This window comes from Jaculus jaculus, chromosome 5, assembly GCF_020740685.1.
Source record: "Jaculus jaculus isolate mJacJac1 chromosome 5, mJacJac1.mat.Y.cur, whole genome shotgun sequence".
In the NCBI taxonomy this organism is placed as follows: Eukaryota; Metazoa; Chordata; class Mammalia; order Rodentia; family Dipodidae; genus Jaculus; species Jaculus jaculus.
In genome coordinates this window covers 109,633,987-110,210,702 of record NC_059106.1, presented here as the reverse complement: position 1 = coordinate 110,210,702, position 576,716 = coordinate 109,633,987, and the positions used below count along the sequence as shown (strand labels likewise).

Below are 576,716 nucleotides of genomic sequence, written 5' to 3'. Positions count from 1 at the left end.
AATTGAGAAGCTAAGAAGGACAGTTATTCTCACAGATAAAATAACTGCTGCCATTAATGAAGTGTGGTGACTTGGTGGACAACCTTTTAAAAAATATCCCGTGAACCTTGGAGTGCCAGTGGGAAAGCCATTCATATCTGAAGGCATGCCAAGTCATGGCCAAAGCCACAGAGGTGCTTAAAACTCCAACAGCTCCAAAAATGAATGCCCTAGTTTCTGTCTTTGACAACACAGAGGGAGCATTGTAATGCTGATAACCAAATCCCACCGAGTCCAGATTTTTCTGGCTTCATTGGAAATGCCCAGGCAGCCTATTATTCATTCAACCTGTCTCAGAGATGTTTCCAGAGAAACTTACCTTGTGTGGTTTTTGGCATCTGTGTGTCATGGGTGTACTTAGATGACATGCATTTGTGTTGGTGGGTTTATATGTATCACGTATATTTGCATGGGTGTTGGGTGTCATGTGCATATTTGCACTGAGGAGGTATCTGTTTGCATGGGTATATGTGTTTGCTGTGTGAAGTCTGCATGGTTGTGTATATGTGTGTTACATGTGTGCTTCCACAAGTGTGTCATGTATATCTGCATGAACATGTGTAAATTGTGTGTTTTTACATGGGGAAGTGTGTGTCTCATGTATATGTTTGCATATGTTTTATGAAACTCTGTCCTGTGGACATGGCCATCAGCATCTTGAAATCAGAGTGACTGTGCCCCCTGAGACAGTCCTTCATAAGCCTGGGCCCACTCGCTTGGCTTTGTAGAGGGTGTTGGGGATCACTGGACATCCATCTGAGATTATAACCACTTACTTCCTCCCACTAGTCCACCACTGCACATAGTACTGTCCTAGTTGCACTTGGTCTTGGGAGATGTTAATATATAGAGGAGACTAAATGAAAGAAGAGTCCATCTGTGCAATTTCTTAGGACACTTGCAACTATTCTGTGATCAGCAACATTTCCAAAGTAACCCCTCATTGTGATCCTGTAGGTATTCTAATAAACTCACTGATTCACAAATATGGACTTGGATGGAATTGTTTCTTTGTTATGTCATTGGTGCCATATTATGAAGAATAAAAACTGGTTCACTTCTCTGAAAAGTTATCCCAACAATGATTATGCATATGTGTGCTATATGTGTGTATGCCTGGGTGTACTGTATGTATATCCATGACTATACCAATTTCCTGTTGTAAGTTGTCTGATTGTAGACAAGATTCTAATAAGTTGATAGTTCACAGAGCTTGTTTTACATTCCAAAGGGGGGTAAAAAAACAAGCATAGTTTCTGAAGATGGTTAAAATAAGGATCTCTACACTGAAATCAAGCAGGTGATGTTCAGTGCAAGAAGAAATTCTCTCTAGCAGTGAGTGCATAAAGAACTTGTGAGTTTGAAGAAGGAAACCCAATTTGACTCCACTTTGTGTTGATGAAGATGGTGCAGACTCTCTCCAAATTCATCCCTGGGCTCCCAGAGTGTGTGGAACTCTTGAGAAAAGAGCTGAAGAGAAAGCCTTTCAGAAAGTATCATTGATACCATATGTTTTGGCAGAAATCTTTGAGAGCATCTTTGGTTTGAGGTGAACAAGCCCAATACCTGGTGCCTGGAAGTGGTCATTCTGGGTTGAAAGCTTGCTATCCAGAGAAAAGGTCTCAACATGTGACTCCTAGGCCAAAAGCATCATCTGTATCACTCTGGAATATATAAGTACATCTTAGATCCTCACCCCAGTTCTGCTAAATCCAAAACTCTAAGGTCTGGAACTAGCAACTTGGGTTTCTACAATCCTTCTAGATGCTTCTAATATGTGCTCAAGTTTGAGAACCAGTGCTCAAGAACAAAATGGAAAATTGGTGTAAGGACTTAGAAGGCCCACAAATCCAAATATGTGCATTCTTCTGAAGCTCTGATTCAGTCCATTATTATAGATTTTGTCCTTCTTGCAGGGTTGTCACAATCTGCTTGTCCAAGTTGGGCATTCCACAAATTCTCCCTGATATGACACAATTTCATAGGAAAGATATAGACCTTTGCTGAGCTATGTAATGAGCTTGATGGGTTGCACATGTGCTGAAGGGTGTTATTTTTCTAATATATACCAAGATATCAGATAAGCTGGCAGTTCATTTTATTTTCACTCTTTATTCAAATAAATCTTAATCTTCATGATGAGAAAGAAATGAACAGCATATAGAAATCAGAATCTTACCCCTTCTGATGGGAAGATAAGCAGCTTAACCTAATGATGACTTCTACCACAACAATGACTAAGCACCCCAAAGCAGAGTTTCCATGGCCAGTCTAAACCGAATCATAAAACAAGCTCTAGCCTATAAGGTGTCCTACAGCAGGTGCCCATCCTAAAGACAGGGTTTGCTAACAATGAAAGTCATTTGTAGTTCAGAGCCAGGAAACTGGTCAGGTTGACATCAGGGTTTGGTGAGGCCCACATGTAGTCTACTTAATTAGGTCCTTCCTCATTTGAAGGAGGGGTATCAACATATCTTTTATAGGCCACAGTGACCTCCTGCGTTAATCCTTCATCCAACTTCCCAAGTTAGGCAGGGTCTGCTATCTAGTTAAACAAAACGATTAAACTGGAAAAATCTCCTTCTTTCCCCTAACACTGACTCTCCCAGAAAGAGGCTAGCAAGAGAATTTATACTTGCTTACTCTATGATTGCATTCCATCCCTTGGAAACCATAGGATTAGGTAAGGGTAGAGAGGTACTTCCAACCCTCCCTTTGTCCCCATTGTTCACCACAGCAGAAAAATAATCACTTTGTGTGGTACACTCTGAGTAATCAATTCCAATCCCCTGGAGACTTCCTGGGTCTGATAAGCACATTCCTTCTCAGGTTTCTAATCTATGCTTCTGATTTGCAAAACTTGAACATACTGTCATCATTTGAAGGGACACAGAGAAGAGGAACTGAGCAAACAAGGGCAGAAAGGAACAGCTGGCAGGAAGGGAGAAGGAGCTTGATTTGCACTAAAATTCTCCTTTAATTGGAGAATAAAAATGTCTGTGCCCACACCACCTTACTCATTTCAGGGCCTTAAAGCCTGCTTCCAAAAACTCAAGGACAAATGTAATGAGAATGATAATATCACCATCTTTTTTTTTAAATTTTTTTATTAGTTTTCTATTCAGCAAATACAGGCAGTTTGGTACAATTATTAGGCTCATCCATGACCTACCTCCTCCCCAATAGCCCCTCCTTGTTGATGTATATGGGTCATGCATTGTGGAGTTAGCCCACAGTTATTGGTACGATAAGTGTCTCTGCATATCATGTCCCAACATGTAGCTCTGACATACTTTCCACCCCCTCCTCCGCAAAATTTCCCTGAACTATGTTGGGTTCATTTTTTATCTGCTTCAGCGATGAGGTGTTGGGGGCCTCTGAGGCTCTGGCTCTCTGATTTAGTAGGAGTTGATTTTTCTCTGCATTGGTCTCCTTCCCCCTTGTGCTGGTATCTGGTTCATCAGGAAAACAGCACCTTTGCTTGTTTTACCAATTTTCCTTAGTTTCAGTCAGGGCCTTTTTGAGGTATGATGGAGTGGCTCTCTCCTTAGCATCTGCATCTATCTGCAAAAGAGAAGCAGAATCTCCAACGGAGAGTAAGTTAGCAACAGGACAAATGAGATAACCCTTACTTTTTTATAAAGAGTTTAATAGGTGTAGGCCCTCTTGTACCCCATGATTGATGGTAGCTTGATATTGGAGAGTGGGCTTATGTTTGGATATGGTTCTAACTTGTTTCCCAGCTCCAACTATGGGTCCCTCACCACTGAGGGGATCAGTTAGCCAAATCAAGAGCAGTTGGTTCCCCACCATGGCTGTGTGCCACTATTGCACTTGTGTGGGCATCACACCAGGCTATTTGTTGCTAAGTAAGTTAGACCATGAGATGCTTGGACAGATATTGGTCATTGCCCCCAGTCGCACATGGAGCACCTTCTGGCATTAGACACGCTGACTGTCTGGGGACTGACTCTCTCCTGGCCTCCAGCCATGTCGTTCCATTTTATGTGTCAGCTGCATATGGACTCTTCAGCAATAGGGTCTTACCACTGATCTTTTGTGGGTCATCAAGTACTCTGACAGAAATCTGTCATTATTTTAGGAAACCTTGTAGGTTTCTCTGATCAAAAGCTCATTGTGGATGATAGCTCCATGCTGGTACTGGGAGTTACAGGTCAGTAAAATTCTACTTCCTAAAAGGCAGACCAAATGGCTGAACCTTCACCAGGCCCTTACAGGAAACACCTGAACCACAAGACACTGGAGAGGGTAGGATCAAGTCTAACCTAAATCATCTACATCTCCCCTCCCCCCCCAGCTCTTGTATATTAGTTATCTTTTTCTTCATTTTCTTAGCGGGCACTGACCTGTAACTCCCAGTACCAGCATGGGGCTATCATCCACAATATCACCATCTTAACATTATCCTCAGCACTGGTCAGGCCCAGACTAAATGCTAGAGTGTCCCTGACAACTTGAAGACTCCAGACAGTTGCATGAAGTTAGTTACTATCATTATGATTACATCATAACGGTGGCCTAAAGAGGTTAAATAACTCTCTTGAAATCAATCTGCTAATAAGTGGAAAACCTAGAAATTGGGTTCTTTTGTTCTGACCATGGATGACCAAGATCTGAATCACTAGGTTAAGCTTTTCCTGGCATGGAATTTCTGGGTCTTTCTAGTCCATGTGCTTATATATACCTCTTAATGGGAAACCAGAAGGAGCTGCCAATCAGAAACAAAGCTCCCTCTATGCATCCTAGGCCTCAGACCCAAACTGGAGGAGACCCTGTACATACAGAAACTAGATATAAAATAATCAAAATATAGGCAATCTCTCACCCCATGTATTCCCCCAAGAGTTCACAGATAAATTGTTAATAAATATGTGCTGGGTGAGTAAATTGTTGAGCTCTTAAATGTCAGGCAACCTGTGAGATGATTTCTGGAATGTGACCTCATTTAAATCTCACAGAAGGTCAAGGAGGCATTGCTGTCCTGTTTTCAGGACACAGGATTCAGGAAAGGAAGCAGCTTACGTCCACCAGCAGATTCATAACTGGAAGAAAGGAAGAGCCTGAAAAGCAGGAGCTCTCTTTAGAGGAGATAGACCAATAATCAGAGCTGACCAGGCTGTACCATACCCTCACCATATCAAATATATTACCCATTATCCAAACATTTTACTTAAATGTTAAATTCCTCAAATAGAAATACCCCCAGGGGGTTTATGAAGTGTTCCAGTAATATCACCACATAATAATAAATCCCCTCAAAAGTTAAGAGTTTAGGATAATCATTTTATTTTACTCACCATGGGAAGGGCCTGTCTAGGCAATTCTCATTTGGAGTTTCATGTAGTGGTAAGGATAATTCAGCTGGAACCATGTCCCATGAAGTCTCAAATAGAGTACAAGTCCAAGAAGGCTCACTCACATAGAACCAGTGTTGCTGGGTCCTGTCTGGGAGTTCAGCTGTGTCTCTCCAATAAGGTGGCAACTGAGTAACAGATTCTCCCACATGCATCTGGCTTCCCCTAAGTGTGCATCCCAAGACAAGCATAGAAAAATTATGAGGCCCTTGTGACCTACCTTTTGAAGTCACCCAGAATCATCTCTGGTACATTCTATTAAACAGCCACACATTCACCTAGACTCAAAGAGAGATAATGGTCTTTTTGTGGAAGAAATATCCAAGAATTCAGTCAATTTTAGTAATACCTATTGGTTATTTACCCCAGCATAAATTGAAGTCAGCTTGACAGTCTCTAAAATGGCTACCACTGAGTCTTTCCACTGTGACACACTTGCCACATTCATCAAAAGGTGGCATCTTTTCCCTTCCCTTTGCATATAGGTAGTCCATAGGACTTGCCTTGGCCAGTATGGCATGTGGCAGAGTGACTATGCAGTTATTAGTCTAACCTTTGAAGGATCAGCAACTTCTACTTCCTGGAGGAATGTAGACACTAGGTGTAAAGTCCACAAGTCTGGGATAGATTATTGAACATCAGTAGATAATGGAAACACTTTCTAGTCACTTTCTAAGTTTAGTCACATGGTAGTTCTGAAAGCTATGCATTAACAGTACAAAGACTGACAGGAGTGAGAAAGCCTGCAAGATGCTGGTGGAAGTGTCACTTAGATGAAACAGGGCAGTAAGTGGCACTGAAGCCTGGTGCGATTACAGAAGGAACATGGGTAGAAGCCATGAACATAGCTAGCCTGCTTCCACATTTTGTCCAGAAAAAAATGAGGGAAGCTGATCTTTTTTCCTTTAACTTTTCTCTCATTACTGTCCTTCCCAGGCATAGGGAGGTCAGTTCCATGTTAAACTGAATTTCCAAACTACTTTATTTTTACATGTGATATACTTCAAACATACTGAAAATAACAAAAAACAAAAAAACTACTCAACAAGCACTCTTTTATTGGTTACCCAGTATTTAAATATACTTTTGAGGAGCAGCTGAGAATCTTAATCATTTTTTAGAATATGTTTATAGTCTGTAGTGGGATTAAGTATCTGCCTCCGGCAGGTTCTAGAAGGCCATCTGCCAGATCCACAGCCTTTCCCTTCCTCCACCAAGGTGGCTAGAGCACCTACAAAGGTCTCAAGGCAGGACTGCTTCCAGCTGAACCACACATGCCTGGGTCATGACTACTGTCATTTTCCCATCCCATGTCCCATACCTGAGACAAGTGACAGCCAGTCCATTTGATTGCCCACTCAGACCTTTTACTAATAGATAAATGTGTCACTTTCTCAATGTTGATATTTGCAACTTAATAAAGAACCTTCTAGAGACAATGCAGTATAACCCACACCAGGGAACTGACACTAGATGCATCTCTACAAAAGCTATTTATAGGGTGTATTAAAATCACTCGTTTACTCCAACCCTTTCTCCATGCTTCCCTCTCTGGAAGGCTGGCTGAGGTGGATTAGATCAGGGGCTCCCTTGCTTCTAGTTTCTGGTGGGGTCAGCCAATGAGAGAGGGACACACCTTTGAAAGATGAGAAAGGATGTTTGCCCTCTTAATTTCCTCCTTGTGGGGTCACCACAGACTGTTCCTAAGCCAAGCCTGAGCTCACAAAGTAGGCAGCACCACATAGCTCCACTTCCTGGGTTCTAGGAACTGCTCCTTACCCTTGCTTTTCCAGACATAGGAGGGGTAAGAAAGCTACCGCTTCTGGCCTAGAATTCTGTACCACACCCTGAGGCTTTCTTCAGCCTGCCTATACTTGTCACAGGAGTCTAATAGCATCTTCTGAGGCTATTAAATCTAGCCAAACAATCTTTTTTACTGTTCTTGGGACAAGAAGTAAAACCCCTTGGCACTCCACCATCTTTCCACTAGAGAGATGGCCTGACAGAAGCTACCAGCATTTTGCGTTGCCCTGCCCTGCTCTCAGTAGAGAAGATGCACTCCTGTAGGCTCTTTCAGCTGCAAATACCCTGAGCACTTCTGCTTGCAACAATCCCAGGTACTGGTAGTATGAAACTGCAGATGACAATGCCTCTGAGCTCTTGCTCCCACAAAATAAAGTCACCCCAATTCTAAGCAGCTCTCTTATGCTTTATGTGTCTTCATAAAAGGATAGGACATATTATAAGCAAAATAGGCTTGCTAAATATAGTCTATTCAGTCTAGGGAAGGCTAAATTATTCATAACCAGACCAGGATATACAAGGCATGCTAAACACAAATCCAATTTTGATTCTGTGTGTTTTTGTTCTGGGGGTCTGTGCATGCCATGCCCCTGCATTGATCTGGAACTACCCCCTGATGCCTGTATTTGCTCAGGATGAAGATCTCAGGATCAGGGCCAATTACCAAGCTGTGAATAATCCTGGTCTCGCCCTCTGCAGGACATTAGCCACCACAAGGTCATCAATTGTCCATCCCTTGTAACTGGTGTTGGAGGTGTCTGCATTTCCTGAAAGGATCGTCAGCTTCCTACAGTGCACAAGGATAAGCAGGTCCTAAAACAGACATCACCGAAGCCCAGACAGCTTGGCATCCATGGCACCACGAAAGGCAAGGCTATGAATCCTAGATATGATCAATGCCAAGGAAATATTGCGTGAACCCCCTTCATAACGAAGGTCTCAGAATGGTGGCTCATTTCAAATTATTTTCAACCCAAGCTCTTTTCACACAGAAGCTACTGATTGAATTTTTTTTCTGTACTATGAGAATCACTATTGAAAATACAGATGCCTCTGAGACACTCACTACTGGTATTTTCCAAATAAGACAAAATAGAACTGTAACATAAAACATAGATCTCAGCTGTTCTCTTCTTCAAGAATGTCACTCCAGGACCTGAACACCAAGCAGCTGCCATGACCTACAGGGCATTGAGCACTTAGAAGTCTCCATGAAAAAGTTGAGATTAGGATAAAATAGTATGAACTATAAAGGAAGAATCCTTGGCCAAAAGCCAGCCAAGTGTGGTGTTTCTTTCCTAACAGTACAGAGAAATCTGTTGTAAACAGATTGTCTCACTACAAACGTGAACACAGACTTTAGGGAACATAGCTGGAAACAAAGAGACAGGATAGGACTTTCTTGATGAACAATGTGGTTGCTGGTATATCTGTTTTCCCAGTCATGACAATTACCTGAGGCCTATAGACATGGGGTAACTTGTACTCTGTGGCCAGACTGTGCAGATTTAGAAGACAGATCTGCTTATTCTCGGCTCAGATGAACGATTTGAGTGACAACTCTGGCTTTCAGAGCTGATCTGAGATCAGTGAGCCCTTCCTAGATAGAGGATCTAAACTTAGACTAGCAGACAACAGCACAACTCACTGCGCCCCGGTCTCCTGACAGTGATACTGCTCTCTGCCCCAGATATGAGCCTACACATGAGGGTGCTTCAGCTTGTACATGACTGTGTGGTTTCCTTTCCAGTTTGAGAATACTGGCTTTATGAATCAAAGAAGAGAGCCTATGATGACAGATTCTCTAGCACCCACAGAGCAATCAACCCTCCTGGAGGCTACCAAGCACCGTGTTCCATGGTCTGCATCGCTGGGTGAAGGATCCTTGAAAATCTACACCAGCAGAACAGTCCCATCCACAAAGAAAGAAGAAGCAGTGGGGCAGCTCTAGGAGGCACTGGGTAATGTAGGAGAGGGCTTGGCTTCAAAGCCCAGTCCCATCGCTTCTCATTTGGGGCCTTGAGCAACTCTCTTGAGCACTCTATAACTAGCATGTTACTGTAAACAGCATTCACCAAGCATCCAGCAAATAACAAAGTGCTACACAACTACAGGAGGCAACTATTACTTTCATGTTTGAAAATTATCAGTCCTAAAAAGATCATTCTTAAAATGCTGCTTTACACCTATGTTTGTCAAAGTATGGTCCTCTCATAAGCCTTACCTAGAAACTTCTTGTTTCGTATAAGAAGCTTTTGTTTTCTGAGCTAAAAAAAAAAGTGTATTCTAAACCCTTAATCAAACCTCATTTTTAGATGCAAACTTAGCCAACACACTTCAAGAGTTGATACTTGTTCTCATAATTATTTGCTCGTTACACTTTTCTGACATTTTTATTGAGAATTTTATTGAATTATTGAATAATGCAAATTGGTCATATTCCATCAGGTTCTACTCTTATGTTCCCTCTCCCCCACCACTGTCCCACTGAACGGTTCTCCTCAGTAGGGTTATAGGTAATCATTGTGGGGTTGTGAATGTGCACATCAGTTTCTGGGGGTATGAGGACCCAGAGTACACCTTCCCACCCTGTGGCTCTTAAAATTTTTCCATCTCCTCTTTGGCAATGTTCTCTGAGCCTTGGATGGTATGTTATAAGTCTCCTTTAGTGTTAATCTCTCAGTAGTCTCCAATTTTATGCTTTGATAAGCTTTGAGTCTCCTCAGTGTCTATCCCCATCTCCCTGGAAGATGCTAGTAGTGAGAGCAGCACTCATTTCATCTGCCACTTCCTCTGTAATGTTTCCTGGACTCTGGCAGATTGATAGAGATGTCTCATCTCAAGCTAGGCAAACAACTTTCTTTTCTTGTCACACTTATGGGTCTTGGGACTCCTTGGTATTTGATGACATCTGTAAAAAGTAGATTCTTGAGCCAAGAGTGAGAGCAGAATGGAGCAGAGGGGATAGACATAGACATTTAGAAGACTTTTTGGTGGGTATGTCCTCTTTTAGCCAAATACCAGTGGAAGTTCTTCTCTATGATCACCTCTAACTTAGTTCCCAATGAATTCTTTCCCACTGAGGGGCCTCACATCCAGTCAGAGATCAGTTGATTATCCACATAGCCTATGTGCTACTATTGCACTGGTGTAGCCACCTGGCCTGGCTTGTTGATTTTGTAACTTTCAGGATCCACTGCTTCTTCCTGCTGTTGGTGACCTAATGTCTCCACGCAGCTTGCATAGGACTTTCCAGTACTATGAGAGATAACCAGCAGGGAGCTGGCTTCCATCTCAGTTCCAGCATGATCTCTCATTGTCCTGCAACCACAGCCTGTGGTGTCTTCAGTTCTGGTAGGCAACTAAGAATTGGCGATGGACTGCATTATTTTGAGGGTCCCATGGGTCTTGGCCTCTCTCTCTCTCTCTCTCATTATATTTTTTAATATCTAACCAAGAGGAAGGTTTCTATGGCATTTACTCCTGACCTCATTAGTTTTGTGTATCTCCCCATTCCCTTACCTCCCTAACCCCTGTCTCCTCCAAAGCCTGCCACCCCACCCCATATTCTGTCCCTCCACGTGCCTGTCACCCTCCTCTCATCCCTCCCTATTTCCCCTCTCAAGCTTCATTTAAGTTTCCTTACCAATACTACTAATGTTTACTGCAACTTATAAACCAATCAAACTATCCCACATTGGGACCCTCAAGTGAGAGATGATATCAGCATTTGTGTCTCTGAGTCTACGTATGATTTTTTCCAGGTCGATCCATTTTCCTGAAATTTTAATTAGTTATTTGCTGTCACTGAGTAGAATTCCATTGTATGTATGTACCACATTATCCATTCATCAGTTGATGGGCATCTGGACTGATTCCATTTCTTAGCTATTGTGAATAGAGCAGCAACAAACATGCAAGAGCAAGTCTCTATAATAAAGAGAAGAGTCTTTAGAGTATATGCACAAGAGTGGTATAGATGGATACATGGTAGATCGGTTTTTAGATTTTTGAGAAACCTCCATGCTCATTTCCTTAATGGCTGTACAAGTATGCCCTCCCACTAACAGTGGATGAGTGTTCCTCTTTCTCCACACCCTCTGTAGCATTTGTTGTCATTTGATTTTTTTTTTTTTTTGATGACAGCCATTCTAACAGAAGTGAGATGGAATGTCAATGAAGTAGAAACTTATTAATAATGAAAGTTATCAAGCTATGGGTCTCCTGAATCACAGTGCATCATGGGGGAAGAGTTAAAAGGTAGAGGAATCACTGTTTAACCAGCCCTACATGGGATCCCATTTCATTCACTCAAGTGTGAGAATTACTGCTCTAAGGAGACTGTGACTTGTTGCAGTAAGGGTGTCTCCTCCCTGGTGTGACTTCTACTGCCTTCTTTAGACCACATGCCCTCTGCAACCAGAGAAAATGAGGCACAGTTGAAATGCAAAGAAGAGGGTCATCCTGCGCTTCACTTTGGAGAGATGTAGATTAAACAGGAGCAAGAATAGCATCCATAGACAATGGGTGGAGGATCAGAGGCCACTAGATTGTGGACCAATTTGTCTTGCAGGAATGGCACAGCAGCCAGGGCTGTTAGCTGGGGAGCAAAGAGTGGCTCCCCAAGGTATTAGTTGCATGTAGAAAGGCAAAGAAAAAAGGGGCTCCCTCCTCATCTGTGCTTGGGGTACAGATAGTATAGGAGCAAGAAGAAGTAGGCATGAGGGTCAAACTAAAAAGCAGGTTAGACGGGACAAAGGATGAAGAACCAGCTTACATGTTCCAAGAAATTTCTTTAAGGGCACCTCTGAGCCCAAAGCTGATTATCTGCATTCAGTTCAGATGCAGACTCTTAAATTAGTAAACCACGCAGGCCCTTCCAAGTTACATACTGTGCTTAATCCTCATACCCCCCACAATCTATCTTTGCCCCCCTGCCAACCACATCAGGCCTATAAATAGAGAAGCTTCAGGGGAAGGAATGACTGAAATTACATGGTTTATTAGGATGATTATATATTATTTATGTAATAATTGCATACATGGTTACATAGCATTATAATCATGCCTATATCTTAGCTTTATTAACCATAAAATATCATTTTTGTTTTTAAAGGTTTTATGGGGTTTTTTCAAAAGATTTTAATTATTTGTAATTTTACTTGAATGTACCCTGAGGTTTTAGGATGAAGGATGCTGCTCTAAAAATCTAATAGATAAATATTTGACATCTACTCTCATTTCTAGAAAAGGTTTGAGGGGGCCAAGAAGATTGCTAAATGGTTAGAGGTGCTTTCTGTACCAGTCAGAGTTCAGATCTCCAGTACCCATGTAAAGCCAGAGGCACAGTGGTACACCCATCTGTAATTCCATTGCTCTAAAAGCAATGGGAATCAGAGTCAAGAGAATCCAGCTAGTTAAGCTGTCTGGGAGACAAAAACAGTAAGAGAGGCTCTGTCTCAAGCAAAGAGGAAGGAAGTTGTGATCTGGACCTTTACACATACATCAAGGAACTCATGCATGCACACACACACACACACACAAACACACACACACACACACTGATGATGATGATGATGATGAAAAATTTAAAAAACTTAAAAGGTTTGAGTCTCCTAATCTGTTGTTGAAGGGGATGCTGTATGGTTTGGAACCATAATGGGTATTCATTCATTCAATCAGCATATGCCAAGCCCTACTCAAGGAGAAACTGCTACCTACTTTTTCTGTGCTAATATATGCTTGAGTGGGACCCTTGGGTCCCAGATTCCTGTGGCCAGTCCTCAGCAGACTGTCTTCTACAGCACCACTCAAAAATAAAGATGCTGCTCAGGATAGACTAAGGCTCTGATGTCGGTAAGTGCCGAGTCCATAACCATTGTTCTGCTGTGCATCACAAAGACAACATAGAAAGAGAAAGACTGTGATACCATCCCAGAAATGCTGAGATGCAAGGACCAGAGACATTTGCAAACCCTACTCTGAATGCTCATTTCTCTCAGTCACTCGTGTAGTCACAATTTCTGCCTTTTTTTTTTTTTTTGTTGTTGTTGTCTTATGAGGTAGAGTTTCGCTGTAGTCCAGGCTGACCTGGAAACCACTATAAGAGACTCATATGCATATTCAGGGTGGCCTCGAACTCATGGTGATCCTCCTACCTCAGCCTCCCGAGTGCTGGGATTAAAGGTGTGCGCCACCACACCCTGCACAATTTCTTATCACAATAACAAAACATTTTACAGAGGCAGCTTAAAAGGAGAAAGGATTTATTTTGGTTCACAGTTTCAGAGGTTTCAGTCTATAGTCCTTGGTTCCATCAGTTCTGAGCCCATAATGGAGGTAGGAGTGTATGGAAGAGAAAGTTATTCACTTCATAAAGGACATGGAGCAAAGAATGAAGAAGGGACCAGGGATGTCTAAACATATGCTCCCACTGACCTACTTCCTCCAACTAGGGTCTCACTTATTAAAGTTCCCCAAACTTTCCAAAATAGCACCACCAGCTGAAGACCAAGTGCTCAACATAGGTGACTCTGGGAGATATTTAATACTCAAACTATCATCATCATTAGCACCCTTACATCACTAATGGGGCCCCCACAAGCCAACCAAAGCCATAATCAAATCACCAGAAAAAGAAGAGCACCAAATATGCACTGGAAAGATTCAACATTAGAAATGCTTCAAAAACTCTCCAAATCATCATGTTGGAGGAATGAAAAGAATTTTATTCCTTCATATGCTTATTTTAAAGCAGTACTATTTTTTTTTATTTTGAATTACATATCAAGGGCTTCTTTGTCTGCTGAGCAGTTAGTCTCCTAAAGGTTGTCTGAGCCAGAGAAAGAAAAGAATACCTAATCATCCTTCCTGTTCATGACTCACCCCCACTTAGATAACTGTCAAGGACAATTCTACTAAGAAAAGGATTCTTGAACTTTGGAATGTATTCAGAAGATTCATGGTAAAGATCTTTCTAATAGGAAGTTCATCAGAACTCCCTCAAATCATAGTGTGGGTAGTGGCTGCTGTTCCACGTACCTAAGAAGATGGCTGTGTGGGTTATTTCCCTTCAGTAGAAGACACATTTCAGATCTACTTAACCCATCACTTATAGAACTCAGGACTCTTCCAAGGCAAAAAAAAAAAAAAAAAAAAAGAAAGAAAGAAAGAAAGAAAATCCTGCAAAACAGAGGAGACAACAGCTGTTTCTAAACTCCACAGCAGACAGCTACATAGACATCTTGCTGATGTCTTACTAAGAAAAGAAACCTCCTGTCTGGATAAGAAGTAGTGCCAGTAGAGCTGGTCAAGTGCATTTGATAAGGACACAACATAAATATGACCCTGAGAAGTCATATTTTGTGAGATTAAAGAGCCTCAAATTGACTTTTTTGGCACATACTAGTACAAACCATAGAGAAGTATGAGGTGCTGTAGAAGATGTGTTTGTGGTACAGAAATAAAGCCATAACAATAAAGATAGAGCAATGGGCAGTGGAGAGTCCTGAGGGTGCAATTTCTCTAAATCAGAGTTTCTAAGAGATTCATTAATTACACTCCAAAAGGGGATGCAAGTTAAGTTAGATAATAGGATGCATAATGAATAGAGGATTTTCATGTGTTCTTGGTTAGGCGAACTAGCTACTAAACACTACCCACTTCATATGTATGCATATGAGTCTCTTCAGTCATCTGTTCAATATAACCAGCTTGCAATAAAGAACCCATCTGAGAATTCTTATAGATGAGTTTCTCAATGAAAGAAACCCAGTTTACAAACATAGTCAAGACAATGAAGCCTCAACTGGGCAAATTAACTCCCTTTACTCTTGCATAACAGCATCTACAGAAAGCTAAAGCCCTTGGGAAGATGTGTGTCATTTTACACCAGCCCAGGTCTGAAGATAGGATTTGATAGTTTAAAAAAAAACACTTTACTTCAGCCCATTTCAGAACAAGTTACTAAAAGATACCTATTCTAAGAAGACACATGGCACATCCTACCAGGTCTCCGGCCTCATCAGTTTTCTAAGATTTGATGTCAGCTCAAGGTCAGTCTCTTTCCTTTTGTAGTTCACAACCCCTGTAACCCTCCTTGTGCACCAGAGAACTCAGACTTGGATGGTCTATAGCATAAAAATCTAAGTCATATAAAATTTTAGATTCTTAGTAGCCATGCTTTAAGAGAAAAATAAAACATAAAATTTGTTTATTTTAACATATATTTTGCTTATTCTAGTTTATTCAAATACTATTCCTTTAAGCATATAATCTATATAAAAGTTGTTAAGATATTTCACATATTTTTTCTTTAGTCCCAGGTCATTTAAATATAGAATATGTCTGGCAGATATACCACATCTTAATTAAGACTAGCCACATTTTGTGTGCTTGATGGCTACATGATGCAGTGCTCACTGCTGGCCATTGCCAGTATGCCTCACTTGCTCTGTTTTGACTCTAAAATGTCTCCCACAAGCTCATGTTTTGACTGTTGGCTTGTGGCACCATGGTGAAGACCGTGGAGCCTTAAGAGTGTAGAATGGTACATAAATGGCAGAAGTGGATCGCCAGGGGTAAGGCTTGTAAAGCTATTTACCACCCTTGGTTCTGGCTTCAGTTTCTGCTTTCTGGTCCACCAATAGGTAAGTCATTTCTGCCATACACTCCCGCTGACATAGAGTCTCTCTGCTGTGTCTTACCCACTAGGATTAACTGGAGCCCGCTGAAACAATAAGCCAAAATAAACCTTTTCTCCCTTAAGTTGTGACTGTTATATATTTTGGTCACAACAATGCAAAAGGAACTAACACACCCATGCATCCAAAATGACACAGAAGTTTGGCCTCTGTTCACAAACATGGCTAGCAGCCAGAGTTCAGTCCCCCTCCGCCCAGCAAGATGGATCTCTTCATCATGGCTCAGCCATTTGCACCACCAAACTGAGTACCCTTGAAACACTTAAATTCATTTTAAAATAGGGCTGGAGATATTGCTCAGAGGTTAAAGGCACTAACTTGCAAAGCCTGGTAGCCCAGATTTGATTCCCCAGTATCCACATAAAGCCAAGTGCACATAGTGGCGCATGCTTCTGGAGTTCATTTACAGTGGCAGCAGGCCCTGGTGTGCCCATACCCACTGTTAGTCTGCCTCTCCATTTCTTTTTTTCTCTCTCTCAATAAATAAATAAATAAAACATTTTTAAAGTATCTGAAAACATTCTTATTTCTTCAGGTGAATTAGAAGAGACTATTTTTGAAATCAAAGAATAATCTATACATGAAAGCAGGTCCTTGCTGTGACCTGTGTGTGCACTTTTGCAGTGACCTCCAGAAGGAGCTCTCAGCACATCTTAGGAAGACTAGCATGAAGCCCTCTTCCAGTGAGCCATGTGCCGAGATTCAGCACAGAAGATACCAAAGGGCAAGGAGAAGGGAGTAGCTCCTAGAGGGCAAAGTGGGGAATGTGCCTGAGACATGTCTCCCAAAATTGAATCCAGTATGTGTAGGAGGGCAGAACCTCCTGCCCTGGAAGCAAGAGCGAGATAATTCATGAAATGGGTCAGCAGCCACTCTTGCCACCTCTCAGGGCTTGATGATTCCACAATTAACACTTCTGCCCAAAACTGAAGCCAATGCCCCCACCCCAGGAGGGGTCAGATGCTGACACCCCAGAGAGAAGAAGAAATCTAGGTACAAACTCTGAGAAGAAAGTCCAGAAAGCCAAACAGAATGGTAGACAGAGTACACGGCAGGAAGATATTGTCCAGGTGCCCTTGTAATTCCAGGCATGATGACCAGTGCTGAGAATACAGGAAAAGCATTTAAGGCAGCCATGAAGGCAACAGCCCACTCTTTGGGGTTCTGCAGGCTCTCTCAGGGCAGGTCACAGCAGCACCCACCATTGTAAGAATGGCAGTCAACAGTAAGTGACAAACTCCTGATTGAGATGAGCAAATACTGTATTCCTCACTCTACTCCTTCACATGTTCACCAAATACATATTTAATAATTTAAATCCCTGAGATGCGCATCCATGCCCACAGCTAATGGTACTATAACTGCTGTTTGGAATTCTGAACCTATGAACCCTGTTTATCTTTCTTCCCTGATCAACCTGGGTGGCTTCAGGACTCATATGGGCCAAGTTCTGTGGGAGCACAAACCACAGAGCAACCAACTTTCCAGATCTGCCAGCCAGCTCTTCACAGCGGGAACTTGAAAAGTCACGTTCTAAAAGCTGAGTGGGAGTTTGACATGCAGAAAAATGATAGGCACATCCCAAGCAGAAGGCATGATAAGTTATAACACTAACACAACAGAGCAGAGAAATGGGTGATCAAAGTGAGATCCAACTATAAAGGTCTCCTATGCTGCTTGAGACCAGCTTCAGAGAATGGCACTACATGTAGGTATTCCTGGCTTCTGCAGATTTCTTTTACCACATAATAGAGCTTAGATATGTTTGATCTCTGTAATTTCAGTTGGAAACATCTGGTTTCACATTGCTTTTTATCTAAACAGGCACAAAAATAATCCCCAAATTTGACACACCCAAAACTTCTAACTAACATCAAACCTGTGAATCTATTCTTGCTAACACTGTAAGTGACTTTGACATTTTCTACCAACACAGCTGTAGCACTTTTAATGTTTACAATCCTGTGTCACCCTGGGTCTGAGATGCTCTTCCAATTAAACCCTGGTTACACTTCTCTTTCCAAGTGCGAAAGAATCCAATTAAAGTTAATGAAAGCAATCAGTCTGCAAGTCTCGGGGTGTTCTGCCCCATTTGTGAGCACAGGTAATAACATCACTGACCTCATGGAGAGAGCAAAGGCACCATAGTTCTCTGTAAATGAGCCAGACCTGAGCCAACCATGAAGCCTGGAATTGAAGAGGTTGCCCTGTTTGGATCTTCCCACTCCTGCCCACCAAGGCTCAAGATTCCATTAAGAATTAACTGTGGGAGTCTGTCCTCTAAGGAATTCTAGATTCAGCTGGCCACCATATGATTTGGGTTTAGTAGTGCTCCTCTTCCCATAAGCCTAAAATCTTGAGATACCGTAAAGTGATTATCAGTAAGTTTGTCATTCCATTATCCTTGATTTCCTAACTGGTGTCAATGAGGCAGCTCTTGTTTCCAGAAAATAGCCCCATCAAAGCCCTAGCAGCCTGTAAAGCTGAGCTAACTGTCCTCTGTCTGAGTTCACAAGACATTCCACAGCCCTTTTCAGTCTGAGTAGACCTTCTGCAGTTAAGTACAAGAGTCATCCTGGAGCTCTTCAGGAAGCTTCAACGAGGTGCACATCCCCATCACAGGTGGATCCCTAGGCTATAACCTTCACACTGCATAAAGATGTGGGGCCTTCTTCCCTGTGCTACTCCTATAGACTGAACTGGTCACACTGTTCTGTATTGATCCCTGTGGCTGACACAACCACTTCTTAGCAGAGTCATGCTGCTTTGACCTCTAAGTGACTATTCCCACAGCCTCCATTTCCTTGTATCACTGCCCTTCTATGTGAGAGCCAGACTTGGCCCCATCTGACACCAGCAAATGAGTGTTCCCCCAGTTCTCAGGGAGCTTCAGCTCTGGTGGGGAAACAACGCTGACACTTGTGAGTAGTTGGAAAACCAAACAAGACAGTAAATAATTAAGTGCTACTCAATTACATAATTGATTAATTATAACTAATTGCTACTTAAATGAACTGCTGTAGCCCACATTGATCTTGCTCAGCTCCTGGTCTGAGCCACTGATGAGGCCACTCACATGTCCAAAACCTGCTCACGGCCTGTCCTAAGTCTCTTCTTCCAAGACTGGGCACACACAAGGTCAGAAACAGGCCTTTACACTCTAAAGGTGGACCTTGGTTTCTTACTCTTCTTTGTGCTAGTCAGCCCCATTCAAAGCTAAAAGACTTTCTGTAATAAACACTACGGATTAATGTCTGAAACATGAACCATAGCCCTCATGCCCAGCTTACATGCACAAATGTGTAAACTAAGGTCACACAACTGTAATCTATTTTGCTTCATTACTCTTAGCATGTCACAAGATTATCTGTGGGAAAACTTTATGTGCGTTTTCCTGTCCCTCATGTTTTTGAGTCTAACCATATTTCTGGCTACATTCCCCTGCTGGGGTCAGTACTAAGGCTTCCGTCTGCGTGCTCATGATTTACCTACCCACCTATCTACTGTATTTCTGCAGCACTGAGTCCCTGCTAGGCCTTGAGCCACTTGATTAATCTCTGCTCATCAATGGGTTCCTAAAACTGGAAGAGACACTGCACTAGTGCTCTATACTGGGTGGCCTCAACAATCAAAATTTATTTCCTCACAATTCTGGAGTCTAAAAAGATAAAAAAACAAGGGGTTAGGGGGCTTGATTGCATCTTAAGATCTCGCTTCCTAGCTGGTATATATCTATAATTTTTTAATATTTTGTTCATTTGTATGAAGAGCAAATGGGTTCTCCAGGTCCTCCAGCCACTATAAACAAACTCCAGATGCATGCGACACTTGGTGCCTCTGGCTTTATGTGGGCACTAGATATGAGAACCCAGGTTGTTAGACTTTGCAGGCAACCTCCTTAACCACTGAGTCATCTCTCCAGCCCCATGCCCATCTTTTTGTTGCATCTTCATACAGTCTTTCTTCTGTCCTAATCTCTTCTTAGATGAAACCCTTCATAGTAGATTAGGGTCCACCCATGTGACTGCATTTTACATTAATTATCTTTTTATCTCTAAGTACTGTAACATTCTGAGATCCTGAGGGTTAAAACTTTAAGATAGAAATTTTGGGAGGAGCATAATTAAACCCTAACAACCACTAATAGTCAAAGGGCTTGATAACTGTGTGAGAAGACACCTCAACTACTAAACAGGAAGTTGCTGGGAATAGAAGGTGAGATAAACAGGCTGAGTGAGGCTCAGCCAGCCCTGGACCTTTCATATCTGGCCACATTCTTCCCCAGGAGAAGCCTGTTTTTAAGATGACAATTCCTTCTACGTCCTTTGTAGGCCAAGGACAAACATAATGTTGGTTCACAGGGTAAAAAGCAATGACAGCAGATGTCACACCCAGAGTGGGCATATCCATGAAATGCTGCTGTCCCCGCAGCTCTTGGGAGGGCCTCGGTTCTCTTTGGAAGAGGGAGCAGAAGAAAGAGGGAGCACTGAGTGTCCTACGGGGTGGCTCAGGTGGGAGCAGCGCATGTGAGTGCTGCACAGGCCATGTCCTCCTGTGACGCAGGAAATTCTCTCTGCTTCCTTGCTGAAAGGCAAACTTTGTAAATAACCAGTATCTGAAAGAGAGAATTGAGCCCTTTTTCTCTTCTGTGCAGCTAAATCATTCCTGTGGTTGAACGTGCCACACTCCCAGTGGCAGGAGAGACCGTAATTACGGTGGGGCTGAGAGAGCGTTCAGGGTCACCAAAACAAAGAGGAGGAAATTGCTGCACAGATTGGCTCAAATATCAGACTCAACGAAGAAGAAAACACAATTTGTTCATTTGGAAAATGACTCCAGTGACGTGCATGCCCCATGAGTAGTTGGAATTCAGAGCATAACAGCGTGAATGCCTAAGGGGCAAGGGTTCCTCTGGAGAGAAAAGTCCACATGCTGCTGTTAGGCTAGAAGCTGGTTTGATGGGCCACGCAGGACAGCAAAGTGGCCCCTTTGTTGCATGTATGACTTTTAACATTCATTAGCCTCAAGTCAGCCAGGCTCCAAGGGGCTCACAGCCCTTTTTAGGGCCATTGTCACTGAGAGGCCACTATCTGCCCTGAGTTTGAGGAGCAGGCAACACTACACATAGCACAATGATGCCAGGGTACAAAGCCCCTTTGAAGGAGAGCGAAAGGAACACAGGAGTAATCACACAGCTAGCTCTATCATCTGTCAACTACTCAGAACCCTGATTGTAACTTCTTTTCTATCTCTTCCCCTATATGGTGAAACACTATAAACCTGCATTCAGTACAGGAGGCAGACTACAAGGGTCGGGCTATAAGTAGAGAAATGATTCCATGCTATGCTCTGTGACAGGGTGCTTTTGAGTCAGATGGCCATCTGACTAGTCCCAGGATGGCCCAGGTTCACCCCTGTATCTCCAGCTAATCCTAAACACACAAAGAGTACCCAGTAACTCATATAACTTAATTGTCTGGAATGTTATTGAACTCAATCGCTACCCCTTTATGCCTTTAGCCATGACATTAATAATACAGCCTAAGCTATGCCTGAAAAAGGCAATGTGAATCAAAGGCCACTAAACAACACTAGAGAGTTCTCTCTGTCTAGAAAGTATGGACATAGGGCTGACAAGACTTATCAGTGTGGGTATGGTAATATCATTTGGCCTCAGATTGGAATCCTAAACAATAAATCACACTAAGCACAATTTTTCATGTCAGGAGTCTGTGAACCCACAGAAGAAGCCAGAAAGGTATGGCTAGGTTCTTGGTTGAGCTCACTTCTCTCATCTTCCAAAGACCTTTACATTCCAGCCCAATCCTCACATGACACCCACACATGTCTGTCTTCATATCCTGTCTGGGCTCAGGCATCATGGACCTCCCTTCAGACACAGAGAGAAATTGACATTTCTAAAGCTTATTTGGGATTCCGGTCATCACCAGGGGGCTGGAAATGAGCTGAAAATATGAAATGGTTTAAGGGAACAAAGTGATCTGAGTTGGAACTTTAAAAATTGGGGGAATTTAGGTCTGTGACATGAGGAACCTAGACAATGGTCACTAGGGAGAAAGGGCAATGAGCCAGACCTGTGAAGCCAAACCCTGGGCATATACTGAGGGCCCTGACTGCTTGGTACTCACTCTCTATCTCTCTTAGACTCTGCCATCTGCATTAGTTCATGTAATGACACTGCCTGAAATTTAATTGGCTCTTAAACATAATGCTGCTATTGTGGACAGTTTAGTTTTAGCTAATTAAGTCTTTGAAAATTGAAATAAAGAGTAGAGATGGAAATGCTCACAAGCATTCAGTGAAATGGAATGACTTCATAATCTGTACAAATGTGAGCCATCCCAGCTCATCTCTCAGGAGTTTCTGGTGAGGCTGTTCACTGAATGGGTGAAGGGACTTAACAGAACCAAGAGAAACTCATTATTACCTGCCCGAGGCATCCCTTACTCAAAGTTTCCACTACTTTTGATGTGCATGACAACTGTCTCTGTGGTTTGGGACTCTTAAAATTCCAAACTTTACAGTAACTCTTCCAGTTGTGTTCATGAAAGGGGCTCAACAGTACCAAGGACAAAATTAGGGGAGAACCTCTACTGATCCTTACCTGGAGGAGGCACTAGATCATGGGTAGTGCCTGCCACTTTAAAAAAGAAAGCACATATGAGGATTTTTTTTTTCTTTAAAAGTCCAAGCACCTATTTAAAAGACAAACAGTAAATACAAGTGGAATTACACCAACTAACCACATTACCAGCAGTCAATTGCTGTAGAATAAACATTCTTATTTCCAGGGCATTCTAATATATTCAAAGACATGGAGAATGGCACCGGAAGAATTTATCACTGACATTTGCTAAATTAGATATTCTCGAGGTTTGCCTATATGGATGACAACATTTTTAGCACTTCAAGGTCCTTGGAAGAAAAAGTCTGTATAAAAATTCAAGATGGTATTGTTATCATCAACACTTTAAAATTGACTGTGATTGTTACAGCAGTTTTAAAATCAAAGAGACCTAAAATGAAGGGGGAAATTATATGTGTAATCTACATTTGAATTTTATACATGAGACTTAAAACATAATATTTTGATGTTTATTTCAGATAAATTTGTTTTCACCAGGCATTTCTTCAGTGCCAAAGTGAATGCATAGCTTAGCAGACCCATGGGCCAAATCATCTCCATCAACAACCCACCAATTAACCAGGGCATCATGTTTGACAGTTCAGCTCTCAACCTGTTCAACCATGCATTCCCACTCTGGCTGCTGTCCTAATTAATGACTAATCTATAAAAAGGGGATAATAATACATACCTTACACATATCACGTGCATAATTGTAAGGACTGAAACAGATCACACACACATACCTGGCATAGTAGGTGCTTGCTAAATGTTTAGATTTTCTGTTTCTCTTACTCCTACACAGGCTAAAATTTCTTGTGATCTTTACTCTTCTATTTCCAAAGCTTATTATATAAGTAATAATAATAAGTAATAATGTAATTAAAAGATTTTTATATGATACTATCTCCTAATGTGGACATTTTCCAATGCCACTAAAGGAATCAGAGGTGAAACCCTGTGCCAGTTGAAGACTTTGACCAACAGGACAGCCTCACTACAATGGATGAAGATCAAACTTCCACTGTCATCATGGTCCTGCTCCATCTATCCCAATAGCCCTGCTCCATATATCCCATTTAAACTTTGAAACAATTTTACTTGAAATGTATTTGTAATCCTACATCATTTTAGTTTCTTCCACTGCACTGGATTCTGAATATTCCATTTTATGAAAATAGAACCAGCAAACAACGGGCTAATGCCACTGCTGAAAGAATAGCTGAGGGAATCAAGGTCAGCCCACAACAGAGATACCTGCACAACTGTGCTTACAGTGACACTCTTCTCCATACACAAGCAATAGAATTAGCTTCAGTGATGATGAGCCTTATTGTCAACTTGATCAGGTTTATAATCCCCAAGGAAGCATACCCTTGGCTGTCTCTATGAGGGTATTTCCAGAAAGGTTTAAATTAGCTTGAAAAAATTACACTGAATGTGGGTGGCAATATCTAATAGGCTGGGGTCCAAGTATGAAAGAAAGAGAGAAAGCAAGCTAAACACCAGCATTCACCCCTTTCTGCCTCCTGACCACAAATATAATGATACCAGATGCCTCACATTCTTGCCTCCCTGCCTTACCTTCTTAAACTGTAAACCAAAATAAACATTTCTTCCCTTAAGTTACTTCTTGTCAGGTAATTAACATAGTGCCATCAATAGGTGAATGAATAAAGAAAATGTGAATATGCTATTTATAGTCAGGCATAAAGAACAATATTATAGATTTTGGGAAATTATGGGAAAAGGATGGAACTGGAGAACATAATGTCAACTGAAACAAGCCAGTTTTTGAAACACAAATATCCCATATTTTCTCTCATACCTAGGTTCAGAAAATAAACAGGAAACTAGAAAGGGGACTATTATGAAAAAGGAAGGGACTGAGCAACAGTGGTGAGGAGGGAAAGAAAGTGGCAATAGTGAGATGATCAAAGTTCCTTATCTACATGTATGAACATGTCATAATGAAATCCACTCTCTTGTACAATGTATATATGCTAATATTATTAATTGAGTGCCATTCTAACCTGCCCTAACCAGCAGCTTTGAGATTACTGATTATCTGTTCCCCAATCTTTCTTTCTTCCCTTCTCCAATGATTACTCAGCTATAAATGTCCTATAGTAAAACCATGAAAAATGTATTTAAATCAGCAACAACTTCAAAAATTCACAACCAATTAATTCCTTACGACAAAGGCCATGATTTGCACTTGCTTAAAATCTCCATAGGCATAGCTAATCCTCAAGAGTCTTTGGATGAAACTTAATGCAATATTGCAAAAATATGCTCGCTAACGATGTCCTAATTTGGACTCAGGGCAATATGTTGGTGGGTTAAGCTAATCCTTGTCTCTAAAGCACAAGTGTTAGCCAGCACTCCTCCATATAGACAAATGGCCCTTCCTCAGTGCCACACTCAGACATGGGCCTGGGCAGGACACATGTATCTTCAGCCAATAACAAATACAACCTTACAATGGTCAAACTGCAATTTGCAAACCTGCCATAAAGATATGTAAAATTGGGCTTGAGAGATGGTTTAGTGGTTAGGGTACTTGCCTGTGAACCCTAAGGACCCAGGTTTAATTCCCCACTACCCATGTAAGCCAGATGCATATACATCTGGAGTTCATTTGCAGTGGCTGGAGGCCTGGCACACCCTGTCTCTCTCTCCATCTCTTTCTGTGGAATAAATAAATAAAATAAAAGAGATACAAAAAATTTCAACCTTATTCCTGTTTCATTGGATTTCTTGTTTCTAACTTTCATTGCATTTAGATATATATACATACTGCTTACTGAATTAGCTAATACTTTACAGACACATGAAACTAAATAACATGTCATTTCAAATTACTTCACCATTCGTAACATATAAAACTTAAACATGAACATATAAAGACTTACAATAAAATATTTCAGAATGTGGTCATATCCATCAAAGACCCATTTCAGATTCCATAGCAAGATGCAAGAGAATTTGAATCACAAGTAAATGTTCTGATCTCCGGGTAACTCCTAACCACAATTTAAGTTTAACCAACCCCATAGCTTCTTCAGCTTTCCTCAGCAGAGGATGCACAATGCATGAAAATAAAGTATCTCATCCTGGTCTTTCTCCTCTAGGGTATCCCTTTATGTGAGGAGGTATTACATGCTCAGAACCATGAAAAGTACTTAGATTAGATTTCTATGATCGTTTGTATGGGTTGAGGCCATATATGCATCCTGAGAGGGCAAACTTTCTCCTGGCAAAAGCTTGGCCCTGGCTGTGTTTACTGCAGCTGGTTCTTGTCTTTGAACCCATCCGTCTTTCATGTTGTCACACGGAATATGCAATTCTCTGTGTGCTGTGGATACCCAGCCCAGAGTGTGTTTTTGTAAGGTAGCATTTACAAACCAGTCTTTTTAACAGAAAACTGAACTACATGGGAGAGGTACCTGACCATATGACTCTCCCTTGGATTCCAACTCTAAACATAACCTGTTACACTAGAGCAGTGTGACTTGATTTCCATGAATCTTTGAATGAAACTCCAAGGGAAAATACGTATCTCAATTAAGGTTTGTGAGTTACCTCAGCCAAGCCTCTTCATTGTACAAATGAGAGTTTGAGGCAAATTAATTTAAGATACTCAGCCAAAGGCTCTGCTCAGTAAACACTGGGCAGGAGCCCAGGACTGTACCTCAGCACTGCTCTCTGGTAAGGCACCATGGTGTCTTCACCTTCATGTGGACACTATGCTTATTGCCTACTTCATCAAACCTCTAATGTGTCAAAGTGATCTTCAAAACTAGTTCTTTTGCCGTTTTTCCTGGCTTCCCGCTTTACTTGATAATCAACCCACATTAGAATTCTATGTGTTAACTGTTTTGCAAAGTAATGTCTTTGCTACAGCCTGTATAAGAGAACTGGTGCAATAAATATCAGTAACCCTCTGCCTTGCATAGTTCTCCACATTTTACACAACACTTTCACTGACATTATCTCATTTGATCAAGCAAATAAATGTTTGCTTAGAGAGTGGGGCATGGAAAATACAGAAAAGGCAGAATAACAGGAAAACCCATAAAACATAAAAGAAAAAGATTTTAAAAATATGGATGGGGGCTCATGAAAATGTGTTTTATTAAAGAGTTAGAAGTTGAAAGACTTGGATTGCTTCTTCATGGAAATCTCCCTTCTAAGAGCTCCAGGTTGAGTTCCTGTCTGAAGCAGGATCACCTGAGGCCTCTTCCAAAGGCCAAGCTCAGACTTTTGCAGCTGCTTGTGCTGGAATTTGCACACAGCCATACCAAGATTGTGTAATCCAGGAAGACAGTGCCAGGGCAGGGGTGTGGTGCTGAGGTAGGAAGTAGAAACAACACAAAACTGGAATCCAAGGCAATGTTTCCTCTAACTAGGGCCAGATGAGATGATTGCCCTGGAGTTCATGTATCCGCAAGTCCATGCACCTCCTTATGTATGCAATATCAGCAGAAATTATGATAGCCAAATTCTCACTACCTAATCTCTTCAGGTTTATGTGTCATCATAATCTTTCACCCTCTTTGCCTGCAAGCATATGGCTCTTAAAGCTATAAGAAGGCTCTACATAAAATTTTGTGTCTTTTTATGACAAAATTGGTTTTGTATTTTTCCAAGTGCCTAAGGTTTCCATGTCATATTGGCCTTTACTTTTACAGTTTTTATAACAGAAGTTTTAGTCAGATTATCCTTGAATTTATCAATAAAGAAAATGTTAAAGTATAATACTAATAAATCATTTCACCAGGGAAGAGCTAATTCAGCTACAAATGAGGCTGTCATCTGATGTGTTAGATAGATGCTAGGACGCTAGAGAGTCCAGCAGCCAGATATTGCCTCAGGAAAGGTTCCAAGTGTGGCTCAGTGCCTGAGGGACAGAGCCACATCCTCTGGAGAGAGGGGAATTTGACCATCCCCTATGAGCTAGGAATAGGGCACAAATGAACTCTTTGAAAGGGCTTAAAAGCCTTGGATACCGAGTAGTTGGAAGTAATAATCTATTATTCTCGAAAATTGTTCAGAAAAGGGACTTCTCTGGCCTGAGTGGTAAGCCAAATCATTGCAGCCACCTGTATGTAGCCCTACTCTACATACAGGATATTTTAAAAATTATTTCATTTAATTATTTGTTTATTTGAGGGAGAGAAAGAGAGATACAGACACACACAAAGAGAGAGAGAGAATGGGTACACCAGCACCTCTAGCCACAGCAAATGAACTCCAGATGCATGCACCACCTTGTGCATCTGGCTTACATGGGTACTGAGTAATTGAACCTGAGTCCTTAGGCTTCACAGGCAAGCACTTAACTGCTAAGCCATCTCTCCAGCCCATAATCATCTCAATAGATGCAGAAGAGGCCTTTTTCAAAGTTCTATATTACTTCATGATAAAAGATAATTCATGGGGTTGGAGAGATGGCTTAGCAGTTAGGTGCTTGCCTGTGAAGCCTAAGGACCCCGGTTAGAGGCTCGGTTCCCCAGGTCCCATGTTAGCCAGATGCACAAGGGGGCGCACGTGTCTGGAGTTCGTTTGCAGAGGCTGGAAGCCCTGGCGCGCCCATTCTCTCTCTCCCTCTATCTGTCTTTCTCTCTGTGTCTGTCTCTCTCAAATAAATAAATAAATAAATAAATAAATAAATAAATAAATAAATAAAAATTATTAAAAAAAGATGATCATGTGATTTCTATCTCTGAATCCATTTTTATTTGATATTATATTTATTTATTTTAGTATGTTAAACTGTCCTTTAATCCCTGTAATAAGTCAATCTAAGAATGGTGTATGATCTTTTTAATACATTGCTGAATTTAATTTGTGAAAATCTATTGAAACTGTTTGCACCTCTGTTCATCAGGAAAATTGATCTACAGTTTTCTTTGGTCGTGTCTTTATCCAACTTTGGTACGAGCATATACTGGCTTCATAAAATGGATTTTCTTTCTATAAATGCAATATTTTAAGAAGCACTGGTGTTAGTCTCCATATTGCTTTCCAAAGTGGTTGTACCATCCTACATTCCCACCAACAGTGGATGAGTGTTCCTGCTTCTCCACATCCTTGCCAGCATTTACTTTCATTTGATTTTTTGATGTTTGCTATCCTTATTGGGATAAGGTAGAATCTCATAGTTATTTTAATTTGCATTTCTCTGATGATTAGGGATGATAAACATTTTCTTTTTCTTTTTAATTTTTATTAACATTTTCCATGATTATAAAAAAATATCCTATGGTAATACCCTCCCTCCCCCCCCCTCACATGGCTGTTTTTGATAGTCAACTTCATGATACTTAGAACAAACCTTTAGGCATGTATGTGAGGGAGTTTTGTGATTAAGTTAATTGAGGTGGGTCACCCCTCTAACTGAGGGTGGTTAGGTTCCATCGGGGTTCCTCCCCAACACCAAGGACGAGGAACACTTGACACCAGTGCCCATTGTTCCCCGCTTCCTGACTACAAAGAGAATGCAACGAGAAGCTTCCGACGTCTGCCAGCACCCCGTCCCCTGTCCCACCACCACAGACTATTCGAACTGTCAGCAGAAACAAACCCTCCCTCCCTAAGTAACTTCATGTCAAGTTATTTGATCACAGTAACTAGGAAAGTAAACTAATACAGGACCTCATGATGCAAGTCAGGAATTGGGTAAGGAAAGTCATAGTGTTTCCCTGCTATAGGAGTATTCAAGCAGGCTGAGTGGAATAAAATACAGGTAGATTCTAAAATTTAACTAAACACTGTACACATTCAATCAAAAACAGCCCCAAGTATGTATGCAAGAGTAGTTATTATAATGACCAAATCCTCTATCAACAAAGAGGTTTAGATTTCTGGTCTGTTGAGGGATCCAAGTCAGCTTGTGACCAAGTGAGACCCTTCCCTGGTGCAATCCGTTACCTTGGGTGATTTTGGTCTCAGTCAAGTTGCTGCCTGGGTCGTCGGGCTGCTGTTCTGATTTCTGGAGCTGGGCACTTGCTTTTCCTACGGGGCAAACTGAGCCGCTGCTGCTGCCTCTGCTGCTGCTGTAGCTGCCACTGCTGGAGCCACCACTGCTGCTGAAGCTGCTGCTGCTGTGTCCACTGCCGCTGCTCCCCCTGAAGCTGCTGCCGCCGAGTCTGCCGCTGCTGCCACTCCTGGGTCTGCTGCTGCTGGGGCCGCTGTTACCGGTGCTGGAGCCGCTGATGTTAATGCCTAACTCTGCTCCTGCTTGGGTCCCGTTGTCAGCCCAAGTTGGCGTGGCCAGGTCCCAGGCCGCTGCTCTGTTCGCTGGAGCTGGGCTCAGGCGGTGGGGGAGGGGAGGGAGCCGCGGCTGCTCTGGTTGTCTCGCTGTTCCACGTGTTCTTCTACCTCGCGGTCTGCTCCTCCATTGCTCGCTGCCGCTCTCCCCTCACGTTTCCCGAGTTGCGGAGAGCGCGGTGTGAGGGGAAAATCCCGCACCTGGCTTTTCCTGTGGCTTGAGCCGAGTCTGGTGGCTTTCTGCTGCGCCGCGGCAGCGGCGGTTGGCCGAGCAGCCGGAGCTGCTTTTCCTGCCTGTGCAGGCTCTGGATGCTCTAGAACTCTTCTACTTCCCTGCTGCCACTTCAATTTCCTATACACCTCACTTTTTAGTAAAAGTGTGTGTTTTGCTGAGTTTTTTTGGTCTTTTCCCCCCTAGGCTGCTTTGGCGTGGTACCTACGCCGCCATCTTAACCAGAAGTCGATAAACATTTTCTTAAGTGTGTGTTTTCCATTTGTATTTCTTCCTCTGTGAACTGCCTGTTCACCTCTTTGCCCCATTTTGTGAGTGGGGTGTTTGAGTCCTTACTGTTTAGATTTTGAGTTCTTTGTAGGTTCTAGAGATTAGGCCTCTATCAGTTGGATAACCTGCAAATATTTTCTCCAATTCTGTGGGTAAGCTATTGGCTTTGCTTATTGTATGCTTGTCTGTAAAGAAAATTTTCAGCTTCATGTGATCCCATTGGTTGAGTGACTGTTTAAGATTGTGATCTACTGGGGTTTTGTTCAGGAAGTCTTTTTCCATTCCTACATCTTGGAAAGTACTTCCTAAATTTTCTTCCAGTAGTATTCGAGTTTCTGGTCTTATATTGAGGTCTTTGATCTATTTGGATTTGAGTGTAGTGTATGGGGAAATGTGTGGATCAAATTTCAGTTTCCTGCATGTGGTTATCAAGATTGTCCAGCACCATTTGTTGAAGATGCTGTCTTTTTTCCAGCCGATATTGTTAGAGCCTATGTCAAATATCAAGTAGCTATAGTTTCTTGACCCAAAGTCTGGGTCCTCAAGTCTATTCCATTGGTCTATATTCCTGTTTTATGCCAATACCATGCTGTTTTTATTACTATGCCTTTGTAATATAGTTTTAGATCAGGTATGGTGATGCCTCCAGAGGTATTTATTTTGCTGAGGATGTGTTTGGATATGCGAGGCCTTCTGCTTTTCCATATGAAATTTGAGATCATTTTTTCTATCCCTGTGAAGAACACTGTAGGGATTTTAATTGGAATTCCATTAAATATGTATATTGCCTTTGGTAGGATTGCTAACTTCACAATGTTGATTCTGCCTATCCAGGAGCACAGGAGGTCTTTCCATTTTCTCAAGTCCTCCTCAATTTCTTTTTTGAGTGTTTCTATGTTTTTGTTGTATAGATATTTCAGTTCCTTGGTTAACATTATTCCAAGGTATTTTATTTTTTGTTACTATTGAAAATGGGACTACGTCCCTTCTTTCTTTCTCTGTATTTTTATAATTATCATGTCATCAGCAAATAGAGCTAACTTAAATTCTTCATTTCCAAATTGTATCCCTTTTATTCCTTCTCTTATTGCTTGAGCTAGGACTTCCACTACTATATTGAAAACCAGAGGTGTGTGTACACAACCGTGTCTTGTTCCTGATCTTAATGGGAATTCCTCCAGTTTCTCTCCATTAAATATTATTTGGGCCTTGGGAGCTTTATATATTGCCTTTCTTATGTTAAGATGTGAACCAACCATGCAATTCTCTCCAGTGTTTTGATCATGAAGTGATGTTGTATCTTGTCAAAGGCCTTTTCTGCATCTATTGAGATGATCATGTGGTTTTTGTGTTTATCCTTGTTTATGTGGTGTATTACATTGACATATTTCCATATGTTGAACCACCCCTGTGTTCCTGGGATGAATCCGATTTTATCAAGGTGGATAATGCTTTTGAAGTATTGTTGGATTCGGTTTGCAAAGATTTTGTTCAGGATCTTTGCATCTAAGTTCATCATGAAAACAGGCTGTTAGTTTTATTTTCTTGTGGCATCTCTGCCTGGTTTTGGAATTAGGGTGATAGTAGCTTCACTGAAGGAGTTGGGGAGCTTTCCCTGTTCTCCACTTGTGTGGCACAGTTTTGGAAAAATTGGTTTGAGTTCCTCCATGAAGGCTTGATAGAATTCAGCTGAGAAGCAATCTGGTCCCTGACTCTTCATTCTGGGGAGCTGTTTTATTACTTTTTCAATCTCAATGAGTGTGATAGTTTTGTTTAGGAGATTAATCTGCTCTGAGTTTAGCTTTGATAGGTGGTATGTATCCAGGAATTTATCCATCCCCTCCACATTATCCAGTTTTGTGGAATAGAGGTTTTTGAAACAAGTCCTGATGATTCTCCCAACTTCACTTATGTCTGTTGTGAGCTCTCCTTTTTCATTTTGAATTTTGTTAATTTGAAGCTTCTTTTTTTTATTTTTTTCTTTTTTGTTTGATCAAATTGGCCAGGGGTTTGTCAATCTTGTTTATTTTTTCAAAGAACCAGGTCATTTTTTCTTTTTTAAATTTAATATATTAGTTTTCTTTTCAGTAAATACAGGCAGTTTGGTACTATTATTTAGGCTCATCTGTGATCTACCCCTTCCCATTAGACCCTCCTTGTTAATGAAAATGGGCCGTGCATTGTGGAGTTAGCCCCCAGTTATTGGTATGATAAATGTCTCTGCAAATCATGACCCAACATGTGACTCTGACATTCTTTCCGCCCCCTCTTCCGCAAAATTTCCCTGAGCCATGTTGGGTTCATTTTTGGTCTGCTTCAGTGCTGAGGTGTTGGGGGCCTCTGAGGCTTTGGCTCTCTGCTTTGGTAGGAGTTGATTTTTCTCTGTGTTGTTCTCCTTCCCCTTTGTGCTGGTATCCGCTTCACAGGAAAACATCACCCTTGCTTATTTCGCCAGTTGTCCTTAGTTTCAGTTGGGCCCCTTTTAAGGTATGTTGGGGCAGCTCTCTTCTTAGGATCTGCATCTATCTGGAAAAGAGAAGCAGATTCTCCAACGGAGAGTAAGTTAGCACCCGGAAAATTGAGATAACACTTACTTTTTTGATAGACAGTATGGTAGATTTAGGCCCTCTTATACCCCGTGATTGATGGTAGCTTGATATTGAAGAGTGGGCTTGTGTCTGGGTATGGTTCTGACTTGTTTCCCAGCTCCAGCTATGGGTCTAGTACCACTGAGTGGATCAGTTAGCCAAATCAAGAGCAATTGATTCCTCACCATGGCTGTGTACCACTATTGTACTTGTGTGGGCATCACATCCGGTTATTTGTTGCTTATTAGGTTAAACAATGTGTTGCTTGGACAGATCTTGGTCATTTCCCCCAGTCGCCTATGTAGCGCCTTCTGGCACTAGACACGCTGACTGTCTGGGGACTGACTCTCTCCTGGCTTCCGGCCATGTCATTCCATTTTACACGTCAGCTGTGTATGGAGTCTTCAGCAATAGGGTCTTACCACTGGCCTTTGGTGGGTCATCAAGTACTCTGACAGAAGTCTGTCATTGTTTTGGGAAACCTTGTAGGTTTCTCTGATCAAAAGCTCATTGTGGATGGTAGGCCCAAGCTGGAAGTGGGGGTTACAGGAGAGTGTCCACTAAGAAATTGAGGAAAAAGATAACTAATATACAAGAGTTACCCAATCACAGAAAAAAAAATTGACACATAGTCTCACTCATCTGCAACACCTAACCTGAATCTGCCCAAGATGCCTTACATACCCAGAAAGCACCTCATGGACTAGACAATAAGATGGATGGGAGGGCGGGGAGGGAATCAAAAGGTGGAAAACAGTAATCTGGACACAAACGGCAATGGTACCATAAAATTCTACTTCCTAAAAGCCAGACCAAATGTCTGAACCTTCACTAGACCCTCACAGGAAACACCTGAACTACAAGACACTGGAGAGTGTAGGATCAAAACTGACCTAAATCTTCTACATCTTCCCTCCCTCCCTCCCTCTCCCCCTCTCCCCTCTATCTCTATCCTCTCTAACTCTTGTATATTAGTTATCTTTTTCCTCAATTTCTTAGAACCAGGTATTTGTTTGGTCAATTGTCTTAATTGTTAACTTGGTTTCCAATTCATTAACTTTTGCTCTGATTTTAATTATTTCTTTCCTTCTGGAGCTCTTTGGGTTGGATTTTTCTTTTCCAGGGCCTTTAGGTGGATAGTTATGTTATTGATTTGGGATCTCTCTGTCTTTTTTATGATGGCATTGAGTGCTATGAATTTTCCCCTGAGGACCACCTTCATTGTGTCCCATAAGTTTTTGTGCGATGTTTTCTCATTGTCATTCAATTATAGAAATTTCACAATTTCATTTTTTATTTCATCCACTATCCATTCATTGTTTAAAAGTGTGCTGTTCAGTTTCCAGGTGCCATTGGGATTCTTGGTGGGTCTTTTGTTGTTGATTTCTTGCAATATATCATTGTGATCTGATATCATGCAGGGAATTATGTCAATCTTCTTAAATATTTAGAGGCAGTCTTTATAACCCAATATATGGTCTATTTTAGAGAATGTTTCTTGGGCTACTGAAAAGAGTGTGTAGTCTGTGTATTTTGGATGGAGAGTTCTGTAGATAACTGTTAGGTCTAAATGATCTATGGTTTTGTTGAGTTCTCTTACTTCCCTGTTGAGTTTCTGTTTGGATGATCTGTCTATTACTGATAATTGTGTATTGAAGTCCCCAGCTATGGTGGTGTTGGTGGTTATTTCTGTTTTATTGTCAAGTAGGCTTTCTTTTAAGAACTGTGGTGCCCCTGTGTTTGGTGCATACAGATTTGTGATTGTAATATCCTCTTGATAGATCATTCCCTTGATAAGTAGGAAATGGCCTTCTTTGTCTTTTTTGATTATTTTTGGTTTGAAGTCTATTTTATCCAGTAATAATATAGCTAAGCCTGCTTGTTTCTTATTCCCATTTGCTTGAAATATTGTTTTCCACCCTTTCATCCTGAGGAGGTGTCTGTCTTTAGTGGTTTAGTGGGTTTTATGAAGGCAACAGATTGAGGGTTCTGATTTTTTGATCCATCCTATTAGCTTGTGTCTCTTGATGGGTGAATTAAGGCCATTAATATTTTGGGTAATGACTGTGAGATTTGATTTGATCCCTGCCATATTGTGATGGTATATGTGGGTTGCTGTTTTCATGGACTTTGAAGTTGTTTGTGCCTACTCTGAGTTTGGTTATTGTGATCTGCTTCTTGTAGGCATTTGAGTTTGGTTATTTGTTTCTTCTCTGTGGAGAACTTCCTGAAATACACTTTGTAGGTTTGGGTTTGTGTTTATATAATTGTATAGTTGAGTTTTGTCATGGAAAGTTTTTCTTTCACATCTATTATGAGGGATACTTTTGCTGGGTAGAATAGTTTGGGTTGGAAGCCATAGGTTCTTAGACTTTGCAGTGTTTCATTCCAGGCCCATCTAGCTTTCAGGGTTTCCACTGAGAAGTCTGAAGTAATTCTGATGGGGTTACCTTTGAAAGTGGTATGCTATTTTTCCCTATCTGCTTTAGGATTTTCTCTTTGGTGTCAATGTTTAGAGTATTAATGATAATATGTCTTGGAGAGTTTCTCCTGTGATCCAGTCTGTTTGGAGTTCTATTGGCTTCTTGTATCTTGATGGGCCTTTCTTTTAAGAGACTGGGGAAGTTTTCTTCAATTATTTTGTTAAATAAGTTCTCCATGCCTTTGGTCTGAATTTCTTTTCCTTCTGGTATTCCAATGATCCTGATATTAGGATGTTTAAATGTGGTCCACAATTCCCTCATGTTCTGTTCACAGGAACTTTTGAATTTACTGAAATTTCAAACTGTTTCTTCCCTCTTATCTTCCAGATCAGAGTTTCTATCCTCGACTTGGCTGACTCTACTGTTGAGAGCCTCTAGAGAGTTTTGGACTTGTTCAACTAAGTTTGCATTTTCTACTACTTTCTATGTATCATGGCCATCCCTCTGTCTAGCTCCCTTTTCACATCATTTTCTGATTTTCTTGATGATTCTTGGAATTCATCCTTGTATTTCTTTATGTATTCACTTAGCATGGCCAGCTGATTTTTAAGGTCTTCTTTTTTTTCACTCTCCATTAAATCTCTTAACTGTCTTTGAACTCCTTCCATTTTCTTATCTATTAGGTCTAGTTTAGTTATGGCAACATCCACATGATTATTGGTCCTTTGTTGCTTTTCCACAAGTACTCATCCTAATTGACAATTACTCCCTTGCTGAGCTTGGAACATATTGCCCAATGATTTTCTATCTTTTAGGGCTTCTACTGAGAGATCTGACATTATGTTTATGAGTCCACCATTGACTTGGCATTTTTTCTTAAAACTATTAATACAATTTCTTTGTTACTGAGTCTTAACCTTTAAACAGTAATATATCATGATCAGATTCTTTACTAGTCATGTGTATTTTGAGTTCTAAGTAGATGTGCACTTATTTCCCCAGATTTGGGGAACTTTCTGCTCTAAATTTATTGGATAGATTTTCTACACCTTAGTTTTTATCTTAGCTCCTTCTATCCCAAGATCAGTCTCATGAAATGCCTCAAAATTCTTGAAAATTGTGGTCATCTTGTTTAATGTTTTTCAGTATTTTTTCTGAAAGTAGAATATATTTTCCTTGTTTTCCAACACTAATATCTTTTTTCTGCTTCACCTAGACTATTGGTGGTGATTTCTGTTGTGTTTTTGATTTATGGATTTTTTTTCATTTATTGCAACTTGATTTGTTTATTTGTTTGTTTTAAAACCTTGTTTCCTTGTTGACTTTCCCATATAATTTCTGCTTTCTTATCCAGGTTCTGAATTGATTCCTTTCTTCATTCATGTATATATTTCTATCCCTTTTTAATATTTTTATTTTTATTTATTTGTTTGAGAGCGACAGAGACAGAAAGAAGCAGATATATATATCTGTGTGTATGTATATGTGCATGTATATATAGAGTGGCAGAGAGAGTGAAAGAAAGAGAGAGAGAATGGGCATGCCAGGGCCTCCAGCCACTGCAAACAAACTCTAGATGTGTGCACTCCCTTGTGCATCTGGCTAAATGTGTCCTAGGGAATCAAGCCTCCAACTTGGGTCCTTAGGCTTCACAGGCAAGAACTTAACCACTAAGCCATCTCTCCAGCCCTGTTTGTATCCTTTTTTAAGTCATCAATCACTTTCACAAGTACACTCTAGATTTCTTTGGTATTTTGATATCTTTGGGATAAGCAATTATGGAATCACAAGCATTAGAAATGTCTTGTTGATTTTCTTTTTAACTTTTCTTATATTTCTGTTTTGCAGTTTGTGTATCTGTTGATATAGATGCACTTTCTAGTTTTTTTTAAATACTTTTTTATTTGCAAGCAGAGCTGAAGACACAAAGAGAGAGAATTATAGGTTTGCCAAGGCCTCTAACCACTACAAATGAACTCCAAATGCATGTGCCACTTTGTGCATCTAGCTTTATGTGGTTTCTGGGGAATCAAACCTGGATGATTAGGCTTTGTAGGTAAGTACCTTAATTGTTGAGCCCTCTCTCTAGCCGTCTTCTAGTTTTATTGGGAAACCTTCCTTTTATGGTTCAATTTCCAGTTCTCTGGTGAGGAATCAATTGCTCTTGAATTGGCTAACTGATCCACTCAGTGGTACTAGACCCTTAGCTGGAGCTGGGAAACAAGTCAGAACCATACCCAAACACAAGCCCACTCTTCAATATCAAGCTACCATCAATCATGGGGTATAAGAGGGCCTACACCTATCATAATGTCTATCAAAAAAGTAAGTGTTATCTCAATTTTCCGGGTGCTAACTTACTCTCTGTTGGAGAATCTGCTTCTCTTTTCTAGATAGACGCAGATCCTAAGAAGAGAGCTGCCCCAACATACCTCAAAAGGGGCCCAACTGAAACTAAGGACAACTGGCGAAATAAGCAAGGGTGATGTTTTCCTGTGAACCGGATACCAGCACAAAGGGGAAGGAGATCAATGCAGAGAAAAATGAACTCCTACCAAATCAGAGAGCCAGAGCCTCAGAGGCCCCCAACACCTCAGCACTGAAGCAGACCAAAAATGAACCCAACATGGCTCAGGGAAATTTTGCGGAAGAGGGGGCGGGAAGAATGTCAGAGTCACATGTTGGGTCATGATTTGCAGAGACATTTATCATACCAATAACTGGGGGCTAACTCCACAATGCACGACCCATTTTCATTAACAAGGAGGGTCTAATGGGAGGGGGTAGATCACAGATGAGCCTAAATAATGGTACCAAACTGCCTGTATTTACTGAAAAAAAAACTAATAAATTAAATTTAAAAAAAAAAAAAAACAGAATACAGGGCATAGTAGAAGGAGAAGAATTCCACTCCAATGGCATAGTAGACGTCTTCAACAAAATCATAGAAGAAAATTTCACCCAAATTGGGAAAGAGATGCCAATGCAGATTCAGAAAGCCTTTAGAACCCCAGCCAGACAAAACCTAGAAAGAACCTCTCCTCACCATATTATAATCAAACTTCCAAACACACACACCAAAGAAAAAATATTCAAAGGAATAGAGGAATAGAACAAAGCACTGCAAATGAACTCCAGGTGCATGTGCCACTTTGTGCATCTAGCTTTATGTAGGTTTGGGGGAATTAAACCTGGATGATTAGGCTTTGCAGGTAAGTGCCTTAACTGTTGAACAATCTTAGGGAGACCAGCTTCAGGGCTTTCAAATTCTGCTGAGGTAGAAGGAGGCTACAGAATTTAAGTGTTCCATTGGACCTAAGCTTCAGAATTCTAAGTTTCACTAGCAGTGCCACTTGGCAAATAGATGATTCCAGAATTTGAGGCACACATTGACCTCTAGGCTCAGGGCTGTCAAATTCTCCATGATGGGCACAAGAGGGCCTACGCCTATCAAACTGTCTATCAAAAAATAATTGTTATCTCAATTTTCCGGGTGCTAACTTACTCTCCGTTGGAGAATCTGATTCTCTTTTTCAGATAGATGCAGATCCTAAGGAGAGAGCTGCCCCAACATACCTCAAAAGGGGCCCAACTGAAACTAAGGACAATTGGCGAAACAAGCAAGGGTGATGTTTTCCTGTGAAGCGGATACCAGCACAAAGGGGAAGGAGAACAACACAGAGAAAAATCAACTCCTACCAAATCAGAGAGCCAGAGCCTCAGAGGCCCCCAACACCTCAGCACTGAAGCAGACCAAAAATGAACCCAACATGGCTCAGGGAAATTTTGCAGAAGAGGGGGCAGAAGGAATGTCAGAGTCACATGTTGGGTCATGATTTTCAGAGACATTTATCATACCAATAACTGGGCTAACTCCACAATGCATGACCCATTTTCATCAACAAGGAGGGTCCAATGGGAGGGGGTAGATCATAGATGAGCCTAAACAATGGTACCAAACTGCCTGTATTTGCTGAAAAGAAAACTAATAAATTAAATTTTTAAAAGAATTCTCCATGATGTCCTAGTATTATAAGATCTGATCCTCATCACCAAATGAAGGACTTCTAACCACCATGACCTTTACTGCCCAAGCCTCCTTCTGCCTGAACTTCTAGACCTCCCCTCACCACAAGTGCCTCCATGGTTACATTCCACTTAGGAGCCATGGGAAATCACACTCTCACCAAATCCCCAAACTTTAGCTAACAACTGTGAGAACTGTAGGCTTAACCTGTGAATAGGATTTCCAGTCCCTTTTCTCCAGGACTTCCTTTCTTACCTTGGATGAGGAGCTACAGAGTTGGAGCTCAGGGCAGCCAGTCCTTTTTGCTTCATTTTCTGTTTCTCTGCACTTTGCAGCTCTGCTATCAGCTCCTTTGTGACTCCCAGTGCTCTTTCACTCTTTCTTACTGGAATAGAGTCTATCCTTTGTTGTCCTGACTCTTTTCATTCACTCAGCATTAAGAGGTACCTTATAATCTTCCAACTTACCCCTGTCATTGGTTGAGCTTTTTACAATAAGTGTCATCAGCAATGAATATACCTCTGTACATGAAGACATCATCAAGTTGAGGGACACAGAAGTATACAGAAGAACAACATCAAACTGCATGGCATCAGAAAGTCCTGCCAAAGAGCAAGGTAACATTACTCTAGTACTTGCCCTTCTCCTTCTGCCAATATATGATACTCCATGGACATGGACTGACTTAACTAAGATATTGTTATGGAACTTTGTATCTGATAATGTTGCTTGCTCAAAAAAAATTTTAAGCTTAGGCTTCATTTCACCCTCACCTGAGCCCTAATTTTCAGTATTCCCTCCTTACTCCTTTTGAGGGTTATATCTTTTAGGCAATCTCAAAGGATACAGGTTTCTATAGTATCATCTCATTTTGGATTTAATTTTGTGTTTGTGTTTCCCCTTTCCCTCCTACTCCCCTCCCCAAACCCTTCCATCCCTATTGTCTGGGCCTTGAGTTGCCTATCAGGTATGACAGCAACTTGAGCAGGTCCAGGTTAGGAACTGCAAATAAGTGACACCATGTGGCTCTTGTCTTTCTGTGATAGTTTGAGTTTGCTGAGTATTATCTGTTCCAAATCTGTCCATTTTTCTACAACGTTTTGTCTTACTGCTAAGTAGAATTCCATTGTGTAAATATACCACAATTCATCCAATGATGGGTATCTGGGTTGGCTCCAGTTCTTAGCTATAATGAATTTAGCAGCTATAAATATGGTTGAGCAAATGTCTCTGTGTTGATGTATGGAGCATTTAGGAAAAATGCCCAGTAAGGGAATAACTAGGTCTGTTGGTAGCTCTATGCTCATCCTTTTCAGGAATGTCCAAATTGATTTCCTAAGTTTACATTCCCACCAACAGTGGATGAGGGTTCCACTTTCCCAGCATCCTCACCAACATTTGTCATTGTTAGGTTTTTCAATGATTACCATCCTTACTGGAGGAAGATAGAATCTCATGGCTGTTTTAATTTGCATTTCCCTACTACTTAGGGATGTTGAACATTTTATTAAATGTGTGCTAGTCATTAGTAATTCTTCCTTTGAAAACTCCCTATATAGTTCTCATCCCCACTTGTGGAGTGGGTTGTTTGATTTTTTTTATTGTTTAGTTTTTGAGTTCTTTGTAGATTCTAAATGTTAGGCTTCTGTCAGTGCTATAGCTGGCAAATATTTTTTCCCATTCAGTGGATCATCTATTGGCTCTGCTTATGGTGTGTTTATCTGTGCAAAAACATTTTAGCGTCATAAGATCCCACTGGTTGAGTGATTGTTTAATTTCATGGACTACTGGGGTTTTGTTCAGGAAGTCTTTCCCCACTCCTATATCATGGAGAGTGCCTCCTGTTTTTTTCTTCTTCCAGTAGAAGAGTTTCAGGCCTTTTATAGAGGTCTTTAATTCATTTGGACTCAATTTTTGTTTATGGAGAGATGAGTGGGTCTAATTTCATTTTTCTACATAAGGTCATCCAATTTGTCCAACACCACTTGTTGAAGATACTGTTTTGCCAAAGATCAAGTAATTGTAGTTACTAGACCTAAGGTTTGGGGCTTCAGTTCTGTTCCATTGGTCTATGTTTCCATTCTTATGCCAGCACCATGCTAGATTTTGTTACTATGACTTTGTAATATGGCTTTAAATAAGGTATGGTGATACCTTCAGGGGTGTTTTTTTCTGAGGATATTTTTGGAATATCCAACGCCTGCTTCCATTACATATAAATTTTTGAGATAACTTTTTCAATCTCTGTGAAGAATGATGCTTGCATTTTTATTGGTATTGCATTAAATCTGTATATTACTTTGGGTAGAATTCTACCTATCCAGGAACGTGGGAGGTCTTTCCATCTTCTCAGCTCCTCCTCCCTTTCTTTCTTGAGTTTTTCTATGTTTTCAGTATATAGGCCTTTTGCATACTTGATTTGTGCTATTCCAAAGTATTTAATTTTTTTGTTGCTATTGAAAATGGACAGCCTCACTGATTTCTTTCTCTGTATATTTGTCCTTTGCATATAGAAAGGATACTGACTTGTGTGCATTGATTTTTTTTTTTTTATCCTGCCACTTTACTTAAGGAATTAATCATCTTTAGAAAATTTTAGATGGAGACTTTCAGGTCATGGATTTCCCTGACTTGGCTCAGTAGGACAAAGGACTTTGACCTAAGCTTACCTTTCTGGCTTTTTTTTTTCCTACTAGCTAACTCACAGAAGAAATTAGTATGTTTGTGGCTTTCTTGACTATAGCTTGAACAACACCTGCCCCTAGCCCAAGGAAGGGTTTGGGCTGCATGCACTTGTGGAATCAGATGTCCCAGATAAAATGTACTATCTCCTCAGACACACACACACACACACACACACACTATACACATAACACACACTTATGCAAAACATATCTACACTTGTTTCCCTTTATTTTTAAGATCAATAGAATCTCCATCCTTCTAGTTAATCAAGTCAAAGTTTGGCTAGATCTTCTTCTCTGTCTCCCAGTAGCCATGAGCTCTAAGTGATTTTTATAACCTCTAAATACCTAATTCTGGACTCGATGATCAGAGTTCTTAGAATCTGTCATCTAAACTATTGAGGATAGGGAGATGCTATTAAATCAAGGGGACTCCAAAATGCCTTAAAAGTTCCAGTCATCAAGCAATCAGTGGGCTATTGTATTACATTATAAGTTAGAATCCTGAAACTGAGTAGTTAACAGCCTACTTAGACATATACAACCTGACCATAATGAAATGTGATAAGATGGACACTGGAAGCCTCAAGTTGGCCAGATAGGCCAAATGGCAGAACAAGTGCAATACTTGCATGTCTGCTCTGGGGAAAACCCACTGCGCTCTCATTGGACTGAAGGCTTGCTCTATGGGAGTGAATACATGCCTGGTACTGAAAACCTAACCAGGGGTGGTCATGAGCCATAGAGATATAAAGCCTGCTCTTGTCTGGATAAATGCATATATTATTCTCAACATATTGCCCTGAAGCACTACACTTAATGTTCATATTCATATGTTAATGCTACTTTCACTTCTGGTTAGAGAAGCTGCTCTTTTCAGATGGTGGTGACTACAGGGATGACCCAAAAGGCAACACAGTGCTGAGAAGAAAGGATGGAGGAGTGTCCAGCACTGAAAGATCTCTATCACACCCTCCAAGGTTCAGGGTCCATTGCAGAAGAAGTGGTGGAAAGAATGTAAGAGCCAAAGGAAAGGTACCACTCCTTACAATGCAACTGTCCAGACAGAAATTGGCCCCAATATCCATGACCTTGCAGTGCCTAGCAATACCTATATAAGACCCTTATAACAGGAGAAAAATATGATGATATCAAATTAAAAGAGAGATTAATGGAGAGTGGGAGGGGATATGATGGAGAACAGAGTTGTGAATGGGAAAGTAGGGGATGGGAGGGAAATATGGTATCTGTAAGTATAGACATATATAGCTCAAATAAGTAAAATCAAATATTTTACATATTAAAAAAAAGAAATGTGAGAAGAGAGAAGTATTATGACACAGTTACAACAAAATATAATGGTGTTGCTAAATGAGTCATCTAGAAGGCAAAGATATATATATATATAGAAGGGGCAGGAGTTTTTAGGAAGGCTTCCTGGAAGAAATGGGAAATTGAACAAAGCTACCAAAATAATGTACCACTTGAATCTATGAAGGCAAAAGAACAATGGGACAAAATGCTCACAAAAGATCCATGGGCCATGCTGAGACAGAAGAGACACAATTAATGCTAGGGTTGGAGAATAACAAAGTCAGCCCAAACCAGGAGCTTATGCACACGGACCTTAGAAGTTACAAAGACCAGGGAAGATATGGATGAGTGTGGCTTTCCCCTTAGCTGAGTTTAGAAAATTCACAGTAGGTAAGGAGCCAGCAAAATTTACCATGGAGAACTGGAGAGATTGCTTAGTGCTTAAGGTACTTGCCCGCAAAGCCAAAGGACCCATGTTCAGTTTCCCAGGACCCAGATAAGCTAGATGCACAAGGTGACACATGTATCTGGTTTGTTTGTAGCAACTGGAGGCCCCAGTGCATCTATTCTCTCTCTCTCTTTCCCTCTCTCTCTCTTTCCCTCTTTCTCTCTCTTTCTCAAATAAAAATAAAATAAATTTACCCTGGAGTCAAGACACTTCTTTTGGCTAAAGTCATCTCCTTGGCTAAGGCCCCAGATCCTGTTTTTATCTGCTGCCAGCCTATATAGTCTTCCAGAGTGCATATAGGGACATGTAGATTCCATTCCCAACTAGTGGCCAATTTTTCCCTGACCTTGCAAAGCAACAAGTTAAGCCCTAAAGTCTATAAACTATAGGGTACATGCTTGCCACTTTGGATGACATGGGGTGTGTTTAACAATGAGGAATTCAGGAAGAAACTCCCAGTAGAAAAATCTCTGAATTATTAGGGAGAGAAGAGAAAGCTTCTTCCTGTCCAGGAAATCTGGGCACATCCCTCCTGGCTTAGAACTCAGCTCATCAGTACCTAGGTAATGACAGAAGGACATTAAAATTTCACTTCCTGGGGATGGAGAAGATGAGTTGATAACAGAGGTCATGCTTATTCTTTAACAGCTGACACATATTTTGTGTATTCTGGGCCACTGGGCTAATAAGCCCACTGAGTAGCACTGCTATCCTCCAAGGTCATGTGCACACCTCCAAGCCAAAGAGGAAGCAGCCAAAGGCAGTGTGGTCTGGAGGCTGAACCAGACAGGAGGAACAGACAGAAGGGAGAGCTCAGGCCTGGGAACTGAGGCATTGTGACCAACATTTGCAGACATGAAACAACTATGGCTGGTACTTGGGATGATGAAATATTAATCCCTTGTACCTGTTTGTTGTCATATTCAAAGAAATTATTTACCCAATCTAGACTTCAGTGTCTTCTTAACAAAATACAGTTAAGACCTGCCCATTTCAAAACTATTACTACCACCACAACCACTTCTACAGAGGGCTTACTAAAGAGCTGAAATAGTCAAGGTTAAAGAAGCCAATTTTTACTATGTAGCCCTATGCTCAATGAGGATTCACTGTTATTTTGAGTATACAACATAGTGCCAGGTTGGAGACCAGGGGTATATGGGGTCTGAAACTGTCCACAAGAGATCATAATCAGACTTGGAAGACCAGAGCATTGCTTAAATACCATCATTGAAACAATGCAAGTAGTGCTACCCACTAATGCTACCCCCTGGAGATCAGAAAGATGATTGTAGGTATAACAAAAAAAATCTCGCAGATGAATTTGAACTATAGTGCATAAAATAAAAATTAAAGGGTAGTCAAAATGCACCAAAGCAAAAATCCAGAAGCTGCTGAGAGCTCAACACTAAAGAAGATTTAAAGTACATCCACCACAGCTCAGGGAATTTTGCAGAAGCAGGGTGGAAAGAATGTAAGCACCAGAATGTGAGGGAATATTCAGAGACATGCCCACCCTGAAAATGACTAACTGCTGCTCTCACAACTCTTAAACCACAACTCCATGTGGAATACCAACTATCCCACTGTTCTTGGTCAGGTGTGTTCTGCCAGCAATGTGAACCTGACTACAACAGTAAAGGTGGTATCAAGAATTGGGATAATTGCTGCTAGACATCTGACTGTGGCTTTTGGCCTTTTGGAGCTGGTTTTCAAGTGGAATGTGGAAGGATTTGAAACCTTGGCCTAAGAGATGCCTTACAATGCTGTAACTACCGCTTGATGGACTATTCTGGTCAGAGCGAAAGACCTGAATGCAGTAAGAACTATGGACTGTGAGATTTGGTTTATGAGGGTGAGAAAGAGCTTTGCTTGGACTGGGCTAAAAGCAGTTTGTGTAGGAGGCCTGTTCAGGGTTGCATTGCATAGAAATGACTAATGTGAGAAGAGGGATATGGCACAGAAATGAAATCTTTGGGTTGAAATTTCTGCCTATTTAGCTGAAATTTTGTGAGAGTTTAGAACCATTGAGACTAGGCCAGCTGACCTGCATTTGAACAATAGGAAGAATGAGTCTTTTCAAGGGGCCTGAATACTGAAGGAGTGTCCTGTTCTTCAAAGTCTGCTTTATTCTCCTCTGGATTAACAAATTGACACCCTACCTGGTATTATGGATTATAACAAATGCAAGAAAGAGGGGGTCATTGAATTTGCAACATGGTTTTATATTTTGGAAATGGTCATGGGCAGTGTGAAGCAGGCTTGTTGGATTACCTGCATGGAGACCTGATGGAGCAATGAGGATGAACTATGGGTTGTAGTGAAGACCCAGTAGAGATGCTAGAAATATGAGATGGCTGCTAAGGAGAGCTGCCTGAACCAGATGAAGTTTTCTAGGACTTTAAGTAGTCTAGCTGGAGGGGTAGAATTGGAACTTCAGAAACTCACCTCTGGTTAGAAGTGACTTGAAGACTCATCACTGGTTAGAGTTGTTGGACTTGGAGCTACAGAATTTGATGTCTTCCCTGTTTAAATCTTGTATTGATTGAATATTTCTTTGCTACACCCAATGCCATCTTTTGCAGTGTGAAAGTCTATTCTGTGCTACTATGGGGTTCTTGAGGGTATTTTTTTTTTCTTGGTATTGTAACTCACTTAAAATGCTTTGGACAATTGGGATGTTTGAATATTATTGGTATTGATAAAAACTTTGGTGATTTTTAAAGTTGAACTGAATACATTGCATTTTATATCATGTATGGTTATCAGTTTATGAGAGTCAAGGGTGGAATGTTGTGGTTTGATTCAGGTGCCCTTCATAAGCTGAGTTGTTCTGAATGCTACGTCCTTAGCTGATGGCAACTTGAAATTAATGCCTCCTGAAACCAGTGTATTGTTGGGTACAGGCTTATAGGTATTGTAGCCAGCTTACTCTTGCCAGTATTTGGCACACTCTCCTGTTGCTGTTGTCCACCTGATATTGGCCAGGAGGTGATGTCCACCCTCTGCTTGTGCCATCATTTCCTCTGCCATTATGGGGCTCCCCCTCAAGTCTGTAAGCCTCTTTTCCCACAAGCTGCTCTTGGTCAGCTTTTTTCTGCCAGCAATGTGAGCCTGACTACAACACCCACTGAAGGTCCTCAAGGAAGGAAGACAGAAATGATGGTACTAACACATGATGTATCCATACAAAGTTTCTACTTAAAAAAAAAGAAAAAAACACAAGTCATAAAAAAATTAAAGGGTGGAGTAAATTTAAGAATGATTGGAAAGAGAAAAGAGACCTCCAAACATCAAAAGTATAAGCCAAATGCCCAGCTTCAAGAATTCATTCATGATCAGTATACTTACAAACACCCAGAGCTATAAGCCTTTATAAACAGAGTTAAGACATCTGAAAACAATAAGGGAGAAAAAAGAAGAAATCCATATAATCACAGTCTCATCACTCACCATGACTGCTATTTATATATTAAAATCTTCAAATAGTCTACAACTTCATTTAAATACTTGCATACATTTTGTTGCATAAATATAAAGTAGTTAACTCAGTCCTCTACTGTTGGGGTTTTTAGATATTTCTGAATGATGTAAGAAAAGTTTCAAACTTTTTGGAATGTGGGTTGTAGAATTAAAGCAGTAGGGCTCAGATCTTATCTCCATCATTTATGGAGTGAGTTATAAACTCTAAAAGTCAGCCTCCTACTTCTAATAAATGGTTATTTATATTAAAAACTTGATTTAGATACTTCATTCAAAGGAGTTTTCAATAGATGATAGAAGCATAAAAAACTATCATCATCGTTATTCCCATATTTTTTCTTATCAGGGCATCCATGATTATTCTACTGGGATAATTCCAAATAGTGAAGTCAGTGGGAAAGATTCTGTCCACATTGGAAGCTTTTAAAATGCATTCCTAAATTGTAAACCAAAAACTATGTGCCAGAATTGGAATGATGCTTCTGATAAACATGAAATAACAGTGACTATATTTATTCTCCTACCAAGAAGAAAAAATTAAAACTGTGAAAATATAGTCACATATCAATCATGGAATAGATTCTGAAAAAATGTGTCATTTTGTGATTTCTGCAACTGCATGCATTTCCATACAATAGTATTGAATAGCCTACCACACATCTATACTATGTCGTATAGCCTGTTGCTCCTAGGCCTCGACCTGGATAGTACCTTATTGTACTGAATACTATAGGCAATACCTACCATACAATAGGAGTTTTTCAGTCCCATTGTAATATTATTTAACCCCAGTGTATATGAAGTCAATCATTATAACGGCATTATTATGAAACAACAGATTTCATATTTGGGGCATAAGGATGCATAGGAGAGTGAACTCAGAGAAAGGGAAGACAAATTAGCTCTGTGATTATCTCAGCTGACAGTGTCTATTAGGTTTCTAAATGACAACACAGGAAAATAGAAACCCTTAACAGAGCCTAGAATGCTACTTGATTTAAAAACAAAATCTGGTAAGCAAAGTTTGGTCCAGGAAGGCCAGGGAAATTGACACTTTTAGGGGACAGTAACAGAGAGGGAAGGACTAAACAGAAAAGGAACTCTGAAGCTCTATGCAGCCTTTAGCTGGGCAGATCAGACACATATGTAAGGAAACTACTCCAGACCAGAGAAAGAATTGCCCCTAGGAGGAAAGGGAATCCCAAGAGCTCACACAAAGATAGAAACACTTCGAGCTTTTACCAAACACAAAGGAAAACTTTTACCTTGATAATGTATTTGGCAATGTATTCAGAATGAGATTGCATCATTGCCTTAGATTAATGCCTACACTGGTCTTCCATAGTCTATTTTATTCTAGTATTACAGGAAATCATAGACTAGGTAATTTATAATGAACAAACATTTGGCCTCATGGTTCTGAAAGCTAGCAAGTCCAATATCAAGAGCCTTATCTTGTGATGGGCATTTTACTGTTTCATACAATTGCAGACAGAATCAGATGGCAAACAAAAAGAAGAAAGGAAGGAAGGAAGGGAGTCCCAAGATAGTGATATGGACCCATATATGAAGGCAAGGTTTCATGGTCTAATCAACTTAAAATCTCCACTCCCCAGTACCATTGTATTGAGTATTAAGGTTCTATCATGTAAGCCTTTGAGACCATTTCAACATTACTGATCCTACATTAAAATGCTTTTGGATAACTAAAGATAATCAAAGATATATTCAAGTCATTTCACTATGTCTCATAACTCAAAAATTTTAAACTTTTTAAAAAATTTTCAAACATATACATAATGTATTTTGAACATAATCCCCTTCCATTACCTCTGTAGCCTCCCAACATGCACCCCTCCACTGAATCCCTTCTTCTTTCTAATTAGTCTCTCTTCTATTTTAATGTCTGTTTTGAAGGGGGAGGCTTTTCTTCACCATCAATGTTGAAGTGTCAATGGGTCCAACTTTGTGTGGGTCTTGCACAAAAAACAGCTACTGTGAGCCCATGAATGCAACTTTGACTTCATGTCTTGAAGACAGTATTCCAAAGCACTCCTCCCCATCCTTTCATCTTACATTCTTTCCATCCCTCATTTTCTTTACTGTCATGCTTGGCCATTGTCAATATTCTTCAATCTTAGCTTATGGTTATTGGCTTATTACTTTGTCAATTTGGCAAATTTGGGGACAGTATTTTGTCTCCACTGAGTTTTCTCTTTTCATTTTGCAATTAAATATGTAAGAGATTATGTGAAATTTCACTGGAACTCTGCTTCTATGTTCATTTTTTTAATTTTTCTCTGTACTTCATTTTCTCAGTTCTCAGGCTTATTTTCAAATTATTTAATCTTTTTAAATTTAAAATCTCTGTTGATACCAGATAGCATAAATTTCGCATCTATGGGTCTTTTTTCTTAAGAATCTCCCGTACCTCCATGTATGTTCAATCTCTCTCATGTATTCTTGAATGTGTCCTGTATGGTTTAAGCAATTATTTTAATATCTTTGCTTTCTAATACCATCCATCTGTGTCATTTATGGATGTTTCCCTGATTAATTTTTTCTTCCTCTCTCATTATAGGTTACAGACTCCACATTCTCAGTAATTGTTCATTTTTTTTGTCAGACATTATTGTACCCTGTTAGATGCTTGCAATTTTTCTCAATAGAAAAAAAAAATCAAGAAAGCAGCTACAATACATCTGTACTAAGGAGAAAAACAGTCTTATGAGATAAAACCTGAAATAATTCATCAGTGAATTTTTACTAGAAGAAATATCAAATCAGTCTGGGAAGAATGCTCAGTGGATAAAGTGCTGGCCACTCAAGCTGGGGTACCCAAGTTCAATATCCAAATCCCATGTAAAATGCCAGAAGCCATAGTGACCAGCATACTGATGTCAAGAAGGGAGGTAGAGATAGGAGAATTTCCAAAGAGGAAACTCATGGCAAGTACAGCAAAGAACAGCAGAGTGAGAAACTCTGCCTCAAATAAGGTGGACAGGCAAGGAGCCACCCCTAAGTTGTAGTCTGACTTCCACACATGCTCCATGGTGCACACACAAATAAACAATAGAAATTCTTCAAGCAGAAAGAAAATGCTGCTAATGAAAATCAATACCTTCAGGAAGTAATGGAGAGCATGGTAAATTGCTAATACAGCAATAAAGTCTTCTAAAAATCTTTATATTTATTTAAAGGATAATATTAATGCAAAAACATTAGCATGGCATTATCAAATTTAATAACTACTTAGATACAAAATATAAAATAATAGCATGAAGACTAAGTAAGGGAGATGGAAGTATACAAAATTTTTATACTAGATAAAAATTAATGTCTTTCTTGTAAGTAAACTGAAAAACTAAGATGTACACTATAAACAAAAGTACCCCATGAGCTACATGTGACCTGCCACCACTTTTTGTAAATAACATTCATCTGAATACAATTATTCATTTATAACTATGTGCCTGTATATTGCTATTTATTATCTAATATTGCTTTTAGACTATATGACAGAGTTGAATATTTGTGATATAAAACAAAAGTTCACAAAGCATGAATAATTTACTATCTCACTCTTTTGGGAATGGGTGTGTGTGCATGCAGTGTATGTGGTGTGTGTGGTGCATGCAGTGTATGTGTAAGCAGATTTACACATATGTAGAGGCCAAAGGAGGACATCAGGAGTTCTCTTCTATTACTTTTCTACCTTATTTCCTTGAAATAGCATCTCTCACCGACCCTGGGACACTCCATTTTTGGTAGACTGGATGACAAGCAAGCTTCAGCAACATCCTGTCTCTGTTTCCCTCACTAATGGAGCTACAGGTATATGTGACCCCATATGACTTTTCGCATGAGTGCTGAATACTGAACTCAAGTCCTCATGCTGGAGCATTAAATGCTCTTACCCATTGAGCCATCTCCCCAGCCCAGTATATGACTCTACAAAAGTGATTAGCCATGCTATTAATCACAAAACAAACACTAAATACCAAAGAGTTATAACTAATATGCCTACAAAGAAATGAAATTATATTGAAAAATCAAATTATCCAAGAGAAAAGACAAGAAGTCAGCAAGAAAACTCCTGGAGGAAAGAATAAATGGTATAAAGAAAAAGAAAGTATTAAAATTGTGTAACCTAACTAAAATGATTAAACTGAAGATAAATGGTCTAAATATGATTTATGGTATATAAATAAGTACTTTTTATGAAGTAATGACACTGACGTTTTGTATTTGCACATAAGAAAACTCCCAAATGAACAACCACCTTACCAAAAAGAATAAATAAAATATAACAGTAAGCATAAAGAAGGTAAACACACAGAAAGCAGAAATTGAGCTGGGAGATGTCTCCGACGTTAAAGTCATTTGCTTGTAAAACCTGCTGGCTCTAGTTCAATTCTCTAGTACCCATATAAAGCCAGATGTACAAAGTGGCCCATGCATCTGGAGGTTTTGCAGTGGCAAGAGGTCTGGTGTGGCCATTCTTTTTTTTTTCCATTTCTCGCCTCCAACAAATAAATAAATAAATTTTTAAAGTATAAACCAATGGTTGGAGAGATGGCTTAGCAGTTAAGGCGCATGCCTGCAAAGCCTAAGGACCCAAGTTCAGTTCTCCAGATCCCACATAAGCCAGGTGCACACACTGGCACGTGCATCTGCAGTTTGTTTGCAGTGGCTGAAGGCCCTGGCATGCCCATTCTTTCTTTCTCTCTCTCTCTCTTTTCTTCTCTCTCTCTCTACCCCTCTGTCTCTAATAAATAAATATTTTTTAAAGTATAAACTGTCGGCTGGAGAGATGGCTCAGTGGTGAAAAAGCCTAACTACTCAGGTTCAAGTTTCCAGTACCCAAATAAAGCCCTACACAGTGGCACATGTATTTGGAATTCATTTGCAATAGCTGGAGACACTGGTGTGCCTATTCTCTCACCCTTCCCTTTCTCTCTCCTTATTCTTTCTTTCTTTCCTTGCAAACAAATAACTAAAAGTATTTTTAAAAAATCATCTCAAACTGGATCCAAGGCCTTCATGTAAGACCTGAAAGTTTCAAACTGCTGGATTAAAAAGTGGGAAACATCTGAATATATAGGTGAAAACAATGACTTTCTGAGTCACTATGGGAATCGCTCCAATCACTAAGGAAATAATAATCACTATTGACAAATGATAATTTAAAAAGCTTCAACACAGCAAAGAAAACAATTACCACCATGAAGAGACAACCTACACAGTTGGAGAATATTACTGACAATTACTCATCTAATAGGAGAATAATATAAAAAATATATAAAGAATTCAAAAAATATACACCAAAAATATAAAGAATCTGATCAAAATGTGAGCCAATGAACTGAAAGTAATTATCAAAAGATATAGAAATTGCCAATAAATACATAAAATTTGTTCAACATACTTAGTCATCAAATCCAAACTACACTGAGATAACATCTTACCCCACAGAGAATGGCTGTATAGTCATGCTTATAACAGCATTAGTCATAGTATCCAAGAAATAGAATCAGGCTAGATGGCCATTAATAGGTAAGTGGATGAATAAAATACAGCATATATACACAGTGGAGTTTTCTAGAACCATAAAGAATGAAATCATGCCATTTTCAGAAAAATGAATGAATTATAGGGTATCCTGCTGAGTGAGATAAGTCATAATCAGGGGCACACACTTCCTCTGATATGCAGAATCTCAGGGGAATAAAGAAAGACAGGAAAGTAGTGGGGAAACTACTAGAGATCAGGAGATTGGCCAGAGGGAAGTGGCAGTAATAGATATGATCAAAGTATACATGGATGAAAATTACACAGTGAAACCCATTACTTTTATAATCAATATTATGCTAACTGAAAATGCAAAAATAAATGTTCAAAATCTTCAGCAAAAAAGTAGAGGGTAATTTTCTTAACCACTTAAGAGGAGCTAACACAAACTTATGGCTTAAAGCATAATTAATAGTAAAATACTAAATGCTCTTGCTCTAAGGGAAAAAAAGCCAGGTGCCATCTCTCTTGTCTGTAATCCTAGCCTTGAGGCTATGAAAGGGGGAGAATAATGAGTTTGAAGCAAGCCTGGGCTACATAGTGAGTTTGCATCAATCTGGGGTACACATCAAAATTTGATTTCTAGATAGATAGATGATAGAAAAAGATAGATGTTAGATAGATGACAGACAGATAAGATAGATGATAGGTAAATGATAGATGATTTTTTTCTTTTTTATTAATTAATTAATTTTTAACATATGTTGAAGTATGTCCCTTTCCATAGTTCCCCTTTTCCTGAGGGCCCTCTTCAGTGGTGTTATTGGTGTTCACTGTGGGGTAATTTGGGCCTCTGTCTCTGAGGGTAACTGTGCCTCAAGTTGTTTCTACTTGCCTTGTGGCTCTTAGCATCCAACCAGCCCTCTTCTACAACAGTCTCTGAGCCTTAGCAGGTATGTTATTGGTTAGTGCTGACTTCTCGGCATTTCTGTTAAGATGTGTTTCAATTCACCACAGTGTTTGTTGCTATTTTCCTGGGTGTGCATGTCAAGATAGTGTTGGGAGCAATACTCATGTTGCTTCCTCTGTAATTTCTTCTGCACCCAGGTAAATATGGTAAAGCAGGCACAACTCCTTTTAAGTATTCAATTGTCTTTACTTGTGTTGCTGGATCTTAGATATCCCCAGTATTGTCTGCCATCTGTAAGATAAGACAAATTCTCTGACCAAAGGTGAGAGTAGCTTTGACTACAGGAAATATGTATAGCATCTTGAGAGACATTTTGATGAGGCTACATACTCAACCTGTGCAGGGAACACTGGGGGCTATTCTCTCTGGGTAATGTGATTATCGTTAAAGTGGGGTGCTGACAGAGGCTCAAGTTTTTAAAGAAAAAACAGTGTCGACTTTCTGCAATTCTATTCAAAATCATACCAAAGATTGTACTATAGTAAGTGAATATGAAACATTCAAATTTGAGAAGAAATAAAACCTTCAGTATTGACTGAGGCTGTCTATGTAGAAACCCCTTGTATTAAACATAAAGATTTCCTGGAACTAATAAATGAGCTTAGCAATATTTTTATCATACAAGATCCATAAATAAAACTAGACTTTATTTACATATAATAGCAGCAATCAGAAACAGAATTGCTAAAAACTATTAAGGTACCAAAAATATGAACTATTTGGAGATAAGCTTTGCAAAAGGTTTGTAAAATTTATGCATTGAAAACAATGAAGTACTACTGAAAGACTTTAAAGCATACATATAAATGGAAAGATAAACTACATTCATGGATCAAAAATATTATGTTGTTGAGAAATTGCTTTGCTGGGGTGAGCTCAAACTAATGTATGAGGGCAACTCATCCTCAATAAAACCTTACCAGAATTCTGTTCTGGCCATTCAAAATATAGTTCTAAAATATATATGGAAACTTTTTCAAGACTGCTTTATTTATTATAGTTGGTATATCCATATGTATTTTAGGTCTTATTTCAATACCAATTATAATGCTAAAGCAATCAAGATAGCATAGTATGAGCATGGCAATAGAAACAAATAATTGGATAATTTGAAATAAGTAGAGAGTGCAGGAGTAGAGGAAAACATAGATGACCAATTCTTTTTCCACAAAGTTTCCAAAGCAATTCAATAGAGAGTTGAATATTTGTCAGCAAGTGATACAGACTAGATATTGATATGCAACAAAAAACCTTCAACTTGGGCTGGATAAATGGCTTAGCATTTAAGGCACTTACCTGCAACACCAAAGGACATGGGTTTGAGTTTGACCGCACAGGACCCAGGTAAGCCAGATGGACAAGTTGGTGTGTGCATCTGGAGTTCATTTGTAGTGGCTGGAGGCCCTGGAGTGCCATTCTCTATCTGCCTCTCTTGTGTGCATGCTCTCTGCTTCTTTCTCTCTGCCTCTCTCAAATAAACAATTTTTTTATTAAAAAAAACCTCCGACTTATATTTTATTGTATGTGCAAATAGTAATTCCCAACAATTATACATCAAAATGTAAGAATGAAAACTATAAAATTTACTAGAATTAATGGTGCACACCTGTGCTCTAGCATTCCGGAAGATGAGGCAGGAGGATATTGAATTTATAGTGATACTCTATCTCAAAAAACAAATAAGCAGGGCTGGAGAGATTCCTCAATGGTTAAAGGCACTTGATTACAAAGTCTGATAGCCCAGGCTCAATTTCTCCAATACCCATGTAAAGCCAGATGCACAAAGTGACACATGAATCTGGAGTTTGTTTGCAGAGGCAGGAGGCCCTGGTGTACCCATTCTCATCCTTTCCACACCCCCTTCAATTAAATAAATTTTAAAAAACTGCAAAACTTTTTTGGAGTGTGTGTGTGTGTGTGTGTGTGTGTGTGTGTGTGTGTACATGTGTGTGTGCATGAATTGTAGTGTAGTGTGTGCACATATGTGTGGCGATGTATGCACCCTGTTTGAGCACGTGGACAGCTAGAGTATAATTCTGGATGTTCTCCTCTATTGGTCTTCCATATTTTTTTGTCAGACTGGATAAGCAGAAAGCCCAGAAATTCTCCTGTCTCTGATCCCTGCAGAACTAGATTTGCAAGTATGTGTGGCCAAGCTAGTGCTCAAAGGATTAGAAAACGTTTCCTCAAATATGTCAAAAATATATACATTGTAAATGTAAAACTCAGCAACTTAGATTTATTTTATTATTTATTTATTTATGAGAAATATATAAAAACTTTAATTATTCAAAAGACAGTGATAAAATGAAATAGCAAATTCACAAACTATGAGCACATACTTCACAAATATATGAAAATTTCAATGTCCTACAATTCAATAATAGTGAGACAAACAACCGAATTTAAAAATTGCCAGAGATTTTTTTTCAGGCAGGGTCTTGCTCTAGTCTAGGCTTACCTGGAAGTCACTGTGATACTACTACCTAGCTTCCCAAGAGTTGGGGTATGAGTTTTTAAAGGCATAAGCCATTAACCTAGCTTAAATGGATATTTTTCTGAAGAAAATATGCACATGGCAAATGGACATCAAATGATGTGATCCATCTCATTAATCACTAGCAGGATGTGAAGTACAATTACACACATATTAGACTGGCTGAAATTTAGACGGCCTGATCACTTGCTGGTAAGAAGGTGAAACAACCCGAATGCTGGCAGGAATGAAAAACAGTAAAACCACCTTGGAAGAAGATGTAGAAAATCTCTTCATCAATCATTCCCCCCTTGGGAATTGACCATGGATACATACATATTTCCACAAAACCACTTTTACACAAATGTTCATGGCAACTTTATTTTTAGTGATCAAAAACTGGAAATAACCCAAATACCAGCAACAGCTGAATAAATTTTATTAAATTTTATTAAAATTTTATTAAATTGTATTAATATCCATGTGATGGTACTATTCAGCTACACCAGGAAATGAATGATGGGAGCATGCAACAACAAGGATGAGTCTCAAGACAATGATTCTTAGTGCAGAGACCATACAAATGACATGGCTTCCTTTAGCTAAAGTTCTAGAAAACACTATGTCATCTATAATGACTGAAAACAGATCAATGACTGCCTAGAGTGGGGGGGATATAACGTAGAGTGCAGAAGAGGAGAATTACAAAAGGCAGGAGGACTGGAGAGATGGCTTAGAGGTTAAGGCACTTGCCTGCCAAGTCTAAGGACTCCTGTTCAACTCTCCAGGTCCCATGTAAGCCAGATGCACAATGTGATGCAAGCCCACAAGGTAGCCCACAAGGGGGCACATGTGACTGGAGTCCCTGGAGCACCAACTCTCTCTCTCCCTCTACCCCCCTCCAACATTCGCATAAAAAAAAAGGCAGTCTGTGATTGGGTAAGTTCGCTGAGAATGATCTGTTCCAGGTTCAACCATTTTTCCTCTAATTTCTTTATGTCGTTTTTTCTTACCGCTGTATAAAATTCCATTGTGTAGATATACCACAACTTTGTTATCCATTCTTCTAATGATGGATATCTGGGTTGATTCCAGCTTTTAGCTATTACGAATTGAGCCGCTACAAACATGGTTGAGCAAATCTCTCTGGCCTGTGGTTCGAAAGTTTTAGGGTAGATGCCCAGTAATGGTATAACTGGGTCTGTTGGTATTTCTATAGTCAGCTTTTTCAGGAGTCTCCATATTGCTTTCCAAAGTGGTTGTACCATCCTGCATTCCCACCAACAGTGAATGAGTGTCCCTGCTTCTCCACATCCTCACCAGCATTTATTTTCATTTGACCTTTTGATGTTGGCTATCCTTATTGGGATAAGGTGGAATCTCATAGTTGTTTTAATTTGAATTTCTCTGATGATTAGGGATGATGAACATTTTCTTAAGTGTGTGCTTGCCATTTGTATCTCTTCCTCTGTGAATTGCCTGTTTAACTCTGTGCCCTATTTTGTGAGTGGGGTATTTGTCTGCTTATTGTTTAGACTTTTGAGTTCTTTGTAAATTCTAGAGATAAGGCCTCTATCAGTTGGATAACCTGCAAATATTTTCTCCTATTCTGTGGGTATTCTATTGGCTTTGCTTATTATAAGCTTGTCTGTAAAGAAACTCTTCAGCTTCATATGATCCCAATGGTTGAGTGACTGTTTAAGAACTTCAGCCACTGGGGTTTTGTTCAGGAAGTCTTTTTCCATTCCTATATCCTGGAAAGTACTTCCTAAATTTTCTTCCAGTAGTTTTCGAGTTTCTGGTCTTATGTTGAGGTCTTTGATCCATTTGGATTTGAGTGTAGTGCATGGTGAAATGTGTGGATCAAGTTTTAGTTTCCTGCATGTGGTTATCCAGTTTGTCCAGCACCATTTGTTGAAGATGCTATCTTCTTTTCCAGTCTATATTGTTTGGGCCTTTGTCGAATATCAAGTAGCTATAATTGCTTGACCCAAAATCCGGGTCTTCAAGTCTATTCCATTGGTCTATACTCCTGTTTTTCTGCCAGTACCATGCTGTTTTTATTACCATGGCTTTGGAATATAGCTTTAGATCAAGTATTGTGATGCCACCAAAGGTATTCCTTTTGCTGAGGATATGTTTGGATAGGCAAGGCCTTCTGCTTACCCAATCACAGAAAAAAAATCGACACATAGTCTCACTCATCTGCAACACCTAACCTGAATCTGCCCAAGATGCCTTACATACCCAGCAAGCACCTCATGGACTAGACAATAAGATGGACGGGAGGGCAGGGAGGGAATCGAAGGGTGGAAAACAGTAATCCGGACCCAAATGGCAATGGTACCATAAAATTCTACTTCCTAAAAGAAGACCAAATGGCTGAACCTTCACTAGACCCTTACAGGAAACACCTGAACCACAAGACACTGGAGAGGGTAGGATCAAGACTGACCTAAATCTCCTACATCATCCCTCCCTCCCTGTCCCCCTCTCCCCTCTATCTCTCTCCTCTCTAACTCTTGTATATTAGTTATCTTTTTCCTCAATTTCTTAGTGGACACTGACCTGTAACCCCCACTTCCAGCTTGGGCCTGCCATCCACAATGAGCTTTTGATCAGAGAAACCTACAAGGTTTCCCAAAACAATGACAGACTTCTGTCAGAGTACTTGATGACCCAACAAAGGCCAGTGGTAAGACACTATTGCTGAAGACTCCATACGCAGCTGATGCGTAAAATGGAATGACATGGCTGGAAGCCAGGAGAGAGTCAGTCCCCAGACAGTCAGCGTGTCTAGTGCCAGAAGGTGCTACATAGGCGACTGGGGGAAATGACCAAGATCTGTCCAAGCAACACATTGTTTAACCTAATTAGCAACAAATAACCGGATGTGATGCCCACACAAGTGCAATAGTGGTACACAGCCATGGTGAGGAACCAATTGCTCTTGATTTGGCTAACTGATCCACTCAGTGGTACGAGACCCATAGCTGGAGCTGGGAAACAAGTCAGAACCATACCCAAACACAAGCCCACTCTACAATATCAAGCTACCATCAATCATGGGGTCTAAGAGGGCCTACACCTATCATAATGTCTATCAAAAAAGTGTTATCTCAATTTTCCGGGTGCTAACTGACTCTCCATTGGAGAATCTGCTTCTCTTTTCCAGATAGACGCAGATCCTAAGAAGAGAGCTGCCCCAACATACCTCAAAAGGGGCCCAACTGAAACTAAGGACAACTGGCGAAATAAGCAAGGATGATGTTTTTCCTGTGAACTGGATAACAGCACAAAGGGGAAGGAGACCAACGCAGAGAAAAATGAACTCCTACCAAATCAGAGAGCCAGAGCCTCAGAGGCCCCCAACACCTCAGCACTGAAGCAGACCAAAAATGAACCCAACATGGCTCAGGGAAATTTTGCGGAAGAGGGGGCGAGAAGAATGTCAGAGTCACATGTTGGGTCATGATTTGCAGAGACATGTATCATACCAATAACTGGGGGTAACTCCACAATGCATGACCCATTTTCATTAACAAGGAGGGTAATGGGAGGGGGTAGATCACAGATGAGCCTAAATAATGGTACCAAACTGCCTGTATTTACTGAAAAGAAAACTAATAAATTAAATTTTTAAAAAAAGGCAGTCTGTTGGGCTTGTTTCAAAAGGCAAGAAGAAACTTTGGAGGATGGTGGAGGATCCTGCTATTTTGCCCTGGCATTGTACATATAGCAAATTTTATCAAATTATACACTCCAAATAGTGAGAACCTTATGTACTGTAGGCAGGATTTTGGTGTAAAGGGGTCAGTTATGCATCAACATGGTTTGCGAAAAGACATAATTTTAAGATGTGTACCAACATACCACCCCCAAGTGTATGGACATGACTTTTCTCCCTCAGTAGTGTTGCATGTTGCTTTATTTTAAGCACTTTTGCACAACTCATAAGTGAAAGTTATGTTATCCCAATGTCATTTTAAATTACATTTCTGTGGTTGCAAATGAAATTTGAAATACTCATTTGCACCTGCATTTCATTTTTAGGAATTATATATTTCCATGTTTTGCTCATTATGTTTGTGTCCCTTTTTCATATTTATTTCTTATGCGATTACACAAGGACCTCAGGACTGTTTTTGTATTGTTGTTTTTTTGCAAATATACATACCTTTCTTAAGCAAAAATAGGGTCATGCTTTTTTTTTAAATTTAATTTATTAGTTTTCTTTTCAGTAAATACAGAAAGTTTGGTACCATTATTTAGGCTCATCTGTGATCTACCCCCTCCCATTAGACCCTCCTTGTTAATGAAAATGGGTCGTGCATTGTGGAGTTAGCCCCCAGTTATTGGTATGATAAATGTCTCTGCAAATCATGACCCAACATGTGACTCTGACATTCTTCCCGCCCCCTCTTCCGCAAAATTTCCCTGAGCCATGTTGGGTTCATTTTTGGTCTGCTTCAGTGCTGAGGTGTTGGGGGCCTCTGAGGCTCTGGCTCTCTGATTTGGTAGGAGTTCATTTTTCTCTGCATTGATCTCCTTCCCCTTTGTGCTGGTATCCGGTTCACAGGAAAACATCACCCTTGCTTATTTCGCCAGTTGTCCTTAGTTTCAGTTGGGCCCCTTTTGAGGTATGTTGGGGCAGCTCTCTTCTTAGGATCTGCGTCTATCTGGAAAAGAGAAGCAGATTCTCCAACGGAGAGTCAGTTAGCACCCGGAAAATTGAGATAACACTTACTTTTTTGATAGACAGTATGGTAGGTGTAGGCCCTCTTATACCCTGTGATTGATGGTAGCTTGATAGTGAAGAGTGGGCTTGTGTTTGGGTATGGTTCTGACTTGTTTCCCAGCTCCAGCTAAGGGTCTAGTACCACTGAGTGGATCAGTTAGCCAAATCAAGAGCAATTGATTCCTCACCATGGCTGTGTACCACTATTGCACTTATGTGGGCATCACATCCGGTTATTTGTTGCTAATTAGGTTAAACAATGTGTTGCTTGGACAGATCTTGGTCATTTCCCCCAGTCGCCTATGTAGCACCTTCTGGCACTAGACACGCTGACTGTCTGGGGACTGACTCTCTCCTGGCTTCCAGCCATGTCATTCCATTTTACGCATCAGCTGCGTATGGAGTCTTCAGCAATAGTGTCTTACCACTGGCCTTTGTTGGGTCATCAAGTACTCTGACAGAAGTCTGTCATTGTTTTGGGAAACCTTGTAGGTTTCTCTGATCAAAAGCTCATTGTGGATGGCAGGCCCAAGCTGGAAGTGGGGGTTACAGGTCAGTGTCCACTAAGAAATTGAGGAAAAAGATAACTAATATACAAGAGTTAGAGAGGAGAGAGATAGAGGGGAGAGGGGGAGAGGGAGGGAGGGATGATGTAGGAGATTTAGGTCAGTCTTGATCCTACCCTCTCCAGTTTCTTGTGGTTCAGGTGTTTCCTGTAAGGGTCTAGTGAAGGTTCAGCCATTTGGTAGGATCATGCTTTATATCATATGTTGTAAACTCTTTTACACTAACATAAAGAGACTCTCTGCATGTTATTAAATGTTCAGCAATATCATTGTTTTAATGGATATACTAGCAATTCTTTTTTCTTAATATTTTATTTTTATTTATTTCTTAGAGAGAGGGAAAGAGGCAGAGTGAGAGAGAGAGAGAGCAAATGGGTGCACCAGGGCTTTCCGCCACTGCAAACGAACTCCAGATGCATGTGCTACCTTGTGCATCAGACCAGAAATTCTTTTTTTTTTAATAATACTGGATTTTTTATTAATTAGTTTTGTGATCAGTGAATATAGTCAAGCTGGTATCATTGTTAGCCTTCTCCCTGTCCTCCCCCTCCCCTGACCCCTTTTTGTTGAGGTATATGGGTCATGTATTGTGAGGTAAGCCCTCAGTTATGGGTAGGAGAAATGTCTCTGTGTATCATGACCCAACTTGTGGCTCTGACGTTCTTTCCACCCCCTCTTCCACAAATTTCCCTGAGCCATGTTGGGTTCACTTTAGGTCTGCTTCAGTGATAAGGTCTTGGGAACTTCTATGTCTCTGGATATCTGATTTGGTAGGAGTCACGTGTTCTCTGTGTCAATTTCCTTCACCCTTGCTCTGTAGACCAGCAATGTTTAATGCTGCTACTTACTTAAATCATACTTCAGTTTCATAAAGTGAAATAAGATGCTCTCTCATTTCACAAGTCACTTTTTTTATTTGCTGCAGCATTGCAGAGATTAAAACAGATTCCTCAATGAGTGGCAATCAATAATTCACCTCAGCACAAAAGCAAACTTTATAAAAGTGATTTTTTTTTTTTGTTTTACAGTTCCTCTAGCACAGTACTGTCTGGTAATAAAATGTTCAGCTAGCCACACTTCATTTGACAAGGTATGAAAGGACCAATTTTTTCCCATTCGTCTCCATCTCATTAATACCCAAGATGAGGTCCATGCTAGTAAATAGTGAGCAACCTTTGGCTCGGCTAGAGTTGTCTTTTTGTCAAGATCTTATGAGGAATAAATCAGCAACCTTTCCATAAAGTTCAAAGGGAAATACTTTGATTAAAATTAAAAGCTGTTCTTCTCAAAGGTCACACAAAAAATTGGTAATGTCCTATGAGAAATAAAATTATTATTCACTTAATGCAATGCATTGTAGTGACATGGTAGTTGAAAATTTCAAAGTGGTATAGCTTTGGAATGAAAAGTTACAGTTTACCTAGCATTAGCCATCTATCTTCTTTGCAAGTTAGCTTTGACTGACACTTAGTATCGAGCCTCTGTCATCCAATGGTCTAAAAGACTTCCTCAAATTGAGATCAGTAGGACTGTATGTAAAATCAGTAGCCCCTTCCCTGCTGGACTGTTTCAAACAAGCCAACCATCCCACAGAGGAAATATTCAGTCTGAAGGTCAAATTGCCTGACTGACCACACTGGATGAGATTTTTATGTTTTGAAGCCACTGATCAGAAACAAAGCTTTGTTTTTAAAGGAACAAAAACAATCCTGAATTGGATTGCTAGTCCATGGCAGCCTAAGCCTTCCAACAGCACTCACTCACACACCATTGTTTCCTTTTTTCCCTGATGATTAAAAAGTTGTTGAATATTCGGCCAATATCAGGGGATCCTCTATGTACCGTATCATTGTGAGTGAAGGTAAGAATATAAAATTGGGCACACATGTCCACAGGTCATCCGCCAAGTGTACAGAGTAAGGTCTGTGAACAGTGTACTACTGTCTGGTGAGGCTGATGGTGTTAAATACAAGGAGACCACAGAAAAGTTCATCTTAAGCAAAAGATCACAGTGGCTGGCTGACAGGAGATGAGAGAAGGTCTATGTAAGGCAGCTTCTTAGATGACAGGAAAGGAAACAACTCTCAAGTCCACCCATCTCTCTGCTTCTCAGTGCATGGCACCAATGCTGAAATAACTATGGTGAGGGATATTTTAAAATCCCAATTATTCTTAAAATAATCAGGAGGAAAATGTATGTCGAGTAACTGACAATGAGCCCTCTTTCCATAAAGGTGATAAAAAGCAGGGGTACTTGTGCAAGAAAACTCTCAGTTTGTCTATGAGTGTTTCCTTCCCCAACTTAACACTTTATCAAGAACCATACAATGTTTCCAAAAACACTGGAAACTTACATCTCATTTAACAGTGAAAGGAGTCCCTGCACAGCATGACCTACCTAGAGGAACTCATCAAAGGGTCAAGAGCAGGCTGTCCTCCTGACCCAGCACTGAGGAATAGGTGCAGCTAGGAGCAAGTCCCACCCCAGGCTCCTCCCAGGTGCACACTTGGGGTGTAGTCATTTGTCTGAGGCCTGCACCTCAGGAACATTTGATTAGGGACTTAGAAGCTTGGAACAGGAGGCTGAGTGACCAATATCAGCCCCTTTTCTGAGATCTGTGTCAAGAGTTCCTGGTGCTATAGGCCCTAATTCAGCTCATTTCTCAAGGCCAGGTGATCCCATGGGGATAAATGTCAATCCCTTCCCAAGAGGGACATGTTCAGGACCCAGCTGTCTTTGTCAGTCACATTAGTTTCAAACCCAGGTAACTTCTAGAGGCATGCTGGCCTCCAGGGCTCAAATCAAGGCATTTCCCCAAGAGCCTGTGGGCCACTGGACCCCAATCCAGCTAACTTTCCAAGGGCCACTGGCCTACAAGGTCTACAAGGTCCAAGTCCAACTACCTTCCCAAGGTCTGCTGGTCTATTAGGCACAGGTCAAGTTGCTTTCCCAAGGTCAGCTGCTTGGCACCTGGGCTCTTCTCCAGAAGATTCTGTGGGTATCAACCCAGCTTCTTTAGCAAGACCAGCTGGGACCCTGGGTCTAAACCCAGTTTCCTTTCCAAGGATGAATGGCCCTGCAGGCTAGACTTTGGTTCCATTTCCTAGAGTGGGAGCTTTCCTGGAACAAATTCAGCTGCTTTCCCCAGACCAGGGGGTCCAATGGCTGCAATGTACCCAAATGAAATATTACCTCCTTAAACACCACTTTCCCTCCAGGACCACCTTTTTTTCCAAAGCACTGTGGTTCAAGGTAGGGTAAAAGAGTAAGATATGGAGCTACTGTTTGAAGAACACATGTAGGATTCAAGTTCAAATGAGCCTTTCCCACCACATCCCCTTGCTTTTTTCTTGACTGAAAGTGAAATATTGTTAGAGGAACATGGACTGTGGCAGGCAGGAATGATTCTGTCCTCAAGGGAAAGGATCTCCAGCCCTCCAAAAACCTGCTGAGCTTTAGTCCCACAGCTGTCTGCCCTTGTTTCTTACTAGTTTCTTGACTTGTTCTGACGGACATTTCCTCAAGGATACACTGGCCCCCAGTCCTAAGTTATGTGCAGTATAGCGCTCCCCACTGGAGAATCAACCCACTTGTTCTCTTGGAAATGCTGCATTGGAATTGGACCATGCTTCAGTGACTGACCTGGTCCTCTTCTACAGCTAGACCTTTTCCCTGGGAGCTTATACACAGAACCCGGAGACCGACAACAGAGAGGTAGGACAGACCCACCAACTTTTCCCTTGACTCAGCCTGTGGCTCCTTCCTGGGACTTAGAGGTAGCCAGACTTATAGCTCCTCTGTTCATGCAGCTCCCTCTCCACTGGTACTCCCAATCAAGAGCCTCAAATTTTAAACGGATGTGGATGGGAATTGGGGGTGGGGAAGAGGGGAAGAAATCTCACTGTACTTTGTTCAGCCTGATGCGAAGGATGGTGTCTTTCCTGCATTGTATCTTTTCTTTTTCTTTACTAAATGGGATGAGAGGGTAAAATAAGTAAATAAATAAATAAAAATTTAAAAACTTTTAAAGAAGACTCTTTATACACTGGAAGAGTAAATAATAGCAATAAAATGTATTTAAAAGGCAAATAAATAAGTCCAGCCTGCTCTTTCTTTATAGCAACATTAAAATCAAGAAAGAAGGGGCTGGAGAGATGGCTCAGCTCTTTGGACACTTGCCTGAAAAGTGTAAAGGCCTGGGTTCAACTCCCCAGTACCACATATAGCCAGATGCACAGAATGGCATACACATCTGGAATACATTTGCAGCAACAGGAGGCCCTGCCAATATGGCTCTCTCTCCTTGAAAATAAGTAAATAAAATATTTTTAAAACCAAGAAAGAAAATGGAAACATCTGTGAGTGTCCAAAGAAAAAGAAACTATGATCTAAAAGTTGTAGGTTCTACCACGTGTCATTAAATTATAATGGTGTCAAACATACATGCACAGATTTGCAACAACTCAGGAAATAAAATACCCATTAGTTCCTTATGGGAAAAAAGCATAAATTTGACAGCAAAATCTAGCCATTCGAGGGTAATGGTATTGTGATCGAAGGACCCTAATGAGTAACAAACTTGTATATTTCAGGGAAGTGATAATAATTAATTTTAGTCAAGTTGACCTTGGAGTACCCAGATTAAACATTATTTCTGGGTGTGTCCATATCAGTGTTACAGGTTATAATTCACATTTGAACTGGTGGACTCAGCTCCCCACTGTGGTGAGCATCCACTGACCCTCTGAGGGCCTGAACAGCAAAAATCAGGAACATTTCACTTCTTTTGTTTGTTGCCCATTCGCTTGGGCTGGGATGTGTCATCTCACCTTCTTCTGCCCTGAGACTGGGATTTTCACCATCAGCTCTTTTGCTTTAGCCTTCAATTCATACTAAAGTTATACTACTAGCTCTTCTCCTGGGCTTCCAGCTTGCATAAGGCATACCAGCATGGGACTTCCCAGCAACCATGAGTGCATGTGCTAATTCCTTCTTCACACTACACTCTTCTCCCAAGCCTTCTCCTTAGTCATCATGCATGTGGCAGACACACATACTATGATATATACATATATATTTGGAGAAAAGATAGAAGGGAAATAATAGGAGTTACATGGCTAATGGTGGTTATCTTTTGTTGTTTTCAAGGTAAAGCTCTGCTCTAGCCCAGGATGACCTGGAATTCACTATGTAGTATCAGGATGGCCTCGAGCTCACAGTGATATTCCTACCTCTGCCTCCTGAGTCCTGGGATTAAAGGTATATGCCATCGCACCTGGAAATAGTGGTTGTCTTTAAAGATAGAATCAATCTTGAAAGGAGATGGAAGAGGCAATTTTGCTTGGTTTTCTTTTTCTCCCATACTATTTTTAACTGATGTATAATTTACATGTAATAAGGTGCAGAGATTCTTAAGTTTATAAGTGAATTTTTTCTATAAATTCTGACAAATGTCTAAGACTATGTACTTGCTACCCTAAGGAAGAAACAGAACATCCCCTGACAGCACTCTCATTCTTCTTTCAGTGAGCTCTACAGATCTAGAGGTAACCACCATGCAGATTCTCATCACCTCTAGAAATTTATATACATGAAATCATTGTTTCTTTTGCTCAACATGTTTTAAAGATTCATACATGTTTCATGTATCAGTAGCTTATTTTTCACCATTGAGTAATGCTCCATGGATGTATAATAAAGTGTTTATAATCCTCCTGTTGACATGTCTCCAGCTATTACCTATTATTTAAAAAATCCTACTATACACATTCTTGTACATTGTCTTTCCTCTTGGATCTATAATGAAATTATGGAAAATGTTATGGGATATATAGTTATAAATGTAGATGTTTTATATATACAACAATGGAGAAATATAGAGATCATTCTACAAGAAACAGCCTATTAGTTTGCACAGTAGTTGTTCCAGAATGTCAGACAGAGGCTCAATACCTTCTCCAACATTACTAAACTTTTAATTTTAGCCATTCTACTGATTGTAAAGTTGCATCTGCAGTTTTGCTGTGCTTCTCTGATAACTAATAATGCTGAGTTTTTGTTTCTCATATCTTTATTGCCCATTTGTTTGTCTTCTTTTGGAAAACATTATTCAGTTCTGCTTTGCAAGGTTTTTTAGAATTTTATTTATTTGCAAGCAGAAAGAGAGAGAAGAGAGACAGACACAGAGAGAGAATGGGTGTGTCAGGGCCTCTATCCACTGCAGATGAACTCTAGATGCATGTGCCACTGTGCATGTGGCTTTATGTGGGTACTGAGGAATTGAACCTAGATCATTAGGCTTTGCAGGCAAGCACCTTAACCACTAAGCCATCCCTCCAGCCCTGCAATTTTCTCACCAAGCTGTGGCTTGTCTGTGAACTTTCTGAAGAGTGTGTATAGAATATTTTTATTGTATTGAACTCAGATGTATTAACTTTTTCTCTTATACATATTTGTTTTTAATTCCCTTTAAGAACTTTTTTTTTTTAAGGTAGGGTCTCACTCTAGCCCAGGCTGACGTGGAATTCAATATGGAGTCTCAGGGTGGCCTCAAACTCATGGCAATCCTCCTACCTCTGCCTCCCATGTGCTGGGATTAAAGGCGTGCGCCACCACACCTGGCCCCTTTAAGAACTTTTATGAGGACCAAGAAACAGTCCTGCTCACCTGCTTGAATCTTGCTAGTTTTACAGTGCACTTTTAGGTGTGAACACATCTTGAACAGTTTTCTGTGTATGGCATGAGTGAGGATTTAAGATATAAAGAATATTTATATATATATATAGTTATCCCAGTGTTATTTATTCAAAGGAATTCCTCTCCCTGTTAAATTATGTCATTATTGTTAGAAGTCAAGTGACAACATTCATACAGAATTGAGATTTCGAAATTTGCACTACTGACCCTTTTACCACCCTAAAAAATACTCCAAGGCTTTGATAACAATTGTTTTATAAAGTTCTTAAATAGAATGTCTCCCATTTTGTTCTACTTTTTTTTTTTTTGAAAAGCTGAGATCTTTAGCACTCCCATATATTTTTGAGGTTTTTTTGCATGTGTGTGTGTGTGTGTGTGTGTGTGTGTCCACGTGTGCATGTGAGTGTGTGTGGTGTGTGTGTATGGTATATGCATGTGTATGTGTCCTGGCCTGAGTGGAATGTCAGGTGTCCCGCTTCATTCCTCCTCTGCCTAGCCGTGTTTTGAGCCAGAGTGTCCTTTTGCTCATTCTGGAGCTTGCCAGGCTCTGATGATCCCCAGGTCTCTCCTCCTTGCAGGACTGGAGCAGCAGGTGCACATGGCCATGTCCAGCTGTTTTACATGTGATTTGGCAATTTGAACTCTGGCAGCCTTAGACCCCCCTCAGGCCCTAATGATTGCACAGAAGCACACTTAACCGCTAAGCCATCTCTCAAGTCCTTTCATATAATTTTTAAACCAGCTTGTTAATTTATTTCTTAAGGCTGGTATGATTTTGATTGAATTTATGTTGAAACTATAAATCTATTTAAATTTAAACATTTTACTAATAATGGTTCTTTAGTATGTTAACGTGGTGTATGCCTCCATTTACTAGGTCTTCCTTTAATTTGTTTGCTCCATAATTTGTAAAAATCATTTTATCTTCATTGTTTGTTGGTAAAAATATAGAGGTGCAAGTACATTTTGCATATTGGCCTTCCATCCTGGGGAATTACTAAATTTGCTAATTTAATTTAGATTTTTTTGCCCCTTCTATGGAATTTGTAAAATTCTGCACCTACATTATAATGCCAACTAAAAAAAGTTTTACTTTTTCCTTTCCAATTTTCTTATTTTTTTTCATAACTTATTGTCCCATTTAGGACCTATATATATAATAAGGAAGAAGAGAATTCATAAGGGTGGATATCTTTGTCTTGTTCTTGGGGTAAAACAAGTGTTCGATGGCATACTGTATGATGTTCAGTGATTAATGTACGATAGTAGCCATTGTTTTCAGAGACTCCTTTTATCACACTACAAAGTTCCCTTCAATTTCTAATTTGTCAACAGTTCTTATCTTGAATAAGTGTTCATTTTCTTTATCTTTAGAGATTTTGTTTTTTTACTCCGATGACATGGTAGCCAGCATCAATTGATTATTGAACTCTAAACAAGCCTTATATTCTTGGAATAAGTCATCATTGATCCTATTTATATATTGGTATATCTGATGCATGGGTAACATGCTGATGACTTTTATCCCCTTATATATAGAAATATTGCACTGTAATTTTATTTTGTCATTAAGTTTGTCTTTGGCTCGTCTTTACTACTTGTTTTCTACTTTGTTGCTTTCTGCTTTATCTATTTTAAATCTTTTCACTTTAGACTATCATAAATTGAGTTCTTATTCTCCAGCTTTTCCAGGCAGAAACTTGAATCATTGATTTTAAACACTTTTTTCATTTCCAACATAAGCATTTGAAGGTACAAATTTCCCTTTGAAAGTAATTCAGGTGTATCCCACATTTTGTTGGCTTGTATTTTAGTGGTTATTTTATGTGAAATGATTTCTTATTTCTCTTGTGCCTTCTATGACAAGTATAATATTTCCAAAAGTAAAGGAATTTTATACATATTTAATTTCAAACTTTTGAAAATTACTTAGTCTTGATATGATCTGATCTAGTAAATACTCCATATGCATTCAAAAATCATGGAAGAATTTTTCCATGATTTTCAAGTAAAGTCAGTTTGGATAGCATTGTTCAAGAATTCTGTACCCCTATTGACATTTTGTTTGTTCTAGCAATAAATAACGATAGATGTCAAAAATCTCAATTTATGACTATTCATTTGCCTATTTCTCTCTCAGTTTTTGGTCAAGTATTTTTTTCAGATTAATTTAGTGACTTGTTTTGCTAGTAGCTTTATTATGGTATAATTGACGTACCCTAATCAGAACATGCTTATTATTTTAGACAGATAGAAGCCATACCCAAAACAAATTAATTAACATATGCAACACATTCAAAAATTTTTCCATGTCCTTTTGTACCAGACTCACCTCACTCTTTTTCTATCTCCAGTTATCCACTGATATTTTCTGTTACTGGAATTTTTCACCATGATAAATTATTTTGAGATTCATTCATGTTGCTTCATGTACTGATAGTATGTTTCTGTAATTTAGGTATATTATGTAATTACATAAATGTTTCACAATATATTTAGTTACCCCACTGCTAGTAGACAGAGTGTTTCTAGATTTGAACTATAGCAAACACAACTACTACATTCACTACTATAAAAGCCTTGGTGTGAATGTACACTTGATTATTTCTTGAACAAAGAGAAGAATCAAAATGTCTTTGTTGTATGGTTCATAAGCTTTCAAATTCCCAAGGCCCTAGGTTTGATCTCGAATACCACCAAAAAAATTTAAACTGCCAACTTTTTTACAAAATGGTTAGGTCATTTTACATTCATACCAACATTTACAAGAATTCTACTTTCTGCTTGTCTTGCCAACAATTAGTAGTTAGCCTTTATTTTTAGCAAATGAAGTTGGTGTGTTATGATATATCATTGTATTCATAGTTGTCTTTTCCTAATAACTAATGATGTAAAGCATCTTTTCATGAAGTCATCTTCCATCTCTAAATACTCTTTGGTGAAGAATCTGGGCTAATCTTTTGCCTTCTTAATTAAGACATTTATCATTTATAATTGTGAGCAGTTGTCGGATATTCTTCATAAAAATCCTTTATGAGATACATGGATTGCAATATTTTTGCAGTTTCTTTATCTTGACTTTCTTTTTGAAAATAAAATATTTTAATTTTGAACACTTAAAATTTATGATATTTACATTTCCAATTTTTTCTCTTTGGAACACATTAAATAAATGTTTGCCATACCCAAATGTAGTAAGATTTACTCTGCTTTCTCCCATATTTTTTGTAGTTTAGCTCTTGCATTTATATCTATGATCTATTTCTAGCTCATTTCTGTATATAGTATGAAGAAATGGTCAACATTAACTTGTCTGCATGTTATAATCATTCTGGCATCATTTGTTGAAAAAAAAGCTATCCATCAAAATGCAAAACAGAAATTTACAAAACATAAATTGATTAAACATATGCACATCTATTTCTCTACACCCTTGTGTTTCATTTTCTTAAATATTATTATATTAATATTTATGTCTTAGTATACTTTTTTAAGTACTGGAACTTTATGGTAAGTCTAGAAGTTAGACTTTTTTCCTAGTTTTCCATATAAATTTTATCATTGGCTGTGATTACATTTAGAATTATGCTGAGTCTGCAAATCAACTTGGGGGAAATTTTCATCTTAAAATTCTGAATGGAGATTCACAACCTTTGTTCATTTATATCTTCTTTAATACTCTCAACAATTTTCACATTTTCTTGTTAAATTTACACCTACATCAATTTTATGTGTGTGTATAGTGTGCATGTATATATACATGCGTGCTCATGTGTATGTGTACAGTTGCATGTGTACATGTGAACAAATGTATGCGGAAGTCAAAGGTTGATGTTGTTTTCTTTTACTTTTTATTTTATTTTATTTTATTTATTTATTTGAGAGCGACAGACACAGAGAGAAAGACAGATAGAGGGAGAGAGAGAATGGGCGCACCAGGGCTTCCAGCCTCTGCAAACAAACTCCAGATGCGTGTGCCCCCTTGTGCATCTGGCTAACGTGGGACCTGGGGAACCGAGCCTCGAACCAGGGTCCTTAGGCTTCACAAGCAAGCGCTTAACCGCTAAGCTAATGTTGTTTTCTTCCTTGATCATTTGCTACTCTATTTATTGAGACAGGGTAGCTCACTGAATCCAGAGCTTACCAACTCAGCTAGTCCATGAACTCAGATCTTCATGCTTGTACTGTAAAAACTTTACCTATTGTATTGTAAAAACGTTACCCAACCATAGGTATGTCAATTTTCATATTTTATATTTTAAGTTTAATTGTGATCATATGCTGCTATTTATAAAATTATATAGAATATTCATAAATGATCATTTTATTTTACATACAATTTTTATATCCAATGGGTAAATTATTTAAGATTTTTCATATAGAGAACTGGGGCAGTTGCTCAGTTGAAGAGTACTTACCTAGCATCCACATAGTCCTCTGTTCAATCTCTATCTACCACGACATAAAACCAGATATGGCAGCACATGCCTGTAATCTCAGCAATAAAAAGGTAGAAGCTGAAGAGTCAGAAGTTCAAAATCATCTTCAGCTACCTAACAAGTTCACGGCTGGCTTAGCTAGCTTCATAAGACTAGCTACATAAGACTAGCTACCTAAGATTTGCTATGTAAGGCTAGTTACATAGGACTCTGTCTTAAAGAAATGGTGAAGGCACCAGATGTAGTCCAGTTGTTGAGCATCTTTCTAGCATACAGAAGGTTCAAGATTTGATCCCAAGCAACACAAAATATTTCTCATAGATGATCAGTGCATTCTTCCAATTCAGGTATTTTTTTCCTACCTTAATACATTATCTAGCTACTCAAATACAATGTGAGAGCAACATTCTTGTTTTGTTTCTTATCTTAGATGGAAAGCATTAATTTTCTCCATATTAAATATATTTGTTATCAGTTTTTTGTAGATGTATTTTGTCAGGTTACTGAAGGTCTCTCTATTTCCTATTTGCTGTAAGTTGTTATTAAGCATGCCATATGTTATAATGTATCAGTCGAGATTACCAGATGGTTTTTCTTTTTACTATATTAATACAATGAGTTATACCAGATGGTTTTTCTTTTTACTATATTAATACAATGAGTTATACTGATTGATTTTCAAATATTGAGTCATTTAATTCAGTTTCCCTGGGTTATAGTATATTAATCATTTTATATATTATTGAGTCTTGTTAGATAAAATTCAGAAGTTTTAATGCACTTCTTATGAAGGACTGGTCTATAAATTTCCTTCAGATAAATACTCATCTCTGAATATGCTATCCAAGTAATGCTGACCCCATAGAACGAGTTAGAAAATGCTCTCTCTTTTCCAATGTCCCGGTAGGATTTACAATAGAACTGGTAAGAACTGGCATCATTTTTACCTCAAATATTCCTAGTACCTAGCATTGAAGCTATTTTGACCTAAAATTTATTTGTAGAAATTTCCTTTATGAAGATTTTCAGATTAATTTTTTAGAATAAGCTTTGATACATTGCATCCCTTGAAGGCCTTTTCATTGTATCTATGTTGCCAGATATTATGGACATAAAATTATTAATAATATTTCTGTGTATTTGTTTGCCTGCTTGCTTGTTTGTGACAGGGTCTCTCTATGTAGCACAGGCTGGCCTGGAGCTTGCTACACAGAACAGGCTGACCTCCTACAAGGAGCAATCCTCTTGTCTCTGTCTCTCAAATGCTGGGATTATAGATATGTGCTATTGCACCCAGTTCAGCACTACATGTCAATGTTTAAAGAATCTTTCCGTTTTTAATTTGGGGTATTGTGGGTGTTTGGTCTGGTTTGGTTTTGATTTTGGCTTGAGAGAAGGTCTCCCTATTTAACCCTGGTTAGCTTAGAACTTACAATAGAAACAAGACAAATCTCAAACTTCAGCGAATCTCCTGCTTCTGCCTTCCAAGTGCTGAGGTCACAGTCATGTGCCCTGCCATAGAATCTTTACTGAGGTTTCCCCTCTCATTTTTGGAGATTGTCAACTTTTATTTTTTTAATTTTTTCTTGATCTATATGACTTGGGGATTACCCATTATGTAAAAAATAGAGAACTGTCTTTTACTTTCATTGGTTATCTTATTTTTGGCTTTTCTATTCCATTCAGATGTGCTCCTGTCTTATATTTCTGTTTGCTTATATCAAGTTTCATTTATTTTGCTTTTTTGCTAGATTTTCAGGTCAGGCAGCAACAAATATTTTCAAGAAGGGTTAGAGAAAAATTATTTTAAGCTTTGACACTCATAACTCTAATCAACTTTATTGTTATCATATGAAAGCACCCATTGACAATGCATAAATGAATGAACATGATGTATTCCAATAAAACTTTATTCACATAAAATGAGCATTGGATTTGGCCCATCTGTTGCAATATGACAACACCAGTTAGATAATTTATTGAGAGCCTTTCTTGTTTTTTAATATAAGCACTTAGCACTAAAAAATTCCCTATAAGTTTTGTTTTAGATACACTCTAAAATTTTTAACATGTCATATTTTCATTTTAATTCAGTCAAAAATACTTTCAACCTTATTTCTTCATTGACTGAAGGAATATTTTTAAATGTACCATTTAGTTTCTAAATATTTGTAGATCTTCCAGATGTCTTGCTGTGATTAAATCCTAATTTAAGACCATGCTGGTTGCAGTGCATGCTTGGCATAATTTGAATTCTTTCAAATATATTAGGACTTGTTTTATGTCCACAACATAAATTTGTTGTGATTTGTTTTATGGCCCATAGTATAGTTTATCTTGGCAAATGTGCCAAGTACACCTGAAATGAATCTCCATTCTGCTCTTATTGAGTACAGTGTTCTATAAATGTCAATTAGGTTTTTGATTGATAGTGTTGTTCAATTCCTCCTTATCATTCATGATTTTATATGTCCATATTTTATATCAATTACTGAAAAGCTGCATCAAATATCATACTATACTAATTGATATATTTTTCTGGTTCTATACGGTTTTTTTTCTTTGTGTGTTTTAAATGTCTTATTTTAAGTGCACAAACACTTTTGTTGTTATTTGCTGTTAATTCAATTACCTCTTCTTCAGTTTTCGTTTCATGGTTCCATTTATCCCCGATAGCATTCTTTGCTTATGCCAGTTTGTGTTATACAAACTTACCTCAATTCCCTTTTTTATTTGACTATTGTTAGTTAGCATGAAATATCTTTCTCCTATTTCTTTGTTTCAATGCATTTGAGAATTTTTATATAAAGATAGTTTAAGGTTCCAGTTTGTCTCTAGTATTTACAGCCTTTACCTCTTATTGTCAGAGTTATCTGTGACCTTTTGTGTAGTAATTGTTTTCTATTTTATACTATATAGCTTTAAGTTATCACAGCCTTCAAGTAATATAAGGTATCACTTCAAGAAATGTGTTATCACATCATACCCAATATAAGAACATTTCTCTCCCATCTTGAGCTTTGTACTATTATACTTCTATATATGTTATAACCCTCACAATAACATTTCATTAGTTTACTTTAAACAATCTATTATCCTTCAAAGATATTCATAAATAAGAAAAAGTGTTTTCATTTTGTCTCTACCATTTTCATTTTCTGTGCTCTCTATTCCTTTTTGTAGATTCCTGTTTTCATTACGCCCTTCTGCCTGGAGGACTCTGCTGGATGCACAGGTAGTTCTGCTGCTGATAACTTCTTTATACTTTTACATGCATATTTAAGTATTTGAACTTAATTTTGAAAATAGATTGTCACTAGGCATATAATTCTAAGCTGACTCTTTAATGTTTTCAGTACTTGAAAGATATTGATTTACTATCTTTTGAATTGAATAGTTTCCACTCAGCAGACTATTATCAGTTTGATTTTTGTTCTCTGCATATAATGTGCCTTTTGTGTAATAATACTTTTAAGACAGTGTTCTAGATTGATCCCTAGTACCACACAGAAGGGCATTCTTTACTACTGGTCCTAAATACTTCTATTGTGCTTGTAGTTAGTTGTGTTTCTAGACATGTTTTTAAACAACATGTAGTAGGGCATTTGCATGATTTTGTCAAATATTTTTCTGCAGCCCCCCTCTTTCAGAGGCCCCCTTCATGTGCATGATGAGCTTCCTCAAGTCATCCCACATTTCACTGGTAAAGTCTCTTCTCTTCTCTCAGTCTCTACTTGTTTTGCGTTGTGAGTATTGGGTGTTGATATGCCTTTAGTTGTCTTCTCTTCTGCAATGTCATAATGCTGGTAACCCCAACCAATATCTCTTCATTCCCAAATGATCATATTTTACATCTCTACAGGATCAACTGGGGTCTTTTATTCTCTATGGTCTTAGCAGCTAGAAACTATGTCCTTTAAAGGATAGATGACAAATAAATTAGGCATGTGTTCTAACACTTTTTTCTCTTTTACAATATTTTTAGATGTAGAAGGAGGAAGAGGAAGTGAAGGATAAGGAGATAGAGGAAGAAGGAGGAGGAGGAACAAATTGAGGAAGAGGAGGAACCATTCTTCGAATTCACATTAGGAAAATACCTTCAGGCTGATTTGGCCTACAAGCTCTTGTTTCAAAATCTTTACTCTGGCTGGAGAGATTTCTCAGTAGTTAAAGGTACTTGCTTGCAAAGCCTGATGGTCCAGGTTCAGTTTTCCAGTATCTATGTAAAGGCAGATACAAAAAGTGGCACATGTGTCTGGAGTTAGTTTGCAGTGTCAGGAGGCCCTAGTATGCTCATTCATTCTCTCTCTCTCCCTCCTCTCTCTCTCTCTCTCTCTCTCTCTCTCTCTAATAAGTAACTATTTTTAATCCTTATTTTATCTTCTTTTGTCTGGCTACAACTTTATTCAACACAAAATAATCCTCTTCAGCTTTACTGAGGTGGCCATATCCACAACCAAATCTGCCTCTAAAGTGGAAATCAGTTACTGACCCTTAAGCACCAGCCCCTGATTTCTTGTCAGCACCAGGTGGCATAGCACTCTTGTAGGTACCCCTGTCTGCTTCCACTCTGGTACCCTCCAGGCCTATAATCCACATGACCGATCTCCCTATACTGCCACCCAGAAATGTTCCTCAGGCAGAAGCTGAGGCTATCACATGCTCCCCTCCATCTTTTCTCTTCATTGAGGTCAAACTCCTACATCATTTGTTGTCCAATGGCTAAAACTATAATTTCACATATTTTTTTCTCTGTTTGTTTAAGGAGGAGGGTGTATCTGGTCACAGTTCCAAAAGAAATGCAGGCCAGGCCATGGAGATCTTTGCCAGAGATATTCAGGTCTTTGTGCTCTACCCTCTTTGGTGCTTGAATGTGAGCTTGTATCATTTCTACAGTTTTTACAGATGCCAAACACCAGGTACACTTCCAGACTTGCATCTCCAAATCTTCACCTTCCAGATAAGGCCTACAAAATTCTGCCTTTGGGGTTTTGCAAGTCTAACTATGCTCATGAACTCACAGCAGATGAGGTTACCTGCACAAGAAGACTGTCAATACATTATCAAAGATGAGGGAGAAGTCCATGAGACCACCCCCACCACACACACATACATGCATACCTCCTAGAATAAATAGTGTCAGTGGATGATTGCTGGGTAAAGGAGTCACATCCTTAGTGAGGTGGCCAGTGGTGGGTTGCCAATTCTCCAGTAAAAACCTCCCACCCATGACCATGAAAGCACCCTAATTTAACTCAGTGAATCATAAACAAGCAAACGCAAACCAAAAAAAAAAAAAAAAACAATTTCATAAAAGTGGGCTGGGTATCCAATGAAAATAAGAAGGGTTTTAGTGTGAAGGAAGGAGAGTAATTGAAGGAGTAGAATCAAAATGCACTTATGCATATATGAAATGTCAAAAATAAAACATCATTTTCAGCATATAGTGAATATATATACTACTTTTATTTATTAATTCAAATAATTTTGAATTATTTTAAAGGTTAAAAAAAGCTGTTTACTGATCCTTAATGATGTATAGATGGGAAAATGTATCCATGTTGTAAAAGAGGAAATCAAAACTGAGTGATATGTTCAAAAGATTTTTGGAAGGAGGGTGCAAAAAATGATGGGAAAATCTTCAGCCTATGACTAGATCTGACATGTCTGAAAGAATGAAGAAGGAAGGAAGGAGAAAGAGCCTAAGACTGAATCACAGTCTCAAAAGAGGTTTGGCAAGGCCATTAGAAGGCCTTGAACCAGGCTGGAGGGATGGTTTAACAGTTAAGGCATTTGTCTGCAAAAGCCAAAGGACCCAAGTTCAATTCCCCAGGACCCACGTAAGCCAGATGCACAAGGGTGTGCACACATCTGGAGTTTGTTTGCAGTGGTTAGAGCCCTGGCACACCCATTCTCTCTCTCCCTCTTTCTCTCTGTCAAATAAAGAAAGAAGTAAAAATTATTTTTTAAAAAAAAAAGGCTTTGAACCAAAGCCATTCACTGGAGTAATGCTAGAATGGTCTATGATTCTCAGGCATTAGCTAGGGATTGAAGGATGACCTTCATGTCAATGAAGTGGATAATTCCAGAATCACCCCAGAAGGAGTCTCCAAGTTGTCCATAGCCTCTGAATTCTGCCTCTTGCTAGTAAAGAAAGTGCCTGGGGAACAACACAGCTGCCACCCCTCCCACCAGCTGGCCTCAGCTGCTATAGTCACCAAAATGTAATTTCACTACTCTTACCTTGAGCCACCAGTGCCAGTGGCACCACATGTCATTCAGAGACCTTCCATACATGGCCATACCTGCCTTCAAGCCATATTTAACAGACATCCTTTTTAGTTCAGAAACAACCTACAGAAAACTATACCTGCTATAATAGAACAGTCGTTGTTAATATAAAGGTTCCTACATGAACATCTAGACATATCATCAGCACACTGTGGCTAGAATCATGCTTGCTCTTGTGTAAATGATAGCTACAATTTCTTCACTGATGCACAATGGTGGCAGACACTGAAGTATTAAAGGATGCGACTTCATAGTGATGGGTTGGGTATGAGTCTGTGCTTGCTTGGATGGAAATAAAATCTAGGTTTAGTGGTGAATCATTGAAGGTGCTATGGCCTGAATGTTAGTGTTCCACCAAAACTCATGCACTGACTCCTAACCCCCACGTGATGATATGAAGAGATATACACAGCAGATGATCAGGTAATAAGATCAGAGCCTTTAAGCACCAGACTCCTGTCCTCATAAACAAGACCCCAGCAGGCTAGCCAGTCATCTACCATGCAAAGACACAGCAAGAAGGCAACATGTATGAAGCATAGAGTGAGTCCTCACCAGACACTGGATCCATGGGTGGCTTGATCCTGAACTTCCCAGCTTTTTTAACTGTAAGACATAAATTTCATTGTTTGTAAGCTATCTTCCTCCTGGTATTTTTGTTATGGCAAATCGAAATGTACTAAAATAGAAGAAAAGGTAGATTCAGCCTCAAGTACTTTTAAGCCTGCCCTATGAACTAGGAAAGCCAAAGTCACAGATGCTAGACCAGTCAAGCACAAGTATGTCAACACAGCTTTGAAACCAGTTTCCTCATAAATTCCAGAAAACCTCTTCAAGACCATATCTCATTAGGTAAAGCAAGGCAGAGACTTCAGTACAGGAAACCAAACACTACTCTTTTCTCCTCCTGGGGCAAGCTATTGGACCATAGCTCTTGCTCTGTAGTCAGAGCTGTTGCTATCTAAAACTACCAAGGAATGAGTCACAAAAGACCTAATTCCAGTTTTCTCCCTGGTCATTCCAATTCTTCAGCAAAAATTTTCTATCTCCGAAGATTCTGTGTGTCCTCTACCTGCAGCTAGACTTTCAGGATGAAAAGTGGGGAAGTACATGACCATACAGATTAGCCCAGGACTCTGATCAACTCCTGGCCAATACCATATTGTAGAACTAATTAAATAATTCCCAGTGAGACTTCTCAATGGTATACCTGGGAGTCACTTTAACATACAGAATAACAACAGAACACTGTCAAGACTAGTTTTCTACTTATTTGATTGGTTCATTTATTCATCATCTACCCATTGAGAGCTTTCTCAATGCCAAGCCCTTTACTAAGTATGAATGAGGGGCTGCTAAATAGTGTGAGAGAGGAGCTTCTGGATTGAAGTCATAGAGATGGAAGAGATGGATTTGAGTGGATTAGAAAGACACTGAATATATATTAAAATGCAACCATCTTTGAGCATATGATATATGCCAGGTAGAGCCACCTTCATAATAAATGGAACCCTCTAAAGCATGAAAATGTTGGCTCACTTGTTCCAAACCCAAACACATCTTTTCTTTTCCTTGCTGTCTCTTGATCTTCCAGATGACAGCACATTTCCAGAAAGGCTCACCAAGCCAAAGTCAGGTACTAAATAAGCCTGCTTCTTGCCAGATCTAACTTATCTTAGAAATACTTGGGGGTAGGTAGATTCTCCATGTGTTTGGTTCTCCTCCAGGAGGCTCTGTGCCACTTCCCTTGCCTCAGTTTTCCCTGAGCAAAGAAGGTGGCACAAGTTGCTGAGTCAAAGGAGGGGAGTGCCCAAGAATCCACTCTGAGAATACGGTAGGAAGGTACGCTCTACAGTATATGCACCACATTCACAGTGGACATCATGGCAAACCACAAGTTTCAAGACAGTTTTATTAGGACTTCAATAACCACAGAACATCATACCATGCATGAAGGCCCTTCTCAGTACATGGCCTTTAACTGCTCTGTTGCTCCCAGGACCATGATGCCAGCTCTGAGGCTTTGTGATACAAGAACTTGTGAGGTGAAATTCCTATCCTATCTTGTGACAGGGCAGGGCACCCCTTGAGACTTGAAGGGAGGCTAGACAAAGGACGTGAGATTTGAATTGTAACCACTCATTACCTCTTGTGGGCAAGGGGAAGTAAAGAAGAGGAAAATTCCAGCAGAAAGAACTGCATGAGCAAAGGCAAGAGAAAGTAGGGTACATCTGGTAGTGAGGGACACTTCCACTGCTACAACTCAGAGTAACTGCAGTGGAAGATGAGCAAATGGAAATGAGTCCTGGGGTAGATAGGGTAGGTCATAAAGGACAATAAAAAATGTGCCATATATTTTTAAGAATTTACCACAAAAGTATGGGAAGAGAACCCTAAAAAGTTTCAAGATAAGATTATATGCAAACTTCCCTATACAAGGGTCACTGAATGTGTCATACATACAGGTGGATGAGAATTGAGTGGGATTAAAGACAATGAAAATGGGGCAAAGCCTGGTAGCCTGGATAGAAAATCAGAGTGGGATTAGGAAGATGTTAAGAGGGTGAAATTGCATGCCCCAGTAGATGATTGAGTGCAACAAATGGGAAAAGGAGGAGTCTTGACAGAAACTCATGCTTCTGGGCATAGACCAAAATGGTGTCATTCCTTAAGTCTTAAATCACAAGGCAGGGGTGTATCTGAGGGAAGAAGAAGAGCAGGGCTTAGAAACATCCAATGGGAATATCTAGTAAACATCCAGATGAAAGGCCCTAACATGAGGGTGGGTTTCAACCTAGGTTATAGGATTTAGCCCTTCCAGGATGTGCTTGGTTAATTCCATGGGTAGAATTGTCTCTCTTCCCCACTCCCCAAATATCTTGAATTCTTATCCCTCAGGACCCATGAAAGTGATGTGCTTGCCTATGAAGCCTAAGGACCTAGGTTCAACTCCCCCAAACCCATGTAAGCCAGATGCACATAGTGGCTCTCACATCTGGAGTTTGTTTACAGTGGCTGGAAGCCCTGGCATGCTCATTCTCTCTTCCTCCCTCTCTATCTCCCTCAAATAGATAAATTAATTACATTAAAAATATTTTAAAAGAATAGAAGTCATTGTAGATGGAGAGTTAATATGTGGTTCGTAATGTAGGCCTGTATCCATATGAGTGTGTCCTTATAAAGGGGGAGGTTTTTGACACAAAGACTGGCACACAGGGGAAAGGCAGAGAGGAAAGCAGAGAATGGAGTAATGCAACCACAAACCAAGGAACACTAGACAGCCAACAAATCTCCAGAAGCTAGATAACCACAAAAATTAATACCCTAAAAAAGTACTGGGGATGTCAGGTCTTCCCAACAACTCCCATCAGGGAGGGTGTCCTCCTTTTACTCAGAGAGGACCAGGGAGCAATAGCATCACTGGGAAGAAGCTCTATCACTTGTGCTTTTAAGCCAATGATGGGATTATATACTTGAGGCAGAATGCCAAGCAAGGCCCCCAAAATTCGTCCAGCACAGCCTACAAACAATCAGGCTTATCTACTATCTCATGCTTATTATCCTTTAAACATAATCAGAAATTTCCAGTTAACTTTAGAGTCAGGCAATCCAGTGTTAAAACATCAAAAATACAGGTTCTAGAAGACTTTACGCTATCACAACCTGTGTGCCAGGGCTCCTTCTCCCACTCTTGGGAACACCTATCCCATCCCTGTTATACCACTTTTCCCATCTTTTTTGTACCCCCAAATCCTGATCTACCAGTTGCTACAAGTCTGGCTGCCTTCCTTCCTGCCTGCCCTGATAATTCCCATCATATATCTCTGTGACTGATGAGCAGGAAGCTAATCAGAGTACAGTTGGCTATACCTTCCACCCATGCACTCATTTTGAAGTGTCTTAATTGAACCAGCTCCCAGGGAAAGATAAACTATAGATAACAACTGGGAAGTCTTGTGCAAAGGACAAAAATATAAGCCTTCTAAAATGTATATATGCCAAATATAAGTGACAGGATGCTTGGGTTCACCAAAAATCATTCAGTCCACCAGTTAGTCATCAGCAAATATTTACCATGGCCCCACTCCATGTTAGATCTGTAGGAAGTCAGGCTGTGACTGTTCTTACTTTCAAGTTATCACCTCTACCCAATCAAAATTGGAGACAATTCAGGAAAGGTGAGGTTGTGGTGAGAGAAGGTTTCCCTCTGGACATTAAAGAAAGAGAGAGCAGGCCGAGAAAGTAGACCATTTGAAAACCCTCTCCACATAGGCTAGCTTCCTCCACTAGATAGAAGCAAAGAAAATCACAGCCTACTCTAGCAAGTCACTTCCCAAAATGATTCTCTTTTGTCAAGGCTGTCAGACTATGTTTCCCATCCACCTTTGCGACTGCAAGTTCTGGAAGGTAGGAACACAGGTAGAAATAATGGATTCTCCTCTAGACCCATATCAGAGTCTGTAACACAATCATCACTCTCTCTATTTTTCTACATTGCTGCCATGGCCACAGACAAAAACCAGGGAGAACTCCAATGCCCTACAGGGTAGAAAAGCATAAGAAAGAAGGTTCCAGATGGAGCCAAATCCCTACCCCAAACCCCTGGCCATTTATGATCCCACATTGAATGTAACATGACCAGCCTTTGAAATCTGAGTTGCACATAGAGTGGAAGGGTAAGGGTGCTCCCCTAAGTGTTCCTTCATTCAGAAACTCAACTGCACTGGTTCCAGGTAGATTCAGAGTAACTCTTCGGCAGTAAGAACACAGCTAGGAAAAGCCTGACAGACCCAGAGGTGCCTAAAACAAGCAGTGCCTTCCACTCATTGACTGAAACTGTCCAGTTGAAACCAAGCTGAGAGCTTCAAGTTGCATTTTCAACCATTTCAAAGAGTAAGTGAATGCATTTCACTTTCTTCCCTGACAAAGGGAAATTAAAAGCAGAGCCCACAATCCCTGGAGACAGGAGACTTCTCAGTCACTCTTTCTAACTCCTGCTGAGAAGACTTGTCACTCAAAACCAGATGATGGAGACTAAATTCAACTAAAAGTAAATTCTAGCCAGTTTCTCTGCTAAGAAAGAATAATTAGTGGGGGCAATCAGATTCTTTTTATTCTTCTATCACAAAGAAAAAATCACAGTTTACCTTTAGCAAGTCTGTGTATTGCTATTCTAGATGTCAGTCTCAGAGATAATCATTTAACCTGAGCCCCTGCTATGAAATGCAACCCAGCTGACATTCAAACATGCATAAACATCTTCATTTGCTAATAGTGGCTAATGGCTTTAATCACAGAATAAAACAAATCAATAATTAACCTTAACCATCGAAGTACAACTTGAATTCAAAAATAATGGATTCACTAATGGTTCTCACTGCCATTAACATGATATATGTATATATATATATCTCAAGGTAAATATGCAGAAATGTGTCTCTTTAACAGCAGCTAACCTATTCATAAATGATCAGATTATAACTCAAATTGGGATATCACTTAAAAGAGGGTAAGAAGTAACACAGACACTGATTTATCTCTGATTAATTAAGAAAATTATAAGCTTATACATAAAACTATTTATTTGCCACCCTATGCCCCATTATATCTCTGGTCTAGTTAAGAAACAAACAGCAGAAAGTAGGAGAGCCATCCTTCTGGCTTAGGGACCCCCATGTTCCAGGACCACAGGTAATTACAGCAAAGTAATAATGGCTGTAATAGTGGGGTCATTAATGCTGGGCCACATATGGGCAAAGGCAGGTGAGTTGCCTGGGGAAGCCTAGGAAAATCACGCTTTTTATAAAGAAGACAATGGACATAAATGTTGGGATGACTAAAGGTTTCCAGTCAGGTAAAGAGAGGCCAGAAAGGAACATGGTATGTCCAGTATGTTGCAAGTTTATCTTTGTGGCTGCAAAGGGGGCTTAGAGGGGAACAAGGAAGGCTGTGCTGGCGAGCCAGAGAAAGCCCAGTCACAGAGGACGTTGGGTATTTTGCTGATATTCTTAGTGCTTTGGGGGTTTGTGGGGTTTTTCTAATGGACAATGAAAACCAATGAAGGGTTGATTCATATGTAATAATAAGCAAGATACACCAATGCTGAGGATTTTGTTTCTATTCCTCTATGATGAATAAGATGGGTTTTATTTGGGTAAATATACTTTTTAGTCTCAGATCATAAGCAATTACCCTAAAGGCTCAAATGACTGAATAAATCTCAGGAATTGGGAAGTGCTGAGCAGGAAATCTCTATGATAAATATAAAAATTTTTCACCCAAAGGCTAGCCAATACTTGGATCATAGTCAGTTCTATTTACATGTAAATATGATGTTTTTGATGTTTTGTTTTTTACATAAAATTTGAATAGGTACAACATCCTTTTAGATAATGTGGCAGGCTCTCTCTCCTTTTATGAGAGTTGACAAGGAAGGTATCTGTGACTACCCAACCAGTGGCCAATGCTTCCTTCTTTCATTCTGTGAAAGCTTTGATTTTGTTCCAGTGCTCATTTCTACTCTTCCAGAACAACATAAATTCTCACTGGATAAAGCCAATATGATGATTGCATTACTGAAATTGGGAAAATGGTCCAGTGGGTAAAATTCTTGCCATCCAAGCACGAGAACCTGAGCTCAGGTCTAGCCTGTGCCTATAGTCCCAGGACTAGGGCTTGCTGGCTAGCCAGTATAGCCTAATCAGTGAGCCTTAGGTTCAGCAAGACCTCCTGCTTCAAAAAATAATGCAAAGAGCCACCTGCCAACACTCTGGCCTCCATATGCATGCAAAAGTAAATGAATTTGCACCACACACACATACACACAGACACACACATGCACAAATATTGCAATATCTTTGTGAGTGATTAGTTTACATAGCCTTGTGCCCAGCGTCTGACCAGTGATATGAAAGATGAGATCTCCTGGAGCACACCCACACACCTTCCTTTGTTGTCTCAAGAGCTGTTAGTAGTCTTGAGAGGAACAACCCAGAGACAATGCCAAACTGGAAGGTTTAAAAAAAAAAAAAAACTGAGTCTATTATGCAATTAGAATTCTGGAGTAACTAATCAGGAATAATTCTGTCTTCAAATCTCCAGAATAATAAACCCATTTTTTAAAAATTTTATTGTTCATTTTATTAATTTATTTATTTGAGACTGACAGAGAGAGAGGCAGAGAGAGAGAGAATGGGCATGCCAGGGCTTACAGCCACTGCCCATGAACTCCAGATGCATGCACACCCTTGTGCATCTGGATAACGTGGGTCCTGGAGAATCAAGCCTTGAAACAGGGTCTTTAGGCTTCACAGGCAAGCGCTTAACCAGTAAGCCTTCTCCCCAGCACATAAATACATTTTTTTAAATATTTTATTTTATTTTTTATCTTTTCACAATTTTTATTAACATTTTCCATGATTATAAAAATTTGCCATGGTCATGAGGGAGACTGATCTGTAATTTTTTGTTTCCACATCCCCACTGTTGCAGTCCGGTTCGCATTGCTGGTAGAAATCACCAACCAAGAGCAGCTTCTGGGAAAAAGAGGTTTATTTGGCTTACAGGCTCGAGGGGAAGCTCCACGATGGCAGGGAAAAACGATCGCATGAGCAGAGGGTGGACATCACCCCCTGGCCAACATAAGATGGACCACAGCAACAGGAGGGTGTGCCAAACACTGGCATGGGGAAACTGGCTATAAAGCCCTTAAGCCTGCCCCCAACAATACACTCCCTCCAGGAGGCATTAATTTCCAAATATCCATCAGCTGGGAACCTAGCATTCAGAACACCTAAGTTTATGGGGGACACCTGAATCAAACCACCACATTCCGCCCCTGGCCCCCATAAACTGATATCCATACATGATGTAAAATACAATGCTTTCAGTCTGACTTTAAGAGTCCCCATAGTTTTTATCAATCCCAAAGATGTTCATACATCCCCATAGTTCAAGATCTTTTAACTGAGCCATAATACCAAAATATAACCTCAAAAAACCCATAATGGCACAGAATAAATATTCACACTGCAAAAGATGGCATTGAGCATAGCAAAGAAACATTCAACCAATACAAGATTTAAAACAACCAGGGCAAACATCAAACTCTGTAGCTTCAAGTGCAGCAACTCTAGCCAGTGACAAATCTTCAAGTCCGATAATTCTAACCAGCAACAAGTCTCTGGCATTCCAATTCCGCCCCTCCAGCTAGGCTACTCACAGTCCTGGGAAACTTCATCGGGGCCGGCAGCTCCTTGGCAGCCATCTCATGGTCCCGGCATCTCCACTGGGTCTCCACTGCAAGCCACGGTTCATCCTCATGGCCCCATGGGGTCTCTATGCAGGCAACCAGCAAACCTGCTTCACACTGCCCATGGCCATTTCCAAAACACAAGACCGTGTTGCAAACTCAATGACCCTCTTTCCAGCATTTCTTATACTCCATGATATCAGGTAGGGTGCCAATTTGTTAATCCAGGGGGGAATAAAGCAGACTTTGAAGATAGGACACTCCTTGAGCACTCAAGCCCTTTCAAAAGAGTCTACATTCTTTCTGTTGCCCCAGCGCAGGTCAGCTAGCCCAGTCTCAAAGGTCGTAATCTATCAGTTGCAGCTGAATGGGCAACAGTTCACCCAAAGATTTTTCTTTCTGTGCCATATCCCTCTGCACACACCAGTTTATTTCTACGCAAAGCAACCCTGCGCAACTTCTCAGGACACGGGCACAAGAGCAAGCATCTCACACAAACTGCTAGCCCAGTCCAGGCACAGCTCTTTCTCACCCTCATAAGCCAAACCTCACAATCCATAGTTGTTACTGCCTTCAGGTCTTTCAGCTCTGACCAGGATAGACCATCAAGCTGTACTTACAGCACTGCAAGGCATCTCTTAGGCCAAGGTTTCAAATCCTCCCACATTCCTCTTGAAAATCAGCTCCAAAAGGCCGAAGCCACAAGTCAGGTGTCCAGCAGCAAGCCCACTCCTTGGTACCACTTTACTGTTGCAGTCCGGTTCGCATTGCTGGTAGAAATCACCAACCAAGAGCAGCTTCTGGGAAAAAGAGGTTTATTTGGCTTACAGGCTCGAGGGGAAGCTCCACAATGGCAGGGGGGAAACGATGGCATGAGCAGAGGGTGGACATCACCCCCTGGCCAACATAAGGTGGATCACAGCAACAGGAGGGTGTGCCAAACACTGGCATGGGGAAACTGGCTATAAAGCCCTTAAGCCCGCCCCCAACAATACACTCCCTCCAGGAGGCATTAATTCCCAAATATCCCTCAGCTGGGAACCTAGCATTCAGAACACCTAAGTTTATGGGGGACACCTGAATCAAACCACCACACCCACTAACATTTATGATCATTTGTTTTCATGATGGTGGCCAATTTGACAGGAGTGAGATGGAATCTCAATGGTCAATCTCCCTCATGAACATAGATGCAAAATTCTCAACAAAATATTGGCAAACAGAATACAAAAGTATATCCAAAAGATCATTCACCCTGACCAAGTAGGCTTTATCCCAGAGATGCAGGGATGGTTCAATATATGCAAATCTATAAACGTAATACATTATATAAATGGGTTGAAGGACAAAAATCACATGATCATCTCATTAGATGCAGAGAAAGCATTTGTCAAAATCCAACATCCTTTCATGATAAAAGTCCTACACAGAATGGGAATAGAAGGAACATATCTCAATATAATAAAAGCTATTTATGACATAAAGGACCCTAAAGACTCTACTAGCAAACTGTTAGAGCTGATCAAAACCTACATCCATGTAGCAGGATACAAAATAAATACACAGAAATCAGTAGCCTTCATATATGCTAACAACAAACACACAGAGGTTGAAATCAGAGAATCACTCCCACTCAAAATTGCATCAAAAAAATAAAGTACCTTGGAATAAACCTAACCAAGGAAGTAAAGACTCTCTACAATGAGAACTCAAGAAAGAAGTTGCAGAAGACACTAGAAAGTGGAGAAACATCCCTTGTTCCTGGATTGGAAGAATCAATATTGTGAAAATGGCAATCTTACCAAAAGCAATCTACACACTTAATGCAATCCCTATCAAAATTCCTTAGGCATTCTTCATAGAAATAGAAAATACAATCCAAAAATTCATTTGGAATCACAAAAAACCTTGAATATCTAAAATAATACTGAGCAACAAAAATAAGGCTGGTGGTATCATCATACCTGATTTTAACCTATGCTACAGAGCCATAGCAACAAAACAGTGTGGTACTGGCACAAAAACAGACATATAGATTAATGGAACAGCACAGAGGCCCAGATGTATATTCTGCAGCATTTGGATGAAATGCCCTGTATATGTCTGTTAGGTCCATTCCTTCTATGACCTCATTTAGTCCAGATGCATCTCTGTTTATTTTTTCCTGGGATGATTTGTCAATTGATGAGAGTGGGGTGTTAAAGTCACCCACCACCACTGTGTTTGGTGTTATCTGTGACCTTAGTTCTAATAGAGTTTGTTTGATGAATTTGGGAGCCTCCATTTTAGGTGCATATATGTTTAGGATTGTAATGTCCTCCTGTGGGAGTGTGCCCTTAATCAACATGAAGTGACCTTCCTTATCTTTCTTGACTAACGTTGCACTGAAGTCTACCTTGTCAGATATTAGGATAGCAAGCCCTGCTTGTTTTCTAGACCCATTTGCTTGAAACACCATTTTCCAACTGTTGCAGTCCGGTTCGCATTGCTGGTAGAAATCACCCAACCAAGAGCAGCTTCTGGGAAAAAGAGATTTATTTTGGCTTACAGGCTCGAGGGGAAGCTCCACGATGGCAGGGAAAAACGATGGCATGAGCAGAGGGTGGACATCACCCCCTGGCCAACATAAGATGGACCACAGCAACAGGAGGGTGTGCCAAACACTGGCATGGGGAAATTGGCTATAAACACCATAAGCCCGCCCCCAACAATACACTCCCTCCAGGAGGCATTAATTTCCAAATATCCATCAGCTGGGAACCTAGCATTCAGAACACCTAAGTTTATGGGGGACACCTGAATCAAACCACCACATTCCGCCCCTGGCCCCCATAAACTGATATCCATACATGATGTAAAATACAATGCTTTCAGTCTGACTTTAAAAGTCCCCATAGTTTTAATCAATCTCAATGATGTTCATACATCCCCATAGTTCAAGATCTTTTAACTGAGCCATAATACCAAAATATAACCTCAAAAACCCCATAATGACACAGAATAAATATTCACACTGCAAAAGATGGCATTGAGCATAGCAAAGAAACATTCAACCAATACAAGATTTAAAACAACCAGGGCAAACATCAAACTCTGTAGCTTCAAGTCCAGCAACTCTAACCAGTGACAAATCTTCAAGTCCGATAATTCTAACCAGCAACAAGTCTCTGGCATTCCAGTTCCGCCCCTCCAGCTAGGCTACTCACAGTCCTGGGAAACTTCTTCAGTCCGGCAGCTCCTTGGCAGCCATCTCATGGTCCCGGCATCCCCACTGGGTCTCCACTGCAATCCACGGTTCATCCTCATGGCCCCATGGGGTCTCTGTGCAGGCATCCAGCAAACCTGCTTCACACTGCCCATGGCCATTTCCAAAACACAAGACTGTGTTGCAAACTCAATGACCCTCTTTCCACCATTTCTTATACTCCATGATATCAGGTAGGGTGCCAATTTGTTAATCCAGGGGGGAATAAAGCAGACTTTGAAGAACAGTACACTCCTTGAGCACTCAGGCCCCTTCAAAAGAGTCAACATTCTTTCTGTTGCCCCAGCGCAGGTCAGCTAGCCCAGACTCAAAGGTTGTAATCTCTCAGTTGCAGCTGAACAGGGAACAGTTCACCCAAAGATTTTTCTTTCTATGCCATATCCCTCTGCACACACCAGTTCATTTCTACACAAAGCAACTCTGCACAACTTCTCAGGACATGGGCATAAGAGCAAGCTTCTCACACAAACTGGTAGCCCAGTCCAAGCAAAGCTCTTTCTCGCCCTCATAAACCAGACTTCACACTCCATAGTTCTTACTGCCTTCAGGTCTTTCAGCTCTGACCAGGATAGACCGTCAAGCTGTACTTACAGCACTGCAAAGCATCTCTTAGGCCAAGGTTTCAAATCCTTCCACATTCCTCTTGAAAATCAGCTACAAAAGGCTGAAGCCACATAGTCAGGTGTCCAGCAGCAACCCCACTCCCGGTACCACTTTACTGTTGCAGTCCAGTTCGCATTGCTGGTAGAAATCACCCAACCAAGAGCAGCTTCTGGGAAAAAGAGATTTATTTTGGTTTACAGGCTCGAGGGGAAGCTCCACGATGGCAGGGAAAAACGATGGCATGAGCAGAGGGTGGACATCACCCCCTGGCTAACATAAGATGGACCACAGCAACAGGAGGGTGTGCCAAACACTGGCATGGGGAAATTGGCTATAAACACCATAAGCCCGCCCCCAACAATACACTCCCTCCAGGAGGCATTAATTTCCAAATATCCATCAGCTGGGAACCTAGCATTCAGAACACCTAAGTTTATGGGGGAACACCTGAATCAAACCACCACACCAACTTTTCACCCTAAGATAATGTCCATCATTTGTGGAAAGGTGAGTTTCTTGGAGGCAACAAATTGTAGGATCCTGCTTTTTAACCCAGTCTGCAAACCTATGTCTTTTGGTTGGGGAATTAGGGCCATTGATATGAAGAGATATTATTGAAAGTTGTGTATTTATGTTTGCCTTTTTTTGTGTGTGGTTCTGGTTCTACCTTGGCTCTCTTGTGTTAACTAGTATTTTGAGTATTTCTTGTTTTTTTCAGGGTCCTTATATATGTGCTGTTCCTTTTCTTCAGCATGGAGGATTCTTTCAAGTACTTTCTATAGTGCTGGTTTTGTCTTCAAATACTCCTTTAACCTGCTTTTGTCATGGAATGTTCTGATTTCTCAATCTATTTGAATGGATAGCTTTGCAGGATAAAGTAACCTTGGTTGACAGTTGTTATCTTTCAGAACTTGGAATGCATCACTCCAAGCCCTTCTGGCTTTTAAAGTTTGTGTTGAATAATCTGCTGTAATCTTGATATACTTGCCTTTGTAGATAACTTGATTTTTCTCTCTAACTTCTTTCAATAATTTTTCTTTGGCTTGTGTGTTTGGTAGGTTGATTATAATATGGTGAGGAGAGGTTCTTTCCAGGTTTTGTCTGGCTGGGGTTCTAAAGGCTTTCTGCATCTGCATTGGCACCTCTTTCCCAACTTGGGGGAAGTTTTCTTCTATGATTTTGTTGAAGATACCTACTATGCCTTTGGAGTGGAATTCTTCTCCTTCTACTATGCCCTGAATTCTTATATTTGATCTTTTCATAGTGTCCCAAATGTCTTGAAATTCCTACTCATACTTTTCTATAAGTTTGCCTTTCTCTTTGTTGGACTGTATTAAATCTGCCACCTGGTCTTCTAGCTTAGATATTCTGTCCTCTCCTTCATCCATTCTACTGGTGAGATTTTCTACATAGTTTTTTATTTCATTAACTGTGTTCTTCATTACTAGTAATTCTGACAGGTTTTTCTTTATTATTTCTATTTCCTTATTTATGTCTTGTATTGCCTTCTTTATTTCATGAAATTGGTGTCCTGCATCTTCTTTGATTTCCTTTTTGATACCTTTGACTTCCTCTTTGATTTTGTCTTTGATTCCTTTGATTTGTTCTTTGACTTCTTTGAACATATTTACAATCATTGTTTTGAAATCTTTCTGAGGCATTTCCTCTAACTCATTCTCACTGGAGGTCATTCTGATTAATACTTTTAGGTGGATTTATATTGTCTTGCTTTTTAGTGTTTCTTGTGTTATAATGTATATATATTTGCATCTTGGATTAAGTTAATGCTTGGATTTTCTAGCTAGCTGGGTATTCCTAGCCGTATGAATTGATCTGATGTTATATATCTTCAGGGTAGGAGCTTAAGATGTTAGGTGTGGCTCTTAACACTCTCAGATTATCTAGAAAAGTGTTCCTAGGGGTTGGGTTTGCCTGCTATGGGAGTATTCAAGTAGGCTGAGTGGAATAAAATATAGGTATATTCTAAAGTTTAACTAAATACTGTACACATTCAATCAAATACAGCACCAAGTATGTATGTAACAGTAGGTATTATAACAACAATATCTTCTATCAACAAAGAGGTTAAGATTGCTTGTCTGTTGAGGTATCCAAGTCAGTTTGTGACCAAGTGAGACCCTTCCCTGGTGCTATCCCAGTTACCTTTTTGGATGATTTTCTTCTCAGTCAAGTTGCTGGCTGTGTCGTTGGGCTGCTGTTCTGATTTCTGGAGCTGGGCCCTGGCTTTTCCTGTGGGGCAAACTGATCCTGGCAACTATGGCCCTGCAGAACGGCACCCCCACTGATGGAACCACTACTGCTGCTGCTGATGGATCCATCGCCGCTGCTGCTAAAGCTGCCGCTGCGGGTTCTGCCACTGCTGCTGCTCCTGCTGTAGCTGCCACTGCTGGATTCACCATTGCTTCCTGTGAAGTTGCCGCTGCTGGAACCAACACTGCTGCCTCTGAAGCTGCCGCTACTGGCTCCGCTTCTGCTGGGGCCGCTGTTGTTGGTGCCAGAGCATCCGATGCTGCTGCTGGACTCTGCTCCTGCTTGGGTCCCGCTGTCGGCTCAAGTTGGCATGGCCAGGTCCAGGGACTGCTGCTCTGTTTACTGGAGCTGGGCACAGGTGGTTGGGGAGGGGAGGGAGCCACAGCTGCTCTAGTGCTCTTGCTGTTCCACGTGTTTTCCTACCTTGTGATCTGCTCCTCCGTTGTTAACTGCCGCTCTCCCTTCACGTTCCTAGAGTTCGCAGAGAGCTCCGATGTGAGTGGAAGCTCCCCTCACCTGGGTTTTCCTGAGCCTTTCAGCTTTCTGGTGCACCGCCACCACCAGGTCGGCGGACCTGCGAAGGCCGCTTTTGCCGGCCTGTGTGGGCTCTGGATGCTCTGGATCTCTTCTACCTCTCCGCTGCCGTTTCAGTTTCCTATACACCTCGCTTTTCAGTAAAAGTGTGTATTTTGCTGAGTTTATTTGGTCTTTTTCCCCCCTAGGCTGCTTTGGCATGGTACCTACGCTGCCATCTTAACCGGAAGTCCCATAAATTCATTTTTTAAAGACAGCTGAATCAGAGTTCTCTGATGGCCTGCATAACCTCACTGTCACAGGTGGCCTTGGGCAGATGAGTATACACTAGTGACACCATCTTGGTTGGTTTTGCCATCATTCATCCAGATGGTTCAAGCCTGTGCTACTTCAGATTTCATGGCTTCTGTCTAGGGGAACTACAGGAGTCCCTAAGCATGTACCAAGCATCTAAGTTAAGTGTTTATCAAAAATCTTAGCTGTTTACCTTTCAAAGATAAGAAACAACTAATTGTGGATTCATTCGGTAATAGCTACTAAGAACTTATTCTACACTAATCATTGTTTTGAATGTTGAAGAAGATATCTAAGCTGTTTTTCCTCTAAGAACTTACAGTTTATTTCAGCAAATACAAAAATAACAATAAAATAAGACAAAAATGTGATAAATTCATAAGAACAATCCTGTGGAAGATTCAGTGTTTGGCTGGTCTTGTGGAAGTACTTGATGAAGGACTTGCAGAAAAATTCATTTTAACTGGATGGAGAGAGTAATGAGAATATTAATAAAAGTAGTAATAACTAGTGTGTGCTGAGTCCTCTTCTGCCCTCCTACAACCCTGTGTGTTAGGTTGACCCCATTGAGAGATGAAGAAATGAAGCCAAGAGGGTTAGAAAATTTACCTAATATCAGAAATATTTTGGGTTATGGAGCCAGTATTCACACTGAAGCAGCTTGGAACCAGAGCCTTCTTTCTTCACCATCATAGAGGAGCAGGGATATCTGATGGTAAATACGCCATGAACAAAGGAACTAAAAAGTGAAAGGCTGATATATCAAGTTCAAAGGAAATTTCTGAAAGACGGGTGTTAAAAAACTGATCAGAGCTAAATTCTCAGAACCTGGAATGAGAATGTGAGGTTTTATTGTATTTGGAAAATATAGTGTCACTGCCAATTTTCAGATCTTAAAAGAGGGTGATAGGGGGTTCTGACATTATCAAGTTGTGCTGGAATGATCAGTGTGATCATGGAGCTGAGGAGGGACTTGCCAAGGGAAACTCTGAGAGCAGGAAGGCAAGGGCTACCACACTCACAGGAACAGTGGGAATAAAGAAGGGACAGGTTAGAGAATAATTAGGAAGTAATACATAAGATTTGGTGTGGTAGATAATATTGACTAGATTGAGAGATACTTAGGAGGTTATTTAAACACACTTCTCAGTGTATCTGTGATGGAGTTTTCAGAAAGGATTAACTAAGGTGAGAACCCAGAGTGAGCAATGACAGAAATTGTCACACTTGGTGACACATGGGTTATATGGAATACGAACAATTGAGGGTGCTTGAGCAGGGGAGAGAGTTCAGAGCGATACCAACAAGATGAGCCATTTAATGAGTCAAAAACAGAAGGTTCATTGGGTAAGAAGAAAGTTTAGATGGGGACATTATTAATACTTGCAGCACTTGGTTGATAAGAAGAGACCACCAAGATATTGATCAGTCAAAGCTGCCATGCATAAACTAGGCAGAACTGAACCTGCACTGGCCTGTTGAGCTCCTGGAAGACTAACTACAGAATCACAAAGCAGGAGCTGTATGCCTTTGGGACAGACAAATGCGTATGGTCACCAGTACTAGATGATGCATTGTACCATCACAAATGGTAAGCATACAGTATCAACCTGATAAATACATAGTGGGGACTAACAGGCATAGCCATCCACCAAAAAATACATTCTGGGTCATTTTTTCTGAGATAAAAATTCTGCAGTGACATCTTCACAGACAGGTACCCCAAATCATAGTGACAGAGATATATCATGTCTCATGATGATACACAAGTAAAGAAAGCAACATGGCAGGTTCACCATGTCATAGTGACAAATATGACTTCTGTATTATCATCATAGACAACCTACCTTGGCATGGCCATGGTACCATCTATGATGTCATCATGACAAGTCAACATGGGAAAGAGAAATAGTCTATTTTATCTCAGACAAGCAATATCATAGCCAGTACATGCACTGGCCTAACAAATCCACTGCACCAGTGTGATAAGTGAACTTATTTGCTTCCACTCTTGATGAAAATTATGTCACTTATGTGCATGGCTATGAAGCCACTTGATAGCCTTAGGGGATAGTAAAGATTTGCATTTCATTCAAGTAATCCTTACAGTAAGAGCTAAGAACTCTTTACTCAAATTAGAGGTCCCTGCTAGGACCCATGTTACCATTATCTGACCCAGTCTCTCAATGGAGTTAGCTAGAAGGGAATCTATAAGCTTTTCTGGAATAAAAATCAAGTGTTTTAACCACATTTTCATTCTTTTAAAAAATATTATGCTACATTTACTGTTTGACAAGCATCTTTACATGTACTTTGATATTCTTAGTCCTAATTCTTTATGACTTTGTATAGTGTGTCATAATTCTTTACACATGTCTGTCTCACTGGGGGGCAGGAATATTATTCCCATTTTATAGGTGAAGAAAATGAGGCACAAGAAGTCATGTAGGTGGTTAGCAGTGAAATTTAGTTTCCAACACAAGTATCCTGGATATCCAATTCATACCCCATATTTACCCCCAGATCCAAATTCTTAACCTCAATACAAATGCTGCCAGTTCATCAGCAGAACATTTTCAGCCACAAGAATCACAACCCATCTCAAATGGGCTTGATCATTCAAATGGAGTTATTAGCCTTCAGACCTGAATAAGTTACATCCTCAGACAAAGGTAAATCCATCAGCAAGAGGAATATGAGCATGACTTCTCTTGCTATTCTAGCTAATTCCTGCTCTGGCTATCTAGCTAAACCTTTTTGTCATTGGTTGTATCTCCTGAAGGCTCACTCTGGTTCTCACTAGATAGTAGCCTTAGATATACTTCTGAGTTCTAATCCAGAGGAATAGAAATGTCCACAGATCTGATCTCAAACAAAAGACTGGATTGACCCCTGCTAGTTGTTAATAACCTGAATTAGGTCACTCATTGTGTCCACTGCTTGGAGGGCTGTGGGTGTTGATGGGATTCACTGATCCAGTTAAGCAGACCTAGATCTTAGGAGGGTGGTAATGCTTTCTAAACTACAGCCATCACAAACGTCCTTTCGGCAGGATAATTGCAAAAAATAAAAAAATCGTTTAGGCAGAAACTAATAAGGCTCCCTTTTATCTTACCCCCACCTCTTAGGTTAGCACTTAGCACAGAGTAAATTAATAAAAAAGAGTGTATTTGCTGTCTGGGTGGATGGATGCATGGATGCATCAATGGATGAATGGATTGATGGATGGATCAAAAGCTAGATGGTGGATAGATGGATGAAAAATATGATTAGGGCATAAGAGCTGCACAAGGTCATTCTCAAACTTCAGAAATTCCAAACTAGTTCCTAGGAAAAGTCATATGAACATAAGAGCAGGTCAAGAATGTGAAAACTGGGCTGGAGAGATGGTTTAGTGGTTAAGAGCTTGCCTGTGAAGCCTAAGAACCCTGGTTCGAGGCTCGGTTCCCCAGGTCCCACGTTAGACAGATGCACAAGGGGGCGCATGCGTCTGGAGTTCGTTTGCAGAGGCTGGAAGCCCTGGCGCGCCCATTCTCTCTCTCTCCCTCTATCTGTCTTTCTCTCTGTGTCTGTCGCTCTCAAATAAATAAATAAATAATTTTTAAAAAAAAAGAATGTGAAAACTGAGACAACTGGGCTCACTGAAACAGGCCTCACCCAGAACTCACAACTTTACCTACAGCCTGTTCAGTGCTTGGTTTCAGTGACCACTTTTGACTCTTGAATTTAAGAGAGGAGGTTTTGCTTGTATCTCCTCGAGGTTTCTTTCTGGTAGGTTCAATTTATTACTTGAAGGTGGGCTTCAAAGATTATAACATCAGGTTCAACAACTTCTACCCTGGAGCAGCCTGAGTCTCTGAGTGGACCCTGTGGGAGTCATTGCACCACTATGTCTGCTTGAAAGCCTCCAGGAGTTGGAAGTGTGTATTAAAAGATTTTTTTTTTCTGGATTTACTTTAAATGTGTTTCATTCTGGAGTTCTTGGAAGGTGTCTGAGGAAAGAAAACCATACTGCTCTCAAGGAACTTATGATTCCTTTCTTTTTTTTAATTTATTTTTAATTTGAGAGTGACAGAGAGGAGGGAGAGAGAGAGGATGGGCAAACCATGGCCTCTAGCCACTGCAAATGAGCTCCAGATACATGTGCCACCTTGTGCATATGGCTTATGTGGTCCCTGGGGAACCGAGGTTTGAACAGGGTCCTTAGGCTTCCAAGTCAAGCACTTAACCACTAAGTCATTTTTACAGCCCTTATGATCCCTTTCTGTCCAGCATGGAACAAAAAGATCAGGTCTACCTCTTAAACAAATTACCCCCTTCTATGGAAACTGGACCTTGGAATATTTGACAAATTCCTTCAGGCATGGGAATTATCATAGTGACCCTGGTTCCTGGAAGTCCTTCTCCAGTTCTCCAGCTCCACAAGGTGGGCTGCACATTGGTTTTCATAGCTTCCTTGGAGCTAACGATGGGCAACATGTTTGGACTCAGTTTTCAGCTTTGGCCACACACACACCATAAGACATGATTGCAATATTGACAACTTTACTCCATGTCCTACCATGAGCAGAGTGGAACTTAACATCTTATAGGGGTCAATCTTTAGCCTGCTTCCCATGTTAAGCCACCAATAAGATAAAAAGAGAGGTTCTAGGAAATGTGGGAAATTATTAGAAATTATATTGTCAAGCACCTAATAGTTCACTGGAAAAATGTAAGATGCAAAAGGGGAAGTAACTCACCCAGTTCCACACACCTACTTCTTAGCTCCACCTCCAGGGCAGGCCTTAGCCAGAGCTCTGCATGGGCTTTTCAAGCATGGATTTGAAAATGATTACCATACTTTATGTTGGGTACCTCCCAAATATCCCATGTATGTGTGTGTACAGCAGAAGGGCATGAGACAGAAAGAAGAAACTAAGGTTTTGGGAGGACATTTAAAGGGCATAGAACCAGCATCTCTCCCACTTGGTAATTCCCACTTACTCAAAGATCAGAGAGAGCTGAAACTATGACAACCACAAGGACATAAAGCTATTCCTACTGAGAACCCCAAGGATTCCAACACTGCTGCTGAAAATCTTTTCTCCTGCAGACAGGTCTCCTGTCCTTCCCCCTCTCAACACTCAAGTGGTCACACAAGCAAGGACTAGTGGCTAATGGCTGGGGAGAGAAGTGAAAATCTGTCATGCCCTCTTTTTCAGTGCCTCTGCCCTTATTTAAAAGCTATATCATTACATGTAAAACCCATGCCACTTGTAACTGTGTTGAAAATCAAAGTCACTTAGGAACAAAGAAAGTAGAGGTGGCTAGAATTTGGCTTGGAGAAAGTTACAAACACAAGAGGTAGCCCCCAAAGCCAAGGCTTTTCTCAGTTATCTCTGCCAGGAGTGGCTGGAAAATGAGACTTTCTAGAACCATCATAACTCCCAGGAACTATTTGCCTAACACACAGAAGGAACAAGGGCTATGGGTTTGTTGACAGTAACCACCAGCCACACCTCACACTCTTAGGGATGTGCTTCTCCCTGGACAACTGCTCAGCATTCCACATGAACTTCTTTTCATTTGATTGTAAAGATACCTGAGGTTGTGGAGACGAATTTTTCTCTCTGTCCCTCTCACATTATGCAAAAAAAAACACCAGGACTGGTGCTCTGGTTCTGCTGTGAAGTCATGCATGGCTCACCTACAAACATGTACTCTAATAAATGCTTCATTAAAGGATTTTGTTGTTGTGTAGATATCACACAGTGCACTCTACCATCATCAGACACAGTGATCCTATGGGTCCATCATCATACATGTAGTTTCATGTTGACACAAATGCCATGTCACAGAGAATGCCTTCTCTCTTCCATGAACACTGTCATTTTACCTGTGATTCCTCTATCCTGCTGAGCTATAACTTAGCAGTGAGTATGTACATCTTATCTAGACTTCTCTCTACATTCACAAGAGATAAATACTGACCTTATTCTTTAATAGCATCTACTGTAATGGCAATATTATCACGGCCTGGAGGTAGAGGTATCTTTCAGTTCTTGTCTTCTCAAAGCAAAGAATCCAGTTGAGAGACACAGACAGTTTAAGATGATTCAGTAAAGCAAAGCATATACCCAAACAGAGATTACAGTTGGCTGCTCTAAGGGAGAAATTAGCCCAGTAGATTCTACAGTATGGATTTGAAAGAAGTTTTATAAATATTTATAGAATGCCACATTCATGAGTAAGATGTCTTTCTCCCCTCCCAAATCATGGTGGATCAGACCTCACTTTTAAGTTATTTCTTCTATTGATCCTATACAAAATCCCACAAAGGTGTGGAGGGTCAAAACCACAATGTTACATTATAATGATAATTTCATTAAAGGACCTTTTGAGGATGCAGACCCTTCATTAGTGTATATGTGTGGCAATTGAAAAATGCCTGTCCTGTGGTGCTCAGCACTGCAATATCTCTATCACACTTTCCCAGGCTCAGGGTCCATTGCGGAAGAGGTGGCAGAAAGAATGTAAGAGCCAAAGGAAGGGTAGGACTCCTTACAACATGCTCCTACAGACCCAAAATGGCCTGGATATCCATGACCTCACTGTGCCTGACACTACCTACACAAGACCATCACAATAGGAGGGAAAGTTCATGACATCAAAATAAAAGAGACATTGATTGAGAAGAGGAGGGGATATGACAGAAAATGTAGTTTCAAAGGAGAAAGTGGGGAGACGGAGAGCATTACCATGGGACATTTTATAATGATGGAAGTTTATAATCATGGAAGTTGTTAATTTAAAAATATAATAATAATAATAAAGTGTTAAAAAAAAGAAAAATGCCTGTCCTGGCACCTTACTTTCTGATACAACAAGAACAACAAAACTGCAGCCTCAATTATCTTTAATCCAAAGAAGCATTCTGACCATCAGATGACCCAGCTACCAAGACACAGCTACAGTTTTCCTTGGTTACCTGATCTCTAACTCCTTGTTTGCCTTGTATCCATATGACATAGAACACCCAAGAAAATGAATGGAAAACTGAAGCTTGTATCTCAATGAAAGCCCTCCTTTACATGCCCATCATATAGCAGGCATCCAGTGAGTGTTCTCTAAGGAAACGTCTGATCAGGCCTTCCTTTCAGAAATCCAGATGGACTGTTGCCTTCCCTCACTGAGAGGCATACATTCTGCCTATGAAAATCTGTAAGAAGTAAGCAAAGCCAGTTAGAAAGAAGCTCCTTCTCTGTGGAAGTGACACTGCATCTTGCCACATGCAAGAAAAAGGAGGAAGAAATTCTAGGTCAACTCTTGCATCAGAGATGAGGCTCAGGGGGGCTGCCATAAGGTCAGAAGAGAGCCAAGCCAAATTTCCAAAGTTGGAATACGCTTAAAGGAACACTTGAAATCTCCAAAGATGAAAATAAATCACTGAAGATGTTTCAGGAATTCAGATTTAACTCAGTGAGGGACAGTTCAGCAAGATGAGCTGTGAGCCAGACGATGAGACAAGGGTATGAGCTCATCTTGCAACCACCCAAGCTGACCCAGCCTACTGAGAGCAAGAGAGGTGGACACTCATATTGGCTCTTAAAAGGTGGAAAGAAATGAATGTGACTTGCCTGACCTCAGGGTCCAGCGGAGAAACTTACTTGGATATAACAAATGCCACTGGTTCCAAATAAGACAAGATTTTGAGGTGGGGGTTATGAAGGAGGCTAAAGAGGAAGGATAGAGATACAATTTGTAAAATCTTTACATTGTGACAAAAATCCAATATGGTTGGCTGAGTGAGAGCTTGAAATTTCATCAGTTCTATGAACTATCCCCAGAGTGCAGAGGAAGGGTCTGGTTTTTAGTGTGTCAAAAACTAAAGCAATGAAAAAAAAAATGGTCTGGCACCTGCAGCACAGCCAGGCTGACATTTCAGCCCAAGATACATTCCTTTTAAGGGCCAGAATTTTCAAGAATGTGCTTTTCAGCCGCTCCCACCAGCTCGCACAGGCAAAGCTGAGCAAGAGGAGCTGTGTGTGCAGTGAGATGCGTTTTTCTCATTACTCTCAGATGCCTTCCCAGGCTTGCCCCTTACTCCTCCTCCCTGGAATGCTTCCCAGACAGGGGCTTGACTGGAGGGTTGGAGAGGGGAGCACCTTGGAAGGAGGGTGAAAAGAAATGTTTTCAGGTCTAGCTAACCTAAAGACTAGCAGAGTAGCATCTGCCCAGTTTTATGCATGTTGAAATCAAGGAGAACTTGTTGCCTACCCTCAGAAATCCACTTATGTGCCCTTGACTATATAAAATGTTCAAGGCTGAACACTTCTCTATATTCAGCAGACATTCATTTATTCATTTATTTTTTCACTTTTATTATTTCAACAAATATATCTCAAAAACTTATCATTAGCAAATACACACAAAAGAAATAGTGTGATCCCTGAAACCACATCTGAGTACTCACAAAAGCAATCATTAGTGACACTATCCTGATCATGGGCTACAAATGATCTTTGCTGGTCTCTACTGTAGTTCATTCCTGGAGCTCAAGGCAGGAACTGGGCATCCAGGACAGGAAGGAAGGTGGTGGATAATTTCAGAGATGCTCTTAGTCCATCAAGAAGAAAGTATAAACTGAATACTGCTTTTGGGTCTACACATTAGGACACATCACGGGACATTTGTGGTTAGTATGTGAGATCCCACCTTGTAGACTTGTTTGATAGGCAGGTCTCAATCTACATTACTGAAAATTGAAGGGCCAAAATTGGATAGAAAAGGGATTACTAGGAGTTGGGAGGAACAGGAATGGAACAGGAGTTGATAGAGACTGGTTTTGACCCATTGTGTTCCATACTGTATGTGTGTATTGAAACATCACATGGAGCCACATTCATATGTATATGTAATACATATTAATCAAAAATAATTTTTAAAAGGCAAAGTCATCCTAGCCCTTCAGGCACAATGGACTCTTCTGAGTCAGTTTACTGGTGAGCATTTATTGCTACTGCTTTCTTAAAGCTGAACTTTTATGTTAGAACAAGCAGACTCCTTTTGCTCAGAGCTTTGAAGTACTCAGCTACTAAGATGGAAACATTTTCAGGTAACTTGACAAGTGATTTCTACATCTCTACCAAAATTACATGTAAACTAAAACCTAAGAAAGCAGCTAAATATATTCACTGGATAGAGTGAACAATGCACATACATTTGACACTCTAAATTATTCCACAAACATTTTTATATGTCTCTGTGTGAGTACTATGCATGCATGTGTATATGCATGTTCACGTGTGTGTGCATTTGTACATGCAGAGGGATATGCATGTGTGTGCACATGTGCATATGGAGGCCAGAGGTGGATGTCAGGTATTTTCCTCAATCATCATCCACCACATTTTTTGTTTGGGCATGTGTTTATGTATGTGTGACATCATGTATGTGTGTATGTGCCCCATGCACAAGCATGCAGAATCCAGAGAAGACTGTCAGTGTCCCCCTCTACCACTTCTCTCTCTTGTTTCTTTGAGAAAGAATCTCTCACTGAACCTGGAGCTGTGATTTTTTTTTTTTTTGTCTGACTTGCTGACCAGCAGGCCTTAGAAATTCTCCTCTATCTGACCCCCATACACAGGACCAGGGTTACAGGTATGTGTGGCCATGTCCAGCTTTTTACAAGGGTGCTGGGGATCGAACTCAGGCCCTTTAGCTAGTGCAGCAATCTCTCTAGGCCCACCAACTTATTTTCTGAACAGAATAACTCAGTGAATCTAGACCTCCCTGCTTCTGCTAGACAAGCTACCAAGGAGGTCTCAGGGATCCTTGTGGGACTGCCTACCCAGCAGTGAGATTACAGCATGCACTACCATGCCCAGCACTTTGATATGGATATGAAGGATCCAAATTCAGGTCCTCATGCTTGAATGGCAAGCATTTTACCTAGTAAGTCACCTCCCCCATCTCCCCCCAAACATTTTCATTTTATAATTGTAATAACAATTGGTTTCAACATAGTAGACATTCCCACACAAAGTTCTATGGTTTCTGAGACATAAGCTATGTATGTTTGGTGTTTATTAAGAGAATTTAGATACTAGAAGATATAATCTATGGGACACATCTAAAAAGTATCAATTCTCAGTGAGAACTCTAAGAACAGCCGACATTCTCAGTATTGGAAAGTACATCTCCTTGTCTTCACATAAACCACCACACATATCAAGCCATCAGCCAGGTTTCTTAAACTGTAATGACGTGATCTCAACAGGTATGAAGTATTAATAGGTATTAAGATAGTAATAAGTTTTCTGCCATACAAAGGATTAGTGAACAACCAAGTGTGCAAAATGGTGGATTAAACCAAGCCAAACAAGGCAGGCAGGGTCTGCTTTGTTTGTTTTTACTATTCGTTTTCAATATGCTGTTAACATGCTAACATACACAGTGAATTCCATGGTCTGTGCATCATTTCTGTGCCCTTTTTATCAGGGGTTACAACACTTATGTAGTAACTACTTATATAGAGGACTCTTAATCTCTTTCTTGGTTGTGAATATTTTAAAAAGCATCTTGGCTGTGTGGAATTTCTTTGAGCCATCCATATTAAGTTGGTCACTCCTCTTTGTGTCCCCATAGCACTCTCAATATAATACCATGAAACTTGTATGTTTTTATGCTTTAAATATATATTATGCATTAGTTACTCCACTTAAGGAAGAAGAGGGTTTATTCTGGTGTATAGTTTCACAGGGGTACATTCCATCATGGCAGAAATAAGGAAAGGGTTTATTCTGGTGCACAGTTTCAAGGGGGCACATCACATCATTGCAGAGAAGTCCTAGCAGCAAAAACAGAAGACTGTCTGGCCACATTGCATCCAGAGTCAGGAATAGAGAATAAATAGGAACTGGCACTAAGTTATAAAACTTCATTGTCTGCCCCCATTCACCCACTTTCTCTAGCAAGTCTCCACCTTCAACAAGTTCCACAACTTTCCCAAACAGTGCCACCAGCTGGCCACCAAGTAATTAAACACAGGAACCTGTAGGGGACATATTTACATTCAAACCATATCGTGCATATTTTCATACCCAAATTTATACATTAGATACATGCTTCTCTGTCTCCCTTACCAGAATATGATCTCCTTCAATGTATGAATTATGCAGTATTTATCCCATGTATCCTCAGTGCATGGGACATGACCTTTTTTCATTAATCTCAATGGAAACAAAATAAATGAATGAATGACACTATTAAAAAAATTTATTTGGCTAAAATTTCAGGTATATCAGAGCTTCTATTTAGGTGACCTTATGTGGCCTATGGTGAATAATTACCAGTTTATTTTGCCATGTTGTCTTATGTAGACAGGATCATTCACCGAACCACATTTTCTTACTTAGTATATACAGTTATTTGTCCTTAAAGGCAAAAATCTGAACTCCAGTGGCTTTCTCCTACTTTTCCTTTCCATTGAATAATTAGATATCAAACATCATTATCCATGCATCTAGCTGGCTGAGTTATACCCTAGATTGCTCTACACATCATGACTATCTGAGACTAGAGATGAGATGAGGGACATGAGAAATGAGTGCCCTTCTAGTAGTGTCGTCTTAAATCATCAAGCAAGGTGATGGTCATGGCATAGTTATTGCCCACACATGAGCACACCTAGGTGTTGATCTAGAGACAAGTTTAGACAACTGCAAGCTTTGGTCTTTTGGTCAACAAACCATTTAAGGAGAATGAAAGAGTCCTGAGCTTTTACCTTCGGGTAAGATCAAGAAGGCACCAGCTTTAGAGCATACAAAATGGGCTCAGGATCTGAGAGGAATGCTCCAGCTCATGGCAGGCGGCACTCCATGAGCACTCAGAGCCACCACCAGCTCTGAATCAGGGACTCATTTGGAAGGGTAGTTACGTGAAGACAGTTGAGAATATTGCAATCAACTTATTGTGCTTACATTTTCATTTAAATGTATGCACAACTATCTAAATAAGCATTAAAGAGCTTTTTCAATCAGTATAAGATAATAATTCCACATTATACAGCACTGTGGCCATGGTTTAATTGGTAATATTTTTTCTTAGAGATACATGAAATGATGGTGCATCTAAAATCAGTAACATCTGAAATGCTATGAAATGTGGAGTCTCCTTGTTTATCCAGTTAACCCACTGAAACCTGAGTATAATTAAGTTTTCTCTTTATGTATTGCTTCAGTTGAGTTGAAAGCTTCTCCAGTCCATTAACGATCCACCTGAGCTCTGGAAAACATGTCAGTATTCTTTGTGCTCTCTGAAAGAGAAGAGCAAAATGCAAAGAAAAAACCTTAATATTTAATATGGGTCTGTTATCCTCTTTTCTGCTTTCGGAATTAGATGGGGATGACTTCATTGCTCTGCGGGCAACTGTATTGCTGGAATGGGCTTCACTCTGCGCAACAGATGTGCTCCTGGAGAAGATGGTGTAATTTAGATTTTTAAATTCAATTGTGTTCCCACAGAAAAACAGTTTGCTTAAGACATTCCCCCCCCCTCTCTCTCTCTCTCTCTCTCACACACACACACACACACACACACACACACACACACACAATTCCACTGGAGAAAGCTATAGACAAGGATTGCTCAACTTGTTAATAACAGAGCTCAGATCTCAAAGCCATGTTTCCTGCCCCTGGTTCTAACCCCTGCTGTTTTGAAGGCAATTACCTCTTTAGATTTACAAACCCAGAAAAACTGCCAACTCCTTCCATGCTACCCCTTGAACATGGAGCCACACAGTGCTACTAACAAGTATGTAATTCATGTGTCTACAAGCCTTTGCTATAGGCTTTGTGTCAAGAAATAGGGACGTTAAAAAAAAAAAAAAAGATACTCAGCCTCAAGGAGGGATTTCAACTGATGGGATTTAGAAAAAAAGTTTAATGAGAAAACAGTCCATATTCAAAGACATGTTGTTTGGTCAGAGTAGCCTAAAAGTGTTCACTGGGAGAATTTGCTCCTTCTGTCATTCTGAAAGTCTTAGTGGGTGTGAATTGATTCACTGATTCCTGCTGCTGAAAGGCGAAGAAAGGTCAAGACCCCATGTTCCCAATCATGCATTTGGGGTCCGGGCCAAAATGCATTTCACTACTTTGAAATTTGAAAGTGTTTCTATAGCAATATATATATATATATATATTTGGCCAGGCTTAGGGGCATACACCTTTAATCCCATCACTAGGAAGGCAGAGGTAGGAGGATCTCTGTGATTTCAAGGCCATCTTAAGACTATGTAGTGAACTCCAGGTCAGCCTAGAGCAAGACCCTACCTCAAAATATATACATATAGCTGGACGTGGTGGTGCACGCCTTTAATCCCAGCACTCAGGAGGCAGAGGTAGGAGGACCACCATGAGTCAAGGCCAGCCTGAGACTACAGAGTGAATTCCAGGTCAGCCTTGGCTAGAGTAAGACCCTAACTCAAAAAACAAACAAAAAAAATATATTCAGCCAATCTTTACATGCACCTGTAGTGTTTCTTGTACCATCCCAGGTCCCTTTGTGTGGAATGCAGAAGAAAGAATCTACATGGTTTATGTTCACAACGAGTTGGTTATGAGGATATGGAGCTTAGCCTCAGACTAAGGATAAGGGAGAGCCACCTTGCTAGTATACTAATAAAATGCCATGGACTATAGTTACTGTGGGACCAATGTGTCTGATGCCATGACGCCACTGTCTATGAACACCTTTATCATAGAAGAAAGATGGAGACAAGTGACAGAAGAACACGCTCAGACGATAGCAGCAGTAAGAGTGCATCAACCTCTAGGTAGCCATGAAAATCCCTTTAGGACAGCTCAGCACACTTAGGATAGCTTACTATGCTAACATCCATTCAAGCTTCCCAAGGCTGCAGGAGCTCCTCCCTGGAAGAGCCTCCCTTCTTTCCTCTTTTATGGCTTTTGTCTATGTAACCATAAGAAAGAATTGCATTGCATGGAGAAAATCATGGCCTTAAGTACAGAATAAGTGCTAATGGTTTAGCAGAGAAGAGACAAGATGTGCAGGATAGGGGGTGTAGAAATCAGAGGGGCATTCTCCTGAGGATTGGGAATCATCCAACCAGGTCTGCACATATTCAAAAGCATAATACATTTCAACCTGCCTAATAGAAAGATGCAAATCCACACTGCCCATGGTGCTGGTCTAGTCCTACCTTACCAACAAGAAGGGATAGGAACAAGGAAAAGCACAATATAACAAGATAAAGGTGGGGGATAAGATTTGAAACCTAAACCTTACAACCTTATGGATGACTCCCTATACCAAAATTCCACAGTCACATATCATCACACTGATGAAACCCAGAGAAATACATTGTTCAAGCTCAAGTTTTAATGCAGCCTGGTCCAACTGAAAGAGCTAAGCACTGAATGGTCTCTGAAGCACACAGATCTCTGAGCCAAAGAAAGGACAGCCCATGCTGCTGTTGCAGAGTGATAAATAAAGCTCCTCCATTACCATTCAACCTTCTACATTGCCCAGAGAGTACCTCAAAGATGTAAGGGTAAGTATTGCAATCAGTTCCTTGGTCTGAAGCCAAATAACATTCCCTACTAACATACTAGAGTTTTCCAACAGAGAATCACTTACTCATGAAGTTATTTGGAGCTAAACACTGTACAAGCTTTTTTAGTTCCCTACCTCCCTTAATAATCTATCATTGGAATTATACATTTGATTCCCAATTATAAGCTAAGACTTAGCTCCAGGGTCCTAATATTGTCTTACTAAATGCAGAGCCAAGTCCAAAAGAAAACCCATAAAGAAGGCATCTAAAATTCTTTGGCACCACCATGCAGTTAGACTCTTATTTAAAAACAACCATTCATTGTAATGACTGCTCAAGTTTATTTTCATAAAAATGTGTTTTACATAAGCCACAAAGTTTCACATACAATTAATTCTCTTCACAAAGAAATTGTGTTTCAAACTTAGAATGGTTGTGCTGGTCTTCAGGACCATACAGCTTGCTCCTTTCAAGTTGGAGGTGCCTTTTTAACACTGTAATTAAGCTTGGGGAAAAAATCATAATGCAAACCAAATAAATCCTGCCCTTCATACAATTAGGTATGGTATGTGGTAAGAAAAAAAGTGATCTAGGCTTTGTTCATCTTGTAATACATTTGGCAGCCACTTCACTTAATAAGCTCCTTTCTCTTTCTGAGAACAAGAAAGTCATGAAGTCCAAGTAATCCAGGAGGGTGCTGGCAGCTCCAAAGGAAGAGACAGCAGCCCAGGGCAGAGACCTGCACTTGGGGACTAAAACGCTCTTCAGATCTGGCCAATCCGTGATCAGGGACTGTCGTGTCTTGAAGTGTATCTTTCTGGGTCTAATTTTCTTGACTGTTTCCACCTTTGGTATAACCTAATTTTTCCCTGATGGGGCAATGCCCAGCAGAAAGTAGGCATAAACCTTATTTCTTATCAAACCTCCTGGCCTTCCCTGAGCACCAGCAGGCCTGCTCAGATCTCATCCTTTCTCCTCTGTTACACTGGACTTGCCATGAGATTCTATGCTGAGGAAACCCCACTGCAATCTCCACCTCCCACAAACTTCCTTTGCACATGCATTGACTGGCCTCAATCATAAGTAAGATATCCCCTCCTGTGCTCACAGGTCTAAGCATTGCTGGGAGAAGCCCTGGAGGTGGGTCATCCTCTGGGATCTACCCATCTGTTCCCACCTGGCTAGTTATCAGTACTTCTAACCTGAAAGGTCCCAAAGCTTCCCAGCAAGCCACCACGTCCAAGTTCTTCTCCCTCTACTCACAGCAGCATTGATTGAAGTAACAGTTCTAAAATGCTCATCTTCCAGCTTAGCGACTTTCACATTCACCCTTGGTGGCCAAAGTGTGGACAGACTGTCACACTGATCTTCAAGAACAGGGACATGACCCTTTTGGTACATACACCTATGTTTGGTATGCATGTTCATATGTGTGTGGGCCCATATATATATATATATATATATATATATATATATATATATATATATGTATATATATATATATATATACACGTGTGTGTGTGTGTGTGTGTGTATGTATGTATATATATATATGCCAGAGAACAACCTCAAATGTTAATCTTAAGAATGGCATGGCATCCACTTTGTCTTTTTTGATTACTTTTGGTTTGAAGTCTATTTTATCCAATATTAGTAGATTACCCACCAAAGCTAATGGTAAGACCCTACTGCCAAAGACACCATATGCTATCTGTTGGAATGGAACATAGAGAGACATGGCTGGAATTTGGAAAAGAGTCAGTGCCCAGACAGTTAGCTCATCTAGTGCCAGAAGGTGCTACATGAGCAACTGGGGGAAAGTGGCCCAACATCTGTCCAAACAACATGTGGTCTAAGCTACTCAGCAGCAAACAACCTGATGTGATGCTCCCCCAAGTGCAATAGTGGCACACAGCCATGGTGGTAACCAAATGTTCTTGAATTGACTAATAATTGGCTCAGTGGAATGGAACCCATAGCTGTAACTGGAAAACAAGTCAGAATCATATACAAATAATGAGTTTGCTCTCCAATATCAAGCTCCCACCAATCTTGGGCTACAAGAGGGTCTACACATATTAACTTCTCTCTAAACTAATAATGGTTATCCCATTTATCTAGTGCTGACTTCACTCTCTGTTGGAGAATCTGCTTCTCTTTATCAGATGAACTCAGAATTTAAGGAGAGAATAAGCCCATTGTGCCTCACCAGGGCCCCACCTGAAACCATAGAGTCATTGAGGGAATAAGCAAGAGTGCTGCTTTCTTGATGAAGCTGGTACCAGCACAAGGGTGAAGGAGATAGACACAGTGGACCCTCAACCACTACCAAATCAAAGACCCAGAGACACGGAGGCTCCCAAGAGCCCATCACTGAAGTAGACCTAAAATGAACCTAACATGTCTCAGAGAAATTCACGGAAGAGGAGGCAGAAAGATTGTTAGAGCCACAAGTTGGGACACTATACACAGAGACATTGCCTCTTCTCCATAACTGAGCATAACCCCCACAATGAACAACCCACAATCCATATGTGGATAACTGGCATCCCCAACTAGGTGGGTCCCTTAGGAGGGGAAGGACCGGAATGAGGGTAAGAATGGTACAAACATGGGCTGTTTACACACTGAGTATGCCTATAACTAATAGAAAGTATAATAAAAATTTTTAAATTAAAAAGAATGGCATCCACCTCTTTTTGAGACAAGTTCTTTCATTAAGTCCATCCACATATTGAGACAAGTTTTCTTCTTGGCTTGGAGCTCGCCAGTTAAGCTACACTGGTTAGCCAGCAAGCTCCAGGATCCTTCTAGCTCCACCTCCCCAGTGCTGGAACTACAGCTTACCACATCCAGCATTATTAGTACTGGAGACTGAACTCAGGTCCTCATGCTTACAAAGTGTATCCTCAGTCACATATCTCACCATTTTAGAGTCTACTTTTGCAACATCTTCCTTATCATAGAGGATATGACAAATAGGTCTACTTGCTAATCTCTGAAAATAAATCTGCCTCCATTCCTTTGTGATGTGTCTCTTCTACATGCAAAACCAAGACACTATCTGTCTATTTGTATCCTACTTGACATTTGAGGCTTGGCTCAAATACCACTCTTTCTCTTGAATTAGAAGATTCCCATACTCACGAAGACAACATAAAACCCTAACAGAGTTTGCTCAGAGCTCTCACCTGTTTTAATAACAAGCAACAAACGTAGCAGTCTTGGCCTGGAATATCCGCTATTTATGAGCCTGCCTCACCTGGCATATGAATCTGAAAGTCCTTGGGGCAGAAGCCACCTCCAATTAATCTTTGTATTTCTCCTGCATAGTAAAGTGCTTTGCTTCTAATAGGCATTAAATATATATTTGTTGACTGAGTAACTGAATGAAAGACTTCCCTGGAGAATTGCTTTATACAGGAGAAGCTAAAAGAAAGGGAAGGAGAAGGTTGCTTAATTTGATCTGTATTTTCTTCGTACTTCCACATTAAGCTAGGTAGCAATCCTTGAAGTGTCAGATTGAATGTCACTTTTGGCACTTGAGGAGAGGCCTCCTGGTACCCAAGACTAGGTTGGTTTCCACCCCTGTACACTGTATTAGAGAGAGAGAGACCCCACATATATATGTTCATTCTCTTTTTACAAAGCAGAACCTTGGGACCAAATTTAAAGGGACATCTTTAAGAGGCCATGCTAGGAAGATACCTCAGTAGTAATGGAGATTGCTGTGCAAGAATGACTTTGGTCACCAGCACTGGGAGAAAAAGCCAGGCATGGGTGCAAATGCCTGTAATCCAAGAACTAAGGAAAGCTGACACAAGAGGATTGCTGGGGCACAGTATCAGTCAGTCAAAAAAAATAAATAAATAAATAAAACAAGAGTTTTGGGTTCATGAAGTGGCTCTGCTCTTCTAGCCTGACATTAAACCCACAAGAAGGTGGTACCAAAGGGAAGTCCTTCCACGACAAGCTGCTTGGACTGAAATGACTTCAAAAATTTTCAAGGGTTAATTCCCATTTCATGAACTATTTTGTTTCTCACAAGACTCAGGTAGGAGACCACCACTCTACTTATAAACACTGCTGAACTCAACACGTGTATTCTTCACCAGAACCTCTCTGTGTGAGTGCCAGGCCATCACATGTGTTCTCCTACTGATCCTTACTGTGTTAGTGCTGATCATATCACCTGTGTTCTCCTCCTCAACCTCTGTGTGAGTGCTGATCTCACCACCTGTGTTCTCCTCCTGAACCTCTCTGTGAGTGCTGATCTCATCCCCTGTGTTCTCCTCCTGAACCTCTCTGTGAGTGCTGATCTCATCCCCTGTGTTCTCCTCCTGACCTCTCTGTGAGTGCTGATCTCATCACCTGTGTTCTCCTCCTGAACCTCTCTGTGAGTGCTGATCTCATCCCCTGTGTTCTCCTCCTGAACCTCTCTGTGTGATTGCTGATCTCATCCCCTGTGTTCTCCTCCTGAACCTCTCTGTGTGATTGCTGATCTCATCCCCTGTGTTTTCCTCCTGAACCTCTCTTTGTGATTGCTGATCTCATCCCCTGTGTTCTCCTTCTGATATTCTCTCTGTGAGTGCTGATCTCATCCCCTGTGTTCTCCTCCTGACCTCTCTGTGAGTGCTGATCTCATCACCTGTGTTCTCCTCCTGAACCTCTCTGTGAGTGCAGATCTCATCCCCTGTGTTCTCCGCCTGATCTTCTCTGTGTGAGTGCTGATCTCATCCCCTGTGTTCTCCTCCTGAACCTCTCTGTGTGATTGCTGATCTCATTACCTGTGTTCTCCTCCTGAACCTTTCTGTGTGGGTGCTGATCTCATTACCTGTGTTCTCCTCCTGAACCTCTCTGTGTGGGTGCTGATCTCATCCCCTGTGTTCTCCTCCTGAACCTCTCTGTGAGTGCTGATCTCATCCCCTGTGTTCTCCTCCTGACCCTCTCTGTGTGATTGCTGATCTCATCCCCTGTGTTCTCCTCCTGACCCTCTCTGTGTGAGTGCTGATCTCATAACCTGTGTTCTCCTCCTGACCTCTCTGTGTGAGTGCTGATCTTATCACCTGTATTCTGCTGTGATCTTCTCTGTGTGAGTGCCAAACGCATCCCCTGTGTTCTCCTCCTGACCTGTGTGAGTGCTGATCTCATCACCTGTGTTCTCCACCTGAACCACTCTCTGTGAGTGCTGATCTCATCAATTGTGTTAACTTCCTGAACCTCCCTGTGAGTGCTGATCTCATCCCCTGTGTTCTCCTCCTGAACCACTCTGTGAGTGCTGATCTTATCAACTGTGTTAACCTCCTGATCATCTCTGTGTGAGTGCTGATCTCATCACCTATATTCTCCTGACCTTTCTGTGAGTGCAGATCTCATCACCTGTGTTCTCCTCCTGATCCTCTGTGTATGTGCTGATCTCATCACCTGTGTTCTCCTCCTGAACCACTCTGTGAGTGCTGATCTCATCCCCTGTGTTCTCCTCCTGAACCACTCTGTGAGTGCTGATCTTATCAACTGTGTTAACCTCCTGATCATCTCTGCGTGAGTGCTGATCTCATCACCTATGTTCTCCTGACCTTTCTGTGAGTGCAGATCTCATCACCTGTGTTCTCCTCCTGATCCTCTCTGTGTGAGTGCTGATCTCATCCCCTGTGTTCTCCTCCTGGTCCTCTCTGTGTGTCTGCTCATCTCATCACATGTGTTCTCCTTATCCTCTCTTTGTATGCAGATCTCATCACCTGTGCTCTCCTCCTGATCCTTACTGTGTTAGCACTGACCTCATCACATGTGTTCTTCTCCTGTTCCTCTGTGTGGGAGTGCTGATCTCATTACTTGTGTTCTCCTCCTGATTCTTTATGTGTGTGTGCTGATCTCATCACATGTGTTTTCCTCCTATTTCTCTCTGTGTGAGTGCTGATCTCGTCCCATTTCTTCTCCTCCTCATTCTCACTTTTGGAGCACTGATCTCATTACAATCATTCTCCTGATCCTCACTTGCTGAGTGCTGATCTCATTGCATATATTCTCTTCCTGATCTCACCTTGTGGGGCTCGACATATTTCTTTTTCTATGTTTTCCTGAGGTTAGCAATGATCAGTGTGTTTAGTGGTCAACTCCAGTAAGTCTTAGTTTAATAGATATTCAAGTAATCAGGGTATTAAGAAAAATTAGGAAAAAAGATTGAAAAACACAGAAAGAAGAGAATGCAGCTGGGATGATATTCTATAAGAAAGTCTAGACAGGAAGAAAAAGAAGAAGAAACCAGGAACTATTAGCAAAATGGAAGTAATGAGAACTAAAAAGGGAATCCTGAGAAAAATGGGGGAGGGTAAGAAGGCAAAGTGCCCCTCACAAAATATACACATAAAATAAGGTGAGTTATTTTATATTAGTCTTACCTATAAGAAACTAGTAATATTCACAGGCTTTTGCAAATGAATATTCCTGGACTCCAACACAGTAGGGTCTTCTGCTCTGGCTGACAACTATGAAGCCAGAGAAATGGAAGTCACACTTGAGTATTCCCCTTCCTGGCCCAATCCTCCTCACACACTTCCACCTGAGTTTTCATCATCCATCAATGTGTAGTCACTTCCTGCCCCTTTGCCCATGTGGCTGCTAGTAGGATAGAATGGGTATTGGCAAAATTGCTTTGGAGAGAGGAAGCCTTTCCTGAGAGAGGGGATAATATTCAAAAGCCACATCCAGGACTTCAGCCCTAAGACAAGGTTATATCCACATCCTAACCAAGGCCACTCCACTCTCCCTCTGCAGGTTCCCTCTTGCTGTTCAACTCTTGTTATCCTTCTGCTAAGAAAGTGGAGCCAGGCACTTGATCAAAAGTATTGGTCCTGTAAGTCACCCAGGTGCATCATAAGCAGGGACATTTATGACTGTCGTACCATATATATCTGTGTGATCTATCTCCTCTGTGAGCTGTCTGGCTACCCCTAGACTCTAGACACATCTTCTTTCAAAATGTGTGTGGAAGAAGGAACCTGAGGCCTCTTTCTTATAGCTCTTCTTTCTGGCCCTCCATCATCTGAGCTCAGTGGCTAAGGAAATGGAGCACCACAAGTGTCTCTCAGAAAATACACATGTAAAATAAGGTGAGTTATTTTTGCATTAGTCTGATCTGTAGGTAATTAGTATGGTTCACAGGCAGATGAATTTGCCTAGACTCCAACATGGTAGCGATTTTAAAAGAAGAAACATAACATCCTGTTTCTCTCCAAGGTCTATCACTCCAAAAACAGCCTTTGAACATGTTTAGCTACAAGGTGCATTGCCAGTGAGGAATGATAATATTGCTATTATTATTAAAACTTAAGTTTTCAGCTGAGCTTCAGGTGACATTTGTCATACTGTCTTAGTTTTCTAGTTGGAGAATAAAGTAGCACAGTCTGGTCAGCTTGTACAACAGCAATTTGTTTTCTCATGGAAAGCTGAGGTCTTTTTGTTCCTGGGTCCTAATCACATCTATCTATCTACCTACCTATCTATCTATCTATCTATCTATCTATCTATCTATCTATCTATCCAACCATCCATCCATCTATCTGTCTATGTGCCTATATCTTCTTCCCTTCTTCCCCCCTCCCCACTTTTTCTCTCTCAATCTTGTTAACTTAATTGCCTTTTTAAAGACCCTGTCACATTCTGAGGTACTGTGGTTTAGGGCTTTAACATACAAATTTTTCAAATGACATAATTCAGCCTGTAATGCCTCCTGTGCCCAATTCTTTACTCAGCTCAGATCAGAATAGCTGAGGGAGAAAAGGGCCAGCTTCGAATTTCTACCAGAAACATGTAAATTATTCTCACATCCAGGAACACAGCCACAACCAGGCACCCCATGTCATAACCAGTGCCCTTTAGATCAACTGAGTTGAAACCAACTGTCCACCCAACAATGAGGCTGCCCTGCTGTGAGGTTCTGAGAAGGAATAGGTAGCTATCCTGACATTGAGCTTATTTTTAAGAGATATCCCCATGGTGTATACAGGCAGACCTGAGCCAGGACATACAAGTAAGAAAAGCTTCATCAGGAATGGGGGTCACCAAAAATCCCAACCTGACACCCTCTGCTGCTACCATTGTGATTAGGGCTACATACACTGGCCCTACAAAATGAATGCATCATACCAGGGGATGGGAAGCAGCTTGTAGGATCTTCATAAAGGAAAGGAAAACTCAGGAATGCTCTAGAACCCCAGGGAGATGGTTGAGGCCCATAACCTTCAGTCTCCTCACCTGAACATGGAGAGCCCTGGATCTCCTGAACTCAACCACATGACACTGAGGGGAGAACAGCCGCCTCTGCTCAGCACAGGGACCAATACTCTGCTCAAACACACCAGACACAGTAGCCGTGATGGCAGCAGAGGTACGCACCTCCAAGCCTGCTTGACTTCCATGTTGTGGCTCAGATCTTCCTGTGCACACCTGGCAGGCTCTTCCCTCAAGAAATAGCTCCAGGGCCAAGGAGATGATAAGGGGTTTACTGGGAAAGCAAGAGAGCCAGAGTTTGGATCCCTAGCACCCGCATAAAATTTTGACATGGTAGCATGTGTCAGAAAGCCCAGTATGCCTATAGCTAGAAAGGAAGCTAAGATAAGTGAATCTCAAAGCCCTGGGGCCAGCTAGCCTTGTGTATACAATACAGCAGTGAACAACTGATCCTGCCTCACCCAAGGTGGAAGGCAAGGACTGACATGCAAGTTGTCCTCTAACCTCCACACACGCTCTGTGGCACATATGTACTTGTACTCACACACACAAACATGAACCCTACATATCATACACACACACACACACACAAACACACACATACTACATGCTCTAGTCTCACTTTCTCTCAGATGGTTTTCTACAACATTTTAGTGCACAGCATGTCTCTGTCTCTGAGCTCCAGTGACTTGGGCAGCATTAGTGACTTCTGACTTTTGCTGTGGGCTTAACTTCTGCAGAGACTTCTGAGGTATGAACTACACATTCTTTTTTTTTTTTTAATTTTTATTTATTTGAGAATGACAGACACAGAGAGAAAGACAGATAGAGGGAGAGAGAGAGAATGGGCGCACCAGGGCTTCCAGCCTCTGCAAACGAACTCCAGATGCGTGCGCCCCCTTGTGCATCTGGCTAACGTGGGACCTGGGGAACCGAGCCTCGAACCGGGGTCCTTAGGCTTCACAGGCAAGCGCTTAACCACTAAGCCATCTCTCCAGCCCACATTCTTGCCTCTTTGTCTTCTCTTTGCACTTGTCCTTCTCCCATGCTCTGGGTTTGCCCAGTGTTATTTTTCCTATGATGGCCCCCAGGGCATTACTATGACAGTGCAATTCTCTATTGCCTGCTTGACATCTTGAATATTGTCTGTGTACCCAGGCAACAATCCCAATCCCTCACACACTTTAGTAACCAGGGCTCCATACTCTGAGTGCTACTCTGAGAGTGGCTTTACGTACACTGGCTCCTGTCCTCACACCATGAAATAAACATGATTATCACATTCTGCAAGTAAGAAACCAATGCTCCACATTAACTTACTCTAGGTCATGTGCTCACGAGGAAAAGAAGTTGTGGTTTTCTATATCTGGTTCCAAAGTCAGGCATTTTTAACCACACTAGTCTCAAGGGAGGAAAGTGAGCAAATCAATCATGAGGGAGGGGTCCATGTGATGGACTACTCCACAGCTGTCATAAAGAAGTTGCAGACAGTGTACAACTTACAATGGTTCAACTCAGTGCAACAAAAGTGATACACATTCAGAAGGACTCTTTCCTGTTTTGTTGATACACTGGACAGAGGCCATGAGTAAGTGTGCTGCAGCTTCCAGTAAGTCACACGACCTACCGCAGGTAGTACTGAGACTTCAGGGTTGTGTCACTAAGGTAAGATGTAAGGGTAAGGGCATTAAATGCATTTTCAACCTAGGATATTTCCACCTTATTAACCCCATGGCAAGCCAAGTAGCATCTATACTACTATATACAGCAATGCATAAAAAGAACAAAACCAGACAAGCCATGCTTGTCTATATGATGTTCAAGAGCAGGCAGAGGTAACTCATGATAGATATGAGAATAAGTTACTCTGAATGAATGGGGCCAAGGAGGATTGACTTGAAATGAGCAAAAAAAAAAAAAATGCTGTTAAAGGGCCACAAATATTTCTTATCTATCTGGGTGGGGTTCCAACTAATGCACGGGTATGGAAAAATGTACACATTATGCTGTATCTGCATTGTCTACCTCAAAAAAAAACTCACATTCTACTCTGCATATACATGGTATACCTCAAAAAAGTTAAAGAGAGGACATCTGTAGTTTTCAAAATATATTCAATATTATAATTTCATATTTGGAAACCAAAAAAATTAAAAACACTAATCCTTTTGAAACACAAACTTTAAAAGAAATCTCAAGATGTATGTTTCTCTGAAGGAGACATATGTTTAAGACTGAGACACCCTGCACTGTATGATCATGTTCTGCCTTGGTTCTTTGTGTTCCTCTAGCTACACTGCAGATTTGGGCATCTCTGGGGCAAGACCTTATGTTCTTGTAGTCACAGTATGGGACTACATGACACATAGGACGGATCTAGAAAGTGACAGTCAAATGGGCCCCAGACATTGACTGGCAGGTCATCTCTACCCTCCAGAACTCATAGCATGCTAACGGACCGAGAAATCCAGGTCCTAGAATGACCTCCCAAATCTGTCCATTATTCAGCCACGTTTTACAGTTCAGAAAAAGAAGAAAACAGCTGCTATGGAGAGCCTTGCCTGGAAGCAGGAGTGGCTGCTTGGTGAGCCTGGCAAGGTGCTGGGCTGCTGAGGGTCTGACCCCATCCCAGTAATCATATAAAATTTCCCCAGCCAATGTCTCTGCCCCCTGTGGGAAATTCACTCTGCATGCTGACTCCAGGCACTGAGAAGCTGTTGGAAGTTTCTCTTGCAGGCAGAGACCTTTGCTGTTCTTAGAACAAAGCCTTTAATTTGTCTGGCAGGAGGTTTGGTATATACACAGTCATTCCCATCAGGAACTCCCAGGAGAGGAGGGTGAGTCTGAACCTTTGGTATTCACACATGGCATGTGAAGGTCTTAGCATGCACAATCCTAGACACAGTGAGCATGTATAAGGAACTCCACTCCCACCATCCTGAGAGTTCATGATGAAAGAGATAATATGCAGGGGATTTGAAGTTCGTAATCAAAATATACACAACTTCTCTTGAGAACTAGCTGTATTCAAGGAGTATCAACAGCATGAAGTATCTCTGGTAGGTGATATGTCAAGCCCAGGGAAGAGTTGTGTTGTGCTGAACACTGGAGAGAGAATGCAGCAGATGCTCCACTGTCTTCTCAGGGGCACAGTGTAGGTCTGTATCACTTCCCTCTAGAACTATTTTTATAGCAAATCTCATAAAACCTACAGGAAAAGTTTCTGCTCAACTGTACTTTGACTTACTGGTGGACAATAGGGTTCCAAGAAGCCTAGCTCTTGCCTTCCCAACAAAGATACCTACCTCATCTTTGTCAGGCTCTAAAATATTCTCAGGTTTCTATGCATTACTTGAATGTCATTCCTTTTGAGAAGTTTGAGAAACTTCAGAAACTGAATAGAGGCTTATGATAGTCTAGATGCTAATTTACACTGGATCATTAATGCTGTCTTAGGACCAGCTGGACAGATTAATCAGCTGGGCTTCTTTCCATATCACAGGAAGGTCCATGAACAGGAGTCAAGTGACCATGTTCTAGGAGGTAAGGGAGATGGTAGACAAGAGGGCCCTGTCTTGAGAGGCCAAACACTGATCAATCTGTGATAGTCAATATTGTCAACCTGACAGAAGCTAGAATCACCTAGGAGAAACACCTCTGAGTAGGACTGGGAGGAATTTTCCTACATAAGGTTAATTGAGGTGGAAAGACCCATCTTAACTGTGGACAGAACCATTCTACAGACTGGGGTCTTGGGCTGAATAGAAAGGAGAAAGAAGACAGGAATTCAATCTCTTTGCCTCCTGACTGTGGATGCAATGGAACCAGCTTCCCCCTGCTCCTGCTGCCTTCGCTGCCATGATGGTGTGCTCCCTTGAACTATAAGTAAAATAAACATGTCCTCCCTTAAGTTGTTCCTTGACAGGTATTTATTACAGCAACACAAGTAACTAGTGCTCTATCTCAGAGGAAGATAAACTCTGCCACCTTTGCAAGCACTCTGCAATCTTAATTCATCAGTTTTCTTTCCATGTATTCAGACCCACCCATCCTGCTTTCTGGTTCTTTGTTATCAGATCACAAATAGTCAAGTCTATCACTTATATTAAGAAATTTAAATTGATATAAACTTCCTACCCCCCCCCCCTTTTTCCACAAGCATGCTTCTGAAAATAATACCAAGCTTCCAGAATTGGATATTTTTGTGTATATTCCACTTTTAAACTACAGGCTATTCATAAGATGATCTGTTGGGAATGGGAATGAAATATTCAAATCTTAAATTTTATGTATTTTATCTAAAAATATATAACTAAGATTATGCTTTACTAATTCAGTGAAACTCTGCCATAACTCAAAAGTAGTTGCCAAAAAAGTCATTCATGTAAAATTCAAGCTTATATTCTGGTAAGGTTAGTGGAAAATAGAATTTGAGGGTCAAATTGTACTATCACTGAGGAGAGTGCCAGACAGAAGGCTGTGTTACCTGATGAGTATTAGTCAGCTTTCTACCAGCCCCAATAAGAGCCATAGACAATAGAATATTATTTTTAAAGAGCTGATAAAAAGTAATTGTCCACATAGAATTCTATACCTTGCTAAGTTATCACTTGGAAAAAAAAGAAGTGTCAAGATTTAAAGAATTTTCTGGTAACTTTTGTTAAAAAAGTCATTTTGTTCCTGTAAATATAAACGAGAAAAATTAAGACAAAGCAGTCTAAGTCAAGTGAGTGAAGTGTAAGAAGAAACAGTGAGAAAGAATGAGGATAGAGAAAGAGTAATAAAAAGAACCAAAGACATCAAAATCTAGTTGTCAGAGAATTCCCAGTACATTTAAAATCAAAATATTGTGGATTTGGTCATTAGAAAGTCACTGTATAGTGCTAAAAGTAGAGGCAGTTGGTTGAGAGAATAGAGAATGATAAGTGTGATGAGAGAATGTGACTAGCAATCTTTTGATATATTCTTTACATTGTGTTATTAACCATGGTGTTCAAATTTTCTATATTTTTATTAATTTATTAATTATGGAGAGGTGCTTCTGACTTCTATTTGAGTACCAAAAAGTTTGCTGGTATTCACTGTGTATAATTCTAAACAATAACAATAAAATATAATATAAACTCATGAGATGGCTTAGTAGTTAAGGTGTTGCCTGCAAAGCCAAAGGTCCCAGGTTTGATTCCCCAGGATCCATATAATCCAGATGCACAAGATGTGTCTGGAGTTTGTTTACAGTGGCTGAAGGTCCTCACACACCCATTCTCTATATGTATCTTTCTCTCTCTCAAATAAATAATAATAATATAAACTCAGGATTAATTTGAGAGTCATAAAAACAAGTTTTATCCATAAGTACTGGACAAAAGAAACTTGTAATATGAAACTGATAAAACTTTCTATATTCTAGGGCTGGAGAGATATCTTAGTGGTTAAAGGTGTTGCCTACAAAGCCAAAAGACCCAGGTTTGAATCCCCAGGACCCATATAAGCCAGATGCGCAAGGTGGCACATTTAACTGGAGTTCATTTGCACTGGCTGGAGGCCCTGGTACCTCTCTCTCTCTCTCCCTCTCTCCCTCTCTCCCTCTCCTTTCTCTCTCTCTCAAATAAATAAATAATTTTTTAAAACCTTTCTAAATTCTTAATTTCATTCATGAGTATTAGAGAGCTATTGATTAGCTTTGTTGGTCAAAGTATACACACAATAGTTTTTAAAATAACCATCTAAAATGGGAAGCAGGGCTAAAGATATGGCTTGGAGATTAAGGCACTTGTCTGCAAAGCCTAAGGACACAGGTTCAATTCCGTAGTATCCACGTAAGCCAGATGTACAAGATGGCACATGTGTCTGGAGTTCATTGCAGTAGCTGAATTCCCTGGCATGCCCATTCTCTCTCACTCTCTCAAATAAATAAATAAAATATTTTTTAAAGTTAAAGATCAAATCATGAAAGTAATGTGGGAAGTAATAAGAAGGAAGGAGGTTAGCTAGGCATGGTGGCACATGCCTTTAATCCCAGCACTCAGGAGGCCATTCTGAGACTACATAGTGAATTCCAGATCAGCCCCAGTTAGCCTCAAAAAAACACAAAAAAAGGAGGGTGTTACTTGGAGGAAGAGAAGAATAAGAGAGTGATTGGAGGAATAAGATCAGAAAACAGTATATAAATGTGGGAAAATGTAAAAATTATAAATATATATATGTGTGTGTATTTATATTTTATCTATTTGCAAGGGGAGAGAGAATAGATGTGCCTGGGCCTTTGGCCACTGCAAACTACTCCAGACACATGTGTTACTTTGTGAATTCTGCAAAATTGGCAAGTCAGCAATCACAATGGGAATTTTTAGCACCTCTCTCAATAATTACAAATCCATGAGCACAAAAATTAGTAAAAATATAGATTGGAATGACATGACTGAAAATTTGATCTAATGAAAATATACAGAGCTTTCTAACACAATATCATATTTTCTCTTCTCCCACTGCTTCCCTCACAACACTCCTATGCAATGTCCTCAATGTTCTCCAAAGACCAAATCTATATTCTCTTTTAAGCCATTGAAAACTCTCTCATAACTTCGATTCTGTGGTCCTGTGTCTCCAGTTCTCTATCCTTCTCTTCTCTTCTTGTCTCCTCTATTCTCTCTCTCTCTCTCTCTCCCTGCCCTCCCTCTCTTTCTCTGTCTTTCCCCTCCCTCTTTTCCCTTCCTCTCTCTCTCTTCTCATTCAATATTCCCTGTGGATGTTAAGCTGCATCTGCTGGTCTTCACTGGGCTTCTGTTCTCTCTCTACTTGTCCATCCCCCACACATCTCTAGCAAGAGCTTCATACACTGGGGATTGATGACAGTGGTGCAAGATTAGGAGTTGAGAAGCTGCCCAGATGCCGGTGCAGCCACGGGGCTCCCCCCATGAGGACTCTGAGTGACACCAGACCTGCAGCCAGGAGTCCTGACATGATGACACCTCATCCTCAATTCAGGACAGGAACTATAAGTTCATTATTTTACAACTTGCTCAGTGCTCATGTTCTCTAGACAACTCAAGAAATACTGTCTTTGGGGGCATTGGAAACTTGTCTTTAGGCTTACGTCTTCATAAAGGGATTCTGACTCATCCCAGGAGCTCTAATCCAAACAATACCAAGGTTATGCTCAAGAGGTCAAAGTGAAACAACACCCCAACAAAACAATTCTTAGGTGGCGCATGTCCTCTTCTCTAAACCAAGAGCATTGTCTCCATTGCAAGACACCAAACCGTCTTCATTCTTTCTTATACCTCTCCCTCTCATTCCAAATGTGGAGAGGGCCCTTTTCACCACCCACATAGCCAGTAAGAGGCCATTGGCCCCCAAAATAATAGGACACAGGCATCAGAGGCTGCAGCAGAGGGAGAGCAGTCTTCTGGCAAAATTATGTGGCCATTTTCACAGACATTTCATAAGTATATAAGCCAAACCCCAAGCTGCTGAAAAATCTGTTTCCCATCCTCTCACATTCCTGCAGCGATAGAAGTTCATTTTCTCATCACATACTGTAAATTATAGGCTGAAAAGGTGGGTCATGTCTGACTTTAGCCTATAAATAGCCGATCTTCCTTCTCTTTCTCCAAGGGGCTATTCTCAATAGTGACATAGCTCAATGCATCCCAACAGAAGGACAAAACCATAGGAACAGAGACCTAATCTCCCTCCAGTGAGCCCACAGGCAGAACCCAGGGTTGTGTACTGCATCCCCACATCAGAAAAGCCCCTGCCCAGTGCACACATATTTTTCTATGAGACAACATTTGGGTAAATCCATTTCTAGTCTCTCTTCATCTCTCTTACGCACCGCTTCTGCAAATAGCTCCCAGCACTGCCCCAGCATCTTGTAAAATAAAAATCAAAGCTGAGCAAATAATTTAAGACTCATGTTTAAACCTTTCCCTGGCCCCTGAATTCATTGCCTCTTAAAGTGAAAATACCTGTGCCAGAGGCTCCTTGGGCTGCTAGGGGCTTCAGCACTCTCCCTCCCACCGAAGAAGAATCTGGTTTGCCATGTTAGGAGCATCTCATAGGGCCCATGGAACTCAGCTTTATCAATCAACAATATTATTTATTGCCAGCTACATGCTCAATACTAAGTAGATGTAAATGAAAATGAAAGCTATGACTTTTGTCCTCAAGGAGCATGTTGTCCAATGGAGTAGACACAACACACTGGGCAAAACCGCAGAGAACAGAAGATAACTGGGATTAGACATTCAACCATGTGGAATAGGCAGGAAGTATGCTAAATGTTCAACAAGCATGGTTGATGAAGACAAAAGGCTTCATGGGGGAGGAGACAGAGCTAGCAGGCTGTGGAGAAGCAAGGTAGCTTAGAGGATATGCATAAGGCCAGAAAAAGCACAAGCAAGGATAGGAAGGAAGAATAAAAATCACATTGCAGCAGATGCATAGTCCTTGGTAGAGGTTTGAATCACCCCTCCCCCCAGCAGAAATGTATATGCTGCAATTACCTTAGCACTGCCAAATGTGGCCTTACTTGGAGATAGTGCCTCTTTGAAGAGGTGGTAGAGGTAAAATGAGGTCACTCAGTAGTGGATTCAATATGAGGCTTAATCACAAACACTTGACACTATAGGGGACATACTACATTCAAACCACCACAGATGAGATGAAAGTAAGATGCCCTTCGGAGTCTGAAGAAGAACTCCAACAAGCAATTCATTGCTTCAGCTCCCAGGACTGAACTTCTCCTTAGGAAGCAGGTGCCCTTTCTCAACCACCGCCCAACCTCTGTGCAGTCTGAGATACATTAGGGTATGGGATACTGACAGACTGTCTCCAAAACCTTGTGGTCTATGCCAGCCCAGGCTTGGAACATCTTGTTTGAAAAAAAATTAATATCCTACATCATAACTTTGTGCTTGTTGAAGCACTTCTCTTTCTGGTTCTGAGACAGATGGGGAGTCAGAGAAGAAAAGCCACTGCTCAACAGTATGCACCAAGAATGAACATAGATACACCTTAAGACCTGACCATTGCATTCCTTGATGTATATACCCAACATAATGCATAAATACTTTAACATATGATGGCAACATTGCTGTATCAGAATGCTCCCCAACTCAATGGGAATGGGTAAGTGCAACAAATTGGAAGAATTTCAAAAACATGATGCTGTAAATCAGGGATGAAACACAAAAGACTACCCATTGTATGGTCCTACTGACAATTAGTTTGCAAACAATTCAAACTAATTACTGTGTGGATGTAAAAATCAGGTTGGAAGTTATTTGGTGATTCTGTGGGTGGAGAAGCCTGAGGAATGCCTTTTAGATACAAGTGGAAATCTGTTTCTAAAGCCAGGTGTTGTTATGTGGGTGTGTTCACACAGACAATTCAATCCCACACATATTTGCATACTTTTCCACGTGTATGTTATATTTTAATGACATGTCCAAAATTAAAACTTCATGTAGGAAAACGTGAGACATAGCAGATAACTGAAGTAATTTTCCTAAGGCCAAAGCCAGAATTTTAACCCAAGCCTGCATCTTGAGACTAAGAACTTGACCATTATTCTTAGCACATGTCCTGTATCACACTCTTGCACAAACCCTGTAGAGCCCTCAGCGTACTCCTTGATACTAGATAGGTATACAGTGCATACTTTCCATGGAATAAATCACACTGGGAACCACCTCCAAAGAGTGGCATGGCCTCCATAAGCTGAGCATGCTCAGGTAAGAGCCAGTTCGTAAGAACAGGCAAGCATATTTCTATCATGCACTTCAGAATGGACATCCCAAGCCTGGGTTTCTTCTGGGTGAACACTCTGCTCTGCAGCTAATGATGGACTCTGATTCCAGGGGACATGAGAAATCTATTTCTTCCTGGCATTTAGAAAGCTATCTCCAGACTTCAGGGACCAGCTCACAGGTCAGGAGGCTCATTGAAGGATTTCAAACACAGAATATGGGATGTAGAAGCCACCAGAAATCAAATTGAACAATCTTTTCTCTAGAGAAAACAGGTACCTGACTTTAGTTGACTCACTCAGTCATTTACAAGCCAATAGCTTCACGCATGAGCACACAGAGGTTAGATATAGTCCACATCTGCCACAGGCTCAAATTACACCAAGGAGTAGAGTGGAGGCCTGACCTCTGTACATTAAGGAAGTTCCTATGATGCCAGGTCCCAGGACAAATCGATGAGGCATGGAGGAGGGAATTGGTGCATAATAGGCCCTTTTTCATTAGTGGCAATTTCTATTATTCTTGATAACATGCCACAGAAGCATGGATGGGTTTTAATGGGAATCCAAATGAGGTTGTGGTCAATTGGGTTGATACAGGATCGGACAGAGAGTGCTTCATAGATCTGCTGACCTAACAAGTCACTTCTCAGGGGGGCATTTCAAGGGCACAGACAGGGACTTCTACATGAAGACCTCTTCTTCATCCCTCCCCCAGGCTTAATGCTTTCTTGGCCTACAGAAAACAAGGGAAATGAGCCCACAACTGCTCAGGATACCTTTTCATTCAGTTGAGGCTCCAGCCTTGACAGCTATGCTCTTCAGAGAGTACAGTGCCCCTGACCAGCTAGTCTTGATTCATTCTTTGTTAAACATCACCAAGGAGGGGCAGGGGAGATGGCTCATTAGGTAAAGTGTTTGCTGCACAAGCATGAAAATCTGAATTTGGATCCTCAGAACCCATGTAAAGAAAGATGCACTAGTGAGTGTCCATTATCCTAGCCCTGCTACAGTGAGGCAGGAGTTGAATACAAAAATCCCAGGAACTCACAGCCAGCCAGCCTGGCATTCACAGCAGAGAACAGGAAGAGACCCTGACTGAAGTGAGGTAGAAGGTGTGGACCAACACTGACGGTTGGGTTGTCCTCTGATTTCTACAAACATGTACCTGCACTCATACACACAAACACATATATCACATACACAGGAAAATACAAAGGAAAGAAGGAAGGAGGGAGAGATGGAAGAGAGAGGAAATGAAAAAAGGTAGGGAGAGAGGGAGGGAGAGAGGGAAAGAGGGAAGGAGAGAGGAAAGGAAGAAAGGGAGTGTGGAGGGAGGGAAGGAAGGAAGGTTACTAATCAGTGCCCGCCCCTGCCATCTTGACTTAGAGCCAGACTCATTTCTGCTCAGCAGTTGATACTGAGCACCCACTGCCCCAAGCAGTCCCCTCTGCCTCTATCCTTTCCCCTCCTCATCCTTCATAGGAACTTCTCACTGCCAGTTCCCCCAAGGCCTGGGACTGCCTTCTCCGCAATTTCCCCAGCATCTCGACAGGCTTCATGGCTGGACACAGCCCTGAGCAGATGCACAACATTTGAGGAGCCTGGCTTCCCCTCCCAATTTCCCAGAGAAGGAAAACATTATGCCTGTCAGAAATGTGATAGAACTGTCAAAAGTATATTAGAATGGCTGTATGCATTGTGATCTCCAAGTTGCAGTTCTACTTGTTCTGTGACAGTGTAAAAATAACAAAATTTTCATCAAGATAGAAAATGAAAAGGAAGAAATCACTTCAACAGCATTTGAAAATAATGTCTAAGCAAAATTCTCTTTTCTTTCCCTCCCTGAAAAATTTCTCAGTAGTGGCCTCTATTCAAGTCATACCTCCTCTCCTCTCCTATCTCTCTTCTTTTTTCTTTAGTCCCACTTTCCCTTACATACACACTTCCTCCTTCTTATCTCATCTCTTTTTCTTCTGTGTTTTCTGATACTTTTTGCTTATTTGGTATAGAAAAGCAAGAGGTATAAAACCCTCAGGCTTGAAGACAGGACCAGACAGTGATCAGACAGTGACCATTTAAGTTTGCCTGAAATAAAAGTGAATTGGAGGGTACACTTCTAGCAGCCATTAGGAGAAGATTCTGCAAAGTGGCTACTTGATTCCCTTTGCCCATATCTGTTGCAACTATCTCCCTCTAAATAGGTGAAGGCCTCAATACTTCACTGTTCCATCTTCCATACCCACCATAATTTCTTCCCAAGAGGTGGCACAAGTTCAAGAAATATTTGTCTAATGACTAAACAGGTGAGTCAAAGCTGGCGTGAACACATGACTAAGTGAGTGCCTAGATAGCAGGAGTGAAAGTTATATTATATTTCATCTTATTGGAGTCTATGTAGTTGGTGCATGTGTGGGTGTGTGTCATGTATGTGGGCTCATGTATATGTACAGGTGTGATTGACATTAGGTGTGTTCCTCAATTGTTCTTCACCTTAGTTTTCCAGAGGTTACCAACTCAGCTAGTCTAGCTAGCCAATAAGCCCCAAGGACTGTCCTATCGCCACCATCCCAGCCGGGGATTACAGGTGCTTACCACCACAAGCTTTTTACATGCATGCTGAGGATGTGAATTCAGGGCAACATGTGGGATGGTTTGTAATGATTGTCAACTTGAGAGGATCTACGATATTATGTAAGGAATTATTGAGATTAGGTAAACCTCTGGACATGCCTGTGGGGTATATCTTAATTAGGTTAGTTATGGAGGGAAGATCCACGCTAACTATGAGCAGTACCATTCCATGGGCCAAAGTCCTGGGTAGTATAAAAAAGGGAGACCTAGCTAAATAGCAATAGTCATTGCTCTGCTCTGCTTCCTCAGTATTGGACTGAGCTTCTGCCACCATACCATCCCCGCCATGACAGACTGTAGCCTGGAACCATCAGCTGAAACTGATTTTTGCCAGATATTTTGTCTCAGTAACAAGAAATTGACTAATACATCATGCTTTCATAGCAAGCACTTTACCCACTGAGTCATCCCCCCATTTTGATCAACTTCTAGACCCAATTCATTTCTTATATCCACAGACCACTGACTAAAAGATATGTTCCCAGAAAGAAAAACGACCTTATAACTTCATTACAAGTTCACATCATAATGATTCTGCAAAGGGAAAGACTGGCAGGGAATAAAACATAACCTGGAGAGAAGGGAATACCCAAGCACTCCAAAGACTATGTACACAGCCCAAGTTGACACTGACACACAGGCAGCTGAAGAGAATTCACAAGGCCCTGTTAGACCAGAAGAACAGAGAGCACACGAAGTGTGTAGCAGGTACCAACAACTGGAGATCCACCGCTGAAATTCCTGGCAATCTAGAGCAAGTTCATGCCCTCTCATTAGAGAACCACACCCCATGTGGAAACTAATTCTTGCCTGACTAAAACAAAATGTGATTCTGAGACATCAAGAAGACCATGGGGGCTAAACCACACACCATAAACTGTTCCATAAGAGTTATAGTCATAAACTCCAGTTGGCTAGAAGCAATTTAGAGTGAGATCTAATGGTGCTCCTGGGCTTGGGGAGACAGAGCCATAGAGCACTAGTGACTTGTATAAGCAGGTAACTCAAATTTCCATTGACTTACAACTGGAGACAAAATATTTGAGTTCTGTTTACAGAAAGGCCAGCTTGCTTTGTGGGTGCCAAGAACAAGTGGGCAACCATTACAGTCTATCCTGACTCAGGGTGGTCCTTGCCCAGAATCCACCTCACCTTGACTCTACAACTGGCTAGATGGAAGTAAATGTGGACAAGTACTATCCTTTCAATTCCAAGAAGAATCAAGTTAACAAAATAATGACCAACTAGCTTCATTTTCACTTCAAGGTACTTTGGAGAGGACAGCCATGATGAGAGAAGGGGCTCACAGCTGAGGCCTGAGTGGAGTTTCTATGTCTCCTTTCTAAGTCTGTGCAGACATACAATGGCAGTATTGTGTAAAAGACCAAATTCTCACAATGAGAAGAGAAAGGACTCAATGCAGAGGTCTGAGTGGTGTTTTCTATGTGTCCTTTTACCCCCAGTAAAAAGCAGCCCCTACACCCTTCCCCCAGAAACTCAGCACAAAAACTGTGGAATGTTCTCTCACTTTATCATAACAACATCCAACCAATGCCATAGCCAGCAGACTCTGCTCCTGAGGGCTCTCTTCTGTTCCTTCACCCTTAACCTTTATACTCCTCACATGGTAAGTCTCATACATTTCTTTGCAGTTACATTGAACTGTGGGATGAACTGGAGGCAAAAATTAAATACACAAGTCTCCCCCACATACCTTCCACCTGGCTCTTACCTATGGAAAGTTCATTCCAAGACCTTCAGTGAATGCTTGAAATCAAGGACAGTATCAAACTCTATGTATACTGTGGTTTTATATGTATGCAAAGTTTAATTTATATGTTATCCATGGTAAAAGACTAATAACAACAACTAATAAAACAGAACAATGTACTATAATAGAAGTTATGAGAATGGAGTCCCTCTCTTTTCTTTTAGATTATCCCATCATACTGTACTTACCCTTCTCCTTGTTATATGTGAGATGCTAAAGTGCCTACAGGATGTGGTAACATGGATGTTTTGATGTAATGTTAAGCTACTGCATAAGAGTTGCATAAACCCAAGTATAAGACTAGCTTATTTTAATCTAATAGTCAAGACAGCATTAAGTGACTAATGAGAGGGTAGTGTAGACATAGATTAAAGGATTATTTCTCATTATGGATGAGATAGATCTGGTTGCTATGAATTTTCACTATGCTACTCAGAATAGTGTATCATATGAAACTTATGAATTATTTATTTGTGAAATTTTCCTGGTAACATTTTTGTTAACTGCTGTTTAATTAAAGTAACTAAAACTGTAGAAAGCAGACCCATGGGTAAAGAAGAACTACTGCATCATATTTTCAGTCAATAGAAAATTACTCATAGTCTGTGTGATTAATAATAAGATGAACCCATTTACAATATGTTCATATATTAAAGTTCTCAATTGAAAACTTTAAAAATAATAAGATGATGTGATTGTCCCAATATTCTCTCTTCATCTTCTATAGCAGCCATAGAGACCATTATTTAAAAAGGCAATGTGGGCTGGAGAGATGGCTTAGCGGTTAAGCACTTGCCTGTGAAGCCTAATGACCCCGGTTCAAGGCTCGGTTCCCCAGGTCACACGTTAGCCAGATGCACAAGGGGGCGCACGCATCTGGAGTTCGTTTGCAGAGGCTGGAAGCCCTGGCTCGCCCATTTTCTCTCTCTCTCTCTCTCTATCTGCCTCTTTGTCTCTCTGTCACTTTCAAATAAATGAAAATAAACAAAAAAAATTTTTTTTAAATGTAAAAAGGCAATGTGACAAGATGGAAGAACTCTGGATCCTGAGTCCTGAGGCAGAGATGCTAGAAGAGCCTCCCTGCCCACAGTACACTGTGACTGAGAGAATAATAGGACCTTTTGAGCTTAAGTCCCTGAAAGTAAGGGGGCTTGTTACTACAGTCAAACATAGCTCGTCCTGACTAATACAGGCCTTACCACTTGCCTGAATGACTCTAGTCAGCAATAAACATTCCATCTCAGTGGGGTTTGAATATTGGCTGGTTTAACTAAGTAGGCCTTCAGAGTATATGAAATTCAACCATAAAGCTAAACTTTACTAGACACCCTTCTGGCTCAACTATAAAAAGGAATGCTGAAAAATTTCATATGAATATAATCCTGCTTAATTTACCAAAGTATGGTCTACATTAACCATGGAATATAAATGTTTTATTTTATGTTAAGTGGCATTTCATTCATTGAGCCAGACACACTCAGGTGTTTGCTTTTGCAAAGTTTTAATATTATTGTGTGCTATGTGACATATAAAGTATGCACAACCTAATTTGCTCTGAGAATAGTTGCTCACCTGTCCCCTTAAGAGTGTACTTTCAAGACTAATATCAAAATCAATCAGTCCCCATGGAAATTTAGCCACTGAGTTGTCTGAATTGCTCACACACACTGCCTTAGTCTACACACATATTCCAAATTCAATGACTTATCTGTAGTAGTAATTAATGACATACCTTATAAATAGTAAAGATCAATTTAAAATTACCAATAATCTGTGAGTAATGATAAAGTGAAACCATAAAAATATTCAGAGCATTTGAGAGATCACAATAAGCCCAGAAATTTGAATCAAGACATAGAAGCCACAAAGAAAAGAGATAATTGTGATGTAGTAAGATCAGGGATATTGACATAGAGTAGGGAGATTTCATTGTGACCAGTGTGAATAGTAGAACAAGTGGTGTGCCATTATAACAAAAATTAAAAGCATGAATTGTACCCCAATGATGGGACAGATGAGTAAAATAGTATATATCTAAGGCTGGGGTAGTAGAAAGCTTATCAAGCTATGGAGAATCATTCACACCTGTCACCTACCATCACAGGAAAGCAGATCATCTGCTTATGGCTAAGAGAAGCAGATGGAAAGAGCTGGTATTTAACAAAGAAATTTTTAAAAAAATATATGAGCTCAGCAAAGACAGCTAGATGCTGGCTTGAAAGGAAAGAGAAAAAAGGAAGGAAGGAAGGGAGGGAGAGAGGAAGATAGGAAGGAAGGAGAGAATATTGGGGGAGGGAGGGGAAAGAAATAGAGAAGAGAGGATTTATAAATTAAGACTCAACTGGTAGACTTCAGACAATAAGAGAGTAGCTAAAAAAACTAACTTCCATTAAGACTTCTCAGGATTCCATCCTTTAGCAAAGAATAAACTAAAGATGTTATCCTTCCCACCATGCCTGTTTCAGGTGGTGTCTATCTCAGAAACAAAATCAAATAAGCAAATAAAACGGGCTCAGTCATATGTTCAAGAAAGAACTTTGGGTGAAGTTATGAACACCTGCAACTTTACCGCAGCACATAGATGAGAATTTTGATGAAGTTTTGATGAAATTATATTGGGAAAGAAACTGTAATTCCAGCTTTAAATATATGAATATGAAACTACCCTCAACTTTTTCAACTTGCATTATAAAGAAGCAAACAAGGAGGGACTACTGCCTACTTCAGAAATGTCTACAAAGAATAAAAAGGAAAATCTTTCAGACTGCATAGCCAGAGACCATAGGAATAGTACACAAGAGAATCCCTCCCACAGAGCAGAATAAGGGTTAGTGAACTGACCAGCGCTGGGCAGGGCTTTCCCCCTGGACCAGTGACTTCTGTGTCTTTCATTCCTCCATCTCATGAAGGTAGCATTGGTGGAGTTGACAGTGCATTTGCTCTCGCTGTGTGGATGGAGGAGAGGGCAGAGTACCTTGCTTCTGGTTCATGGTTACTGGGTCACAATGAACCATACCCACTCCTTATGGGCTCAGTCCGCAGGACGTAGAGTTGGATATATACATGGTAGTTTTGGGAGACGTGGGGATGGTCAGAGTATGTGAGGAAGGATGTGTATAGACACTGAGCCTCCAGGGACAGGATGTGCTGATGGCAAGAAGCTATGACACAGAGCTGTTGTAGGATGGTAGCTATGGGCCAGGTACTGCATCTCCAGCTCATTTTTTTCATATTTTTCCCAAAGCAACATTCATGGAAGAAATGGGAATTACTTCCCAGCTGGGGGTTCTTTTCCAGGGTGTTTTCACCTTTACTCTCCCTTCCCCCTTCTGCAGCCTGAAAGCAGAAGCCTTGAGAGTTCTGAAGCAATGATAGAGCCTAAAGATGAATAATGCCTGGTTCACTGAACCACCACTTAAGCGAACCTCATCTCCCAGCCAGAAACACCCAAAGTAGGCTCTTGCACTGGTGAAACATAAATCTATTGTGTTAAGTCATTGACATTTAGGCAATATCTGTCAAGAGCCAAAACAATCTGCTGACAGACTATTTGAAGCAGCATCTGTCCCCTGATCCAAATAAGAGAGTTTTCCTAGCACTACTGAAGGGATCAAATTCCACACAAATGATCACAATACTTGCTTCAGCATGCATTGCCGCTTGAGTGGGTCAGTTTACTTACTCCCTTACATATAAAGGAGAGAAAGTTTTTCCATTTAACAGTGAACAAGTCATCTCCCTTTGGCCCTGATGTAACATGATGCTGTCACTCTTGCAACACATTCTACCACCTCTACAGTGTCCCATGACCCATGCAATTCATCAGAAAGGTGGTCATGAAAGTTAGTTCTGCTCAATATTCTAGCTACACACCTGCAAGTATTCACGATTCTCTCTCCAGAGTCCCAGATCACACAAGTTGAAAATGACTTGTTCTAAGGTTGGAAATAATCAACACAAAATACAGAAACCCAAACATTCCCCTATGAGCTTCTCCAAGTGCAGGGAGACAGAGTCTCAGTGAGCATTACACCTAGGGAAATTCTAGCTTTCACTTGCACCTGGAAGAATTTCTGCAAAGGTCAAGTTTGACTTTTTCATTCAAGATAAAGAAGGGCTAAAATTACCATTTGTATTTCGGAGTGTGAGGTGGCTCTGAAGTGGATGTAAATACAAAAAAAAAAAAATCAATGCACATCAAAAGATAAATTAAAAAACTAAAGGTATAAATAACTAAATACATACATAGAAAGAATCAAACCAAATAGAACTCACATTAAGATAACTTTCCTTTCCAAAATAATCTTGGGAGGCAAAAGTTGTTCTAAGCAGGAGTTTGCTGAAAGATTCATTGATTCATGAAAGGGCAGTTTAATACCCTAAGACACTGTGCATTCTTCTACAAACTTCCTAGTGTCTTTTCATTGTCCCCAGTCCTAAATTATCAGATCATGACTCTTACTAACTAACCCACCTTTCACTTTGAGAGATTTACTAACCCTGATTTCAGTTTCAGTAAGTATGCCAACTTTTCTCTTCCCACTATGGGTAGAATTGGACTCTGCCAAGCTGATATTCTCTTACCAGTGCTACAAATCAAATGGACTAATTCTAGGCCTGTCTGAAATTCAGATGTGGCAGGCTACCTGCTGATGTGATGAGATTTGGGGTAGGGGGTTTGGGAAGTGATTAGGTTATGAAAATGGAGCTCTGAACAGGATTAATGCCCTGACAATAGGAGACAATGAGGTTTGTTTTCTTTCTCTCTTGTATTTCTCTCTCTTTCTCTTTCCCTCCCTGACCCCCTCTCATACCTTCCATGTTAGACAATAGAAAGAAAAAAAAAAAAACTAATGCAAACCCAGAAGCAGGCCCTCAACCAATACTGGACCTTCCAGCACCTTGATATTTTTTGTTGATTTTTTTGAGGTAGTGTCTCATCCTAGACAAAGCTGACCTGGAATTCACTATGTCATCTCAGGGTGGCCTTGAACTCACAGCAATCCTCCTACCTCTGCCTTCCAAGTGCTGGGATTAAAGGTGTGCACCACCATGCCTGGCCAGCATCTTGATTTTTAATGTATAGCCTTCAGAACCTTTGGAATAAAGCGTGTTTTTTAACAACTCAGTCTATAATATATTCACTAAGGCAACCCTTAGTGACTAAGACAGTTAGTAATAGATTTACTTTGTGAACAGGTTCTTATGGCAATACTTGGGGAAGCCATTATTTGGTCATACATATGTACATTTTGATCCTGATTCTACAATCAATTCACTGTGCATTTCAGGAAAAGTTTCTTAACCTCTGTGTTGATTTACAATAAATGTATAAATATTACATAAATACAACCTCCTCTCTAACTCAGACAAGGCCAAGAATGACATATTGTGGTCTGAAACAAAATAATAATAATAATAATAATAATAATAACCTGTTGCTAACATAGGCATTTGTATCATTGAGACACATCACTGAATCTTTTGAAGATTTTTGTAAGCATCATTGCAAAGCAGATGTGTATATTCACTCTTGTCAATGAGAAAACAAAAACCATTTAAATGGAAAAAGTTTTGAAGGACAGGGAATAAAAAATTAAGAGTTATGTTAAGATGTGAAATCTGGAATACTGGAACTGAAGAGAAACATTTTGTTTGAACAGTTTTATAAACTGAGCAGTCATTTTTCTTTCCCACAGCCAGCATACTGAAGCTAATGGTAAAAGCATTAATTTATCATGAGAATTTTAAAGATCTCTCTTGTCAGTAATGAAATAAACACGTGACAGGGTAGCCAGACAGTTATTGTTTATAGAAATGTTATTATAATAATTAAGATTAATAGCAATTACTTGTCATGTTTGTGGATTATTTTTCCTTGAGAAATAACTTTGACCATATTAAATAACTAATTAACACAGCTCCATGTCTGGCTAAGGATACATAGATTCACAGAATCCTCATTCTCTGGTGCTCCATAGTCAAGTAAATAAATGAATAAGTACTGTAAATCTACCAACTCACATTTTGAAAAGAAACTTCAAAATTAAACTAGCTGCTGTATGGGTGATATGTCCCCAAATTGAAATTGAGGCTTTCACCATTACACTGTGGGATGTCAGTACCATTACTGATGCTAAGATAACCAAGAGGGCCTTCCAGGTCTCACTGCTTGTTCACGTTTCTTTGCACGTTCATACAAAAATATCTGTTGCATTTTATAGGCATTGTGTAATAATGAATAACTTTATTGTCATGCAAAATGGGAATTTTTACTCCTCAGCATAACACTAAAAAGGAAATTTTGATAGGTAATACTTTTGTTACTGCCCAGCCCATTCCCCCTTAGGGTGCATGTAATTAATCTGTTTTCTTCCAAAAGAGGGGGGAGGCTGGAGAGATGGCTCAGTCAATCCATAAAGCACTAGGGGACTAGAGATGGGATGCCCAATACCCACGTAAATGCTGGTTTGACATGGTAGCCTTCCTGTAATCCCAGTGTACAGGCAGTGGAGGAATCCCTCCAGCAAACTGATTAGATATATTATCTGAATCTGCAAGCTCTAGGCTCAAGTAAGAGACACTGCCTCACAGTAAAACAGAGAGAAGGATGAGCAAGAAACGTGTCCTATGCCAACTTCTAGCCTCCACATGGCCACATGCATATGAACAACATTCATAATTGAGAGGGGGAAGGTATATGATGGGTGTAGCAGGCAGATTCAGGTTCGCTGAGATAAACTTCCAGAGGCACAGTTATGGAGGAAGGGACATTTATTGAAGCCTACAGATACAGGGGAAGTTCCATAAATGGCAGAAGCAGCTGGCCTGCCTTCACAGGCCCAAGCAAAGAGAGAGCAGTACAAGCCTAAAGGTCAAAAGCCACAGCACACTTCAGGAACTCCAGCTATGCACACTTTGTATATCTTTAGATTGAAATCTGAAACCCACCACCACACTTTAAGATCCACCCAGTGACATTGCCTCTAGCTAGGTGGCTACAGATGCAAACTACAAACAATAAAGAACTGAATATATTGGGGGCCATCTATTCAAACCACCACAATGGGGTGGATTTTTGAGGAGATAAGTGGGGGTGGGTAGGAAATTATTATGGTTTTTTTCTATGATTATGGAAGGTATCAATAAAAAGTTTAAAAAGTGAAAGATAGAAATTTTAATGCCTTAAGTATAAAAAGCCCTAAAGCTATTTTTATTGAACATTTTCCAAAGTTACATGAAAATGAATAGTAATAGAATGTTTCTTCATATTAGAATTCTTTCTTATTTTTATTTTTGCAAGGGAAGCCTTGCCATTTATAGCACTCATGACTGAGGTAGGTAGCAGAGGTCAAGGACATCACTTATTCTCACTGCAAGAAGGCAGGCCATCTCTTCCAGGAAACACGAGGTCACAGGCAGTGTCTTCAAGAGGGACAGCAAGAAGAGAGAGGACCACACGTGACACAATAGCTTTCCTGGAGCCTGTCAGTGAGTATAAGCAAAATGCATCCATAATGGAAGATGTGTGGGTTCCCCTGCAACTCGTGTGGGGCAGGTAGGCCCCAGTTCCCTGGTAGGTTCAGTGGGATAGATGGTGGAGAATATTGGGGAGAACCAAGAAACATTAATACATCAAGAAGAGACAACAGACTGTCTACCATGAGATGGGTCACCTCCACCTCATCTGCCAGGGCCAAGTGGTCATTACAGAGGAAGTCATGACATGAATTCTGCCCTCATAGATAGACTGAAAATCAGTTCCAAGGATATAGTGACAGATCCTGTCATCGCTCAAAATTCATCAAAACCGAGATCCTAAGTCTACAGAGAAAGCAACACTAAATCAGATCTCTATCTTTCCCAACAAAGCTCAGGGAATATTGCACAAGACAGGACTGAAAGGTTGTAAAAGCCTCAGAGTGGGTGGAAATAGCCTAAGGTATTCTTCATCTCTTCTTGGTTCCCATGATGAATAACAATAACCCCACCAAAGAAGACCCACAACAGAATTAGAGCTGGAGAGAGGGGGGTCTAAGAATACAACCTTTTATTTAAAAATTAATAAATAATTTTTAAAATGTTAAAAATACAGATGTGGTGGTATTCTTTCCCAAATTAACACTCATCACAACATCAGAGCCATATCCAAGTAAAAGGCAGAAACGAACCTGAAGATCAGAAATAAAGCAGACAGTGAGGGTCCCTACTGTCTGGAAGGTTTTATCTCTCTAGACTTGGCTATTGAATTCACCCCCAAAGAACTCTTTTCTATAATGTACCACACATTCAGTCACTTGCAAAAGTGTATAGATTCCCATTTCTCCCCAAATCCTCACTTTCGAACTCGTAAATTATGTTCAGTCCACAATAAATGTGTTTATATACATAGGAATGGAAGGACCAAGCAAAGATGGAAGAAGATAAAGGGTATTTGTGGAGCCTGGTTAGAAACAATCAGGGTTCTGGGCTTAGGTAAAGATGACAAACACTGGGGTTCTATTCTCCAAGAGGCCCTGAGGGAGCAAAGGGCATTAGCACAGGCAAACACCAGGTAGCACTTTTCAGGTTCTGCTCTGAGCAAGAGTCTTGAGGGGGGCTCATGTGAGAAGTCTGATAGGTCCAACTTTGGGACCTTTCCTTGACCCTACCACCATGCCACCAGGGTGAGAAAGCATGAAAAATAAGAGATGGAGGAGTAAAGGAAGGGGATAGGGTAGAACTACAGAAGGTATCAACAAATTTAAGAACTCAAAACAAGAGGAAAACTGGGTCAAATGGGGGGACAGAAGGAGAATAAAGGTGGGACATCTCTCAAGAGCAGAGTGAATTTGTCATAAAATTAAGCACTGAGCTCTCTAAGTTGGCTTATAGGTGTGGACTTTACTCCAGCCAGTTCAAGAAGGTGGGCCAGGTACATGCACAGACTGGTACTCAAAGGAGGACATGGGGGGGAAATAAGGAACTCATGTCAATTGCAAGTAGATGTGATTATGAGTATGGGTGAGGTCATCAGGGAGAAGGTAACAATCAAAAGAAGAACTCTGGAGAAGTCAAGGCATTAGGGTCAGGCAGGTAAAGGAGGCGGGCTATGACTGACAGAGGCAAGAGGACAACCAGGAAGCTGAGGATCGCAAAGATGAAAGCAGAACAAAACTTAAGGACAAAATATCACACTGGAGGCTGGGGAGATGGCTCAGTGATTAAAGGTACTGCTTGTAAAGCCTGCTGGCCTGGGTTCAATTGCTCAGTACCTAAAGTCAAGTGTACAAAGTGGCACATCTGACCTCAAGTGGAGTTCATTTGCATCAGTAAAAGGTTCTTTGTTCTGTATCCTCTCTCTCTCCCCCCCCCCCCGCTTGCAAATAAAAATAAATAAAAATGATAGTTTTGAAGTCACACTGGGATATAATTGGTTCTGTAACTCTCCCTGACCCATCCTCCAATCTGATGCCACATTAATGATCTGAATGGGTAATGATAGCATCTGTTTGCTAGGTATGCCTCAAAAGACTCTCAACCTTCAGGGAGGCTACTGAGGCCCCTGAAACAATATTGCCAATGCTCTTGGTTGCCCATCAGAAGTATGATGAAGACTGGTTACAGGACACTGAGAAACCAACGTGGAACTGAGCTAGAAGATTCCTCCCTGTGGTTTCATGAACTGATTCTTATAAAAATCGCTACTTCTATCCTATAATACCTCTAATTGATATATCCTTTCTCTAGGTAAACCACACTCAAATAATTCTTTAATAAACGCCCAACTTTCTCTTGCAATTCTTTTGTTCATGGTATTCCAATTCTTTTGTTCATGGTATTCTAGAGTACCTTTCCTGCCTCACTGAATCACCCAACACAATTTAGGGAGCATACTCCCTTCGGGATGTCTTGCGATCAGAAGTTAACAAATGTATACTTTATAAAAAAGAAAAAAAATAAAGAAACAGATGTGTACTTTAAACTGTGATGGGAAAAGTCACCCAGAAGCTAATAGATGTGTACCTTATCCCATGATAGGAACAGTCACCCAGAAGTTAAAAGATGTGTATTTTATACCATGATATGAACTGTACCCAGAAGTTAACAGATACATACTTTAAACCATGATAGGACGTCAAACAGAAGATAACAGATGTGTACTTTATACTATGATAGGAACAGTTACCCAGAAGTTAACAGATCTGCAGTTTGTACCACAATAGGAAGTTACCCAGAATAAAACAGATGTGTACTTTATAGCATGATAGGAACAGGCACCCTGAAGCTAACAGATGTGTGTGTTACAACATCTATCATCCGGAAGTCAACAGATGTGTACTTTGTACCATATAGGGAAAGGCATGGGCATATGGACCAGCCTTTTCTTTCATTACCTTGGTTATGTAGATATTGACTACTGCATAGGCATGGGCCTGACATGAAATCGCATAGAGATACACAAATGTATGAGTATGCCATTATGCCTGAAAATCGTGGTCACTGATGCACTTGCTCCAGCCCCATTACAATAGTTCCCCAGCAGCTATTAAACATCCTTTTGGCTTCTTTCTGGGTCTTCATTGTCTCTCTGGGCAGAAGATGCCCATTTGGCATTTGTGATAGCTGGCTTATAGCTCCTCCAGCTATTGCCAGGAGAAATCAGAGCTCTCCTACAGAGCATTTGGAGATCTCCCAAGGAGGGGCCCAGTACTAGGATTAATAAAAAGTGTGTGTGAATGCGTTGCTTTCAGCTCTGACATAGCCTGGGAACCCTCATCAAACAAACACCAGTGCAGGCGGAGAGGTCACTGAATATTCCAGCGCTAACAGTCGAACGCTAATAACTTTACCACATAGATTAATTTTAAATGTCAGACCATGTTGCTGTGTAAAGCTAAGGAGCTTGGGAAATAAGGTATATTTTCAGGCTTCCTGACAACCCCAGCACATTCAGTGTTTGATCACTGATGGGGCGGGCAGGATGAGGAGAAGCATTTCTTTAACAGTTGCTGCCCCTGCCATGCAAACATGAGGAATAAACTGCATCTGAACACGTCCACTGCCTACTTTCTCAAGCAGGAAAATGGTTGAACTGACAGTAATGAGATTTTGTTCAGAATGGCGAGGCTGTGCAGTCTGAGACCTTGCCCAGAAGGCCGAGTTCCAAGCCCAAACAAATGTGTATGACTTGGTTAGGAGCCCCTGGAAAATAGCATTTGTAATGGAAACACTGGAAATGCACAGCTGCTGATCCTGCCCTGGGGCAGGAAGCAGAGCTAGGTCCTGCTGCTTGGGGAAGCTCTGTGCAGAGTGGGGAGAGGGGAAAGGGGGCAGTCCTAGCCCAGGAAAAGGCTAGAAAGAAAAGGGGAAGCAAAGCAGGAGCTGCAGAAGGACAGGGAGGAAGGAACAGATGCTATACACAAAACCCACCCCAGGCTGCCAAGATTGCAATTAAAAATTCACATATTTTGGATTGAAATTCTCGTATTTTAAGAGAACTTGGGCAAAATCCTCGTCCTACCAATATTAGCAATGCAAAACCGGCAGTCAAGACAAACCCAAATTATCATCCATTTTTTAAAAAGATGAAAATTGTATAGCATGAAGTCCAAAATTCTTCAGTGAAAACAATCATTAGAGTGCACCTGGCAGCCACTGGTCCAGCCCACCCCCCAGCCTCTACGGACCCAGGACAAAAATGCCTGCCCACTCCCCAAAGAGCTCTGGGCTCCAGATCTGGGACTGTCAGGGTGGCTAACAGTCACCAGAGCTCTCTAGACTCTGCCAGTTCAAGAAGCTACCCTTCTGCAGATACAGGTGCCTACTGAATGAAAAAGAAAGCGATACTAGGACACAGTGTGCCAGATCTCCTAACCCCAACCTGGTCCCAACCTTAATGTGCCTATTTTTAGGCTTTTGATGTTTAATCCATCAAATGGAGTGTGACATAGTGCCAGTTCCTATAAATTGCTGGTCAGGGAGGCCTTTAAGGACCCCAAAATAATACAGGCTACTGCCACTGTTTTTGGTTGCTAACCATAACTAGATAGAAAGACCCTATTACTGAAGATACCATATACTCTGATTGCAGGACAGAGAAATTAAGCTGGAACTGAGATGGAAGCTTCCTCCTTGATAATTATTTTTCATAGTACCTGAAGGTATAATGCAGGCTATTGAGAAAGAAAAGTTATCAACAGTCTTAGCCAGCTGTGAACCCTACATACTTCACTGTAAGATGTGCCCACTCGTGCAATAGTGCATGACTATTGGGGAGTAACCAACTGCTTTCTGACTGGATCTGAGGCCCACTCCATAGGAAGGAATTCATGCCTGGTACTGTAAGCTCCATCAAAAGCCCATGGCTGGAGAGGGCATACTCCTTAGTGAGGAAGCTACTGCTATTGCTTAGCTGCCCCTAAGATTTGGTCAGAGAAGCTTCTTTTTGCAATGATGGTGGTTACTGAAGAGACGCATAATTAGTCATAGTGTTGAGAATGTTATTGTTGAATGCTCAACCCTAAGTGAGACATCTATATCACTCCCTGCAAGACTCAGGCAACATCACAGAAGAAGCAACAGAAAGAATGTAAAAGCTAAAGGAAGGGATGGACTTTGAATGCTGCCTTTCAGGCATGATATGGCTGATACATCAAGAGTTCACAGTAATGGTGATTTACCTGCACAATGTCTGCACATAATTGGGCCCATCAACATTCCATGTTGCACAGAGGAGGGATTCACAGGGCTCCACTAGTCCCAGAGGAGCTATGAGAAGTTAATGGCTGTTGGGGGAGGAAGAAACACTTTCTTCAGTGGTATAGCTACTGGTAAGATGCCCAAGCTCCTATAAATACCTCTCACCTAAGCTCCTGTAGGCAACACTAAGTAAACCACCAAAAAGATAAATAAAAAGACATGAAAGTAGCAGGAGGAATAGTTGGGAAGAGGAAAGGGATCAGCAGGAGTGGGAGGGGAAGAAGCAAGGATAACAGGGAAAATCTCATAATCAAATCCATTATTATATATAATGAATACTAATTAAAATGGAGTGGAAACGAAGAAAATATAAGGGATCAAAAAGAAAACCTTCATGCTGGGCTGGAGATATGGCTCAGCTGTTAAGGCACTTGCCTGCAAAGCCAAGGACCCAGGTTCGACTCCCCAGGACCCATATAATCTAGCTGCACAAGGCAGTGCATGCATCTGGAGTTTGTTTGTATAGGCTGAAGGCCCTAATACACCCACTCTCCTCTCTTTTCTTTCTCTCTCTCTCTCTCAAATAAATAAATAAAAATATTTTTAAAATATTTTTTAAAAACCTTCATGCTACAAACCCAAATAAAATGAAGCCCTCAAGAGCAGATCCATGCAGGTCTGAGCATGTAATAGCCCGGTAGTTTCCACTAGAGATTGCCTCAACTCTTTGTGGTCCTATGTCCATGTGGGGCTGAGCACAAAACAAGCAGGAAGTCCTTGCTGAAGGGTGCCTCCAATTTTTGTGATCTTACATCCAAAGGGAATCTCAAATGCATCTTCCCATCTCTAGTCACTCTCTCTAGTCCAACCTGCTTCCTCATTGCCTTCAGAGTGACCTTGCATGTAGAACCAGTTCATTGTGATACTACCATTGTGCCATTGTGTCTTAGGTAGCAAACAGAAATCCCTCCCAGCTCCAGCGAGGCTCTCTGAGAATAAGGAGAAATGGTACAATAGCAGCTCCTGTAGAGAAAATTGGACCTGAAAAGTTAGGAAGGCAAGATACGGGATAAGGAGAAATAAATCTTGCAAGTGTGTGTGTGTGTGTGTGTGTGTGTGTGTGTGTGTGAAATCTACCAATGAATATTAATACAATATTAATATAACTTGATTCTGAATTCCAGGTAGCATGTAATAAAGACTAGGTAGAATCTTTTACTTACAGGACCCAAGACTGGGTAGGCTATAGCAATGCTTGTGTCAGAAGCTACTGGCATGACATCAGGATTGACAAGTGCTTGTTTCCCTTGCCAGATTATAAGGTTCTTAGAGAGTAACTGAAGAGGCAAGAGAATGAAAAACTTTCAACTGTTGACTCCAAACTCAAACATCTTGTGTTCAAACCTAGCCTAACACTTCCAAGTAGGAGACCTCGGCCATGTCACTTATTCTTTCCAAGCCTGAGTCCTTACCTATAAGATGGTTTAGTAGGTACCTATTTCATACGTCTGTTGGGAGATGTCAACAAGATCATCCAGTAAAGTATTTAGTGTACTGCCCCAGAACCAATCAATATTATATATGTTTTTATAATTAAAAGATCAAGACCAAAAGGAGGGAAGTCTTATCTATGATCATCTGGTGAGCCAGTGCACAGTGAGAAGTGTCTTTCAGGCATGATATTTCTGATACATCATGAACTCACAGCAATGGTGATGCATAGCCTGGGTGACAGAGTTCCCATCCAGCCTCCTTTCCTTTGCTGCAGAGGCTATGAAAATAACATTACATCAAGAGACAGAAGATAATAAAGTTAATTGGGCCATTAGGGCCAGTCACTACCATGATGAGCCATGGGGGATGTCATGGGTGATCAATATAATAAAAAACATTGCCTAGTCTGAGACACCTCCCAAGGGGGTATCTTGGAAACCAAAAGGAAAAAAAGATTGAGATCATAACAAGAGATTGGGATGAAAAGCATGACCTCAGAGAATAACTGAGTTTCTCTCTTGTTTACCCTGCCAGATCTAAGGACACAAAGGATGTCAAAGATAGAAGACAGATAATCAGGGCTTCAGGCTTTGTAGCTCAAAGGTGTTACCCAACTTCACTTTCCAGTAATGTCACTAATACTCAGGCACAGCTCATGGGCTGTGGAGGCTTCAGAAATGAACAAGGACTTTTTCTCTCTGGGAAAGTATTGTGATTTGGATTCCCACATGGGCTCATGTATGTGAACACTTGGTCCCCAACTGCTGGTATTGTTTAGTAAAGTTGTGGAAATTTTTAGGAAGCCATTAGAGTCCCTGCTGACAGAAGTAACTTACTGAGTGTGGGCCTTAAGGTTTGATAGCATAGCCCCACTTCCTGTCCTCTCTCTGCTCCCTGACTATGGAAACCCTATGACCACATTTCTGCCACCATGCCCTTCCTACACACAATGGGATGTATCTCTTCTTAAACTGTAAGTCTCTCTCTTAGGTGGCTTTTTATCATATATTTGGCCAGAGCAATGAGAAAAGTAATTAACACCAGCAGGACCCTAAATGTCTGAGAAAGTCCCATATCACAGCACCCTTGGGAGGCATACCTCATCCCCAGCTTGCTCCCTGGATGACCAATATTCATAATGTCTTCTACATAAATGTTTCTTAAGTTTTCTCAAATAACTCTGGCCTCAAAGGACACAGTGACCTTAGAGGACCAACTTGGAGGAAAAAGGAAGATTTTTGTGGGAATCCCAAGCAAATCAAGGATGGGTCCAGTGTACCAGAGAGGCAGAAGTTCCTAGCATTTTTGGGAAAGCCATCCAAGTCAAGACCTCAGAGTACATTATGGAGGTCCTGAGAAACTAATGTCAGAGACCCACAGACGACCCTAGCAAACATGAGTCCAGGTCATGCTGGAAGTGAAATAGTTGAATCGGAAGACTTTGGATTTCTCATGCTACTGAAGACATTCATGATGTGCAGATCTGTCAGTAGAGGAATAGCCTATAGACTTAGATTCCCATCATTATCCTACTGATATGCAAGCATTCATCCAGTGAAGACAAAACCCTCAGATGTGAAGTATTTTAATTTTATAGCAACCAGCAGACAAACCCAAAACCAAGAGGGACAGACCACAGGCATGTGTAGGAGGGGCTGCAGGGATGCAAAGCTCTTCAGCGATATAAAGACAAAAGTTTAGTACAGTGATTCTTTGAGCAAGTAGGGAAGCAGGAACAAATAACTGCCCCTGGGAAAAAAAAAAAAAAAAATCCAGAGCTGGCCAGATGAGAACAATGCAAGGATGCCCCATAGAGAACTAAGGATTTTTTTTTAATTTAATTTATTAGTTTTCTTTTCAGCAAATACAGGTAGTTTGGTACCATTGTTTAGGCTCATCCATGATCTACCCCCTCCCATTGGACCCTCCTTGTTGATGTAAATGGGTCATGCATTGTGGAGTTAGCCCACAGTTATTGGTATGATAAATGTCTCTGCATATCATGACCCAACATGTGACTCTGACATTCTTCCCGCCCCCTCTTCCACAAAATTTCCCTGAGCCATGTTGGGTTCATTTTTGGTCTGCTTCAGTGCTGAGGTGTTGGGGGCCTCTGAGGCTCTGGCTCTCTGATTTGGTAGGAGTTGATTTTTCTCTGTGTTGGTCTCCTTCCCCTTTGTGCTGGTATCCAGTTCACAGGAAAATATCACCCTTGCTTGTTTCACCAATTGTCCTTAGTTTCAGTTGGGCCCCTTTTGAGGTATGTTGGGGCAGCTCTCTCCTTAGGATCTGCATCTATTTGAAAAAGAGAAGCAGATTCTCCAACGGAGAGTAAGTTAGCACCCGGAAAATTGAGATAACACTTACTTTTTTGACAGAGAGTTTGATAGGTGTAGGCCCTCTTGTACCCCATGATTGATGGTAGCTTGATATTGGAGAGTGGGCTTATGTTTGGGTATGGTTCTGACTTGTTTCCCAGCTCCAGCTATGGGTCTCGTACCACTGAGGGGATCAGTTAGCCAAATCAAGAGCAGTTGGTTCCCCACCATGGCTGTATGCCACTATTGCACTTGTGTGGGCATCACATCAGGTTATTTGTTGCTAATCAGGTTAGACAATGAGTTGCTTGGACAGATATTGGTCATTTCCCCAGTAGCCCATGTAGCACCTTCTGGCACTAGACACGCTGACTGTCTAGGGACTGACTCTCTCCTGGCTTCCAGCCATGCCATTCCATTTTACATGTCAGCTGTGTATGGAGTCTTCAGTAATAGGGTCTTACCACTGGCCTTTGGTGGGTCATCAAGTAACCTGACAGAAGTCTGTCATTGTTTTGGGAAACCTTGTAGGTTTCTCTGATCAAAAGCTCATTGTGGATGGTAGCCCCAAGCTGGAAGTGGGGGTTACAGGTCAGTGCCCACTAAGAAATTGAAGAAAAACATAACTAATATACAAGAGTTAGAGAGGAGAGAGAGACGGGGGAGAGGGGCAGAGGGAGGGAGGGAAGATGTAGAAGATTTAGGTTAATCTTGATCCTACCCTCTCCAGTGTCTTGTGGTTCAGGTGTTTCTTGTAAGGGTCTAGTGAAGGTTCAGCCATTTGGTCTGTCTTTTAGGAAGTAGAATTTTATGGTACCATTGCCGTTTGGGTCCATATTACTGTTTTCCACTCTTCGATGCCCTCCCCACCCTCCCCATCCATTTTAACTGAATCAGGACAGTGTTTTCTGAAGAAATGAGTACAGAACGCAAGACATCACCATTTACTGTATTAATCTTGCTTAAATTCTTGTGAGGTAGCCCCTGCTGGTTCTTTCTCATGCCAGCTTTCTCTACCTTCATAAAAAGTGCTACTCCACTCACTACAATTAATAAGCCTAGGTGGTAACAACCGTGTCTTCATTTCAAGACCTGTTTCTTGACTGGAAAAAGCCAGGGAGGTGGCCTCTTAGGAGAAGTTACTTCATCGCCAAGTCTTTCTGAGAATTCTCCAGTCCCCACTCGCAAGGAGTCCGCTCACACCCCAACAAGTGAGAGCAACGACGACGCACAGGCGCCGCCTGAGAGAAATCCCGCGGCATGGCCTGGGTCTGGGCTTTGTCTTTGCTGTTCCTCACGACTGTGGGACCGGTTCATGGCACACCTGCGTCTGCCTCTCTGCCTCGCCTGCAGCATCTGCAGCACTGCCTCTGAGCCTGAGCTTGAAGACACCCAAGCCTGGCGGCTTCTGTGATCCTGTCCACAATGACGCAGGTCCAGAACTTGTCTATGAATAATGGCTGCCTGTTCCTGGAATCACGACTGTTTGATTATACATGGGGACACTTCTATTTTAACTGTGTTGGTGAATGTTTCCTGCCATTGTGATAGTACCAGTCCAGAGGGGTGACTACTATAATATTTAACCACTGATCTAGCCCCAGACAATCAAAACAGATGCCCACCAGGAACAATTTGTGGGGCTATCCCAGACTATCTCTGCTGGTTCACTCAGTTTATTAAGCAGTCTCTGTTTAGTAACATATAATCATAAAAGTGCTTGATTTTTTTTCCCCAACAACAGCCTTCAACCCTGTCCTATCAAACCCTTTCCTGTCACTTAATGACATCTTGAGTGAATTCTACTGCTCTCTGATTCCTCAAAGCTATTGGAAATCTGGACCAGTTCACAAGCCTGAATTTGATTTTAAACCCTCAATAGACAAATTGATGATCCCAGACAGGGGAGATCATAGGGCTTTGTTTCTCACTCCTCCTGTCAATGATGAATAGAAAAGCAGTCAGAGAATGCATGAGAGAGATGGCAGGTGTCTCCCCACAGATTGATCAACTGTGTTGGGAGGATGGTCTCCGTAGTTTTGCCCACTTCCATCTGGTCTCGATAGCCAGTGGCTGTGGCTGTCACATGTGATGAGAATCATTTTAGCTCCCTCGCTGCTGAGAGCACTCCACTTTTTTCCTATCACCAGTTCCCATTCCAGTACCCCTTCTGGGTCACTGAATCATGGTAGCAACCACCTTGGCATCCCCATGGCCCCTATGTGCTATCCAGGAACCATCATAGCCTCCTTCCTGTCACTCCATGAAAAAAACCTCAAGAGGGGCTGGAGAGATGGCTTAGCAGTTAAGGCATTTGCCTGCAAAGCCAAAGGACCCAATTCAATTCCCCAGGTCCCAAGTAAGCCAGAAGCACAAGGTTGAACATGCATCTGGAGTTTGTTTGCAGTGGCTGGAGGCCCTAGTGCACCCATTCTTTCTCTCTTTCTCTCTCTCTCCCCCCTCATAAATAAATATATAAATATGTAAATAAATAAAATATATATTTTTTAAATAAAACCTAAAGAGAATAGCCTCTGTCTACATGGTCCTACTCCAGCCATTTCTCAGGTCCCTTCCTTAAACCTTCTTGTTACAGAGATCTCCAGAGGAAAAAATATCAATAACTATTCTGTGGTCATGTAAACCCTGAAACTCCAAGCATCACAGGCCAGATTCAACCAAGATCCCCTTGTTGCCTCCTGCAGTCCTGACCAGTAAAGGCCAAGACATCAGCCCACACATTCCCATGAGCAGCCGTCTTGGAAAGCATCACACTTGGCTTTGAGAACATAAACCCTGCACTCTTGTCAACTTGAGCAAGGATCCCCTTTGCAGCTGCCTGCCTTGGAAAGGGAAGCTGCAGGCATGACATCAGGTAAAGGTGCCAACAGTGTCAGCATGTTTTTCTACCTAAGGGAAATACCTGTCCCCCACTGCTAGCAAACCCTATCTCTAGAAAGTAGGGTATCAGACTCAGCTGTGAGATGAGCTGATGGTCTAGGGATACTAGGAGAAATCATTCCCCATTCAGCCCTCTGGGGTATGGCCTTGTTCCTCGGAATATAAGGAGAAAGTAGCACATTACTGACAGAAAAACATAGAGTTGTACCTGGGTCACCCACCTTGGTTGATGACTGTCATGGCTTGGACATGAAATGTCCTCCATGGGCTCATCTGTATAAATGCTTGGCTCCCAGATGGTGGTACTGTCGGGGAAAATGCGGAACCAATAGGAGGTAGGGCCTAGTGAAGCAAAGGAAACAGGTTTTTGAAGTTTATAGTTTTTCTAGCCCCAGTCTCTCTCTTTCTCTCTCACCTTCCTTGTCTGTCAAAATGCAAGCAAGCACCCTTATACTCCTGTTTAACAGCTGTAAGTGATGCCTTTCCCACCATGATAGATTCAACCCTGAAACCATGAGCCAAATAAACCCTTCCTCCCTTGAGTTATTTCTTTAGGTAAAGAAAATTGAGGGTTGGGAAGACTGCTCAGTGGTTAGAGGTACTAGCTTACAAAGCCTGGTGGTCTAGGTTCAATTATCCAACATGCAATTAAAGCCAGATGAACAAAGTGACACTTGTGTATGGAGCTATTTTGCAGTGGCAGGAGGCCTTGGCATGCCTATACTCTTATTCTCTCTCTCTCTCTCTCTCTCTCCCTCTCTCTCTCTCTTTATTTCTTTCTCCTTCATTCTCTCAAATAAATAAGTAAAATATTGTATAAAAAGAAAATTGACATCAAGATATGCCATGATAACCTGAGCATATGGTTTATAGGCCTTTACAACTGCTTTGTGAGAAGAATGTAGGAATATTTGGAACAGTGGGCTACACCAACCTTAGAATGCTATAAGATTAGTGCAACTAAGAAGTGATAAGCAGAGCTTATGGACCATCCTGGTAATGGTGGATGATAAGAATGTCAATAGAAATGTGTACAATAAATGTTGTGCCCACAAGGTTTCAGAAGAGAACAAGGACTCCATAGGAGTTGAACTAGAGGCACATTCTGGCACAGCATCTGGCTACATGCTGCCTGTGTCCAGAAGCTGGAAGCAGGTTGAATTCAGCAGCAACAAATGAATATATTTGGCAGAGGAAATGACAGGAAAGTACACAGCTGTGCTGTGACATGGTTATTATTCATTGCCTTTAGCCAGGTTTATAGTGACAGTAAGAGCAAAAAGTGAATTAGGAAGATGTAAAAACATGGAGTGTGACTGTGATTAAAGATGTGGATAAGGGCTGGAGAGATGGCTTAGCGGTTAGGCGCTTGCCTGTGAAGCCTAAGGACCCTGGTTCAAGGCTCGGTTCCCCAGTTCCCACATTAGCCAGATGCACAAGGGGGCACACGCGTCTGGAGTTCGTTTGCAGTGGCTGGAAGCCCTGGCGCGCCCATTCTCTCTCTCTCCCTCTATCTGTCTTTCTCTCTGTGTCTGTCGCTCTCAAATAAATAAATAAAAATTTTTTAAAAAAAGATGTGGATAAGATGGAAAAGGAAAGTGTGAACAAAACAGAAATAACTGTTTAAAAGATTAGTGCAACTAAGAAGTGATATATTTTGTACCGGGACAATAGGAATGGCACCTCGAAGACAAGAGCCCACCTATTGAAGGCTCCAGAGTATAAAACTGAAAACCCATTTGAAAAAAATATTCATTGAAAAAGAGAGTGCCTGAAAAGAATGCCTAAACAGAGGGTCTCCATAAAGATTCTCTGCCCAAAGACAACCACACAGGAAAATGTTTTTCCCAGTTCAGCCATGCAGTCATTTAACCGCTGCAGCCATGGCCCCAGGGAGCCAGGATATAGCTCAGGCTAGCAGTGGAACCTGGCATCATTGTCCATGTAGTGATGGTTTTTCAGACATACAGAATGAAAGAGTAATAGACTCATGGAGGCTTGCACCAAGGTCCCAGAAAACCATGCATGGCATTTTTTTTTAATTTGTGATAGTCTATGTATGAAGATGCAGCCTAAATTGCAATGGAGGCCCCAGAATATTGGAACTGCCAGGAACGTTGGACGTCTAATGAGGAAAGCTGCAGGCACCATGTGGCCCTAAAGAAGAGGTCACTTGTACTGCAGGAATCATAGCTGCAATTATTGGACTACTCAAACTCACTGAAGCCCAGATAATGCCACTGTGAGTCCTTGAGGACATACAGGCTTTTGCCGAAAGGTTTGGTTCTGCCCTGCTGGGTTTTGGTCTTGATTTGGCCCAGTCTTTTTATTTTTTTTTCTTTTCTCCTATTCCTCCCTCTTGTACTTAGGCTGTTTATTCTGTGCCTTTGTATCATGGAAGTATGTAACTTTCTGATGCTCAAAATGATGTTTAGTGGGTGAGGATGCAGGATACCAGGTGAGAGTGACAGTGAGCCAAGCTGGAGCAGAACAGAGAAGCCTGCAGGGAAAGTAGAAGGAGATCCCAGCCCAGAGCCACACCCACTGCTTCACCTTCTGGGGCCAGTGTCCTTCCTCCTCACCTCTAGCTGGTGCCTCTGCAGGTCTCTTTCCTATAACACTCCCCGTTCTCCCCATGCTTTTACAAAACTTTTCTGTCATCGGGCATGGTGTCGCCTTTAAGGAGGCAGAGATAGGAGGATCGCAGTGAGTTCGAGGCCACCCTGAGAGTACATAATGAATTCCAGGTCAGCCTGGGCTAGAGTGAGACCCTACCTTGAAAAACCAAAAGAGAAAAAAAAAGTTCCTATCTTCTAATGATGACTCAGGAACAGCCCTTCCAACTTTTATAGCCATCCTGGGTGTTCCTTCTCTGAATCTCAGACGCTAAAACCATAAAACACACCCCTAAAGATGCCCTGCTTTTACATCAAAACAATTTTCATATGCACATACTTCCTGGGTGACCTTCCCATCAGTTCTGGGTACACAAGAGGTCTTAGGATCCAGGTCTGCAAAGATACCCTGTCAATACTTGTCAATATGTGGGATTAAGAATGAATATACTAGTGGCCCTGATCAGTTTGTGACTCTTGGCAGGAGTAGCTTATTTACACACACCAAGGGACAGAGGTATAGTATAGATCATATAGTGTATCACTGGCCAGCTAGGACAGGTGAAGGCAACCCTCTGACCATCATCAAAGGACATCTCCCCATCAACCCCTTACCCTGAGTTCTAACTGGCACATACCACAAGAAAAACTGCAACAAAATAATTTCTATAAGTAGAAATGATTCCATTTCTCTCCCTTTCATTGCTCTACTTTTTTTTGCTTAAGGAAAGGTAATAATAACTCCCTTCCTTCCTTTAGTTTACAAAGATTTTATTCCTAAATTTATTATGAATAATTAAAACTCTACTCCATTTTTTCTATATTGTTAATTGAAAAATATTAAAGATGCATGCAATGCACCTCCAAGGTGGCCCTGGAAGAAGCCAGAGGATGGCTTAGGGCATGGAAGGGACATACCCTGACACCTCTCAGGACTGCTGCCAGCATTGCCTCTACCAGGGCCCCTTGCTGGGTGCTAGGAGCACTTTCCTTGCCTGTCCCTACCACTTCCCATCAAGTACTCTAAGGATATAAGGTCATGTCTTTCCTTAATGCACATTTCTCTCTTGCCTGTGTAAAAGCCACAAGGTGAAAGGAGTGTATTTATCATCTGAGAAATGGACAAAGCTACCTTCATTTCTCTCCAGTGGCCTCTCAGGGTGAGCAAAGGCCCCAGATGCCAAAGTGACCTGCCGGGTATAGGATATCATATCTTCCAAGGACACAATATGGAGTCCAAAGTCGGATGGTCAGACTGTCACACTGTCCAGCCCTTGCTGCCCTCCACTGACAGATACAAACCTAGAGAGGCACAAAGTGAGGTCAATGCATTTCCCCTGAAATGTGGAACCAGCAAGTGCTCATGAAACTCAATGGGGCTTCGTCCACACCCTCAAGATCCTTTTTTCACTCTGAAGTTCTCTTTGTCACTGTCTGCCCTCATGCCCTGCTTACCCAACAATTATTGAATGAATGAGTATGCCCATGCACCTCATTAGGCTGGATAAACTAACAGTTGTAACAAACAACCCAGAATCCTAATGGCTTAAGCACAATAAACATTCCTCAATTATCCTTCATGTAACAGTCCACTGCTCTTGGGCATTTCCTCAAACATCAACTCAGAGGGCCAGTAATCACTTTTCTTGCAAGCTTCCTTCATCCTTGCTAGCCTCATTCAATTTGTGAGTGAGGAAGAGAGCCCGGAGATACTGGCATGTTCTGCTAGCATTCCCACACTCTTCCACTCCTAGGGAAAGCCAGGGACTCACAGCCTCCATAAACCCCCAGGAACTTGTCTCCAGATCTTCCCTGTCTATTGAGGTTGGCCATTTACTATACCTGGTGTCCTTAAAATCCTGAAGAAAAATCTCATGCTGCTTCAGTTCTAGTCTTAGCAGGGCTTCTCCAGCATATGCCACCTTAATTCCTCTTGAGTTGGAATGAGATGGAATGGGAGAACCTAAGTGGAGCTCAGGGTGACTTTTGGCACACAATCCAGTCTTCTCAGATAGTACCTTTCACTTCATAGACAAAAAGGTCTTCCCTACCTGCCCTGCCACCAAAGCCAGGCAAAAGTGACCAGCTCCTCCCCAGGTAGGCGTACAATTGGTGAAACCAGAGGGCATGAATTCTTCCCTGAGACATTTGACAATGAGCGTTTTATTTCCCTTTGCACTTTAGACAGCCCTATGAGGAAAGAAGTGGGAATTTGCATCCCAGGGCCCAGGGAGAGCCACCTTCTAATTAGTTTGTTCGGTGTATGAGCAGGGCTTGCTCAAGGTTGTGCTTCGCTGTAAGTTCTGCTTTACTCATTTCACTCTTCCACCTTTAATGTTCCCATCATCCAATTTCCTTTAAAATAAATAAATAAAACAAAACATTTTAGCTGAATACAGACCCACTCACTGTAGATGCCTACATGGCACATGAACTATGAAAGATTTGTTTTCTTCATTAAAGTAGTCATCCCTTAATCTCCGTGTTTTCTGACTCCCTGTAGCCTGACCTGATCACATGGAAATAAAATCCTGGCCTCCTCTGGGGGAGTTTAGTTCATATGCTCATAAAGTTCAGAGCCAGCCTAAGACTCAGAGAAGAGCAGGCAGCAAGAACTGTAAGGACAGGAATGGGACTCCTGGCAGCCTCATCCTGAAGTTTGATTTTCTGCATGGTTTGGTACCCAGGAAACCACCTTCAAGATGGCCTATAGGATACACTGTACTGTGTAACAGGATCCAGGAAGCAAGCAGGTTAGCCATGGGCCCTGGGCTCCCTGGGCTTGTTTCTGATGTCAACCTATGTGGTCTGGTAATGCCAACATGAGCAATGCCCACACCAACCCAACCTGCAACATTTCCTCCACAGAGCCCCCAGGACATTCCTTACAGATTCCAAGGAAGCTGTGGCTGCACCTCAAAAGCCTCCCCGGCCTCCCACAGTGGCAGTGCCACCTCCTGCTGCAGCTAGCTTCTGCTACCCAGTGGGTGGGTGGGTGGATGCAGAGCTTTGGAGGCAGTGCTTGGCAGAACAGCACACGAGTGTCTTCTGCCTCCTTCCGTGAATTGAGCGACCTCTGAGGAGAGTCAAAATGGCTTGGCTAATAATCACTGTTCTCCTCAGTGCAGACCCACCAGACTTAGCTAATCAAGGCTGAATCTGAACTATTTTCAAGGTTGCCTTAATTCAGCTGTTCAGGGAACCCAGTGTTTTCAGATTGGTTCTGATCAGCTAACAGCCCACTGATGAGCATGTATGAAGTGTCCAGTTTTCCTAAGAATAAAACAGTGGGAATAGAAACAATGTTGCTGATCTTCCCTCCAAGAGCTCAGTCCAGCTAAGAGGACCAGACACAACTAAAAAAGCAAAATGAAGTAAGAGCAATTTAAAGCCAAATGAGACGTTTAAAGGATACAGAAAGCAAAATTATAACAGCTATTCCCAAATGCATACCCACTCTATGCCTCAAAGATCTTTTTAATCCTCTCAATCACCTTCTCAAATGCAGAGTATTATTAGCCCTGGTTCACTGCAAGAACCCATACCTAGAGAAGTTATGTGATATTTCTGAGGTCACACAGCCAATAAGTGAGACAGTGGCCATCTCGACTCCCCTTAGTGGGTTCCTGCTTCTAACAGCCATGCAATCTCAGAGGGCATGTACACAGGGAGAAGACTTAGAAGCAGTTCTGGGCTCTACATAATGAAACCATTTGTTTCTTTTTTTCTGGTTAGCATATAAAGGCTTGGGTTTCTCTGTGACATTTTCATACCATATCATTACTCTTTGTCATTATTGCTCCTCTCACTATCCTCCCTCATCATCTTTTGTTGATCTTCTACCTCTCCCTACTAACAGTCCCTCCTTCTACTTTCATGTCACATTTATTCTATTAACCTCTGTCTATTCAGTTCATTAGCCAATTTTTTGATTGGACAAGGACATACAAAAAAGAAAAGTATAGTTCAATTTCTTTGTTGGACATAGATGCAAAAATGCTCAGTACAATTTTTTCAAACCAAATTCAAGAATATATTAAAATGTTCACCAGGAAACCTTTGTAATGCCCCAAGTTTCCCAATAATAGAATAGGTTACATGTTTAATAAATGAGGTATGCAGAGGCTGGAAGATCCTCTAGGAAGTGAAAGAAGAATCCAGTTGGAAAAGAGGTTGGCCAAATACTTTTTAGGTTAGGATGCCATCGTTGTCAGAGAAGTGGGATTTGACAGCCCATAACAAGATAAAACAGGAAGTCAGGAAGATCAGGTTGCACTGGCAAAAATGAACAGTAGGAATTACAGCTGATGGGCTGAGTAAAGGCATCATATTGATCACGTTTCCCCTTATAATGGGCAACACCTACCAAGGTGCTAGGGGTGGGCTAAGGGGCCCAGCTATTGGAAGCAGACAGGGACACTAGAAGGAGCAAAGAAGGTGGGGAGGAAGGTGGGGAGTTAGAAAACAATTTCAGCCTTCAAGGCCAAGAACTGAGCCATGCACTCACAGATACAAGAGGCTAAGTCACCATGGGGTCAGAAACTGGGGATTCAGAGCAAGGCTGCTGTTCCTGGAAGTGCTTTGGGCTTCAATGTCAATGTTGTGTGGCCCTTTCTACAACCATGTGGTTTGTGCAGGGTTTGGAGATAAACAGTGCTGCAAGTTGTGGGCTCACTTCCATGCAATGGAACTAGCGTTGTAACCACAGGAAACAGACGACCCCAGAGGCGCACTCCCAGCCACCCACAGTACAGAAAACCCTGGGATGATGAATAGACAATCACACTCTGAGACCAGGACGCCCAGCACAGCCCAGAGCATGGTGACATGGCTCCTGTCCCAGAACATCCATCTGGGTAGAGACAAGGAAATTGCAGGCCTGAATCTGCTCTTTGCCATTTTCTAGAAAATGGCTTCACTGGTTCACTTAGCAAAAGGAGAGGAAGGAATATGGGCCAATTCCAAGGGCTAATTGCCTTTGCTCCCAACGACAGCCCATGCTTTTTCCAGCAAACATTCTCTTTTGTCACTGTGCTGCCAGGCCCAGTCCATGTTTCCAATCAGCCCTGATAATAGCCCTTGATAGAGATAATAGGAAGAACAAAGAGAACTTTGGGAGAGTGGTAAGGCAAGCAAAGCCATGCCTAACAGGCATACAGAAGTTGTTTTCATAGAACCCTTCAGTTAAGCCCTGGTTCATCTCAAACAGTGAGGTGTTAAGTAAATCCCAAGAAGCTGACTTGGACTTAAGAATCTAGAAAAGTGACACAAGTGAGACCCTCTCTTACTCCACAGAAAAATGCATATAAACACATAATTAGCATATTAATTCAGGATTATTGGGCTCCCCAGAAGCCCAGCTACACATCTATTAAAAACTCAAAAGGCTCTCAGAGCTGGGGAGATGGTTCAGTAAGTAAAGCAAGCATGAGGTCCTGAGTTCAGATCCCCAGCACCCACTTAAGCACCTGGCAGGTCTAGTGGCCCATCTTTAATCCTAGCACTCCAGAGGCAGTGGATCCCCAGGGCAAGCTGGCTTCAAAATCAGTGATACCTGGGTTAAAGCAAGAGGTTCTATCTCAATAAAGAAGGTGATGCATCTGGAGTTTGGTCACAGTGGCTGGAAGCCCTAGCCAGTTCTCTTTCACTTGCTCTTTCTCTCTTATCCTCTCTCATAGAAAGAGGCCAGTCTGTTGGGTTTGCCTCAAAAATAAGTAAATAAATGAATAAATAATTGAGGAAAACACCTAACATTAACCTCTGGCCTCTGTACACACACACACACACACACACACACACACACACGTGCCAGCACACATGCAAAGCATGCATATACACATAGACACACACCACATACATCTGGAAAACAAAATGCTCTGCCTCCATCCCCATCTCCTCACCAGGGTGTGTGTGTGTGTGTGTGTGTGAAACAAAGGAAATATCATTCCTTCAAGCTCAACCTAAGGGGAATGGAAGCATTAGAAGTTTTCCTGCAAATTGTAAAAGTCCAAGGAGCAGAATTAGCATTTGTTCCATGTGAGCCAGACTCAGCAAATGCAGCATAAAGATTCAGCAGCCAGCCATGGTATCCCACAAGAGCCTGGAGATATGTCTTATGTAAAGGACACAAGGTAATAATGATGACCATGGGATATGAAGGGTCTGTGGAACCCTAAACCTCAGGCCTGGGGAGGAGGGTATGTGCCAGATATGACTACCACTCAGGCACATGTGGTTCTGACTCAGTAGCCCTGGGGCAGAGACTACAATCCTGCATTTCCAAGCAGCTCTTGGATGATGCTGGTGCTAGCTACATTGAACAATACAGACTATGTAATTACCTGTTCCAGTCTGAAGCCCTAGCAGAGACCTTAACCTTCTGCCCTAACAGACCTCTATCGGATATAAATTTTCAAGATACAGATTTTCCTGATGCAGTGTGCTTCTACCAAAGTCTCTAAGACAAATGTGTTATATCCAAGGACTGGAACCTCCTTCTGGGCTAGGGGTGAGGTACCTGTCTCATCTCTGTATCCTCAAAGCCCAATTACCCTTGTGCCATCAATGTACACACTAGGCATCATTCAAGTGAGTAGATGATTGAGATGGTATGGTCAGAACTCTGGGGAGGGCAAGGATGCAGTATGCTCCCTATAGTTGTGAATTTTTGGAAGACAGAATGTCATCCCTCTGATCAGAGGTCTAGGATAGAGGCACAATACTGTCCAGAATGCTTCATTAACAAGCATCAAGTGTGTGATCAATTCCATGCTGAACTCTGGGGACAGAGAGAGGTTGAAGGGTAAACAAGAACCAGAAGGTCAAAGAGAAGATCTTGGAAATCCTACAGCTCAGTCTACTCCCTTTATAGACAGGGATCCTGAAACCCAGAAGGACATTCAACACAATCTGGTTGGCTAGTAGCAGAGATAGGACCAAATTGCAGTGTCCTGACCCTGAATAACCTCCACCTTCTCTAGGGGTCAGCTACAGTGCACACCATGGTAGTTCTTAATGAAGGTTAAATGACAGTTTGAACAGTGAACCTGAGGTACCTGTGTACGTGAGTCATGCGTCCATGGTAGCACCCACCCAAGGAAGCCTGTGGGAAGATGAGGCTGGAGCTGAAAAAAAGCTTAAATGCCCCAATTATAGCTGAAGGCTTCCATTCACCAGATCTTTAGGTTGGCATTAGAATCCTATTTGCAGGCAGGCCTCCTCTTTGTAGCTCAAGGTCATTGGAAATAGTCTCTGCCTCAATCCTGTTGTCAAGGAGCCCTACTTAGACTAGCCCAGGTCCCAGGATATCATGGGTGTCAGGGAGCATCCAGGATGCAGTGGATAAGGGACAGAAGAGAGGCTGACACAGGCCACTCCTGACACATTACAGACTATCAGCCTAATAGGCCCAGCACCAAGTGCCTGGGGGAAGATCACTTCCAATCAGGCCACGATCTGTGGCCATCAGACAAACCCACAGTGAAGGAGGAGATCTGGCCTCACAGTAAGTTAGCCTGGCCCTCCAGCTCCTTCAGACAAACTCACTCCTGGAACAAGGAAGAAAAATGAAAATTGGATTTTCTCCCCAGCCAACAAAAGAGCCTCTCTTCTACCTTTTTTATCTAAAAACATCATTAAGAAGATACTGAAGGCTTGGCTCCCTTGAGATGCCAAGATGCTTGGAATATCAGTAAATCCTTAGCCAATGCAGCCTAGTCTCAAATTTCTGGCCAATTCCTGGTACCCACAGGTCTCAGTCATAGCCACTGCATGAATAAGACAGGTCCCTTATGAAGACAGAAGCCACTTATCCATTCCTGACAGCTCTGATGACAAACACCCAATTAAAAGGAGCATATGAAGAAGTCAGGCATGGGGCTGGAGAGATTGCTTAGTGGTTAAGGTGCTTGTCTGAGAAGCCTAAATACCCAGGTTTGATTCCCCAGAACCCATGTAAGCCAGATTCACATAGTAGCACATCCATCTGGAGTTCATTTGCAATGGCTAGAGGCCCTGGCACACTCATATTCTCTCTCTCTCTCTCTCTCTCTCTCCCCCTCTCTAATAAATAAATATAATTAAAAAGAAGCTTGGAATGATGGTGCCTACCTATAATCCCAGCACTTGAGAAGTGGAGGCAGAGTTGTGAAAACAAGTCTACCTGGGCTATAGAGTGATACCATGTCTCAAAAACTAAGGGCTGAGGATGAAGCTATTCAGAAAGTGCTTGTCTTGCAGGTATGAGAACCTGAGTTCAATACCCAGAACTCACATTTTTGTAAATTTTTTTTTGTTTATTCTTATTTATTTGAGAGTGACAGAGAGAGAAAAAAACAGACAGAGATGAAGAGAGAATGGACGTGCCAGGGCCTCCAGCCACTGCAAACAAACTGCAAACACGTGCACCCCCTTGTGCATCTGGCTAATGTGGGTCCTGGGGAATCGAGCCTCAAACCAGGGTCCTTAGGCTTCACAGGCAAGCGCTTAACCGCTAAGCCATCTCTTTAGCCCCAGAACTCACATTTTTAAAAAGCCGGGTCTGTTGGCACATGCTTAAATCCCAGCAGTGAGGAGGTGGAGGGCTCACTGGCCAGGCAGTCTACACTAATTAGGTAAGTGCTGACACCATGAGAGACCATGAGAGGATCTCAAGAAAAGGAATAATCTTAGGAATGATGACATCTGAGGTAGTCCTTTGCCTCATATATGCATGTGCACCCCAACACACACGTACACACACACACACACACACACACACACACACACACACACGAAACTAATAAAAGAAGCCTGAAGGACATTAAGGATACCAGTCAATGACTGAGAAAGATAAGAGCTACTGACTTCCTCAGAACCATACACCCACACAGGCAAGCACACATCCCTAAGTAGTAGCTCCAATTAATTCCATAAGTGCCTTAATGTCTACTGCGTGCTGCTCTGCGTCCTGCTCAGTGCTAGAGCTGATGCAGCTTTCCTCACCTGGGCTTATCCTGCATGAATGGAAAGAAACTGGAGTTTCATTGTCCAATTTTCGGCATCCAAAACACACTCTAGGGATATAGGGAATGTATGGCTGTATTAAAAAAAAAAAAAAAAAAAAGGTGCTTGTGGTGATTAATCTCTGGTTGTTAATTTGACAGGATTTAAAATCACCCTGGAAACAAATCTCTGGTCATGTTTCTAAGTGATTTTCTGGATTAGATTAGGTGAAGTGGGAGGACCCAACCTAACCATGAAGGGGAGCACCATCTCATGGAGGAGGGCTCCTAGAGAAAGATAGCTGAGCATTTTGAATTCATCACTGTTCTGATTCCTCACTGTTGGACTGAATGTGACCATCCATGTCTTCCCTAACATGATGGACTCCATCTCTGGAATATACTCCAAAAGAAACCCATTTCTTGTCTGAGCTAAGTATGGTTGGGTATTTTATCCCAGCAATGGAAAGTAACTGAGGTAGTCCTCCATTCACCTTTCAAAAGGTATGCATGAATCCTTTGGAAATTGTCAGCTAGCCACCCAGCATCAGCCTCTCCCCCTTGAAACCATCCTCACCACTTTCTTTTGCTCCTAACTCTACCCGCCCCCACCTCACAAATTCAGACTTCCCATTTCCAGTCCCTTCATGAATACAGGAGTGACTGATTGCCCCCACAGTCCTTGAAAAGGCTCAGCTTCCAATGATGTTAGTACTTTGTACCACTGGGGGTTGGTGTGAAAGACACTCAGCACAGGGCTGGTACTGAGGAAGCTCTCAATAAATAGCAGCTCTGTTATTGATAAGATGAAAAATGACAAGGACTGATGAAGATGTAGATGAAAAGAAGCCTTGTGCTCTGTTGGTGGGAATCTTAATTAGTTCAGCCACTATGGAAACTGGTATGGAGATTCTTCATAAAACTAAAAACCACCATATGGTCCTGCAATCCCACTTAGGGGTATTTATCCAATGGAATTAAAATCACCATGCTCATTGTGACATTATTCGTGATAACCAAGATAAGAAAACAACCTAAGTGTACCTAGCCGATGAATGGATAGTTAATATGACATGGTATACAAATGGACTAGTACCCAGCTTTTAAAAAGAAAGAAATCCTGCCATATGTAGCAACATGGACAAATCCAGAGAATATTTTTCTAAATGAACCAATCATAGAAAAACAACTACTGCATGATCTCCTTAGCCTTTGCTCTGATTTGAATGTGTCTCCTCAAAAGCTCAGGTGTTGCCAATGTCAAAGTAGTAAGAGGTACTTAGGATCCTCCCTCATGAATAGGGTTAAGACCCATATGAAGGAGTCTTCATGCATTGTTGAACCAACTTGTTCTGCCTCTTACCACTTCATTAGGACCCATTATTTCTTCCCTCCTAAAGATGCATCAATAAGATACCAACTTGGAAGCAGAGGGCAAACCTCACCAGAAAACTGAGACTTCGATGACTACATCTTGGATTTCCCACCCTCCAGAAGTATAACAAAATGAATATCTATTTCCTATAAATTACTTGGTCCCAGACATTCCGTTACAGCAATACTAGACAGAGTAAGACACATTTGGAATCTTAAAAAGTCCAACTGCAGAAGTAGAAAGAAGAAAGGTGATTCACTGGGGACTGAGAGAAGGAGAGTGGTGAGGGAGAGGGGAAATTCCTTAGAGGAATCAGCTCTGGTATCTACTGCATAGCATGAGGACTAATGCAAACAAGGATGTAGTGCATATTTCAAGCTTACTAATGCAGGGGACTTTATTGCCACTTTTTTTTGGTAGTTCTAGACTTGGAACTCAGGGCTTTGTACTTGCTAGGTAAGCACTCTCCCACTGAACTCCATCCCCAGTCCTAGCAGTGGATTTTAAAATGTCCTCACACCAACAGAATGGTAAGTATATCAGGTAATGGGGTACGTTTATGGGCCTGCCTTGATCATGCCATAATACATATGTACAATATCACATTGTACCTCATAAATGTGTAATAATTACTTTTTCAGAAATAATTAAGCAATAACTATGACTGGGACCTAATGGAGGGAATTGGATGTGGACTCAGACTCCCGGTCTTCCTCTCTATTCCTACTCTTATCAGGCATAGGAAATGGTTATGGTCAACCAGAGAGTATTGGGTTTCAGTTGGCCATAGTGAATTGATAGCTACCCTTTCCTCTGGACTTGGCCATCCTGGGAATGACCTCCAGAGTGAACCACACTGCGAAGGAGACCTTGGGACAGAGCCTGAGCATGATGATGGATCTTCAGCAGCTCGCTGGGGTGTGTGATATGTTCAGCTTTTAAAAGCACAACAGAAAATGACTTTATCAATCACCTCCAAGGGAAGGGGGCTTGGCAGACCTTTAAGACTTCATTGGTGCTGCCTTCACAGTGCCATCTTCTATACAGACTATTTTTAGCATAAACAATATACTCTCCATGTATTGTCAAACTGAAATATGAGTGTGCTCCTGGCACCCACAGACCACTCATTCAATTGTGAAAATGCCAGAAAATATTAAATGGGCTGCTTTCAACCATGCTGTACAAAGACACTTCATACTATGTGCCATGGAAGCTGAGTCAAGGGACTGTACTAGGAAAAGCATTGGCAGGAGTGTGTATTGCAGGGTATTGCAGTCAGGTTCGTATTGCTGGCAGAAATCACCCAACCAACAGCAGCTTTTTTGGGTGGGAAGGTGTTTATTTTGGCTTACAGAATTGAGAGAAAGCTCCATGATGGCAGGGAAAAATGATGGCATGAGTGGAGGGTGGACATCACCCCCTGGCCAACATAATGTGGACAATAGCAACAGGAGAGTATGTCAAACACTGGCATAGAAGAGCTGTCTATAACAACCATAAGCCCACTCCCAACAACACACCCCCTCCAGGAGGCTTTAATTTCCAATTGCCATCTCAGGGTCCCAGCATCTCCACTGGGTCTCCACTGCAACCCACAATTCATCCTCACAGTTCCACCGGGTCTCCATGCAGGCAATCCTGTTTCACACTGCCTATGGCTGTTTTCAAAACACAAGACTGTGTTGCAAATTTAATGACCCTCTCTTTTTTAAATTTCTTATACTACATAATACCAGGTAGGGCACCAATTTGTTAATCCAGAGGGGAATAAATAAGACTTTGAAGAATAGTCACTCTTTGAGCATTCAGCCTCCTTCAAAGGAGTCTACATGCTTCCTGTTGCACAAGTCTCAAAGGTTGTAATCTCTCATACAATTGCAGCTGAACAGGAAACAGTTTCAGCCCAAAGATTTCATATTTCTGTGCCATATCCCTCTGCATACTCCAGTCTCTTTCTATGCAATGAAACTCTGCACAACTTCTCAGGACATAGGCATAACAGCAAACCTCTCACACAAACTGCTTCTAACCCAGTCCAGACAGGCTCTTTCTCACCCTCACAAATCAAACCTCACAGTCCATAGTTCTTACTGTGTTCAAGTCTTTCAACACTGACCAGAATAGTCCATCAAGCTGTAATTACATCACTGCAAGGCATTTCTTAGGCCAAGGTTTCAAATCCTGCCACATTCCTCTTGAAAATCAGCTCCAAAAGGCCAAAGCCACACAGTCAGGTGTCTAGCAACAATCCCACTCCTTAGTACCACTTTACTGTTGCAGTCAGGCTCACATTGCTGACGAAATCACCTGACCAAGAGCAGATTTTGGGGGACAAAGTGATTTATTTTAGCTTACAGACTCAAGAAGCTTCATGATGGCAGGGGGAAACTATGGCATGAACAAAGGGTAGACATCACCTCCTGGCCAACATAAGGTGGACAGTAGCAACAGAAGAGTGCACCAAACACTGGCACGGGGGAGCTGGCTATAATACCCACAAGCCCACTTCCAACAATACACCACCTCCAGGAGGCTTTAATTTCCAACTTCCATCAGCTGGGGAGACTTGCATTTTATGGGGGACAGCTGAATCAAATCACCACACAGGGTGAGGGGTAATATGTGCTCTCCCTATCATTATGGGTCTGATAAAGCACCTGTGAGCCTCCATCACCCAGTGTTGTTGCTAGGTGCCTGCCTCTATCACAACCGTGCCTTGAAGCCAGTTAGGGAGAGAAACACAGTTAAAGATCCAGACCAGCCCATTCCCCAGACCCTGCAGAGATGAAGTTTCTGTCAGTTTAGTTTTTTTTTTTTTTTTTCCTCCACCAAACTCCACATTTGTGGCTCAGTACCCAGTAGGCTCTATTCTGCCTAGAATGCTTTTTTTCCCTCTCATCACCCAACTAGTTCTCCCCACTCTTCAGTGCACTGCAGGATATCACTTCCACAGTCAGGCCACCTAGCCTAAGACAAGCCTCTTGTATTCACTCCCAGAGCACCCTGCGAAGTCTGAGAGTAGTTTGCATTTACTACTCATTAATCTCCCTCGTTAGCTTGTAAGGTCCCCAAGAGCAAGGGCACACTTGTTCTGTTCAACACTGTGTACCAGTTCCTGGCACAAGCTGGTACAGGGTCCAAAACAAAGCACAGACTCATCAAGTCATATTCACTGAGTTAAGTGAATGAATGAATGAATGAAAAGAGGGATGAGGGTTAGAGGAGAATCACTGAGACTCACTGCCAATAGCAGCTCTGAGTTGAGGGAAAGAACTCATATCAAGAAATTATGTGGCTGAGCAATAAAGAAGGACACCTTAGGTTCTCCTCTGGCTTGCGCACACACATGGCACATGTATCTGCACACACATATGAATGCATCACATATTACACACCACACACACATTCTATGCAGACACATGCAAAAAAAAAAAAAGAGGAGAGTAAAATTATCTAGACTTAAAGTCTCTAGGGTTCCAGAATCCTTCATATTCTTTAACTTGTTCCATTGTACACTAGAAAAGGGGAAACTTTTGTCACTTAAAACAAGTGAAATGCATGTTTGTCATGGGAAGAGCAAGACTCCATGCACCAGAAACAAAGCATTTCATTACAGTCCAGCAAACAATACGGAACGAACATTTACATGGGTTCCTCATGCTTGCTCAAGGCCCAAGGTGCTCATGGGTAAAGGCCCAAGTGAGTGAATGCTACATACACAGGGGGTTTGCTCTACTCCTGAGACCCTCAAGCTTAGAAACCTTTTTAAATGAGCATAAGCCTCTTTGACCTTTGCTTTGGAGGAAGATATCAACAATAAAATAAGATACCATCCTACCCCAGAGGAGACACTATGTCCATCTTCCAAGACTGTTCACTGTGCAAACATTCCAGAAGAAATGATGGGGAACAAAAGCCAGCTGTGCCTATGTTCACAGGTGTGCAGACACACAAGAAGTCCATGGAGAATTGTTTCATAGACTCACAAACACCAGGGAAAGAGTTCTGTGTAACCCTATACCCAGAAGTAGCACAATGATGAAAAATATGGGGATACTGAGTGATGAGAAAGCCCTCGAGCCTGACCTTGAGGGCAGCAGAGATACCTCACAATATGGGGAGACTTGTTCTAAAGAATGCCTTCTCTGACTTCTGTTTTAGAGCACCAGAGTGCAGAAAACAAGGAGCCATCCAGGCATAAGCAGAAGTCCTAGTTCCAGGATTTATTTTAAGATTGCTTGGAATCTGAAACATGTGAAGTTTGAAGTCATTCCTTGGCTACTGAATGAGCAACTCCTCAGAGACCTGGATCTCTTTCCATTTTGTCTATGGCAAACTCCACTCCTATTCCCTCCCCCACCCCCAAGTTCCAACCCAAGCATTCCATTTATCCAAGAAACGTCTTAAAGATCCTGCTTTCTGAGTATGGGTACTTAGAGGGGGAAGTGTACTACAAACAACCCTGCCTTTTCACGAAAGTGAGTGGCGATGAGAAATTTAGACCTAGGTCATTTGCTTTGTCTTCTGGGTACACTGAGGTGACCACTAACTCAGATTCCACTCTGGGAAGGCAGGTGGACAGCCATTCCAGTGAATCCTCTGATCTTTGTACCCTTTCCAAAACCTGAGGTCATTTTCTGATTTCCACATTCCTAATTATAAGGCAAAGCCAGTCCCCACCCTACTCTTTCTCACTGAGTTCACACCAGGGAATCTGCAAGCCCCTAATCTTCTCTCCATCTCCCTAGGATCTCTTAAATATCATGTGACCAGTTACAGCATTTCCCTATTTAATTGATTTATCTGCACTTTAAAAAGCTTTATACTACACAGGAAATCATAATGCTATCATAATGCTTGATTGAATTGCAGAAAGGAGAGGGGAAAAGGAATTAAAATTTATTGAGTACTTACTATATGCCAGGTAAAACACAAGGCACTTTACATGTACTATAGACTTAATCCTCACTACATCCCTGTAAGGTGGCCATTTCCCCTTATTTAGCATGTAAGGACACTGAGACCTAGAAAGGTGAAGGGACTTGACCAAGGTCACAAAATTATTAGCTGGAAGACTAGTATTCAGTTGCAGGCTTGTGGGGCTCCAAGCCAACTCATGGTGCATACATAAATATCAAGTGTCTCTACAAAAAATGTGTAAATAGAGAAAAAGATATAATAGAGAAGTGAGAGTAGAAGGAGAGAAGTAAGGTTCAGTGGAAGGGGATGAGGAGGGAGGACAAAGGAGAGTGGTAGAAGAAGGACATTATGTAAATATTAATAAGGTTTATGTCAATTTTCAAAATTAAAGGAAGGATAATTAGTTCCATCCTTCAAAAGATTTTTAAAAATGGTTAATGGTCTTGATAAATGGCTTAGTGGTTAAGGCACTTACCCACAAAACCTAAGGACCCAGGTTTGAGTCCCCAGGACCCATAAAAGCCATATGCACAAGGTGGTACATGCTTCTGGAGTTCGTTTGCAGTGGCTGGAGGCCCTGGCATGCCCATTCACTATCTATCTATCTATCTATCTATCTATCTATCTATCTATCTATCTCAGATAAATTTTTTTAAACGTAAAGAAAAATAGTTAAGATAAAAAAGTATAAATGGGGCTGGAGAGATGGCTGAGCAATTAAAGGCACTACCTTGCAAAAGCCTGACATCCTGGGTTCAGTTCCCCAGTTACCATGTAAAGCCAGATGCACAAAGTGGCACATGTATCTGGAGTTCATTTGCAGTGACTGAAGGCCCTAGCTCATCCATTCTCTTTCTCTCTCCCTCTCTCTCTCTCTCCCCTTCCCTCCCTCTGTTCCTCCCTCCCTCTTTTCTGCTCTCCCTCCAGTCCTCTTTCTACTTGTAAGTAAATAAATAAAAATATTTCAAAAGTATAAATGAAGAATACTCCCCTTATTGAAACACTGTTTCACTGAAGGAAAAAGGTGTAACTTGCATTGTTTCTTGTTACCACATCTGGGCCTATAAACAAATGTTCCCATATTCACCATTTGACCCTGAAGGGGAATAGTTTGGCTAGGGGAATGAGTTATAAGTGTTTACAAAGCCTCAGAGTTTTCTCTCTAAACAGTGCTACTTTCATAAAATGTTATTTTAAAAAATAAACTTATTGAATAATTTCTATTCAATACCACTGTGAAAGGGTAGAGAAAACATTCATTGAGTTCACTCTGTATTCATGACAGATAATTGGCACTGTGTGTGAGCACCATGAGACAGCCAAGAACCAGCTACTCAAGGTGCCTCTGAGCTTAGGCTTCTAGAGGCCACAAAGTTGTTCTATATCTGCAAAATGCAACTAGGCACAGGACTGCCAGGTGACTGGGCAGGGGCTCAGTGCTGGGCAGGGCCCAGGGGAAAGGCAACACTGAGGATGCTGAGTGACATGGGATTCCATAAACTCTACCCTACAGACCCCCAGGACTACAGCAAACATGGACACATAGTTGGACCTTTACTAGGAAAACCAAACTATAACTTATAAATAGAAAATATGCCACTTATCCTAGCATTGTGTCACTGAGAAAATACTCTCCTGTATTAGTTCCCTTTCTCATTGCTACAACAAAATACCTGACAAAAAGCAACTTAAAAGAGGATTTGTGTTAGTTCAGAGTTTATCGGTTCAGTCTGTTCTGGCAGGGAAGGCACAGGAACAGGAATGGCTCTTGGCTATGGCAGAAGGAATGCGAGGCTGCTTGCTCACATTTCCAGAGACCGGGAAGGAAGCAAGGCAGGCTATGACCCTCAAGGTCCTGCCACCCCCGGCTCATTTCTCCCGCTAGAACTCATCTCCTAAAGGTTCCACAGCCTCCCAAACAATGTCAGCCGCTGAAGCCAAGTGTTCAAACAGACATGTGAGCCAGCGGGAACCATGTAACAGCTTTCTCCTACCATATCTGTGATTCCAGTCCATCTTTTAGTGTCTCTGACTCTGATTACCAGCTGTCACTTCTGGAGGTCTCTGCTTCTGCCTACAGAACTGGCTCTTGTCACTGCTCATTTACTCTAGGTTTTCAAACAAGAGCACTGCTCTTGGAATTGTAAAGTCTTATGAAAGTCCAAAAGCAAGTAGGTAAGATGATCAAATGCCTAAGATGTAGGGCAAACCTATTTTCATGTCTCTTTTTGCCTTCTCAGGGGAATATCTTCCTTCCATCTGATTCTTAGACCTGTGATCTAAGTAGGGAAGTTTCTAGATCATATGAAGGCTTTCAGTCTCAGGATAAATGAAAGCAAATTTAGAATAATAACAGAAAGGCAGCTCTTAGGTATAGATGTTCACACCACAATTTTGGGGGTAATTTGGTATATAGGAATTAAGAATAGAGCAGATGTGAAAACAGATAGTCAAATAGAACTGGACCACTCCCCAGCTCTTTCATTTATTTAAATTATCTCAGAAAGAATGAATTTGTTCTAAAGTCAACAGAACAAAGCTTCTCTGTGATTTCCCATGCACCCAAGCCAGTCAAGTCTCACTGAAATGTCTCTAAAAACAATGAGTTTTTACTTTCAAAACATGCACTCCCTAACCACCCCCCAATGGTACTAGCCACTCTGCAAGTATAAGTGGCAAATTCTTTACAGCTTCAAATTAACAAGGCGTTATGTATGATGTTGGTGTTTGTTTATTTGTTTTAAAGACCAGTGGAGAGTTTTCCTCTTTTGCTTGCTTAAGCTTCATTTAATGCAGACTCCAATCTGCCCCTCTTTGATTGAATTTCCAAATCCTAAATAAAAGTGATAACTCTTTCTGCCAATTGTAACAAACTGCTGATGTCAGTTATTACCTTTTGAAAAGGAAAAAAAAAATACAAAAGCAAAAACAAAAAATCTTTGAATACTTAGCTGACAGCTTTATCCAAAAGCAGGAAGAAAACCCTGGCCTTTCAAAACCACCCAATATATTTGTAACAACCTCTTTACTGAGTTCATGTATCTTCTTTATTGTTCTTCATAAACAGGCTATTGGATCTCTCTAGCTTGCAATGTGAAAAATGAAAAAATTTCCTCCCATCCATGCCTCTCTTATCTCATAATTGTTTTGTTCAGAGAGGTAGGGAGACCCATATAAACGTCTTTGCTATTTTATTTTGTCCTCTCCAAGCCTATTCATGCTTTTCTCCAGGGCTTTTTACTCCTTCTGTTCTGTTTCTGCCTGAATCTGGATCAACTTACTAAGTTCTCCACACCAAACCCCACTCAATTGTCAGAGATTTCATTTTAGAGGGTGAGGTAAGTGACATAAGATGCAAAAGCATTGGAAAAACCACTTCTCAGCATGTCTGCGCTGGGCAGAATGGAAGGAAAGGTGTTTAAGTGGTGCCCACCTGACGTCCAAGAGAACATTCTAGTTTGAGCCTGCAGTGCCTCCCCATCCCCACAGTGAGACCGCTCCCCCCTGCCCAGCTTCCTCTGCTTTGTGACAGTTTCAAAGGCCCCTCATCTCTGTGCACTCCATGCTCTTTGTCCTCACATAAACCTCAGGTCTTCCTAGCATAGGTAGAAAGCCCTCCGCAGCAGCGGACAGGTCTGAGTGTGAATAGAAGTGGCTCCCCAGGAAGGGTGGCATCTTGTACATGTGGTTGACTATTCTGTGAATGTGGGAACAAAAGCCCATTTCAGACAAAGCTATGGAAAGGGATCTGCACAGAAATTAAAAAAAAAAAAAAAAAAACAGAAATTGTTCACTAATGCCTGATTCCTAGGCCAGGTTCAACAGAGCAAGCATCTCCCACTGGAAGTCCTGCACAAAAAGGCCTGGGAAAGAGAGTGGTTCCATGTGAAAACACGTGACCTTTCAACAGCAGTTCTTATAGGATAATGTTGTGCAACACATAAACCCAAATCTCAGCTACATGCATTTCTTTTCACTCATGGGTCTACAGGTTGGCTAGATTCAGCAAGGCTGGGCTTGGGTCCACTGCATAAGTCTCTGCATTCTACAGGGGTGGCTTCCTGATGTCAGGTGATCTCATGCTGAGGTTGGGAGCATGGGAGGGCAACAGCAGCAGCCCAACCCTGTCGCCGCTGCCAGGCCAAAGATGTTTGAGCTCTACCGAGAAGCACAAGAGGAGGCTATGGAGGAAGTATTTGTTCAATAATCATCCATCTGTACAAGGATAGGAACAGGGAGAGAGACATACTTGAGGGCCATAGCAAATTACTTCAGAGAAGCAAGAAGTATGATAAGAAATAGCAATTGCCTATTCTTCCCAGCCCGAGCAACCTAAGAGGACTGGAGCCACCCAATAAAAATATTTCAAAATAAATTTTGGATGCACAGACATTTCTACCTAAGTGCAACTTCAACTGTCATCTAAACCCACATCTTCCCCAAGGGAAGTTTGTAGTACTGCCTCCAAAGATGAGAAGATTGCTTCCTTTGAGATATAATTCCCTAATACACACAAAATGTGTCATCACCTTTCACAATACAGTGATGTCCCTGCATCTGTGTGCAGCTTTTGCAATCCACAAGCCTTCTTTTCTCCAAGTGAGAAAGACCAACGCTGAGTTTCTTTCCTTAGAACATGATTTTGAGCCACCATGTTCCCCAGGAATGTACCATTCTATGGTTATGTTACTTTGCTGAGAAGCCAGACCTCTGCCCAGAGCTCCAGAACATCAGCCAGAGAATGACAGGCTATTGCTTTCTTGGGTGGAACTTAAAGTAACCTAGAGCAGAGAGCATTCTTACACATGTAAGAATTCCCCTACCCACTATGAATGTATGGAGTGCTTATTGTACACTTTGTCTCTCATTTGGGTACTGGAGTACAGTGGTGAATAAATCTGAAATGGTCCTGACTTTCATAAGAGCTCATTGGAGAGACATCTAACACTTAGTCAGCACGTTGATGATGGTGAAGAAGAAGGGGGAACAATGGCCAGGAAAGGCCTCTCCAAACAGTTGACAGTTTGACTGAGACCTAAGGTATAGGAATGAGATTAGCCAAGGTAACAAGAGAAGTTCAGGACACTCAAGAAATAGTGACTAGGGCACTGGAGTGATGGCTTGGCAGTTCAGGTGTTTTCTGGCAAAGCCAAAGGACCCAGGTTCAATTCCCCAGGACCCATGTAAAGCCAAATACACAAGGTAGCACATGCATCTGGAGTTCATTTGCAGTGGCTAGAGGCCCAGATAAGCCCATCCCCCTGTCTTTCTCTCTCTCTCTCATAAATAAATAAATAAATAAATTGTTAAAAAGAAACTGTGGATGGGAGTCTAGGGTCCTGGCTTGAGAAAGAGCCTGTAGGCCTGCTGAAAAAGCTGAGACGGAGCAGGGTGAGTAGAGAAAACGTAGCACAAAGGGATGGTGGATGATCAGTCAGATCTGGCTCTGTGTAAAAGAAGCACAAAACTTTCTGAGGGCAACAGGAAGCCAATGGTACCCTTGAAGCAGGTGAAGATAGGAGGCAACCTGGTTCCTCAGCAATGTCTTCCACATTTCCTGTGCAGGTACCCATGCAGGTGTTGGTGGAGGAAAAGCCTAACTTATAAACCATGACATTTGTCCACGGTGAGTTTCTCTGTATTAAGTTGATTCTGCGTGCCTGCCAGCAAGCCGGCTTTCCCTCATGAGAAACATGGCAGCAACATTTGCTCTGAGTTTACACAAGCCAAGAGGAAGAATGACTATAAGGTTGAACAACAGAAGAAAGTATGACAGTCTAACAGGAGAAATTTAAGAGCAGAACTTTGGAGGCTAGAAAGATGGCTTAACAGTTAAGGCACTTCCCTGGGAAGCTCAGTACCCAGGTTCAATTTCCCAAAACCCACATAAGCCAGATACACATAGTAGTACATGTGTCTGGAGTTCATTTGCAAGTAGCTAGAGGCCCTGGAGCACCCATATTCTTTCTCTTTCTTTCCCTCTCTATCTCCCTACCCCCTCCATGAATAAATAAATATTTCTGCAAAAAGCAGAACTTTTAGGCGTGACTTTCAGAACCAAGCAGTTCATCATCCCAACCAGTCAACTCAAGAGCTCAAAATACACCCTAAGTAATAAATACCAGGTGTGCCAAACCACACCCTTAGGGACTCCAGAATAAGAGTATTATTCAGAATGAGAAAGGACAGATGCTGCCACCTGCAGGCAATCACCCCTGGAGTATGGTCTTGTCCAGCCAGGAAATCCAGCTCTGTGTTCAGCTTCTCTTCCAGACCTCATCTGCATGTTGTTCAAACCACCTGCTTGGTGAACCAGGACTTGCCAGAGTGGCACTGTGTCTACCTTCTCCCCTTCACCGCCATGCCGCCGCCGCCATCACCACCACCAGCATTGTCCACTCTGACATCCTGGATGATATGGAGAGGATGTTTGAAGTCTGTCATCCAGGATACATAGCCCCTGGCCAAAGATGCTCAGTATTCAGACAAAGGAGGAGCTCTGAGCACAGAAGTGAAGGCTATGAACAATTACAGCACTGAGTTCACAACCAAGAGAACCTTCAGGTGGACAAGGAGACACCCCCTGACCTTTGCTGAAAGATGCACGGATTTCAGGGAATCCAATCTAAATTGCTGAAGTAGCATTTCAACTGACCAGTCCATTAGACTTTTCAGGAATAGAAAATAAGTTTTAAATATATATCATGCACATATAAAAATAGTAGAAAGATATTATACACTAATATGAAAACTTATATATATATATGTCATGTTTGAGTGAGCAGATAATTTTAAGCTAATAATCTAAGTGTATTTGTCCCTTCCATACTTATAGGGATCTTCTTATTAGATACAGTATAAGAACTATGTATCCAAATGTTATTCTTTTCATTTAATTTTTAATATTCTTTCTGATTTAATACTCCTTATTCTCTTTTTTGTATATGTGTTTTCTCATTCTTTAAGTGAATATATAATGGTAATCTATTTTTTTAAAAAAAGGGATATCTTCAAAGCTGGCCTCCTTGGCCTTGGGTGAACTCCTCCCTTCTCTCTTCTTCCACTTCCTCTTCCTCCTCCCCAGCTCCTCCCACCCCTAGCAAGACACCCTGTTGACAACCAACCTTTAGTCTCCTTCATTGCATAAGAACCTCAGGTTCCTGATCCTCTCTTCCTCTCTGATCTCAGTAACCCTCAGTGCCCAGACAAAGCACCGCCCCTCAGGTCTTCCCAGGAACCTCCCTGACTGGGATTGAACAGTTGTACCGAGCCCCATCATCTTGCAAAAGTAATATGGCTTTCAGTTTGTGGAGCACTGAGCTAAATGGAATTTCCACTTAATGAGTTGATGATAATAAATAAGGCGTTTTCTCCAAAGACTCAAAATCTGTCAGTTCATTTCACTACACAAAATTATTCATTTAACAGGCATGGTGGCGCACGCCTTTAATCCCAGTACTCAGGAGGCAGAGGTAGGAGGACCGCCGTGAGTTCAAGGCCATCCTGAGACTCCATAGTGAATTCCAGGTCAGCCTGGGCTAGAGTGAGACCCTACCTCGAAAAACAAACAAACAAAATTATTCGTTTAAAAATACCCTCCCCACTGATGTGAAGTAGATGGGAGATTACTGATCACTGACCCCATTTTGCAGATGGAGAAGCCAGAACATGGTGGGAGCTGGAGTTTATGAGCATTGGCAGAGCAGGAGCCCTGGCTCCCTGACCACTGCCCTACTTGAAGTGCAGGCACTCACAGCATCAAGCTGGCCTGGGAACACATAACCAAATCCTTCTAGGACCCCAGGGATCTGGAGTGAATGTCTAACTGCATCCCTGCCCTCCTTTGGAGCTCCATGGGGACCAATACAGCATCTCCTCTTCCCTATTCTCTGTTCTCCCAAGACCTAGCAATTGGGGTCAGGGCCCTAATGCCCTCTCTTCCCCCTTATGCTGAATTACTCAGGGCAGGATGATCCAAAGGCCCAACACATGGTAGTTGTCAACCCATAGGTCAGCTGAATTCTGGCAAAATGACTGCTCTGATCCAGGCACTCTTCTTTGCCCAGTAGGGCTGCAAGGCCATCTTTTTCTGCTCTGCCTCTAGGTAATCATGGTAATCGGCAAAACCACTACACAGTGACAGGATCTTCATTAGGGCCTTTCTGACCCACTCTGCTCTTGAAGAGATACCATGCTCCTGCAGCTTCTGTGCAGAGCTGTGATGGGCACACACATGGCAGGAACCCCGTATACACTTGCTGCCTACACTCAGTAGCTGGGAAGGGTACCTTATCTGTCAGACTCAAAAGTCAATGCTAAAGGAAGATGGGCTTTGAGCCTCTAGCCACCATAGCAAGGCCTGGCTCAGGGGAAACTTAGAATAAGATCAACAACTCAATGGCCATCTCTAGAGACCTTGCATATCCAGTGTCTGCAGTGCTTCAGAAGGACAGATGAAGCCATGGCAAAAGACTAGCGCTATCCAGACTGGTGGGAACGTCTAGTGCCAGGAAACATGGACACCCACAGTCATCTTCTACTCCATAAGCTAATGTTTTGCCCAAAGACCACAGCATAGTCCACCTGACAAAGTCCTGGTGCCAGTTCCACACCCACCAAACCACACTCACTACCAGCAGAAGCTCCATTTGTGAGTTTTTGCAGCCAGATCCAGTGACAAGTCCTGCTAGCCTGCCCTCACTTCATTCTGTCCTCTGATCTATTAAGCATTAAATTGCTTTTCCAGAATAGCCCAGAGCTGAGCCATTGCCTGGAACTCGACAGCCTTTCCCTTACAGCCCTGAGTGTGGGACCAGACTGCACACAAGAGAACATGTCTTCCTACATGTCCCAGATGCTTGCTTGTGGAAGCAGAGGACAACTTCCTTTATCAAAGTCCTTGGTTGTGCAAGCCTCAACCTATATCCCAAATTCCAAGCCCACAAACAGGGCTCTGCAAACCCTGCCAAACAATGCTAAGGGCTCTCGGGTTCAGCTGCTTCTGAGAAGTCTTTAAATGGAAGGAGCAAAGGTGAAGAGAGTGAGTTTCCCAGGAGCCCCCAAAGCCCTGGCTTCCAGCCAGCCGGGTTTGCGTTCCCTCCCAGTGCTGGCAGTGGAGACCGTCGCCGCGCTCCCTCTAGCGGCGCATAGCTCGCACAGACCCCGGCGTCTCAGCAAGAGCCTGGCCTGCAGTCGCTACAGCCATTATCAAACCTTCAGGGAACAGGAACGGTGGCACCTCCTCAGCACCTCCTGGGTTCTAGAAAGGAGAGCGCCCCTCAGCCGCAAAGCCATTCTTAACCAGGTTCTCACAGCTGGATCTCCTGGCCTAGGAGGCTGCCACCGCACTCCACCCTAGTTAGGCCAATGAGGAGTCAGGAAAGCTGCCTGGCTGACCCCAAACAGAGTTTAAATCACTGGCCTCCGCCAAGCCAAGCCATGTTTGTTTTGTCCAGCATTAACTTCCCAGAAAGCTTTGCTGGAAAAACCCCCAATCCCAACTGGCTTCTGACACCTACCCTGCTAGGCCATGATAGCTGATTCCTATGTTCCCAGCTTCAACCGCTCTTATTATCTCTGCATCCTTTGCACCTGGTAGTCAGTCATATATAAGACAGTATTGGGCTGGAGAGATGGCTTAGCGGTTAAGCGCTTGCCTGTGAAGCCTAAGGACCCCGGTTCGAGGCTCAGTTCCCCAGGTCCCACGTTAGCCAGATGCACAAGGGGGCGCATGCGTCTGGAGTTCGTTTGCAGAGGCTGGAAGCCCTGGGGCGCCCATTCTCTCTCTCTCTCCCTCTGTCTTTCTCTCTGTGTCTGTCGCTCTCAAATAAATAAATAAATAATTTAAAGACAGTATTTTCTGTGACAAAAGAAAAAACCTTTCTCCACACACAGTCATTCTCCTCCATGGATTGCACAGGATACCCAGCCTGTGAGGCCCAATGAGCTACATCCTGTTCCCACCCCTTATACACCCCCTTACTGGCCTGCCACCTCAGCTTAGTTTCTGGAAGAAAGAGTCCCCCTAATTCTTGTACCGGTTAAGATTGCAAGGAAAATGCTGAACAAAAATGTAAACGTGGCCAGGCATGGTGGCGCATGCCTTTAATCCCAGCACTTGGGAGGCAGAGGTAGGAGGATTGCCATGAGTTCGAGGCCACCCTGAGACTCCATAGTGAATTCCAGGTCAGCCTGGGCTAGAGTGAGACCCTACATCGAAAAACCAAAAAAAAAAAAAAAGTAAACATAGGAAGCAGGGCGGGAAGGAGAGAGGGAAGGTTGTAGAGAAAGAGGATGGACCTATTATCCAGATCTAATCGAAGCTGGCATTTGCTACAAAGCCCCTCTCATTGCCTGTTCAGTCATGCTATCATCAGAGAGACATGGGTGCTCTCACTTTAATTTGAGAAATTAATTAATTCTAGCAGTTTTATTGAAATATAATTCACATACCATTAAAATTCATCCATTGAAAATATAATTCAATGGTCTTTAGTATATTCAAAAAGTTGTACATCCATCACCATCATCGTTTTTAGAACATTTTTGTTACCTCAAATAGAAACTCCACATCCATTAGCAGTCACTCCCCATTCCTTCCCAACCTCACAGCCCAAGGTAATGAGTAATCTATGTTGTGTCTGCTTCTAACTCTGTATTACAAAATAGAATCATCCAATCTCTGTTCCTACATGACTGGCTTCTTTCACTGAACATGTTTTCAAGGCTCATCTATGTTTTAATATGTATTAATGCTTCATGTATTAGCTAATAATATTCCATTTAGTGGATATACATATATTATAAATGAATTATCAACTGACACACAATTGGGTTATTTCCATTTTTGGCTATTATGAATAATGTTATCTTTAGGTATTAAGAATGAAAGTGGGGTTAGGGATGTAGCTCAAATTGGTAAAGTGCTTGCCTTGCAAGCATGAAGATCTCAGTTCAATCCCCAGTACCCACATAAATGCTAGGCATAGTGGAACATGCTTATAGCCCCAGCACTGGAAAAGCATAGACAGATAAATCCCTAGATCTTACTGGCCAGTCAGTTCCAGCTACATTGGTAAGCTTCCGGCCAATGAGTATTCCAAAAAGACATGGACAGTGTCCTGAGGATAACCCTGAAGTTGTCCTCTGGCCTCCACATACACGCACACACATGCATTCACATGTACACACTCATACATGCATACACATACAAACATGCATTTGTACACATCACGCATATAACACATTTTCTTTATATTTTATTTATTTTAGAGATAAAATGGGTATCACAGGGTCTTTTGCCACTGTACACAAACTCCAGGCACATGCACCATTTTATGCATCTTGTTTCACATGGGTACTGAAGAATCTAACCCAGACAGGAAGACTTTTCAAGAAAGCACTTTCAACTGCTGAGCCATCTCTCTAGCCCTAACACATGTTTTGTTTCTTTAAAAAAAAAACTGGGACTGGAGAGATATCTCAGATTTACCTGAAAAGCCTGCCAACCAGAGTTCAGTTCCCCAATACCCACATAAAGCCAGAAACACAAAATAGTGCATGAATCTGGAGTTTGTTTGCAGTGGCAAGAGGCCTTGATCTATCCATTCATTCTCTCTCTCTCTCTCTCTCTCTCTCTCTCTCCATATATATATATATATATATATATATATATATATATATATCCCCTTGCAAATAAATATTTTAATACAAGAACAAAACTATTTGATGCTATCCCTGTTCCCAGTGAGAATATGAGGTAGTTTACCATAAAAATGGTAAAGACATAGTAAACTTAATATGGCATTCATATTTAATTTTGGACTTTCTCTGTGTTGGGCAATGTGCTACATATTTTCACATAACATTATCCATGTCTAACAGAAAATTTTGTGCTAATTTTTGTATGACAATTAAGTCTGTGTTTATCTTTAAGCTTCTCGGCAGTGAAGGCAAAAATAAAAGTATAAGGAAATGTATATTGCAAACTTGCCCTATCATCACCACAGCTGGGCTGGAAATGCTTCTAGAATTAGGAAAAGAAATCTGGTTGCTTTCAATCTGTCTTAATATCTCTTTCCCCTCACCCAGCCACCCTCACCAGCCATCACCTGCTTGCCTCTCTCCTGTGCTCAGTTCACTACCAACATTGCTGTTGACCACCATGCACACATCATCTACCAAGTGCTCTCACCCTATCTCCTCTCTTAACCCAACATGGCAAACTGAGCTCTTCATTAGTCCCATTCTCTAGGTCTCCCATGTTGATACAACATACATTCATCCCAGATCAAATACAATCGGCCTCTGCCAGGCCTGAGGATACCATGGCGAATGAAACAAACACTGCATTGCCCTCACAGAACTCATGTCCCAGGCAGAGATCCAGGACGGGAGCAAGCCATTCTAGAATATAGAGAGATATGAGTAGAATGAAGGAGCTTTGGTGGAATACATCAAAGTCAACTGAAAATATCCTCCCAGAGAGGGTAGCTTGGAAGCTGAGACCTAAGAAGGTCTCCATCATATTACCAAACACAGGATGATGTTCACTGCACAGAGTCCAGCATGAGCAAGAGCAAGGAGCTCAAAAAGGCCCTAGTGGGGTGAAGGATTTGGCTCAGTAGTAAAGTGCTACCTAGCATGCACAAGGCTCTGGATTTGGTCCCCAGCATTACAAAAGGGTAGTGTGGCCAGGAAGCCATTTAGAGTGGAAAGGGAAGAGGCACAAGAAAGGGCACCAGAGTGACTAAGAGCCTTGGAGATAGAGGTCTGAGTTCAGATTTTATTGTAAGTGCAACAGAAGCTCAATGGTGAGTTTGGCCAAAGAGTCTGATAGGATCCAATTTGACTTTAAGAAGACTTTTGTGTGGAGAATGAACCATAACAGATGAAGTAGGGCTCCAAGTGTTCAGAGCTGGATGTCTGGCAAAGCCAAGGGCAGTGGGAGGCAAGGCCAAGCAAGCAAAGAGATTTGACATACTGTGGAAACTGAATCAACAGGACTGCAGGATGGGGTGACACACACCTGTAATCCCAGTACTCAGGAGTTGAAGGCAGGAAATCAGGAGATCAAGATAAGCTAGCTTTAGCTACTTACAAGTCTTACTTACAGCCTGACCTACATGACGCTGTCTCAAAAAGTAAATAGGAAGGCTGGAGAGATGCCTTAAAGGTTAAGACACTTTCCAGCAAAGGCAAAAGACCCAGGTTCAATTCCCCAGTATCCACAGAAAGCCAGATGCACAAGGTGGTGCATTGTCTAGAGTTCAGAATTTGTTTGCAGTGGCTAGAGGACCAGGCATGTCCATTCTTTCTCTTTCTCTCTCTATCTCACTTTCTCTCCCAAACAAATAGTAAATAAAATATTTAAAAATATACGAGCTGGGGAGTTGTTTAAGTGGATATAGGACTTGTTGCTAAAGCGTGAGTACCCAAGTTTGATTCCCAGACCCCACAATAAAAAGCCAGAAGACATGACAGACTCCTGTCCTCCCAGCATGCTGACAGGGAGATGAGAGGTGCAGACAGAAGAATTTCCCTGGAAAGCTCAGAAACTCAAAGTCAGCACAAGAGTGAACAATAACAGCAAGAACCAGAGAGAGACCTGTCTCCAAAAGGTAGAAGAGGAGGACAGGCACCTGCACCTGCACACCACAGCATGCACAAACACACACACTACTCAGTAATCACAAGGACTCATTGATGAATGGGTTATGAGGTAGAAGGGAGGGGGAAAGGAAGGAAGAATTACAGATGTCTCTGGTCTATATATTCTACTCCGTAGAACCAGATAAAATGACAGTGCCATCTACTGAAACAGAAAGAGGAAAGGAGGGATAGTTTGGGGAAACTTCTAGGGCTCTTTTACAAATGTAGTTTTAGATCTCATGCCTAGCAGGTGACTGAACACAGAAACTCTAAGACGAAGGCCTCCTGGAGAGGAAACTTAGGTTGTCAGGATGTAGGTGACATTTTTAGGCTTAGGTACATATCAGATCCCCAGGGGAGACCTTTGAAGATTCTGAAGATTTTCCAACATGTGTGCTTCTCTGGTATCAACACAGCAAGTTCACTTAGAATAAAAATTTTCACAGGTAAGCCTGGCTATCTGATATCATGTAAATAACACAGTACAATTGAGCAACTTTTTATTCAGCCAGTAATGTGTTTCTTCTCTCAATGTGTGATCATACAGACAGAACACACAAAAGATTCATTTCCCCTGACTAGATGATAATAAAGATGGCAGCTGCCCTAACTCTGCACAGCAAGTGGGCTAGCCCCCAACACAAGAAAAAATGTCCTACCATAGTTACAGGGCATGTCAACAAGAAAGAAAAGTTTCCATAACATGACCACCACCACTACCAGCACCACCACCACAACCACTATCATTGTCCTGGTATCAGAAGATTTTTTAAGAAAATTTCCAATTTTTAATTTTTCTTAAAAAAACATACATTGAAGAATTTTCTCTGAGTTCATTGAGGAAAGATGATATATTGCTATATTGCTGTGACATGATCACATTCTTGTCATGATCTGGGTGAAAAGTTTTTTTCAAGAATGCCATTCCAAATATAAGGCAACTAAACAGAGTGACTCAGCCTCCTGTCGGCCTCAAGGACCCTGCCTGGAAGAGAGGGAGGGTGTCAGCGGCTGCTGGAGAGGAGGGATTAGCCAAGTGATGTTCCAATTCAGCTTTGTCCAATCAGTTCTGAATGATGAAGGTGATTCAGATAGAAATGAACTAATGTCAGTTGGGCTTTAGTTTATGGAGGGAAAGAAAGATATCATCCATCACCCAGCTGTCAGTTATTGATCGTGATGATGGGCTGAGACCCAAGGTGGGTGACATAAGAACAGGAAGGAAAGGGATGCTCAGGCCTTGTCTCATGGAAACCAAACAGCAGTAGGAGCAAAGGGGATGCCCAAGCAAAGTGGGTGGTGGAGCCAGCTCACAGTGCTGAAGGTAAAGTCCTTCTGGATCTAGCAAGGAGAGAGCATTGATGGCAGAGCCCACAGCCTCAGGGACAATGTGGATAGCCACAGAGCAGACAACACCTGGAATTGAAAATAGCCTAGAGGATTCAGAGGATGGGGATGTCCCAGGACCCAGTCTGGAATGGGCTTGAGCACAGCTGGAAGGCAAGCAGACATTTGAGAGGGCAGCAAAAGATCCCTGTAGATATAAATGGAATGGAAGGGAGACCCAACAAAGCAGAGTGACAAAGGAAGCACCATGAGAAGGGACAGAAAGACACCTGTACTTGGTGGTGGGGGGGGTTATGACTCATATTCAATCCTGTGATTACCCACAAGACCCTGGCAGTGGGCCCCAGTGAGCCCTTTTCTGACTCCACATTTGCTCTTCAAACCCAAGAAGGGCTATAGAGCCATTCATTTGCTCTGTGATGAATTTGTCAGAATACATACCTAGCTCTCCCATGTTAAGCTTTGCACATATATAGTGCAGGGAAGGGGAAGATGGGTTGACAAATTTTGTTTTTAATCCCAAAATAAAATAGTAGCTCTGAATCCAAATCCCCATGATAACATATTTTTATAAGGCCATAATCATATAGAAGGCTAAGGAGATGAATCCATGCTATTACCCTTGTATGTAAGCCAAGTGACTGTAGTTCAGGTCCCCAGAGCCCATATAGCACATGTGTATACAATCCATCAAAGATAGGTGAATCCAGAAGATTCCAAGTTTGTGAGCCAGCTGGTCTGAAGCTCCGGGTAAACAAGAGCCTGTTTCAAACATGATGGGAGGTGAGGAATGACTCTTGAGGCTATGACTCATGTGCGTGCGTGCGTGTGTGTGTGTGTGTGTGTGTGTGTGTGTGTGTGTGCACGTGCACATGCACACACACACACACACACACACATGGAAAACACAAATTACAGTGCACAGACCATTTTTGAGTCTATGTGTTGACTGACGAGTTGACCACAAAAACTTGTTATTTTATTTAAAAACCTACCTGAATGGTTTCAAGATTTCCTTGCTTTAATGCATGTAAAAGACACTCAGAAATTAAGACAGGAAAGATAAAACCTTATCCGCTTGCCAAAATTCTACTTGGAGTACTCATCAGCCCAATTTTTGGCAAAATTTATAGTAGGTAGACTGGGCCTGGAAGGGCACTAAGGCTTGAAGAGTGGCCTGTGGTCTTAGGGCCAGTTATAAGATCTGGCTGCAGGGCTTGCTTTGAAAACATAGGGAAGGGAGAAGTCCTAGCCAGCCAGGGATGGGGCTGCTGGGAATTCATTCAAAGGTGACTGGATGACTATGTCTAAAGGCTGCTCAATCCATGGTGACATTGATGTCATGAAGTGTCAAGATTTTGGGTAAATGACATGAGGGATAAAACAGAATTACATCTTGGAAATGAAATTTTACCAAACCAGTTACTTTTTTTCTTTTCCCCACATCCCTTCTTCCAAGCTAGCCTCAAAAGCTTGTCATCCACTGAAAGTCAAGAAAGGGACCAAAAACAGGTTGTAGCACACCTGAGCAGTATGTGACTGACTGAAACATGAAAGACAACATCCTACCATTTCTAGTGAAGAAGCTGGGAGAGAGGAGAGGCAAGGTGAAGAGTCAGAGTCAGATGGGAATTTCTGGCTCTCTCTGGGGCTTGGAGTCTTAGGGGGAACGTCTGATAATCAGCCAGCCAGGTTCTTCAGGAAATTCCAGTTCATAGCAAGACAACTCCTGGCTTCCCAGGCATATCCCAGAAAATCAGAGTACTCAGAAAAACTGTACATTGGGCAAGGCATTCAGCATGGTATAAGGTGGCAATTTAGAATGGCTGAGGGAGGGGCTGATAACTCAGTCAGAAAAGTGCTTGCCTCACTTTTTTTTTTTTTTTTTTTTTGGTTTTTCAAGGTAGGGTCTCACTGTGGCCCAGGCTGACCTGGAATTAACTCTGTAGTCTCAGGGTGGCCTTGAACTCACGGCGATCCTCCTACCTCTGCCTCCTGAGTGCTGGGATTAAAGGCATGTGCCACCACGCCCGGCTTGCCTCACTTTTTGAGAGCTTAGTTTGAAACCCAGAAGCCACATAAAAATGTCAGCCAAGATGTTGGGATGGGCATCTGCAATCCTAGTGCACCAATGGTGAGAAGGAAGACATAGGAGAATCTTCCAGAAGCTCACCAGCCAGCTAGCTTGACAAATAAAGCAGTGGACCACTAGAGACCCTACCTTAAACAAGGTAGGAGAGGACTGACACTCAAATTGTACACGCACACACACACCAAAAGGGGCATGCTGAATAGCCAATCAGCCTAATGAGTAGCCTCTAGGACAATGAGAGACCCAGTTATATAGAAAGGGAATCAGTGATCCTGAAACTGACATTTGAGATTGTTCTCTGGTCTCCTCAGGCATGCACACACATGTGCACACACAGTCACACCCACATACCAGTGCACACACATGTGCATTTAAAAAAAGAAATAGCTGAGGTAGTCTTTTTATGTGGCCAAAGATGCCTCCTCATTGTCTCCTGTTCTGGGTACTACACAGGACCTAAAGCTTCTTGATGCCAAGGTGCCAGGACCAGTCACTTGACTCAATCATAGCCAAAAACAATAGGCTATGAATTTTCCATCAGTAATAGACAGACACTATAGCAGTGAATCTGCTGAGGACAGAGTTGCCCTGGGGACAAATGCAAATGAGCACAGTGCATGGAGCTGATGAGCCCATCAGTTCAGAAGACATACAGATGTCTTAAACCCAGATATCCTCTCAGGAAAGGTGGGCAGAAGAGGTAGGAGAGAGCCAGAGCTTGCTTGAGGAGGGAGTCTCAAACGTAAAGGGGCATGAATTGATGAATTATCACTTATTTATTACATTTCTGGGTCATTTTTTTGTATTTTATTATTTATTTGTTTATTTGTTTGAAAGCAGGAAATGGGCATGCCAGGGCCTCTAACCACTGAAAACAAACTCCAGATGCATGTGTTACCTTGTACATCTGGCTTACATGACTACTGAGGAATCAAACCTGGGTCCTTAGACATCACAGGCAAGTACCTTAACTGCTAAGCCATCTCTCCAGCCCATCTGGGTCCTTTTAAACTAGAAAAAAATATCAGGCTTTCTTCCATGGTCAATAAATAATAAACTACTGGTTTGGGTGGTAGGATGGTGCCTATGATGGGTGGTATGTATATCTTTGTTATCACTGCTCTTTTTCCTACCATTGTAAGAAAGTAAGATCCAACCAGATCTGGAAAAATTTAATGGCTTCATTTTCTTGCATACACTAAGATTTGACTTGAATTTCAGCCCTTCTACCATCTACAGCTGTCTAGACAGTTTATTATGAACAGGTACACACTGCACCAGAAAACTCAGGATTATGGCACTTGGTAAAGTCCATTTGGCTCCAGTGAGGGTCCAGGCTTGAATGACTCTAGCAACATCCACAGGCAGAGGACAGGGCACAGCCCTCAGCAGACTAAACAGCAAAGTCCAGCCAAGCATTCTAGCACAGAAGACGTGAAGACCTGGGCAGGAAAGCCAGCAAGACTATCCAGCTGAAAGTCCTTCCCTAAGGTAGCTGGCTGTAGGAGCAGTTGTCCCCTGGAGATTGAGAATAAGCTTGGCACCCACCTTTGTGGTAGTGCCACACAGCTTGAAAGGCCTGATGCCTAAAGAAACAAAGACAGCTAGCTCAATCCCCAAAGAAGCCAAGCTCACTGTTCTCCCACTTCTGCCTCCACAGCACAGAAGAGAATAAGAGTGCCTTGTCAACTGCAAAGTGCTATACAAAAGCTGGCATAACTAGTAGTATTAGCAATAATGATATTTCCAACAGAGAGGTGCCTGCATGTGTGTGTTGATAAATCATCAAAAGGCATTCTAGGGGCTCCCAGCCCTCCTGCTGCTTCTGTGGGGCTGTTTGGACACTGTGCTTACACAGTGTGAACAGGCCTGGGCTCCTGGTTCCCTGAATCATATTTCCCTGACTCCCAGTCTCCCTGTGCTAGTGGGTGCCAGCATGCAGCATGAGTAGGCCTGGGCTTCTGGTTTACCACCCCCCAGTTGCTCAGATCCTGGTACCCCTGCTGTTGCTGTATGGTGGCTAGGACCCTGAGCATGTGTAGTGTGAGCAGGCCTGGGTTCCCGGGCCCTGGATCATTGTTCCCTGCTAGTTCTCTTGTGCTGGTGGATGCCAGCATGCAGCATGAGTAGGCCTGGGTTCCCAGTTCCTAAGCTTCCCCCTTCCCCTGCTGCTGGTGTGGGGTGGCAGAGACCTACATGCATGTGCAGTGAGAGTAGGCCCCATCTCTCTATTCCCTGTAGGGAACCACAGGATCCCCACATGTGTAGTTGATGCAGAATTTGGGGGTTCAGGAGGGGTTTGCAAGAATTAATGAACCCCAAGTTTTGGGTTCTGTACTACCTGTAATAGATAATTAATTGAGGGAGAAAGCCTGAATGGTAGCTTCTGGGGAAGTGCTCACTGGGAGCAGGGAACCACCATGGAAACCCTGCTCGCTGGAGGCAGGTAGACACAGGGGATGGCCTTGGCCACCTCCCCTGATTGATGTCAAGACACACCTCCAGCCACCTCCACATTCCCATGTCCTGCCCCACTGTCTCCACAGACCAATACCCCCACACCAGCCACCTCTACCTACCCTAGGTCGGGCGTGGTACATAGAACATGACTCCACCATTCACAGCTTCTCCTGTCACCCAAACTCCCCCCTACAGGTGCCCCCACTGTCTCCTTGGTACCTTGATTCTGCTCCAGACAGGGAGCACAGGAGTATCTGGTAAGCCCAGGGAGATATCAGTGTTCCTCTACAACCTGCTCAGCGGGGTACATTGGAGGGGGTATAGAGGAAAGTACTACTACTCCTGAGCCCCACAGGCAAGGCAGTGACCATGGGGTGGAGAGACTCTGGACCGCCAAACCAGCTCTCCTACAAGCCACCATCCCAGGGCTGTTGGTGCACTTGCAACCTCCACAACTTGCACATCTATAGTTATAAACCCATCCTACTCCAATCTGGTTCAAACCTAAAACAGAACATTCACTGAAGATCCTACAATGCTAAACATGTGCTTTCTCCTTAATAAAATTTTTACCCCAAAATATATCGATTCAAATGAAAGCAATGAAAGACAAACAGAGATTTCTACCAAGTTTGCCTCATCTCACAATGGAACTCTCCAGTGAAAACATAGAGGAGACAACAGAACTCAAGCACAATAAGTTTATTACATAAATTCAAGGAAATCCTGACCAAGACGTTGGCTGAATGAGAAGCAAAAACCAACATTCACATAAATAAATTGCACACAGCCTTTGTCACTAGGCTTAATTCAATTTAGGAAAACGAGAGAGACATCAAAGGAGAGATAAACAAATTGAATGTGAATCAGCAAGTAGAGGATCGCAACAACCAGCTGATTAAGCTCAATGAAGACATGACCAAATGCAAGCATGAATTCCAGGAAGCATCAAGAAAATCAAACCTTGACATGAAACTGGACCTCAAAAAAGAGACGGGCATGATGAAGAAAAACACAACAAAAGAACAAAAATCAAATAGAGCTTTTTTGTGTGTGGTTTTTCTAGGTAGAGTCTCACTCTACTCACTGTAGCTCAGGCTGACCTGGAATTCACTATGTAGTCTCAGAGTGACCTTGAACTCACAGCAACCCTCCTACCTCTGCCTCCTAAGTGCTGGAACTAAAGGTGTGTGCCACCACACCTGGCCAAAATAGTGCTTTTAAAAGCCTCTCCAGAAGCCCTCACTCACAGAATCAATCATGTGGAGGACAGAACCTCTGATCTGGAAGACAAGACAGAAGAAATTGACAGGAGTCCAAAAACTTTGAATTCAGAAAATTATGCAAACATAATATGAAGGGATTGTAGAATACCCTAAAACAACCAAATATACAGATCACTGGGGAAGAAATCCAGGCCAGAGGCATAGAGAACATATTCAACAAAATTATTAAAGAAAATTTTCCCAATCTCACAAAAGGGAGGCCTATCCAGATACAAGAAGTTCACAGAACACCAAACACACAGGACCAAAGAAGAAACTCTCCAAAGCACATTGTAGTTAAAACTCTAAATAATGAAAACAAAGAGTTCTAAAAGCATCAAGAGAGAAACAACTCATTACATACAAAGGCATTCCCAAAGTTACCTCAGATTTTTCAGTGGAAACCATGAAAGCCAGAAGGGCTTAGAATGGAGTATTTCAAAGTGTTAAAAAAAAAAAAAAAAAAAAACAACCCTGTGGCTTCCAACCCAAACTACTGTAACCAGTGAAAGTACCCATGACAAAAGTTAGCTCTATGATTATATCAGCACAAAGCCAAACCTACAGAGAATACTTCAGGGAATATTCCACACAGAAGAGTCAAACATCCAACCTCAAAAACCTACAAGAGGATGAATACAATAACCAAAACTAGAACAGGCATAAAATCATTCAAAGCCCCAAACCCTACAAACCCTCCAGTATGACAGGGATTAAGTTAAACCTCACAGTTATAACTTTAAGTATTAATGGACTTAACTCACCCATAAAAAGACACAAGTTAGCAGAGTAGATAAGAAAAAAGGACCCTTTCATCTGCTGCCTTCAAGAAACCCACCTCACAATTAAAGATAGAAATTTCCTCAGGGTGAAAGGATGGAAAATAATTTTTCTAAACATATATAAATTAGAAAAAAGTGGATGTGGCTACATTAATACCTGACAAAATAGACTTCAAACCAAAAGTAATTAAAAAGGACAAAGTAGGATACTTTTTACTCATCTAGGGAACAATCAAACAAGAGAATATCACAATTATAAATCTACATGCACCAAACACATGTGCACCACATTTTATAAAGCAAAACCGACTTGACAACAAATCAGAAATAAATCCCAATACCATCATTAGACAAATCATCCAAGCAAAAAATCAACAGGGAAAAATAGATCTTATCAACACCATAGATCAACTTGAACTAACGGACATCTATAGAACATTCCACCCCAATTCCACAGAATATACATTCTTCTCAGCAGACCATAGAACCTTCTTCAAAATCAATCATATATTAGGGCATAAAGCATGCCTCCATAAATTTAGGAAAACTGAGATAACCTCCTGAATCATATCAGACCACAATACTCTAAAGCCAGAAATTAACGAAGAGAAACAACAGAAATTGCTCTACCTCCTGGACATTGAACAACATGCTATTAAACAAGGAATGGAAAAAATAAAAAAGGAAATTATAAAATTTCTTGAACTGAATGACAACAAAAACACAACATACCAAAACTTATGGGACACAATGAAGGCAGGCCTAAGGGAAAATTTTATAGTACCAAGTGCATTCATAACAAAGATGAAGAGATCTCAAATTAATAACTTAGGCACCTGTGGTAGTATGAATGGATGTCCCCCAATTGATTCAGAAGTTTCATTCAAGCTTGTAACTTGGTGTCACAGTGGGCAGATCCTAGGGGCCAGCCCTAAGGTGTGTTGGGAGGTGGATTTGGAATTCCACTCTAAAGATATGCAAAGTGCCTGAGTTCTGGCTGTGGTTTCTTGCAGTTTGGCTGCTAGTTTTGCTCTTGCTTTTGGTGGTTGGTTTCTCTTTTTTGGCATTATGGAAATTCCCTTGGATCTGTAAACTTCAAATAAATCCATATTTTACCCTATAAACTATCTTATGTAGAAGTTCATCCCAACAACATGAGGCTTTCTGCTGAAGAATTGGTACCTAGGAGTGGGATAGAGTTGCTGTGAGATAAATTTGGCCATGTGGATTTTGGATTTTTGGAACTTGTATGCTAGTACAATGGGAAACTTGATGCTTGTAACTGAAGGCACCTTCTAGAGCAGTGAGCCAAGTATTAATGGAACTATTTGTATGAGTTTGAAAATGCTAAGTTCAGAAAGAATTGTATTTGGAGGCTTGGCTTATAAACTTGCTAAGGGGAAGGAGAGGCTGCAGAGGTCCTTTTGGAACCAGGCTGCTAGTATAAGGGCTGGCTGTATTCCGCTGCCTATGCCCAGTTTGATCAAGGTTAAATTTTTAATGGATGTGCTTGGCTAAAGATATATGACTGGGATATTTAAGATTTAAGTTGGAAAAATTCAAGCAAGTTTAAAATTACTGGTACTGAGACTGGCTATTGAAGCTGTTATTGTCAAATATATTAACATTTGGAAGGAAAGTGGCCCAACTACTTTACATTTACAATGGAGAGAGCCAGGTGTGGTGGTACACACCTTTAATCCCAGCACTTGGGAAGCAGAGATAGGAGGATTGCCATGAGTTCAAGACCACCCTGAAACTACATAGTAAATTCAAAGTCAACCTGAGCTAGAGTGAGACCCTACCCAGGGAAAAAAAAATAGAGAGAATGCCTGAGATAATCCCACCCCAGAAAGACTGAATAGTAGGAATGCAAATACTTTTGAAAAAAGATATACATATGGAAGAAGTTTGCTCTTCAAAGTCACTAATTTATTTTGTCCCTGAATTCAGAACATTATTGTGTCCTACACACCTAGTATTGGTTTCAGAAGCAAGAGAAATGTATGGCGTGGGTGAAGTGTACATGGTTCCAGGAGCCACTGCTGACACGTGGCATGCAGCAGGGCATGATGACTCGGATAGGCTGGTAAAGCCATTGGAAGATGGAACATGGTTTGTATGAAGATCTGAAGATGTTTTGGATATAACTGTTGGCTAGGGATGGAAGTTTTCTCTGGCTACTCAGCCCAGCTAGAGGGGTGGAGCTGGAAAATCCTGAGGTTGTCAGTCATTGGTTAGATCAGACTTTAACTAAAGCTGTTTGATGTTTGCTTGATGGTTATTGTGTTTGCATTGTTCCAAGTCTCTCCTTGCTATTCCTTACAGCAGTTGAAAATGCTTACTTTGTGCGTTTATATGTTGAAAATACATAACTGTTTTCATTTTACAGGACTCACAGTTAAGAGACTATCCTAAATCTCAGATGAGATTTGGGATTTTAGAACTATCTTAAGTTGGTAAAGACTGTGGGGACCTTTGAATTTGGACTGAACACAATATACAATGCGAGATGGTTATGAATCTATTAGAAGTTGGGGTGGAATGTGGTAATTTGAATGGATGTTGTCAATTGATTCAGGAATTTTATTCAAACTTGTAACTTGGTGTCACAGTGGGTGGATCCAAGGGTCCAGCCCTAAAGTGTATGTGGGGAGGGAAGTGGGATTTAGAATTCAAGTCTAAACATATGCAAAGTGCCTGAGTTCTGGCTGTGGTTCCCTATGGTTTAGCTTCTGGTTTTTGTTCTTGCTTTGGTGGTGGGTTTTCCCTTTTTTGTATTTATGAAACTTCCCCTGGATCTGTTAGCTTCAAGCAAATCCCTTCTTCCTCCCACAAACTGCATCTTGTCTGGAGGTTCATCCCAGTGACGTGAGGCTGTCTGCTATACCACCTAAAGGTGTTGGGAAAACAAGAAGAATCTAACCCTAAGAGTTCCGAATGGAAAGAAATAATGAATATTAGAGCAGAAATTAATGAATTGGAAACTAAGAAAGCAATTATGAAATTGTTAAAAATGAAGAGCTGTTTCTTTGAAAATATAAACAAAATTGATAAACTCATGACCAAGTTGATCAAACAAAAAAAAAAAAAAAGAGAGAAGTCTCAAATTAACAAAATTACAAATGAAAGGGGGAAGGTCACAACAGACATCACTGAAATTGGAAGAATCATCAGGACATATTTCCAAAACCCCTACTCCACAAAATTGAATAACCTGGAAGAAATGGATGAATTCCTAGACATATGCCACCAACCAAAATCAAGTCCAGAACAGATAGATTTCCGAAGCAAACCTATTACAACCATCAAGATTGAAAATGAAATTAAAAGACCCTCCCCAAAAGAAAAAGTCCAGGACATGATGGATTCTCAGCCAAATTCTACCAAACCTTCATTGATGAACTGAAACCACTTTTTCTCAAGTTATTTCACATAATTATAGAACAGGGAATCCTCCCCAACTCCTTCTATGAAGCTAGAATACCCAAATACCAAAAACAGACAGAGATATAATAAGAAAACTAAAGACCTATATCCTGGTGAACTTGGATGCAAAAATCTTAAACAAAATCCTGACAAACCAAATTCCACAACACATCAAAAGCATTACTGACCTTGATCAAGCAGAATTCATCCCAGGGATGCAGGGATGGTTCAGCATATGGAAGTCAATTAATATGATACGTCACATAAATAAACACAAGAACCATATGATCACTTAAAGAGATGCAGAGAAGGCCTTTGACAAAATACAACATCACTTTATGAACAAATGCTGGAGAGACTAGGCATAGAGATGGAGGATTTATATCTCAACATAATAAAGACTATATGCAAAGCACTTAAAGCCCAAATCATACTTAATGGGGAAAGACTCAAAGAGTTCCCATTAAGATCAGGAATAAGACAGAGGTGCCCACTCATACCATTGTCCTCAACATAGCACTATAACTCCTAGTCCAAGCAATAAAATTGGAAATGAAGAAGTCCAATTAGCCCTATTTTCAGATGACATGATCCTATACATAAGTGACCTGAAAAACTCTACCATAAAACTTCTAGAAGTAATAAATTCCTTCAGCAAAGTGGCAGGATACAAATTCAACACCCAAATATCAGTAGCTTTCTTATACACAAAAGATAAATATACAGAGAAAGTAATCAGCAAGGCTGTCATATTTTCAATAGCCACAGAAAAAATCAAATACCTTGAAATGACACTAACCAATAATGTGAAAGACCTATATACTGAAAACATAAAAACACCCAAGAAAGATATTGAGGAGGACATGAGAAGACAGAAGGACCTCCTATGTTTCTGGATGGGTAGAATTAATATTGTGAAAAGGGCAATCTTACCAAAAGCAATATACAGATTCAACACAATACCAATAAATATCCTAGCACCATTTTTCACAGATACACCAAAAGTAATTTCAAATTTTATATGGGGACTAGAGAGATGGCTTAATGTTTAAAACATTTGCTTGAGAAACCTAAGGGCCCAAGTGTGATTCCCCAATACCCACATAAGCCAGATGCACAGGGTAGTACATATGTCTAGAATTTTTTGCAGTGGCTAGAAGCCCTGGAGTGCCCATCTCCCTCTCTTTCTCTCTCTCTCTCTCTCTCTCTCTCTACATTTATATATATATATATATGATGGGCGTGCTGCCCATCTCTGCTTGTGCAAGTTTAGCCTGCTCTACCCATTGGCCCACTTGCTGCTCTGGTTGTCACCTGTCCATGTGCAAGTTCAGGCCATTCCATGTGCCCACATGAGCTCAGGCTCATTCTGCTGTCCACCACGCCAGCTCAGGCACAATCTCCTGCCTGTCTGCCACACTGGCCACCCACCGGTGACATGTTGCATGCGAGCTCATACTGCTTCTATGTCCCAGTGTCTCGCCATGTGTGAGTTGAGGCTGCTTCAGTGCTGGGTGCTTCAGCATCTCTCCAAGTGAGTTCAAAAGTTTCAATAAGCTCAAAAATTACTGTGAACAGAACAGAACATGAGGGAATTGTGTGATACCCTTAAACATCCTAATATCAGGATCACTGGAATACCAGAAGGAGAAGAAATTCAGACCAAAGGCATGGAGAACTTATTTAACAAAATAATCAAAGGAAACTTTCCCACTCTCTCAAAAGAAAGGCCTATCAAGATACAAGACGCTAACAGAACTCCAAACAGATTGGACCAAAGGAGAAACTCTCCAAGACATATTGTCATTAAGACTCTAAAAATTGATACCAAAGAGAAAATCCTAAAAGCAGCTAGGGAAAAACAGCACATCACTTTTAAAGGTAACCCTATCAGAATTATTTCAGACTTATCAATAGAAACTCAGAAAGCCAGAAGGGCCTGGAATGAAACACTGCAAAATCTAAGAACATATGGCTTCCAACCCAAACTACTTTACCCAGCAAAAGTATCCCTTATAATAGATGGTGAAAGAAAAACTTTCCATGACAAAACTCAACTTTACAATTATATGAAAATAAAACCAAACCTACAGAGAGTATTTCAGGAAATTCTTCATATTCTTCATACAAAAGAATCAAATAATCAACCTCAAATGCCTACAAGAAGCAGATTGCAATAATAAAAATCAGAGAAGGCACAAAAAAACTCAAAGTGCATGAAAACACCAAACCACATATACTAACACAATATGGCAGAGATCAAATCAAACCTCACAGTCATTACCCTAAATATTAATGACCTTAATTCACCCATCAAGAGACAAAAGCTAACAAGATGTATCAGAAAATTAGACCCCTCAATCTGTTGTCTTCAAGAAACCCATCTCACCTCCTCAGAGTGAAAGGGTAGAAAACAATATTCCAAGAAAATGGGAATAAGAAACAAGCAGGCATAGCTATGTTGATATCAGATAAAATAGACTTCAAACTAAAAATAATCAAAAAAGACAAAGAAGTCCACTTCCTACTTATAAAGGGAATGATCAATCAAGAGGATATCACAATCATAAATCCATATGCACCAAACACAGAGCCATCAGTTCATAAAATAAAACCTACTTGACATTAAAACACAAACCAGCAACAACATCATAGTTGGGGACTTCAATACACCATTATCAGTAATAAACAGATCATCCAAACAGAAACTCAACAGGGAAGTAAGAGAGCTCAACAAAACCATAGATCACTTAGACTTAACGGACATGTATAGCACATTCCATCCCAAATCCACTGATTACACATTCTTCTCAGCAGCCCATGGAACATTCGCTAAAATAGATCATATACTGGGTCACAAAGACTGCCTACATATATTTAGGAAGATTGACATAATTCCCTGCATTATATCAGATCACAATGCTATATTGCTAGAAAATAACAACAAAAGACCCACCAAGAATCCCAACAGCACCTGGAAACTGAACAGCACACTTTTACACAATAAATGGATAGTGGATGAAATAAAAAATGAAATTGTGAAATTTCTATAAATGAATGACAATAAGAACACATCATACCAAAACTTATGGGACACATTGAAGGCAGTTCTCAGAAGAAAATTCATAGCCCTAAATGCCTTCATAACAAAGACAGAGAGATCCCAAATCAATAGCCTAACCATCCACCTAGAGGCACTGGAAAAGCAAGAAAAATCCAACCCAAAAAAGCTCCAGAAGGAAAGAAATAATTAAGATCAGAGCAGAAGTTAATGAATTGGAAACTGAGAAGAAAATTAAGAAAATAGACAAAACAAAGAGCTGGTTCTTTGAAAAAATAACATTGAAAAACCCCTGGCCAATTTGATCAAGCAAAAAAAAAAAATTGATGCTTCAAATTAACAAAATTAGAAATGAAAAAGGAGAGATCACAACTGACATAAGTGAAATTGAGAGAAACATCAGGACTTATTTCAAAAACCCCTACTCCACAAAACTGGATAATATGGAGGAGATGGATAAATCCCTGGACACATACCATCTATCAAAGCTAAACTCAGAGCAGATTCATCTCCTAAACAAAACTATAATATACATTGAGATTGAAAAAGTAAAAATTAAAAAAAAAAAACTCCCCAAAATGAAGAGTAAAGGACCAGATGGCTTCTCAACTGAATTCTATCAAACCTTCATGGAAGAACTCAAACCAATCTTTCTCAAACTGTGCCACACAACTGGAGAATAGGGAAAGCTCCCCAACTCCTTCTATGAAGCTAGTATCACCCTAATTCCAAAAACCAGGCAGAGATGCCACAAGAAAATAAAACTAACAGCTTATTTCCCTGAACTTAGATGCAAAGTTCCTGAACAAAATCCTCACAAACTGAATCCAACAACACATCAAAAGAATTATCCACCTTGACCAAGTGGGATTTATCCCAGGATCGCAGGGATGTTTCAACATACGGAAATCTGACAATATAATACAACACATAAACAAGGTTAAACACAAAAACCACATGAGATCATTTCAATAGATGCAGAAAAGGCCTTTGACAAAGTACAACATCACTTCATGATCAAAACATTGGAGAGAATTGGCATAGTTGGTTCATATCTTAACATAATAAAGGCAATATGCAAAGCTCCTAAGGCCCAAATAATACTTAATGGAGAGAGATTGGAGGAATTCCCATTGAGATCAGGAACAAGACAGGGTTGTACACTCTCATGTCTGCTCTTCAATATAGTACTGGAAGTCCTAGCTCAAGCAATAAGACAGGAGAAAGAAATAAAAGGGATACAATTAGGAAAGGAAGAAGTTAAGTTAGCTCTACTCACTGACAACATGATTATATACATAAGAGACCCGAGAGACTCCATCCCAAAACTCTTGAAGGTGATTAACTCCTATAGCAAAGTAGCAGTATACAAAATCAATGCACAAAAAGCAGTAGCCTTTCTATATGCAAATGACAAAGATACAGAGAAAGAAATAAGGAACATGGCCCCATTTTCAATAGCAATGAAAAAAAAATACCTTGGAATAATGTTAACCAAGGAAGCGAAAGATCTATACAAGGAAAACATAAAAACACTCAAGAAAGAAACTGAGGAGGACTTGAGAAAATGGAAATACCTCCCATGCTCCAGGATAGGCAGACTTAACATTGTGAAAATGGCAATCCTACCAAAGGCAATATACAGATTTAATGCAATTCCAATTAAAATCCCAACATTGTTCTTCACAGAGATAGAAAAAATGATCTCAAAGTTCATATGGAAATGCAGAAGGCCTCAGATATCCAAGAATATCTTCGGCAAAAGAAAGATCTCTGGAAGCATCACCATACCTGATCTAAAGCTACATTACCAAGGCATAGTAATAAAAACAGCATGGTACAGAACTGATATAAAAAAACAGGAGTATAGACCAGTGGAAAAGAATTGAGGAGGACTTCTGGTTAAGATGGTGGCATAGGTACCATGCCAAAGCAGCCTAGGGGGGGAAAAAGACCAAAAAAACTCAGCAAAATACACACTTTTACTAAAAAGTGAGGTGTATCGGAAATTGAAGTGTCAGCAGAGAAGTAGAAGAGATCCAGAGCATCCAGGCAGCAACTTGACTAAGAACAAAATCATCCAAGGTAACTGGGATTGCACCAGGGAAGGGTCTCACTTGGTCACAAGCTGACTTGGATCCCTCAACAGACCAGAAATCTTAACCTCTTTGTTGATAGAGGATATGGTTGTTATAATAACTACTCTTGCATACATACTTGGGGCTGTTCTTGATTGAATGTGTACAGTGTTTAGTTAAATTTTAGAATCTACCTGTATTTTATTCTACTCAGCCTACTTGAATATTCCCATAGCAGGGAACCTCAACCCCTAGGAACACCTTTGTAGATACTCTGAGAGTCTTAAGAGCCACACCTAACACCTTAAGCTCCTACCCTGAAAATACATAACATTAAATCAATTGATACAGCTAAGAATACCCACCTAACTAGAAAATCCAAGCATTAACATAATCCAAGATGCAAAAATATATACATTATAACACAAGAAACACTAAAAAGCAAGATGATATAAAGCCACCGAAAAGTACTAATGCATCAGAAATGACCTCCAGTAAGAACAAGTTAGAGGAAATGCCTGAGAAAGAATAAAAAGAATGATTGTAAATATGTTCAAAGAGGTCAAATAACACATAAAAAGAATAAAAGAGGAAATCAAAGGAGTCAAAAAGGAAATCAAAATAGATGCAGGACACCAATTTAATGAAATAAAGAAGGCAATACAAGACATAAATAAGGAAATAGAAATAATAAAGAAAAACCAGTCAGAATTACTAGCAATGAAGAACACAGTTAATGAAATAAAAAACTCTGTAGAAAATATCACCAGTAGAATGGATGAAGGAGAGGACAAAATATCTAAGCTAGAAGACCAGGTGGCAGATCTAATACAGTCCAACAAAAAGAAAGACAAACTTATATAAAAATATGAGGGGGGCTGGAGAGATGGCTTAGTGGTTAAGCGCTCGCCTGTGAAGCCTATGGACCCCGGATTCCAGGCTCGGTTCCCCAGGTCCCACGTTAGCCAGATGCACAAGGGGGCGCACACGTCTAGAGTTCGTTTACAGTGGCTGGAAGCCCTGGCGTGCCCATTCTCCCTCTCTCCCTCTATCTGTCTTTCTCTCTGTGTCTGTTGCTCTCAAATAAATAAATAAAAAATGAACAAAAAATATTTTTTAAAAAATTAGTAAAAAAAAAAAGAAAAGTATGAGTGGGAATTTCAAGATATTCAGGACACTAGGAAAAGATCAAATATAAGAATTCAGGGCATAGTAGAAGGAGAATTCCACTCCAAAGGCATAGTAGGCGTCTTAAACAAAATCATAGAAGAAAATTTCCCCCAAATTGGGAAAGAGGTGTCAATGCAGATACAGGAAGCCTTTAGAACACCAGCCAGACAAAAACTGGAAAGAAACTCTCTTCGCCATATGATAATCAAACTTCCAAACACACAAACCAAAGAAAAAATATTGAAAGCAGTCAGAGAGAAAAATCAAGTTACCTACAAAGGCAAGTATATCAGGATTACAGCAGATTATTAAACACAAGCTTTAAAAGACAGAAAAACTTGGAATAATATATTCCAAGTTCTGAAAGATAACAATTGTCAACCAAGGTTACTTTATCCTGCAAAGCTATCCATTCAAATACACAGAGAAATAAGGACATTCCATGACAAAAGCAAGTTAAAGGAGTATTTGAAGATAAAACCAGCTCTACAGAAAATACTTGATAGAATCCTCCATGCTGAAGAAAAGGAAAAACACACATATAAGGAACCTGGAAAAAAACAAGCAATACTCTAATGCTAGTTAACACAAGAGAGCAAAGGTAGAACCAGAACCACAAAAAAAAAAGAGACAAGAATAAACACACAACTTTCAATAATATCTCTTAATATCAACAGCCTCAATGTCCCAACGAAAAGACATAGGTTTGCAGACTGGGTTAAAAAGCAGGATCCTACAATTTGTTGTCTCCAAGAAACTCACCTTTCTACAAAGATTAGATATTATCTTAGGGTGAAAGGTTGGAAAATGGTGTTTCAAGCAAATGGGCCTAGAAAACAAGCAGGGGTTGCTATCCTAATATCTGACAAGGTAGACTTCAGTCCAACATTAGTCAAGAAAGATAAGGAAGGTCACTTTATATTGATTAAGGGCACACTCCAACAGGAGGACATTACAATCTTAAACATATATGCACCTAACATGGGGGCTCCCAAATTCATCAAACAAACACTATTAGAACTAAGGTAACAGATAACACCAAACACAGTGGTGTTGGGTGACTTTAACAGCCCACTCTCATCAATTGACAGGTCATCCCAGGAAAAAATAAACAGAGATGCATCTGGACTAAATGAGGTCATAGAAGGAATGGACCTAACAGATATATATATAGGACATTTCATCCAAATGCTGCAGAATATACATTCTTTTCAGCAGCACATGGACAATTCTGTAAAATAGACCATATATTAGGACACATAGCAAACCTTAACAAATTCAGAAAAATTGAAATAATTCCTTGCATTCTATCTGACCACAATGGGAACAAACTGCAAATCAGTAGCAAGAAAGGCTATAGAGCATACACAAAATCATGGAAACTAAACAATACACTACTAAATGATGAATGGGTCAATGAAGAAATCAAGAAGGAAATCAAAAAATTTATAGAGTCAAACGATAATGAAAACACAACATATCAAAATCTCTGGGACACAATGAAGGCAGTTCTAAGAGGTAAATTTATAGCTTTAAGTGCCTATATTAAGAAATTAAAAAGGTCGCAAGTAAACGACCTAATGCTTCACCTTAAAGCGTTGGAAAAAGAATAACAAGGCAAACCAAAAATCAGTAGACAGGAAGAAATAATAAAGATAAGAGCAGAAATTAATGAAATAGAAAAAAAAAACAATCCAAAGAATTAATGTAACAAAGAGTTGGTTCTTTGAAAGGATAAACAAGATTGATAAACCCTTAGCAATCTGACCAAAAGAAAGAGAGAAGAGACACAAATTAATAAAATCAGAGATGAAAAAGGTAATGTCACAACAGATTCCAGAGAAATTCAAAACTTCATAGGGACATGCTATAAAAGCATATACTCCACAAAGTATGAAAATCTGAAAGAAATGGATGATTTCCTTGATTTATATGACCTACCTAAATTAAATCAAAATGAGATTAATCACTTACATAGACCTATAACAAACATGGTTATCAATAATCTCCCAACTAAAAAACACCCAGGCCCAGATGGATTCACTGCTGAATTTTACCAGATCTTTAAGGAAGACCTAACACCATTGCTTCTTAAGCTTTTCCAGGAAATAGAAAAAGAAAGAATTCTACCAAACTCCTTCTATGAGGCCAGTATCACCCTGATACCAAAACCAGGCAAAGATAGAACAAAAAAAGAAAATTACAGACCAATCTCCCTCATGACCATAGATGCAAAAATTCTCAACAAAATATTGGCAAACAGAATACAAGAGTATATCAAAAAGATCATTCACCCTGACCAAGTAGGCTTTATCCAAGAGATGCAGGGATGGTTCAACATATGCAAATCTATAAATGTAATACATTATATAGACGGGTTGAAGGATAAAAATCACATGATCATCTCACTAGACACAGAGAAAGCATTTGGCAAATCTAACATCACTTCATGGTAAAAGTCCTACAGAGACTGGGAATAGAAGAAACATATCTCAATATAATAAAAGCTATTTATGACAAGCCTACAGCCAACATATTAGTAAATGGGGAAAAACTGGAAGCTTTTCCACTGAAATCAGGAACAAGACAAGGGTGTCCACTGTCGCCACTTTTATTTAATATAGTTTTGGAAGTCTTAGCCATAGCAATAAGGCAAGAGACACACATAAAAGGGATACAAATTGGAAAGGAAGAGATCAAGTTATTGTTTGCAGATGGCATGATTCTATACATAAAGGATCCTAAATACTCTACTAGCAAACTGTTAGAGCTTATAAAAACCTACAGCCATGTAGCAGGATACAAAATAAATACACAGAAATAAGTAGCCTTCATATATGCTAACAACAAACATACAGAGGATGAAATCAGAGAATCACTCCCATTCACAATTGCATCAAAAAAAAAAAAAAATACCTTGGAATAAACCTAACCAAGGAAGTAAAGAATCTCTACAATAACAACTTTAAAACACTCAAGTAAGAAATTGCAGAAGACATTAGAAAGTGGAGAAACATCCTGTTGCAGTCCGGTTCACATTGCTTGTAGAAATCACCCAACCAAGAGTAGCTTCTGGGAAAAAGAGGTTTATTTTGGCTTACAGGCTCGAGGGGAAGCTTCAGGATAGCAGGGGAAAACGATGGCATGAGCAGAGTGTGGACATCACCCCCTGGCCAACATAAGATGGACCACAGCAACAGAAAGGTGTGCCAAACACTGGCAAGGAAAAACTGGCTTTAATACCCATAAGCCCGCCCCCAACAATACACTCCCTCCAGGAGGCATTAATTCCCAAAACTCCATCAGCTGGGAACCTAGCATTCAGAACAACTAGGTTTATGGGGGACACCTGAATCAAACCACCACACATCCCTCATTACTGGATTGGAAGAATCAATATTGTGAAAATGGCAATCTTACCAAAAGCAACCTACACACTTAATGCAATCCCTATCAACATTCCAAAAGCATTCTTCATGAAAATAGAAAAAACAATCCAAAAATTCATTTGGAATCACAAAAAACCTTGAATATCTAAAATAATACTGAGCAATAAAAATAAGGCTGGTGGTATCACCATACCTGATTTTAACCTATACTATAGAGCCATAGTAACAAAACAGCATGGTACTGGCACAAAAACAGACATGTAGATCAGTGGAACAGAATAGAGGACCCAGATGTAAGTCCAGGTAGCTATAGCCACCTGATATTTGATAAAAATGCCAAAAATACTCATTGGAGAAAAGACAGCATCTTCAGCAAATGGTGTTGGGAAAACTGGATATATATCTCCAGTAGGATGAAACTAGATTCTTCTCTCTCCATGCACAAGAATTAAGTCCAAATGAATTAAAGACCTTAACATCAGACCTGAAACTCTGAAACTGCTAGAGGAAAAAGTAGGGGAAACCCTTCAACATATTGGTCTTGACAAAGACTTTCTGAATACAACCCCAATTGCTCAGGCAATAAAACCACAGATTAATCACTGGGACCTCATGAAATTACAAAGATTTTGCACTGCAAAGGACACAGTGAAAAAAGCAAAGAGGCAACCTACAGAATGGGAAAAAAATCTTCACCAGCTATATATCTGATAGAGGATTAATATCTAGGATATACAAAGAACTCAAAAAGTTAAATAATAAGGAATCAAACAAGCCAATCAAAAAATGGGCTATGGAGCTATATAGAGCATTCTCAAAAGAAGAAATACGAATGGCATATAAGCATCTAAAATAATGTTCTACGTCACTAGTCATCAGGGAAATGCAGATTAAAACTACATTGAGATTCCATCTCAGTCCTGTCAGATTGGCCACCGTCATGAAAACAAATGATCTAAAATAAAATTGTACCATAGAAAACTTTCTCTAAGATATCAGACTAAAAGATATACCCCCAAAAGGAATATTGGGGGATTATCTGGTAAGAAGGGCCCTGGAGAGGGTGGGATGAAGCTAACCCTAAAATATTTGACTCTGACTTGTAACTCCCAGTACCAGAAATTGGTTACAACCCATATTGAGCTCTCATAGCAGGCATCCTCATCATGTAGGGTCACTTTTGTAGATACTCTGAGAATCTTGAGAGCCACACCTACAGCCTTAAGCTCCTACTCTGTAGATATATAACATCAGATTGATTGATACATCTAATAATACCCAGCTAACTAGAAAATCCAATCATTAAATAATCCAAGATGCAAAAATATGTACATTATAACACAAGAAACACCCAAAATCAAGACAATATGAATCCACCAAAAAGTATTAACACATCAGAAATGACCTCCAGTAAGAATGAGTTAGAGGAAATACCTGAGAAAAATTTCGAAAGAATGATTACAAATATGTTCAAAGAAGTCAAAGAAGAAATCAAAGGAATCAAAGAAAACACAGTAAACCAATTTAATGAAATTATGAGGTCAATACTAGACATAAATAAGGAAATAGAAATAATAAAGAAAAACCAGTCAGAATTACTAGCAATGAAGAACACAGTTAATGAAATAAAAAACTCTGTAGAAAATCTCACCAGTAGATTGGATGAAGGAGAGGACAGAATATCTAAGCTAGAAGACCAGGTAGCAGATCTAATACAGTCCAACAAAGAGAAAGACAAAATAATAGAAAAGTATGAGTGGGAATTTCAAGATATTCAGGACACTATATAAAGATCAAACATAATAATTCAGGGCATGGTAGAAGGAGAAGAATTTCACTCCAAAGGCATAGTAGGCATCTTCAACAAAATCATAGAAGAAAATTTCCCCCAAATTGGGAAATAGGTGTCAATGCAGATACAGGAAGCCTTTAGAACACCAGCCAGACAAAACCTGGAAAGAACCTCTCTTCGCCATATTATAATCAAACTACCAAACACACAAACCAAAGAAAAAATATTAAAAGCAGTCAGAGAGAAAAATCAAGTTACATACAAAGGCAAGCCTATCAGGATTACAGCAGGTGACTCAACACAAACTTTTAAAGCCAGAAAGGTATGGAGTGATGTATTCCAAGTTCTGAAAGATAACAACTACCAACCAAGGTTACTTTATCCTGCAAAGCTATGCAGTCAAATAGATGGAGAACTAAGGAAATTCCATGACAAAAGCAGATTAAAGGAGTATTTGAAGACAAAACCAGCTCTACAGAAAATACTTGAAAGAATCCTCCATGCTGAAGAAAAAGAAAAGCACACATATAAGGAAACAGGAAAAAACAAACACTACTCAAATACTAGTTAACACAAGAGAGCAAAGGTAAAACTGGAAGAACTACAAAAAATGACAAAAATGAATACACACCTTTCAATATTATCTGTTAATATCAGTGGCCTCAATGCCCCAACTAAAAGACATAGGTTTGCAGTCTGGGTTAAAAAGCAGGATCCTATGATTTGTTGCCTCCAAGAAACCCACCTTTCTACAAAGGATGGGCACTATCTTAGCATGAAAGGATGGAAAACAGTGTTTCAAGCAAATGGACCTAGAAAAAAAAGCAGGGGCTACTATCCTAATATCTGACAAGGTAGACTTCAGCCCAACATTAGTTAAGAAAGATAAGGAAAGGTCACTTTACATTGATAAAAGGCACCCTCCGACAGGAGGACATTTCAATCCTAAACATATATGCACCTAACATGGGGGCTCCCAAATTCATCAAACAAATGCTATTAGAACTAAGGTCACAGATAACACCAAAATCAGTGGTAGTAGGTGACTTCAACACCCCACTCTCATCAATGGACAGGTCATCCCGGGGAAAAAATAAACAAAGGCATCTGGACTAAATGAGGTCATAGAAGGAATGGACCTAACAGATATATATAGGACATTTCATCCAAAGGCTGCAGAATATACATTCTTTTCAGCAGTGCATGGAACATTCTCTAAAATAGACCATCTATTAGGACACAAAGCAAATCTTAACAAATGCAGGAAAATTGAAATAATTCCTTGCATTCTATCTGACCAAAATGGAATCAAACTACAAATCAATAGCAAGAAAGGCTAGAGAGCACAAAATCATGGAAATTAAATATGAATCCAAAGAGGTGACAAAGCTACTAAGGACCCAAGCATGGTCCAGCAGGGAAGGCACAAGAGTGGCAGATCTGGAGCATGCAGGGCTAGCTATGCGACTCACCACCTGCAGCCTCAGTAACAGCAACTATGAAGAGGTGATAGAGCTGAGCTTTTGAACTCTGACTAGAGCTAACATATGCATCCTTCTAGCCTATGAGGAATATGAGAAATTTTCAAAAATTACAATGTAATGCAGAAATCACAATAATCATAGCTTAATCTTGGATCTTTGTTAATTAGAAATTTTCAAAGTGGAAAATATCATGTCACACACAGGTTTAGACACAGACACATAGATTTCCTTACATATATGAATCTTTGAAAGTTTGATGTGAAGCATTAAGTAAGTCCTTGACTTAGGATGCTACCCAGACTCCACAAGAAGCCATCATCTAATGCCTGAAGCATTATGAGTACTCAAAAAAGGTAGAAGGAGGACAGTAGGAAGAAGAAAGGAGGCAGTAATCACATGAATGGCAGTAAAAAAAAAGGAGATATGTAACAGGAAGCTTCAATCCCACCTAGAAGCAAGTGAATCCTTCCTGGAGGGAGTGATAATGCAACTAAACAAAGAAAGGAGGTCTCAGTTCCACTTACACACAGGCTATAACTAGCTGTCAACAGAGCTCACTACTGATGAGCCTCTAATACAGTCACTAGTCAGATGTCCATCCAAGCACCCTTCGGCACCATAGCTCTGAATTTCAGCTTTTCTTTTCCATTTACAGGCTCATTTTGCCTTTACTACCTGCCTTGCAGCAGTGTTGAATAGTTGTTCCCCCTAGAAGCTACTTTTTTTCTTTAATTTAATTTATTACTTTTCATTTCAGTGAATACAGGCAGTTTGGTACCATTATTTAGGCTCATCTGTGACCTACCCCCTCCCATTAGACCCTCCTTGTTAATGAAAATGGGTCATGCATTGTGGAGTTAGCCCACAGTTATTAGTATGATAAATGTCTCTGCAAATCATGACCCAACATGTAACTCTGACATTCTTTCCACCCCCTCTTCCGCAAGATTTCCCTGAGCCATGTTGGGTTCATTTTTGGTCTGCTTCAGTGCTGAGGTGTTGGGGGCCTCTGAGGCTTTGGCTCTCTGATTTGGTAGGAGTTGATTTTTCTCTGCGTTGATCTCCTTCCCCTTTGTGCTGGTATCCAGTTCATAGGAAAACATCACCCTTGCTAATTTCGCCAGTTGTCCTTAGTTTCAGTTGGGCCCCTTTTCAGGTATGTTGGGGCAGCTCTCTCCTTAGGATCTGCATTTATCTGGAAAAGAGAAGCAGATTCTCCAATGGAGAGTAAGTTAGCACCCAGAAAATTGAGATAGCACTTACTTCTTTGATAGACATTATGATAGGTGTAGGCCCTCTTATACCCCATGATTGATGGTAGCTTGATATTGTAGAGTGGGCTTATGTTTGGCTATGGTTCTGACTTGTTTCCCAGCTCCAGCTAAGGGTCTAGTACCACTGAGTGGATCAGTTAGCCAAATCAAGAGCAATTGATTCCTCACCATGGCTGTGTACCACTATTGCACTTGTGTGGGCATCACATCCAGTTATTTGTTGCTAATTAGGTTAAACAGTGTGTTGCTTGGACAGATCTTGGTCATTTCCCCCAGTCGCCTATGTAGCGCCTTCTGGCACTAGACATGCTGACAGTCTGGGGACTGACTCTCTCCTGGCTTCCAGCCATGTCATTCCATTTTACGCGTCAGCTGTGTATGGAGTCTTCAGCAATAGGGTCTTATCACTGGCCTTTGGTGGGTCATCAAGTACTCTGACAGAAGTCTGTCATTGTTTTGGGAAACCTTGTAGGTTTCTCTGATCAAAAGCTCATTGTGGATGGTAGGCCCAAGCTGGAAGTGGGGGTTACAGGTCAGTGTCCATTAAGAAATTGAGGAAAAAGATAACTAATATACAAGAGTTAGAGAGGAGAGAGATAGAGGGGAGAGGGGGAGAGGGAGGGAGGGAAGATGTAGGAGATTTACGTCAGTCTTGATCCTACCCTCTCCAGTGTCTTGTGGTTCAGGTGTTTCCTGTAAGGGTCTAGTGAAGGTTCAGCCATTTGGTCTGTCTTTTAGGAAGTAGAATTTTATGGTACCATTGCCGTTTGGGTCCGGATTACTGTTTTCCACCCTTTGATTCCCTCCCTGCCCTCCCATCCATCTTATTGTCTAGTCCATGAAGTGCTTGCTGGGTATGTAAGGCATCTTGGGCAGATTCAGTTTAGGTGTTGCAGATATCATTCTCAGCAAACTTACCCAATCACAGAAAAAAAATCAACACATAGTCTCACTCATCTAGAAGCAACTTTTAAAAGTAAACTTTTGAGGGCTGGAGAGATGGCTTAGCAGTTAAGTCATTTGCTTGCAAAGCAGAAGGATCCCAGTTCAACTCTCCAGGACCCATGTTAGCCAGATGAACAAGGGGGAGCATGCATCTGGAGTTCATTCATTTGCAGTGGCTGCAGGCCCTGGCATACCCTTTCTCCCTTTCTCTCTTTCTCTCAAATAAATAAATAAATAAGTACACTTAAAAATAAATAAACCTTTGAGCTGGGCATATGGTGCATGCCTTTAATCCCAGCACTCGGGAGGCAGAGGTAGGAGGATCACCATGAGTTTGAGGCCACCTTGAGAATACATAGTGAATTCCAGGTCAGCCTGGGCTACTGAGACACTACCTTGAAAAATCAAAATAAATAAATAAATAAATAAAAACCTTTGATGTGAATGAGTTTTATTTCCTGGACATTTGTTTCATTATCTAATAGCAACTCATTTCATCATAAGTCATGCTGTAATGTTAGTAACATTAGTATCTTCACTAAGCTGAATGTACAAAATGGTTAGGGGTGGCATGGAGATAGATAACCAAGTACTCATCTGAGGAAGATGAAATTCAGGCATCTGTGGGTGAGGTACCTTGTCCAGGTTGATGTAGCTAATTCTGGCTGTCTTCTTAAGTAAGTCTATTCCAATAATGTCTCACTCTCAACACAGCTTGGTCTAAACATTTGAGAATGTCTTGCCCACAAAGCCATAAGCTCTACAAGGTCAGAGACATTGCTTTTCTTTTTCATAGTTGTATCCCTTAGCATAATATTCATCTAAGGTATTGATCAATGCTTCAATAAGTATTTATTGAATGAAGAAATCATGCTGCTTGTCCTAGGATACAAAAAAGCAATGCAGGTAGACATTGCAGAGACAGTTAGATGATTGCCAGGAAACAAACAAACAAACAACAACAACAACAAAAAAAACCCACAGAGTTGACTGTTGGTATTGGAATTACCCAGTAGATGTTCAGACCGTAGCTAGTCAATGAAGAAGGAACCGGGGCCACAGAAGTTGCAGCTTTTGCCAAAGACCACATCTAAAGCAAACAGGAAGGGGAAGAGATACACTGACTTGTTCCTTCTTCTTGCCCTCCATGTCTTTCCAGTAGTTTTCAGACAAATCTAGCCAAGAAGTCTAGAAGAGCAGCCTAGATGTATGGACTTCCTGTGACAAACACGTGAGCAGGGAGAGTGGGGAGAAACAGCACCAAGGCTGGATGAACCCAATACTTGAGCTTAGCCAAATGAAGGGTCAGTGTTTTTACTTCTCTTATAAGAAGAATATCAAGAGGAAAATGTTGGGTAAACTTATAAAGTAGCCACCTCATGTGGGAAATTGCTATCTCATCTGGTTGAATGATACAGGTGTAAGGGTCCGCTGTTATAAGCAATGTTAACTGTCATTTTTCACTACCCACTGGTGTGCAAGTTCCAATGAGACCCAACACTGATTTATTATATCTATTTTCCCAATTTAAGACTGACATCGGGCTGGAGAGATGGCTTAGTGGTTAAGCGCTTGCCTGTGAAGCCTAAGGACCCCGGTTCGAGGCTCAGTTCCCCAGGTCCCACGTTAGCCAGATGCACAAGGGGGCGCACGCGTCTGGAGTTCGTTTGCAGTGGCTGGAAGCCCTGGCGCGCCCATTCTCTCTCTCTCCCTCTATCTGTCTTTCTCTCTATGTCTGTCGCTCTCAAATAAATAAAATAAAAAATGAACAAAAAAAATTAAAAAAAAAAAGACTGACGTTGCAGCTACAAGGCTGCACTACCTAAAAGAAGGAGTTCTGTGGCTCTAAGCAAATTCCCGTTTCTCAGAGCAGGTTAGTATCTGATTGTTCCATTAAGATACCTCCATCCAAGTTCTAGAAAATAGACTGCCTATCAGAGCCAGAAGGATACTATAAGTGTGCTTACTCCTGTCCCCTCCTCTGCCATACCTGCAATTTCAATTAAAGATGCTGAGGGCTAAGGATGAAGATACTTGACCACAGTCACACTATAGGCAACAGTATCAGAACTCTGTTTAGTTCATTATTTCTAGAGGAGAAGATATATGTGTGCGAGACTGTGTGTGTGTGTGTGTGTGTGTGTGTGTGTGTGTGTGTGTGTGTGTGTAGACATGTGCACAGGCACACATGTGTATGCAGTTGTATAACTGAATGCCTCACAATATAAACGGGAAGAGTATAGGCTTCATAGTAGACCTGGTGCCATAGAAAATGGAGTAATCTAATGAGGAATAATCATACTTGGCATATATGTTTCAATTTTAAAATACAACTTACAAATTGTACTCAGCAGAGCTTGCTAAGGTGTTTTTGATGGTGCTGAAAACACCAAAAGACCTTGCCAACCCCTGCTGGGGACACCTCAAAAAATTCAAGAGATATAGCTGAATGTGCAAACGACCTCAGGACGTGTCCTGAAAACTACTTTTAAAAATAAATCTCTGGAGACTTTGCCTTCTATGACAGAGTAGCTTGTGTCAGGTTAACTGTCCTGCAGAGAACAACTATAAAAGCTAAATATATTGCAGAAAACAGCTGTTAGGAATCATCAGAGAGTAATAAAGCCAGACAAGATTTTAGGACCAAGATGCTGGAGAAAAGGGAACACAGTGAGTAAACCCTTCCATTTCCCTCATGGGTTCCCCTCCAGTTCCCAAGGGGTATCACGAGACTGAGGGAAACACTGGTCTAGAGATACAGTTGTCTTGTTATTCTGGGCAGACAGAAACCTGAGTTCATGGCTACCAGGGGGACTTGTACTCTAGAGAAAGAGGAATTCTGCCTTTGATTTCCTCTCAAGAAACTTTGTGAATCCTGAACAGTATATGTGATGGGAAGGAGGCCAAGAAACAAAGCAATAAACAGCTTCTAAAAGGCTGGAAAGTCAGTCAGAGCTTGAGAAATCTCAAAGTGATGGAGAGAAAAAATATTGAAATTGAGGCCCACCAAAGAAAAAAGACTTTGGTAAATAACCCAGATTTTCAATGGAGACAGCAGAAAGATTATATTCCAAGGTGAAGACAAGCCAGATATAGACCAGCCCTGACAAAGCCTAAAATCCAGTCTCAAAATATCTCAATTATTGATTGGATTGAGGTGATCTATCCCCTCTTCACCTCTTGCTGGGAACAATAACAACAAAAGCCCTCTAAGAAGGAAAGCTGCATCCATCCAGAGGCACAATGATTTTTCAGTCACAATATCTAAGATTCAGTAAGACATTTACTATCATGCCAGGAGACATGAAGTAATATTTAAAAACATAGATAGAATTTGTCTACATACTATATTTACCAAAGACTTTAAATTCCTAGGGTAAATAAGCAATTTAACTCATTAAATGAATAATTTCTGAATATTAATATTTTCATCAAAACATAAAAAGATAGAAGACTAGAACTTAAAAAAATAAATAAATAAAAATTAAAAAAGAAAACTAGAACATAAGGAAATATATGAATTCTAGAACTAAGAAAAACAATGGCCAAATTTAAGAATTCTGAAGAAGTGTTTAACAGCAGAAGAAAGGATGAGTAAACAGGAAATTAGGTCAGCAGAAAAGCAACTGGCTAGAAAGAGAAGGAAGAAAATTAAACACACACATGTATGTATATACAGAGAGAAGGGGATTGGGAGGATCTGGGAAGGGAAGGGGAAGAGAGAGAAAAAGGAGCGTCAGAAGGAAAACTAAGAGAGATATGGGTCACAAACAACAAATATGGTTTTGAATCCCAGGGGGAGGGGAAAAGAGAAGAAACAGGACAGAAACAGTATTTGAAGAGATAAAGAACAAGAATGACATGAATATACAAATGCAAGGAGCTCTAACAAAACTCAAATGGATAAAAACAAAGAAAACTATCCAAAGGCACATTATAATAGAGGTTCCCCTCAAGAAAGACCAAAAGAAGACTTTTAGATAGCTAGAGAAGGAAAAAGAAAAGACACATTAAATAAAACCTGCTTCACACAAAAAGAAGCAAGAGGAGAACAAAAGCTTAAATCAAATAAAGACCCGTCAACAATTCTATTTCCAGTGAAAACACCCTTAGAAATAAAAGCACATATTTCAAACAAATGGAAACCAAAGAAATGTGTTATAAATATGCACACACTGAAAGAATACTAAAGGAATCTATACTTACTAAATGATCCATATTAGAACAGTGAAACAAGAAGCAAGAACCATGACAATGAACCTGAGAACAAATGTAACTGAGTACAGACAGTTTAGAACACTGATGTCTTAGAGTATCTTAGATACACAAAGAAGTGAAGTATGTGGGTAAAATGGTATAACATGAGAGAAGAGTTGGGTAAATGTGATTAAAGTATTACAGGGCCCATGTATTGTCTAAGAAGCATGAAATTATTATAAGGTAGATTCTGTTGTAAAACAGATGCTATATCTCCAACACATATAATTGCCAAATAATCACTAAGACCTAAAACAGGCCCAAGATCTATTTGTACATCTTGGGAGCTAAGAAACATTCCTCAAAACTCTTCTGGGTAAGATGGTGGCATACTAGCCACACTAAAACAGCCTAGGGAGGGAAATAAGCAGAAACACAGCAAAATACACTCTTGTAATAAAAAGTGAAGGTTTATAAGTTATTATCAACCACAGCAGAGAAACAAGGAGAGACCAAGATCTTTCAGAAAGGAAGAAACTAGACAGAATCCCACTGAGACACCTATGGCCCCAACCCACAAGCCTGCCTGTAGCTTAGAGTGGCAGGAGCAGAAACAAAGTAAAGGGATTTTCCTCTCACATCAGCCTCCTCACAAAGTCAAGAAAACTGAAGGGGAAGACAGCAGGGGCCAGCTGAGCAGCTGCTGAAGGGGCATACAATTGGGACCAGCTGAGCAGCTCTGGTACAACTTCAAGTTCCCTACATAGACTCTCATGCCCCAACCTTCAGGGCAATGAACCTCTGAAGAACTCATTCACCCCTGGCTGCCCAGCGCCAAGAGGTATCAAGATGGACACTCAACACTAGTGAGATTGGAAGCCATCCCAAAAGGTAACACGGCCTATATACCTGCACTAGAAGTGCTAATTTTTCTTTTTATGTCAGGAAAGGTTATGCATTACATTTGCATGATATATTATTGGTTGACTTTACCATTCTCAAATAAGCTATTTTTTGGTGTTGGTTATTATTGCCTTTGATGTTTCCTGATTTTTAGGGCCTTTGTCTTTTTCTTCCTTCATTACTGGGGTCAGGGTCTGACTGGCCCAAACCTGACTTAGAACCTATTTTAGACTAGAAACTTCAGCTCCTAGTTTACAGGATTAAGAGTGTGGGCAACACACACCCAAAGAGACTTTGGCTTTGTTAGATTATCTGTTTATTTTAATTCTCACACTTGCATAAATATGCTGTGCTGGTTTTGATTGAATGTCTATATTGGGCAGTGAAATTTAGAATTTGCCAGTAATTTGCTCCACCCAATCTACTCCAATATTTCAATAGCAGGCAAATTCAACACCTAGAGTCACTACTGCTGTTCTTGTTGGAGAATAAGTGCTACATCGGGTGCCTAGATCTCCTACACTGAAGATAGACAAAGTTGGATATACATGGATAAGAGCACTGCAGATAATTAGAAAACCCAGGCATCAAATTGACTCATGATATAAAAAACTGTACATTTATAATACAAGAAACAAAAAATCAAGACAATTCAATCCCACCAAAAATTATAAATCCATCAGAAATGCCCTCCAGTGAGAGTGCATTAGATGAAATACCTGATAAAGATTTCAAAAAAATGAATATATCTATGTTCAAAGAAATAAAGGAATCAAAGAAGTAAAAAAATACCTGAAGGAATCCCAGGAAAACAAGTTAATGAAATAAGGAGGACACTATAAGACATGAGTAAGAAAACAGAAATAATGAAAAAATACCAATCAGAAATACTAGAAATAAAAAAGAGCATGTCAATAGAAAACTCTGTAGAAAGTCTCACCAGTAGAATGGATCAAAGAGAGGATAGAATATCTAAACTAGAAGAGCAGATGGCCGATCTAATACAGTCCAACAAAGAGAAATACAAACAAATAGGAAGGCATGAGTGGGAATTTCAAGACATTCAGAACACTATGAAGAGATCAAACAGAAGAATTTGAGACATACTACAAAAAGAAGAATTGCACTCCAAAGGCATGACAGATATTTTCAACAAAAATCATAGATGAAAACTTCTCCTAAGTAGGGAAAGTGATGCCAGTATAGATACAGGAAGCCTACAGAATGCCAAACAGACAAAATCAGAAAAGAACATCTCACCATTATATTATAATTAAACTACAAAACACACAAACCAAAGAAAATACATTGAAAGTAGAGAGAAAAATCAAATCACATACAAAGGCAAATCCATCAGGATCACAGCAGATTACTCAACACAAATGTAAAAGCCAGAAGGGCTTTGAATGATATATTCCAAGTTCTGAAAGATAACAACTGTTAATCAAGATCATTTTATCCTTCAAAGTTATTCATCCAAATAGACAGAGAAATAAGGACATTCAACAACAAAATCAGGCTACAGGAATATATGAACACTAAACCAGCTCTACAGAAAATACTTTAAAGGATCCTTCATGCTGAAGAGGAAGAAAAGCACACACATAAGGAATCTGGAAAAAATGGACCATACTCAAATACTAGTTAATACAAGAGAGTAAAGATAAAACCAGACAAACTATAAAACAAGAAGAATGGCAAGAATAAATACACATCTTTCAATAGTAACTCTTAATATCAATGGCCTAAATGCCCCAACCAAAGACACAGGTTTGCAGACTGGGTTAAAAAGCAGGATTGCCTCCAGGAAACTCACCTTTCCATAAAAGATGAATACTACCTTAGAGTGAAATGTTGGAAACCAGAGTTTCAAGCAAATGGGCTTGAAAACAAGGTGTGTCTATCCTGATATCTGACAGGGTAGATTTAAAATGAACATGACTTAGGAAAGATAAGGAAGGTCACTTTATATTGATTAAGGGAACACTCCAACAGGAGAACATTACAATCCTAATCATATACACACCTAACATGGGGGCTCTCAATTTCATCAAACACTATTATAATTAAGGTCAAAGATAACACTAAACACAGATGTAGTGAGTGAATTCAACACCTGACTCTCAACAATTGACAGGTCATCGCAGTAAAAAATGAACAGAGAAGCATCTGGATTAATTGAGGTCATAGAACAGATGGAGCTAACAGATATCTACAGAACATTTCACTCAAATGCCTCACAATACACATTCTTTTCAGTAGCACATGGAACATTCTCTAAAATGGATTAAGGTGTATTAGGACACAAAGCAAATCTTAACAAATACAGGAAAATTGAAATAATTTCTTATACTGTATCTGATTATAATGTGATTAAACTACAAATCAATAACAAAAAAACTATATGCATACACAAAATCATGGAAACTAAGCAACATACTACTAAATGATAAATGGATTGATGAAGAAATCAAGAAGGGAATAAAAAATTCACAGAGACAAATGGTAATGAGAACACAACATACCAAAACATTTTGGACACACTGAAGGTAGTCCTAAGAGGTATATTTATAGCTTAAGTGCCTATATTAAGAAATTAGAAAAATTTCAAGTAACTTATTTACTGCTTTACCTTAAGGCCTTGGAAAAAGGAGAAAAAAGCAAACCAAAAATCAATAGATGGGAAGAAATAATAAAGATTAGGGCAGAAATTAATGAAATAGAAACCAAAAAAAAAAAATCTAAAGAATGAATGAAACAGAGTTGGTTCTTTGAAAGAATAAACAAGATTAATAAGACCTTAGCAAATCTGACCAAAAGAAAGAATAGAGACACAAATTAATAAAATTAGAGATGAAAAAACTCAGAAAATTAAAGGGACATTCTTTAGGAACATATTCTCTACTAAGTTTGAAAATGTGAAAAAATGGATGATTTCCTTGATGTATATGACCTACCAAAATTAAATCAAGATGAGATTAATCACATAAATAGACCTATAACAAGTATGGAGATCCAGCAGTTATAAAAATCTCCCAACTATAAAAAGTCCAGACCCAGATGGATTCATTGGTGAATTTCACAAGACCTTCATAGAAGAACTAACGCCAATGCTTCTCAAACTTTTCCGAAAAATAGGAAAGGAAGGAATTCTATCAAACTCCTTCTACAAAGCCAGAATCACCATGATAACAAAGCCAGACAAAGATAGAACAAAGAAAGAAAATTACAGATCAATCTCCCTCATGAATATACATGCAAAAATTCTCAACAAAATATTGGCAAACAGAATATAAAAATATATCAGAAAAAACATCATTCACCCCAACCAAGTAGGCTTTATCCCAGAGATGTAGGGATAGTTCAATATATGCAAATCAATAAATGTAACACATTATATAAATGGACTGAAGGACAAAAATCACATAATTATCTCACTAGATGCAGAAAAAGCATTTGACAAAATCCAACATCCCTTCATGAGAAAAGTCCTACAGAAACTGGGAATATAAGAACATATCTCAACATAATAAAGGCTATTTATGACAAACCTATGGTTTAATTTAAACATAATACTAAATGGAGAAAACTTTGAAGCTTTTCAGATAAAATCAGGAACAAGACAAGGGTGTACACTATCCCTACTTTTATTTAATATAGTACTAGAAGGCTTAGCCATAGCAATAAGGCAAGAGACACATATAAAAGGGATACAAATTGAAAAGGAAGAGATCAAATTATCATTATTTGCAGATAATATGATTCTATACATAAAGGACCTGAAAGGCTCTACCAGCAAACTGTTAGAGCTGATAAGCTGTTATAGCAATGTATCATAGTACCTGACACTACCTACACAACACCATTATAATAGGAGGAAAATAATAAACATATTCTGGACTGAATAATAATAAAGAAGCAACATATTAAAATTTAGACCAGAACTTTTAAGAAAATCTAAGCATGGTAACTTACGCCTGCAATCCTGGAACTTGGGAAGCTGAAGAAGGGAAATTGCCTGAGGATGTAGTGTGTTCCGAGCTAGTACAAGTAAAGATGAAATAGCAGGGGATAGAGAGGAAATCATCATCAAAACTTGGTTCTTTGAGTACTACCAAAATTTATAAATCCCTAGAAAGACTGACCAAGAAGAAAGGAAAAACAAGCTATGAATAAAAAGAATAAAACAAAAAATCTATCACCACTAGAAATTTATGTAAACACCAAAAGGTCAGTAAAGTATGCCAATTATATGTGCATTGTAAATGAAATAGACAAATAGTTAATTTAACACATGCATATATGCAACTTGAAAACAATGACACAAGAATTTAAAAGTCCTATTCCCACTATCTATAAAAGCTTAACATTGACCCAGCAAATTCTACTCCAGTAGAAATACTAGTCTAATTTGAATGGCAATGTCCCCCATAGGCTCATATTTTTGGATACCTAGTCTTCAACTGGTAGCTCTACTTAGCAACACTGTGAAATGCTGAGGAGGTAGAGATTTATTGGAGGAAGTAGATTAAAAAGTGATGGGTGTTGTGGTTTATAGCCTGGGCTCTGCTTCTTGACTGAGAATGCAATGTGACCAGCTGTCTCACACTCATATTACCATGCCTTTCCCACCATGGTGGACTGTATCTCTTCAAAGTGTAAGTCAAAATAAATCCATTCTCTCTTAAGTTTTTTCTTGTCAGATATTTTACCCATGTCAGTGCACCAAGGTAGCAATGAAATGTTCTCAGATACACCAAAGGGGTAGAAAGCTTCAAGCTACCTCAATGCCTATCAATAGTAGAGAGGTATACCTGACAATGTAAAACTGAACTACTACCTGCCTAGTAATGCACATCTATAATGATAAAACTCAGGAAGCAGAGGCAGTTTTAGTTCCAGGCTAGCCAGGGCTCCACAGCAAGATACTGTCTCAAATAATTAATTAAAATAAAACTAAAACAACTGCAAAACTGTTATAGGGAACAGTATGATGAGTTTCACAGATACTAAGTAGAATGAAAAAAGTCAGATACAAAAAATGTATGCTGGGGCTGGAGAGATGGCTTAGCGGTTAAGCGCTTGCCTGTGAAGCCTAAGGACCCCGGTTCGAGGCTCGGTTCCCCAGGTCCCACGTTAGCCAGATGCACAAGGGGGCGCACGCGTCTGGAGTTCGTTTGCAGAGGCTGGAAGCCCTGGCGCGCCCATTCTCTCTCTCCCTCTATCTGTCTTTCTTTCTGTGTCTGTCGCTCTCAAATAAATAAATTCAAAAAAAATATTTTTTTTAAAAAAATGTATGCTATATGATTCTATTTATACATAAAAGTTAATCAATTTTGCTAAATGACAGATTATTTGTGACTTTGTGAAGGTAATAACTGGATGGAACATGGGAAGTCTTAAGGATATGAGCAATCGTTCTATGCCTTGATATGAGCTTATTCACCATGTAAAAACTTATCAGGCTATTCTCTTGAAATTGTGCAATTTTGACCATATGATAAATTCAGTTTTTAACTTAAAAATAAATAAAGCTGTCGTGCAAGTTTAGTTTGCGGTACCTTTTTCTTTCTTGTTAAAGTACATGACAGCAACATGGTATCCCTTCAGATCCTCAGAAGTAGAATGCATACACATTTGAAGAGTTTCTAATCGGGGTACAAGCTTTCATATGTTTTCTCCAGAGTTTGATTGAAATAATAATCCAATCTTTCCTGAGAATGAATGACGCTCATATTTCATGAACATACAAACTAAGGAATGCAGAATGTGAGACCAGGAAGAACAGGTGGAATACTCAGCAAGGGAGCCCATGACCGAGGCTGAACTTGTTTTCAACTTATGATACTGGGGATTAAACCCAAGGCTTTACACATACAAACACTTTATCACTAAACTATATTCCCGTCCTTTTTTTCTTTTTTTTTTTTTTTTTTTAACTTTTGAGACAAAGTTTTGCTAATTTGTCCAGGCTGGCCTAAGACGCACTATGTAGTCCAGGCAGGTCTTGGAACTGTACCCTTTCTGCCTTAGCTTTCCAATTAGCTGTCAGTGCCAGCCAGTGCCACCAGGCCCAGGGACTATTGGGTTTTCCAAGTGATTTTGCACAGCAGAAATGACTGGGGTATCTGTAATTCAGTGCTTCCTTCATGCCTGCAGGATTTGGTGCCTATATGGCACCTTTTATCCTATTGGTGACCACTTTTACAAAGGCCTGAAATTCAGATGTTTTTCCCCAGAGAAGTCCTTCCCCCAAGCAATGTATTCTAGAGAGGAGAAAATTTTACTGGAAATAAATAAATTAAATTAAAAATAAAGTAGTTTTGCCATGGTAACAAAGGTTTGTTCATACATAGATTTATTTCATTGACTGAAGTGGTTTTCTGGGTGTAAGTGATTTTTGAAGAACAAATTAAAAAGACATTTTATATGTCCCAAAAGACAACAACATACTACTAGCTAATGGTACTTTCCATCTCTAAAATAATTACTTTTGTAATAACCGGCTTATTAATGAAGTGATCCGCAAAATAGATGATTTCTTAAGATTTCAGATACAAAGATTCTTCTTCCTTCTGCTTCACATTGCATTTTTTTCTAAAAAGTATAGCATGAAGTAACTACTCAAAATATGCTGACAGATTTTCTTAGGTGCAACAGTTGTAGAAATGTATGCTCAAGTAGGCTAAATAAGCATACATTCATTGGTATCATGCCCCTAAATTATTCCCTCTGATAATTGAAATGCTTTAAAACTAGTTGTGGTGATGGATGTACATTTCTATAAATTTACAAAAAATTTTTAAGCTACACACTTAAAATGGATGGATTTAAGGCATATAACTATAACTTAATTTTTGAAAAAAATCAATTGAATGGTTTTATGTTAATTCCTACTCCCCCATCTTGTCACAGAAATGCTGAGTATTGAGAAAAAGCCTTCCAAAGAGTGATGGTAGCCATGAAAAAGCTAATCATACCTACTTTACAGGAGAGAAGTAAAGCAGTTGTCTTCTAGTTGCTGGGACAAACACCTAACCAGAAGCAGCTTACAAAGGAGAGGGTTTATTTCTGGCTTATGGTTTGAGGGGAAACTTCATCATGGTAGGGAAAGTACAGCAGGAACAGATAGGTAGGAATCACATCTCTATATATCAGCAGGGAGGAGGAGAGAGAGCCTGAATGCCCAGTGAGGCTGGACAAATAAATCTCAAGGCCACACCCACCCCACCCAGTGACATACTTTCTCCAGCAAGGCTCCACCACCAAAATTATTCCACCAGCTGGGGATTGAGCATGGTGCTTAATCTAAAAACATGAGGCAGTGGGGGACATTTTACATTCAAAACACCACAAGAAGATTAAAGACCTCTCATGGCCCTAAGGCTGACCAGTGAGCATAGTCAGCAAGAGGGTGTTAACTATGAAATCAAGTTCCCTAGAAGGACATGTTCTAAAAGTGGCTTGTCCGGGCGTGGTGGTGCACGCCTTTAATCCCAGCACTCGGGAGGCAGAGGTAGGAGGATCACCGTGAGTTCAAGGCCACCCTGAGACTACAGAGTTACTTCCAGGTCAGCCTGGACCAGAGTGAGACCCTACCTCGAAAAACCAAAAAAAAATAAAAATAAAAATAAAAAAATAAATAAAAGTGGCTTGTCTCAGACTGGGGTGTAGCTTGGTGGTAGAATGCATGTGAAGCACTGGGTTGGAGCCACAGCACTGGGTTAGGCCATGACTCTGTAGTAGTGACGTGAAAATGGAGGCAGGGTGTTCTCAGACGCAGCCCTCCCTTGTTACTTGTCACTCTTACCACGTCATTTTAACTTCATGGATGAGAACTCTGTCTAGCTTCTATGTTAAATGTTATATTCCTAGGCTCAGAAATTTTAACCTGAGGACTAGAATTGTGTGATATCCCTTCTAGTCCCTGGGATCAGTGTCTAGAAGAAAACAGATGCCTAGGAAGGACAGCATTTATCCTTCATAATGCAGTGTCTGGCATGAGAAAGGTGCTCAGAAATCTTCCTTTCCTTCCCTTCTGGAATCTGAGATGTTCCATCAATACCAACTCTGTAATGCAAACTTGAAAAACATTGCCATCCCTCTGTTATGTGAACCAGCCACAGTTCACTGGCCAAGAGGTCAGGTGTCTCCCTTCCACCATACTGAACAGCATCTGAACTTAGTGGAAACCACAACAGCCTTCCTCATCCTCCCAGCCAGTCCTCCGTAGCACTGTCAGGACATAGCCCCCAACCTCAGGCTAGTCCTGCCTACACCTTGTGAGCTCTCTCACCACTTGCTGGGTACTAGCAGACACTTCCAAGTATCAGGAGTGAGCCTTCTACATATGCATACCCAAGGCTTTTCTCCAGCCAGATGTTCATGGCCCACCTACTACCCTGCTCTATCCCAGGACCCAATACAACATATCAAACCACAGGGAGACAAGATGTAGGTGGATGATGTGGTCATACTTTTGTGCCACATGGTCACAGTGGAATATGCTGGAAAGAAGAGGACCAGAAAATGATATGATTTGCTCTGTCCCAGAACAGCTAGTGAAAGAGCCAGTTTTAGAAGCCAGGACCCTTGATTTAGGTTCACTCCTTACCCTGAGTTGGTATGGGACCTTGAGCTAGTGTTTAACCCATGCATAACATGTAACCCTAACTTTGCATCTCCCTTTCCTCACTCTGGGATAGACCAAGCTATAGATACTCAGACGCAAGAAATGTTCCAGCACAGAGGATATGAGCAGGACACTGGCTCACTGCCTGTCTCAGCAGGACCTGAGAACGTGGGGGCGGGGGGAAGGCAGCAGGATCTTCATCCTAATGCTACACTTTTATGCCCCCCCCCCCAAGCCTAAAGCCTAAATATCATCCTGAGAATGTTGCTGCTGCTGGCTGCTAATGCCTTACAGAATTGTTAGGCTTTTAACCTGCATTTCTAGAATCCTTTTACACTCTTCCTGACAACTCTGTTACTTTGGGTTAAAAAACAAACTTTTGCAGTTGTATAACCTTTACTCTGCAAAGATTGTCAGATCTGAATTCAGAAAATAACACTGTTCCAAACTCCTATAGCTGAGAAGGCCCAAGGTGACAAAATCCAAGAGGAGAAAAAGCTGTTAGCTGAAGATGCTAAGGAGATGGTGGGGAAAAGGGGTGGCCAGTTACATTTAATATTAGCAAGAAATGTCTGACTTCAGTTACATATTAGAAAAATAAACTGCAATAATGTCACCAACAAATTAACAACATTAATGAAAACTGATTATTAATGCTCATAGTTACTGGCCTTGAGAACAACAATAATCACACAGACAATTAAGACTCATAATGGCTCAGGACCTGGCATTTAGTCAGGACCAGGTTCAAGTCCCAGCCATCCTGTCTTAGCACTGCTATGAGTTTACTTAACTTCTCTGTGCTGTTTCTCTATTTACATGGAAAGAATGCCCAGCTCTTAAAAATGAAAAGAGCTTATTTTAAATCAGGCAAGAGATAAAGGGCTTGTGGTAGACTGAATAAGAGCTCTCTAAAAGATGCCATCATCCTAATTCTAAAAAGCTGTAAACACGTTACTTCACATGGCAAGAGGAACTTCAGATGATTCAAGGGCTGAAAATACTATGTAAAATAGTGACTATCTAGACAGATCCAGTATAATCCCAAGAGTCCCTACGAGAGGGAGCTGGGAAGTCAGAGTCAGAGATGGCAAAACAATATTCTTTACTGATGGCCTTGGAGATGGAGGGAATGCCTGGGACCACTCAATGCAGGCAGTACACTGAAGCTGGAAAAACAAGAGAAAGGATTCATTTTTGGATCCTTTTCAAGGAACAGTCCTGTAGACATTTTGAGTTTGGATTTCAGACATAAAGCAATACATTTGTAGCATTTTAAGCAATTGTTTCTGTGGTGATTGGCTACAGCAGCACAAGGAACCCAAGAAAGCATTTGAATCTGCTGTAGCTCATGCCATGCATATGGTTTGTTCACACAAATGAAAGATGGTAAGAGCAGCCACTAATATCTAGAGGGGTGTCAGTGGCCTTTTGTGGCCCTCCATTCCAAGTCTTCCCATAAGTCCATCTCTTTCCAAGGACAGTCCTCCTCCTCTATGAGATTCCCATCTCTCTCCATGGATACTCCTCCTCCACAAGAAGCCTGTCTCTCTCCATGGACAGCCCTCCTCCTCCATGAGAAGTCTATCTGCTTTGGATGGCTGGGAAATGGTTATAGAGAGTTGTTTCTCAAGGAGACCTCGAATGACCATCAAGTACTTTTCCTAAGCTTGGACCCCTCTGCTTCTGACATCACTTCAGAAAAGTATGATGGGTCCCAGCTAACACCAGAAGATTCACAGTTAGTCTCTGAGTTTCCTGATCATCAAACCTGTCTTTTTCAGTTCCTTAAACACTTCAAATGACACAATTCTGACAACCCCACCCAGTGAAACACTGTTGTCCTCCTCTGAATATCACAGGTGTCTTACAACAAAAGGAATTTATACTTAAATAGTACATTCCAGGTAGGATATGTGTTGTGCTTTGAATGTGAACTGTCCCCCATAAACTCATGTGTTTTCATACTTTGTCCCCAGCTAGTGGTGCTCTTTGGGAAGATTATAGAATCTTTAGGAGGTGAAGCCTTGCTGGAGGAAGTGGGCCTTCAAGATTTATAGCTCAGGCCTACTTCCGGTTCTCTCCCCACCCACCCACCCCCCACTCTCACTCTCTCTGCCCTAGTGTAGATACAATAAGATCAGCCAGCTTCCCACTTTTGCTGCTGTGCCTTCCCCACTGTGGTGGTTTGATTCAGGTGTCCCCCATAAACCTAGGTGTTCTGAATGCTAGGTTCCCAGCTGATGGATATTTGGGAATTAATGCCTCCTGGAGGGAGTATATCATTGGGGGCGGGCTTATGGGCTTTATAGCCAGTTTCCCCTTGCCAGTGTTTGGCACACCCTCCTGTTGCTGTGGTCCATCTTCTGTTGGCCAGGGGGTGATGTCCACCCTCTGCTCATACCATCGTTTTCCCCTGCCATCGTGGAGCTTCCCCTCGAGCCTGTAAGCCAAATAAACCTCTTTTTCCCAGAAGCTGCTCTTGGTTGGGTGATTTCTACCAGCAATGCGAACCGGACTGCAACACCCACCATGATGGACAGTACTCCCTGGAACTGTAAGCTAAAATAAATCCTTCATTCCTTAAACTGCTTGTCTGGTATTTGGCTATAGCAATAAGTAAAGTAACTAATACACAATGATTCCCAGGTAACCTGGAGAGCTCTCATTAGGCTTTCCTTGATCCAACCTAAAATGGCATTGAGTTTAGAGCAGCTGAGCAACATGGCTAACTAATGTGATGATAATGAGTGCTGAGGTTCCTTTCTTCTTTTCACAGACTGGAACCAGTGCCTCTCAGCCTTGACTTCTCAGGGGAGGGTTTGGACTTGAATGTCCAATTCCATCATGCCTCTTTCCTCTCAACTGTTAACGTTTAGCTTAGCACTCTTGTCTATTCATTGGCCCTTTTTATGTCAACCAAAGTATTCTGTGCTTGACATCTCAAAATCTGTTAAACATTAAAAGTCATCTATGTATGTAACACTAATAAGAATATTAAATCAGACCACAGAGTCCTTCATTAAAAGTGTATTTTAGGGACTGGAAAGATGGCTTAGCAGTTAAAGGCACTTGCTTGCAAAGCCTGACAGCCCAGGTTTTGGGTATGACCATAAGACAATTTTGAATCCATTTGCTGGGCAGTTGAAATTACAGTTGTCTCCTGGAGTCTTAGAGGTGTTTTAGAACCTGAAAATACCAAAATCTGAACATGCTCAAGTCCCTTATATAAAACTATAGAAAATTTGCATGTCACCTATATACATATTCTCTATATGTGGTAAGACATCTTTAGATTACTTATAATAACAAGTGAAATATAAATGCTATATATTAAAACATTGCTTAGGTAATACCAACAGTATTAATTACTTTTCTCATTATTGTGACCAAATACCCAAGAAGAAGCAAATTCAAGGAGGAAAGGCCTATTTTGGTTTGCATTTAAGAAGAGATACACACCTTCATGTGAATAAAGCATGGTGACAAGCGCATGAGGCAGCTGGTCACATTGTATCCATAATCAGACAGCAAAAAGTGACCAGGAAGTGGGCTATAAAACTTTAAAGTTTGACTCCAGTGACTCACTTCCTCTAGAGTCTCTGCCTCCGAAAGGTTCCATAACCTTTCCAAACAGCACCACCAGCTGGGGAACTAAATGTTCAGCACATGAGAGCCTATGGGTGACACTTTACATTCAAACCCACAATGACCAAAACAATAGTCCATTCATGTTTGTCATAATTTTTTTCCTGATCCTTAGTTTGTTGTATCCTTGGTTATGGAGGATCCATTGCACTTCATTCTGTGCACAAATTTATCATGAGATTCCCTGACAGATAACCAGCCTGTGTGCTGTCTAACACAATTCCCTGACATAATAATCTAGCAAGCTTACCAAAAAAAACTTGGAATATATTATCTTGTTGGGACTTGTTTTGAAGAATCTACACAGACTTCTAGAGAATTCTGCCTTATTTTCATGCACTGACAAATCATCCTAAACAACCTGATCAAAGAACTCACTGAGGATAGGCAGTGTACCCCATTTTTATAGTTGTGGTTCCTTGCCCCCCATCTTCAATAATCAGAGCTGTGTTTCAGCATTTCTAGCATTCCAGTTTCTTTCAGTCTCCACATACCTGAAGTGTTACCAGCAGAAGCTCCACAGCTCCAGTGGTGAGTTCTCTCTAGCCCCTGGAGTGTAATTTGTCCTGGACAAGAGACTTGAGCTCATTTACAGCAGCTTGGTGCTGTTAGAATCTCTTTACTCATCTTGAACTCCAATTTTCTCTTACCAAAATTATTTTCCCTTTTAGTAAGTACATTGTTCTCCTTGGCAGAAAAAATACAAACTTCTGTTGTTGCCCTCTCCCTTTCTGTGTCCCTCTCCCTCCCCTTTTCCTTTCCCCTTTTGCCCTCTCCCATCCTATAATGCAAATAGCATCCTGTTGCCTGGTCTGCCTTAAACCCAGGAGGTCCTTTGCCTCCAACAATGACTTTCAAGCTCCCCTGAAGCACTTGCAAATAAATAAATTAAATAAATAAATAAATAAATGGTAGATGTTCCAAACCCCTTCTCAGGGACTGAGTCAATTGTTACATTAGACGAAGAGTCAAGTTAAAACATGTCCAAAGATGTATAGTGGCTTAATGACTGCATTTATTTTTCATTCTCATAAAGCCTCCCCAAAATTAGTATTTCAGATCAGTAGGAAGCCATCTTCAAATAGTCATTCAGGGACCTAGGATTCCTTCTATTTTGATGATCTGCCATCTTCTACACTGGGCTTCTAAGACACCTAAGCTTGTTTGCAACAACACAAACAAAAGCATAAGCATGGTAAAGGTGAAGGGCAGAATGTGATGGGTCAGGTCTAGAAATGGCACAGGTTAGTTCTATTCACATTCTCTTGGCTAGAACTCAGGAACATGACTGCACCTAACTGTGAAAGTGGTTAGGAAATAGTTTAGTCTAATTGCAAAGGATGGTAGAAAATATAGTCTAGCTGCAATGTATGCTGGAGAATGTAGTGTACTTCTCAGAAGAAAAGTTGTGGGGAAGAATCTGTCAATGTGGATGAGGCTTAGGAATCTGCATTTTCATGATTCTCACATGATTGTGATATAGGGCCATGCTTTGCACAACACTGTTCTGACCATCATTGGTGCTGGCTCCCAAGGCCCTTTGCAAGGTGGTCTCCTGCCAGGATTCTCTCTTGCTGGAATCACACAAAGCACCAACAACTTCCCCAGACTGCATGGTCTTCTACACCTCCTTATTGGGTGATTCTTGCTTTCTCCACCCTTCTTCTATTGTTTGCTTGGCAAATTCCTGTTCCTCCCTCAAGCCTGGGTATAAAGTGTAATTTCCTCTATAAAATCAGTCTTCCATGACTCACTGCCCCTAGGTGGCACTGAGAGTGTCTTACCTAGTCTCTGTTCTACCTGGACTGAATCTCATTATGGTATTGATCATGCTGAGTAGTATTCACTTGTGTTGTCTTCCTATTAGATTGGGATATCCTCATGGGCAATATCATTTTCTTAATTATCTCTGTCTCCTCAGCACCTGGCACCTTGCCTGGCACACTGTGACACTCAGTAAGAGTTTGTTCCACAGAAATCCTTAGTATTAGATAACTTACTGCAATCACTAGCCATTCCTTTCTTGGTTCTCTGTTCAAACCAAATAAGAAAAGCTTTTGGTCATTATCATATTTTTTGCTGCCATAATTAAATAGACCTAATTAGTAAATTAAGTTGGTGTGACTCTATTATATTTATGTCTCTTCCTCCCCTTTTCCACTGTACCCAAAGGTGATCTTCTCTAGTAGTTACTCTGGTTTCAACAACATGATGACCCACCTTATTATTGCTCTTTAAGAGCAACAGCAAGTACACATTAAGAATTCCACCCAAATATCCCACCCTTCTTGAGCCATCTTCCATTTTCAAGTCTAACATACTTGAATTTCTTGAAGACCTTCAAAAGCTTTACTTCGGGTTTTGTGTTTTGATAATTTTTCAAGGTAGGGACTCACTCTAACCAGACTGAACTGAAACTCACTCTGTAGTGCCAGGCTGGGTTCAAATGCAGTGATCCTCTTACCACTGCCTACAGAGTGCTGGGATTAAAGATGTGTGTCAGCACACCTGGATAAAGCTTTACTTCTTAAAATCTGAGGAGTACATACTACCATGTTCATTCTTCCACTTGATGACAGGCTGGAATCTAAGATGGTTGTTGCGGCAGCCAGCCCCCAAGATGGTGTCTGGTACAACCTACCTCTGGCATTCAGGCTGTGTGGTCTCTCACAGCAAACCTGGGTTGACTTATGTGACCAATACAAATTTACATATTCATTATTTCTCTCTCTCCTCTTCTCTCTCTCTCTCTCTCCTGGTGTGTGTGTGTGTGTGTGTGTGTGTGTGTGCATGTGCTCACTCACTACTTAGGTAGAAGCCAGCTGTCATATCTTGAGGTACCCCTGTGAGCATATTGGCAAGGACCTATAGTCAACAGTTCCATGGCTGAGCTTAGAAATGAATCCTCTGTCCCAGTCCAGCCTTAAGAGTTGGGAATCCCTATGCACCATTTTGGAGGTTGGCTACCCTTTCCATTAAGTGGAAGAATAGGCATGGTATAATGCGCTTCTAAGACTTCAGGAATTCAAGTTTCTGTAACTCCAGCTAATCTATAACAGCTACTTGTTGAGTATCTCTGAGCCCCAAACAGCCAACTATTACTCCCTGGGATTTCTGACACTGTGGGTGAAACTTACTAGGCAGCAAAAAATGAATATACTTGAACTTCTTCCTTTCTTTCTCACAACAACTTCCAATCATAATTTGACCAGATTTCAGCACTGTAAGAGATGTACCTATTGCCCAGGTGTGTCTAGAGTTTGCACAGGGCATGGTACCATCCATCTTCCAATCTAGTTTTGGGCCTTGTCTGTAATGAGCCAGTCTTGTCCTCCACCTGTCCACATGGCTCCTATGGGAGCTGATTATGTAGCATCTCGCCTCTTTTCGTGCACCTGCATCAAAATTTTTACACTCAGGATTCACCAATTTCCACATCTTTGGAGACATGGGTTAAAAACAATTTTCTGAAATGGGAATAAGTACCAGGGTTGAGTGCCAGGGCTAGACGCCATTCTGTGGCAGCTGCCTTGAAGTGAACAAACCAAGGGAAGGTCAGCTGCAAGCAGGGCTGGGCACCCTGCTGAGATGGGGCTGAGTGCAGGGACTGAGCATTAGGGCTATATGCAACTCTACAGAGACTGCTGGGAAGAACCAACACACAGGAAGGGCCAGAGGTAAAGAATGCAAGTAAGGCTGAGTGCCAGGGTTCAGCCCAACTTCGTGGCAGCAGCTGCTGCAAAGTGCACAACACAGGGCCAGGGAGAAAGACCACAAGCTGGGCTAATCCTTAGTGCCCATGGGGAGAAGCCCAAGGGTTCAGGGCACCTGGGAAGGGGTGAACAAACACCACCAAATACTACCAGAGAAGAAAATTTATAGCACATAGCTACTTGCTGGGCCCACTGCTGCCTTAACAAGCAATAGCTGACCAAACTGAAAGACATTCTACATCTCACACCTGCCTTGCAATCTCTAAAAATAAAAGGGGGGGATCTGAAGCTGAAGCTGAGGGAAACTGTGTACAGATCCCAGGAGAAACATGGAACTGACCTTACTCCAAAAAGCCAGACAGCAGGCAGACAGAAGTAGAAGGATTGCTGTGAGTTCAAGGCCAGTCTGAGACTACATAGTGAATTCCAGGTCAGCCTGGGCTTGAGGGCGACCCTATCTCAAAAAAAAAAAAACAAAAGAAGCGAGGCAGCAGATAGGACAAAAAGAACAGCTCACAGCTCAGACACCAAGCCAGGCCTTCCAAGGTCTTCCCCATATTTGCCTGGAGTTGGCATACATAAAATATACCCTGCTCAGGATTAAGTGCTCCCACCCCAACCCAGTAAATAGACATCACTCCCATACCCACAGTGATCAAGTTAAACAAGGCCACCCAGCATAGGTTATACAAGAGCTGCTATTAATGCATCCTAAGTGAGACAACTAATCTTGGGTTAGGTAGATCCCAATGCAAAACACATAACACACACCACCAAGCAGAGGGATCCCCACCAAGATTACCTAGTCCCACAGTTGAAGCTTCCAATGATAGAGAGGAAATCTAAGACATAGAATCCCAAAATAAAATCTTAATAGGCATTTTAAACAAACTTAGTGAGAGCATGAGCAAATCATGGTTTAATGTGAAAAAAAAAAAAAAACTGGACAAATGCCAGCTGTGGTGGTGCATGCCTTTAATTCCTGCACTCAGGAGGCAGAGGTAGGAGGATCGCCAAAAGTTTGAGGCCACCCTAAGACTACATAGTGAATTCCAGGTCAGCCTGGGCTAGAGCAAGACCCTACCTTGAGAAAAAAAAAAAAAAGCTGGGCAAAGAGTAATCAAACAGAAACTTCAAGAATGGTTGAAGTAAATAGAAGAAAGGAATACAAATTAAAAATCAAAGGATGGCGTAGTGCGCAGCCATGGACGATGAGGAGCAGACCTACCGGCTGTGGAAGATCCGCAAGACCATCATGCAGCTTTGTCATGACCGAGGCTACCTGGTAACCCAGGATGAGCTGGACCAGACACTGGAAGAGTTCAAGGCCCAGTTTGGGGACAAGCCAAGTGAGGGGCGGCCTCGGCGCACGGACCTCACAGTGCTGGTCACCCACAACGATGACCCTACTGATCAGATGTTCGTCTTCTTCCCAGAGGAGCCCAAGGTGGGAACCAAGACCATCAAGGTATACTGCCAGCGTATGCAGGAGGAGAACATTACGCGTGCCCTCATCGTGGTCCAGTAAGGCATGACGCCTTCCGCCAAGCAGCTGGTCCCAGAGCATGTTGTCATGACCAAGGAGGAGGTGACAGAGCTGCTGGCGCGATACAAGCTGCGTGAGAGCCAGCTGCCCAGGATCCAGGCTGGGGACCCTGTGGCACGCTACTCTGGAATCAAGCGAGGGCAGGTGGTGAAGATCATGCGGCCCAGTGAGACGGCTGGCCGCTACATCACTTACCGCCTGGTGCAGTAGCCAGGGCCAGGCGACCGCACCAACGAGTGCCTCTCCGCAGCATGCCCAGACCAGCCCTGGCCAGCACAGCTCCCAAGGAGTGTCCCACACATGACGTGGTCGACCTTCTGTCCTCAAAACTAGAACCCACCACGGTTATTTGGCTAGTAATGTCATCACTCAGGAGACCAGACTGAGGCAGGGAAATTACCAGAAGTTCAAGTCTACCATGGGCTCCATAATGAATGAAACCATGTCGAAAAAAGCAAAAAAAAATCAGCCGGGCGTGGTGGTGCACACCTTTAATCCCAGCAGTTGGGAGGCAGACGTAGGTGGATTACCGTGAGTTCAAGGTCACCCTCAGACTACACAGTGAATTCCAGGTCAGCCTGGACTAGAGCTGTGGGTCCCTGGGTCCTCCCTCCAGGGCCGTGAGTTCAAGGCCACTCTGAGACTACATAGTGCATTCCAGATCAGCCTGAACTAGAGTGAGACCCTACCTCGGAAAACCAAAAAAAAAAAAAAGCCAAAAACAGTGCTGTGTGTTGTGGTGCATGCCTTTAGTCCTAGTACTCAAGAGGCAGAGGTACAAGGATCACTGTGAGTTCGAGGCCACCCTGAGACTACATAGTGAATTCCAGGGGTCAGCCCGAGCTCCAGTGAGACCCTACCTTGAAAGAAAGAAAGAAAAAAAAAAACAGGGCTGGAGAGATAGCTGAACAGTTAGATAAAGGCACTTGTTTGCAAAGCCTGCCCACCTGTATTCAATTTCCCAGTACCCATGCAAGAGCAGATACACAAAGTGGTGCATGTGTTTAAAGCATGGGTAACAGGCTGAGAGGGTGGCAGCCAGGCCGGTTCCTAATCCCCAATCATGTCAGGCTTACCCCAGGGCTTCCGAGAGGTTTGGGCCAGAGATGCTGAGGTCACCGTCAGTGACCAGAGCACAGGATGGCCAAGGAGTGGCCAGGTGACCACCCAACCTGCATGGCATAGCCCACTGCCCTCTTCCCATCCCACTCTGGACTGTCCCCTCTGCAACTCTTCATGCTACCCAGGAAGGACCACCATCTCCATCCACCTTTCCTTTGTTGGAGGTCGCCAGTGCCTCAGGAGGAACACAATGGATGAGGAGGTTGGTGGTAGCCAGCAACCCAACTGCTGGTTCCCAGAATACCGCTGTGTGACTTGGAGCTCAGGGTTCTCAGAACCCCAGTCCTCCATTTGCAGTTCACTTGTCATAGAAAGTTGTGAATCCAGAGTTAAAAAATTAAAGATATTTTGAATAAATACATGCATTTCTTTTATGTTATTTGAAAAAAAAATCAAAGGATGGAGCTAGAGAGATGGCTTAGCAGTTAAAGTACTTACCTGCGAAGCCTAAGGACCCATGTTCTACTCTCCAGAGCCCATGTAAGCCAGACACACAAAGGTGAAGCAAACACAAGTTCGCACATGCCTGCCAGGTAGTGCAAGAATCTGGAGTTTGATTATAGTGGCTGAAACCCTGGCATGCGAATTCTCTCTCTCTCCTCTCCTCCTCCCTCCTCTCTCTCTCTCTCTCTCTCTCTCTCTCTCTCTCTCTCTCAAAATAAAAAGAAAATCAAAGGATGGCTCAATGGATTGCAAGGAATGCAACAAAAAGAACTCAAACTCAATGGATGGATGAAGGAAAGTGAAGATAATCAAAAAGAATAACTCAATCAATGGCTGAAGGAAACCAAAGAGAATCAGGAAACAGTATTTCATAGACAGCTTAATGAAATTGGAGACAATCAAAAAGAGATCCACAGAAGGCTAAAGGAATTTGAGGAGAATCAACAAACAAAAAAGCTCATGGGCTATGAAACAAGCTTAATGAGGACATATTCAAATGCAGGAATGAACTTCAAGAGACAATAAAAAGGTCAAATCGAGAAACAAAAATAGAATTAAAGCAAGAGATGGAAATGCTAAAGAAAAACATAACAGAAAACAGAAATGCAATAACCTTCATAAAAGGCTCCCAAGAAAGCCTCAACTCCAGAATAGACTACAAGGAGAACAGAATTTCAGAATTCAAGGACAAGAAAGAATGAGATTGGGACTTCATAACAATGTCAAGTTCAAAAACATATGTGAACAGAACATGAAGGAACTTGGGGATTCCTTAAAAAGACCAAATACTGCAATCATAGGCATAGAGGAAGGTGAAAAAATAAAAGCCAAGGGCATGGATAATACCTTCAACAAAATTATTGAAGAAAATTTTCCCAACCTTACAAAAGTGAGACTGATCCAGATACAGGAGGTGCACAGGACACCAAATAGACAGGATCAGAGAGGAGACACCCCATGTCACATAATAATCAAAATACTAAACACATAAAACAAGGAAAGAGTCCTAAAATCTTCAAGAGAAAAACAGCTCATTACATACAGAGGTAAGCCCATCAGAATTACCTCATATTTTTCAATAGAAACTCTTAAAGCTTAAAGATCTGGGAATAGAGTATTTTAAGAGTTAAAAGACCATGGCTGCCAATACAAACTGCTATACTCAGAAAATTATCCCTTATAATAGAAGGTGAAAAAAAATCTTTCACAATATAAACCAGCTTTATGAGTACATTAGTACCTAACCAGCCCTAAAGAGAATAATGCATGGAATACTCCACACTAAGGAGATGAACCAACATGCACATTAGGAGAGAAAAAGAAACAATCAAAACTAGAATGGACATAAAAGGATGCAAAGACCAAGAAAACACCAAACTCCACAAAACCTTCACTATGACAAAGATTAACTCACCTCATAATTGTAAATCTGAGCATTAATGGACTCAACTCCCCAGTCAAAAGACACAGGCTAACAGGCTGGATCAGAAAACTAGAGCCCTCCATTTGCTCTCTATAGGAAACTTACCTTATAATTAAATGTAAACACCACCTTATGATGAAAGAATGGAACAAGCTATTCTGAGCAAACAAAAACAAGAAACAATCAGTACTGTACTGGTTTCTGACAAAATAGACTTGAAATCAAAAGGGATAAAGAAGGCCATTTCAAACTCATTAAGGGAACAATCAACAAAAGGATATTATGATCATAAAACTATATGAACCAAACACAGAGGCATATAATTTTATAAAGCAAAATTTACAGACAACAAAACAAATACAAATCCCAATACAGCAATAGTAGGAGACTTTAGTATCCCACCATATTTAATAAACAGATCTTCTAAGAAGAAAATGAACAGTGATTCAGTGGAGCTAAAAAGCACCATAGATCAAATGAACTTAACTGATACCTATAGAACATTCTGCCCTAATTCTACTGAATACACAGTCTTCTCAGCAACTCATGAAACCTTCTCCAAAAGAGACTATATATTCGTGCATAAAGTATGTCTCCACAGAAAAACTGACATCATTCCCCACATCATATCTGACCAAAACACATTAAAACTAGAAATCAACAACAACAGTAATAACAGAAAACACACAAACCCCTGGAGGCTGAACAACTCATTATTGGATTGTTGACAAAATCAGAAAGGAAAACAATAAGTTGATAGAACCAAATGATAATGAAAACACAACATACAAAAACTTATGCAACACAATGAAGGCAGTTCTAAGTGGGAAGTTTATAGCAGTAAGTGCCTATATAACAAAAATAGGGCTGGAGAGATGGCTTAGCGGTTAAGCGCTTGCCTGTGAAGCCTAAGGACCCCGGTTCGAGGCTCGGTTCCCCAGGTCCCACGTTAGCCAGATGCACAAGGGGGCGCACGCGTCTGGAGTTCATTTGCAGAGGCTGGAAGCCCTGGGGCGCCCATTCTCTCTCTCTCCCTCTATCTGTCTTTCTCTCTGTGTCTGTAGCTCTCAAAGAAATAAATAAATAAAATTTTAAAAAATACACACAAAAATAAAGAAATCTCAAATAAGAACTTAAACATCCTTTTGAAGATATTGGAAAGACAAGTACAGTCTAAACCCAAAAGTACCAGATAGAAAGAAATCATCATGCTCAAAGTAGAAATCAAGGAATAGGGAAAAAATAATTTAAAACATTTATGAAAAGAAGAGCTGGTTCTTTGAAAAAAAAAATAAACAAGATTGATAAACCACTGGCTAAACTGATGAAAAAGGAGAAGACTCAAACCAACCAGATTAGAAATGGAAATGGAGATGTCACAACTCATATGAAAGAAATCATCAGATCATATTTCAAAAACATGCATTCTATAAAATTGGAAAACCTAGAAAAAAACAGATTAATTTCTTGACTCATATCATAAACCCAGAACAGACAGACTACCTGAATAAACCTATTGTTTCTAATATAATTTAAAAAGTAATTTGAAATCATAAAACAAAAAAAGAAGTCCAGGCCCAGATAGATTTACTGTTGAGTTCTACCAAATCTTCATTCAAGAACTAAAACCAGTTTTCAAATTATTTCACACAAATGAAAATGAGGGAATGATCTCAAACTCCTTCTATGAAGCCAGCATTACTCTAATACATAAACCAGGCAGAGACAAAAAAAATAGAAAATTATAGACTGATATTCCTAATAAATTTAAATACAAAAGTTTTCAATAAAATACTTGAAAACTTGGGCTGGAGAGATGGCTTAGTGGTTAAGTGCTTGCCTGTGAAGCCTAAGGACCCTGGTTCAAGGCTCGATTCCCCAGGTCCCACATTAGCCAGATGTACAAGGGGGCGCACGCGTCTGGAGTTCGTTTGCAGAGGCTGGAGGCCCTGGCGCACCCATTCTCTCTCTCTCCCTCTATCTGTCTTTCTCTCTGTGTCTGTCACTCTCAAATAAATAAATAAATAATTTTTTTTAAATCCATTAAAAAAATACTTGAAAACTAAATAGAATACATCAAAAGAAACAACCATCTCAATCAAGTATATTTCATCCCAGGGAGGTAGGGGTGGTTCAGCATACAGAAATCACTAAATGTAATCCACCACAAATAAGCCTAAACACAAGAATCACATGCTTATTTCAATAGATGCATAAAAGGCTTTTGGTAAAATATAACATCCCTTCATGATTAAAACACTAACAAGAGTAGGAATGGTGGCACCATTTCTCAACACAATAAAGGCTGTTTATAAAGCACCTAAGGCCCATGCCATACAAAATGGAGAAAAACTTGAAGCATTCCCATTAAGGTCTGGAACAAGATGGGGTACCCACTCTCACCATTGTTTTTCAACATAGTTGTTGAAGTTTTAGCTCAAGTAATATGACAAGAGAAACGAATAAAAGGGATACAAATTGGTAAGGAAGAACTCGAATCAGCCCTATTTGCAGATGATAAATTCTTTCAGTAATGTGGCAGGATACAAAATCAAAATATAGAAATCAGTAGCCTTCTTATATTATATGCTAATACTTCCTATATGTTCATACAATGATAAACATATTGAGAAAGAGATAAGTGACACTATCCCATTTGCAATAGCCACAGAAAAATTAAATATCTTGGAATATCACTAACCAAGTGAAAGACCTATACAAAGAAAACATAAAAGCACTGAAAAAAGAAATTGAGGAGGACATGAGAAGATGGAAAGACCTCCCATGTTCATGGATTGGAAAAATACCAAAAGCATTAAACAGATTCAATGCAGTTCCAATAAAAATTCCAACAACAGGGGCTAGAGAGATTGCTCAGTAGTTAAGGCACATGCCTGCAAAGCCTGACAACCCAGTTTGATTCCCTAGTTCCCACATAAAGCCAGATGCACAGTGGTGCACACATCTGGAGTTTCATTTCAGTAGCTGGAGGCTCTGATGTGTACATTCTCTCTCCCTCTCTCTCATTTAGCCTCCCTCCCTCCTTTCTATCTCTCTCTGCCTGCAGAAAAAAAAAGTTAATTTCAGCAATGTTCTTCACAGAGATAGAAAAACAGTCTCAGCCGGGCAAGGTAGTGTACGTATTTACTCCCAGCACTTGGCAGGCAGAGGTAGGAGAATTGCCATGAGTCTGAGGCTATCCTGAAACTACATAGTAAATTCCATGTCAGCTGGGACTACAATAAGACCCTATCTCAAAAAACAAAAAGTCACAAAATTCACATGAAAGAACAGAAGGCCTCAGATAGCCATAAACATCCTCAGCAAAAGAAATACATCTAGAGGTATCATCCCAATTTCAAGATATTCAAGATATTCACAAAACCATAATAACTAAACAGCCTGATACTGGAACAAAAAGAGACACATAGATCAATGGAATAGAATAGAATAGAACCTCCATCTCTAAATTCAAGTAACTACAGGTACCTGATGCTTGACAAAGAGACCAAAAGTACACACTGGAAAAAAGATAGCATCTTCAACAAAGTGGATAACCACATTTAGAAGAATTATAATTATACCCACTTCTCTCAGCTTGCACAAAAATCAATTCTAAATAGATTAACAGCCTCAACATAAGACCTGAAACTCTAAAACAACTAGAAGAAAAAGAGAGGAGAATACTCCATGATATAGATATAGGAAAAGACTTCCAGAATAAGACCCCAGTAGTCCAAGAAATTAGATCTATACTCAACCACTGGGCCTCATGAAACAAACACAAAAATTTACTGTAAAGACAAGCAAACCATCAACAGAGTCAATGGACTGCCCACAGAATGGGAAAAAAATCTTGGCCAGCTATTCCCTCAACAGAGGTCTAATGTCTAGAACTGACAAGTAATTCAAAAAGCTAAACAATCAAAAGTGAAACAACCCAGTCAAAAAACCGGGATAGAGAACTAACAAAGAATTCTCAAAGAAAGAAATACAAATGGCATTACACACTTAAAGGGATGTACAACATCCTTAGTCATTGGAGAAATGCAAATCAAAACAACTCTGAGATTTCATCTCACTCCAGTCAGAATGGCATTCATTAAAAAAAAAAAATTGAATGACGACAAATGTTGACAAGGCTGTGGAGAAAGAGAAACCCTTACCTACTGCTAGTGGGAGCAAACTTGGAGAACCACTATAGAAATCAGTATGGAGACTCCTAGAAAAGATGAAAATAGAGTTACAATGTGATCCAGCTCTACCTCTCCTGGGCATGGACCCTAAAGATCTACTCTTCTCTCCAGAGATACTTCCTCAGCTATGTTTGTTGCTGCTCTAGTCACAATAGCTATGAACTGGAATCAGTCCATGAATGAATAATAAAGATGTGGCACATACACACAATAAAATTTACTCAGCAGTAAGGGGACAAAAAAGAAATTTGCAGAAAAATGGATGGAGTTGAAAAAATAATCATCCTGAGTTGGAAAAAAATCATTTTAAGAGGTCATATAGGCTCAGAAACACAAACGCCACATGTACTCTCTCATTTGTAGTTCCTAACTGGGGTCAACTGTAGATGAGTGCAAATGATAGTAAGCTTAAAGAAGATGAACATAAAACTAGAATGGTAGTAGGAGAAAGAAGAAATAGGGAGATAGGATAGCAGGAGTTACCTGACTGGCTAGGGGAGGGACAGAACATAGATGGTAGAAAGGGCTTGGAGGGGTGGGGGGTAGGGAGGGTGAGGAAGAATTTACAAAAAAGTTAAGATAACACAAGTCAGTCCCATAGAAACCCTCATTCTGCCTAAAATTCCATAAGATTTAACCACAATTAAAGGAGGAGGGGAGACAGTCCAAATAGAAGTACACTGTATAAGGTGGGAAAAGCTCAGTCTTAAAACCATGATCTCTGACTGGTAAATCTCAGGCCCAGAATTAGATTGCTCCCCCCACTGCCCACAGTGAGCTGTTGACCAGAAAGACTCATGTGGTCCCCAAAACAATGTGGTCAAAGGATATCGCAATACCATGCTGGAACTTTTAAGGGAAACTATTGCCCTTCTGGCCAGAACTCATAGTGCTCAAAAGCCCTGTGGGAGCTGCTGGAGGACAATAGTCACCAACAGCATGAGTAAGCAGGGGACCCTTCAGAATACAAAATCAATCAGCTGGACAAGGAGTACACATTTGTGCAATAGTGATCCTCTGTGGGTAATCGCTGTTGTCTGATTGGACATGAGGTCTACTCAATGGGAGAGAACTCATATCTGGTACTAGAATCTGATCAAGTTAGAATTCCATGGTCAGAAAACTCAAACTTCAGAGAGAAGTTGCCACTGCTTTCTAGAGAGGAAGAGTGAACTTGCACACCAAAATTACATATTCCCTTTAACCCAAGCTGCTCTGACTCTTGGTTGGAGAATATTTTATTTTATAGGTAGCAGAGAAAATGAAGAACCAAGATCCATCAATAAGACAAGAAGATAGCCAACTGCCCACCTCAAGACTTGATACATCTTCCACCTCTGCCAGGGCCAAGAAGAAACTGCAAAAGAAGAGGTGACATGAATACTGCTTTTACTGCTGGCCTGACAAACAGCTCTGAGAAGATGGTGACAGACACAGTGATCAATCAAAACTTATCAAAGCAGAAATCCAGAGGCTACAGAGAATTCAACACTAAATCAGACTGCCAACAGGCCTTCCATGGCTCAGGGAATAATGAGGAAGAAGGGGCAGAAAGATTGTGAGAGCCACAGAGTGGAATACCCTGAGGCATGGTTCCCCCCCCCCCCACCCCACAGGGACTGACTGAGACCTTCATGACCCCACAGTGAATGCCATAACCCCACTGAGGAGGGCCCCAGGGAAATGAGAGCAGAGGTGAGGGGATAAAAGAGCATACCCTGTTATACATACATATATATATATATATATATATATATATATATATATATACACACATACATACATACATACATATACACATATACATATACATATATATAATATAATTATATATAATTAAATATGAAAAATAAAGAAGACAGGAAACAACAAGTGAAAGTATAAAAGCAAAACTGAGCTTTGTGAATATATGTGTTCCTAAGTCAGTGGGTTGTGTGTGGACAATGAAACAAAGATAGCTATAAAAAAGAGAGAGAGAAGACTGAAGGGATGGCTTAGCAGCTAAGGCATTTGCATGCAAAGCCAAAGGACCAGGTTCAATTCCCCAGGACAGACATTAGCCAGATGCACAAAGGGACACACACACCTGGAGTTTGTTTGCAGTGGCTGGAGGCCCTGGTGTTTGCTTGCTCTCTCTCTCTCTATCTCCTTTCTCTGACAAATAAATAAATAAAAATGTTCAAAAAATTTTTAAAAAGCGAGAGAAACAATTTCCCATGTAAAGTGAAAGTTAAAATAGTTTTGGACAGTGGGTGACATATAGTAAGTGTTAAATGAATACTGCTATAGTGGACACTTTCATCACTAGTAATGTTTATACCTTCACCCCAACTCACATTCCTGTTTTCTTAAATAACACACACAGATCAAATATCAATCTTTATTCTCAATAAGAACCCCTTTGATTATAATGATTAGGTCATAACTACCACCATTGTGAAGTTTTCTGCTTAATTGAGTTTACCTAGTAGGTTGGTATAAAAGATCCCAGATTCCAAGTAGTGTTGTTTCTGAGTCATTCTTTCTAATCTGTTCCAATTCTACCTATTCTAACGTTTAAATTCTGATTGATCCTAGTGAAATTTTTCATTATCCAGAACTCCCCAGGTAATTTCAGAATTGTCTGGAGCTATCTTGACATTATTGAGGGTTTAGACATTGGTGAGAAGATACCTGTTGTTGTCTCACAAAATGCACAACCATCTAAAGGAAATGTATATGATTTGCCATCTTCTCCCTGAAGCTGCAGTAAGTGAATCTATAAAACACTGATGTTTTTTTTTTTTTTTTTTTTAAATGAAAGTCTTCTGGTAAATGTTTTCTGGTTTGAGAGGAATAGAAAACGCTAATGTATGGGCCTATAGTAGCATGACTTTTTTCCATGTTTAGCATTTCTTTCCAGAATTCTAAAGCTGAAACCTTTTATCTCAACAATACTACTTTCTTCCATTGACAACAGTCTCATATTTAAACAGTTGGCATTCAAGCATTTTATGACATGATAAAAATGTGCCTTCCTTTGTACAATCAAATGGTGTGGCACGCCTGCCCTTTCCCCCACAGTCTAGTTGTAGTGCTTTTACCCTTCTGTCTACGGCTTTCCCCATCTCCTCCCTTTGAGTTTTGTCTGCTCTGTTTCACTCCTAAAACAAAACCTTCTTTTATCAGATGTTTTAGCCTATATGTTGCTCAAGCCCTCTTGGAAGTCAGTAAGTGATAAGTCTTAAGTAAATAAAAAAATGAATTAATGTGTTTTTGAGCAGTTGTATGTGAGTAGAATATCGAGAAAGTCAGCCGCAGGGAAGAACTCAAAGCCTCCTCCCCTGGCTAAGGGGAGCCATGCTTCCTTTTGGGATGCAAACTAGCACAGCCTTCTGTTTTATCATTTTGAATTTTCATCTCATACTTTGTTACAAGGTATTCCCAGACCAGATGGTGGCTTGTATCACACACTTGGGGCTATTTTAGGACCCTCAGTAACATTCAGTAGGCACCCTAAGTTCAGGTCCTATTTTTAATTTTAAATATTTTTTGGAGTTTTGTTGTTCTTGCTTTAACTTTTAAATATTTGTATTTATTTATTTGAGAGAGTATAGATGGACATGGCAGGGCCTCCTGCTACTGCAAAAAAACAAACAACAACAACAAAAAACCTCCAAACAGATGCACCACTTTTGCTTATTTTTATTTATTTATTCGAAAGTAACAGACAGAGAAAGAGGCAGAGAGAGAGAGAGAGAGAGAGAGAGAGAGAGAGAGAGAATAGGTGCATCAGGGCCTCCAGCCACTGCAAACCAACTCCAGACGCAGGTGCCACCTTGTGCATCTAGCTTACATGGGTCCTGGAGAATCGAGCCTTGAACTGGTGTCCTTAGGCTTCACAGGCAAGTGCTTAACTGCTAAGCCATCTCTCCAGGCCCCAGATGTACCACTTTGTTCATCTGGCTTATATCTGTTACAGGCAGTTAGGCTTTGCAAGCAAGTGCCTTTAACTGCTGAGCCATATCCTCAGCCCCTCAGGCACTATGTTTTCACTTGTGTGGCTGGGTAAATCATTATTTCCCTTACCTTTTCACCCTTACCTTGTGACAAGGGGTGAAACCTCTGTAAAATGGTGATGACTTTTGTGTCTCCATTAACCACAGCCTCATGAATTCTTTCTCCTGGGTCCCTTTGTACAGAAAATGTGTGGTACAGCTTTATGGATTCTGATTGAGATAAGCATGAAATATGAAATACAGAATTGCATAGTCCAAAGGATGCCAAATAGCTGAAGCCCAGATACCTTGCAAATAAGATTTATCTTTAGCTCTATTAACTGAGTGAAGCTTGACTTTCAACACTTCCATCTGTGGAGCCAATAGAGGGTTTGCTCCCCAGAGGAAGAACTGTCTGATGTTTGTGAACATAGCAGCCTACCTCTGCTTTGACAGTGGAGATAGGCAAGAACCCAGGAGACACAGAACCTATCCTGGGGACTATGGCTTGTAGCAAGGCAGCCTGAATCTAGGTGAAGATCAGGCAGTAACCAGAGTCCTTCTGTCCAAGAGATTGTCATGGCAGAGAAGTCACTTTCCCTAGATTGTCTTTGGTCCAATTCAGGGCTTCAAAATTGCCACATTCATGACATGATCCCAGCCATCAGTCCTACCAAAACTCCAGAGAGAAACAACAAACAGTGACACCAATGGATTCTAGAGCAGATCAGGGGACAGGCATGCTCCTTGCCTTTCCTTAAAAACAGCTCAGAAAGCCAAGAGCTATCAGGACTCAATCCTCTCAACAGTCTCCTGAATTTTATCCTTGGTAAACATGTTTCAGTGAGTGAAAGAATCCTCTAAAATGCAATTAAATTTCCCTACCATGTCCTACCAATCATTTGGGTTTTATTTTTGTACTCTCTCATAGAGAAACACTAGCCTCTTCTTAAACATTGAAAAGTAAAGTGGAAGTGTGATCATTATAAATAATTCATTAACCAATAAATATGTCCTGAGCAACTATGAAATCTATTCCTCCAGCCCCATGGATAAAGCATCACTGCATCAGTAAGGAATGTCGAAGCTGCTCTCAGAAACACCCAAGCTGTCTCCTGCCAGTATGGGAGTCAGAGCTGCCCAGGAAAATTGTTAGTGGCTCTGTCTAATTAGCACTCCTGCCACCTGCAAACAAGTGGTACTGAAAAAGGTGCTGAATCCCAGCCACTGAGAATCACAAAATAAAGACACCATTGACTTCATTCAGAGTCTTAGGATCTAATATTTCACTAATTTGAGCAAAAAGAAGATTTCTATATTCACTTTCACCCACAAGAAACACTGGTTAACAACTAGTCAAGCTTTTGAAACTCTTCTATGGTGAGCAATCCCATAAGCCAACAGTCCTTCTATCCTGGATCTCCGAGGTTCTGCCTCCCCTAACCTTCCAGCTGTGCTTCTCACAGAAACTTTCTGTCTTGCCTTCACTCTAAGACCTGCCCCTCCAGAAAGCCATGTTTACCAGACTAGTTCTGTGGACATCTCCTTGACGCTATTCATGTTTTCCCACACTAAGTTATATTTCCTAATAACATGGCTGCTACCCTAACCCTTGCCAAGAATATGAGCCAAATACATTATTCAGCCACCCCAATCCCTCTAGGAGGAATAAACAGTGAAAATGGTCAGAGTGTTCAACCATCTTATATCTTATATACCATAATAGTCCCCAATATATAGAGCTAAGTATAATGCAGATTCTCTGATTGACACGTGCCTTTGTGACCATAAGAGAGAATCAGCTGCTGTGACTTCTTACTTCCTGTTTCAATCAACATGGTAGGGTTGAGTTGCTGGGCACACAGTAGGTGCTAAGTAGATTTTTATAAATTGATTAGCCACTGAAGGGACAGTAGGCTAGGTAGGATTTATTTAATGCTTTTGATGCCAAATGGAGGGTGGTTTTAGTGTTAGAAAAATATGTTTGTGTTAGAAGCACAAAACCCCAGGCAGTGCAGAGACTGGCAGTTGCTCTGTTTAGAAACACCATGCTCCTGGAAACAGATGCCCTGCCAGACCTGAGGGTTCTGAAGAAGCTTTGACTCTTCCAGGTGACCTATGCATTCAATAATCAAAGAGACACTTGCCCCTTTTCTACATGGGTGCTCCAGATTACAAAGCTGATTTCTAGCTCTAAGTCCAGGACTGGCTGCAGATAAAGGCAAAATCAGCATCCACAGTGTCCACTGCAAAGGGAAGAAGTGGGAGTAATGACAAAGGAAACTGCATTTGTATTTTGAGTGTGTTGGGGAGCAGAGACTGAGCTGAAATTCTAACCACCTGCATGACTACAGGAGCTCACCATTTCCTGCCTGGGCCTCAGATTGGGGAGGGAAATATCAGTTCCATGGGTTGTTTTGATGATTGACAGACAAGGTACCATAAATTAAGAGTATCTGGTACAATGCTTGAGATGCGGTAGCCACCACGCTAGTCAGGTAGCTGTAGTTATTACTGTCAATACAAATAAGGAGAGAAGTCCATCCTGGCACAGAGAGTATGTGTAGCACCCAGGGCATCCCTGATTGGCTTCCTTTTGATGAGAATAGGGACTTTCCAGCACAAAGCTCTTGACTGCTTGGCTGCAAAGAATGGCCTATGCTTGAAGCATGGAATGAATGTTCTAGAGTGTTCCAGTTGTACTTCCACATGATCTGTGAATCCGCACCTTTTTTTCTCTTGTTTTTCTTTTCTATCAAAATGACTTCCTTAACCCATTCACTTGGAGTATACACATTAATCCTGATCCTAGAGCTCAGAGTGGGACTCAGGACAAAGAGAGCTATTTTGGGAAGTGTACCCTTACAGCGCAGATGTAGAATTCTTTCACTGGGTAAGTAATCAAGTCCCAAGTACTGTGCAGAGAAGCCCATGGCAAACATCATCACGTCCCAGGGAACTCAGAGCAGGCATAATGAAGAAATCTTGAGCCAGTGAGATCCATGCAGAAAGACAGGATGATGATCCCTCACAGAACACAGATCCAAGCCCCATGGGTGCATTAGGAGGGTTAACACAATGACTCCAATGAAATCAAATGCATGTGTAGAACAGAGAAGATCTTTTTATAAACAGTAAGGTTTACAGAAAATAGCCCTTAGCTGGACAGAACTCAATGGAAGAAGACACAGACTCTAGAAATCCTATTTGCATTTAGGCATGGTTGCAAAGAAGATAGGGTAAAAGAAGAGTGGACAGGACCACTGTGATTCTAATTCATACAGTTTACCTCATTCTCCAGAGAAGAGGACCCTCCCCCCAACCCAAGTAGGAAGTCACCAAAATCTAAGCCTAGAGATTCTGCAAAGCCCAGATCCTGCATCACTATCTAAGGGAAGTCCTCCTCTGCATAAGGATACCAACCACATCTCTTTTAATGCCAGAGCAACTGGGAGAACCCTTCGCGCTCACTTAGAGAGGAGCCAGAAAAGATTCTTGAAGCATGGATTTTCTCCCTTCACTTTTGGAGCTTCCAAAATTATTTGCATGACATTATGCATGCCCCAATTGCCAGATCATAATCTACTGCAGACCTTGCAAACCATGGCCATATTCTGTAACACCTACAACTGTCAAGCAGAAAGCTGCTCAGAATTCAAGGGTGGGGCTCCTGCATGTTTCCTGTTAGCAGATGCATCCATATCATCTCAGAGGACAGCTTCTACATGACTCACACTTGCGGCTTTGTTCTCCTTGCACTGGGTTGCTTGAGATATTGCTTAGGTAGCTATTTTAATATTTTATTTTATTTTTACATATTTACGTATTTGACCGAGAAAGAGAGGGAGAGAGAGGGAATGGGCACACCAGGGCCTCCAGCCACTACAAATGAACTACAGATGCATGCACCTCCTTGTACTAATGTGAGTCCTGAGGAATCGAACCTGGGTCCTTTGGCTTTGCAGGCAAACGCCTTAACCACTAAGCCATTAGGTATCTATTTTAAATCTCAAGTAATCCTACCTCTTCATCTTACTCTATATTGTTTGCTATCACCTCTCACTCACCATTTCCTGAACTTAGTATTCAAAGAACATTTATCAAAACCTTCAGGTGTAGGTGGAGGACCCTTGGGAGGTGTTCTCCCCCCAGTTTCCACTCCTATCTCCCTTTAAGACCCCTCTGTCACTACCTTAACGTTGCACCAGTTTTTCTGGCTGTCCTGTTTATTGGGGGCGATTCCTCTGGGAAGTGGTCTGCTATTCCCACCCTTCCAGGTGTCACACACCGAAAACTTCATCTGATATTTTCCCAAGAAATGCAGTTACCCTAACACCAGTGGGCCATTTCCCTGGTGTCTTCATTCCTTTTCAGTGACAGTACTCCTGCTACCCTCGGTAGATTATTATTATTTATTATTTATCAGCCATGACACTGTACTGTGCTTCCTACAAGATATTAAAGGAGACACAACCCTTGCACTGAGTTAACAGCCCAAACCGGCAGAGCTGAGGAACCAGCATCACAGGAGGGAGCTGAGAGAAAGGTTTGCTGACAAAGTCCTCTTCCCTGGAAGAGAGAGAGAGAGTGAGTGTTGGGGGAGGAGGGACAAAGCCTCTCAAGCTCAGTCCTTCCTGATCACGTGGAACAACCAGGGATCCCTGTCCTGCTGCCGCCCCTCCTGAATTTCTAACTAGGCCCCAGGCCTCAGAGTGGTTTACCTTGGGAAATGGAGGTAGGGTGGTGGAATGAAGATGAGACCCACCAGTCTTAACCCTCAGGCTGGGATGGAGGATGGAGAGAGACAGGGGAGAACAGACCTTTCTTCAAACTGCAAACCTGGTGAGTGAGAGGTCAGAGAATGAAGAAACGGATATGCAGAGTTTACGGAGAGGCAAGACTGGTGCAGAAAGGAAATGTTCTGGAGAGATGGAAAAACTCACGTTGAGTTGGCCACAAGCCTCCAGCCAAACTTTCCTCTTAAGGTAGAAGTTTGGGTCTGTGTGGGCAGCAGACTACTTGAAAAGTCAATATAGACCTTGAGAGAGCTATCTCAGGCGCAGCAGGGATGTCAGCATAGGCAAAAAGACCAGTGTGGCCCTAGCAACCCAGGAAGGTCCAGGTGGATCAGAAAGTTCACATGGAGTAGTCAGGGCGCATGGGGGTGGACGGGACTGGCTTGACTCGCCGTGGTCATTCGGAGACGTGGACAGTCCCTGATCTTTCCAGTAGCTGGGGTATCACGGAGAGGGGGGAAGCTGAAAGACGCTTGGTCGGACTTTTCTTTCTCAAACTTTTCTACCAGTTTCCTCAGGTGCTGATGATAGCAGATAGGGAGCTCGTCTCGGCTAGGGTCCTCCAACCTGGGTCCATGGGACCTGGAGGCCAGAAGCCCGGCAGCCCAGCCACGCGCGGCGCGTCTGCCCGGCGCGGGCGCACAGTCAGGAGAGCCGGGAGCCACCGCAGGGGGCGGAGGCGACCGACGGACGGACGGACGGACACACCCGCTGGCACTCCGCCCGGGGCCCGGCGCGCGGCTGTCGGGGATCCCTGAGGCCCCTGAACAGCGCTAGGTGCGGGGCGCCCCCCCTCCCCTCCGCCCCCGCCTACTCGGGCGCCCGCGATTGGCTCCGCCCGCCCCTGGCTGCGCGCCGAAGCCCGCCTCCCTCGCAGCTAAAGCAGACGGTACCCGGAGCGGAGCGAGCCAGAAGGGAGCATGGTCCCCGCGCCGCGGCCGCGCCAACCCCCGCGCCGCCGCCGTCTTCCCCGCCACCGCGGATCCAGCCGCAGCTCCGGCCCCGGCCCCGGCCCCGGCGACCGCCGAGCCTGAGCACAGTCTGCGCCCGGTGCCCGAGCCCCGAGCCCGAGCCCCGAGCACGCAGCCAGCCCCAGCCCCGCGGCCGCCGCGGCTGCGGGGAGAGGGCGGGGGCGATGCTGCCGGAGCCGCCGCCGCCGCCACCGCCTCGATGAGAGCCGCGCCGCACCGCGCATAGCCACCCGGGCTGACGGACAGGACGGACTTCCCTCTCCCGGGCATCCTCCCTGGGCTGCCGGGAGGCGGCGGCGGCGGAGGAAGAGGAGGAAAAGCGAGAGGAGGCGGAAAGCAGGAAGGCGACGAGGTGGACCTGGATCCGTTTCTCCGGGCCAGGACGCGAGCGGCCCCAGCTACCGCCACCCACCGGCGCCGGCCCCTGTCCGCGAGCCCTCCGGCGCCCACCCGCGACCCTGGGCTCTGTACGCGCCGGGCCGGGGCCGGAGCGGCGAGACCGCAGGTAAGAGGCTCCCCCGTGGCTCCGAGGACGCGGCGCGGGGCCCCCAAGGGTTCTTGTGGCTGACCGGGCAGGGTCCGACCAGGGAGCGGGGCCCCGGAACCCGGAATATGGGGTTCGGCTCTGGCATCGGCGGCGGCTGGAGCCTCCCGCGTCTGGACTCGCGAGCCTGCAGGGGCCCTTGCGCCTGCGCTGCTCCAGGGATTTAAAAAAAAAAAAGAAAGAAAAGAAAAGAAAGAAAGAAAACCGGGGGAAAACTTCCTGCCCCCGGCTGTGCATGCGGGGGGCTGCCCGGGGCCGCTGCGGCCGAACTCCCAGGTGCCCAGGGCGAATGTGGCTCCCGAGCCGGATAGCCCAGAGCAGGGCCTGGCTGTGAGCTCCCCTCTCCAGGGCACCTCCCCCTGCGCGGCCCAGGGCCCGGGCAGCGCGGGGGACCTGAGGTCTGGTCGCTGTGGTCGCCGTGCGTCCCTGCTCTTTGGGGTGGTGCGCGTGTCTGCGCCAGTCGAGGGTTTCTGCCACCTCGCGTCCTCAGACCCAGCATTTGGGGACCGGGTTTCTTCACTGGATCCCAAGTAACTTTCGAGGTAGAAGAGGTTGAAAACCTGGGTAGACACCACACAGACCTGGTTGTGACCACCCCCTACCCACAGGCGCGCGCGCACACCCCACACTTCCCTTGACATCTTATGGGTACCAGTGTTGGGGGGGGGCAAGGAAAAGAGAGCTTCGACATGCGAACGGCGGGCGGGAGGTGATGGCCGGTGGGGAGGGCTTGTTTACGTGTGGGATAGTGGACCCAGAGATGCGTAATGTGGGAGCGTGGACGCGCGCCCCGACTGCCGCGGGCGGTGCGGGCTGGCGGCGGGCCCACGTCCCCGTCTCCGCGCCCGGAGCCGGCCGAGAGCGCGAAGGTTATCCGTGGTCGCGCGCGGGTGCCCGCGCCGGGCAGCGGCGGCCCAGGCCCCAGGGAAGCGGCGCGCTCGCCCGGCCGGGCCGGGAGTCCCGCTAGGACGGAGGCGGCTGCGGGGCGGGTCGGACGTGTGTGGCCGGGTGAGGCGGGGACGCACTGCCTTCCCGCCGCCCGTGCTCTCGGCGGAGGGTGGTGGCCGCAGTGCGCGAGTTTCGGATGCCTGGGTCCTTCTGCCCAGAAGCCAGTCGTCGTCCCTGAGCTGGGAACCGACTGGCAGAAGCAGTCAGTTGACACAGCCTCCCGCGGGTCCCCGGGGATGATGATGGGTGAGCAGCCCATCGCTGCGGTCCGCGCCGCCCCGCGGGGGTCTCCTCTCTTCCTACGGTAGTTGCGCCTCGGCGATGGGGACGCGGGTGTTTGTGTAACGTTTCCTGACGTTCCCTGACCTCGACGCCTTCCCTGGAGGGACCGGACGAGGACGACGACGAGCTGCCGCTGCGGGTGAAACTTCCACTCGTCAGCCCTGGGACCGTCCGGCTTCTGGGCTGCAGGCTCCATCTCCCCGTCATCTGAGCGAGGCTAGGATTCGGACTCAGCTCCCCAATGACAGATCTGTCCTGCTTACAGCTGTATTTACCCTAATCTCGATCTCTTTAAAGTCATTTGTCTAGTCACTACAGAGTTTCTTCCTTGCAGTGTGGTCTTAGGGCTGAGCCTGGGAGGGCAGATTTAGAAATTCTTTCCGTTTAGGATGAATAACAGCAGATTTAATTAGCCCACCTCATTCCTGACTTTTAATTTTAATTTAGGAGGTGTTGTAAAGCTAACTTTTTAATTACCTGGGGGCTGAACAATTGTATAGATGGCTCATCCTGTCACAGAATAAATATGTCCAGTAACCACTTTAAGGACTGGTTGCGTAATCTGTATTTAGTCACAGCCCAGTGTTCACATAGGTATAGAGCTCTCTCTAAGTCACTGGTGACTATAGTTTGGGTCCCATACATTGCTCTAGAGTGCATTTGATTTATCACCTTACTGCAAGTCAGGAAATTAGTAGCATATGTGCCCTTGAGCCCTATATGAATTTGATAGCATTTAAGTTGGTTTATGAGTTGATGCATTTAACCAAATTTAATAACTTTTCTGCACAAGCATCATATATGTTCATGATTAAAATTTTTTTTCCTTTGGTTCACTCTCCATTTCTAATGCAGTTGTGGTAATTTATAGGTCTCCAACTTTCATTTGCAAGCAACAATCGAAAGGAAATACCTAGAGTTTTACTGAAATAAAATATCCTATGGTAGCCATGGTAACAAATAGATTAAGGGTTATTGGTTTCATCTGTATGTAATGGGGGTTGGGGACTTAGTGTTGTATCTCCCTAGTTCTGTTTCTAATGAGTAGTGGTCCTATTGCAAGTGCTCAGTGTGGGAAATCAGCCAGCCTAGAATTCAGTTTTGCAAGAGGTTTATTGGAACAAAGACTGTAGGAGAGCCTAAGAAAATGACTTCTACTAACTGCAGCACCTCAGATCCAGAAAGCCAATGAATAAAACCTTTTTGTTGTTTTCAACCAGATGAGATTAGAAGATTAGAAGGTATATTTACATATAAGCTATTACTAAAGGAACCATTAAATCCAGCTCCTGTTTTCTAGGAGTGAACATGTTAGAAGTGTGGATGTTGGTGTAGATAGAGTGTCACAGTTGTTATCAACACCTGTCAGTCTAAGTGAAGCATATCATTAGTCTATTCAAATCTTTCCTGTTAATATTCATGCATTTCCATGGTGATCCATTCCATTTTTGTTTACTTAGTCAACCTTATAAATCTTTGGCATCAATTTCAGTTGTGCTATCCTTTTTTTCCCATCCATTTATCAATCGATTTGGCTGTAGATCATTCAGTTTAAAGCATTTCCCTTTTCCTTCTACTAGTTTCCAAAAGTTGACCCAATTCCCAGCAACAAACATATATAAAGAAGTTGTTTTTTCTGATAAATTCAAGTAGCACTATCAGCGCTGATGTAGTTTTTTAGCATCTCGTTTATTATGCATATGTGCGTGGGTTATTATTTTTTCCACCCTGCAGTCTTACGGTAAAACCTCACTTATGGCCTGGAGATGTCAATTCATTCTAGCAGAATTGACTAAACTTCTCTCTCCCCCCCACCCCCATTGTAATGTAATGATTTTTTTGTGTCATCAGCTATACCTGGCTTGGAGAAACTTCAGGGCTATGTATTAGAGAAGGCCTGTCCTTCTAGGATCTTTTCTCGTCCAGTAATGTTCAAAGCCAGAAGGTGTCAGAGCATCAAAGGGAGGATTTTTTTTTTTTCCAAATGTGATATACATTCAATCACAGCATAGAGTGTCTCTGGGATCATAGTAACATTCTGTCCTCAGAACAGGCAGTTTTACTTAAATGCAAGTGATGATTTTGCTCATCCGCTTTCAACTTTGCTTTCTAATGATGCAATCCCATGTTAATCATAGCCCTGTATATTTCAGAAATATCAAGGCAAGCATTAGCACGCAACTGACTTATTAGGATCAGGCAAAGTAATTGGAACACTTAAGTTCAAAGTCAGAAGGAGAAATGGAATTATAACCAACCTTGTGATTCTATAATCAGTCAACTAAGCGCCTACTTGGGGGTAGGAGGAGGAAGAAACATCATGAATAAGAAATCCAGCCCTTTACTGCCATGAATGAAGCTTAAACCAAGCAGTTACCATGTAAAACAATTAGAGATTAGGAAATCTCTTTGTGAACTGATATGTCTTCCAGCCTTTTTTTTTTTTTTTAGTAGCTTTCATTGTGCTGGGCACAGCTCAGCACATGTGTTTAGAAACTGGAAGAATATTTTTACTTATGCAAAAAGATAGTTATTTGTTATTGTTCCAAAAACTTTAGGGTCATCTCCAAGCTTGTATACTTAAGCAATTAGGTAGCATCATCCCAGAAAACTATTTCCAGTAAATTTTTCCATAGAAAAAAAACGGCTTTAATGATTTTGGTTAAGAAAGAACAATATATCAGAATTCTGTATTTGCACCCAGGATCAAAAATACGGAGATCACAGTCATTCTGAAATCAAACTCTGTACTTCTTTCAACAACAGCTATGCTCTTGTTCTCCACAAGTTTGAGGTCAGAAAGATAGTCTGTACCGTCTTGAAGGAAACTGCCTGAAAATGGGGGAAATTGAAACTTCAAATTAGGAAGAAGCAAGTTGATCAATTGGAGCACCAGTTTGAGCTCTTGGTGAAATTAACTTTCTTGGTTGGGGGCATTTCCATCTTTAGGGTGAGGAAGGGGAGAGTTCTCATTTCCTATAAGACAAGAGTAGCTTGGTGAATTCAAACGGTGAAATTCAGACTCCGTGCTACAGCTGCAGAAAATGAGTCAGAAGCTGAAACAAGATCCAGGGAGCATAGGCACACTAGGATCCGGCTTGAGCGAAAAGGCCCACTCCCTAGACATTTAAAGGCTACTGCTGGACCTACAGGCGTCTATTTCTATTATTTACTTTATGGGGTTTTGAAAATCTTAAACTATTGATCAATTTGAGATATACATATGTACATATAGATGCATTTATATACAAATATTTATTCTTCTACTTTTTAAATTTTGAAGTTCAAAATGATAACCCAGATTTCCCCATCTTTATTATTTATTTGTATGTGTGTAGCTCAGTCGTGTCACTGCTCACATGGCTGGGCAGGGGCTCTGCAGGACTTTTCCATCTAGTAACAGTGAAATGCTGTGCTCTTTGTCAGCTCCTGTTCTTCTCTCCCTCTACCTAACAGCTATCATTCGATTTTCTGTTTCTAAAAATTTGACAGTTTTGATACCTCATGTAAGTGAAATCAGGCAGTATTATCTTTTGTGACTGGTTTATTTCATTTAGTATCAGGTATTGAAGTTTTCATCCGTGCTGTCTCACATGACAGGATTTTATTCTTTTTGAAGACCAAATAATATTCTATTGTTTATCTTTTCATCTGTTGGTGGACATTTGGGCTATTTCTACCTCTTAGCCACAGTGCATACTACTGTTATGAACCTGAATGCACAGAGGTCCTTTTGTGGCCCTACTTCCAGTTCTTTGGGACTATACATGCAGAAGTCGGATCACCGCATTCTGTCACTTTAACACTTAACGAAAGCAGGGCTTCTGTTTTAAGAGACTTGGTAGGAATGCAGTCAAACGGAATAATGTCAAATAATGAATGCAGTAGGTGTTACTGACATTTATTCTTCCTTTCCGGTGTGTGCATTCCCTCGCAAGTTTCTCCAGTCTCTTATGCTCTGCTTTTGGGGCTGAGATGAATTGCAATGATAGTGGAGAGTGGGTGACAGCAGGGCTTCATGTGGAAGCCGCGTGTCAGGGCAGCCTTGGGAAGATGCTTCGTCTCGCAAGGCCTCCGATTTATGAAAATGGAAAGAAGAGTGGTAGCTACCTAGGTCCGAAGAGGGAAAAAGCAAAACAGGCATCATGGAGAAGGGCTCCCCAGAATACTAGTGCAGAAGAGGCAGGAGAAACCCTGGAAGCACTCAGAAACTACGGACACCGGGTCCACTAAACATGAATCGTAAGTGTTTTAAAGGTGCACCAGGGTGTGTGTGCTCTCGCCTGTGAGACTCATTATCACTGCTTTTTCTGGAAAGTGTAAGGTGATTTGCATCACAATTCTAACAGTTAGAAATATCCTTCATTGACTTGATGTATGAATTTTAATTCTATTTTTAGTATCATAATTTGCATTGTCATGCATTTCAGAGGTCAACTAATCTACCTATTATTCAATCACCAATCTTTTCTCAAGCTTCAATAATATAATAATAATAGCTTCCAGTTATGGCTACCTGCTCCATTTTAGTACTTTGCATATATTATCTCTAATCCTTATATCAACGCTACGAGGTAGGGATTATCCACACTTTACAAATGAAGATGAAGCTCACAAGTAATCAACTGGCCTACTGCCACAAATCTAGCCACAGCTGGGTTTGAACACAGATCTTTCAGCTACCAGTCTGTCTTTTCCGTGTGTGGTGTGGTGTGTGTGTTTGCGTGTGTGTCTTTTCCCTGCCTCGGTCTCCCAAGTGTGGGGTTATAGGCATGTGCCACCATACCCTGTTTATGTGGTGCTGGGAATTGAACCCAAGGTTTCATGTATGGTGGATAAGTACTGTATCAACTGAGCTTCATCCCCTGCTGTGTATATGTGTGTGTTTTGGATACTCCAAAGAGAGTCTGTATCTTTACCAGTTCACGCTGGTATGTGCTAGGCAGGTACTTCATTGTCCATGCTAATTAACATTTTGATCAAAATAACTTCACCAGCATGAATGGGAGTTTAATACTTTCAAGCAGGTCTGACCAGCATTCAGTGTTGGCATGCTGTTTGGATTGCCCCTCCCCCCTGTTTTCATTTACTCTGGTTCCTGGAAAACTAATGAGAGAAACTTCTATGTGCTTGAGGGTCACCTGCTTCCATAGTGAACCAGCATAGTAAGAGATAGCAAAGCAAGTAAAAACAACACAGAAAGGGTCAAGGATACAAGGATATACTACTAAAGGCTCACCTAGGCAAAATCAGTCCAGTGCTTGGCACAAACATTCTCCATTGTAAATGTTTGCCTGAAAATATTTCCAGCCAGAGCAGGTATCCAGTGATAAGCATCAAAGCCTACTTTTGGGATTTTCTTTACACTCAGTGGCTGTGTAGTTGCATGCTCAGAGTCTGTCATTGTGTGGAATTTTAGATGCTATATTTTGGCCTATATCTATTAAATATGCTTGTTGATGAATTCTAACTAATCTAAATGGAATCTTCTAGGATTTATGACTTGAGACTTTGAAGACTAATTTTCTCCTGAAGCTGCATCATTCCAGTGATAACTTGGGTCTATTTGGTCTGTCTTTCATAGCTTATAAGGTGTCTTTCCCTGTGCAGGTTTTTAAATTTGTAGTATTTCGAAAACACCGTTGTTTTAAAGAAAAATAAAACACCTACAAACCACAGAGACAGCAGTGGGAGAGCAGAGCACTGTGTTTTCAGCATCTTTTCTCCTGTGTTTACTGCTTATATTCATTTCTCTGGAGATGACAGAGGGTACAAACATACCACAGAAACATCTTCATGCCCTGTTTTAACTCTTCCAATCTGGGTTCCACCAGATTCACCATACCTGAGGTCAAATCTGTGAGGAAGCCATGCACAGGAAGTGCTGGGGGAGGGATGATGTCTGCTGCTAGGACTGGCTGTCTCTGGGCTGAACAGGCCTCTCCCATGTGCCCATCCGTTCATCTGCACCACCTTCCCTTCCTGTCTTCCCCAGCTTGCTTCCACAAGAGGGCTAAAATCAAACTGGAGGCTTTCTTTCTCCCTAAGGTTTCCCAGTTTGAGGCAGAGGGCAGTAAGAGAAAAGCATGCAGGAGGATTCTGTAGATGTTTTCTGAAAAGCAAATGCTAGTCACAGACGTAGGCCACATTAGAGACTTACAGTTGCTAGAAAGAACACTGCTTCTTCTTGTGGTCATTTAATAACATAGACAAGTACTAGGAAGTAATCAAATTTGGATATTAGAAAAGTGAGAAAACATCTTACCTTTCTCTTTTTACTCTCTTATCAACTATTCCAGCTATAGGAGATTGCTTTGGGATCAAAACTGTGGTTGCACTTAGCCTCCCAAGGAACCTTAATGGTGTTTCCTCTGCTTCTAGATGAGTATAGAGGCATCCGTGTACCTGCTTGCAGAAAGACACCATGGGACAAACACTCTTCCCTGTGGCATCTCATCCTGTTGCCGCCCTGTGCTGTGGTTGATGTCATTCCCATTTTGTGGATGAGTTAGAGAGACAAAACATGCACTAAGGTCAGATCAACAAACATGGGTGCTGGGTGAGGGATGTACAAGCCTGTCATTCAGACACATGCCTATCTGTGGCAAAGGGAGAAGGCCATCATGCCCTGTTATAAGGAATATAGATTGCATATTATATAACAGAATAATCTCATGTTTAATTACATTGCTTGCTGATATCTTCAGGAGACATAGTAAGTTGAGATACAGTTAATTTTCTTTCCAAGTATGAAATCAGTTCAAAGAAACAGAGAAAAAGAAACCATGCCAGTACGATTTCAAGTATCATTACACATAAACTTATTGCTGTTACCTTTGTAAGCTGACCAAGTTTGATTCTGGATTTACCTCCATGGCTTAAGTTTAACTGATGTCTTTTCTGAGTTCAGAGAGACAGGCTCACAGTGTGCACTCACTTGAATAGATGAGGATTAATGAGTTCCTATTTGTACATTGCTTGTAACAGGGCCAGCTTATGCCCAATCATCGGAACAAGTGGTTATTTCTGGGTTCATCCCTGGGGTCGTGGACCCGGAGGGCAAGAGCTGTCTTTTGTCTTTAGACTTGGCCTGGCACATATTGGGTATTTACTGTTTGGCTACTCTGCAGAGTGCCCAGTCTACCCTGGAAGCCCATCAACAATGAACTGTTCTATCCAAAAATTTCCTGGGCAATTCTGAGAAACAGTCAAGAATGAAAAGATTATGAATGCTGTATGGCCCTGTCCGAGAAGCTCACCCAAGTATTGTCCTTGCCTAGGTCTCTTTAGCCAGTATAGACATGAAGGAAATGGGGCTTTACCAGTCAGTAAACTGGGAATGAGCAGTAAGAAACTAAGCTTGCATTTAACATTGCCTTGCAGCAAACAACATTCAGTGACTCCTCTCACTGATTGAGGCAGAGACCAAATTGAACAGTAGGAAACTCACATGGTGAATTACTTAGAGAATTGCCTAGGATGTTCTACCCATGCCTAGTAAGACCACATTTCAGCCTGGTTTTGTTTGTTTGTTTATTTTTTGTGATGAATGGGTATGAAACCCAGGGCCTTGCATATTGCTAGGCACATAGGCTTTCACTGAGCTACACTTCCATCTCCACATTTCAGTTCCGGACAGATTGGAAATAAAACAACCACAAAAAACCTGGTCCTTCATCACCAAGGTGGAGAGCCCAAGAGACACAGAGATGAGATTGTCCTGTCAAAGTACGGGCAGATTTTAGAACCCTTAGGGCTTAAAATCCCTCATCAGCAAAGCTAGTTTGCCACTGGTGGGGTAACAGGTGGACTGACTTCTTCCTAGTCCACTGGTGCTCAATTTAGCAGGGGCAGCTGCTTGGTATCTCCTGCCCAGAACATGACTGCCATCTTTGGTGGCTTTAGAGAGGAGTTCATGCTTCCTCATTTGTTTCCCTGATGCTGAGGAGGAGCCTGAGAGTCTTGGCTCAGGCACCTGTACTCACACTTTCATCTTGAGGCCATTCTTCTTGCAGTGCAGTGCCACCCTGCTTTGACCTCTTGATATCAAATGGCTATTTATTTTTCCAGTGAATTGGTTTATCTGAGTGATGTAAAGAAATATAAGATGGCTTTACCCGAAGAGCCACAATCAAGTTTTCTGAGCAAGACTCAAGGGCCATAGGATTTGGGCAGTGCAAGAACCATGTTGGAAGCTCAGCTGGTTAGACCAGCGGCTACAGGCAGCATCTTGACTCATCGGTCCTTCTAGTGAAGAGCCTTTTGTGAGTAGAATGCTGTAATCTCCTTGGTTCATGCTGTTCCAGCTAGCTTTAATCACCAAAACTGGAATAATATTCCAACTGTGAAAGGAACACAGTTCTTGCAGAAGCCTTGATGTACCACAGGGACATGCCAGAACTTCTCAGTCCACCAGTCCACACTGTAGGAAAGAAACATCTGTATTACTTCACATGGTGTGTGGCAGCTGCTTTTTTCCACAGTGAAATGGCACAAAGATTTAACATTTCCTCTCTTCCCAGAGGAGAAAAAATAATATTCCTGGAAACCACATTTCAAGAAGTCACATCTTTATTCTCTACACAGTTGCCACCTCTCGTGTCAGGGAGTGACATTTCTTCACCAGCCCCAGGTTCTGAGCAGGTCAGATGGTACAGTGGGCAGAACTCTCTGGTGAGAGACAGTATGGTTGTGAGCCCCAGAAGGCACCAGAGACTGGAACACACAAGTGACAAAAAAACTGGCAAGACCATGTCACCGATGCACCATTGTTGCTGCCTGGCTGGAATAAAGACACACCAGCTACAGGCTGCATTCTCAAGCAAGGGCCATAATGCTGAGTTCTCTAGGAGAGCTGTAATGAGCTTTGCTGCTGTTCCCCAAGCACTCCCTTGCATCCCCGGGTGACAAGATCATTCCAGAGCCTTGGCCCTAACCTCGAAATTTAAAACTTCCGTTTGCTTCAGGCTGCAAGGGTGGGTGGACATTCACTAAACTGTGAAGCCACAATTCAAGGGATTGACACTGGTTTTGTTTTATTTCTGATTTGCTTCCCAGAATTTCTGATCTCCAGAAGGACTCTGGAGATCTAGAAACGATGCCTGGCCCACTGTAATCTTCTTGGTCTTAGGCAAAGGTAGAAGCATATAGCCATCTGGTGCTTGTTCCTGTGCTGGGCATGACCTTTGGACTCCTGAGTGTAGGAACAGTGTAAGGAAGAATAGGAACAGAAGATTGCTGTCTAGGAACTGAGCATATAACAAGAGACAGGACTTGGTTCTCAGCCCTTCACAATTACTATGAAAATGTTCAATAACAAACAAACAATTAAAAAATGGATTAAGGGTTCAAGTAGATGCTTCTCCAGAAGTCATGCCAGTGGCCACTAAACACATGAAAAGATGTTCAATATCACTAATGATTAGGGAAATATAAGTCAAAACCACAGTCAGCCATCACTATATACACATTAAGCTGGCTACTGTATAACAAGCAAAACCAAAATAACAAGTGTTGGAAAGGATGTGGTAAATTGCAGCCCATGCTGCTGCTGGTATAAAGGCAAAGTTGGGCAACCACTATGGAAAATATTAGGATGGTTCCTCAAACAACTAAACATAGAATTACCATAGGATCCAACAGTTCTACTTCTGAACAAAGAAGTGTGAGCTGGGATGACATGATAACTCAGTGGATAAAGCACTGGTCAGGAAGGCATGCGTACCTGCACGCAGATCCTCAGAACCCACATAAAACCAGATGCTGTAGCACTGGTGTTTGTAATACCAGCTTGCCTAGGACAAAAAGGGAAATGGAGACAAAATTGCCTGGAAGCTCTCAAGCCACCTATGTTGGCAAATGGTGCAGAGAACAATGAAATGACAGACCTGTCTCAAGGTGGACAGCGAGGACTGACACCTGAAATTGTCCTCTAAACTACACACACACACACACACACACACACACACATCTCCCTCTCTCTCTCACACACACACACAATTGCATCTTTGCAGCAGTATTCGTGTTAGTCAAAAGTAGAAACCACCCAAGTGTCCATCAGTGGACAAGTGAGTAAACAAATGCAGTACTTACATACAATGAGATATTACCCAGGTTTGGAGGTGAAAGAAATTCTGCAACATGCATGAAACTTAAACACATTATGATAAGTGAAAGGTGCCAGTCACAAAAGGACAAATACTGTGGGATTCCACTGGTGTAATGTCGTTAAATTTGTCAAGTTCATAGAAGGAGAAACATAATAGTGTTTGTCAGGGACTATGAGGACAGAGCTAATGAGTACAGCCTTTCAGTTTCAGTTTGGAAAGATGAAAACTTCTAGAGATGGTGGTGATGAAGTCTACACAGCCATGTGCATGTATTTAATGCCACATAACTGTACATTTTTAAATGACTAAGATGGTAAATTTTGATAGCCTGTGCATTTTATCATATGGAACCAGTAGACTTCCAAACATATTCCCAAGTGATTATTACATTCTTCTCAAAATTCACATGAGAATAAAAAAACTCAACAGTTCAACATTTTATAGGGCAACATTTTATAAGGTATGCTGCACACCTTACTTTGTACTGGGAATTTACTTATTTATTTTTATTTTGTAATAGTTGAGGTAACATACTAAACTGTATGGATTTAAAGATAGAACCATTCTCATCACTCTAGCAAATTCCCTTGTATCCCTTTCTGGTTAATCCCTTTTCGTAGCCCAACCCCTTTCTTACTTGACTTATTGGACTGGCAGAACACCCAGAGGGAAAGGCATTTTGTTGATTTTTCACTAGAAGGGCAGAAACCAGCCAACCAGACATGTGTTGCTGCTGCACAGAAAGCTGTGAAGGCTTCTTGCAGGAAGCTGAATCACTGTCGGGAGGCTGTCAGGTGAGTGCTCTGGGATGGGAGCTGCTCTACGGCCTTGCAGGTTGACATCCTTGAGTGTAGTAGCCTGCTGCATCTCTCCATCCTCAGCTGAGGCAGTCACCTGCTGTCACCAGCCTTGGATCTGGGTGACGTGGTCTTTAGCCTTCAGTCTGGGATAGAAACAAAGAGCTTGGCTCAGTAAGCCAGGGCTCGACATGTCCTGCCCACCTACCCTGGACATAGGGGACCTGGAACAGAGGGAGGCACTTGCTTTTGAAGAGATTTATCTCCCTTAATGTCTGAAGAGGCAGAAAGGTGACTTTTGGGCATAAAGACGGCCTGCTGCTTCCAAGGATTCTCTAGCAAGCTGAGGTCATCCTCAGTTCCCCGTCTCTACAAGGCTCTGTGCCTGTTCAGTCATCTTCCTAAGCAGCAGTTCTGCCTGTGGGTGCTCTCTGGTTCCTGATGTGGCTGCCTCATAGCTGTGTGGAAGTCCCCAGCTATCCTGACCATGTGCTCCTGGGGGAAATGGTTGCCTCACCTTTTGTTTACTGTTTGTTTATATTCCATTCTTAATTTTCTTCTAAAGATCTAGGCCAATGCTGGGCACTTTACAGTATGTTCACGTCTGGCACAGAGAAGGGGACAGCATGTCTAAGGCGAGCCAGGCAGAAGCAAAGCCTGAACCGGGTCCCAAGAAACAGCACACAGAAGAGCATTGGGAATTGGCTTTAGGCTGTCCTGGGTGAAAAAGTGCAAACCCCATAATTTTTTCTCTGACCATGTTAGCTGTTGTCACATGCAAATAGGGATGATTTCCTAAAACCTGTGATTCGATAAGGGATTCCTTCAGCAGGGCATGAAATGACTATGCATGTGAATCCGAGCCAGGAAAGATAAACACTGCTCCATTTTCCCACATGAGCCCTAGAGTTGCTAAGTCCTCCAGGTCCCTGGTGAAAGCCCAGCCTGTTTGGCTCCCACCCCTCTTCCACCCACCGGGTTCATGTCTTCAAGTCTCCCTTGTATCTGCCAGTTTGCTATTCTTCCTAGCCATGGAACACATGGCCTGCTTGTCTTGGGGAGAATTTGTTGATGGATGGATATTGGGCATGGCGGGTGGGGGGCGTTGTCTTGAAAAATGTGGTATGAAAATTATTCTATAGGAAAAAATTATAAACACTTGCCTGAAGATGGAGCATGAAATTTCTAAAATGACTACCATATATTTGGCTATTTGAGCTAATAATTTTTAATTATAAAAGAAACTTGGTTAATTAAAACCAGAATTGTCTATATATGATGATGCCAAGTCCCTGAAACCAACACATGTTGACAGAAAGCTAAAGGTACAATGTAATAGTGACATAAATTTTCCACGTTTTAAAATAATTGCTATTTTTGCTTTTTTGCACTGAGCTAAACAAAAACGAACCTAACTCAGTAATGAAAGCTAACTATAATAGTAAGGTAAACTTTGCCACTGCTCCGTCCCTGCCCCAGAGTGAACAATGGGTGTGTGCACAATCACATATTAATGAAAACAGAAAAAAATGCCTGGCCTTAATGTAGAAATAATTACAAACAACCAGATTTTTAAGGAAAGAAAGGAAAACAACAATCCCTATAAAAATATCCCTCACAATGAACCTCAAACTCCCCTTAGAAATTAACTCTGCCAGAATTCTTTTCTCATCTTGGGGCCAGATATGTGGCCTATGTTAAAGGTACCTTAAAGCAGGCTTCAAACCTGGGGAACTTACTTCCTGGAACACAGTGACAGCATTCTCTAATAACTGTGCCCCCAAGTGGTCACATGTACCTGTAAATAGCATCCAGCAAGAAGGTTGCAATTAGCCAGGTCCTAGACTGCAGAGTTTGAAATTTAATAATCATGATGAAAATAATTATACTTTACAAAAGAAAAAGAGAGGAAGAAGCTGTGCGTGTGTGTGCGTGCGTGCGTGTGTGTGTGTGTTTCTGTGTGTAGGGTCCTGGACAGAAGAGCTGTGGGTATGTGTGGGCAAAGCCCTCCCAAGAATCAGGAGACTACATCCTCATTCTCGGGAGCATCCTGGTGCCTTTGACGGCCTGCTTCTCTGCAGCAATAGCTCCATGATAGTCTCCTTGGCAGTCTGCCAGTGGCTGTAAGCATACAGAGAATTGTGTTTTAATAGAAGGCTTTACCTCTGATACAGATTTAAAATGAGGAAGAAACTTTCTGTTCCTCAGCCAGAGCAAAATGCATTTTGCTTCTTGTGAAATGCAGGTGATTACAAGCTCATCTTACATAATTTTATTATTTTCTATTGCTGCCTGTCAGTCTCAGGTGATGGGTTTCTGGGAGCAGAAAGGAGGCAGATTCTGGGCAATGATTGGAGTTGGGGGGAGTCACCCAGTCATTATCAAATTGCACAGAAGTTTAGGAAAGAGAACAGTTATCTATTGAGGTGCTGCTGAGGACCTTTAGGACTTGCTCAGACACAGAAGTGAACCGGGAACCGTTTAACAGCTTCTTGAAACCTTTACCAAAGGGCTGATACTTGAGATTTTAAAAAACAGATCTTTATATCTAACGAAGGAGTTCTCCTGAATAGCTATGTTTTCAGAAATCTGTAACACTGTAAAGGTGGTCCACTGTCACGCCCACAAGAGGGTATTTTCTCATTAACTACTGTAAAAAAAAATAGGTTTTTAAAGAGATGTCTGTGGTAAGGATAGTGTTAATCAGAGGGAGGGGACAGAGAGCTGCTTGCAATTGAGTCATATGTCTGCTTCCACTTAACATGTCCTGCCGTGGTGTGTGAGCCAGTGCTACTAGCCAGGAATTCTCTTCTCTTTGTTTATTCGCTTTTTTAAAATGTCTTATTTCCACAATGACCAGGCACCAAAGAAGCCCTTTACAAGAGAGGCACAAGATGACCTCATCAGTGACTTCAGCACCAAGTTTGATGGTCTAATATATTAAGACTCTAGCTAAAGATCATCAGTACCAAGAGCCTTCTGCCTTCTCCAGCTCCAGGTTCCTTATTTATTCAACAGCCCATGTCAGTATTGAGTCTGATGAGGCCTCTTGCCATGGACTATACTGTCACCATAGGGAGAATTAAGATTAAAAAGGAAAATAGATACCAGGGTATAATTTAGATAATTGTAAATGTTGTGAGGAAAGCAATTTGGATAGGAAAAAAAATAGCTATGTTGTATTGAATAGTTAGGCATACTTCTCTGATGAGTAACAAATATTCCAATTTTGTTCAATCAACACTAACAATTATTTGGATTACAAAGGCAATAAATCCTTTAACTTGCATTTCTTTAAAGAAAAAAGTTAGTTTTGGACTTTGGACTGGAGAGATGGCTTAGCTGTTAAGGCACTTGCCTGCAAAGCTTAAGGACCCAGATTCAATTCCCCAGGACTTACATAAGCCAGATGCATATGGTGGCACATGTGTCTGGAGTTTGCCCGCACTGGCTGAAGGCCCTGGCACACCCATTCCCTATCTGCCAATCTCTCTCTCTTTCTCTCTCTCAAATAATAACATATTTTTAAAGTTTGTTTTAAATTTATTCTTTTGTGAAACTAGAAGCCAGGTGAAAACAAGGAAAGCAGCAGGTGATTGCCAGTTACCAGTTTGTTAAATAACACTAAAAAGTTATCTTCTGCTCTATATCCCATTATCTCAAAAAATATATTTATCATCAAAAAGTAAAGAGGATATGATCCCAGAATCTAGGATAGTTAAGTAAATGTAGTGTTTTGGAAAATTCAATCCATTGTCTGAAGTATTCTTGATACCAGTGGACTATGAGGAACTCACTCTGGACTGGGTGTAGTCAGGAGCCAGTGTCTAGGTCTACAGCTCCTACTCAGATATCATCCACGAGGGCCAGGTCACACTCAATGGTAACATTTCTGTGGGCACCAGTTCTGCAAGTCTACCCAGCTCACGGGCACCACAGAAGAGCCCAAGCACAGTTCTAGGATCCTTGAGTCCAGTCCAAGAGCCACAACGTCGTCGGAAGCATGCACAAGAGTTTCCGAATCTATGAGTCACAGTTTTACTTTGAACAAGTGCTTTTGGAGGTTGAGCAGTCTGGCCTACATGGGGAGGCCTTGAACTTGGCCTTAAAATGTTGGTAGATATAAAAAAAGAGAAGCACAAGATTATATATTCACTGTTTAAAATTAATGAGGAACATACTTTAGTAATTAAAGCAACATCAATTTTGTACAGTTTTCAGGAATGACAAAGTAATAATCTCAATAAACCTATCACCTAGAAATGACTATTGTTAATATTTTATCATATTTTCTTCTAGTCCTCTAGTGTTGCATGTTTATAAGTTGGGACCATGTTGCATGTGAAATTTCATGTATTGTTTTTAGTATATGATGAGTATTATCCCACCACTAAAAATAATTCTTAAATATTTCTGTTAAATGGCTGCAGAGAATTCCGTCATGCCTATGTGACATCCCATCATGCCTACATGCTGTCGTGCAGCCATTCTCATAGGATATATATATTTTTTCTCTCCTGTAATGGTTGTTCTTATATATTGTTTGGTTCACAATTTTGATGACAAGTCTTGAGACCCAGCTCTGATTCAGCACATCACATTATGCACACAGATCTCTGTGCATGTCAGATGAAAATAATAGTACCAAGCTATGGTTGGTTAAGAGTTATAGGACATCGTGTTTGGACAGAGTTCCAGAAATAGAGTTACCAAGGTTTGAGCTTTTAAAAATTATGTAACTTTCCAATTATAAAACTAAGGTTCTTTATGGAAAATTTTTTAAAAAGGAAAGCAATATATAATCTTATCACTCAGTGATGAAAACAATTAACACTTTAGAATCTATTATTTGTCACCTTCAGCAGAATTGGAATATATATGTATTTTTTCATTTTCTATTATTTTCTTCCTGATCTTGCATTGATTTTCCCTTCTCATCACTCACTCAGAAACATTATCTTATAAGATTGTATTTCACTAAATTTCATTATATTGCTATATCACATTCTATTTAATTTCCTTATGTTGGATATTTCGAGAATCCTGTTATTTAATACTTAAAATACAATTACAAAATACACTGCAATCAGCTACTCTTGAACAACTATTGGTGGATATTTTAGAATGTTTCTTTAGGACTAATTCCTAAGCTGTCTATAATCATCACATCAAAGGTGGTTGCATACTGAAGATCTAACTAGCCATGTTGCCCCTAGAAAGAATATGTTCTTTCACCCTCCTATAAATAGCATGTGAACACATATTTTATTCCATTGTTGCCTTTTATAATTTTTACAATTCTAGTCTCTTAGGTAAAAGAGTGATGCTATCACCTGGTCTCATTTTGTACTTCCTTGATTACCAGAGCATTTGTTTTGGTGTTTATTGACATTTCTGTCCTTTGCCATTCTTCTATTTATATTTATCTTTTCTCCTATTGATTTATAAGTGCTCTTTAGCATAAGAGGATATTAACCTTTCTGTGTAATGCTGGATTATTTCTCCAGTTTGTCATTTGTCTTTTAAATTTGTTTATTGTTTCTTGGGTATGTAAAGGGCTTTATTTTTCATATCCTGCTCATCAGCGTTTTTACTGGGCCAGTTTCTCTTGTTTTTATGCTCATAAAATCCTTCTCATTCCTGACTCTCAATATTTATTCATTTGTAAATTTTCCTTCTACTTGTTTCAGGGTACATTTTGAAAATTCAACTTTTTATCCTACTCTTGTGTTTTGTTCTGAGACATAAGAGAAATTTCTTTGTCTTAATGGCTGATTCTTCCAGTTCTATTTAGCAAACCATCTTTCTTTCCCTGCTGGCTTGAAACAGTACCTCTCATCCACTAAATTATTGTAGGCGAGGATGTATTTCAAGGCTGCTTATTCTGTTCCATTCTGACTTTGTACCAAACCACACTGTTTTAATTACAGAAGCTTGTATTAAAATCTGGTAGTACAGATCATCTCCATTAGCATTACTTTCCAGAATGTTTTTGGCTACTGTCTCTGACATGTCTAGTAGCCCATCTGAACTTTAGGATTGTTTCTGCTAAGCTGAGAAAAATACCTTGTTGAGTTAGCTTTACATGATGTCCATCTGAAGTAGATGGTAACTATAAATTGATTTATAAAGAGTTGACATCCTACTGACAGTACTGAGTCGTAGTCAGGAATGTGCTCTTCCATTTACTCGCTGTTTATTTGAATCTGCTTTCATATCTCTCTGTAAACATCTGTGGTTTTCTTCCTGTGAGCTCTGCACTGCTCTTAAAAACCTCATCCCTAGATGTTTCCTAAAGATAAAAGTGAGATCTTTTCGTATCACTTTATTTTCTAATGAGTTATTAACTGACAAACAAGGAAGCTGCTAATTCTTGTATATATATTTTTTATTTTGCCAGGTTGCTGAACTTTCTTAAAGTCGGAACGTTTTCATGGCTTTTGACACATGCTGATTATTTTATTGAAGGATTGTATGTGCAATTAGTAGTGTCCATGAGGGCTTATGTTATCATTTTAAAGAATATTTATGTGGAGAAAAATGGCATCTCATTATGTCTTACATACCATTTCAATGCAGTTTCTTTTAACTATAAATCCAAGTCCTGCCAGCATGATGTACTTGGGACATACAATCTCAGCATGCACAATACTTGCTTTCAGGACTCTCCAGAAGTAACAGGCAGCCCTCGTGGCTTTCATGGACTGAGACGAGCAATCTTGAGATAGACGTTAGGGGCATAGCCCTCCTGTTATATGTGTGGAGAGTGGGAGGGACCCACCATAAAGAATCATGTGGGAGTCGGCTGTGGACATGCATCCCATGGGGAGAGCCTACTGTTGTTGATGGTAGGCTTAATTTACCCAGATGTGTTCCCACATCCATACAATCTTTTTTTGTTTGCTTGTTTTTGTTTTTGTTTTTCAAGGTAGGGTCTCTCTCTGGCCCAGGCTGACCTGGAATTCACTGTGTAGTCTCAGGGTGGCCTCAAACACATAGCGATCCTCCTACCTCTGCCTCCCTAGTGCTGGAATTAAAGGCATGTGCCACCATGCCCTACTATATTCAATCTTGAGAGTAAAAAAATGAATAGTCAGGTATCACTTGCCTCAGTGTTGATCCTTAAAGGAAACTCAAGATTTCATCCCCATGAGAGACCTGCACTATTCCGAGCCCATCAGCGTTCTGACATTGAGGACAGGGGAAGGACTACCTAAAAAGAGGAGGGTCTTCGGTGGATTGGGAGTGGAAGAGAGGGGACAAAAGAAGATAATGGGATGGTAATAAGATCAAATTAATTATGTTCATATATTAAAGTTCTCAATTAAAAAAAATATATGCATGGAGCTGGAGAGATCCTTAGTGGTTAAGACATTGCCCATGAAGCCTAAGGACCCAGGTTCAATTCCCCAGTACCCTCGTAAACTATATTCATATGGTGGCACATGTGTCTGGAGTTTGTTTTTAGTGGGTACAGGACCTAGTGTACCCATTCTCTCTCTCCCCTATCTCTAATAAATAAATAAAATATTTTTAAAATATCCATTCACAGCACAAAGAAACCCTCTTGAAAGAAGGGAGAGAAGAAAAAGGCTGACCAGTAATATGACTATAATATGGAGAAACTGTCCCAACCTCAGTATTGTGGACTTCTCCACATTAAGGCCTCTCTCAGTTATGGAAAAAGAAAGGGTTTCTCCTACTCTGAACCTCCCTAGCATATGGCTTGAGGTGGGGGAGGAATATCCCCACATCCTCACATAGAAGGCTTGTGAATGTACTGTTCATGTGCATTTCCTCTGTTGGACGAACAACTCATCTTCTACTTTTTGCTTTGTATGCCAGTTTGTGAAGGCTGTTTTTCTCCCACTTGAAAATCTTCCTCGGAAGAAATATGCTGCCATCGGCAATGCCTCTGTGTAGTAACTGTCTCCTGTGAAGCCAGACTGTAAGGCAGCATGTCATCCTGCAATAAAACTCAAACCATTATTCATGGCTCAACAAATATATGAGTGCCTTCTGGGTGCCCAGCATTGTGTATGATGCTGAAACTGGACAGGAGTCTGGTTCTTTCCCTAAAGGAATTTATAGTGTAGTGAAGGAGACAGATGTTTATCAGACAGTCCAAGCAGCAATGAACACCACAGAAGAAGGTAGACTCCTGTTATACAGAGCCTTTCCTTGCCTTGTATTCAAAGAGTAGGTGGTAACTGATCTGAGATTTAAATGAACTCCTAGCTCGGATTTTCCTGTTGAATCTGGGATTTGAATGGAGGGTTGGATGGAGGCAGAATTGTTTTCCAAGTAGAAGGGACAGATGTGTAGGAGACACTATGGCATGTTTAAGAAAGGATGAGAAGGCCAATGAAGCTGAATTAGGTTGGGAGATGCCATGCAGAATCTTGTCTGCCACATATAGAATCTTTGTTTTTATCCCAAGAGCTCAGCTGACTTTGGTGGCTATTCAGGATGTGTCATTTTTGCAGAGATGGTTCCTCTACCTGAGAGTGTCCAGGGTAAATGCAGGATACAGTTAGAAGAAGGCTGCAGGAATCCAGGTGAGAGGGGACAATGGTAGTCAGATCAAGTTGATGGAGCATATGGAGAGCCCATGATTGTAAAAGGGCTTTAGAGAGGCCTGGCTAGTGGGTTAGTTTGAAGGATTGGGTTAGTTTGAAGGACTGGATGGCAGTTGTTAGCATTAGGATGGTGAGTTGAGGGTCTTGAGTCTTAGAGAAGGTTGTTAGAAGACTGGGTGTGAGGGTTCCTAACATATGTAGTAGTGGTAGATAGATTATTAGATGCATGGACCTGGGTCTTACTAGAGGAGGGATTAGGATCAGAGACTTTTTTTTTCTTTTATTATTATTAACATATTTCTTGTGGATACACCATGTATTGGTACTCTCTTTTTCCTCATCCCTGCCCCCATTCCACTGGGGACCCTCCTTAGTGGGGTTTCAAGTATTTCCTGTGGGGTTGTGGGTTATGTGAAGCAGCAGTCAGTTATTTTTAGGGGGAAGGAATACCTTTAGGTATGATGAGACACATATGTTTGATGGATAATCTGCATTAGTTTGGGGAAGAATCTTAGTGGTAAGGGACAAGCTGTTGTTCCCCAGTCCCTCAGGGACCCATTAGGACCACCAATACTCTCTGACTTCCAGGTTAATCTGGATACTGCTCACCTTGGGAGAGCATTTCTTGTGCATCCTCTACCACATGGTGCAAAGTCAAGACCAGAAGTAATAAAAGGAACATAAACACAGAGAAACCACATAGCTAAATAATCCTGGCTACCCGTTCTTGCTTACTGTCCCAGACTCATAGGTCCCCACTTGGGGGCAGTTGTTGAGTTCAGAGAAGGAACCAGGGAGTCTCTCTAGCCCCCCTCCTCCACTCTATCCCAAGCCTTCTCTTCCCTTTTTTCCCCCTGTCCAGAACCATGAACTTTAAAATAGATTACCTGACCATTTTGTTACATATATTAGAAAATTAAGGAGCTAGAGAGATGGCTTAGCGATTAAGGTGCTTGTCTTTGAAGTCTGAGAACCTAGGTTCAGTTCCCCAGTACCCAGGTAAGTCAGATGCACAAGGTGGTACCTTGCATCTGGAGTTCGTTTGCAGTGGCTAGAGGCCCTGGTGTGCCCATTCTCTCTATCTGACTCTCTCTTTCTGTCTCTCTCTCAAATAAATAAGTAAGTAAAATATTTTTAAAAAGAAAATTAAGCTTTGCTAAATGAGATCACATGTGCATTAAACATTCAATAAATACTCCTGTATGTGCCAGGCATAGCAGTGTATATAGAAATGAGGAAAGCATGGTCATTCCCCCTGCCAAAGGGCATCTGGTTAGAGGGGAGGGAAAAAAAAAAGCCAAAACACACAGGAGTAGAATTTCGAATGTTGCTATGACAAATGCTGAAAGGAAGGATACCCAAAATCTCTTGTGAGGACAAGTGAGCAAGTGGCCATTCAGTAGAGTTGGTAAAGGCTAGGGATGTGTGCATGTAGCAAGGGAGGGGGGCAGAGGAAATAGGAGATGCTTGGGGAATGTGAAGTGGTTTCCATGGCTGGAGTATATTGGTGTGTTGGAATGGACCAGAGGATGGGTCATGGGAGAGTACCAAGACATGGAGCATGACATCTAAGCTACCAAGGTGAGCAGTATCCAGATTAAGCAGGCTGTCATGAAGAGTGTTAAGAGGTCAGCCAGATGTGTCAGAAGGGTCTTCTCAGCCTCACCCCTTCCTACTGTCAGGAGATGAAATGATGCAAAAATCTCATTCTCCTTGCGTTAGAACTTGATGGTTTGGGCTGAGATTTTAACAGGGACTGTTGCATCTAAGATATTTGCTTCCAAGATGTGAAAATGGCCACTCCAAAGAGTCAACAATATTGAGTGAGTGGTTCTGAGGGTCTCCTCGGGCCCTTTTGGCAAAATGGGGATAAATTCTAATCTGAGTCACTCAGGCCATTTTACCAGCCCAGTCTAGTATTAATTACTAACCTCTGGAAGAGCCAAAATTTTAGTCATGGATGTTTTCTGACTCAGATTGTCATTGACATGACCTTTAGTTACATTTTAGGTACCCCAGAAAATGTCACAGGGCTCTGACCTAAGTCAGTTGGATCTGGTCTTCCTCCAACCTGGCATGCTGTGGGTTGTTGAGTGATCATGTCATGCCTTGTTCTGCTTGAGGCCTGGTAATACCTAAGGAACCTCAGAGGTAACACAGACATGTCTATGCCATTGCTCAGAATTCAGTCCCAACAGGGGTGATGATTCTTGGATGAGGCCTTCGACAACTTTCTTGAATATCCAACCTATTGTCTGTAGCACAGTGAAGGACATTGCTAGGGGCCAGCCTAATCAATGTTTATAGGTAAACCAATGGCACCACATGGTCTGAGTCACTCTGCATGGCTTGGGAAAGGCAGAAGGACATGAGGATTGCTATTTTGGAGGAAAGATGATTTAGGACCTTTAGAACTAGGATTGGAGCTGCACTAATTGGGGTGTCTGGAGATCACTGTGATCCAGAAGCATCCTGGAAGATTTTCCAAGCCCCTGGACCTTCTCAAGGATTTTGTGTGTGTGTGTGTGTGTGTGTGTGTGTGTGAGTGTGTGTGTATACACATATACATATATATATATAATTTTATATTACATTATATTTTATATTTTATTATATATAATATGTTTTATATATTTTTTAAAATTGGGATTTTTATCAGTTCTTTAGATCATGCATCATTCAGTGGCTGGGGAGGAGATGAGCACCAGACTCAAGCCAGTGCATGGGGTCAAAGGAATACTGAAGAATCCTCCTCTAGCCTGACGAGGCTGGCCTTCATGGTCCACCAATGCTCTGGAGATCACTTGCCTCCTCATCAGGAGGCTTGCAACTTGGTGTCTTTTCACAAATAGGAAAATGGCCCCTGTTGGACCTGTTGAGGGAGATGGCTGGATTGGGCTGGCCCAGGGACCCTTCTCCCTCAGCTTCTGACTATTTGACTGTTTCCAAGTCACCTCTAATGTTGAAAACCACTGCTTGTCACTTTGCCAAATTCCTGTGCTCTTTCTTAAGCATGATTCACGCACTGTATGTTTTTGACATTTGAAGATTACTTGGTTCTTTGGGCAATTTTCTTGTTTGCCTTCAAGAAAATGCCTGCAGTTCTCTCTTTCATTTGGGGAAAGGTGAGACCCAGGATGCTCGCAATCAATGGGTTGAACTATGAGGTGTTGGGGTGGGTGGCTTGTGTACTGTAGCTGATAGATGACTTCTGCTATTAAGGGGATCATAGTGACTCCTTAACCATATGTTAGGGATCATTTGTAAATAGAGAGAATTCATCTGCAGAGTCATACTAGCATTGAGTTTGCCACATGATGCCCATTTATGTTCAGAAGCCAACATGGGGCCAGCCAGTGCATGTGGAGGCACTGGTGTGGTGAGTACCAGGCTTACCATTTCTGCTATAACTAGCCATTTCCTCTCTGGCAAAGGGCTGGCCACTGCAGACCTGTGGACATGGTTATTATGATATTGTCCTTTCCACTCCACTGAGCCAGTACTGCCATTACTGGGGAGAACTTAATTAGGAATTCATGTGGTTATCCACACACTTTTAAGGTTCATTTCCCTCTCCCCTTCCCCATCCTCTATCTGAAGCCAGACTGAGTAACACAAGGGAAGATAAAAGAAGAATGACCCTTTAAGAGAAAGTGACACCATGAAGAAACCCCATATTTGTGGCTAGGTAGTATTTGACTCAAAGTGTCTGCGCTTCCCCACCCCACCCCCCGTTTATTCTTTGTTTAAATTCTTTATCTCTTCCCACAAAACCCAGTGCTGAACTTGGCTTTGGAGGCCCTCTCTGTCCCTGACTACCCTGCCTCTCTTTGTATTGTTCCTCTTCCTTTCTCACGCATTCAATGGGAGGATTGGCTACCCTGCTGTGGGGTAAAGTAGCATCAGGCAAGGAGGCAGTCTTTGGTCAATGTCAAGGTCATTCCACTTGGCAAATGGTCTGAGAAGAGGCTTACAGATGTCTGTGCACCCCGTGCCTGGGCTCCTCAGCCCTCCCAGCTATGTTGTTCCCCGGATGGAGTCCACTCCATAAAAGGGCTGGAAAATAGAACTCTTGAAGACAGGATAAAGGATTAGGGATAATGTCATTTCAAAAGAAAGAGGCTGAGGAGGACTTAATTGTCTTTGAAGGATCTTCCTGTGGAGGACAGAGATGAGTTCTCCATCTCACCAAGAGAGAAAAGACAAAGTGGATCTAAAATTAATGTGTGAAGTTTCCAGCCCCCTCCATCCAAAGCTCAGAGACTGAACAGACAAGGTGGGTGAAGAGAGTCTTTTTGAAAAGAAAAAAAATTGGGTTTTATCTTTTTAAAGTGTGTGTGTGTGCATGTGTGCGTGCGTGTGCACACATGGACGTTTGGAGGTTAGAGACAATTTCAGGGTGTCTGTGCTCTGCCCTCTTTGAGGCAGGGTCTCTTGCCATTGCAAAAGAACTATCAGACTGTAAATGAATGTCAGACCAGATGGCCAGGGAGCATTGGGGATTTTTCAGCTCTGCCTATGGACACATTGGGCTCATAGATGCAAGTACCTCTTTGCATCTGGCTTTAGGTAGCTGCTGAGGAGTTGCACCCATGTTCACAGGCTTTGCAAACAAGTGCCTTCAACTGCTGAGCCATCTGCCCAGCTGAGAAAAAAAAAATTAAAGTAAGTAATTCACAGAGACAAGAAGACTGACTGGCCTTGGGAATTGGAGAGGACAACAACAATAGCAGAGGAAACAAGTGACTAGCTATATGAGTACCAGTAAGAAATGGCTTTGTGCTGACTGTCCTACAAATGGGTGCAAACCCTCCTAGCTGAAGGGCAGAGCTAGAGGAGGAAGAGCAGAAGGATAGATGAGGCTGGAGAGGCCTTTATCCATGGGCATGGGACGGCATTGGCAACACTTTTCCCATTAGGGGGCTCCTAGCTCTGAGTGATGATCCCTTTGAAGAGGCAGGCTAGGGCAGTTCCACACTCCAGCCTGCAGAGCCCTCCAGTTTCAGATGAATCTCAGCCGAAGGAGAAAAATGCAGACACACTGTGCTTTCCATAGAGCTGAATGCACTTCATGTGAAGTGCTGCCCTTTATTCTGAGCATGTTCTGTCAGTGAGGACTGTGTGGCAAGCAACAGAAACCAGCTAATTGAAGCAGAAAAGGACTTATAAGGATATGAGGCAACCCAGAACCTTGGGAAGAGTGAAGAACCCACCTCAGAGGCCATGTGGGCAAGAATGACTACCAGTCATGCCAGGTCTGCCCCAGTAAGAACTCTACCAATGGTCAGAACACCAGCTTGTGCAAGCAACACACCAGTTTCAGGCTGGAGGTGCTGCTGCCATTATGATGCCACATAATCCACATTGCTTTGCATCATTAACTGCTGACTGAAAGGGCGTCCATGGGCCCAGTTAGTGGAGTGGGGAGTCAGCTTCTATGGGAGAAGGTAGGCTTTGCCTCTTCAAGGAAGCAACCTTAGACCCAGGGCAGTTTAGTTGCTAAGAGCCAAACAGAACAATATTATTTTCTTCTGTGTTTGTCCCCTTAGAGTGTGTACATAAGTCTGAATGTGCATGTGTATTAAAAGTGTTATTTTATAAAGACAACCAGTTGTTGATATCTAACCCATTATTGTTACTTAGCAAAATATAAAATTGGCAACCTATTGTATGTACCCAGTTATCTGGGGAGTCTAGTAGTCCGTGAAATCCAAAAGACTGGGACTTTGGTGCCAGAACACCCAGAACCAAATGCCAAGGCTGCTGCTTACTCTGCAAGCAGAGTTGTATGAGTGAAATAAGCATACCGGGTTCCTTTTCTTATGTGTGCAACAAGACAATACTCACTTCCCAGGGTTGCAGTTGGTAGTGAATAAGAAAGCATGGAGAAAGGGCACAGTCAGCAGTCAGAAGAGAACAGTGACCCTACGGTGTGAGGATCGAAACTGATCAACCCTCCCTGGAGGCAAATGCAAAATCATGCAGGACACTTGAGAATCAGTTCTTACAGCTCTTGGAGTTGTACTACTGCAGTAATCATTCCCTAGGGACATCTGGAGTCCCTGGGGAGCATGCTTATTTCTTCTTTGCTTCTACCCGTAGACTAGAAGGAATCTATCATCTTCCCAAGCTCAGGAATTTCCACCCACGGAACACCCCGTCTTTGGAAAATATGACCAGAACAACCCAAGCCCCAGCTTCTGGCCATGGTTGATGTCATGGGTGTAAAATTTGCTGGGCAGGCTCTTTCTATTCTGTCCATTTCTTTACCCATAATCATGAAAGAAAGAACAGGTTATGTTAGCCATTTCAGTTCCATGCCCCAGTTTCTTCATCTGGAAAAGGCAAATGACAGAACAGAGTCTCGTGACAGTTAAGTTGGTGGCAGAGGCCAGCCTTGCATCCAAATTGTTATGCAAACACAAAAGACACTGCAAAGTAGTCCAAGTGGCAGCGTCCAGCCTAGAATCCAAATTGGCATCAAGTCCTGGTGTAGAAACAACCTCCATTCCATGATCAGATCCAGTCCTGCTGCAGAGACTAGCCTCCCATCCATGCTCACATCCAGTCCTGGTGTAGAGACCAGCCTCCCGTCCATGCTCACATCCAGTCCTGGTGCAGAGACCAGCCTGCCGTCCATGCTCACATCCAGTCCTGGTGCAGAGACCAGCCTCCCGTCCATGCTCACATCCAGTCCTGGTGCAGAGACCAGCCTCCCTTCCCTGCTCACATCCAGTCCTGGTGTAGAGACCAGCCTCCTGTCCATGCTCACATCCAGTCCTGGTGTAGAGACCAGCCTCCCGTCCATGCTCACATCCAGTCCTGGTGCAGACACCAGCCTACCTTCCATGCTCACATCCAGTCCTGGTGCAGAGACCAGCCTCCCTTCCATGCTCACATCCAGTCCTGGTGCAGAGACCAGCCTCCCTTCCATGCTCACATCCAGTCCTGGTGCAGAGACCAGCCTCCCTTCCATGCTCACATCCAGTCCTGGTGCAGAGACCAGCCTCCCTTCCCTGCTCACATCCAGTCCTGGTGGAGACCAGCCTCCCTTCCCTGCTCACATCCAGTCCTGGTGTAGAGACCAGCCTCCCTTCCATGCTCACATCCACTCCTGGTGTAGAGACCAGCCTCCCGTCCATGCTCACATCCAGTCCTGGTGTAGAGACCAGCCTCCCATGCATGCACACATCCAGTCCTGGTGTAGAGACCAGCCTCCCGTCCATGCTCACATCCACTCCTGGTGTAGAGACCAGCCTCCCGTCCATGCTCACATCCAGTCCTGGTGTAGAAACCAGCCTCCCGTCCATGCTCACATCCAGTCCTGGTGTAGAGACCATCCTCCCTTCCATGCTCACATCCACTCCTGGTGTAGAGACCAGCCTCCCATGCATGCACACATCCAGTCCTGGTGTAGAGACCAGCCTCCCTTCCATGCTCACATCCAGTCCTGGTGTAGAGACCAGCCTCCCGTCCATGCTCACTTCCAGTCCTGGTGTAGAGACAAGCCTTCCGTCCATGCTCACATCCAGTCCTGGTGTAGAGACAAGCCTTCCGTCCATGCTCACATCCAGTCCTGGTGTAGAGACCAGCCTCCCATGCATGCTCATATCCAGTCCTGGTGTAGAGACCAGCCTCCCGTCCATGCTCACATCCAGTCCTGGTGTAGAGACCAGCCTCCCGTCCATGCTCACATCTAGTCCTGGTGTAGAGACCAGCCTCCCTTCCATGCTCATATCCAGACCTGGTACAGAGACCAGCCTCCCATGCATGCTCACTTCCAGTCCTGGTGCAGAGACCAGCCTCCCGTCCATGCTCACATTCACTCCTGGTGTAGAGTCCAGCCTCCCATGCATGCTCATATCCAGTCATGGTGTAGAGATCAGCCTCCCATCCATGCTCACATCCAGTCCTAGTGTAGACCAGCCTCATAGCCAGGCTGTTCTCATGCAAACACTAGGGACTCTAGAGTCCTGGTGGAGAAGTTCAGGCCCCTTCTGCCTGAGATGCTCATGTTCTGCCTGTTGATATTTCTTAGTCAATGCATCCATTGACCATGAATGTATGGAAACCCTTCCTACAATGCTGTTTTTGTGCTTGTCCCGTTTTAGCAATATTTCTCAGGGCATTTCCAGCTTCATTCCCCTTGCCCTCATGGCCGGGGTGACTTTCTTACCCATATGGAGTTCCATATTTCTTCTCCTTCTGTTTATTCTCCTTGAGTAGTATCTGTGTTCTCATGAGCAGCTGTTAACCAAATTGCATGTTCAGTACAGATCCCATTTCTGACGGTAAGATCCTTCACCATGCCCTGGAAAGGTCACCTCCCCTGGAGACCCTGTAGGTTCTTCCATTTCAGCCCCTGAGATGCATCTCAGCCTCTCTTCTCAAGTCTCTTCTTCCACCTACATTCCTATCTCATGACTGTGCTGGAAGCTTTCCAAACCTTCCTCCCTTTCCTTCCCACAGCACTCTGCCTGGCACTGTCATCTGCTTCTGTTCTCTCCCCTCTGACCCTACTTGAGTTCAGGCTCCATCTTTTTTTTTTTCTTGAATTTGGAACACACACACAGCCTCTGAACTTGTCTCTTTTCATGGCCAACATGAACTATTCGGTCATAAATCTGTTTGGACAGCTCGTTGCTCTAGCCAGGGCTTTGACATGCCATTTGGAGGTATGCATCATGGAGAAACAACAGTAAATAATCTGCCTGCAGGTGTTACTGTCCTTTGAGGACAGTTCAGACCATCTCACCTTCTTCTGTACCGTGAGTTCCTGGAGGACAGAAGCTACCTTATTCTGTCCTAGAACTTCAAAGCTCAGCACACTCCTGGAACATTGAAGACACAGCATAGGAATCTGTTAAAGTGTGAGATGAACCCACATACTCCACATATGGTCCTCCCCTCTCTACTCAGTATAGCAATGGGCTCTTCAAACTGATGATGTTATTTCCTTCTAACCTATCCTCTTGCAGGGCTCACCTCTCCATCCTACCCAGCCCCCCAGCCCCCACAGAGGAGATCCTAATCCTTGTATGGGATGGATTAGGCAAGAGCTGTACTGTGGCCTTCCCCTTAGAAGGGTGTGCCCCATAACTGACAGTCCTCAACTGCGTCTTTGGGAGGATCCCTTCCCTCTTCTACCCTTTTCACGCATCCCATGGCCTATCAAAGGGCCTCATGGGTTGCTGAGGGGCCAACAGACCAAGAGCTTTGGTTTTAAGCTGTTGGGCCTCAGCATGATTTAGTGGCTTGGCATTTCTGAGCTAGTTTACAGTAATCAGGCATTTGTTAATGCTCACTTTCTCCTCCATGCACTGTTGCTGACACAGGAACTTTCTTTGTTGATTAGATTTTAGCCTGTGCTAAACACTAACCAGTGTGGGGTAGTGGGAGAAGCAAAGACTCCAGCGGCTTCAGTAATGTGCAGAACAGAACGGGGATGCCAGTACCCCTCCTGTAACTTTGTTAGTGGCTTAACCCCTAAGTCTCAGCTGTTTCATCTGTGCGATAGGAACAATTACATGTCTGCTTTAAGGGTATGAAGAGGATTAAAAAAGAAAGTAAAGCTCAGAATAGAATGTGCTTAATAATTCCTGATCAACCTTTTCTGTGCCTTGTAGTGCCCATGTTAGGTTAACTTATTGGAAGATTAGTCCCACAGGGGCACAATTTAGTCAGCTTTCTGTCACTATCATAAATATCTGAGATAATCAGATTATGAAGAGAAGAGGTATACTTGGCTCAGAGTTTAAGATTTTAGCCCACTCTCAGTTGGTCCCCTTGCTTTAAGGCCTATGACAGGTATCACGTCATGGTATAGAATACTTGATTGAGCAAAACTGCTCACCAAAGTGCAGGAAAGAAAAAGAGAAAGTAAAAACTGGATGTGAGACCTCACAGCACCTTCTAGCAGCATACCCCAAGTGACCCAAAGACTTCTTACTAGGCTCCACCTCTTAAAGGTACCACCACTTCCCAGTAGCACCAAGAGGGAGACTAACCTTTAGCCACATGAGCCTCGGAGGGATAGTTATATTTGAACTAGCAGGGCCTGATGATATTTTCAGAGTGTTGGGCTTTGTGGGTCATGAATGGACTTCCTTTTTTTTTCTTGTAAGGGGACCCTTGTCCTGTTCCACCCATTATCAGCGTTTTTCATCCACATTAGTAGACATGAACTACTAGTCAATTGTCCTCATGACTAAAATAGAATAAATTGAGTAAGAAAAGCAAGTTTCCAGGTTTCTAGATTCCAAGGCTGGTATGACTCACCTCAGAGGAAGAGCTTCCACAAGCCTAATTTGTGACTTGGAATTTTGCTATCTACAGCTACTAGCTTCGTCCTTCATCCAGCTTGGAACTATCTCACACCTCTGTCACTCCTTTTCCCTCTTCCCCCCTGTCTCTCTTTGTTCTCTCGGGCTTATATCATCTTTTTCATGTCTAGGGCCAGTGAAAGCAGAAGCCAGGTGAAGGCACTCTGTCCCTGGTGTTCCTCCTGGGTGGAAGGTCCCACTTGGGAACCTGGTTGGATGCTATGTTTTCCCACCTTTTCTGTGCATCCTGACTGTAGCAGCAGCTTCTTTTTCGCTGAGATGAACGTCCAGACCAGGCACAGTTTTGGAGGAAGGGATATTTATTGAAGTTTACAGATAGAGCAGAAGTTCCATAATGGCAGAGGAAGCTGGCCTGCCTTCACAGGACCAAGCAGAGAGAGAGAGAGAGAGAGAGCAAAAGCCAAAAGCCACACAGGACAGCACACTTCAGAAACTCCAGCTAGGCACACTTTGCATATCTTTAGATTGAAATCTGAAACAACCACCGTACCATAAGATCCACCCAGTGAAACTGCCTCCAGCCAGGTGGCTGCAGATGCAAACAAACTACAAACTAATAAAACACTGAATATATTGGGGGCCATCTATTCCAACTTCCATACTGACCTAAACCAGTGTGATTGTGCAAGGCTATGAGGCTCCCTTTGCCCTGTCCCTGTCACACTATGTTTGATTTATATCCTTTTAATCACCCTAGGCTAGGAGGCTTGGATGTTTTATGTTGTTTTCAGGGTGTCTGCTCAGTTTCACTCTAAAAGCATGTCTTCACAGTATTCAGAAGAGATTTTTTTTACTTGCCCTTTCCCTGAAAATGTTGAGCAAAGTGACTATTCAGGATAACAGTGGCCTTAATGAGAAGGAACCCAGTGTTCCGTTTAGCACCTGGGGTGACACATTCCACCAGCTTGGAGAGCTTAGGGAGGCTGCACTTTGGAAAGCAGCCAGTTTCTCCATGTTGGCCACTTTCTCCTCAGTTTAGGAGATTCTATGACTGGCTTGAAGAAAGATTTTGTTCTGTGGACTACAGGCTCCTGGAGGGACTTGAAACTGACCTCTCCAAGACCAGGTCATCTGTTGTTCTGCTCCATTGTCTCTGGCATTCAGACATCTTTATCTCAGGACTCTCTAGATATGCATGCAGATGAGAATGCAGGTATGTGCATGTGAAAAACTAGAGGTCAAGTCAAGTGTCTTCTTGGATCACACTCCATCTTATTCTTTAAGACAGGGTATCTTACTGAAACTAGAGCTCACCAATTCAGCTAGACTAGCCAGCCAGTAAGCCCTTGGGATCCTCCTATGTCTACCTAGCAGTGGTATTCTGGATATGCACTACCATGCCTGGCATTTTCTTTTTTTTCTACCTAAGTGCTACCTAAACCCTGAGTCCAGCATGAATCGTGGCCCTAGGATGCTTTGTCTGGCCTCTCATCACTTTTGACAGAGACCACAGTAGCCAGATGTGTTCCCTGAGGCTCCACTTCATATTCTTTCCATCCTATATCATATTCTCTGAATCATTCACCCTTACTTTTCTGCTCTGTGCCAGGTACTTATCAGAGCCCACCTTGTGACAGCTCCTGAGGCTACATCTTGCAGGGGGTCTGGGGTTTATCCATTGCTGGAGGTGTATCTGCTGCCCTCTAATCACACAATCAGGAAAACAGGACAGGGAAGCCTGGGGGTTCCCCTTAGGACACAGGTAAACATGGATGAGGCTCTAAGCCATCCTGATACTCCTCTTTCTTTTGTTTGCTTGTCTGTTCCTTGAGTGAAGAAATGGAAGATTTTTGGTCCAGCATATGTTCTGCTTATCCTAAAGGCAGGAAGGTTTTTAGATGATACTGTGCTGTGTATGTGTGTTTCTGTGAGTAGGAACACAGCTAGTTGATGCTTATGAATAAGTATACCTTTGAGTGTATGTTTTTGTATATCTGTGTGACCTTGACTGTGTTTCTGTGTGTATCTGCATCTGTGAATATGTCTGTGTATTTGTGTCTATGAATGAGTATGTATATAAGTGAGTGTGTATACGTGAAAGTGTCTGTTTGAGTGTACAAGTGTGTTTCTATGGGGGAAGGGGAAGGCAGGGGTCGGGCCCTAAGCCCCTGACAGATGACGCCTTGCTCTTTCAGGAGCCTCTAATTTCCAGTTTGTTCCATTCCAGACCTGTGAGGGATCCAGTCACTCTCCCACACCTCTGTCAGTAAAATACCAAAGCGCCATTTCTATTTCTTAGAAAATTCCTATTTTCTATTTCTTAGAAAATTAAAACCTCCAGTCATTCAACAAAAGCAGCCTATGAATGGGCCTGACTAACTTGCCTTTCAGAATACTTTGGGCTTGTGTCTGAGAAAGGAGTCTCTGCCAAGCTCCAAGCTGTTCCCAAAAGGGTTAGCAGAGCACACTGGAGCCTGGGGGCGTATGGGCTCATCTTGAAGTAGGCACCAGTCCAGATAGAAATGTCACTGCTTGCTGTGCCTAGCCTGTGCCTGGCTGTGCCTGGGGTTGGGAGGATCTAGCAAGAACTGGGTCAGGCCCAGTCTGTGCTGGACATGTTCTGCTGGGGTATGTTGGAGCTTCCTGGCCCTGAGGGGCGTGGCAGTGCTCAGGAGCCTCTCTCAGAGCTGCTCCTCTACCTAGGGCATTCTATACAGGGAGCCCCAGCATAACTCTGTCCCCGCAAGACCCAGGCTCTAATGGGGATGAATGTGACCCAACAGCAGCACATCTTTCTTCCTGAGGAATAATACAGAGGTCTGGCCTGGTTTCCTGAAAGGGGATGCAGTGGACCCACCCATAACACCCACATATTGCATCCTCCCTGTCCCATTGGAGCCTGGAAGCTTCCTAGGCCAGATCTCAGACTTCTCTCAGACCTTACTTATTCTCTGCAGTGATGAATCCACTCTCTCACTCTCTTCCTGACCAGCCCTCCACCTCTTTCAGCCATCACAGCCCTGACTTGCCATCTGCTCCCCTAAAGGACAGCATCACTGTCTGAGGGAAATCACTCTTCTTCTCCTCCCTGTAATGACATCACCGCTCAATTTTCTCCAACTGAAGAGTAGGCCCAGTACCTCTAGAACAAGTGCTTAGGGCTTGCTATTAGAAATGCATCAGATTTTTTAAAGTATGCATTTTGAAAACCAGTAAATGGTCATATGTGATTTTTCCCTAAGCTGGAAATTTGAGGGCCTCTGAAAGCACATGTATGTGTGTTCATGTATGTGTGTAGGCTGTGCTGTGAGCAAGTACACAGCTAATGGAAATCGGACACAGCAACTAATTAGTTTGTCACTTTGGTTCACTTTGATGTTACACATTATTAAATATTATTTTTCGTCATATATGGTTTCATTTATAACCATAGTGGACCAATTTAGGAATAAAAAGTGACAAAGACAGGAAACATAAAGAACATTTATGTCACGCTACCCAAGGTAATGAGGAGCCCAAGAATGATAACTCTGCAAATTTGCCTCAAGGTTATTTTTACCAAATCCATAAATTGGGATTACCTGATCCAAGTTCCTAACTTAGGTCATCTGAATGCCTCTGGTATATCAATTGAGAGGAAGAGGGAAGAGTTAGGAAAGGGGCAGATAATACAAGGTTAATTTAGTGTGACTTTTTATTGATTTAAAAAATATTATTGGCATGTATCATTTGGAAAATTTTATGAATCTCTTTGAATCCTGAATTTGGATGACATGAACATTTCAGAAGCACTGTGGTTGGTTTTGCTGAAGCTCAAAACATACAGATTCTTTTTAAAATTGTGTGTGTATGCATACGCATGTGGAGACACATATGTGCAAACCTCTGCTGCTGTGAATGAACACCAGATGCTTGTGCCATTTTTTGTGTCCGGCTTATATGGGTGGCTTGGGAGTTGAACCCAGGCCTGCAGGCTTTGCAAGCAAATGCCTTTAATCACTGAGCCACCTCCTCAGCCCCTGAAATGTATAGATTTTAAAGATCAGGGCACAGAAGTAGTTTTCATAAAGCTTTTCAATGTCAAAGCATCTGATTAAACTTCAATAATTTCGTATATATGTGTTTGCCATCTCAGTTATGTTATGTTATGTATGTATGTATATGTATATACACACATATACTGGTTCCAGAACTGAAATACCACCTTCTAAAAAATTTGTCAACAAATCCAACTTTACTTGCACAACTACTTTAAGGAAAATGAAATGTGTGTAACTTACTATGTGGAAGAATGTTAAAATGTGTCCCATGTAATGAACATTTATTAAAAATTGTCTTTTAATGCTCATTAATATCATCTTTGAATAATATGCCCATGTAAAATATTTAACTTTAAATTTTTTAATGTAAGCTGTACAAAAATGAGGAAATGTTATTTTTAATTATAAGGGGGATTAGTGATTAGTGTGAAAGAAATTCATTAGTCAAAAACAGGATTGGAAGTAGACCCTTTAACTGCTGAGCCATCTCCCCAGCCCAAAAGCAGGATTGGAGATCCTGATCTCGAAACACCCAGCCCAGGGACACTCAGTAGGAAGTGGAGATAAGGGAAAAGGGTGAGGATGGAAAAAGAACCATTCCCTGCAAAGAATGGAGTGTATGACTTCCTCCTTGGGCTCTGGAATGTGCCTGTCACCCACCACACCCAAACCCAGCAGTAAGTGCCAAAAGCTAGCAAGGAGTGAGAGAACTTGGAATGTTGCCTTGATTTCATTTTCTCAACACAAATCACAATGAAAAGTGGATCCTTTAAAGAACTCAGCCCCAGGTAGAGCATGGAGCTGGGTCCATGTTCTGCCCAGTTGTAGGTAGGGAGCCAGGCTGAAGCTGCAGGTGGCTTGAAAGGCATGTCTCTCAAACAACAGCCCCAAAGGAGCATCCTTCTGCTGATCCCGGCTAAGCTGCTTTGCCAGCCTGCCTTAGATTAGATGAGGCATACCCAGTGAGGGTGAAGTCATTTCTGAGAACCGGCTGTCACATGACTTGGCCGGACACTAGCAGCCAGGCTAGATTTTATCCCCTGGACTATTTGTGAAGTGAGAAGGACCACAGAACACTTGGCATCCAAGCCAGTTCTTTCTCTTTTGTAGAAGACAAAGCCTTGAGGTGGGGAGAGGTTGCCAGGGCCTTGACATTGTCTGTGAGTGTCCCAAGCATGTCTTCTTCCAGGGAACCTTCAAGGGTGACCTGGGTCAAGAATGTGTGTCATTTAAAGGACACTAACCACAGAGGATGATGATGCCCTTCCTGTGCCCTGGAAATGCTGCTGAGCATGGAGAGATGACTTCAGGGTCGTGGGAAAGGCTCTTGTGTGGGAGCCCTGATCAGCAGCCTGGAAGTGGGGAGCAGGGTGTGCTCACAGCAGAGGAAACTGTGGTCAGGCAGCCCTAGGTGTTTTGTGGCCCATCCTGCGGGAACATTTATTTGTATCTATTCCAGTTGGTTGACCTGCCACAACCCATCCTCAAATGTATCAATCCAAGGAACCATTATTTATAGAATCATTGACTCACGAGCTCCCTACAGGCTCCCTTGCCAAGTGACTTCCCGAGCACTGCTGGTCACCTCCAGGGGCAGAAGCACACTGCCCACTTGTCAGTTCCTGCAGACACACCCTGCTGTGTGTGTGTGTGGGGGGGGGTCTTCCTAGCAGCTTTCCCCGTCTAGTTCTGGCTCTTTTTGTCCTTGAGCTCACTCAGAGCACAACCAGACCACCTACCACAGGACAGCCTTTCAGACTTGTACAGCAGTGATGATGCCCCTGACATTGCTCTATGTAAATGCCAAGATCTTGGAGCGCAGGTGGTCCCAACTAGAGCTGAAGGCTCTTCTGGAAAGTTCTGTGTTCTAACAAAGGTGATGCACTTTGCCTAAGGGTAAGGTGCATGGGAGGGGCTAAAAGAGCCATGTCTGACATTCAGAAAACATTCTTCTGTGAAACCATTTTTTCTGTTCTAGCTCAAAAGACAACTTTGCCTTTTTTTAAACAAAATAATAAAGACTTGAGTTGTTGCAACATTTACTTGATCATCCCCTTCTTTATCTTGGGGGTTCATGTGCCAGGTTACCACTGATTGTCTTACTCTTTCCCAAACCAAAGATCTAACTAGAGTTCAGGTCCCCTGAAATGTCACAAGGCTATACCAACTAATCACACAGCAGAAAATGACAGAAGCCAGTTCTAAAAGGGGCATTTCCGGAAGACCATTCTAGGCTGAATGTTGTTACAGTGTTCTCTATTTATACCAAAATGGAGACAAACTTAACAATATGGCCATTATCACAGGAAATGAATGAATCTGTCAAAAAAATCACTTATTTTTCATGAATGGCTTCTTTAACCTGAGCTGCCAAAAACAAAAGTCCATCACAGTAGGAAGCCATGCTTTGAATGATGTATCCTGATGAAAAATTGATATTGGTAGAAATAACATTTTTAAACTTCTGGGGATTAACAATGGCTTTGCATTCTTTTCAGGGTTCCAGGGGGTGGTATGTTCTACATGTCCACATCTGTGTTTATTAGTTTATAACCTCTGCTGTGGTGTTCCATCATCACAGCAAAATTGCAACCTTTCAGTGCTTGTGGACAGTCACGTTAAAATGGCTTTGAGGGAGAAATGGCTCATGTGGTCAGGCATTTTGATGTCACACTCAATTGGCTAAACATAGTCATTTTGGGTTCTATTATTGACTAATTTGGGTAATTCACCTACTGGGAAATATTTAAAGATAAAAATGTAAAATCCTGTCAGTGAATGAGCAAGGCCATTGATGTCAGTTTTTGTGACATATTTTTAAACACTGGAAGCTATTCTGAGGAATATTCTGGCATGTTGTAGTTAAGTAAAACAATGTTGGAAGCCCATCAGCTGTCTGTCTGCCCCTCTCCCTGTGCTCACAAAGGTTCCTATCAGGGTAGCTATTTTACACCTGGGCGGCTCCAGTTTAATGGAGAATGCCATTAACAAGTGTGCCAGAGTGTGTCCCTGTCTGCAGCTTTGATTAGCCATCAGCATGCTTGCAAGCTCATTTCTTGATTGGTGTTGAAATATGTCACACCCTGATGGAGCATTGCAGACTGTCGCTGCTGATGGATTGATGACAGAGCACCTGCCACAAGTCCTCGTCCACGGTCACAGCCCCAGAGCAGAACTTCAGCAGTGGGGTTTCGCTGTGCTGTGCAAATGCTCCTTTTTGACTTCAAAAGTAGCAGAACTACTTTAACAAAGTTTAAGAACTGGAAATGAAGGAGAAAGAAATCTCCTGTAATTCCACTTCACCAACTTCTACTTCTGTACGCTTCCTTCTAGTGACTTTCCAGAGTATATTTTGCAGGATTTTCTTAGTACTTGTCAACGTAATATTACTATATACTGATTAGCTACTGGAATTATCCCAATAATCCTTCTGGCTACAAATTAATGAAGCCCATTCATTTATTATTTATTTGCATGTGGCATGCATAGTGTGTGTAGGTAGATGTGTGTTCCTCATGCACATGTGTACAGGCTCCAAAGGAGGATGTTGTGTTTCTTCCTCTATCTCTCTACTGCCTTATTTCCTCACAGCAGAATCTCTTGGTGAACTTGGAGCTCATCACTTTTTGTCTAGACTGGCTGACCAGCAAGCCTTAGCAATCCTCCCGTCTCCTCCCCACCCCCCAGTGCTTGGATTAAAGGTGTGCTTGGCCACACTTAGCTTTTACATTGGTGCTGGGGATCCATTCTCATGCTTGTGCACTCAGCACTCTTAGCCAGTGAGCCATCTCCACAGCCCAAAGTCCAATATTGCACGTGAGAAAAATGACTGAAAGCTGAGTTGCTGGATACATCCAGCTACTTGAGATGAAATTTGAACTTTGACTGTTGAGCATCCTCTCCCTTGTAGAAGTGTTGAGATGCTCAGATGTCCCCTATTACAGTCACCTGAAGCCTTGCTACATCACTTGCTAAGTCACATATTGCTGGACCTCACCTCCAGAGTCTCTAATTCAGTAGATGTGGGTGAGGCTGAAATTCTGCACATCCTACAAACTCCCGGCCAGTACCCAACACAGCTGACACAGGAACCACACATTGAGAAGCACTATGCTTGTGCACATTGCTGCTTTGTGTAGACCCCATTCTATATCCGGATTTCCCTATTCACCCTGAAAGAATTCCCTGATGTTGCATTCAGCATCACAAGCACTGCTTTCAGTAGCTACACGATGTGATCATGTTCTTTAAAAGAGATCTATTGATTGTTTGATGCCTTGGAATTCACAGGCCTGCCCTCAACTCAGAGGCTTGCAAAAATCCCCCACAGTTAGAGCCCTTCCTGAGTTGGGCTCCAGCTGGCCAAAAGAGGGCAGGGACCACATGTCACCTAATCCTCTTCCCAGTTACATAAATCTGACCTCTTCTTCAAGACACCGGTTTTCACCTGTCAAGCCTACCCTGCCTAGACCAGTCCTAGTATGTGTGCCATGGTGGTTGGGGGTCTGGCTTAACACCTGAGAAGTAGGTTACTGTCTTCTAGGGAGTGGTCCTCAGATCCCAGAACCATAGCCTGTCAGCCCTGTGAGACCCTTAGGAACATTGCCTTCAATGGCCTCATTTGATATGGTAAAACTGAGGCTCAGAGACAAAGAGAACTGTCTCATGTCATATAGAACCCAGACCATTTTGAATGTATCATGATAATCATAGATTTGGCATTTTTGTCATTGTTTTCTGTCCCTCCAGTTAATAAGCATTTACTGCCAAAAATGGCTTTCCAGATATTGCTACACTGAATGAATGTAGACTTGATATATGTCCAGATACAGCAGCCTGTCCATCCTCCTTGGCATGCGGTCCAAGAACTGTCCCTGGAGCTACAGGTGAGGTCTCGGGCAGGATCCCATTCCAGACTTTCATGAGGCATCTATTGAAGCCAAGTTCCCTACAGCTCTTCTCCCTCGCCCAGAATTAGAGCTGTGAATTCAGGTGTCTAGTCTTGGCAGATGGGTTCTTTCTGTAAGCATGGAGCCCATGTTGAGAGTCCAGGGTAGATAACAGCAGCCATGGAATATTGTAGAAGGAAGTCACAGCTGGTATCCCTCTGTGGAAAGAAGTGAGGGCTTCTGATTTTATTATCTAACAAGTATCTTTTTTTCTCTGATGTGGACATGGACGTGTGGACTCAAAACAGAAAGAGAATCTGTATTCCCAGCCATTCTCCCACCCATGGGCTAACTGCCTTGGGGGTGGGGCTGCTGCTGGCCCCACCTCCCCGCCTGCCACCATTCCTCAGCTGACAGAATGTGGATGGTAGAGTATTCTTCATTTCTAGTGTACTCTATTTCTTTCTCATCATGAAAGCAATATGCATTCATTATTTTAAATCAGAAAATATCAACAACAGAAATAAATGGAAATACATCAAACCATCTGCCTCGAAGTAGCCACAGATTGACACTATGGTGATGGATTCCACACCACCCTTGCTGGAGCTTTCCTCACACTCTCATTTAAGTCTTTACATGCATATACAACCACACTATTTCATGTTAGAATTTAAAAAAATAAAATAATGCTTATGTATATTGTACCCCTCTTTTGTCTCTTATAATATCTTGGGCACCTTTCCACATAAGTGCTTGAAGATGTAACTCATCCATGCTAAATAGCATTTGATAATTAATCATGCCAAAGCACTTATTGACATGATCTTCTTTTGTTGGCTATTTAAATTAGTTTTTAAATTTTACCCTGTGAACAACATTGGCATCACTGCCCTTGCCCACTTGCCTCCAGTCACTTCCCGGGTTATTTTTTTTTTCAAATAATGGAGCTTATTTATTCATTTATAAAAGCAAATATTTACTGAGCACCTGCTACGTGTGAGCCATGGCGATACATGCTGGGGATACAGTAGTGCACGCAACAGGATCCTTGTCCTTCCACTTCTGCAAAGGGAACTGATTCCTGAGACAGAGGATGTCAGTATGAAAACTCATTGCAGACTGTGATTAAACCCAGTAAAATCTACAGGATGGTGTGATGGTGTAGTTAAGGGATGGGATTGGGTCCTACGGAATAGGGGCAGGCAGATTTAGGGAGCCCCCCTGAGGAGCTAATTTGTTACGGGGCCTGCATGGTAGAAGCCCAGGCTGGGGAGGTAAGCGAGTACTGGGAGCTGCCATGGCCTGGGATGTGGAGGAGAGGGCACAGTTAGAGGCTAAAGCCTGTAGCCTAAGAAGAGGCTGGAGTTGGCTGGAGCCAGACCCTCCCCTGGCTACAATCATTGTCAGTGGTGGGGAGCAGGCTGCAGAGAGGGAAAGGATTGGGACATGGGGAGGATGGTTGTGTTCATCCCTACAGGGGCTGATCCCTAACTGACTTCCAGACATGTGTGTGTGGACTAAGTCGTCCCAGGGCAGCTGCAGAGGCCTGCTGCTCTTGACCAGTGCCTGTGTGTGGGTATCAGGGTCTGATAGTAGTACCTGTCTGCCCTGGGAAAGCATTCCCAGCTTCCTGGATGATAGACAGCTAGGCCAGGCTTGGGTCCCCTTCAAGCAAAGCAGTCACCTTAATGTCAAGAAATGCCTACAAAGCATGTACTTTCATCCTTCTACCTAGTTACCAGTGTGCCTGCATTATGGTAGCTTCAGACAACTTTGGGACATTGCCCTCATTTGAGTGAAGAGGAGGCCATTTCTCTGACGGTTCTGTATTGTCCTTGTGAATAGGGGAAGGCAGTGGACCTTAGAGACCCCAGGCCTATGCCCCACGCAGCAGTGCTGCCTAGGTATCCCCATCCGTGTGGGACGGGAAGCCTGAAAATAAGCTGTAGGCTCAACACGAGCTGATAAAACAAAGGTGCTGATAGGCGACACTTCATATGAGGGAATAGATTCTCCAGTCAGGTTTTATGAAGCAATAATGGAGTCTTTTAAAGGATGAAAACTGCAACTGCTCAAGTATAATAAGTCTCCTTCCTTTGAGGGGGATGGGTCCGCGAATGTATGGGAGTTTGTAGGGTCCGAACATGTTCTTGCATACCTGTAACTCCAGTACTTAGGAGGCTGAAGTAGGAGGATTACAAATTTGAGGCCAACCTAGCAAGATCCTATCTCCAAAAGGGGAGGGAACTGGAGAGATGCCTTAGTTGGTAAAGTGTTTTCCTCACAAGCATGAGGACTTAAGTTCAATCCCCAGTACCGGTGTAAAGATGCTAGGCACAGTGGCATATGCCTGTAATCGCAGCACTGGCATGGTAGAGAAAGGAAGATCCCTGGGGCACACTGGCCCTCCAGTCTAGCCTCATTGGTGAGTGCCAGGCTGAGACCCTGTCTCAAAAAAAGATAGTGTTCCTGAGGAATGATACCCACTATTGTCCTCTGACCTCCACAGGTATACACACAATGTGCATACACACGCACATGCACATGTGCACACACACACACACACACACTTTTTCTTAAAAGGAGCCCAGCCTATGGGACATGGTCCGAAGCCAGCTCTGTGCTGTGTGACAAGGCACACTGCCACAATTTTGCTTTTTTCATGGAAGAGACTATCCTTGCCCAGACCTGACCCTTGGTTTAGAGCACTAGTCAGGAATGCAGCCCTGAATGCACCCCTAATTAAAACTCAAGGCAGTCAGCAAAGGACAGTCCAGGGCAGCTGACGGATGGTCTCCGGATTTCATGCTTGGAAAGAAAGAAATGGAAAGATTAAGATTCCTTCCCCCCAGGCCATTTCTGGTATGCCAGATACTGGGGTTTTATATACACATTTTCTACAAAAGGACAACTATTTGGGTCAGATGAAGTGTGTTTGCAGGGGACTGAGTTTTGACATGCTGTAGATGGTTGTCCATGATGGGGGTGGTGCTGGCTGTGCTGAGCCATTGCTGTGATTAAGTCCTTGCACTCCTCAGGCTGTTGGGGGCCTGTCCAGCTGTGTGCAGAGCATCACCTCTTGTCATCCTGTACCTGCCAAGGCCTAGAGGAGGACAGCCAGTGTCAGTGGCTCCTGGCTACCTTCAAGGCATTAACAAGACCCACCCTTTGCCTCACAGAGCTGATGCAAACATCATCTAATAGCTCAACTCAGGACAGTGTGATGCATAAATTAGGTGTGATGGAGGGGAGGAGGACAAGGGAAAATTCCCTAGGGAAAGTACCTTGAAAGTAGCTATGCTTGAGTGTGGTCCCCAGAACAGGGAACAGCCACAGCCATGGTGAACAGGTTAGATGCATTCTGAGTAGTGTGAATCAAGTGACCAAAGGCTCAGATTAGAGACATGGAAGTCCCTGGTGCTGAGAGATGAGGGAGTATTAGGAGATGATCCCAAAATATGCAGAGTCTAATTTTAAATGATCCTGGAGGTTATTCTGAGCTACAGAAAGCCATTAGGGGTCCTGTGTATGTGGATTGAAAGTGCACCTTGGAAAAATGGTTCTGTCACATGAAGACTGAAGCTGGTTGGACGCAGGCCCCTGGGACCCAGTATCTAGGAAGGCATGACTGCCCTAAATGGCACAGTCACAGTGAGTGTGACAAAAAAATCCACAGGCCTTAAGAATCAGTTTGGGTGACATGGTGAAGGGGAAGTCAAGTTCAAATCCCAAGTTTGGGAAATGAGCTACTGTTGCACGTAAATCAATTTTCTACTCCACTAAGTTTATTCATTTAAGTGCCTAAACTTAAATTAACTCTTTTTGGATGGCAAGTTTTCTAAATAGTGACCACTGGGTACCATCCTCTGCCTGTTTAAACAATGGAAGTAGAACACCGGAACCACTGTGTGAGGAGCATTGCTATGAATAGTTGGAACAGTCCTCACTGGGATGCCCCAGGCCCAATGAGGAATTTATGTCCCTTTCCCTCCAACAGAATGGCCCCAGGCAATTGTATTTAGCTGTTTCCTTGGCTTCTATTTAGAAAAGAAAAAGGAACCTATTGCTTCCCTCCCTCCTATGCTGTGGGCTGTCATTGCTCAGCTGTGGGGCTTTCCAGTCTCATCCACCTTCTCTAATCTTCTCCCCCACACTTTTCAAATCTGCAACTTAACTTAAAATACATTCTATAGCCATTGCGATGGATGGCTTTGTCTTCGTTAACTGCATCATTCTGCTGACTTCCATTTCTGAAGTTTTATTTTAGAAGGCTGGGCTCTGAGTACGCGGGCCTGTTTCCGCATTTCTTTGACACTGCCCACAGTGCCTAGCATACACACACTGTACTCCATGTCATCTGTGGATTTAAGAAATGGAAAGAGCCTTCTGTTTATTTTTCTCCTCTTCAAAGGAGTTTACCTTTAGACCCCTGAAAGCTGGTGTTGCAAAGCCATATTTGAGAGCCAGCTTTTCTCCCTTCAGTGTGGTGCTAATTGTGTGGCAATAGCCTGAGACAGTGAGTAGAAGCCTGGGCTTCAGGAATCTGCATGACAGTAGCCGGTTTTCCTCATTGTCTGTGGATTTAGACGACAAGCCCAGTGCAGATGAAAGCAGATGAGTCTCAGGTGCAGATCTGCCAGGCGGTACAAAGCCACAGGTGTGCGTTCAGTACTGCAAAGAAGAGGTATCCGGACGACTGCGAGGGTCTAAGGTCAAGTTAGTTACATGGGGACTTGAAAATGCTTTAGCGATATAGACAGGTTTCTGCAACCGTGGAGAAAATGAGAATGATTTCTGCAGTTTGCTATCAGGACACTCTTTAAGCCCATGGTTTGCTAGGTCAGTGTTCTCACACCAGAGCTGTAAATGTGAAAGATGACTTAGGCTTGGTTCCTTATTCTCTCACTGGTAACTGGGCCTGTTTATTCCCCTGCAGCTGCTAGAAGTATTGTGGTCCAGAAGGAAGGGAAAGAAGGATGAATGATTTTAAGCATATTTTCCATGAGTAATGAAACCACAAACAAATCTCACAGAGCAGAAAGGAGCTGATTTCCGCCCGGTGTATCAAAAGCTCATGGCAAGATCAAGACTCTGAAAATCAATCCTACGGACTATGGTTTAGCTGAGCCACTGGCTTTATGGAAAGCCTGGGTTCAGCAGAATATGTGAAAAGGTGCAGCAAGTAGACCAAGTCCATGAAAGACAATGTCCAAATCAGATACTTAAGACAATAGCCATAGGTGGAATCAGCTATGATGCTAATGTTCTTCACCTGGGAATAGCAGTTTTTCTCACAGACCCTCAATTAGTGTTGTGGGGTTGAGGTTGGCTCCTTGATACCAGAGATTGCAGTTTTCTGTGGTCCCTACTAATTGCACTCCTGTTTTGGAAGAGTTGAAATCTTCCCTCTTGCAAAAGAGATAAGGATTAAAAGCATTTTAATAGGTGGTCTGACTTTGTTTCACATGGTCTCAATTTATGTGTTAGTATAAAAAGTCTACCTCAAAACTTAGTGACTTAAGAGAATACTAGTGATTTATTTCTCACAATTCTGAAGTCCGACAAGGGCTCATCAGAGAGTTCTTCTCTGTACTTCATGTTGCCATCTGCATTGACTTGAGAGGGCTGGCAGGTGGCTTGCTCATGTGCTGGCAAGGTTGAGCTGGAGGTCAGCAGGGTCCACTGTCCAAAGCCTTGGTTCATCTCCATGTGCTCTCCTCAAAGTCTGGGTTGGGTCTTCACAGCATGGCAGTTGGATTCTGAGGGAAAGGGCCTAAAAAAAAATCATCCAAGAGGAGAATTCACTGTGCAAGCACTTCTCAAGGCTCTGTTTGTACATTGACTATGGTAGTCTTGTGATGTGCAAAGTCAAATGTATTCACCCAAAGATATCCACATCTTAATCCCCCCAAACTATGACTATGTCACCTTATGCAACAATGAGAATTTTAGTTGTGGATAAGTTGAGAATCTTGAGATGTCAAAGCTACCCTGGGCTCCTTGGATAGGCTGGTGTCACCACACAGGGGTCTGTGTAAATGAAAGAGGAAAATCAGAGCCTCCTAGATGTGATGACAGTGCATTTGGTTATGGAGAAGGGACACAAGCAAAGGAAAGCAGGCACATTCTAAAGCCTGGAAATGACAAGAAAAAAGCATTCTCCCTTAGATGTCCAGAAAGAACATTCCTGTTAACAGTTTGAATCTAGCCACATAGAACTCATTTCAGACTTCTGGCCTTCAGAAATATAATGAATTTGTATCGTGGAAAGCCACAGAGTTTGTGGTCATCTGTTACAGAAGAACTAGGAAACACATGCATAAGGCCAACCAGTGTGTGCGCCAACCACAGATGCATGCATATGGGAGCCTTATTTTACTGGAGGGGGCAGGAATGGGGTGGTCAAGGAAGTCTGTTGCCCACTCAAGGCAGAATATCATCTTCAGGAGGTTATCTTGCCCATAGTTAAGTGTTTTATCTTACAAGTTTTCTGGTCAAAGTGAACATTTACTTACCTATGCATTATAATTTTTTCAAGATGAAATTGGCTTCACTCTGTGGAATGTGAGACCACTTTTGGCTCTTGCATGGGAGCCACTGAAAGATATATATATATATATATATATATATATATATATATATATGTGTGTGTGTGTGTATATATATATATATATATATGCATACACACATATATATGCATACACACATATATATATGCATACACACATATATGCATATATATGCATATATATATGCATACACATATATATGCATACACACATATATATATGCATACATATATATATATATGCATACACACATATATATATATATTTCTTGAAAAAAAATAGCCAAGCCTGATGCATCTCTGTTACTCTAGCAAAAGTTAGAGGCTAGCCAGGACTACATAACAAGATCTTGACCTCAAATAAAAAACTCAAATATAAAGAAAAGTTTCAAGAGTACCAAGTATAGAATGGGAGATTGGGCTCAGGGAGAGAGTTTACTTGACAAATGAGGCTCAGGGTTTGATCCTCAACACTGAAAGAAAGAAATAGAAGAAAAAAAATTTAGAAAGAAAAAAGAGAATAATATAATGACTTTCTAGATACCTACCACCTAGATTCTATAATTGTTATTATTAATATTTACCATAATAGCTCAAATTATATGTAAGTATACACACACATGCAAATTAAGCAAATATGCCCCCACCATGTGGGTATGGGTGTGCATGTACATCTTGCTGGACTATTTGAAAGTATCAGACATTAAGACCTTCCCTGAAACATCTACAACGTATGTGCCCTAGCTGTAGGAACATACTACTTCATTACTACAGTGCTTTTGCCACACCTAACAAAATTCATTTAACATTGGGTCTACAGATTTCCCCAAGAACAAAAATTCTTAATGATACTTTACCTGTTCATCTGCAACATTTACTTGTTGTCACTCAAATTTTTTATTCTAAAGGCAGTCCCTCTCTCTATCCTGTTCTTTTTTTTTTTTTAACTCATGAATTAACTTTTCACAAACATGAGGCCAGTTCTCCCAGTTCCTGGGTGTTTGTACCCAGTTATTTCCTTGCTGTCTGTCTAACTTGTTCTCCACCTTACATCTCCTATCAGCTCCAAGTTATGTTTAAAGGCTACAAAGTACATGGAATCAGATTATGTTCTTTGAGCAAGAATGTATTTTATGTGATGTGTCTTCTATATGGCATCACATTTAGAGGCTCATGTCAAGTATCCCTTAGCAGTAAAGTTGTTTCATCACGGGGTTGAAGTGAGGATCATGAGATCATGCCATGATGTAAGTTGCTTGGTTTGGGTTTGGGTTTTGGTTTTTCTTCTGAAATCAGCAGGTAACTATCAGGCTATACTTTACCATGGGACAACTAGGCTGTCTCCCAGAAACTTTCCCTGGAGGCTTCTGTTGTCCCTGATAACCTTGGGGGTGTGGGTAGTATGGTGATTTTCTAACTCTGCCATTCATTCTTTCTACCTTTCTGAGCTGCAATGTGTCCCCTTTGAGCATGTCCTTGCTTTCAGAGACAAGCTTGCTATTCCTACTGTTTTAAACCTGGAATCAGTTATTGTTCTGAGCAGTTGTTTTTTTTTTTTTAAGTGGGTAATATAAAGCCAGGATCTTAGATATCTAGGGCCATTTACTGGACAGAGATAGAAACCATTTCTCCTTAACAAGTTATGATTGCTTGATCTTAATTCAAACCTAATCAATAAAGTGTTTTCCATAACTTTTTAGTTTTTTAGCTTTTGAAGTATTTCTATATCTTCTCAAACTGAAATTTTGTATCCTATACTTGAATATATTTATATAAAATATATGTGCATACACAAAATAGCTTCAAACTTATTATAATATTAGTACCAACAAAAAAGTAGGTTCTGTAATTTTGTTTTCATTTCTGAGGGTACTGTATTCAAAAGCCTCTGACTTCTTTTTTTTCTTTGTATGCTTATGTCATCAATCTGATAAATAGGTTCGTTTTTTAACATTTGTTTTATGCTGTTAGCTCTCCCTCTTCAAATTTAAGGTTTTTTGGACAGTGTTAAACATTGATATGGTTTAACCCCATCCATGCCTGTTTTGTTCTCTAATGGCTGGGAGAAGCTCCCTCTAGCGTGAACCCTTTTGTAACATTTCATTTCATATGCATTCTCATTTCCCTTCTTGCTCAGACAGGAGGCGCATGCTCTGTACATCTTTTCAAAGAGCCTTGAAATCTACCCCCTTGTCAGCCATCAGGGCTGCCTTCTTTCTCCATGGTGTGTAGTACTCTACCAGACAGCTGCGTGCTAGTGGAGGCAACCAGTGTCCTATTGGTTGAGTCTTGGGCTTTTTTTTATCTTTTATTTTAAAGACATCTCTAGTTCCATATTGTTGTGTACATGTGGAGGTGTATCTTCAAATGGGATTGGTGGGTAAAAGGATGAAAATCAATGTGCTTTTGTTAGCTGTGGTTCAGTTCTTTCAGGAGTTAAACAAGCTTATATTTCCCACCCCCAGTAATGTTTGCTTCTCCATATCCTTAAATACAAAATACTTGTCAGCATTCTGGCTCTTTGTCAATATGACAAGTGAGAAATGGTATTTCATTTTATGTCTATCTTATAATAAGTAAAGTTTCACTGTTTTTTTTTTCCATGAGTGTAAGGGACATTTTCCTTTCTCTTCCAGTAAATTACATCCCTATTGTGTTAATTATGTAGTTATGCTTTTAGCTATTTTCTTCTCAATTATAAGAAATTTTTTTCTATTTGCAAGATTAGACCATATTCTGATATAAGTTGCAATGATTTTCTGTCTTAGTTTTGTCATTTGTTTCTAGACTTTTCTTAAATTGTTTGCTATACTTATTTTACTTTTTTTTAACAAGAGACAGAGCAAGAGAGATAGTGATAGAGACAGAAAGAGAATTGGCACACCAGGCCTCCAGCCACTGCAGTTGAACTCTAGATGTGTGTGCCACTTGTGTGCGATCTTGCACACGTGTGTCACCTTGTGCATCTGGCTTATGTGGGACCTGGAGAGTCGAACATGGGTCTGTAGCATTCACAAGCAAGCACCTTAACCTCTAAGCCATCTCTCCAGCCCGCTTTATTTTACTTTTATGTAGACATACTTACCAATCTTGTGAACAAATTTTCAATCTTGTATTTTGAGTTATAATCACAAGGGTTTTCCACTCCTGTGTTATTTAGGAATTCACCCATGTTTCTATCTAACACATGTATAATTTCATGGTCCACTTAGATATCTAATCCATTTGCAGTTTTTTTTTTTTTTTTTTTTTTTCTGGTGAGTGGCATACTGTCTGGATTCAATTTGATGTTATTCCAAAAGACCATCCATCTTTCTCCCTACATTTGAGATGCCAAATTTCTACACATCTGTGGGATTTATTTGACAACATCTTGAAGATGACCTTAACTCCTCACTAAGTGGAGGGACAGAGCACCCTTTGTGCTCTCCCTAGACTGGCGCCAGCCCATTTCTAATAGGAAAGTGTGATAGAGCACTTGTCCTGGAGCCAGCCCATCTCTAGATAGGAAAGTCTGTGATAGAGCACTTGCCCTGCACCATGGAGTAGCTGTAATTGACGTCACATCAGGCTCTGCAACCCAAGTCCTACGAACACTTCCATTAAAGGCAGCAGTATCTTCGAAGGGGCCTGGGGCAAATGGCTCATCTCTTCCTCAGAGGTAGATGATCTCAGAGCTCATCCTAAATTGTGCTGGGCTCTCTGGGTACCATGAGCTTAGCCTACACTATTTTGGCTCCCTGGGGTATTGCTTTTGATGAACAACACTGTAGTGACAGGTCAGGGTTCTATATTGAGAGATGTGCTAAGAAAAAAATGCTGTGAATCTTAAGGGTGTTGAGAATACATTAAATCATCCTCTCACTCCTGGCTTTGTCTTATTTTTCCTATATTTACCCTGATTTTCTTACATTACTTTACTTTTCCTTTTTTATTTATATGCATCTTTGCAAGCTGTTTTGGAGTAGAAGAATATATTCTTACAGGAGGAGGAAAAGAAGGGAAGGAATCACAAAAGACTGATGGCTTCGTGCTGCTGAAATATGTGAACAATGCGCAGTCCTTGGTTTGAGGCTAGATTTACTGCACTCTTCAAAGAAACTACTCTTAGACAAGTTTATTTAATGCAGAAAAATACCTTTGCTTCCAGGTCAGGTGGGTTTCATCCTTTAAATCTTACCATTTTACTTGGATGGGAATGAATGCAGAAGGATGTTAAAAGCTGACATGAGTTAAAACAAGTGCTCTCATGACCACTGTCAGCTTGAAGCATTTGTTCCTGGCTTTGTTGAACACATCCTCACCTTGGCTCATCTTGCTGTCATACAGGTGTGCTGAAGTGAGTGATGTGTCGCCCCTGGGACCAGATGCAGATCTTTGTGCTGGCCTTCACTGTACTACATCTGATCACTTGTATTCACACATTAAATGTTTCTCCCTCTGCTTGTAGCACTTTGGTGGCCCAGCAGCCCTTCTAACCTCTGGTGCTGATTGATTCAATCTGCAAATCCACACATTAAATAATGCCCCTGCAAAGCTTACACTGAGGTGGTCCTCTAAGGATTTGCAGCCAGGTTGTGTGGCTTTGGGGTCTAAGCTCTGAAAACTGCCCAGCCATTCCTGTCCCCTGAGCTCATGCTGAGACTGTTGGCTGCCTGTGACTTAAATGTCTTCTCTCATTGTTCTTGAGCAGGTCTACATTTGGTCTGTGTTTGTCTGTGAGTCTGGAGCTAGACTGGGAATCCTTGAGGATGGGGAGCTAGGAGTGATCCTCTCTACTTAATATCTACTGGCTGAGTGTATCAGTTACTTGTTGATATAAGGGTGGTGTATAACAAGCCACCCCCAAAACACTGACTTCAATAGCAAACAGAGAGATTCTCATCTCCTCCACATGATTGGCTGGGTTTTCTGTCCTCATGTGGGTTTCTTCAGGCATCCGTGGCCAGCTTTGGGTCACAGGTGGCTCTGCTTATCTTGGCTGGGGTTTTTCTGTGTGAGGTGTGTTGGCTGATCTTTTCCTGGATAGGCCAGTCTCTCATTCTCCAACAAGCCTAGCCAACATGTTTGACAGCTATATCTGAGCAGCAGAAATGGAAATAGAAATGCACTTGCACTTTCCCAAGACAAGTCAGGTGGTCATGCTCAGGGTCACCATGGAAAGAGTCCTACAAAGTCACAAGGGAAGGGATGAGATTCTGGGATGTCATTTACTGGGGACATCAGTGTCAGTATTCTCCCTCATTTTGGGACCAGAGGCACAATATTCAAGCTCAGATGAGCCCATGTGCTCAAACGCCTTAGAAAGTGTAGGTTGAATGTGAAGCACAAAGGGCTGTGCACTCTGGAACCTCACAGGTCCAATCTGATGCAAAATTCAGCACCAGGGGCCACCTAGCAAGGCTCTGCATAAGTGGTACCATCTTTTCCTTTGGCTGGTTCCTGCCTGTGCTCAAGCCAAGGCTCCCCAGTGGACTGAGGGACAGAGCCATTAACTCCACTGGCCTCTGCTTAACAGAACTGCTTCTCAACAAAGACAGTCTTTTGACATCTCAAGTGGCATGCTTGATCGCCAATTAAAAGGCTCATGTCCTCGATGTGACAAATACCAGGGAAAACAATTCTACAATTCAGAACACAAATGGGGGAGTGAGAAGCGAGTGTATCATGACTCCAGTGCAGGCCTTGTACCTCAAGCTTTCATCTGCCTCTCAGTGAGACAGAACTGATGCTCCCAGGATCTCCCATGCTGCCTTGCTGTGTGGCTGGGCAAGACCTACAGCCGCCAGGCCCAGAAAGCTTGCCCAGCTTTGCAGAATCATGTGAAGGGTCAGGGTTGTTTTTCTGTAGCTGAGAGTTTGGCTTGCCCATCTGATGTTTTCTTAATTCATATTTAATAACTTAACAGTGCTCTCTGGAAGCCATGCTGTAAGACAGAACAGGGGGCTGCAGCCAGAGCACAGCCCAGATCTGGGTCCCTTTGAGGCCTCTGAAGAGTATGAGAGTTGGGACTGCCCAGAGGCTCCAGCTTTGGGAAGACAGTTAGCAGCTCTGATACTAGAAGATTCTAAAAGCAGACCTTTCCCAGTTTTTCCTTTCTAGCTACTTCTCTCTGAAGCAAAGTTGTCTTCTCCAGCCCTAGAGAGTTTATTTAAAATAATAAGTGTGGGCTGGAAAGATCATTTAATAGTTAAAGGCACTTGCCTGCAAAGACAAAGACCCAGGTTCAATTCCCCAAGACCCACAGGTGGCACATCCATCTGGAGTCTGCAGTGGCAAAAGGCCCTGGGTGCATCCATTCACTCTATATATATGCCTCTCTCTCTCTCAAATAAAATATTAAAAATAATAAATGATTTATTGAGTTATAATCCACATACTGTATAACTCACCCATTTTGAGATTACAATTCAGTGTTTTTTAAATATGTTCACAGATATATGCAATATCACAGACGTGGTCAGTGTCAGAACATCTTCATCACCTCATGAAGTGCTGCTCAGCACGAGGCATCCCTCATTTCCCTGCCAACCATTAATCTAATTTTCATCTCTGTGATGTCTGGCTTCTGGATCATTCATGTAAAAGGAATATATAGTATGAGGTCTTTTTGACTACATTGTTTCATGTAGCACAAACTAAGTAACGTTTTTAAAGATAGATGTGGACTAGAGAGATTGTTCAGTAGTTAAGGCACTTATTTGCAAAGCCTAGTGACCCAAATTTGATTCCTCAGTACCCATGTAAAGCCAGATGCACAAAGTAGCATATACATCTGATTTCGTTTACAGCTGTTGGAGGCCCTGGCATGCCCATTCTGTCTGTCTATCTCTCTGGGCCTATAAATAAATAAATAAGTAAAAATATTTTAAAGACAGATACTTGTCTTGATTCCTGGCCCCACAACTAACAGGCTGTGTGGTTTGAGGTAAATGATTTACCTTCTCTGTGTCTATTTCCTTTTTAAAAAAAAAAAAATTTATTTATTTGAGAGAGAGAGAAAGGCAGAGAGAAAGGCGGAGAGAAAGAGAGAGTGGATGTGTCAGAGCCTCCAGCCACTGCAAACAAACTCCAGATGCATGTGCACCCTTGTGCATCTAGTTTATGTGGGTCCTGGAGAATTGAACCGAGATCCTTTGGCTTTGCAGGCAAATGCCTTAACTGCTAAGCCATCCTCTCCAGCCCCTCTGTCTATTTTCTCATCTTAGTCTGGGGACAGTCCAGTGCTCTCCCTATGGGGCTTACTGGTTTGAGGTATTTAAAGGCTTTAGCTGGTCCTGAGACACACACAGTAAGAATGCCAGTGTAAGGCTCAGGTTTCAAAATAGAGGAGTCAAAAACTGTTTTTTGTTTTGTTTTGAGAGCCCCAAGATATATTTAACAGCAAGCAAGAGAATGACAGAACTAAGGGGAAAGAACAGAGGTTTAGAGACACCAAGTCAAGGAAGAGTAGAGGTTATAAGTCTTCTCAGGGAAAGGAGGGGCCTTGTACGGGACATGCTAAATGTGCTAGACTTGGGTACTTGTGACTCCAGCCTACGTAAGCCAGTTATCTGCAATACCTGCTACACTCCTTTACAGAAGTGAGATTTGGAACTCACATCTCTAGCCAGAGCCACAGGCAGGACTGAAAGGAGGTGGCATCCCTGCTACCTTCACCCCAGGGAAATAGGATTCATTGATTTATTGCTTGTGTGTGTATGTGCCTGTGTGTGTGCCTGTGTGTGCCTGTGTGTGCCCTCTGCACTCGCCTGTGGTGGAGTGTGCTCTACCGCAGAGACTGGCGCAGATTGTCAGGTGTTTCACTCCATCAATCTCTTGTCCATTTTTTAGATTGATTATTTATTCATTTATCTATTTGAGAGAGAGAAAGAGGCAGATAGAAAGAGAGAGAGAGAGAATGGGCATGCCAGGGCCTCTAGCCACTGCAAACCAACTCCAGATGTATGCCCTACCTTGTGCATCTGGCTTACGTGGATACTGGGGAATCAAAACTTTGTCCTTAGGTTTCACAGGCAAGTGCCTTAACTGCTAAACCGTCTCTTCAGCCCCATGTTTTTAAATTTTCTTTTGAGCTGGAGTTTCTTTCTGAAGCCTCCCCCAAGCTCTCTGCTCTCCTGCAGGACTGCAGTTAGACATTCATGGCCATGCTCAGCTGATTATGAGGGTTCTGGGGATTGAACTTAAGCAGTCTCTCAAGTCTCCTCTGGCACTCATGCTTGCACAGGAAATGCTCTTAATCACTGGGTTATCATCTCTCCAGCCTGGAAGTGGGGTTGGAGTTTAACCATGAGGATTACAAAATCACAGACTTGGGCACAGCAGGACTGCCTGGCATAGCTGTGCAAAGAGGGAAAGAGAGGCAGCTTGCCTAAAATCTAATGCCCAGGAAAGGGGTTTTCTTGTGTTTCTGATAGGGCCTTTTCTAGAGCACCTTCTCCCTCTCTGTGGGGGAGTCTTCCTCTCTGTGGGGGAGTCTTCCTCTCTCTGGGGGGCTCTCCCTCTCTGTGGGGATTCTCCCTCTCTATGGGGGTGTCTCTGTGGGGGTTCTTCCTCTCTGTGAGTATTTCCCTTCTCTCTGGGGGTTCTCCCTCTCTGTGGTGGTTCTTCCTCTCTGTGTGGGTTCTCCCTCTGTCTGGGCATTCTCCCTCTCTGTGTGGTTTCTCCCTCTCTGTAGGGGAGTCTCTGTGGGGGTTCTCCCTCTCTGTGGGCATTCCCTTTCTCTCTTGGGGTTCTCCCTCTCTGTGGAGGTCCTCCCTCTCTGTGGGTGTTCCCCTTCTCTGTGGGGGGCTCTCCTTCTCTGTAGGAGAGTTCTCCCTCTGTGGGGATTCTCCCTGTCTGTGGGGGGCTCTCCCTCTCTAGGGGTTCTCCCTCTTTCTGTGGGGCATTCTCCCTCTGTTGGGGGTTCTCCCTGTCTGTGGGTGACTCCCCCTCTCTTTGTAGAGTGCTCGCTCTCATTTGTTCACCCTCTCTCTCTGAATGGGGGACTCGCCCTCTCTCTTTTTATATCCTCATTGTCCCCTCCTCAGAATGCCTAGATTTTCCCAGATGTGTTTTCCTGTGTCTTAGACACATGGTAGTCCTTTGGGTGTCTTGCAGGTTCTCACTCAAGTCTAGAACCTTCTGTGCCTCCCCTTTTCCCAAGGCAGACTTAAGACCCATCTTTGACTCTGAAGTTCTGCCTTTGAGAAAGTGGCTATTCCTGTGCCCTGGCTCCTGGACTGGGTCTGACAGCAAATGACCACCTATGTGAGTGTCCTTGAGGAACAGCAGAGGAATTTGGGCTTCACATGATTCCATTGAGTCCTCAGCCTTCTCATGTCCAGAGGAAGCATAGAAGGGATGCCTTTGACCCAGAAAAGCTGCCGCTGCTCTGTGCCTGCTGTTGGGTAAGATGTAGAACTAGCTCTGAGAACATCAGATGGAGGGGGACTCATGTTTTCAGCCACTGGCCATGTCCTCAAGGCTGAATCCAGGAGAAGGGTTAGTGTAACCACAGCCCTGCTAGAAGGAGACATCATCACACTGTGCTTCCACCCAGCAGTGTCTCACATAGCCACATACTGTAAATAATGTGTTAACACTAATATCATCATCTAGAAAAGTGACCAACACATTTAGGAAGATCCGAGGGTAGAAGTCAGGAAAATGTTCCCTCCAACCCCGACATTATCAGCAGCTTCCCTTTGGTGCATCCTTTTCACAACATTTAGGTAGACAGAGCTTTATAAGAATCACTGGGCCTTATCAGGACTTAGAAGGTAGAAACCTCCACACCCCAAGTGTTGATGCTGGGACTGCAGTTGCTAGTGAGCTTTGCCTCTCTTCTGTGCATAGGTTCATCTCTTCTGAGAGATTGATTATAAACGTGCATCAAACAAAAACTGTTTGCGCCCCTTTATAGGAGTGTGCATTCTGTCAGAAATAGAATTTTTGTAAATGTTTATGCCTACAATGTTCTGTGACTTGTGGGTCCAGATGGTATCTCTGGAAATTGTCTGGCAAATGTCTGTGGGCACCACCTTACCAGCTAATTGACATAACCCCATGTAGGTTCAGTGACCACCAAGGGAATTGTGTCTTGCCGTCTGGAATTCCCCACACTATATAACACGACAGAAAAATGTCCCTGTGTATGTTAAGGCTGAGGAGCAAGATCTCTTCCCCAGCTTCAACACTTGGCTTCCAGAGTGAGTGTGTCTTCCACAGTGAGAGTGAGACTTTCAGAAATACTGTGGATAATACGGGTGTGAGGCAGTGTTCTCCTCCCAGCCATGTAGGGAGCCTGGGGAAAGCCCACTCAGAGGATCCATTTGAGGCTGGGCCCCCAGATGCCTGCAAGCCCCACTTCTCTGAGTTAGTTCCCTGAGGAATGGGAATCAGTATGCCTGACAGTGAGGACACTTCTTCAGTGAAGCTAGAGAAACATGGTTGATGTGTTTTCTGTCATAGGCGGTGTCTTGAAAAGGTCAATTTATATGAATATTTAGAAAAAGCAAGACCATAAAATAAGAAGGACTTGGTATTTTGGTTTTTATTTTTCCTAGGAAGGGAAAAATTCTTGGTTAACTTGAACCAGCAAACCCCAGCACTTACTTTACCAGTGTTTCTGCATTTGAGGAGAGCTTCAGTGGCAAGGGATTTTGTGTTGGAAACCAGGGCAGTGAGACCTCCGTCCCTAGTTTGCTAATTCCACAGAAGAGGGAGAGTTAGGAGGCCAGACCTGCTTTGAAGAGTCCATTCAAGTGCCTAATTGTTTTGTATTTGCCTCAGCTGATGGCTCCTGTTTTCATTAAGGGCTTTTAGCCTGTGAGTCATCTTTTGAAATACAGATGTGCTTGAACCAGCTCTCCCTTTAAGACTTCTGTTTTCTCCCTCTTGTCAAAATGGAAGTTCAGCATCCTTGACCTTGTGCCAGGCCCTGTATGCTGTGGTCACTGCCCTTCTCATTAGCTTCCTATCTCAGCTTCCCTTCTGCCCTTCCAGTCCTGTCCTCAAAGTGGGGACACTTAGTGGATTATGTTGTAGGATGAGTTTAGGAAAAGATTAAGTGGTATGTTTATTCTTTATTTCATATAGTAATTGTTTTAAAAGGAATCTTATTTTTATACTTAGGAGGATAGATTTTACTTAAGCCCTCTAAGCAGGCTCCATTTAAATTTGTCTAGAAAATGTAGTCTTGATGTTTTGTATAACCTTGTTATACATTCTTTACAAAATCCTGGTTTTATTTTTAAAAAGATGCAGATTATATGTTTTAAAGTAGTTAGTCAGCTTTTTCTGTTTCCTTATATAATCATATCAGAAAACAGAATAATGATTCTGTTATTTCACTTGTACAGTCTCTGGTGACTGCCAGAAAGCCCCACTCTTAGGTTCTCTGTCATTTTTGCATTCCCTGTTCCTGCATCTTTTTCTAATCTCTTTCCTTAGCCCTGATCTCTTCGATAGTGATTTTTTTAAAAACAAAACAAAACAAAGCTATTTCTCTATGCCTCCTACCCACCAGACCCTGTGCCTTGGGGATCAAACAACCTTGCCTCCTGCCCTTGACACTTGGAAACAACCTTGCTACCTACACTTGGCACCCAGCTAACTGTCTTCTGTTTGAAGATGAGGTTTGACTGTAGAAACAGAGGTTGTGGGGGCACACATTTACCTTTTTCTCAGGTATGAAACCTCTTTACACACAAATTTGTTTTGAGTTGAAGACCTCCCTTTGGTGCCTCTTGAATGATCATTGTTTGGGACCTGGCCCCTCCTGATCAAGCTGCTGACTTTGATCCCATATAACCCATAGCAAAATTCTGGTTCACGTAAAATTGGACCTCTTGGTCTAAGGGACTCTTGAGACTGGTTAATAAAGCCTAGTGAAAAAGTTAACAGGAAGTATATTTTTGTAAATGTTTTTATTATAATTCAGTATTGCGTTCTGAGTCTAAAATAGTGCTTTTCAAGTTTAAGTAAAAGTTGTGCTCTGTTTGTTTATCTTGGCCATCGGTTATTATGTGCACACATGTGGAGGCCAGAGAATGTTGGTTGCCCCACTGTCTTCACTCATATTTTCCTTGAGATGGGCTCTCTTCCTTAACCCAGAGGTGCTGTCTATTAGAAAGCCCCAGTGAATTTTTGGTCTATGCCCCCTATGGCCTGGGGTTACAAATGTGCATGACCATGCCTAGCCTTTTATATGGATTCTAGGGAGTCAGACTTAGGGGTTTCTGGCCCCAAATGCCCTCAAGCTTAAGTGGCAAGTGCCTTTAACTAGTGAGACAACTCCACAGTTTGTCTGTTTTGTCTGGTTTTTATGAAACCCCTTGTTGAAACAATTAAGTGGAAGTGCCAGAATATGATGTTGGGGGGCAGCACTGGGGATATGGCTTAGTGGTTAAAGGTGCTTATTTTCAAAGCCTGTAGGCTGGGGTTAAATTCTCCCCACATAAATCCAGACACAAAGTGATACATTCATCTGTGATTCAGTGTGTCTGTTATAGTGGAAGGCAGAGAAAGAGAATCCAAAGTTCACAGGCCAGCTGTTTTTTGGCAGTCTGGCAGTTCCTTTACAGCTGCAAGAGCCCTGTCTCAAAGAAGAAACACAGACATCTCAAAGTTGTCCTCTGACCTCCACATTCTATGACATATGCACCCCATGCACACAGAGAGACAGTAAATAAAGTTTTTTAAAAAAAAATATGAAAGATGGGCTGGGGGGAGGGCTTAGCAGTTAAGGCATTTGCCTGCAAAGCCAAAGGACCCAGGTTCGATTCCCCAGGACCCACGTAGGCCAGATGCACAAGGGGGCGCATGCGTCTGGAGATCATTTGCAGTGGCTAGAGGCCCTGGTGTGCCCATTCTCTCTCTTTTTCTCTCTCTCCCTCTTTCTCTGTCAAATAAATAAATAAAAATATTTTTAAAATATGGAAGATTTCATACAAAATGATACTTGTAATTATGAGTTTGATTCAACTTTTTGCTCAAGAACTTCATGAGGAAAGTAGAAGACTCCCTTGATTCGGTTATGACATGATTAAGCATGTCCTGGCCCATCTGTCACTCAGCACTGTCAGAAGCTTCATCGTCTCCCCCAAACTCATATTTTGAAGCTTTAATTCCCAGTACCTGAGAATATGACTGTATTTGGAATTAACAGCTTTGCTGAGGGAAAGAGGTTAAATGGGTTATACAGAAGAATCCCAATCCAATCTGCTAATGTCCTAATAAAAAGACACAGTAGGGGACTATGGAGATGGGGTAATGAGTAAAATGCTTACAGCTAAAGCATGAGGACCTAAGTACAGATCCCCAGTACCCATGTGAAAATGCCAGGCATGTTGTCACATTCATGTAATCCTAGCACTGAAGAGGCAAAGACAGACAGATACCTAGGGCTTGCTATCTACCTCTAGTCCCAGTTGAATTGAGTGAACTGTAGGTTCAATGAGATACTCTGTCTCAAAAAATAATATAGAGAGTGATTGAGGAAGACTCCCACTTGACTTCTGGCCTTCACATGCATGCACACGTATGTGTACAATCACCCATAACACATATACCCCCCACTCACACACACACACACACTCACCAAAAAAAAACAAAGAGACACTGGTGATGCCTGTACACAGAAGACTAACCAAGTAAAGACACAGAGAAGTGGACTCCTTGCAAGCCATGGAGAGAAAGAACCCCACTTGGAATTCAGTCTTGGAATTCCAGCCTCGACAGCTGTGAGAAAATCCATCTCTGTTGTTCAAACCTCTGAGCTGTTGTTACTGCAGCCCTGATAAATTCATGTAGCCACCATTCCTATCGTGAAGGATCCCTTTCCTTAACAGATTCCTATGTAATGACAGGGGCTACTATTCTCCGGTTTGTCATAGCTAAAGAGCCTGGCACAGAGAAGACAGTAGGCCCAGGGCCCTTGGCACAGTGGATGGTGACAGAGACGGGACTGAGGGGAACCACTTCCACAAATGCCTCAGCCTGGTCCTGCAGCACCGGAGTGCACTGGAGCAGTGCAAGGAACCTGGGAAGATACAGTGGAAGAGTTTATTCAGGAGGCCTTGGACCAAGGTCCTTGCTTTTGAGGGCTCTTTCCCGCCTCCATGGATCCTGCCAAAGTATCAGAGAAAGAAATCTGAAAGTCTCTGCGGTAAAGCCACGTGATGTGTGTCTAGCACCAGTGAGTGAGGAGCCGGAAACGTTCCCCTGCCAGCTTGCTGGGTTTCTGGTGATTTGTGCCTTGCTGTAAATGCACAGGTTGCATTTTCTGTTCCTGCTGCACAGAACACTGCAGCCCAGTGCAGCCTCACCACTGCTTTGGAGATATTTAACAGCACATTCATGAGCGTTAAGACGCTGGCACCTCACACTGTCAGAAATGGAATCAGCTATGTCTCTGATGTGAATGAAAGTCAAGGGCAGCAGCTCAGCGGCAGCCCTGCAAGAGGCCAGTCCCCCACAGGGCAGGCCACGTGTGCTTCTTTCCTAGTGCTCCAGGTTGGTTCCAGTGTGCGCCAGAGACCTGGGATGAGGAAAAGCAAAAGACAGGCACAGGGCCCCTCTAGGCCACAAAGCAGGTCTAGTGGCAAGAGCAGTGTGGCCATGGCCATCACACACATCCTGGCCAGTAGAGTGTCAGAGCACTCAGGGCCCTTCCCCAGGACATTTGTGGAGCCCCTTTGTATGCCTGGCTCATCGCCATCCTGATCCAGGACTGGAGCAGAAGGAAGACACCAGAGAGAGCAAAGAAGAGGTGCAGGATACTGAGCACCCCCAGACGTGATGTGACCAGTGTAGGTAAGGCTGCCAAGGCTGCACTCACGTGGTCTCTGAACAAGACTTTGGGGTAGGAGTGATTGTCTTTTCCATAGGAAGTGGTCTCATGGAAAACTGGAGGGGGGTGACCAGGACCTGTTATTTCTTTCCTTCATCTGCTTCTTCAATTCTACTCATCTTGAGAGGTTCTGATGTGGTTCTGGGCTCCTTCTCCACCTAGAACCCCTACTTCAGGGTTAAGGCTTCTTCAGAGCCATGAATACACCCCTATTTTCCCCAAGCTGGAGGCGGCTGTGAAATTTTCTGTTCTACTTTGAGAGCCATCACAAGGATTGTGACACGATCCCATACCAGCTACTCCCAATGAGACTTTTCAAGACTATGAAGTACCATGATCCTTGCAGCCAAATGTCAGGAGTCACTCAGGAGCTGGGGGGGGGGGGGGGGAAAGCTAGTATTATCAGTGCTGAGAAAGATTTAGGGTCAATGCTGTGATTTGGGCTTAACGTGCTTACCATGGGCTCTTGTGTTGAATCCAAGGTTCCCAACTGCTTGTACTATTTAGGGGTGAGGAAGGAGTGCTGAAAATACATCAAGTGGAGATGAGCCAAAAGAGGTCATTCAATGTAGATGTGTTCTTGCAGGCATCTCCTATCCTGTTTCTTTGTCCTCCTCTCTGTCTCCTGTCTGCATGAGAGCAGCTTGGCTCTACCACATGCCCCACCGTGATGTTCCTCCTTACTGTACACAGGCTCAGAAGGCATGGAGCCAAGTGAGCATGGGTGGAACTTCTGAAACTGTGAGCCAATGTGAGCTATTTCAGATTGTTATGCTTTTCCCCCTGCAGCAATGAGTATCTGCCCCAGACTCCACTGCTGTCTAAAGAAGACCAGCATTATAGTAGGGAGAGACCATTGAAGTCACTCAGATGGCAAACCCTAGGATTGACTTGAAACTCATTTCTTCAGCTTTCTCATTCATCTAACAAGTTAATTCTGAATACCTGCTTTCAGCTAGGCATTGGTGTTCTGGACTAGAGCAGGGCTGGAGAACAACTTCTGCAAAGTCAGTATTTTAGGCTTCCAGGATCCTATCATCTCTGTTACAATTGCTCAACTCATAGTGCAAAAGCCACCATAGACAATGCATATACCCATGGATGCATTTTACTAAAAGTTATCTACAGAAGGTTTCAAGGGGTTGGGGTGGTATCTTAGTCAGTGAAGTACTTGCCTTATAAGCATGAAGACCTGAGATCAATCCCCAGAACTTACATAAAAATGCCAGGCCTGGTGTTGCATGCCTGTAAATCCAGAAACAAGAAGATACCTAGGGGCTGGAGAGATGGTTCAGCAGTTAAGGTGCTTGCCTGCAAAGCCAAAGGACCTCTGTTCAATTCCCCAGTACCCACATAAGCCAAATGCACAAGGAAGTGCATGTATCTGGAGTTCATTTGCAGTGGATGGAGGTCCTGGCACACCCATTCTCCCTCCGTCCCTCCTTCCCTCCCTCCCCTCACCTCTCTCTCTCAAATAAATAATATTTTTTTAAAAAAGAAGTTGATACTTGAGTTAGGATCCAAATCAGCATTAACTGGGAGAAGACAAAGAGGAAAAAGCATGTGGGAAGGCCCTGTGGTTGTGGAACATCTGGAAACTGAAAGAAAGTCAGTAGATATAATGGAGAAAACCAGGAGAGGGACATTGGGTGAGCAGAAAAGGGAAGTGGTTGCAAGTCCATGCATGATCCTGGGCCTTGCTGGCCTGCAAGTGCATCTGAGGTGCAAAACTGAAGGCAGAGAAGAAATGGGATTACATTGTATTTTTGAAAAAACAAAATCTCTACCTGCCACATGATAGCAGATTGGGGAAAAGTAGGATAGGCACAGAGGGACCAAGTAAAAGAACTGTTGCAAAGTAGCAGTACAGGCCAAGAGAGGGAAACTTGTCACAGGAGGTAGCAGTAGGTGGGTGTGGAAGGCAGCGGCTGCAGGATGGTGCACGGGGGAGGGGGGGTTGCACTTAGATGATCAGCACTGCTATGCACTGAGACAGGAAGTACCACGGAAGACTATGATTCTTTTGTTTGCGTTTGTCAGGAACAGAGAAGTGGCCATGATGGGTTTGAGTTCCTTTGAGACCTTAGACTAGAAGTATCACAAAACAGGTGAAATTTACAGTCCTGGAACTCAGAAAGAGTAGAGTTAGAAATAATATGTTTAGCAAGTCATTGTCATATGGACCTGCCTGAAGCCTCAAGCAGAGATTAGATATCACAGAGGAAGAGAATAGAGCTAAGATGGAGGAGAGGGCATGGCAAAGCATCCCGAAGGAGTGTGTCACATAATAGCAGGGAGAGGAGGAACAGCCTGCAAAATACATGGGGATGTAACACTAATGAAATAGGGGAAGAAGGAGGCCGTTGTGCTCTGGAAGCCAAGGGACAAAAGCTGCACCGCCCCTCTGTGTGCCCACCACAGTGGGGTAGTCAGGAGTTCCAGCCAGTGCTGCTATTCAACTAGCCAGGGCTTTGACTGTAGCTGTGAGGACCCAGACCATACTGGTCATTAGATATCTTAATTATCATGCTGCTTTCAAGGAATGGCCACAGTGTTAAAGGCTCCTAGAATACCATATTTGCTACTTTTCTCATTGCCAAGACAAAATATTTGACAAAAGCAACTTAAAGAAGGAGAGACTTAGCCAGGCATGGTGGTGCATGCCTGTAATCCCAGCACTTGGGAGGCAGAGATAGGAGGATCGTCATGAGTTCTAGGCCATCCTGAGATTACACAGTGAATTCCATGTCAGCCTGAGCTAGAGTGAGACCCTACCTCAAAAAAAAAAAAAAAAGAAGGAGAAGGAGAGACATCTCTCAAAGTGGGATCACAGTTGGAGGCTACGAGTCCTTCGTGGTGACAGAAACATGAAACATCTGGTCACATTGCGTCCAAAATCTTCAAGCAGAGGTGGCAAATGCTGGTGTTCAGCTGGCTTGCTCCCTTTCTTTCATGCCAAGACTCTAGCCCATGAATTGCAGCCCCACATTTAGAGTGGGTCTTCTACTCTGAGCCTAGAATATAGAAACTTCCTCACAGACATGCCAAGAGATTTGTTTCCTAGGTGACTTTAGATTCTGTCAAGTTGATGGCCAATATTGACCATCATGGATAGCGAACAGGTATGATACAGAGTGGGAACTGTCCGTTGGACATAGAGGTGTGGACACCATTGCTGACCTCAGCAAGAGAATTTCAGATGGAATGATGAGCTGCAGAGAGAGTGAGAATGAGAAATAGACAGAAGGCCAGAGGATCCTGCTAGGAGTTTCACTGTGACACACAAGAGCTGAGGAAGAAGAGCTACTACGGGGTTAGAATTTTAAGACATTGGAATGATGACAGGTATGTATTAAAAACACCTACATGTGCATTTATTCTTGTAGCTAACTCTATTGTACTCTGCCATCTTTTGGATGGTAGGTTAATCATATGTGATCCAGGATGCCTCTGTCATTTTTGAATGGTATACTGATTATGAGCACTAAACTAATTTTTATCCTATGTGCTCCTTTCCTTATCAACAGACATTTATGGAACATTTACTTAAAAACAACTGCCAGGGCTAGAGAGATGGGTTAGCAGTTAAGGCGCATGCCTGCGAAGCCTAAGGACCCAGGTTTGATCCTCCAGGTCCCATGTAAGCCAGATGCACAAGGTGGCACATGTGTTTGGAATTCATTGGCAGTGGCTAGAGGCCCTGGTGCGCCCATTCTCTTTTTCTCCCGCTCTCTGTCTCAAATAAAAATAAAAACAAAAAATTTAAAACCAACTGTTAGATCAGGTCCAAGTAATATAGACACAGATTAGGGGCAAAGGAGCTTATAATTTAGTCTACTGCACTGGTCTCAGCCGAGAGGATGGTGTATTCCTCTTCATCCTTAGGGACATTAGGCAATGGCAGAAGATATTTCCTATTATATTGACTTGAAGGTACTACTGGCATCTAGTGGGTAGAAGCCAGAAATGCTGCTAAGCATGGGCAGCCCCACCAGGGGAATGGTCAGGTCTAGAACGTGGATAGGGAAAGTGCAAAGTCCCTCGATGGATGCATGCATGTGGCATCAGGAGCTTCGAGGTTAGGCATTTGACCATGTTCAGAGAAGCTACAGTTGAGAAAGAGGCCACAGGTGTGCAGAAGAGCAAGGTGTAAGCCTGGAACTTCCAGGTTTTCTGAGTGGAAACTGGCAAGGGCAAAAGTAGGGCTGTGGCTCTAGAATAGCATGCCAGTATTTGGGATTTTGTCTATTCACTGGGAAGTCACTAAAGGATTCCAAATAAAAAGAAATTATATTTGTCTTAGGAAGACCATTTTAGAGGCAGACAACATCAGACAATAACATTTATTGAGGACCTACCATGCATTGGGCACTTATATCATCAATTCTTATGGTAAAAAGTGTTTCTACCATTCCCATTTTACAGGTGAGTAGACTGAGGCAGTGGGGTCAGGTAACTTGTTCTACATCATGTAACTGTTGAGTTGGGGATCCAGGACTTGACTTCAGATGAGGCATGTAACCACACCTGAACTAGCCTGTGGTTCTGTCTGCCTCCCCTTTGTATCTGGACTCTAGAACCAGAGTTAAGTCTCCATATGATCTTGGTTCATATTTCTTGTATTCCAGAATTGTCTGTGGACCTTCCAAATAATCTGCACCTATAGCTTTAAGGAAAATGACCTTAAGGTAGTCACTTTACTTCCTCCTGATTAGGATTTCTCAGGTAGTTGTTAATTTTCAGGCACTCTAGCTGCAGTGGCCTATCCATGGAGAAGCACTTCAGGGAAATCATATTCACTGATGCCTGGGTCCTGTGTACATGCCTGGTGACCTCCTATGACCCCTGTAATTTATACTACATGTTCTGTATGCTCTGGGGCAGCCTACTGCACAGTCAGAAGCACCCTTTCTCCTTTATCTTTTCTGGGGCAGGGGGAGGTAGCTTTCAGAACAAGTGAAATTTGAAGGCGGTCTCAGCACAGATCCTACTCTGACGTGTCTCACTTGTAGCAGTTGCTCCTCATGTTAGAAGCGTGGCTGGATTTGAAGTCGCTCTTTGTCCAGGACCAAGTGAAAGAAACTAAGGCTTGTGGGTAGAAAGGGGAGAAAGTTTTTAACTCTCTATTGCCAGGGGTGGTGGTAGGTGGTAGGTGAAATCACCCCATTTGGGAAGTGGAGCACCAAGGCATGTTTTCTTATCGAGTAAGTTCATCTTGATTCTCTTTATAGCAGGGATGAGCCTCTGCCATGCAGGAGGAGCAGCTCCCTAAAGAGAAGGCAGACAGGTGCAGGGGCATACCCTGTGGCTGACAGAGTCCATAGCAGGTGGGTTTTTCGAGGTTGGCTTATCACCTGTGAAGTCACAGCCCAGAATCGTCCTCACCTGACGATGAAGAGCCTAGGCCAGGGCCTCTATTCCCGGGGAGTAAACAGAGGTCGCCAGCTCTGATTGCCAATGCTGCCTTCTGTCTTCTGCTTCCTCTGATGACTCCTTAGTAGGATACAGGACCCTGGACTTCCATTTCCCCATGTGCAAAATGAAAGGGTTGTGAGGTCTTTCAGCGTTCCTGGTGGCTGTGGCCTGTGGATTAAATTTCCACTTGACCAGGATGTCACCTGCCTACCTACAGTGCTAAGAAAATTAATGTTATTCCCAGCTCACCCACTTTTCCTAAGAAAAGGTCTCAAAAAATGTATAGACAACCTGAATATATGGACTTTTTGGAGTATGTGACCAAAAGTTGTTTGTATTACTTAATTACTTTTGTTACATTTGCTTATAATTACAAACTATATAAGCTGTTAACTTATACATACTGCCTTTTCCACTTACATTTGAGTCATTATTCATAATTGTTCATTGTGGCTTCTGTGTGTGTGTGTGTGTGTGTGTGTGTGTGTGTGTGTGTGTGTGTCACTGGAGCAAGCTTCTTGAGTCCTCTGACAGTGCTCCACAGCATCATGATCTGAGCTTTTGAGAGGCAGTCCTTTTTGAATCTGAGGATTAGACCTTCCCTGAAAATGTTATTCTAAGTTACATGTCCCAGTTCCCATATTTGAAATGGCACTTTTTTATAGGGGTTGACTTTTTTATTTTCCATGTAGATGGTCATTCATGTGCTCTTACAGCAATTAGTCATTAGTTGAGTTGCTTTTAAAATGATCTCTGGAAGTGTACTTACAGCTATACTAAAGTGGTAAAGTCACAGTCCAAAGAATAATCACAATGTCTGTGCCAACTGTATTAATGAATGAGTCCTTTGATAGTTACAGAATCTGTTAATTGATAATAGTGGATATATCAAATATTGAGACATCAACCATTTTGAGGGGTGAGACTAGATATGTGGACATCGATAAAAATTTATTTATTAGACACAGAGAGAGGGCGAAAGAGAGAGATAGAGAGAATGGGCATGCCAGGGCCTCTAGCCACTACAAACGAATTCTAGATGCATGTGCCACCATGTGCATTTGGCTTACATGGGACCTAGAGAATTGAACCAGGGTCCTTAGGCTTGTGCCTTAACTGCTAAGCCATCTCTCCAGCCCTATATAAAAAACTTTAATATGCAAACTACTTATGTAAAAGCCATCAGCTTGTTTTATGGCACACAAGAGCACATCTGTTTCTGTCCTCTGGTACACGAGAGCACATCTTTCTGTCCACTTGATCACAATACCTGTCAGGTATGTCTCTGAGGAAGCCAGAGGACCAAGATCAGGTTGAGTCTGCTATTCCGGTGCAGCTTCCCCAACATTCCAACCACCAGGAACTGTGAGTCCCTTCTGACCACCTCTCTGCAGGCCTGCCACTGGGCTTTTGTATAGTTTAATGAGAATAGAGTCTTTGGAAATATGCACTGTGCTCCACAAAAGGAAATAGTAATATAATCAGAAATGATTATATTTCAGTACTTCAGCACTATTGCTGCTATTAATGTCCATTATCACTATATTACCTGAAATGTGTTTAACAATCACAGTTGCTAATCAAGGTGCCTGTCCTGGAAAACGTGCATTCTCTCCATCTGGATCACACTATGTATTGTGCCATTACTGTTTTAAATGTTTTTCAGATAATTGGAACCTGCTACCTCATACTTTGAAAAGTAATGTAGCAGGTGAGGCCCTGAGAGCTTCAAAGCCTGTACTTCCATTGGGGAAATAATGCAATTTCCATGCAAAATGATTATATTATTCCATGATTACATGGGGGGTGGGAGGTAGTCTGTTTTTGTTAGACTTTTGAAACTGACAAATTGAATCCCATCCAAGTAATCAGCGTTATGAATTTCCAGCACAGTGTGTTTGCACTTGTGGGAGGTTCTATCCCCAGAGTCCTTGAATCTTTTGCTGACCACTTGGGGCAGTTCTTGAAGGGCCAAGGAGTTAATTCCCTGCCAACCAACAACAAATGGGAGCTGGAGGAAACACCCCAACTGCTTCACCCCTCAGGTAAGACCACTGAGAGATGTCTGTCCTTGCCTCCTGTTGCAGTCCGGTTCGCATTGCTGGTAGAAATCACCCAACCAAGAGTAGCTTCTGGGAAAAAGAGATTTATTTTGGCTTACAGGCTCGAGGGGAAGCTCCACGATGGCAGGGGAAAATGATGGCATGAGCAGAGGGTGGACATCACCCCCTGGCCAACATAAGGTGGAACACAGCAACAGGAGGGTGTGCCAAACACTGGCATAGGGAAACTGGCTATAAAGCCCTTAAGCCCGCCCCCAACAATACACTCCCTCCAGGAGGCATTAATTCCCAAATATCCATCAGCTGGGAACCTAGCATTCAGAACACCTAAGTTTACGGGGGACACCTGAATCAAACCACCACACCTCCCCAAGGCTGCCAGTTAGATGGGCCAGTTCCCTCCTGCTGGTGCATGGCATGCTCATCTAGGACTTCATGTCCCCAGCACCATACCTGAGCATCCAAAATCACTGTCCAAATAAATCACTTGCCTCACATCCTTGTCCCGGTCCTGCTTGACCGGAGAAGCCTCCTAGTTCCTCCCTCACCCCCTCCCTTTCTGGGGCCATCTGGATTCTTGTATGCTGCAACCCATTTGGCAGCACCTAGAAGCTTAGTGTTTTAAGACATCATCATCTTGAAAAATGAAAAGTCGCAAAATGTTTCTTTTGGTCTGGAAGGTGACAGGCATAATTTATTTTTCCCACCTCTTTTCTTAAACATCACTACTCCATTCAAGCGAGGCAAGATGAATTAATCCAGGCTGTAGGTAAAATGTCCAGTATCAATGCCCTCATTCTGAACAAGTATCCATGTGCTCCTAGATAATTTATGTATAATTTTAATAGATTTGTCAACAGCGGCCCTTCCTCATCTAAACAGGCTGCTTGCAGACAGACCACTTAATTTACTCCTAATGTTATTTTTCATACGTGGTTGCTGCTCGGCAGACAGATAGCAGATGATTCCATTACAAGCCCATTTGACAAGGCCTCTGCTATGGAGATGGGCACACTTAAAGTCTCCTACTGTGGTAAGGAGTATGTGTGCCTCTCACACACAGAAGGCTCAGAACGTGCTCCAGGGCTGGTGGGAGGCAAAATTTCCTGCCGGAACTGAGGGAAAGATCTGCTGTCAGCTCCCACTTCCTGCTTCTCTCTCTGTGATGGTACTCAACTGACCTCCAGGACAGGCTAGGGATGTAGGGGGTGGGGTAAAGACCCCAAAGTACTCTCTGTCAGTAAGAGGTGATGATGTTAAGTAAATAATCTGGCTTCTCACCTCCTGGTAAGTCAGTTTTAAGGGTACTATCTCTACAGCCTCTCAGATGGTCTCCTGCACGACTGAGTCCAGCTGGCTGACAGGGAACCCACTATCTATTGCACCTCCATTGTTTTTCTCCTGTCTTTTCTCATATCACTACCCCATGATGGTGTTTCCTGTATCAACTTCCAATCCTTGCTTCAGGGTCTACATTGGGGGACCTCAAACTATGACACATATCCCTCTTATTATCACCCTGTTGGCCTCTCAGGATCTAGCTCCGACTGACATAAAGCTCTCCCGACCCTTCCAGCCTACAGCTCGCCCTCCATGGTCCACCGTCAGTTTCACCAACAGAGCTGACTTGGTAGTCCATGGCTTTGTTATATGGGGGTAAGATAGAGAGAGGCCAGCTGGGCCACCCTCCAGCTGACTCAAGCACTGGAAAGGTGATGGTGCTCCTTCCAGGTCTTCAATCTGGAGTGAAAACCAGAGGTAGAGGTAGTGCTCAGCGACTCCAAGAGTACACTCTGGGTGGCGGTGGAGTGGTCCCCTCCTTCCAAAGACTAATGGGAGTGCTGATGGATTACTCATGCTGGTTCAGTCCATTGTGGTAATTGTAAGGCAGTGTGTCGTGTTCCAAAGCAAAAAAAGTTTTCTGGATGTGGTAATCTCCACCATTCTGGTTTGTGACAGAGAGAACCACATCAACTTCTAAATTTTCTCAATGGAGTGCAATGTGTGTAATGTGTAATAAAATATAAATAGGCCTTTAAGAAGCATCTATGTGTTTCTTTTTATCAACCTTTAGAAGCTTTAAAGTCAAGTACAATTTTATATGAATTCTAGATGATATGTAGTATTTTTATTTGCTACTTCATTGCTAAATGTTTCATATAAAACTGAAGAGGGGAAAAAATACACAGTCCCACATATGAAAGAAGAAGCAGATGGCTAAATGTGACCGTGGGAAGAAACAGAGAATGGAGTAGGTTTAGGATGAAGGGCCTCTCCCTGCTGGGGGAGGGACCAAGGTGGAGTGGAGGGAAATCCACTCATTAGCCATTTGTTTCCACTGTGTTGTGAATAAACCATTAGTATTCATCAGGATCTACAGGTATCTTTGTTATGGTTTTTCATCTTTTAAATGTACATATAAATGAGTATGTATTATTTATAGATGTCTTTAGATTTAAAACTCTCAAGCTTGAAACATAATGCAGCAAGGAATATTTGACTTAATACTCACTGGAGAGGGGCAAGAGGGGAGGAAAGGGGGCTTTTTGCAGGAAAGGAGATGGGGCTGTGATAAGTTACCTAACCTTTCTGGAGGACTTCCCTGGAAACTCTTCAGTGACAGTTCAAGTACAGACAGGTCCTTTGAGGAAAGAGAGGACAGGAGCCAGGGAGCTGGGAAACCCAGGTTCTTACCCTAACTCTTCTGCTGAATGGCTGTGAGACCTTGAACCTGTCATGTGCTCTCTTTTGTCAATTGTTTACCTGCATGCACCTTGACATCACCCTGGCAGTCTTATCCTGAGGTTGGACTGGAGACATTCCTCCTGACTGCCCTGAGCTCTAGCCCGACTCCATGGTCACTGCTTTAGTTTACAGGAGAGCAGTGAGGTTTGGTGTGCTCTGCATGCGTGTGCATGTGTTTGAGCATGTGTGTGTTGTTGGTATTTGAACCCTGGGCCTTGTGCATGCTAGGCAAGCACTCTCCAGCTGAGCCAGCCCCACGGTTTCCATTTTCAAATGGAATGTGAAGCCAGGGTGCTCCAAGCCACTTACCTGCCCACCTGGGTATAAGGAAAACAGAGTAGGCTCCTCATTCTGTGTGCACTTCCTAGGCAGTTTCTACACTGGCCAAGAAAATCAGAGTGCTTACAGAAGCTCCTTGTAATAACTGCTTTCTGCTTGGTGTGGAGAAACATGCCTGTCTGTGGTTTATTTTCTGAATGGATAATTCATCGTATCTGGGTAAAAAGTCTTGTAATTTCCATAGACTTTCTTTCACAATTTGGTTTTCTCTGAGAGCATAGAAACAGCTTCAAATCCATTCAAGGAAAATAGCTCTTCACTGGGTGATGAAGCACAGCCTGAGACTTAGGATTGGGAAGACGTTATTAGCTGCTGGCCCTAAAGGCATGGGCTCTGTGGAGAGGACAGACAAGAAAACAGAAGCCGCAGCAGCAGCAGCCCTCCAGCCTGGACTTTGGCTTACAGGTTCCAAGAGAGAATTAAGTGCTTTTCTTCCATGGGAACCTCAGCTCCCAGAATAACCATCATGTTTAGCAGCATCCTCCTGTTGCACAAAGAGGGCACTGAAATAGCGGGGGGTGGAGGTAGGCCGATGTTGTCACTCTGACACTAAATTGTAGAGCTGAGATATGGACCCAGATCTCTCAGGTGACGAGACTCCCACACTCTTGCCCATGACACCAGCCAAGCCAGCCCCTTCATGGTTGTGTCAGAAACATGAGACCCCAATTGTATCATCAAGCCCATGAATCAGGCTCTAGAGCTCAGGCTTGAGAAGGACTTTGCAGGCTTCTGTCTCTCTGTGAGGGACCAGAAACACACAGAGCCTGAAGCCCAGCTGATGGGACCCTGGGAGGCCATTTTCTCTGGTGCATCTCTAAGGACCAGAAAGACAGAGGCTGCTAAGGAACCCCGAGCAGTAGCAACTGCAGCTCTCACCAGACTCTCTCGTTGCAGACCATGGGAATTAGCTGCAGGGATACTCAGCCTCCTGTCTCTGTGACTGACTCCAGGCCCTGACACATACTTTTGGATGCACTGGCAACTTGAGTGCTTGGAGTACAGGTTACAGGCTTCCCTGAAGAACCAGGCAAACATACCCAGGGAAGAACCAAGCCTTAGAATAAGACCCCAGAACAAGGAAGGTGGAAGGGAAGTGGATCCAGACATGAAGCTTCTGGGACTGGCTCTGAGGAACAACTAATGCCAAGGCTTGTGCTGAGGTGTGACTGCCTTGTGACCCCTGTTGGAGACTGGCTGGACCCCCTGTATAACAGGCGGGGGGCTGCTTTCCTTCCATGGTTTTCCCCTGCCTCTTGCCTGTTGTTTGGTTTCACTTCTCAAGACTTTCAGCAAGTCTTGGTCCCAGGCATGTCCAGGGGAATCCAAGGAGGAGACACTTGAGTCAGAGCTTCAAAGACACAGCACACGTGACGCAAGGATGGGATTGGAGTAGGTACTGTGATCACCCCGTGTACAGACCTGGATGGGGCTGGACAAGATTTGTGCCTCTTCATGTGGCCCCCACTCAATCCAACCCAGCTTGATAGTGTGGCAGCTGGCCTCCCTGCCTGTGAATTGTTGGCACTGCCCCGCCTCTTGGGGCACTCAAGGCAGTCTAATGAGGCAGAGGAGATGCAGAGGCGCTCCAAACGGCCCACAGTGCCAGGCAAATGTGAAGCGTCATCATGAAAAGCTTAAATTTATGGGTCTGAAGGAGAAGCAACATCTGGGAAGGAATTATTGCAATTTAAAGGAAGGATGCAGGCCTGTTCATAAGTGCAAAATCTGGAAGCAGTGTCTGATTTTTTTTTTTTTTTACAAACTAATTTGAATTCCAGTCAGGAAACTATGGTGTGACTATGTTCCAGATGTTCAAAGGAAGATCGTAGAAGATGAGTTGCATCTTGGCAACACTTTCCTTCTCGTGATAGAGCTTCACTGAGCGGCTACTACGTGCCAGGTGCGCACCCTCTGCTGACATCTTCGACACTGTTGTGGGCGAGTCATGCCAGAGTGGGTCTCAACACTGTAGCCTTGAGAAATGCAGGTCGGGTCCAGTGATGGGAAAAGCTGTACATTGTTGGTAGCAACAGAGAACATGTGCTGACATTGATTGATCTAGTCAGGTTGAGTGAGTCCGTGATAATTCATTTGTGTGTATAAGCACACATGTCTGCAATATGCTGCATATGTGCACATGGAGTGTACATAGATTTGTATGTATCATGCGCACACGTCTGCAATATGCTGCATATGTGCACATGAAGTGTACATAGATCTGTATGTACCATGCGCACACATGCAGAGGCGAGAAAAGGATACCAGATGGCCTTCCTGTTGCTCTTCACCTCATTTCCTTGTGGCAGAATCTCTCACTGAACCTGGAACTCAGTGCTTTTTAGTTAGACCAGCTGACCAGTGAGCCTGTGAACCCCCACAATTCTCCTGTCCCTTCCCTGGGGTGATAGGCATGCTCGGCCATGCCCAGCTTTTTGTGTGTGTGCTGGGGATTGAATTCCAGTCCTCATGTATGCACAGCAAACGCTCTTGCCTGCTGAGCCACCTCCTCAACCCCCACTCCTAATCCACCCCTAATTTCTAAGTGTTTGCTGCGTAACAAAAACAGTTTTGGAGAGGGGAGAGCATGACTACAAGCTTTATTTCCTGAATGTTTCAGTGTAGACTTGGAGCAGTCTTGTCCTGGCGTAACTCAGGATCCACTCAGGCCATGTGCATCACATTTCCCTCATCTTTACATTCTCTTCAGCACACCACAAGCCATTAGGACAGCTCCATGAGTGATACACTTCCCATTACTCTGACAGTCTCCAGTGTTTATTAGAAGAGTCTCTGTGTCCCAGAGAGAGCTGGGAAATTTCCAGAGATGAGTTCTCAGGAAGAGGAGGGGAAAGTAGGTGAGAGACTGGAGAGGGCTGGTGTGTGGTAAGTCATAGCAGCAAAGAAGAGCTGGGCAGGGGCAGAACCTAAGAGCAAAGCACCGGGAAGAGTCCTGTTGGCCTGGACCCTTCAGGACTTACGCCACTGATGATGCTTCTTGGCCCGGAAGCACTGTTCAGTCCTGGGGCTCAGCATAATCCCTGTAGCAGCAGTAAGGCCACTCGGGAAGCCTGTTGCCATGTGACAGGTGTGACATAGCGCAAGTTCAGAGGATGTCACAGGTAGGTAGCTCCAACATCAGAAAGTGATCTCTCTCTAGAGACAAAGTCCCAGAGCAAGGTCCTGGCTTACAGCTGGAACCTTCTCCCTGTCTCGTCACTGGGAGTGGGTTAGGTGGCAGACAGCTGCCTAATGTTTCGTGAAATATTTTGAACATTCTCTTGAGTTAGGGCTCTACCTTTATGACCCCAAACAACCTTAAATACTGATATAAAGTTCCTACATTCAAATATAGTCACAAGACATTAAGGCTTCAACACAGAGATTGAGGGGGGCATACAATTCAGTCTGTACTAATTTAGTCTGTTGAGAGAGCAGAAGGCCCAACATAGGCATTAGTGATATAAACCAGAAAGAACTGATATGTCTCCTTAGCTCTCTGAACAGTGCTCTGTGTGTAGAAGAATAAGAAGCAGGAGGAATTAGGGTTTTCAAAACAGATAGATAGTAGAGCCATGTCCTGAGATAAGGATCAAGAAATAGCATTTTTTGTTTCTGTTTTTCAAGATAGTCTCACTGTAGCCCAGGCTGACCTGGAATTTACTCTGCAGTCTCAGGCTGGCCTCAAACTCATATCAATCCTCCTACCTGTGCCCCATGAGTGCTGGGAATAAAGGTGTGTACCACCACACCCAGCTAGAAATAACAGTTTTAAAGAAAAGTCAATCACTTCATGCATGCGACCATTTTCAAATTTTTCATTGCTTTTCTTTTTGTTTGTGTGTGTAATGTGGTGTGTGCAGTATGTGTGGCATATGCACATGGATGTGCCCTTGCTGTGCCTCATACACTCCCCTGCAGCAGGAATTTCTCACTTGCAAGTGGAGGTTGCTTGCCTGCAGTGAAAGGGGAATAGGAGTGTCTCCTCTCCATCATTCTTCTGCCTGGTCATTGCTTTTCCTCTTGGTCTTGCTTCAAGCTGGACTCTCCCTTTTTATAAGAACAAATTCCAGAGCTTACAGGGCTCTGATGATTCTCGGGTCTTGGCTTCCCTGCAGAATTGGGATTATAGGTGCACAAGGCCATGCCTAGATGTTTTACGTGGGATCTGGGGATTTGAACTCAGGCAGTCTCAGGCCTGCTCAGGCCTCATGCTTGCACAAGAAGCACACTTAATGGCTGAACTGTCTCTGCAGCCCACATGCATGAAATCTTTATGGAGGATGGGGGAGAGAATTAGCCAAAAGAGGGGGGGAATAGGTTTCTGGTATTGAGAGAATGATGAAAAAAATCTCAGCTATCATAGTGGTTTGTGGCCTTCCACCTACTCTGACAAAAATCCTGCTCCTCAGAGCTTAATCCCTCTTATGGAGGGATGCAAATGTCATGTAACTCAGCTTTTGTCTGGTATGGAGAAAGAGGACAATCAAAAGATGAGGCACACTGAGTTAATAATCACAGAGAAGGGGAGAGTTGCCTCCCTTTTAGCAAGTGTGTGGCTGGTAGGGGAGAGGGAAATTTGAAGTTTCTTGGTTGTGGGGAGGTCTGCAGCAGGGTGAGGTCACATGATACCTAACTGTGAGGCTGAGAGAAATGGTAGATTCTCCAGGGACTGACTAGAATGAGAGTCATTGACCTACACCTTTACTCTGCCCAGGGTGGTAGCTACAAATAAACATAGGCCATCTCTGATCTTCATTGACAAGGGGTTCCTGATCATCCAGAACAAAGATGTAGAAACTGGAGCTCCAGTTCTGCCTCCCTCACTGACTTGTAGTATGACTTTGGACACCTGTTATTTAACATGAAGTTCCATTTCCTCATCCATAGTCAAATAAGAATCATCAGTTCATCAACTTGTTAGAAAAGAGAGGTATTTGAAAAACATGTGAGTGATCGAGGTTTTGTAAACTTTGAACATAAGGGAATGTTGTTATTTCCTTATCAGATATCATAGCCTGGCAGGCACAACCTGGCTTTGACAAATACATGTCCACGATAAAGTGTGCCAGGCAGTGTATCGCTAGCAGTTGAACACGACTAATGGATTTCATCAGTGGCCAAGTCTGGCCCTTAATGAAAATAGGAAATCTCCACATAGTGCTAGTGGACTCTCAGAGTACGCTCCATCTTTGCATCTTTGCTCTCCCTTTTAAGTTATTTTTTTTTTTACTTTTTTGTTTATTATTTATTTATTTGAGAGTGACAGACAGAGAAAGAGGGAGAGAGAGAGAGAGAAAAAGAGAGAATGGGCGCGCCAGGGCTTCCAGACACTGCAAATGAACTCCAGACACACGTGCCCCCTTGTGCATCTGGCTAACGGGGATCCTGGGGAATCAAGCCTCGAATCAGGGTCCTTAGGCTTCACAGACAAGCAGCTTAACCGCTAAGCCATCTCTCCAGCCCTGCTCTCCCTTTTAAAAGCAGAGCCTTCCATAGCCCTCGGCCTATGAACTATCATGAACCTGATGGATAAACTTATGCTTATTTTTGTGTTGGCAAGATGCCTGTAGGCTTCAGTGAACCTATAGTTGATATTATCAATGGATGGCTATTTTTCCTTGTCCTCTTGAAAGAAAGTGGGTATAAATGAGCATTCCCTCTTCAGGTGTGTTTGGAATGGATGTTGGAGTGTGGCACCAAGGCTGCTGGGGAACCATGTATCTAAATTGTCAGGAGGTAGCCTTGGGCTGGCTCTTGTCCCTACAGATAATGGACACCTGTTCTTTTTCTTTGCTTCTCCAAGGAAGAAAGACTCTCCATTTCCCAGCTATCCAGAGGTGCTGGACTGCTGGGTGCTGGAACCATTATTGGGGATCATTGTCAAAAGCCTATATCAAACTGGAGACTCCCTAATTGGTTTCTCTTCTTAGCAAGCAATTCCTCTCCAAAAAGTAGTGTCTTTTATAGAAACATGAAAGCTCCTGAGATCTTGTTTATAATTCTCATGGCAATCAATTTGGTTCATGTCAGGAATCATCTCTATCTATAGACTTTGAATTTGAATGTATCTCAAAACAGTTCTCTGAGTTGAAGGTCACTTGGCATTTAATCTACATAGCCTTTTCCAGGGTCTTGCTTTCCTAGGGTTTCTCTTGTCCACTAATGCATTTGCCAGGCTAACTGTCCTGTGAGCTTCCATGGTTTCTCCTATCTCAGCCTCCCATTTCTCTGAGGTTACAGCTGTTCACAGTATAGTGTCTGTCTGATTTTACATGGATTCCAGGGGTCTGGGCCCAGACACTTGAGCTTCCATAGTAAGCTCTATCTACTAGGCAAACTTCTCAGCCCCTCCTTTGGCCTTTAAATTTTTTTTTATTAATTAGTTTTGTATTCAGCAAATAGTTTGGTACCATTATTAGGCTCATCTATGACCTACCCCCTCCCCATTGGCCCCTCTTTGTTGAGGTATATGGGTCATGCATTGTGGAGTTAGCCCACAGTTATGGGTAAGATAAAAGTCTGCATATCATGACCCAACATGTGGCTCTGACATTCTTTCCACCCCCTCTTCCGCAAAATTTCCCTCAGCCATGTTGGTTTCATTTTTGGTCTGCTTCAGTTGGGGGCTCTGAGGCTCTGGCTCTCTGATTTGGTAGGAGTTGATTTTTCTCTGTGTTTGGCCTTTCATTTTTTTGAAAAAATATATTTTATTTATTTATTTGAGAAAGAGAAAGAGGCAGGGAGAGAAATAGAATGGGCACACTAGGGCCTGCAAACAAACTCCAGACACCTGTGCCACTTTGTATATCTTGCTTTATGTGGGTACTGAGAAATTGAGCCTGGGTCCTTTGGCTTTGCCAACAAGCATTTTAACTGCTAAGCCATCTCTGCAGCCCCATCCCTTGGTTTTTTAATACTGTTTCTTTTAAGACTGCTGTAAGCTGTCCTTTGATAATTAAATTAATTAAAGGGTCATTTTAACCAAAAATCAGGTATCCAGGTAAGATGTCATTATCCCTTAGCTGGAAAACCATGCTTGTGTCCCTGAGACTTTTTTGGATTCCTTCCTGAGATTCATTTTCCTAGACCACATAGTTTTATAGTGTTAGCTTGGAAACAAAATTATTACTAGAAATTGGTTTCAAATAATTTTAAAAATCACTTTCAACACCATGCATCTCACTGAAATAGGATGGGGTTGTGTGAGTAGGTATAGCTTATAGGCCTCCTAAGAAGAAAAGATGATGAGCCACAGATCTACTGTACACCAACATGTACCATAGACCCAATGTTCAAATGTTAAGATACTGTCTGTTCATAGCCCTGGATCTGACTGCAAGGAGCGGAGGTTGAGTGGGAGGAAAAATAGCAAGAAAAGAAAGATGTGAATAGGTAAATAAAACAACTGAGATACAAACTAAGTCTGATGTGAGCTAAAAACAGATTTTAAAAACCCTCAAGGGAGGAATTTCTAGTAGATGTGGGCCAACTGATCATGATGCAGGTGTTCCTTGCTGGGAACACAGGATCTGAAGTGGGTGTGATGGCAGTAAGAAACAGAGGCGTTCATGGAACTCTGTCCTCCAGCTTGAAAACTGAGAAACAGATTCAGAGGAATTAAGTAACGTACCTGGTATCACAAAACCATATGACTATGTAATAATTCCAGTTCTGGAGCCCTGTGTGTAATCCTCTGTAAAAGGAATAGACATATTCACGTGTGTAATTTGAGGAGAGTTAAATAGGTCTAGCTACAATAGTATAGGGCACAACATGTAAAGACTCCAGAATAACATGGCGCCCAGGACTAACAATGAGCACAGGAGCAGTTACTGCCTCTGAGCCTAAGGGGACAAAGGAATGAAGCTATTACTGGAACTAGATGGGAGGTTATGACAGACAGACACTGTGTGGAATGTCCTGTCCTCCAGCTCAAGTTACCACCTTCAGTTGAGGTATAGAGCCAACCCAAGAAGACACAGCAGGGAGCAATGGAAGTAGGTGAATAGAGAGTTGACCCTAACCTGTTCCCAGTCACCTACTAATGTTCCTGTTGGTTGAATCTAACCATGAGTCAAAGGATGACAAAGCCAGAGTGATGCCCTCCATATGTTCCATATGGATCTGGTGGGCCTCACAGAACAGATGGAGGCTAGTCAGCAGATCTACATGAACAGACCTTCACTAGCATTGTGGCTAATATGTACTTTCACATCAGGACCTTTGCTTAAACATCTTAGATGGAAGAGAACCCACCTTGCATGTGTCTTATTTTCATTCAGAACTTCCGTGATCTCTAGCTGGCCTCTGACACCCAGAGGAGGTTGAAAGAGCAGATCGCAGTGCCCTGTGCTCTCTCCCACCACTGTCCCACCAAGCTCCCATCAAACCTGAGCTATATCACTTAGCACAGCTTGATTATAACCTGAAATGGGGACATTGGCTGGCTGGAGAGAGTTGAACCAGCTGGGTTGAAGAGAAGAACAGCTAGTTAACTTGACATTGTCCTACAAGTTTTCTTCTCAAGAAATTGAGAACTAGACTTCTGGTTAAGATGGTGGCGTAGGCACCACGCCAAAGCACCCTAGGGGGGAAAAAGACCAAAAAAACTTAGCAAAATACACACTTTTACTAAAAAGTGAGGTGTATAGGAAATTGAAACGGCAGTGGAGAAGTAGAAGAGATTCAGAGCATCCAGAGCCCGCACAGACCAGCAAAAGTGGCCCTGGCAGCTCTGCTGACCGCAGCGGCAGCAGTGCACCAGAGAGCCGCCAGGCTCAGCTTGAGCTGCAGGAAAAGCCAGGTGAGGGGAGTTTACACTCACACCAAAGCTCTCCACAAACTCTAGAAATATGAAAGGAGAGCCGCAGTGAACAACAGAGGAGCAGATCACAAGGTAGAACACATGGAACAGTGAGAGAACTAGAGCAGCTGTGGCTCCTTCCCCTCCCCCACCGCCTGAGCCCCCTCCAGTGAACAGAGCAGCGGTCCTGGGACCCGGCCATGCCAACATGAGCCGACAGCGGGACCCAAGCAAGAGCAGAGTCCAGCAGAAACATCAGCGCCTCCGGCACTGGCAACAGCAGCCCCAGCGGAAGAAGATCTAGCAGCAACAACAGTGGCAGATCCAGCAGCATCAGCTTCAGCAGTGGCAGCGGTGGTTCCGACAGTGGCAGATCCAGCAGCAGCAGCAGTGACAGTTCCAGCAGTGGCAGAAATAGCAGCAGCAGTAGTGGTAGCAGCAGCAGCAGCAGCAGTGGATCCAGAAGCAGCAGCAGTAGCAGTTCCAGCAGCGGGGGTGCCAATCTGCAGGGCCACAGTTACCAGGCTTAGTTTGCCCCGCAGGAAAACCCAGTGCCCAGCTCCAGAAATCAGAACAGCAGCCCAATGACCCAGCCAGCAACTTGACTGAGACCAAAACCATCCAAAAAGGTAACTGGGATTGTACCAGAGAAGGGTCTTACTTGGTCACAAGCTGACTTGGATCCCTCAACAGACCAGAAATCTTAACCTCTTTGTTGATAGAGTATCTGGTTGTTATAATAACTACTCTTTCATAAATACTCAGCTGTTTTTGATTGAATGTGTACAGTGTTCAGTTAAGTTTTAGAATCTACCTGTATTTTATTCCACTCAGCCTACTTGAATACTCCCATAGCAAGGAAACTCAACTCCTAGGAACACCTTTGTAGATACTCTGAGAGTCTTAAGAGTCACACCTAACACCTTAAGCTCCTACCCTGAAGATATATAACATTAAATCAATTGATACAGCTAAGAATACCCAGCTACCTAGAAAATCCAAGCATTTACTTAATCCAAGATGCAAAAATATATAAATTATAACACAAAAAACACTAAAAAGCAAGACAATATAAATCCACCTAAAAGTATTAATGCATCAGAAATTACCTCCAGTGAGAATGAGTTACAGGAAATGCCTGAGAAAGATTTCAAAAGAATGATTGTAAATATGTTCAAAGAAGTAAAGGAACAAATCAAAGGAATCAAAGAGGAAATCAAAGGAATCAAAGAAGATGCAGGACACCACTTTAATGAAATAAAGAAGGCAATATAAGACATAAATAAGGAAATAGAAATAATAAAGAAAAACCAGTCAGATTACTAGCAATGAAGAACACAGTTAATGAAATAAAAAACTCTGTATAAAATCTCACCAGTAGAATGGATGAAGGAGAGGACAAAATATCTAAGCTAGAAGACCAGGTGGCAGATCTAATAGAGTCCAAAAAAGAGAAAGACAAACTTAAAGAAAAGTATGAGTGGGAATTTCAAGATATTCGGGACAATATGAAAAGATCAAACATAAGAATTCAGGGCATAGTAGAAGGAGAATTCCACTCCAAAGGCATAGTAGGCGTCTTAAACAAAATCATAGAAGAAAACTTCCCCAAAATTGGGAAAGAGGTGCCAATGCAGATACAGGAAGCCTTTAGAACCACAGCCAGACAAAACCTGGAAAGAACCTCTCCTCGCCATATTATAATCAAACTACCAAACACACAAACCAAAGAAAAAATATTGAAAGCAGTTAGAGAGAAAAATCAAGTTACCTACAAAGGCAAGCCCATCAGGATTACTGCAGATTATTCAACACAAACATTAAAAGCCAGAATGGCTTGGAGTGATGTATTCCAAGTTCTGAAAAATAACGACTGTCAACCAAGGTTACTTTATCCTGCAAAGCTATCCATTCAGATAGACAGAGAAATAAGGACATTCCATGACAAAAGCAGGTTAAAGGAGTATTTGGACACAAAACCAGCTCTACAGAAAATACTTGATAGAATCCTCCATGCTGAAGAAAAGGAAAAGCACACATATAAGGAACCTGGAAAAAACAAGCAATACTCAAATACTAGTTAACACAAGAGAGCAAAGGTAGAACCGGAACCACCAAAAAAAAAAAAAAAAAAAAAATGGCAAGCGTAAATACACAACTTTCAATAATATCTCTTTATATAAATGGCCTCAGTGCCCCAGCCAAAAGACATAGATTTGCCGACTGGGTTAAAAGCAGGATCCTACAATTTGTTGTCTCCAAGAAACTCACCGTTCTACAAAGGATAGACATTATCTTAGGGTAAAGGTTGGAAAATGTTTTTTCAAGCAAATGGGCCTAGAAAACAAGCAGGGGTTGCTATCCTAATATCTGACAAGGTAGAGTTCAGATCAACGTTAGTCAAGAAAGATAAGGAAGGTCACTTTATATTGATTAGGGGACACTCCATCAGGAGAACATTACAATCCTAAACATATATGCAGCTAACATGGGGGCTCCCAAATTCATCAAACAAACACTAATAGAACTAAGGTCACAGATAACACCAAACACAGTGGTGGTGGGTGACTTTAACACCCCACTCTCATCAATTGACAGGTCATCTCAGGAAAAAATAAACAGAGAGGCATCTGGACTAAATGAGGTCATAGAAGGAATGGACCTAGCAAATATATACAGGACATTTCACCAAATGCTGCAGAATGTACATTCTTTTCAGCAGCACATGGAACATTCTCTAAAATAGACCATATATTAGGACACAAAGAAAATCTTAACAAATTCAGGAAAATTGAAATAATTCCTTATATTCTATCTGACCACAATGGAATTGAACTACAAATCAGTAGCAAGAAAGGCTCTAGAACATACACAAAATCATGGAAACTAAACAATACACTACTAAATGATGAATGGGTCAATGATGAAATCAAGAAGGAAATCAAAAAATTTATACAGTCAAATGATAATGAGAACACAGCATACAAAAATCTATGGGACACATTGAAGGCAGTTCTAAGAGGTAAATTTATAGCCTTAAGTGCACTAAATGCCTATATTAAGAAATTAGAAAGGTCTTAAGTAAATGACCTAATGCTTCACCTTAAAGCCTTGGAAAAAGAAGAACAAGGCAAACCAAAAATCAGTAGACAGGAAGAAATAATAAAGATTAGGGCAGAAATTAATGAAATAGAAACAAAAATATCCAAAGAATTAATGAAACAAAGAGTTGGATCTTTGAAAGTATAAACAAGATTGATAAACCCTTAGCAAATCTGACCAAAAGAAAGAGAGAAGAGACACAAATTAATAAAATCAGAGATGAACAAGGTAACATCACAACAGATTCCAGAGAAATTCAAAAAATAATAGGGACATACTATAAAAGCTTATACTCCACAAAGAACGAAAATCAGAAAGAAATGAATGAGTTCCTTGATTTATATGACCTACGTAAATTAAATCAAGATGAGGTTAAACACTTAAATAGACCTGTAACAAGCATGGAGATCCAAACAGTTATCAATAATCTCCCAACTAAAACACACCCAGGCCCAGATGGATTCACTGCTGAATTTTTCCAGACCTTTAAGGAAGAGCTAACACCATTGCTTCTTAAGCTTCTCCAGGAAATAGAAAAAGAAGGAATTCTACCAAACTCCTTCTATGAAGCCAGCATCACCCTGATACCAAAACCAGGCAAAGATAGAACAAAAAAAGAAAACTACAGACCAATCTCCCTCATGACCATAGATGCAAAAATTCTCAACAAAATATTGGCAAACAATACAAGAATATATCCAAAAGATCATTCACCCTGACCAAGTAGGCTTTATCCCAGAGATGCTGGGATGGTTCAGTATATGCAAATCTATAAATATAATACATTATATAAATGGGTTGAAGGACAAACTTCACATGATCATCTCATTAGACGCAAAGAAAGCATTTGACAAAATCCAACATCCCTTCATGATAAAAGTCCTACAAAGACTGCGAACAGAAGGAACATATCTCAATATAATAAAAGCTATTTATGACAAGCCTACAGCCAACATATTAGTAAATGAGGTAAAACTGGAACCTTTTCTACTGAAATCAGGAACAAGACAAGGCTGTTCACTGTCCCCACATTTATTTAATATAGTATTGGAAGTCTTAGCCATAGTAATAAGGCAAGAGACACACATAAAAGACATACAAATTGGAAAGGAAGAGATCAAGTTATCATTATTTGCAGATGACATGATTCTATACATAAAGGACCCTAAAGACTCTAGTAGCAAACTGTTAGAGCTGATCGAAACCTACAGCCATGTAGCAGGATACAAAATAAATACACAGAAATCAGTAGCCTTCATATATGCTAAAAACAAACACACAGAGGATGAAATCAGAGAATCACTCCCATTCACAATTGCATCAAAAAAAAATAAAGTACCTTGGAATAAACCTAACCAAGGAAGTAAAGAATCTCTACAATGAGAACTTTAAAACACTCAAGCGAGAAATTGCAGAAGACACTAGAAAGTGGAGAAACATCCCTTGTTCCTGGATTGGAACAATTAATTTTGTGAAAATGGCAATCTTACCAAAAACAATCTACACATTTAATGCAATCCCTATCAAAATTCCAATGGCGTTCTTCATGGAAATAGAAAAAATCCAAAAATTCATTTGGAATCACAAAAAACCCTCGAATATCTAAAATAATACTGAGCAACAAAAATAAGGCTGGTGGTATCACCATACCTGATTTTAACTTATACTACAAAGCCATAGTAACAAAAACAGTGTGGCACTGGTACAAAAACAGACATGCAGATCAGTGGAACAGAATAGAGGACCCAGACGTAAGTCCAGGTAGCTATAGCCACCTGATATTCGATAAAAATGCTAAAATAATAATTAGAGAAAAGACAGCCTCTTCAGCAAGTGGTGTTGGGAAAACGATATATATCTGTAGAAGGATGAAAATAGAGTCTTCTCTCTCTCCATGCACAAGAATTAAGTCCAAATGGATTAAAGACCTTAACATCAGACCTGAAACTCTGAAACTGCTAGAGGAAAAAGTAGGGGAAACCCTTTAACATATTGGTCTTGGTAAAGACTTTCTGAATACAACCCCAATTACTCAGGCAATAAAACCACAGATGAATCACTGGGACCTCATGAAATTACAAAGATTTTGCACTGCAAAGGACACAGGGAAAAAAGCAAAGAGGCATCCTACAGAATGGGAAAAAATCTTCACCAGCTATATGTCTGATAGAGGATTAATATCTAGGATATACAAAGAACTCAAAAAGTTAAATAATAAGGAATCAAACAAGCCAACCAAAAAATGGGCTATGGAGCTAAATAGAGAGGTCTCAAAGGAAGAAATACAAATGGCATATAAGCATCTAAAAAATGTTCTATGTCACTAGTTATCAGGGAAATGCAGATTAAAACTACATTGAGATTCCATCTCAGTCCTGTCAGATTGGCTACCATCATGAAAACAAATGATCATAAATGTTGGCGGGGATGTGGAAAAAGAGGAACCCTTCTACACTGCTGGTGGGAATGCTATCTGGTCCAGCCATTGTGGAAATCAGTGTGGAGGTTCCTAAAACAGCTAAAGATTGATCTACCATATGACCCAGCTATAGCACTCCTAGGCATATATCTGAAGGACTCATCTCATTTCCTTAGAAGTACATGCTCAACCATGTTTATTGCTGCTCACTTTATAATAGCTGGGAAATGGAACCAGCCTAGATGTCCCTCAACTGATGAGTGGATAATGAAGATGTGGCACATTTATACAATGAGTTCTACTCAGTGGTAAAGAAAAATTAAGTGATGAAATTTGCAGAAAAATGGATGGATCTGGAAAGGATTATACTAAGTGAGGTAACCCAGGCCCACAAATCCAAGTGCCACATGTTTTCCCTCATATGTGGATCCTAGCTACAGATGACTGGGCTTCTGTGTGAGAAGGAAAATACTTAGTAGAAGGGGCCAGTAAGTTAAAGAGGAGATATAAAGGGAAGAGAAAGGAAGGGAGGAGGGTACTTAATAGGTTGGTATTGTATATATGTAAGTACAATGATTGAGATGGGGAGGTAACATGATGGAGAATGGAATTTCAAAGGGGAAAGTGGGGGGAAGGGTATTACCATGGTATATTTTTTATAATCATAGAAAATGTTAATGAAAATTGTGAAAAGAAAGAAAAAGAAATTGAGCACTCCTTCTGAAGCCTGGTAGACAGGATCCTCGTGCTCTTGATTAACAGCCTCTACAGTGGTCTACAAGACCTACACATTCTGGACACACATCTCACTAGCTTCATCTTCTACTAGAATCTCCCAGGTCCAACCACAGAGGCCTCTATGTTGATCCTGGGAATAGAATCATGTTCCCAAGAAAGCATTCACACTGTCTCTCTGCCATAGACACCTGCATGACCCACTCCTCATGTCCAATACATAAGTGAATGCCATATCCCATGAGGCTAACCCACATACATTCAGTTTATACACCACAGTCTCTCAACAGACATCCCGATTCTCAGCTCTATTTCATCCCTACAGGCAGTACTTGCTGCCTTCTAATACAGTTCTCACCCATTGGGTTTATTATTTCTTGTTTGTTTCCACCTATTAGACTGAGCTCCATGAGGGCAGGAATTTTTTTGTTTTGTTCACTAGTGCGTTTCTGTTGCCTAGAACACAACAGACACTCAATAAACATTTAGTGAATGAGTAAATGAATGAATGTTCTCTAGGGCCACTGTTTTCCAGACCTCACTTCACCAGCACCTACCTGCTGAGGTTCTTCCCAGATAGACATTGATCTTCTAATCACCATTGTTGCCAATACCTTGTGGCAAAAGTGATCAATGTCTCCCCGTGTGTCACACAGGATTGGTAGAGGAAATGTGCTCACGACTTTGGCTTGGTGTCAAAATTAAATGGTGACCTTGGCTTACTTTGCCTCCCTACAGAGGTTATTTCTTAATCATGAAGGGAATGCTATGTCCTTGGGAAAAGTAATATTTCTGCCACCTTCAGCTTTCAAGTGTCTATTTGATATGGCTCACAGGTGTCCCTGTCAGTGGCAGCTGAAAAAGCTTAGGTAGAGAGGATCTGTGAACAACCCGTTGTGTCGTCAGAAGCTGGCCATGAGGTGGAATTCGTTTACAATAACTTATTTACCTGTCCATATCCTTCATATCACATTAAAGCTTTCCCCTGCTAGCTAGGACCCTGGAGTGCTAAGAGGAAAAAGGGAAATCAATTGATAATGATATATTCCATTTTAAAAAAAATATATTGATTTCGAGGTAATGACAGTCGTGTGCTTTTGCAGGAAGGATGCCATTTCCCGTCATGGCAATGGCTTTCTCATATATTACATTTGAAAGAATGAACAAGGAATTGCCCTTCCTCCCCATAATAGATAGCCCCTTTCTAATAGGTATTAAATCTATATTTTTTTAAAAAAATTGTCTCCAAGGACCTGTTCTTTGCCTCCTCAAGGTCTATTTCCCCATTGTCTAAAAGAAGTTATGATTTGTTTTTGTACTTCGAGCATTTGTGTCCTTTCAACATTAGATTAAAGACTTGAATTTCTCATTTTTCCTATCCATGGAGTTGCTTTGTTTGGATTAGGTGGAAGACAATGCCATTGTTCTCTCACTTATTCAGTGCTAATGGCTCGTTGGTAGAAATCAGAGCCTAGCAATTGGGAGCATAGAGCGTCTGCTGATCACTAAGCCCCTTACCTGGGTGTGCTGGGGCAGTTTGGGTGCCCTTGTGTGAGACAGTCTACAGGAGGAGGGAGGATCCACAGCAGAGGAAACCCTGAGGCAAAGAAAAGCACCTATTCTGTGAGGGAATGATGGAAGACACTGGAACTCACAATAGTTTTTACCAAAAATGATGGGTTTTCCCCCATCCCAACCCCACTCTTGTCCCCTCTCTCTACAGATCATCTGGCTTCCCCGTGATGCTCATGCTTTGCTAAGTACTGGTGGCCATCGAAGTTTTTGCATCCTGGGGACGAATCCTGAGCTTACCAGAGACGGACGGCGCAAGGTAGGTCTCTTCTCAGCTCACCTGGAATGAAGAAGGCATCCAGCCTAGACAGAGCTGGTTGTCTCCTCTCTTCATGGAGGTCTGAGGAGGGTGGAGTGGGAAGCTGGTCCTTTACTGTTGGTCCACAGGACTTTCACCACTTTCATTCTTTTACAATTTAATAAATTTAAATCTTATAATTCAACTTCTTGGTTATTAAAATGCATTATTAAGTATCATGAATATATTATTTGTCTATTGTAAAAGGATATTTTAAAAGATAGTCCCTAAGAACTAGGTGTGTGGCCTCATGATAGCAAGTATGCTTAGAATCTATGAGGCCCCAATTTCACCCCCTCCCTGCCAAAAAATTCCAACATGTATATGCATAGAGAGACAATCTAAAATTATATAAATGATACAGTGATAGTCTCCAGAGATAGTTCAGTGTCTCTTTCCAGAAATGTACAGATGTGTATAGGTAAAGTCTGTGCACAGGTGCACACACACACACACACACAGGATCACACTGTACCTAATACTCAGTGAATGCCATTTTGATTCAACAATATATTAATACACCTTTTTAATCTCAGTAAGTAAAAACCTATAACATCCTTAGTGAACGCTTATATTATAAAGTCATATGAATATACATAATTTACAGGATGTCCTAAAGATGGACATTTCGAATCATTCACCATAACAGATAAAACACCACAGGGTACACTTCTGCATCCATACTTTGCCTACTCATTTATTTCCTAGTTTTAAATCTAGTGAATCTGGCCTACCATTTTGAGTGTGAACTGTCAATCCAGGAGAAAGAGAGCAGGGTGTGGTCTACCTGGTAAAGATGTGAGTATTATGAAAAATAGCTGCAACATTGTTCTTTTGCCCACCAGCAGGCCAGGCAGGTGCCTACAGCGCAGTGGAGCCTGCGGCTCGCGTGTCCAGTACTTACACGTCTGTCGGGGCTGAGTCCAGAATAAAGCAGGTGGGGCCGTGAGCACTTAGACTACAGCTCCGCGACTCAGCCCCGTGTCCTGGAGCACCTGACTAAGAGCCTTATGGCGTCTGCCCAGAGCCCAGCATGTGCTCTAAACCCAACCTAGGGCATCTTCAAGCATCATGTGTCCAGATTCAATGCTGGTCAGAGGGCCTTGTCTTTGATTCAGACACAATGAGATTAGAAACAGCCCATGACTCCAGAACCTTTGCACAGGGAGAAGGAACTGCACCTCTAGGATTGCCAGCTTGCAGATAGCTGAGGTTGTCAACAGGAAGTGGGAAGTGACTCTGGTACTGAGCCTAGATCAGATACTGTGGTAAAAGGCCCCCTAACCACTCCAGCAGCTATCTCCCAGCATCCCAGAGGGCACAATCCGAGGTGGACAGATGAAGCACTGGTCTAGAGAGCCACTGGGCTGTTGGCACAGCCAAATGATACTAACTGTGGGGTGCTGTCTTGTCCATTTTCCCAGGCCCTGGGGAATGGTTGGCATCCATGACTGCTAGGTCAGTGAAGGGGGGATTGGAATTCTCTCCTTCCTGGCTCAAGGGGCAAAGAGATGGGGAGGTATTCTTCATAAGGAGGGAGCATACCTCAGCTATTCCTGCAGTGTGGGCACAAGGACAGGGATAGGGACGTCCTGGGGCAATGAATTTGGGTTTCTTAAATGATGATCCTTACTTTGGGTCATTTTATTCCCTGAAACTGACAAAGAATTGTATGTGGCTCTCATTTATCTCAACTTTGGAAAAGCATGGCTTTGGGGGATGGGGCTGATGGTAGTCTCACCAGGCATACCTGGCAGGAACAACCATTGTAGGCATCAGGATCAACATGCCCCAGACTGGTGTCCCCATTGTGGACTACGTGCCCACCCTACCCCTGGACATTTCCTAAAGGGCAAGCATCGCACATAATGCATCTCTAAATTCTTTGTGTATGTGGGTGGGAGCACATGCTGTAGTGAGCCAACCTGCCCAGGAAATAGCCTCTCTCTACCTCCAGCTTGTTAGGGTCACAGGCACCACTATACCCACACAGCACTTACATGGGTACTGAGATCTGAACTTAGGTCCTTGGACTCAGACTGCAGAAAGTACTTTGTCAACTTGGGAATGATTTGCCTTCTGTGACTGTTGGCCACTGAAGCGGGGTTTTAGCTGTCACCTTCCTAGCTTCCAAAGGGGTGAAGAAATTTGGAGGTGTGCTTCACAGAGATGCAATTTCCCCACATCTCTGACTTCTGCCCCTTGACACCCCATCAACACCAGTACCCACTGGGCATCTGCACACATCCAAAACTGTCCCTGTGAACACCCACAGAACGTGGTCATCATAAGATTTGCTCTTTCCTTCCGGATAGGATACTCACTAGTTCCTCAGACATACTACACCCTGCTATCACCTCTAGTGACCAGTGGAAGCAGCTACCAGCTCACCCTGGAAACTGGATCAGCTCACTGGCTTTTGCTACAGAACAGACAAGTTCAGGAGTAAAGCATGGAGCACCGCCATCTGCTCTTAGAAGTTTGATGAAAATCACGCAAGTAACAAAAAGAGTTCCAGAAGCAGTGGGGCAGAAACCTGACACCTGAGCTTCCAGGGGCGGTTAGCTGAGGACTCAATCTGTGCAAAACTAAAGGCTAGGCCAAGAGTGGCAGGAAGGAACTTGTGGGGTCAGGAGCAGGTGGAAGGCCAGCGCCTGTGGCCCCAAGAGGTGACCTATGTATCGTCCCCTGCCTCTGTCCCTGGGACTGTGGGAAGGTCTCACAGCACTTTCAAGCCCTTTGTCTGCAGAAATAAAATGACCTGCATCTCTCAGGTCTCCAGAGTGAATGGGAGCTGTTCCAGTGCAGGTGTGCCTATCCTGACCACAGCTTCCCTTCCCTTCTCCCAGTTGATCCTTCCACTGCTCTTCTCTCCCCTGCTGGTCTCCTCTCACCACTAGAGGTAGCTCACTTCAGTGTGGTGGCCAGTCCCTCCTCCCCTGCAGCTCCTTCTCTTTCTCCATTAGTCCTCTGTGACCCGCTTCCCAAGGATGGGCCATACAGATGTCCCTATGCTGCCCCAGCTACCACATGGGCATGTCACCCCCTTGTCTTCTTACTGCCTTTCTTAGCCCATACTGGGGACCACCCCAGCCCCCACCCCCACTGGGCATTGGGGTACTTCAGCCCTGAGGAAGCCATATGTTCACCAGCAGGGATTTAGCAGGGCCATTGTACTCATTGACCCACTCCCTTCCTGGAAACCCTTTAGCCTTGCTACTGAAAGACCCCCAAGACACCAGTAGCCTCCCTCCCAGCTTCATTTCACGAAACCTCACCACCCTGCATTTGGTGAGTTTTGTCCCTCTGGCTCCTCTTTTTCCTCCATCTGTGATGCTGCCCACCAAGGCTTTCCTTAGCTTCTCATCTTTCCTGTGTCCCCTGATCCCTCTTCCTCAACTGTCCCCTGGACTTGTTGCCCAGAACTTATCTTTGTCCCTGCATACAGTTTGCCTTCCTGTCTTGATTCCAGCTCAAATTTGGCCTTTCCAAAACAAAGTCCTTAGCTGCCATCTCATGAATCTTTTACAGGGATACCTTCACTCTGCTTTTTGTGGCTGTTAAGTTTCTGTTTCCTCTGCCTTGAGGGTCACATCTGTCTTTCCTGCCATCAGCTCCTGGAGCATAGGGACTTCCTTTTGCTTCCACAGGCCCAGTGCCGGGTCTGTGACTGTCAGCCAGTAAAGCAGGGTTGTACATGTGTGCATCATGAGATCAAATTATCACATTCTGCCTTGACACTGAGAACTGAAGACAATATCCTCACAGGGATCATGGAATCAACGCCAACCCACCAGTTTCTATCAGTAACTATCAGTTCTGTCAGTGGAAGCATCTATACGATGGGCATAACCCTGGTCATCCCATATCTCAGGACAAGACTGAGGGATCCTGAGCGGAAGACTAAAGGATGATCAATACAGAGAGACTAAGAGGGAGAGGGAGACTGAGAGAGGACTGAAAAGAAGACTGAGAAGAGACTGAGAGGGAACATGAGGAGAGATTGAGGAGAGGTTTAGACAATAGAGGTCAGTAGTGCCACCTGGACAGCATTGCTCAGCTTTGGGCCATACAAGGGCATCACCTGGATCGCTTGCCAGTCCAGAAGTCTGTGTCTATCCTCCAGGGGTCTAACAATTGTTCTGACCTGATAAACATGCAGTTCCAACCACTGCCCCCAGCTAGAAATATCATTAAGTGCCTGGGATCTCCACCTTGAGGAATTGCAATGAGAAAACACTCTTCTGGGAAGATGTGTGATTCACACTCAGTCTAAAATCTGCCCCTGGATCAAACCATGTGCAAGCTGCATGCTTTGACTGTGCTGTGCCATCAGCCCAGTTCCCCTGACCTCCTGCTCCCAGATGTTTTCACATGAGTTCCAAAGGCTGAGTGTGTGCTGTACTAAGATCAGCGCTCTGAGACCACACGGAGGGGCTGTGGCAGCCCATGTTTGTCCTGTCAGTCCTGCCACTTGTGCGAGGACCCTTACAGACTTGTGTCTGACTTACAGACCTATTCTCCTGAGCTGCCTGCTTAGTAACTCGTGGATTCAAGTGTCCTGTTGCAGCCAGTCTGTTTGCCCCTTGTGAGCTTTCTGACCAACCAGGCCTTAGCTGCATATTAAAATCACCCAGCAAGACCGAAAACACCTTCCTCCCCAAGCTGCATGCCGGCTCCATAACATCACAGTACCTGGGGAGGGGCCCCAGCATTGGGATTTCTGTAGAAGTCCCCAGGAAGTTCCCAGGATGGCCAAGACCAGAAGCACTGCCAGGCCTGAAGGCAGGTCTGTGGCAGCTTGTAGCCCACTTGTGGGACTTTCTAGGTGACACTCTCTGAACCCTTTCATTGCCTAAGCTTGTTGTTCTCATTCCTGTTTGACTTATGAGGCCTTAATAGGCCCTTGTAGTTCCCCTGCATTCCTTCCTGGAACTAGGCAAGGTTAAAAAAAAAAAAAAAAAAGAGTAAGAAGCTTCATGCTCTTCCTGGCTGGAACCTGGTCCCAGCTCCTGCCCAGGCAGGTTCCCCCTTACCTAGCCAAGGGAGCAAATGAAGATCTGCTGCCTCCTGTCTAGGACTCTGTCCCCCTCCCCCGTGGAGAAATACAGTTCTGTCAAACGCCCTCCAGAGCTCCATGGCAGAGGCTGGGTGGGTTCATAGCATCTGTGTGGTGGGGTGAAACTTGCCAAGAGTGGGAGATGATATCAAAGGAAGGCCATCAGAGAGAGCATCACTTGGCCCAAGACAGCAGTGCCGTCTTTCTCTGCCTCCCTGACCTGCTTTACTTGGCCCCATATCCAACAACAGGAAAAGATAGCCTTCGGAAGGCAGGAGATACCCAGGGGGAAAGCAGGGTGCTCAGAACCAGCCTGCACAGAGGAGCTCCACTTAACTAATGGCAGGTGGGATGTCGGGGCACACAGCAGTTCATCCTGGCTTCAAAGTCTCGTTTGGCACCTGGGCTAGAAATAGCTTCTCTGCAAAACTCAGAGTTTATTTTTATGTCAAAGTTTGACTTTCTAAGTGGCCTGTCTCCTTCCTTATGTAGCAGGTGTCTCCATCAGTGGCCAGGGCTTCTGGGATACAACTGTGAACTTATTCCCTACAAAAACCAGCTGAGTGGGGAAGCATAGGAGCTGCCTCCCTGCCTGGGCTCTGTGGGATTTGCCAGGGAGGAACTCCTCTTTCAAATTTGAACAAAAGCAATGAAGAGGCCAGTAGTGGTCTTGTCAGCACCCTGCTCTGGGAAAGCCTCATGTGTATATCTTCTGATTGTCTGTGCTTCTAAACTTGTACATTTCTATCCCTTATTGATAATCTAATTTATACATTCTTGAAAGCTGCTCAAGGACTGAGGAGATGGCTCATTACAGCATTTTCCACATATGCATGAGGACCAGAGTTCATATCCCTAGCAGCCACATAAATGCCAGGCAGGCATGGTGGTCCACCTGTAATCCCAGTGCTCAGGGGAACTCGTGGGCAAGCTGACTAGCTAGACTAGCTGGATCAGATAGCTGTGGACTCGAGAGAAACGACTTCAGTTACTTAAGTGTAGTGTGAGTGAGGAAGACACCTGACTTCAGCCTCTGTTCTATACACACACACACGTTCCCACGTGCAGATGGACACTCGTAACATGTACACATATCACAGACACACAAAAAAGCTGCACAAAAACATCTTTAAGCTGGTTATAGTAGCACATGCCTGTAATGGCAGCACTCAGAAGGCAGAGGCAGGAGGCTTTTGAGTTTGAGGCCAGCCTGAACCACATAGTGAGACCCTGTCTCATTAAACAAACAGAACACTTTAAAATTTTTTGTCATAAATTGCTCTACCATTCTTGTCTCAACACTTATTCATTAATTTATTCAAGTATTTATGGTCAGCCACAGTGTGTATTATTCCATGCCTGGGATCCAGATAGTATTGACAAAAGCCCTGTTCTCCAGAAGTTCCTAGGCTAGCAGGGAGACAAGCAACTGAATACATTCTTATGATAATATTATAATATATAATCTTATGATAATATAATATGATGGTAAAACTGGGTGTAATGGTGCACACCTGTAATCCTAGCACTGAGAAGGTAGAGGCAGGAGGATCAGAAGTTCAAGGTTATCGTTGGCTACATAGTGAGGTCAAGGCCAGCCTATGATCATCACTAGCTTCATTATTTATTATTATACATGGTAGATGCAACAAGAATTTCTCCAGAATGCTATGGGATAAAGTACAATTATTCTACATTATTACTTAAGCTGCTACCATAATGTCAGGTGTTATGCTAGGCACTAGTAATATTGCAAAGCCCATATGAGAGAAAAATCCCTAACTGAAAGCTGACATTGAAAATAGAATTACCATTATAGCCCAAAGTCCACTCCACTTGCTCCTGCCTCCTCTCAGCTAGGCCACTCAGAGGCTCACCAGTTAACATCTGTCAAGGCATATTTTCAATTTGTGAGTGAACCGGATGTGAGAGAGAATGCAGGAAGGTTTAAGCCTCACTCATGGAGCTCAAGCTCACCTGCCCGCCTGTGTAACACAGATGCAACCTAGCAGCCCTTATGGGCCCTTCCTTTGATAAAAGCATCTGGTTTGTGAGGTAGCAACAACGAAATAAATCATAAAAGAATATTTATTGGGGAAGGGGAGGGAATCGTCATGGTTTATTGTCTATAATTATGAAAGTTGTCAATAAAATGTTTTAAAAAGCATATTTCTACCTGTATAAAGTAATTCGGTACAGAGATAACAATTAACCTGTCCCCACCTGTTATCCAGGTACTTAGGCAGGTGCTGACTACGGGGAATGAACAGAGAGGTTCCTCACTCAGGAACGTGCACACAGCGAAGGTCAGCTAGCACCAGTGCCCCGCCCTCGCATCACATACAGAGAGAGGCGCCCTGCCTCTCCACCCCAGAGTAAACAGCGATTATTTATTTAACGCTAGTTCTTAAGCTTTCTAATGTGCACTTGCAGTGCTCTGCCATCTTACTCAGGGATGCACTGAGGAGCAACTACTGACACTCATGGTTCCTGAGGAAAAGCGACCCCATGCTGGCTGGGCTCTGCCAACCTCTGTCCCCATCCACTGCTCATTGGACCACTTTGTCCTCTTAGGCCTGAGATTGTCTGAAAATCCTGTGGAACTCTCTCCTCTGTTGAAGCCCTGACACTGGCTCATCGAGCACTTGCTCAGTGCTGGGCCTCTGTGCATGTATGGTTTCTTTCACTGTTTCCTAGACATAAGGCTCATCCCTAACCACTAGCCCAGTCCAGGTATGGGAAGGCAGCCCAGCAGAACTGAGCACAGAGCTCACATCAGGATTGGCTGAATGGGAGCATCAGTGCCAGCACCAGGCCCTGCCCCTCTTGAGGGTACTGACTGGCATTCTGTCTCTGGGTTCTTCCCCAAGGCCTGACATAAAGAAGGCTTGTAAACATGTCTGAGCTTGGTGAATGATCAGAAGCAGTTCTCTTAGCCAGTTTAATGAGCCAGCCACACTGAGAGCAGCTCACAGCCATTCATCTTAGGGCAGTGACACATTGAACCTGCTCTCTCTATGCCCTTCCTGGGGATACTGTGTACCCAGTTCAGAGTTCTCCTTTAAGCTACCCAAGCACAGTTCATGGTTGAGAAAGAAAACAGACCTCTCCAGACCTTGTTGGAATCCAGGTCCTCAGTATACTCAATTCCACATGCAAGACAATTTTGTGTGAATTCCACATCCACCTATCCATCCATTCTTACCTTCATTCTGGAAACGCTTGTAGTGAGCTGCAAAGCGTCAAGGTCAGGAGCACCATTATCAGTACTAGACCACGAGGGTCTGAGTCCCAGCACTGCCCTTCCTAGCTCTGCATTCCAGCTCAGCCATTTAACCTTCGGGCCTCAGGTCTTCTGCTACAAAATAAGGGTTATAAAATGCTTACCTTGCAATAGGGATGTAGCTAGTTGGCTGCACAAAGCCCTGGGTTAGATTTCCAGCATTACATAAACTGAGTATGGTGGTGCACTCTTACAGTCCCAGCACTTAGGAGGTAGAAAAGGAAATTTAGAAGGTCAAAGGTAATTCTCTATTGCATAGTCAGTTGAGGCCAGCCTGGGCTACATTAAACCATGACAGAAAGAAAGAGAAAAAAAAGAAAGGAAAGGGGGAGGGAGGGGAGAAAGGAAGAAAGGAAGGGAAGGAGGGAGGGAGGGAGGGAGGGAGGGAGGGGGAGGGCAGGAAAGGAAAGGAAAGGAAAGGAAAGGAAAGGAAAGGAAAGGAAAGGAAAGGAAAGGAAAGGAAAGGAAAGGAAAGGAAAGGAAAGGAAAGGAAAGGAAAGGAAAGGAGAAAAGAAAAAGAAAACTGTTTGGGGGAGATGGATTAGCTGTTAAAGGCATTTCCTTACCAAGCCTGCTAACTTGGGTTCGATTCTCCAGTACCCACATAAATCCAGATGCACAAAGTGTTGCTTACATCTGAAGTTAGTTTGCAGTGGCAAGAAGCCCTGCTGTTCCCATACTCATTCATATCCTCTCCCCACCCCGCACCTTGAAAATAAATATATAAACTAAATAAGTACCTCATGTAGTAGTCATAAGAATTAAATAAGTTAACATCTAGAACAGTGCCTGATAAGGCATTTGTCTGAGGGGCAAGGACCCCAGCAGAGCAATGACCTAATCTCTTCCCTCTTCAGGACCAAATGTACCTCCAGGGAGGTTATCCTGCTATGCTCACCCCAGTCTTCCACCAGTCAGCCATCCTGCCTTTGCCTGCATAAGGCATTCCACTGCAGGGCACCTCTGTGCCCAGGGAGATGGAGGTGGCCCACCTGAACTCAGAAGGATCACAAACAGCTCCTGGGTTGCATCCTGCTTCCTATATCCCTCAGAAATGTGGCCCTTCGCCCCATTTTCTTTGCCTGAATCATGAGGGGTTGTATTCATGATGGGTCCTCCAGGGCCTGTCAGCGTCTGTCCCTAGGAGTGATACTCTGGATGTGGCCCCAAGGGAGCTTCTGGGATTCTACCACAATTAGCACTGTGGCTTCAGAAGGTATGTCAGCATGTCCTTGGGGCATCGCTCATTAACAATTATGAAGTCATTATATGGTAAATAATTCATAACCCAAGAGATGGGATGAGCTGCCATTACACAATAATCCATTTAGACTGAGGCTTGACGGGGTGAGGGTGTGGCCATGATGAGGCTCCCTCCGGAAGGGCAGCTGCCACCCTCACCTTTGGCCCATCCTTAAGAGCCCTGTTCAGCCAGGGTTCTAGGCTTCCTCCTGTGTCCTCCCTCTACCCCTTCGGATGTTGGTACTGTTGTCCCCTTTATAAAAGAATAAGCTGAGGTTTAGGGGGCACTAAGTAACTTTCCACAGCCATCTGGAATTCAGGATGGTATGACATGTGAGCTGTCACTATGGGCCAAAGTGTCCCATTTCCTTCTACTACAAGCTTGACACTCATCACTTGTCTAGACCCTGTCTCTGTGTGACCTATGCTTCCCCAGTGACACAGTGATCATGGGGAGCTTGAGATCCCCACTAACCTCCCTCACTTGGCCAGGTTCCTGGAGATGCCTGGCTGGCTAGCAGAAGGCCAAAACCAAGGACACAGAGAATGAAGCAGGAGGCCATCTCTGTCTTCAGGATACTGAGCCTGAATTTCTACCTTCTAATAGACCTGTTGATTTCTGTCGACTGTGGGAATAGCAGACTCTGGCTGTGCTTTTGGCAAAGGCACTCTTGCATCAAGTTTCTTAAGCCCCAGCTGTAAATTGGTGATAAAAACTAAGTTGGCTCTGCAAAGAGCACCCCTCTCCTGCCCAAACCACAGGGCCAGCTCTACCCTCTGTCTGCAGTGCCACTTTGGAGATCTGTCTAGGACCTCAGGGCTCTACTAAGATACCCCATTCTTCCTTCTGTGTGGGGCACAGTAGACAGGATCCTCCCAAAGGCATGAACTCACAAAACACTTTTTGTGAGGTTTCTCAGGCAACTAGAACCATCGCAGGGTTGGGTGGCTGGATATATAATTGTCTCACATCTGGAATGTTGTACAAACCTCTGCGGCCAGGCTGTGTGGTAGAAATGGCCACAGTGGTTCTTGAGTATGCTCATTTCTCAGTATTTGTGGTAAGTCACCCCATTCAAGGCCCTTTCTGTCCTTTTAACCTTTCTTCCCACAGCCAGAAGGGTGGTTCGGACTAGCCAGCACAAGGCCAGGCAAATAGATCACTTGCTGCTGTCTAAAAGGGCTGGAAGCAGCTAGAACCCTCTCAGAAAAGCCCCTCAGAAAGTTCTGGCCCTGACTTAAGTTTCAGGCTTCCACAATATTATCCCCTGTTTGCTCCTGAGCTTCTAGGATGGGGAAAGTTCTACCTTGGGCATCTCCTGCTTCCTAAGACAAGCTCCACCTGCTGTTGGGCCTAATTAGGACTGAGTGGAGCAGACTAGGAGGGCAAGGAAAGATGGCAGGACCTGCCACTGAGTGAGTCCCATGGCTTTCTCTGGCCATCACAGAGAGAAAATAAGAACAGGGGTATTGCTTACATGAAACCATGTCTAGAAAGTCCTACAGGCTGCCACAGACCTGTCTCCAGATTTGACAGTGCTTCTGCCCTTGGCCTCTGTTGGAATGGCCCGGGATTCTGGTGGCTAATGTGAAGCCATCTACCTCTTTCTTGTTCCAAAGAAGGAGGTTTCACATACAAAATTGTGTTCTTGGGGTCTTACTCGGAGCTAGTACTTCCTTTCTGTCCAGCTATGCAAAATCCCAAGAGGTTAGGGAACTATCGCACCAGCCCATTAAGAGAAGACTGTGAGCCCTTTGGCCATGGATAGATGGGTAGGGAAGGGAACTGTCATATGGGCAGAAGCAAGGATAGAGTTTAGCCACATAGGAGTGAGAGAAACTATCTGTGTCACAAGGAAGAGAGCATGGCATTTCTGCAAGATGCAATAGACAGAAAAAATAACCTCTGCCAGCCCCAAGATGGATGCAGCACATCTTCTGTTCCCAGCCAGGAGTGCTGAAGCTGCTAAGTGGTGTTCCTGGAGAAGAAACAACAGCCAGCAACAAGAAGGACCTGCTGGGCCTCCGTCTTCCTCCTCCTTTTACAGTAAGCCCTGGGGATGGATTGTCCCTGACACTAAAGCCTCAGCCCAAAGATCTCCAGGGAAAGAAATTCCATCAGCTCCAGAATCCCCATTCTGGTGGCTCCTGCAGGCTTTTCTTCTATCTGACCTAAATCTCCCTTGCTGCAATTTAAGCCCATTTTTCCTTGTTTTGTTTCGAGTGGAAATGGAGAAAGCTATTCCCCAGCTGTCTCCAAAGGCAGGGTGAGTCAGAAGCCCTAGCATGTCTCCTGCCATGCAGAAACATCGTCAGAGGCCTGTCCCATTGAATCTGTCCCCAAGGAAGCTTCCAGAGAGAACAGTGTTCACATTAATGCTGGGAAAGTTCACCTTAGCTGACGGTGAATTCTGTACCCCACAGTTTACTTATTTAGTGAGGTGGACCAAGGTTACCATGCAGATGCTTATTTTCTTTGGAAATTTCTGGTAGCTTTGTAACCTAGGCACTCAGTTTCTGTTTCGCTTTTTGTGTCTTCTTATTTTTGGGAGCAAATAACCCCTACTTGCTTGGGCTAAAGGTTAGCTATTTTGTAGGCCATTGAAGCATTTCCTGAAGAGTTGGACTTGTGATTTTGTTTTTTTTTAATCTGATTGGGAAGCAGCAGGTCACAGCAGCCAAGTTACGAGTTTACAAAGCAGTGATAGTGAGTGGCCCTGACAGCAGTCAGACAGTACATAATGAATGCAAGAGACGAATTTATTTTTCCTAGGCCACTGGAATTAAAACCTTTCTGTACCACAGGAGAAATGGAGAGAAACTGAATCCTTTTTCCTAAGCTGTTATCTAGCTGCAATGCTGAGATGTGAGCAAGGTCGACGGACATTTTTTCCATTGCATGGTCAAACGTCCACACACACACCCTAATTACTTGGCTTCAGTACAGTGGGCTGGGGGCAATCTGTATTGATTGGATTTAAATAATGGAATTTCCATTAATATCTTCCATAAAAGATGATTGATTCAGACTTGGATTTATGGGAAGTTGGTGCTTATGAAAATAAACAGAGTGGCAGCTGTTCAATATCAGCACTGGCTTATGCACCACCTTGCTCACAGGGCTAGTTAAAAGGGTGGGCTCCCAGCCTAAAACAACCCTCCCCATGCCAGCAGCCAGGTCACAGGATCCCTGCAGGGTCTGGAGGGCTGCCTAGGCCAGTCCTGAAGGCAGACTGAGCCCACCCCCTGCCTCTTTTTTTGCATCAGATCTTAGAGTAAAGACCTCTCTGATTTTGTCCCCAGGGAGAACTGCAGCTTCCATCCTTGCTGTAAGGAAGTCCATTGCCCCCAATAAGACAGAGGATCCCTGGTGTCCCGAGAGTATTTCCCTCTCCCTGCATCCCCATATATGCCCCAAGTGCTGTGACAGGGGCATGGGTGACAGAAGCATTCTCAAGCCTGAGCTCAGGCGTGCCAGCCTTTTCTGCAGGGGCTTCAGCGGTTTCTCCAGCCACCTTTCCTCCTGTTTGGGGAATGTGCTCCAGGAAAGGGAACCCTGGGCCCTGAGTGGCCTCCTATGGCTGAGGGGCTGGAAATATCAAGAGAGTCTAGAGGTTCAGAGTCTCAAATAGGCCTGCTGCTAACTCACACTGGGGCAAGGCTCCCCACCAGTTTCCTAATCCTTTCACTGCAGGAGGCCACTTTCATCCCCTTGAGTGATCAGAATCCCTTATCTCTCTCTTCCACACCTTCAGGTGCTATTGATCTTCTGTCCCTCACCTATGTACTGGAAACTTCCAAAACTATCCCCAACCTACTGGCCCCACATGCCCGCCTTCCCCTCCACCAAGGGTGCACCTCAGGTGCTGTAGACCTGTCTGGACTCACCTCTGTCTTCAAGCCCACTCCTCTTCCTGTGCCCCTCACTACATCTTCCATTAAAGGCAACATCACCTATCAAGCCCAAGTCACCTGGGAGTGCTCCAGCCTTCCCTTTGTTCCTCTCCACCTCGTACCATACCCAGATTAACCAATCTCTTCTGTCCTTCCTCTCCTCTCCCACTGACCTCTGCTTCCTCCACTGAACCATCACCAGTGGTGGTCTTTGAGATCTCCCTGACTGTACCAGTTTATCCTGCGTCACAGGGACAGCTTTCCCATTCCTTGTCTGAAAGTATCCCACAGGATCACATTTCTGTACTTCCTGCCACCAGGCCTCTCCTGTGCTGCTGCTTCCTCGTGGGAGGCTGTTCCCATCACCCTCTTGGCCTCTCCCCAAGACAGAAGGAACCATTTCCTCCCATTATCCCTTTGCTTTGCAAAACACACCTGTAGGTGCAGAAGAGGAACTGAACTTAGAGGGCTTCATGTGTTAGACATGGCAAGGACCACCAGCCTTGCCTGTCCTACCCCAAAGAACAGCTGCCCCACCCATCCCCTGCTGTTTGATAGAAGACCACATAACCTAGCCCTGCAGCCTCAGCTGACCATACCAGAGCTAACATCTGATTTCAAGGGAATCTTCAGTTAGCTGGCCAGCAACACAGGACAGATTAGTCCTGACTTTAAGAAACGAGCTAGAGCAATCACATTTCTCTCTGGAATGGAAATTAGGGAACTAGAAGGACCAGAGAGGTCCACTGGGGTTGGCCCCGTCACTCCATGAACATGCATATGCATGAGGTCAGTGATTCTTCTGGGGCTCTGTGCTGACCACAGTTGCATCACAAAGGCTGACTAGCAAGAGAGCTGATGTCCCAAGAGTAGGGGTATGTTAAGCAAGAGAGACAGAGCTCCCTCCCTCTGCTGGGTTCCCTGGGGTCTCACTATCACCTTACAATAGGCCTTGTCTAACAGGAGCTGTGTGGATGGGTTCTCTTCAGTGAAACCAAAAGAACTTTAGTGTAACTGACCATCTGGCAGTAACCCTGCCAAATAGAAATTAATCCTGTTTTTACAGGCCAGTCAACAATTCAAAAAAGTTAGGTGCCATGTTCAAGATCACAGGGCAAAGAAGTGGGAAAGCCAATTGCAGACCAGTCTTTTCTCATTTAAGCAAGTCCTCCTTCATCAGACTTGCCACTTCCCATGCTGAATCCATTTCCCTCTTTTCAGAGGCAGAGGTATGTCTCTTTGATCAATATTTCTATCTCCCTTGCCCACCACAGTCACTGACACAATGCAAACATTCAAATGGCTGGTGGGTTTATTTCATATAGGTGGCAGCCCACAGAAAAAGCACTGGATTCTGAGTCCAAACACCAGAATTCAAGTCCAGCTTTCCTCAGATGCATTACACAGCCTTGAGAGATAAGTTGCTTTCATCCCTTCCTCCTAGGCCACAATGGAAATAGTCCAAGACATAATGGCCAGTTGGGCAAGGCACTCTCCCAGGTTCCTTCCTACTCCCACATCTTATGGCTCAGTCTTCTTGGCCCCGCATCCCTCCTAAAATGGCACAGGGTGCTGTGCAAGTGTGGGGCTACGCTTGTCCCACACCGTCTTCCTAAGAGCACTGCCCTTCGCTGCCAGCATAGCTCCCTAGAGATCCGGGCCATGGCCTTTCCTTTCTTTGCAGCTGGCTGTGCCACGGCCAGGCGGCCATGGTTTCATATACCCCCAATGGCAGCTTTATCTAATGAGAATGGGATGCTTATACATATTTTCATTTTTTAAAAATCGGCTATTAATTTGTCAGAATTATTCATATTTTACTGATGATATTTTCCATGTATCTAATCAAGGAGCTCATGAATAGAAATGAAACTATTTAAATACAGAGATGGTGTACATTGTAAGATCTTGTTTTCTCAAGCTGTTTCATAATGTAGTGAATACATTTACTTCTTCTAAAAACAGGTTTTGCATCCTTCAAAAAACATTTTTTAAATCTTTGTTTAAATATGACTCTATTCAAATATGCTAAATTGGTGTGAGTGGTGGATGTGAGTGTGTATATGCATACATATGTGTCTATGTGGGCACTGTAAGCAGGCACATTGTTTTCTGACCTTCTCTATGGAGACAGGAAATAGTTTTTGTTTTAAAAAACTGGAAAATAGGTCTTGGGTCAAATCTTCATGATGGATAGATGGCAGTGTAAAAGTATAAATTGAAATTGGTCTGAATAATATTCAAGATAATTATTTGTACAATGTAGACTTTTAAACTGTTCAAAATTCTAGCAGCACTTACGTACATTGAAAGAGGTTTAGTTTAGAATCATTAAACAAAGCCAGATATTAAATATACCACTGCTATCTCTCGAAACATTAGCAAGTAATGTAAAACACATGGCATCTACTCAATGGAAAATCTGAGAATACAAATTATAATGGTTGTCTTATAAGACCTCTGGGAAGCTTGAGCTAAATTGCTTAATTCCATTAATAACAAACTATTACTCTAGCTATTAAAGTAACATAAGGTAATAGAGATCATGTCGAGAGATTGTGCCGAGGCTCTTTCTTCACCTAGCATAAATTTATTCAGGAGCATTGATAGATTTTAATTGACTATGGCAACTGAATAGCAACAAAGGAAATTGAATGTCTTTTGAAAAGCTTCGCATTTTGTAGAAGCAAATAGCAACACCCAAACGAGAGTTTGGGGGAGCTGGGACAGGCAGAAAAGGACGTTGGCAGCATCTGTCCCAGCCTCCCCTCCTCAAGAAGCACCTTCTTGTGACCTTAAGGAGAAGCTTCTTGGGAGCAGGCCCATCACAGCCAAGCATCTTCTTCAGATCTATGCAGTCCAAATTGAACCAAGACCAGCCCAACCTGCTGCAAAAGCACTTACTTCCTCATGAATGCCCATTGGGCATCTGTCCAAGACACAGGACTGAATGGCCCTTCCTATAGACTGCTGAGTCCTCTCCTGAGAGTTCTGAGAAAGAATGGGGTTAGTTTCCTCCTGAAAGCTTGACAATGGCGGAGTGACTCTTCATGATGGCCTTGGGATGGGATAGAGTAAGTGACCCTAGGGGTACTCTGGCAGTGGAGGGAGTGACTGACCCCTGCTGGCGACTCTGAAGCCAGGGGTGGGTCACCAGATGCTCCCTCAGTTCCATCAATTCCAGAGAGCTCCTGGGGACTTGTCACCTACTTTTCTACCTCTTGGTCCTCTCTCCACACCCACCTGCAAGCAGAGTGTCTTCTGTGTCTGCCTGGTCCAGCTCAGTCCTGGTTCTCAGGAAGTAAGAGTGTCTGCGTCATCCCTGGGGCTCCTTTCCTGAGAATGCCGTGGACTCTAGTGCTGCCTCCATGCCACTATTGGGAGGAAACTCACTGTTTTTTAAAGGAAGCTATTCAAGATCTACTGGAAGTTGTCCGTTGGGGACAATGAGTACAGTCACAGGAGGTCCCAGGAGCCCCCAGTCATACCATGCCTTGTTTGTTGCCAAGGTGAATCCGGATCCCAGGCCACATGAAGGTGCTGCTGCTGAGGTGGTGGGGCTACCTTCTGCTGTGTGTTGGGCTTGTTCCTTTTACCTCTGCAAATGTCCTGACCAGTGTCTCACATGAGCCTGGACAGTGCTCATGATCCTCTGCCCTGGGTGGCAGCAAGTATAATGGGCCCAGGGACATTCTTTCTCCCATTCTCCATTAGTCCCTGCTTCTCACAGGACTTGAGAGAAGAGGTCACACATCAGACACTACCTCCAGTCTGCCCACAGTTCTTGGGTAGTGGTTCTCCCACTGTATCAGAACCAGTCTCTGGGGTAATGCCTAGGAACGGGCTCTGGCTCCTGGGCACCAACCTCACTGGCACTGAGAGAGTCTAATCCTGCCGTGCCTGCCACACTCGCATGTGTTTGAAAACCTCCTTGGCAGGCAGGACCTCCTAATTTTTCCCACTTCTTGTGATTAGCGTTGCAGACTAATCCTAGCACCAGACTCAACACCAGCTGTTCTGTCCCCCGCTGCTTGTTTTTACTTGTAAACCAAATCCCAGGCTGCTGCCGATTCTGCTGTTCCCACTGCTCCCCTCTGCCTAAGCCACAGCCAGTCACCTAGGGCACAGCCTCAGGTGAGTGCACGTTCTGCTTGGATGCCCATGATCTTCATACCACCCAAGCTGCATGTACCTGCCGGGTCTTGTGGTTCTAAGAGGGGCGAACTCAACATGAGGAGGACTTCTGCTTATCCTGTTAAGTCACATAGCTCAGTGAAACTGGCCATAGAAATTTGATTCTGCATACCACAAGCAATCTTTATGTGATAAGACATTTCAAAGAAATATATGCAACATTTAGGTACATTTTCTATTGTAACATGGCATGAACATACACCATCCCATCTTACCTCTGAATTTAAAGCCTAGAACATTACTAGGTTGTTGACATTACTGGTGTTCCTACTTGACTCTTTGCAAGTCATCTTGAATTTTGAAAGAACTATTTAGGAAGTACACAGCCTCACACCCCCTTCCCCACCCATCTTGCCCTATCTGGAGGCCTTTTACTGCCATCCCTTCCCAGCCTATGTGCGCACACGCACGCGCGCGCACACACACACACACCCTTTAGGGAGCTTTCAGGCCTGCAGGAGGCCTGAGGAGGCCAGGCCTAGAGAAGGCCAGGGAGCTCTCTGCTATGTAGCTTTCTCTGACATCTCTCCTCGGTGCCTGGTTTCCCTGGCAATGCTGGGAGGAAGGTTATTTACTGGCTGTAGTCTGGGGAGGGTGCTCAGATTCTGCATCCTGACATGCACTATTTGTGTTTTGAGCACATTTCTCATACCTATGAGACCCAACAAACAAATCAGGGAGTGTGGCAGATGGGACTTTGGCCCTCCAAATACTCTAGCATGAGGAAGAATTGTGACTGTCAGAAACTTCATATTCCTGTCGACAGCACATGAAGTCAGCTCTGTAAACTGGGAAACAAGTCACAATTATATTTGTTCTGAAAACCATCTAAGAGTCACGAGTTTTTCATATGGTTGGGAGGGGAACAAACTAAACTAAGAGTCCTTTAGCATGACTTAATATCCAATCATAGCCACCCCTGCCTGCTGTGCTGTTTCTCTTGGTGGGGAATTCCTGACTCCCTTCAGCCCTTGGGTATCTTGGCTGGTTCTTGGCAGTTGCAATTACTTGAACATAGAGTGAAAGGAAATCACTCATTTTTCCTCTCTGGCAGTCTGTTCATGTTTTGCCTCTCCAGCATGCTGTCCATTTGGTTTGCCCTCCCTCTATTACTCCTTCCCTCTCTTGGTACAGAGTCCACTAGAGGACCAGGGCAGGTTGGCATGGTTTCCTGGGACTCTGTAGTACACATGAATTTGAGTGTCCCACACTGTGAACTTCAAAAGTATTTCAGGTCTATAAGGGACCATGCATTAACCCCCCAGCCAAGATGAATCACCTATGATGGGCTGAGTTCAAAGAAAGGTAAGAACTTACCTCCTCATTGTGCCCAGAGAGTTAGGGTAAGGCACTCAGGTGCTGTAGGGACTTGAAAGAAGTGGCTCTAAGGACTGGCATATCATGGAAGGTCCCTGCACCTTAGAGTGTCTTTCATGGAGTCCTCAAGGTTCATAGCATTGAGTCTCATGGGAAGAGGGGGTGGATTTCATGTGCACAGGATGTGAGAGGCTCCTGCGCTAGGAGCATAGTATTGAAGTTCAAGGAATCAACTCATTACAGAAACACTAACTGAAGAGCATTCAGATAGTCAAATGAATTTACGTGATAGAAATGGGATAGATACATAGTTATCCTCTTTGTGTGTCTGATAAGAGCACCGAAAGCCTGTTTTCTTTAGCAAACTTACAGTCTACAACATACCAATTATATACTGGCAGTGAGCGAGATCCTCTGAGCTCTCAATCTCAAATATTAAGCAGGAGAGGTTTGTTTGTTTGTTCATTTATTTGTTCTAGATATAAAAGTCGTCATTGGAAATCTCACAAGGATTTTCATGAAAATCAGGAAGGGATTTGGGCAGACAAAAGTCTTCCTCCAAGATCCCATGTGCACTTCATTCTGCTGTCCCCTACCTTAACCTTAACAACCTGGGGGTAAGGGCTGGCGGACTAGTGAGGTGAGATAATGAGGGATGCCCAGGCCTCTGGGGTGGAGGCTCTGCTAGGACACAGGAAGAGCTGCTAGAGTGGGGAACAAACTGGAAGGAGAACTTGGCCTTGCTGTAGCCAACTCCCAGATTTCTCCATGTCTCTAGTAGATTCAGAAAGACAAGGGATGTCCCAGAGCAGCCCTCTCCTCAGCTCCTAACTTTCTGCAGGGTGGAGATGCACTGCTAAGAACAGCTGAGCACTTAGGTGTGGCTTCTGTGACCAGGGAGCTGAATTTGTAACGCCACTTTAGCTGAAATAATTGTAATAGAAATAGTCATATTGGTTAGCAACTTCTTTATTAAGCAGAATCACCCTAGATTCAAGACATAGCCCAATGAGGCTATAGGCATGATCTTTCCAAAATCTTTGCCTTTCTGTTGCACGAAGTGACAGCACACACACAGCTCTCAAAGAGACATTATCCTGGAAATCAGACTGAATGGACTGAATGCATAGAGGCCTCTGCAATCCAGTGTTCTCTGAGGTGGCTATGAGAGCTGCTTTAGGCATTGGAGGAGGCTGTGCCGGATTTTCCTGAAAGCCTTTATTGTGGCTGCCTGAGGAAAGTGGTTTGCAAAGCTTTATTTTTGCGTTTCTGGGCATGTGCACTGAAGCTATGCCTGGCTACCCACTTCCCACTTAGTTTGTAGCTGCACAGAGCTTGCTCAAGCCCAGATGGCTCAGTGGAATCTACTAGATAGCCCAGCTAACTAGACAGAGACATGTTGACCACTGCTACAGATTAATAAGCCTTCATCTTTGAGTCCCATTCTCAGGGAACAGAGTCCTTGCCCACCCATTCAGATGTAGGGAACGCATGGGTAGAAAGCATCGGCTTACTGGTCTGTTGAATTGCAGTTGCTTGGCTTACGTGCATTCTTGCGCCCGTGAGTATGCATTGTTACCCACTTGGACAGCAGGCCCTCGGCTGTCCACCAGCAAGATCATAAGGATTAAGAAACTGTCCTGAAGGGGAGACTCTCTCTGGCATTTTGTAGCATGACTAGGGAGGTTGGAGGAAGGAGCTGGTATTCAGACAGTACACTAGCAAGGACAGACCTAAAATGGTGCATTTGTGGCAGACAAGAATGCTAAGAGGCAGAGTTTCAGAAGGGTTTGGGGGAAGAGGGAGAAACTTGAGATAAGCAGCTGACTCTAGAAGTCTAGAAAGAATCCAGAGGAGTTTTCAACAGAGCAAAGATGAAGATGGAGAGAAAAAAAAAACAGCAGGAAAGTCATCAGAGTGACAGAGAACGTTTTGTTACTATAATTCCCACTTATTTTGGTATATACTATGTTTAAACCTTATGAATTTGCACCTCCACCTGGTCACATTTTTATTATATTCTAGCTCTGGGCTTCTGACAGCTAGAATTAGCGTTGGGTAAACAATGTCCTCACTACTCAGAGATACTGCTCACCATCATTCAAGCATTTCTGCTGCAGAGTGATGAAGACACAGAGAAACTTCTGACAGTGGTGATGTGATACTTATATATTGCAACACAGCTGTGACTCAGAAGGTACTTTTCATATAATTTCTGATTTAAAAGCCTGCTTGATATTTTAGAATTTGATTTCTAGGTATATTAAAAAGAACCGGACAATCTTAAGTTTGGAAGCATAATTTAAAACCTGCTACATCCCCTTGAGTCAAATGGGGGAAGCCTAGATTTCAAACTGTATACATGGACTAAGAAGCTTTTTTGAGTTCAGCTCCTGAGGCTGCACTTTGACATGCTTTTCAAGATTTGGATATTTTGATAAGTTATGATTATGCCACTGTTTGTGAGGACAGAAGTGAAAATAGCATCTGTGTGTGTGACTTGCAGCATCTCCGGGCTGGGGACTGCTGTCTGGAACCGTGGTGGAGCATTTCCCGGGCCCAGCGTGCCGTGCCGTCTGGAACGGTGATGGCCCAGCCTAGAGCTGATGAGCTTCTTGATGAGCTGAAATTGCTTCCTGGCTGGTTTAGGAGTGGCAGTCCTGGGATGAACTGGGTCATCTCAGGGATCTGGGACACATGAGCCACACAAAGAGTAGGAGGAGCCGGATCTCCAGTCATATATCCCCAGCTCCTCCCAGCATGGTCTTGTGGGCCACCTTCTCCTGCAGGCCCAGTTGGAATCTTAGGCTATGTTCCTTGCTAGGCTGGTTGCTTCCCTGGAGCAGTAAGAGGCTCATTCAAGTTGCCTGGAACATAACTGAGACTCACTGTGGGCGCTGGCTCCAGGGAAGAGGCTGTGTCTAGCACAGGCAGTTACCACTTGGTCCTAAACATGAGCATTAGTTCAGGTTGAGGAACATAAGTCAGTCAAAGAATTTAAATAATTTTATGTTTTTTGTTTACTAAACTTTAAAACATTGAGATACCTTAAGTTTTCCAACTAGTGAAACATAAAAAAATAATTTTAAACTACTGCTATTCTTATCTGAAAAGCTCTATGATCTGCATTCCTTACCATCACCAATAGCCTGAAACTCCTCTCTAAATGGCTTTTTTATTTTATTTTATTTTATTTTATTTATGTTTGGTTTTTCAAGGTAGGGTCTCACTGTAGCTCAGGCTGACCTGGAATTCACTATGTACTCTCAGGGGTGGCCTCGATCTCTTAGTAATCCTCCAACCTCTGCCTCCCAAATGCTGGGATTAAAGGCGTGGCCACCACGCCCAGCTTAAATGGCTCTTTTCAAATTTAACTTCTATACAACGAAATGCCCAGATCTGAAGCATGTGGTTCAATTAACTTTGCCCAAACCAACACAGACCTCTGTAGCACACATTCATCTGAGAAAAATAACATTTCTGTCACACCCCTTCACAGTCAACACCCAGTCCAGAAGCAGTGACTGGTTTGTTTTGAACAAACATTTTAATGTGCTAAGATCTTTTACAAGCAAGCAGGCCTTAAACTGCTGAACCATTGTCCCTGTCGCCACAGATCTTTTTAAGTCTCGCCTGCATTTTGAAACTGAAAAATGTTCCCATCCTCCAACAAGGATCTGAGGCTGGCTCCTGGGCACTCAGGTTTGCCAGGATGACACTCTTCCCAGCTTGTGGGTTCACCACTTGGAAGTCCTCAAGTCTAGTCCGTGGTGTGCCTCTACATCTGGAATGTCAGGCATTCCCAGTGCCTCCAAGAATAACACAAGGCAAGAAAACATATTCTGTGAGTTTCTAGGATCTCTTGCCTGTAATTGTGCCTGCGGAGCAGGGCTCCGGATTAGAGTGAGGGGGTGAGAGAGGCCCACTCATTGCCTGCAGAATCAGCTTGGAAGAGTGCTGCTGGCAAAGAGAACAGTGCCTTCCTGAGCCACTGTTCTGCATGCTGAGGCTGGGGGGAGGTTCCCCTGGGAAAGAGTCAGGGTTTTAGCCACTCATGGACACTTACCACTGCCCCTTTTTGTGGCCCTAGACTTTCTGGCTCCTGATGTGGGGTCGTTCCTGAAGGGGGGGGGGTCGTTCACCTGGCAAAGGTGATTCTGGCTTTTGTTTTCCTTCATCTTCTAATTCCCCAAGAAATAAAAGCCCTGTATCCCCACCTGTCTGACATGTTGTCCCCTGTCTGTGGTCATCCTTGCCAACGTAAGTCACTAGCAGTCCTTTGGCCCCTCTGCTTGCCTCCATAGATGCAGTGTGAATCTTATTCCCATGATGCTGATAGCCACTCCACAAGCTTATGGGGGGGGGCTGTGTCCCTGACTGCACCCCTTATTCATTGCTGTCTCCAAGGGAGTCCTCAGCTGCACCATGCTAGGTTCTGTGAACACTTCCAGATGGAAGCAGCAGGCTGCCAACTTGCAAGACAACAGGGAAACAGGCAGGCTGCAGTGTGATCCTTACCCCCCCTTCCCTGTGACTCTCTTCAGGTGAGTTTCTGGTTAAAATTATTTTAGGACTCAGGTCTGTTTTGGTATAGTTAAGCTTAGAATCTTTCATTCATTGTCCCATCCCTCCCAGACTTCTCTTAAAATCGTGTTTTTCTTTAATCAAAAGAATTTAAACAACCTGAGAATGCATGTGTTTTGTTTGGATGTGTAAGTTGTGCCCTTTGTAAAATTACCCCAGGGTGTGAGGAGGGGAAGTGTAAACAATTAAAATGCACAGGACTGCACACAGCAGGGGGAGCAGGGTGGGAGGCTGCGGCCTGCCCTGCAGTCCCACAGGGCTGCACCCAGTGCTGGTGTGGGGGTGGGGGGCAAGAAGCCCAGGCCTGGTCCTTGCTCTGCCTCTGGCATGGTTCTGACCTTTGAAAGATCTTTCCCTTGCCTGAGATTCTAGTCACTGCAAGTGAGGACATTGGTCACTAAGGTCATTTGTGCCTTTTATCTTTGCTGTGATCATTGTCAGTCAGATAAGAACACTTCGTAGGTTTTAAATACTCAGACTAGAAGATACAGAAAAGGCTATGGATGTCAGCATTGTCCTATCAATGGCTATGGTTCACGTACACGCATGGTAATGTCATTGCCATTGCCAACAGGAAAACACCAGACAGCTGAATGGCCTGTTGACCCCTTCACTTTGGTAGGAGCTGTCCTCACCCACACCCTGGCTCCCACTCAGCTCCTGGTGTAAAAAGGCCAGAGAGGAGCAGAAGGGCCTCTGTCTGATGCAGTGTGTCTGATGCAGTGCTGGCTGAGAAGAAGAGCTCTGAGCCCAGCTCCCAGCCCTGAGTCTTCAGAGTGCAAGGTCCTGTCCATGTTGCTGTCTCTATTGTCATGGAGGAGGGACTAGCTCCTTTTAGAATGCCACCTTCTGCCCACCAACTCTCTCTCTTCTCAGGGACCCTCTTGTTTTAGCCCACTGATTATGAAGGCCACAAAAAACACACTCTTGGAGCCAGCCTGAGGCCCCCAGAGCAAAGGCCCAGAGCAGTCTTGGTGCTTCTTGGGAGCTTTGGTAAGAGGCTGCCCAAGAAGAGCTCAGGACCCCACTGCGGCTGGGGAGAGGCAGCTCCAGCAGTGTGGGTTCTGCTTTCTTTTGTTTGTGTGTGATGTGTATAGATGTGTTTGGAGCATGTATGTGCAAGTATGCATGCACATGTGTGCACATGCATGTGGAGGCCAGGGGTTGACATCAGATGTCCTCCTCGGTTGCTCTCCACTTTATGTAGTGGCAGTCTCTCACTTGAGCCCAGAGCTCACGGATTCAGCTAGAAGAGCTAGCCAGCTTGCCCTGGAGATCCTGCCTCCACCTCTCAAGTGCTCACATTATCGCAGTCCTCCACACCTGCTGGGCACTTATGGAGGGTAGAGATCTGAACTCTGGTCCTCATGCTTGTGTGGCATTCACTTTGTCTCTCACATGCCACAAAGTACTGGTTAGAACATTTCCAAGTCATGCAAGGTAATTCGAGGTCTATGCAAGAGCCAAGGCAAGGTCTGACACATTTGGAAGTGTTTTTCATCCAAAAATTACTAAAATATCTTTAAAAGTGAATTGTGCTTACAAAGGCAGATGTCGAGGATCTGAGGAATTGTTCAGTTGGACAAAGTTGGAGAAGAGGCAAGTGCTCTGATGGACCATTAGCCACAGTCTTCTGGAGCAGACCCCAAGGCACACGAGCCGCTATTGGGAAATAACCTCATGGGAAATACACTCACACTGGCCCTCCTGCCCAGTGGCCACTCCTAAGGTTTCTGTGGTTCACGTTAGAGTGTTTCTGTCCAGTGATGCCAGGAGTCAGGATAAGGGACTGGATCTGAGGCCTAGCCTTCCCCAAGAGCCATGGGTGGAAAGGGGGAAGGGTGCCATAGGGACTTGAAAAGGGGCTGAGTAAGCACCCAGATGGCTTCATTGCCAGGCTGGGCACAGACAAGACTCAAGAGTTCTGACACTCTGGAGGAAGGCTGTCCTTGGGCCAGCAGGAGGCTGGGAGAGTCTGCTGATGGTCTCCATGGCCTGCTCTTCACCCAGGTGGTGAACTAAACCTCCTCAGGGTGAGCAAACTTGATGTGCCCACCTGCCCCCCCGCCCCAAGGACCATAGTCAATTTCAGAACAACCTTTTGCCCTTCATCTTGCCTGGGAACAAACGCCCTTCATTCTCCCCTCTCCTCTGCTAGAATGACTTTTCCTCTTTCATAACAACCTGCTAGGTGCTGAGTTTGAACATTTCTCATCCTTCACCTTAAGTATTGTTCATCATTGCTCTTCCCATGAGCCTTTACAAGTGGGGAAACTGAGGCTCAGGTACCAAGAATTAAGGCCCCATAATTGATGTCCATGAGCACTGTCCCAGAGACTGCATGCCCAACCTGCAGGGAGTGTTCTTGGAGTTGTGCTCACAGGTCTCCCAGCTAGGATGGGGCCCAGCACGGGGATTCTGCCAACTCCTTGTTCCTAAGATACGTGCTGCCACTGCAGTGTTCTCTACAGCTTTCTCCCTCTGCTCCTTCCCTCCATCCCAGCCAGCAGTCTGCCCACAGCATCCTTCTGCCCTCAAGGCATGTGCTCCGGGCACATTATCTGAGTGAGTCAGTGCAGCAAGTACACTGGTGGCCTCTTGCTGCACCCCCAACAAGCTCTCAAAAGCTCATTATCCAAGACACTCTCAGAGAGAAGCTACAGAAAGTTCCAGAAAACAGACTGTCCCACTGGGAAGCCAGTGTGGCCCTGTGAGGAAGAATTCACCTGAGTAGAACATACCAGGGAAGCCCATGCACCCTGTGCAGCTTGGAAGAGGCCTGAAAGGAACAAGGACCCAGGACCCACATGTGTTCCAGGTTCACATCCTAAACACCTAGGCTCCAGAAGACACATGACCAGGAACAACTTTCTAGGCCTGGAGGTCTCTAAAGAGGACGCTCATCGGTTACCACTGATGTCCCCACCCTGGCTAATTAGGTCAGCCTCCCACTCCTCACAGGCAGCGGCCCTCCAGGAGAACCAGGCCCTCAATGGTGAGGGACTTCACTATACACCTTCACACCAGTTTTCTTCAGCAACAGAGCATTTGGGGCCAAGAATCCCTGGAACCTTTCATCTTCTCTTTTGAGAACTCAATGAGAAAACAAGCATACTTTCCTTGGAATGGGGGACAGTCTAGATATATTCCCAATGGCTATGATTTGGTTCACTGACTAACAGGTGGACAACTTGCCTTTGCTCCTAGGGCAACCCTTAGATGAAGCTTCATTACCTAGTGAAGCTGAGGGAATGGGAAGCTGCGAGTTCTGATCTTTCAACCACATGGAGACAGTATCATGTTGTCACTCGCCTGCTACCTTTCTTAGTAAAATAAACTCCAAAGTCTCCAACTTGCAATGAGGAGAAAAAATCTTTTCATGAAGCAACAGCAAGCCACACCCTGGGTCTTATCCCCAAGAGCCACCAATCACATAGTAATCACTTATTTTGTCACCTCATTCCCTTGACAAGGACAAGGACTTTGGCACCACTTTTTTGAATACGTGGACCTGAGTTTAAGTCCTCAAAGCCATATCCTTCAAGATTCTTTGTCTAGAATGTGGAGAAGCTACAACCGAAGTGGGCATGGGGCCGACTCTGGGTTCTGAGTAAGGCACCTTTGCAGGCAGCAGCTGGGTGGGCATGCCCGCGCTCTTGCTCCTAAAGCACGTACTTGCAGGGGCTGTGCCTGACAGCACCGTGAGCACCAGGACTCAGTGACGGAAAGTGCAGGGCAGTAACGAAGACCTACAGGACGGTGCAGGCAAGGAGCAAGCAAGCCCCGGGGAGCAGGGCCCATCTTGGGAATTTTCATCTGCAGCCCTGACTCAGATGAGCTCTGTGCCAACACCAGGCTTGCAGCAGCCGGGCAGCATCTTTCTGTCCTTCCCTCTACCATTTTGTGCTAGGCATAGCAGCAGCTCACTTTGGAGAATCCCACAGCACTAAGGACTCCAGTTTCCTTGACTTCTTAGAGCACAGGAAAGAAACATCCTCTTTCAAACTGAATTGTTGAGTCTGCTGAGTCTGTCATCAGCCACAGCTTGATTGGGGAAGCCACATGGAAGACTCAGGAGGTGTGTCTATGGGTGGCTGGAAGGGGTCAGCTTCACCTGGGTCTGGTCTTTGAATTCATTCAGAGCAGTGTGCTTCTGTGGTGCTGTCCATCTATCTGTCCATCCTTCCGTCTGTCAGGTCTCTATTCTTACTTAGCTTCCCAACAGAGATCTCAAACAAGCTCCCCCCCACCCCCAGTTGGGCTGAACCTTACTTAGTCCCCTTAAAAGGAGCTCAAGGCTAGAGAGAGGAACCTGGGTGACAGATAGAGGGTGTACCATCTTTGATGAGGTGGCTTCAGAAGCAAGCCTTGTCACATATGTTTTATTCTTTGGGTTCTGAGCAAGAGGCCAGCCCACCAAGATTCAAGAGAAGAGAATTAGAGTCTGCCCCTTGCTGGAGGAGCAGCAAAGTTCTAGAACCTCAGCTCATAGCTTGCCACACCATCTGCTATAGCTCAACCTTGCAGATGAAATTCAAAGCTTCAATGAGAAGCCCTGTAAGTTTGTCCTGGCACCCCCCTCTGGTGTAACCACTTTGGGGAATCCCACCCTGAGTTCCTATAGACCATGGTCTTAATACAAAATTATCAGCAACCCATTTCCCAGAGACTGTCACTTTGTGTTTTCCTGTTGCAGGGAAGGTAGAGAGAGCAACTGGTGCTGGACTACTGATTCAAGTCTGAGCTCTGCTCTTTATAGTGTGACCATCAGCAAGTTATCCAAACTCTCTGTGCTCCAGTCCTATGAAGAATATAAGTGGAGGAAAAAAACCTTTGGCCATGAGAATCAAATGAATTTGTTATGTGCCTGGAATAGTACATGGCATATGAAAGCAATTACAGAAAAAGGGTGCATAGCTCCTTCCAGTCTGAACATATGCCAGTGAGTGTTCAGGGTCTCTACCCAAGAAAAGTGCCAGGGCAGGAGCAGCTGTTGCAAATGTCCAAGGGTTGGTGACACCCTAGGGACATGGCTAATTTCTGGCTCTGTGTTGTAAGGATTCATCTTCAATAAGAGTGACAAATCCCACCCACAGGGGCCACGATATGTGGTGGTATCTGTATGTGGTGAGATGCAGGGGATGGTTGGTGAGACTGGCAGCCAAGTTCAAGGTCTTGCATTGAATTACAAGGTGGAGACTCCTCCTCCCCGCTGCTTTGTGCATGCAATTTTTTTAAGTTCATATCTTATTCTCACCCATGGATTTGGGAGAGCGTGGGAGAGAGGCCGAAGATGTCTTTAATTAAATATTGCCACTCCCTCCTTCTTAAGGTCATTACAGTCAATAAGGGGGAGGAGAAATATCTCTTCAGAAGGCCTTTCAAATGAAAGGAAAATGAACTACGGAATGCAAAAACATCCTTATCTAGCCAGCATCCTTCCTCTGGTTGTGATTTAATATGTGCATGGTGCTATACAGAAATACAGAGCAGCTTGGGAAAAAGTCTCAGCCCTAAGAATCTTATAGTATTAAAACCCGAGTAATCCCACACAAGAGAAAAATACAGTAAAGCCCGAGCTTGGCCCTGCAGACCCGTGCACTCCACCCTGTGTGACCCAGGGCTGTAGGATATCTCCAGAGAACCGCCACACGATGCTCTTGACAGCTGAATTTTATTAACTGTTTTTTCATTACTCCTGACAGACTTGGCAATGAACTCTTATCAGTGTATTGTGGCAAGTACAAGTCAATTAATTTCTTTTAAATAACTTCAACTGGAAATCCTATTTGATTTATATTGCAAAAATGATTTCCATTGCACTCCTTTCTGAGATTATAGTCCCAATGGAGTTAATCACACTGGCTACACAGCCACCCATACCCCAAGAGAAAACAGGATCGAGGAGAAGAGGAAATGAGAAGGCGGAGCTGAGAGCATCCTAAAGACCCTTTATCAGCATGAGGCCATGTACTTGGCGACAGGATAGTCACCTAAACTTTGTCTGTTTCCAGTACTATGGCAGAGGTTGAAGTGAGGGGCACCTGAAGCACTCTGCACAATGGAGAAGTCTTCACCAAGAAATGTAACCAGTGACCACCATGGTTGCTGTGCTTTGATACTGAACCACTCTCTTGTTTGATACCTAAAGTTTTGGGGAACTGATTCCAGAAGTCCCTTTCTCAGCTGGCCCTGTCTTTGAGCACCTGAGCTATAGATGGCTTGCCGTGTGGAGACACCCCAGTCAACCTGGGGGTAACCGTGGGCTGTCATTGTAAGCAGAGTTCCAAAAGACTTTGCCATAGATCTGATTCCCTCCCAAGCACCAGCATGGGTCCCCCTTCCTGAAGCTCTGCCCTCGGGGGCTCTGATTGTCACCAGCCCAGCCTTACAGGTGATAATGCTTGGCTTATCTAGCAGACTGTGAGAGCAGTGACACCCTCTCCAAGGAGGTGGCATGAGCTGGGTGGCATCTGGCATGAACAACAGAGCTAAGTAAACAGCTGGTGAGTGACAAGAGGGAGGAGGGTGGCTCACGCCCTCTGAGAGAAACTGGTGGCTGAATCCCAAGGCCGGCAGGTGTGGGATGGTGAGAGATGCCTTGTCAAGCCATCTTCCGCCCCAATGCCAGGCTGCCATGTAGGTGATGTCAGGATGCTGAGGACGCCAGCCACTGCCCAGGGGTAGAACTACTAGTGAAGAATTCAGGGTGGTTCAGCAGTTTGGCAAATGTGAGTTTGGACAAAAAAACCGAAAGTATTTGCAAAGTCCCTGCTGCAGATGGTGTATTAGTGTACCACAGCTGCCATAACAAAGTGGCCCATGCTAGGGCCCCTACACAGCCGAAATGTATTTGGTTACAATCTGGAAGTTAGACTTCCAAGATCAAGCTGTCAGCAGAACCTTCTAGAACATTTGATATATTTACCCCTCCCCTAATCAAAATCTGTGAGTGTGGGCCAGGATTTGACATTCAAATAAACTCTGGGCTCCTTGTAAAATTCTGGTGCCCACTTTTGATTCTGCTACATGTGGAAGGAAAGGGAACAACACAGCTCCCTGGCAGGAAGCGAGCCCACCTCACGTGAGGCACGACAACAAGAGCAAACACAGGCCACGTGGACTGGAGTGATGCACCGGGGGATGACAGAGACACAGCACGTGGGAGACATGACAAAAGGTCACCAGTGAAGTGGGAAGGTTAGGGAAGCAGTCCCCAAAGGCAGTACTGCTCCCATTCCTGCACAGGAAAGGATTCAAAGCTGAGGATTAGGATCATGTGAGAACAGGGATGCTGGGAGATGTGAGGGTCTGAGAGCATCTTTGAGGCATGAATCACTTTTGTCTTTATCAAAAAACAAATTTTGTGTTTTCTGAAATTGCTGTTGCTCCCTGGGGATGTACTATCAGAGCCTGACACACGGACACTTCAAAAAGGCCTGCCACCTTGAAGGTCTTAGGTGCTCTGTGTTGGTCAGAGGCAGCACAGCGTGTATCTCAGGAGGCCGGAGCGCAGCTGGGAGGAGGTTGGGAGAGCCAGGCAGTGAACAGCTGGACAGGGTTTGAGCAACGAGGCCAACTTTGGACTCTGAAGGTATCTATGTTGGCGATGTTGTTTTAAGTGTCATTCATCCTGTCTTCTTATACGTATACTTTTTTTCTGGCCAACACAGACATTAGGGGATACTACATAAAAAGAAGGTTGTTAGGGTTCATGTTGGAACCAAGTGTGTTTGCCAATAGCAGGCTGATTTCCGTGGACTTTGAATCTGTGTCTACAGTTACCAACCTGGGCCACTTCAGCAAATGAATTAATTTCTCTGTACCTCAGTTTCTCTATCTTGAAATGAAGATAAAGATTGTAAGAATAGTGATTGTCTAGTATGGGGGGAAGCTAAACAGATTAATTATGAGAGAGTTTAAAATAATGGCTGGGATATACATACTCAATAAATGTTAATGATCATGTTTTTTCCACCTGAATGAGTGGTGTTCAAAGAAATTATTTCAAGCAAGATACCATGGCTGCTGTCTGAGGAGTGGGCAGTCACTAGCCAATTCATTTTCCTTATCGTGATCAGTATAGCTCAGTGAACTTTCTGCTCTCTGCTCCAAGCTGAGGACAGAGTTGTGCTTCCTAGCCTGAAATAGTATGTGTGCCTCTCGGTCCCCAGGGCACTGTGTGTCAGGTAACGTGGGTCTCTTTTAGTCCCCAGAGACTCCAGGAGGGAACTGCCTGAATAAGTGTGTGCTGTGCTTTTCTGTCCGCACAGCAGGACTCTGCTTTTTAGGAGGAAACCTCCAGATGCACTCTTTACCCTCAAACTTTCCCTTCAAGCCAAGTCCCAGAGCTATGTCCAGGGTAGTTTGGAGCAGGCCACTGTCACCGATAATGGGTCTCCCACATGATGGGGCAATGACAGCAGAGAGCATGCCCCTTCTCTGGGGTCTCACAGTAGTCCTGTCCTGGAGCCAACTGATCCGAACCTCTGTGCTGCTAAAACCCAAAGTGAAATGTGGAATTAGGAAAGAGGGGAAAGGTCAAAGGCAGAATTCACTGACTGCTATTGAGGGTTAGTTCTTTAATCCAGTTTTTCTTCGCAAATATACTTATAGAAACCTACCAGTATCCATAAACAAAAACAGAGTGCCCTGGTAAAAGCAAGGGTGGCCCTTTCAGGAACTCTTGATATAACCACATGGGATCCTTGATTTCTCGTAACCCAGATTGAAAACTCTTGCTTTCATGAGAGTGCAGTGGACGGATTACAGGAGACAAGGAATGCTTATGCAATAAGAAGTGGGCTTTGTTCTTAAGTGATCAGTGCAGACCTCATTTTTAATTTTTTTTTATTATTTGCAAGGAGAGAGAGAGAGAAAAAAAACAGGTGCTTTTGGGCCTCTTGCCACTGCAAACAAACTTCAGATACATGTGCTACCTTGTACATCTGACTTCACTTGGATACTGAGGATACAAACCTAGGCATCAGGCTTGCAAGCAAGCACCTTAACCACTAAGCCATATCTCTAGACCCTCAACTTGACTTTGTGAGTCTCCCAGTAAATCGGCTCCCAGAGCTGACTAAGGCTGTTGAGGGTACGTTGAGCAGCTTGATGTGATAAACTAGACTTTCACTTGGCCCACTGAGGTTTCCAGTCTCCTCCTCCATCCCACGTCACTCACAGGACAGTGGGAGGGATAGGAAGTGCTGGGCATTAGGAAGTGAGGACCTACTTAGGATGCACAAACCTCCCCGAAGGCCCATTTTTAGACATTTATGCCAGCCTACAACCACCCCAAATTTTCTATTATTATTATCTTAACACCACATTGGCCCTATTTTTAAAATGTGCTGCATTTGAGCAATTTTATCTGACGTCAGCTGGCTGCCGGCAACGCTGCTTGAAAACAAGAATAACCAAATCTTCTTAGGAGTAATGCTAAACCTGCTTCAAACGCAATAAATCACAAAAACCATTGTTTACGATAAGTGGTATCTGATTGCTGTTAGAACCTGTGTTTATTGCTTTTGTGCATTATGGTCTCTTGTAATTTGGACAGCCAGAAATTGTATTCCTTTATGCAGTGCGTAGGAAGGGTTTGTAAAGAGGGAGGCATCTGTAATTATGCCACCAAGGAATGGGACTGGGGAGCCTCCAAGGAGCCTTTTTTCCATTGGAGGAGCTTTGCATCCAGTTCCCCACTTTCCCCATTCTTGGACCTCTTCAGGCACCATCAGAGACTTGGTCATGGGCAAGGGAGGAGAGCATGAGAGAGTATGGAGCCAGGAGTTCAGACCAGAGAGGCCTTAAGTGGACAGAGGAACAGAGTGTGAGGTGGGTAAATAAGAAGCTGTGCTGATGGTTTTCCCTGGAAGTCACCTGAGACACCCTGCATGTGCCTTTCTGTGCTCTGGGCCATCCTGCCAAGTTCCCACTGGGCTTTGTCGATGAGGGACGATAGCAGGGGTCCAAGCACAATTGATGGCTGAAGTTTGGCCCCTCCCTGTATTTAATTTAAGAAGCTGTTGAAACACATAGCCTGGGTCTGGACTCACAAGAGACACAGCTTTCATTGACTAGTGAATGGATAAGGTCTTGGGGATTCCTAGGGCACTGTCAGGAGGGCAGTTTCTAGGGCTGTGGTATGTCATTTTCATTACTCAAAGCCTGTGGGCTCGAAAAAGAAGATCTAGGGTCTTTGTCTTCAACCATGTACCTTCTGCCCTTGCTGTTTTGTTTTGTTTTTTTCAGTTGGATTCCCAGCCTGGAATTTCCCATGAAAAAAACTGTCCATCCTTCAAGTTCTTACATACCCACTGTGGTCAACCCTGAAGTTCCTCCTCTAATATTCTCAATATCTATAGAATTTTACCACCAGCCCTATATTCTCTTAAGCCTAAAAGCCAGGACTTAGACTAAACAGGTCTCTCCCTCCTATTCAGGCACTAGCCTGATACACAGAGGCCCTCGGGAACTATTGGCTAAATCAGTCCAAGAACTTGAGAGCCAGTCAGCTGCCAGCACTCACCACAGTCCCTCTTGGATACTTCTCCAAATTATTCTTCCTCATTCCAACTATACAGGCTTTAGTAATGGTCCTCATTGGTTCTCAGCAGGACCATTCCAAGCTGCCCATCAGTACCCCCTAATTTCCCCTGGCTTTCTTGGATGTGGCATTTGGGGCAGTGTCTTCGTCTCTGCCTGTCTCCAAACCTCTTCCACTCATCCCTGTGCCTGTTTTGGTCCATTTGTCCAAGACCTAGCTCCCCGGTAAACCATCTCTACCTTGCTTTCCATCACTGAGGATCCTGGACACCCTTCTTCTTCCTCACCTGGCCGCTGCTGATCAGAGGCTCAGCTCAGCACTGCCTCCTCTGGTGCTGATGGCTACAGTCCTTGAGGGCCTCTTGTCTGCTCCACAACACCCATGTTTCTCTGTAATTACTCTTATCACAATTGCAACAAGGCTGAAATAGCTCCTCACAAAATCAGGAATACTGTGTTGTCTGCCTTGACAGCCCCAGGGCCCTTACAATGCCTGGCTGCAGAAAGTCTTCAGTGAGTGAGGTGGTAAGTGGAAGTGACACTAATGCTCAAATGGCACCTAAGGGGCAGGGTTCATTTCAGCACCAAATTGTTTGCAATTGTGTGTTAGCTTAGAACAAGTTCATAGACAGCTCCCAATAGACCCATACCTCTATACAGTAGGGGCTGATGTCCCATATAGCCCATCTGCTGGGCCTAAGTCTAGCTTGTTTCCCTGAGGATCTAAGCCCTCATTTAGAGCAAGGAGGAGTCACCTGAGGAAATGCACCCCAAGCTGTGTCTGAGCTCAGAGCACACATTCCTCAGTGGCTGCTTCATGAGTAAGTGGGCTTGACACCCTGATTGATAGGTAGCCCCCACAAAGCATGGTTCTAGTCAAGCATGTTTTATTAGAGAGATAAATTTGTGATTCAGAAGCCATAAGTTCTAGTCTGATCACCCTGACAACAGTTAGATTCTGAGCTGGATGACAACCCCCAAACCCCCTCATACTGAGAAGATTCCTGGATTTGAGTTTCAATGTGACATTTGGACATGCCTGCCCAGCCGCACCTGGCTGGTTAAACAGTAAAGGAAGTAGAGAGAAACCAAGGCAGGGTCTCCATTTCCAGGAAATCCTCACTTCTGGGGTCACAGATAACTGTTGAGCAGGATCAGTCAGCCAGCACCCTACACAAAGCACAACAGTTATTTCTCAAGGCCAAGTGTCATGATTTTTAGACTCATAATTCTAATACATATGCATGTGCATGCCGCACACAAGCACACACAGCACTGACAAGCATAGTGGACACAGTCCCTTCTCCTCCTTTTCCCACCCACACTGCAGACACTCTTGTGCCATGGCTCAGTAGGCTTCGTTGAGTCAGGCATCCTGTGACCATAGACGGCTTTGTCCTTGCAGGAAAGTGCACTCAACCCGAGATAGCTGGCTGCCTGGTGGACTCTTTGGAATGCACAATGCTTATGAGCAAGGCCTAGGAAGTAGACCCTTGGGCCAGTTGGCCAACCAGTAAATCCTGTACTGCCCTAATCTGAGCCTGGTCAGGGCACTGGAGCGACCAAGGAGGAATTAACAAATAGACCCCAGTTTGCCATGTCCTCTTTATCTGTTTAGTGTAGGACAGGGGTGGAAGGAGCTTCCAGGCCGTGGGTGTAGAACCAAATCTGTTCTGTAGTGTCTGCACCCAGCCTCGAAGGCCAGTAGAGAACTGGCCCTAGGGAAGGGGAGGCAAAAGGGCCTTGGCTGGGCTGGTGGCCAATATCCTAAGAGCAGGAGCCTAGCCTGCCTGTCACACAGACAGTGACAAGCTGGCCCTTCATCAGCTGCTTCATAGCACAGAGGCCACAAAATCCACAGAGAGGCCTTGCCCAGAAAACCACATGGCTTTTCAGGCTGCTATGGAAGCACACAGAAGAACAGTGTCCTTTCTCAAGCCTCTCCTCTAGCCTGGGGTCTGCCACTCGCTGACTTCTTTTTTCTTGAAATTTAGAAACATAAGTGATTTGATGGGTATTGTTTTTTTAAGAGAATCTAATTAATGTAAAATTATTGTCCTTTTCAAAATCTTTTCTCATCTTTTCAATGGAGCAGATACACGACTGTTGTGTGCTTTTGGTTTTTCTCCTAATGGAATTTCATGTCCATATATCCATGTGTCATCAGGGCGCACACCAGGTGATCGGATGGCACCGAGGAGCCTTCATGCCTAGTTTATACCCCTGCTCCTTGTGTAAAAACTGGCTTGTCTTACCACTGAAAAGCACATTAGTGCCAATGTCACCTTGCTTAAAATATACTCTGGCTTTCCAGTTTTTGAGCCCTGTGAGGTTAACTAGAGGGAAGAGTGAGGTGGGCATCCATTCCCTTCAGGTTGTGTAGGTTTGGACTGGACTCCCGTCAGCTACTATGTGGAGAAGTTATCTGTTGCTTATGACTCAGTTTCCTCAACTACCACATAGGGACATTGGGACTAACTATCACAGGGTTACTATGAGGATTAAATAAGAGGATTTGTGCCATATAATATATATGTACAGAAGGGGGAGTATCCAAGAAGTCATTGCAGTTACTGGTGAGTTATTCCATTTGGAAGACAGGTTTAGTGGGCTGAAAGCTGAGTCTCTAGCACACCTACAGCTTCAGGAGCACACATTCAGCTGGTGTGGACCCTCACAGACCACCCACTCCCGGCTCCAGCTCTTCTGTGTGAATCCCAAGTAGAAGACACATGACAGGTAGTCTGTGACTCCTTTTTTCACCCAACACTGACCCTTTACAAGTTGTATAGCATTCCTAGAGGGAAGGGTCCCATGAAGACATTTTCATTTTATTTTCCTTATTTGTGTGTAAAGATAATGATTTGCCCCACACACACCCCCCACCCCTCCCCCACACACACAGCTGGCTGGTGAGAGAGCACAATAGTTCTCTGGGTGGGGCATCGTCTGGGCTCCAGGACTCAGGGAGCAGGAGCCTGGCTGTGGGGAAGCAAGGAGTTCCTTCTGCAGAGGCTCTAGCATGCTCAGGCCTGCTGCCTCTGCCTCCTTCTGTCTACTAAGCCCTGTGTTTCTGCTGTTTCCTTGACCTGGAAAAACAACCTATAAATCTTGTCAACGTCCAGGCCCTGCCATCTTTCTCAGGGAGCCTCTGCACATCTTGTCCAGCAGAGTGTGGGCTCCCTACAGCCCAGTCCCCAGTGTTATCCTTCTGACATGCCGTGCCCTGCACCCCAGCACTTTCTAGTCTGCATTAGGCCTGGGATACCTCTCAGCCCCCTCACAGTCTTTTCTGTGCTCAACTCTGGTCCCCATTGGGCCCAGCCCACAGCTGCCCACCCACCCAACACTTGTCCCTGCTCCTGGGTTGCAGCCATTTCCTGCTAGAATCCTATCTGATGAAACGGATGACCATCCCAGGTGCACTGTCTAAGCATCAAAAGCATCCAGCAGCTCCACTGAGTTCTTGTTCCCACTTTGCAGTAGTGACTTCCTGCAGGTAGTCCTCACACCAAGAAATTGACTCATTCTGTGAGCCTTCCTTCTGAGAGCTGCTGCTGCCGCCACGAGACATGCAGAGAACCAGCTCTGGGATCCTGCACCAGCTGTGGCCTGAAGTGTGCTCTTCAGCGCAGGTTCTTCTGTGGCTCTGTGCAACCTGAGCAGGAGCTGCAGCTTCCAAGCAGCCATGGCCTTCCTGGGCACGCTGACCCTGAACATGTGACCTGTTCCTCCTCTAGACCTGAGCCCATCTGCTCCCCAGCTCCCCACCCCGAGCCCTCTTACCACACACATGCACATCCACGCCCACACATGCCCTACCCACCTTTTCTCCTCCTCCTCCATAGCTATACTGCCTGCTGCCTAAGCCCCAGGTGGCTGCCCTCTGTAGTAGCCAACGACTCCTCTGGCCAGGGCAGCACTGCTTCTAGGTGGCTGCCACAGCCCTCCAACTCAGGCCTGCCCATGACAGAACCAGCACCAGGGTGTTCCTCACCGGAGAGCCTTCATCAGAGAGGGTGTCAGCATAAAGTCCACTGGGATGTCTCCCACCTGGGAAAAAGGCCAGGTGACACAGGGAGAACAGGGAGGGTCTGAAGACCTCCCCATCTCATTAAAGGTGACCACCCTGGGCATTGAGGTGGGTGGTAAAGGCTTGGTAGACAGAGTGCAGTCCAGGTACTTCTGGAAGTGGGGTGCTGAGCAATTGTGCTATATTGCATTGTCCACTTTGGCCTCTGTCATTTCAAGGGAGCTCTGATGGCTGATCCGTGCTGTGCAGTGGGGGGACTACAGGGAGACAAGCTGAGGGGCCTTTCCATCTGGCCTTCTGGTTCATCGACTGCCGTCAATAGAAGCACAGCCTTCTGTGTAGGGTGGAGGGGGACAGAGAACAAAACACACCATGTTTGCTGGTGCTAGAATCCAAAACTGAGCTCTTAGAATTTCCTGGTCTGGCTGGAAACCAGAATCAGGTAAGTACTCTGGCCCACAAGACCCTCTGGGAAGAGCTGGTGACTGATGGCAGAACTTTTTCTTTTCCTTGGTGGACTAACTATGGACTAACTACATACCCAACTCTTAGGGGAAACACACCTGGTCATAGCTGCACAAATGCTCTTCCTTGTTTAAGGTCATTTTGCCTCACCCTTCTTAGTGCAGCACAGATCCCATCACAGATGCTTCTGTGGCTGACAAAAGGAACTTTAGCCACAGGGCTGAGATCTCCAAGTAGAGTTTAGTTCATTTCATCTCCTGTCCCCTCCCTTCCAAATACACTGTTATGGGAAATGCTACATTATCATAAACCAGAGTTTAGGATGCATGGAGGCTTCAACACTTGTCTTTGTCTTCTACATACGAAGTCTGAATATGTGCTGTCTCCCTCACTCAGATATTTCTGTCATCATAGACATTTTTCTTCACTACTGCTTAGAGTCAATCAGGATGGGTAGCAGTAGGAGTGTGTATGATGCCGTCCTGTATGCTTTTGTTTCTTTCTTCTGCTTGGCATATGGGACAAGGCTCCAGGGTAGGACTTATGAGGGTGATGTTGGAGGGGGCTGAGGCACAGAACTTCCACAGGCAATTCTACTGTGACAATCCAGAAAGACCCCCAGAGAAGGCCCTGGCCCAACCCTCTTAGAGGAGGAGGGAAAGGGGCTCTCTGTGATGCTGTTTCAGGTGAAGTTCATGTCCCTGGAAGTTTCCAGGTCATTTTTCTTCCTCAGCATGTCACAAACCCCTGGTAAAACTGGTACTCCCAAAGAAGTCTCAGGACCCAAGCCTGAGCCCTGGCACATGGAAGCTGCTGGTGTGGCCACCTTCTAGGCCCATTTGCTGGCATCAGGGCCAGCGGCACAGTCATGAGCTCCCTGGTGTACATGGCCAGGCCTAGGCTGTACCTCTTGCCACCTTCCTGGATTCAGAGTAGATCATTCTGCAGTGGAGTCCTGGCTACGTGGTATGCAGCCTTGGGGGAGCACCTTCACTCCTGCATGACATCTGTCATCTGCAAGTGGAGGTTGTAATTCCTGTAGCCAAGCTGAAAGTGTAGAGTTAGATCACATGTGTCAAGCCCCTAGCTGAGTGCTTGGAATCTGCAAGGTGTCTTAGCTCTGGAGATGGGATGTGCCTGTCTTTATTTCCCTTCCTTATGCTCACACTCTTGGGCTTCTCTCTGTTTTCTTCTGTCATTTTTATTCATATTTTAGCCCTAACCTCTTATTTTAACCATGAGGGGAAATCTTTCAGAAGGGAGACCATGTATGTATCCATTCCCCTCTTCCTCAGCATGTTGGATGTAAGGTGTATCCTCTGTAGGGACCCAGACATTAAGCACCTTCTAGCAGCTTCCTTCCCAGGTTAAGAGAGGGGCCTGGTGCTTGGGAAGATAACAAGTTCAAAAAGTTTAAGCATACTACTAAAGGATACCCAGAAGATAAATGTCAGAACCCATACACAGATCCAAAGCCTTCATTGTTAAGTGTCCTGTAGCTTTAATAGTAGCATTCTTTTTTTTTTATTTTATTTTTTGTTTATTTATTTAAGAGTTACAGACAGAGAAGGAGGCAGAGAGAGAGAGAGGGAGAGAGAGAGAATGGGCATGCCAGGGCCTCTAGCCACTGCAAACGAACTCCAGACGCGTGCGCCCCCTTGTGCATCTGGCTAACGTGGGTCCTGGAGAATCAAGCCTCGAACCGGGGCCCTTAGGCTTCACAGGCAAGTGTTTAACCGCTAAGCCATCCCTCCAGCCCAAATAGTAGCATTCTTATGTAGTGATGTGTCCATGCTCTGGGGCCTGCAGTCAAGCTGTCGGCGCTGCAGCCAAATGATCAAAGCTGTCTGTGCTTGCTAAAATTGTGCACCTGATGTGCAGTTATCCTGGGTCTTCCCTCTTCTCACCCTTTGAACTTTCTTTGCTTATTGTTCTTCCCTGGGGCAATAGCACCCTGCGCCTCTTGTGGACCCACTCGGCAGAGTTGCGCAAAGAAGCGACATAGGCTACAAGCACAGACGCCGGACACTGAGCCTCTGCGCAATGATGCCTCTTGGTGGTTTGCTCTAGTGCTTGCTTTGATTGTTTCTTTGATTTTGGTTATGTTTTGAATAAGGGCTGCACACAGGCTAAACAAGCACTTTACCATTGAGCTATACCCCAGTCTCAGGAGAGCTATTCCTTTTTTGGGTAGATTGGAGACCTTTCTGACCTTTGTAAAACCTAATCAGGAAAAAATAAAAATAAAAATAAAAAGCTTGTGTAGATTGAGGAGTCCTCCAAGTTGGTTGAGAAGATGGGGTGGTCCCTTGGGGTTCTCCCCAAAGGGGCACAAGGTCCTAGAGCATGACATGAGAAAGTGGAGGCCTAGGCCCTACAGAGGAGGCTTCTTCTCCTCCAGCTCAAGCCCAAATCCCAACACCTAGTTCTGACCCAGGGCTAAATCTGCCAACACATGGACCCATCTACTGGCAAATGGACCCTTCCTTAGGCGGCCCTCATGTTTACATAGCATGAGCTCGTCCTACAGAGGCGACACACCCCATGTGAGCTTGTAGGGACTTGACTTTGGCATTGCATATTGTAGCCCCTAAGTTGCCAAGCACACAAGGAAATGTTGGAGTCATCCCTAGACAGCTGGGTGTTTGAGCCACACCCCAGCCTGCAGGGGTGGTTTATGGTATTGGGTCTCTAGGTTGGGGCAGCATCAGCAGCACTCTGAACTGCCTGGCTTTCAAACTTCCTCTGGCTCCTTTACCAGAATCAATTTCCATTTGGTTCAGCAAACTTGCAACCTAGAGTGCTTGCCATCTGGGTACCAAATTGTCACAGGACAGTGAACCTGGTTGAGCCAGAGGCAGGAGACCCACATCCTACAGAATGAGCAAAAACAGAGCACAATATTTTTCGGTGAGTTTTCTAACCCCTCTTATGACCCTTCCTCCATTCTAAAGCAAAGGACCTAAGTACTTAACCAGGGTTCTTTCCCATGTTGATAAGGAAGACCAGAGAATGAAGGAATCTCATAAAGAAAATCCTGAAATTTTAGTCTTAACAACACTGCAACATAATGCAGTAAGTGTGTTAATTCTAACCTCCTTGGGCTTCTCCCACCCAAATTCCCTTTTAGCCCAGGCTGGCAGGAGCAGGTTGTCATTTGTGCTGTAGATGGGATCAGTTGTGATTTGCATTCTGTCCCTTGTGTGGGCTTCATGGAGTGACTGTAGTTTGAAAGGACACAGATTTGTCCCTTCAGCAAACAATGAGCAGAAGCCTACTGTGTGCAGGGCACAGTCCTAAGAGCTAGGAAATGTCAAAGTCCAGCTGAGTTCATCTCTCAGCGCGAGGCAGTAAGCCGAGGAGGGCGCAGTGATTTATAGAGTAAGCCTGCCAGCCGACCTTGTCCCCAGCAAAGACTCATTTCAACAAGCTTCTCTTCCAAGCAATTATTCGCTGTTTGTGCTGCTTGGACTTGGCTTGCTTCTGCAATTCCTTTAAAGAGGAAACAGGAACCTTGAAGTAAGTACTTATCTTGTAAAGAGAAGGTTGGTAGAAGCAAAGCTGGGCCTGGTTTGTTGGGAAGATTGCCTAGCCACCTTTGGTGTTACTCTGTAGGATAATGGATTTCTTCGCTGGCAAACTTTACTCTTCTATCTACAGGCCTTCCCCATCCAGGGGTTTTCCTCCATTACCCATATGTGTCTCTGAGGCAGCTGAAGGAAACCATTGCCAGGTCATGGAGGTAGCACTCCACGCTGTGCTAGGGAGTGGCAGAGCCTGCCCAAACCAGGTACCCAGCTCCTCATCTACATATTTTTCCACTACATAAAACCCAGGAGCTGGCAGGAAAGAGGAAGGGACTACAGAGACACGGGCTCAGCACCTGCCTTGCTCCGTGGCATTACTGGGGAAGGTGGAGGGAGGCTCTGAGATGCTGTGCGGACCTGCCCTGGCCCGAGAGGTGCTGAGGGGAGAAGCAGCTGTGAGTCATAGTGATGGATGTTCACGGCTCACCGGTGGGTGATAGAGCATGAACTGATGCCAGGGTGGCCCGGGGTTGGCAGGAGGGGCCCAGGCATCACATTTCAGCAACATGATCTCAGCATGGTCCAAGTTAGGAGGAACGTGAGCACCAGGTGTTTGCAGCCTTCAACTCTGAGAGTGGCTGGGGTAGGCAGAGAGACCGAGGCACAAGAATCTCCCCTCCGCTTGCACTTGAGTCTTAGCTGGCCTGGCCAGCTTTCTCCTGGCCGGCAGTGCTGTGTATCCCCTTTACAGCTCCAATAAGAAAGCCAGTTTTTAAAAGTCCAAAAGTTTCTGAGGGACTTCACAGAAAGAGGAATGCATGTACTTTGGAAATATTGCAAGACAAAAGCCTCCTAGTTCCCTGGCCTCTCTACAGAGCTGGAAGGCTCTCTGCCGGGTGGGGGAGGGGTGCTCAGGATCCAATTTGAAAGTAAGTGTGTCCTCAATGATTTCTACTCAAACTCTTAGATTTGGTTGTCGGCTTAATGACTTGGTGACCTCCAGAAGTTGCTGAGCTTCAGGCTTGTAATTTTCTGTACTGTTACTTCTAATGAGTGTGCTTTTAAAAGACTTCCCTGAGCAGCTGAATGGCCCAGGCATGGCTACGGTCCTGGTGCTGGGAAAGGAAGCCAAGAGCATGACTCTGGGGTGCTGAGAGCTAAGTATTCTGGCTAGACATGGAGGAGGGAGGAGAGAGCAAGGAGCAAGCTGGGCTCTGAGGCTGCTGCAGGCCTGGGCCTGGAAACACATGCTCTTTATTCCACTGCCCACCACTTGTCCAGGGCCTATGGGGCTGGGAGGGCAGAAGAAATGGTGTGATTTGGCCCAGAGGATCCATTCTTCTTTTCTTGTTTTCTTCTGTACCACATGGCTCTAGAGCATGGCATTTCTGTTTGATGCTGTCACTGCCTTGGTCCAAGGAGAATGTCAGTGTCCCTGAGTTCCTTAGCCAAGAAGTGCTGCCAGAGTTCACTGGCATCTGCTTGTGCCCCGTCTCCCTTCCTCTCCCTCGTGACCCAGCAGCCCAGAGACAGTTCCTTCTGTCCAGTCAGTGGGACAGAGCTCATGGGGAAACGATGCAGGGCCAGGCCCAAGCCTCAGCATGGAGCTTGTTTGCCTGGCTGAGGGTTAGGTTAGCCTTGCCCTGGAGGGGAAGGGTAACAAGGGCTTGACCACTTCTGGAATTGAGTGGACAGATAGCCATGAGCCCCCACCCTTGACCAGAAGGAGCCTGCAGAGCCAGGCCTCCCAGCTATTTTTAGAAAGTTATCAGGTGCACAAGATAACCAGTTGTCTTTTCCACATGTTGGGCTCATTACAGCGATCCAGTGTCTCTGCCCAAGCCGTGCCAGTTCTGCAGGACAGTCTCACTGCAGCCTGGGGCCACCATGGAGGTCCCCTCAGTGTAACTTGCCCATCTTTCTGCCCTTGTCTGGCCTTGGCAACAACTGAGATCCTTGGAAGAATAGTCATTTTGTCCTTGGAAGCACAGATGTTAGACACTAATACTTGAAGAAACAAGGAAAGGCCAGGAAGTCATGACGAGTCAGGAGGTTCTTGAGTTAGAAGCCCACCATGAGGAGTGTTGAGTCATGGAGTACAAGGTTCGAGAGCCTTTGCTATACAGGGGTGTTGTGCAGGGTATGCAGTGAAACATGCTCGCATGCACTGAAATTTATCACCAGCCAATGCAAAGAGCCATGCACATGCAGAGAGTTCATAAAGGAAGTGGCGCACAGCAGACACCTGTGGTTAGGTCTGTGGGAGGGCAGCACTGCAAGCAGAGGGGCCACCGAAGCTGACTCTCGGCCTAGAAAAAGTGTGACCAGAAAAGCCTGCAAGTAGGGACAAGGATGTGGTGCAGCAGGCTCTGCAGGGACACAGGAGGTGAGCCTGAAGGGGGTGCCAGGTTATGAGAAGCCATTGATCCCAGGAGAGGTGTTTATACAGTGAGCAAACACCCGTGAAGTCAACAGAGAGGGATAGGGGAGTGTGGTGGCCACTTGTTCACCTGCCAGAATGTCATGGGATCCTCCTGGTCACAGAGCTGCAACAGCAGCAGCTTTAAGGCAGTGTCTTCACCCATTGCACCCAATTTTCAAGTGACTCCCTCAAGTGTGGTTGAGCTGGGGCTGGGACTGGGCTGGTGGGCTGGCTCCTGAGAGCCCATTGTTAATGTCTTTGCCCAGCCTCACCTTCAAGAACGTCACACTGGTAAGTTAAAATGGCCGTAGTGGGAATAGTTATACGGGAGCCTCGTGAATGCTACGAATCAGGGTCTGAGTGCCTCTGGGCTGTCTTTGTCCCCACCACAACCCGAGCCAAGTGTTCGCGCAGTGCTGGGTAATGGGGAGCACCCTGAGGGTTTTATGCCTGAGGATACCTAGTCAGATCAGCAGGACCTGGTGCAGTGTATTTGTGGCATGTGTGGTGCCCATTTCCCTGTTGAGGAGGCTGGAGGGCGGGAGTAAAGTTGGAGCTTTGACCATTTGTTGGCCCATTCTGAAACCAGTCTCCTTAATATGCACTCCAAGTTCATGGGCATTCCTCATTGGAGGAAATGTGCTTCCTCTGTCACCTGAGCAGGCTCTGCCCCAGCCATATTCAGATTCTTTTGACTCCCTAAATGTGACAGGGTGGGCACGAGTGTTGTGTGCCCAGGGGCAAGAACCTGGGGGTGTCATCCAGCCCCGTGCATACTTTTCAGTATCTCCCCTGTTTTGTGCTTGCAGAACACAGGAGCCTACTGGCTTACACTCTGAATGTAAAGCTGGTGTCCCAGTCACAAATCTTTTTACTCCAGACCACCCTATGAAAGCATCCAGATTTGGTCAATGTGTTAAAGTTCCAAAACAGTCCATAACATCCATGCAAAATAAGTAGTGCCCATTATGGAGATGAAGAAACTGAGGCCCAGGTGGTGAGCTCACATCTCAAGACTCCCTGGGAGAATTAGGTAGACCTCAGGCCTTGACTCTGACTCTTAGCACCCTGAATCCCAAAGTGCCTTTCTGTACTGAGAGCTTCGGGTGGCCCGTGGAAATGAACTCAGGCACCAGGAGAAGTTAGTCACCTCAGGGGCTCAGGGTACCAGGCGTCAGGACCACAGCTGAACCATGAGTGGAAAGCAGTCTGTACATGCAATCAGCACTGTCCCCCTAAGATTTTCTCCCCAGAAATGGACATTAACCAGCAGGAATAAATACACTGTTGCATTTGTTGCTCTTTTGAAAAAAGAAAACCTGGCTTCTCTGAGCTGTTGTATTTTATTTTTCTGTAAAGAGGAAATTAATTTTAGTCTTTCTTTTTGGTTTAAAATGTTGTTCTTTGCTTTTTCCGCCCTACAATTTAAAAGGAAACATTTGTCTGTTGAGAAAAGAAATGATAATTATAGACTAAAAATTGTTTCTATTCTGATTTGAAAAAGTGACAAAAAAATTCTATTGCACAGATGGGGCCCTGCTGACGGAGGGTGTTTAACAATGAGGCCCTGGGCCAGTTTGGGGCTTAAAATGCATACAGGGGGGCCTTAGCTTGGATGTGTTTGGGGTGAGGGGCTGGTCTCCATTTCTGAAGCTAGTTAGCAGTCATTGCTCATGAGGTCTGGAGGTACCATGGGTCACCAGGGAGAAGAATAAATGAGAAGACTGCCTCTAACTCCTGCAGCCCATGTCAGGCAAGCTGGGCAGAAGACAAGGCCAGACCTCCTCTGACAAGCCCTGAGCTCCAGGAACCAACCAGTTGTTTCCTTTAGCCCGGAGTTTTCCCTTTCAGCCTCACAAATTATAATTGCTCCAATCTTCCTTTGATCGATAAAGCAGGAAACTGATTAGACTGCAAAATTAAACTAATAATGCCTCACTATTAACCCTCAATCAATGGAGAATGAGCTCAAAGGGAGGGCTGTTTCCTAAATCCATATTACTCTTCGGATACATGTATGTACTTAAAAAGAAAATCCTTAATCCCAGCACTCAGGAAGATGAGATAGGAGGATCACCATGAGTTTGAGACCAGCCTGGAACTGCAGAGTGAGTGCCAAAGTGCCAGATCAGCCTGGGTTAGACTGAGACCCTACGAAAGAAAGAAAGAAGGAAAGAAAGAAAGAAAGAAAGAAAGAAAGAAAGAAAGAAAGAAAGAAAGAAAGAAAGAAAGAAGAAGAAGAAGGAAGGAAGGAAGGAAGGAAGGAAGGAAGGAAGGAAGGAAGGAAGGAAGGAAAGAAAAAAGAAGGAAAGAAAGAGGGAGGGAGGGAGGGAGGGAGGGAAGGAAGGGAAAAGGAAAAAAAAAAAAAGAAAAACTCTAAGGTTCACATATACCCAACCACTTTTCCATTCTGTAAAAGCAGTTTTGCAGTCAGGTTTACATTGCTGGTAGAAACCATCTGACCAAAAGCAGCTTGTGGGAAAAAAAGGGTTTATTTTGGCTTACAGACTCAAGGGGAAGCTCCATGATGGCAGGGGAAAACAATGGCATGGGCAGAAGGTAGACATCACCTCTTGGCCAACATCAGATGGATAATAATAACAGGAGAGTATGCCAAACACTGTCAAGGGGACACTGGCTATAACACCTGTAAGTCCACCCCCAACAATTCACTGCCTCCAAGAGAGAGTACATTCCCAAATCTCCATCAGCTGGGAACCTAGCATTCAGAACACCTAAGTTTATGGGGGACACCTGAATCAAACCACCATAAGCAGTGTAGTTCTTGGTGCTATCTCTGGTGACTCTGGTTCAGCTGTCCTGTATGTGCAGTATGGGGACCAAACTAAGGGTCTAACCTTTAGGTTAGCTGTGACAAGGGAGATTGGGTCTTAGACTGGAAGCCTCCTGAGAGTTGGCTGTAGGGGTGGCCCATAGGTCCCTGCCTATCCTTGACTGTCTCTTGTCTCTAGAAACCTATTTGAGGTTAATGCTATATATTTCCATTTGCTTTATGATAACCTAACAACATACCATTGGCTGGCTATGTTATTAAGAACAGAAATCTCTTTCTTACAGTTCTGGAAGCTAGTAAGTCCAGTATCAAGGAGCCAGGTGTCCAGGGAGAGCCTTCATGTTCTGTCACCCAAAAGCACAAGGCAGAAGGACACAGGAGCCTGCACAAGGGAGAGGAGAAGAGCCTGAATTCATCTTTTTATCAGGAAACTCAGGAAACCATACCAGCAGTGATGGCATTCACCCATTCCTTAGGGTGGAGCCCACATGACCTAAACACCTCCCGCTAGAGCCCACCTTTCAACACTTGTATTGAGGCATAAATTTCCAACCCAAGAATTTTGGGGTACACCTTCAAACCACAGCACCAGGTCAACTGTTAACCAGAGCAAGAGTCAAAGAATACACACACACACACACACACACACACACACACACACACACACACACACAATTGGCTAGAGAGCTTCTCTTGAGTCACACATGAATATAGGATTCAGGATGTTACTATGCAGCTGTGTGCACAAAAGTGTTGTTTGTTGAACCCTCTGTGTGTCCAAACTCAATAAATAACTGCTTAGTCTTGTGCCCCTCTTTCCCTCCTCCTCTGTGCCACCTCAGCCTTTACTGTCCATCGCCATGTGCAGCCTCCATGTAGACCTTTGTGATGAAGGGGATAAGCACTTGCAGGCAAAGGTGGGTATTGTGGCTGTTTTACGATAGGTTTTGGTTACCACAATGACTTAATTTGGGGAATAGATTATAAATCTGGTCCAAAATCCCAGGGTCCACCTTACAGCATCCTGCCCCTATAAAATCGGCATGTCCACTTTACAGAACCCTGCCCCTATAAAGTCCCCATGTCCACCTTATACAATCCTGCCTATATAAAATCCCCATGTCCACCTTACATAACCCTGCCCCTGTAAAGTCCTCATGCTCACCTCATACCACCCCACCCTGCCCCCATAAAATCCCCGCGCCCACCTCACACCACCATGCCCCCGTAAAATCCCCGCGCCCACCTCACACCACCCTGCCCCCGTAAAATCCCCAAGCCCACCTCACACCACCCTGCCCCTGTAAAATCCCAGTGTCCTTCTTATATCACCCTGCCCCTGTAAAATACCTGTGTCCACCTTATACTCCCTGTAAAATCCCAGTGTCCCCCTTACACCACCCTGCCCCTGTAAGTAAGTCTGGTACTAGAACTTATTGAGACTGGGTCAGGTACCCACTCCTGAGCTGACACCTTTGCCTCGCCTGTCGGGACAGAAACAGCCTGGGTGGCCAGCACTCACCAATATAATGAAGGCTCCCTAGTCATAGTGTTAAGGACTACATGTCAGATGTGAGCTCCTCCTGATAGGCCACTGCTCGTGGTGAGTGGAAGTCAAGCTGAGCGTTAAACAACCACCAGCTGTAGCACTTTATCCTTCTGGCTCTTTCCATGAACTCTTCATTCTATAGCCTAAGCCCTACAGAACCCTGAGGGCAGTTGCAGTTGTTCCCATTTAAGGATGAGTAAACTAAGACTGAGCCATCAGGTGGCCACTCAAGTAATAAAGTGGCACGACCAACTCTGTAATCCTCCTTCAGAGCTCTTTGGTGCCTCAGTTCTCTCCAGGGCTGTTCTGGAATGTGGGTAGCCTCTGTCCTCTTCTGGCCTGACTATTCAAAAGAAAGAGCTAGCAGGTCCTACCACGGGCCCTCCCCACAGCTTGGCCTTCCAGCCAGCCTGTCAGTTCCATCATGGTGGAGCATTGCCAAGGATCAGACCCCCTCTCTAAAAGTGGTGATGGTATTTAATAACTAATTACTCTAATGATCCTGCAGAAATGCTGGAGACCTGTTTTAGGAGAGATGTCAATTAGAGCCATCTGCACGGTGAATAAAGGAGCCCTACCCCAGCTGTACTGTTGAAACATGTTAGCGTTTTCCTACCAGCGGCCATATGGTACTTAACGAAAGTGAATTGTTCACACTGCACAGCCCGCGCCTTCTGATGAATACTAGCATTTTGTTTTGGAAAATAGTTCTTCCATCGTGTGGAATATTTTTCAATGCAATAAGCAGCAAGTTGGAAGTCAGCGTGCCTTAGAATGCAAAGAGATTTAGCATCACCTTAAGACGCCCTTCCCACCAGCCCTGCCATGCCCCACCTCACCCCACCTGGGACCAGTTCTTAGCATGTGTTTCTGAATCTGTTTAGGGAGCAGGGCCACAGAAGGTTCCCACCTGCCCACCTTCACTGCTCTAGCTGCAGTAAATCAGAAGCAGGTTGCAGCTGCTCCAGCCAGAGCCCCATGCACCATCTGGAAGGAGAGTCCTTGGTCAGAAGGACCCCCAAAAACTGATAAGTCATCTGGGTGTTTCACTGGTGTGTTGCCACAAAAGAAAAAAAAGAAAGAGAGAAAGAAAACAAAGGGCTAATTTCTGTTTGAAGTCTGTTTGTTCTTTTTAAGAAGCACAAAGCTCAGGGTGACATCAAAATGCCGAGTGAGACTTTGAGAGAGCCTAGACTGTTTCTGGCCCAGTAGAAGCCTGGCTAAAGCCTTTCTTCCTTGTCATCAGTGGAGACAAGCCTCAAAGCAGTAATAACCAAAAGTCATGACCGCATAGAAGCCAGGCACCTGGGGTAAGGATGTGGCCACCCTGTGAACTACAAACGGGCATGTTGGGCTCTTGTCACCTTGGATATTTCAGAAGCAGACAAGTGTCAGACTCAAGCCTGTCTTGTACTATGGGTCAGTGTCACTGCCTCAAAACATGCAGAAGAGCTGGTAAGTGTGCCCTGACAGTTATTCCCACTTCCACTGCTGTCAGACTGTGCTGGGGAAGAGGACCTTTCACCCCTCCTGGGACACCGTGGCCTCAGTGTGATGAAGGCCCTGCCGTCGACACTTCCAGGAGGGAGCCGTTTTTTATTGTAGCCTGCTATAGAACCAATAGGATTTCACTTGCTGGCAATAACTGTTCCAGAACTTTCCCTGAAACCCAAGTCACTTATTAAAGCTTAATAAAAGGCAAGATTGACTGCAGTTGGCAATGGAGAATGTCTGCTGCAGGTCTGATACCCAAGACATTCTTCACACAGCCACAGCCCCATAAATCTCACTTATTTCCAATTCGGCAGCAACTGATCCCAAGTTACAGTAATGATCCCAGGTTCAGCTGAACGCATCCTCAAAGGAAAAAACCCTCAGAAACATATTCTCTCTCATCTGTCCCTCATCCACAGGCAGTGCCATTCTCTTTTCTGCCTGTGCCAGGGACATTTTCCCACATCTAATGGCAGGTGTGGCCTAGAAAACCATGTCATAGTAACTCCTAGGTAGCTTCTCAGCATGGTGCCTAGGCAAAGCCAGCAAGATAATGGAGCTTCTGCAGCCCTTGACCAAGAAAGCTCTACCTCAAATACATCACCTGCCTTTCCTGTGGGTCCATCCAAAGATGACACTGCAGACTAGAGCAGGCTGGCCCCGTGCGGAGCCAAGCATGGTACCCCCAGAGAATTAACCTTTCCTCAGTGGCAAGAGGTGGAAGAAGCCAAGACCAGTGGTACATGTGCCTCCTGGCCTGAGCCGAGTGTTGTGCTCGGACACTGGATGAATTGTATTATAAAATTTAAAAACAAACTTAAAATTCTGTTAGTTTCCTCTAATGACATCCTGGAGCACATAGGCAGAACAGCTCACTGGTAGGAAGGACTCTTGCTTTGCAGAAAGCTGACTGGGGAGCCAGGAAAGTAGGTGGGAGATTCCCACATTCCCTATGTGACTGATAGTGCTGCCTACTTCCAGGGCAAGACCATCAGACCTGGGTGCGTTGCTGCGTGTCACCAACCATAGTCTCATTCTGGTGTTCAAATCTAAATTTTCTTTCAAAGCTGAAATTTTTCCTTTAAGAACGAACCATGAAGGCCATGCCCAGTAGCACAGGTCTATAATCCCCACTACTTGGGAGACTGAGATAGGAAGATTGCAAATTCAAGACCTTCTAAAGTATAGAGAGAGCTCAAGGCCAGCCTGAGCAACTTAGCCAGGCCCTATCTCTAAAAGGAAAAGTATAATGAGGCCTAGGCTATGAGTGAATGACAGTGTTTGCCTGGCATGTGTGAGGTACTGGGCTCATTCTCCTATAATGAGAAAAATTAAAATTAAAAAGAAGGGCATTCAAGATGAAAAGTGAGGATGTTGTGGGTCCTCCAGTATAAAATTCCAGATTTCCCTGGGTCTTCCAATAGGAACTATGATGACAACATCAGTGCCAAAAATCTGTGTATCATTTCTGTGAAGAGGATCAAGGGATGCCTGAACAGACTTCCTGCTGCTGGTGTGGGTGACGTGGTGATGGCCACAGTCAAGGAAGGCAAAGTAGAGCTAAGAAAGAAGGTCCCTCCAGCAGTGGTGATTCCAGAACAAAAATTCCAGAACCAAAGAAAAGATGAGAGTTTCTTTATTTTGAAGATAATGCAGGGATCATTGTAAACAATAAAGGCAGATGAAAGGTTCTGCCGCCACAGGGCCAGTTGCAAAGGAGTATGCAGACATGTGGCCCAGGATTGCATCCAGTTCAGGCAGCATTGATCCTCCAGTGTGATTGTAAAATATACCCGTTAAAAAGCATTTGCTCAAAAAAAAGAAAAAGATGATGATACCACAAGAATGACGAGAGTATAGGGTTATCTAATTTGAAGGGGCTGGAGGGCCAGGACACGAGCAGTCTGTGGTTTGTGGGTGGGCACACGGGTGTCAAGCATGAGGAAACTTGTCTTAAGTATTCCCCAGCCCACCTCTGTTTGGGGAGAAGGGGCAGGGCAGAGTCTCTGCAAACTGGGGGACAGGATGAGGAGGAGGAGTATTGGCCTGGATTCAGGCCACCAACTGCAGAGAGATGGACTTTTGTTTGGGAAGGGAGACAGCCCTGCAGCTGTGTGGACACGTGAACAGAGGGGAGGGTCTCAGCTGGCATCCAGAAGGCTTGGAGAACAAGGAGCGAGACCCTCCATATGTTTGCAGCCCGGAGACCCCCCAAGCTGAGGAGCAGGAGGTGCTGTGTGGCTGATGTTTGGAGAGGTCAGGTTTGCTGCCCACCAGTGGGTGGCTCCCAGTCCTTTCCAAGCAGGTAGTGTGGTGTGAGGGGACTTGGGGAGGAAAAGAGGTAAGTGTAAAAATCTGTGTATCATTTCTGTGAAGAGGATCAAGGGATGCCTGAACAGACTTCCTGCTGCTGGTGTGGGTGACGTGGTGATGGCCACAGTCAAGGAAGGTAAAGGTAATGCAGGGATGGTTATCTAAAGGCTACAGGGAAACCGTGTACACATGTGAGTGTATGTAGTGGGGCAGTGTTTGTATACCAGTTAAGTAAGCTATAGCATCTGCTGTGCCTACCTGCTGGCCATTCCTGGAGCTGTGAATCAACATGGACCTTTAAACCCAGAGTCTGTCTGACTTTCTGAAAGCTACTTTCACTGCAGCAGAGGCTTGGACATTCACATAAAGGAACACTCTGGGGCTGATATTCTCCCCACTTAGATGGTCAGGATGCTGAGGAAGCACAGTGCTTGAAGCCCAGCAGGACGGGCCTGTGGCACCCAAGTTTGGAGCTCTGGGTTGAGGGTGCAGCTTCCGAAGAGCCTCTGTGGAGCCTTGGTATCATCCAGTTGGACCTGAGGGCTCCCCGTAATATGGGGTATTTGGGTTGGGTGGTATAATAACCAGAATGGGAATGGCATCTATGTCGTCAGTAATGGGAGCAGATCAGTGTAAATAAGAAATGGGGCTTTTACAGGAATGAACAGAATCTCCTTGTGGTTACTCGCTGTCCACATTCACAATCAGAATGCTAATTACAAGCTGGTTACACTTACAACCTCTGTGAACCTGTTTTGGGCTGTTTTGCATAAATAAGACTGCTTTTTGGAAAAAACAATTTTACTAATTAACTTTCTTCATTTTAAATATATGAGTTTTTCCTGTGGTGTCAAAAAAAAGAAATATGTGTATGCACAATACAAAGTTTACACCACTCTTTTTGGGAATATAATATTGCACCCGCTGTTTTAATTGCAGTTGGAGCCAAGTGGGGAACCATTCATAGTTATGAGTCCCAAGTTAGGTTGGTTGGCTTGGTTGGTTGGTTGGTTGGTTGGTTGGTTTGAAACAGGGTTACATCTATCCCAAGATGGCTTCAAATATGCTAAGCAGGTCCTTCTCCCTGATCTCTTATTGCTGGGATTGCAGACCATTGCCACCACGCCTGATGTATGCTAGGGAATGGACCCAGCCTAGGGTGTGCTGGGCAAGCACACTACCAACATAAAGCCCTTACTTTGTTAGACTCCATTAGAGGAAGCTATGAATCCCTTTCCTAGTCCCCCACTACGCAGCTTTAGGGTTAGTGCACAGAAGAGCCCAGGGCTTCACAATCATCTAGACCATTGCCTGTTTCATATGTGATACTCTGTGAACCCCGGCGGTCATGCGGCTACATTGAAGTAATGGGACTTACCTTACCAGGTGCTCACAGTAATCATTATTTTTATTAGACATAATCATGTATATTGTTGTACCTTATTCAGTCCTTGCTCCTTCACAGGTATGCACTATGTGATTGTTCTTACATCCTAATGCCTAGTTAATACTCCAGGGTCTCCCAGCCTTCAGTTGGAATCTTGGGTGCCTCTTTTAAAGGACTAGTTGAAATGACCTTGTCTCCAAAAACCCTTCCATAGCGGCCTTAGCCAAAACCATTTGTTTCTTGCAGTATTACAAGACCACCATTTGTGATCCAGCCCAGATGGCCTTCTTCCTTCTGTTCTGCTCCCTGTCTCAGCCGCCTGAGCTCCTTGCCTTTCGGGACCTCATCCTTACCCCCTCTCTTGCCACAGCAGCACCCAGCTCTTTGCCTGGCACAGAGCACATTCAGACTTCTGACAGACAGACTTCTGAATTTCTGAGTGAAGTAAAAACCCGGTGTGTTTGGGTCCCTCATGCTCCAAAATGTCTTTTGCCAGGTTATTGGAGGTGGCTAATCAATTGCAGAATAAAATAGAAGTTTATCTAGAAATAGAAAAGGCTATTTGTGATAACTTGGAGCTGAGGGCATCTTGGATTTCATTGGAACCCCACCAGGCATATCTTTCCCCTCTGCCTGTTACAGCTGCAGTGACTCTCCTGGCTCTGAAAGAGGATGTGGAAAGGAAATGGTGTCCTGGCACAATGAAACCTTCTGGGCTAATAGGAGTGGTGCGTGTCCTGATTGGGGTGATGACTGGATGGACAAATACATATATTTCTCAGAATTCATCAAATTGTGCATTTCAGAGCTGAACAGTTACTTTATGGAAATTATACCTCCATAAAATTAATTTTAAAACATGTGGTCAGAATACATAAGCTAGTGATAGGGACCCATGCTGGTCTTCTTCTACTGTCTTGCATCTGCAGTGGGTGAGTTAGCCTTGAGAAGAATGGCCAAAGGCAGCATGTATCAGGATTGCTGTGGAGGAAAAGGGCAGAACAGCCTCCTTTCTTGTGGAAATGTAATCTTTTTTTTTTTATTTATTTTTTTGAGAGCGACAGACACAGAGAGAAAGACAGATAGAGGGAGAGAGAGAGAATGGGTGCGCCAGGGCTTCCAGCCTCTACAAACGAACTCCAGACACATGCGCCCCCTTGTGCATCTGGCTAACGTGGGACCTGGAGAACCGAGCTTCGAACCAGGGTCCTTAGGCTTCACAGGCAAGCGCTTAACCGCTAAGCCATCTCTCCAGCCCGGAAATGTAATCTTTAAGTCCAGAGCTGGGCCTCCATGCCTAGGTGCCTCTGTCCTCTCCCTGAGATCTCACCCACCCTGCCTTGAAGACAGCAGAGCCAAGCCTCAGGTGACTGTAAGCAGGATGTGGATACTGGGGTTTGAACTCTGGTCCTCATGCTTGCAAGGCAGGCACTCTACCAGCTAAACCATCTCTCCAGCCCCAGGATGGTAACTTTTATGTTACATATATTTTGCCACAGTAAAAATCCAAGATCAGAGCCCACCTTCAGATTGCCTTCAATTTTGATGGCTCACAAGTCAGAGGCAATGCTTGACTAGGGATGTGGTCTCTCGTATTGAAAACCGGGGCATGGAAAACAGAGGCTATCTCTGTTTGGTAACCCCTTTCTTAGAATCAGACTTACACACCTTTCAACTTGACAAGTATCCTTTCTGAATACCCAGGGTCCTTTAGTCAAGACAAAAGCACACCATCACACCACTGGTTAACTTGATTTCCTTGTGTTGACTAGCTCAGGCAGCATGCCTCCTCAACCTGACAACCGAGGAGTGAATTATATTTTATCTCTCCAGCAACTTCAGGCATCATAATTGGGGTGACCCCATCCTTGAGACCCAAGGGGCTCCAAGCTGCAAAAATTAGAGCACATTCTATAGAAGGCAGCCTGGCTGTCAGGGTAGGTTGGCTTGCTGCCTGTAATGCAGAGTGACATGCAGGCACTTGTCGCAGCAGGAAGCCAGAGTTGGTACTGTGAATGCCATGCTGGGCCCCTATTGGGCACATGGTGCAGGGTTTAAAGGAGGCCACTCTCCCACCTTTATACAGATGTCTTTGATGTGTTCTAAGACCTCCACCTCTCACCACCCCACCCTGCAGCTGTACTTTCACGTGCTCAGAGGAGAGGAAGCCGCAGGGGCAGTGAGTTGGAAGGGGACTGCTGACCTTTGTGTTTGCAAAACAAAGCCAGAATTCTGAGGCCAGTATCACACCTAGAAAGGGTTACTGCATTCAGGCCTTAGAACAAAACGGACCTGGAAAATTCCTAAGCCTGTACTCCAAAAGGAAACGCACTGTTTATGGTTTGGGTTGTTTGTAATTTGTTTAGGTGGGAAAGCATTTTAGTGGCCAGTAGAATTAGAAGCTTTGACCAACAATAAACAAACTAAGATTCTTAACAGCTAAAACTGTGCAGGAAATGTGAGCAGGCAGCTGTTAATGGAGCCAACACATCCTGTGGCTCTTCCTTTCTTTTCTTCCACTTTTTATTTTATTTGTAACAGGTTACACTCTTTTATCCCCTGTCCCCTTACCCTGGGGCCCTCCTCAGTGAGGTTATGGTATTCACTGACTTGACATCTGTACATTGCTGTTGTCCCATCTAGGCAATGGAACACCTGAATGTCACCTTCATACATTATGGCTTCCAGCTTGGCACTTGCCTTGTTCTAAGTTTCCTTTTAGAACCATTGATGGAGTTCAGTTAGCACTTCCTTCTGCAACCACAGGGGCACTGCTTCTGTTTCCCTGCCCCTGGCTCCTCCCAAACACTTTGTGGCCTCAGAGTAATGGTCTTCCCAGCACTTAACCTTTTCTATTATACTACTGTAAAGGGAAGGGGCATTTGAAGACCTTAAGGTTTGCAGAGGAAGGAGGTAAATATGAGCAATGTTCATGACAATGTCATAGTGAAAACCATTATTTGCATCATAATTTTTTTGTTTGTTTGTTTGTTTTTTTGTTTTTTTTGAGGTAGGGTCTCACTCTAGCTCAGGCTGACCTGGAATTCACTATGGAGTCTCAGGGTGGCCTCAAACTCACAGTGATCCTCCTACCTCTGCCTTCTAGTGCTGGGATTAAAGGCATACGCCACCACACCTGGCTACATCATAATTTTTAATATGAAAAATGAATAAAGGCCTTAAGGAAGAAGGGTTGGAACTGTATGTACTTTAGTAGAAACATGGGCTCCATGACACTTTCTGCAGAACATGCTCACTCACATACTTCAGAGAGAGGGAGGGGCCACTCCAGCCAACCAGGAAGAGCATCCTGGTCCTCACGCCCAACAGTATTTCTGCTGCATTAGTACTCATAGTGCAGATTCGGAACGACACAATAGACCAGCAGCCTGCTGATGTCTGAATTTGGGTACAACTGCAGGGCTAAAGAAAATCACGCTTCATCTGAGTCCTCGACAGGATCACAGGCTTTTTGCTGATATCTGTAGTGGCTGTAGTATTCAAAGGTTAGTGGGCCTGTAAGAAGTTCTTGTATTGAAGGGAAGATGGAGAGGCAAGCCAGAACAGAGAGGAGCGAGGCCTCCATTCCCAGTCAGATAGGGAAGGGCTGACAGACATTTCTATAGGTGTCCAGAGGCTGTCCTAAGTAAGGCATGAATTCCTTAGCCTTCATGATGGTAGGAAACACAAAGACCCATGGTGAGTGGTCCATGAGAAGGAAGGCAGCTGTGACATGTACAGGAAGGTGGCTGTGGAGGCTGTGAGTTCCTGGAGACCTCACTGCCAGAGTGAGGACATGAGTGAATCATTGAGCCTAGTGGTTTGGACCCTGATTAATAATGAATGGGGAGGGACGAGCCAGAAAACAGAAAGAGTACCTCCAAATTCACTCCACCAGTGGCAGAACAAGACTGAAACCCTGCTCATTGGACACCCCATGTCAAGTGAGAACGCTGCTGTGGGACGTAGGGCCACACAAGGAGAATCAAAGATGCATGAGCTCTGGTGCACTCATAGGGAAGCTGTACAAAGCTGGATTTCCTGATTTCCCTTCATATCCACTTGGTACAATCTTGTCCTATTCTGTTTTTACCAACATACCACAAAGCACTTGGCCTATCAGATGTATCCTGCTTACAGCCTGTGGACTACAAGTGGCTATACAAAACAATAAGCTACCTAAAACATTGAGCTTTTATTTTTATTTTTATTTTTATTTTTTACTATTTTTTTTCTTTTGATAACTGGATTGGGCACTTTTGGAACATGAGATTATAGACAATAACATCATGTTGCATTGCCAAAAGGTTGGATACACTCAGTAGACCCTCAACAAGGAAATTTTCTGTCCCTCTGCCAGCTAATTGCAGCCTAGACCCCAAGATCTCTCTCGCTTCCAAGAAGCAAGAATTATGACTGAAACATACATTCTGGGATCTCACATGGTTTGCTGTTGACTTCATGGGGGTGAACATGAGGAATGATTCTTTGGCTGTGACAGGGGGAACATGTTGTAGAATATGTCACTCTGTTAGTTTTCTGACTTCAAATGGACTTCCTCTAACATACAGAGTCTGTCCTCAGCATTTGTGCCAAGGTGACACATTGATCTCTTTCAAAATAAGAAATTCTCAGTGATAAGATTGTCTGGGCCTATGGCTTTTCTACCATGTCTCCCTGATCTGAAATCTTCTCCCAGAGCTTTGGAGCCAGACTGAAGCGAGAGCAGATGGCAGCTCTGAGCGGCTGGCGACACAAGTTAGGATCATGACATGCGTGAACTGAAAGTCCTGTTCTTTCTTCATCATCTACCACTGAGGCTTTAAAAATACATATTAACTATTAAATTAATGATCTGAATTGTAATTTCAAAGTAAATTTTGCAAACACCTGATGTGGCAAGGGGGAAGAGAAGGGCTGGTAAAGATAATAGAAATAAGAAACTTTTGCTGGAAACTTGTCCTAGTCCATCTATTGTTGCTGTAACAAAATACCATAGACTGAATGATTTATAAAGAAAGGGGGTTTACTTTGGCTCTTGAGTGTGGAGGTTGGAAAGTTCAAGAGCATGGCACCAGCATCCTGGCTTCTAGTGAGAGCCTCATGCTGTATGGCAGAAGAGCAGAAATGCCATCAGGCCTCAAAGAGAGAAAGCAAGAGGCAGACTTGTTCTATAGCAGCCAACTCTCATAATAACTAATCCAGACCCCAGGAAAGGCATTAATCCCTTCATGACCTGGTCACCATTTAAAGGCCCAGCCTTGTACTGGAGAGATGGCTTAGCGGTCAAGCACTTGCCTGTGAAGCCTGAGGACCCTGGTTGGAGGCTCAATTCTCCAGGACCCACATTAGCCAGGTGCCCAAGGGGGTGCATGCATCTGGAGTTCGGTTTGCAGTGGCTAGAGGCCCTGGCACGCCTTCTCTCTGTGTGTGTGTGTGCCTTTCTCTCTCTCTCTCTCTCTCTCTCTCTCTCTCTCTCTCTCTCTCTCTCTGTCACTCTCAAATAAGTAAAAATAAACATTTAAAAAAATTTTTTTAAATAAAGGCCCAGCCTCTCGTCACAGTGGCAACTGAGCTTCCACATGCTCACAGAGGGGCAAACCATATTCACACTATAGCAAAGCTAAGCAGTGATGATGTCCCTGCAAGGGTGCGAAGCCCTCATGCACACTGAGGAGCACAGAACCCGAGGCTGATTGACACAGGGACCCTGAATCCTTTGGCCATGGGGGTAGTGCTGGCTATAGCCCTCCATGTTTCTGTGGCCTTAAGTTCTGTTCTGCATATTGGGAAGTACACAGTGCACTTCAGAATATCTTGTGCTTTAAGTGGCTGAGATGTTTTACTCTTAATATTGGGCATGGAAAGAAAGAAATTGCAGTGATCTTAAAAACATGCCGGCACATGAGAACAGTGCCACCTTCCCAAGTAGTCCCACCTGACGCTCACAGCACTCTCCGAGTCCTCCTCACAGCTCTTCCGTATTCTCTTTGTGGCCAAACCCTTCATGGTAGTATTCCCCACAGCTCTTCTGTATGTGTCTGTGTGAGGGTGTAAGTGGGTGGGGGTGGGTGGTGTACCTGTACTTATGCGTTTGGGTGCATGCAGACCAGTGGCAGTGTTAAGTGTCTTTCCCAGCAGCTTTCCATCTTATTTCTTCAGGCAGGGTATCTCACTGAGCACATAGCTTCCAACAAGCCCTAGGGATCCACCTGTCTCCACTTCCTAGCTCTGGGATTGCAAGCACATGCCACCATGGCCAGTTCTTAGATGGGTGCATGAGATCAGAACTTAAGTCCTCATGCTTGTATAGCAAGCACTTTACCCCTGAGCCATCTCCCCAGCCCCTGTTCTCACAGTTCCGGCCTTGCTATAGTTTCTTTAGTTTGACAATTACTTCCCCCCAACACACACACAACTCCAGTGGCCCCAAAAACTTATGTCCAATCTTTAACTTCCTGGTACACAACCTTTGTTACAACATCCTTGGCCTTGTTCTCAAACCTACATCCTTTTCTGCATTACTTATTTCCAAAAGTGGCTACACTGGCAGTGGCCCTGAGAGTTGACTCTGGTGTCATTCCTTTCTCATCTCTGTCTCCTCCTCATCACCTCCACCACAGCACAGACCCTCCTTGGTTCTTCCCTGGGTCATTTACATCTGTATTCAGATGTCCCCCAGCTTCCCACCCCCCAAGCAGCTTCCTCTAGCTACCCCAGTCCTAAGATGTGCTTGGTCCTCTCACATTTTCTCCACACTTGCACTGGCCAAGAGAGTAGCCACTAACCAGGTGTTCTATTTAAATTACTTTTTTTAAATGTAAAATTCAGTTCCTTGGTAACAGAAATAAATTGTCTGTTTTGGTTTGGTTTGTAGTACTAAGGATGGAGCCCAGGGCCTTTTGCCTGCTAAGAGAGTCCTCTACCACCTGAGCTATACCCCTGGCCCTCAAGCTACTTTTCAAATGCCCGACAGCCTTGAGCCCAAAAGATTCATGGCCACCATATTGAATAGCTCTCATTACAGATTATTTCCATCATCACAGAAAATTCTAGTGGACAGTGCTGCTCCACACTTCTTTCATCTTGAGCGTCTCTCTGTCCCTGATCTTCTCTCTGAAGCCATTCTCTTTCTCAGAGTTACAAAGACACATCCTTACATCCCAAACCTCATCTCTAGCAGCACGGAACTTGATTTTTCTCTGAGAGTCTATTAGAACATTGAATGCTTTGGGGTACAGTGTAGATGGGAAGCCAGCTCAGACTCACTAAAGCCAAAAGAAAATGTGCTGTCTCTTGCCACTGAAAGGTTCAGCAGGAGTTTCAGCACAGTGAGATCCAGTAGTTCGTGTGGTAGCATAACTGCCAGTCTCTCATCTGCTTCTCTCCAGGGTTGGCTTCATTCTCTGCCCTGAGGCTCACTTCCTCCCCTTAACCAGGGAAGACAGTAGAGTAGTCCCCGTTTATAGCATCTATGACCCTAAAGGAAGAGTTTTCCACATTTCATATATCAGATCTCAGGGATTTGGGTCACTAATTATCATCCAGGGACAGAACTACTGCATCAGGCTAGTCACATACTCACCAAGATGATGACTATTTTATGGGTTCCACATGGGGAAGAAAGATTATGATGTCTGGTGAAGAGGGAACGGGTATGAGATACACAATGCAGTTTCACCATGGAGTTCTGTTGGGACCTTTCTTACCTTCTTCAATTGATAGTAATCTCTATGTCTGTACCTGACCATATAATCAGCCAGTGTTTGATGTGCTAATGGATGACAAGTGGATGGATGGAGGAATGCACCTGATAGAAGGATAGGAAGTTATCTTCCTCCCCTCCTGTGGGGAGGACAAGAGGAAAGAGCCCAGATCCCAGAACCCAAGGGACCCATACTTGTGCCGTTATTACTATCCTGTAGCTCAAGGCTCCCTAAGGATTGTTTCAGCCCTGACAATCAGTTTGCTCCTCAAGGGCAGCCCTTGGCTAGCTCACTTGTGTTTACCCTTGCAGGCCTTGGCACAGAGCCATGGGCCCAACCAAGGCTGGGTGAGGGACTGGAGGTCTGGCTGCAGCTCTGTGCATCTTTGTTTTAGCTGGGCAGTAGGCCTGGCCAGCAGAAAAGGTGATTTGGGGTGCCTGAGAGTACAGTTCTCTCGGGATTCCTGGTCTCAGATTCAATGCAATCACCATTCTTACTCAAGTCCCTAGCATTGAAAACACATTCTTTAAGGAAAAAAAAATTTTCAAAGCCAAAGAAACTACATAATTGGTGCTCCTGGCGGACCACAGCAGGCTGAAGCCTTCTTGGGAAAGAGGATTTATGGATTCTGGTCCCCAGGGCCAGATTGGAGAAACAGTAGTAGGTATGTCTTCTTCCAGAAGCTCTTGTTTCTGGCAGTGGCCATCCTGGTGCAGCTGCTAGAACTGTCTGGTAAGCTGCAGAATTAATCCTGGGAGCTAATTAGCACTCCTGGGAAGGGTGGGATGTGGCCTGCCAGTTGTTGTGTCATTGCTGTCCCACTGGTGGCCTTGGGAGACAGCATCAAGGCGCCTGAAGGGCTCAGGCAGGCAACCAGGGCGGTGGTGGGGTTTCCTTTTGTTTTGTTTTAATTTCCATCCCTGTAATCTCTTCTCTAAAATAGCCTCTCAGAATTTGGCAATCATGTGTCTTCCCTGGTTAGTCCTTCTTCTATCCTCACCTTAATTGCGTCTTTCTCTGTGTGTGTGTTTATTAAGGAACAAAGGCAGGCTAGGCATTTGGAGGACTTATTTCAGTCCCATTAGACCCATCCAACTAGAAGACTGGATGCCCAAGGCTGCTCTTGCAAATTCGAGAGGGCACAGACTGAGCAAGGATTAGCCTACGGCTTTCTAATGGGAACAGCTCTCCCTCCGTGATGCCTTGGGCTCTCTGAGCCAGGCCATTGGTCAGTTTCTGTGGAGCATGTGCGTTCCGAGAGGGGGCAGCCTGTTCTCAGGCTGAGCTATTTGGGGAATTGCTGAGTCACCTGCTTTCTGGTCTTGACCTTTTCTATAAAGCACGTGCTCTCCTTTAGGCTTGCCAGCATATGGAAGGAGCCTGTCCCCAGGGAGACAGTGTCCAGCCTCTGTCCTTCCTGCTTCTCTCCCCAGGGTAGCAGCAGGCAAGGGAGCAGACCTGCAGGCATAGTCTCTTTCCTGAATCCTCAAGGAGCCTCGCCTGACTCCCTGTGCAAGGTGTTCAGCCCTGAGGAGTCTGACTTGGACTTCTATACAGGCCTTGCATCTGGAACGCCTCAGGGAAGAACCGGCCTAGTTCATACTTATCCTTACCTCCTTGGTAATCTTGTGAGCTTGGGCAGGTGACTCCCAACTGTGCACCTGTGTTTTTTACCTGGAAAATACAGACTGCCTGAGTAGGGGCAAGGCTAACTTCTGGATCAAGCAACCCCAAACTGTAGTGGCTTGATCCTAGTAGGGAATTATTTCTTTCTCATATCACAATTTGAGGTTGGCCAATGTGCTTTGTTCCATGAGCCCAACATGGACCAAGGCTTCTGCTATGGTGTGTCGCTGCCACCTGAGTATCATTCTCTGCAATGGGAAGAAAAAGAGAATGTGAAGATAGTGTCCCTGGTCTAATAAGACAGGCTTGGAGTAACCCAATTCACCGACACACACATCCCACCCATACTGGCAAGAACACAGCTCCATGTAGATCAAATCAGGGTGTGAGCATGTTGCCTAGCGTGGAGGACAGGGACAGCAGTGCTCAAAAAAACAATACAACACCACACTCTCTCCTACCCTGGCTGCTTGCAAGAGTAAGATTTTAAAGAAGAGAAAAAACTGCATTCACTTTTCAAGTGGGGTACCAGGGCCCCAGTAGGCAAGCAGATTTTGTTATTTGTCTTCTCTATACCCTAATGGTTATTCCCTTGAGGTTTATGCAAATAACAGACCAAAACAAAAATCCCGCATCCCTCACCTCTGAAGTTCCTAATTTCCGTGTTCCTTGCAGTGTAACATTTCATTAGACCTTCTGGATGGGGACAGAGCAAGCTGATTAAAAGTCAGATGGCATCTAGAAGCTGCTTCAGTGCTTTGAGGGATGGCTGGAGCTTCAGAGCTATTTGGTATTTCCACCACCAAAAACCTCCTCGGGAGCAGCTGTGTTTTAATCAGTGGCTGCCTGAGTCATTTTCCTCAAAGGAATCACACCATGGATGTGTGCATCCCTGGGGAGAGCAGGCTGCTCCCCCTAAGTGCTGCTGGTACAGTGCATTGTGGATGGCTGCTCAAAGGCACTATGGCATTAGCACCCAAACTCCCAACCCAAGACTCTCCAGGGCTCTGTGGGACACAGAACAGGGAGGATGCATAGGAGCCTGTTGCACACAGGTTGACAACCAGCCCGGAGAAAGATGTTTTGTCCAATCTAAATTGTGTCTTCTCCATGGCCAGGGCCAGTCTTAGACTGACAGGAGTTCATTTTTGTCACATCCCTTGACTGTGGTTAATGCCATGAGGGTTGACATCCTGGTAGGTAGGGTGGGGAGAAGAAAAAAGACCTGAGCTAGCACATATCCCTCTGTGGGGAGAGACGTTGGGCCCAGGACCATATTGTTTTGGAACAGTAGCATTCATTCATTCATTCATTCATTCTTACGTGGACTTAAAGGAGTCAGGGACTATCTGTTGACACAGTGAACGGAAGTGGCACTTAGGAATAGTTCTGGCTGAGATCAGAACTCATTGGTTCTGCCACTTTCTAGCTGAGTGACTTTTGGCAAATTGATTGCCTTTCTGTGCCTCAGTTTCTTTTTTTTTTTTTTTTTTTGATTTTTGGTTTTTCAAGGTAGGGTCTCACTGTAGCCCAGGCTCACCTGGAATTCACTATGGAGTCTCAGGGTGGCCTCAAACTCACAACAATCCTCCTACCTCTGCCTTCCAGTGCTGGGATTAAAGGCGTGCACCACCACGCCCGGCTTGTGCCTCAGTTTCTTTATCAGAGAAAGAAGCAGACATCATAAAGGCTGCCCCACTGAGTTCTGATGGAGATTAAGTGAGTCAACATCTAGTTCCGTCCCTCAGGGACTCACACTCCAGTGTGGTGAGGGAGGTTAGGTGAGTCAGCATCTAGTTCCTTCCCTCAGGGACTCACACTCCAGTGTGGTGAGGGACGTTAGGTGAGTCAGCATCTAGTTCCTTCCCTCAGGGACTCACACTCCAGTGTGGTGAGGGAGGTTAGGTGAGTCAGCATCTAGTTCCTTCCCTCAGGGACTCACACTCCAGTGTGGTGAGGGAGGTTAGGTGAGTCAACATCTAGTTCCTTCTCTCAGGGACTCACACTCCAGTATGATGATGGAGATTAGGTGAGTCAATATCTAGTTACAGTTAGAGTTACAGTCCAGTGTGGGAGACAGACATCTAAGGAGATTAAGTAGTCTAATAGAAAAATATATATATTTGAAAATAAAGCATGAAAGGAAATTATTACTGTAAAATTACTGTAAATGATCAAGCTTAGCATGGTGACATGAGCTAAAATCCTAGGACTTGGGAGCTAGAAATAGTTCAAGGCCAGCCTAGGCTACTTAAGACAAACAAAGGAATAAGAAAAAGAAAGGAAGGGAGGGAGAGAGGAAAGAAGGGAGGGAAGGAAGAAAGATGGGAGGGAGGAAAGAAAGAGAAAGGGAGTGGGATCAGCAGAGAAGGCCTCACTGACCTGAGAAACAAACTGAAGGAAATGAGGACACTAGAAGATTAGTACGCACAAGGTTCCTGAGGCAGGAGGGCCCTAAGGTGCTGGAAGAACTAGATGACAAAATGGAGCAGAGGAGGTGAAGGGAAAACAGCAGGGTGGTGCCACTGCTCAGGAATCCCTAAAGGTTTGAGTTTTTTCTCAGATGATAATTGCAGAATTGGGGAATAGTGAGATGCTCTGACCTGCTGTTTCCTGAGATCACCACCTATAGGAGTGGAAAACACATCAAGGGAGAGCCAGGCAGGATGCAGAGAAATGGATTAGGAGCTAACAGAAACCCAGGTGAGAGGTATGGAGGCTTAGACCAGGTGGCCAGGATGGAGGTGAGAGGAGTGAATGGAGTCAAGAGGGTACCCACACCTGTCAGCCAATGGTCTTGACATAAAAGGAGCCTGTGAGTCAGTAGGGTACAGATCTTTAGGCTGGGCCAATGGGAAGCTGGAGCCTAGTTGCAAAGCCCCAAGAGGGTGTAGGAAGAGCCCTGGCTTCAAGCCAAGGGCAATGCTTTCTTCTTCATGCCATCACTTGCTCATTTGAGCTTCACTTGACCCCTCTACAAAATAGAGGCAGTGCTGTGACTCACCTGAGATGAAGATGGCTTCCAGGATGGTGAGCGTACTGTTGGTGCTCCATAAATACTCTTTGCTTCTCTTCCCTGTGACTACCTGCATCTAGGCACAAAGGCTCAGCACCGAGTCAAGTGAATTCCAGAACAGAGTTGACACCGTAAGGGCTCAGGAGTATAAAGAATGATAGCAAGTTAAAGAGGGTGATTGGGTGTGGTGACTCATGCCTGGATTCCCAGCACTCAAGAGGCTGAGGTCAGAGGATAGCAATGAATTCAAGGCCAGCTTGGGCTACAGAGTAAGTTTCAGGTTATCCTGGGCTAGAGTGAGACCCTGCCTCAAAACAAAATAGAGGGGGCCTGGAGAGATGGCTTAGCAGTTAAGCGCTTGCCTGTGAAGCCTAAGAACCCCAGTTCGAGGCTCAGTTCCCCAGGTCCCACGTTAGCCAGATGCACAAGGGGGCGCACGTGTCTGCAGTTCGTTTGCAGAGGCTGGAAGTCCTGGCGCGTCCATTCTCTCTCTCTCCCTCTATCTGTCTTTCTCTCTGTGTCTGTCTCTCTCAAATAAATAAATAAATAAATTTTTAAAAAATAGAGGGTGTTATGCTCATCTGCCATCCTGGAATTATCCTGACCCCTCTATAGATGGAGGTCCTGGGACAGCAGCGTGAGCAGACCTCAGCATGCTGCTGCAGGGGACAGGGCGCCAGTCCCATCCTCTTCTCTGGCACAAGGATGCTAAGCTCCCCATATTCTAGCCCCAGAAAACTTGCCCAGTGGTGCCAGGCTGGAGTCTAGCACCAATGTGCACCAAACCTCAGGCAGGGACCATGCCCATTCCCATCCAAGACCAAACCTCTGAAGAACCTTTGTTGAACCCAGACGTAGGACCTGCTCTATGCCCAGCTGCTGGGCAGCCTGCTGCCAATGGACTATGGACTACTGTGTCTACAGGCTGGGATAGGTTCAAAAACAGATATCTCCCCACTCTTGGGAGTTGCTACAGCTGGACTCTGGCATGTCTATAGCTCCCCAGCACCCAATCAGAAACTCTAACCCTGAATCCGCAGTTCTGTCTGGGAGCCACACTCCATTACCCTCAGGAAACCCTGGATCTGCACACAGGTGGACATGGGCTGTGGAGGTGACTGATGGGTGTGTTAGGGTTTCCAGTCAGGAAACCAGAAGTTGGGCAATGCTGTGTGACATCAAAGGTTGTTATGAAGTTAAATGGTTACATGAGACGCTGTGAAGTGAGGGCTAGAAAGGGTAGAGACCAAAGGATAAGGGTGCAGACCTTCCTGAAGGCGGTGGGAAGTTAACTGAAGAAGCGGGATGTGAAATGAAGCTCTTCCTCTGTCCAGGAGACTTGGCCAAGGCCCTAGGCTCAATGTGGACAGTAGGAGCCCACATTAAAAGAAGAGCTGGTAGCCCCAGGACTCCTCAACTCCCCAGCCTCTGTTAGCCCTAAGGCTACCTACGCATGGTGGTATGTGCCTCTGATTCCAGCCCTCTCATGAGGCCAAGGCAGAAGGATTAAAAGTTCCAGGCCATTTTAGGACATTGAAGCCAGGCTAGGATATATAATGAATTCTATCTCAAAAAAGAAGTATGAGGGATGGCATAGCAGTTAAGGCACTTGCGTGCAAAGCCTAAGGACCCAGGTTCCATTCTCCAAGTCCCACGTAAGCCAGATACACAAGGTGGCACATGCATCTGGAGTTCATTTGTAGTGGCTGGAGGCCCTGGTGTGCCCATTCTCTCTCTTTCTTTAATAAATAAATTTAATTTTAAAAAAGAAGTATAAGCATGAGAGGAAGAGGAAAAGAAGATAAAGGAAATTCCCAATACTAACTGTGGGGAGCAAGGAGGCTGAGAAAAGAGTTGGCAAGAGGGAGTGTAAGGCCATGTCCCTCCCCCAGGAGTTCCCACCCAACTACCTGATAACTCCATGGCACTGTGCTATGTGTCCACACAGGTCCCTCAAACCTTTAAGTATGTGAACCTCGCCATGCCTCAGTTTAATCAGAGTGCCTCTTGTAGGTTCATTCTAAGGATGGAAGAGCTGATGTGGCTCACCCCTTGTTCCATTCATTGCTAGCCACGGGAAACACTCACCTCAGCAAGTATCTGCTTTCTGTGGCAGAAGCAGTCACAATAGCAGTATTTGTAATGAGGAACACCCAAAAGTCACCCCAAAAGTGATTTAGGTCAAATAGGAAAAGTTAGAAGGAAAATAGGGGGGAAAGCAGAAACCTGATAACTGCTAATATCCTATAGTCCAGCTGTTTAAAAAACTGGTTACACAGCCACTGTTCTGTAAGATTTACACTGACAAGAGGGTTGGGACTGGGGCTGGGAAGCAGCTATCCTTGCAGGCTAGGTAATCCAAGGAGGTTTTTAGGAAAAGGGGCCCCAGAATAAGACTGGAGCCATGGAGAGGTAGAGAGACCTTGTTGAGAGAAGAACATGGTCAGAGGTCCCTCTTGCTCATAGCTCTCCCTCAGGATAGTTCTGATCAGTGGGCAGAAGAGCCCCTGCAGTGTGCCAGGCCCAGGGCAGAGCCCTGGGGCAATGAGATGAGAAGGCTGTACCTTTACAGTGTTTTCAGCCTTGAGGAGTTAAAGACTAAAGTCACATGGTTGGCTGGCATTTCCCAACCTGATTAAAGTTAAACATGAACACATGGTTTGCTTTGGCCTATGATGTGAAAATTTTAAGACCAAGTGTGTGAATGGCCAATCAACCTTTCCTTCCCTTTGCCACAGTGGTTAGCAGTGCCCAGGTGACACCCACAGCCACGGTCATGAAGACAGGTGGACACAAAGCAAGAGCCCCACTGACCCACAGTGCACACATGGAGATGTGGGAAGTGTTGATTTCTGTGATAAGGCCCACCTAACCAGCTTGTAGCAGGAACGACCTCCCTAGGCTGATAGGACCATAATGATGAGTTATTTTGGTTTAGTTTTTTTAAATATTTTATTCATTTTTATTTATTTATTTGAGAGTGACAGACAGAGAGAGAAAGAGTGAGAGAGAGAGAGAATGGGCACGCCAGGGCCTCCAGCCACTGCAAACGAACCCCAAACACATGTGCCCCCTTGTGCATCTGGCTAATTTAGGTCCTGGGGAATCGAGCCTCAAACTGGGGTCTTTAGGCTTCACAGGAAAGTGCTTAACCACTAAGCCATCTCTCCAGCCCTGGTAGTTTTTGGTTTTGGTGGGGAAAGGGATGGAGACAGGGTATCATGTAGACCTTACTGGCTTCAAACTCTATATGTAGTCAAGGAAGACCTTGAACTCCTGATCCTCCTGTCTCCACCTCCCAAATACTTGAACTACAGGTATGTGCTAACATGGCTGGCTTCATAATGGTTTAAAAGTAGCTAAAATAGCCTATCATGGTAATGCCTATCTTTAACCCCAACATTTGAGAAGCTGAGGCAGGAGGATCAGAGGCCAGCTTAGTAAAACCCTGTCTCAAAAAGAAAATATATACCCAAAATAAGAACTGATTGAATCTTCTCTGAGCCTTGACTCTTGTTTTGTTAGAGTCCCTTTGTCTTAGGCATAGAGGATCCTGGGTGTATGCCTGTCTCCCCTGGGTGGAAGGGATGGCTAGTTGGACCCTGCCTGGCCTGCCTTCCAGAGCTACTGTGAGAGTCCAGCAAGGCAGGGAGAGAAAGTCTTTAAAAGAGCTCAAAACTGAGGAGGAGCCTACAGGTACCTTGCCCTCTTCAGCTTCCCTGTCTGGGGTACTGGTGAGGTGGGACTTGTAAGTGAAGGCCTCCCATGTCCAGAGTCCGGCACAGGACTGGGAGGCGGGGAGGACCCAAGAGGGAGGCTCCCAAGGAAACATGTGTTGGTCCTGCTAGAGTACATGAGGCTAGGGGTTCTGAGCTGCCCCAAAGGTTGGAAGTGACAGCCAGGAAGCCAAGTATCCCTGCTTGGTTAATCTAAAAATAAACAGAAAGGCAACAAAAATCTATGTTTCAATTACTGCCCACAAGCTGTTCAAACAGCCAGCTCGGCACTGGAGACGTGAACTTGTCAAGGGAGGCCTACTCGTTTGCATGCTTGGGTGGCGATAAAGCACAGCCTCACAACAGGCTGCCCTCTGCTCTCAGCCGCTGTTGCTGTTTTTTTTTTAATTTAATTTAATTAAAAACATGGACATAGAACGAAGACAATGCAAATCTGAGGAAAGCTCATCAAGATGGGGTATCAGCTCCCGATACAAAGACTAAAAAGGCTCTATAGCCTGACATGAGCTTGGCATAGGGCAGGGAGGACATCTGGAGGGTGGGTAAAACCTGGGGTCAGTGGTCAAAACAGGGGCAGAAATATTCCCCAAGTGACCCCAAATGTTCTGCTCCAGGAACTCAATACAGATTCTGGAGCAGTGTGGGTCTTGGGCTGCTAAAGTCATCTGGAGGGGAGATATCTCAGCAGGCTGCATGACTAGCCAGCAAAACTAGGTCTTCTGTCCCTAGCCACACTGCCTTTCTTCTCTCCCACACAGCCCTCACATATTCTAAGACAGTCTCCTCTGTCTTAGAATATGTGAACAGAGTAAATAAGATAGAATAAGTGAACAGACCCTGGGTGCGCTACCGTAGGACTCCAGGGCCACACAGAGCCACCTGCCTGCTCCAGCCTGGGCTGGCTGCTCCCCCTCATTGTGACACATGAAGGGGTTCCATAGCCCACCTGCACTCTGGTCCTGAGCAGCACTCAGTCAGGAGTGCCCTCAGTGCCTTACACTGAGCCAGCGGTGACAGAGAAGAGGATAGAGTCTGCTGTGATGTGGTGAGCAAAGGGAAGGCTTGTACATGAATACCCCCGAGCATGCCTATGGATTTGCATGGGAAGTAAAGAGGCACAAAATCTAGCTACCTTCCCAGGGAGGGATTTAGGTAAGCAGGAGCCCCTCCCTTGAGTCCCACCAGGGAGTTGCTGAGAAAATCAGGCACTTGATCCTCACTCTGGTGAAGGTTCCACAAATCCTGCATATTGAAGTGGCTGTCGATTCCGCATTCACTCTGGACAGGGATTTTAATGTCCCCAGCCCTTGGAGCAATTCTGTAGCCATCAGCCCAGACGCTAGTTACTTGGTGACATAAAAGAGCAGTCGAGTCTCTCCCAAGGAAGATAATATCCTGTCACAGGCAGTATGATCTGCCGGCCATGTGACGGCCGTTGCCTAATGTTTCCAAATAGACTTTTGAATAGACTCTTGTCTAGAAGAAAGCAAATTGCAAGAGCATTTTTGGCAGACAAATAGAGCGCATGCATCAGTCTTTCTTCTCCACAACCCACTTCTGGGTCTGGCTCCAGGCACTGAGTAGGATCCATTCATCAGCCCAGGTCATAGCTGAACACCATTTCCTGTGAAGCGTGAGCTTGTTGAATTAGTCAATTCTGCAAGATTCAGAATAATCAGGCATGCCTGAGAGGCGGCCAGGAGCGAGTAGGAAGCTGACTTGGAGGAGGAAGGTGACTGCAGTATCCAGTTCCAAAGACCTCAAACTGAGGGTCTGCAGGACTGTGGTGAAACAGGGCTCCAGTTTCCACAGAGCCACAAGAACATGGGAACCAAGATGGTTGTTAATGATAACACCAGTTAATCCTCCTGTAAGCTATCAAACCAGACCTACTATAGCTCACTCATCGATCCTGGTGTTTACGAGCTCCTAATTTATACACACCACTCCTCTTCCCTCACTTTAGGCTGATATTATGTTGCCAACTGTCATTTCCAATATCTTTTTTATTTTTCATTATCACCATTATAATGATTTACACCAGAAGCAATGGCACAAATGCCTAGTCAATTAGTCCCATGAGAAAAGCCTCTGAATTATGTGTGCTTTTTTGAAAGAAAAAAAAAAAGGAAAAGAAAAACATCACTACATCAAAACCCACAACCAGAATTTCTCAAAGCACAGGTGCACACAGGCAGGGAGGGACGGAAGGCTTGTTCTTTTAATAATGCTTGTCTGAGACGGGCACTAGACGCAGCCTTTCTCATGCAGGGAGATTGCTTTTTGAACAAGAAATTGGGCCCAGAAAAGGAATTGGTGGCATTTTTCCTGAAACCTATCATCAGAAAAGCATTTTGAGCATTTGTCATTTTAGGTCATATATTAAGCCCTGTAATTATGGAATATGGGTTTTCCCAAAAAATACTGCTGCCCCTCCAGGAGCATGCAGAGTATTGAATGCCTGGTCCTAAAGTTGAATCCTAGCCTGCTAATCTGGTTGGGTTGTAAACTGGTGTGTTCAAACTATAGATTGCTAAGAATGTGGGTTGTGACTCAGCAGTGCTGGAGCAAGGCCCAGCGTTCTAACAAGCACTCAGTGGTGGGGGCCCGCCGGCCCGCTGACCAGCATTTTCATGTTCTGAGGCCCTGTCTCTAGCATTGGGCTTCCTCTTCTTCCTCTTCCTCACTGATACAATTCGAAGATCAGTGCTTCCCTGACTATACCAAAGGTTGCTGTGAAGCAAACAGTGTGATGGGTTTAAAAGAGGTTTATGTAGAGAGGGCAGTTCATTTAAGTTCCCTCTGAACACATGGGGAAGGACACAGTGCAAGTGCCCTGCAGTTCCTCACAAGCTCTGTGTCGTGGTAGATCACCACATCTTGTTTCTTTTGCATAACTGAAACTTTGTGGCCTCTGGGGTTAAATGCTCCGACCACAAAAAGGAAGAAAAAAGAGGCAGAGTGGGCTTTTGGAACTGATGAGTCCTGTTGTGACCTGGGCAGCCGGGACACTTTGATGATCTCAGGGGTGAACGTTTATCTCTAATCACCTCAAGTTGTGTACATTAAATATCTATAGCTCTCTGTATGTCAGTCATGCCTCAATAAAGCAGTTTAGAAGACCAAGACCCATTTGAAGGGTCACAGATACAATCCCATATGGCCAGGCCAGACCGCTGTGGTAGTGAACCACTGAGCATTTAACACACAGTTCCCTTCCCACTCCCTGGAGCAATTCACACTTGCCATCTACTGTTAAGAAAGTTCTCAATTAGAAGGGTTATATTTTCAACGCTTGGATGTGCAGAGTCCCGAGAAATTCTTGCAGCCTTAGCGTGCCTTGGAGAAAACAGGTTCCAGTCTTCTTTAAAACCAATAAAAGCAATACCCTAAAGTTCTCTGTTGCAGAGATTTGTGCCACTAGGGGTCCAGGAATGGACAGAGGTCAGAGGTCATGCTTCTCATTTCTAATTGGATTGGTGGCCTCCTTGACTCCCCTTTCCCCAGCCTATCTGCAGTGGCTCTTCCTGGAACATTTAGCTGCCAAGCTGCAGGGCTGGGTTGAGATGTTCTAGACTGGTCCCCGTGTGGTCAGTCTCCACATGGGCCCTTGTGGGTAAGACCTGATGGTCGAGCAGGAGGTGATCACCGGGACAGAATGGGGAAGTCACACCAGGTCTTCTTAATTGAACAAGACATGGAAGCGACATAGGACAGCAATATCATGTTCAGTTTGCCAGGTGAACTTGATATTTTAAGAAAAGTAACTGAAAATGTAACTACCCCTCAGGTTCCTTGCCCTGCGAAGGAGCAGGGGAGAGAAGTGTCAGCCTATAATGCCAAGAGCTGTTCTGATGGCCCAGAGAATTTGAACTTGGCACCTGCCCCAGGTTGACACTGACACAGGACCCATGTGACCCACATAGTTCATTCCTGTGTGGAAGCCTTGACTCCGGCTCTACCTGGGGAATACCTCACCCTTGGGCAGAGCTAAAAGAGGGGCCTGGTATATGAGACAGAATCCAAGGAGTCAACTTTACTGGACTGTGAACGTGTAGACAGGCCTTAGGTACCTCACTGCTCTCTACCTTGCCCAATCTACCTCTTGTGCCATGTTAAGATAGACCTGTCATTTTGGTGTGGCAATTACAGTCTGAGCCCTGCATGTCATCAGCTGCAGAGGAGGAAGCAAAGGAGGGCTGCAGAGGTAGCTTGGAGGGTAAAAGCACTTGCTGCATAAGCCTGATGACCAACTGGAGTTCAGACCCCCCAGAACCCACATAAATATGGACACAAGTAATGCTTACCTGCTGTTTGAAGTGGCAGTGACTGTTTCAAACAATATAGATGGTGAGGACTAACCCTTCAACACACATACGCACATGCACACGCAGAGGTAGAGAAGTAGCCCTCTGACTTCAAGTGCACGGCTAGAATTCCCATGGGGAGCAGAGCATACCACTCCATCCCTGGGGCACAGGCCCAGCAAGTCTAAATTATGCTCTAAGAACAAGGTGCTGGACAGAGGGGCCATCATGAGCCCAACCCATCAGGCAGAAGCAAATCTTCTGAGTTACTGGGAGGTGCTCTGTGGGGATGTCGGGGATGAGAGACACTGAGTGATGCATCAACTTCAGCAAGCACAAAACTATTTCCCAGGGGCATCCCCAGCTCTAGCCAATATCCACACAGTCATGGCCAAGCTGGCTCCTTGCAATGCACCAGGAGAAATTCCTTTGTACTGCATTTGCCAAGATGGTGTTCTGGCTGCTGTGTAATGTTTTGTTCCAGAAGAAAGGCTAAAAGATGCAGAGAGGGAAACGAAAATAATAAAGATGGGCACGGGCTGTTCCAATCGACTTGGCAGCACGTCTCCCCCAAATGAGGCAATCATCCATTTTCCAATCGAGCCCGGACGTCCATGGCTCATTCCTCAGCCAGCCACTTCGGCTCCCTGGTCTGCAGGCAGTGTGGGCTCCCCTGCCTTCCTGCGGATTAATCACGCCTTCGGGGCCCTTGCAGCCAGCAGCCCACTCCTTCTGCGTGTCTTAATGATAAGAACGAGGAAAGGGTCATTAGCCACCTGTGATCCTGTGTGCAGTGTGTACACACTGTGCATGTTAATGCATGTGGGCCACCACCATCATCCTGAACACATAGCCAGCCACTGGACACAGACCAAGACCATCCTGCCTGTGGGTTTAGGAGCAGGTTCTGAGCAAGACTGTCAGTTGCCAGTGCTGTCGACTCAGGAACATTGCCCGCTGTGCTCCATGAACCTCTCCCTCCCTCCCTCCCTCCCTCCCCCCAGTCTCTGACATACACACACACACACACACACACACACACACACACACTGTGACACATGATGATTCTTAATTATTTACTGATGAATTATTCATGTTGAAGGTTTCCAGGCCAATCTGTGTAGCAGGGCTGTTGATCTGGTATCTAGCAAGCGTCCAGGAGACAAATCCCAGCCACCAGCTGCTAAGACATCAGAGACATGGCCTGAGCTAAGGCTGGAGATAGCTATCCTCAGGCTCTGGATAGTCAAGATCTTCTCAAAGCTGTTATGGCACCTCTAGGATGCAGGAAGAAGCCCATCCAACAAGGCAAGACCTGGGGCTAGTGGCATTGTCTCCCTGCTATCATGGATGGTAACTAATGGTAACCTTCCTCTCACTCCTAACCTGTTGTTTCCCAGTGCTCTGAGTAAGACAATCCTATAGGATTCCCAGCTTCCTAGCATGAAGAGTCTTACTAACTTTTTATGCTTGCAAATACCAGGTATCCACGTAGCCTCAAGGTTGACAATTTCCTGTGAACCCATCCTAGAGACCTTCCAGGCCCTTCTGGCCTTGGGATTGCTGACTGCTTCTTCTCCACCTGAGCCATGGCTGTGGCTGTCATTCAATGATGGGCCTGCATACATACAGAGACATGCAAACTGCATTGCTTGATCCTGCCAAGAGTCCACGGGAAGGCATGGTACTTATCCCCATTTTCCAGATGGAGAGTAACAGGAACATGAGGGGTCTGGAAACAGGCTGTGAGTGGAGGCTCGGGAAGGGTAGAAGCCAGGAGCTGAGGCTGCTGCATCCCCTCTGCTTGCTCCTGGATGATGCCTAGCATCTCCTCCAAAAGAACAGCAGAGCCTCTGGGGATCAGCAGCCCCTCCTTCACTCCTGTGGGTTCTAGGAAGCAGATTTGTGGAGGCATTAAGTCAAAGTCTTTTCCAGGTGGAGCAAACTTGCTTGCACCTCATCCCTTGGGTGTGGGGAAATAGCAAAAACAGGCCCTTTGAGAGGATCAGTGGAAGGGAAAAGCCCCCTCCCACGGGATAATGGCACACCCAGCCAGTGGCCTTTGTGATTTCTCAGGAACCTTCTGAAGCTGATCTTCATGTCATGGCTTTCCCCAGAGCTGATCCATGTGGCAAGGCTGCACTAGGGGTTGCTGGGAAACTTTCCTTGGGATTGGTGTGTTTCTGTGTGTGTTAAGACACCCACAGGATTGGTAGCTCTAGACTGAGGACTGGGTCACCGCAGACTAAACTTATAGGGCAGCACTTTGGCCCGTTGGGAGCATATCATGGTGACAAGCAGACCTTCTTCATATTTGCCCCAGTCTGTGGGAAATCGTGTTCCCCCTCACTGCTTCCTGCAGTAGGAGAGGTTCATCAAACAGAAGGGAATGGTGAATGGAACATGTGGCCAGGCTTCCTAAGCTACATGTAGGGCCCTAATGTCCCTGTACCCATCCTTGGTGCTAGAAAGTGGCCACCCACATGGTCTGAACTCAGAATGCCATGAAAGTGTGCACACAAGATGGCAGAGGCTGTGGAGCAGTGGTCTCTGTAAAGTGGAAGAAGGGTCCTGCCCCCCAAGAAAAGGTCCAGCTTCCTTGGCCCCACATCATTGGGACAGTTCAAAGAACAGTGCTTCAGTGAAGTAGGTTTTCTGTAAATAGGATCCACAGCCAACTTACACACCACAAATGCACGTCTGGGAGGCTTCTCGGCATTACCATGGAGCCTGGACCAACCCTAGTCTTCACCTGGACTTCACTGGCCTGTCTCCACCAACTAACATAAGATTTACGAAATTCTGAAACTCCTTTCTTTTTCTCTTTTCATATCTTTTTCCCCCCTTTCCTTTTCCCTTTTGAGACAATTTCACTTGGTAACCCTTGCTGGTCTGGAACACACATGTAGCCCAGGTTGAACTCATACTCAATGATCTTTTTGCCTCATCCCCTCAAATGCTAGGATTACAGGCACGAGACAGCTTTTTCATCACACATGTACATATACATAAGCACGTGTTGGCAGGACAGCCCCTGTGTAGCCAGGAAGCCTGGATTCTCTGTAAGTGTCCCCTCATACTAAGGAGGCTGCTTGTTCACACCCTCCATTCTTGGTGCAGGGCTCTGTGCCAGGCTCTGCCAGTTCACAGGCTGCCTGCCAGAAAAGGGTACTCCCTTAACAAGGAAGCTATTTTCTATGTTTTGTCTGGAATTGCTTGACCAGTCTGGTCTGAGGCACCTTGTCTATTCGAGGTCTCCTTCTGCAGCACGTGCACTTCCTGTGCCTCCCACAGCACCATTCGGGCATGTGTGTGTGCACGTGAGACCTCTGTGACATGCTGGCTCCGTGCCCAGCAGGAAATACTTAAGTTGCCACCTCTGGAGCTGGCACTCTGCCGTCTGGCTCAGAGTAAACTGTGCAACACATTTCTTTCATTCGTTTGAAAGGGGAAATTAAACTGAGGAATGAGGTCTGACCCAAACGCTTGCATGCAAATAGTTGACCTTTGTTTTGAATACACTTAATGAGACTGAAACCAGATTGTGTGGCCTCCAGCTGTCCGAGTTTCCACTCCTCCCTGGCATTTGAAGGAGACTAAGGATGGGAGGAGGTGTGTGTTTTGGGGGTCTGGCTTCTTTGCTCTTACACACTGGAGTAATGAGTAAGATTGAGACTGTGGGGCCCATCAGATGGTCCCCAAGGCAGCCAGCTGAGAGACTTTGCTGGCATCTGAGGTTTTACTGGGGCAAAATTTAAAAAAAAATTGCTATTGATTTATCTATCTATGATTCCTGTCCTCTCCACTGCCTCTGGGCACCTGTCAAGGAACAAGGGTGCTGGCCCCTCTGCAACTGAGAGGGGATGATTTCTGTGAGGATATCTGAGGCTATATTGTGTGAGAAAGCAGGAGCTGATTGAATGTATCAGACAGCAAGGCCAGGCTGTGCTGAGGTAACAAGTAGAATGCCAGTCACAGGATCTTATCACAGCACTGAGGTATATAACAGTCATGAAAAGCTTGTGCAGGTAGAACAACCTCTTTCAGGGAACAGCCATCCTGTCCAGGAGATGTGACACCTCCCCCCCCCCAAGGTTGCCAAGGTAGACAAAGGGAGCTACAGGGTCACAGGGGGAATTTTGAAAGAACCAAGTCTGAAAGCCATTTCCATTGCTGACCCACTCATTCTGTATGCCAGATCTATGCGTGGTCCCAGCCCAACTCCCATGGCAACTGGGAGAGGTCCTGGATGCTCAGGAAGAGGACGGGGATGAAGTGTGTTGGATATGTAGCAATCTCTTCCCACTTAGGACCCAACGAGAAAAGCAGTACCGTAACGCTGTGGCCACTGGCAAGAGTCAATGTCCTATCTTGGGCTGAGGTTTGGGAGAAAAGATCTTGAGCTATGAAATCCAATGGGCCTCCAAGAAGCCCTTCCAGAGCTGCCCTTGAAGGCACAAGTCCAAGTTAGTAGGAGAGTAGAATATTGTTTAACTCCGGTGCCTCCAAATTCTGAGTGAGACGACCCAAGATTCTGTGTCTAAGGTCTTCTCTTTCACACAAATGTGTTTGTCCTTTATGGAAATGTTCAGCAATTAAGAAATAACAGGGCCTGTTCTCACATGTACTGGACATCATTCTATGCCACACAAGGACCCAGACCCCCTTGTCAAGAATACAGACATAGGAAAGTCACACCTCAGGAAGACCTGGTGCTGATCTGAGTTGTAGAAGGCAAGCTGTACTCAGAAGGAGGGTCAAAGACTGTTTCCAGGATAGAGCATTGTGGGGTTTTACCCCAAACTGAAGAGGACATGAACCTTTCAAAATTCATAAGAGTTTGGAATGAGTGGGCATGGTTGCGACATTGGGAGGAGCAGGAGGGGGCCCTCCAGCAGCATCTTCTGGGCTGCATGGAGGAGCTGGGAGCTGATTCTACAAGATGGGATTTAAGCATAGAGCAGTGAAGACTTGTGCTTTTAAAACAGTCAAACAAGGAGGAGGAGGCAGTATGATCATGACTTCAAGACCTGCCTGGGATGCATAGAGTTCCAGGCTGGCCTGGGCTACATAGTGAAACCTTGTCTCAAATCAAAAGAGTGGGTAAGGGGCCTGGAGAGATGGCTTAGCGGTTAAGCACTTGCCTGTGAAGCCTAAGGACCCTGGTTCAAGGCTTGATTCCCCAGGACCCACATTAGCCAGATGCACAAGAGGGTGCACATATCTGGAGTTCGTTTGCAGTGGCTGGAAGCCCTGGCATACCCATTCTCTCTCCCTCTCTCTCTTTCTCCCCCCCCCCTCAAATAAATAAAAATGAACAAAAAAATAAAAGAGTGGTAAGGGCTGGAGAGATGGCTTAGCAGTTAAGGTGCTTGCCTGTGAAGCCTAAGGACCTATGTTTGACTCTCCAGGTCCCACGTAAGCCATAAGGATGAGGTGACGCAAGGGCACATGGTTGCACATGTGCACAGCATCTGAAGTTTCAGTGCAATGGCTGGAGGCCCTGGTATGCTAATTCTCTCCCTCTCCCTGGCCCCCTCTATCTCACACACACACACACATAAAAAATAAAGGACAGTCTGTTGGGTTTGCCTCAAAAGAAATTTTTACAAAGAGTGGATAAGAAGAACAAGACAGAGTACTTGTCAAAAGATCAGATGAAGAAGGTGATGTGGGGCCATTGCATGGAGGGTATGCCCAGCATATAGGGGCAGAAGTGAATATATCTGCTCTGTCCCTAGACAGGAAACTCTTGAAAATGGGAATTTAGGCACAAAGAACAGTGATCTCATATGGGCACTGATGACGTTTAGGAGCTTAGGAGCAACAGAGCTGGAAAGGTAGCTCTAGATGTCACAGGTTAGGAAGGTTTATTGAAAGAACTCATCCAAGAAAAGCATAGAGGGCAAAGAGAACAGGGAAAAGTATGGAACCCTAAGGAGAGCTAGCTTCAAAGGCTGGGAGCGGACCTGGTGTCACAGAAGCCATAGAGACTGGCTGCAGAGATTAGCCACACCATGTGAGGGAAGCCAAGGGGATAAGGGCATGGCTGTGGGTTAGAATTAACAAATGGGTCATCTGTAACCTCTGATACTTGAAAAGAATTTGGGTGACAGTTTATGTATCTGGAAGTACAATGATGAATTGAACAGGGAGCCCATAGCCATCTTCAAAGGTCTGGGTCAGCTCTGCCTCCAGTGGTAGAAAGCTCTACATAAAGTGAGGCTCAGTTCTACTTCATGTGCCTGGAAAAGAGAGAAGTGGCCTCCAGAACTAAACTACCATGCAAGCATGGTAGCATGTTACCTGGAGCTGGGTATGAGCTCAGGCTTCCTAGCACTAATAGTGGACAATGAGCACAGATGTGCACAGTCCAGAGAAGCATTGGGCTTTAAAGGCAATTTAAAAATAAAGTGTTCTGTCTATTCACTAGCCAGAACTCCAGAGAAGGGCTGGTGGGATTGGAAAAGACAGGAGCTCACACCGGAGACTGGAAGTGGTTGGAAAGAGTAAATCGAATGGGTCCTAAGCCACAGGCAGGGCTATGGAAGGGAGATGCAGGGCAGCCCTCGCCCTCAGCCCCCACTTGTGTCCAGGCAGTACCGTGCCCTCTCCCTGTGGACTCCTCTTTGTAGCCGTGCCTCTTTTCTGACTGGGATAGCTGGGCCCTGCCTGAGCCAGCCACGTCATCACGATGCTGAGCAAGATGCAGTCCTCGATGACTCAGAGGGCCCTTCCCATACCATGGTGTATCTAAGTCTCCATGACAACCCTGAAGGGCCTTCTGTTCAGATGCTCAGGAAGCAGCGTGGGAGATGGTGTGGGGAGCAGAAGCCAGAGTGCATGGGTCCGGATGCGCACAGTTGAATCATAAGGTTGGGAATCTGAGGAAGCTAGCATCTTTCAGAAACAGTGTGAGTCCAAAGGGCTGGGCATCCTGGTCGTTCTCACTTTCTAGTTCCCTGACTTACGGGATTCACTTGTTCTCCTGTGAGCTCCCTTGTCCCTAAATTAGGAACTATCCAGATATTGCTGCTGACAGGTATTGCAAGGGAGCAAGTGAAATTTTTGAGACTGTGTCCACTGTAGAGTGAGTGTCTACATGTGAGTTGTGTTAACTGTGACTGGACAAAGTGTGGCCCGAGGAGGCAATGGAATCTTTTGTCATAGTGAGGATGGGAAGAGATGCTTCCCCACCACGTGCACACAGGTACCACGTGCACGCGGTGTCATTCAGGACAGCATGAATGGCATGGCAGAACAAACATCACTGTGTGACTGGGTTCTAGTCTTGCCTACTACATTGTGCCATATGATCCTGGGTGAGTCAGTTCTTCCTCGTCTGAGAAGTGGAGCTAATGAACGATGGAGCATTTATGGGCTGTGATACCGAAAGCAGCTTCTATTTGAAAGCCCATTACCAAATTCAAAGCAGGGGTTGAATAAATGCTGCTGGTGGTGGGACCCCACTGTGGCCAAGCAGGGCTGCTGTTTGTCTAAAACACCCTCCTGTCCTCTGTACCAGCAGGTCCGGGCTCTGGTTCCCTGTGAGAAGCCGCTGCGGCCCGCCGAGATGTCCCGGCACCAGAGCCGCTTCGAAAGAGATTACCGCGCGGGCTGGGACCGCCGTGAGTGGAGTGTCAATGGGACCCATGGGACCACCAGCATCTGCAGCGTCACTGCGGGGGCTGGTGGTGGCACAGCCAGCGGTCTCAGTGCACGGCCAGGCCTCCTGCCACTTCCAGTGGTGCCCTCTCGACTGCCCACACCAGCCACGGCCCCCGCTCCCTGTACCACCGGCAGCAGTGAGGCCATCACCAGCCTCGTGGCCAGCTCTGCCTCTGCAGTCACCACCAAGGTAAGAGCTAGTGTCCTCTCTGGAGGAGCCAAAGGGCACCACAGTGCCAGGCTACTACTGCAGGCCTCCAAGCACCGTGGCCCTCTAGAGTGGGCTACCCTTGTTTTCTGGGAAGTCTCTACTAGAGACTGAATTGTAGGAAGACAAGCAGGTGCCACTCATTGTCCCACAGCATGCTGAATAAAAGCTATTAATGTGTGAATGGGTGGCTGGCATGTTGACATACAGGCCAGAGGACAACCTCAGGTGTTGCCCTCAGATATGTCATCCACTTTCCTTTGAGACAGGGTCTCTGCTTCACCTGATGCTTGCCAGTTAGGCTAGACTAGCTGGCCAACAAGCCCCAGAGCTCCTCTGGCCTCTGCCTCACCAGCACCACACATATGTATATGGGTACTGGGGACCAAACCCAAGTCCATCTGCTTGTAAGACAAGCACTTTACCAACTGAGCTACCTCCATAGCCCCAGTTCAAAGCTACTGAATGAGTGAAATAAGAATGGGACTCAGGGTTGGCAATACTGCTTCCTAAATAGTAGAACTGAGAACCTGCAAGTTCCCCTGGGGCATCAATGGCTGAGATTCATGGGCAAACCCTATCCAGCAGTACCTGTCACCCAGGGTCAGGAGCTCATCATTAATTCATCACCATGCTAGATATTCTCTTATCTATGATAAGCCTGTGAGGTCAGCGTGCCTGCACGCGCACACACGCCCACACACGCCTGCCTGACTGGTGAGAGTCCCCACAGATCCAGGACTCACCCCAGTAGCTGACACCAGGGAATTGGCTCCAGATCATTCCATTTTTTCTGGAATAGACAGCTCCAGGCTCAGGAATGACAGCAAAAGCCAGTCTATATTAAACAGAATGTAGAATTGAATGTCGCCAGGACTCCTGGCTGGCTTCCAGCTGAGTGTGAAAGCTTCGCAGCCCCTTGTGCTTGCTGTGAAGACTTCCGACACCCTGAGCACTGGAGGGGCAGCCAGTGGCCAAGGAAAGAAGCCCACCAGCCCCCTTGGCCAAGCAGAGGCTCTGCAAGCTGCCTGTGCCTCTGCAGCCATTCAAAGCTGCCTCGCAGGAGTCCTCTCAGGGCCTGCATGTATGCGTGTGTACATGTGTGAGTGTGTGTGTATCTGGTCTTTTCTTTTCCTGCTTTCATAAACGTTGCAGGAGAAATTAAAGGCGGAAAGCCCCAGGCTGGCCATTGTGAGGTGGCCGTGGTGGTGGACGACACGCTCCAGGTGCTCTGTGCCTTTGTCTCTGTGATTTTCAAAACTCCCTTTCAGCCTTGCTTCCCATTAATAACAGCACTGCTGGCTGCAGAGCCCGGCAGAGGCCCGAGACAATGGAGCTATTGGAGGCCAGCTTGTGGCGCACTGACATCTTGCTGCAGTGCCTTATTGATTTTATTTTCCTGTTATGAAAACACCACTGGGGAGGGAAGAAATGCCGGATGGGAGAGGAGATGGAGGGTTATTTAGGCATGCCTCCCCAGGCCAGCCAAACACATTCCTTCCTTGGATGCCAGTCCCTGGCCTCCCTGAATCTGTGACCTCTGTCCAGGGGAGGCTACGGCCAGCCCTTCTGGCCACATCTGGCAGGCACTCTGCAAGGCCAGCTGTTGGCCATCTGGAGGATGGCAGGCAGCCTTTAGAGCTGACAACAATGGCTTCAGGTGGGAGAGAGAGGATGGATTCTCACACCCACCTAATGACTTCTGTGCCCTCTGCGTGGGTGCCCCAGTAAGGATGGCACTGGACTATTCCTGGGGTCATGGCCTTGGGCTCTGCCTTTAGGGACACCCTGTTCTGCCCTGACCTGGCCACAAGGCTACTGGTTTCCTCCAAAGCAGCTCAGTATTTGCCATTCTGCCCGGCCAAGCCCCAAAGCACAGCCACATGAGAGGAAAAGAACCAGACACAGACGAGCCAGTGGTCAGCAAGGGGACTAGGGAGTAAAAATTCAGGCCTCTGAGAACAGCCAGCTCCTTGGCATGTGGCAGTAGGAAAACCAAATTCCAGCTCCACTGAGAAACTATTCAGTCCAACTTCATACCTACAGGACCTGTTTTATGCCTGGTTAGGTCCTTAGTTCTTCGGGGTGCTTCAGAGAGCTGTGTGTAGGGGAAGGGGGGTCAGTGATAGGATAGCAGCCAGGATACCACTCTTAGATGTTAGATGCCCATCCTGGCTTAGCTGCTGTCTACCGAAGATTTGGCCCCCTAGTCTGTGTGCCTGACCTTGTTCCAAGACCACATCAACAGACAGCAAGCCAAATCCAGGTGTCAGTGGTTTCCCTAGTCAACCAACCAGGTCTTCATCAATCAAGGAAGGGCTTGTTCTTACCCTTGAATAGCTCACAGGCCAGCACAATAGTCCCTGTCTTGATAGCATTATATACATGGAACCCTGTGAAAAGTGCTTAGAACAGAACAGGCCTGGAATGTGGTAGGTCCTCCTCAGGTATTGAGATGGTTCTTCGTAGCCCAGGGGACAGAGTTGTCTCCTTGTGAGAACAGGTATGAATTTTCACCCTCACCCTGAGGAAAAGGTCAGTCTTCACATGAGAGCAGGGACTGTTCCCCAACAGGCAGGGAAGGAAATGGAGTGTGTGAGATATAAAATGACCTGGAGACAAGAGAGAGGAGAGAAGGAAGAGCTCCTGGGTCCCAAACTGAAGCTGATTCACATGTCTAGCCATAAGGTAACTGAGGGAGGGGATCTGAAATCTGCATGTAATTGCCTTTCCACAAAGGTAAGTGTGGATCCCACTGTCACAGGAAGTAGGGAAGGTGAAAGAAGCCAGAGAAGGGCTGAGTTCCTGATAGCCTTGGGTATGTTAGGGCTGCTTGAGCCACTGGCCTGGGTCCTTAGTAAAGGGACTGGTGCTACTGTGTGCGGGCCAAGACCACCCCTGAGAATGCAGAGATGCTAACTCAGGGCCAAGGGTCAGCGTTGACAGGTCTTGGTTGACTCCCCTGCTCCTTGACTAGGCAGGAAACTGGTTGAACATCCCATGCTTTGGTCATTGGGAGAATCCCCACTCCCCTACTTGCCCCAGGGGCCCAGTACTAGAATCTGGGTTCCTGACCTCCTTAGGTTGGGAAGATAGCCACTCTCCCAGGGACTGGCCAGCAGAATGATGAAAATTCTTTCTGTCACTACTGCCTTCAGGCCTGAGTTGATTTTTCTTATTCGTGGCCTAAAGATTTCCTGCATGTTTTGGTGAAAGGCCAGTTGGAAAGCACAAGTTCCTGGACTGCGGAGACACTGGGTGGGTCTAGTGGGCTGCTGTCCCTCACTCCCAGCACTCATACTGCTCGCCAGCCTCCAAAACACAAGCTCCCAGAGCCAAGGAGAGCCAGAGGCAATGTGTCCAGACCCTGATTTTGAAATTCAGAATAGTGAAACCCAGAGAAATGCAGCTACCTACATTACCTAGGCCACCCAATGAGTCAGAAATGGATCTAGCCAAGGCCAGCTTTCTCCACCTTAGGCTGCCTGGCAGCATCTCTTCACCATGGAAACCATGTCGGCAACATGGTGACAGCAGCTTTGTCATCTCTTATCCACTTGGTGACCACAAATTCCAAATTTCAGGCCAGAAGATGGCACATCTGCCTTTTGTGTCACAGAAGGGAAATGTAAGCCAAAGAGGACACATGGCTGGTGAGAGCTGTAGGCTGTGGGTCACACAGGCTAGAATTGGGTCCCTACAGCAATGCACTTGTGAGCTGAGCCTCGCCTTCGTCTGTGAAGTGAGTTATCTCCGTAGTAAGGAACATGAAAGCTGCAATGTGTGAAAAATCCTAAAACAGCATGAGCCACTGAGTAAGCACTCAAAGTTCAATTTTAAAAGTTAAACTAGTGCTGGAGAGATGGCTCAGTAGTTAAGGCACTTGCCTGCAAAGCCTAATGACCCAGGCTAAATCCCCAGTACCCATGTAAAGCCAGATGCATGAAGTGGTGCATGCATCTGGACTTTATTTGCTAGAGGCCCTGACACACATTCATCTTCCTTCCCCTATCCCCATATGTGTGTGTGTGTGTGTGTCTGGTTAGAAATAAATAAATAGGGCTAGGGAGATTGTTTAGTCGTTAAGGTGCTTGTCTGCAAAGCCAAAGGACCTAGGTTCAATTCCCCAGGACCTGCATAAGCCATGTGCACAAGAGGGCACATGTGTCTAGAGTTCGTTTGTAGCGGCTGGAGGCCTGGTGTGCCCATTATCTCTCTCTCTTTCAAAAATAAATAAATAAAAATATTTTTATAAAAGAAATAAATAAATAAAAACATTTTTAAAAAGTCAAACTGGGGTTAAGCTGGTGGCTTAGTCAGTAAAGTGCATGCCATGAGGGTCTGAGTTCAGACCTGCAGCACCCACATAAATGCCAGGCCTGGCAGCTAACACCTGTAATCCTGGCACTCAGGAGGTGGAGATAAGTGTATCCTCAATGCAAGCAAGTTAACTGAGTGACCCTGTCTCAATAAATAAGGCAGAAAGTGATTATGGAAGGTGCCCTTGTTCACTTCTGGCCTCCCGCATGTGCACAGACAGGCACACACCCCCTCGCACATGGGTGCCTGTCCACGCAGACATGAGCACACATTAAGGTCAACGAGTGACGGGGCCTACTGGAGGATCCGTACACTTGGAGGAAGCCAGCCTGGTATGTGGTGCTAGGACGGGCCTCACTGAGCTGTTTCAGTCTACCTCTGAGGTGGCAATAGGTAACACTGGGGAGCTGGGACAGCACTGTGTTCCTGACCCCCCATTAGCTTTCCAGGCACTGGAAAGAGAACTGCTAAGGCACAAGCTGGTTCTGTGCCAGGACTGTTTGTGGGAATGGAAGGAGGCACCAACGCCCTGCAGTGGCTGCTACATGAAATTTAAATTATTCTCAGCAAACCTGCTTGACAGATGAAACAGAAAAGGGACGGCTTCATAAAATGCAATTGTTTCCTGAAAGAATGGACTGCAGAAAACTCGTGGATACTGTGAAATAAATGCATGGGAGATCTTTCTCCTTGTGGTCAGGAGCACTCAGGCTGAAACATTCCCATCGTCCCTTCAGAGCTCAGCCCTTGAAAATAAATCTGGCTAAGAAACTGCAATGTAGCCTGTGTCGGAGGCCCGAGGAGAGCAGAGAGGCGCTGGGAAAGCAGCTCTCCAAGCACTGAACACTCAGGGGTTGGCATTTGTGATCACTGGAGGCTCCCGGGAGGGAACAGGCTCATCAGAGAGGACATCCCTTCCCAGAGCTGAACCCCTTTCTCCAGGAATCCTCCTCTTGGGGAAGATGATCTGGGGTCTCCTTAAGGATCATAGGAAAGACCATTAGACCCAACAAGCAGTCCCTGTTGTCATGTGGCCTCAGGTCCATGAGTGGATGCAGGGCCTTTCTCAGATCCCATCTCTTGTATTCATGTTGACAGCCAAAGGCTGCTGAGCGAGTGTAGTAGGGAAGAGTGACACCAAGCCCTTTCAGAAGCACATTTCCAGTCCGTGTGCTTTTCCTGAAGGCTGTGGTTTGCTCAAAGAACAAGTGTTTGTGACTTCCCTTTGTGATAAACCATCAGGCCCGATAAAGCATTGTGAGGCAACTTGTGTGCGTTAGCACTGAGCTAACGGCTTGCACCTTCACCTTTAGTTGTGCTTACAGTGTGGATCGTATCTTTATTGACTTAAAACCCAGCTGTCAGTCACAAAGTTTGCACAAAACATGAAAAATGCTTCATCTCCAAAGCACCCATTTCAAAGCTTACCTTTTGGGCAATGTAAACCTGAGTGGTTCAAACTTCAATTTCTGACTAAAGAGGAAGAAAGGTTGTGTATTTTATCACATTTCTAAGAGATAAGACCTAGTTTGGACAAAAGGCAGCTAAAGGCACCATGGGCTGTGCCCAGCAGGTTGTACTAGTCAGTTTTGCCACGTAATAATCATCCCCAGACTTTTTACCATCACAGTTCTGTGGGTTAGCTGGTTGGTTCTGGCCTGGCCAACTCAGCTGGGCTCTGTCATTTTTCTAGGATCAGCTGTGGGCTACTAATAGCTAATAACCAAGGCTGTCTCATTCACACATCTGTGGCTGGTGGAAAGTTGGCCAGGCACCTCAGTTCTCTGGATGGCCTTTTATCCTCCACTGGCTGGCTCAGCCTCATTCATGTGGTAGTTTGGAGCAGCAAGAGAGCAAAGTCAGTGTGTGGGTGCTTTTCTAGCCGTGATGTGAGGCATTCAGCTAAAATCCCATCAGCAAGACAAGTGACATCTCTAAGCCAGATTCCAAGAGAGAGCAAGGTCCTATCTCTTGATGGAAGTCACTACAAGACTACATTGCCAAGGAGCCGCATCAAAGATGGGTAGGATAATGATTATTTATTTATTTTTACTGGTACCCCCTTGTCTCTGACACATTTGCTTAGACACAATTCCCTGCTTCTGGCCAAGGATTTTGTGTCCAGTGCAGAAGGGAAAGGGTCTACCCATTACTCTGTCTGCTCTGCCAGGGGGTATGGGATTCAGTGTTGGGCAATCATGACTTAGACAGCCCAGTGTTACTCACACCCCATTTTCAAAGAGCATGGCCCAGGAGGATTCAGATACCCAGCAAGGATTGAGCTACTCGGGAGTAGGCTGGCCGGCTGGCCTTAGTGGATATTAGAGATGCATTTACCTCAAGAACCCACTGCAGGCAAGGACTTCACTCCTAACCCTGAAGGCTATACTTGATCTGTTGATGCCTCAGACTTAGAGGACTGGGCCACTGTTGTGTCCAAGACATACACAAAGACAGATGCTAACCTACGCATACTGGGGTTTTGTCATTTTGTTTGGTTGATTTGGGTTTTGAGAGAAGGTCTCACTGTAGCCCAGGCTTACCTAAAACTCATTATGGGCCCAGACTGGCCTCAAACTCATAGCAGTCCACCTGCCTCTCTGCCTTGCAACTGCCTGGATGGCAGGCACGTGCCACCGTGCCCATCCTGCTGATTGTGAATATTTAAAACATCACCCCCAGGAGAGGCCTTTCACGGACCTCTCCCTGTGAAAATAGACATAAGAAAATAGGCCTTTTGGGAAGATCTTGGGGGAATGCTGAAATCAGGAAAGGGAGCAGTGGCGAGACACAGATGTTCACTAGCCACAGGTTCAGACTGTCTGATGGCCCTTTCCTTCTACTCGCATCAACCCAGGTCAGTTTCCCAAAAGCGCTCATGAGGACCTCTACTCCATTCCTTAACTTGGGATTTAGCCAACAGCATCATTCAAGATCAGCATAAATCTGATTCTTAGTCACTTACAGTGGCTTTCCCTTTCATTTCATTAATGTTGCAATTAAACAATTTTTTTCACTGTGAAAGGACAGTGTTTTAGCAACATGACGGGTTGAATAGGCTTTGTAGAACTCGCCTGCAAGTCGCATCACCATTTAGAACATTGGAGATTTTTTTTCTTAGGGAAAGTATGTTGCAAAATCTAAACAGCCAGATTACAAATGAACTTTCAGAACCCAGCACATTTGTTAAGAGGAGCTGTCTGCAATGCTAAAAATAATCTGGGGAAAATAAACGCAAGGGGAACTTTGAGCACCTCTGTGTTGTTTTCTACCAGCCCCAAGGAGTCCCCTCAATTTCAGTGAGGAAAACATCTTCCAAACCCAGATGACCCACCCGTGTTTCTCTCACGTGCATCATACACCTAGCCTAACTGGGCTTAACGCCCCTCCCAAAAGCACAACACTGAAGCCATATGTAGTGCAGCGTCCCGGGCTTCTTGTGTGTTAATACATTCTGAAAAACTAAGTACGTTGAAACTGCCTCCATGGCAGGGCTGCTCACGGCAAGAGCTGGGGATTCATCCTCAGATCTCACCTGTGTCATCTACAGCCATACCACCTGGGATGCCCAGTTCTCCTCTGTCTTGGAGCTAAAGGGTTGGGCCTGGTTAGTACTTGCAAGGAGCTCTCACCTGACTCATGGACTCACTGGTCACTCTGCAGTGTGAGCATTTCCCCATTTTCCATTCATGTAAGCACTCACTGCAGCATATAGGAATTTGTCTGATGCTTGCCTGAATACCACCACGGTGTCACTCACCACTACCTCTGCTTCCTGTGGGCCTGTTTCTGTCTGAGGAAATTTCCCAACTCAGTGCATACCTGAGCCATGAGTTCATGGTGGGGCTTCACCCCCACCCCCACATACACACATCCACTCTAGCCAAGCCACTATTCCCTGATCATATGAAGAGCTTTCATGTTCCAGGGCAGTTCCACCCACCACTCCCTCTTCCTCGAGTTTTCCTTTCTCTCTCTTATCTGCCCAGAGGCCCTCCTGTTCACTCCACAGCTGGCAGCCTAAATGTGACCACATCTGTGGTGGAAAAAACATTGCTGTTATTTCTCAGTCCCATGACACTTTTACTTATGTTCCTATTATAATGGATATGGTATTTTATGATACTTACCCATTTATTCATTTCTCCTCCTAGTAAATATAAGCTTTGTGGGATGCTCAGTGTGTAGAGGTTCTCAATACTTGTTTGAGGACAGAATGAATTTGCATATATAAATATTTATTCATTTATTTGTCTCTATTGTTGGGCTAGGGAAGATAGGTGCTCTGGATATCATCTTTACTGACTAATGGAGGGAATATGGTACAGCAGCCAGCTCCCAAACAGTGAGGAGTGTACAGGGCAGCCTATGATGAAGATGAGGAAGGCAGGACCCACATGGTGAGCCCGGGGAAGCCCTGTTGAGCTCATAAGTGGCACCTGTGTCCGTATGGCAACATAAGGTTGGCAGGACGGGTATGATATCAGTGAAGCATTGGTTTCTTTAGCTATTACTCCTCTTTCTTCTCTCCCAAAGTTTGAAGTCATGGCACCACAGCCTTTTCCTTCAAGCATTCACAATTTCTCCAGATTTTTCTTCCATTTTTCTGTGATTTGGTGCTGATCTTATTAAAGTGCGCATGCAATAACTTTTTCCAGGCACAGTTCTAACACTTTGCCAACACTCATCTCTTTAGTCCAACATCATTATCATTACCCTCACTTGAGAGAGAATCCTTGCCCAGGATTACCTAGCAGAGCTGAGGCACATAGAGCTCAGAGAGGCCCAACCCAGTACAACAGGAAAGTACTTTGAATGAGCAGCTTAATGAACAGACATTCAATGATGATCTTCCCCACTGCTAATGACATCACCCAAAAAAATTGGCTCCCAACTTACCACAGGAGCAATTTTGTTCATCAGTGATCTGAAATAATGCTACATGTGAGGACCAAAAGATGTATAGGATTCTGTGGTCCAGCTCCACGTCTCCTGACACCTGGCTGCCATTCTCTTCAGCCTGTCTGATCAAACCACTCTTTTTCCTAGCAGGTGGGGTGGCGTAGACCCTGCTCAGGTACAGGATGTCTGAGACCACTGAGCCTGGGGTCAGTCTCTCTGTGTCTGTCTGTCTCTCTCTCTCTCTCCCTCTCTCCATTTCTTGTTTTGTTTCAAAGATGTCATGCTGCAAAGCTAGATGCTCTGCTCAGCAACTGCTTTGACTTGGTTACATCCTTAAATGGCAGTAGAAGCTGACTGCATTGCTGAGGAAAAGGAAGGTAGTGGGGACACGCTCTCTTGTTCACTCCTCAGTCATTCTCAGTGGACTTATCCTAGGGTGGGGAGTTGGGGTGCATCAGAACCCTTGCTTGTTGGGGCCAAGGAACCCCTGGTTTGTCACTGGCTTCCTTATGCATTTAGTCAATTCTGCTTGGTGAGCAGACAGAAGGAAGTAATCTAGTGGCTATGTCTTTTCTCTCTAACCTTCTCAGTATTAGGGACAGAGTCTTCTTGGGGACCTGAAGGAGAGGCCATGTTCCAAGATGCTGCTTGGAGTGGTGAAAATTCTGTAAGTCAGGGTCAGGAGATGGGGACTAGGGCCCATCAGCATACCTGACCTGCTAAGTGGCCTGATCTATCTACTATCTACTAGGTACAAGAATGCTCACTTCACTAGGCTCTAGTGAGGTCTAAGTAAAATAACCAGGCAAGTGGGCTTAATACCTAAAAATGCCTCAATTTGTAGAAACAGACTTAGCAATTATCAGAAGCTGAGGTAAAGGTGGCAAATTATTGTTTAACAGGTGGAGTTTCTGTTTGGAGTGATGGACAACTTTCAGAAATAGTAGTGATAGAGTGATAGTTACATTGTAAGCATTGTGAATACTCTTAAATTGTATGTTTAACAGTGGTGAAGTTGCAAATGTGTGGCTCTGAATATCATAGCATAATGAAAAACCAGAAGACGAAAATACATTTAAAAACAAAGCTGGTGAATTCCAGGTCAGCCTGAACTAGAACAAAACCCTACCTTGAAAAAATAAAAATAAAAACAAAGCTGGGAGTGGTAGCCTTTAATCCCAGCACTCAAGAGGCAGAGGTGGGAGGATTGCTTTGAGTTCAAGGCCACCCTGAGACTACATAGTGAATTCCAGGTCAGCCTGGACTAGAGTGGGACCCTACCTCAAAAAAAAAAAAAAAAAAAGGGCTGGAGAGATGGCTTAGCGGTTAAGCGCTTGCCTGTGAAGCCTAAGGACCCCGGTTCGAGGCTCGGTTCCCCAGGTCCCACGTTAGCCAGATGCACAAGGGGGCGCACGCGTCTGGAGTTCGTTTGCAGAGGCTGGAAGCCCTGGCGCGCCCATTCTCTCTCTCTCCCTCTATCTGTCTGTCTCTCTGTGTCTGTCACTCTCAAATAAATAAATAAATAATTTTAAAAAAAAAAAAAAAGCTTTCTATGAAAAAAGGAGATTTAATATCTGTGTGCTATTTCAGGAGAGGTGACACATCAATAAGTCCCTTCATTAAGAAAAATAGCAGTGCCAATTACAGCAACACAGAAAGGGCACACTACTCCTGTGGTGGCACTGCACACAGACTTCACACATACTTGGTTGGCATGTGAGGAAGAACTAAGGAATAAGCTGGAAGGTGGCCCAACCAGGAGAGCTTCCTGGGTTATTGTGGAGTTGATGTCCCTGAGGAAGATCCAACCTGTCTCACAGGTAACTGCCAAGAGGAAAAAAGCTCTAGCTCCCCGGTTTGCTTGTGCCCCAACCACAGCAGCTCCACAGGGACTGGGCTGCCAAGCACAGTAGGAAAGCCAGTCTCCAGAATGGGGTCACGTGAGAGCAAAGGACCACCTAGTTGTGAAGCTGGGCTGTGAACCTCAGGATACTGAAGCAGAGATGCGGGCCTACTTCACTTGGGCTAAAACCTGCCCTTGCTTTGAAGATGACGCTGACTGTGAGAACAAAGCAATGGAGAAAGAAAGATTCATCAGTCAGAACTCTAGAATCCTGTCCCCTGCCCCGCAGCACCCATGTTTCCATCCCAACCAGGAGCACCAAGCAGAGGTACTGACGCCCTGTTCCATCAGGAATATGCTAAGGGTTCAATTTTTCCTTCACAATATTAGGCTGAGGAGATGATATTGAGCAAAATATATTGTACCCATATTTCATATTAATTGGAATTCAATAGTGGCAACTTTTCATCTGCTGAGATTAGGAGGGAATATTGTGAATTGGTGTTATAAAGGCATTAAAAGTTACCATGAATTAGACTCCATTGTACAACATCATATTCTTTGTTAATAACTAAGGAAGAAGCTGGTGACTGGAATTTGGACTGATCCAGTTTTGAGACCCAGCACTTCTCTCACCAGGCTGACGGGGCCCATTAATGTGGCCAGGGCACTCAGCAGGTCTGCAGACTCTGCAAAGTGTGTGTTTCACTTCCTCCAGAAGAAATAGGAGACAGCTATATCTATCACTAGACTGTATGTTTTCCTTGCCAGATCTTCCCATCCAGATGTTCCATGTCCCTTGTCTTCCCATCTCGTGGAAATCTCTGACTTCATAGCTGAGGCCCAGGTGATATCACAGAGTCACCAGAAGCCTTTTCACCAATGTCTGTCCACCTCTGGCCCCCTAAATAACAAAGATTTGAGCCCCAGCACACACACAAACCCCACCATGGTCAGGTCATCGATGTCCCAGTATTGCATGGGCCACTTGACAGACCCTGTTGACCCAGACTAAGGGCCCTTCACCTGCTAGCTGGGTGTTAAGATCCTGCAGGCTCCTGGCTAAAGAGCATCTCGGAGCATACCACTGTGCTCCATGACTTTAGCTTACACCCTAGTTTCATCACATAGCTCTGTAAAAGATGAACAATAGCTCATCTCTGGTTATCAAATCCAAAAATTTGGCTTGGAGCAGAGGCATGCCTGCCCTCAAAGACAACCTGAATAGGGAGTGGGGCAGGAAGCTCCCAGTATCTGCCTACCCAAGTGAATCTTGGCCTTAACTGTGTCTGACTTTGCCCATCCAGGAAGTCCAGGGACTAAAGAGATGCTCATGGTCCCATTCTGAAGGAGTAAGCCATTGGTAAATGGCATGACTCTATTTTGCCACATTCTTTGTTCCAGGATTTCCCCTTTGACTTCTGTCCAATAGCATGCCTGAGAGCAACAAGAAAAAGGAGAAGGCAGCTGAGGTCTGGGCAGACAGATGGGGTCAACAGGTTTCTTTATACACAAAGTGAAGTGATCAGCTGGATAACCAACCCTGTTAGCCAGTCTCAGTGCAGATACCAATTGGACATCAGCTGTATAATTACTCAACACACCTGTTTTCTTGCACACAGATGAGGTTGGCAGCCCAGACTAATCAAATGAGCCGAGTATGAATCTTCACTCTTCTTTTTAATTGTATGATCTTTAGCAAGTTAATTTGTCCTCTCACAAGCTTGTTTTTCTCTTCCATAGAAGGTAACCATAGAACTGGCTATTGCAATGAGCTGCAGGGGAGATTAAATTAATTAATAATGCAAAGCACTACATTAATGTCTAGGAAGTGCTCTGAAAGCATGATCGGTCATTATTTTGACCATGGCCTTCATTGTATGACCTTCTCCTCACTAATCCCTTTAGAAGGTGACTCCCTTTAGAACGTGGGTTCTTGACACCACTGTCCTTGTCTTCTTGGGTTTTGAATTGCGAGCATCTCACACTTGCCTGTTAGGTGCTCAGTAAACCTGTGTTGAATTATCACATTGGATTGTGGGTAGAAGGTGTAGTCATGGAAATCCACTGGCTTTACTAAAAAAAAAAATCTATGCATTTCTGAAAATCACATTCTGCTTTTCCTTAGTGGTGTCCTCATTTGAAAGCAGCTCCATGGCTACATCTTGCTCTTCCTGTGACATCGCAGTCGTAGCAGTCACTTGCCTAGAGATGAATTAAATGCATCCTGAAATGCACATAAGCGCCTCCCTGATTAAAGGAATTCCCAAGTAAGGAAGGCATTTTGCAAAGCAATCTCTGTGTTTCCATGAAATGAGAAATCATCTACCCTGTCTCTCCATCACAAATCCAGAACCTGTGTTCCCAGCAGTCCTGGGCTCCGACCCACGTTCTGTTTGTTAGCGCTTGTGATTATGGCTGTGTTTGTTGTTATTGTTCTTTTCTTCTGTTTGCTTTTTTAACCATTCATGGAGGCCAGGCAGTGTACCAAGGGCTTTGCATATTTTGTCTGAGTTCTCACAACCACCCCACATGGAAGTCTGCAGTTGTTTTCATTTATACATGAGGAGACTGAGTTTCAGAATGTCTGGGGAACTTATTCAGTGCTGTAGCCCATAAGTAGTAGGAAATGAGATTTGAACTCAGGCTTATTTCTTCAAAGCTTACACTTCTAGTTTCTAATTCTTTTCTCTGGAAGTCTGCCTGGAACCTCCAATACAAAATGCCCAGAACCATGGCTCAGGAGATGGTTCAGTGGGTGAAAGTGCTTGCTGTGCAGGCATGAGGACCTGAGTTAAATCCTCAACACCCATGTAAAAAGCCAGGCACAACCTCACATGCCAATGCTGAGGGGAGCAGAGAGAGACCCTATCTCAAGGAAATAAGCTGAGAGTGTATTAGAGAAGTACTGTAGATGTCGTCCTCTGGCCTCTGCATGCATGTGCACAGGATATGAGCATCTGCACACACGCATGCATATATGTATGTACAGCATGCACACTTACTACACATATACAGACACAAAAGAAAAATGTAAAATTATGCCCAAAACCGTGTTGTGTATCCTCAGCCCACACTCTCACACCTGTGTCTCATCCTGCATGCCAGGCCCACTATTCACCCGGCTGTGCAAGCCAGAAGGGGGCTAGCCCACCTTGCCTCTTCCTGCTCCCTCACATCCTCCTCACTGGCTGTCAGCCATCAAAGGGCCACTTTCCACTATTTCTGTTTCTACTCCCATTGCCACAGTAAATCACCTTTGGGACAGAGACAGCTTCCCAATACTTTGTTTTTCACATCTCAGGGCTTTTTTTTTTTTTTTCAAATTTATTTTAGAGAGAGAGAGAGAAAAAAAGGGATAGAGAGAGAGAATTGGCACACCAGGGCCTCAGTCACTGCAATCAAATTCCAGCCACATATGCAACCTTGCACTTGCCTCACCTTTGTGCATCTGGTTTACGTGGGATCTGGAAAGTCAAACATGGGTCCTTAGGGTTCACGGACAAGTGCTTTAACTGCTAAGCCATCTCTCCAGCCCTCATCTCAGTTTTTAAAAGCATGCATTTACTTGATACATGACCTGAAGCTATAGCAACTGAAGGCTGCTGGGTGAGCTAGTGCACACCCTTAACCCCAGCACTTGTGGAGCGGAGATAGGAGGGTCTCTGTGAGTTTGAGGTCAGCTCCAGCTACAATAATGACTTCTTGGGCTTAAGTGAGACCCTTCCTCAAATAATTTTTTTAAAAACTGACTTAAGGCTAATCTTAGTCATTACTTATTGGCGTTGGTCATCCAGAAGTCCTGCCTCTGCTGACCTGCCCAAGCCTTACTCTCACCACTGTGCCCCACTCCCTTCGTGTCTTACATCTCAATGGCCATCAGCTCTACAGGCTAGCTCTGACACAGGTGAGTACACCTGAAGCAGGTCTGTATCCCTGAAGTAAGGTGAAAGGTGGAGCATCATCGGCCATAAAGATAAGCAACCTGGGGTTCCTGGCATTGCTCAATTGCTTCACTATTCTGTTGCCTCATCTTGCTTATTTCTTAATTGGGGCAATAGCAGTTGTACCTCATAGGAGGTTCATATGTGTTAAAGAAATGCCAGGAAAGATTGAGCAAACCATCTGTGTCCAGTAAAAGCTAGTGATGGTGACAACAGTATATGAAATAGAAGTCTTCTCTTAAGGATTAGTTCTGTTGAGAAGCAGGCTCATATCTAAGAAAGTAGAGGGCATAAGCATCCAACCATGATGACTTACTGGCTTGTCCCATGTTCTTTGGACAGCACAAGGCACTTGTGTTGTGGCACAGACTGAGCCAGCTTTGGCATTTTCAAGCTCATGACCGACCTTCATCCTGGTCCCTGCCTACCTGTTTACCTTAGCTTCCATCTCACCATTTTGGATTCCCCTTTATTTGAATGACTATTCAGCAAGCGTTTGAAGGTTCTCATAGTTTGCTGGTTTCAGTAGGGGTGTTTTGAAAGCAGCTTCCCTGTTGGAGAAGTTACCCCATTTGTAACGAAGGAAACACTTTATGGCATGGACACACACACACCCCTAGAGTAGTTCTGTGATGTCAGTGAAGCACAAAGCTATTTCTTAGCACCTGTGTTTAACTCCCCAGGTCTGCCTTTGAGAAACATACTAAGTGGGCTGAACTCTGATTACCCTTAGGGCAGCTTGCCCCCTGGCTTCCCCATGGTGCCCAACCCTCTGGCTGCTGCCTGGCTTTGCCTCCCTCTGGTGCCACTTTGGGTGCAGGAACCAGATTCTTCCTGCAGGGGAGGCTTAGCTTCTTCCAGCCTTCACCTCCAGCTCTCCCCACTCCAGGAATTAGCTCATCAGAGCAGGCCACAAAGAAAAGGAAGAAAAATCTTTTTAGACTGGAAAATAGAGCTGCTGCTGTTTTATGGTGGGGTGGTTTATGGTTTTCAAACATTTTAATTAGTTTCATTTTTTAATATAAATGCACCCTGATGTTTTGTGCAGGAAGGGCACCATTCGTAACATCTCTGAAATAAAGTAGGAAAATGACAGATAGGCTATTAAAGCGTCACACTCAGATGTGTTATTATTATTATTGTTATTTAACATTTCTAATAGCCAACACTGAGCTAGGAGTGAGGTATGGGGTGAGAAGGCCCAAGGTCCCTGTAGCTTAAGGGTGTGGAATTGGGGGACTTGGAGGATTGATAGCATCTTTGTCAATTGTCTGGGATGTCTCCATCCATGGGAACTGTTGTAGTCAGGTTCACATTGCTGGTAGAAATCACCCAACCAAGAGAAGCTTCTGGGAAAAAGAGCTTCATTTTGGCTTTCAGGCTCGAGGGGAAACTCCACGATGGCAGGGGAAAACAATGGCATGAGAAGAGAGTGGACATCACCCCCTGGCCAACATAAGGTAGACAACAGCAACAGGAGAGTGTACCAAACACTGGCATGGGGAAACTGGCTATAATAACCCATAAACCTGTCCCCAACAATACACTGCCTCCAGGAGGCATTAATTCCTATATCTCCATCACCTGGGAACCTAGCATTCAGAATACTTAAGTTTATGGGGAACACCTGAGTCAAACCACCACAGGATGCCAGGTGCCACATTGTAAGTGGACAACTGGTCTACACTCTGTGTTATACCTGCCCTTGTTTGACCTGTGGACTTACTGAGGTTTTCTAGTGCCCCCATTCTATCTGGTTAGAAAGTATTTTAGGATGACCCAATTCCAAAGAGACATGACTCTTGTTTAGAACATTCAAATAGATGAAAAGTTGGGTTTGGGTTTGAGGGGAAAGATCATGTAGTAAGTTAAATAGTGCCTCCCAATACCTATCTACTTAGAATCTCTAACCATGACCTCAGGCCCACCATCTACCCAGCTTGCAAGCCAGAGAGGCCCTCCCCCTCACCAACTTTATCACTGCCCGCCACCCATCAAGGGCCTTCAGAGATTTCTGCAAGACATGGGGTCCTAGCAAGCATAATTACTGTATCTCTAAGGAAATTATCCAGAATTGGAGTGGGCCCTAGTACAAGGACAAGCTTTGTCAGAAAAGTAGATCTCTCTATCTGTCTTTCGCTTGCTCTCTCTCGCTCTCTCTGTCCTTGAAAATAAATAAAGAAAAATATTTAACGAGAGCAGAAGGAGATTTGATGCCCTCACCAAGAGAAGATGCCATGTGAAGACAGAGGCAGAGACTGAAGTGATATCACCACGAGCCAAGGGGCTTCTGGCACCAGAAGCCAACAGAGGGAAAGAACTCTCCGCTGGGTCCCGGGGAGGAAATGTGGCCTAGCTAGCACCTTGACTTTGGACTTCTGGCCGCTGGGACTGTGAAAGAACACAATTGTACCTTCTAAGGCACTCAATTTGTAGCCATTCGTTGCAGCAGTCAGAGGACACTGTCACATGTCGGGACAGGGTCCATCCCTGGCTCCTCCTCCACTATGGTCCCTGCGTGGCACTGTTAGTTCAAGCCAGGAGCTGCTGCCCTGAGGCTTTCCTCACCCTGCGTAGAGGTGAAACACCTTCACCCCTTCCCCAGCTGTACAGCATTTCTTAAAGACCCCCTGCCTGCTTCCTGGAACACAGGCACTCCAATTTGTCAAACTTCCAAGGGGCAGTCAAAACAGAAAGAGATGCCACTGGCAGGTCCCTCTCTGTACCCACAACAGCAACCCTTGGGAATGCAAAGGGACCATATGTCACCCCTCTGTGCAGTGTTGGTGGAGAGGGGCACAGGAGTCAGGGTGAGGCTTCCATATGGCCTTCGTTTGAGGCAGTTCTACCGTGGGCCTGTTCAAGATGAGGAAAACGGGTATGCCTTCTCTGACAGCTGCTCCCCTCCCAGAAGACACCTGATCAACCTGGGAGAGTCACCAGGGAAGTTCTTGTGATCAAAACACCACACAGATCAAACAAAACCCCAAGCCCTGACCATTCCCTCTTTCTCCCTCATGATCATTCAGAAACAAATTCTCTTTTGTGGTCATCTCTGCTGCTTTCCATTGCTGGGAAGAGGGAACTAACTGGTGAGTCTGTGAAAGCAGCCCTCTTCCCATCAAAGACGGCCTTGTTTCTAGCCACTCAGTGCACAGTTACCAGAAGGAAACACCCATAATCCAGGGTGGCACCCTCACACACCCAAATACCAGCTGGGCAGAAGGGGTGGGGTTGGGGCCTAGGGACTTTTTGCAAAAAGGTGGGATCCCAGGCAGATGCCTGCTGGTTTCCAGGGTCTGTGGCCTTTGCCAGAGCTCCCAGAATCTGGGCACAGAATTAGATTGCAGCTTGCTTATTTACCCAGCTGTTGCTGCAAGCAGCCTGGTGCCATAGTGAGGCAGGCGTCAGCCCTGCCCAAAGGGTGTTTGTTCTTTAGCCCTTGTGCCCTGTGCCCTGAAGGAAGAGATACCTGCCTCAGGGTTTGCCCTGCGGGATGTAAAGGGCAGGAACATTAGGAGGAGGGAAGCCTGTATTTGGAGAGTATTGCCTCTGCCTCTTGTTCAGTTTGGTAATTTATATCCTGAAAATAATGTAGCAACTTGAGTTCAATATCTTCAGGGGAAGATTTGAACAGTGTAAGGCCCTCTAAGTCATTGGCAACATTGTAACCTCAAACTTGCTATGCTAGAGCAAGGCCTTACATGTACTCTGAGCCCATGGGTCTGAGGGGCCACCAGGATAAGTGACAAAGAAATGGTGGGGGGGAATAGCAGTTGATCTAGGAAATTACACTTGGCCTTTGACATAAGTGATTGAGCATTGTACCAGACTGCCCGAGGACACAGGCATGAGAAGAGTATGAGCGTGCATAGAGCCCCTAGCAGGCCCTTCACAAAACACAGGAATGAGGGAACAACCAGGCATGGGTGGTCAATCGGCAAAAGGCCGCGATGGACGTGGAGCCTAGAAAGGTCAGAGTGGTTCTCCCAAAGCTCTCAGCATCATGGCAGCTAGCTACAGGCAGTTCAAGAAAGGAGCTAGATGACAGAAGGTGGGATCCGTTCCTGAAAGATTCCTGGAGTCTAGTGGTGATAGCTGTGGCTCACTGCTAACCGGGAGATTTATGTGACAAGATTATCGATGGTATTAAGCACATTTAGAAGAGAGGATTAGACCTCCTTCTGGGTCACTTCAGTGCCACCAGGCCCCAGTCTGGCCAGTGTGTTAACAGATGGACTTCAGGCTGCCGGCTGCTCAGAGGTGAAGCTAGACATTTGCATAGAGAATTCAAGGCTGGGGGGTAGTGGGGGCTGGCCAAGTTCAAATCCGAAGGAAGGATCTGGTGAGGAAAGTTCTGTTTATATGACCACCTCCCTTTCTCCTCCCCAGCATCCCACCCCTGCCAGCTTCTGCAGATTTTTGCCTTGGTAAACCCCCTTGCCAAGGAAAGGGGCCCCTATGTAACTGGAAGCAAGAGGGAGGCTTCAAGGGGTGGCAGGAAGGAGATGGTGCCAAGCCCGCCAGTCACCCACCCAGGAGAAAGGGTAGCTCTGCCTGCCACAAGAAAGTTTAAAATTCCATCAGGCAAGCTCTGTAGGATATGCTGGTGGGAGCAATGTCTGGTGGCCTTCAGAAGGGACAGCTATGACCTGATCTGATGGGCTTCTTCCACAGCCAGTGTGTAACCCAGCCAAGAGCCAGGAGGTACTATGTGGGGCAGGAGTGGGTAGCGGCCTCCAGGAAGGCAGACCTCTGTTAGATTCCCCACATCCAGGTTCAGAAATTGTTGGGGGTGCCTTGAAGTGATAAGCAGAACTTAAAGGTGATCTCAGAGACAAGCCTTGTGTTTTTAAATTATGCTAAACAATATATAAGGTTAAAAATACCATTTTATAGCATATAGTTCAGTACTTTTAGAACCCTCAGTATTATATGGGTCCATCACCCTGTGTAATTCCAGAGCATTTTCATATCCCTGCCCCATACAAGGAAAACTCCATGCTTAGGAAGCAGTCCCTCCCTCCCCTCTGCCCCCCCCCCCACTGAAAGTGTTACTTTTGAAATGGATAACCACAGGAAATGTCCCCAAGTACTCTGAGCTTGAGGCCCTGAGCACCTCTCCCTTAGCACATTGTGTATGCATTTAGTTGTCTGAACTCTACTCGACACCCACAAGTACTTCCCTATCTCATTCCTCTCTGTGACCCCAGCAGCCGGCAACATCAAACCTCAGCCACGCACACTGGACAGAAAGATACAAAACCACTGATTCAGGGGCTGCTCTGCCACATCTCATTGTTTGGAGATATAATTCTTTGTCCTCTCGTAGTCATACTTTTGATCTCTGCACAGAAAGAAGCAAACCCGGAGTAGGAAGCAAAGGCCTTTCATGTCTCTCCTTTTAATTAGCCGCCCTGTTAAATTGCAGCAGTTTTGCACTGTGCTGCGCTCTCAGCGTGGTGAGATGCTCTGAAGACACTCTTAGCCAAGGCAGCCAGGAGTTCATCGAATTCTTTCTTCCTTATTTTCTTCCAAAGGCCAATTTACTTTTTTTTGTAAGACGTTTTGCGTTTTGCCTGTGCCATGCATAGAGATTTGTGTATACAACAATACTTCTCTCACAAAGAAAGTTAGTGTGTGGCATGGAATCCCCCAGGCTCCCTACTAATCACTTTTGATGGAAGGAGACTTGGAGAATCAATGATTCTGCCTCATAGTCTGAAGAAATCTGTGTTCTCTGGTACTGTTACATGGAAATAGAAGCCACTAGAAGAACATAACTCTGGTCCCCCTACAAAGCCTCCCTGCCCCTCCCCCAAGTTCCCCTTCACTCCCTGGTGGGACCTGGAAAGATCAAAGGGACAGATGACAGTGCTTGGCACCCATTTGTCACTCCATTGGAGGGAACCAGTTGCAGTGTTAACAGTCAGGCCTGGTCCCATGTTTCATGAATATTTTAGAATGTTTGCTGGCAGAATTCTAACTGTGCCGTGTCCTCCACAGCGTACGTGTCACCCATATTCCAGAGTTTAATCGGAGCTCTGGGGGAAGGAAGCATTCTCCATTAGATTCCCTTATTATCCTAAAACATGCCGGCTAAGCTACTCCGTGTCTGGGCTCTAAAGTCTGTGTGGTCCTTCTCGGTCCTGTTTTGCACTGAATCCTCACACACGGGCAGGGAAGTGGCTTTGTTTATTGGCTGATAATTTAAGGACTCAGGAAGGAACAGCCTATGTGCTGGTCCCCATGGGATAGGGTTTTTTTCCTCACGTGACTTCTGGCATGTTTTTCTGTGGTGGTTTTTCTAAGATGGCACCTTGTATGCCTTCACCACCCTGGCAGTGTCTGCCCAACGAATCGCTCAGGGGCTCACCCAGCCTGTCAGAATCACAGTGACCTCTGAAAATTCAGCAGCCCCCACACACTCTCCTGGTACCTGAGGTTCTCCCTCCTACTCCACTACTAGCCTGATGTTTAGTGAACATCAAGGGGGCCTCTACAGGAAAACTGAATTGGTGAAATGCCAAATGAAGCCCTGGAATCTTTTGGCCCAGTGGAAAAGCCCCTGAAATGGGAATTATGGGGTTCTCTGCCAATGTTCCAATATGCCAACATACCAGTAAATTTTTTGTTTTTTTGTTTTTTCAAGATAGGGTCTCCCTCCAACTTACACTGATCTGGAATTCACTATGTAGTCTCAGGGTGGCCTCGAACTCACAGAGATCCTCCTGCCTCTGCCTCCTCAATGCTGGGATTAAAAAAGATGTGTACCACCACACCTAGCACTAGTAAATTTAGAAGAACCCAGATTCTTTCTCTTTTTTTAACCCCAGATTCTTGTCTTATGAATTCAAAAACGTAAAATCCATAGACTACAGGGTAAGGTTTAGAGAAACTTTATTAGATTAAGAGAAAAGAAGAGCAGGAAGTACAGAGGAGAGTTCCTGTCATGTAGAGGGCAGGAGGGAGGAGGGGAGGCTTACCAAGACAGGGGATGGGAACCTGGCAGTTCAGGAGAGATGAACAGCCACCAAAAAGAGCTGTGCCCACCTGGTAAGCAGCTGCTTATAACCTTCTTGTGGTGGGCCTTACCTTCAGCTCAGGTGAGGCAGAGTGTGGGCTGATTGGTCTAGGATAGGGGCTGGCTCAAGAAGAGGCCAGCGATGAAGCCAAGTTTTGGGGCTGACCTTAACCCACCACAATGCCAGTATCAGGTTTAAATTCTAGGAAAGGGGCACTTCCTCTCTGGAGGGGCTCAGGTTGTTTATGGAAAACCAGATGTAAGTAACTCCTTTAGTCAAGAGATAAGGAGAGGAGAGATCCTTCTCTTGAGCTCTAGTAAAGTGGAGATTGCAAGGGCAGGCTTAAAGACATTTCTGATTTTTCCATTCAGGATCCAGTCACCCTAAACTACCTAACAAAGCAACCTGACTCCCTCTCACCCCCAGTAAACTTGAGAGCAAGACTCAGTACCCCCACAGCCTCCACAGGCCCCCCTCATTCCATGAATTCAGGGCCTGATCCAGCCTCCCCTAGAGCACCTGGGCTTTGCAGACCTGCAGCCCCTGGTGAATCTGCTTCCCTTCCGTGTGGTCTTTCTCTCCCCACGGAGATAGTGGTGCTTCTCAGCTTCTCCTCCAGCTTCTGCCCAAGTGCAGTGTCGTGCTTCTCAGCCTGTGGTCTGAGGACTCCCACTTCCCAGGCCCCAAGGGGCTCCTGTCACAGGCAGACCCTCAGACATCACCTTCCTCACCAGTGTTTATTGATTCTGTAATTTCCAGGGCTGTGGCCTATGTTTTGTCTTTAACTAGTTCCCCCAGGACCTTTTATGCACTGAGGTTTGAGGCCAGGCTTATTCTTAGCAGCTGCAGCAGAAGCCAACAGAGGCAGAGAGGTACTGTGCCAACTCAGCCTGGAGCAACACCCCACCCCTGGGTATAGGACAGCCAGCTTATTGGGAACTCTCTGGTTAGGCCTAGAGGAGAGGACTGTGCCCAGCAATGGCTGCTGCAGGCCCTGGTCCTCCAGCCTTACCCTAACTGCTCACGTTGTAGCTGTTGGCTCCTGTGTCCGTTTGCCTGGTTGTGCATGCTCTCCCAGGCCAGGGTGTATCTTACTCATCCTCCCCCACCGGCCTCACAGGCCTTGACATGTTGAAGGTACACAATAAATGCGTGCTAAATTTAATACCACCAAATTGCTGAAATGAGGTGGAAAATGCCCTGGTGGCCTTTGTTTCCCCTTCCCAGGCTCAGGCCTGGCCAGGACAAAGTGGAAGAGGGCCTGGCCTGCTGTGCACAGACCCGATACCTCCCCCGGTGAAGGAAATATTGATTCTCCTGTTTGTTTTGCAAGGAAGCTGTCCCCACAGGGACAGCCAGATCTGGTGCAAGTGAAATGGAAACTCCGAAGGAGGCAGCGATTACAGCTAGTCTATTAATAGGACAGCCCAGGCATGGCCAGGTCAAGAAGAGCCTGTATCTATGGAAGCAAAGCCCCTGGTGAGGTGGCTTCAGGGGCCTGGGTAACTCTGGGGTCCTGCCCTCTTGTCTGTCAGCTTGAGTCCATTCCAGTGAGGCAACACAGCAAGCTCATTCACAGGCCACCGTTAGTGGGATCCCCCAAGGTGAGTCGCCTTGGCCCCAGGACTCCAGGCAAGAGCTCCTGCTACCTCTCGTGGCCAAAGCACAAGGGTATTCAGACAGAAGGCACATTTGTGACCTGCAAGGCAACAGGCCTTTCCCTCATGTTTCAGAGGAAATTTTGAGTTGAGCAAAGATGGGCCAGCTGAAGCAGCCATGTGGACACTATACAGTACAGAAGTTGGATTCAGTGCCCCGTTATGCAAAGCAATTCTCTGGGGCACCTTCCCACATTTAAGACTTGGTGATCTTCAAAGAGGGACGCTGGTGTCTAAAGGAAGGCGAGTGAGGCCACCAGATACCGCTGTAGAGCTGCTCACCGAGTAACTACCAACATCCATTCTAGCTCTTGCCATGTTATGACAACTTGCAAAGAACAGACAGCTGGCATTCTGGGAGAGCCCAGACAGACCCACAGAAAGGAGGCTGCCCATGCAGACCCTCGCTTTACAAAGGCAGACACCTGAAGAAGGCAGGGATGTGTCCAGAGTCACAGTGTCACACAACATCACCTTTTCTGTCCAATTTATCTTACATTTTACTTGCCCTGGCACCAGTGAGGAGTTCAACCATGAAGGAAATTCACATTCTGGAATTTTCTGCCACTTGCCAAGCAGCAGTCTAAATGCTGATTTTTTTTTTTTTTTTTTCTGGAAGGCCCTGGGTTGGGCTGGCCCTTCTCCCTGCTCTGTTTGCTCAGGCTTTGGCCCCTGTGTTTTGTCCATTTCACACTCCACCTCCAGCTCTCCTCAGATTGCTTCCTGTAGGTTTTCACATCTTCCCCCACCAAAGTATGTGAGTCTCTATTCAAGACCTTAAAACTCCAGAAGCCTTTGGTGCAGTAAATTCCATCCACATTCCAGATGTGTTGCTAAGGCCCTGCATTCCTCTCCAGACCTATTCAAGGGCCCAAGGGTGGCCACACCGGATCTGAAAGCCCCACCCATAGGCAGGCTATCCCTGAAGTCCAGGCCTCCTGGAACCCAGTCCCCCTCAGGACCTCCTGCTGTCAGTGACCCAGGCCCAGAGCTACACTAGTAGAGCAGACCCCAAGTAAGCAACAAGTCAAGGTGATTTGCGTTCTTGGGAGGTGGGGGTCCACCTGAGGACAGTCACTTGTTCATTTACATGGCACCTACCGTGTGCAAAGACTTGAAGATGAGGGAAGTTTTGTGGCTATCTTGTTTCTTTCCTGATGCTATAACAAGACACCATAGACTGGACCACTTATAAACTGCATACAGTTATTGTTCACAGTCCTGGAGACTAGGAAATCCGAAGATGCCAAAAGAGTTAGTGTTTGGTTTGGCCAGCCCTATGCTTCCAAAATGAGCCCCCCTCAGTGCATTCAAACATGACAGAAGAGCCCTGGTGCCCTTCGGGAGGGCTGCACATTGCTGACCCAGTCACCTCCCAAAGACCTCAGCCCCTAATGCCATCATCTTGGGGTTCTGATAGGGAATTCTAAAAGGAACTTGTTCTGACCACAGCCCTAAGAGGAGTATTCCAGGCTAGGCCAGACTGACCTTGAAAAGTACAGGGATGAAAAAGGTGGTCATCTCGGCCTTTTCCCAAGTCCTACCCCTACCCCTCCCTCTCCCTTTACCTATCTCTCCTTTCTTCCTCTCCCTACTTTTCCATGTTTCCCCTATCTCTCCCTGTCCTGGCAGACAAAGGCCCATGGGTTGTTAGCAAGTATCTGACAGAGAATGAGAGCTCTTGCTTTTTCCCAGACTCCTACCAATCCTTTTCTTTGTCACCTTCCCATTTGTGTTTCTCCGGTCTTCCCCAAGCAGCCAAACAAATGTCCTTGGGATGGAAGATGTGTGGAAGGTTTGTAGTAAATGTTGCTGCTTGGGTGAACCATGGGAACTTCTACTTGGGCCACCGTGTGTTCACTCACTGCCATGGAAAGAAGGAAGTTAGAGACCCTCTGGGCAGGGGTGCCATCCTCATGGAGAACAGTGGGCTTAGCCAATGTGTGGCAAGCAGTAAGAGACAGACAAGGGATGGTCAGGAGTCATTAGTCATTAGGCTGTGAGATGCTGTCTCGGAAGTTCCTTCAGTCTCAAGAGAGTTGACTCCTACATTGAGCTCCATATGGCCTAGCCTGAACTCCAGGTCCCCCTGACCCTGAGACCTAGAAGTCCTGCAGCTGAGCTTCGACTGATTGAGCTCAGCCTTCTGTAGCCAGTCACCCTTGTGCACTGGGCCAGCTGCACATGAACTTAGTCCTCTGGGGAGCAAAACTGGGAAGTGGCTGTTGGGCTAAGCCCAGGCCTATATGGCAACAGGTCCATAGCCTCTAGAGCTCCAGCCTGGGTTTGCTCCAAGGCCAGCCTTGCTTCAAGGTCACAGGCTTTTTAGCTGAAAGAATCATTCTCTTTCATAGTGGACATCACAGCAGTTTGGTTGGGCGTGACAGCATTGTAGCTTCTCTGCCTCAAAGAGAGGGCGGAGTCAGGAGCTTGGAGGTAGTGGGAGAGATAATGCAGTTGGTAAAGTGCTTGTGATCATAAGGACCTGAGTTCAATCCCCAGAACCTATGTAAAAAGTACTAGAGAGGCAGAGACAGGCAAATTCCTGGTGCTCATTAGCCAACCACTCTGGCCTATTTGGTGAGTTCCAGGCCTAAGACATCAAAGGAAGTGAAGAATGTTTGAGGATGCCATCCACACTTGTCCTCTGCCCTTGACAACCAAGTATCCAACATGTATGTACACCTGTAAACCCTCAAAGACACATGTTTTAAAGGGGGAGGGCTTGCAGAGCCCAGCTTCTTCTCAGGGACAGCCAATGGTGATTCTATGGCCCTTCTGAGAACAAACTGTTGAGAAGTTTCTCACCAATTACTTTTGTGGGTCTTAAGTTCTCTTGCCTGCCCCCGGCCTCCTTGACCATGGCTGTCTTGTTCTTTGTGTTCACTGTGGAGTCACAGGGAAACGAGAAAATAGGAGCAGGTGGGGACGTTTACGACCCCGAGGATTGGAGCAGACTACATACAGATTTCCAGTTGGCGAGGAAGATGCCCTTTTATCTTGAGAGCACTGGCCTAGCTAGAGATTGTCAAGTGAGCTGAGGAAGAACACTTCTGTCCTCAGGGAGGCTCAGCTGGCAGCTTGAGGACTGGTCAGTGGATTCTAATGTCAGATTCAAATGTGCGGAAAACCAGTTATGGCCTCAAGATTTTGCTAACAAACCTGCATAACTTGGTGTCATTGAGACACCAGCTGTCTTAAGTTGAGTTTTTCCCATTCTTTTCCATCTAGAAGAGCGACAGGTCATATCATTCTCTTGAATGAATACAATGTCTATGTTAAGTAGCTGCAGAAGCCTTTCCTACTCCCCAAGGCCCCATCCCCAATATGCTCATGATACAAGATCTCCATGGAGAGCAGAGAGTAAGGTCCCTATTTCTTGTGGAGTACCAGGTCCCAGCACTCTCTTACAATGCTGAGGAGCCAAGTATACTGGCACATGTCTATAATTCTAGTGCTGAGAAGGTAGAGAGAGGAGGATCCATCAGTGACCTTTAGGTTCAATGAGAGACTCTGTCTCAAAAAATAAAATGGGAGAGCAATTGAGGAAGACAGCCAGTGTCTGCCTCTGGCCTCCACACACATACGAACACAAATACACATACCACACACAAAGGAATTGCCGTCTCGGGCAGGTAGTCACAAGATTGAAATGAGATGCTGGCGGTGGCAGGCTTGGACAAGGGACAAAATTAAAAGTGGGTTTACAAGAGCATTAGACAGCTGTGTGGAAAGGTCTGACTTTTCTGCCAGGTACATCACCCTGTGGTTTACTAGACTGTACTAGACTGGCCTTATTTGGAGGACCCTCCAAGAGCTGCAGACTTCATGGAACACACAGTTATTTCATGGTAAAGTGGGGCACTTGGCTGTTGGAATTGGTGGCATCTCCATCTGGAACCCATTGGCATTTTTCTGAAGTACAGCCATCCTCAGACTTCCTGCCCGGCTCCTCTAGGCCCTGGAATGACTCCCACCTGGACCCAAAACCAGGGACATTTAGTTCCCGTGGTTGGGTTGTATCCCAGGCCCTCCAGAGCCTTACCGCAGCCAGCACGATGCCTATGTCTTTTCCTCTTCTCTCTGTAAACATGTCAAAAAAATTGCCTTCTATGCCTCCATTTTCTGCCTGCCTCTCCTGCTGTGTTCTGGCCTCCCCTGATTTCAGCCTCCAGGAGTGAAGTTCTTCCTGCTGGCCTCCATGAGGAATTGGTGGAACAGAAAAAGCAGGAAATTAATGTCCCAGCCTCAAGGCTCCACACAGTATTAGATGGAATTAAAGTAGAATAATGAGTCGGTACACACACAATGCTGTTGTTCTTTGATTTTTCTTTCAAAATTCATGTAGTGAACACTCCCGCCATTCCATGCCATCTTGGGCTGGGAGCCGCGCTAACGTCCTGAATGAATTTACATACCAAATGGGTTTTAATTTTATATTTTCGCTTAAGGTCAGGACATTTATTTATTATCATTATTTATTACTGAAGCACGAGTGGTTTTAATTATTTTAGTGTTCCTCCCACAAAGCAGGATTGCTGCTAGCTACGGAACATTTCCCGTTTCCTCTCGCATAAATAATATAGTTTTTAATTTCATGAAGATTTAGTATTCGTCTGCTTTGTAAATTAAAGTCATCGTTTACCACAACGGAGACGGAGTGTTCAGAATGTCCTGGTGGACTTTCTCTGTCAGCTTCCTCTTGCTGTCGCTTCGTGGCTTCAGTTTCCTGCTGTGAGCACCTAGAAGGAAGCAGGCCAGTGACCCCCACACAGACAGGCAGGTGGCTTGCGCAGGTGGATGGGGCCATGCAAGCTCAGGGATGACGTGGAATCCCCTGCGGTGCATCTCCCGGGCCTCCGTCCTCACCTTTCCTGTCACAGGGGCAGTTGAGGGCTCCTGGGGGCGGAGGGTGCGCTCATCCGCACGTAACCCCTGATTGTGGGTCACCTTCGCCTGCCTCCACGTGCCCCTCCTGAGCTGGCTTCACCCTCAAAAGTGACAAGATGTTTGCATACTTGCTGTGTTTGTCATGAGGACACTGTCTCATGGCCCAGGGTCCACATTTGCTGCCAGCATAGCCTCTAGAATGTACAGTCTGCTCGGGTTGCCATGGAGAAGCAGGACTGGTTGGTGGTTTGAACTGTGCTGTATATAATAGAATGCCCTTACCCACCAGCCAGGCAGCAGGCCTGGGGCAGGGTAGCAGTCTCGCACTCCAGGGCTCTCTCTGGGCTGTGGGTGCCCTCCACTTGAACACAGCCAAGCAGCTACCTCCCTGTCCCTTAGGGCTAATAGTAGATTAAAAGCATATTAGATTTAAATGACACCAGCTTCATTCTGCAGGAGTTTTCTTGAGCTCTGTAGCCTCCAGTTACCAATCAGCCCCTGCGGAGACTCAGTCTCCAAGCAGAGGTCCTGTTTCCTGGTAGCTGTGTCCCCAGGGATAGAGAGCGAGAAGCCCGTGTTGTCAACATGCTCTTGTGGGAGTGGAGCCGACAGAGTTGCTGGCAGTCAGTCTCACTAGGATACATCAAGGACCATGCCATGCCGCACTTGAGCACATCATGGCTTAAATTTAAACAGACCTCCCCACACTGAGTCATCCCTCTCCATACTGGAGATGAGATTGTGTTATCAGGAACACATCATGTTCGGGGAAACATCCTGCAATTGTAGGAATGTGCCTCTTTAGCACGTCTCTAATCCCTGGCACCTCCTTTTGAATGAGGGAGGCAAGAGTTTGTACAGGCAGAGTATCTGTTATGTACAACAGAAAGACTCTTCATTTCAGAAACAGGCTCCCCAGGAAGACATAAATAAATCGGAAAGTCTGGGTGCACCCTTTACTAGTTTTTCTGATTTCCTGCCTTTTACCCCTGGCACTCATGTAAGGGTACTTAAGAATTGGACCTGCATGCTAGGATTCTGAGGATGCAGGGCATCGTGGGCTGTGTTTAAAATCAAGCAGAGCTGAGGGTAAAGTCTCTTCCCGCTGAGACCAGAACTAAACCGCACTTCAGAGTTGGATTGCTTGTTGCACTGTACAGGAGGCCTGCTTTGGGGACAGGGACATTCTCTGCAACCCAGCCCCACAGATTCACAATCTTCAGGGAAGGTGTCCCTGTAAAAAGGTGCTGTTACACAGCTGTTCACCACTTTCCCTGTAGAAAAGGTAAAAAGGGGGCTGGAGAGATGGCTTGGTGGTTAAGACATTTGCTTGCAAAGCCAAAAAGACCCAGGCTCGATTTCCCAAGACCTACATAAGCCAGGTGCACAAGGTGGCACATGCAACTGGAGTTCATTTGCAGTGGCTGGAAGGCCTGGATTCTCTCTCTATCTATATGTCTGTCTCTCTCTGTTTCCCCTCCCTCAAATAAATAAGTAGAAAAGAAAAAGATGAAAAGGTTAAGGTCATATAGCTGAGAAGAGACAGCCTCCCCTACCACACTCTCAAGGGTGTGCAATCCCATCACTGCCCATCACCTCATGGACCCAGTGATCCTGCTGTGGAGACAGATGAGTCAAGGTCAGGGAGTATGCCACTAACTTTCTTATGGCTAGAACAAAGTATCTGACCAGAAGTCACTTAAGGAAGGGAAGAGTTCATTTTGAGATTACAGTTCCAGAAAACGAGTCCACAGTGGTGGGGAGAGCAGAGCGGGAGCAGAAGGGCAGCATCCCTCAGCAGAAGCAAGTGCACGTAGAGACAGCAGCAAGCAGGGCCAGGCTGGAACACCTGCAGCGACACATCTACACCAGGAAGGCTCCACCTCCTGAGTGTTCCACAGCCTTCCTGAACAGTGCCACCAACTGGGCACTAAGTGGTCAGATACATGAGACTATGGGTGACACTCTACATTCAGACCACCCCAGGGAACAAGGTAAAGCCACCTGTGGGCTCCAGCAATCATGGCAGCTGTTCTGAGGGAGACGGGGAAGATAAACAGGGCAGAGACCAGTTGCATAACTGAGAAGAAACCCACCTGGTAGGAACAGAGGGTGCCGCCGCCCCCCCCCCCCCGCAATTGATGATGAGATGGCATGAGAAAGTGAGAGGAAAGGATTGGGACTCAAACTCTTAGGGAAGGTTTGGGTCTAATACAAAGGGCCTCACAAGAGAGGGTCTAATACAAAGGGCCTCACAAGAGAGGGGAGGCCAAGGATAGAGACCCACTCCTCCAGGTGGGGTTCCATGCTCACCTATTTCTAAAATGAGCATCTGCAAGATTCTGTCCAGCTCTGACCTGCTGTCTGTCTAGGGCAAGAAATAGTGTCTCCTAGTCAGTTTTCTACACAGCAGGTACCTCTTCCTGGGCCCCACAATGCAGCCTGTTCTCTCCCTGGAGCGGTTCCTCCTCAGGTCACTGAGACTTAAGTCAGCAAGAGACAAGGGTGAGCCTCTCTGAAGGACCAAGGTCTAAGAACAATCATCACTGGACTGTGTGCATGAGAGGCTGGTAATAAGAACATCTGTAGTGATGGTTGGCATGGGTAAGTACTTTACACACATTTGTATCAAATACCATGGAGCGGGTATTATTATCTCTATTCTAAGATTTAAAAGGGGGGTGCAGCTGGAGAGATGGCTCAGAGATAATCACATTTGCTTGAAAAGTCTGATGTCCCAAGTTCAGTTTCTCAGTACCCACATAAAGCCAGATGCACAAAGTAGTATATGCACCTGGAGTTTGTTTGCAGTGCCAGGAGGCCCTGGCATGCCCATAGTCATTTTCTCTCTGTCTGCCTTTCCCTCCCTCTGTCTCTGTCTCTCCCAAATAAATAAATAAAAATACTTTTTAAAAGAGGGACTGAAAAGATGGCTTAGTGGTCAAGGTGCTTGCCGGCAAAGCCAAAGGACTCATGTTCACTCTCCAGACCCCATGTAAGACATACAAAGATGAGGCAGGTGCAAAGTCGCATGTGCCCACTAGGTGGCGCACGCTTCTGGAGTTTGATTTCAGTGGTTGAGGCCCTGGCACCAATTCTCCCTCTCCCTCTCTCTCTCTTTCTCTCACAGCCTGCTTGGAAAAAGGTCAGAGGAGACCCCTGGACTCCTATCCCAGACATTTTTTTCTATTCCAAAAGTTCATTCCAGAAGCAGCTACACTGGGGAAGGCAAGGCAAGAGAAGTAGACAACACTGGTTTCCATTTCAGTGAATAGTGGGGTTATTAGCAAGGACTCTGGCCTGGGCTTCCAACTACAGGTTCAAGGCCACATGTGCCCTGACCTTACTTATGTCTCTTAGTATGTCCTAATCTCTATTTCATTTTCTATAAAGTAAAGAAAATAAAGTAGCCCTCAGAAGGAGCTGCAGAAAATGTCAAGGAGTTCTTCTAATGAGGAAGCCAGGGCTTCTTTCATCAGTGCTAACAAGAAAGAAAGTCATGGGACAAATGTCTGGTTTTTAGTCACATTTTTAACTATTTGTGACCACTAAAGTTGTGAGAAATATCCTTTTATATCATATGCGTGCATGGGTATGGTATGTATACACATGTGTATTTGTGTCTATAAGCACGGGTGCACATGTGCAGATAAAGATCAAACGACCATGTTGGATGTAGTCTTCAATTGCTGTACAACTTATTTATTGAGACAGAGGTTCTCACTGAACCTGGAACTCACCAATTCAGACCATCTAGCTAGCCAGCCTTCCCTGGGGATCCTCCTGTCTCCACCTTCCAGGTTCTGAGATTATATGCCCAGCACTTATGTGGATGTTCAAGATCTGAGCTCAGGTCTCCATGCTTATGAGACAAGCACTGTGCTGAGTGAACTATCTCCCTGGCCCTGTTGTTAAATATCTTTAAGTATAATATACTGAATATACTGCATGTTTAATATAAAAACCTTATATCCTTTATATATATATGCATTACATTTAACAAACCACCATTGACTTATATTTTGATATATATTTATTGAAAATAAATATGCATAATTTATAATTATATATTCTAATTAAGTGTATACATATGTATGTGGATCCAGACATGTGCACACATGCAACTGGGAAAGTTGCAGGAGGGACCATGAGTAAGAGTACTGGAACTCACAGGCTGTAGCAAACATGACTTTTTGTCTCGCGAGCATTTTCTGCTCTCTGGCTTAGAAATGTGTGTCATTTCAAGATGAAGTAAACAGGAGCCCAACCTCTTTGCCTAGTGCCTGGTACCTAGGTGCCATGTCCTGCCTCTGTGCCTCCTTCCCTGTGACAGTCACATAGAGTAGCCCTGGGTTGTCTCAGCTGCCTAGGTCTTCCGTCTGCACACATGTACCACTCAAGAGGAAACATCATGTTCTTTTCTCCTATTTTAAATGTGGGGTTAGAGGAGGGCTGAAGAGGAGATTTGTCCTCACATCTTAACTGGAATGCAGCCCGAGCTGGAGGTCGGTGACACTGAAATAATTGGAGGTAAGAGCTGTGAGGCCATTAAGATAAATTTTTGACATAAAAATGTAGGCTGGTTCATAAAAGGTTGCAATGACAATAGGTTATAGTGACAACTTTTCAACAACTGTATAAGTCTCCAGATGGAGAGGAATTCAGTGTAATGAATTATAGGCAGTTGGGATAACACAGCTTCCTTTTATAGGTGTGGATGTAAGGGGAAACAGGGTTATTCAGACCAGCCCATATTAACTAGCATCACTGAGAAAGCATGAGAAAGTGAGAAAGAATGAGAGCAGTAGAGGTTCAGGACTCAGCTCCTGGGGCTACACAGCCTTTATTTTCCAGCCTGAGCACAAGCAGTCCCAGCTCCAGTCTCTGGTCTAATGAGTATCTTTGTCCACTGGATTCTGAGGCTGAATCTCCATACCCTAACTGGCTGGCTCCCAGGCCTTCCTCCAAAGGGGAGCCTGCTCCTCTCCCAACCCAGCTGTTTGTAGAGATTTGCCCTTTTGGTTAAACTGCCTCCCTTGACTCCCAGATGAGACATAAGGAACCCATATTAAGTCAGGTGTTCTCAGGATGGGAGACTCCTGCCTAGAAAGAAGGGAGCTTAAGGAAGTAGGACAGGAAAAGGCCTTCTCTCACAGAGATATCACTGCCAGAGGCTACCTTCTGAGCAGATCCTTGTCCGGAGTCAGCTAGCAGAAGCCAGCATTGCCAGTGTCCACCTTTAGCTAAAAATACTAACAGCCATATGATCACCATCACTGAAAACCACAGTGTATCCAAAACTACAAGAAAGCATTTTACATTATCGGATTTAAACCTCACAATAACCCTGTGATGTTGATATTATTCCCATTTTATAGCTAAGAAAACTGAGGCACTTAGAAGTTTACCTACATGTAGGAAATGTTCAAACTGTTTAGAGTACAAATTGGGGTCTATACAACCTCCAAATCTGGGATCCTGAGCGCTCACTGAGCTATACTGACCTGTGAACACTTCCACACAGAGACCAAAAAGGTATCATCAAGAGGACAGAAGTATATGTGAACTTCTTCTGGGACCTTGAAGGACTTAGCAAGTAGGGGTGCAAGATCTGCTTGCTGATAGCATTCATTTTAGATGGACTTTGGATAGGAGGAAAGCATTCTTGATCATGAGATACTTGCATTCAGGGACCTTGCTCTGAGCACATGAGTTCATATGAATTGTTTGTTAATGGCAGTCATAGGAGATGAAGTCACTTACGTGACTATCAAAGAACAAAATCCTACCTGGGAACAGCATAGACAGTCTAGCCTCCCTCTCTAGGTTTGCCACAGGAAAGTGTGCCGGTTTAAGGTCTTATTAAACCGTGCTTGTGATGACAAGGGACCCCCCAGGTCCATGTCTAATGTGAGAGCAGAGCAGACACTCAGGCCATCTGGGCCCTAGGCTGAGAGTTTTGGACCTGGTCAGAGTCTATGAGAGTTGAGCTGTGTTCCCCACACAAATTTTCTTTCATCTTCATAGCTCTGGAATCAGAACACGCGGCACCACTGGATATGGGCCCGTGAGAAGAAGTGTGAGTGAACCTCCTCCACTACAAGAGTGTATCTCCAGCAATGAGGTTCTCAGGCTAGCCCACCATTCTGGTTGACTTAGTCTAACCTGATGAGAGTCAGGAATTTCCTATATCCTAAAATGTTATTGATTAGGCTCCAACCCTCCATGGTCTATACTTCCACAGTGACACCTCCATGGACCAGAACATATTTGAGGACTCAGTTAATAGTTTCTGCTTACATATCATCAGGCAGTGCGGGAAGCACTGGAATCCTTGGGACCATAGGATGGCAAATGGTCAGAGCAAAGGAAGCAGAATCCAGTGACCATGACAGTCACAGCCCTAGAAAAACTTGACTAGCAGAAGAAGTGGCAGCAAGGAGCCTGCCGTACGTCCCTCCCTGTTCTCCCTGCACCTCACTCAGCAAGCTGAGTACACTGCTCTAAGGGCCCCAGAGGCTTTCCAAGTGTGCTCTGTATCCCCAGAATTGAAGATGACGGGCACTTAAAGCTTCTTCACCCTGATAAAGCAGAGGACAGCTGTCCACCTGGCCAGTGAGACATGACATTGACCCCAAGTCTCAGCATGTTCTGAGTCATCTTCTCCCTCCACCAGCCCCAGGGTCGATGCGAGGCAGGCTCGCACTCTTTCTCCTCGGCCTTTACTTGGTGCTGCAGTAGCTGCAGCTGCTCACAGCCTCCTGAAGACATTCCGTCCTGGTCTGCAGAGGGCCGTGCTGAGTCAGTGCATCCACCCAACCCAGCAGACCCCTCCTCCTCCTGCCCTAGGCCAGTGGAGTGCCTTTAAGAACCCCAAGAAAGGTCAGGAAAGCTAGGACCCTGGCTTAAAAGCATGTGAAAGTCCTGCTCAGCTAAGAGACAGTCCCATACTGCTATCCTAAGTACAAATGTTTATTGGGCACTGTTTTGTTTTCGGGTGCTTTTTTTTTTTTTTTTTTGGAGCTGGGGGAATGGCTCCTGGGTAAAGGGAAGACTTGAGTCTGGCTCTTGAAGCAGGCCTGGCTGGGGATGGGGAATGAGTATAGGATACCCTATTGGCTCAGAAAGACCGGAACTCAGGAGCAATCTGCCTAGCCTGGGCTTGCCCGGGCTTGCCAGCAATTCTGCAGCTGTTGGAGCCCTCTGATTTCTGAGGAAAGACATTGCAGCTCTTGCCGAGCCAAGAATAAGTCACTGAATGTGGAGCCAATGGCCCCCTGCGTCTGACTCAATAGCGGAGAGTCAGGGATGAGGTCGTAAGTTAGGACAGTGCCTCTCAGGGTGGTGACTGAGTTCCTCCCCACAGCTTAAGTGAGGGCTGGATGTAGCAGGACCAAAGCAGCGCAGCCTGGCCATGATTCTCAGGGCCCTGGAATCATGGAGCATGCCCAGCCTGTGGCTGTTTCTGAGGCTAGTGAGTGTAGCAAGGACTGTCGGAGGTGAGGCCACTGCCTGTAAATCCTACTGCCCCCTTGGGATTGGCAAGACCCTCTCCAAACTACTGTCAAGGGGCTTCTTAAGCTGAGGCAGAGGGTCTGTCCAGTGGCAGGACAGGGTTGCAGGCTATGAAGGACATCCTGGCTCAGAGCCATTGTGTTAGGGGGAGGCTCTGGTTGAGTTCTTTCTCAGGACAAAAAAAATGGACCTGAGAACTGAAGGAGCCTTAGGGTCTGGGTTTTAAGGCCCAGGCCTTTGACAGGCCTAGGGTGTTTAGGACAGGAACACTGAAAGAGCTGGTTCTCTGAAAGGAAAGTAGGCGAGGTGGATCAGAGGAGAGTCTTCTTGGCTCTGCCTGGCGCTGGCACCCTCAGAAGCCAGAAACCCAGAGTCCACAAGTCCACGCAACCCCCGCCCTTCAAGGCCAGGCCCACCTTGTGCCCAGCCAGGACCCCAGGTCTTGTTATGATGCAGCTGTAATCACAGTTCATGGGGAAAAGTATGTACGTTCAGTTTACTATGGAGCTAAAGGCAGGAGCTACGTGTGTGGGATGCCCCTGGTCACCCAGCATAATCCCTATCTTATCTCCTAGGGCATGGTGCTCAGAGGAGGTGCCCAAGAGACTTGTGGTGAGATGACCGCTGAACTGTGAAATCAGCTTCAGGGGCTCCATTCTGGGTACTGGGTGGACAGGTCCTCAGTGCCCAGGAGCTGGGGCAGCCCCACAGGGGACCCTGGTGCTATCTGGCAAGAGGCGTCTGCACCAAGAACCACTAGACATATGGAAGATAATTCACCCTCTCAAGACTGAGACAGGCACTGCTGGTAACAAGACTTGCTGATAAGTGGTCCCACTGGGACACAAGTGTCACCGGAGGAAAAAACTGACATGATAAAAGCAGCATATTTCCTGGGAGACAGAGTCCCTTCCAGGCAGCAGCAGGAGCCCTGGAGGTGGACAGTGGGAGCTGTCCCTTCTGGTTCTGACACTGAATGTACCCTGAGGTCTCAGGCCCAGGGAGCCTGGTGGTGCCCATTCTGCCAAATGGAAAGTCCAAGTCTCTCTAGGATATTTTAGCTCATCGTGTATATATCAACAAGAGACAGGATGGAACACACACGGAGGCCTGGAAATATATTCCAGTTCCACCCCAGCCCTCTCTGGATGTCTATGCGTGTGTGTGTGTGTACATACACACCATGGTGTGCATTTGGAGGCCAGAGAATGACTTCAGTGTTGCCCCCACCTTCCACCTTGCAGTGGAGGTGTGCCTTGCAGCTGCGTATACCAGGCTAGCTGGCCCGTGAACTTCCAGGATTCTTTTGTGTTTTTCTTTTTTAACTTCTTATTGAAATGTAATATGTAAATATAGACAATATACCATGATCATAATCCTTTCCTATGTCTCCCATTTGGCCCTCCCAAATCTACCTCCACTGAACCCCTTCTTTCCAGTTAGACTTTCTTCTATTTCGATGTCATTGTTATGCGGGTCTTATGTCCGTAGTGTGTCTCCACCTCTCACCATAGGGTTGCGGGCTTTATACATACCTGTTACTTTATCGAGCTTGACATGGGCTCTCAGGGTCCACGTGGAGATCCTCATACTTCCATGATAATCACTTTACCCACTGAAGCATCAACCCAGCCCTTTTACTGCCTTCTCCCAGGAATCCTCCTCTGAGCTCCATGACTGGCTGTAATGACTTGCACCCCCTGCCCTTACCCAGGCATCACCCAGGGCCTGGTGAGCAGATATCCTCCCACCCGTGACAGAAAAAGGTCCAGGCCTTGTGCCCTTCAACCAAGAAACAGGAAGAGCCTATAGGAAGGTCGGCCAAGCATTCCTACTGCACCCACCCCAGCTTCTGAAGTGAGGCCTGATGAGTCCACCTGCTGCCACTCTATGGCTCTGGAATAAGTCCTTAAGTATGTGGAAGACAACATGGCCCTGTCCCCCACTGTGTGACTTCTGTTCTGCACTTGTATTACTGCTGGAACAGGTCCCCAGAAAGAGAGAGGCCAGACCTCTAGGAACAGAATCCCGGCTCCCTGGCTCCCTGGAGAGTGTTGCATTGTGAAGGACAGGAGGAAAGAACTCCTAGCCCTTCCTCTTCTCCGTTTTTTGTTGAAGTAAGAAGTAGGTTTGGTCCTGTTTTCTGAACATGTAAATCCTTACTGATTAAACTGCCCATGAAAATTGACATATATCCTAGCCTCTGGGCCTGGAAGAAAGAGGCTTATAATGAAAGCAGAAGTTATCCAAACCTTCGTCTTCCCTAGTACTGTAGCATTGCAAAATCCTTCCAAGTCTTCAGGAAGTGCAAATCTTTCATAAAGGAAAAATTAGATTGTAAGGGAGTGAGAGACAACCTGTAACAGGGGCAGGGTGTGAGAAAATGAGTTATTATAGAACATTCCTTTTTTTTTTGGAGATACTGAGAATTGAACTCTTCCACACGCTAGCCAAGTACCCACCACTGAGCAATGTTCCCAGCCCAAGAATATCACTTACATATCACACTCACATAGATGTACTCACATAAGAATACCACTTACATATCACTTACACTCACAAACAGAGGTTGTATGGAGCTGAACCTTCACACCAAAGGTACACAGGAAGGTGAAGAGGCCTTTTCTTGGCTGACATCTCTTGATGTCATTCAATAAGGACTCCTGTGTAACTGGGAGTTGAACTTCCTGCAGCTTCCTCTGTCATTGCCTTTCCACCAGCCTATTTTCAATTCCACATAGCTAGTGAATCTGAATCCAAATGTTGGGCACTGCTGAAAAAATCTTACGGAGACTGCCCAAAATTCTGCGTTCATCCTGACCAATTTAACAATCAAATATTCACTTTATAAAATTCCTTTTCTCATAAAATGCAATTAGCAATTTTAACCTCCGGAGGGAACACATCATTCACTGCTTGGTATGAGTTGGTTTTATCACAGTTCTTCTTAAGTGAAACTGAAATAGAGCAGAAAGAGGAGAGTAACTTGGGGGTGGGGGGGGCCTGGCTGGCTGGAGAGCAGGTACCTGTGCACAGATCAGGGATGGAAGAAGGGAGCCTGATGCTGGCTGAGCTGAAACCAAAGTTCAGACACTGTCCTAGTTCCTTGGATAACCAAGAAGTACTTAGATTTTGTCTCAGTCCCTTCTGGCTGTTATAACATGATGCCATAAACTAAGTGGCTCCCAAACAACAGAAATATATCACAGCTCTGGAGGCTAGGAAGTTCAAGGTCAGCACGTCAAGAGGTTCAGTGACTGTTGAAGGCCCACTTCCTGGTTTATGGACATTACTTTCTTGCTGTGTCCTCACTTAGGGGCCATGGTGATTTTTGGTCTGTCTCTTGAGCCTCTCGTAAAGACACTAATCTCATTTTGAGGTCTCTACCCTCACCTCCCAAAGGTGACTTCTCCTTAGGACCCTCATTAGGGATTAGTTTTTAGCATAGGAATTTGGCAGGTGACACAAATATTCATATCATATCAGGGCTCTGACCATCTACAAATAAGGAGATGGTGGCTTAGAAAGGAACAGCAAACTGCCCAGAGCACACAGAAAGTCAGACGTAGTCTAGGAGCTCTTCTCTCTGTCTATTGTCATTCAAGAAGGATGACATGGGAGTGAGAAAGGACTGAGGTATGTAACAGGATGTGAGATCCATTTCAGTGTTTTAGTCTTGGGCCAAAGGAAGTCATTTTTATTTTTGTATGTGTGTGGTGTATGTGTACATATATATATATATATATACATATATATGTATGTATATGGTGCCCATGGAGGCTGTAGGTCAATATCATTTGTCTTCAGTCACTCTCCATCTTATTTTTCTGAGACAGGGTCTCTCATTGAACCTGGGGCTCATTGATTCAGCTAGACCAGCTAACCAACAAGCCCTAGATAGCCTCCTGTCTCCACCTCCCTGGGCTAGGATTACAGGATCACCACTGAACCCAGCTTTTATGTGTTTATAGGGATCCAAACTTGGGTCCACATGCTTGCATAGCAAGCATTTTACCCACTGAACAGTGTCTTCAGCCTGAAAAGTTACCTTTAATTAAATATGAGAAGTCAAATCACTCTCTGTGATCTGTGTACTAAATATTCTCTTGAGGTCTCTGGACTCCTTTCTTTTGGGAGTCAAGCTCTGTCATTTTGTGAACTGCCAGACCTTCCCAATGAATCTCTTTGATCAATTTAGATTATCTCCATTCTTCTCTTTCCTTCCAGGTAACTTGACCCAGGATAGGAAGAGAGAAGGGAGGGAGGATTTTGCTCCAGCCAAGAGGTTAGCAGTAGTTGGCCCAAACTGTCACCTTTTGGTGTCCACACAGAGGCAGTAAAATCTGTCTTCATTGCTGGTATGATGGGGGAGAGAGAAAGGCAAGGTACAGAAATCAGCTATAAAATGTGTCTGTAAACATTAAAATCACAGCCTCTCCTAACCAAGTTTTCACCTTTTTACTTTGTTTTCTCCTGAATGCATGTATAGCTCACTGTCTGTACCAGGTACTCCATATGCCTGTGAGATCTCACCTGTTGACCTGAATCACTGTTGAAAAACTTCCCTTTTGTGGGAGTCTTTCTTGGGCAAGACAGCAGCAGTCTCCTTGGAGGTAGAGCCTGTCTTCTTCCTCTTTGCCTTATCTTCAATGACTGGGATATCATAGGAGCTCAGAAAATGTTTGTTGTTTTGTTTTCATTCAAAGTTAGAGCTCTAATTCACAAAATACACACCTCACATTTACTCTGGCAAATTTGTCCTTTAATTGAAATGCATTCATTTGGAGAAAGTGATGCTGATAGGAACCAGATAACTGGGGGCTGATGGCTTTCTGAGTGTTGTGAGCCCCTTAGGGTGTGAATTACAATGTGGAGTGTTTAGATACCAGACCCATTGGGGTGGCACTAAGGATTATCCATTCTCAAACAGAAGCACACGGTACAAACCCAATTCATATTAATTAAAAATTCTAAATCACACAATTGGGTTTTTTTTCTGCAAATACTTTTATGTTCTGCTTTATTTATCACTGCTAATAATAACAATAATGGTAATAATAATAATAAAACCACTATGTGATTAAGGTGCAGATAAGCAATTATGAAACAAAATATTTACAGAATTTTAGAGAGCCCTGTTCTAGGAATGGAAGTAGAATAATTACAGAGATTAGTATGAATGCTGGTTCCAGAAGGTTCTCCAACTGGGAGCTGAAGGGACTCATTGGGTTCTATTGTCTGAGATTCTCTTGACCTCTTTCCATGGCTCATTTAGTCATTTGGTAATTTGACAAGTATATGTTAAGGGTCTCCATTATGCCAGGCAGTGTACTAGATGCTGGGGAGGTAGTGCTACATGGAACCATCCCTTCTCTTGTGCATGGTCTGGGGTGGTTACAGGCTGCTGTTATGGCCATCACAGCAAGGTAGGCTATGGTCAGTAGTAACACCCAAAGGCACTGCATGTTAGAGATAACTGTTCCATGGATGTTTTGTCCAATCTGAGACCTGTAGAATAAGTTGGAAATATCCATGTGAAAATGGACCAGCAGATGCAAAAGAGTTCCCTGGAGAGAGCTGATGGTGAAACCAAGCTTGATGCCTTTGAGAACTGAAAGATAGTTCACTCCTTTCCCAAGAGAAGGTGGTAATTGAAGGAGTTGGAGAGGCCAGTGTAGACTGCACCCTGAGGGCAGTGGGGAACCCTGGAAGGACATTCAAGGCACAGTGGTGATGGGTACACTTCAGAATCCTGTGGCTGGCTGGTTGGGGATGGAGACAGGAAGCATAGACACCAGTGTGAAGACATGAAGAGTTGTGGTGGAGGTGGCCTAGATATCTGTGGTAGCAGTGGGAAATGGGAGGACTTGAGAAATTTTAGATGAGTGATAATAATGGTGATGAAAAATACGTGATAAGCTCTGATTGTGCACCAGAATCTACAGTCAACACATGGCCTGTTCATTTGGATCAGTCTTTAAATGGGAGGGATGGTCTATTATCCCCATTTTAAGGCTGCGGAAGCTTAGACATAAAGAAGTTAAAGGAGTCTCCAAAGACTGCATCTCTAGGAAAGTATGGATGGGACTCCTATTTGGAGTTGAACCAACACCCCTGTTTAACTTAGAGCTCATCATCTGAGCTACTAAATTCGTTACTTTCTTGCTGCTGTGACAAAAAAACAAAACAAACAAAAAGCCCTAAGGGGAGAAAGGTTTGTTAATGCTTACAGTTAAGAAGGAATGCAGTCTGCCATGGCAGGGTGAAGCAGCTAGTTATATTGCCTCTGTAGTTGGGAAGCAGAGAACAGACAATAAATGTGGCCAGGCTATAAAATTTCAAGCCTCCAGGGGCCCAGTTCCTCCTGTGAGGCTCTACTTCCTAAAAAGTTTCCACACCCTTCCAAAACTAGCTAGGGATCTAATGTTCAGACACATGGCCTATGAGGGGCATTTTCCATTCAAACCTCAATAAACATTCTGTGACTTTGGGGTGACTTTTGGGAGTCATAGCAAGGAAGGTAGCAAATGAATTGTCTGTGTGACAAATGCATCTCAGGGTAGCATGGCATCAGAAGTAGTGGAGACAGCTGTCCTTCCTTTCTGGCCATCTCCCTGTCTGGGAAGGATGTATTAGTCAACTTTCTATTATTATAATACCTACCTGAGATAATCCATTTAACAAGAGGAATGGCTGATTTGGGCTCACAGATTTGGAGGTTCTGGTCCATGACTGGGGCTAGAGTGAGGATGCCATATGACCATTATAACAAGGAACAGGTGGCTGAGCAGTCTGCTTACCTCGACACCAGGAAATAAAATAGAATAACAATAATGTTTTTAATCCCCTTCAAGTGTACTCTCCCAATAAACTTAGGACCTCCCACTAGGCCACACCTCCTAAAGGTCCTGCCACCTCCCAAGCCTTCTTGAAGACAATTAGGGAAGTTGGTAGTGTGTAGTAACTATGGTCATGAAAGCTCTAGAGAGAAAGGAAAGTAGCCCATGAGGGTGAACCACGTGTTACAACCAGTCTTTCCATAGAAGGATTTACCCGTTCTGAAGGGACAACTGAGAGATGAACAGGACTCTGGAAGCAGCTGTCAGGGTCGGAGGATGGGGATTTGAGTCCAGAGTCAGGCAAGCAGCCAGTGGGTACGGTGACCCCTCCACTTGCTTTTTACTGGGACTCTGAAGGCCATACCTGGGCTCTCTCAGAAGCTGTTTCTCTGCTTCAAATTATTTCAGTGAATTAAGGTGATTGTACCCAGATGCCCAACAGAAGCAAACAATGTTAGGAGAAAAATGGCATCATCTTAGACCTCAAATTGCTTCTAAAAGCAATATACAAGGACAGAATCTAGAACACAATAGAGAATGTCCAGATATAAGGAGACAATATGAACAAGCTCCTCCTCTAAGCTAGAAACATAGAATACAAAAACAGGCCAATTGGGCTATGGATATTGTGGATATTAGACTGCTTTTAAATAGCTGTGACTTACCATGTTCAAAGGACTAAAAGACAAAACTGGAGTTTTAACCAAGAACCCCAAACCAGATTGAGTAAGAAACAGTATTTGAAAAGAATTGTTGAAGCTGGCCGTGGTGGTGCATGCCCTTAATCCCAGCACTCAGGAGGCAGAGGTTGGAGGATCACCATGAGCTCAAGGCCACCCTGAGACTACATAGTGAATTCCAGGTCAGCCTGGGCTAGAGTGAGACCCTACCTCAAAACAAACAAACAAACAAACAAAAAGATGTTTAAACACACACTGAGATAACTTCAACAGTCTACACTAAGGATAAGCTAAAGTATTTTCTGAAGGCAAAAGGAAACATTCAAGATGAAGAATGGAGTTTTAAGAAGGAATGAACAGCAACACAGATGTAAAAGTAAATCCACATGTGAGGCAATTTAAAATACTCAGCCAACATAGAAATAAAAGAGATACAAAGATGATGTAGAAATGGGGTAAATGAAGTTAAATTTTAAGACTTAAATTGACAAAGGACCTATAAATATTAGATTTCATTAAGTCAAGGATAAAAGTTGTAATGTCGGTGGAAAATTATTATATGATGCACAAACATGCTTACCCCATGATCAGGGAAAGTAGCTGGGGAGATAGCACAATCAGCAAAATGGTTGTCTCATAAGCGTGAGGACCCAAGTTTGACCCCCAACACTTAGATAAAGACACCAGGCACAGGTTGGGGCGATGGCCCAGTAGATAAAGCACTTGCCACTCAAGCCTGGTGAGTGCTCAGGTTCACATGGCTAGACCCTACATAAAAGCCAGATGCCGTGGCAAGCTTCTGTATCCCTGCACACTGGCAGTGATATAGGCAGTGGAGACAGAACTGCCCAGAGCTCCTGAACCAGGCTGGTGACCACAGCAGCAGACAACGAGAATGAGAGACCTGCCTCAAACAAGGTGGAAAGCGAAGACTGACTCCAGAAGGTGTCCTGTGACCTCCATACAAGCTCCGTGGCACTCACACGTGAACATGTGCATGCACACATATGCACACATGTGCATGCACACACACATGTGCGCACGCGCAAAATAAAAACACCTGCCAGGTGTGGTGGCATGTACCTGTAATCCCAGAAACAGAAGGAGCCCTGGAGCTTACTGGTCAGTGCTCTGGCTCCAGACCATTGAGAGACTTCATTTCTGAAGATGACACCTCTCCTGGCCTTTTACAGGTGCTCATGCACACATGTGCATGCGCACACACACAAGCATAAAAAGATCAAGAAAAGAGTTGGGTATGGTGGTGCACACCTGTAGTCTCAGCTGCTTGAGTCCAGGAGTTCTAGGCTGTGGCGCGCTATGCAAATCCATTGCCCACACTAAGTTTGGCACCAATATGGTGATCTCCCAAGGGCAGGAGACCACGAGGTTGTCTAAGGAGGAGTGAACTGGTCCAGGTTGGGGATAGGGGAGAAATCTAGAAGGAAAAGAAAGACAAAAGAAGAATGTGGGACAAAAAGCATTGAGTAAAATGATAAATTTAAACTTAAGTATATAAGTAATTACATCACATATTCAACTCTAACCAAAAGACAAAGCTTTTCAGGCTGATATTTAAAATTCTGACAATATGATATTCAGGGGAAAACACATAAAAAGATACAGGAAAGTTAAAAATAAGATAGCAAAAAGGATATACTATGCAAAAAAGCAGATGTAGCTACATAAATGTCAGAGAAATTTGACTTTAAAACAAAAGGCAATGCTAGGGCTTTAAAGAATGATTTTATAATTGTTTTTAACAACTCTAGGTCTTCAGCACCAAAAAACCCACAACCTACCTCATTTCACCCAAAGAAAGCATGACAATTACATGTATCTAAGAACATAGGACATATTCTCAAAATAGATTAAGCAATAACTGATAGAATATAGAGGGGTTTTTTTCTCTTCTTTTTTTTTTTTTTCAATGTTGGGTTTTACTTTAGCACAGGCTGACCTCAGGGAAATTTTTTAATCCATGATCATAGCAGGAGGTTTTTAATACTTTCTTTAAATAATAAATAGAACAAGCAAACAAAGATATAAGTGCATAGGAGATTTGAAAACTCAATACAGTGATTTAGTGGACATACATAGAATATTGTATCCAGTCTAAAGAATGCATAATTTTGGATTCACACACTTAATATTTATAAAGGTAATGAGGATAAAAGGGAGTTAGGGTGTGAGATTTTATTTTTGGTGAGGAGGTCAGATTTTAAATATGGAGTCAGGAAAGATGCCACTCAGGTGACCTCAGAACAGAGACCAACAGAGATAAGAAAGGACATCCCACGGCAGCGGAGGGAAGGACGCTGCAGGCTCGGGGCTGGGGCAGGCACCGGCTGGTGTGCAGAAGCAGGAAGCCATGTGTGTGCAGCAGATCCCTCCAGCCATGAAGGTGCAGCACTGGGGAGGAGCAGCGGTCCACATGCTGACAGTGGGGATCACAGCCTGCTGCACCCTGCAGAGCAGGCCACCGAGGCTCCATCAAACAGCATTCCTTCAAACTTCTGCTCAAGACATCAGGTCACTTCTGGCCCCATCTGCTGAGCCCTGCGTTGTCTCGGGAGCATGCCTACCCCTTCACCATTCCCTTTGTAACGCCCTGTTACCTGTTCAGGGAAGTTGATGGGTCTGGTGCTGCAGACCTAGCACACCCCTCTACATGAACCTTAGGTGGTCCTCACAGGCCTTAAGGCAGGATGACTATTTCCACTTTGCAGATGAGGAAGCGGGGTGGAGGTCTTGCTGTCCTGTGAATGCTCCACGCTGACACAGCCTCTGTTGTCACCATGCTTCTCTCCTTCCACCTCCATGTGGCTCTGGGCCTGTTAAACATCCCTGTGCCTCTGCTGCACTTAGCTATGGGTGACCGGGAGAAAGGAGTGTGGGTCTCAGCAGAAGTGCCCAGCTGTGTGCAAGCCAGAACTCTTCCTCTGGTGGCGGGATCCTATGATACAGACGCATCTGCGGGTGGGGAGGTGAGGGTTGTGTTGGAAGAAGGCTGCTGAGGCAGCAGCTTGTGTGACCACCCTCCAAAGCTCCTGGCACTCTGAAGAAACCTGTTATTCCGGTCTAAGTGGCTTCACATCCACAAGACCCCCCCCCCTCCACACACACACACACCTCATTTGCAGCTGGGTGGTCACGCACTTGTCTGGGTCACCGCACAGACAGTGTGCTGTGCTGAAGATGTTGGATTAAAATGACCGTATCAACGCAGTTCAGCTGCACTGCCTTTGGGAATTCTTTTGTCAGTGACCCCCTTGTTTCATTCAGCATACCCACTGTTAGTTCCTGTCCCTGTCAGCAAACATTTCAGCACCTTCTCCAAGGTCCAATAAGATGCCCCTTGGCTTCTTTTCTGAAGATTGATCTCCTTTCGTCCTCTGAATCTTACAGGACTAGTGGTCATGATTTCTGCCCCAAGGGATCCCAAAAGTCAGCAATCCCCTTGGGCAAGAATGGCTTTGCTGGGCCTGTGGATCGCAGGAAGTGTGTGGCCCTCTCGCTTGCAATATGCTCTTCCTGTGCACCTCAGTCATAGCTGGGCCACTGGAACCAGTCAATCCTGTTCTTCCAGGGTATCCTGTGGAAGGTTCACTCACAGCCTGGGTTCATCTGACTCTTCAGTACCAGCCCTGGTGGGCTACAGAGGTTGAGAGAGCCCTGTCACGCTTATTTCCCCCAAAGTTGTCTTTCTTCTGGGCCAAGCCAGGGAAAGATGAAAGGTGAAACACAAACAGTGATGTATGTCAGAATGAGGGATTTAATAAGCTTCTAAATGTTATCTTCCACACACTGCTCTGCTAGATGAAGAAGGTAGAGTGCCCTCAGGCCTTTTCTAAATCAAGATTTTATTAAAAAGAAACATGGTTGCAATCATCAAGCAAACAATTCACAAAGACATTTTCTAGAATGATGAGGATAATAGACACTATTATTTTAGGAATGGGGAGCAGAATCTGTGCTAGAATCGAGGATGTGGCTTTGGCATCTGACATTTTGCATACATGCATGTGTGTATTCATGCATGTGTGTGGTGTTAATTTTACTAGTGCATATTAATTATACAAAATAATAGATACCATTGTGAATTTTTCATGTATGTATAATATACTTTGATCACATTCATTCCCCCATTCCTCTTTCTTGTTCCCCTTCCTTTCCACCACTATCCTGCTTTTTTCCTTCTGAGTAGTCCTTCTACTTTCATGTCTTTTTTTAATCTAAATTTACATATAATAGAAAACATATTTGTCTTTCTGGGCCTAGCTTATTTCATAACATGATGATCTCCAACTTCACCCATTCTCTTGCAAGTGACATGCTTTTGATTTTCTTTATGGCTGAATACAACTTCACTCCATATAGATGACATATGCTTTATCCATTCATCCATTGATGGGCACCTAAGCTGATGTCGTCACTTGGCTATTATAAATAGCATTGCAAGAAGTATAAATGCACACATATCTCTACTGTATGTGACTTAACAGTCCTTTAACCCAGGAGGGCTAAATGTGGATCATGTGGTAGCTCTTACTCTTAATTATTTGAGGAAGCTCCATACTGATTTCCATAATAGCTAAACTAATTTCCATTCCTACCAGCAATGTAAAAGGGTTTTCCCCTCCTTCATCCTTGTCAGACTTTCTTATTCATTTTTTTAACGATAGCCATTTTGACTAGGTTGAGACAGACTCTCAGTACAGTTTTGATAAGCATCTTCTTTATGTCATTCTCCTTATAAACTCTAAGTTTGACACTATCAGGAAACAGATTCATAGAAGTCTAGCAATCTACCTCAGATTATTTGGTTGTGTACCAAATCAGTATGACTCAGGCCCTGTTCCAGGGTCATTCGCATCAGGGCCCACTCAGACCTGGGCAGACAGTGAGAAAAATCACTTAAAAACTTTTGGTTTCCAAAGCCAAAGGAGAGCCTGCAGTCTACCCCTGCTCTCTGTGTCTGACCTTTCCCCCTGTGGTGGAGCAATGGTTGCATCTCAGCCTATTTGCCCAGCAAGGTTGAAAACTGTGAGCTGGTAAAATAGAAATGCCCTGGGAAAATAGGGACACACTTCCATTTACCAATGAGAAAAGACATTTTCCACTGGTTTCTAAAGGGTTACAATTTTCTGCCTTTTGTCTCCTTTCTTCACTTGCTTTAATTACCCATAATATTAACCTTCAGAAAGAAATGAGGTTAGACAACACAGCAAGTCCAAGTGTCTCATCTCCTGCTACCTCCTGTCCTGTGGCCAGACATCATATCTGCCCCAGACCCTGGAGTGGGTCACCTCCAAAGAAATCCCCACACACCCCAAGCTTCGAGGTACTGGCATCTGGTCAACACAAAGCTCACACTTAACAATCCATTTAGTTTTCCCTCTGCCTGGCTGGTTTTGCTGAGCCTCAGTCGCAGTTCCTTGCTCACAGCTCTGTGTTGGGGGAGAAAAGGCAGGCGGATGCACTCCATGCAAGGCTTGTTATTGCCTGAGACAGGCAATATTAGTTTTGGGGATATCGTGTTGATAGGAAGGAAAAAGCTGTTTCTTGGAAGTTATTGCCTTTGAGTCCTGTGACTCTTTTCAGGTTGTATAAAAGGCATTAGGCAAATGCTTGGAAATGCAGCCGTTTCCTGGCCAGGGGATGCAGACCAGAGGGTGGACCAGCCCTGCACCTCAGGAAGCAGCCACGCGAAGAATGAGAATTGGCTGCAGTTGCCTTCCTAACCATCCTGCGGCCTGGATACTATCAGCAACGCTAAAGGTTACAGCTTTTCCTGTGATATATTGCTTCTTCGGAGAGTATGAAAGGGGTTTTGAATGTATTTTTTAGGAATCTTGAAACCACTAGTGGAACATTTTTGATGTTGTGGGTAATGTTTAAAGCAGCAATGTGGGAAGGCTGGGCCCCCAGAGCTATCCCAGGGTGCTGGAGGTGGAAGACGCTGCCCGTTGTAGTGTTAGCAGTTAGGAAGCATATGCCGAGGTGTGGGAGCAGATGTGCCAGGGAGCTGTATTATTTCTTGCATTTTCCAGGGGGTGGGGAAGAGGCAGACACTGCGTCTCCCGGGAGTGGGCAGGATTTATTGGGAAGGGAGAGCCAGAGGAAAAGTTCTGTCATCATGGAAGGAATTCTCCAGCCCTGCTTAGTATTCTTATTGTTTGGATTTCTTTTTTCTGCCTGGACTCTCCTTACCCAGAGCACAGATTCAAATAAAAATTCAACCAAAGGCAATATAATGTGGGAATTGTAATCAATGGTGTGTGATGGTTAATTTCATGTGTCAACTTGACAGGCCTCCCAGATATTTGGCTAAACATTATTCTGAGAGTGTCTGCAACAGTGTCTGGGGATGAGATTAACATTTGAATCTGTAATCAGTAATGAGAATAGAGCAGGTGGCCAGTCCCGATGTCCCCTCAGGCCAGTCACCACAAGGCCTGGTGAAAGGAAAAGCCAGCTCTGCCTTGCGAAGAGGAACTCCTGCTGCACTGTTGAGCCTCAGTGCTGGGCCATTCCTGCCTTAATGGCTCCAAAGCTTCCGCTCCCTTTGACTCTTCAACCTCCACACCTGCAGCTCTCCTGGGTCTCAAGCCCTTGTATTTGGACTGAACTACACTCTCATTGCAGGTTTTAGAAGTTCACAGTCTCTAATTCCTTACGCTAAATCACAGATATGGAGATGCATCAGTTGAGGCAGAGATTAAAGTACCAAAACCTTTCCTAAACCCATGCCTGGGCAGATTAGCAATGTCCTTAAGAAAGAGGAAGGTCACTGAATCCCAAAGTATTGCTCCTTCTTCTCCAAAGACACAGGGCTGGGCATGCTGGAGTCCCTCCTCTGAAGCTGCCAGACCCAGCAGCGACAGGCTCCTTAGCCAAGGAAGGGCAGCCTCTGTTGCACAGAGATGTTCTCACCACAGTGTTTCGCCCCCCACCCTGTTCCCCAAGCTTAGTGACCACCCTTCTGCATACTCACTGCTTGACAAAAAAGGGAAATATGAATGAAATGCTTTTAAATAGTTACCATGTTGTTGACCTCATCACAGGTGGTGTTCTGAGCCTGTCTCCCTCTCCTAAGGGCTGGGATTATAGGCACATGCCACCACTCCAGGCTTTATGTGCGGGGGGAGGGGGCATGTGGAGGTCTGGACTGACAGCCTGCTTCCCTTGCAGTATGAGGGGCTGCTTCCACCCTGGGCCATCAGGCTATTGTGAGGGTGCTCTCAGATGACTCAGAGGCCTCAGAATGATTGAGTGCGGAAAAACTGATCGGGCATCAGCCTGTATCGGCATTGGCTGTGTTTCTTTGTGAGTCCAAGCATCCAGTGGTGAAACACCAATGCTGATTCTAGAAGATTAGGCCCAGGAGAACCAACGCAGGTGGTAGTCTGTGACAGCAAAAGCGATTAGGGTCTAGAAATACAAACTGACTGTCATGGGAATGCAGAACAAAAGGGACGCCTCTCGGGGGAGAAAGATCAACAATGCCTGGTGTCAGGGCTCCATACTGACAGCTTTATTAGAAAAGATTTGAAACTGCCTTTGTCCTGGAATGGCACCAGGCAAGGGGCATGGAGGCATGGCTGGAGTGCTGGTGGAGCTGGCCCACCCTCACAGCAGCACGGAGAAGCTTCCCTGTTCGGGCTCAGTGTCCTCCTCAGATATTTTTCCCTGTGTATGTGGTTGTACGTGCACGTGTATGCGTATTTTCTATGTGTGGGTGCATGTGAAAGCCAAAGGTTGATACAGGGTATCATTCTCAATCATACTTCACCTGTTTAAAAGAATATTTTATTTTTATTTGTTTATTTACTTGAGAGAGAGACTAGGTGCAGAAGAAAACTCCAGAAGCATGCTGCCACCATGTGCATCTGGCTTACATGGGTCCTTGGAAATCAAACCTGGGTCCTTTGGCTTTGCATGCAAGTGCCTTAACTGCTAAGTCATCTCTCCAGCTCTTCAACTTTTTTTTTTTTTTTTTTTTTTTGAGTGATCTCACTCTATCCCAGGCTGACCTTGAATCCTGGAATTCACTATGTAGTCTCAGGGTGGCCTTGAATTCACAGTGATCCTTCTACCTCTGCCTGCCAAATACTGGTTCTTCACCTTACTTTTTGAGACAGGGTCTCTCATTGAACCTAGAGCTCACCAGTTAGGCTCTACTAGCTAGCCAACAAGCCCCAAGGATTCTCCTATCTCCAAGTCCCAATGGCTGGGATTATGTCCCTGATTTTTACTTGGGTGGTGGAGAGTTAAATTTAGGTAGTAATGGCTTGAGCAGCAAGCATCCACTGAGCTATCTCTCCAGCCCACTGGCTCCTTTGCAGTAGGTTGACTGAAAAGATAACTCTACCTTGGCCAAGAAGGGTACCAACAGAAAAGGCTTCTCTGAGGAGTCTTCCAGGGCACTGTGAAAGAGGACTGCAGTGGATTGATACACAGTGGACAAGATCTGGCAAGGCTTGCAAACTGCCTATCTGGGCTAGTGAAGCTCCAGGTTGCAGATGGAGGTGGCATCATAATGCCAGCTGTCTACATGAAAAGTAACTGCTAGGCTGGAGAAATGGCTCAGCAGTTAACGTTCTTGCCAGTAAAGGCTAAGGACTGGAGTTTGATCCCCCAGTACCCATGTAAATCCAAATGCACAAGGTGGCATATACATCTGGAGTTTGTTTGCAGTGGCTAGAGGCCTTGGCATGTGCCCATTGCCCTCCCCCTCTCTTTCCCTCTCTCCCTCTCAAATAAATAAAATATATTTTTTAAAGTAACTGCTGAGGCTCATAACTCGTCAAAGTGCTAAAAATATGTGTGAATGCTCAAATAGTAACATGGAAGAAAGAATGTAAGAGCTTAAGGAAGGGGTGGAGTGGAGTGTAATACTGTCCTCTCGGCATGGCCCTTGCACATTTGAACTCTCAGCCCTGCATAAGATTGGGCCATCAACATTTCATCATGGAAGGAGAAGAAGCTCGTGAGGCCCCATCCATCCTAAGGACTCATAAGCAGTTAATTGTTACTGGAAGAGACATTTTTTTCAGTGGCATACCACTGTTAGGTTGCCCGTGCTCATGTAAGTAACCCCTCACTCACGCAGCCCTACTCAACTAAAAACAAAGTACTTTGCAGAGCAAACAGCAGGTTAGGATGTGGTCCGCAGGTGGCAGGTGTGAGACTCCAGGAGAAGGCAGAGGGGTTGTGCGTCACATCCGCTGGAAGAAACCTGTGGGGTATCAGTGGAGGGCTTGGGGTAGTTAGAGCTCAGTGATGAGTTCCTGCCTTGAAGATGGAAAGCAGCCGCAGCTCTGGAGCAGAGCCTACAACAGGAGGAACAGACCTAGGGAGACAGGAACATGGACCAGAGCAGCAGAGGACACAGTGAGCAGGAGGTGCAGACAGAACACCCAAGGGGAGAGATGGAGTAGACCTTCTGACACGTGGAGTCTGGTGTGTGACGATGGCAGAGCTGACGACCTGCTGCAAGTCCAGCAGCATGAGCGGGATCCCAACGCAGTGTGAGAGCGAGCGCTGGGAGAACTCACGGACCTTTGAGAAACACCAGCATTCAAAAAGTGGAGGCCACACCACCAAGACAGACCTACAGACAGGCCATGTGCACCAATGATGGTGAGAACCACAGCTTTCCAAAGCCAGAGCTCTGCTACCTTTCTGAGGAGCACCTCCTCTCTCTGTCTACACAAAATGTCAGCTTCCCAGTGTGAAACCCATGTCCAAGCGGCCAGTGGATAATGTCCACAGTCCAGCAGCTGAGCACCCACTTCCCCCCACCAAGGACAGCCTTGTGGTGCTGAGCAGGCCAAGCCCTGATCCCCTGGAGGAGGCGGGCCAGAGTGTACCTGTGAAGGGGCTGTGACGACCAAATCTGCTCTCAGTTATCTCCTAGCAGCAGCTGAGGAACCCAACTACAGCGTTCCCTCCCCCGTGGTCTGTTCAGTCGAGGTGTTTCCAGGGAAAGAATAAATAACCCACCCAGGCTGAAGTGCATGGTTGCTCCCAGCTGCCCTTGTTCTGTTTCAGATGAGGCCCAGCAGGTCTGGTCCAGGTCAGCCCAGGCCTCTAGACTCCCTGCCTGCTGTCTCTGGGGAGCTTGGCAGTGACTTTGGCATATGCTGAGAAGCAACCACTGTGGGTATCTGGAGTACCTGGAAGAAGAGTGGGAAGGAAAGAAGGGAAGAGAAAAGAGGAGAAGAGGATAGAGGGAAGGAAGAGGAGAAGGAAGACTGACAAAATAGAAGAGGCATGTTGGGGGGCTAGAGAGATTGCTCAGTGGTTAAGGCGCCTGCCCACAAAGCCAAAGGACCCACGTAAGCCAGATGCACAAGATGGTGCATGTGGCTGGAGGCCCTGGTATGCCCATTCTCTTTTTATCTGCCTCTTTCTCTCTCTCTCTCTCTCTCTCTCTGTCTCTCAAATAAAAATAAATTAATTAGCCGGGCATGGTGGCACACACCTTTAATCCCAGCACTCGGGAGGCACAGATAGGAGGATCACCATGAGTTTGAGGCCACCCTGAAACTACAGAGTAAATTCCAGGTCAGCCTTGGCTATAGCGAGACCCTACCTCGAAAACCAAAAATTAATAAATTAATAATAAATGTAAAATAAAAGAGGAGACACTAGTTGGAAAGGAAGGGGTTCAGTGGAAGGGATATAGAAAAAGGGAGACAAAGGTAATAGGAAAAAGATATGATAAAATACATTATACATATGTATGAAAATTGTCAATAAAAATGTTTAAAAAGGAGAAAGCGGTAAAAAGGAGGAGGAGAGAGAAATGGAAAGAGAAGGAGAACAGAAATATGAGGATGAGAGAAGAATAGGAACATGATCTTGGTCCTGATTCTAAGGAGACTGAACTTCTCCAGGAAGAAAATGTACAGCCTAAAATCATCAAGATGTTGAGCCCCCCAGAGTAGGGGCAGCAACATGTTTTAAGATGAGCAGCAGGAGGTGCCAAGTGTGTAGCAGGAAGTCATCCTTCTTCACTTTGAGAGCACTTTCAAATGAGCTGTGATGCAGGCTGGTGGAAGGCAGCCCTGTCGGGGTGAGGAGTAAACCGAGCCTCCCCTCCTCTCCATCTTAGAGTTTCCCCAGCCTTCTTCTGCCCAACCCTACCAGTGAGCCTGGGATAATGTCCCTCTGGGACAGTCACAGTGTACCCCAAAGACTAGAAGCATGCCAGAGGGCCTGAGGCATGTCAGAGTGCATGGGGACATGTGGGGTATTCATGGGTGGCAACCCACGTGGATGTCTGTGGCCTCAAGTGTGCTGTGTGAGGGTTTGTATGTAAATGTGTCCAAGAATAGAACAATGTGTAGAAGGGTCTGATCCAAAAGGCAGGTACACAACAGCAGCCTGTTGTGAGCCCTCGAGTCATCTGAGGGGTAGCTGGAGCCGGTAATATGCACAGCCATCCAAGGCTCATCAGGCCTGGGACACCGAAGGACTTGACAACTCTGTGCCAATGAGAAAACTGAGGCTCGCAGACATTAAATCCTTGCCTGAGCCTTCAGATAATGAAGGAATGGGGCTCCGAGCCGTTGTCCCAATGCCCCACTGTGCATCCTTGCATGAAAGGATATATCTCCATCTCGTGTCCATGCTATCCCTTCACAACAGCCGCCAGCCCTCCACCCCCCCACCCCCCATCTCCAAGCAGCTTTCCCCGATCCCTTGTGGCACTGGATGGCATCTGTTTTCTTGTCTGACTCTGCCCATCTGACCTGTGGAACAGCAGCAGAAGCTCATCGTACTCTCATGAAGGATGGCATCCAGTAAAATGGACCATAGCAGACTCCAGCTCAGGACTGTAGACACTGGCTGACTGCTCCCAAATCTGACCCTGCACCCTCCACCCCGGCAGTGGGATTGATCCTGTCAGCCCTGGTTCAGTCCATGGCGCCCCTGCCTTCGCAGCCCGCTGGAGGCTGCCTCCTCAGCCCTCTACTTGGCAGGCATTTTGGTGTCACTGAGCACCAGACAAGAAGCTGGCCGTCTGCAGGGGAGTAAGTACCATGAGAGTTTGTACACACAGCATCTGCTGTGCTCCGGACACGGTGCTGTCCTTTGCAAATATTAATCCATGAGGACTAAAATTAACTCCATGTTGGAGGTTAGGCAAGGACAATACCAAAAAGTCTCTTAGTTCACCCCAGCTTGTAAATGACAGAACTTGGACCAGTGGCATGAGTGCAGAGCCCAGATCTCACCCACCACCCTGACTGAGAACACTTTGCATGTCTTCAAGAGCTCATGTTCTAGTGTGTGACACCATAACTTGAGGAGGTGGTGAGGGCTGATCAGGTGGGTCCAGTGTGCAGGAGAGGAAGCCATCTCACCCTGCTCTTAGGCCTCTGATGATGGGATGTCAAGCTCACGTGAGGTGGCCCAGAATGCACAGGAATGTCTTTCCTTTCCTCCCTGGAAAATCAACAGGTCCCAGCTTCCTGTGGACCTGCCTCATGGCAGTCTGCAATCCTCATGGCCCTCCCAGTGCTGGCCATTTCCCCTCAGTGGCGATGGCCCGCGGGCGCCCATGTCCGTGTTTACATGGAAGTGACTGGAGGATAACTACTGTCTGAGGAACAATTTGTCTGCTTGCCCCTTACAGGGGGAGCAAGCTCTTGTTTTCTCCCTCCTGTAATTGTTACCATCTGTTTCCATGCATCATGTTTGTTGACGGTTTTCTTGTTTTAAAACTGAAATGAGTCAGATTGGAAGCTGATTTAGGAAAAAGTGTCTGGGAGGGAAGCTCAAAGTGATCACAGGGGGCTCTGTGTTTTGAAGCCATTGGAGAAGTTTCTGTGGGACAAACAGCATCTGCTAGCTTTCCCTGCCCTACAGGGCTACAGACCCCTGGCAACCCAAGCAGGTTGATGCTGTGTGAGTGAATGTGTGTGTGTGTGTGTGTGTGTGTGTGTGTGTGTGTGTACACATTCACGTATGCTTATAGGAAGGAATTCGCCTGTGACATTCTGGGGACTGGCTATAGAATGTGCATGGAATGGCTGGAATTACATTTAAAGGAGAGCCACAGGCTTGGTGGAACCAAGATCTAAGTTGGGAGAGTCCTAACTATTAACTTATATGTGACCTTGAGTAGATCTATATAATACAATCAAAAAGATTCTGATGCTGGTACTAAATCTCAGTGAACATGATGAATCTGGACTAGCATTATCTAATGACGATGAATCTGGACTGGCATTATCCAGTGACGATGAATGTGGGCTGGCATTTTCCAGTGATGATGAACGTGGGCTGACATTATCCAATGAAGATGAACCTGGGCTGGCATTATCCAGTGACAATAAACTGGGCTGGCATTCTCCAATGGCAATGAGCCTGGGCTGCCACTATCCAATGATGATGAACCTGGGCTGGCATTATAGAGTATTTAAACCTGAGTTTCCAGGGGTCATAGCACCAAGGTAGTGCCCAATGGCAAGAGGCCACTGGTATTCCAGGTGACCACAGTTACTGGACTCTTGATGACTACTCCCATACTATGCATTCTAGAATACATGTGGATGAGAGACCTTAGGCCTACACCCCCATAGGCTTTCCATGGTGAGAGCAAGACAGGACAAGAACTGACTTCCCAAGGTCAATAAATTTGAAGTTTTCAGCAGCCATTTTATCAGGAGTTTAAGTCAATACCAGGGCCCACCGCTCCAGTCCCAAGCCAGTGCCTGTTAGACATCTGCTTCCTAATTTTGGTTAGTTAAGTGAAAGAAAGATGGCCTGTAACAATTGCTCCGGTCCTTCTAGGTCTTCAAACCCTAGTCTAACATTTGCCCAGCAATTCAGCTCAGCCACCACAAGAGGCCACCCTAGCTTTGGAGTAGTGCCCAGAAACAATCTGGCTTCAGGTAGATGGGATTACTGAATGTAGATCCAGCCTGTTTTCCACCCCTTTTCCCCTTCCAGATAAGTCACAGCCTATGGGGGCTTCTCGGGCCTCAGCCACCCAAATAAAACTGATGCAGAAAAGCAGACTGTAGCCTTTGGCATGATACTGTTGTTGAAAAAGGTCCTTAAACATTTACATGTTCATGGGTCCCCTGACCACAGTAACTGCTGTCGTTTGAAGAGCCCCTGCATTGTCTCAGGTGACATGTGAGGCCCTGGAAGAACGGGATGGATTTCTCACTGAAATCTCTCCAAAGAGGAATTCTCATGCCTGATTAATAAACTGTCCATGAGCTTTCCCTTGTAGTAACAAATTCCTGAGATCATTCAGCATATCAAGAAAATGGGTTTATTTAGTTCACAGTTTTCAGAGTGTCCATCCGTAATCATTTGCTTTGTCACTTGGACCTGTGATCATATCGCTGAAGAAGCACATGATGGAACGAGCCAATGCCCCTTAGTGACAGCTAGAAGCAAAAGGACAAAAAGACTAAGGTCGTATAGTACCATAGACCCTCCCTCTAGACCCCGCCTCCTCCGAAGTGTGAAGGTAGAAGCCAAGCCTTTAATGCCCGGGCCATTGAGAGACATTTTGGATCCAAGCTGCTTCACAGATGAAGGAAGAAACAGCAACTCAGAACTAAAATGACTTGTGCAGAACTCCAGAGCTCTGGGGGAGGTAACCCCAGAAGGCCCTTGGTGCCATTAGTCAGGAGATGAGATTAGGGTCATTCAAGCTGGCAGAGTTCTCACCAGAAGTTCTCAGATTGCTCATATCCTGGAACTTTTAGTTCAGAGTTCTTTCTGGGGAGCCACGGCACCTGTGCCGGCCTGCAGCACAGGCAGAGCATGTCACTCACTGCACTTACTGTGGTGTTCAGGAGAAAGCAAAGGAAACTTCTCATGTCTGCATCTTTAAGCACTTTTATTAAGTGGAACAAGCTATTTCTGAACACGAGAGTGGCCAACAGCCTTAGAGGAAATTAAAATGAACCATGACAATAGAAAATTGCACAGGGGCATGGCAGATTCTCCAGAGATAAATACAACAAGGCTTTCAACAGCATTCAGGAAAGACTGGAGATCATGGAGATTATGTTGTGTGGTAGAGGGAGCAAGCCATCTGAAAATTAGAGCTCAGGCTGATGGGATGGCCAATCAGCATGCTTGTCGGATCTCTATTAAAAACACCCTTGGGCATGATGGACAAAGTGGTGAGAAAAACAGATCTATCCAGACACTGTGCGCATGCTATATGAGTGCCATGGTCTGAATTCTATTCCACCAAATCCATTGATTGAAGCCTTACTCCCATGGTGATGGTATTTGGAGAGGGTACCTTTAGAAGATGGTACAGTTTAGATGAGGTCATTTGGGTAAAGTCCTCATGTTAAGAGAGGAAGAGGTTCGTGTTAATTTCCTCTAAGGCTGTTGGCCACTCTCGTGTTCAGAAATAGCTTGTTCTATTTAATAAAAGTGCTTAAATATGCAGACATGAGAAGTTTCCTTTGCATTCTCCTGAACACCACAGTAAGTGCAGTGAGTGGCATATGCTCTGCCTGCGCTGCAGGCCGGCACAGGTGCCATGGCTCCCCAGAAAGAACTCCGAATCAAAAGTTCCAGGATATGAGCGGGGTCTGAGAACTTCTGGTGCGAACTCTGCCAGCCTGATGTCCCTCATCTTGTGAAGAGGCCCGAGGCACCTGTCTCTTTTCACCGTGTGAGCACATAGACAAAAGGCAGCTGCTTGCTGCACACCGGAAGGAAAGCTCTTACCAAAGGCCACCCATGCCAGTACCTTGATCTCAGAGGACCTATGAGGAATAACTATGAGTAACCTCCGAGTAATAAAGAGGAATACATTTCTGCTACTTGAGCCACAAAGTCTGAGCTATTTAATATGGCACCTTGCACTAAGGCAGTGGGAAGTGGAGGTGAACACCCAGATGTTGGCTTCTAAGAACTCTCATACCTTAAGGGTTGGAAGTGTGGTCTATCTAAAGATTGCAGTCAATATCAGATATTAGGATTATGATTGAGTTATGCTTTCTGATACCAAAGACTTCATAAATGTATCTCCATCAAAGGCTAGCTTCTTAATAAGTATGGGGTGAGTGGGTAGATGAGTGGATGGATGGCTGGGAGGGTTGAGTGGTGCATGAATGGGTACATAGATGGTTGTAATGGATGGACAGGTAGAATGGGTGGGTAGGTGGGTGAGTGGGTGGATGAATGGAAGGAATGAGTGGATAGGTATATGAGTGGGTGAATGGGTGAATGGACTGTGGACAGATGTGTGAGTGAACGAATAGATTGGTGGTGAGTGGAAAGATGAGTGGGTGTATAAATGAATGGATCCTACAACTAAAGGCCTGGCACAGAGTAGATGAGTTTGTGGTCATAGATAGAACTATACTTGGCAGTGAAGAAAGGGACACCTCAGAGCAAGTAGCCGGGGTCCCTGCTGAGGAAGGAGCCACTGGAACACCCTCTCCCTGATCCCAGGATTCTCAGTAAGCTGCCACAGACAGAAATCCAATAACACTGTCTTCCAGGGAAAGAAAGTCTGTCTGTCTACACCAAGAGGGGCTGCTCCCCTGCGCCCCCCCATGCTCATTCCATCGCCTCATAAGATGACCACTGTCGCTTTTGCCCCATGGCCTCCTGAGAGTAGATAGGAGCTGTCTGCCTAGCCAGCTTGCAAAAGCCTGAAGAGATGAACCATTACTGAATAAGATTTTTCCTTTCAAAAATCACTTTAGTCATCTCAATTTTGAACCAAGAAGATGGTCTGCGTTGTAGTAGAGGGAGTGCCTCATCCTCAGAATCTGTCTGGCCACATGTTACTCTCATCATAGTGACTGAGGAGTAGAAACAGAGCAAAGAAGCACCAGAGAGCTAGAAAATGTAAACTGAGTCCCATTTTACATGCTTCTAGAATATTCTACAGCAGGCTATAGTCAGTCCTACTGAGTTTGGAGCCCTAGACTGTGGTAGAATCTAGGCTCAGGCCCTGATGCAGACACACAGGATCCCAGAGCCTTTGTAATAAATCTGTTTTAGCTCCTTCAGCTGTGCTGTGGTCTGAGGAGCTGCCTCACAAGGACATTTGTGCTGTGTTGTTTATTTCTTTGTCCTGTGTGCCCCTCGGTGTGACTCTGCCACAGTCCTCTCTTGTTAGACCTCTAATGAGGTCGCTGAAGATGTCTGTGTCAGGATCATGTTGCTTGGTGTTGGAGTCCAACTCTCAGTCGACTTCACACTCTCAGAACTAGTGCTGTGTGAGATTTGAAAGCCAAGAATGGTTTTCTCTGCCCATTGAATGTTTGTAACAAAAATAATGGTGGGGACTGAGGATATGGCTTAGCTGCTAAAGTGTTTGCTATGCAAGCATGAAGACCTGAGTTTGGATCCTCAGTACCTACACAAAAAGCTGAGTGTAGCAGCATACACCAGTAATCCCACTAGTGGGGAGGTAAAAACAGGAGACTCCCTTGGGTTTGCTAAATCAGTACACTCCAGGTTTAATGAGAAACCCTGTCTCAATAAAATAGAGAGCTATTGAGGAAAACAGTTAGTGTCAACCTCTGGCCCTTCACACATGTGCATCCACAATCATATGAACATGCACACTCACATACACACACGCTCCAGAATGTCCCCTGGTGAGAGGCAGGGGAACCCTTAGGAAGGGGGCAGTGGGCTAGACCAGCTCCTGGTCAAACCATTCTAAAGAACCTCCTGCCTCTGCTGGGGTGGCTGGGAGGTCTGGAAACCCTTTGCAGAGTTCATATTAAGCACACAAGAGTTCAGGGCTCTGAGGGCCAGGCCTGGTCAGGAATTTGTTCAGTCTAGAGCCTGTATACATCCCCACACCCAGTCCAGGGCTGAGGACTTTGCCTCACCAGATTCACTAGGATCTCACATTTGAATATAGCAAAGGCTCCAGGAAGTGGGTATTGTCTGATATGCATTGAGAGTCAGAAGGTGACCCTGAAGAGGACAGGAGTGGTCTCACACTCACTGCCTGCAGGGCCGGCATTTGGGAAATATCCCATCAAAGGCCAGAGCAGGGGCTGTCCTGGCCGCCTCCCTGCCCGCCCACTTTGGCAACAAGAATGAAGACACTCTACACTAGAGGGGGAGCTAGCTGCAAGTCACCAGCGCTGAGGTGAATGGGAACCGGCAGGGTAGCAGGGGCCTCAGAGCAGGATGGGCAGGTCACAAGGAGCAGCTGTAGGGAGCATCGTGAGGCCTGATTGAAGAGGGATGAAAGGGCCAGCCCAGCTCCGCGGCAGCTGCCCCTCACTCCCCTCGCCCGTTTGCCTGTCTGGGCCACTGGCCTCCTCACATCACAGGCGTCTGCTGAGGGCCAGGCCTGCCCTGCACCTTTTGCAAAATGAAAGGAACCCATATCAGAGAGGAGCTGAAGCACAGGAAAGGGCCTCTTTCCTTTCAAAGACTTTCGTTTGTGATGGGATTTTTTTTCTAGGTGATCTTATTTCAAAGACCCTTTGAAAAATTTGTGGGTTTTGTAATGGATGAAAAGTTACTTGGAAATAGGACTAAGAAGTTTTTGGTTGAAAGTTGTTGGAGGAAAGTTGAAAGCATCGAGTTGTAAGGTTCTGCCAGATTTATCATTTCTTTTGTCCATGAAGCCCATCACTGGAAGGGGGTTTGGAGGAAGGAGCCCAAGGGGATGCGGACAGGGCATGTGCGAGACCGTGGTGCAAAAGCCAGCCCCTTCCACAGTTGCTTTACATCTGCAAGGCAAGCCATCTATGCTGAACTTTTGAGCTTAAATGTCCCTAAGGAGTAGACTTTGATGTTAGAAAAGGGAAAAGCAAATATGCGTCCAGAATACTATAGAAAACTGGGTTCCATCAAAGACGATGGCTACCACACAGGTGTTTCATATCAGGAAAAGAATTAGGAAAGAAGACAGAGCCCAGGCCGAGCTGAGAGAAGGGCCTGGTGCGAGCGCCGAGCATGTCCATGCTAAAGAACTGAGGACAGAAGAAACCAGAAACAACTGCACAGGGAAGGAGGATGGTTTAGATGAAGAAAAGCGTGGGAACCAGAAGTGGGGAAGGGAGTTTCAAGGAAAATGCAAATATTGGGGCTCATAGAAGAGGACAGGAAATACTACTGGGCTTAGCATTAGGAGGTCATTGAAGTTGAAGTGCAAGGAGGCAAGAGGTAGGTGTGGAAACTGGGACCAGCGGGGATAAACACCAGGTATTCCAGCCTCAATAAGGGTGACTATAACAGAAAAGACAGGAGGCCCATGGACTCCAGAATGGCAGAAAAAAAAAAAAGAAAAGAAAAAGAAAACAAGAGAAACTGAAAAGAAGGAAGGAAAGAGGGAGGGAGTGTAAAGAAAGGGAATATGAAGCTTGGTGCCAGCCTGGCAGAGGAATCGGGCTGTACAATCCTGAACAGAGACTGAGAAACTGGCCCCGTCCAAGCAGGTTCAGAGCACACTGGCATGACCTAGGGTTTACGAGAGGAGGAGAGATCACGGGAGCCAGCACACCTGTCTCCCTAGCCATAGTGTGTGCTGTGGTCACAGTACAAGGAAGGAAAGGTTGTGGCTAGAATCCTGCAGGCACCTAGACAGAGCTCAGAGTGTTACCTAACAATGTAATATGTGTGAGTGTACCCTTAACAGGGCTAACTGAACCCATGTGAGAGGCTGTCAGCCCCAAAGAGGTGGCCAAGGGAGATTCTGAAGGTCATAAGATGATATTGTGGCTTGTTCCCCAAAAGTTCACATTCTGGAGGCTTTGCACCACCACTTGAATCCCCCTCCCCAGTTGGTAGTGTTCAGGTCATGAAGCTTCTAAGAGAGAGAGGGTAAGTGGGTCATGGAGGCTCCACCCTCAAGAGGAGTAGGTTAATTCCCTCTAGAACAGCTGTTATAAAAAGAACGAGGGGTTGGGGAGATGGCTCACTTGATAAAGCACTTACTTGCTTAACACAAGGACCTGAGTCGATCCCAAGGACCCGTGTAAATGCCAGGGCACAGGGACATGGGTCTGTAATCTAAGTCCTGGGTAAGTTAAGGCAGGTGAGTCCTTGGAGCTTGCTAGCTAGCCAGTCTAGCCTAGTTAGTGAGCTCCAAGCCAAAAAAAGAGGTGGTCAACTTACCTGAGGATAATACCTGAGCTTGTTCTCTGACCTGTGCACACACTTCATACACACACACAGAAGCAAAGAGCCAGGTGTGGTGGTGAATGCCTTTATTCCCAGTACTCGAGAGGCAGAGGTAGGAGGATCACTGTGAGCTCAAGGCCAGCCTGAGACTACATAGTGAATTGCAGGTCAGCCTGGCTAGAGCGAAACACTACCATGAAAAGTCAAAAATAAAAAGCAAAGAGAAAAAGTGAGCTTGGCTGGGCATAGTGGCACATGTCTTTAATCCCAGCACTTGGGAGGCAGAGGTTCGAGGCCAGGTATGACTACAAAGTGAGTTACAGGTCAGTCTGGCTAGAGTAAGACCCTACCTCAAAAAAAAAAAAAAATGAGCCTTGTCCCTCCCCAGTCTCTTGCTTTATATAGACATTTTCTACATATATGCCTGCCTTTGGGAGCAGACTCCAGGTACCATGCTCTTGATTCTTCATAATAAATTAAGACACTTCTTTTTTATAATGTATCCAGCCTCAGGTATTTTCTTATAGCAACACAAAACAGGTACAATAGACATGGGTCTAAGACTCAAGTTCGACACCGTCTGTGTATTAATAAACTTCTCTGGGCCATATGACTCTGCCCATACCTGGAGAATGGAAAGTAGTTAAATGTAAGCTGTTAGGGGCTGGAGAGATGGCTTAGTGGTTAAGGCACTTGCCTACAAAGGCTGATGACCCAAGTTTGATTCCCCAGTACCCAAGTAAACCCAGATGGACAAAGTGGCACATGTATCTTGAGTTCTTTACATCAGCTGGAGGCCTTGGCATGCCCATTCTCTCAGTCTCTCCTCTCTGTCTCTCTCTGCTTGCAAGTAACCGTGTGTGTGTGTGTGTGTGTGTGTGTGTGTGTTTTGGTTTTTAGAGGTAGGGTATCCCTCTGGTCCAGGCTGACCTGGAGTTAACTATGTAGTCTCAGGGTGGCCTTGAACTCACAGCGATCCTCCTACCTCTGTCTCCCTGTGCTGGGATTAAAGGCATGCACCACCACGCCCAGCTATAAAAATATTTTTAAATGTAAGCTGGGCTGGAGAGACTGTTTACTGGTTAAGGTGGCTGCCTACAAAGCCAAAGGACCCTGGCTTGATTCTCCAGGACCCACATAAGGCATATGCACAAGGGGACACATGCATCTGGAATTTGTTTGCAGTGGCTGGAGACCCTAGCGCACCCATTCTCTTCATCCATATCTTTCTTCCTCAATCTCTCTCTCTCTCTTTCTCTCTCTCTCTCTCTCTCTCTCACTGTCTCTCTCTCTCAAATAAATAAATGAAAATTTTAAAAACGTAAGCCATTAGGGAGGCAGCTGGTCCATCAGCTCCATTTCATCAGGCATCCTCTTATGGGTCTGGCCTATTCAAATGCCCATCCAAGCACAGAAAGTAGTTGGTATTTACTGATGTCCCTCAGGTCACAGAGCAGGAGTGGAGCCTGCATGGGTGTCTGGCATTCTATCTTCCACCTCAGCCAAGCCTGTCCCTGGGGTCTGTCCTTTCTTTACCCTGCCCCTTGCTACCCACTCCATCCTTCCTATATCCCCACCCAAGCTCCTGGCAGGATCATTTACCCTCCAGAGACATCATCATATTCTGTAATATGATTGGAATCTGAATATGTATTTAAAATGACAAGACTGAAATTAAAATTTAAATAAAGAATTACTTTCTTGAAGTTGCTCCGAAAGCAGTAATTTAGCAGCAAATTGATAGAGAAAGGTAAGCACTGGTCCTTTAAACCATCTTGCAGTTTCCGGCAGGCAAGCCAGAAGTGTCTCAATTTAACACATCATTGGTTAGTATTATTAGAAATTTCATCGGGCTCTGCAGTACACTCCGGCAGGGTCTGAAGGGGAAGCTGAGGGCACAAGTCTGGGGACCCAGAGAGGGCAGTCTGGCTACTGAGGGCTAGAGGGGCGTGGGAGACCCCACCCAGCACCAAGTGTGGCTTGAACTGCACTTGTCATCCTGCTTGTAGTTTTTCAGCAAGCAGGAATGGAGAAGTAAGAGGCTCTTGAATGACATTTGCTCCTCTGGCAGCTTTGTCAGCACATCTTTGGATCCCTGGAAACCTGTGTTGAGTCCTTAATCACAGCCTCCCCAGAGAGCTGGCTCTCATGAGCCACATAACCAAGGCCCTCAAACCTGCTCCAACCTGGACCTGATGGGCAGATACAGCCCCTTGGGACTCCAGGCCCTGGCATGGGCCTGGGCACTTGTGTAGAAAGACTATCATAGTTCTTCATGGCAGGGCCATGGATTCCCGGATCAACATCTCTGTTGATCTGCTGAATGAAAGCCTCTAAACACGGGGTCTAGACACCTCCATTTATAACATTCCCCCCAGATGCATAATCTCATGTGCGTTCACGTTGGAGATCCCTATGGTGTGATGGCTGCACATTAGGCTCCTGTGCTCTTAGAATCCGTACACCCAGTGATAAGCTGACAGAGCCAGAAACCACAGCAGCCTAGGGACAAACCCATAAGGCACCAAAAGATCTTTTCCCGGTGCATGACTTCTGTCATTAGCGCTCCATTCCCCAAAGCAAGAATTGTCTTACCTTCCCAGGGTTTCACCTTTGCATGTGAACACTCCCGCAGGCAGATACACTCTGCCTCCAATATGCTCACCAAAAACTCACCTCCACCCTTCCCCGCAGGTGGACCTGGTAGCCAGGTAGACCCTCAGTGCTTCCTGAAGGAGAAGAGATGGTAGAAGGTAGGAAGCAAAGGAGATGCGCTTTGCCCAGTGAGACTTAACTCTGGAGCCTCCAGCTGCTGTCACGCCTAACAACCAAAGGCCTGGTGGACAGAGGCACTGTGCCCCGTCCAGCACACTCGTTCTCACTATTCACAGATGAGCAGTGGGAATGATAAGCCTCCGAGGAACAAGGAAAATAAAATGGCAGAACGTGCCAGAGCTCCCCGTCCATAGGCTCTCAAAGCTGTGCTGCCCTCCTCAGATGGCTCAACTTCCAGACTGCACAGTGTTTGAGCAGCTGGTCAATTGCTTATGCTCTGGCTGCTAGGGAAAGTGCAGAGCAAGTATTTTGAGGAAGGGTGTGCAAAATATATAGCACTGTCAGAAAACATGGCTCTGGTCAGGATGGAGGCCAGGACAGGTGAGCATCCATCATCACTAGGGGCCTTCAGAATCCAGAGCTAGAGACTGCAAGGGTGACCCTCAGAACATCATCCCCAAATTGGGTGGGGACTGCAGGGAGTCATTAGGTAAAAACTAAAGCTATAGAGCAAGATGTGAGAGCTCCACGCTTCAAGTCTTCTACTGGTGTGTTCTTCCCTGTGGCTGCCCCAGCTTTTCATCCAAGGCCACTTCACCCCCATCTGGGGTGGCTCCAGGGAGGCTAACTTGTTTTAGCATTTACGGAGTTCCAGCCTCTTCTGTGTTTATGCTGCCCTGGGTCATCTGTGGAACACAGAGGGACGCAGATAACACTGTGGATGTGTTTGCCAAGAGCAGCATGCAAGTGACTCTTTGATCTCTTGCTATTTTGTGATATACACAGTAGACTGTGTGTCCTCTCTCCCCTCCTCTTTTCTTTGTTACTGGCTTAACCATATTTTCTAATATCACACACATTTGCATGGAGGGTACAGAAGTTGTGGTGTGAGATAGTTGTACAGTGCCCGTGGCAGTGATAATCACCAGGTGGCGGTCACTGATCACAGGTTTGGCCTGCAGGGCCTAGGAAAATAAGGCAAAAGTTCTGAGTCTTTTTAAAGTAATAGGCATAGTGGCACATCTACCATACTCTGTCAAAATGGTAACAGGCCCCTGACACCTTTTGTGATTTGACTACTCAAATTCATTGGCGTGCTGGAGGCTAGGAGCCCCATTTTCCTTCATGTCTGCCATTTTTGCCTCTGTAGCTTTGAGTGTTTACCGCCCCGGCCTGGTCTTCCTTGGTGTGTATTGTGATGTGATTCTACCGTTTCAAAACAGAGTCTCCTATAGTCCTGGCTGGCTCAAGCCTCTGTCACCAAGAATGACTTTGGACTTCTGATCCTCCTGCCTCATCTTCACAGTGCTGAGACTACTAGGTGGGCACCATCATGACTACTAGGTTGGCACCATCATGCCCAGTTTATGCCCTGCTGGGGGGTAAAACCTAGAGCCTCAAACATGTTAAGCAAGCATTCTACCACCCCAGACCTTTTTTGTTTTGTTCCTTAAGACAGGGTCTTGATATATAGCTCTGGCTCACCTGGAACTTAATATATAACCCATTCTGGCTTTGAACTGAAAGAAATCCTCCTGTCTTAGCCTCCTAAGTGTGGCAGTTACAGGCATGAGCCCCATATTATACCTGTTCCTATCTGTGATACCAGTCTCTCCATTAACAGAAGTAGGAGTGAGACATCAGTGTTCATCTCTTCCCTGTAGTCTTTCTTTGAGTCTGTCATCTTCATGGGTCCCTAGTGCTGTCTGTATGTCTCCCCAGGGCGGAACTTTGACCATGGCTAAACTCAGCTGCCCCTCAGAGCCTCTGGTACTAAGTAAGGACAGAAGCAAGCTGAGACAAGGGTAGAAGGACTCTAGCCTCCTTGGTGAGAAAGGGGTTCGTAGCAGAGGAGAAAGGGCTGGCAAGGAGTAAACTAGTACTTAATAACCCTCAGCAGGTACCATCCCACCAGCTGTGCCCGCATAGTGACAGGGTTTGGAGACCCGCAGGCCCCTGGTGTCTGGCCCAAGCAGGATGATGGGCAGCAGAAGGCTGTGGGTACCAGCAGCATCATTCCCCTACATGACCCCAGAAGTGGACTCTGGAACTAGGCTCTGTCCTGTGTCTAGGCTGAAAATGTGCCAGTTAGTTAGTACAGGGTCCCTTGGTGGTAATCTTAGCCCCAGTCCATCTTGCCTTGCTCAACTCTGCTGAACTTCTCTAGTCCAACACCGCCCCATCTCTCCTGGAAGCTTTCTCTGACTTCCTCGCACTTCTGACTTTCTTGGGAAAACAGTAGAACTGACATGTCCAACGTGATCCGTGGACTACATGAGGCCAAGGATAGCTATGAATGCAGCGCAACACAAAATCATAAGCTTACTTAAAACATTATGAAATTTTTTTTCTGAGATTTTTTTTTTTTTTGCAACTTGTGTGGTTTTCAAGTGTGAACTTTGTGGGTAACAGCATCATGTCTCAATGTTAAAATGTTCAACATGTCTGCTGTGTGTTTGGATTTCCCAGGAGACCTCTGTGCCCCTAGCCCCACAGAGACAAGACATCCTGTACCTCTGCCACATCCAGGCACTCAGAAGGAGCCAGTAGGTTCTCGTCATCATCCATGGATGGAGTCAGCCTGGCCTGCGAGAAGCCTCCACTGGCACCCAGGCCATGGTGTCCACAGTCCCTGATAAGAGGAGCCAGGCTATTTTACACTGTTCTGTGACCCACATCATTCACTTTCATTGAGGTGTGCTCCATGCATTCATTTGTTCAGTGGACCAGCAGTGATGATGCCACTCCTGTTGGCCCTCACTGTGGCTCCCAGGCCCTGCTTTCCTTCCCTGGACACTTATGCCAGGCCAGATACCTTGAGCGCCAGGCACAGTGCTTGGACCCTTCCCTCATAGAGCTTGAGAATAAGCAAGACCTGGGAGGGTCCTGCCCCAAGGGACTCTGTGTCCCTGTCATCTTTCATATCTCCCTGGCCACCCGATTGCTACTAGTCTCTGTGGCACCGTTATGCAAAGTAAAGAGCAGGGCTTCCTCTGAAAGAAGCAACCTCTGGCTGCTGTAGACTCATGGGTACACTGTCCAGTCAGGAGAGGGTATTCCATGGGAGCTCAGGTGTCTTTGCCTCACCAGCTGAGTATCAACAGCCACCCCAGGATTCCTTGGCCAGGCGTCGTTGTATTCTCAGAGCAGTTCTGTGACCATGTCCCCTCAGGCTGGTCAAAGGCAGTACATATACCTTGTGAGATGCTAGGAGGAGGGGGAGAGGCAGCCCACTCCCAGCAGGTGCCTTCAGCCTGTGCCACTGCCTCACAGGGAGCCTCAGCCATGAAGGACCTGGGTCTTTAGTGTTCCTCACAAGCTGAAAGGAGCAGGATGCTGTCAGCCACCGTAAAAATGTGACCTTTGAAAATTTACAAGAGCTCGGGTTTAAAAAGCTGCTGTGTTAATGATGCATCCCATTAGCATCTCATTAAAGGGAAGCTGAGAGGAACTGGCCCAAGCCCGCTGATGGGCCCAAGCTCACTGATGGGCAGATAGGAGCACTCCATGGGGCTGGCAGGGGCAGCTCTCCTGCTCTGCCTCTCTTTCTGAGCACCAGCATGTCAGGAAAGCAGAAGCCATGGCTGGATTTCCAGGTGCCCTACATGTAGATAATGAGAGGGAATAGAAAGCAAGGTGAGGCCCTCCCAGCCTGATCTTCCCTGTAGCTGGGTCCACATTTTTTTGGTTGTCTTTGTGGCTTTCTTGGGTTGGCAGGCCCCCACCTCCACCTTGAGAGAGGCCTGACACTCAGGCTAGTGGAAGCTCTTGAATTGCTTTTGGGCAGCTGAGGTCTGTGGAGATTCTGGTTCATGGGAGAAAAGAGCTAACAAAAGCTAAGTTAGGGGCTGGAGAGATGGCTCAGCAGTTAAGGTACTGCCTGCAAAGCCTAACAACCTGGGTTCAGTTCCCCAGTGCCCATGTAGAGTCAGATGCACAATATGGCAAATGCATCTCAAGTTAATTTTCAGTGGCTGGAGGCCCTGGTGCATCTCTTTCACTCTTCTCTCTATCTCGCTCTGCTTACAAATAAATTTTTTAAAAAAAAATTTAAAAGCAGAGTTCAGGAGGAGGAGAAACCACATACAGGGTCCCAGAAGCCTCCAGAACCTGAGGTCTGCATGCACTGACTTTGGGCCTGGAGCCCTTGGCAGGAGGAAGGGCCCTGGTTGAGCTGCCGGCCTCATACGTCAGCAGCCAGTCCACACGTTGTTTACCAGGAAGGCCGGGCTGCTCTGCAAGGGCACGTCCCTGCATCCGAACTATTTAGGAGGAGAGAAGAAAAAGGAATGTGCACTTAGTATTCTAATAAAATAAAGTTCCTGAACTGCCAGTTGCCTGCAGCTTCAGATGTTGCTAGTGCAGACAACGTGCTTTATTTGTCTTTCCTACAGGAAAAAAAAGACTATTTTCCTCTTGCACAGAAGTGCTGTCATGTATAAGCAACTGCTTGTAATAGTCACGAAAGACACAGCCAAATAGGAACCCCATAATCACCCTGCAGCTCTGGGTCTGCCTGCTTGCACGTAACTCCCAGCATCTGGCCAGGATGCAACACAGTTCACACCAATTGTCCACTAGCGTTCTTAGCTTCACTAGAGCGCCACTTGAAGTCAGGGCTGAGTCCGAGTCCCCACTGTCCTGGCCAGTGCATGACACACAACCTGAGCCCAGTGTTTATTTGCAAAAGAAATCAACCAAGACAAAAACGAGCGAGAACACACGCCTGAGCAATGCACATCAGAAAAGTGCAATTTCCCAAGTTAAAAAAATTCCTGAATTTTAGAGCAAACATTGGATCCCTAGTTTCAGTGCACAGACAACAAGCAAAATCCCCATCCCGAAGATCACCTCTGTCTCTTCCTCCTCGGTCCCTTCTGACCTCCCTGCCTCCATGCCACCTACCCCCTGCCCCCACCCTTGCATGCAGACCCAGCAGGGCAGAAATGCTGGCACTGGGAGGACTGAAAACCTAACCAAGCTGCCTCCTGCTTGGGAAGCCTCGGGGATCTGGGCAGCACAGAGGGGCTGCGTCGCCCCCTCCTGGCAGAAAGGATTTCCACATTGTCAGCAAAGGGCTCCCATTAAGGAGGCTGGGGTCTTAGCATTCAAACTTGCCCCAAACAGGGACCTGCCTGTATCCTAGTGGAGGTTTATGTCCCCTCAGCTGCCTCTGTCTCCAGGGGAAGTAATCTTTGTGCCTTTGAACCCACCAGGGCTCTGGAGCCTGGAAATGCAGAGAGGGCTAGATGCCTTTGGCCTCCAGACAAGACACACCTTGAAAGCTGTCTATTCAGAGAATGCTGGCAAAGCCACTCTTCCATTTGCTAGAGCTGCTGTGACATGGCTCAACCCCACACTCTCTTTACCCCAGCTCCCTAGCTCACCCACCCTATAAGCAGAAAGTGCAGCAAGCGCCTCTGTGCAGGAAGTTTGTCTGTGCAACTGTCCTTTCCCTTTCCTCGGAGACTTTTCTTTTGTACCATGCATTGTTCACAGAAACAGTGATCTGAAGTGCAAGCCAGAGGTAAAGTGTAGCCTAATGCTCAGTGCATCCTAGGGTCAGAATGTGACCTGCCTCCTGCTCCTCCCAGAAGGCCCTGCTGCAGGTGCCCTGTGTCAGACACGTGATGCAACAAAGCCCTGGAAGAGCAGTGCAGCCTGCTGCCTATTCTCCCTGGTTTGGTTTGGTTTGGTTTGGTTTGGTTTGGTTTGGTTTGGTTTGGTTTGGTTTGGTTTGGTTTGGTTTGGTTTGTTTTGTTTTGTTTTGTTTTGTTTTGTTTTGTTTTGTTTTGTTTTGTTTTGTTTTGTTTGCCTGCATTGGGACCCAGGAGGCTCACTCCCACACTCCAAAGTCACCAGAAGGATTGTAGGATTCACCTGAGGGTAGCCCTCAGGGCTCAATTAGCTATCTGTGACTGTCCCTGGAGAAGAGCTGCTTGTTTCTCTTCGCACTCTTCCCTTGTCCTGCATGAGCTCCCAGGAGCTATGGTCACTCTTCCCGAAGCCACTTCCACTGAGAACCACACCCCATCACAACCCAGGTATCTCATTCCAGCCTCTCCAGTGATAGGATATTTTTTAAATTATTAGTGATCATCATCATAGAAAATGTGATGTGTGGGCTAGAGGGACGGCTTAGCAGTTAAAGTGCTTGCCTACAAAGCCAAAGGACCCAGGTTCAATTCCCCAGGACCCACATAAGCCAGATGTACAAGGTGGCACATGCATCTGGAGTTCATTTGCAGTGGCTGGAGGCCCTGGTGTACCCATTATATCTCCCTCTCTCTCTCTCTCTCTTTCTCTCTCTCTCTCATAAATAAAATAAATATAAAAAATTAGAAGAAGAAAATGTGATGTGTATCTGGCTATGATGGGGCACAACTTTAATCTTCCAACATAGAAGTCAGAGGTAGGGAACTTAGAAAGATGGCTCAGTGGTTAAGATCACTTGCTGCATTATGATTGGAGTTCTAATTTCCAGAGTCTATATGAAGCCAGATGTAATTAGAAAGTAGTGCATGCATCTGCAATTCCAATTTGCCTATGGCAATGGGAAATGAAGAATCCCTTTTGAAGACCAGCCTGTCTGGCATTCCTAAGAGAGAGGGAGGGAGGAAGGGAGAGAGAGATCCTATCTCAAACAAGGTAAAAGGTGAGGACCAGCAGCCCAAGGTTGTCCTCTGACCTCCACATATATGCAGTGCCCATCCATACACACCATATACATACAAGAAAGAAAGACGAAGGAAGGAAGGAAGGAAGGAAGGAAGGAAGGAAGGAAGGAAGGAAGGAAGGAAGGAAGGAAAGGAGGGAGGGAGGGAGGGAGGAAGGGAGGGAAGGTGAGCGGGAGAGAGGGAGGGGAAAAACTAAGACCCAAAGTCAGGAAGATAGTGGGTTCAAGGCCAGCCTGGACTACATAAGACATTATCTTTAATAAAAGACCAGGACTTGGCTGGGGAGATGGCTCAGTAGTTCAAGGTGCTTGCTTTCAATGCCTGCAGAGTCTGGATTCAATTCCCTAGTGCCCACATAAAGCCTGATGCACAAAGTGGTGCATGCATCTGGAGTTCACTTGCAGCAGCAAGAGACCCTGGTACACCCATACTCTCTCTCAAAAAAAAAGACCAAGGGCTGGGGATGTAACTCCATGGAGGAGCACTTGCCTAGCATGCAGAAGGCCCTGAGTGCAGTCCCTGGTACCACAAAAACTTTTATTTTGATGAATGCATGAACGTATAGACAAGAAGTTAACCATAATCATATCTCCCAAGGATAATATCCTGCTAACATGTTGGTCATTTCCTCTTTATACATATTATTCAAACTAGGATGTTTACATAGGGAAGTCAATGAGTGTCATTTTGTGGCCTGCTTTTCTCACCAGTCTCATAGTGTCAGCATCTTGCCTTCTCATTAAAAATTCCTAGAAAACAGGCTAGGAGATGGCTCAGTGGTTAAAGGCACTTGCTTGTAAAGTCTGATGGCCCAGGTTCAGTTTCCCAGTATTCACATAAACCAGACACAAAAAGTAGCACATGGGACTAGAGAGATGGACCAGGGGTTAAAGATACTTGATTGCAAAGCCTGCTGGACTGGGTTCAACTCCCCAGTACCCATGTAAAGCACAAAGTGGGGCTGGAGAGATGGCTTAGAGGTTAAGTGCTTGCCTGTGAAGCCTAAGGACCCCAGTTTGAGGCTCGATTCCCCAGGACCCACATTAGCCAGATGCACAAGGGGGCGCACGTGTCTGGAGTTCTTTTGCAGTGGCTGGAGGCCCTGGTGCACCCATTCTATCTCTGCCTCTCTCTCTCTCTCTCTCTGCCTCTTTCTCTTTGTGTCACTCTCAAATAAATAAATAAAATAAATAATTTTTTTAAAAGCACAAAGTGGCATATGCATCTGGAGTTCATTTGCAGTGGCAGGAGGACTTGACATACCCATATTCATTCATTCATTCTCTCTTTCTCTCAAATAAAGAAATCAATAAAATATTTATTTTTCAAAAGTGGCACATGAGTCTGGCGTGTTTATTTACAGCAGCAAGAGATCCTGGTGTGTGTACATGCACATACACACACATACATACATACATACATACATACATACATACATACATACATATATACATAAATTTGTTTTAAAAAAGAATTCCACGAGCTGGACATGGTGGCGCACACCTTTAATCCCAGCACTTGGGAGGCAGAGGTAGGAGGATCGCCATGAGTTCGAGGCCACCCTGAGACTACATAGTGAATTCCAGGTCAGCCTGGGCTAGAGTGAGACCCTACCTCAAACCCCCCCCCCAAAAAAAAAAAGAATTCCAAAAACCCACAGTTCTTAGGGACTGTTTAATAGCCCATCATAGAGCCGTAGGTTGGGAAGACAGATTTGGGTTACTATGGGTTATTGATCATCTCAGAGCTGGGGCGCCCTCATATCTGAAGTCAGAACCCTCTTTCCCTTGTGACAGCTTACCTAGCATGTCTGTGGAGGGGGCTGAAGAGGTGCTGGCTGAGGCTACAGCCGCATCTACTCTGCCCAGATACTCTGTGACTGTCCAGTAAGGCTGGATACAAGGCTGGCTTTCTGCCCCTGGCGCTGGTTCCAGTGTTCAGTGCTCAGGGCTCAGGGGCACTGGTGGGGGAACAGATCCCAGGCAGTGTCTCAGGACAGGCTGTGCTCACCACCCTAATCTGCTTCTTGCAGGCTCCTGGCATCTCCAAAGCGGACAATCAGTCCCAGGGACTTACAACCAGCATCCGGTGGGGGCAGACACCCATCAATCAGTCCACGCCCTGGGACACTGATGAGCCACCTTCCAAACAGATGAGGGAGAGTGACAATCCAGGTATGTGTTCATCAGCCAACAGAAGTACCTACTTCCTCCTTTCCAGAAGGTCCTAATCCATAAACCGGAAGAAGTCCAGACATCAGACTTGGAGCAGGGGACCCCAGTGTCATTCCCCATGCAGTAGCTATATCTCTACTCTTTGCTCTGCTACTCAAAGTATTTGGGAGAGCAAGCTGTAAGAGTGACATTATAGGGGTAACTGAATCCACCCCAACTTATTGTGGATACTCATTCCCAAACCTCAGTACCATGATTCAGACATACCTCTCATGTCACTTTTCCAAGCAGTTGTCTCTCCTATAGCATCATAGTCCATGGACAGCTCTGGTCAGAATAAATGTCTTTCCCTTCACCTCCCATTGCTCCCATAGCTACCCACTTGGTAAAGATACCTGGACACCCCCCTTACCCTCATTCAAGTACTTTTGCTGAATAAACACCCCAAGTCCTTCAGTCACATCTGGAGCCACGGATTTTGGTCCCTTCACCTTCCCAGTAATGGCTCACTCTGCATCCCACTTTAGAAACAAACCTGGGCCCCATGCTAACAGCCCACCAGCTATGTGAGCAGTCCACTCCTTTCAGCACCTCCATGTCGATCACCGTAGCTGTTGATCACAGCAGTTCAACCTGTACACCGGGATAACATGCCATCCCTGAAGTAAAACCCCAACAGTATTCTGAGGTCACCCCTATCCACCTCCTCACAAATGGGCTTAGGCCGCTGGGTTTGGGGACACAAGGACAGACTCTCACAGTCTCTCCCCATTTGGTTTCTAGGACCTCAGACTCCTGCTTCCCCTGTGGCCTGCCCTTCTGGGATTATGTCCTCCACAGGTCATGGTAGCTTCCAAGTCATTGATACTGAACAGTGATCAGGACTTGCTCCCAGTGACTCAGGACCTCTCTTTAGATCTTCAGCCCTTGCCACGCATTCACCCCACCAGAAATGAATCCTTTCATGGCTCTGCATCCTGTCTTCACACAGAGCTGACTGGGCCCTTTCCAACTGGGCTCAGAAGTTCTCAGGAGAACTGGGTTTGAAGTTTCAGGCCTTACCTTGAGACACTTGGGCTGGCTCGTGTATTACCACTCCTCTGTTCAGCTTGGAGGTGATTTCCCTCAGCAGCCCATTCTAGAATCTTGTCAGCACTACTTTGCCAAATGTTTCTTGGCTTCCAGTTTCTCTTTCTCATTACCAAAACTCATAAATATGCTTTGCACGTTTATCCCATGCCTTGTTCTGGGTGTGATCTCAAGGCTTGCAAGAGTCCTAGGATGTTGATGTTACTAGTGTACCTTCTCACATGAGGAAACTGACTCAGGAAAGGTGTGTGCCCCATGTCACTCAGCTAAAAAGAGGCAGAACCAGAAGTCAGAGCCAAAGGGTCTTTCTGTCTCCCCAGCCTGACCCTGCACCACTACATCAACAGCACCCCCTTCCCAGAGGTTTGAGAGTCTGCACTCCTGTCCTGTCTTGACTTTTTTTTTCTGGAAGAGAGCTCCCAGCCACTCCTTCTAGTCTCCAGGCCCACCACTTTTCCTGCCTCAGTCTTTCCATCTTCAGTCTACAGTCTAACCCCAAAGGAATCATAAAAACCAAGGTCATGTTGGGGCAAGAGAGGTGACCCAGACTGGACTTCCCTGTCACTGGGTCTTCCAACTTCTTCACAAGCCTCTTGGGTCACCTCAGTGTCAGTCAGGCTTGGACTCTGCTCTGCCTAATCTGGGTACGAATGGCCTTCTGTATGGATCATTTCTCAAGAGGTGTGTCTGGACTACCTTGTTCCCCCAAATTTTCTTCCACAGCCAAGTTGAGCTCCTCTTGTTTCCATGAGAGCTGGCTATATGGAGGGTGCTTGGGCAAAGCCTGGCATCCCAGCAAGGCTCTGCCAGCCTTGCACAGGTTGCATCCTCTCTCACCCCAGTGCCTGCGAGCACCTCACCCGAAAGCCCAGCAGGCCACCAGCTTCTTCCTGCCCACAGCAGTTCTCCAGAAAGAGAGGAAAAACCCCAGCATTTATGGAGCATTTACCACATACCAGACACTCTGCTAGTTTTATTTCATTTTCTTTCAAATGCATTTCCATCATTCATTTGTTCCCAGTAGCCCTAGGAAGTAGATATGGCCCGTCCAGAATAATTGATGAACAAAAATGGGGCCCTTAGCTCATAAGTGGCAGAGCTGAGATTTGAGTCCAGGCATCTCTGAAGGCCTGTGCTTTTCCTGTCTACTCTGTTGAAGCTTACCCCTCCCAGCAAATCTTGCTTCTTTGCTGAGCCCCTTAGCCACTTGCTCATATCCCTCTAAGCACCTAGCCAGTGATCATAATCATACATTATTACACTGTGAGTTCCTGGACACAGGTGTTGTCCACCACTGTGACCTCAGCACCCAGCCCAAGGCTAGCACAGTGTTTGTTGAATAAATGTGTAACGGGCAGATAACGTTCCTTCAATCTCCCTTGCAGGCACAGGGCCATGGGTGACCACGGTGGCCGCCGGGAACCAGTCTGCCCTGATCGCACACTCCTATGGAGTGGCCCAGCCTCCCACCTTCAGCCCGGCTGTGAACGTCCAGGCCCCAGTCATCGGGGTGACCCCCTCACTGCCTCCCCACGTGGGGCCCCAGCTCCCGCTGATGCCAGGCCACTACTCACTCCCACAGCCGCCCTCCCAGCCACTGAGCAGTGTGGTGGTGAACATGCCTGCCCAAGCCCTGTATGCCAGCCCTCAACCCTTGGCCATGTCCACCCTGCCTGGTGTAGGGCAGGTGGCCCGCCCAGGACCCACCGCTGTGGGCAACGGCCACATGGCAGGTCCCCTGCTGCCTCCACCACCTCCGGCCCAGCTGTCTGCCACTCTCCCCAGCAATGCCCCTGCCACTAATGGGCCCCCCACCACAGACTCGGCCCACGGGCTACAGATGCTGCGGACGATTGGCGTGGGGAAGTATGAATTCACCGACCCAGGGCACCCCAAAGGTAAGTCCTGCCACCACATGCCCCTTGTCTGCCTAGTCTGTACCCCCCTGCCTGGTCACTCAGCACAGCAAGCTGGGGAGTGTGTATCATGGTGGTTCCTTCTCTGGCCTCACCCAACAGAAGCTGCAGTAGGAGCTCTTTAGAGGAGGTTAGGTGGACATCCTTGGTGGCTAGGTGGACATCCTAGGCCTGTAGGTGGAGAGTGGCAGAGAAGAGGAAGAATTCAAATGGGCAACAGGAGGAAGACCCGAGGAGGAAGGCAGCATGAGCCTGCAAGCCCAGAGCCCTGGCAATGCTCATCTCTGAGCTGAGGCCAGGCAGAATGGGAACCATGTCCTCCTCTTATGGATCCCTACAATGTCCCACCCATGAGGACATTCAGAATACAAGCTGTTCATTCCCACCAGGACAAGCCTTCTCCACAAAACCTTGGATAGGACCAGTGCACTTAGGTAGGCCCAAGCCCATTGCCAGCCATCCTGAGTTTTCAGTGTGGAGAACTGAACAGTGCTCTGTAAGTCCCTGAGGAAGAATGGCTCTAGCCCAGGCTTCAGTAAACCCACTTCCCCCTCCCCAAGTGAGTTTCTTTGTAGGGAGCTAGAAGGTAATTCCTTGTGAACAGATTCTTAGGACGGGGACTCACAGGGGCTTTAGGGTTAGAGCAAGTTATCAGAGGTAGGCTTACCTTATGAAGTCTGAGGCCAGGTGAACCAGGCATGACGGCCAGGGCCAGAATGAGGCTTTTAGGCTCCTCTGTCCTGAGTTTGCTTCTCCCACATGCCCCAAACAGGTTGGTCCTGTTCCAACTGAGTACAGAGGGAAGGCTACCAGGAGTAGGCACTTTCAGGGGCAGGAGCAGGCAGTCTGGCCTGCTAGGGTACCCATTCCTCCTTCCAAAAGGCCAGTAGATGGTGCTAGACAATATGCACCTCTGGGCATGGCTTTTCCACATGCTATTCAGAACCCCCCTTGAGAGAGAGCCCATCCCGAGGGCTCTGCCTATTAACAGAACAAAGCTGCAATTACCCACTCCCTTCCCATTGCGCTTCAAATGGCGTCTCTGTCTCCGTCCTTTGGATCTATTCTAAAGCCTTGCCAAGCATCCCAACCACAAAGCCCATGCCTAGATCTCTTGTTTCCTCCCAGGCTGTGTGAGCCTGACTGCCTTTGTTTAGAAATCGACACTAGTTTTAAATGGCAAAATTATATAAAATTACATCTAAATTCTGGTAAACTCTGGCTTTGTTTAAAATGTTTTTTAATAGACTACATCGGTTTCTTGTTGGAAGTATTTTGGTTTAACAACCTCTTTTAAAAGACCTCTTCCCTCCCCCCAAAACAAACCTTCAGTCCCACTTGATGAGCCACCACCTCTGACACACTGGGCTGTGGGAGTCCTGGCTGCACTCAAGGCTGTGCCAAAGCCAGAAGTGCTAAGCTATTTCCCTGTTCCCAGTGAGAGGCCTGCTGAGACTGACAGAAGAAAAAGGATGTTCCGTGTAAAGGAAGCCAGGTGTAGCGGCCCATGCTGTAGTCCCAGCAGAGGCTGCAGGAGGAGGAGCACCATGAGTTTGATGCCAGCCTGTGCTGCAGAGTGAGCTACAGGTCAGCGTGGAGTGAGTCCCTGCCTCAAAAAAAAAAAAAAAAAGAAAAAGAAAAGAAAAGAAATGTTAGGGGGAGTGTGGCCCAGTTGGCACCAGAGTACCTGTTGGGGGCTCACCACAGGGGTCCATCACACTGTACTGCAAGTACAGGCCTCCCTAAATATCCTCACCCTCAGCTCATGAGACAAGAAAACACACGTGATAAAAACCAGGTCTCGGCTGGACCACTGAGTCCATTGGCTCAGTGAGCCACTGCACAGCTGCTGCAGTGGCAGCTGTGCGTGGCCTGAGGGTGAGGTCTGCACCTGTGTTTCCAAGCCAGAAGACAAGAAGGAGGCGCCTCATGGGATTCCCTCTACTAGGCCCCAAAGGGGAGGCTGGGTGTAGGTGTGAGCCAAGAAGAAAAGTCCAGAAAATATCCATAGCCCTGCCTTCTGGGAAGCCTTGAGCTCCTCCAGTTCTAGCCAGCAACCAGGGGTGACCAGTCCATCACACTGTTTCCCATCGGTGGCCAACAAACCAGCTATTTCCCCAAAAGATTACATTTCATTCACATCTCTGTTGACGGCCCTCATCAGCTGATGAGTCCCTTGTGTTTGTAAAGAAGAAAGACAAGGAACTGTCCAATACTCAAAGCTCAAGTAATTTCTCCTTTCATTTCTAATCTTAAAAGCCTTTTTTGCTGAAGCTATAATTTGTCAGATCTAATGTCAAAAAACTGCATTTTTTTAAAAAAAATAAGAAATCCAAATTTTGAAACCAAATCATTGAAACTTGCCATGGGAGAGTCATAATCCTGACAGGACCACGTGGTTTTGGATTTGGGTCACTTTTAATTTTGCCCCTAGGGATTTTACATCTCTGAAATCCAATTGATTTCACACTCCTAAATGACAGACAGCTGGCTCCAGGCGGGAACAGGAGGCACCACACGATGGTATCAACACAAGTCAGACTCCACTTTACAGAAAAAGAAAAAAAAGATTTTCCTTTTCTCCTGTTCTCTGTTTGAAACCTTGCCCAACATTATAATAAGATCCACCATAGAACGCCACACGATCTAGCTCATTACAGTTCCACAATTTTGCCTACTATTGTTTGACGTGACAGCCTGGCCTCTCATGAGGTTGAATAATTATGCAGAGAGATCCCCTCCATGAAGAACAGGTCTTGCCAGCCAGAAGGATGGGCCACTGGTATTTTTAGACTTCATTAGTGCCCTGATTTAAAATTTCACATTTTGTTTCTTGTAATTATCTTCCAATCGACTGAGCAAAATTTTCGGTCTGGGCTCTATTAGTTTGCCTTCCCAAAAAGGGCGTTGGGACTTTAATTTAAAACTTAACCAATTGAAAAATAAAGGTGGTGTGAAAAATGCTTTTTGATTTGCAATAGGTCAAGCGATTGTCTCTCATCTGTGACTAGAGAAGCCAGCTTGCGTGCAGTTCTCTTTAATGAGTGTTATTTAAATGCATTGAGCACATATAGATTTTCTTAAGGAACATACAAGATAAAGCTTTCTTTTTCTAAGAACCATTTGGGGGTGGGAGCAAGCTGTGGGATTTTTTTAGAATATATATTGAAAGGTAATTAAAAATAGATTTCATGTGTGCAAAGTGATAAGGGAGGAAAACAGAATAAGTTCTGTCTGAATCTATGATAAAATACCTGAGATGTTGTCTTGTCATTGGATGAGGACTCCTGAGTTTGTCCTCGAGAAATACAGCCAGACCCATGCCTCCATGAGACCTGAGATCTAATGTCATCACCCCCTGGAGATTGCTGGGAGTTCACAGCATGGGTACTGGCTACGGATGTGTTCATTTCTTTTCCTTGTTGATGGCTTAGAACAAGGCTGGAGAGCTTTAAAAGTCCCAGATCCTGGGCCCAGAAGTGAGCTGCAGAATGGCTACTGTGTTTTCACCCACCTGTCTGGGGAGAGAAGAGTCAAGTGTACCTGCCTCCTGGCTTCTAGCCCTCTAAGCTGAGACCATATTGGTCTGAGAGGGAGCCATGTCTCTTCTGGTATAGATTTCATTGAAGACCTGGGTGAGGTCTGTAAACATCTACTACTATGTGATGCAGGGCTGCTCACCCCTTTTTTCTCCTGGTTTCACCCTTTCCATTCCTAACCCTAGATCTCTGCTCACACAGTTCTGTACATCCTTAAAACCACATCCTGCATGGATGGATACTAGCCCCAACTCTACAAGTAGCAGGCAGGATCTTGTAAAAACACACTGAAGAGTAGGGATTAGGTATGTGACTGGGGCAAGCCCCTAACATCTCTGAGCACCCTTTCTTCATCTTTAAAATGGCAATACTAGTTTAGGCCTATAATCCCAGCAACCAGGAAGGCTGAAATAAGAGGACTCTCATGAGTTTGAGGCCCAGGCCAGCCTAGAATAAGACCCTATCTCAAAAAAAAATTTTTTTAAGGGCCAGAGATATGGCTTAAGCCTAAGAACTCACATTCAAATCTCCAGGTCCCACGTAGCAAAATGCAGGGTGATGCATGCATGCAATGTCGCACATGCACACAAGAGGGCGGACTCATCTGAAGTTTGTTCATCGAAGCTGAACCCTGGCATGCTGATTCTCTCTCTTTCTCTCAAAGTAAAAAAAAAAGAAAAAGAAAAAGAAAAAGAAATAGAGAGATGGAGAGAGAAAGAAAGAAAGAATGCTTATGCCACCCTCTTAGGGCCCAGTGGAGGGGTGGATAGAATTGTGGATGTGGCCATGCCTTCCTCTGTCCTGCTTGCCATTGGAAGCAGTGACTGCTGCTGTCACCAGGGTCCCAAGTGGGGGAGGCTAGTGCAGGGTGAAGCTGGGTCCTTTCCCAAGCAGTGTTCACAAGACCTGCAGCCCTGTGGTCAAGCCACTTCTTGGAAGGTGGGATGCATTATCTCCTGGCAGAGTATTAAAAACTGTTCTCCCCAGGCATGCAGCCAGCACAGACCTCATCTCCCCTTGCCTGACACCTGGACATGTCCAAGGTACACTATTCCCTTTGTAGCCTCACAAATACTCCGGAATAAGCTAGAATGCATGATAAAGCTGTTTGTCCCACATAGTTAAACCAGAAGCACAACATGTCCATACTGAAATCACCCTCACACAAGTCGGCTTTTCTGTGTCTTACCCCAGAAACCGCATCATGAGCCCATCCAGGGTTCAGACTCAGCCATTAGCTGTCCTTGTCTAGTCCACAGTGAGGCACCGCCACTCCAGGCTCCAAGGTGTAGCCAGGGCGGTCTTCTCAACAAACTGAAGTGGTTCTGCCATACACACCAGATGTCTACTAAGGTCCCTGCTGCTCAAGTCCCTGGGCCACCCTTGATGTAGAGCCTCAGAACCTAATACCCTCCTGCCTCCCACTTCATCTTTTTCAAATTCTTTCCCTTTAATGGTGTGTATATGTATGTGCATGCATGATGTGTGTTTGTGTATAGGCAGATTCATGCATGCCACAGCACACATGTGGAAGTCAGAGGACAACCTCGGGGTATTTCTGCCCTTGGTCCATCTTCCTTTGAGACAGTATCACTTGTCACTGCTATGTGAAAGCTTCTGGATTCTCCTGCCTCTGCCTCCTATTGCTGTTGGTGTGTTAGAATTACAGGTGCTGGCTGTATGTGGGCACTGAGGAGGATTGAACTCAAGTCAGCAAGCTTGCAAGCAAATGCTTTAACTGCTGAGCCATTGCCTCAGACTCCCACTCATCTTTTCCTGCTCTGTGTACAGGCTTCCTGGTTGCCGACCTGGGGCCTGGGTTCTTTCATTTTACCCGCGCTCTGTGCACCTGTGAAGCAGTTTGTCTATTCCTGTTACCTCTCCAAATGGACTGTGAGTCCCCGAGGTAGGGCAAGCAAGGACATCCTCAAGACCAGTATTCAGACCAGTGGCGTTCTCAAAGCGCTGTGTGAGGAGTGGTGGATGAAGGTGCAAAGCAAAGCTCTGGGACACTGTATGGTGAAAGCAGACAGGACTTGAGGGCTAAAGGCATCCATGCCAAGTTCCCTGGGCAAGTCATCCTACAGTTCCCATAACTGTCCCACACCTCTAGGAATCAAACTCCATCATTAGATCTCATCCTGTATCCAGCCACCTCCACACAGTAACTGTCCCAGGGCATATGGGTTCTGGAATTCTACCTGTTTCTTCATCTGTAGAGCCTGCTTTGTACTGTCAAGATGAGGATGACTTAGAATAGTGCTTAATGTGTGGTGATCATTATAAAAGTATTTGTGTGTTTCCACCAGTAGCACCAGGGCCACCTTTTAGCACTCATGGCCTTTAGGAGCCCAAGTTTACATGGCAAATCAAAGACCAATTTGCTTTCCAGAGTCTTAAGAGAACATGTTAACATCATGATGTCTGAGGTACCTAGGTCCCAGGGGTCTCTTTTGAACAGGAGAAAATTCTTATTTCCTATTGTAACCTTTTACAATCTCCCACCATCACCATAACAACATGAAGGAGCCAGCCTACTGCTAACACCTTCCTGGGAATTCCAGGAACTCTTCATCTTAGAGGGATTCCTCAAGGGTACCCTCAGGGCCTGTTGGCATCCTATGATCTTCAGTTTGATGTCTGGGAGCCAAGGACACAGCAGGGTCAGGTATTCCTCTGTGGACTAACCAAGGCAGGGTGGTTGGTCAGGAGCACATGGCTGGCAGCAATGAAAGGTCAGAAATCCATATTCCACATCAAGCAGCCTGACCAGAACGCAGATCTCCACCACACACTAACCCAACATACTTGTTCTGGAAGCTGGTAACACTACCCAGTTTCCACATCTATAACATAGTCCAGCTCTGAAGACTAAATAACACATATGACATCTCAGTACAGTGCCTGATGCATAACGGGCTCATAATTGTGTTCCATTCGTGATTGCTTAGGCTAGTATTAATCTTAAAGAGTCCTAAGAAAAGCCAGGCATGATGGCACACTCTAATCCCAGCACTCAGGAGGCAAAGGTAGGAGGGTCGCTGTGAGCTTGAGGCCCCCCTGGAGCTAGAGTGAGTTCTAGGTCAGCCTGGGCTACAGTGAGACCCTGCCTCAACAACGTGGTCAGTCTGAAACATGCTTTTGGATCTGGAGCCCAGCCCATCACCCTCACTTTTCCCTGCCAGCCCCCACACCCAGCCTTGAGGCTGGTGTGGCCCAATCTATGGAATCTGCAGCTCTGTCCATATCTATGAGGCATTTCCTACTGATCAAGCCAGTATGCCCCAGCCCTCCTCCTCTTCCCAGGGGTCTGTCCCCAGGGTTTTGTTCCTCAATTAACTGGAGAGTTGTCCATGGCTTAACAATTCGGTTAATAGATCATTTGACTGTGAATGAACTAGGCAGGCAGCAAATTGCAGGAGAGGCATCCAGACCACCCAGAAACAGTGTCATCCTCAGAGAAGAAGGTGAACCAAGCCATGCCTACCTTTTCAGCAGGGCCCAGGTAGTGTGAGGCGCTCTGAGCCCTCTCCTCATGGTGCTGGAGAAGCCTATGGATTTTGAGCCTCAAATCTCTGCAGAGCATCTACAAAGTCAGATCAGAGATCTTACACTAGCTCCACCTGCCTGCTGGGCACCAGCCAGCAGTGTCAAAATGCTAATAAGAATGAGAGGGAGCTGGGCGTGGTGGCACACGCCTTCAATCCCTGCACTCAGGAGACAGAGGTAGGAGGATCACCATGAGTTTGAGGCTACCCTGAGACTGTATAGTGAATTCCAGGTCAGCCTGGGCTAGGGTCACCAAAAAACAAACAAACAAAAAGGAATTAAAGGGGACATTTCTAGGCCTTCGGAAAGCAGGGATGACCCATATTGGGAAGCTGCTGCCCTGATTCAAGCAAACCCTGTAATCTCTCAGGAGCACCAGACTGAAGCAGACTCTCCAGAGAGACCACAGGAGGGCTGGAGTCATGTCACCTCCCCCCTCCTGTACCGTCAGATGTTCATTGAACACCTCACGGATGTGTTCTGAGGCACCTGCTATACACAGAGCCCAGGCTCAGCTTCTTCCGTAAGCCAAGAGAAAAGCACAGCCAGTATGGCAGCCACAGGTCTCACTTGATGTCTGCTCCTACTGGGCAGGAAGCCTGTGGTGATGTCCATGGTTCTAGACTTGGGGCTGGGCCCTGGGAGGAGGATCTACCTTATGTGGGGAAATAAGGAGGTGCCAACAATGAAAACTGTGGGTACTAGGAAAGGTGAGAGCAATGTGGACAGAGCCTTTAAGAGTCATCATGATGATCATGAGACACAAGGGGTGGCAGGCAGGCGTTTGAAAGGGAGAAAGCTTGAGAGAAGTGCCAGGCACAGAACTGTGGCTGTTGACAGATTTGTGTAACACACATGTACACACACACACACACACACACAAACACACACACACACTTACTTTATTCAGATGGTCCAGAGTCTCCTGATTTGAGATAGAATCACCTAAGACAGGTTTTCAGATAAAATTTTAGTTTATTGGTTCAAGAAATCTATGCCTTTGAGAATTTGGCACACAAAGCCCAGAAGCCCCCTGGACTATTGGACTACTGGCTAACCTCCCTACCTCACCAGTCAGTGAGTGAGAAACAGTGGCCTAGGGGGCAATGACTAGGACTTTAGCCAAGAGTCCATCCAACTCTAGGCCACTCTGACCCTGTAGTGTGAAGGCCTCTTTGATCATCAAGGGCTGAGTAGGGTAGGAGATACCTGGACCCTATTAACCCCTGACAGGAAATCAAGGGCACATCCAAGGTCCAGAAACTCATTGTATACTTTTCTGTCTCCTGGTAGAATAGAAGTTTAATGACAAACTTCCTGGTGTCTAAACATGGTCCTAACAAGTCCCTTCTGTCAGCAGCAAGGCATTCAGAGTCAGGCTGACCCTCGAGATCCCCAGATGTTGTAGTGAGCTCTGTGAGCAGGGTGGCTGGGCAGAGGTGTGCTGTGCTTGCTGCTTGGCATGCCAAGTCATGAAGCAAAACTGGAGAAAACATAGCACAAAACCAGTTTCAAGAGAAGCAATTTGGTTGAAATTACATTCCATTCAGGAGCATACATACTCTTCTAGAAATGCAAAGGGTAAAAATAATACAAGTGTAGTATTTTAAGAACACAAAATATCACTTAAATTACTTGAAAAAATGGCCAAAAGGTCGCAGACAACTAAAATAGTTGCCATTGCCTGTTTCCTTAACATAAGTCTCTTTAAAAATAAAAAAATGGGCCGGGCGTGGTGGCGCATGCCTTTAATCCCAGCACTTGGGAGGCAGAGGTAGGAGGATTGCCATGAGTTTGAGGCCACACTGAGACTCCATAGTGAATTCCAGGTCAGCCTGGGCTAGAGTGAGATCCTACCTCGAAAAACCAAAAAAAAAAAAAAAAAAAAATGGAGCTGGGGAGATGTCTCCATGGGTAAGTGTGTGCTATGCAAGCATTATGACCTCAGTGTAGATCCCCAGAACCTGCATAAAACTGGACATGATGGCACACATCTATTATCCAGTGTGTCTAAAGCAAAATGAGAGGCAGAGGCAAGAGCATCCCTGGAAGCTTACAGACCAGCAAGCATGGTATGTGTGCAGCAATCAAGAGCCCCTGGGGGCTGGGGAGATTGCTCTGCCATGAAAAGTGCTTGCCGGCCAGCCCAGGTTTAATTCCCCAGTATTCACATAAAGCTGGATACACAAAGTGGTGCATGTGTCTGGAGTTCATATGACTCTAAGGGGACACAATTCAGTCCACAGTAATCTTTAGGTCCATTTAGTTGGCAAATGGAAAGGATAATCCCTTACCACAGTACAGTCACCATTGACTTACAACAACGTATGGCTCTTACCTGTGCATGTGATCAGTGGACAGACATACTCACTTGGGCATTTTCAAAACTGTACTCTTACCATTTGTACCCTGCTCTACTCATAACTGCTTCCTGTTTATGGAGCATTGATCATATCTTCTATATTAGAGCTATCCATATGTGGGTTTCATGTTATTTCCATATAACCTTCTTGCTAAGAGGGACCTCAGAAGTCATCTAGCAGATGCAGGAATCAGTCTTTATTGAGGACTGAGCAAGAGCCACCAGTTGCTAGACAGTTCATCCTGTTAGTCCAGTGCTGGCTTCCTGTGACCCCCCCCCCCACATGACCCTACCCTCTAGGGCCATTCAGAACAAAGCTGGCCCCTGTTTTATATGACAGCACTTCAGACTTGGCAAGATGGCAACATTCCTTTTTCTACAGACCAAACTTTTTAAATGACTCAGCTGCTCATCCTGGAAAGTCCCCTTCTCCAGGAATTCTCCCTGGTCATATATCCCATATGCCAAGTGCTTACAAAGAGACAGCATGTGGCAGGCTGGGTGGCCTAGGGAGAGGGAACTTTGTCCTGAGCATTGAGGATATTCTAACTTTCCTATGATGGTTATGACTTACGTACGAAACACACATTCCTTCACACAGAGGCATACACACTCAAACTTCCCAGAGAAGAAAATGTCTCTCATGATGCCTACTGCCTACTTTACTGGTTTCTTGGGGTCTCCCCCACTCCTGTTTCTTATCAAGATGGAGAGCATTGATCATTCCTTTTTATAAAGCCTTCCCGCATGTCGTTTCAATGCTTTTCACTTCCATAAAGTCCGGGTCAAGTTAACCTTTCCACTGAGATTTTAAAACTGTTTCCTTTTAAAGCCTGGGAGATAGATGTTGTTCGGTGCAGCCTGACCCCTCGCCTCACCCCGCTCCGCCCTATGCCGCAGCTGTATCGTCTGAGCAGCTGCTCATTTCCCTTTCTGTTGGTGACCATCCAATCTTTCCACCCCTTCCCACCACCATCCAAGGGAATGTCAGAGAGAGAAAGAGAGGGGGAGAGAGAGAGAGAGAGAGAGAGAGAGAGAGGGAGGGAGAGAGGGAGATTACCTGAAACATTACTTAGCAAACGTGCTTCATTTTATAGGTAGGGAAGCTAATGTTTCCATGTATCACCAAAGGATCATATTATTCCCAGAAACACACTAGCAAATGCCCAGGGAAACCACCCCATTCCCTGAGTAATTTCTTCCCCTGCTGCTTGGAATCCTGCATCCTAGAAGCTTCTGTCCTAGCATGACCAGAACCCCAGAGACAAGCCCAGAATCTACAAGCCTGAGCCAGTCCTGGAGCTGGGATCAGAGCAGAGCACCCCACAGGAGCTGTGTGTACTCGGAGGCAGCTCCACACACAGGAGTGGAGACAGCAAGTCTTACACGGTGCCGTATGTGCTAGATCAGGAACAGCCCCCGGGCATTAACTCACTGGAAGTGGGGAAGACTCCTCCCAAAAGGAGAGGGAAAGATAGCTTGAGCAAACTCTAACCTGGGGATATAGGGACCCTCCCCTCATCACTTCTCATGGCTGAGGGCTTCTTCTCAAATGCTTGCTTTGTGGATTCTCCTGAACCCAAGACCTGGTCTCCCAGAACACTGGATAAGTCATCAACCATGCTTGTCGATTATAGTCCACATCACCTTCAGGGACCACACACAGTTGCCCAAGATGCCTTGTTATGCAAACCCTTAATAGAGCCCATGCCTAAGGATCTTACAGGCCTCAAAGTCTACAGACCACCTTATGGTAGTTCTGCAGGCTTCTGATCTCTCCAGCCATGTGAACAGGCAGGTTTCGGACATTCTGATTAATACAGAAGCAGTTCTTGTTTGGGTCTTTCTTCTGCATGGATCAGTTCATTGTCCTCGGGTTTCCCAGTGTAAGGCCACTGGTCCCACAAAGCAGGGAATTAAACACACAGCCTTCTCCTTGGCCTTTATATAATGATACTCACCACCAAAGAATATGAAGCTGACTTTGTGGGATGGGCTCAGGCCATGCGTCAGGGACTACCAACCCAGAAGAACTCCAGGCTGAACTGGATCACCTTGTGGAAATTCTGAAGGCTTCTGATCCCTCTGACCATGTGAATAGGAAGGTTTCAGATATGTTGGTTAATCCAGAAACAGTTCTTGTTTGGGTCTTTCTTCTGCATGGATAGAGGAGAGCTTAGCTGTGGGGGGGAGGGGGTCTTCCAGAAGAACACAGAGCAAGGTGGGAGGATGTTTTGTTGATAAATACCACTTCAAATGCATTATTTATCCAATCTGTATTTGTGAAATCCTTGCAGTTGCTCCATGGGGCAAATTCATGGATAGAAAACCCAGGCTTAGGTAAGACACCTGCCTGTGGTTAGATGGTATAATGAGAGTCAATCACAAAATGACTGCATCTAGTGACCATGTCCTTGCCCATAGCACTCTGATGTGTCTGCACTGTCACTAGGCATGTTTGGGCTAAAAATAAGTAAGTCCCAGAGTGGCTATTTTATGTCTCCTAGAGTCATGTGTCTGTTATTTCTACATGTAAATCAGGTGCCTGGGTTCTTTCTTTATTTCCACAAATGTCATGGGATGGATGGGTGGATAGATGGATGGGTGGGTGGATGGATGGATGGAATTCCCACAGTAAATCCATAGATAACACTTGGAAATCTTTGAGAAAGCTGTAGACAGAGGACTGGCCATCACAGAAGTCACAGAGCTTGGGAGGCAGGCAGCCCTGGGGATTTTTCCTGTTGCTACATCTCTCACGTCTTATTCAAAGTATTGCCAATGCAATAAAGTTAATGGAGCCAGTCATTCTATGAAGGAGCCAATTCTGAGCAAAGATGATACATCTTTGAAGTTAATGAGGTCTATTAATTGAGCTTATGCCCTTTTAAATAAATGAAAGTCTTGAAATCTACCAAACAGCAGCACATCCATTTAGAAGTCATTATTGACGCCTCATGTCTCTGTCACCAATGGATGAGGAGCCACCAGCGCAAAGCTGTAGGAATCGGCTTCCCGCCAACATTGAGCACAGCCTTCAGCTCCTGAGAAGCTCAACACATGCCATTGTTTCTGGCCAGCCATTCTTGTCCTCAGCAAAGTCCTCAAGGCAGCCCAGGCTGTCCTTAGAAGGCTGGACAACTCCATAACCAGTAACTCAGGAGAGAAAGTGATGCAACTGACTCTTGGACTGCTTGAGGAGTCTCTGCTTAGCCTTGAACCTTCAGACAGGGTCTCAGGATGAGGTGGGAGACGATGAGGAGTTTGACAGCCAGCATTTCAGAATGGGCCACTACTGCTGTGTACTTGCAGGGATGCTGTGTAGTTCCTGTGTGGATATCCGAGACTGAGCAGAGGCTTGGGCTTTTAGTAACCTAAATAGGGGCCAGCACACCATGGTCCCTGGGCCCCCTGAACATGCACCAAAGCCCTGTTTCCGGCTCTTCCCCAGTTACCACCACTCATGGTTGCTTAAGAGCACAAAGTGGCACTTGTTGTGCCCACAGAACATCTGCTGAAGACAAACGTGTGTTTATAGCTCTTCACTTCAAAAGACTGGCCATGTTATAAAAAGAAAGGGACCATCTGTCCTTCTTCTGGACCCCGACGCCTCTTGGAAGAGATTGCTGTGCAAGAAGGCAAGTGAGAAGTCAGCGTCAACTTCAGGAAACTATTTTGGGGCCGGAAAAGAATAGTGTCTTCCCGCGGAAGGACCAGGGCCCATAGATGAGGCCAGCATAGAGAGGAGCTCGTGGTGGCAGCCACTGGCCAAGAGGAGGCCAGCTGGGATCCAGTGGAGCTGCCCATTTGTTGTAACAGTACAGAGGCGTAGAGCAGAAGACCACGGGATGGGATGGAAGAAGAAAGGAGCGGGCTGGGAAGTATGACAGCCTCAGGACATGGCAATGTCCTGGGCAGTTTGCTATGACACATATTCAGATGTCTTCCATCTGCATCCCTCTACCTGATGTGGCCTTTCTTATTTCCAAGGCCTGTCAGGACATTCGTAAGCCTTGAAAATGCCTCAGGTGAGCAGTCTCCTCCTAGTGACGGAGTGCTGAAGACCTCCAGACTGCAGAGGTGGCTGTGAGGCCTGGTTGGGATTTGTTTTCCAAAGTGCCTCAGCACAACATTAAGAAAAGGTCTCATGACTCCATTAAACCTGGTGGCATATGCCAGTAATCCCAGCACTCCAGAGGCTGAGGCAGAAGGATCATGAATTTTAGATCAGCCTAGATGACAAGGGGACCCTAATGGAAGAAGAAAAAATATTTCCATGAGAAACTGGGTGCTGGTGGTGGAGGTACAGTGGAGGTTAATCTTCCAGTCACCCTGGCCGGAATCCTTAGGAAGAGGAGTCCCTAGATCCCAAGAAGGACTCCTCCTCCTCCATTCCCATGCTAGCATTCATCTAGGGAATTCTGAAGTCATGCTGACATCCTCATGCCCAGCCTCCTGCATTAGAAAAGAGCCTGGCTTGTATAAGAACCTGCACAGGATCCAAAAAGCTTTAATCTGGGAGTCTCCACATCTGAGACTTTTTTTAAAATTTTCAGATGAAAACTTGCTTTTGTCAAGGAGGGAAAATGAGGAATGTGACTCAAGAAGTAGTATCCTCTGAAGAAACCCCTTGTTCTCTTTTCCTACTGGCCTCTGACAAGACACCCCCACCATCTCCTCCTGAGCCTAGGGAATAAGCAACTTTCTCTTGTCCTAGGGAAGGTTCACAAGTTTTTGTCATAGCTTCACTGTTCAAATTTTCCCCACATGTGCACATGTATTTAGATTCTGAGGATAGAAGCAGTTTCTGGCATTGTGTGTTCAAGGCTCTCAGAACCTTAAAAGGTCACACTCCTTTTCTTCTTCGCTCGTTTCAGCTCTTTTCTATGCTTATTGATTTCTTTGGGCACATAAGAAATCACAGTAGGCAAAGCCCACTACTTCCATAGAAATAAAATATTCTGGAATCAAACCACACACCATAAAGGAATAATTGCAGTCTGTATATATTGCTAATGGACATCTCTCAGCAATTCCCTGTCTCATAAGCTTTAAACACAGACATTAGTATAAATATGCAGAAATCCCCATTCGGGCAAATTACTCTGCATTTCTGAACGAAAGGAAGATTAGCCATGTGCTGATATCTTTGAGGGAGCTCAGCAGAGCAAGAAAAATCCCCTGGCCCTCTCTGGGAGTGAGGCTTGGGACTCCTTCCATGAGATCCTCGTGCAGAGCTAGAGGCCTAGCTGGCATTCCCTCCTCCTATGGGCCAGTGCTCCTCTGGAGGTCTGACATCTCAGCTTCAGGAGGTGATGGCTGCCCCTTGTTAGATGTCTGTCACCTGAGGAGTTTGGTTGGTCACCAGTATCCCAATTTCTGAGCCTTCCAGACTCCTGAGACCCCACGAGAGCAAGAGACAGGTAAAAATGCATTGGTGCCCTTACTCTCAGCTGCCTTACAGAAGCCTCGGGGATGGTCCAACCCTCTGAGGTAGATGCTCAGTAGGGAGCCTGAGGACAGTTCATGGAGCCAGTTGGTGGTGAGCCCAAGTCAGAGGCTCCACATCATCTAAAACTAGCACATCTTCCTTTCTCTGGACTCTCCTCCTCCTCCTTCCTCGCTACATTTCCGCTTCCTACCCTTCCTTCATCCCTCTCCCACAATTAGATCATGCCCACAGAGAGCCCCAACCATGTTCCCCCACAAGAGTACATGGTCTTATCTTCTGAGGCTTTCTTTTTAGCTAATGCCAACTCAAGCTGGATTGTGGAAAAAGCCCCTCCCTCCCAAGAAATACCCATTACCCCAGATGATAACCCAGTCAGGACAGGCTGCTAAGTCTGGGGGTGACAAGCTCTGGCCTCACTGATTGCTGATCAAAGGCAAGGTAGCAGATTTGGAGAGGGTCCCCTCTGAAACTCATAGAAGTCTCCACCATCCTCCCTTGTGCTCAGTACTGGTCACTTCTCGTGCCCCCCCCCCCCCAACACCAGCCTGGTCTCTGCTCAAGGCCAGGAAAGCCATAGAGGCCTCAGAGTGGACGGTGGCAAGCTGGTGTGAGGGCAGCCTTAGGACCCAGGGGCCCATTCAGCTGGCCCACATGGGAGGTAATTATGGGCTCACCGGCAGCCATGGGTGAGGCAAGAAATATGGCACACAGAGCTCTGGGTATTTATTTTGTGTTCAGCACCTGCCTTCCCACAGAGGACTAGATGCAGAGGGAGAGGCACTCCACACTGACACCCTGAAACTAAGAGACTTGGGCCTCTCAGAGGTACAGTCTTGTCTGTCTCTGACTGAGGACCAGCTGGGAGGGTCTGGGAGCAAGATTCCCCTTGTGAGAGACCCATGAGGTCAGGATTCTAGAACATGTTTTCTGGTGGGAATTCAGAAGCAGCACCCTCAACAGGGAAGAGTGAGCCCTCTCCTCAGCTAACCCTCGGGTACACGTGCAGACTCTCCCATTCCTCCTTACCAGAGCATCTTGACGTTCTATTTTCATGTCTGTCTCCCCCACTCGACTGGGAATGACTTTAGAACACCCCCGCCACTGGCCAATTTAGCAACTTTATGTGATATGTAAAAAGGTACCCTTTCTCAAGACCCTTGCCTGCCACCTACCAGAAACTTGTCAGAGTAACTCAAGAAACCTGTGGTGACTGTGAGGTGAATGGTGCCCCCTTGGAGTGGTCCAGGGTGCAACCTGACTGACCTGTGAGCAGCAGCCCTCAGGGAATATTGAGGTTTTTCCTCCCAGATGGTTTTTCAAAGCACATTGTGTATATTGACCAGCTTAATATTAACAACTCTAAAGTGGGGGCTATTGTGACCCCTGTAACAGATGAAGAAGTAGTGACTTAGAAACATGCTACACTTTCATCCTGTCAGAGACAAAGTAGGATGGCCACCTCACAGCCTAATTCTTAAGCCTGTATTCACTTTATATCCTTAGGGCCTAATTCTAAGTCTAGTCACAGGGATGCTCAGCAAATGTGTGCTCCACTTAGTGACAAAGAAAGGTCTGACTTCAGCCTCTCTCTCTGCCCCCCTTGCCCTTAAATCTCTGCTTCTCCACTTGGACAATAAGAAACTTGTCATAGATTGAAGGACATACCAAAAGTGCCTGGCACTGAGGGGCCTCAAGCCCGGTGAGGACACTGGCCTGTTGGCTCTTCCTCACCAGGGCCTTCAACTCAACCCACTGGACTATCATCTCACATGTAGGCTTTCCTCCTGATGTGGCCAACCTCTGTGTGGTCTTAGCTGACTTCTTACCCTTCTGGGCTCCCATGGATGGTCTCCTCACATCCTCCTGCCTCCTGGCATCTGTCCACTGTGCACACAGGCCTCTTTCTTTAGAAGCCATCTGACCAGGCTCTCCCCTACTCAAACCCTCCAGGGCCTTCTTGACGAGTCACTCAAGACTGCTGCCCTCTCCGCCTCTTGGAACCTTTGACAAATAGTCATTGAACTGGCTTGCTATGTTCCCACTACAGTCCCATCCTGCCTTGAGGTAATCCTTCCTTAAAAAAACCCCAGACGCCATATCACCCAGAACCTCCAGGCCTGCCAGCCTAGAGTGGATTGCCTCCTCTTTAAAAAAAAAAAAAAAATATATATATATATATATTTGCATGGGGGTGAGAACACTAGCTCTTCCACTGCAAACAAATGCCCTTCTGGCTTTATGTGGGTGGCTGGGGAACTGAACCTGGGCCATAAGCTTTGCAAGCAAACATCCTTAACCACTGAGCCATCTCCCCAGCCCCCTTTTCTTCTACTCACTTTCTTCAAACATGGGCTCCTAGGGACAAATCTAGCAGGCAGAGGCCTATTCAACACCCAAGTTGGACGTGTGGGAGTCACACTCAAGTCTACTAGAATGATCACTCTGCCAAGCCCCAGTTGGCTTCTACCTCCCCTGTCCCTGCTCCTTGCCACAAATGTTCATCCACTCCCCATCCCAATGGAGGCAGCTTGTTTTCCATGAGGAGTCAGAGGTGTCCTCCTTAGAGTGCCCTACTACCATCTCAGAACTCCTACTGCCACTCCCCTGAGAGCCCCCCGAAACACATATGAATGTGCCTGTTGGGGAAGCCTGGGAAGTCAGGGGGTTTCCAGGGAGGTGGAAAACCAACCAACAAAAACAAGAGCTGGTTCTCACAGGGAAGAGAAGCATAGGGAGCCACGTCCAGCTCAACTCATGAACCTCCAGGACTCTAAGAACCCAACTCCTCCCTGTGGCAGCTGGGGTGAGGAAAGTCCAGATGAAAGGTTGCAGACACCCAGGGGAGCCCTCTGAGAAGCTGCCAGCCAAGTCCCAGCCAGCCACATGCACCTGCATGCAGTACATGACCTCCAGTGCCTTGACCAGCCAGGTTCCTGCCCTGCTTGCTATAGCTGGGGGATGCTTGAAGCCCTCCAGGTATTGGGGAGTGGAAGGCATGAGTGCATTCCTTCTCTGGAATAGTGCCATTTCTCTGGAAAAACAGCCTTTCCCAGTGTGGAGTAGAGGTTCTCTCACTGACCCTTGTTCTATGAGCAATCCTGTTTTCTGGGAGAAAGGAGGAGCTGTGATGAGTCACAGAGCTCTGGGACCAGATAAAGTCAATGCATGAGTGAGGACCCCCACTCATCACCACCCAGCCCTCCAGAACCAGCTGAGCTGCCCTTCCCTAGAGAAGAACACAATTGATGGGTCACCAGATACCCTCAGGTATCCAAGCCTCCCTGGAGCAAACTTCCAATGTTTTTTTTTTTCATGCTGTGTCCCCAGTGTTGGCATAAGCCGCGCTGCGTAAACACTTGTTGAATGCATGAGTGAACAGAAGACTAGCGGAAAGGAACCAGTGCTTCCCCACAGAAGCAGAGATGGCTCCCAAGCTGGGGTGTCTTTGGGCAAAAGTCACCCTGAAGACAGTTGTCTTCTTTCCGTCCTTAGTTTCTGTGGGTCTCCATAACTTCATTCAAATGTCCCGCCCTCTCACTTCTCTCTTGCCCAGTTTTGCAGGCTTGGTTCTGACCATCTTCCTATTTCCCACTGCTGGATCCCTGCTCTGTGCAGAGCCAGTCCTTGCTCTTGAGCACAGCCTGTATTCTTCTCCTGAAGGGAATAAGCCGGGACACTAAGACCTTGCAAGCTTCTTGTGTCTGAGCAGAGAGTTCACCAGCTGTCCGTGGTGTGCCTTCCCTCCTTTCCAAAGACCACGGTCCACCTCAAATGTAGAGCCCAGGCCCTCTGGCTGGCGTCAGACCCTCCGGTCCTCCCAGGAGTCTCCCTTTTGTTTATATCAAGATGACTTACGGCCTTCTTGAGACCCTGGACCTCACAGTCCCAAGGGAGCCCTACATCTTCCCAGGCCGCTGGGCCTGTTAGGCCAGAGGCAGGAAAAGACAACATCAAAACTCTGAGAGCTCGGTTTTGAGTAAGTGCAGCATGCTTCGGATGTAACAGGACTGCCCACTGGCTTCATGGCCTTGGGCAAGTTCCTGTCTTTGAGCCTCATTTCCCAGTTTGCAATTGCCCAGAGGAGTTCAGGAGATAAGGTAATGGAAAGGCAGGCTCCACCCTCCCCTCAAGCCCCTGCCGAGAACCCGTGGGGAGGAGCCGTGGGGCGCAGATGGGGGCTCTGGTCGTGCGCTGCAGGCGTCAGTCCAAGGGGCTTGGGTCCTCTGCCAGCTGAGCGGGCGGGGCAGGCTGCGCAGGCGCAGTGCGTCGCCCCGCCCGGCGCCTGTGTCGTGCGGAGAGGCCCCGCCGGAGGTTCCCGCGGAGGCGGCGTCTGCCAACGCCTATTTGCATATGCGCACGCCAGATATTTATAACTTCTCCTCAGCCAGTTCCAAGTTATTGATGTCTTAAAGTGACTTTAATCTGAGCCTTCTTTTCTTCAAATGGGCTTTTGATTTCCGGAGTGATATTCTACATGGCTGTAAGCTATTGACTGAGCCTCTGCGTTGTGTTCTCAATGTGCTGATGCTGGAAATCTGCTATATAAATAAACTTCCTCTGGTACAATCATTATAAAGCACAAGCAGCAGAAATTTATGGAAAGAACAGATTAAATGCTTAGACTTAAATTCTTCGGCGTACGGCTTGCCCCAAACTGCTGTGTCTGGAATTTGGGCTGCTGATTCAGGTGGAAAAAATCAAAGGGACACATCGCTTGTCGGTGCATTTTTACTATGATCTATTGTGTTGCCAGAAGAGAAAGCTCAAAAGCTGCCATTGATAATCCTGGTTAAAACTTGGAGCATAAATTATTAAGACGTGTAGTTTCTTTTCGGAGTGGTTGGGGATTGGGGCGGCAGCACAGTAAAGAAATACAACATCAATATGTGCTTATGCATTGTAATGTGGGACATTTTTATGCCTGTAATAAAACATTCCGCCTACAACTATGTTTATGAAAGCAACAGATAGGAAGATCCATAATGCCACTTAATAGAGTTAATCACCTCCCATCGGACCACTTTAAAGAGGCTTTTTATTGCATGTTAGAAGCTCTGACCATAATTAATACCCTGCACACTGTCAGGTGCCAGTCAGAAGGTTTCCTAGCAGCGCACCATGGCTGGGGCTGAAAGGGTTCTCAAGATGGCCCAATGTCTGAGCTCGGGTTTTAAAACCGAGACTGGCCTCCAGGGCTGGGCTTTGTCAAGGCCTGGGCCTTGAATGTTAAACTCTGGGCCTGTGGTGGTTTGATTCAGGTGTCCCCCATAAACTTAGGTGTTCTGAATACTAGGGTCCCAGCTGATGGAGATTTGGGAATTAACGCCTCCTGGAGGGAGTGTATCATTGGGGGCCGGCTTATGGGTATTAAAGCCAGTTTCCCCTTGCCAGTGTTTGGCATACCCTCCTGTTGCTGTGTTCCACCTTATGTTGGCCAGGGGGTGATGTCCACCCTCTGCTCATGCCATCGATTTCCCCTGCCATCGTGAAGCTTCCCCTCGAGCCTGTAAGCCAAATAAACCTCTTTTTCCCAGAAGCTGCTCTTGGTTAGGTGATTTCTAACAGCAATGCGACCCGGACTGCAACAGGGCCCTAGATGTAAACTCTGGGTTTGTTCTATCCTCATGGTTCTGGTCTTTGGACTGACCAGAACTCTCACCCCAGGTGACCCACCCATAGGTCCTGGGGTCCTAAGTAAGATGGAATCACTGCTCAAGGCCAACAAGAGGGTGTGGAGGCTTCCTGACAGTCTCAGATTGGTGTTGCCAGCTTGGTGACTTATGTGGACCACAGAAATAAGTCCTGTATGGTGCTCTCCACACCTCCTTGCTCAGCCAGGGCTTCACAAGGGACCAGATGTTCCACATACCCTGAGCTGGTCTGCCCATGGTCAGCATGTGGGTATGGGCTGGGTATATCCCATATTCATTGGCAGGGCCCAAAGCTAGCCAGCCTGGAGGATCTGGGGCCAAGCCCTCCCCTTCCTCTCCAAAGGAGTGGCTTTATCTCCTGTGTTGCTTAGCACTCTGCAGTGGAGTGGCTAGAAGCAGCAGGTCTCTCTAACAGCCCAGGAAAGCTGAAGAGGTGGAGGGTCAGCCTGAAATAAGATGGATTTAAGCCAGCCAGAGATAGCCAGCAGGAGACAGATGGTGTTCTCCAAGGTCAGGGCCTTCCCAGGGTCTTGGCAATGATTGGTAGGAGATTTCCTGAAGGTATCTTTTGCTCTTGGAAACTTGGGTGAACAGAGAATTGAGAATGTAGCTCAGTTGGGAGAGTACTTGCCTAGCATGAGGACTCCCCTGGGCACTGCACAGAGCCAGGCATGGTAGTGCAAGTCTGTAGTCCCATCACCACTTAGGAGATGGAAACAGGAGGATCAGAAATTCAAGGTCATCCCCACTACATATTGAATTCAAGGACAGGCTGGGAAGCATGAGACCCTGTCTCAAAAGAATAAAAGAAAAAAAGAAAGAGCTCCCAATCCAAAATGGTGGAACTTCCTTCTGTCCTGGAACTGGAAGGCATGTTAGGGCTTGGGTGAACTGGTTGTCACAAGGGATCTACAGTGAGTACTACAGCAGATCTTTGCTAAGTCAGAATCACACCTGAATTGACTTCTGGTTACATCATGGCCTGAATACGTTTCCCTCCCCCCCATCACAAGCATCATCCAAAGTGAGAAGGATGTTCAACAATTCTGCCTTGTATTAACATAGGCTGCACAGGGGTCCTAAAGGTGAGACAGAGTGGACATGCTGGAGTCAGACCACATCTTGCCCTGCCTCAAGTGTGTGAAGTCATAGGACAACTGGGGAAGATGCAGGAGGTGGAGAAAACCCTTCCTCAGTCAACAGGAATGTGCCAAGCACTCACCACATAATAAAGCAGTCAGAGCCCTGCCTTCCTGAATGTCACATTCTGACACCCTAGGCTACCCAAGGATTGGAGCACTTACCTCTCAGATGCTGCACCTGGAGAATAAAATATCCTGTGTGTCTTTCCAGAGCTGTTTCAGGCAGGCTGAACCAGGGTCCCCAAAGGCTAGGACTCAGGTGGATCTTCAGAGTCTCGTGGCAATCCCTCCCCTTGGTAAGCTCCTTGCACTCTGGGCAGCAACTAGGAAAGCATGCAGGGCCGCGCTGACACGAGTATGAGCGAGGAGGACTTGCCCACCCCTGAGACAAGGGTGTCCGGAAGCCAGGCAGGCCTTTGGTGAGGCTGGGGAGGGCACAAGCAGTGTTCATGTCCACAGAGGAAAGGGGCAGAGAGGCCCCAGCCCTTGTCCTTGGCTGGGCAATGATCCTTTAGCAGTGTGCTCCCTGGGTGGTAATGTGAGCCCTGGGGCCCAACAGACAGCATGAGAGAGGTGCCCTGTCTAACCAGGATGTGTCCAACTACATACCAGACTGTCCCTGAGCTACAAGCAACCAAACCTTGGTGATCAGAGCTATCCCACAACAGCTTTCAGCCATCAGTCATGGCCACAGCGCTGTAGCCTCGGAGTGCAACTGCTTGCAGTCCTTCCCTAGCCTGTGGCCTGGAGTGACCTCTGAGTGCCGGGGGGGGGGGGGTCGCCTGCAGTGTGTCTGAGTGCCTGGGGAGCTGTAGGGGGCAGAGCTGGTCACAGTGACTTTCTCTGGGGGACTTCTGGGACATATTTGCTAATAAAGATGTCATTCTGGGAGGTCATGATACAACCTGTCATTAACCCAGGCACCCTGTGTGGGGTTCTCACTAAGAAATCATAGGTGGTTGCCTGCAGGCAAGTGAGTGATTTGCAAAGACCACAAGAATATTTGCATAAACATATGTGTGAAAGTGTGTATTTATTTGCATTCATTTATATGAATTGCTGGCTCTTTGAGCTGTCATTTCTTAATTTTATTTTATTTTTTTCAATAAATGTCTGCTCTCTGAGAGCCAATCTGGACACTTGAGGAGTGGGAATAAAAAGGCAAACATGAGCCGGGCGTGGTGGCGCACGCCTTTAATCCCAGCACTCGGGAGGCAGAGGTAGGAGGATTGCCGTGAGTTCAAGGTCACCCTGAGATGACAGAGTTAATTCCAGGTCAGCCTGGACCAGAGTGAGACCCTACCTCGAAAAACCAAAAAAAAAAAAAAAGGCAAACACAAGAGCAGTGCAGGGACATAAGAGCAGAGGTCCACAGGCTTTGCTGCACAACAGAATCTCTCAGTATCTCTTAGAAATCCTTGTGCCTAAATTCACCCCCACCATACTGTTGACTCTGAAATTCTGCGGGGTAGAACCTGAGCATCAGTCCTTTAGTAAGTTTCCAGGTGAGTCCTATGCATACTCTCGCCCTGAGAAGCAACGTCATTGGCAGGACAGGCCCATGTCGGATCAAAACAGCAGCACCCTCCAACTTGAGCGCCTTCCCTCCCTTCTCTGAGCCCTGATATGTATGAGGCATGGCAGTGAGGTCGGTGCCTGACGCGCCAGTGTCACAGTGAGCACACACGAGTACTCAGCACTCAGAACGCAGTCACCCTGTCCACATCACTGCCACTGTGCTGTGCAGGACTCGGGATCTAGAGACTGCTGCTTCTCCTGGCCTTACCACCAGTGGCCCTGACCTCATCCTGGGGCTCCACCAGCCCCCCCCCCCCCCCCCCCCTGCTCATGAGGAGTCAGCTCAGGAGTAGTGCCTGCACCCAGCCCGGCCGATGTCCGATCTGTCTGAAGTACATGGTTCATTCTCCTTTCCATGACAGCTGGACTGCTGGTGCCATCACTGCCAGGTGCATGGGAAGTGCACTCACATCCAGAGTGACACCCTAGCTCTGCCCACTTCCCTGTGTCCACCTGCCTGGGTCAGAAGATAGCTAGGCACTGGGCTCCCAAGGTTAGTCTTTCTCTCCAAGGTGTGCACTGCCTGGTGAAGGATGATGCTAGAGACACCTGCAGTACCTACGTCAATATGGTTTTCTGTCCCATCCACATCTGTTCTGACTCTCTTTAAAGTCTTGTGGTGGTTTGAATAGATGGCCCCCAATATATTCAGTTTTTTATTGTTTGTAGTTTGCATCTGCAGCCACCTGGCTGGAGGCAGTGTCACTGGGTGGTCTTAAGGTGTGGTGGTAGGTTTCAGATTTCAATCTAAAGATATGCAAAGTGTGCCTAGCAGGAGTTCCTGAAGTGTGCTGTGGCTTTTGGCTTTTAGGCTTGTTCTTCCCTCTCTGCTTGGTCCTGTGAAGGCAGGCCAGTTTCTTCTGCCATAATGGAACTTCCCCTGGATCTGTAAGCTTCAATAAATCCCTTCCTCTATAACTGTGTCTGATCTGAAAGTTCATCTCAGTGAACCTGAAGCTGTCAGCTACAGAACTTGGTACCAAGGAGTGGACTGAGATGAACCTGACCATGTGGATGTTGATCTTTTGGAACCTTTGTTTTGGAGAAATGGGCATGGACTTGGTGCTTGCAAATGAAGATGCCTTCTGGAGTGGTAAGCCAAGTTTTATGGACTATTATGATGAGAGTTTGAGAATTCTAAGTGTAGACAATATTGAACTTCGAGGCTTGGCATTTGAGCTTTCTAAGGGGAAGGAAAGACTGCAGAGGACTTTGTTGGAACTGGGCTACTAGCATAAGGGCTGGCTGCATCCTGCTGCCCAGGCCCAGAGAGTTTGATCAAGGTTAAATTTGTAATGGACTGATGTGCTTGGCTAGAGATATTGGACTAGGAGATTTAAGATTTTAAACTGGAAAACCTCAAGCAAGTTAAAATTACAAACACTGAAACTGGTTTAAGGTTATGGAACCTGCTATTGTCAAACATATTAGCAATCTTAAGGAAGATGGTCCAATAGCTTTAAATTAAAGCAATGAAAACTATGCCTGAGGAAAGACTATCATAGAAATGCAAACTCTTTTGGAAAGAGTTGGCTGGAAAAGGAACCTGCTTTTCAAGGTTAGGATTTATTTTGCCCGTGAATTAAGAATATGGCTGTGTCCTGTATATCTGGTAGTGGATTCAGAAGCCTGGAAAATGTGAGTATTGGTTATGAATTGCACACGGTTCCAGGAGCTGCTGCTGAGATGTGGCATGATGTAGGGCCTGATGCCCTGATAGGCTGAAAGAGCCTTTGGAAAATGTGAGGAGTGGTCATGAATTGCACACGGTTCCAGGAGCTGCTGCTGAGATGCAGCATGAGGCAGGGCATAATGCCCTGATAGGCTGAAAGAGCCTTTGGAAGATGGACCATGGTTTGCATGAAGACCTCAAGATGTTTTGGATATACCAGGACTATGCAAGCGCTACCACAGAGCGCACTATTGGTCTGAGATGGAAGTGTTCCCTACTACTACTCTTCCCAGCTGGAGGGGTGGAATTGGAACATCTGGAGACTATCAGTCTTTGGTTGTATTGGACTTGAACTGCAGAAATTTGATGTTTGTTTGATGGTTGTTGAGTTTTCACTGTTTTAATCTCTCCTTGCTATGCATTATACCAGTTGAAAATGTTTACTCTGTACCTTTATATGTTGAAAGTATTTAACTTGTTTGATTTTACAGGACTTACTATCTTAAATTTGTCAAGACTGTGGGGTCCTTTGAAATTGAACTGAGTACAATTTACAGTGTGTGATGGTTATAAATCTATCGGGGGTCAGGGGTGAAATGTGGTGGTTGAATAGATGGCCCCCAAAATGTTCAGTTTTTATTGTTTGTAGTTTGCATCTGCAGCCACCTGGCTGGAGGCAGTGTCACTGGGTGGATCTTAAGGTGTGGTGGTGGGTTTCAGATTTCAATATAAAGATATGCAAAGTGTGCCTAGCAGGAGTTCCTGAAGTGTGCTGTGGCTTTTGGCTTTTAGGCTTGTGCTTGTCTCTCTGCTTGGTCCTGTGAAGACAGGCCAGTTTCTTCTGCCGTAATGGAACTTCCCCTGGATTTGTAAGCTTCAATAAATCCCTTCCTCCATGACTGTGCCTGGTCTGAAAGTTCATCTCAGTGAACCTGAAGCTGTCTGCTTCAGTTCTCTACCCCACTGATCTGTTTCCTCACCCAGCTTCCTCAGATTCTGTGTGCCTTCCTTCCTCTGTCTTTGCTTGAGGACAGCCCACCACCCATGGCTGTGGTTTAATTCTGTCCATTGAAGACCCAACACAGTGTCTTCCACTCCACATTTCTCTATCCCCTGGATTACTCATTCAAACCTTACCTGAAGCTTGAGTCCAGCATTACTCTAGCCTGGGCACAGAGACCATCCAGATGAGACTTTGAGAGATTTTTTTGAGTAGTGATCAGTGTCCATGTCTCCTCACTCCAGGACCTACAGAGAGATAGAAGGTGGTGGTTCCTCTTGCTGAGCACGGGCACTGCAGCAGGGCTGATGCTTCAAGTCTCGTTGAATGGCAAGGTGGCAGGCAAGTTGGCAGAGATCACTCTACTGCTGGACCCACCTTTGCTGGGACAAGTGCAGTCATTCCTGGAATGTCAGCAGGGTTATAGGTTGATTTACAAATCCTGATAAGCCTTTGGGGTCAGTTGGGCTGGGAAAGCCTTCTACCCACCTGCCTTATTGCTGGGTTCAGACCCCCAGACATGCCTGATCCCCATGGCCACTTCATCAAGGCCAAGTAGGGCTTCCTTCACTCCATTCCACCAGCCAAGATCAACATTGGCCCCCAAAAGGATCCAGTCTGGGCCACCACAGGGAGCCAGAATGTGGCCTCCATTCAGAAAAGGAAGTTTGGCTTGACACCAATGGACACAATAATTCGCCATTAAGGAAGACCTGGGAACTGTCTTTTGTCTCTAGAAAAACAGTACCTTACCCACCCCTGCACTCAAGTGGTGGTATCTGCAGCTGGAATCTACTCTGTCCAAGTCTGGGTAGTTGCAGGGGACTGTAGGTCTGTTTGGGCTGGAACATGTCTACATGTATCATGTCGCAAAGTGCCAGAGGCCAGGAAGGACTCTGAAATCTCTTGCTTTTAGCCAAAGTTGTCCATTCACTCAGAAACTCGGGAAACACTTCTCTGCCCTTCCCTGTGCTCAGTGTGAGGAACCCTGCCTTGAGATGAGGAGATGGACCAGCACTGTGGTGAGCCAAAGGTGGTGGGGCCACAAGATGACCCCAAATCTAATCTTGCAGGGTAAGTAGACATTTTCTTAAAAAAAAAAAAAGGAAGATGAAGGAATTCAGGGTTGGGCATGAAAAAGCAACTAAGTCCACCCTCTTCTTAGACAGCCCCACCACACACTCATCTCCTTGCATGATGACCATGTCCTAATATGTATATAGTTGTCACAAGAGCAGCCATCCAGGTTGTGAGGCCATATCTGTCTCCTCCCCTTCATACAAGGCCCAGCTCACAGTAATGCTCCATGAGTGTTGAATGACTAGTGCTGGATACATCTAGGCCCAGTGAGGTTGGACTCAGCTCGTGTCTAAACTAGGATGCCCCACTACAACTGTGTGCCCACTGTGCCCACCTCAGCCACTTCTGCATAGTTATCAAGACCCAGTGAGGATATCCAGTTCACCCCAAGCAGAAATCCACAAGAACACACCCATTCTTTCTTTCTCGCTCTAGAATAAAGAAACCCTAGCTTTGAATCCCAGCACTCAGGAGGCAGAGGGAGGAGGATCACTGTGAGTTCAAGGCCACCCTGAGACTACATAGTGAATTCCAGGTCAGCCTGAGGTATAATGAGACCCTACATCGAAAAGACAAACAAACAAATAGAGCAATAGAGGATACCTGGCCTTCTTACTCCTCTGGCCTCCACCCATAGGGCACACCTAGTGTGTAGTTATTACCCATACATAGTCAGGGCCTTTCAGCACCATCACACACTCCCTTTTTCAGGTTGTCTCTGTTGTTTCAACCCATTCTGACCCATATACCCATATCTGCCCTGACCCCTGGGCACATGGAGTTTAACTTGGCACTTGCTAAGGTGTCCCCAGGGCATGTGCATCTACACATATACACATGTGTATGTACCATACATACATATACGCCACACATACACCACACATAGGCACATGACAGAACATCCAGAAGCTCCTTAACGCTGCTCTTTTAGCCTTTTATAAACTTTGACTTACTTATTTGCAAGCAGAGAGAGAGAGAGGGTGCCTTGGGGCCTCTAGCCTCTGCAAATGAACTCTAGATGCATGTGCCACTTTGTGCATCTGGCTTACATGCATACCGGGGACTCAAACCCAGGTCATCAGGCTTTGTAGGCAAGTGCCTTAACCACTGAGCATCTCTCCAGCCCTTATTGATTCTTTTGTAGTCAGAGGCCTGACCTGTATGTACCACAAGCTCAAACGCCCACTCCTGGAATGTACAAATGGGTGGCACTGGGTCTTTGCACATGTAGAACCCTAGCAACTTCCCCTCTTATCTACTTGAATCCATTCTGCTCAACACCCAAGACCAAGTTAAGCCTGGCATCTCTTATCTACTTGCACACCTGTGCTCTTCCAACATCCCACAGGTTCTACTATAACATCAGCCACTGGCCTTTTGCACTCCCATCTACACCAGTCAGGACCTGGGACGGCAACCCCAATGAAGGCCTTGACTATAGGCTGCAAAGACTGTGAACTAGACAGAGGATTAGGGCATGAAGAGAGGCGTTACAGCCAGCTCAACCACAGCCCTCCAGGGGTACTACACAGGCACAGGCTCTCCTGGGTGCCCAGGCTTCGCTGAAACTGCCACAAGCACCCAACTGGCCAAACCTAGGCATGCAGCCTGGTTACATGCCACTTATCAAGGAACCAACTTTCCTTAGTTCCCATAGCAGCAGGGGTCAGTTCCCCTCCTACTTTGCTATTCTTACACAACAGGTAAGAGACTCCAAGGCTAAGCAGCCAGACTCTGACCTGTGTCCATTGCAGCATCTCTTTCCCTGGCAGACTCTGAGCACCTTGATGATAAAAGTCTGTTCTGCTTCAGAGTGCAGACCCCATGAGTGTACCTGAGGCCACAGAGACTCAGTACAGAGCAATGTGCTGCCTCATGTGCATGTGTGTAGAAGGTGTGTGCGTGTGTGTGTATGTGTGTGTACACGTGCATGCATGCGCACATATGCATGTGCCAGGACCTTGCATGTGCAAGGCAGAGACTTTAGCACTGAGCTACATACTCTGCCCATGTCATATGCATTTAGCTCTCCACTGGTGAGATAACCAGCAGTAACCCCTTCACTTCCTGGTCTCCCCTCCCAGGCTACTCATACATCCCTCCTCAGAAAGGCTTCCACTCCAAAACTTCCCATTTATGCAGCTTTTGTCTACAGACCACCTGGAAGAAAGAAGCATGTGATGGTGTGAAAAGGAAGGCCCAGGCTGTCTCAGGGTAACAGCTGAGGGAGATGGCAAAAGGCGGACGTCAGACATCATGGATGCTCCTTAGTAGCCCTTCTCAGAATGAAAGACGAGCCTGACCCTGCCAGCCTCCCTTGTAAAATTCACCTGGAACAGTAGTGTATCAGGAAATAGAGACTGACTTTCAGTCTCCTTACAGGGCCCTTCCTCACATCTCAGAGCCTTTTGTGAACTCACACCTACCTCGCCCTCCAGCCACCACGGGGCTCCTGCTTCTTCCAAGTCTTCCTAGGACCAACATCATCTTGTGGCACCTTCCTGAGCCCCTCAGGAACAAGCTGTCTCAGTCCACCCAGAACTTACTTCTGTCAGCACAGCTATGTTAGTGTGTCTCTCATTAAATCCTGAGCTCCTCCACGGCTGCCAGCATTTTCATTCACATGTGTCCCTGGCACACATCCAGTGCCCAGGAGCACCTGTTTCATGAATACACAGATGGGCAAACAGACTCATGCCACTAGAAGCTCCCAAACTCAGATTCAGTCTGACTCTGAAGGGGGTGTGGGTCTTGCTGCTTCATCCTCCTATGAGCACAGTAGTCTGCTCTAGGACGCCCCCTAACGACCACGGTTCGCACTCTCCCTGTACACTTTCTGCCCTGACCTGGGTGTGTGGTGCTCTCCAATGTGCTGAAGTGTGTGTGTGTGTGTGTGTGTGTGTGTGTGTGTGTGTGTGTGTGTCCCTTCCTCCCTCCTGAACTCAAACATATATCTGCTTTTAAAGTTTCTTAAAGGCAGGGTCTCACTCTAGCCTAGGCTAACCTGGAACTCACTGCATCCCAAGCTTATCCCCTGGTACCTCCCACAAAGAGCTATCTCTGCCTTCCAAGAGTCCAGCCCCAAGTAGAAAGGAAGCAAAGCAGTGGCTCTCATAAACATGCTGAGGGGCTAAGAGTTTGATAAATACACGGAGTGTTCCTGACATCATCCTCTCCATACCCCACGTATGGGACTCAACTCGGTCCCTGGAGCCAGGCCTAGGTCTCATTCTCCTCTGATCCTGAGGACTAAGGCCCCTCAGGATACCACCCTCTCTGCTACCAAGCTGTACCCCTAGAGAGATCACAAAAAGAAACCTATAGTGACACGAAATGCCTGAGTCATTGGCTGCTTCCAGCTCACCTTCCCAGCCTCCCTTCCAAACCTCCTCCTACCTGGCCCTTCCAAGCCCTACCTGCAGGCTTCTAGTCCCACCATGGCATCTCAGGACCCTGGGTTGACTCACCTGACAGTTTAATTCACTGCACATGCCCCTCCCCAGTCCATCAAATCACCGCAAGTTCCTAGCTCTCTGCGGAGCATTCACATCCTGACCTTGACCTCAGTTGCCCAATTCTCCCAAGCCCTAGCCTTCTCCAGATGTCTTTTGGCTCAGATCCTATGACATTCTTTATCCTTTTATCTGGGTTTCACTCCCTCAGCCTCCACCTTTCAAGCAGGGAGAGGAGCAAAATGGAAGCGACTTTAATGGAGACAGGAAGGACTAGCTGCTGCTAATGCTGACCTATCTAGCCAGAGCGCTGCCTCCAAACGCAGCCTCAGGGTTTGCTCAGTGGCCTTTCCTACTCAGCCAACATCTGCCCCACCGCCCTCCGGCCAGGTTCATGGGCTAGCACTATGGTCTTGACAAACCCTGTCCCTGCCCTCCACATTTCCCTCCCAAGTGAAAAACTTTTACCCTGAGCACAGCAGACATTATCTGTCATTGAATACAACTGGTTATTGGCTTGTGTGTGGGCAGACCTTGCCATCTAGCCAGCTAGCGTTGACAGGAACACTTCTCTGGTCGCTGTGTGTAAAGGCCACTACTTTGGACTCCCCCTGAGGATTCCAGGCTGCGCCTGTGCTTAGTGGCTGCTGAGGTAGTCAGTCCTACCCATGGAGGCTATATAGAGCTTTTCTAAGCCATTGGAGCTGAACAGAATAATTAAATTTGTCCCCAAAGAGGATCTAAATAATTAACGGGACATTTTGTAGCCATAGTACATCATCCTTTAAACCGTGAAATTATCAGTTATCAGCCCTGATATCTCCTGATGTGGAGGGTGCTTAACCTCTACATTCTGTCCACCTGATTCTACACAATTATGATGTTTCAAGTAATTCAACTGGATCCTGTTCAGGGACAGTCATTCTTACCACTAGCCGTGCCTCTGCATGTGATCTGTAATACCCCTCCTCCAAATTCCAATCACAGGGGAGCATTTTGTGCAAAGTGTGATGCTGTGTGTTCCAGCAGCCAGAGATATAAGTCCTTCAGGAGACCCAAGACTGGAAAGGCAGCAGACATCCAGTACTCTAGAATGAGGAAGCCAGAGGTCTCTGCCATGGACAGCCATGGAGGCACTGACAAAGTCTCCTGGAACCTCAAGAGAGGACACAATTAACACTGACAGGGAATGAACTCAGTGAGAGTGCTTTGAGGATGGAGATGCTAAGGCTCATGGTGCTAATGGAGTCATAAGAAACAAGTTTAAGGAAACTTGACTAAAGGAACAGGGAACCAAAGCAGCAGATCAGAGCATGTGGGCCATGGAGTTGAGTGGAGACATGAAGAGAAGAGAAGGCCATGCACCTCATCAGACCCTAGACAGCTCCAGGAGCCACAGGGAGGAGTTTGACTTGAGGAGCAAAGTGCTCCTCCCTGCAGAGGAGGAAAGGGTCCTTCCTTGAGCTCACGGTGGGGTGGAGACTGTTGTGACTTGTGACTAGTCTATGTCTCCAGTCATGCTTTCCCCAGGCATAAATGGCAACACATTCCAGGCAATCCTTGGGCTAGGGAACAAGAGTATGAATCCAGGAAAAGCTAGGAGATGCTTCTACTTGTTGAGGAAGATTTCAAGTGGTCCTAAGGAGGGTAGGCCCCCAGTGTTCCTTGATCAGCATGGCTGTGCTGAGCATACAGCAGCTTCTGCAAAGCCCCTATTTGTCCCTATGGTATCAGTGGTGTCTGGTTCCTCTGCTCCCAGATGACTTGTCCTCTGGGTGGACATGACACAGTCTTCGCTGGGCTTTCTCAGTATATTTCCCAACTGCTCTCAGTTTAGTTTCTTCAGGTCCTTTATCAAATGTGTGTCATAAACACTCATGGGATTAGGTGCATTTATCACCCAGCTGGGTTCCTACTTGAGCTCTGAAAAAAAATTATTTGGGTGTACAACCTTTCTCTGGGCTCTGATTTAATGGACTTCTCTGCTGCAAAGGCACTGGAATTCTTTGCTTCTTAATATTTGACATCCCTTCCTCTTTATTACCACTTCAGACAGCCCTTCTAGTTCAGCTGGAATGAGCCCATTAGTCTCTGACAAATAACCATGTCATTTGTTGAAAACATGCAGAAGTTTGACTGCAACTTCATCTCCAGCCTTGGTTCTGATTGCTGTCTCATTTTCCTCTAAGCAAGCACATAGCCCCAGGAAGACCCATCCTAGTGTCTGCTGGTCTCTCTCATGTCCCCAGATGCTGGTCCATGGAACCATTTCATACCAACCAGCTATAATGGAAATGGAGACTGAGGTGGCTAGAGATGTCCATAACTGGGTGTAAGAACTCACCTCAGAGCAGCGTCAGTCATAGTAGCTAATGAGTATCCATTCCCAGATGAATGGATAAACAAAATGGTATCTACATACAAAAGAATACTAGTCAAAGGAAAAATTCTGAAGCATGCTACAATATATATAAGCCTTGAGGACATTCTGCTGAGTAAAATAAGCCACTTTCAAAAAGACAAATGCTACAGAAGTTCACTGATAGGAGGTCTACAAAGCAGTCAGACTCAGAAAGACATAAAATGGAACTGTGGCCAGGAGCTGAGAGGAGGGATGAGAAGTTGTTTCATTGGCATAAAATTCCAGTTTAGAAAGCATTTCCAGTGATTGGTTGCAGTGTAAATGTACTTAATGCCACTGAACTGTACACATACAGATGGGTATAGTGACACAATTTACATGTTTATTATGTGTGTATGCATATACATGTACAAGTGGATGTATATTTGTGTATGGCACACACGTAGAGGTCTAAGACTATCCCTGAACGTTTGTCCTCCCCTTCGGTTTTGCTTGAGACAAGGTCTCCCTTATTTTGTTTTTGCCACTTCATGTGCACCAGTGGCTGGTGGGCTTCCAGATTCTCCTGGCTCCACTTCTCATTGCCATAGGTGTACTAGATTCACAGACACACGTGCCACTTTGTGTAACTTTATATGGATGCTGCAGAATGGAACTAGGGCCAACAAGCTTGCAATCGAGTGCCTTTAGCTGCTAGGCCATCTCCCCAGATGCTACACATTTTTAAAATTAGCTTCACACCACACCAGAAAAAGAGAAATGGATACAGGAAAAATTATTTGAGCTCTCAAGTCTATCATTTCACCCTGCCTTCCGTAACACTTGGCCGGTGCTGCCTAACAAACAACTCTAAAATATGACGGCTTGACCCAACAACCACTTGTTTCTGTTGTGGCTCTTATTTAGCAATTTGAGCAAAGCTCAGCTAATCAAGGTCAGGCCAGGCTGATAGCAGCAGGGGCTAGCTAGTCTGCATGGCTTGTCTGGGGTGACTTGTCCCTGCTCCAGGTGCTCTCTCATCTTCCAACAAGTTAGTTCATGACAGGGGCCCGCAGAGGGAGCAAAAGCAAGCAGATCTGCATGAGGTCATAATTCTCACACAAATTCCATCAACCCTCCCTCTCAATGAGAGACAATTATTATAATTTACCATATGGTGTGATGTGTGCGTGTGTGTGTGTGTCCCAGAGTTGAGTGTTGCAGATAAAAATATAAATGAAATACAGTCTAGGACATCATATGGCAGACATGCAAATAAATTATTACAGAGTGTAGTATTCTGTGAAGAAGGCACTTGGGATGCTGGGAAGCGGGCATGGGAGGCAAAGGGCAGGGCCTATAGGAGAAAGACAGGAAAGAGGTAAAGAGGCCTGGGACCAAACAGCACCGGGATTGGCGTGGGAGGAGCCATGGTGATCAGCAAGATGAAGAAGGGGAGGAGGACCAAAGCGGAGGCAGAGGCTTGCAGAAGGGGCCTACCCAGTACACGGGCGGCTTCACTGGAGAGTAAAGCCCCTGAGCTGAGGCTGGAAGAAGACCTTACTGCCCTGCTTACTTTTGAATAGTTTGTGTAAGCAGAGGTGTGTAAGAGATGGCTGTGTACTGTGAGCAGCAGCAGTGTGGAGGTGGCTTGGAGGGGGATAGGCTGGAAACAGGATGGAACCCTATGGTCAAAGAAGATAGTACCTCAATCATGTGTTTTCTGGCAGGTGGTCCCAGCTGGGGAGGAGAATTCCTAGGGGAGGAGAAGGGTATAGGACAGCCACTTCTGTGAGCATGGCCTGGGTATGAGGTCTTACAGACACAGGAAAGACATCCTGCTCAAAGCAATGAGGAGCAAAAAACACTTCCAGTGCTAGCCAGCTGGGAAGAATCCTGAAACCAAGACTATAACCCCCCAGTTAGGCTCAGGTTGCCCAACCTCTCACTCACAGGAGCCTAACAAGCCTTTGCCTGTGGAGGGCCCGTGAGTCTCTTGGTTCAGCTCCTCCTCTGGAAGGCCAGGGCTGCTGGGTTCTGCATGGCACAGGGCGCTGCAGGAAGCTCCGGGATGGGCTCACATCAAGCCCTGATTTCAGGGCAGTTTCCCAGAGGCACCTCAGAAATTAAGAGATTGTATTTCCCCAAGTCAGGGTGAGGAGGTCCTGGGCTTCCTCTGGTGGATGCAGGGTCTCCTCCCCTCTGACGAGGAGAGCCCGCAATGCCCACCCTTCCTGCAGGCGCACCACAGGTGGCAGTCCGCACACATCAACTGATCAATACCTGGATACACTGAGCCCTACTGGGCACTTTCATCAATTGCAGATTTCTTCTGGAAGTGAATAATCGTCCCCAACTATTAAATTCAGATTTCCAAAAAGGTAGAGCCATAGAGAGCAGCCAACATCCATACGTGGGATGGTGACATCTGCCTCCTAGGCACCTGCCAAATCTGTCCTCGGACCTGGAATTCCTGGAGCAGCAAGTGCTGCTACTAGAACTGTGGCTTGGACAGAGGCATTGCCAGGACATTGACCTGCAGGGGAAATTGTCAAAGGAATAGGATGTGAGCCCCATTATGTTGGCTGGCCCTAGCACTAGCAGGTACAAGGGTCCACAAAGTAGGTATCCCTGCTCCTTTGTGCTTAAGGGTATTGAGACCCTGCATGGTGGAGTAACTCACCCAGGGGCACGAAACTACTTTGTGACAAAGCTGGAATAAGAACTGGGATCCAGATCTTTGGAATCCTAGTCTGGAATTCTTTTGCTCCCACACCCCTATACTGTTTCATTCAAAAAAAAAAAAAAAGGCATCATGTACCATGCTCATTGAGCTGTGTGAGCATCCAAGCATCACAGCTTAGCAGTGCCCTGCCTGGCCCACACTGACTTCTGCTTCATGCTGCTGGTTCCCAGTGACAGAGGAGGTTCTCATCCCCTCTTACCCCAAAGTTTTACGCCAAATCAAACTCTTCTTCCCTTGGCTTCTTGGGTGTTCCAACCCCCCTCCCCCCCACTGCATCTAAGGCCTAAACACTTCTTTTTACTGTCTTTTCTGTAGGCCTCTTTACGTAGCACTTGGATAATTGAAGGGCCTCGTTAACAGCAGGTCAGATCTACCCTCGTGACACTAGCACATGGCCAGCTGCTGACTGTCGTCCATCTCATTAACCTTTAACAGATGAGGATGCTGGGGAACTTGATGTGTTTTCCCAAGGCCACACAGCACACAGGAAGCAGATCTGTTAAAATTTGCCCTCAGGCCTGTCTCCAAAGTCAGGGTCTGCGGATATAGGGTACCTTCCTGCCTCCCTTCCTCTGTGTCAAATCATTAGAAATCTAATCCTAACCTTATCACCACTTCCCACAGAGAATCCCTCATGGCTCTCTGTGCCTTAGGATTAAGCTCAATCTCCCATAGGTTCTTGGGATGCAGCATCCCCATCCTGCCTTGAGATGTACTTATTGTTCCCCAGCCGTCCACTCACCTACACCCACCCCACATGTCCCATGCCCTACACTCGTCTCTGTACCCTGCTGGTCTCTGACCTTGAACCAGCTCTAAGTTTGCCACAGGTGAAGGCCCCAGCCAGAGCCCCTGTGGACACACTGCCACTATCCAGGTCAGCCTAACAAGTGGCAGGAATCCATGACTCAGCATGAGCTGTGGCTCAGGGTAAGGTACCACCACCTCAGTCCCTAGATAAAGTATGTTCTCTGGGGCTGATCTTCTTGATCTTCAAACGAGCCTGAGCCCAGTACGTTTTGTAAAGAAGGGCCTGCCTGACCACCAAGGCTCACCAAGCCCATTCTCATCCCAAGTGCTACTGGATCACTGGAGACTCAGCCCCCAGTTAACAGACTTAGACACAGAGGCTCAAAGGTTCATCCAAGGCCCTGCATGTGTCAGAGGTAGAGACGGCTCCTGAAGAGTGTCTCAGCAGGGTGCTGGTCCTGGTCCTGAGTTCAGAAGTAACAGGCTGGGCTTGAAGCAATGTATACCATAGTATAATTCCAGAATACCAGTTAGGTTCAACAGAGCCCAGAAGGGTTTGAGGTGATGGCAGGGACCTTTGGGGCCATTGTCTCCCCTGAACTGATGACATTCTAGGTCACTCTGAGGCAAAGGTCTAGGCCTATGATGTCCAGCTAGTACATGCTAAAGTATCAGGGTCCTAAACAGAGCAGGTGAGGTGAGTTGAGGTGAGGTGAGGCTAGGGAGAGCAATGGTCATCTGAAGGGCCTAACTTTTGCAAAGGAAATTAAAAGAGATAGCTGGCAGGCTCTTCCCTCTGCCTTGCTTCAAAGCCCTTGGGAGGGGCCTAGGAGAAGTTTTTGACACATCCAGATCTGGTGCCCACAGGTGTCAATTCTGTCTGTGCCAGGTTCAGGTGGCCAAGATCCTGACAAAGGTAGGTATGTACCAATGTGGAAAAGTCCTAGAGGCCACTTCTTACACCTGCAGAGGCTGCAGATCCGCTTCTCAAATGTTGAATGGCAAGGCCAGGAGTCGTGAGAGGCTGGCCCAGGAGATGGGGGGGTGATGCAAAAAACCCCTGTCCTTTGCTTGTTTACTTCCCTAAGAAGTATCCAGAAGTGTGAAATGAAAGGAGGTGCTTGCCAAGCCCTTACTGGGCCCCTCCATTCTTGGGATTCCCTTCCCAGGAAGCTTTCCCCATGCTGTGGTTCTGAGGGTCTAACAAAAGGGATGCTGTTTTTGCAGGTTTTGTGGTTTCTATTCCTTGCAACCATGTCCAGCCCATCTTACATCAAAATGCCATGCTTTACTTGGTATCAATACATCGGCACCCATTGGCATTTGAAGAGCTTGTTCATAGTTCTAGAGTAGTTTTTAGCTGTCTGTGATAATGTATTCTCTGTTTCCAGTTGTCACTATGGGAATCTCTCTCCCTGCCCTGAGCCTTTCAATATCTGGGCTTGATTTTTTTTTTAATCATACTTGGTTTTTTTTTGTTTTGTTTTATTTCATTTTTTGCTTTTGAAACTTGTTATTCCCTTGGTTATGTAGCCCCTCCCAGTGGCTGCTTGTTTACGCATTATGTTTGTGACTTCTTTTGACTGTCAGTGTTCAGCCAGTCTTGCCAAGAAACAATATCAAGTATTCTCTATTTCTCTACTTCTAAAAAAATTAATTAAAAATTTTAAAAAATTTTAAAACCTCTTAATGGGAACCTGGCCCTGTCTGTCTTCTCTGTTCTGCAGAAATGTTGAAGGAATTGAACCAGCAGCGCAGAGCGAAAGCGTTTACAGACCTGAAAATTGTTGTTGAAGGCAGAGAGTTTGAAGTCCACCAAAATGTTCTAGCTTCCTGCAGCTTGTATTTCAAGGACCTGATTCAAAGGTTTGCCTTCCTTCCAGCTGTGGTCGGGTCTGTTCCTTTGTAGGACGCTTTTGTGTCGCTTTTCTCCTCCCCTCTCTTGCAGGTTCCTGAAGCGTGACTCCCTGTCACAGAGCCAGTAGCCATCTCTCCTCCTCCTCCCAGTGCCCGCTCACACACAGCCTCAGAGCAGCCACTACCCTCACCCCCACACAGCTTCACTGGCCACCAGGGGCCTGCCCACAGTAGACAATACCCCTGCCTGTCCCAGATCCCATGCTCCCATGGCTCACAAGCCTTCCCTGAGGTTAGGACTGGAGACTCTATTTTTAGGGACCATTGCACACTGCCCCATCTCCCAGGGTCCCCAGGGCCACCATCACTGCTATTGATGGTGAACTGAATACTACAAAAGCACATGGAACAGACCATCCCCACTGAGAAACACGCAGCACCCCAGGGGCCGCCCTCCCCAACCCGAGTCAGGGGGAAGAGCATACAGGCAGAGCTTCCTCCGCTCTGCATGTCTCTATGCTTGCACACTGGGTGTTATCAGAGTGTAGAGCAGGTGTGTCCTGAACACCATCTCTCAGCCTTTACCCTCCCTGGGCCCTACTCCAGCCCAACAGCTGATTCCACCTGGATCATTGTTAATGGTGCCTGAGCATCTTTTTTTTTTCTTTGCCATTATATTGATTTTTTAAAAATTTGTCTGCTTCATACCCTTGCAAAAGTCAGGGCCACCTCCTAGCTCCTTAGTGAGGGAGAGCAGCTGAGGGGCCAGCCCAGGGTCACACTCACATTTCTCTCACCCATCAGCAGATTAATGCCGCTGCTCATTTTGCCTTGCAGCCTCTCCGGGGCGGACGCTGAGCCGGGACAGAGCTCAGTGTGGGAGGACAGGACCTCTGCTTGCTTCCCAGTGCTGTGTTTGGACTTGCCAACTAACCCCAGAGCGATTGTGTTTTGTTTCAGGATGGCACACTGGCTGGCATCTCCCTTCTGATCCCTGTGTCCTTTGACATAGAGCCAGGCCACCAGGCGTGAGGCCCCACCCAGCCTCACTGGCCCTCTGCCACGAAGGAGGGACAGGCTCTTTGTGACGTCCCATCTCATGGACAGCTCATGTCTCCTACTCCTGATGCTTGGATTCTCTGTCCAAGCACAAGGGTTTGAGGCATGAGTCTGGGGGCAAAAGGCAGGTCCAGTGGCTCCTTGAGGCCAGGGAGGAAAATTCTGGAACTAGCAGTGACCAGAATCTGGCTTCAGGGTCACACATAAGCATCCTGGGGCCTTGGGTTGGAGAGTAAGAGGTCTATTTCAAGCAATGGCCGGGCCTTGTTCTAGAACCATGTAGGAAAGGGGAGCCTTAAACTGCTTTAAAAGATCTCACATTAAAGCCAAACTCTTTCCCCAACAAAGAAGAGGACCCTGATGGGTGAGAATCTTCCAGACATGCATGAGCCATAGACAGTCAGGTGGCCTCCCCAGCAGATGTGAGCTGAACAATCAGGCCTTGGCCTCCTGAGTTTGGTGTAAGGTGGGGAGGGGTGCCCACATATCAAGAAAAGCTAGATGTGCCTCACCTGATGGGAAAGGATGAGTGCTACAAACAACTGCTGGAGGATAGAGGGCAACCTTGGAAACCAGAAGACCTAGTCTTACACCTGACTCCGCCACTAGTCTTACGCCCTCCAGCTAGCCACATCGTCTGTCTCGAGCCTCAGGTTTTCTCATCTGTAAACCAAGAGTTAGCCAAATGATGTTGATCATCAGTGGATGGGCAGCGCTGTCCTGGAGAGGCTTCTTCCCAAATTCAAATGCCAGGCATGAGAAGACAGGTCATAGGCATGAGGGAGGGGGCAGGTGAACAGTGTTGGAGGCTAGTCAGGGAAAGATAACCAACAGAGGACCAAACGTGTCTTGCCTTCTCAGACTTAAGGACACTCAGTCCCCCAGTGGAGATGCCTGGTAGGTAGAAAAGAAGATGAAGCCCATCTGGACAGGCTGAAATCTAGTCCTTCGTTATGCATAGGGTCCCTCAGGGAATCAGAAGGGAAACTGAAAGTGAGCCCATGTGCCATGGGGCCAAAGGTCACAGTGTTTGTTTACAGCCATTTTGACTTTTATTTCCACTCATACTGGCCCTGGGGCACATGTCACCATTTATGCTGATGGCTGCAAACAAATGCTTTGAAGGAGGAAAGCAGAAGTTTCATAGAAAGATCATTTTCTTTTTTAATTTTTTGGTTTATTTTATTTATTTGAGAGCAACAGAGAAGAGAGAGAGAGAATGGGCACAACAGGGCCTCCAGCCACTGCAAACGAACTCCAGATGCATGTGCCCTCTTGTGCATCAGGCTTATGTGGGTCCTGGGGAATCGAGGCTTGAGCCAGCATTCTTAGGCTTCACAGGCAAGCGCTTAACCACTAAGCCATCTCTCCAGCCCCAGAAAGATCATTTTCTTTTGGGCCACATGGGGAGTTTTGCATTCTTCGTGGCAAGAGAGAAACTGACGCTGTCACGCACTTCTTCGTTCCCCTTCATGTCTGTGGCCCTGCAGCCGTCATGTGCAGTGGCTGAAATAGCCTCGCAGCAATAAGTAGCCCCAGGGCTCCTTCTCAGGGACTGTGGTCTTACATGGGTGGGAAGGTGCAATCTCTGAGGCACACTATCTTGAGGCTTCTTTGTGGAGCCATTAACTAACCTGCCCTGGCTAAGCACTGACAGGGAAGGTGATGCTTTTTCAGAGTCCCAGGCCTAAAGAGTCAAGCTAATTCTCTTCGCATCTCCAGCAGCGCCTAAGTAACATGTCCACTGGCTCCATCCCCACCCCCACTGCGACTGCCTCTCCTAGAACCATAGGTGGGCTCTATGAAAAGCCAAGAACTCTGTCTTTTTCAGAAAACAGACAGGGACCCCTACAGGGCGGGAGCCTGCACAGACTCCTAAGGGACAGACGGTAGGGAGAGGGAGCAAAGACGCTGAACAGAGACTGTGTGGGCCGCATCACTCACTTTCACATGAAGACTAGGAAGCAGTGAGGCTGATGAATAGCTAAGAGTAAATGTGAGACCACGGGCCAATGGACCAACAGGTGCTTGAGATGCCACAAGTGATTTAGTGTGGCTACCGTGCCACGTGGAGAGTGAGGATGACAGGAAAAGCCTACAGAGAAAGGTAACAGCTACATCATAGGCTTTGCAAGCCTGGGGAGACCATTGTCAGGTTTGTTTCATAAACACGATGGTCAGGGCTGGGGATATAGCTCAGTGGTAGATTGCATGCTAGCATATTCAAGACCCTTGAGTACAATACCAGAAGAAGAAGAAAAAAAAAATATATATATATATAGTGAGACTACAGAGGAGAGCTAGGTCCTCCCAGCAAGGCCTCCCAGCCAATAGTCAAGTCCTTTCTACCTCAGCTGCCTGAAGCTCCAGTACCCCACCTTGTCTAGGCTTTTTTCCCCACATGCTTCCATTGTTGAGGTCACAGCAGTTTGCTCCTCAAACACTCTTCTCACACACTGCCATCTTCATCTCCTGACAAGGTCACCACCTGATGACAAAGAGACTTATAGATATGTCACCCTGAGAAATCAGTGCTGTTAGAATCCACATTTTACAGGTGAGGAGTTTGGGACCTGAGACATTTAAGTGATGTTTAGATCTGGGCTTTCATTTGTGATCTGACTCACAGCTACTGCTCTTAGCTATCCATTCACTCACCCAGAGAACAAAAATGCAGCTTTTATTTGTGGGCGAAGTCTGGGAGAAAAGAAAGGACAATCCCAGCATTGACCATCCCATGGGAATGAACAGGGATGCAGGGAAAGGGATAGAGACTCTGTCTAAGAAGGGGTGTTTGTGTGCATGTGTGTGTGAATGTGTGGTGTGCATGTGAATGTTAGTAGCACTTGTCAAAAGGCCACAAAGCCTGTCCAAGGAAGGCAGAAACCTTTTCAAGACAAAAGGCATTTGTGAGGACCCTAGCTCCCCTGAGAAGGACTAGAGGCCAAGGAGCTCCTGTATAGATTAGGCTATCTGCAGTGGAAACTGCAGGACAAGGACCTGGGATGTTGCCTCTGGTCCATAACAAGGGACCAGGATCTGAGGCTCTGCCTTTTATCCTGAGGAGAACCAAGGTGCTGCTCTCGAGTGATGTGAATAGAGGGGCTGAGTGCTGCTTTCCAATGACAAGGAGAGGCAGGAGCTGAGGCACTTGCCTTCAGATGATAAGAACAAGGGACTGAGATACTGTCTTTGGAGAATGAGTGTTGCAGCCAAGTCTCACTCACTTTCACGCAGGCTTGGAGGGAGCCCAACAGTGACCATAGCCAGGGAGGTCTCCCAGAGTGGTTCTCACCCTCAGCAAGCAGGATGTATTCTGTAGGCATCAAGAACCTCTCAGAGATGGCTGGGTGCCACAGGGGACATTAACCAATGTCAGCTACTTCCATTCAATGCCTGGCTAAGGCACAGGTGCCATCAGAGAGGGTGTGAATGTCCTTAAGAGACGCAGGTGTCAATATTTCTCAACATACCTTCAAGTGGGAATGTACGAGAAAATGCCCCAGAGAAGAACTGCCCCTCACCATGCCAAAGGACACAGAGGCCTGAGCATGGCACTTTACCCTCCAGCTGAAAGCCTTATCTCACAAAGCCTGTTGGAGCATACATGGCATTTAAATTACATTCTACTTTATGGTGAATGAAAATGGATGGAAAAATTAGCTTATTTCTCTAATGTTATTTTCAGAAAGTCCAGTATATGGGCTCTGTGATCCTCCTTCCTTGCTCAGCCATGACAGAGGAATCCAAGGTGGATGTTGACTCATTGGTTCATAAGTGACAGAGCTTTTCTTGTGCCAACCAAGATACACACTCTGCACCTCTCCTTCTCCAAGAGGCCACATTTATGGGTGGCAGAATCTGTCCCCTTTATCTGGTGGGATAGTCAGGTGTGGCTTGATAGCCAGGAAACCCAAGGGAGGGGTTACCTCTTGACAACCAGGCAACCAGGGGAGAAGTCACCTCTTGGATCCAGCCACAATGATGGTGGCTAGATGGGTCACCCCCTCTCAAGGGCATTCCAGGACCTTCCCAAAGTCCCCAGAACCCAGTTAAATTTGGGTGTGCCCAAACACTGTGCCCTGGGAGTTAAGTGTATGGGACTGTATGGGAATCACATGAGGAAAGAAGAATGGGGTGTCAGCCATGTTCATCACCTTCCCATACCTGTCTGTCACTCACCATTGCCTCAGGCAGTACGCAATTCCAACATGTGCAATACAAGCACCTGGCCATGGAGGCATGTGAGAGCACACCACTGGAAAGTCTGCAGAGGAAAGCTCTTATCCTTCAGGAACCTTCTGCTTATGGTAGAGTCTCCAATGCCTCACTAGTTGAGGGTCGGTATTCCCAATCCATCTACAGACCTAGCCAGACTATGTAGGAAATAAGCCCAAGACCCTGAGCTCTCCCAGGCCCACTGCCTCTTGAAAGAAAGTGACTCCAAGCAGTTCCAGTCTCCCAGAGTGCCCCTTGGCCTGTGTGCTTGGGTTCTACACTTCTGTCTCTAAGTGTCATGATCACAGACAAGGTTTCTGCTACCTGTTCCTGGCTTATTACACAGCCTTGCACCATTGTGTCATGCCCTAAGGTGCCAGCATCTCCCCAAGTCACCCCAGAAGGATGAGAAGAACAACACACTCAGACCCCAAGAACTAGCTCAGAATAGGGCAGAACGATCACATAGAGGATGCAGCCCTGCGTCAGTGAGCAGAGTCACCCATCGGGCGATCCCTAGGGAACCTCTGCTCAAAGGCCTAAGGAGCACCAGGCCCCAGTCTATGGTATCTAGTGAGTTGCTGTTAGCCTTTCTTGGCCCTCACAACTCTCTGGGCCATACCTGAACATTCAGTAGACATTAGACATGTGCCAGTGAGATGTACAAACCTCCTTGTGTGGGTCTTGCTTTCTCCAGAACTTGAACTCAGCTACTCTTTGGCCACGTACAGGGACAGCTCTTCAAGCCCCAGGGGCCTCCTGCTGGTCATTTATTCAGTGGTACAGGAGAGCCACAACCATGTATCCTGTGGCCAGGGGCCTCCTCAGACCTAATAGCATTATTCCTGGGCTCCTCCGCTCCTATACTCTACCTCACAAGCATGGGTGCTTCTCAACAATGCAGGCCCTCCATCCTCAGGACCCATCCCTGGTTCAGACATGAGGAGAGACAGTCCCCTGCACTGCATATGGGCCAGCCCTGCACAGGAAGAATGCCAACATCCCTCCTGGCTATGTCAGTCAGGGTCATGTACATGTATTGTATGGTGTGTGCATGCATGTGCACATGTGTGTGACCTGAAGGGTTGAGCTCCTTTGCCTAAGGACTTGTGGGGATTAGTGGGGCTGGTCATAGTTGGAGGCAGCAGTGACAAGGACCAGCCCACCTTGGCCCCATTAACCCTGTTGGGCTGTGACCCAGTTCAATCTCCCAAGAGTGTGAAGGGCATACAGAAGAAAGACCAGGACGTGGCACATGGGGTGGAGGAGATGGAGGCAAAGACAGAGTAAGATGCTGACCAGATGGCCTCTGAGGTCTGGAGGCAGTTGGGATTTCCAGGATCTCAGAGGGACATATAACTTTTTCTTTTCTTTTTTGTTTTTACACAACAAAGCCACCCAAGCAAGGAAATCCATCCAAGCAGCAAAAGACAGGTGTGTGAAGTCACTTTAGCAGTCACTATATATTGGTCTGGAAGTGGCCTCAGCCCAGTCCCTCCGGTACCTGTACCTTGTGAAAGACCCTAGGGAATGTGGTCAGATGAGTTGTTTGTGGAAAGTAAGCTTTGAACACTGGCTCGGACAGTAGGGTCCCAGTAAAACCAGATCTCTGCAGGGCTGTTTCTGAGTTTTAAAGGCTATAACCTGTGAACATGTTGCTCTGATGGTAGAATTGCAGGCACTGTTCTCTAGGGAAGAGCCTCATGGGAAGGGGATTCTCTAGCCCAAGCCACACTAAGTCTACATGGAACTTTAGGCCTCATCTACTTCAATCCTCTTGTTTTACAGAAGAGGAGGCTGAGGGCCTGACAGGCCAGGCTGCCCACCTGCCCGTAGCCAAGCAGGGCACTCAGTCCCCTTACTTCCTGCCAGTGTTCTGCCCACTCACCCAGCAGCTGGCCATTCTCTTGCCATCCTGTTCTCTTGCCAGGCACCACTCCACCTCCACTGCCTGCCCCACGTGTATGCAAGGGACAAGTCACAAGAGTCTTGACCCCTGGCCTTCCCAGAAGTGAGTGGGAGCTCACTGCCCTGCCATAGCCCAGGCAGGGCCAGGCTCAGTGAGGGAAGCTGGACTGGGAGAGAAGCTGGGGTGGCCAAGCTGATGGCCTCTGAGAAACCTGCCTCCTGACTTAACGCTCTGGGTGTTTTTCCTCCCGGCCTCACTTCTGTATTGGTGTTGTTCTCGCTTCATCTTATCTGTTTCCTTCCAGGTCCAGCTGTAGGGAGCAGCTGCCAGGCCTTAGGAGCCTTTGCAATGGTTTTGTATTTCTGTAGACACCAGATATAAACATACTGATATATTTGTGTCCCTCCCCCTGCTACCCCCAGTTCACAAGCCCTATGCACACTCTACACGCAGGCCACTCTGACCTCTGACCCCGTGTTCCATGTGGCAGGAGGGCCCTGCGCGGGCCAGGCCCCAGGTCATGGCTGCTGGCTGTCTGTGGCGGAAGTCCTTGGTTGTTCCCCTTCCCCTCCCAGCTCTAACCATTCTGTCGTCTATCTTGTCTCGTCCTCAGTTTCCAAGCAATGTCATGAAGGGCTTCCCTTCCATGCCCAAAAGGAAACAATATGTTTTTGGAAAGCATGGGATTGGAGGGGCTTCCAGGGAAGCTTGGAGTGGGGGGGGGGAATAGGTTTTGGGGTGCTCAGAGGAAGCCTCCTGATTGGCTGGGATTGCAGGCAATCAAGAGCCTTCTGATCTTCAGCCCTCTGGAGACTGCCATATGAGGCAGTTGGTCCTGTCAGGGTACGCAGGTCCAATTTGGTGCAGACCCCAGGACCAGGAGGGGCTGAACCATATTGTTTCCCTTTGAGGCCAGTCCTGGTCTTCGTCCCCATCCACAGCTCATGCTTTTTGATTTGCATATATATATATATATATATATTATTTTTTTTTTTGCATGGACATGCCAAGTAGTGATAAGCAGGGTTTTCTGTTCTTCTGGGCGCCTCTGGTCAGCCTCTTCTCTTTCAGATCCCGTGTCAGGTCATTAGGTTCAGGTGTGTCATTGCTGTGTCCTCTGAGTCCTAAACTGAAGGGCGTGACTGAGGTGTACAGGGAGCTCTGTCCCTGGGAGGAAGCAGTGCAGTGGCCATGGGGGTGGCAGGTGAGGACACGCTGGTCTCTGTGTCTAGGTCTGCTCAGGATGGCAGCCGGAGCGGTCGGGAGAAGTTGGAGCTGGTGCTGCCCAACCTGCAGGCGGACGTGCTCGAGCTGCTGCTGGAGTTCGTCTACACTGGCTCGCTGGTCATCGACTCGGCCAACGCCAAGACTCTGCTGGAGGCTGCCAGCAAGTTCCAGTTCCACACCTTCTGCAAAGTCTGTGTGTCCTTTCTTGGTGAGCAGACAGCAGGCCTACGAGTCACTTGGGGAAAATAGTGCAGATGTGTGAAAAACTCCCAGCCAGCAAGAATCATGAAGGGAGTACCAGTGTGACCCCAACCCTGCCAAGACTGGCTGGATTTTACATGCACTTGGTTGGCATGATGCAAAGGCATACACTGAGGGGGATTACTGTAGCCCAGCAGCCCTTTTGAGAACCAATGGACTGTGAGGTTGTACAAACAGCCTGTTCATGGGGACAGCCTAAAACACTCTTCCCTGGCCTCTAAGCCCTGAACAAAGCAGCCATACACTTTTTTTCTCTTTAACACAATGCCCATGCATTACTATGCATGAACAGGGCTTAGCTGGGATATGATCCTGGGAAACCCAGAGCTGCTGTGCAAGATCTAGGTTTGGGCCTGTCCTGAGTCCCCTGCCCAGAGCAGGCTCACTTTGAAGCTTGGTTCTACCCAGATAGGTTGAGAGTTGTGGGGTCAGAGGACAAGGGCAAGCATCACTCATGGCCATGGATAAAGTCTGAAGAGAGAGAAAGCAGGCCTTGTGGGGATAGATGAGGAAGCTGAGGGCCTAAGGAATCTAGAAGGGCCAGAAGCCAAAGTGGCAGAGCCAGGAGCACATCCTGTTCTAGGCTGGAAGCGCCGTCGTCAGGAGACATGGCCAGGCAGACCCCAGGTTCCAGATGGTAAGCTGAGGAAGGCTAAGGCCCACAGGAGTCAGTGAATTGATAGGTGAGGTCTTGTACAGTTGGTGTGACTTAAGGAAGGTGTCTGTGAACTCAAGCATACCTGTCATGATGGTGCAAGACACCATAAATCTCAGTGTGACACCCTCCCCAGTCCAAACACTGAAGTCCCAGCCTTCTCTATATAGACAGAGAGAACCTCAGTTCACTCATCACGGTCTTGCTCCTTCTGCCAAAGCCTGCAGGGACAGAGGAGACACTGGGAGAGTCCACATGAGCTAGGGCAGAAGAAAACCTGGGAAATGGATCTAAGGCTTGGGGACACAGGAGGTGGGTTCCTAGGGCCTCTGGACAGTGGAGCAGGGTCACAAGAACATGGTCCAGGGGAGGATGCAAGAATGATGGTGGGAACAAGAGGCAACCCTTTTAAGACCCTTGAGTCAATGGTCTTGCACTCTCATCACCAGAGAAGCAGTTGACCGCCAGCAACTGCCTGGGTGTGCTGGCCATGGCTGAGGCTATGCAGTGCAGTGAGCTATACCACATGGCCAAGGCCTTCGCGCTGCAGATCTTCCCTGAAGTGGCAGCTCAGGAGGAGATCCTCAGCATCTCCAAGGATGACTTCATTGCCTACGTCTCCAATGACAGCCTCAACACCAAGGCCGAGGAGCTGGTATATGAGACAGTCATCAAGTGGATCAAGAAGGACCCTGCATCACGTGCACAGGTAGGCCTGCCCCACACCCACCCCTTCCCTCTGGATTTGAGGGCCCTGCAGGGATGGGGTCTGCAGTAAGGAGAGAGGAAGGGGAAGAAGACAGCATTGCCTATCTGATCATCAGGAGATACATGGGAACTAGTAGGCAGGAGAAAGAGGCTGGTCCTGCCTTGCCCACACACATACAGCATGAGAGAGGGAAAGAGAGAATTGGACATGGGCATCAGTCCAGGACTGCCATTCCACCTTGAAGGAGCACCAGGAAGGAATTGTCTGGGATCTTGTGGGGAGGAGCCCATGAGTCAGGACAGATACAGGAAGCTCTCAGGATGGTACAAAATGCAAAGAACAGAAAATGGGGACAGTTGTCCAAAAGTAAGGGTCTGATCAGGAATGACAGTCAAGAGACCAGACCTCAGAATGAACTGAAGCCACTGGAAAGGGCTGTCCATTTTCAGTAAGAAGGAGAAGGCCAGATATGGTGGCACACACCAGCACTTGGGAGGTAAAAGCAGGAAGATCAGGAGTTCAAGTTAGCCTCAGCTACATAGTCAGTTTGCGGCCAGCCTGGGCTACAAGAGACCCTATCTCAACTTAAAAAAAATACAAAAATGGAATGTTGCAGTCAGCTTCACATAGCTAACACACAGTACCTCATCAAGCAGCTTGTGGGAGGAAAGGGTGCTTTTGGCTTTAGGTAAGCCCCATGATGGCAGGGGAAAGGATGGCGTGAGCAGAGGCTGGACATCACCTCCTGGCCAACATCAAGTGAACACTAGCAGCAGGAGAGTTAGCCAAACATTGGTGAGGGGAATCTGGCCATAACCACCATAAGACTGCCCCTAATAACATTCTTCCAACAAGGTTCCATTTCCCAAGTTGCCATCAGCTGCAGATCAAGCATGAAGGACACATGAGTTTATGAGGGACACCTGAATCAGACCAGGATGAAAGGGATGGACAGGGTGCTAGGATCAATGGCATTGGGTGGATATGGAATGAAAAGATGGCTTCCTTCAACTCAACTCCACTGCTGGATCCTTGGAGTCCAGGAGTATGGGTTCTTCAGATTGAACCAGTGGACATGAAATAAGATTTATTTTCAGAGGAAAGGAGTTTGAGTGTGTAGCTAATAACAGTAACTGCCACAATTTTCTGTAACTCACAAGGCTATTCCTCAACTTATAACTTTGTCCTAGACTCCATCCCTCTTCTTCCACCACCTACTGTACATTTCTAACAATGAATTCCCAAGTCCATCTAGTACAACAGGCCTCAAGTCCAGTCCTCTTACTGGGCTCCTCATTTCAGTCCACACACACATTGTCCTCTCATTGATGACACAGGGCTCATTTCTGCCACTTTTCTCCCTCTTTTCCCACTCAGCACTCCCATCTCATCAGGACCCTGGCCAGTGTGGTCTCAGTAATTTCCCTGTCAATTGTCTTGTTTCCTCCAACTCTATTTTCCACCCACAGCCCAAGTGCTGTTCCTAAAGCAGATGGGTTCATGCCTTTGCCCTATTTACAACTTCTTTCTAGGGGCTGAGGTGATGGCTTAGCAGGTAAGAGCACTTGCTACACAAGCACGAGGGTCTGAGTCTGATCCCCAGCACCCATCCAAAAAAGCTGGGTATGGCCACACAGAGTGAAAACCAGTACTGATGGGGCCAGCGGCAAGAGGGTTCACTGGTCAGCCATTCTAACCAAAGCTCCAGTAAGCTCCAGGCCCAGGAAGACCCTGGTGCAAGGAAATGAGGTGAAAGAACAAGAGGAGGACACCACCATCCTCCTCTAGCCTCCACACATGTGCACAAACATGCACACATGTGCACCAGAGACTGGGGAAACTTTCTCTAGTTCTGTTATCAATGTGCAGAAGTTACATAGCCCTTGGCCAGTATGGAATGAGCTCGGTCAGGCATGCCCCGGGAGCCTTTCCAGCCTCACTGCTCCCTTGTCTGCTATGCGCTTTCCTCCTCAACAAAACCCTTTGCATCTAAAATTAAACCCTACTCATCCCCTTCCACTCTGTGTTTAGCTTCTTCACAAACATTGACTATCTTCCTCCCTTCCACGTCCACCTTCCACCCTTCACCTGCCAGAAGTCTCTAGTTCTTGCACAGCCAGCACAGATTTCATCTGCCCTGTGCCTTCTCCCGTACCTGCCACAGCCCTACCTATACTCCTGTTTTTCTTCTCCCAATAAACACAGTGAGATCACAGACAGGGTCTCCATAGTCTCTGTAACATCAGCCACAAGCTTACCACAGACACAGTTATTCCCACCAAAGATTTGCTGAATGAAACAAAAGTAGGTGGAATGATGAGCATTTTTAAAATATTTTTATTTATTATTTTAGAGAAGGAGAGAATAGGTATGTCAGGGTCTCTAGCTGCTTCAAACTAATTGCAGATGCATGCACCACTTTGTGCATCTGGCTTGCATGGGTCCTGGCTAATTGACCCTGGGTCCTTTGGCTTTGCAAGCAAGCGCCTTAACCATTAAGCCATCTCTCCAGCCCAGAAAATGATGAGCATTTTCCAAGCAGCATGGAGGAGTCAAGTCAGTTCATGAAAATCCTTCAGCAGAGGGTGAGGGTCCAGAAGCCAGTGTGAGATAAGGTGATAACACTAAGGAGGATGGTGTTGGCATACGCAGGTGTTCACAGCCACCTATCAATAACCATTTTATTTAAAATCTCCTGGGGCCTCCCACCAGTTCCCAAGTCCCCACAAAACTCACACCTCTTCAAGGATCAAAGTTTGTGTTCTCTAAGTTTCAGCCCACTGGCAGCCTCGTATACAGCTGGGGTCTATGAGTGAGAGGAAGCGGACAGAAGGTGGGCCACCTCAGGCCAGCTGAAGTTGCCAGACCTCTGGCCTGCCCACCAGTTAGGCACCCATTGTCTGTAGATGCTGGCCTTGGCAATGTCTGCACTTCCAAACCATTCTTCTTCCTTTCTTCAGTCAAGTCACAGACAGCAGCTTCTCCTTGGAGTCTTAAGCAGAATCCCTGTCTCCTCTGTCCTGCAGTATGCACCTGAGCTCCTGGCTGTCGTCCGCCTCCCCTTCATCCACCCCAGCTACCTGCTCAATGTGGTGGACAATGAGGAGCTGATCAAGTCTTCAGAAGCATGTCGAGACCTGGTAAACGAAGCCAAACGCTACCACATGCTGCCCCACGCCCGCCAGGAGATGCAGACACCGCGAACCCGGCCCCGCCTCTCCGCAGGTATCAAGGGACATACCCAACCCCCGAACTGCATATGCCATGAGGTCAGCAGGCTCCAGGTGGTCCCCCAGAGAGGATTCAGGCACAGATGCTGACAATGTCAGTGTGTGTCCCAAGGGTGCGCATCCATGTCCCTGCAGGTGTGGCCGAGGTCATCGTTTTGGTTGGGGGCCGTCAGATGGTGGGGATGACCCAGCGCTCACTGGTGGCTGTCACCTGCTGGAACCCGCAGAACAACAAGTGGTACCCCTTGGCCTCGCTGCCTTTCTATGACCGCGAGTTCTTCAGTGTAGTGAGTGCCGGGGACAACATCTACCTCTCAGGTGAGGCTCCCCTCCCCCACAGGGCTGGGTGGGGACTGGAATGGGCTTCTTGAAAGGACTTCTGCCCACACACAGGGCTAAGGAAGGCCAAGTCCCAAAGTGTCTGCTTTGCATGTGAAACTGCTTTCTTCTGCCCCTGGGGCTGGGCATCCTGGCCTCAAGCCCTTCCTCAGCCCCGCCTGCTCTCTTTACGCCCATCTCCTACAGGTGGGATGGAATCAGGAGTGACGCTGGCTGATGTCTGGTGCTACATGTCCCTGTTGGATAACTGGAACCTGGTCTCCAGGATGACAGTCCCTCGCTGTCGCCATAATAGCCTCGTCTATGATGGAAAAATTTACACCCTTGGGGGACTTGGTGTGGCAGGAAATGTGGACCATGTGGAGAGGTAAAGCAGCCACAGTCCCCAAGTTGGCATCCTGTCATATTCACTGAATTCTAATGTCACTCACACCTCCCTGCCAACACTCATCTAATGTCAATGTCTTACAGACTAGACCATTAAGAAGCTATAATCCAAGCCAGGCGTGGTGGCATATGCCTTTAATCCCAGCATTTGAGAGGCAGAGGTAGGAGGATCTTCGTGAGTTCTAGGCCACCCTGAGATTACATAGTAAATTCCAGGTCAGCCTGAGCTAGAGTGAAATCCTACCTCAAAAACAAACAAACAAACAAACAAAAAAAAGGCTATAATCCCAGTTCCTCAGACACAATAATAGGAAAGGAGCATGAGACAGAAGCTCGTGAGTCACTAGAGAAAGCATTCTTGTCAACATCCCCTTAGATGTCAGACAAGATAGTAACTCAAGGTCCAGCCATGGAATGACCCAGAGTGAGCATGACTAACCCAACTGAGCAGTTGGGGGACACATTGGACTGCAAGTTCCAGTCCACAGACTTGCCGGACTTCAGAGGACCAATGGCCCAAATGTGGACCATGCTAGTTGGGGAGCTGCCCAGGTGGGAGCTGCACTCCTCCTCTTGCCCCACGCATTCTAGGAAATTGCTGCTGCCTACCAACTAAGCAAGTTAGGGGCAGAGTCTGGCCAGTCCTCTAGAATTATCTAGAAGAAAAAATATAAGCCAGTGAGTCCAAAACTCATAGGTTAGTCAGTCTGTCCTCCATTGCAGGTATCATGCTACCTTCCTCCTGAGACCAGGATATAGTCCAGGCCTGGGCCAGAGGGTCCCGAGGCTGGAGAGATTGTGGCTCTGGAGTCAGGGAGACTGCTGTGGCAGAGAATGAACAAGCTCCTGAGGGAAGCTAGGGAAGGATGCCCTGAACGCTCAGGAGAACAGCATCACTGAGCAGAGGGACGAGCACACCTCAGTCCTGCTTCAGGAGAAAATAGTTCCCTAGACAGCAACACACTAGACTGACTCAGTCCCAAATTACAGCCACAGTTATGATCAGTAGCCCTTCTTCCCAGACTTTTCTGTACCCTAACCCACCCCATTAAGCCACCACCAGAAGCACTCTTTCCCATGTGACATCCTTTTGCTTGTGAAGCTACAAATACCTTTCAGTTTGAATTTTTTCACCCTGGGTGACTAATTGGACACTTGACAAATGGTACATAGCAAGGATGGTTTCAGAGTGAGATAGGCATTAAACGTTCATTGTGGCCTTTTAACTCCCCCAAGTGGAGCCCAGAGCTGGACTGGTAGCAACATTTAATTGTCATATTGATTTGAAGATGGTGGTAGATCCTCAGGTGATTATGAGCATATTAATACTACTGTTGGACTCAGACCAGCCTTCAGTGTAACCCACTACAAGGCCAGGTGTGTCCCCCTCCAGCCTTCCGGAAGCATCAGCTTCCAATCATTTGTCACCCAGTAATAAACACATGACAAAGGAGACATTTTCTATGTAGCAGACACTGAGTTGGATCTGTCATACTGCCTTGCTTCTGTCAGCTATTTTTAATCTCCTAAGATGCTGATTACTCATTTTGCAAAGTTATACTTGTTGATAAATATGGGGATTTGTTCAAGAATCAAACACACTCAGAGGTAGAGACAAGCTCTATCTCACTCTTCTCGGGCTCTGGAGCACTTCTCCAAGGCCCAGGGGCAGCCTGCTCTGCTTCTGGCCTTCCTTGGGGGCAGCTTTCCTGCTGGTTGGGAAATGTCAGCTCAGGCACCTGTGGGCAAAACAACCCCAGGAGTCCCAGTCAATGAAGGGACAGTGAGGGATCACAGGGAGCCCTGAGGAGCCCCAAACCCTCCCTCAGCTCCCTGCTTTGTCATCTGTCGTGGAAGGACGGGATAAAGACTTGAAGGCCCTTGCAGGACAGTAGAGGATCAGGGTAAGGGACACCCACTGCTTCCCAAAGAACAAAGGTTACCTCTTTCAGGAAGTCAGTTTGTAGGCTACATGGTAGCAATGATGAAAATTCAGGGTGACAGGAAGGTCAGTGTCATGGGGACAGACACGAGGGCACTTTGTTCCCCAGGAAGCAATAACGGTACAAATTGCTATTCTGTTGATAATGAATGAGATATATGATGTTTTATAATTATATTACATTACTGTATTACAGGAATAGAGTGAGATTACATAATTATAGATTAAAACAACAGTGCCATAGACAAACCTGCATTATATCATTATATAAATAACTGGGTCTAATATTTTATAGCAGTATATTGCAGGAGCTGTGGTTATGGGATAAATGATAGCGAAGCGCCTCACTTGGCAGGGTCATTTGCATGTCATTAGCATATCCTTCTCAAGCAGGAAGCTGACAGATTGAGCTGACGGGAGGGCTCGTGGCTTGGCAATCAGCCACCTGGAATAACAAGCTCTCAGGAAATTTGTGTGCAGCAGAATGTGCCATTATGCCGAAAGACTGAGGACTAACGGCCACATAATCTTCCTCATCTCCCAGCTCCTTCTGCAGGAACTCTTTGGCTCTCTGCCATATTGGCTTAAAAAACAGATATCTGAACTTCTGACACTGTCCAAAAAGACACTTACTCCATGGCATATTAGCCACTGATTATCCACTGGCAGCTGAACAGCATCAGCCCTTGCTGCTCTTTAACCCACTCCAGCCTCTTCTCAAATCCAAGCTCAGAAGTGCATACTGCACGGCCCACCCCTCTCCTCTAGTTCAGGGGCCAGAGGCACAGTCCCTGTAAGACCCTCTTCCTAGTGCACCCAAGCTTTGATCTTATTGTGGCTGGTGTCCAAATAATGCTCACAGGACAAATGATAACAGGGTGCTGGACAGAACCCCAACTCTGGCGGCACAGAGAATTGAGTCAGGCCCCTGATTTGGGCTCAGGTACACATAAAGCACTGAGAAGAGGAGGATAGATGTGTCTCTGGTAGGTACAGAGAGTCCTAAGAGAGCACTGAGGGCAGCCAGCTTCAAGGAGCCCTGCACAGAGATGCTAATGACAGGGGAAGATGCTGTCCCACTTGGCCAGCCTGCGTAATCCCTGTTGTGCTCTTCACAGCAGCCACTTCCTGTCCCCTTTCCCCTGTCCTGTGTGGAGGTCAGATCTCATCACCTCACCATCCTCTAGCTTCACCACTCCATCCTGCACCATGCCTGCAGAGATTGCTCAGCCCAACCCTTTGCCTTCTCTGCTCTGCCCCTGGGCTGGCAGGAAGATTCCCAGCATCCTCCACACCGGCTCCACTGCACCTGGAGCTTCCTCCACCCAGTCCTGGATGCTGCAGAGCACTTTTTGGGTCTGCCTACTCACCCATTTCTCCTGCTCTCAAGAGTAAGCGTTCCTACTCCTCCCTTCTGTCCTCAAAACCCAAATCCCATGTAGACAACCCCACTTCTTTTGCCAACACTGCCTCCTGCTTTCCAGAGAAAATGGGACCATCAGTCAAGAATTTTCATGTTGAAGTTGGAGGTGAAGCTCAGTTGCTAATGTTTGCCTGGCATGCAGGAAGCCCTGGGTTCCCTTTCCAATACCACAAAAAAAAAAAAAAAAAAAAAAAAGGATGCCTATAATCCCAGCACTCAGGAGGTAGAGACAAGAAAAAGTTTAGGGTCATCTTCAGCTACATAACAAGTTCAGGACCAACCTGAGATACCTAAGATCCTACCTTAAAAAACAAAGAAAATGTGGATAGATGGCTTAGCAGTTAAGGCACTTGTCTGTGAAGACTAAGGACCCAGGTTTGATTCCCCAGTACCCATGTAAAGTCAGATATCCATGGTGGCACATGCGTCTGAGTTCATTTGCACTGGCTAGAGGCCCTCACATGCCCATTTGTGCTCTTTCTCTCTATCTCTCTCAAATAAATAAATAACAAAACAAAACCAAGAAAATTCATATCTTATGGCTTACGTTAGCAAATGTCCCTGCATCTGCGCCATCCTTGCTTCCACCTTCCTCTCTCCAGACCACAGTACTGCACTCTCCTCCTCACTAAGGCTTTAATTGCATCTGTTGTAACTACCAAAAACCTTATATCACCAACTTTTCCCTTTCCCCATCTTTCTTTTCTTTTTTTTTAATTTTTTTTTTTATTTGCAAGCAGAAAGAGAGAATAGGTGTGCCAGGGCCTCCAACCACTGCAAACAAACTCAAGATGCATGCTCCACTTTGTGCATATGGCTTTATGTGGGTACTGGGGAATTGAACCCAGACTGTTAGGCTTTGCAGGCACATGCCCTAACCACTTAACAATCTCTCCAGCCCCCTTTTTTTCCTTTTTAAAGATGGGAACCATGTTGTCCAAGAAGTTCTCCAGTCTTAGCCTTCTGAGTGCTGAGCGACAGGTACACAATGCCCTCTCGGCCTCCTACTCCACATTCTCTTTCTTATCCAGTCTTTCCTTGACATCCACAGAGGGTTAGTTCCAGGACCCCTGACAAGACCCACATCTGCAGATGCTCAAGTCCTTTATGTAAAATGGTGTCGTGTTCACATATGAATACCTGTGCACATCTTCCTAAATACTCCAAATACTTTAAATCATCTCATTCATCACTTGAAATACCTAACATGATATAATTGCTATGTAAATAACTGTTATACTATACTGTTTTGGAAATAATTAGGAAAAATATGTACACATTCAATATAGATTTTCAACTATTTTCAGTGTTGACTGTGATATGGGGATACACAGATATGGAGACCCACCACATGTTTAATATTTCCTTATCCAGTTGGGCTTCCATCTGCATGTAAGCATAATAATTCTCTCTCCCCACTGAAGCAAAACCAGTGTTGAGCCAGAGTTCTCTCAAGAGAATTCACTCTGCAACCCAGCTGTTATACAAAGTTAAGTCGTATACACTTAGAATTACATATTAAAGACACAGATAATACATCCTCACCACTCGTCACTTCCTAGTTATCTACTATATTTTCCTACTCTCTGCTTGATGTTCCACATGGCTACAGTAGCTGTACATGGAGAGAGTCCTGGGTAGCCATGGCCAGAGCACAGGGGGTCTCCTCCACTGCTGGTAGCTGGAAGTCAGGCAGATGGATTCACATCACAGAGGTCAGCAAATACTAGGACCTTTTCCTCACAGAGATGGTGTTGGGAAACATGCACAACACTCCACTAGCAGAACTCCTTCTAGATCCCATGTTCCTTTCTGGATGCCCCATCTTTGGCCTCTTTGAAGCTAAGTTCCCCTGAGAGAAGTCTTTGCTATCTTGGTCTCCACTCTGTAGCCTCCCTTTCACTACACACACACACACACACACACACACACGCCTTCTGCACCTCATTCCACCTACAGTGCCCTTAAACACAGGAGCACCATGACCTGCTTGAAATACCTGCCCTCTCACCCTGTCCTTCACACTTGAGACCATTTGCCTTCTGCAGCACTGCCATTGGCTATTTGATCTCACTGGCTGCTCTTCCCAGGGCCCTTCTACAGCACTCCTGGAGTGTGTACTCATCCTCAGGATAGCCCACATTCCCCTGCGCACATCATAACATCAGTTCTCTCTTTGTTCTGGTGACCCCAAAGTTAAATATTCGACCCAGACTACATACCCTCAACATATTGCCCACAGACAAAACTGGATGCATCCTTCCCTCCCCAGCTCCCTTCTCTGTCCCTCCAATAGGATTATTTCCATCCAGTCCAAATCTCCAAGCTTGGCATGTATCTTCTAAATGTTCCCTAAATGCTACCATGCCCTGAACTGTCCTTTCATTTCCTCATCCCACCAGCACCAGCTCACCCCCCTTCTAGGTACAACCCCAGGTCACTCTTGAAGGCCTGTCTCAACATGTGAGAGCAGGCTGGGTGACCTACTGTGTGTGTTTTGACCCTTTAAGTCATATCACCCCACTAACCATTTTGGGGGTCATACATTCCTGCATGTCTTATTTGGCTGTCCTTCCCACTGGAGTAACTCAAGGCAGGAATGATGCTTGGCTTGTGCTGGTCTCCCCGGTCCTCATCACTGCTCTAGTATACAGCTGGTGCTGGGGGCACAGTCACCACAGGGAAGGGTAGGACTGGGCTCGGTGATTTGTCCAAGGATAGGATCACTGTGTGAACAAAGGCAAGAGTCAGCAGTGTACTAGATCCGTGACAGTAACAAAGAACTCAAAATAGGGGGCAAAAGGGCCAATGGGAGCCACCACTCTGGTGGTTTGGAGTGACTCAGGCCAGTGCCCCCTGCTGTGAGCTCCAGCTAAGCTAGTGATGCTAAGGGCAGGAGGCAGATGGCTGGGTTCCTCAAGGTCTGCGGCCCTTGCCTGTGGCCTGGTCCTGCACAGAGCTTCTCTTTTTGTCCTCTGAACAGATACGACACTATCACCAACCAATGGGAGGCAGTGGCCCCACTGCCCAAAGCAGTGCACTCCGCAGCAGCTACTGTATGTGGAGGCAAGATCTACGTGTTTGGTGGAGTGAACGAAGCAGGCCGAGCTGCAGGTGTCCTCCAGTCTTACGTGCCACAGACCAATACGTGGAGCTTCATCGAGTCCCCAATGATTGGTGAGGACCAGCAGCCCCCTCAGCCCAGGCAGTGTGGCATCCCCTGTCTCTGACTTATTCAATCCCACCATCCCAGACTGACTCTGGCTAAACCCAGTGGCTCTGCAGACCTAGATCTGGGAGTGGCCAGTGGGTGCCCTGAAGCCCAGAGGCAGCAGGGATCCCAGTGCCCAGAGAAGGGAGATCGGTCAAGGCTCTAGGTTCCCATTCCCCCAGCCTGTCCTCAGGTCAATCCATGACACACCGGGGTGAGGAGGGCTACTGGGAGAGAAAGGGGAAGGAAGGCTGAGACCACCCCCTTGACCACCTGCTCTGCTGTCCTCATAGACAACAAGTATGCACCCGCTGTCACACTCAATGGCTTTGTGTTCATCCTGGGAGGAGCTTATGCCAGAGCCACCACTATCTATGACCCAGAAAAAGGCAACATCAAGGCAGGCCCAAACATGAACCACTCTCGCCAGTTCTGCAGGTGAGGAGGTGGTGAAGGAGTGTGGGGGAGGACATAATGGGAGAGATGTGATCACAAGGACTTCCTACCTTTCCATATCAAAGCAATTTCTATCTCAGAGCAGCTGCTCTTCCTTTCCACCATTCATACAAACAGATGCCAAGGCAGCCGTGACAAGCTCTGGCCTTAACTGTAGCTCACCTGACCACATCTCATACTGAAAGAAGTATCAAGGCAGTCTTCCTGTCGGTGAGAGGCAAGTCTAGTTTTCCCCCAGAATGCCTTCCAGAAGCATACATAGACAATGACCGGGGATGGGGGCTATAATGCTCTGGTCACATGCATGATCTCCATGGCCTTTGGAACCTGGGCTGGGAGCAAGGGCATGAGACATATCTGCTCTACAGTCTCAAAGACTGACTTGGCAGAAGTACTTAAGGCCCAGCTCCTGCAGGGAGAGAAAGAAGTGGAGGTAGATGTGGTTTAGTCCCAGTGCCCTCCCCCAGAGCAAGGATACCAATCCTTGATCTTCCAGTCTACTACATGACTGGACTCAGAGGACTAATGAATAAGAACTACCCCATTATCAGTATTTCCATAGCAGGTTCTTCCTGAATACATCTGTATCTATGTGGAGGCAATTTCTAAGTTTTCAATGTATTTACAGCATGAAGTATTTATTAAGTGACTGCCATTTGTAGACCATGGCTACAAGAGATCATACACTCCTAGTAAGAAACTGTTCTGGAAAAAAAAAAAAGAAAGAAAGAAACTGTTCTAGCCTGGGAAAGGTCTCCATTCTCTGACAGTTGGGTCAGAGAACTGCTGGAGTTCTCATTCTTCATTTCTTGAGCAATATTTTTGTGCCACATCCTCTAATGGTGGCAGTGTGCAGGACACAGCTCGACTACGCTGTTGCTGGCAGTGACAATGGACATATTGAGCTCCACAGGGATGATGGGGGACCATGACTCATCAGAGACTAGAAGGGGGTGGAATGTTGGAGGAGAGGGTAATTTTAAGCTGAGCCTTAAAAGAGAACCAGGGAGAAGGTCCTATAAAGGCAGAGACTAGAGAACCCAGAGCAGCATAAAACTAGAGCAGAGCATAGTAGAAACCTTGGTGTCTGCCAAGAAGAAATGGCTGTTTGCTGAAATGAGAAAAGTTGGGACTTTCTGGTGAATGGAAGGAAGCAGCTGAAATGCAAGAAGGAAATAAATGCAGAGAGTGTGCAATGCTGCATGTCATGACAGGGGAGCTGATTTGGATAACAGGACCAAGCCAGAGGGCATCATGAGAGAAAGAATCCAGGCACAGCCACTGGTCAGCCTGCAGTGCATTCTGGGTCTTTGTAGTCATGGGTGGGCAGCAGCTCCAGGTCACATGTGTGAAGAAGAATGCCCAGCAGAAGGGTGGGACAGGGGCAGAACTCTCAGTCAAGTGGCTGGTGTTCAGTTAGATCAGGTCCTCTCCTGGCATCCTAGAGTTTGTTCCCAACTTGATGTGAACATTCAGAGGCTCTATGTGGTCAGCAGGAAAAGATGCTGAAGAGGCTGAGAGATGGACCTGCCATCTGTATAAGAGGTGGCTCCTCCCTCAGCCATCCTTGGTCCTCCCTTCAGAGCTGGGAAAAGGCTAATGGAAAAGAATGTCTAAGTGCCTAAAGCAGTGTGCTATGATGTCCTGGCTATCCCTGGAGAATGATTTTTTATCCTTTGTTTTTAACCAGTTCAAGTCAGAGGGGAAAGAGGAGCAAGAGCCCATACAACCTGTGCAAAAGGGTGCATGCAGTCACTCTGCGTTGAGAGTCTATCCTCAGAGACAACCTGCAAGGTCAAAGCCTAACTCTGCCTGCTTTCCCCCTCACAGTGCCGTGGTGCTCGATGGCAAGATTTATGCAACCGGAGGCATTGTGAGCAGTGAGGGGCCGGCCCTGGGCAACATGGAAGCCTATGAGCCCACTACCAACACGTGGACGCTCCTACCCCACATGCCCTGCCCTGTTTTCAGACACGGATGTGTTGTGATAAAGAAATATATTCAAAGCGGCTGACATCAACAGAATCCCACGCCAAGACTGTGGACAAGTCTGGTGAGGCAAATGCTACACACAATGGTATTCTTTCAGTGACACCAATAAGAGGCCCACAAAACACAATCAAGGAACTCACTGCGCTAAACATTTCAAATATTCTCTACGTTGAATGTAGAAAAACCATCCTCACCTTTGGGTGAAGCAGGGCCCAGCGCTGCTGGCAGCAGGAACCTGAAACATGCCATGCCAGGCCTCGCTGGCCAGTGGATGTGCCTACTCTGAATGGGGCACTCGCTCTGCCCGGTGCAATAGTTTCACATATTTTTCAACTGGGAGAGGAGCTGTTTTTTCCTTCTTGCAGAGCAAGCTTGATCCCCAAACCACCATAGATCACTTGTCTTACAACAATATTAGGCATCAGGCTCTTTTGGAATAAGATCAAAGTGTCCTTATCACTTTGATTCCTACTTTTTTAAAAACTCAATCTACACTTTCAAGTGGCCAAGAGAAAATGAGGGACAGGACTGTGCAGCGCAGCCTGGGGGGCTGCTGGTCCCCGCGGGACAGAGCCAGGGGGCAGCGCAGAGGTCACTGGAGAAAGCAGTCTGTCCTTCATGGGCTCTTCTACCACAATTTTGCTGCAGAAGGACAAGGATGTGCTAGCTTTCTCTTACCCACTACGAATTATTTAGATTCCCAAGGCATTTTCTTGATACACAGAAGGCTATTTTTAAGTACTGAGAGGAGGAGAGGCCACAAGAGGAATGATGATGTGGGGATTCCCAAAGCTCTTCGTAGGTAGTGCCAGAGAGGGGCACTTGCTCTCATTTTTCTATGTGCAGAACAGAGGATCTCTCCTGGCGTGGGTCATGCCCCCACTTTATTTTTGGAAAAAGTAACTCCCAAATATCCCCATAAGACTGTGCCTCATGGAGGCATCACCAGAGGAAGGGTCTAGTCTTCTAGTGGACACAGTTCTGGCTTCTGACACCAGTCCAGCTCCCTCCATGAGGTAAAGCTGAGGACCTAGATCAGAAGGGACCGGGGGAGGGAGGGAGGGAGGGAGAAGAAATGTCTACAAAGCACAGGAGACTATTTTTGATATTTATAGCTATATATTCAAGGCACCTGCCACAAGAGCTCTCAGGATGGGGACAGCCTTTTTAGACGAGCCATGACAGCCACGGCCTGAGGAGCATGAGCAGAATCACTCTTCTTGTCACGTACTGACCTGAGAAAAGGGAAAGCAGGAGGGAGGTCATGCCGAGGCTCAAAAGAGAAAGGCCTTCCCAGTAGTCCTTAGACCCTCAAACCTCACCCGGCCATCAGTTCCCATTCCAGGGCAGGAAGAAGGCCACCACCACAGCGCTGTTCAGTTGAAGTTGGTACCAAATACACATTTACCATTTTTCTACCTGGGAAGCCAGCTCACCATCATTTCATGATAAGAACCATTTATAAGGAGAAAGAGGACACGCTTTTCATCATTCAGTATTTGATGACACAAAATTCCAATTCTAATGTTGGGCATCAACTTCTAGCACTACAAGTGTGGCTCCCACTTGGACAAGATACCGAGCTTCGTTATGCAGTTTTTAATATTATTTATTATTTTAAAAAGTAATAAGCACAAAACTACATACATTGTATGTCATTTAAAGTATTTATGTCAAAACAGGGTGCAAGTGTGAACCCAAGGACTGGAGCACAAATTTCTAACTGCCTGGGGCAGGGCGAATGTGAGCATTGGTGTGCGTCTGCCTCCAAGGGAGGTGCTAGTGGTCAACGAGACTCCACACAGATGACACTGAAATTCCGTTTCTCTCCTCATCTATCACACTGGAGCAAAACTGGCTATTTCTGTGAATGATATAAAACAGGGTTCTCTGTAATGGTATTGTACATAGTATATGTTTACTGTTAAGTTCTTGTTATATTATAATAAATATATTTATAGATCTAGACTTGGAAGCCAATGCAATATCTTTGTGTGCCGTGATCTTTGCCACAAAGACCCCTTGCCCCTGGGCAAGCCTATTCTCCTTAGACCTCATGGGCCTGGGGTCTCTTGTAGACGTTCATGCAGATTTTGATGATTTGAGAGGGCTCTGTAGCAAAGGGACACAGAGAGCTGAAAAAGAAGCCCATAGTAAAAGATGACTGAAAGTCAAGGTTGAAAGGAACTTGTGAACACTCTGGGGCTGACAGAGGACAATCGTTCTGGGTACCTGCTCTTATTATACTTATGCAACCATGAGCTTCACAGCTCAGGCATGACTTCTGGGCCTGAGACCCTTTCTCATCTTCTCAACTCATCAACGTAACAAAAGACACAAAACACTTCCTCCAAGAAAAACAATCAAGTGTGACTTCCTCCTGAGACCCAGGCAGGATGTCTTCACTGCCATCCTCAGTTATATCTGAGGAGTTCTCTCAACTGCCACATGGACCTACTTTGCTCCGCCAAGCAAGGATCCCCAGGGTGGAAAGGTAGAATGCCAGGTGGGATTGCTTACCCTCTGCATGAAATAAATTTTGGGCTCAATGGGATGACAAGAGAAGGCAGATATACTAGCACACTCATCCATATTCAGCCTCAAATCTTTATCTCCAGTTCTACTGAGACCTTCATGAAAGCAAAAGCCTAAAGAATGTGGGTAGCAGTTGATTAGAGTAGAGGTTCCCCTGGGAGTGAGGCTGCAGCCTTGTGATGAGTGGACGTCCACCTGACAACCTCAGGAGGACCAGTCCTAAAAGAAGGGGTGGAGAATGCCTAGAAGGCACCATAATGAGGAGCGAAAATGATGACCTGTGATAAAAATCAAGCAATTGTTGTATAATTTCTTTCTTATTTACTCCATGTCCTTAAATCAAGGGAGATGTTCCTTTGAGCCATGAAACGTATATGTTTTATACTTAACTCTGGATAGTTAACAGCTTCCACTTCACCATAAATGCACATGTGTCTACTAGATTAGGAGTCCCATAAAACCATGAGAACTGTCAAGGCACAACCATCAGATCTGGCAAAAATGACAAGAAAATTCCCTGTGACAGCCACAAGCAGAAGGCGTTTCTCATTGTGTGTATGACTTGTTTTAATCCATGGCCTAAATAAGAGAACAATTCAGAAAAATGTTTTCTGCCCACATAATAAATATACCTTGATTAAACAGCCCAGGTTGAGCAATTGCATGGAGATGTAATTGAAACATTGGAAAATGTTAGGTGGCTCTAATAGTTAAATAAAAATAGCTCTTAAATCTAAAAAAGAGGAAATGCTGCTGGTGAAATAGAACAGGAAAAAAAATTCAGCACTGGTACTTGCTAAGTATGAGGTAACATCTTGTACCTACTAAGTTTGCTTCTTAAACCTACGAAGGGGTCCTATGCTCCCAGCCCTGAGACTGAGCACAAGATTCAAGTAGTCCTGAGGTCTCTACAGACAGATGGTACAGCCACAGGTGCTGTGTTAGAAGCTGGAGGAGTATCCGGTAAATCCACGTGTAGGCAGACATAGAGAAGTGACACAGCTTCAGAAAAGTAAAGCAAACTATTATAAGCACTAGAATAGTAACTCATACTTATTTGTTGACACTGACAGAATTCTTGCCACTCCACTAAGAACCTAGAGCACTAAATCATCACATTTCTATAAAGCATACATGTAGAATATGGAAACAGAAAGGCAAGTCATTTGCATATGATTATAGATTAAGATATGCATCTAAAGATATGGAAGATATATATCTATATAAACGTACATAATCGGCCCTCTTCCCAAGGCTGCTTGGAGTTGCTTAGATCTTGTGACTCTAAGACGAAGGTGCTTTTCTATTCTCCAAGCTACGTCAGATATTCTTATGTACATATGCAGTGACCAGCTAGCTGTACTGTCATAAAACCACTGTTGCACTGATGGAGTTGTGAGCATAGTTTCTTCTCTTTTCTCTAGAATTTATATAAAGTGATGGCATTATTACTATAATAAAGATATGGATATTTTTTCCTGTGGCACTGGGGCTCACACCAAGGCCTCATGCCTGCTAAGCAACCATTCTACCATCTCCATCCCCTGTACATATATGTTTTTAAAGGAGAGTCAGTAATCTCTTCCCCTGTAGTGCAGTCTAAGAAGTTACTTTTGTGTGATCACTTGGACAATGGAGAAATTTAAAAAAGGATCAAACTCAAGTTCCAAAAGAAAATAGAGTGCCATGTGTTGGTATGAAACTGAAGTTGATCACCAAGATTTGTGTGGAGGTGTTTCCCTCACCCCAGCTGCTGTAGGTGGGACCCTGGAACTTGTTCTCGCTGAGCAAGTACTCCACCACTAAGCGACATTCAAAGCTCCTCTCGTCTTTTTTTCTTGCATGTGCGGGTGGAGTGTGGGTGGGTACACGTGTACATGTATGTGCGTGTGTGCGAAGGCTAAAGGTTGACATCTGGTATCTCCCTCATTCACTTTCACCCTTTACTGAGGCAGCTTCGCAAGCCACTATGCCTGCCCAGAATTTACATGAAAATTGAAGGATCCAAATTCTTGTCCTTGGGTTTGCACAGCGAGCACTTTCTCCACTAAGCCATCTCCCAAACCCTCTTTTCAATTTTTATTTTGAGAAAGGGTCTTACTGAGTCCCCCAGGTTGCCTTTGAACTCACAATTGTCTTGCCTCAGCCAGCTATGAGGTCTTCCTTAAAATTTAGAAACATGCTTTAATAGCTTATATAGCATGACCACACAGCATCTCCTTTTATGTTCTCAACTGCCGAAGAGATACAGCAATGTCAGCCTGCAGCCTCACACATGTACACAAAGCACCCACACACCTACAAACAAGTATGCACACGTGCACACACAGACCCCAAAAGAAAAAGAAGACAGATGCTAAATCAACAGACATTCCATGCTTAGAAATAGGCCTGTTTAGAAGCAGTTTTTCAGACATGTAGTAAGAGTCTCAGCAACACACAAAATCTTAGGAAAGGGTCCACTGGAGGAAGATGCTCTCTGCTTCTGCTTCGTTTGAAGCCCACCTGTGATCCTATACTCCATAATGGACTCCTAACCATCCTTCTGCCTGCTACCTCAGCCTGGGGGGCTGGGAGAGTACAGGAAGGAGAACACTGTACGACTGCATCACTCTCACCAAAGGAAGGTCATCACTATGGCACCCAAGGATGTAGTTGACTACGTTGTGCTTTCTACCTGGCTGACAGCTGCCTGGAATGAGGACCCAACTGCCTTTTCCACAGTGGCAAAGTAAGACTTGAGATTTGCTATTGGAGTAGACACAAAGAGGAAAGCTACGGAGTTCTTTTCCTTTAAAATAATAAGATAAGGGCTGAAGAGATGACTTAGCAGTTAAGGCCCTTGTCTGTGAAGCTCAAGGACCTAGGTTCAATTTCCCAGAACCCACGCAAGCCAGATGTACAAGGTGGCACATGAATCTGGAGTTTGTTTGCAGGGACTAGAGTTCCTGGCATGTACATTCTCTCTCTCATCTTTTGCTTTTTCTCTGATAAGTAAATAAAAATAAAATATTTTTTAAATAATAAAATAAGATAAAGATGGACTTGATGTGACATGCCTGTCATCCCACACTTGGGAGGTAAGAGGAAGATCATGAATTCAAGGCTAGCCTCAGCTACATAGCAAATTTGAGAGCCTGGGCTACATGGTCCAATGTGTGTGTGTGGGGGAACTATCAGATAACTCTTTTCATGTATCTTCCCCTGAACTGATGTGCTGTGTAGTCCAATGTGGAATGTTCAGCAAGTCCTCTAGGCATCTTTCCTTCTGGAAGGAGTGACTATCCCTGGAGGAGAATATGTCCACTGTACCTCCACAGGGCATCTTGATTATCCAAGGCTAATTAGCCATATAAAAATGTTTTGAGGAGTCGGTCACAGTATGCCCAGTTTTAATCCCAGCACTTGAGAGCAGAGGTACAAGGATCACCTTGAGTTCAAGGCTAACCTGGGACTTGAGTAAATTCTAGGTCATCCTGAGCTAGAGTGAGACCCTACCTGAAAAAACCCCAAAAGTCTCTTGTTGAAAATGTTTTGAGGGCTGGGAAGATGGCTCAATGGTGACAGATGTTTGCTTGCAAAACCTGGTGGCCTGGGTTCAATTTCCTAGTACTTACATGAAAGCCAAATGCACAAAGTAGTACATGAGCTTGGATTTTGTTTGCAGTAGCCCTGGCATGCCCATTCTCTATCTCTCTGCATCTTTTTCTCTCTCTAATAAATAAAAAATAAAAGTAATAACTTAAAATATTTTGAGCTATAAAAAGAGTACAGGCAAGACCACAGCTTTTGTGACTTGCTGTAGACATGCCTATTGCCAACAGATGACTACACAGTAATTATTTTGTTGAAAGGTCTCCTTTACTTTGGGGCAGAATTTTTTCATTCTTAGTGAAGCTAGCTGCTGCATAAGTACAAACTTTTGTGCACCAGAGGGCCCATAAGAGGACCCTGAGGCCTTTGCATTCTTGTTAGTAAGACTCAGTTCACCTTAACAGTCCCCAGTCGCTTTCCATTACCACTGCTTTATTCTTTGCCCTAATCTCTCCTTGCCTTGCCAACCCTATCATGTTTTCACAATAGCTTATTGACATATAAATCACATCTTGTGAAATGCATCCATTTGTGTTTTTTTATATATGTGGGTGCACATATGTGAGGGTGCATGTGCATGTGTGTATACATAAATGTAGAGGCCAGAGGTTGACTCTTAGGTGTCTTCCTCAATCACTCTCCACCTTACATTTTTAAAATTTTTTTATTAGTTTTCTATTCTGCAAGTACAGGCAGTTTGGTACCATAATTAGGCTCATCCATGACCTACCCCCTCCCCATTGGCCCCTCCTTGTTGAGGTATATGGGTTGTGCATTGTGGAGTTAGCCCACAGTTATTGGTATGATAAATGTCTCTGCATATCATGACCCAACATGTGGCTCTGACATTCTTTCCGCCCCCTCTTCCTCAAAATTTCCCTGAGCCATGTTGGGTTCATTTTTGGTCTGCTTCAGTGCTGAGGTGTTGGGGGCCTCTGGGGCTCTGGCTCTCTGATTTGGTAGGAGTTGATTTTTCTCTGTGTTGGTCTACTTCCCCCTTGTGCTGGTATCCGGTTCATCAGGAAAACAGCACCCTTGCTTGTTTCACCAATTTTCCTTAGTTTCAGCTGGGGCCCTTTTGAGGAATGATGGGGTGGCTCTCTCCTTAGGATCTGCATCTATCTGAAAAAAAGAAGCAGATTCTCCAACAGAGAGTAAGTTAGCACCAGGATAAATGAGATAGCCCTTACTTTTTTTGTAGAGAGTTTAATAGTTGTAGGCCCTCTTGTAGCCCATGATTGATGGTAGCTTGATATTGGAGAGTGGCTTATGTTTGGATATGGTTCTGACTTGTTTCCCAGCTCCAGCTATGAGTCTCGTACCACTGAGGGAATTAGTTAGCTAAATCAAGAGCAGTTGGCTCCCCACCATGGCTGTGTGCCACTATTGCATTTGTGTGGGCATCACAACAGGTTATTTGCTGCTAATTAGGTTGGACCATGAGTTGCTTGGACAGATATTGGTCATTTCACCCAGTCGCCCATGTAGCACCTTCTGGCACTAGACACGCTGACTGTCTGGGGACTGACTCTCTCCTGGCTTCCAGCCATGCCGTTCCATTTTACATGTCAGCTGCATATCGTGTCTTCAGCCATAGGGTCTTACCACTAACCTTTGGTGGGTCATCAAGTACTCTGACAGAAATCTGTCATTATTTTAGAAAACATTGTAGGTTTCTCTGATCAAAAGCTCATTGTGGGTGATAGCCCCATGCTGGTACTGGGAGTTACAGGTCAGTGCCCCCTAAGAAAATGAGGGAAAAAGGTAACTAATATATAGGAAATAGAGAGGAGAGAGAGAGAGGAAGGGAGAGGGAGAGGGAGGGAGGGAAGATGTAGAGGATTTAGGTTAGACTTGATCCTACCCTCTCCAGTGTCTTAAAACACCCCACTCACAAAATGGGGCAAAGAGCTGAACAGGCAGTTCACAGAGGAAGAAATACAAATGGCAAACACACACTTAAAATGTTCATCATCCATAATCATCAGAGAAATGCAAATTAAAACAACTATGAGATCCCACCTTACCCCAATAAGGATAGCAAACATCAAAAAATCAAACAAAAATAAATGCTGGCGAGGATGTGGAGAAGCCAGAATACCCATCCACTGTTGGTGGGAATGTAGGATGGTACAACCACTTTGGAAAGCAATATGGAGACTCCTGAAAAAGCTGACTATAGAAATACCAACAGACACAGTTATTCCCTTACTGGGCATCTACCCTAAAAACTTCAAACTACAGGCCAGAGAGAGTTGCTCAACCATGTTTGTAGCGGCTCAATTCGTAATAGCTAAAAGCTGGAATCAACCCAGATGTCCATCACTAGAAGAATGGATAACTAAGATGTGGTATATCTACACAATGGAATTCTATACAGCAGTAAGAAAAATGACACAAAGAAATTTGAGGAAAAATGGTTGAACCTGGAACAGATCATTCTCTGTGAACTTAGCCAATCACAGAAAAAAAAAATCGCCACATAGTCTCACTCATCTACAGCACCTAACCTGAATCTACCGAAGATACCTTACATACCCAGCAAGCATCTCATGGACTAGAAACTAGGAGGGGTGGGGAGGGAGGGGAAGGCATCGAAGGGGTGGGAAACACTAATGTAGACCCAAATGGCAATGGTACCATAAAATTCTACTTCCTAAAAGGCAGAGCAAATGGTTGAACCTTCACCAGGCCCTTACAGGAAACACCTGATTCACCTTGCATTTTTGAGATAGGATCTCTGAGTCTCTAGCTCACTGATTCAGCTGAACTAGGTAGCCAGTGAGTCCCAGGAATTCTTCTGTCTCCTCCCCAGCATTGGGATTACAGTGCACACAATCATACCTTGTCTCCACTTACTTGCATAGCAAGTAATGAACTGGCTGAGCCATCTCTCCAGCCCAAAATCCATCCTTTTAAAGGGCCAATGCAATGGGCTTTAGTAATCTACAGTTGCATAAGCATGACCACCATGTAACAGACCATCATATCACCACTGAAAAGAAGCCTGTAGCTAGGAGCAGTCACTGCTTAGTCTCCCTGCCGCCAGCCACAACTAATGTACTGTCCATCTCTAGGGATTTTGCCTACAGTGGAATTTTCATATAAATGGAGTCATAGAATATGTAATCATGTTCCTAGCTTCTTTCACTTAATAAAATATCCTCAAGGCTCATCAATATTGCAGCATTATGAATACTTCTTTTTGTGGCCAAATAATATCTAATTACATGGACATTTGCACAAAGATACATTCTGTTTATGTCCTTACCAATTACTAGGTATTTAGGTATTATGAATAATGCTGTCATGAACAGTCATATCAAAGTATTTTTAAACATATTTCTAGTTATATGCCAGGCATGGTGGCACATGCCTTTAATCCCAGCACTCGGGAGGCAGAGCTAGGAGGATCGCCATGAGTTCAAGGCCACCCTGAGAATACAGAGTGAATTCCAGGTCAGCCTGGACTAGAGTGAAACCCTACCTCGAAAAGAAAAAAAAATATTTCTAGTTATTTATTTTCAAGCAGAGAGAGAGAGAGAAGAGAGACAGGCAGAGAGAATAGGCACACCAGTGCCTCCAGCCACTGCACACACACTCCAGTGGCATGTTTCATTTTTTGTATCCAGCTCTTCATGGGCACTGGGGAATCAAAAGTAGGTTGTTAGGCTTTCCAGGCAAGCACCTTAACTGCTGAGCTATCTCTCTAGCTCCAGGGTTTTGAGATTAAATAAATGTTGTAAATGTTGGGTTTAGCTATGTTAGATTCCTAAAACCAAAAGTATATTAACATTTATTCTAACATTTGGTATAAATGAACACACAAGGTAGTTTTACCAACTTATTTGGCTATAACTCTTGCCCCACAAAATACAAATCTTTCTTCTTTCTTAAAATTATGATGTTACCTTGAATAATTATATGTAGGATTCTGAGGCCAATACATGCTTTCCATAATCTTTCAAAGAAAGAAGTATATATAGAAAATAAAGGTAACATTATAAAAGATTCACAAGGAAATTCTAATCTATATAAGTAAGGTCTGTATTTTTCTGAAATTTAGAATTATTTTGTTATATGTATTACAGAGTTTACCGAGATAAAGCTTAAGGAAAGGAAAGAATATGGAGTTCCTGTAAGCAGGAGGAGATTTCTGGAAGTGGAAAAGCCCCAAAATATGTTTGTTTGTTCATTTTGAAATAAAAAAAATTTGGGCTGGAGAGATGGCTTAGTGGTTAAGCGCTTGCCTGTGAAGCCTAAGGACTCCAGTTCGAGGCTCAGTTCCCCAGGATCCACGTTAGCCAGATGCACAAAGGGGCGCACAAGTCTGGAGTTCGTTTGCAGTGGCTAGAGACCCTGGTGTGCCCATTCTCTCTCTCTAACTGCCTCTTTCTCTCTCTGCCACTCTCAAATAAATCACTAAAAATACACAAAAAATAAATAAAAATAAACAAAATGTTTTTAAAAAATTCTTTTCAAAATGGTTCATAGCAATTGTCTAAGTCCAAAATGTTAGTCATTCTCTCCTACTGTAACATAATTGAAATTTTGAAATAAATACACAATAACCACACTACACTACACATGTGTTTTTACAAGTGGTTCTAAGACTTCTTGAGCCTGTGCTTTGCTTCATGGCTCTTGAGCTCCTGGGAAAATATACAATTTTGGAGATATGGTTACTGATTTACCATCTGTTGAGAAATTAGACCTTCCAGAATATTTAATATTGATATCAAATATATTAAATGACACCTGATACTGAACCTTTTATTTGTTATTATCTGACTCTTTCCACCTATGAAATCATGGACTCTACACTCCTAACACTGCATTCATATGGTCCCCTCATCTGGCACTTACTGTTTAGTTTCCTAACAGTCATTCAGTTTTTGATCCTGTCCCAGTGTCTCCCAATTTAGTGGCTTCATCCTGGGTTCACTTCTCAGAAATGAGACTCCTCTCCTAAAAGTTATGTCAGCCATTTGACATTCTATCAGATCATAAAGACGAAACTATTGTGCTGTTGCAGTCAGGTTCACATTGCTTATAGAAATCACCTGACCAAGAGCAGCTTGTGGGGGAAAAAAAGAGGTTATTTTGGCTTACAGGCTCAAGATGGAAGCTCCATGATAGCAGAGAAAATGATGGCATGAGCAGAGGGTGGACATCACCCCCTGGCCAACATAAGATGGACAGTAGCAACAGGAGAGTGTGCCAAACACTGCAAAGGGGAAACTGGCTATAACACCCATAAGCCTGCCCCCAACAATACTCTGCCTCCAGGAGACTTTAATTTCCAATTGCCATCAGCTGGGGAGGCTAGCATTCAGAATACCTAAGTTTATGGGGAAAACCTGAATCAAACCACACACTCTTCCCCCGGCTCCCATAAACTGATAACTGTTGAACAAGATATTAAAACTTCTCAAAAAACTGCACAAGGAGCTGCTTGACTGCTACAAACCTGAGGACCCCATCACCTGGTTTTCTAACCCTTTAATTACTTGGCTGCTCCTCCTCCTTAGTCCCCTCCTTCTTATAGGGACCCTATTACCTGTAGCCCTCTGCCTCATCAAATTTCTCAGACAGCAAATGACTAATATTGCAAAGGTTGCTACTAATCAGGTTTTCATACACCATCTAGCCCTATCTGAACCTATGATAGACTATAAGGATTTCACTCAATATGATGACACCTCCCCATTATAAAAACAAAGGAGGAGCTGTCAGACATTGGCAGGGCCCTGGGTTAAAGCAAACCTAAAAGGTCTGACATGAAGGCCCCAGGCTATGGAAGGGTAGCAGCAGCCAGAACTGCCTGTCATATGTTGAGGACCAGACCGGCAGGGGAGCTCCTCCCCCCCATCCTTTGGGGTTGCAGTGAGCTAGGATCCTCTTCCCATTCTTGGGAGTCACAATGAGCCTGGACCCCCAGACAAAATCTCAGACCCCAAGATCGGCAGGAAGTAAGGCTACTCACTCTCTCTCCAAGCACGGAATACCTGGACATTCAGATAATATTTAGGCTTTACCTAGGGAACTGCTTATCACACAGCCCATCCCCCTGAGACCCTTGATCACTTGACCCACCATTGCCTACATGCTGGAACGAATATTCCCATAGACTAGCAATCTTTAAATCCACCAGTCCTCTTAGGAACCCTTTCCCACCCTCAAACGCTTATAAATCCATTTTCCCTGACAATAAACTGAGAACAGTTCACCAGGACTGACTCCTGGAAGTGATTCTTTCTCTCATCACACACACACAACCTTGGTTTCCACAGCTGTCTGTGACACCTTTGAGGGGAACTGCAGCAAGCCCTGGAGTAAGAACCCAAGAACCCACAGATAACCATACATGATGTAAAATGCAATGCATTCATCCAACTTTAAAAGTCCCCATAGTTTTTATCAATTACAATGATGTACATATATCCCTGTAATCCACGGTCTTTTTTTTTAAATTTTTTATTTCATTTATTTATTTGAGAGCGACAGACACAGAGAGAAAGACAGATAGAGGGAGAGAGAGAGAATGGGCGCACCAGGGCCTCCAGCCTCTGCAAACGAACTCCAGATGCGTGCGCCCCCTTGTGCATCTGGCTAACGTGGGGCCTGGGGAACCAAGCCTCGAACCGGGGTCCTTAGGCTTCACAGGCAAGCGCTTAACCACTAAGCCATCTCTCCAGCCCAATCCACGGTCTTTTGACTGAGCCATAATACCAAAAAAAATTCCCCACAACCCATAATGGCATAGAATAAACATTCACCCTGCAGAAGATGGCACTGGGCATTGCAAAGAAATACTCAAGCAATGCATGATTTAAACAGGGCAAACACCAAACTCTGTAGCTCTAAGTCCAACAACTCTAGCCAGTGACAAATCTCTAAATCCGATAATCCTACCAGCAAACAATCTCTGGAGTTCCAATTCAACCCCTCCAGCTAGGCTACTCACATTCCTGGAAAACTTCATCCAGGGCCTCCTTGGCAGCCATCTCATGGTCCTGGTATCTCCACTGGGTCTCTATTGCAACCTATTGTTCATCCTCACAGCTCCATGGGGGTCTTTATGCAGACATCCAGCAAACCTGTTTCTAACTGCCCATAGCAGTTTCCAAAACATAAGACTGTGTTGCAAACTCAATGACCCTCTCTTTATACTCCATAATACCAGGAAGGGTGCCAATTTGTTAATCCAGGGAGGAATAAAGCAGACTTTGAAGAAGAAGACACTTCTTTAGCACTCAGCCCCTTCAAAAGAGTCTACATTCTTCCTGTTGCCCCAGTGCAGGTCAGCTGGCCCAATCTCAAAGATTGTAATCTCTCAATTGCAGCTGAACAGGCAGCAGTTTTGGCCTAAACATTTCTTTCTGTGCCATAACCCTTTGCTCAAATCAGTCTGTTTCTATGCAAAGCAACCCTGCACAACTTCTCAGGACATGGCCCTAACAGCAAGCTTCCCACAAAAACTGCTAGCCCAGTCCAGGCACAGCTCTTTCTCACCCTCATAAGCCAAACCTCACAGTCCATAGTTCTTACTGCATTCAGGCCTTTCAACTCTGACCAGAATAGTCCATCAAGCTGTACTTATAGCACTTCAAGGCATCTCTTAGGCCAAGATTTCAAATCCTTCCACACTCCTTTTGAAAATCAGATCCAAGCCAGGCATGGCAGCGCACGCCTTTAATCCCAGCACTCAGGAGGCAGAGGTAGGAGGATTGCCATGAGTTCAAGGCCACTCTGAGACTACATAGTGAATTCCAGGCCAGCCTGGGCTAGAGTGAGACCCTACCTCAAAAAAAAAAAAAAAAAAAAACAAGAAAAGAAAGAAAGAAAGAAAAAGAAAATCAGATCCAAAAGGCCAAAGACACACAGTCAGGTGTCTAGCAGCAATCCCACTGCTTAGTACAACTTTACTGTTGCAGTCAGGTTCACATTGCTGGTAAAAATCACCTGACCAAGAGCAGCTTGTGGGGAAAAAAGAGGTTTATTTTAGCTTACAGGCTTGAGAGGGAAGCTCCATGATGACAGAGAAAATGATGGCATGAGCAGAGGGTGGACATCACCCCCTGGCCAACATAAGGTAGACAATAGCAACAGGAGAGTGTGTCAAACATTGCCAAGGAGAAACTAGCTATAACACCCATAAGCCTACCCCCAACAATACTCTGACTCCAGGAGACTGTAATTTTCAATTGCCATCATCTGGGGAGCCTAGCATTCAGAATACCTAAATTTATGGGCAAGGAGGAGGGACACCTGAATCAAACCACAACATGTGCTAATTCTATCTATCCATAAGCCACCTCTGATGTTTCTTTGTGGTGAAAGCTACAAGGGGGAACACTCATGTCTGCATTGACTGATACCACTACCAGTACATGGTGTCCACCTTCATATGGCACCTGTAGAAGCTACCTTCTCATTGCTGGGACAAAACACCTCACCAGAAGCAGCTTATGGGAGGAAAAGATTTTTGTCAGACTTATAGTTTCATGGGGAAGTTTCATCATGGTAGAGAAAAGTATAGCAATGATGAATCCAGGAGACTGGATTCATCAACCCCAAGGCCCAACCCTCAGCAACATGCCTCCTCATGCAAGGTTCCACCTTCCAAAGGCTCTAGCAGCTGGGAGCTAAGCAAGAGGCTTAGTCACAAACACACGAGGCTCATAGGGGAACATTTTACACTTAACCACCAAAGCCCCCTTTTCTGTTGCCATCAGTCACTATTCTGAACTGCCACATCTGTCCCACCAGTTTACTACCCAGATTTTCTTTCAGCAGTAAAACACATGTTTTCATCAAATGACCATACAGAAAATGATAGCAATATCAGCAGCTTCCTTAATTTTCAGAGTCTCCCATTAAAAACAGAGAAACCAGGATGAAAAAAAAAAAAAATCCAAAGACTCATGGACAACATCTCAAACAGAACAATGCGACTTTCCAGGACTCTGAGTCCTGTGTACATCAGAACACTGATCTCTAGGAGACCTGTATGTCATGCTTGTGTGAGGAAGAAAGGAGATCCCACAGGCACCCATGGGAATGCTCAGGGATAGGTATGAACCCAGCAGATCTATAAAGCCAAATAGTCAAAGCTCTGCTTTGGAACAGTACCAGATTAATAAGAAACTTCTCTTAGAAGAATGTTTTCTTTTATTTGTTACTGCTACATCCCTAGGCCCTAGAAGAATCTTTAGTTTATGACCAAGAACTAAATTGAGCAGAATATGGACCAAAGAGACTGAAGAAAGAAAAGTACAGAAGAATAGATAAAGGACTGAGGAGATAGCTCAGTCAGTGAAGGGTTTGGTGTGTAAGCATGATGACCTGAAGTCAATCCCCAGTAGCACATAAAAATGCAGTACATGGTTTGAGGAGCAAACCTGACGGCCTGGGTCCAACTCTCCAGCACCCACGTAAAACCAGAAACAAAGTGACACATGCATCAATAATCTCAATGCCTGTCACAATGGCAGGTGGCGCCAGAAGAATCCAAGGCTTATAGGCCAGCTAGTCTGATGCTTGTTTGCAGCTTGCCACTTCATTTGCCATGGCAAGAGACCCTGTCTCAAGGAAGTACACAGACCCCCTTGAAGTTGTCCTCAGGCCTGTACAGACAGACCATGGCATGTGCACCCCCACCACACACACACACACACACACACACACACACACACACACAAATAAGTTCAATAAATAAACAATTCTTAAATCTGGGCTTAGCTGTGCATATCTGTCATCCCTGGAGCTCACCACCCCACCCCCACCCCAGTCTGGCCCCATTGCTGAGCTTCAGGCCAATGAGAGGAGACCCTGTTTCAAGGAGGCAAAAAAAGAAAGCAGGACCAACTAGGTAAGAATATTACTACGACAATTAAGAAATCTCACAAATAATGATACCTCAAGGAGAATTAGGAAAAAATGTAATATAGAAAGAACATAAAGTGCATAAAAAGCAGACACTGCACTAGTACAAAGAGCAGGGAGGAGCAGGGTTTTCTTTGAAGGTACCAAAGATAGAAGTAACTACTGCCCCTGGCTAAGGTATAGTGGGCATATGCTACCATATCTTCCCCACTGATTAATACTAAAAGCATCGGACAGAAGACAGAGAGCAATTATCAAGGGGCTCCAAAAAAAAAAGCCAGAAAGTAGGTATGAAATCAAGTCAAAGAATGACACATATTGATTGCATTTATCTCATTAGACTCTACTACATCTCCTAGATCATTCTTTGAAGCAGCAAGAACCCCAGAGGAAAAACTTTCAGAGTGAGCTCCAAAAATGAATTTACCTCCTACAGCCACAGAAGTTGTGATAAGAGAAGTATATCTAAAGTCTTGTCTCTCATTCCAATCAGACCACCAGTAAAGGCTATCAGGTGCCTAGGAATAGGAGAAGGTCCTAGAGAAGAGGAAGCTGTAGGGAGAAGACTATTAAATTACAGTATGAAATCTTGAGCTGCCTAGGATCAAGAGAGAAGAAGCTTTGAGATCTGAACTCTGATGTAGACTACTACCAGGCCATGGGCTGGCCCGTAGGTGCACACATGGGGGCCTGCATTAGCTTCCTGGGGCTGGATAAAAACTAACCATAAACCTAGTGGCATATGAAAATTCCTTGACTACCTTACAGTTTTGGACATGGATCTTAGGAGCCAAATCAAGTCATCTCTAGACATGTGTTTCTGGAGGCTGTGGGGAAGAATATTGTTCCTGCCTCCTTATAAGAAGACTTAGGATGACACTGGACCCACATGAAAACTCCCAAACTGTCTCCATCTCAAGCCAGTTAATCATTTCTTCACAGTTCCTTTTGCCAGGTAAGGTATCATATTCACAGGTTCTGGGTATTATGTCATGGAGATCTAGTTGAACCATTTTCAGCTTACCACAGAGATACAGCAGAATAGCACTACATAAATTTTAAAAACTGACAGTGGAAACACAGACAACAGAAAGTGGATAGAACTTTGGGTTTGAACCTAACCAGAGTAACTGCCTGATTTAAACAAAAAAACAGAATCCTATGGAGATAAAATTTATGCT

The 576,716-nt window shown here is 44.4% G+C and overlaps 1 protein-coding gene and 2 pseudogenes across 4 annotated transcripts; all 3 read left to right on the top strand.

The window, feature by feature from the left end:
• Window positions 1-230,963: 230,963 nt before the first annotated feature.
• LOC101615554 lies at window positions 230,964-231,754 on the top strand (annotated as a pseudogene).
• Window positions 231,755-273,656: 41,902 nt separating this feature from the next.
• On the top strand, window positions 273,657-561,484 carry Klhl29 (kelch like family member 29). Of its 4 annotated transcripts, none has more exons than XM_045149551.1 (14): window positions 273,657-273,769; window positions 337,457-337,564; window positions 419,629-419,958; window positions 495,183-495,324; window positions 497,799-498,311; window positions 536,371-536,509; window positions 544,919-545,121; window positions 546,279-546,538; window positions 549,565-549,763; window positions 549,904-550,086; window positions 550,294-550,474; window positions 556,843-557,036; window positions 557,364-557,508; window positions 559,357-561,484. In XM_045149551.1, exons 3-14 carry the CDS (start codon window positions 419,674-419,676, stop codon window positions 559,538-559,540), a joined length of 2,628 nt encoding a protein of 875 aa, XP_045005486.1. In that variant the 5' UTR covers window positions 273,657-273,769; window positions 337,457-337,564; window positions 419,629-419,673; the 3' UTR covers window positions 559,541-561,484. The 4 variants fall into 4 exon arrangements, with proteins under 4 accessions (XP_045005486.1, XP_045005487.1, XP_045005485.1 ...); XM_045149552.1 differs by having other exon boundaries at window positions 419,626-419,958; XM_045149550.1 differs by lacking the exons at window positions 273,657-273,769; window positions 337,457-337,564 and adding an exon at window positions 385,867-385,882.
• Window positions 304,567-389,788, top strand: LOC101599585 (annotated as a pseudogene).
• Window positions 561,485-576,716: the final 15,232 nt, after the last annotated feature.

Bases quoted from the DNA above. Each gene is read 5' to 3' on its own strand.
- Klhl29 (XM_045149551.1), top strand. From the start codon at position 419,674: ATGTCCCGGCACCAGAGCCGCTTCGAAAGAGATTACCGCGCGGGCTGG. The intron at 546,539-549,564 runs GTAGGCCTGCCC...TCTGTCCTGCAG, and splicing joins ACCCTGCATCACGTGCACAG to TATGCACCTGAGCTCCTGGC. The intron at 549,764-549,903 runs GTATCAAGGGAC...ATGTCCCTGCAG, and splicing joins CCGGCCCCGCCTCTCCGCAG to GTGTGGCCGAGGTCATCGTT.